At 50.7% G+C, this 535,247-nt stretch overlaps 24 protein-coding genes, 7 long non-coding RNA genes, 2 other non-coding genes and 5 pseudogenes across 165 annotated transcripts in view, besides 109 other annotated features; 26 read left to right on the forward strand and 12 right to left on the reverse strand.

Moving 5' to 3' along the window:
- Positions 3,766 to 3,925: a silencer, noted in NCBI's record as "silent region_10514". NCBI's record gives its function as "represses an Ori minimal core promoter by ATAC-STARR-seq in GM12878 lymphoblastoid cells {active_cell/tissue: GM12878}" and the evidence as "EXISTENCE:reporter gene assay evidence [ECO:0000049][PMID:35858748]".
- On the forward strand, positions 3,796 to 13,775 carry SCN1B (sodium voltage-gated channel beta subunit 1). Of its 3 annotated transcripts, none has more exons than NM_001037.5 (6): positions 3,796 to 4,186; positions 5,854 to 6,020; positions 6,825 to 7,065; positions 12,443 to 12,584; positions 12,961 to 13,032; positions 13,123 to 13,775. In NM_001037.5, the coding sequence occupies exons 1-5, from the start codon at positions 4,147 to 4,149 to the stop codon at positions 13,025 to 13,027; spliced, it is 657 nt and encodes a 218-aa protein (NP_001028.1). In that variant the 5' UTR covers positions 3,796 to 4,146; the 3' UTR covers positions 13,028 to 13,032; positions 13,123 to 13,775. The 3 variants fall into 3 exon arrangements, with proteins under 3 accessions (NP_001028.1, NP_950238.1, NP_001308534.1); NM_001321605.2 differs by lacking the exon at positions 3,796 to 4,186 and adding an exon at positions 4,597 to 5,106; NM_199037.5 differs by lacking the exons at positions 12,443 to 12,584; positions 12,961 to 13,032; positions 13,123 to 13,775 and having other exon boundaries at positions 6,825 to 11,046.
- Positions 4,265 to 4,373: a silencer, noted in NCBI's record as "fragment chr19:35521843-35521951 (GRCh37/hg19 assembly coordinates)". NCBI's record gives its function as "represses an EF-1alpha promoter that drives an FKBP-Casp9 reporter gene in an ReSE screen in HepG2 liver carcinoma cells {active_cell/tissue: HepG2}" and the evidence as "EXISTENCE:reporter gene assay evidence [ECO:0000049][PMID:32094911]".
- Positions 13,679 to 14,518: an enhancer, noted in NCBI's record as "H3K27ac-H3K4me1 hESC enhancer chr19:35531257-35532096 (GRCh37/hg19 assembly coordinates)". NCBI's record gives its function as "activates a minimal SCP1, AML or CMV promoter by ChIP-STARR-seq in naive H9 embryonic stem cells {active_cell/tissue: H9 hESC(naive)}" and the evidence as "EXISTENCE:reporter gene assay evidence [ECO:0000049][PMID:30033119]".
- HPN (hepsin) lies at positions 13,832 to 39,899 on the forward strand. 7 transcript variants are annotated; one of them, NM_002151.5, is made up of 14 exons: positions 13,832 to 13,871; positions 15,048 to 15,198; positions 15,779 to 15,848; positions 22,616 to 22,717; positions 22,801 to 22,842; positions 32,999 to 33,128; positions 33,200 to 33,322; positions 33,455 to 33,495; positions 33,673 to 33,838; positions 33,953 to 34,143; positions 38,576 to 38,671; positions 38,865 to 39,007; positions 39,194 to 39,358; positions 39,575 to 39,899. In NM_002151.5, exons 3-14 carry the CDS (start codon positions 15,833 to 15,835, stop codon positions 39,611 to 39,613), a joined length of 1,254 nt encoding a protein of 417 aa, NP_002142.1. In that variant the 5' UTR covers positions 13,832 to 13,871; positions 15,048 to 15,198; positions 15,779 to 15,832; the 3' UTR covers positions 39,614 to 39,899. The 7 variants fall into 7 exon arrangements, with proteins under 7 accessions (NP_002142.1, NP_892028.1, XP_016882220.1 ...); NM_182983.5 differs by having other exon boundaries at positions 15,048 to 15,848; XM_017026731.2 differs by lacking the exon at positions 13,832 to 13,871 and having other exon boundaries at positions 15,047 to 15,198; positions 15,497 to 15,848.
- On the reverse strand, positions 32,385 to 79,630 carry HPN-AS1 (HPN antisense RNA 1). 2 transcript variants are annotated; one of them, NR_024562.1, is made up of 4 exons: positions 79,555 to 79,630; positions 72,531 to 72,713; positions 60,282 to 60,426; positions 32,385 to 33,104 (listed from the first exon to the last, which is right to left on the reverse strand). It is a non-coding gene; the product is annotated as an HPN antisense RNA 1 (long non-coding RNA). The 2 variants fall into 2 exon arrangements; NR_024561.1 differs by lacking the exons at positions 32,385 to 33,104; positions 72,531 to 72,713 and adding exons at positions 46,127 to 49,502; positions 52,863 to 52,979 and having other exon boundaries at positions 79,555 to 79,597.
- Positions 38,985 to 39,746: an enhancer, noted in NCBI's record as "H3K4me1 hESC enhancer chr19:35556563-35557324 (GRCh37/hg19 assembly coordinates)". NCBI's record gives its function as "activates a minimal SCP1, AML or CMV promoter by ChIP-STARR-seq in primed H9 embryonic stem cells {active_cell/tissue: H9 hESC(primed)}" and the evidence as "EXISTENCE:reporter gene assay evidence [ECO:0000049][PMID:30033119]".
- Positions 41,201 to 41,886: an enhancer, noted in NCBI's record as "NANOG-H3K27ac-H3K4me1 hESC enhancer chr19:35558779-35559464 (GRCh37/hg19 assembly coordinates)". NCBI's record gives its function as "activates a minimal SCP1, AML or CMV promoter by ChIP-STARR-seq in naive and primed H9 embryonic stem cells {active_cell/tissue: H9 hESC(naive and primed)}" and the evidence as "EXISTENCE:reporter gene assay evidence [ECO:0000049][PMID:30033119]".
- Positions 41,887 to 42,572: an enhancer, noted in NCBI's record as "NANOG-H3K27ac-H3K4me1 hESC enhancer chr19:35559465-35560150 (GRCh37/hg19 assembly coordinates)". NCBI's record gives its function as "activates a minimal SCP1, AML or CMV promoter by ChIP-STARR-seq in primed H9 embryonic stem cells {active_cell/tissue: H9 hESC(primed)}" and the evidence as "EXISTENCE:reporter gene assay evidence [ECO:0000049][PMID:30033119]".
- Positions 43,957 to 44,157: a silencer, noted in NCBI's record as "peak3446 fragment used in MPRA reporter construct". NCBI's record gives its function as "represses an SCP1 promoter by STARR-seq MPRAs in K562 erythroleukemia cells {active_cell/tissue: K562}" and the evidence as "EXISTENCE:reporter gene assay evidence [ECO:0000049][PMID:32103011]".
- On the forward strand, positions 49,124 to 49,809 carry LOC100421064 (sushi, nidogen and EGF like domains 1 pseudogene; annotated as a pseudogene).
- Positions 53,194 to 62,158, forward strand: LOC100420797 (Fc gamma binding protein pseudogene; annotated as a pseudogene).
- Positions 57,444 to 58,258: an enhancer, noted in NCBI's record as "H3K4me1 hESC enhancer chr19:35575022-35575836 (GRCh37/hg19 assembly coordinates)". NCBI's record gives its function as "activates a minimal SCP1, AML or CMV promoter by ChIP-STARR-seq in naive H9 embryonic stem cells {active_cell/tissue: H9 hESC(naive)}" and the evidence as "EXISTENCE:reporter gene assay evidence [ECO:0000049][PMID:30033119]".
- Positions 59,545 to 59,594: an enhancer, noted in NCBI's record as "active region_14454". NCBI's record gives its function as "activates an Ori minimal core promoter by ATAC-STARR-seq in GM12878 lymphoblastoid cells {active_cell/tissue: GM12878}" and the evidence as "EXISTENCE:reporter gene assay evidence [ECO:0000049][PMID:35858748]".
- Positions 59,705 to 59,814: an enhancer, noted in NCBI's record as "active region_14455". NCBI's record gives its function as "activates an Ori minimal core promoter by ATAC-STARR-seq in GM12878 lymphoblastoid cells {active_cell/tissue: GM12878}" and the evidence as "EXISTENCE:reporter gene assay evidence [ECO:0000049][PMID:35858748]".
- Positions 63,848 to 64,385: an enhancer, noted in NCBI's record as "H3K27ac-H3K4me1 hESC enhancer chr19:35581426-35581963 (GRCh37/hg19 assembly coordinates)". NCBI's record gives its function as "activates a minimal SCP1, AML or CMV promoter by ChIP-STARR-seq in naive H9 embryonic stem cells {active_cell/tissue: H9 hESC(naive)}" and the evidence as "EXISTENCE:reporter gene assay evidence [ECO:0000049][PMID:30033119]".
- LOC124904701 (hepatitis A virus cellular receptor 1-like) lies at positions 64,274 to 86,995 on the forward strand. Of its 2 annotated transcripts, XR_007067238.1 has the most exons (3): positions 64,274 to 64,446; positions 77,825 to 80,162; positions 86,673 to 86,995. XR_007067238.1 is itself a non-coding variant. In XM_047439795.1 (2 exons), the coding sequence occupies exon 2, from the start codon at positions 78,588 to 78,590 to the stop codon at positions 79,242 to 79,244; it is 657 nt and encodes a 218-aa protein (XP_047295751.1). In that variant the 5' UTR covers positions 64,274 to 64,446; positions 77,825 to 78,587; the 3' UTR covers positions 79,245 to 80,646. The 2 variants fall into 2 exon arrangements, 1 of the variants encoding a protein (XP_047295751.1); XM_047439795.1 differs by lacking the exon at positions 86,673 to 86,995 and having other exon boundaries at positions 77,825 to 80,646.
- Positions 82,587 to 83,187: an enhancer, noted in NCBI's record as "H3K4me1 hESC enhancer chr19:35600165-35600765 (GRCh37/hg19 assembly coordinates)". NCBI's record gives its function as "activates a minimal SCP1, AML or CMV promoter by ChIP-STARR-seq in naive H9 embryonic stem cells {active_cell/tissue: H9 hESC(naive)}" and the evidence as "EXISTENCE:reporter gene assay evidence [ECO:0000049][PMID:30033119]".
- A 2,153-nt stretch (positions 86,996 to 89,148) lies between the features above and the next one.
- FXYD3 (FXYD domain containing ion transport regulator 3) lies at positions 89,149 to 97,650 on the forward strand. Of its 14 annotated transcripts, NM_001136007.2 has the most exons (11): positions 89,149 to 89,285; positions 89,590 to 89,685; positions 90,583 to 90,704; positions 92,494 to 92,577; positions 92,689 to 92,742; positions 94,404 to 94,436; positions 94,548 to 94,571; positions 96,091 to 96,165; positions 96,244 to 96,280; positions 96,597 to 96,634; positions 96,767 to 97,650. In NM_001136007.2, the coding sequence occupies exons 3-11, from the start codon at positions 90,632 to 90,634 to the stop codon at positions 96,781 to 96,783; spliced, it is 435 nt and encodes a 144-aa protein (NP_001129479.1). In that variant the 5' UTR covers positions 89,149 to 89,285; positions 89,590 to 89,685; positions 90,583 to 90,631; the 3' UTR covers positions 96,784 to 97,650. The 14 variants fall into 14 exon arrangements, with proteins under 14 accessions (NP_001129479.1, NP_001374284.1, NP_001374278.1 ...); NM_001387355.1 differs by lacking the exon at positions 92,494 to 92,577 and having other exon boundaries at positions 89,149 to 89,366; NM_001387349.1 differs by lacking the exon at positions 90,583 to 90,704 and having other exon boundaries at positions 89,149 to 89,366.
- Positions 95,583 to 96,472: an enhancer, noted in NCBI's record as "H3K27ac-H3K4me1 hESC enhancer chr19:35613161-35614050 (GRCh37/hg19 assembly coordinates)". NCBI's record gives its function as "activates a minimal SCP1, AML or CMV promoter by ChIP-STARR-seq in naive and primed H9 embryonic stem cells {active_cell/tissue: H9 hESC(naive and primed)}" and the evidence as "EXISTENCE:reporter gene assay evidence [ECO:0000049][PMID:30033119]".
- Positions 96,026 to 96,090, forward strand: MIR6887 (microRNA 6887). Its single transcript, NR_106947.1, has one exon. It is a non-coding gene; the product is annotated as a microRNA 6887 (primary transcript).
- Positions 96,473 to 97,360: an enhancer, noted in NCBI's record as "H3K27ac-H3K4me1 hESC enhancer chr19:35614051-35614938 (GRCh37/hg19 assembly coordinates)". NCBI's record gives its function as "activates a minimal SCP1, AML or CMV promoter by ChIP-STARR-seq in primed H9 embryonic stem cells {active_cell/tissue: H9 hESC(primed)}" and the evidence as "EXISTENCE:reporter gene assay evidence [ECO:0000049][PMID:30033119]".
- Positions 97,631 to 97,720: an enhancer, noted in NCBI's record as "active region_14456". NCBI's record gives its function as "activates an Ori minimal core promoter by ATAC-STARR-seq in GM12878 lymphoblastoid cells {active_cell/tissue: GM12878}" and the evidence as "EXISTENCE:reporter gene assay evidence [ECO:0000049][PMID:35858748]".
- On the reverse strand, positions 97,839 to 108,385 carry LGI4 (leucine rich repeat LGI family member 4). Of its 5 annotated transcripts, none has more exons than XM_017026429.1 (10): positions 107,807 to 107,899; positions 107,359 to 107,430; positions 107,019 to 107,090; positions 106,644 to 106,715; positions 105,297 to 105,368; positions 105,115 to 105,186; positions 104,712 to 104,881; positions 100,179 to 100,343; positions 99,596 to 100,101; positions 97,839 to 98,833 (listed from the first exon to the last, which is right to left on the reverse strand). In XM_017026429.1, exons 7-10 carry the CDS (start codon positions 104,821 to 104,823, stop codon positions 98,519 to 98,521), a joined length of 1,098 nt encoding a protein of 365 aa, XP_016881918.1. In that variant the 5' UTR covers positions 104,824 to 104,881; positions 105,115 to 105,186; positions 105,297 to 105,368; positions 106,644 to 106,715; positions 107,019 to 107,090; positions 107,359 to 107,430; positions 107,807 to 107,899; the 3' UTR covers positions 97,839 to 98,518. The 5 variants fall into 5 exon arrangements, with proteins under 5 accessions (XP_016881918.1, XP_047294299.1, NP_644813.1 ...); XM_047438343.1 differs by having other exon boundaries at positions 106,644 to 106,770; NM_139284.3 differs by lacking the exon at positions 106,644 to 106,715 and having other exon boundaries at positions 107,837 to 108,385.
- Positions 108,386 to 110,513: 2,128 nt separating this feature from the next.
- FXYD1 (FXYD domain containing ion transport regulator 1) lies at positions 110,514 to 116,435 on the forward strand. 8 transcript variants are annotated; one of them, XM_017026874.3, is made up of 8 exons: positions 110,514 to 110,617; positions 113,402 to 113,466; positions 113,923 to 113,955; positions 114,458 to 114,532; positions 114,862 to 114,898; positions 115,798 to 115,847; positions 116,046 to 116,097; positions 116,243 to 116,435. In XM_017026874.3, exons 2-7 carry the CDS (start codon positions 113,406 to 113,408, stop codon positions 116,066 to 116,068), a joined length of 279 nt encoding a protein of 92 aa, XP_016882363.1. In that variant the 5' UTR covers positions 110,514 to 110,617; positions 113,402 to 113,405; the 3' UTR covers positions 116,069 to 116,097; positions 116,243 to 116,435. The 8 variants fall into 8 exon arrangements, with proteins under 8 accessions (XP_016882363.1, NP_068702.1, XP_047294894.1 ...); NM_021902.4 differs by lacking the exon at positions 110,514 to 110,617 and adding an exon at positions 112,150 to 112,220; NM_001278717.2 differs by lacking the exon at positions 110,514 to 110,617 and adding an exon at positions 112,461 to 112,558.
- Positions 114,462 to 114,591: a silencer, noted in NCBI's record as "silent region_10515". NCBI's record gives its function as "represses an Ori minimal core promoter by ATAC-STARR-seq in GM12878 lymphoblastoid cells {active_cell/tissue: GM12878}" and the evidence as "EXISTENCE:reporter gene assay evidence [ECO:0000049][PMID:35858748]".
- Positions 114,462 to 115,118: a biological region, named in NCBI's record as "H3K4me1 hESC enhancer GRCh37_chr19:35632134-35632696".
- Positions 114,556 to 115,118: an enhancer, noted in NCBI's record as "H3K4me1 hESC enhancer chr19:35632134-35632696 (GRCh37/hg19 assembly coordinates)". NCBI's record gives its function as "activates a minimal SCP1, AML or CMV promoter by ChIP-STARR-seq in naive H9 embryonic stem cells {active_cell/tissue: H9 hESC(naive)}" and the evidence as "EXISTENCE:reporter gene assay evidence [ECO:0000049][PMID:30033119]".
- Positions 114,702 to 114,921: a silencer, noted in NCBI's record as "silent region_10516". NCBI's record gives its function as "represses an Ori minimal core promoter by ATAC-STARR-seq in GM12878 lymphoblastoid cells {active_cell/tissue: GM12878}" and the evidence as "EXISTENCE:reporter gene assay evidence [ECO:0000049][PMID:35858748]".
- Positions 116,242 to 116,802: an enhancer, noted in NCBI's record as "H3K27ac-H3K4me1 hESC enhancer chr19:35633820-35634380 (GRCh37/hg19 assembly coordinates)". NCBI's record gives its function as "activates a minimal SCP1, AML or CMV promoter by ChIP-STARR-seq in naive H9 embryonic stem cells {active_cell/tissue: H9 hESC(naive)}" and the evidence as "EXISTENCE:reporter gene assay evidence [ECO:0000049][PMID:30033119]".
- On the forward strand, positions 116,581 to 127,628 carry FXYD7 (FXYD domain containing ion transport regulator 7). The gene is made up of 6 exons (NM_022006.2): positions 116,581 to 116,690; positions 122,020 to 122,049; positions 124,580 to 124,654; positions 124,766 to 124,808; positions 124,959 to 124,999; positions 127,220 to 127,628. Exons 1-6 carry the CDS (start codon positions 116,660 to 116,662, stop codon positions 127,240 to 127,242), a joined length of 243 nt encoding a protein of 80 aa, NP_071289.1. The 5' UTR covers positions 116,581 to 116,659; the 3' UTR covers positions 127,243 to 127,628.
- Positions 116,803 to 117,364: an enhancer, noted in NCBI's record as "H3K4me1 hESC enhancer chr19:35634381-35634942 (GRCh37/hg19 assembly coordinates)". NCBI's record gives its function as "activates a minimal SCP1, AML or CMV promoter by ChIP-STARR-seq in naive H9 embryonic stem cells {active_cell/tissue: H9 hESC(naive)}" and the evidence as "EXISTENCE:reporter gene assay evidence [ECO:0000049][PMID:30033119]".
- Positions 124,430 to 124,829: a silencer, noted in NCBI's record as "fragment chr19:35642007-35642406 (GRCh37/hg19 assembly coordinates)". NCBI's record gives its function as "represses an EF-1alpha promoter that drives an FKBP-Casp9 reporter gene in an ReSE screen in K562 erythroleukemia cells {active_cell/tissue: K562}" and the evidence as "EXISTENCE:reporter gene assay evidence [ECO:0000049][PMID:32094911]".
- Positions 125,528 to 126,079: an enhancer, noted in NCBI's record as "OCT4-NANOG-H3K4me1 hESC enhancer chr19:35643105-35643656 (GRCh37/hg19 assembly coordinates)". NCBI's record gives its function as "activates a minimal SCP1, AML or CMV promoter by ChIP-STARR-seq in naive H9 embryonic stem cells {active_cell/tissue: H9 hESC(naive)}" and the evidence as "EXISTENCE:reporter gene assay evidence [ECO:0000049][PMID:30033119]".
- Positions 127,029 to 127,893: an enhancer, noted in NCBI's record as "H3K27ac-H3K4me1 hESC enhancer chr19:35644606-35645470 (GRCh37/hg19 assembly coordinates)". NCBI's record gives its function as "activates a minimal SCP1, AML or CMV promoter by ChIP-STARR-seq in naive H9 embryonic stem cells {active_cell/tissue: H9 hESC(naive)}" and the evidence as "EXISTENCE:reporter gene assay evidence [ECO:0000049][PMID:30033119]".
- FXYD5 (FXYD domain containing ion transport regulator 5) lies at positions 128,061 to 143,207 on the forward strand. 9 transcript variants are annotated; one of them, NM_001164605.2, is made up of 9 exons: positions 128,061 to 128,358; positions 128,877 to 128,937; positions 130,747 to 130,827; positions 131,670 to 131,726; positions 134,035 to 134,127; positions 137,482 to 137,571; positions 139,468 to 139,497; positions 139,577 to 139,651; positions 142,892 to 143,207. In NM_001164605.2, the coding sequence occupies exons 2-9, from the start codon at positions 128,877 to 128,879 to the stop codon at positions 142,939 to 142,941; spliced, it is 537 nt and encodes a 178-aa protein (NP_001158077.1). In that variant the 5' UTR covers positions 128,061 to 128,358; the 3' UTR covers positions 142,942 to 143,207. The 9 variants fall into 9 exon arrangements, 8 of the variants coding, with proteins under 8 accessions (NP_001158077.1, NP_659003.1, NP_001307841.1 ...); NM_144779.3 differs by having other exon boundaries at positions 128,061 to 128,195; NM_001320912.2 differs by having other exon boundaries at positions 128,061 to 128,135; positions 139,577 to 139,754.
- Positions 128,832 to 129,001: an enhancer, noted in NCBI's record as "active region_14457". NCBI's record gives its function as "activates an Ori minimal core promoter by ATAC-STARR-seq in GM12878 lymphoblastoid cells {active_cell/tissue: GM12878}" and the evidence as "EXISTENCE:reporter gene assay evidence [ECO:0000049][PMID:35858748]".
- Positions 149,177 to 149,333: a silencer, noted in NCBI's record as "fragment chr19:35666754-35666910 (GRCh37/hg19 assembly coordinates)". NCBI's record gives its function as "represses an EF-1alpha promoter that drives an FKBP-Casp9 reporter gene in an ReSE screen in phorbol 12-myristate 13-acetate-treated (for megakaryocytic differentiation) K562 erythroleukemia cells {active_cell/tissue: K562(+PMA)}" and the evidence as "EXISTENCE:reporter gene assay evidence [ECO:0000049][PMID:32094911]".
- Positions 176,408 to 176,925: an enhancer, noted in NCBI's record as "OCT4-NANOG-H3K27ac hESC enhancer chr19:35693985-35694502 (GRCh37/hg19 assembly coordinates)". NCBI's record gives its function as "activates a minimal SCP1, AML or CMV promoter by ChIP-STARR-seq in naive and primed H9 embryonic stem cells {active_cell/tissue: H9 hESC(naive and primed)}" and the evidence as "EXISTENCE:reporter gene assay evidence [ECO:0000049][PMID:30033119]".
- Positions 176,926 to 177,443: an enhancer, noted in NCBI's record as "OCT4-NANOG-H3K27ac-H3K4me1 hESC enhancer chr19:35694503-35695020 (GRCh37/hg19 assembly coordinates)". NCBI's record gives its function as "activates a minimal SCP1, AML or CMV promoter by ChIP-STARR-seq in naive and primed H9 embryonic stem cells {active_cell/tissue: H9 hESC(naive and primed)}" and the evidence as "EXISTENCE:reporter gene assay evidence [ECO:0000049][PMID:30033119]".
- Positions 177,444 to 177,961: an enhancer, noted in NCBI's record as "H3K27ac-H3K4me1 hESC enhancer chr19:35695021-35695538 (GRCh37/hg19 assembly coordinates)". NCBI's record gives its function as "activates a minimal SCP1, AML or CMV promoter by ChIP-STARR-seq in naive and primed H9 embryonic stem cells {active_cell/tissue: H9 hESC(naive and primed)}" and the evidence as "EXISTENCE:reporter gene assay evidence [ECO:0000049][PMID:30033119]".
- Positions 178,447 to 189,232, forward strand: LOC105372379 (uncharacterized). Of its 2 annotated transcripts, XR_935937.2 has the most exons (4): positions 178,447 to 178,602; positions 179,479 to 179,718; positions 184,199 to 184,310; positions 188,961 to 189,232. It is a non-coding gene; the product is annotated as an uncharacterized LOC105372379 (long non-coding RNA). The 2 variants fall into 2 exon arrangements; XR_935938.2 differs by lacking the exon at positions 184,199 to 184,310.
- Positions 178,937 to 179,106: an enhancer, noted in NCBI's record as "active region_14458". NCBI's record gives its function as "activates an Ori minimal core promoter by ATAC-STARR-seq in GM12878 lymphoblastoid cells {active_cell/tissue: GM12878}" and the evidence as "EXISTENCE:reporter gene assay evidence [ECO:0000049][PMID:35858748]".
- Positions 185,003 to 185,814: an enhancer, noted in NCBI's record as "H3K27ac-H3K4me1 hESC enhancer chr19:35702580-35703391 (GRCh37/hg19 assembly coordinates)". NCBI's record gives its function as "activates a minimal SCP1, AML or CMV promoter by ChIP-STARR-seq in primed H9 embryonic stem cells {active_cell/tissue: H9 hESC(primed)}" and the evidence as "EXISTENCE:reporter gene assay evidence [ECO:0000049][PMID:30033119]".
- Positions 187,063 to 187,262: an enhancer, noted in NCBI's record as "active region_14459". NCBI's record gives its function as "activates an Ori minimal core promoter by ATAC-STARR-seq in GM12878 lymphoblastoid cells {active_cell/tissue: GM12878}" and the evidence as "EXISTENCE:reporter gene assay evidence [ECO:0000049][PMID:35858748]".
- Positions 187,303 to 187,352: an enhancer, noted in NCBI's record as "active region_14460". NCBI's record gives its function as "activates an Ori minimal core promoter by ATAC-STARR-seq in GM12878 lymphoblastoid cells {active_cell/tissue: GM12878}" and the evidence as "EXISTENCE:reporter gene assay evidence [ECO:0000049][PMID:35858748]".
- Positions 189,233 to 198,125: 8,893 nt separating the features above from the next.
- FAM187B (family with sequence similarity 187 member B) lies at positions 198,126 to 202,065 on the reverse strand. The gene is made up of 2 exons (NM_152481.2): positions 201,285 to 202,065; positions 198,126 to 198,538 (listed from the first exon to the last, which is right to left on the reverse strand). Exons 1-2 carry the CDS (start codon positions 202,004 to 202,006, stop codon positions 198,151 to 198,153), a joined length of 1,110 nt encoding a protein of 369 aa, NP_689694.1. The 5' UTR covers positions 202,007 to 202,065; the 3' UTR covers positions 198,126 to 198,150.
- On the reverse strand, positions 205,616 to 206,329 carry FAM187B2P (family with sequence similarity 187 member B2, pseudogene; annotated as a pseudogene).
- Positions 220,912 to 221,081: an enhancer, noted in NCBI's record as "active region_14461". NCBI's record gives its function as "activates an Ori minimal core promoter by ATAC-STARR-seq in GM12878 lymphoblastoid cells {active_cell/tissue: GM12878}" and the evidence as "EXISTENCE:reporter gene assay evidence [ECO:0000049][PMID:35858748]".
- Positions 221,215 to 222,017: an enhancer, noted in NCBI's record as "NANOG-H3K27ac-H3K4me1 hESC enhancer chr19:35738792-35739594 (GRCh37/hg19 assembly coordinates)". NCBI's record gives its function as "activates a minimal SCP1, AML or CMV promoter by ChIP-STARR-seq in primed H9 embryonic stem cells {active_cell/tissue: H9 hESC(primed)}" and the evidence as "EXISTENCE:reporter gene assay evidence [ECO:0000049][PMID:30033119]".
- Positions 221,932 to 222,011: a silencer, noted in NCBI's record as "silent region_10517". NCBI's record gives its function as "represses an Ori minimal core promoter by ATAC-STARR-seq in GM12878 lymphoblastoid cells {active_cell/tissue: GM12878}" and the evidence as "EXISTENCE:reporter gene assay evidence [ECO:0000049][PMID:35858748]".
- Positions 222,018 to 222,819: an enhancer, noted in NCBI's record as "NANOG-H3K27ac-H3K4me1 hESC enhancer chr19:35739595-35740396 (GRCh37/hg19 assembly coordinates)". NCBI's record gives its function as "activates a minimal SCP1, AML or CMV promoter by ChIP-STARR-seq in naive H9 embryonic stem cells {active_cell/tissue: H9 hESC(naive)}" and the evidence as "EXISTENCE:reporter gene assay evidence [ECO:0000049][PMID:30033119]".
- LSR (lipolysis stimulated lipoprotein receptor) lies at positions 222,328 to 241,290 on the forward strand. 10 transcript variants are annotated; one of them, NM_205834.4, is made up of 10 exons: positions 222,328 to 222,457; positions 223,641 to 223,985; positions 232,271 to 232,390; positions 235,251 to 235,307; positions 235,872 to 236,018; positions 239,685 to 239,858; positions 240,005 to 240,064; positions 240,162 to 240,293; positions 240,435 to 241,060; positions 241,150 to 241,290. In NM_205834.4, the coding sequence occupies exons 1-10, from the start codon at positions 222,349 to 222,351 to the stop codon at positions 241,183 to 241,185; spliced, it is 1,806 nt and encodes a 601-aa protein (NP_991403.2). In that variant the 5' UTR covers positions 222,328 to 222,348; the 3' UTR covers positions 241,186 to 241,290. The 10 variants fall into 10 exon arrangements, with proteins under 10 accessions (NP_991403.2, XP_005259037.2, XP_011525328.2 ...); XM_005258980.3 differs by having other exon boundaries at positions 240,165 to 240,293; XM_011527026.3 differs by lacking the exon at positions 235,872 to 236,018.
- Positions 222,422 to 222,491: a silencer, noted in NCBI's record as "silent region_10518". NCBI's record gives its function as "represses an Ori minimal core promoter by ATAC-STARR-seq in GM12878 lymphoblastoid cells {active_cell/tissue: GM12878}" and the evidence as "EXISTENCE:reporter gene assay evidence [ECO:0000049][PMID:35858748]".
- Positions 230,746 to 231,246: an enhancer, noted in NCBI's record as "H3K4me1 hESC enhancer chr19:35748323-35748823 (GRCh37/hg19 assembly coordinates)". NCBI's record gives its function as "activates a minimal SCP1, AML or CMV promoter by ChIP-STARR-seq in naive H9 embryonic stem cells {active_cell/tissue: H9 hESC(naive)}" and the evidence as "EXISTENCE:reporter gene assay evidence [ECO:0000049][PMID:30033119]".
- LOC105372380 (uncharacterized) lies at positions 232,397 to 234,728 on the forward strand. The gene is made up of 2 exons (XR_935939.3): positions 232,397 to 233,147; positions 234,325 to 234,728. It is a non-coding gene; the product is annotated as an uncharacterized LOC105372380 (long non-coding RNA).
- Positions 235,450 to 236,148: an enhancer, noted in NCBI's record as "H3K4me1 hESC enhancer chr19:35753027-35753725 (GRCh37/hg19 assembly coordinates)". NCBI's record gives its function as "activates a minimal SCP1, AML or CMV promoter by ChIP-STARR-seq in primed H9 embryonic stem cells {active_cell/tissue: H9 hESC(primed)}" and the evidence as "EXISTENCE:reporter gene assay evidence [ECO:0000049][PMID:30033119]".
- Positions 237,666 to 237,715: an enhancer, noted in NCBI's record as "active region_14462". NCBI's record gives its function as "activates an Ori minimal core promoter by ATAC-STARR-seq in GM12878 lymphoblastoid cells {active_cell/tissue: GM12878}" and the evidence as "EXISTENCE:reporter gene assay evidence [ECO:0000049][PMID:35858748]".
- Positions 241,069 to 241,148: a silencer, noted in NCBI's record as "silent region_10519". NCBI's record gives its function as "represses an Ori minimal core promoter by ATAC-STARR-seq in GM12878 lymphoblastoid cells {active_cell/tissue: GM12878}" and the evidence as "EXISTENCE:reporter gene assay evidence [ECO:0000049][PMID:35858748]".
- Positions 241,229 to 241,298: a silencer, noted in NCBI's record as "silent region_10520". NCBI's record gives its function as "represses an Ori minimal core promoter by ATAC-STARR-seq in GM12878 lymphoblastoid cells {active_cell/tissue: GM12878}" and the evidence as "EXISTENCE:reporter gene assay evidence [ECO:0000049][PMID:35858748]".
- Positions 241,399 to 241,548: a silencer, noted in NCBI's record as "silent region_10521". NCBI's record gives its function as "represses an Ori minimal core promoter by ATAC-STARR-seq in GM12878 lymphoblastoid cells {active_cell/tissue: GM12878}" and the evidence as "EXISTENCE:reporter gene assay evidence [ECO:0000049][PMID:35858748]".
- On the forward strand, positions 242,288 to 253,147 carry USF2 (upstream transcription factor 2, c-fos interacting). 6 transcript variants are annotated; one of them, NM_003367.4, is made up of 10 exons: positions 242,288 to 242,489; positions 242,772 to 242,818; positions 242,907 to 243,025; positions 243,129 to 243,329; positions 243,773 to 243,923; positions 244,044 to 244,131; positions 244,409 to 244,467; positions 252,024 to 252,118; positions 252,272 to 252,400; positions 252,493 to 253,147. In NM_003367.4, exons 1-10 carry the CDS (start codon positions 242,428 to 242,430, stop codon positions 252,580 to 252,582), a joined length of 1,041 nt encoding a protein of 346 aa, NP_003358.1. In that variant the 5' UTR covers positions 242,288 to 242,427; the 3' UTR covers positions 252,583 to 253,147. The 6 variants fall into 6 exon arrangements, with proteins under 6 accessions (NP_003358.1, XP_005259254.1, NP_997174.1 ...); XM_005259197.5 differs by having other exon boundaries at positions 252,272 to 253,147; NM_207291.3 differs by lacking the exon at positions 243,129 to 243,329.
- Positions 242,707 to 242,896: a silencer, noted in NCBI's record as "silent region_10522". NCBI's record gives its function as "represses an Ori minimal core promoter by ATAC-STARR-seq in GM12878 lymphoblastoid cells {active_cell/tissue: GM12878}" and the evidence as "EXISTENCE:reporter gene assay evidence [ECO:0000049][PMID:35858748]".
- Positions 243,037 to 243,356: a silencer, noted in NCBI's record as "silent region_10523". NCBI's record gives its function as "represses an Ori minimal core promoter by ATAC-STARR-seq in GM12878 lymphoblastoid cells {active_cell/tissue: GM12878}" and the evidence as "EXISTENCE:reporter gene assay evidence [ECO:0000049][PMID:35858748]".
- Positions 243,644 to 244,383: an enhancer, noted in NCBI's record as "H3K4me1 hESC enhancer chr19:35761221-35761960 (GRCh37/hg19 assembly coordinates)". NCBI's record gives its function as "activates a minimal SCP1, AML or CMV promoter by ChIP-STARR-seq in primed H9 embryonic stem cells {active_cell/tissue: H9 hESC(primed)}" and the evidence as "EXISTENCE:reporter gene assay evidence [ECO:0000049][PMID:30033119]".
- Positions 253,348 to 253,847: an enhancer, noted in NCBI's record as "500 bp enhancer 344 fragment used in low-throughput reporter constructs". NCBI's record gives its function as "activates both an SV40 promoter and a TATA-containing promoter in HepG2 cells {active_cell/tissue: HepG2}" and the evidence as "EXISTENCE:reporter gene assay evidence [ECO:0000049][PMID:23512712]".
- Positions 253,348 to 254,019: a biological region, named in NCBI's record as "HNF4 motif-containing MPRA enhancer 344".
- Positions 253,520 to 254,019: an enhancer, noted in NCBI's record as "H3K4me1 hESC enhancer chr19:35771097-35771596 (GRCh37/hg19 assembly coordinates)". NCBI's record gives its function as "activates a minimal SCP1, AML or CMV promoter by ChIP-STARR-seq in primed H9 embryonic stem cells {active_cell/tissue: H9 hESC(primed)}" and the evidence as "EXISTENCE:reporter gene assay evidence [ECO:0000049][PMID:30033119]".
- Positions 253,526 to 253,670: an enhancer, noted in NCBI's record as "145 bp enhancer 344 fragment used in the MPRA reporter construct; PK_construct_1563". NCBI's record gives its function as "activates an SV40 promoter by MPRA in HepG2 cells {active_cell/tissue: HepG2}" and the evidence as "EXISTENCE:reporter gene assay evidence [ECO:0000049][PMID:23512712]".
- Positions 253,591 to 253,604: a transcriptional cis regulatory region, noted in NCBI's record as "HNF4 motif; enhancer activity is lost when this motif is scrambled". NCBI's record gives its function as "necessary for full MPRA enhancer 344 activity {active_cell/tissue: HepG2}" and the evidence as "EXISTENCE:site-directed mutagenesis evidence [ECO:0005528][PMID:23512712]".
- Positions 254,110 to 254,189: an enhancer, noted in NCBI's record as "active region_14463". NCBI's record gives its function as "activates an Ori minimal core promoter by ATAC-STARR-seq in GM12878 lymphoblastoid cells {active_cell/tissue: GM12878}" and the evidence as "EXISTENCE:reporter gene assay evidence [ECO:0000049][PMID:35858748]".
- Positions 254,280 to 254,329: an enhancer, noted in NCBI's record as "active region_14464". NCBI's record gives its function as "activates an Ori minimal core promoter by ATAC-STARR-seq in GM12878 lymphoblastoid cells {active_cell/tissue: GM12878}" and the evidence as "EXISTENCE:reporter gene assay evidence [ECO:0000049][PMID:35858748]".
- Positions 255,716 to 256,225: an enhancer, noted in NCBI's record as "H3K4me1 hESC enhancer chr19:35773293-35773802 (GRCh37/hg19 assembly coordinates)". NCBI's record gives its function as "activates a minimal SCP1, AML or CMV promoter by ChIP-STARR-seq in naive H9 embryonic stem cells {active_cell/tissue: H9 hESC(naive)}" and the evidence as "EXISTENCE:reporter gene assay evidence [ECO:0000049][PMID:30033119]".
- On the forward strand, positions 255,854 to 258,469 carry HAMP (hepcidin antimicrobial peptide). Its single transcript, NM_021175.4, has 3 exons — positions 255,854 to 255,993; positions 258,115 to 258,174; positions 258,264 to 258,469. Exons 1-3 carry the CDS (start codon positions 255,904 to 255,906, stop codon positions 258,366 to 258,368), a joined length of 255 nt encoding a protein of 84 aa, NP_066998.1. The 5' UTR covers positions 255,854 to 255,903; the 3' UTR covers positions 258,369 to 258,469.
- Positions 265,487 to 287,133, forward strand: MAG (myelin associated glycoprotein). 3 transcript variants are annotated; one of them, NM_080600.3, is made up of 12 exons: positions 265,487 to 265,530; positions 267,561 to 267,616; positions 268,712 to 268,780; positions 268,939 to 269,307; positions 272,880 to 273,176; positions 273,473 to 273,730; positions 275,774 to 276,034; positions 283,200 to 283,487; positions 283,873 to 283,969; positions 285,244 to 285,343; positions 285,607 to 285,651; positions 286,616 to 287,133. In NM_080600.3, exons 3-11 carry the CDS (start codon positions 268,735 to 268,737, stop codon positions 285,637 to 285,639), a joined length of 1,749 nt encoding a protein of 582 aa, NP_542167.1. In that variant the 5' UTR covers positions 265,487 to 265,530; positions 267,561 to 267,616; positions 268,712 to 268,734; the 3' UTR covers positions 285,640 to 285,651; positions 286,616 to 287,133. The 3 variants fall into 3 exon arrangements, with proteins under 3 accessions (NP_542167.1, NP_002352.1, NP_001186145.1); NM_002361.4 differs by lacking the exon at positions 285,607 to 285,651; NM_001199216.2 differs by lacking the exons at positions 268,712 to 268,780; positions 285,607 to 285,651 and adding an exon at positions 268,781 to 268,836.
- Positions 269,955 to 270,064: an enhancer, noted in NCBI's record as "active region_14465". NCBI's record gives its function as "activates an Ori minimal core promoter by ATAC-STARR-seq in GM12878 lymphoblastoid cells {active_cell/tissue: GM12878}" and the evidence as "EXISTENCE:reporter gene assay evidence [ECO:0000049][PMID:35858748]".
- Positions 270,195 to 270,264: an enhancer, noted in NCBI's record as "active region_14466". NCBI's record gives its function as "activates an Ori minimal core promoter by ATAC-STARR-seq in GM12878 lymphoblastoid cells {active_cell/tissue: GM12878}" and the evidence as "EXISTENCE:reporter gene assay evidence [ECO:0000049][PMID:35858748]".
- Positions 278,056 to 278,943: an enhancer, noted in NCBI's record as "H3K4me1 hESC enhancer chr19:35795633-35796520 (GRCh37/hg19 assembly coordinates)". NCBI's record gives its function as "activates a minimal SCP1, AML or CMV promoter by ChIP-STARR-seq in primed H9 embryonic stem cells {active_cell/tissue: H9 hESC(primed)}" and the evidence as "EXISTENCE:reporter gene assay evidence [ECO:0000049][PMID:30033119]".
- Positions 284,772 to 285,273: an enhancer, noted in NCBI's record as "H3K4me1 hESC enhancer chr19:35802349-35802850 (GRCh37/hg19 assembly coordinates)". NCBI's record gives its function as "activates a minimal SCP1, AML or CMV promoter by ChIP-STARR-seq in naive H9 embryonic stem cells {active_cell/tissue: H9 hESC(naive)}" and the evidence as "EXISTENCE:reporter gene assay evidence [ECO:0000049][PMID:30033119]".
- Positions 285,274 to 285,773: an enhancer, noted in NCBI's record as "H3K4me1 hESC enhancer chr19:35802851-35803350 (GRCh37/hg19 assembly coordinates)". NCBI's record gives its function as "activates a minimal SCP1, AML or CMV promoter by ChIP-STARR-seq in naive H9 embryonic stem cells {active_cell/tissue: H9 hESC(naive)}" and the evidence as "EXISTENCE:reporter gene assay evidence [ECO:0000049][PMID:30033119]".
- Positions 292,371 to 292,550: an enhancer, noted in NCBI's record as "active region_14467". NCBI's record gives its function as "activates an Ori minimal core promoter by ATAC-STARR-seq in GM12878 lymphoblastoid cells {active_cell/tissue: GM12878}" and the evidence as "EXISTENCE:reporter gene assay evidence [ECO:0000049][PMID:35858748]".
- Positions 296,775 to 296,834: a silencer, noted in NCBI's record as "silent region_10524". NCBI's record gives its function as "represses an Ori minimal core promoter by ATAC-STARR-seq in GM12878 lymphoblastoid cells {active_cell/tissue: GM12878}" and the evidence as "EXISTENCE:reporter gene assay evidence [ECO:0000049][PMID:35858748]".
- On the forward strand, positions 302,513 to 320,687 carry CD22 (CD22 molecule). 5 transcript variants are annotated; one of them, NM_001771.4, is made up of 14 exons: positions 302,513 to 302,556; positions 305,345 to 305,400; positions 305,873 to 306,250; positions 309,362 to 309,667; positions 311,081 to 311,347; positions 311,494 to 311,757; positions 314,207 to 314,464; positions 314,669 to 314,932; positions 315,028 to 315,291; positions 318,155 to 318,251; positions 318,377 to 318,452; positions 318,928 to 319,046; positions 319,477 to 319,561; positions 319,892 to 320,687. In NM_001771.4, exons 2-14 carry the CDS (start codon positions 305,367 to 305,369, stop codon positions 320,021 to 320,023), a joined length of 2,544 nt encoding a protein of 847 aa, NP_001762.2. In that variant the 5' UTR covers positions 302,513 to 302,556; positions 305,345 to 305,366; the 3' UTR covers positions 320,024 to 320,687. The 5 variants fall into 5 exon arrangements, with proteins under 5 accessions (NP_001762.2, NP_001172029.1, NP_001172028.1 ...); NM_001185100.2 differs by lacking the exon at positions 318,928 to 319,046; NM_001185099.2 differs by lacking the exon at positions 311,494 to 311,757.
- Positions 303,090 to 303,139: an enhancer, noted in NCBI's record as "active region_14468". NCBI's record gives its function as "activates an Ori minimal core promoter by ATAC-STARR-seq in GM12878 lymphoblastoid cells {active_cell/tissue: GM12878}" and the evidence as "EXISTENCE:reporter gene assay evidence [ECO:0000049][PMID:35858748]".
- Positions 303,210 to 303,259: an enhancer, noted in NCBI's record as "active region_14469". NCBI's record gives its function as "activates an Ori minimal core promoter by ATAC-STARR-seq in GM12878 lymphoblastoid cells {active_cell/tissue: GM12878}" and the evidence as "EXISTENCE:reporter gene assay evidence [ECO:0000049][PMID:35858748]".
- Positions 304,390 to 304,439: an enhancer, noted in NCBI's record as "active region_14470". NCBI's record gives its function as "activates an Ori minimal core promoter by ATAC-STARR-seq in GM12878 lymphoblastoid cells {active_cell/tissue: GM12878}" and the evidence as "EXISTENCE:reporter gene assay evidence [ECO:0000049][PMID:35858748]".
- Positions 306,631 to 306,840: a silencer, noted in NCBI's record as "fragment chr19:35824208-35824417 (GRCh37/hg19 assembly coordinates)". NCBI's record gives its function as "represses an EF-1alpha promoter that drives an FKBP-Casp9 reporter gene in an ReSE screen in HepG2 liver carcinoma cells {active_cell/tissue: HepG2}" and the evidence as "EXISTENCE:reporter gene assay evidence [ECO:0000049][PMID:32094911]".
- Positions 310,639 to 310,788: an enhancer, noted in NCBI's record as "active region_14471". NCBI's record gives its function as "activates an Ori minimal core promoter by ATAC-STARR-seq in GM12878 lymphoblastoid cells {active_cell/tissue: GM12878}" and the evidence as "EXISTENCE:reporter gene assay evidence [ECO:0000049][PMID:35858748]".
- Positions 310,829 to 310,928: an enhancer, noted in NCBI's record as "active region_14472". NCBI's record gives its function as "activates an Ori minimal core promoter by ATAC-STARR-seq in GM12878 lymphoblastoid cells {active_cell/tissue: GM12878}" and the evidence as "EXISTENCE:reporter gene assay evidence [ECO:0000049][PMID:35858748]".
- Positions 313,994 to 314,495: an enhancer, noted in NCBI's record as "H3K4me1 hESC enhancer chr19:35831571-35832072 (GRCh37/hg19 assembly coordinates)". NCBI's record gives its function as "activates a minimal SCP1, AML or CMV promoter by ChIP-STARR-seq in naive H9 embryonic stem cells {active_cell/tissue: H9 hESC(naive)}" and the evidence as "EXISTENCE:reporter gene assay evidence [ECO:0000049][PMID:30033119]".
- Positions 318,839 to 318,953, forward strand: MIR5196 (microRNA 5196). The gene has a single exon (NR_049828.1). It is a non-coding gene; the product is annotated as a microRNA 5196 (primary transcript).
- Positions 319,720 to 319,969: an enhancer, noted in NCBI's record as "active region_14473". NCBI's record gives its function as "activates an Ori minimal core promoter by ATAC-STARR-seq in GM12878 lymphoblastoid cells {active_cell/tissue: GM12878}" and the evidence as "EXISTENCE:reporter gene assay evidence [ECO:0000049][PMID:35858748]".
- Positions 320,300 to 320,399: an enhancer, noted in NCBI's record as "active region_14474". NCBI's record gives its function as "activates an Ori minimal core promoter by ATAC-STARR-seq in GM12878 lymphoblastoid cells {active_cell/tissue: GM12878}" and the evidence as "EXISTENCE:reporter gene assay evidence [ECO:0000049][PMID:35858748]".
- Positions 321,000 to 321,079: an enhancer, noted in NCBI's record as "active region_14475". NCBI's record gives its function as "activates an Ori minimal core promoter by ATAC-STARR-seq in GM12878 lymphoblastoid cells {active_cell/tissue: GM12878}" and the evidence as "EXISTENCE:reporter gene assay evidence [ECO:0000049][PMID:35858748]".
- Positions 321,228 to 327,190, forward strand: FFAR1 (free fatty acid receptor 1). Of its 2 annotated transcripts, none has more exons than NM_005303.3 (2): positions 321,228 to 324,164; positions 324,531 to 327,190. In NM_005303.3, exon 2 carries the CDS (start codon positions 324,878 to 324,880, stop codon positions 325,778 to 325,780), a length of 903 nt encoding a protein of 300 aa, NP_005294.1. In that variant the 5' UTR covers positions 321,228 to 324,164; positions 324,531 to 324,877; the 3' UTR covers positions 325,781 to 327,190. The 2 variants fall into 2 exon arrangements, with proteins under 2 accessions (NP_005294.1, XP_047294654.1); XM_047438698.1 differs by having other exon boundaries at positions 324,768 to 326,892.
- Positions 322,358 to 322,558: a silencer, noted in NCBI's record as "peak3448 fragment used in MPRA reporter construct". NCBI's record gives its function as "represses an SCP1 promoter by STARR-seq MPRAs in K562 erythroleukemia cells {active_cell/tissue: K562}" and the evidence as "EXISTENCE:reporter gene assay evidence [ECO:0000049][PMID:32103011]".
- Positions 323,493 to 323,542: an enhancer, noted in NCBI's record as "active region_14476". NCBI's record gives its function as "activates an Ori minimal core promoter by ATAC-STARR-seq in GM12878 lymphoblastoid cells {active_cell/tissue: GM12878}" and the evidence as "EXISTENCE:reporter gene assay evidence [ECO:0000049][PMID:35858748]".
- Positions 323,583 to 323,722: an enhancer, noted in NCBI's record as "active region_14477". NCBI's record gives its function as "activates an Ori minimal core promoter by ATAC-STARR-seq in GM12878 lymphoblastoid cells {active_cell/tissue: GM12878}" and the evidence as "EXISTENCE:reporter gene assay evidence [ECO:0000049][PMID:35858748]".
- Positions 325,512 to 326,378: an enhancer, noted in NCBI's record as "H3K27ac-H3K4me1 hESC enhancer chr19:35843089-35843955 (GRCh37/hg19 assembly coordinates)". NCBI's record gives its function as "activates a minimal SCP1, AML or CMV promoter by ChIP-STARR-seq in naive H9 embryonic stem cells {active_cell/tissue: H9 hESC(naive)}" and the evidence as "EXISTENCE:reporter gene assay evidence [ECO:0000049][PMID:30033119]".
- Positions 328,355 to 328,454: a silencer, noted in NCBI's record as "silent region_10525". NCBI's record gives its function as "represses an Ori minimal core promoter by ATAC-STARR-seq in GM12878 lymphoblastoid cells {active_cell/tissue: GM12878}" and the evidence as "EXISTENCE:reporter gene assay evidence [ECO:0000049][PMID:35858748]".
- FFAR3 (free fatty acid receptor 3) lies at positions 331,477 to 333,815 on the forward strand. 2 transcript variants are annotated; one of them, XM_011526858.3, is made up of 2 exons: positions 331,477 to 331,851; positions 332,206 to 333,815. In XM_011526858.3, the coding sequence occupies exons 1-2, from the start codon at positions 331,752 to 331,754 to the stop codon at positions 333,255 to 333,257; spliced, it is 1,152 nt and encodes a 383-aa protein (XP_011525160.1). In that variant the 5' UTR covers positions 331,477 to 331,751; the 3' UTR covers positions 333,258 to 333,815. The 2 variants fall into 2 exon arrangements, with proteins under 2 accessions (XP_011525160.1, NP_005295.1); NM_005304.5 differs by having other exon boundaries at positions 331,786 to 331,975.
- Positions 333,107 to 333,634: an enhancer, noted in NCBI's record as "H3K4me1 hESC enhancer chr19:35850683-35851210 (GRCh37/hg19 assembly coordinates)". NCBI's record gives its function as "activates a minimal SCP1, AML or CMV promoter by ChIP-STARR-seq in primed H9 embryonic stem cells {active_cell/tissue: H9 hESC(primed)}" and the evidence as "EXISTENCE:reporter gene assay evidence [ECO:0000049][PMID:30033119]".
- Positions 333,816 to 344,393: 10,578 nt separating the features above from the next.
- GPR42 (G protein-coupled receptor 42) lies at positions 344,394 to 346,288 on the forward strand. Its single transcript, NM_001348195.2, has 2 exons — positions 344,394 to 344,444; positions 344,675 to 346,288. The coding sequence occupies exon 2, from the start codon at positions 344,686 to 344,688 to the stop codon at positions 345,724 to 345,726; it is 1,041 nt and encodes a 346-aa protein (NP_001335124.1). The 5' UTR covers positions 344,394 to 344,444; positions 344,675 to 344,685; the 3' UTR covers positions 345,727 to 346,288.
- Positions 353,638 to 354,267: a transcriptional cis regulatory region, noted in NCBI's record as "candidate enhancer chr19.3689 targeted for multiplex CRISPR interference". NCBI's record gives its function as "positively regulates DMKN gene expression with high confidence in K562 cells {active_cell/tissue: K562}" and the evidence as "EXISTENCE:mutant phenotype evidence [ECO:0000015][PMID:30612741]".
- Positions 355,438 to 357,579, forward strand: EEF1A1P7 (eukaryotic translation elongation factor 1 alpha 1 pseudogene 7; annotated as a pseudogene).
- Positions 356,063 to 356,232: an enhancer, noted in NCBI's record as "experimental_51280 CRE fragment used in MPRA reporter constructs". NCBI's record gives its function as "activates a minimal promoter by MPRAs in K562 erythroleukemia cells, with activity observed for both the introgressed and non-introgressed 19:35873724 variant alleles {active_cell/tissue: K562}" and the evidence as "EXISTENCE:reporter gene assay evidence [ECO:0000049][PMID:34662402]".
- LINC01531 (long intergenic non-protein coding RNA 1531) lies at positions 378,933 to 390,166 on the forward strand. Its single transcript, NR_040046.1, has 5 exons — positions 378,933 to 379,007; positions 379,911 to 382,477; positions 382,612 to 382,798; positions 384,488 to 384,608; positions 389,805 to 390,166. It is a non-coding gene; the product is annotated as a long intergenic non-protein coding RNA 1531 (long non-coding RNA).
- On the reverse strand, positions 388,207 to 388,475 carry RN7SL491P (RNA, 7SL, cytoplasmic 491, pseudogene; annotated as a pseudogene).
- Positions 390,167 to 397,262: 7,096 nt separating the features above from the next.
- On the reverse strand, positions 397,263 to 407,979 carry LOC101927522 (uncharacterized). Its single transcript, NR_187751.1, has 7 exons — positions 407,646 to 407,979; positions 406,915 to 407,164; positions 406,185 to 406,428; positions 402,990 to 403,161; positions 400,434 to 400,556; positions 397,918 to 398,039; positions 397,263 to 397,829 (listed from the first exon to the last, which is right to left on the reverse strand). It is a non-coding gene; the product is annotated as an uncharacterized LOC101927522 (long non-coding RNA).
- Positions 406,220 to 407,419: an enhancer, noted in NCBI's record as "CDK7 strongly-dependent group 2 enhancer chr19:35923796-35924995 (GRCh37/hg19 assembly coordinates)". NCBI's record gives its function as "activates an origin of replication core promoter dependent on BRD2, BRD4, P300/CBP, MED14 and CDK7 cofactors, with strong dependence on CDK7, by STARR-seq in HCT116 cells {active_cell/tissue: HCT116}" and the evidence as "EXISTENCE:reporter gene assay evidence [ECO:0000049][PMID:35650434]".
- Positions 409,869 to 410,832: an enhancer, noted in NCBI's record as "H3K4me1 hESC enhancer chr19:35927445-35928408 (GRCh37/hg19 assembly coordinates)". NCBI's record gives its function as "activates a minimal SCP1, AML or CMV promoter by ChIP-STARR-seq in naive H9 embryonic stem cells {active_cell/tissue: H9 hESC(naive)}" and the evidence as "EXISTENCE:reporter gene assay evidence [ECO:0000049][PMID:30033119]".
- Positions 409,953 to 410,247: a silencer, noted in NCBI's record as "tiled region #12887; K562 Repressive DNase matched - State 8:EnhW". NCBI's record gives its function as "represses a minimal TATA promoter and a strong SV40 promoter by Sharpr-MPRA in K562 cells {active_cell/tissue: K562}" and the evidence as "EXISTENCE:reporter gene assay evidence [ECO:0000049][PMID:27701403]".
- Positions 410,833 to 411,794: an enhancer, noted in NCBI's record as "H3K4me1 hESC enhancer chr19:35928409-35929370 (GRCh37/hg19 assembly coordinates)". NCBI's record gives its function as "activates a minimal SCP1, AML or CMV promoter by ChIP-STARR-seq in naive H9 embryonic stem cells {active_cell/tissue: H9 hESC(naive)}" and the evidence as "EXISTENCE:reporter gene assay evidence [ECO:0000049][PMID:30033119]".
- Positions 415,608 to 415,817: an enhancer, noted in NCBI's record as "active region_14478". NCBI's record gives its function as "activates an Ori minimal core promoter by ATAC-STARR-seq in GM12878 lymphoblastoid cells {active_cell/tissue: GM12878}" and the evidence as "EXISTENCE:reporter gene assay evidence [ECO:0000049][PMID:35858748]".
- Positions 419,540 to 419,619: an enhancer, noted in NCBI's record as "active region_14479". NCBI's record gives its function as "activates an Ori minimal core promoter by ATAC-STARR-seq in GM12878 lymphoblastoid cells {active_cell/tissue: GM12878}" and the evidence as "EXISTENCE:reporter gene assay evidence [ECO:0000049][PMID:35858748]".
- On the forward strand, positions 421,583 to 425,093 carry FFAR2 (free fatty acid receptor 2). Of its 5 annotated transcripts, NM_005306.3 has the most exons (3): positions 421,583 to 421,705; positions 422,149 to 422,271; positions 423,040 to 425,093. In NM_005306.3, exon 3 carries the CDS (start codon positions 423,041 to 423,043, stop codon positions 424,031 to 424,033), a length of 993 nt encoding a protein of 330 aa, NP_005297.1. In that variant the 5' UTR covers positions 421,583 to 421,705; positions 422,149 to 422,271; position 423,040; the 3' UTR covers positions 424,034 to 425,093. The 5 variants fall into 5 exon arrangements, with proteins under 5 accessions (NP_005297.1, NP_001357016.1, XP_047294655.1 ...); NM_001370087.1 differs by lacking the exon at positions 422,149 to 422,271; XM_047438699.1 differs by lacking the exons at positions 421,583 to 421,705; positions 422,149 to 422,271 and adding an exon at positions 422,368 to 422,526.
- Positions 430,481 to 430,610: an enhancer, noted in NCBI's record as "active region_14480". NCBI's record gives its function as "activates an Ori minimal core promoter by ATAC-STARR-seq in GM12878 lymphoblastoid cells {active_cell/tissue: GM12878}" and the evidence as "EXISTENCE:reporter gene assay evidence [ECO:0000049][PMID:35858748]".
- Positions 432,162 to 432,341: a silencer, noted in NCBI's record as "silent region_10526". NCBI's record gives its function as "represses an Ori minimal core promoter by ATAC-STARR-seq in GM12878 lymphoblastoid cells {active_cell/tissue: GM12878}" and the evidence as "EXISTENCE:reporter gene assay evidence [ECO:0000049][PMID:35858748]".
- Positions 433,765 to 433,884: an enhancer, noted in NCBI's record as "active region_14481". NCBI's record gives its function as "activates an Ori minimal core promoter by ATAC-STARR-seq in GM12878 lymphoblastoid cells {active_cell/tissue: GM12878}" and the evidence as "EXISTENCE:reporter gene assay evidence [ECO:0000049][PMID:35858748]".
- Positions 441,879 to 442,452: an enhancer, noted in NCBI's record as "H3K27ac-H3K4me1 hESC enhancer chr19:35959455-35960028 (GRCh37/hg19 assembly coordinates)". NCBI's record gives its function as "activates a minimal SCP1, AML or CMV promoter by ChIP-STARR-seq in primed H9 embryonic stem cells {active_cell/tissue: H9 hESC(primed)}" and the evidence as "EXISTENCE:reporter gene assay evidence [ECO:0000049][PMID:30033119]".
- Positions 444,175 to 444,748: an enhancer, noted in NCBI's record as "OCT4-NANOG-H3K27ac-H3K4me1 hESC enhancer chr19:35961751-35962324 (GRCh37/hg19 assembly coordinates)". NCBI's record gives its function as "activates a minimal SCP1, AML or CMV promoter by ChIP-STARR-seq in naive H9 embryonic stem cells {active_cell/tissue: H9 hESC(naive)}" and the evidence as "EXISTENCE:reporter gene assay evidence [ECO:0000049][PMID:30033119]".
- Positions 458,055 to 458,144: a silencer, noted in NCBI's record as "silent region_10527". NCBI's record gives its function as "represses an Ori minimal core promoter by ATAC-STARR-seq in GM12878 lymphoblastoid cells {active_cell/tissue: GM12878}" and the evidence as "EXISTENCE:reporter gene assay evidence [ECO:0000049][PMID:35858748]".
- On the reverse strand, positions 460,650 to 463,790 carry KRTDAP (keratinocyte differentiation associated protein). 2 transcript variants are annotated; one of them, NM_207392.3, is made up of 6 exons: positions 463,682 to 463,790; positions 462,128 to 462,166; positions 461,988 to 462,029; positions 461,767 to 461,811; positions 461,038 to 461,085; positions 460,650 to 460,792 (listed from the first exon to the last, which is right to left on the reverse strand). In NM_207392.3, exons 1-6 carry the CDS (start codon positions 463,766 to 463,768, stop codon positions 460,754 to 460,756), a joined length of 300 nt encoding a protein of 99 aa, NP_997275.1. In that variant the 5' UTR covers positions 463,769 to 463,790; the 3' UTR covers positions 460,650 to 460,753. The 2 variants fall into 2 exon arrangements, with proteins under 2 accessions (NP_997275.1, NP_001231776.1); NM_001244847.2 differs by lacking the exon at positions 461,988 to 462,029.
- LOC124904703 (uncharacterized) lies at positions 467,918 to 469,774 on the reverse strand. The gene is made up of 2 exons (XR_007067242.1): positions 468,717 to 469,774; positions 467,918 to 468,516 (listed from the first exon to the last, which is right to left on the reverse strand). It is a non-coding gene; the product is annotated as an uncharacterized LOC124904703 (long non-coding RNA).
- Positions 468,172 to 469,118: an enhancer, noted in NCBI's record as "H3K4me1 hESC enhancer chr19:35985748-35986694 (GRCh37/hg19 assembly coordinates)". NCBI's record gives its function as "activates a minimal SCP1, AML or CMV promoter by ChIP-STARR-seq in primed H9 embryonic stem cells {active_cell/tissue: H9 hESC(primed)}" and the evidence as "EXISTENCE:reporter gene assay evidence [ECO:0000049][PMID:30033119]".
- A 771-nt stretch (positions 469,775 to 470,545) lies between the features above and the next one.
- On the reverse strand, positions 470,546 to 486,975 carry DMKN (dermokine). 56 transcript variants are annotated; one of them, XM_011527495.3, is made up of 23 exons: positions 486,376 to 486,975; positions 485,916 to 486,116; positions 485,747 to 485,803; positions 485,089 to 485,139; positions 484,847 to 484,919; positions 484,737 to 484,795; positions 483,922 to 483,966; positions 483,510 to 483,578; positions 483,237 to 483,287; positions 481,531 to 481,566; positions 480,784 to 480,837; positions 479,452 to 479,511; positions 479,265 to 479,312; positions 479,044 to 479,091; positions 476,156 to 476,212; positions 475,462 to 475,509; positions 473,859 to 473,906; positions 473,704 to 473,745; positions 473,284 to 473,355; positions 472,200 to 472,223; positions 472,042 to 472,089; positions 470,973 to 471,007; positions 470,546 to 470,864 (listed from the first exon to the last, which is right to left on the reverse strand). In XM_011527495.3, exons 1-21 carry the CDS (start codon positions 486,799 to 486,801, stop codon positions 472,042 to 472,044), a joined length of 1,617 nt encoding a protein of 538 aa, XP_011525797.1. In that variant the 5' UTR covers positions 486,802 to 486,975; the 3' UTR covers positions 470,546 to 470,864; positions 470,973 to 471,007. The 56 variants fall into 56 exon arrangements, 48 of the variants coding, with proteins under 48 accessions (XP_011525797.1, XP_011525800.1, XP_011525802.1 ...); XR_935872.3 differs by lacking the exon at positions 470,973 to 471,007 and having other exon boundaries at positions 471,924 to 472,089; XM_011527498.3 differs by lacking the exon at positions 473,704 to 473,745.
- Positions 473,443 to 473,944: an enhancer, noted in NCBI's record as "H3K4me1 hESC enhancer chr19:35991019-35991520 (GRCh37/hg19 assembly coordinates)". NCBI's record gives its function as "activates a minimal SCP1, AML or CMV promoter by ChIP-STARR-seq in naive H9 embryonic stem cells {active_cell/tissue: H9 hESC(naive)}" and the evidence as "EXISTENCE:reporter gene assay evidence [ECO:0000049][PMID:30033119]".
- Positions 473,945 to 474,444: an enhancer, noted in NCBI's record as "H3K4me1 hESC enhancer chr19:35991521-35992020 (GRCh37/hg19 assembly coordinates)". NCBI's record gives its function as "activates a minimal SCP1, AML or CMV promoter by ChIP-STARR-seq in naive H9 embryonic stem cells {active_cell/tissue: H9 hESC(naive)}" and the evidence as "EXISTENCE:reporter gene assay evidence [ECO:0000049][PMID:30033119]".
- Positions 483,505 to 483,814: an enhancer, noted in NCBI's record as "active region_14482". NCBI's record gives its function as "activates an Ori minimal core promoter by ATAC-STARR-seq in GM12878 lymphoblastoid cells {active_cell/tissue: GM12878}" and the evidence as "EXISTENCE:reporter gene assay evidence [ECO:0000049][PMID:35858748]".
- Positions 486,976 to 496,692: 9,717 nt separating the features above from the next.
- Positions 496,693 to 501,637, reverse strand: SBSN (suprabasin). Of its 6 annotated transcripts, none has more exons than NM_198538.4 (5): positions 501,233 to 501,637; positions 499,970 to 500,203; positions 498,185 to 498,250; positions 498,037 to 498,081; positions 496,693 to 496,859 (listed from the first exon to the last, which is right to left on the reverse strand). In NM_198538.4, the coding sequence occupies exons 1-5, from the start codon at positions 501,605 to 501,607 to the stop codon at positions 496,836 to 496,838; spliced, it is 744 nt and encodes a 247-aa protein (NP_940940.1). In that variant the 5' UTR covers positions 501,608 to 501,637; the 3' UTR covers positions 496,693 to 496,835. The 6 variants fall into 6 exon arrangements, with proteins under 6 accessions (NP_940940.1, XP_011525232.1, XP_011525233.1 ...); XM_011526930.3 differs by having other exon boundaries at positions 499,970 to 500,993; positions 501,048 to 501,637; XM_011526931.3 differs by having other exon boundaries at positions 499,970 to 500,710; positions 500,819 to 501,637.
- Positions 498,547 to 499,219: an enhancer, noted in NCBI's record as "H3K4me1 hESC enhancer chr19:36016123-36016795 (GRCh37/hg19 assembly coordinates)". NCBI's record gives its function as "activates a minimal SCP1, AML or CMV promoter by ChIP-STARR-seq in primed H9 embryonic stem cells {active_cell/tissue: H9 hESC(primed)}" and the evidence as "EXISTENCE:reporter gene assay evidence [ECO:0000049][PMID:30033119]".
- Positions 500,341 to 500,842: an enhancer, noted in NCBI's record as "H3K4me1 hESC enhancer chr19:36017917-36018418 (GRCh37/hg19 assembly coordinates)". NCBI's record gives its function as "activates a minimal SCP1, AML or CMV promoter by ChIP-STARR-seq in primed H9 embryonic stem cells {active_cell/tissue: H9 hESC(primed)}" and the evidence as "EXISTENCE:reporter gene assay evidence [ECO:0000049][PMID:30033119]".
- Positions 502,288 to 502,788: an enhancer, noted in NCBI's record as "H3K4me1 hESC enhancer chr19:36019864-36020364 (GRCh37/hg19 assembly coordinates)". NCBI's record gives its function as "activates a minimal SCP1, AML or CMV promoter by ChIP-STARR-seq in naive and primed H9 embryonic stem cells {active_cell/tissue: H9 hESC(naive and primed)}" and the evidence as "EXISTENCE:reporter gene assay evidence [ECO:0000049][PMID:30033119]".
- Positions 506,782 to 518,645, forward strand: GAPDHS (glyceraldehyde-3-phosphate dehydrogenase, spermatogenic). Its single transcript, NM_014364.5, has 11 exons — positions 506,782 to 506,920; positions 510,139 to 510,316; positions 511,633 to 511,729; positions 511,903 to 512,009; positions 515,645 to 515,735; positions 515,816 to 515,934; positions 516,271 to 516,352; positions 516,666 to 516,817; positions 516,991 to 517,153; positions 518,235 to 518,332; positions 518,424 to 518,645. The coding sequence occupies exons 1-11, from the start codon at positions 506,854 to 506,856 to the stop codon at positions 518,494 to 518,496; spliced, it is 1,227 nt and encodes a 408-aa protein (NP_055179.1). The 5' UTR covers positions 506,782 to 506,853; the 3' UTR covers positions 518,497 to 518,645.
- Positions 507,639 to 507,768: an enhancer, noted in NCBI's record as "active region_14483". NCBI's record gives its function as "activates an Ori minimal core promoter by ATAC-STARR-seq in GM12878 lymphoblastoid cells {active_cell/tissue: GM12878}" and the evidence as "EXISTENCE:reporter gene assay evidence [ECO:0000049][PMID:35858748]".
- Positions 513,459 to 513,958: an enhancer, noted in NCBI's record as "H3K4me1 hESC enhancer chr19:36031035-36031534 (GRCh37/hg19 assembly coordinates)". NCBI's record gives its function as "activates a minimal SCP1, AML or CMV promoter by ChIP-STARR-seq in naive H9 embryonic stem cells {active_cell/tissue: H9 hESC(naive)}" and the evidence as "EXISTENCE:reporter gene assay evidence [ECO:0000049][PMID:30033119]".
- TMEM147-AS1 (TMEM147 antisense RNA 1) lies at positions 514,064 to 519,355 on the reverse strand. The gene is made up of 4 exons (NR_038396.1): positions 519,263 to 519,355; positions 516,237 to 516,599; positions 515,077 to 515,400; positions 514,064 to 514,910 (listed from the first exon to the last, which is right to left on the reverse strand). It is a non-coding gene; the product is annotated as a TMEM147 antisense RNA 1 (long non-coding RNA).
- Positions 516,353 to 516,854: an enhancer, noted in NCBI's record as "H3K4me1 hESC enhancer chr19:36033929-36034430 (GRCh37/hg19 assembly coordinates)". NCBI's record gives its function as "activates a minimal SCP1, AML or CMV promoter by ChIP-STARR-seq in primed H9 embryonic stem cells {active_cell/tissue: H9 hESC(primed)}" and the evidence as "EXISTENCE:reporter gene assay evidence [ECO:0000049][PMID:30033119]".
- Positions 518,569 to 519,261: an enhancer, noted in NCBI's record as "H3K27ac hESC enhancer chr19:36036145-36036837 (GRCh37/hg19 assembly coordinates)". NCBI's record gives its function as "activates a minimal SCP1, AML or CMV promoter by ChIP-STARR-seq in primed H9 embryonic stem cells {active_cell/tissue: H9 hESC(primed)}" and the evidence as "EXISTENCE:reporter gene assay evidence [ECO:0000049][PMID:30033119]".
- Positions 518,569 to 519,533: a biological region, named in NCBI's record as "H3K27ac hESC enhancer GRCh37_chr19:36036145-36036837".
- Positions 518,952 to 520,852, forward strand: TMEM147 (transmembrane protein 147). 3 transcript variants are annotated; one of them, NM_032635.4, is made up of 7 exons: positions 518,952 to 519,142; positions 519,214 to 519,283; positions 519,852 to 519,911; positions 519,998 to 520,134; positions 520,271 to 520,355; positions 520,445 to 520,566; positions 520,650 to 520,852. In NM_032635.4, the coding sequence occupies exons 1-7, from the start codon at positions 519,066 to 519,068 to the stop codon at positions 520,771 to 520,773; spliced, it is 675 nt and encodes a 224-aa protein (NP_116024.1). In that variant the 5' UTR covers positions 518,952 to 519,065; the 3' UTR covers positions 520,774 to 520,852. The 3 variants fall into 3 exon arrangements, with proteins under 3 accessions (NP_116024.1, NP_001229526.1, NP_001229527.1); NM_001242597.2 differs by having other exon boundaries at positions 518,952 to 519,283; NM_001242598.2 differs by lacking the exons at positions 519,998 to 520,134; positions 520,271 to 520,355.
- Positions 518,954 to 519,533: a silencer, noted in NCBI's record as "silent region_10528". NCBI's record gives its function as "represses an Ori minimal core promoter by ATAC-STARR-seq in GM12878 lymphoblastoid cells {active_cell/tissue: GM12878}" and the evidence as "EXISTENCE:reporter gene assay evidence [ECO:0000049][PMID:35858748]".
- A 2,504-nt stretch (positions 520,853 to 523,356) lies between the features above and the next one.
- The window catches only part of ATP4A (ATPase H+/K+ transporting subunit alpha), a 13,628-nt gene continuing 1,737 nt past the window's right edge, over positions 523,357 to 535,247 (reverse strand). The window contains exons 5-22 of the mRNA NM_000704.3: positions 534,145 to 534,258; positions 533,689 to 533,941; positions 533,131 to 533,399; positions 532,319 to 532,517; positions 531,903 to 532,012; positions 531,688 to 531,822; positions 530,981 to 531,173; positions 530,239 to 530,414; positions 529,002 to 529,138; positions 528,766 to 528,916; positions 528,492 to 528,660; positions 528,248 to 528,402; positions 527,032 to 527,155; positions 526,363 to 526,508; positions 524,773 to 524,906; positions 524,336 to 524,437; positions 524,160 to 524,251; positions 523,357 to 523,969 (exon numbers count right to left, since the gene is read on the reverse strand). Of these exons, the coding sequence (NP_000695.2) occupies positions 523,941 to 523,969; positions 524,160 to 524,251; positions 524,336 to 524,437; positions 524,773 to 524,906; positions 526,363 to 526,508; positions 527,032 to 527,155; positions 528,248 to 528,402; positions 528,492 to 528,660; positions 528,766 to 528,916; positions 529,002 to 529,138; positions 530,239 to 530,414; positions 530,981 to 531,173; positions 531,688 to 531,822; positions 531,903 to 532,012; positions 532,319 to 532,517; positions 533,131 to 533,399; positions 533,689 to 533,941; positions 534,145 to 534,258 (2,688 nt within the window). The 3' untranslated portion in view covers positions 523,357 to 523,940. The remainder of the gene's footprint in view (positions 523,970 to 524,159; positions 524,252 to 524,335; positions 524,438 to 524,772; positions 524,907 to 526,362; positions 526,509 to 527,031; positions 527,156 to 528,247; positions 528,403 to 528,491; positions 528,661 to 528,765; positions 528,917 to 529,001; positions 529,139 to 530,238; positions 530,415 to 530,980; positions 531,174 to 531,687; positions 531,823 to 531,902; positions 532,013 to 532,318; positions 532,518 to 533,130; positions 533,400 to 533,688; positions 533,942 to 534,144; positions 534,259 to 535,247) is intronic.
- Positions 531,262 to 531,351: an enhancer, noted in NCBI's record as "active region_14484". NCBI's record gives its function as "activates an Ori minimal core promoter by ATAC-STARR-seq in GM12878 lymphoblastoid cells {active_cell/tissue: GM12878}" and the evidence as "EXISTENCE:reporter gene assay evidence [ECO:0000049][PMID:35858748]".
- Positions 531,421 to 532,036: an enhancer, noted in NCBI's record as "H3K27ac-H3K4me1 hESC enhancer chr19:36048997-36049612 (GRCh37/hg19 assembly coordinates)". NCBI's record gives its function as "activates a minimal SCP1, AML or CMV promoter by ChIP-STARR-seq in naive H9 embryonic stem cells {active_cell/tissue: H9 hESC(naive)}" and the evidence as "EXISTENCE:reporter gene assay evidence [ECO:0000049][PMID:30033119]".
- Positions 531,612 to 531,711: a silencer, noted in NCBI's record as "silent region_10529". NCBI's record gives its function as "represses an Ori minimal core promoter by ATAC-STARR-seq in GM12878 lymphoblastoid cells {active_cell/tissue: GM12878}" and the evidence as "EXISTENCE:reporter gene assay evidence [ECO:0000049][PMID:35858748]".
- Positions 532,491 to 532,590: an enhancer, noted in NCBI's record as "active region_14485". NCBI's record gives its function as "activates an Ori minimal core promoter by ATAC-STARR-seq in GM12878 lymphoblastoid cells {active_cell/tissue: GM12878}" and the evidence as "EXISTENCE:reporter gene assay evidence [ECO:0000049][PMID:35858748]".

A 535,247-nucleotide genomic window follows, 5' to 3' on the forward strand; every position in this document is an offset into this window, starting at 1 on the left:
TCAAATCCTGCTTCCTAGCAGTGGTGTAAATGCAGCAGGTCAGCCCCCTGGAGCTCCAGTGAGCTTTCCTGTGCAATGGGTAGAATGGCAGTAGCTGTCTCTCAGGGTTGTTAGAAGGCAGTGGTTCTCAAACTTGAGCTGCATTCGAATCTCCTGGAGAGCTTGATGAAAAACAGACTGTGGGCCCCTCCCTCCAAATTTCTGGTTCAGTAGGTCTGGGGCAGGGCTGGGATTCTGCCTTTATAACGAGTTCCCAGGAGTTGCTCATGGTGCCATCCCAGACGACACTTTGGTTTTTTGTTTGTTTGTTTTAAGTTAGGGTCTCTGTCGCCCAGGCTGGAGTGCAGTGGCACAAACATGGCTCACAGCAGCTTCGACCTCCTGTGCTCAAGCCATCCTCCCACCTCAGCCTTCTGAGTAGCTTGGACTACAGGTGTAAGCCACCACGCCCGGCTAATTTTTTATTTCTTTTTGGAGATGGGATCTCACTGTGTTGCCCAGGCCAGTCTTGAACTCCTGGCCTCAAGCGATCCTCCCGCCTCAGCTTCCCAAAGTGTTGAGATTTCAGGCGTGAGCCACCACGCCCAGCCCCAGACCACACTTTGAGAACCACTATTATAGGTTCAAGGAGTTCATAAATGTGGCTACTTATAACAGGGCCCGGCACAGATGGAATGGAGTAAGTATTCAATAAATGTTACACTTATTGCATAAAAATAGAGGGAAAAAAGTAACTCGCGTAGTGAGTACCAAGTACGTACGTACCCAGCTCTGTGCCAAGATCTGATGTTCATTTTATTCTCACAGTGATTCCATGAGGTGGAGACAAAGATGTACACGCCCGAGGCTACCCAGCAGGGAGGCAGACTCCAGGCCTGACCCCTGGGGTCTCCACATTTACATGCAAGGTCCTAACCCCCTCAGGACCCCACCACAGCCCATTCAGGCTGACGTTGGTTGGATTCCTGTTTTACAGATGAGGAAATGAGCTTGGAGGCAAAGTCCCTGGTCCAGAAAGAACCCAGGTCCACCTCACGCAAACCTTGTCCTGGTTCCAGAGGGAGTATGTGGGGTAGAGACACCTTTGGCATGTCACACCCCCGGCTATAAGAATCATCCTAACTGATGGCTTGGAGCAGGGGACTGGAGGAGGGTTTGGAGAGTGGATCAGGAGTGGCATAGGAGGCAGAGCCAGCCTCTCCTATCCTCTAGTTGTGTGATCATGGCAAGGTACCCATGCTGAGCCTCAGTCTTCTATATCTGTAATATGGGTGTAATAATAATACCACCTATAGGAAAAATTAAATGAGCTAATGTTAGTAAAGTGCTTAGAATGCTTAGAACAGCACCAAGCCCATACATAGTAGGTGCTCACTGAACATAGCTTATAGGGCCGTGAGGTGCCTCCTGTCCAGTGCTGAGGCCTGTCCTCACTGTGCCTTCACCTACCATCCCCCACCAGTGGAAGGGCCCGGAACAGCAAGAGGGTTATTCTCTGCAGGGGAATTTCACAGCTCAGAAGGTGCTGGCGTAAAAGTCTAGACCACAGAGGTGTCGGATGTCCCTGGCTCCCTGCCCCTCTGCCATGGTCCTGCCCCACACCCTGGCTCCTCTTGCCTGGCAGGGCTGGGCCAGGGGGATTCTGAGACCTTACCCCACCCGGAATTGGAGGCTAGGATCTGGGTAGTGACCCTTCAGCCGAGAGTCTCACTCCCACCCTGGTCCTGACAGCCCAGAACTCCCATCTCCATTCTCTCAATTTGGCAGAACCTACTGGTAGGACAGGCCACTCACCACTGCTGGGGCAGGATTCCACATCCATCCTAGGCCAGCTACATGACTCTGGGCAGGGGCACGGCCCTCTCCCAGCCTCAGTTTCTTCATCTGTAAAATGGGGATAATAGAACTTGCTGAAGGTTTGGGGCAGTAGAAGTGGGTTCTGCAAATCCCAAGGACTTAGTGAACATTGGCATTCATTTATTTGTTTGACAAATATTGATTGAGTACCTACAATGTGCCAGGAACAGTTCAAGGTGCAAGAGACACAAGACAATATCCTCACCTGGGAGATTTTTTTTTTTTTTTTTTTTTTTTTTTTTTACATGGAGTCTCACTCTGTCACCAGGCTGGAGTGCAGTGGTGTGATCTCGGCTCATTGCCACCTCTGCCTCCCGGGTTCAAGCGATTCTCCTGCCTCAGCCTCCTGAGTAGCTGGGACTACAGGCATGTGCCCCCACGCCCAGCTAATTTTTGTATTTTTAGTAGAGATGGGGTTTCACCATGTTGGCCAGGATGGTCTCGATCTCTTGACCTCGTGATCCGCCCACCTCGGCCTCCCAGAATGCTGGAATTACAAGCGTGAGCCACTGCGCCCGGCCTTTTTTTTTGAGACGGAGTTTCGCTCTTGTTGCCCAGGCTGGAGTGCAGTGATGCGATCTTGGCTCACTGCAACCTCTGCCTCCCGGGTTCAAGCGATTCTTCCTCAGCCTCCCAAGTAACTGGGATTACAGGTGCCCACCACCACTCCCAGCTAATTTTTTTTGTATTGTTAGTAGAGACGGGGTTTCACCATGCTCGTCAGGCTGGTCTCGAACTCCTGTCCTCAGGTGATCTGCCCCCCTTGGCCTCCCAAAGTGCTGGGATAGCGGGGGGCGGCTCACATCTGTAATCCCAGCATGGTCAACATGGTGAAACCCTGTCTCTACTAAAAAATAAAAAAATTAGCCAGGCATGATGGTGCACACCTGTACTCCCAGCTACTTGGGAGGTTGCGGCAGGATAATCGCTTGAACCCGGGAGGCGGAGGTTGCAGTGAGACGAGATCAGCCACTGCACTCCAGCCTGGGCAACAGAGCCAGACCCTATCTCAAAAAAAAAAAAAAAAAAAAAAAAAAAAAAAGAACATAATGTCAGGTAGTGAGGCTGCTGTGGAAAACACTCAACAAGAGGTAAAGAGTAAAGGAGGTCAGGTTAGGAGCGGGGAAGGCAGTTTACCCTGAAGGGACACAGAAGACCTGACGAAGGTGACATTGGAGCCATGGAGGCCCACGGAGAGGGGCGGGGCAGGGGGGGAGAGCCGGGGCAGAGGGGAGAGCTGGGGCCAAGGCCCTGAGGCAGGAACGGGTTCCCTGTGTTGGGAACAGCAGGAGGGCCTGAACAGCCAGAGTGGAGTGGGAGGAAAGAGGGGTAGAAGGTGACATCAGGGACATAAATGGGTGCAGGGGATCACGAAGGGGTCCTCCTCCTGAAACAGCACCTCCAGATTCCCGGGGCTGCTTCTCTCCAGGGTGCCCCGCCTGCTTGGGTGAGGTCCGGATTGTAGCTGTAGTCCTAGCCTGACGGCCCCCCACCCTCCTCTAATGCCTACTTGGGGTCCCTGCACATTGACCCCCAGGCCTGGATATCAGGGCTCAGGGGAGATAACTTGGAGGTTCGCCCTCTGGAACTCCTGAGGATGACCTCCATCATTTGAAGTCGGAAACCCGGCCCCCAAACTGCGCTCTAAGTCCTCCTGTGACTCTGGGGGTGACCTTTCCAGACTCCCTGGGAAGGTGGGGGGGGGGGGGTGGTCCTCAGAGCCCCAGCGGGGTCGGAGACACACAGACCACCCTCCCCGTTCCCAGAAGTCGCGGTCCCTGCGCCACCCGGAGAGGCCGGTGCAGCGGGCGCCTCCCGGGCCGCTGCGGCAAAGGCTGGGCGGCCGCGCCTTCCCCCCGCGGTGATTCATCCCGCCCCCTCCCTCTCCTCCCTCGTCCCTCCCTAGGCCGCCGCCGCCGCCGCCGCCGCCGCCGCTGCAGTGCGCAGGAGACCGCGGTCCGCGCCCGAGCGCGCCCGAGCCGGAGCGGGACCGGGGTCGGTGCACCTAGCGGATGTGCCCGGCTGCGCGCGCCAGCGCAGCAGCCCGAGCAGCGGCCGCCGCCCGCGCGGCGGGGATGCCCGGACGCCGGGCCCCGGGGCTGGGCCCCCGGCGGTAACCGGAGCGGGGGGGCCGCGCCCCCCCTCCTCCCCCCTCGCCGGTCCCAGAGCCGCAGCTGCTGCGCCCGCGCGCTCCCGGGGACATTCTAACCGCCGCCAGGTCCCGCCGCCTCTCGCCCCGCTATTAATACCGGCGGCCCGGGAGGGGGGCGCAGCACGCGCCGCGCAGCCATGGGGAGGCTGCTGGCCTTAGTGGTCGGCGCGGCACTGGGTGAGTGCGCGGGGGGCGCGCGCGGCCGGGGGGCACCGCGGGGGCACTGGCGGGGCGGCGGGAGTGGCGCTCGGGACACGGGGCAGCCGCGCGAGGGCCACCCCCGGCCCATCCCCGGGCCCCGCCAAGTCAGCTTCAGAAGTTGTGCGCGCGGGAGCCGGGCTTGGGGAGGGCAGTGGAGGTGAGGGTGGGCTCCAGCGGGTGGGGGCCGGGCTGGCACAGCCTGGCGGCTGCAGGCGCCCAGCCGGGGGCGAGGAAACGCGGAGTCAGCTGCTCCCGGAGCCCCGCAGGCTGCAATGTGACACCCACAGCCGCGGGAGGGGGGTGGGGGGAAGGCGGCGCCCGGAGACTGGGACGGGAAAGACGGAGGGACAGGGAGAGATGAAGACGGGAGGAAGGGGGCGAGAGACAGAGAAGGACTCGGAGCGCACCGGAGTGGTCCGCTGGGATGCTGGGGACATGGGGGTCAAGGGGGAGACGGAGACAGAGAGAGGGGTATTGGAGAGAGAGAGAGAGAGAGAGAGTTAAGAGACTGAGCGCGATGGAGAAAGGGAAACTTGAGAAAGGCAGAAGGAGATGGAGAGAAGAGAGAGGGAGATGCGGGTGCCCGTGAACACCGGGAGAGAATCTTGCATGGAGTTTGAAAAGGGATAGACGTAGAAAGGTGGAAAGAGATTAGGAGAGGTCTCCTTCTGAGCCCAGAGAGTGGACAAAAAGTGGAGGGACCTTCAGAGAGACCCCTGAGAGGGACAAAGATAGGAGGGACTGAGACAGAGGCCCTCAGGGAGTCTGAAAGGGACCGCAGGGGAGGCGGATGGATGAGAAGTCCTGAGGATCAGGAAACAAGGACAGCACAGGGCTGCAGCAGAAGAGACACAGCGTTAGCTACAGAGTGCTGGGAGGCAGAAAGGAGGTGCCAGGTAAGAGTGTGAAGGAATTCTAAGACTGGAATTCAGTGGGCTGCAAAAGCCCTGGGGCAGGAGAGAGCTCAGGAAAGCTTTGAGTAGTGGATGGGGTTGGGGTGGGAAGAGCTCTAGAGGCGAGGAGCCTGGGGAAGAGGGGATGATGGAGGCAGGAGAGGCCGGGGAGGGGATGGCTCACACAGGGGCTTGTGGGCTGTGGAGAGGGGCTGAGTGTGGGTCAGCCCCGGTTTCAGTGCCCACCTCCCCACAATCCCCCACCCCCAGACCTTTTCTCCCAACCCATTTCTCCTGGAGCTAGCTGGTTTTACAATTTAATGGTGAAAATGACTGCCACCTTAAACTTCTAACTTAGCTGGAATTCTCATTCTACCACCTAGATGCTTGGGTTCCTCCAGCAAGGGACTTTCTGAGGAAGGGGCACTCGGGTAGCATAAAGTCTGAGTTACCGGCAACGTTGACAGTCCCACTTATGGGGCCTCCCATGTACAAGGCCCTACCTAATGTATGAAAATGGGCCCAGCCATTGCTGGAAGCAAAGGACCATTTCTTTCAACAAGAGAGAGGGAAACTGAGACTCAGGGATGAATGACTTGCTGAGGTCACGCAGTGAGTGACAGGGCTCAGCCTAGCATCCAGTCCTGTCTGCTGGTAATCATTGAGGGGGGAACAGATGGTTTGTGAGGGGTCTGGCATTGCTTAGGGCAATGGGTGCCTCTGCCTGACCTGAGCCTGCTGTCCCCACAGTGTCCTCAGCCTGCGGGGGCTGCGTGGAGGTGGACTCGGAGACCGAGGCCGTGTATGGGATGACCTTCAAAATTCTTTGCATCTCCTGCAAGCGCCGCAGCGAGACCAACGCTGAGACCTTCACCGAGTGGACCTTCCGCCAGAAGGGCACTGAGGAGTTTGTCAAGGTGTGCGGGTGCCGGGAACGGGCATGGGAGGGCAGGGGTCCACGAGTGGGAGGCGGTGGGGCTGGATCTCAGGGAGGGGGCTTATTTGTTTAATAATATGCTGTGATTGCTGACCTGGATTCAGATTCTGGCTCCACCAGTGGCCAGCTGGTGACCTTGGCCAAGTCAGTGAGCCTCTCTGAAAGTCAGTTTCCTCCTCGGTAAAGACGGGGTGGCGGTGGTCTCTAGCCCATAGGTTTGTGTGAGGACTGAATGCATTGACGCACCTGGCACACGGTTGGCATGAAATAAATGTCAGTGGACTTATTTGGCACCAGCAAACAATGTCTCTGATAGTCATTACGGAGGGAAGACAGAACTGTTTTTTTTAACCTCCTTTAAACTATGTGTGTATTTTGCATTATATATCGGTGAGGGAACCATAAAATTCTGTGACGTGCTGGAGAGTTGGGGTCTCCAGCTGCTGGAATCAGGCTGCCCTGTCTCTGCTGGAGGAGTGTGTCTGGTGGCTGGGAAAGAACGGCAGAGAATGATAGCCTAGAGGCCAGATGGGGCTTGGGAGGATGACTGAGGAACGTGTGTGTGCTCGTGTGCATCTTGGCTAGAGGCAAAAGCGGGGTCTGGTTGACTCCAGGCGTGATCCTAGCCCCCCACCCCTGTGCCCTCCCTGCCTGAGGTCAAGGTGTCTGAGCCCATCTGTGTGCCATCTGTGTTTGTGGGTGTCAGGGCAGGGGACAGAATCAGGGTCAGGTAAGGGAAGAGAGGCCCAGGCAGTGACACCTTCCCCTCCCTGGCTACCCCTAGATCCTGCGCTATGAGAATGAGGTGTTGCAGCTGGAGGAGGATGAGCGCTTCGAGGGCCGCGTGGTGTGGAATGGCAGCCGGGGCACCAAAGACCTGCAGGATCTGTCTATCTTCATCACCAATGTCACCTACAACCACTCGGGCGACTACGAGTGCCACGTCTACCGCCTGCTCTTCTTCGAAAACTACGAGCACAACACCAGCGTCGTCAAGAAGATCCACATTGAGGTAGTGGACAAAGGTGAGTCGGGTGCTGCCTGCCCCTTTACCGTCACCCACCGGAGAGCCAGATGGAGGGACAGATGGCAGGCAGTGGACAGGACAGGCTGGCTCTGTGCCTGGCCAGCCAACCGCCCACAGCAGCGGGCTGAGGGGGAGGGGAGCAGCCCCTCCTGCCCACTCCAGCTCTGGCCTCTGTTTCTCTCCAGCCCACGGAGAGGTCAAAGCATGCCTGTCCCCCACAGACGCTCCGGGTACAGAACCCAGCTCTGTCACCTGTGCTGTATGACCTCTGGCAGGTGCCTTCTGTCTCTGAGCCAAAGGGTTGTCCTGGGCTTGCCCGGGATAATAATCCGATGTGTTTCTCGGGGTGTGGTTTGAGCCATTCTTCCATCATGGGGTTCATGAGGATTGAGCAGCTGCAGGCACACGCCTGGCTTCCAGCAGAGCCTTGCAGGTGGTGGCGAGGGTGGCGGTTCTTACTGTTCGAGTAGCTCAGCCCTGCTGCCCTCTGTGGTGATGAGGCAAGAGAGCGTGCCACCTAGAGCAGAGTTCCGCACACCCCTCTGCACTCCTGCCCCGGGGGAGCCGCGCTGGCCTGCAGTCTCACTCAACACCTCTGGGGCGGGCCTAGGGGTCCTTTCTAAAGCTCTCAGGTGAGGCAGTGAAGGGCCACAGGTGCGGGGCCCACCCTCTGAGCAGCAAGGGCCTACAGCGCTTTTGAACGTCTCATCATTTTGCCTCAGCCACCCTGGACCCCTTTTCTGAGGGAGGTCCGCCCCTTCTCTGATCCATCTTCTGCTCAGCATCAATTGCAATTGTCCAGCGCCCTGTGGCCACTGGCTTAGAGTTGGGGAAACAGCCCAGGCCTTGAAGCAGCTACAAGCCGTGGCAGAAAGGTCTCTCAGGGCCACGGCACACACATCCTCATGGGCAACACGCACTGCCCATCTTTTCTGTGAGATGGGTGCCGGCCTCAGTGCCTTACACGGAGTCCCTTAGTGAATCCTCTCCCCACCCTCTGGGGTAGGGGCTCTTCCTATCCCCATTTTACGGATGAGAAAACCAAGGCTCAGGGAGGGAAGGTTATGTGGCCAAGGTCATGTGATTGGGAGCTGGACTTGAATCCAGAGGAGCTTGGGTGACTGTGTTTCTGTTCTTGGCATGATTCACTGTACTCTGTGATCAGCCAGAGCCTGTGGGTTTCTTTTTATAATTAGCATTTTTACGTTTATTGTCAAATTGGTGTAGCAGAATGCAATTCAGCAGGCATGTCTGAGCCACTCTGGTGTTTGTCACGATGCTGGGGGGTGGGGGTCACCCGCAGACATGGATGATGGAGCCCCGCCTGCGGAGTTGCTGTGACAAAGATGCCTGCGGTACTGGGACTTTACAAAACCTGTGTTATTGCTCTTGCAAATCTGCAGAGGTGAGATGGGGAGAGGGTGGGAGGCTCCAGGGCACTGTTCAGCCACCCAGGTTCTTTCCATCTTGTTGTTTGGCAGTTGGCCAGGGTGTTGTGTCCTCTGTACGCCGTGACCCAATAGAGCCTCTTTTTTTTTTTTTTTAAATTTAGATTTTTATTTTTTGAGACGGAGTTTTGCTATTATTGCCCAGGCTGGAGTGCAATGGCGTGATCTCGGCCCACTGCAACCTCTGCCTCCCAGGTTCAAGTGATTCTCCTGCTTCAGCCTCCCGAGTAGCTGGGATTACAGGCATGTGCCACCAAGCCCAGCTAATTTTTGTATTTTTAGTAGATATGGAGTTTCCCCACATTGGCCAGGCTGGTCTCGAACTCCTGACCTTAGGTAATGATCCACCTGCCTTGGCCTCCCAAGGTGCTGGGATTACAGGTGTGAGCCACTGCGCCTGGCCTGAGCCTCTCTTTTTTAGGATTGCCCACTGTATGACACTACATCCCACAGCCTGTGCTATTACCAGCATTTACCATCATATGCAGTTCCTTATGTTGGCCCTGCAGAGTTTGTGTTTTCTGCACTATCCACCCAGTTCTAGTGTTTTTTACCCACCATATGTAGTATTGCCTTTTAAACATTACCCACTATATTATAGTATTTTATATTACCCACTATAGGATATTTTATATTACACAATATATTTTACTATCATAATATTGCCAAACACAACAGTTTTTTGTTTTTTGTTAAAGAGACCAAGTCTTGCTCTGTTGCCCAGGCTGGGATACTGTGGCGTGATCATAGCCCACTGCAGCCTCGAACTCCCGAAATCCAGCGATCCTTCTGCTTGAGCCTCCCACGTAGCTGGGACTACAGGTGTGAGCCACTACGCCCGGCAATTTTTTTTTTTTTTGTAGAGACTGGATCTTGCTATGTTGCCCAGGATGGTCTTGAACTCCTGGCCTCAAATAATCTTCCCTCCTTAGCCGCCGTAAGTGCCGAGATTACAGGAGAGAGCCTCCGCGCCTGGCCTACAGTATTTTTATTATAATCCATCATACTAGCGTATTTTTAACGTTCCCCACCATGGCGGGTATTTTTATTACCCACCATGCTATGCTATAGTATTTCAAAAATTAATCCTATTGTAGCATGTAAAAATATTCCATTCTATACCATACTATATTCATCATTACCTCTGATACTACAGTATTTTTAACATGACTCATTGTGCTATTGTATTTTTTCATTACCCACAATACCACAATATTACTGTATTTGTTAGCACTGCCTGCCATTCCTTATTATTATTATTTTTGCAATGGAGTCTCGCTCTGTCACCCAGGCAGGCTGGAGTGCAGCAGTACAATGTCGGCTCACTGCACCTCCCGGGCTCAAGCGATTCTTCTGCCTCAGCCTCCCAAGTAGGTGGGATTACAGGTGCACGCCACCATGCCCAACTAATTTTTGTACTTGTAGTACAGACGGGGTTTTACCATGTTGGCCAGGCTGGTCTCGAACTCCTGACCTCAGGTGATCCACCCACCTCAGCCTCCCAAAGTGCTGTGATTACAGGCGTAAGTTACCATGCCCAGCCTATTATTATTATTATTATTATTATTATTATTATTTCAAGTTAGAGTCTCACTCTGTCACCCAGGCTGGAGTGCAGTGGCACGATCTTGGCTCACTGCAGCCTCCATCCACCTCCCGGGTTCAAGCGATTCTCCTGCCTCAGCCTCCGAAGTAGCTGGGATTACAGGCACGCGCCACCACGCCCGGCTAATTCTTTTGTATTTTTAGTAGAGACAGGGTTTCGCTATGTAGACCAGGCTGGTCTCGCACTCCTGGCCTCCAGTGATTCACCCACCTTGGCCTCCCAGAGTGCTGGAATGACACGTATGAGCCACCACACTGACCTTTTTATTATTTTTATCCACCATCTCGCTGCAATTTCAGTATTGCCCATCGACCTATATTGCCTCCTGGTAATGACCCCTGAGGAATGAGCCATGCCATTTCCATAGGTGGAGGCGACGGGTCATGGTGGTGAGAACTTCACTGACCTGGAAGAGGTGGAGAAGATGCTGGGAAGCTGCTGAGGGCTGCCCACCTGTGTTAGGAGAAGGCAGATGGGGACCCATGGGGACAGTAATACTATTTTGGATCCACACAACGGGAGTGGAAAATGCCTTGAGGCACAGCAGCGTCTGAGGCGGGTGAGAAATCCGGCCTGCAGAGTCGCGGCTGGCCTTCAGATCTGCGGGCTGCCTGTGAGATGCCGTGTTACCTAAATCCATTTGGGCACTGAGTTCCAGGAGTGGGGGCAAGAATTCCGATGACGGGGCTTTATCCGGTGCGCATCCAGCTCAGAGTGGTTCCTGAGACCAGCCACCATGGGCAGCCAGGATGTGCTCATCCTTGAGGCTTTCCGAGGCATCAAGGAGATGGTTGGATAAAGAATTTAGCACAGAGCTTGACTGATGGCAGGCGCCCACAACATGAGACACATTAATAATGTGTGTGGAGGCCAGGTGTAGTGGTTCATGCCTGTCACCCCAGCACTTTGGGAGGCAGAGGTGGGAAGATTTCTTGAGGCCAGGAATTCAAGACCAGCCTGGGCAACACAGCGAGACCTCATCTCTACCAAAAAAAAAAAAAAAAAAGGAAAAAATTCACCTGGCCTAGTGGTGCACACTTGTAGTCTCCGCTACTCAGGAGGCTGAGGCAGGAGGATTGCTTGAGCTCAGGAGTTCCAGGCTGCAGTGGGCTATGATTGCATCACTGCACTCCAGTCTGGGCAATAGAGCAAGACCCTGTCTCTTAAAAAAATAAAGTCTGTTGAAAAGAATGAATGAAGGAAGGAAGGAATGAGAGGGAAACCCTGTCTCAGCTCCTCCCGCAGGGAAGCTGGGGCAGGGCAGGCAGGGGGGGCATCCGGCCCCGCTCCCTCCCTTACTCTGGCCCAGAAAGCACTGGTGCCATCTGCACAGGGTGGAGCCAAAGAAAGTGCCCCACTCACAGCAGAGGGAGGCCATTTGAGGACAGCAGGGAAAATGGGATCTCAGCCATCTAGGAGGGGGCCAGAGATGTGGGATGGACACCTAGGAAATCCAGCCGAGGACACCAGAGTGGCTTTTGACTCTGGTCCCCTGGCTGAACGCGTTCCCTTTACAGTTTAAATTTAGGCTCAAGGAGAAGAAGCTGGCAATCGGCAGGGCCAGTGCTGTAGAGAGGATGTAGGGTTTCCGGAAAATAGCCAACACTTCAGCAGTGCTGGCTGCGAGCTCATCCAAGCATGTTACGGGTGTTAACTCATTTCCTCTCCAGCAACCCTGTGAGAGGGTCTGAGTGTTCCCATCTCCATTTTACAGAGGCTCAGAGAGGTGCAGTCCTTTGCCTGAGGTCACACAGCTAGTAAGAGGCAGAGCCGGGATTTGAACCCTGGCAGTCTGGCCCTAGAGCCCCAGCTGTTAACCATTAGGCTTTATAGCCCCAGTTATAACAACAATAATAATACTAATACAAGTGAACCTTCACTGAGTGCCATTTATAGATCAAGCACTATTCTAAGGATTTTAAAGCATATTTAATTCTCACAGCACTCTGATGAAGGAGGTATTCATTTTACAATTGAAGAAACAGAGGCCTAGAGACATTGAGTCACTTGCGCAAGGTCACACAGCTGGCCAGTGGCAGAGCCAGCCTTTGAACCTGAGCCTTCTGGTTGCAGAGCTACGGCTTTTAGGCACCGTGCTGAGGGCCTCCAGAATGACACAGATGTGGCCTCGAGTTACACAGGGAGGCAGGTTGAGGGTGACCCCCACCAGGCCTACCCAAGGCTGGGTATTAATAATCACAGTGCATACACCAGGCCCAGGGAGGTTGAGCCACTCATCCAAGCTCACACAGCAAGCTCACAGCACACTCAGGCTGTCATGCAGCCTGGGCTACCCCCTTAACCCTGCCTGGCCCCTGCAGCCAACAGAGACATGGCATCCATCGTGTCTGAGATCATGATGTATGTGCTCATTGTGGTGTTGACCATATGGCTCGTGGCAGAGATGATTTACTGCTACAAGAAGATCGCTGCCGCCACGGAGACTGCTGCACAGGAGAATGCGTGAGTAGGGTGGCTGGGAGGTGGGAGGGCACCCAGGGCACCGTCACACTTGCCAGAGAGGAACTCCGGAGCCCGGGCAGGGAGGAGGCAGCGGAGCGGCCCAGGGCGCCATCTCTCAGTACTACCCAGAGGGGAGTGCTCCCTGTCAGACACAGGATAGGGGTCGTCAGACCCAGCCCCTTCCTCCCTCCAACTCAGGAGCCCAGGCTCCCAGCCAGATTCCTCAAAGACCCTGAGGAGTCCACCCATAGACTCCTTCTCTCTCTAACTAAGGAGCCCTGTGTACCTGGGGTGGAGACCGCTACCTTCCCCCATCCCCCGGGGGTTGGGTCGGTCTGATGATGGGGTCACTGTATACCTGGCCTTTCCCCCACAGCTCGGAATACCTGGCCATCACCTCTGAAAGCAAAGAGAACTGCACGGGCGTCCAGGTGGCCGAATAGCCCTGGTAAGGCGGATGGGCTGGCAGAGGGGAAGGGGATTGGGAGGGGCCGAAGTCCCCCAGGTCCCTAATTCCCCCTCTCTTGCTCCCCTTCAGGCCCTGGGCCCCGCCTCAAGGAAGAGCCAGCCGTAATGGGGACTCTCCAGGCACCGCCTGCCCCCAGCGTGGGGGTGGCCACTCCTGGGCCCCAGAAAGCCTCAGAGTCCTGCCGACGGAGCCACTGGGGTGGGAGGGGGCAGGGGGCTTGGCTCGCACCCCCACTTTCGCCTCCTCCAGCTCCTGCCCCGCCGGCCGCGCACCGCCATGCATGATGGGTAAAGCAATACTGCCGCTGCCCCCACCCTGCTTCTGCTGCCTGTTTGGGGAGGGGGGCGGTGAGGTGGGGGCAGCGGCCCCGCACCCCTCCTCCTTGCTGATTTGCACACATTGGCCGCTTCAGACACGCACTTCTGGGGCCAGCCCCTCCCCGCCTCCTCCCTGCCTGGCGGCAGGGGTCGCGATGATGGGCTGGAGCAGTTTGGGGCAGGGGGTTCTGGGACCCACTCCGACTCCCCCTCCCCGGCATCATTTCCCCTCCCGCTTCCTCCGGCTGGACCTGGGGTCCCCCCTCCCTGTAATGCACTCCTGCCCCGGCCCAACCTCGCCCTCTCTCACCAGCCTTGAACTGTGGCCACCTAGAAAGGGGCCCATTCAGCCTCGTCTCTTTACAGAAGTAGTTTTGTTCATGAAATAAAGACTCTTGGACTTGATGCATAGTTTCGATTGTGAGCCCCGTCACCTTCCCCCCATTCCCGTCCCCGAATCTTCGAGCCCGCTTTCCAGGGACCCTACCTGAGGGCCCACAGGTGAAGCCACTTAGTGCCTGATCTGTGTCGGGGTTGGGGGAGCCATGGGCTCAGGGGTGAGGGAGAGTGGAACGGAGCCAGGAAGGGAGGGGGTGCCGTGGAGGGAAGAGAATCGAGGCTGATGCTGGGGTGCAGGGGTGGCATGGGGTGTGTGGTGTGCCCAGCAGTGTGAGTCTCTGGAGAGGTGGGCGCTGGGGAGAAGGAGAGGGAAGGAGAGACGGGTATGGATGGAAAGGCAGAGGAAGCCAGGCTAAACCAGCGTGTCCCAATGAGGGGCCCTGGGCTGAGTGGAGGAAATGGGTGCGGTGGAGGTGGGTTTGGCTGGGCACAGCGGGCACGTGTGGGTAAGCGGGTGGGGCCGGTTGTGCGGGTGGCCTATCTGGGGCAAGCAGCCGAGGCCGACTGTGTCCGGCGTGTGGTTGAGCACGGGCAGGTGTCTGGCGGTGACCCTGCACGTCTGGTGTTTACCTGGCCCTGGGTCTGACGTGGGCCGCGCCTGGCTGCTGGCGGGACAGTGTGTTATCTGCCTGCGGACGCTTCCGGCCACTTGGCCTGGGCCTCTGCCCTTAGCGCTGTGTTTTCCCGGCCAAGCCCCCCATCCCCCCTATCTAGTGCTAGGACTTTCTGGCTCCAGAGGTCACCGCGGCCGGGCGGAGGCTGCCAAAGCAAACCAGCCCCGTGACTTGTAGGAAGCCAGCGGGGGAGGGGCCGGGGCAGGATGAGCAGGGCAGGCGGGAGAGGCTGGGGCTGGGGTTGGGGCCCAGGAATTGGGCAGGGAATTAGGCAGAGGTGCAGCAAGTGGCGGGCACAGCCAGGACCTGGGGCTGGAGGACGCAGAAAGGGCGGGGGGAAGGGTTCGCTGGGTGAGGGTGGAGTGGGCTTAGGGCAGCTGGGGCCCTCCATCTGATCTCTTCTGGTCAGACCCCCACCCTTCAGCCTGCACTTTCTCCCTAAACCCCCAGCCTCCGGCCAGGCCTGTCCCTGTTCCCACATCCCCGCAGACAGGCACACCTGGGTCCCCCTGGAGGTCCAAGGCAAGCCCCGTAGCTGGGCCCGCCTGGTCCAGCCCCCACAAGCCCGGCCCCATCAGCCAGGTGGCCTCCAGTGCTGCCAATCGAATGGTCCGGCCCCTCCCCGCCCCTTCACCCGCCCCTCGCCCAGCCCCCTCCTCCTCAGGTGAGGCAGCCTGGCCTAGCAGGCCCCACGCCACCGCCTCTGCCTCCAGGCCGCCCGCTGCTGCGGGGCCACCATGCTCCTGCCCAGGCCTGGAGACTGACCCGACCCCGGCACTACCTCGAGGCTCCGCCCCCACCTGCTGGACCCCAGGGTAAGGACAAGGGCCCCCAGACTCACAGTTCCAGCCCTGAGGACAGGGGTTCCCTCATCCCCCCACCCAGCCTAATGCCCACCTCCTAATAGAGGGGTTCCTGGGGACCTGAAGAGGGGGCACTATGACGTCCCCCCAAGCACCTAGGTGTTCTGTCCTGCTCTTCCTTCAGACTCAGCCGTTGGACCCCAGTCCTTTCCTCCCCAGACCCAGGAGTTCCAGCCCTCAGGCCCCTCCTCCCTCATACTAGGGAGTCCTGGCCCCCAAATTCCTCCTTTCCCAAGACTTATGATTTCAGGTCCTCAGCTGTCTCCTCCCTCAAACCGGGATCCTCAGTCCCCTGCTCCACCAGGCTCAGGCATGGGGGTCCCCATCCCTGCAAATCCAGGCGTCCCCCCGCTGCTGGTCAGACACTGACCCCATCCTTGAACCCAGCCCAATCTGCGTCCGTGATCACGGCGTGCTCTGGCCAAGGCCCAGTCCCTACAGCCTGCCTGGATGGACGCCTGGGACTGGGGGCGCCAGGACTGGGCTGGGCTGGGCTCCCCCAGGCCCTGCCTCCCCGTCCATCTCCTCACAGGTCCCACCCTGGCCCAGGAGGTCAGCCAGGGAATCATTAACAAGAGGCAGTGACATGGCGCAGAAGGAGGGTGAGTCCCCTTCCCTGAGCCCCAGCTTTGGCTCTGCCTGGCGCCCCGCCCTCTGTGCTCTTTTCTCTACCCTCTACTCTTCGGAGCCCCCTCTCTCTGGGCACCCCTCCCAGATGCATCCCCACCCCTGTTAGTCCTCCTCCACCTGATTAACTATTAACCACATTTTCTGTGCAGCTGTGCCACCACCAGCCTCCCTTCTACCCTATGTGACCTTCCTGGCGTGCTGCCTCAGTTTCCCCTCATCCCCCAGTGATTTCTCAGCTAACTCTGGACTTGTCCTCTGCTGGGGCTGAGGCGGGGAAGCTGTAGCTGTCATGGTTAAGGACACAGATTTGGAGTGAAACACACAGGCTTGCATTTGAATTTGCTCTTGCCATCTTTTTTGCTGTGTGATCTGGTGCAAGTGACATTATTCTTAGGGCTTTGGTCTCCCTCTGGGTCAAGCATGGATACCAGTCCTCCCTCTGTGAGGTTGCTGAGTGCATGACACACACCAGGCACTGGTCTGGGGCTCTGCATATAAGACGCATGCCATCAAGCAGAGCTGTCATGACAGAGGTTGGCAAACTCGGAGTCCCAGAGACCCAGGACCCCCACCGATCCCAGACATTCCTCCACCTCCTGGCTCTGTGGGCAAAAGAGCAGAGGGAGGACTTTGGACTGGGCCTGGATGGATGGAGAGGGGAGAGACGGCAGAGAAACCACCATAAGGATGAGAGAGAGAGACTGCGTCATGGAGTTGCTGGCCCTTGGGAGTCTCTGGGCAGCCCCCAGCTAGCCTGGCTTCCTTTCTACCTCTCACACATGGGACCCAGCTGGAGGGGCGCATGGAGGGGCGTCCTGTTCTTTCTGCCTTCCCCTAGCTGGGGCTGACTCCCTCTCTTCTTCCGCAACCAGGATAGCCGGGCTCAGTCCTGGGCAGTAGCACTTTCTAGCTGTGTGGCCCTGGGCAGACGGCGTGTTCTCCCTGGGCCTCCATTCTCTCATCTGTGAAATGGAGAGGGTGACAGTGCATGTCCAACAGCGTGGGGCGAGGCCTGAAATGCCAGGATGGGCAGGAAGCACTGAGCGTGTTGGCTGAAATGATTAGTTCAGATCTCTGGCCTCCTCGGGTCTCGGCACAGCTGGCAATTCAGACCCCAAACCAATCAGCTGCAGTCCAGAGGGAACCCAGGCTCCCAGTTACTCAGGAGAAGGCATTGCACCCTAGCCGAGCAGGTGGATGACAGAATCCAGCTCCTTGGGGACAATCTCTTTCCTGGAGCTGCCGGAAGGACAGCCCCAGGGCTTGGGCCCATGGGTGAATGAGCCAGGGAAGAAAAGCAGAAAATGCCCGAATGGACAGAGATGGCCTGGGTACAAAGAGAAACAGACACAAAGTGGGCTCTGGTGCCTCCCTGGCAGCTCCGGGCTGGTCTTGGAGGGGAGTCCTGCTGTCAGGGCTAGGGGTGTGGAGGTCGAACCTGGACACAGATGCTGAAGGGTTCCGATTCTGCACTTACTTGCCGGGTGACCCGGGTTTGGTGGCTGCCGGACTTTGGGCCTCCTTTTCTCATCTGTAAACTGGGGGTGATGGCAATGGCGCCTTCCTCGTGAACAGCTGCAAGGATTTAAGTAAGGATGCTGTGCAGGACTGGACGGGGTTAGGGTAGGGCGGTGCGTCCGTGTGTGATTCAGAGAGCCGTTGTGGCTGCAGCGGCTGCTGTTGTTGGTGTCACTGTTATTGCTGCTGGCTTCTTGGTGCTGCCTGGAAACTTGGAATTGGAGGAGGTGATACTGGAGTTGCAATTCCAAGGATGCCAGGCAGAGGGAAGAGCAAGGCTCTTGCTCTTCTCTGGGAAGCTGGGAGGTGACACAGCACTGGTGTGCACGTAGCCAATTGTGGTATTTCTGGAGGTGAAGCTGGAAGTTGAGCTGGGTGGGAGAAGAGGTGTGCAAGCTGGACCAGGCAGGGGTGGGACTGTTTTGGGGAAGAGCTGGCCAATTCCTTGCAGTACCAGGTCTCTCCACAAGGTGGCGCCAGTGGTTAGTCCCTGCTTCTCTTGTCTAACTTGTATTTTACAAGTTCTACTGTTTGGGTTGCTTTTTGGAAGCTCTCTCTGGTACCTGATAGTGACCCACATGGTTGTCTGAGAATTGGGGGAAACATACTCCCAAATCTCTGAAAGCCATGCTTATACCCTAGTGGGGCTGGAAATGCCAGGCTGAGGGACTTAAGCTGTCTGGGGGGTACTAGGGAGTCACAGAGGGTTCTATAGGTAAAGAGGGGACAGGTTGGATTTGGTGTCTCAGTAGGTTCCCCAAGCCTCCGTGTGGAGGGTGCGCTAGAAGGGAGACTGAGCCCAGCGGTTGGATGGGGCCGGAGCAAGGTGCAGATGGAGAGAAAGAAGGAAACGGGGGAAGGAGAGTCACTCAGGAGGATTGGCAGGCTGTCGGGGGAGGGGAATGTTATGCAGATGGGGATGGTCCTAGGAGTGAGGGCCTCTGAGACAGGACCGGGAGGAAGAATATACTTGGGGAGACATTGGGGAGACATTCTGGGACCTGGTAGGGGCAAAGGGACTAGGAGGTCCCAGGGAAAGGTATTTAAAAGGTATTTAAAGGACTGCAGGAGCCCTGACCTGGGACCTGGAAGAGGGTCTAGGGCTGGGGACAGAGGGGAAACTGAGTCCACAGAGGTGGGTGAGACAGACTTAGGGGCAAGGAGGAGCAGGGGGAGGCTGCGGCCAGCCCTACAAACTCTGGATTTTACGGAGTAGGTAGAGGGTGGGTGAAGACAGCAGCCTCAGAGGCGGGAAGGAAAATCAGGTGCGCCTGGTGTCCCAGAAGTCCAAAGAGGAGAGCATTTATACAGGAAGCTGCAGTCATGTAAGATGAGGCCCGAGACACGGAGCCACCAGTTGAGTGGATTTTCAGAGCCAGAGAGCCAAAGGTGTTACGCGTGGGGGTCTTTGCAGCCAAATGGTGGAGGCGGAAGAACTGACCTATGAGAAGACCCAAGGCATCCAGAGGGGCCTGGAGAAGCAGGGGCAGAGAGTCTCAGGGAGATGTAGGGGTGGGGGAGGTCTGGCTTACCAAGGGAAATAGCCCTGCTGCTGGGATCAAAGAATTGATGTTGACGTGCCGCCTGTCCCAGTAGAGACACGCAGGGAGGATGAGGATGCGTCCCACACCCTGGGCCAGATGAGGATGCTGCCTGTCCCAGTAGAGACACGCAGGGAGGATGAGGATGCGTCCCACACCGTGGGCCAGATGAGGATGCTGCCTGTCCCAGTAGAGACATGCAGGGAGGATGCCTCTCATACTGGGGGAACCCCAGGATGCAGATGCTTCCTGTCCCACTGGAGGCGCTGAAGTCCTCTGAACCACACAGCATGGAAGGAGGTTCTTCCTCTCACCCTAGGAGACACATACATAGTGGCATTGCTTCCTGTCCCACCAGATGTGCCAAGGCCTCTAGGCTGCATTCTGCATGGCCTAGAGCCCTGGCAGGCACAGCTGAAAACAAAGCAAGCAAGACCAGCCCAGTGGCTGTCGGGAGCCAAGACCTCCTGCTGGAACCTGGAGAGTGGTCCTGGGCAGAGTTGGGGGGCAGGCCTGAGAACCCCTCGCAGGACAGGCAGGGGTCAGCCGGCAGTAGTTGGGCTGGTCTGGCCCACTGGGGCCTCTTTTGGGGAAGAGAGTGTTTCCTCATGCCTTGATGGGAGCCACTGAGCTTTCAATTTTTTTTTTTTTTTAATACAGAGTCTCGCTCTGTTGCCCAGGCTAGAGTACAGTGGCGCAATCTTGATTCACTGCAACCTCCACCTCCCGGGTTCAAGCGATTCTCCTGCCTCAGCTTCCCGAGTAGCTGGGACTATAGGCGCCCGCCACCACACCCAGCTAATTTTTGTATTTTTAGTAGAGGCGGGGTTTCACCATGTTGGCCAGGCTGGTCTTGAGCTCCTGACCTCAAGTGATCCACCTGCCTCAGCCTCCCAAAGGACCGGGATTACAGGCATGAGCCACCATGCCCAGCCTGAGCTCTCAAATTCTTAAGACACCCAGATAATGGCCACACCAGGAAGGTCCTAGACCACTCCCTGCTCTGTTCCAGGTGCTGGCCTGGTGCCGGGTTCACCAGCCACATCACCATGGGTGCAGATGGGCGAGCTGGGAGCTCCTGCCACCTTGGGGTGCTTTGCGGCTGCCAAGGGCAGTTGAACCCAAGCCAGGCCCAGCTGAAGGCTTTCAGCAGCCTTTACTCTTTGGCCTTCTTATAATCCCTAGTGAAGGGGTTGGCTTTTATTTATTTATGTATTTATTTATTTATTTATTTTTTGAGACAGAGTCTCGCTCTGTCGCCCAAGCTGAAGTGCAGTGGCGCGATCTCGGCTCACTGCAAGCTCTGCCTCCCGGGTTCAAGCCATTCTCCTGCCTCAGCCTCCCGAGTAGCTGGGATTACAGGTGCCTGCCACTGCGCCCGGCTAATTTTTTGTATTCTTAGTAGAGACGGGGTTTCACCGTGTTAGCCAGGATGGTCTCGATCTCCTGACCTCGTGATCTGCCCACCTCGGCCTCCCAAAGTGCTGGGATTACAGGCGTGAGCCACCGAGCCCGGCTAGGAGTTGGCTTTTAATCTCCAGGACCTCTTTGCCCTGGGAATAAAATCCCTTTTCCTGTGCCACCAGGCCTCCCCAGCTGGCCCCAGCCTTGGTTCCCACTACCTTCCCCAAGCTCTGGCCATCTGGCCATCTCGATGGCCTCTCCAGCCTCTGACATAAGAGAGCCTGCTTATTCTTGCCTCAAGGCCTTTGCCTGTGCTGTTCCCTCTGCCCACAGTGCCCTTCCTTGTGGTCTGTGTGTGGCTGGCACCTCACCTTTCAGAGCTTAGCTCAGAAGTCTCCTCTAGGGGAGGCCCTGTGATCCCTGATCCCCTGCAGAAGCCCACCTGCTGCCCCAGCCTGCACGGTTTTCTTCACAGCCTCTGCCACAATCTGGAAATTATTGGGTTCATTTACTTGTTTCCTTGTTAATGTCTCCCACTCCCCACCTACACGCATGAGAACGTGAACCCCTGAGAGTCGTAACCTTATCTGTCTTCTTTGGGTTATGTTCCCGGAACCTAGAAAGGTGCCAGGCACACAGCGGATGTTCAGTAGGATGGTAAACAAATAAAGCTTCTTTAGGCTGATGAAAAAACTGAGGGTCAGGCGCGGTGGCTCACGCCTGCAATTCCAACACTTTGTTTGGGAGGCTGAGACAAGCAGATAACTTGAGTCTGGGAGTTCACGACCAGCCTGGTCAACATGGCAAACCCCGTCAATACAAAAAATACAAAAATTAGCCATGTGTGGTGGTGTGCGCCTATAATCCCAGCTACTCGGGAGGCTCAGAATTACCTGAGCCTGAGCGCTTGAGACTGCAGTGTGCCATGATCGCGCCGCTGCACTCCAGCCTGGGCAGCACAGTGAAACCCTGTCTCAAAAAAAAAAAAAAGAAAAAGAAAGAGAGAGAGAGAGAAAAAGAAAGAAAGAAAGAAAGAAAGAAAGAAAGAAAGAAAGAAAGAAAGAAAGAAAAGGAAGGAAGGAAGGAAAAGAAAAAAACTGAGGCTGAGGCTCAGAGAGGGGAGGGGAGTTGCTCAGGCCCACACATCTCTGATGATTTATAAAGCATTTATAGAGAACTTGCTATGTGCCAGGCACTTCCGCACAGTGAGAGCCAGGATGGCTTCGTGGCTGTACACAGGGGACCTGGCATCAAACCTGCCCAGGGTTCTGGACGCTGCTCTGCCTCTTCCAGGCTGTCACTGTGGGCACGTGACCCCACTTCTCTGAGCTATCTCAAAAACAGGAATCATAGTTGTGGGATTGAAATAAGGACTAAATGAGCTGATGTATTTAGAACGGTGCTTAGCACCTGGAGGCATCAATACAATTTGAGCTATTCTTCTTCTTCTTGAAAATAACTTTAAATTATTATTTTTAGAAGTAGGTGCTCAGTGGATGCCCATTTAATAGATAAGAAAGTTGAGGCTCAAAGATATGATGGCACCTGCCTTAGGTTCCAGCTAGGAAGGGGTAGGGTCAATATTTTTAAATGAGGCTGGCCAGACGCAGTGGCTCACTCCTGTAATCTCAGCATTTTGGGAGGCTGAGGAAGGAAGATCGCTTCAGCCCAGGAGTTTGAGACCAGCCTGGGCAACATAGCAAGACCACGTCGCTAAAAAAATTAATACATAAAATAAAATGAGGCTGGCAGATTTTCAAGTGGAGGGGCAAATTTGATCTTGCAACTGGGTACCATGAGAGAGGTCTGATTTAGGGGGTATCTAGGGGCAAAGCATCTAGAACAGCAGAAACGACTGAGGCAGCGAGGAAATGCCAGCGGCAGGGAAGAGAGCTACCAAGAGGGCAAAGGTTGGGGGTCACAGTCCCAAGAAGAGATGGCCCAAAGCAAAGACAGAAATACAAAAGCACAGTGTCACTGGGGAGGAGACATTCCCTAAGTGCCAGGAAAGTGCAGGGCGGAGGTGGAGACCGTGGCAGGTGGCCCGGCCATGCCCCCCTCCCAGCTGGAACCCTGGGGGAGCTGGGCACCTGGTTGTTCACACGGCAGGGGAGGAACAGCCCTGTCAACTGCTGGCCCCGGGAAACTGGGCCTGGGGAGGACATGCTTGGGCATAATAAGTTAGCCCTGGGGGCAGGGCAGAGCTGGCCTCGGGCCCAGACCCTGCCGCAATGAGGACAGGCCTGGCTGTGGCCCCAGCATGGTGTCTGTTGCAGGTGGCCGGACTGTGCCATGCTGCTCCAGACCCAAGGTGGCAGCTCTCACTGCGGGGACCCTGCTACTTCTGACAGCCATCGGGGCGGCATCCTGGGCCATTGGTGAGAGCGGTTCCTGTGCCTCTGACCTCCCCTGGCCCCTGCAGCCTCCAGCCTGCCTGCCCTCACCCCTCCCTTCTCTGCAGTGGCTGTTCTCCTCAGGAGTGACCAGGAGCCGCTGTACCCAGGTGAGTGGAGCAGGCTGGGACCCTCTGGGGGAGCCCTGGAGGACACGTGTATCTGGCGGGAGCTCAACAAGCGTATTTGTTGAATAAATGCACAAATGCATGCAGAAATGCTAATCATAATAGTGCATTTGTATTGAGTGCCTGCTATGTACCAGGCACTATTCTAAGCACCCCACATGTCTAACCCAGACTTTTTCAGACACCAGTGTATTACTCATGAGTGCCTCATAAAATTAAATTAGTGAGTTGGAAAACCATGTTTTTTTTTTAAGTATGAAATAGATTCGATTACAGACTATCACAGTACATCTCTCAGTAAGTAAAGGTTATGCTAATTTTTGTTTGTTTTTTTTTTTTTTTGCATCCATATACATGTAATCCCACTGCATCCCCACACTCTGAGGGTGGGACTGTTATTCTCCCTGTTTTACAGATGGGGAAACTGAGGCTTTGAGCAATGCAGCAGTTTGCCCCAGACTACAGAGCTATGGGCTACATCAGGATGTAAAAATGTGTTTCTTACTGCGTGGCATGGTGAAAACATGTTGGGGAGGCATGATATAAATTCAGTGGACCCTTCTAACTCTCCTAGGAGGTAGTTTTTTTGTTTGTTTGTTTTAAAAAAGAAAAAAGTCTTGCTCTGTCACCCAGGCTAGAGTGCAATGGTGCAGTCTCAGCTCACCGCAACCTCTGCCTCCCAGGTTCAAGCGATTCTCCTGCTTCAGCCTCCCAAGTACCTGGGAATACAGGCGTGTGCCACCATGCCCAGTTAATTTTTTGTATTTTTAGTAGAGATGAGATTTCACCATGTTGGCCAGGACGGTCTCTATCTCCTGACCTTGTGATCCACCCGCCTCGGCCTCCCAAAGTGCTGGGATTACAGGCATGAGCCACTGCGCCTGTCCCTGGTAATTAGCTCCATTTTACAGATGTGCAAAATGAGGACCAGAGAGGACATGCAGCTGGGGAACGAGGGGCCAGGAACAGCTCTTAGACTTATCCACTGTAAGTGTGTCTGCAGGCATGTGGAATGAATGGCCACACAAATAAATAGATAAAGAAACTAACTGTGGGATGAATGAATGAATCTTCCCAAATGCCAACTTCAAGCTGCCATTCCCTGATGCAGGACAGCAGGAAAAAAGGGGAAGTTGGGTGGTGGGATGTATTTTTCATGTCTGTGAGCCTCATCTAATTCCATAAAGGATTCAGTTCACACTAAAATCAGAAATGAAAATCCAGACAAGAAAAGCCAACATCAACATTAATCATCATTACCAGCACTTAGCATTTGTATGCACCAGCCAAGGCCTTGGGACCTTATGATATCAACTCATTAAGTCTTCCCAACAACCTGTTGTTTTTCTTTTCTTTTTTTTTTCTTTCTTTCTTTCTTTCTTTTTTTTTTTTTTTTTTTTGAGATGGGGTCTTGCTCTGTCGCCCAGGCTGGAGTGCAGTGACACGATCTTAGCTCATTGTAACCTACATCTCCTGGGCTCAAGCAATCCTCCCATCTCAGCCTTCTGAGTAGCTGGGACTATAGGCTAATGCCACCATGCCTACACAAAATTATTTTGTCAATAACAAATTATTGTTATTTTTATCTTTTTGAGCCAGAGTCTCGCTGTGTCGCCCAGGCAGGAGTGCTGTGGCGCGATCTTGGCTCACTGCAATCTCCATCTCCCAGGTTCAAGTGATTCTCCTGCCTCAGCCTCCTGAGTAGCTAGGACTACAGGCACGTGCCACCACACCCAGCTAATTTTTGTATTTTTAGTAGAGGCGGGGTTTCACCATGTTGGCCAGGATGGTCTCAAACTCCTGACCTCAGGTGATCCACCCGTCTCGGCCTCCCAAAGTGCTGGGACTACAGGCATGAGCCACCACACCCAACCTCATTTTTTAAATTTTTAGTAGAGATGGGATCTTGCTACATTGCCCAGTCTGATCTTGAACTCCTGAGCTCAAAGCAGTCCTCTCAGATCAGCCTCCCAAAGTGCAGGGATTACAGGTGTGCACCACCACAACCCATTTTCCTATGGGGATGCTGAGGCACAGAAAGGCTGAGTGACTTGCCCCAGGTCATGGAGCTAGTCAGTGTCAGGGCTGGGATTTGAACCCAGGCAGCCTGCGTAGTAACTGTATATAGTGTCTACACTTGATTGCTTGTTAAAAAAAAAAAAAAAGAACAGCTGAATTCATTGCCATAGTAAAGACTGACATATGCCAGGCCCTGGCGGCAGCCTTTACCCAGCAGGCCTATGAAGTTAGGGCTGTTACATCCCAACATTTTGCATTTGGGGGAAATTGAGTCCCAGTGAAGCAAACTGACTTGCCCGAGGCTGACCACACATCAGAGACAGAGCGAAGGGATCACGCCCCTGTCAAAAGCCCCTCCGTGACAACACGTGGCATTGAGATAAAATCCCAACCCATCACAGGCTCCAAGCCTCCTAGTGTGGAGGCCCCTCTCCACCCCCACCTCACACTGGCTTCTAGCACCCTCAGGGCCCAGTCCCTTGCTCAAATGACCTGCTCACACAGAAGTCTCTACTCACCCACTTCTTTCTAGCTCACACCCAGAGGCAGATTTCAGTTCTGCACAGTTCCTTCTGAGCTGTGGGGCCTCCCACCAGTCCCTACTCTCTCCAAGACTCAATTTCCTCATCTGTGAGATGGGGGTAAGAAGAATCAGTGGGAATAAGAGGAGATAAAAATCTGTGTAGTACTTGGGCGGGGTGCGGTGGCTCACCCCTGTAATCCCAGCACTTTGGGAGGCCGAGGCAGGCAGATCACCTGAGGTCAGGAGTTCGAGACCAGCCTGGCCAACGTGGTGAAACCTCATCTGTACTAAAAACACAAAAATTGGCCAGGCGTGGTGGCGGGCGCCTGTAATCCCAGCTACTCAGGAGGCTGAGGCAGGAGAACTGTTTGAACCTGGGAGGCGCGGGTTGCAGGTTGCAGTGAACTGAGATCACGCCACTGCACTCCAGCCTGGGTGACAGAGCAAGAGTCTGTCTCAAAAAAAAAAAAAAAAAAAAAGGCTGTGCAGTACTTGCCTCTTAGCCAGCACAGTGGACATTGGCTTTTGTATCTCACTCCTGAAATTCTTTCTTGAAATTTCTTGAGCAAGATCTTCCTGGACTTCCAGACTCTATGGCCTCTCACCCTATGGTGTGTCCCTGCCACCCCGGTAAAACCCTCCTCACTCATTGTGAATTATTTACTCCTGGCGAACTCCAGGAAGGCAGGGACCTTTTGTGGTCAGACGGTGCCTGGCACATAGTAGGTTCTCAGGAAATCCTTGAGTTATGAGTGCACCCAAAGCCAAAACACTGGGATGAACTAGAGAGTCATGGGCCTCCAGCTGGAAAGGAGCGAGGCCACCACTCACACCCGGCTCTGGCCAGCACCACGCCGCCACCCTGCAGAGGTATTTGGGTTTTTCAACAACTCAGGGAAATGATGAAACAAACAAACAAACAAAAACAACCCCAAGCTTGTATCCCCACCTCGCTTTTTTTTTCCTGGGATTTTCACACTTCTAAATATATCCAACAACTTGGCAGGCACACCAGGTGACCCAGAACATCCTTTTTGTGTTGCCTGAAATGATAGGAACAAGAATAAAGAATTTAAAAGTGAGAAACAGCAGCAGAGAGTGTGACTTTAAAAATAGCCAGAGGGGACATTTGATGTTCTCTCCCCACTCCCATCTCCCCCAACACACATCTATAAAGTGATTTTCCCCCCTAAAACCTCACACTTTCTGGAAATCACATTTCCAGAGCAGTTAACAGTCATTTTAAAATAAGAATCCACCCCTCTTCCTGCCCCAGCTGGTGTTTCAAACTCCAAGCCTTGGCTTTCATGGGGTGATGAGGACCCCCCAGCTAGAGGTGCCAGGCATTCCCTGCCCCAACCCCAGAGCAGGAGACCGTAATTAAGGCAGGCCAGGCCGGTGCGGTGGCTCACGCCTGTAATCCCAGCACTTTGGGAGGCCCAAATGGGCAGATCACTTGAGGTCAGGAGACCAGCCTGGCCAACATGGCAAAACCCCATCTCTACTAAAAATACAAAAATTAGCCGGGCGTGGTGGCTGGTGCCTGTAATCCCAGCTATTTGGGAGGCTGAGGCATGAGAATCGCTTGAACTCAGGAGGCAGAGGTTGCAGTGAGCTGAGATCGTGCCACTGCACTCTAGCCTGGGAGACAGAGCAAGACTCCATCTCAAAACAAACTTAAAATAGAATAAAATAAAATAAGAATCCGCCCCCCTCCCCGCCCCAGTTGGTGTTTCAAACCCTGAGACTTGGCCTTGGAATTCATGGGGTGATGAGGACCCCACAGCCAGAGGTGCCAGGCGTTCCCTGCCCCAACCCCAGAGCAGGAGGCCATCATTAAGGCAGGCCAGCCAGGTGGCTTTTCAGTGCCAGCCGTAGCTGAATATATTAGGCAGGGAGACAGGCAAGGGTTTGTATGAGACCCACAGAAGGAACAGGGAATATGCTGGTCTGGGTTCAAGTCCCGGTTTTGCTGGTTAGCCGTGTGCCTCTGGGCAAGTTTATTCCTCTGAGGCTTAGTTTTCCCATCTGTAAGATGGGCATAGAAGTGGTCACTACTGGCTGGGCACAGTGGCTCACGCCTGTAATCCCAGCACTTGGGGAGGCCAAGGCAGGTGGATCACCTGAGGCCAGAAGTTTGAGACCAGCCTGGCCAACATGGTGAAACGCTGTTTCTACTAAGAACACAAAAGTTAGCCAGGTGTAGTAGCATGTGCCTGTAATCCCAGCTACTCGGGAGGCTGAGGCAGGAGGATCGCTTGAACCTGGGAGGCAGAGGTTGCAGTGAGCCGAGATCATGCCACTGCACTCCAGCCTGAGCAACAGAGCAAGATTATGTCTCAAAAAAAAAAAAAAAAACCGAAGTGGTCACTATCTCCGAGGATGGTTGTGGGATTCAGAGAGCCACTTGGATAGGATGCATAGCATGGGGCCAGCCCACTGACACCCCCCAGTAAACGTAGCCAGTGCTATTATTACTGTGCTGTTGTTTAACCCTCCAGAGGGGAAGTCTCTTGAGAGGCTGTCCAGGGCAATGTTAAAAGCTTGGGGTTTGAAGTCACTCAGACCTGATTTCGAATCCTCTCTCCCTGCTTCTCGTGCATTTGGTGACGTTGGGGAAGCCACCCCACCTCTCTGAGCCTCAGCTTCCCCGTCTGGAATTTGGGGATGATCTTCGTGGCTCCTGGGGTGTGCGACGAGGCCTTGGTTGATGGTGGGGCAGAGGTAGCCTAGCCCCAGGAACACAGTAGGTCCTCAGCTGGGGAGAGTTCTACTTGGAAGTCTTGCTTCTCCTTGTCCCAACCTGCGGGGCTGTGGGAAGACCCCTCAGCTGGTGTGTGGCCTCACCAGGTTCCTTCTAAGAGGATGCAAAAGCAAGTTTTCATTTGACTCGGTTTCCCAGAATGTGCTCTCAGAGCCCAGGCCAGGCAGGAGGCTCTTGAGAAAAGGACAAAAAGACATGGTGGCTCACACCTGCCATCCCAGCACTTTGGGAGGCCAAGGTGGGAGGATTGCTTGAGGCCAGGAGTTTGAGATCAGCCTGGACAATATAGCAATACCCTGTCTCTACAGAAAAAAATAAATTTAAAAGGCGTTTTTAGCTCAGGCTTTGCTGGGTTCTAACCTGGCTATTGTCACTCAGCTTTATCCTAACATAAAAAAATAAACAAATTAGCAGGGTGTGGTGGTATGCCCCTGTGGTCCTAGCTACTTGGGAGGTTGAGGCGGGAGGATCGTTTGAGCCCAGGAGGTTGAGGCTGCAATGAGCTATGATCGTGCCACTGCACTCCAGCCTGGGTGGTGGAGCGAGACCCTGTCTCAAAAAAGAAAAAAAAAAGTGGCAGGGAGAAGGAAAGGAAAGGACAAAGAGGTTCACAGCTGATCTCTCCCTGAACCTGCTCCTTCCGTCCCCATCTCTGTCAGCCCCATCTTTTCAGGCTCAGGCCAAACCCCTCGGTTACCCTCCCAGTTCCTCCAGTCACCCATGAATCAGATCTTGCAGGAAACCCTGTCAGCTGCACCTACAGAACCTCTCCAAAATCTGAACTCTTCTCCCCGTCCACTGCCCCCACCCTGCTCCAGCCCCCTTCCCCTCCCCTCTGGACATCCCAGAGCCTCCTCCCTGGCCTCCCTGCTCCCATCCCTGCCCCCCAATCATATCCCACAAAGGGGATATGACTCACTCACTTAACCGGCAATTCTGGAGGGTCTTAAAACCTGGCTGCCTCAAGAGGCTTTAAAATGTTATCAGATGGGGGCCAGGTACAGTGGCTCATGCTGGTTCCCCACTTGCAGCCAGAGGGAGCTGGTGACCACCTGAGTCAGGTCAGGGCCCTCCCCTGGCTGCACCTCACACCAGGTGCCAGCAAAGCCCTGATGTTGCTCTATTTCTAGCTCCCACCTGATCTGCCCCTCCCTGGCTCACTCTGCTCTGGCCTCCCACTGTTCCTGGAGCACTCCCCCCAGTCCCCCACACCAGCCTTGGGATCTTTGCATCTGCAAGTCCCTCTGTCTCCGTGCTGATCTCACACACCTCCTGACACTTTCTCACCTCCTGCAGGTCTTTGTTCTTGCACCACCTTCCCAGGGACGCTCTCCTTGCAGCGACTGAAAAGTGCAACCTCACCCCACCCTCCATGCCGGCACTCCCCTCCCTCGGTGGCATTTTATTTTTCTCTGTGGCCCCTTCCTATCTTGTGACACATAATATATCCTACTTATTTGTCCCTTTCTTGATTTGTCTCACCTACTGAGCTTTGAGTTCCACAGGGGTCGGGGTTTTTGTCTGATTTGTTCATTGCAGTGGTGATTTGTTCACTGCCTAAAATAGAGCCTGGCAGGTACAAAGTGTTTGGTAAATAGAAATCAATACCCCAGGGTCTGTGACCTGACTTAGGTGTTAACAGGTTCCTCTGAGGTGTGTGGGGAACAGACTGAGGGGTTTCAGGGGACATCTGTTCTCACCACAAATTGCCCCCCAACCAGCCCCAGACATGAACAGTCTCCCGGGAGCTCCCTCTAGCCTTCTCGTATATCCCAGCCCTGCCTCATGTCACAATTTGTAATGATGTGTTTGGCTGGGTGACATTTTATGGCCATCTGTCTCCCTATCCCCTATAATGTGGTTTGCCGAAAGCAAAGCCCAGGACTGTCTCGGCCATCTGTGTCTCCAGGATCACCCCTCACTGGGCATGGAGTATGTGTCCAGTTAACGCTTGCTGAGTGAATGAATGAATACTCCATCCTCTGCCTGGAGAATTACGCACTTTAGCATATCCAAGGCTCTGACAAGTCCTGCATAAAAGAGCATTATTGTTTTCTTTCTTTCTTTCCTTCTTTCCCTCTTCTTTTCTTTCTGACTATAGGATATTGATTATCAATCTGGCAATAGTCAAGATTGGCAGTCTGGTGTATTAGTCAAAGGTTTTCAGCCTACAAAAGACAAAAAGAAAAAATAAACTGGCTAAAAACAAAAGGGGATATGATTTACTAACTCACTTAACCGACAGTCACAGAGGTTCTTCAAACCTGGCTGTATCAAGGGGCTTTAAAATGTTATCAGATGGGGGCCAGGTGCAGTAGCTCACGCCTGTCATCCAGCACTTTGGGAGGCCAAGACAGGCAGATCACTTGAGGTCAGGAGTTCGAGACCAGCCTGGCCAACATGGTGAAACCCCGTGTCTACTAAAAATACAAAAAATTAGCCAAGTGTGGTGGCATGTGTCTGTAGCTCCAGCTACTCGGGAGGCTGAGGCAGGACAATGGCTTGAATCCGGGAGGCGGAGGTTACAGTGACCCAAGGTTGCACCAGTGCATTCCAGCCTGGGTGACAGAGCGAGACTCTGTCTCAAAAAAAAAAAAAAAGTTATCAGATGGGAAATGAATTCCGATATTAAAAATTGATATGTATTTATACTATATTATTAAAGTTATTTTTCATAAAACATAGAAGGGTAAGTTTAAGAAATGAGAAGTATTTATACCAAAATGATTAAATATTATTTAATTTAAAGATATAAATGTCTTGTTGGACAAATAATTCAAAATTTCCATTAGACAGGAAAAATAAGTTCAAGAGATATATTGAACAACATGGTGATTATAGTTAATAACAATATATTATATACTTGAACATTGCTAAAAGATATTTTAAGTGTTCTCACCACACACAAAGGGTAGTGCATGTGTTAATTAGCTTGATTTAGCCGTTCCACAACGTATACATATTTCACATCATCTTGTACACCATCAATGTATATAATTTTGTCAATTAAAATAAATACATATTTTAAGGCCGGGTGCAGTGGCTCACACCTATAATCGCAGCACTTTGGGAGGCCGAGGCAGGCAGATCACCTGAGGTCAGGAGTTTGAGACTAGCCTGGCCAACATGGTGAAACCCCATCTCTACTTAAAATACAAAAAAATTAGCTGGGCATGGTGGTGCATGTCTGTAATCCCAGCCACTCGGGAGGCTGAGGCAGAAGAATCGCTTGAACCCGGGAGGCAGAGGTTGCAGTGAGCTGAGATTGCACCACTGCACACCAGCCTGGACAACAGAGTGAGACTCCGTCTCAAAAAAATAAATAAATAAAAATAAAATAAATACATATATATTTTTGAGATGGAGTCTCACTCTGTCGCCCAAACTGGAGTGCAGTGGCACGATCTTGGCTCACTGCAACCTCTGCTGCCCAGGTTCAAGCAATTCTCCTGCCTCAGCCTCCCGAGTAGCTGGGATTACAGGCACCTGCCATCATGCCTGGCTAATTTTTGTAGTTTTCATAGAGACGAGGTTTCATCATCTTGGCCAGGCTGGTCTTGAACTCCTGACCTTGTGATCCACCCATCTCGGCCTCCCAAATAAATACATATTTTAAAAGATAGAAATCACTCTGGAAGGAGAGTTAATCTGTTTGATATAATAATAATAATATATTAATATTATATTATAACAATATATTAGTATTATATTCTAATAATATATTAATATTATATTATAATAATATATTATTATATTATAACAATATATTAATATTATATTATAACAATATATTAATATTATATTATGTAATAATAATACTACTCCATATAGCTATGGAAAAGTTCATATGAAGAAACCAGGCTATGATCTACAAACTGGCAACAAATTTGTTCTTCTATTTTCCATATGCTGTCTGTGTACGTATAAAGTGAGAGGTCTTTTTATATGAGTTAAGGGTGTGACCAAAGACAAATGGAAAAAGACAAATGACAAACATACTAATAAAGAGCTTCGGTTTCTCCACAAAAAATACAATAATAAAATAAAATGTTATCAGAAATCTCTTGACTCTCCTCCACGTTAGCTCACTTTTTCCCTCAAGAGGGTGAACATGACCCTTAACAGATCCAGCCTCAAGTGCTGGATTCTCTTGGGAACTTGGTTAAATGGTTTTTTTTCTTCCCGAATGTCCAAGTCACCTTCCAGACCTGCAGCTCCTGAGCAGCCAACTTAGGACTTCTAATGGAGAGTGAAGTTCCCCTGGTTCGCGGAGGGGCCGGCCACAGCCTCAAGGCTGCTGTTGATTGGTCCGACCTGAGTCCTTGAGTCTGGCAGAGTGCCATGGTGCTCTGTAATCCCACCTGTAATCCCAGCATTTTAGGAGGCAGAGGCAGGAAGATTGCTTGAGCCTAGGAGTTCAAGACCAGCCTGGGCAACATAGCAAGACCCGTCTCTACAAAACAAAACAAAACAAAACAAACAAACAAAAAAATTAGTCAGGTGTGGTGGTGCACGCCTGTGGTCCTAGCTACTCAGGAGGTTGAGGTAGGAGGATTTCTTGAGTCTGGGAGGTCAAGGCTACAGTGAGCCAAGATCACACCACTACACTCCAGCCTGGGCAACAGAGCGAGACCCTGTCTTTAAAAAAAAAAAGTCCTTGAGTCATGATTCCAGATGCAATCGCAGATGTGGGGGCTGCAACCCTCCGATGGGCTGGGGTTCACGTCTACACCACATGGCTGGAGCACAGGCCAGGAGGGGCTCCGGCTGGGGAAGCATGTGGGGAGCCTGGCTGTGGGACCCAGGCGGCCCCGGGCCCTGTCGCCCTGCAGTGCAGGTCAGCTCTGCGGACGCTCGGCTCATGGTCTTTGACAAGACGGAAGGGACGTGGCGGCTGCTGTGCTCCTCGCGCTCCAACGCCAGGGTAGCCGGACTCAGCTGCGAGGAGATGGGCTTCCTCAGGTACTGGGGGCCCTCGGAGGGGTGGGAGCCGGGAGGGGCTGGGGAGCAGGCCTAACCCCTGCCCCGCCCAGGGCACTGACCCACTCCGAGCTGGACGTGCGAACGGCGGGCGCCAATGGCACGTCGGGCTTCTTCTGTGTGGACGAGGGGAGGCTGCCCCACACCCAGAGGCTGCTGGAGGTCATCTCCGTGTGGTGAGGAGGGCAGCGGGCAGGTGGGGCAACACCTCAGACCCCCAAGGCACTCCCTCTCCCCGTTTTCCTTCCACCTGTCTTAACTGGTCTCTATTTCCTTTCTTTCTGTGTCTCCAATCCCATCTCTCCCAGTGATTGCCCCAGAGGCCGTTTCTTGGCCGCCATCTGCCAAGGTGAGATCCTAAAACTCAGAACCCTCTCCTTTAGGCCCTTGGGGAGGCCACGTCCCCTCAAGCTCCCCAGGATGGGGCCATGTACTTTCAGACCCCCTAGGGCAGGGCCAAGCCTGGGCTCTGGGGACCTGGGCTCCAGTCCCCTGTCGCCGCCCCCTGCTGACCCTTGTCCCACAGACTGTGGCCGCAGGAAGCTGCCCGTGGACCGCATCGTGGGAGGCCGGGACACCAGCTTGGGCCGGTGGCCGTGGCAAGTCAGCCTTCGCTATGATGGAGCACACCTCTGTGGGGGATCCCTGCTCTCCGGGGACTGGGTGCTGACAGCCGCCCACTGCTTCCCGGAGTGAGTGCCCCCCAATGGCGCTGATGATGGGGAGGCAGAGGAGCGGAGAGACAGTGGGGAGGAGGGCGGATTGTGCCCAGGCAGGTGGCCACCCTCCACCCCTTTCCCTGGTAGGCGGAACCGGGTCCTGTCCCGATGGCGAGTGTTTGCCGGTGCCGTGGCCCAGGCCTCTCCCCACGGTCTGCAGCTGGGGGTGCAGGCTGTGGTCTACCACGGGGGCTATCTTCCCTTTCGGGACCCCAACAGCGAGGAGAACAGCAACGATATTGCCCTGGTCCACCTCTCCAGTCCCCTGCCCCTCACAGGTAAGTCTAAGGGCTGAGCCATGGGGCTTGAGGACCCGAGGCCAGGAGGACAGAGGAGGGGACCAGGGGCACAAGGCAATCAACTTATGGCTCAGGCATCCTTGGCAATAAGGGGAATGATCTCGAGGGAGCACAAAGTGGGCCTTAACTATCAATGATCAGTGCAGCCAATTTGGAAAATTTGCCAGCATTTCCCCAAGAAGTATACATAAAGTTACCATTGGACCCAACACTTCCACTCCCAGGACAGGAGGTATATACCTAAGACAAATGGAAACTGTGTCTGCACCAAAACTCGTACATCAGTGTTCATAGCAGCATTATTCATAATAGCCCAAAGATGGAAACAGCCCAAGACTGTTTCATCGGACAAATGCATAAAGAAAATGTGGTATATTGACCGGGCGCGGTGGCTCATGCCTGTAATCCCAGCACTTTGGGAGGCCGAGGTGGGTGGATCACGAGGTCAGGAGTTTGAAACCAGCCTGGCCAACATGGTGAAACTCCATCTCTACTAAAAATACAAAAATTAGCCTGGCCAACATGGTGAAACTCCATCTCTACTAAAAATACAAAAATTAGCCTGGCCAACATGGTGAAACTCCATCTCTACTAAAAATACAAAAATTAGCCTGGCGTGGTGGCACACGCCTGTAATCCCAGCTACTCGGGAGGATGAGGCAGGAGAATCTCTTGAACCCGGGAGGTGGAGATTGCAGTGAGCCGAGATCACACCACTGCACTCCAGCCTGGCTGACAGAGCAAGGCTCTGTCATCTTGAAAATAAATAAATAAATAACAAAAAAAATGTGGTATATCCACACAACGGGAGAATATTGGACCATAGAAATGAATGAGGTACTGATTCATGCTACCACAAGGATGAAACTTGAGAACAGTGCTGAATGAGACAAGCCAGCCGCAAAGGCCACATACTGTAGGATGCCACTTGTATGAAATGTACAAGGCTGGGCACGGTGGCTCACGCCTGTAATCCTGGCACTCTGGGCAGCTGAGATGGGAGGATTGTTTGTGCTCAGGAGTTTAAGACCAGCCTGGGCAACATAGCAAGACCCCATCACTTAAAAAAATGAGCTAGGTGTGGTGACGGATACCTGTAGTTCCAGTTACTCAGGAGGCTAAGGCAGGAGGATCACTTGAGCCCAGGAGTTTGAGGCTGCAGTGGGCTAGGATTGTGCCACTGTACTCCAGCCTGGGTAACAGAGCAAAACCTTGTCTGTTAAAAAAAGAAGAAAGAAAGAAAGAGAAAGAAAAGAAAGGAAGGAAGGAAGAAAAGAAGAAAAGAAAAGGAAAGAAAGAAAAGAAATGTCTAGAATAGGCACATCGGTAGAGATAGAAAGTTGATTGATGGTGGCAGGGTGGGAGGTGGGGATGGGAGATTGGGAGGTGACTGGTGAAGGACACAAGGTTTCTTGTCTGGGTGATGAAAGATTCTAAGTCGATCATGATCATGGTTGCACTTGTCTGTGACTACACAAAAAGCCAGTGACTTGTGCCTTTAAAAGGAATTGTCTAATATGTGAATAGTAGTTCAATCAAGCTGTTACCAAAAAACTAATAAAATGAAAAGAAAATGTGTTAAAAATGAATGAATCAGACTTAGAAAGTAAGTTAGGAGTCATTCCCTCTGCAATTCCCTGGAGTATTCCCTTGGTCTTACTGAGACTCACTTAGGTGCCAACATGTCCTTAACACCTCTCCAACACATACATCTTCCTTTTGGATTAAAAGCAGGCCCTGGGCTTCAGATTTCAGCAGGCTGCAGTGTAATAATAATAATAAAAATAGGCTGGGCATGTAATCCCAGGCCAAGGTGGGGGTATCGCTTGAGCTCAGGAGTTCAAGACTCGCCTGGGCAACATGGCAAAACCCCATCTCTACAAACAAAAAAAATTAGCTGGCTGTGGTGGTGCGCGCCTGTGGTCCCAGCTACTTGGGAGGCGGAGGCAGGAGAATCACCTGATCACCCAGGAGATCAAGGCTGCAGTGAGCCATGATCACACCACTGCATTCCAGCCTGGTTGATAGAGCGAGACCCTGTCTCAGAACATAATAATAATAACGGTGATAATGATGATCATGAAGTAGTAATAGCGAGTAGTATTCGAGTTCATGATTGAGTATTCGAGTATAGCGAGTTCATGATCATGAAGTAGTAAAAGGGAATAAGGGAGTACATGATGAGTGTACACAACACAGTAAAATAATCTGGTAAACATAGCAGTGTGCCAGGCACCATTCCAAATATGTCCTGTGTATGGACTCACTTAGTTCTCACAGCAACCCCAGCACACCCTGGTAAGGAGGGTTCTCTTAAGATCCTGTTTTCCACCCAGGAAAAGGTCCCAACCCAAAGAAGGCAAACAATGCCCCAAATTCGTACAGCTGGTGAACGGCAAAGATTTGTGCCCAGGTGGACTGGCACTGGAATCTGTGCTTGTGGCCCCCACGCTGTGGTGACGGAGAATCCAGGGCCATGTTGGGGTTGGCATTATGTTTATTTTTATGTTTATTTTATTTTTCATGATCTGTGGTACTGGTTTCCCATTGAAGGGAGTGATACATGCTTTTCTTTAAAACCAAACCCTGTCCTGACATGGTGGCTCACGCCTGTAATCCCAGCACTTTGAGAGGCTGAAGCGGGCAGATCACTTGAGGTCGGGAGTTTGAGACCAGCCTGGCCAACGTGGTGAAACCCCATCTCTACTAAAAACACAAAAATTAGCCAGGTGTAGTGGCAGGCACCTGTAGTCTCAGCTACTCTGGAGGCAGAGGCAGGAGAATCACTTGAACCCAGGAGGTGGAGGTTGCAGTGAGCCAAGATCGTTGCCACACCCTTCTCCTTAGTGAAAAGAGTGAGAGAGTTAATATTGAAGTAAGGACGCATCTTTGAGGACAGGTGGACAGGTGGAAGCGGCTGGGATTTCAGACACAGGGCTGAGGGGGTCACAGCATGGGCTTTGGGGTCAGATTCAGATATTTGCCAACTGTGTGATCTTGGACACATGGCTTCACCTCACCGTGCCTCAGTTTCCCTTATCTGTAAAATGACTTCCTAGGGTTATTGAGACAATTAAAAGGGTTAATATGAGTAAAGAGCTTAGAGAACTGCCAGCACATAGTGAACACTGGTAAATGTTAGCAATTGCTACTATTGTTGTTTAATACTTTTACTAGTTATATGAACACTTGCTGTTTGCCTGGCATGCAACTCAATGACTCACCAATTTCTCACTACAACTTCTGGGGATAAGTGATTATTATTTCCATTCTACATCTGAGAGCTCTAAGACTCAGGCAGGTGATGTCATCAGCAGGCAGCAGGCAGCAGGCAACAGGCAGGGCTGCCAGGAACCCTTGCATAGGTTGTGCACTGCACAAGGACACCACATCTCAGGGTTACCACTCTCTCTGTAGACCTGTGTATTTATTATTATGATTTTCTGCTAGGTGGAAGTCAAATGTCTCAAGATAGGAGTGTCTCTCTCTCTCTCTCTCTCTTTCTTCTCTCTCTCTCTTTCTTTTTTTGAGACAGAGTCTTGCTCTGTCACCCAGGCTGGAGTGCAATGGCGCAATCTCGGCTCCCTGCAAACTCTGCCTCCTAGGTTCAAGCGATTCTCCTGCCTCAGCCTCCTGAGTAGCTGGGATTACAGGCACCTGCCATCTGTAATCCCAGTGCTTTGGGAGGCTGAGGCAGGAGGATTGCTTGAGCCCAGGAGGTCGAGGCTGCAGTGAGCCATGTTCCTGCCACTGCACTCTGGCCTGGGTGACACTGCAGGCTTAGAAATGAAAACAAGCTGTGTTAAAACATACATGTTATGAAACTTTGGACACGTGACTTGGCCTCATTTTCCCCCTCTCTAAAATGGGATAATATAGACCCTACCTCTCTGGGCTGATGAAACATTAAAGAAAATGGTGCAGGAAGGCGCCTAGTATGCGATGAGCTCTTGGTACGTGGCGACTTCCGTTGTGGCTTTTTTGTTTGTTTGTTTGTTTTTGAGACAGAGTCTTGCTCTGTCGCCCAGGCTGGAGTGCAATGACATGATCTCGGCTCACTGCAACCTCCACCTCCTGGGTTCAAGTGATTCTTCTGCCTCAGTCTCCCGAGTAGCTGGGATTACAGGTGCGTGCCACCATGCCCGGCTAATTTTTGTATTTTTAGTAGAGATGAGGTTTCGCCACGTTGGCCAGGCTGGTCTCAAACTCCTGACATCAAGTGATCCTCCTGCCTCGGCCTCCCAAAGTGCTGGGATTACAGGCATGAGCCACTGTGCCCAGCCTATTGTGGTTTTTTTTTTAAAGAACAGAGAGGGCAGGGTGTGTTAGGGGCCATGGTAGCAGCTGGACAGAGGTTTGTACCAGGTGGGGCAGGCCAGCGGGGGCTGGACCAGCATTGTCTCTCTCACAGAATACATCCAGCCTGTGTGCCTCCCAGCTGCCGGCCAGGCCCTGGTGGATGGCAAGATCTGTACCGTGACGGGCTGGGGCAACACGCAGTACTATGGTGAGTCCTGTCCTCTGCCTCTGATGCCACCGTTTGGGAGACTCTGAACTAGGCTGGGGATGGGCAGTCTGGCTGGTTGGATGAGTCTTGACCATGAGGAGTAGGGACGCTGAGGGGAATGGGGTGGGCACCAGGAGGGAAGGGGGGTGTGTACACCCCCCAGCTCTGGCCAGCCTTGCCTGCACACCCCCAGGCCAACAGGCCGGGGTACTCCAGGAGGCTCGAGTCCCCATAATCAGCAATGATGTCTGCAATGGCGCTGACTTCTATGGAAACCAGATCAAGCCCAAGATGTTCTGTGCTGGCTACCCCGAGGGTGGCATTGATGCCTGCCAGGTGAGGGACTCTGTAGGGGCAGCCCCCTGGTCGCTGCCACCCCAGGGATGGAGATGCAGGGGAGTGGGTGGTCAGGCTCCCCATCTAAAAGCCTGAGGGCTCTGGGGCCACAGCCCATGTCATCCCGGGGTGGGCCTCCTGTCCAACCACTTTGGCCTTCAGCCAGACCTCCCTCTCCCCTCCCAGGGCGACAGCGGTGGTCCCTTTGTGTGTGAGGACAGCATCTCTCGGACGCCACGTTGGCGGCTGTGTGGCATTGTGAGTTGGGGCACTGGCTGTGCCCTGGCCCAGAAGCCAGGCGTCTACACCAAAGTCAGTGACTTCCGGGAGTGGATCTTCCAGGCCATAAAGGTGAAAGTTGGGTCCAGATGGGAGCCAGGGTGGGGACGTTTGGGTGTCTAATGGGGGAAGGGAGGCAGAGATTTGTTTTAGGAAACCTACGCTCAGGCCTAGAAGAGGGCCCCCCTTGGGAACAGATGGACTTTGAAGGGTTCCTGGGGAAGGGAAGCCAGTGGTGGGACGTGGAAGCCTCTCAGACCTCGGGAGCCCCCAGCTGTCTTTCCCCAGACTCACTCCGAAGCCAGCGGCATGGTGACCCAGCTCTGACCGGTGGCTTCTCGCTGCGCAGCCTCCAGGGCCCGAGGTGATCCCGGTGGTGGGATCCACGCTGGGCCTAGGATGGGACGTTTTTCTTCTTGGGCCCGGTCCACAGGTCCAAGGACACCCTCCCTCCAGGGTCCTCTCTTCCACAGTGGCGGGCCCACTCAGCCCCGAGACCACCCAACCTCACCCTCCTGACCCCCATGTAAATATTGTTCTGCTGTCTGGGACTCCTGTCTAGGTGCCCCTGATGACGGGATGCTCTTTAAATAATAAAGATGGTTTTGATTAATGTGGCCTCCGAGCTTACAAATGTACACAGCAATGAGGACATTTTGTCAGGAAGGAAGAGAAGAATTAGGACCTGGCGCAAATCAGACAGAGAGTGTGGGTCCCTCAGTTCCCACTGATTTGAGATTTAAGATTTTAATTGGTTCACTTAACTGGAATTTTCCTGGAGCAAATTGGCTTCAGGTACAGCTGGATCCAGCTGCTCTCTCAAATCTGCCTTAGGCTGTGTTAGCTTCATTTCCAAGCAGCCTCTCCTACAACCAGAGAGAGAGATGTCCCCTTCCACACAAACTCTTTCCCAATCACTGCAGAAAAAGTCCCAGGCAACAACAACAAAAACCCAGGCCCAGCTCCCATTGTACAGATTTGGGTCACGTGCTCATCCCTTGGCAAATCACTGTGCACCGGATGTACGCGGTAGGGGTGGAGCGGGGTGGAGTGGGAGGCGCTAGGCCTTCAAGAATCGTGTGACCTGAGTGTGGGAGTCCCAAAGGAAATAGGGTGCTATTTCCAGAAGTGGAAATAGATGCTCAGTGAGCAAAAAAGACATCTACCTTGAACCAACACGGAAAACGGGGCCCTGTAAGGTGGAGATAGGGAGACGCTGGGAACACAGCCTGAGACCCTCCCCCAACCCCTTTCTCCATCTGGGCAGCTTCTGGGGAGGAACCCCCTTCTGTAGAGCCTCTGCAGAGCCTCATGCAGCCCCGATGGCCACCAGGGGGCACTGCTGCCCCAACATTGTGACACATTAAGGGGTTTCCTGCCTGGAGTCAGCCGCATGTTGCTGAAAACCTGCTGTTCTGCTGAAGAAAGGCTCAGCGGGGGAGCCTGTTCACCATGACTTTAAATAATAACAATTATCATACATCACCCATGGACCACAGCTTCCAAGCAATTTCCTTTTTTTTTTTTTTTTTTTTTTTGAGACAGAGTTTCACTCTTGTCTCCCAGGTTGGAGTGCAGTGGCGTGATCTTAGCTCACTGCAACCTCCGCCTCCTGGGTTCAAGCGATTCTCCTGCCTCGGCCTCCCGAGTAGCTGGGATTACAGGCGTGCCCCACCACGCCCAGCTGATTTTTGTATTTTTAGTAGAGACGGGCTGTCACCATGTTGGCCAGGCTGCTCTCGAACTCCTGACCTCAGGTGATCCACCTGCCTCGGCCTCCCAAAGTGCTGGGTGTCACGCGCATCCATGTGAAGAGACCACCAAACAGGCTTTGTGTGAGCAATAAAGCTTTCTAATCACCTGGGTGCAGGCAGGCTGAGTCCGAAAAGAGAGTCAGTGAAGGGAGATAGGGGTGGGGCCGTTTTATGGGATTTGGATAGGTAGTGGAAAATTACAGTCAAAGGGGTTTGTTCTCTGGCGGGCAGGGGTGGGGGTCACAAGGTGCTCAGTGGGGGAGCTTCTGAGCCAGGAGAAGGAATTTCACAAGGTAATGTCATCAGTTAAGGCAGGAACCGGCCATTTTCACTTCTTTTGTGATTCTTCAGTTACTTCAGGCCATCTGGATGTATACATGCAGGCTTGGGCTCAGAGGCCTGACACTGGGATTACAGATGTCTGCTGCCACACCTGGCTAATTTTTGTATTTTTAGTAGAGACGGGTTTCACCATGTTGGCAGGCTGGTCTCGAACTCCTGACCTCAGGTGATCCGCCCACCTTGGCCTCCCAAAGTGCTGGGATTACAAGCCTAAGCCACTGCACCCAGCCCAGCTTCCTAAAATATAGATGATCTACAAGAGCTCCTTTGAGAAACTGACAAACTGTGCATTTGGAAAACGATCCCAGCGTCACTCCCCGATCCCCACACCCCTGGCGAGGTTGAGCCCCACCACTGCTTTGTTGGTCAGGAGCCCCCAGGCCCACATCGTGTTAGCAGAGCCTCAGTGCAGTTTCCCCAAACGTCTACCTCTGGCTGTGGTGTTCTACCCATGGCATGTGGGATGTAATTTGAGACCTGACCTACGGCTTGCTTTGTTAGAAACGTATTGAGTTACAACACGGAGTGACTGAGTTTTCCTTTGTAATTGCCAGCTGAGAAATGTACTGTACCTGTGTTTTAGGAAGTCTGGGGACTCTGAGAGAACATGGTCCACCCTGGGGGTTCTAAACTGAGGTGACCATGTCCTGGAGGGACACAGTTTGCTCTGGTGAGGAGAAGGGCGGGTGTGAGGGGCACTGAAGAAGGCATGGCCCTGCCCTGGGAAGTCTGGGGGGGATGTGGCCTTATTCTAGGGGATCTGATGGAAATTTGGTCATTAAAAGCCAACAGGCATCCTGCTGGGAAAATAAAAACCAGGTGGCCATGTTATTGGAAAGGGGTCCTGATCCAGACCCCAGGGGTTCTTGGATCTCGTGCAAGAAAGAATTCATGGCAAGTCCACAGAGTAAAGTGAAAGCAAGTTGATTAAGAAAGTAAAGGAATAAAAGAATGGCTACTCCATAGACAGAGCAGCCCCGAGGGTTGCTGGTTGCCCATTGTTATGGTTATTTCTTGATTTAGTCTTGATTTATTATTTAGTTATGCTAAACAAGGGGTGGATTATTGACGCCTCCCCTTTTTAGACCATATAGGATAACTTCCCAACATTGCCACGGCATTTGTAAATTGTCATAGCGCTGGTGGGGGTGTAGCAGTGAGGACAATCAGAGGTCACTTTCATGGCCATCTTGGTTTTGGTGGGTTTTCCCGACTTCTTTACTGCAGTCTGTTTTATCAGAAAGGTCTTTATGACCTGTATCTTGTGCCGACCTCCTCTCTCATCCTCTGACTTAGAATGCCTTAATTTACCGGGAATGCGGGCCAGCAGGTCTCCGCCTTACTTTACCCAGGTCCTATTTAAGATGGAGTTGCTCTGGTTCAAACGCCTCTGACAGCCATTCTGAGTTCTGTCTGCACTGTTGCTTTGTTGGAGGAGTGGAGGGGCTGGGGAGATTGTGATTCACTCAACAGCCATTCACTGGTTTCCCTTGTATGCCAGGGGTCAGTGAGCCTCAGTTTCTCCTCCTGCTCCCAGCAACCTTGCCACTCACCCCAAAGAGCTAGGAAGATATTTAAAAAGAATAATAACAGTCACAAGGTTGCTTTCAGTTCCTGCCAGGGTCTCAGTCTTCAGAAAAGCTGAATATGAAAATTACTTCCATGTCATTGTGGTGCCGCTCAGAATCAGAAATATTTGACCCATCTTACAGAATTAGTGCAACTACATCAGGAACCCAAGCCAAGTTTTGCATTCCTATTTAGCATTTATATCTACATAGTCCTTTTCAAATATAGAAAAGCTTTCTGGATGTTAGTTGGAACAGATAGCTCCATATGTGGTTATAAGTTGGCATTCTCCCAGCTGGGTTGAAGGAGAAATGTACAGCTACTCTGCCACAACAGTTATTTCATACATAAAATCACAGCCATGATTAGCAATGATGGTGAAGGCTATTCATTTTATATTCAGAAATAATTATTGTGAACATTCAGATAGCAGCATAAGTAGGGAGATGGACTTTAGTTTCTGCATAAAAAGTAACACTGTTTCAATCCTGCAGTTATGAAGCGAGGAGCTGTTTTGGCTCTTGCTGCATGACATACCACCCAAAGCTAGTGGGTACAGTAAATGCTCATGGATTCTGCAGCTCAGAAAGTTGGACAGGGAACAGCAGGCACAGCTTGTCTCTGCTCCCTGATGACCAGGTCCTTAGCTAGAAAGCCTAAAGGAACAGGGACTGGAATAGGGAGGCTTCTTTTGTTTGTTTGTTTTGAAACAGGGTCCCACTCTGTCGCCCAGGCTGGAGTGCAGTGGTGTGATCATGGCTCACTAAAACTTCTACCACCTGGGCTCAATCGATCCTCCCAACTTAGCTTCCCAAGTAACTGGGACTACGGGTGTGTGCCACCATACCCAACTAATTTTATTTTTTTTTTGTAGAGATGGGACTGGTTGCCCAGGCTGGTCTTGAACTCCTGGGCTCAAGTGACCCTCCTGCCTCGGTATCCCAAAAGGAGGCTCTTTACTCACAAGTCTAGTATCCGGGCTGGGATCACTCAAAAGCTGAGCTCAGCTGGTACTGTGGACTCATTGTCTGGCTAACTTGGGCTTCCTTCCAATATGGCTACCCAAGGACATTTGAACTTCTCACGTGGTGGCTCATGGCTCCAGAGTGAGCATTCCAGCAGACACTGGCCTTTACACCCCAGCCTCATTTCTGCTCCACTCTGTCAGCTGAAGCAATCACAAACCTGTCCAGACCCTAGAGGAGGAGATGGAGACCCCACCCTTTGGTGGTGGAAGGCAGGTCAAAAAATTTGGGGCCACATCTTAAAACTGCCCTAGGAGCTTATGGACTATCGGAGCAAATTAACAGCTGACAAAGCAGAGAAATGATCCCTCAGTAAGGTGTTCAACCTGAAATATTTCCCTGCTAAAATTGTGGATAATAAAATTATGACAGTAATAACTTTTTAGAACACTTTCACATTTGTTCTTACATTACAGAAGTTCATTCTAAGAAGGTGATAGTCAGCTTTGGGCAAATCTTTAATTTAATACTTCACTAATTAGCATTTGGCCACAATGCCTGTTTCACTTCTAAATAATAATAATAATTTATATTAATAAACATATCCATGCATATTTTTGAGCACTTCCTATGTGACAGGTACTGTACTGAGAGTTTTATACATGTTACTTCAGTATTTCCCCAAATTCAGATGTTTGAAAGTGGCTGTCTTAATTTTTGCTATTCATTCATTCAAATAATATTTATTAAGCACCTATTATGTGCCAGACACTGTTCTAGGAATTGGAGAAATATAGGGGACAGGACAAACCAACTTTATGGAGCTTAGGGGCAAACAAATACCGCTGGTACTACTTGTATTGTTTTATTCAAATTATCTCTTTTCCTTTTGTGTGTGTGTGTGTGTGTCTTTTTTTTTTAAGCTTAGCCTTGACTTTATTTATGTATTATTTTTATTGATTTATTTATTTTGAGACCGGGTTATGAGACTGGCTAATTTTTGTATTTTTGATAGTGATGGGGTCTCGCTATGCTGCCCAGGCTGGTCTCAGACTCCTGGGCTCAAGCGATCCACCTGCCTTGGCCTCCCAAAGTGCTAGGATTACAGGCATGAGCCACTGTGCCCTGCCAGCCTTGACTTTAACAATAATGTTTATGAAACTGTGGGTTTGAGGCCGGGTGCAGTGGCTCATACCTGCAATCCCAGCACTTTGGGAGGCCGAGGCGGGTGGATCACGAGGTCAGGAGATTGAGACCATCCTGGCTAACACGGTGAAACCCCATCTCTACTAAAAATACAAAAAAATTAGCCAGGCATGGTGGCGGGTGCCTGTAGTCCCAGCTACTCAGGAGGCTGAGACAGGAGAATGGCGTGAAGCCGGGAGGTGGAGCTTGCAGTGAGCCGAGTTTGCGCCACTGTACTCCAGCCTGGGCGACAGAGCGAGACTCTGTCTCAAAAAAAAAAAAAAAAAAAAAAAGAAACTGTGGGTTTGATGTGGCGGTGGCAGATATATGTTTTTCAATATAAATCAAAACAAATGTATTAAATAAACAAATGCTAGTGAAATAATAACAATTCCTTCTTCACTGCCATCCTATACTCTCCCGGGGTTTCCCGCCAGCAGCCCATGTGCCGCCCTTTGGGAAACACTTGTTTCATCGCCATGCAAGCTGGGAAGGAGGGTCTGTGGGGTTTGCTGTCCTACAGAGGGGCTGCATATCCCGTCCAAGGTCCACCTCCGAGGGGCAGGGCTGGCGCTGGGGCCTGGGGCTGGAACAGCTCGGGATATGGCACTGAGCTCTCATTCCCAGCCTCTCTCTGCTGAGCAGGTTCGGACACTTTCTCCCTGGCGGGGTGGTGGGGGGGTCCCTGGACCGCTAGGGAAGTGCATGTGTCCAGATGCTGGCGGTGTTCTGGAGAAAAAGATGGGATGCCTTAACCCAGACACTCCTTGGACTGGTGGTGCAAAAAGGAGCCTTCGAATGAGGACTGGGCCCAGGTGTGGCAGGCCAGGTCTCACTAACGCAGGCCTCCATAACAACTGTTTCAGCACCGACTGAGTGGCTAAGTCAAATATTAAAAGCTGATAGAGCCAGTGCCCTATACAAAAGCTGGAATGTAACAAAAGCCTACCAAGAGTTTTGCTCAGGCCTTTCCTGGGCTTTAAAGCATGACAAGATAAAGAATGAATTCTTAACAGGACCCTTTTAGGATTAAACAAGTTTAATTGGGGGTCTGAAGAAACTACACTTACACACAGGCATATAGCTTAGAAGGTATATAAGCTCTGGAAAACTTTGTAATTTTGAGTTGGTCTGGGGACAATTTCCAGGCTTTCACCCTATAACCAGTTACAGAAATAAAAACTCCCTTTTCGCTGGGTGCGGTGGCTCATGCCTGTAATCCCAGCACTTTGGGAGGCCGAGGTAGGCGGATCACCTGAGGTCAGGAATTCGAGACAAGCCTGACCAACATGGAGAAACCCCGTCTCTACTAATAATACAAAAATTAGCCAGGCATGGTGGTGGGTGTTGGTAATCCCAACTACTTGGGAGGCTGAGGCAGGAGAATTGCTTGAACCCGGGAGGCAGAGGTTGCCGTGAGCCGAGACAGTGCCATTGCACTCCAGCCTGGGCGATAGGGCGAGACTCCGTCTCAAAAAACAAAAACAAAAACAAAAACAAAAACAAAAAAAACCTCCCTGTTCTCCCAGTTTATCTGCATCTCATCACTGGGCCATGAGAAATAGCAGCCTAATCCTCAGTTTGGTCCAGGAACACAGGTGACCCTCTGTCCCATGTGGTTTGACCAGGTAAAGGGCTGTCTGGGGTTTGAGGGTCTGGAGCACCCCTTTGGGACACTGCTTTGAAGATGGAGTCCCCAGTGCCTAACTCTGAGCCTCCTCCACCAGGGTGGTCCGTGAATCTCACAGGTGCACAGTAACGAGCCCCCTTGCCTGTATGCTCCTCCTCCCCGTCTCCCCGTTCACGTCTCCAGGCGAATCTCCCCTTCTGGGTCCAGTAACACTCCTAAATGCCTGACCTTGACTATCCACCATGGCAGCCCCAGCCATGCCCTGCAGATGCCCACCCCTGGGCCCCCGGGGCTGGCCAGCAGCCCACGAGTCTCCCCAGCCACACATCTTGGCCCTGCTTGATGCACATGCACTCCGTTCCTGGATGCTGTGTGCTCATCTCTAACCTGCTCCAAGAGAACCAGCAGGGCCCCATGGGAAGAGGCTCCCTGCATGTTCAGCTGTCTGTCAGCAGCGGCCCTTCACCAAGCAGTGGCTCAACTTTCCCACTGTGGATCGCTTGACTTGTGCCCAGCCCTGCTAATGGGTGGGGGGTTCCTCCAGGGTCTGGCAACCCGGCCCCCTGGGAAAGCCCTGGAAGATTTCCATCCCCTCTTTCCTCCCTTGCCCTGCCCACCAACCCCAGACCTGGCCCAGCCTCAGGCAGACCGGATGGGAACCAGGATCCCTGGGAGACCCCCAGGCCCCCTGGACCCTCGAACAATGGAAGGTGAGCTCCAGCTGCCCCGTCCCCACCCTGGCCCCACCTCTGCCCTGGTATAAGCCCGCCTGGCCCGCAGCACCTGCAGCCACCATGGGGATACTGTGGCTTCTGCTGGTGGGTGAGTAGGAGTGGGGACTCTGGAAGGGGGTCGACTGTGCCACGTGGGCCCCAGCCCTTAGCTGACATCCTTCCCCTCAGTCCTACAGAACCAAGTGACTTGGAGCAAGGAGATCAGAGGTGAGAATGGATGTGCTCCCTAACCTGGAGAGAGGACAGGGCCATGTGGACAGGCAGGGAGGGCTCCAGGGGTCTGAGGAGCCATGGCCCCACCCTGGAGTCCCTCAGGGGACCTGGAGCTTTCTCTTGGGGACTGAGGGGACACAGCCCTGCCCTGGGGCTCTGAGGGGAGCCTCAGTGGTCTCGTGTCCCCAGCCTCGCTCCTGTACCCCTATGGGCTGGAGTGTGGGGATCAGGCCCTCCCTGCAGAGGATGATGACTTCTCTGAGGAGCTGCGGCTGCTGGAGCCCTTCATGCTCTTTGAAGCCACACACGGGACGGCCTATGTGAGTGCCCTGGCCCTGACCGTGCGGTCCCTGGGCTCTCTCTCTTCTCCCCACCCCACTCTTGACTCGGAGCCTGTCTATATCTATAGCTCCTGGCTCCTTCTGGCTTCGTCCTCTGTCTTCCTGGGGCGGGCCCTGTCCCTCTTCTGTCCCCTGCCCTGCCAACACCCCCCTGCGGGTCTTGCCCTTCCTCACTTCCCCCAGTTCTGCACCAATGGGCTGGTGTCCTTCGGGGAGCCTGTGGCTCTCTTCACACTGGAGGCATTTCCCCAGGAGATGGGCCAGGCCTTCGCAGTCCCGTTCTGGGCCAATGGGTCCACACTGAGCAGGGGCCAGATGTGGTACCGGCAGAGCCGCCAGCCAGAGCTGCCGCAGCAGGTGGCCTGAGACCTGGCCTCAGCCTTCCCCCATGCCCCGCCCACCCCTTGCGCCCTGCTGGTGGCCATGTGGGACCAAATTCCATTTTACGGGGCACTTGGTCCCCAGGTGAGGAAGCGGGTGGCAGAGAAGGGCCCAGGCTGAGGCTGTTTGGCCCAACCCCTTGGGAAGAAGGGCTTGGATTCCTGGGTAAGGAGGAGACACCACGGAGGAGAGACGGAGATGGGGGAACGAGGGAGAGATAGAGGGGGCGGGAAGAGAGAGACAGAGAGACGGAAGCATGGAGATGCAGCGAGGTAGAGAAAATGGGTGAGAAAGAGGGAAGACACGAACAGGGAGAGAAATGGCGAGAGAGAGGAGGCAAGACAGCAAGCGAGAGGAGTGAGATGATCAGATGGAGAGACAGAGAATAGGAAAAGGAGAGAGACGGAGAGAGAGAGGGGATGAGAGCAGAGCAGAAAAATCGAGACTGGGGGATGTGAAAGGAAGGCTGGCACAGGTGCCAGCAGAGGCAGCTGTGGACATGGTGTGGACAGGGGCCTGGGAGGTGGCGTGGATGGGGGTCTGGGATGTGGCATGGGTAGGGGCCCGGGATGTGGTGTGGATGGGGGCCCAGGAGGTGGCACAGCTGGAAGCAGCCAGCTTAGTGGTGCAGATGGAGCTCGGTTGAGGACTGGGCAGTGAGGAGGGTCCTGGGTGCCCCTGGACCAGCCCACGACACCCTGGCTCCTGGCGCTTGCCCTGCAGGTGAACACCTTCCAGGAGGTGCTGGCCCTGGGCAGCGGCCCCTCCTGGGTGCTGTTTCACCACAAGGACATCCAGTGGACCATGGGGGTGGCCAGCGGTGGGAGCCCCCACCACGGCCTGGGGGGCATTGCGGCCCAGGTGAGTGGGGAACCCACAGGGGCCTCCCTGGGTCCTTGGGGAGGGTGAGGACGCAGGTGGGCTGACCCTGTTCCAAATGACACCCCCAGGCAGGCTTCAACAGCGGCCGACAGAGGGACTACTTCACCCTTCCTGGCTCCCGGACCTCAGGCATCCTGAATGTGGCAGACACCAGCAATGTGGGCATCCCCAGGCACTAGGCCTTCTGCATCAACAGCTTTGCAGTCCCCAACGGCTGCACCTACAATGGTGAAGGGTGGAGAACCTGCCCCAGACCTGCCTGCTCCCAGGGCCCAGCCACAGAGCCCAGGAGCCCAGGCCCCACACTCTCCTCCTCCAAGACCCAGGAGTCCAGTCAGCCCTCAGTCCATTCCATCCTTAGATCCAGGAATCAGAGGCCGGGCGGGGTGGCTCATGCCTGTAATCCCAGCACTTTGGGAAGCCGAGGCAGGCGGATTACCTGAGGTTGAGGGTTCGAGGCTTGACCAACATGGAGAAACCCCGTCTCTGTTAAAAATACAAAATTGGCCGGGCATGGTGGCACATGCCTATAATCTTAGCTACTTGGGAGACTGAGGCAGGAGAATTGCTTGAACCCAGGAGGCGGAGGTTGCAGTGAGCCAAGATCGCGCCATTGCACTCTAGCCTGGGCAACAAGAGCGAAACTCTGTCTCAAATTAAAAAAAAAAAAAAAGATCCAGGAGTCAGAACCCCCAGTCCCCACCTTCCTCAGGACCTGAGGTTCAAGCCTCAGCCCCAGACACCCCCACCGCAGCCCACTCTCTCCACAGCCCAGTTCCTGCCCCTAGGTGCCTCTTTGTGGAACAGCAGTGCCTGCAGCCACCACACTGTGGGCAGGAAGGCCGGGTGTGGTGCTGGCCAGAGGGCTGCCAGGTGGGGCAGCAGTGTATGCCTGCACACCCCTTCCCACACTGCTGGGCCCCTCGTGGCCCCTCCTGCCACCTGGGTCCCCAGGGCCACCCGCACACACTCTCCAGATGGCAGCTGTGGCTCCAGCCCTGCCACTTCGTCCTGGCCCTGCTTCCTGGCATCTGCGTGGAGGTGGAGTTGAGGAGGGGAGGCCCGGTGGCAGAGGCCCTGGTGCGGCTGGTCATCCATGGCTGGGATGTGGTAGTGAGATCGCATGGCCCAATAGAACACATCCTGGTGAGTGGGGCTGGGAGCCGGGCTGGAGGATAGAACCCGGACAGCCGTGGAGTCGCAGACACACTAAGTGCCCACAGCCCCAGAGACTGCCACAGAGACTGGCGGGCAGAGTCAAATGTTAGATGGACAGGCAGGCAGACAGACAGACAAAATGAATAACAGGCAGAGAGACGGACAAGAAGACAGACCAGCTGGCCAATGGACAGGAAGACAGGAGGGTTGGACAGGTGGACAGGTTGATGGAAAGACAGACAGAGTGACGTTGGGATGACCAGAGCAGGTGGCAAGACAGACGGCAGAAGGGGGCTAGATGGACAGAAGGACACATGGCGAGCAGATGGCGAAGCACTTGGTGGACTCGCTGAGGCCGACGATGGTCGCAGGCAGACAGAGCCTCCCGGGCTCTCATCCTAGCCATGGACCTCACATTGCCCACCGATGCAGCCCTCCGGGGCCTCAGCGCCACCTGTCCCCTTGACCCCACCTTTCTCTGTTATACAACCCAGTTTCTGCCGCCCACCCTCTGGTTTCCTGACTGGTTGACCTCACTGGCCGCCCCATCTGCTGAGCCTACTGAGCCTACGGTGCTTCCCCACTTCTTACCTTCTGGGACATCAGGCTCCCTCTCAAATCCCTGCTTGTCTACACTCATACCTCCTGCGCTCCTTCCTCCAATACCCCACAGGTGAACCACACCTCTCCACTTGCACTCACCCCTGCATGTAGGCAGCAGAGCACACCTGGGCTGGTGTCGTACCTGTGACTGTGAACTTGAAAGGACCTTCCTTCCACCTCCCTGGCACCCTCACTCACCTCCTCTCCCTGGCCACCTGTTCACACCTACTCCTCTCCCTTTAGACCAAACCTCCTCCCTGGAACTCATTCTCAGCCTATGAGATCGCTTCCTACTTCACTGGTAGCATCAGCTGGAACCTGCCAGGCACTCCCCAACCCTCCACCTACAGTCCAGGCTGCCATGATGGAGGGTGGTCTGTGCTCCTTCCTGGCTTGGCCACCTCTGTGACAGTTCCTGCATCTCCCAGCAATGCTTCCTCTCCCTCTCCTCTATATCCGTGCTTCTCAAAGTGCAGCTATTAGACCAGTAGCATCAGTAGCACCTAGGAATGTGTTTGAAATGCAAATTCTTGGGTCCCACCCAAGACCACCACTCTGGGTGGGTACATGCAATCTGAATTTTTTTTTTTTTTTTTTTTTTGAGACAGGGTCTCCGTCACTCAGGCTGGAATGCAGTGGCACGATTTTGGCTCAGTGCAACCGCCTGCCTTGGCTTCCCAGGATAATGGGATTACAGGGAGTGCAGGCCAGCACTCCTGGCTTGCAGTCTGTTTTTGCTAGCCCTTCCGGGGATTCTGATGCATGCTGAGCTCCAATGAGCTTCACCATCAATTTGCTATTTTTTTTTTTCTTTTTGAGACAGAGTCTCGCTCTGCTGAAGTGCAGTGGTGCAATCTTGGTTCGCTGCAACCTCCGCCTCCTGGGTTCAAGCGGTTCTCCTGCTTCGGCCTCCCAAGTAGCTGGGATTACAGGTGTGTGCCACCACGCCCGGATAATTTTTGTATTTTTAGTAGAGATGGGGTTTCACCATGTTGGCCAGGCTGGTCTCAAACTCCTGACTTCAAGTGATCTGCCCACCTCGGCCTCCCAAAGTGTTGGGATTACAGATGTGAGAACCTGCGCCTGGCCAATTTGCCTTTTTCTACCAGATCCTTCTCACTGCATTCCAATAGGCTACAATTTTGCCATCTTCAAAAACCTTTCTCCTCAATCCTTCCTCCGCCTCTAGCCACTACCTCATTTCTCACATACCCTGTACAAGAAAAGCACACAGAAGAGTTGTCAGGCTCACTGCCTCCAATGCCTCTCTTCTTTCTTTGAGAGACAGGGTCTCATTCCATGGCCCAGGATGGAATGCAGTAGTGCAGTCATGGCTCACTGCAGCCTTGACCTCCAAGGCTCAATTGATCCTCCCACCTCAGCCTTCTGAGTAGCTGGGACCACAGGCGCACATCACCACGGCTGGCTATCAGTTCCTCTCTTTTCATTCTCTCTTTCGGACCTTCTCTAGTCAGGCTTTTTCCGCCTTCAACTTCATGCAGCCAAAACTACTCTCGATGAGGTCCCCCCAGGACAGTAGTCAATCTTCAGGCCACATCCTGATTGACCGCCAGTTATGTCTGACACAGCCCTGTCCCTCCCTTCTCCATGAGACACTCTTCCCAATTTCCAAGACCCCACATTCTCCCGGTTCTCCTCCAGCCATGCGTCCCCATCAGCCCACACGCTAAACACTGGAGTGCCCAGGGCTCAGCCTGCCCTCCTCTCCTCCCCACCTTCACCCATTCCTGGGCACTCACCCAGGCTTTCTGATGGAAACACACCAATCTTCTCCTACTTTTCCTCTTAAGAATTTTACCTGACCGGGTGCGGTGGCTCATGTCTGTAATCCCAGTGCTTTGGGAGGCTGAGGTGGGAGGATCGCTTGAGTCTAGGAGTTCCAGACCAGCCTGGGCAACGTAGTGAGAACCCATTTCTACAAAAATTTTAAAATTTGCCAGGTGTGGTGGCCCGTACCTGTAGTCCCAGCTATGTTTCAGAGCCTCATGGCATCTTCTCCTTCTTGCTGACAAGTGCATTTCTATCTGAATGCCTCTCGCTGGGAACCTGCGCCATCACACTCACCCCATGCCAAGGCCCCGACCCCACAGCAGGGCCACATTCTGCACCTGGGACCGCAGGAGCTGAGCCCCAACTGCCGTGAGCTGTGTGAGTGCAAGGAGGCTGGGCAGCCACCCCACTGCAGCCCCCAGGCGTGTGAGGACGGGGAGGCCTGCTTCCTGCTCACCGGGGCCTGGTACTGTGGGGTCCGGAGAGGTAGCAGCTGGGTGTCAGGTGACCCCCATTACCACAGCTTCAACAGCACAGCCCTCACAGCCCAGGGTGCCTGTCACTATGTGCTGAGCCGCACCTGTCAGGCCGGCCTGAGGGCACAAGCTTTCACAGTGTGGGTGGACAATGAGTACCTAAGTCCCACGGCCCTCATGACTGGGGCTCGGCCGATCGAAGTGGACGTGCACGGGGTGAAGGTGATGATGGAGGCTCAGACCCCCGGGAGGGCACAGGTGAGCTTGGGCAGGGGCTGGGATCAGGCCCCAGAAGGGCGGGCTTAGACTCAGGAATCCGGGGAGGACCCATTCACATCCTAGGAAGACTTGAGGGGACACAGCCTCACCCCAAAGGTTCTCAGGGATTCCCAGACCCACCTAGGGGTGTTTGATGTGGACATGGCCCCGGGTGTGTCTCCAGGTTAACAGGACCCAGGCCCACCTGCCCCTACGCCTGGCTGGCGGCCAAGTGCACGTCTATTTCAGCGATTCTGGGGCCATGCTGGAGACTGACGCTGGCCTCTTGGTCTCCTACGACTGGAGCCACCATGTATCCATTATGGTGCCTGAGTCCTACGCTGGCACCCTCTGCAGCCTGTGTGGGGACTTCAACGGGGACCCCCATGATGACTTCCATGCCCCTGATGGCTCCCTCCTGCCTGACCCGGAGGTGTTTGCACTCAGCTTGAAGGGCCTGGATTCCCCAGCCAGTTGCTCCACCGTGGGCACTGCCCCTCTGTGCCCCCATGACCGAGAGGGCCGGTACCAGTCACTGGCTTTCTGTGGGCTGCTGGGTGCCCACGATGGGCCCTTCCAGGCCTGTGATGAGCTGGCCCAGGCCCAAGTCCACATGGAGAACTGCATCCGTGACCTCTGTGCCACAAGGGGTTCCCGGCAGATCCTGTGCGAGGCTCTGGGGAGCTATGTCCAGCAGTGCCAGCAGCACGGCCTCCTAGTGAGGCCCTGGAGACACCTGGTGGACTGCGGTGAGTGGCATCCTCTCCATGCCAGCCAGCACGTTCTGCCGGCCAGGTCCAGAAAACCAGTTCCGCCCATTTTGTGGGGTTGCATAATTAATGATCTCAGAGTAGCTACTTCAGGCCTGGCCCAGTGAGGCGCTCGACATCACTGGCCTTGGTTTCATGCTTCCCACCAAATTGGCTCCACATCCAGACAGGCTCACCCTGACCACAGTGGCTCCACACCTTGCAGCCACTCAGGTTTCTCAGCCCAGCAGGAAAGAGAGCTCCGTGGGTCTCAGAAGCTCCAGCATGATTTGCACTGCGTCTCTGTGGCTTCAACTGACTCCTTCTTGTACCTCTCACTGTGGCCAGGGGAATGTGAGTCTCCGATTGACTTCTGCCTGACCGCGGGCTCTGCCCTTGGGGAGACTGCCCAGGCAGAAGTTGGGATGAGGTTAGCAGTGGGCAGTAGTACTGGCTGGTGCCCAAAGGACAAATGTCTGCGGCCTCTCACCCTTGTCCTGCTGCCAAGTGATCTTTGTCAAGAGCATTAAGCAGTCTTTCAAACATTTTTGTTGGAGACCCACAATACAAAATATAGTTCATTTCAGGATCTAATTCTATTAGTTTTCTATCTCTTGCTGCTGTAACAAATTGCAACAAACTCAGCAGCTTAAAATAACACTTTTTTTTTTTTTTTTTGAGACAGGATCTCGCTCTGTCACCCAGGCTGCAGTGCAGTGGTGCAATCATGGCTCACTGCAGCCTCCAACTCCTGGCTCAAGTGCTCTTTCTGCCTCAGCCTCCTGAGTAGCTGGGACTACAAGCATGCACCACCACACCTGGCTATTTTTAAAACTTTTTTTGTAGAGACAGAGTCTTGCTATGTTGCCCAGGCAGTTCTCAAACTCTTAGTGTCAAGCGATCCTCCTGCTCAGCCTCCCAAGGTGCTGGGACTACAGGTGTGAGCCACTGCACCCAGCTAATTTTTATTTATTTATTTATTTATTTTGAGATGGAGTCTCACTCTGTTGCCCAGGCTGGAGTGCAATGGCGCGACCTCAGCTCACTGCAACCTCCACCCCCTGGGTTCAAGCAATTCTCCTGCCTCAGCCTCCCAAGTAGCTGAGACTACAGGCACCTGCCACCACAGCTGGCTAATTTTTTGTATTTTCAGTAGAGATGGGGTTTCACCATGTTAGCCAGATGGTCTTGATCTCCTGACCTCATGACCTGCCCACCTTGGCCTCCCAAAGTGCTAGGATTACAGGCATGAGCCACCCCTCCCGGCCCAACTCCAGCTAATTTTTTGAAAATGTTTTGTACAGATGGGGTCTTGCTATGTCAAATTTTTTCTTACAATTCCAACACAGTTCTCGCTGGCCTAAAAATCAACGTGTCTGCAGGAGTGCATTTCTTTCTGGAGGCTCTAGGGGAGAACTGTTTCCTTAATTATTTAAATTGTTGGCTGAATTCAGTTTCTGATGGCTATAGGACTGAGGGCCCTGTCTCTCTGCTGGCTGTAACCTGAGGGTTGGTGTCTACTTCTAGAGGCCACCCACATTCCTTGGCTCATGGCCCCTTCCATCATTTTCAAGGCCACTAACAGCAGGTCAAGTCCCCATTATGCTTCGAAATCCCCTGCCTCTTTCTGATGGACTCTCTGGCCTCTGTCTCCCACTTTTAAGAGCCCACGTGATTACACTGAGCCCAGCCAGATAATCCAGGTTAATCTCTCCCTTCCCAAGGTCTAGAACCTTAATCACATCTGCAAAGTCCATTTTGCCATGTAACGTATCACAGGATACAGCGATTAGACTGTGGACATCTTTGAGGGGCTGTTCTTCAGCTGACCACACCAATATATGCATACACAGCACACAAAGTGTCACCAAATAGGAAAATGCACTCAATACTTTGCATTACATTCTTTTCTATTCTATTTCATTTTTCAAAGCAGGGAATTATCCCACTGATCTGTATAGCATTGAGATTGAGAACACAGATCCCAAAGTCAGCCTGCCTTGGTTAGGATGCCAGTACCACCACTTTCAGCTGTGTGCTCTTGGGGACGTCACTTAACCTCTCCGTGCCTCAGTTTCCCCTTTAACAAGAGAAAGAATGGTGAAAATAACACTTCTCTTGTGGGGTTGTTGTGAGAGCCAAACAAATAAACAGTAGCTGGCAATATAGTGAATATAGTGAATGCTCTACAAGTATTAGCTGTCACTATGAAATTGATTTTTTTTTTGAGGGGGGATGGAGCCTCACTCTGTCACCCAGACTGGAGCACAGTGGTGTAATCTCGGCTCACTGCAAAATTCACCTCCCGAGTTCAAGCAATTCTCATGCCTTAGACTCCCAAGTGTCTGGGAGTACAGGAGCATGCCACCATGCCCAGCTAATTTCTGTATTTTCAATAGAGATGGGATTTTGCCATGTTGGCCAGGCTGGTCTTGAACTCCTGACTTCAAGTGATCCACCTGCCTCTGCCTCCCAAAGTGCTGGTGAGCCACCGTGCCCAGCCTGAAATTGACTTTTAACCTGTGTTAACATCACTCTGTCCTGAGATCAAAACCACAGGGCTCTGCTGTTGGCAGGTCTTGTCCCAGAGTCTGGGTCAGCCTGTCCTGGGGAGGGCCTGGGATCAGCCCGGCCCACACCCTCTCCAGTCCAGCAGGCAGCTGAGATGGGTCCTGAGCCATCTTTTTATCCCTTTGGTGTGAATGGGACAACGCGACCATTTCACAGATGAAGAGCAGACACAGAGCCGCACAGCTGGGGAGTGGCAGGGAGGGGTCCCCCTGGGCCTGATCTTGCCCTGGGTGATGCAGGGGCCAGGGCAGGACTGAGAAGTGCCGGGTCTCTGACCTCGTAGGGCCCACACGCTGCCAGGGTGGCCGAGTCTGTGGTGGGGCAGCCACGGCAGAGTGATCAGGGCTCACATGAGGGAAGCGTAGGGCCACAGGGGAGCACAGAGGAGGGGCTGGCCCAGCCTGGAAAGTCAGGCCAAGTTTCCCAGAGGAAGGGCCACGAGAGCTGAGGCTTGAATGACAAGTCAAAGCCAATAGGTAAGCAAGGAGAAGCCAAATGTTCTAGGGAGAAGGAACAAGGTTTTCAGAAGCCCAGAGACTGTGTAAATTTGAGCCAGAGATGGGGGAGCCTGGAGAGAGACATGGTCCTGGGCTGTGTCTGTGGGGCCTTGAATGGCAGGCAAGAAGTGAGGACTTTATCCCGAAGGACTGGGCCTCTAACCTCCAGGACCCCAAGGCGCAACTCCTTTTCTCTGCCCCTAGTCCCTCACTCCTCTCAGAGCAGGAAGCAAGTTCAGCATCTTGCAAACAAAACCTCTCTTTGTCCAAAGGAAACAGCCCATTGCAAGCTCCGAAGGCCAACACAAGGGACTGGTGGTGGGTGCTCTGGCCTCTGGCCTGCCTGGCCCACCCCTCCTCCCAAAGCCAGAGACAAGCCCCGGGGGCATCACACACTTTGACTAAGGTTAACTGAACACCCACTAAGTGCTAGGCAGCATTCTAGGCGCTGCAGACACAGCAGTGACCCAAACAGACAAAACCTTGCCCTCATGGAGGCGACATTCCAGTGGAGAAGACAATCAGTCAACCCAGCCAGTAAGTAGGTGATTAAACAGTAAGTCAGGCGGGGCAGGGCTGGGGAGTGCTGGAGAAGGGGCATGCAGTATTAAACTGGGGGGTTAGGGTTCCCTGGGGTGCAGAGAGGTGCCCTGGGAGTGGAGACTGAAGGTGGTGGAAAAGGGAGCCGAGCTGGCTGGGGGAGCGGGGAGGCGGGGGGACATTCCAGGCAGCAGGAATCCAGGAAACCCATCCAGGAAGGGTGCAGGTGTCTCCTCCAGCCCCCAGACTCTGGGTGCTCAAATTAAGATGAACTTTGAGCTGGAATATCTCCCACATCCCACCCAGGACATTTCTCCTTTTCTGACTTTCTTTATTAATCCTGAGACTGGGGGACACCCCCACTCCGCCAGCGCACACACACACACACACACACACACACACACAAAACCCTCCCCAGCAATCTCTCCTCCAGTATGTTTTTCCCCTGATCTGTGAAACCCCCAAAGACAAGGGTTAGGGATGGGGTCTCTCTTGGTCACCAGTGTGTCACCAGAACCTACCATAAGGCATTTAAAAGCATAGGTTAGGGCTGGGCACAGTGGCTCACACCTGTAATTCCAGTACTTTGGGAGGCCGAGGTGGGTGGATCACTTGAGGTCAGGAGTTCAAGACCAGCCTGACCAACATGGTGAAACCTTGTCTCTACTGAAAATACAAAAAAAAAAAAAAAAAATTAGCTGGGTGTGGTGGTGTGCACTGGCTGAGGCGGGAGGATCGCTTGAACCCAGGTGGAGGTGGAGGCTGCAGTCAGCCAAGATGGTGCCACTGCACTTCAGCCTGGGTGACAGAGCAAGACTCTGTCTCAAAAACATAAAAAAAATGAAAAAGCATAGGTCAGATCTCATCAGATTCCTGATTAAAAGCATCCCTGGGTCCCCCTTACCTCTGGGATGAAAACTGACCTCCAAGCCTCCTCCTAAGAGGCCCCCACAGCGGCCTCTCTCTGCTCACCCTGCCTCCTCCTACACTGGCTTTGTCTAGCTCACTCCACACCGAGGGTCCAGCCACACTGGCCTCTCTGCTGTCCCTGGACCACGCCAAATGCCTTCCCACCCCTGGGTCTTTGCATCTGCTGTTCCCCCGGCCTGGAATGCTCTTTCCCAGACGTACACACGGCTGGCTCCTTCCATCATTCAGGCCTCAGCTCCAATGTCACCTCTGCAGAGAGGCCTCCCTAGCCACTGTCCTCAAATCAGCCCATGGGGCTCAGCCACTCTGCGCTACCTAAAGCTGGGTAACACAGATCTAACCCAGTTTCTCAATCCAAAATTATCTTTTATTTATTGCTAGTTTGTCGCCCATTTCCCCCCTCTAGAATAGGCCAGCACACTTTTATGATAAAAGGCCAGATAATAAATATTTTAGGCTTTCAGGGCCACACTCTGCCACAACTACTCAAAGCTTCTGTTGTAACATAAGAACAGTCATAGACAATACACGAACCGGCGAGCTGGCTTTCATGAAGACATTATTTATAGACACCGGAATTTGAATTTTACATGATTTTCACACCTCACAAAATTTCCTCTTTTGGTTTCTTTTTTTCTAACCACTTAAACATGTAAAGACTATTTAGATTGTAGGCTGTGCCAAAACAGGTGGAGGGCCAGATTTGGGCCCAAGGGTGAAGCTTGTCAACGTCTGCCCTAGAACATCTGTTTTATGAGGTCAGGGATCTCTGTCTTGGTCATTGCTGTGTCCCCAGGCCCTGGGATGTTCCCGGCATGTAGTGGATGCCAAAGTTGAACAAATATGTGCTATAGAAAAGGCTTCGACACATTCATTAATTCTTCCAACAAATATCCATTGAGGTTTGCCGTGAGCTGGGCTCTGGGGAGATAGCAGGGAACATAATTTGAACGTGGGGCAGTGAGTTGACATCCTTGCATTGAATGACTTGTGTTCCTCCAGAGCTGACCTGGCCCCCCGACAGCCACTACGAGCTGTGTGGCTTCTCCTGTCCCAGCTCCTGCACCGAGCCTGCCCTGCCCGACAGCTGTCTGACACCATGCCAGGATGGCTGCCAGTGTGACCCAGGATTTGTGCTCAGTGGCACGGACTGCTTGACCCCCATCCAGTGCAGCTGCTCCATGGGGGGCAGATACCACCTGGCCGGGGAGCCATTCTGGGCTAGGGAGCACTGTGAGCAATTCTGCCACTGCGAGGCTTCCACCCATGCTGTGTGCTGCTCCCCCTCCTCCTGTGGGCCAGGGCAGAGATGTGGGACCCTAAGGGGCATCTTTGGGTGCCACCCATTCTCCCCTGGCACCTGCCAAGCAGCCGGGCACTCACACATCATCACCTTTGATGGGAAAACTGTTGAGTTCTCAGGTACCTGTGTGTCCGTCTTTGCCGAATCCTGTGGCTCTTCCGGCTCACTGCCATTCTTCAGGATACAGCTGTGAAAGGAGAACAGATCCAGCAGCCCCCTCATGCTCATCTTGGAGGTGTCTGTCCAGGTTAATGGGACCCAGGTCCACCTGCGGAGGGACAGCCCAGGCATGGCTCAGATAAGCACCAGCTTTGGGACGTGTCGTTTCTAGGAACCCCAACCCTTCACCCAAACCCATAGGCCCAAGGGAAAAACTTATTCTGTCTCCATTATTTCTACATTTTACCTCTATTTTCTGATTATATGCCCATTTTTGACTATATCCATCAGATGCATTCAGCTAATATAACAGAAACACTCTCAGACCAGCTTAAGAAAAAAAAGAATTACTGATTTACACAATTGAAAAAAAAAATCTACAGGTGTATGGATTCAGGCATAGCTGGACCCAGGTGCTTGAACAATATGTCTCAAATCTGTCTCAATTTCTGGGCTCTCCTTTCCTTCATTTTCAGACAGGCACCATCCCATCCCACCTTGTAGGGACAAGGACAGCTGCCAGGTTAGCAAATGTCACTGGAGGAAAAGTGTCCCTCACTGGCCCAGCTTGAGTCATGTGACCACCCCTGAATCCCTGATGGACTAGCTGATTGGCTGGGCCTGGGTCATGTGCTGGAAGTTAGGATAGGATTGACTTTCTGTGAACCACATGGATTGATTTTGGAGGGGTGAGTTCTCAGGGAAATCCAGAGAAAGGAGAAATGAATGCAGAACAGGATAAAACAAGAGATGGTCACTATTATAGTTATGTCCTTGTTCCTTCATCTAAAAATGTTTTACATGTATTGGTACGGTGGCTTACATCTGTAATCCTAACACTTTGGGAGGCCAAGGCAGGTGGATCCCTTGAGCCCAGGAGTTCAAGACCAGCCTGTCTCAAGCAGGCAATATAGCGAGACCCCGTATCTAAAAAAGAATTAGGTGGGTGTGTTGGCGCACGCTTATAGTCCCAGCTTATAGTCCCAGCTACTTAAGAGGCTGAGGTGGGAAGATCGCATGAACACAGGAGTTCATGGCTGCAGTGTGCCATGATTGTGCCACTGCATCCAGCCTGAGGGTCAGAGTGAGACCCTATATCAAAAAAAATCAACATTTTTCACGTATTTGAACACCTACTATGTGCCAAGCAACACTGACCCAACTGTGGTCCTATGCTCCCGAGCCTTCCTTTGATTCTGCCTGCTCCTTAGGTGAATGGTGAGACAACAGCCCTCCCCGTAAGCCTGAATGGGGGCAGCCTTGCCGTCCACTGGAATGGCCTCTTCTCCCTGCTGCAGTCAGACTTTGGCCTCTGGCTCAGCACAGATCTCACCTACAGCCTTACCCTCACCCTGCCCCACCTCTACAAGGGTCACACCTGTGGGCTCTGAGGCAACTTCAACTGCAACCCCAGTGAGGACGCTAAGGCTGACATTACCTTGGAGAAGCAGAGCAAGGCTTGTAGGGACAGCTGTGGGGCTGCCTGTCCAGTCTCAGTCTGCAATGACCAGGGGCAGATTGTGTCAGCCAGGAGGCAGTGCTGGCTCCTGCAGGACCCCCAGGACCCTTCAGCCACTGCCACTGGGAGATCAACCCAGACCCATATGTTTCCAGCTGTGTCGATGATTTGTGTCTTGCTGGGGATGATGACCACATCCTCTGCCTGGCCCTGCAGACATATGCCGCCATCTGCCAGGGCGCCAACATCACCATCAGGCACTAGAGGAATTCTTCCTTCTGTGGTGAGTCATGGTTGAGCAGGGCAGGAATTCATCTGCATGCTCTGTATGGCCACACACAGACTGACATCCTTCTGTACTCCTGGGCTGCCTGAGTGCCCCAACCACTTCCCATATTCCCAATTCCAGCACAGGAAGGCCTTCCAGGTTCTCCTCCTAGGCTCCAGCTGGACGCATGTGGATTGGTAGGGGGCCTGTATGCTACCGACTGTTATGTTTTTTTTTGTTTTTTGTTTTTTTTGAGACAGAGTCTCACTCTGTCACCCACGCTGGAGTGCAGTGACTTGTTCTTAGCTCACTGCAACCTCCTCCTCTCGGGTTCAAACTATTCTTCTGCCTCAGCCTCCCAAGTAGCTGGGATTACAGGTGCCCGCCATCACGCCCAGATGATTTTTTGTATTTTTAGTAGAGATGGGGTTTCACCATGTTGGCCAGGCTGGTCTCGAACTCCTGACCTCAGGTGATCCGCCCACCTCGGCCTCCCAAAGTGCTGGGATTACAGGTATGAGCCATGGCACCCAGCCCGCTATGTATTTTGAATACCACCCTGGGTTGACTGGATCCCTGGCCCCCTGTCAAGGGGATGTCCTTTTCCACCCTCAGAATGCCTGACCTGAGATGCCACAATAATAATCCCAACAACTGCTAATACTTATTGAACATCTACAATGTCCCAGGCATGGGGCCGAAGGCTCTGTGTACCTCTTGCCGCCACTGTCTCAGAAACACCCTGCAAGTGAGAGGCAATGACTGTTATTATTCCCACTTTACATTTGGGAAAACAGAGGCTCACAGAGGTAAAGCCATTTGTCTACTGCTAATCACAACAGACAGAGTTGAGACTTGAACTAAGACTTTCTTTCTCCAGAGACAAAAGAAGTTTTATTACTAGCCATATCATCTAATTCTTTCTTTCTTATTTAACTATTATGGAAAATTTGAACATAAAAGTAGAGAGAATAGCCTATTGAATGCCCCTGTACCCAGAAGGCAGCCTCAACAACAGCCAAGTTGTGGCCGACCTGTGTCCACCTCCACCCCTCCCTTATTGATTTATTTTGTGTAAAGCAAATCCCAGACAACGTGTAAACCTGTAAATACTCCAGCATTATTTTTTTTAATAGATAAGGACTTTTAAAAAGAAAAAAACCTGCTGTGGCCGGGCGCGTGGCTCACGCTCACACCTGTAATCCCAGCACTTTGGGAGGTCGAGGCAGGCGGATCACCTGAGGTAGGGAGTTTGAGACCAGCCTGACCAACATGGAGAAACCCCGTCTCTACTAAAAATACAAAATTAGCCGGCGTGGTGCTGCATGCCTGTAATCCCAGCTACTCGGGAGGCTGAGGCAGGAGGATCACTTGAACCTGGGAGGCGGAAGTTGCGGTGAGCTAAGATTGCGCCATTGCACTCCAGCCTGGGCAACAAGAGCGAAACTCCGTCTCAAAAAACAAAGACAAAACAAACAAACAAAAAAACCTGCTGTGATTTGCTCACACCTAACAAAATAAGCAGTAATTCCCAGATATCATGAAAAGCCTAGTCCATGTTCAGATTTTTCTGATCGTTCCTAAAACATCCGGCTTTCCTCCCTTGCACCAAAGCTTTGCTGGCCCCTAATGCTTGCCCATTAAGGGTTCCTAGCTGGTTCCAACATTAGGGGCGCAATCGGGGCAGGTCATGTTCTACGGGGTGGGGGTGGAAGGTGCCGCTTTCTTGCTCAACCAACAGGCAACAAAAGCCTGTCCGATACCATCCTGGGGATCAAGACACCCCTAAAACCAGGTTCTAACCCACCTATGTTAGATCCAAATGTGAATCTCTGACACCTGGGCCGTAGGGAACCCTCAAAGGGTTTGGAATAGGGAAGGCGGGGAGCGGGGTGGAGTGGGGGGGAGGTAAGACAGTGTTCATGGAGTGAGAAAGGTGGGCCACCTAGGGGCTATTTCTGGAATAACAATAGGTCGCATTTATCCAAGGTTCCCAGGGTGCCAGGCGCTGTCCCAACCACTTAATTTATTTTAACTTGCTTAACCCTCAAAGTCAGTTTGAGGTCAGTACTCTTTTCGGAGAGATGGGTACGGAGTCCTGGAGAGGTTAAGCACCACGACAGAGCCGAGATTTTAAGCACTCGGTCAGGGAGTTGGGCAAATGTGGCCTGCAGATCATGTTTCCTTACCCGCGCTTTTTCTCCTCCCTGCATAGCCGCCACGTGTCCTAAGCACAGCAGCTACCAGCAACGCTTGGACCCGCGCCGGGTGCAGCTCTGCGTCCCCGCGGCCGCCCTGCCTGCTCCGAGGGCTGCGCCAACGATAACGCGCACCTGTGGGCAGGGGCCAGGTGCCGGCACCCGAAGGAGTGCGGCTCGGCGCACGGCGGCCCCTCCTACCAGGTGAGCTGGGGGCAGGGTCTTGCTGTTGTGAGGGGGTCGGCCCATCATGGGGGTCAGGGAGCCCCCAAAACATGCCAGGGATGGGCGCCCAATCCGGGACACCTATATTCAATTGTGCGGATGGCACATTGTGGGTTCACAATGTGTTGACCTGCTTTATTATTGATGATTCCAATACTGCTACTAGTTACTAAGGTCATTCCCTGTGTGCTAAGTGCTTAATAATATTATTATTGGCTGGGTGCGGTGGCTCACGCCTGTAATCTGAGCGCTTTGGGAGGCCGAGGCCGGCGGATCACCTGAGGTCAGGAGTGTGAGACCAGCCTGGCCAACACGGCGAAACCCCATTCTACTAAAAACACAAAAATTAGCTGGATGTTGTGGTCCACGCCTATAATCTCAGCTACTTGGGAGGTTGAGGCAGGAGAATCGCTTGAGCCCGGAAGGAGGAAGCTGCAGTGAGCCGAGAAGGCGCCACTGTACTCCAGCCTGGGCAACAGAGCGAGACTCTGTCTCAAAAAATATATGTATTATTATTATTACTGTCAGCACTATTGACTTTTTAAAATATTAGCCATCACTTATTGAGTGCATAGCCCCCACTACACACTTTGGCAATGTAATAGTAGTAATAATAACAATAATCAAAACAGCTCATTTTATTTATCATTAATAGGTACAAGACTCTGTCCTAAATGTTTTAGCATTGTGGTCAGTGCTATTTTTTGTTTATTTTTATTTTTTTATTTTTATTTTATTTATTTATTTATTTTTTTGACACAGGGTCTTGCTCTGTTGCTGGGGCTAGAGTGCACGGGCGCCATCTTAGCTCACTGCAGCTTCAAATTCCCTGGCTCAAATGATACTCCCCCTCAGTCACCTGAGTAGCTGGGACTTCAGTTGCGTGCCACCATGTCTGGCTAATTTTTAAATTTTTTGTAGAGATGAGGTCTGACCGTATCGCCCAGGCTGGTCTCAAACTCCTGGACTCAAGGGATCCTTCTGCCTCAGCCTCGCAAAGTACTAGGATTACAGGCATCAGCCACCACACCCAAACCATTTGTATTATTTTGATGGCCAACATTTGAGTAGTGATCACACATCAGGTCCCATACTGCTAATAATAATAATTAAAATGTGGCCAGGCGCGGCGGCTCATGCCTATAATCCCAGAACTTTGGGAGGCTGAGGCGAGTGGATCACCTGAGGTCAGGAGTTCTAGACCAGCCTAGCCAACATGGTAAAACCCAGTCTCTACTAAAAATACAAAAATTAGCTGGGCGTGGTGGTGTAGCAGGACGAGCTGCAGACAAAACCCCTCAGACACTGAGTTAAGGAAGGAAGGGCTTTATTTGGCCAGGAGCATCGGCAAGACTCACGTCTCAAAAAACCGAGCTCCCCGAGTGAGCAATTCCTGTCCCTTTTAAGGGCTCGCAACTCTAAGAGGGTCCACGTGAGAGGGTCGTGATCTATTGAACAAGCAGGGGGTATGTGACTGGGGGCTGCATGCACCAGTAAGAACAGAACAGAACAGGACAGGGATTTTCACAGTGCTTTTCTATACAATGTCTGTAATCTATAGATAACATAACTGGTTTGGTCAGGGGTGGATCTTTAACTACCAGGCCCAGGGTGTGGCGCCGGGCTGTCTGCCTGTGGATTTCATTTCTGTCTTTTGGCTTTTACTTCTTTCTTTGGAGGCAGAAATTGGGCATAAGACAATATGAGGGGTGGTCTCCTCCCTTAGTGGCAGGCACCTATAATCCCAGCTACTCGGGGGCTGAGACAGGATAATCACCTGAACCCGGGAGGCAGAGGTTGCAGTGAGCCGAGATTGTACCATCGCACTCCAGCCTGGGGGACAAGAGTGAGACTTCGTCTCAAAAAAAAAAATTTTAAATGTATTGGGGGCTGGGCACAGTGGCTCACACCTGTAATCCCAACACTGTGGGAGGCCAAGGTGGGCGGATCACTTGAGGTCAGGAGTTGGAGACTAGCCTAGCCAACATGTCAAAACCCTGTCTCTACTGAAAAATACAAAAATAAGCCGGGCATGGTGGCACATGCCTGTAGTCCCAGCTACTTGGGAGGCTGAGGCACAAGAATTGCTTGAACCCAGGAGGCAGAGGTTGCAGTGAGCTGAGATAACACCACTGCACTCCAGCCTGGGTGACAGAGCAAGACTCCATCTCAAAAAAATAATTAAATGAATAAGCTAAAATATATTGGGTATTTACTTTGTGTTCATGCCTGGGCTAAGCATTTTATGAATAGTAATAATAATAATAATGGCTAATATATTAAGAGTTTGGGCATTTACAATGTGCCTTGTGTAAGCATATTAAAATAATGGTGATATTAACAATAATAATGGCTGGTATGTACCAGGCATCTGCTGTATTGCTGTGCTAACCAGTTAATGATATATAATGATAACCATCGTGAACATATTTTGGTCATTTGCTGCGTGTGTAATCCTGTCATCGGGATAAAAGGTAATATTTTCTGAGTGCTTATTATGCCTTGAGCACTGGGCCAGCATGTTATTAATAATGGTATCAGATATATGTCAAGAACTTGGTTACTGTAGGCCAGCTGGGTGGTGAGAGCCTCATGCGTATGACCGCACTGACCTTCAAACAGCCCTTTGATTGCCTCCAATGTGCAGAGGGGGAAACTGAGGCTACAGGATGCACAGAGATCTCAAGGGACAGAGCTAGGTCTGGACTCCAGGTCTCTCTGACCCCAAAATTGTGCTGCTAATCACTAGGCTGTGCTTTCCACTGAGAGAAAGCAGGTGTCACAAGTTTGCTGCCCTCTGGGTAAGGCAGTAGCCTGTCATGATGGTCAGACCCCCAGCTGTTGAATCTGGGCATGGCATTCCTGCCCATCCCATGCTGAGCCGGCCCCTGAGCCTCTGCTCTTCTGGGTCAGCTGCCAGGCCAGCCTCGGGCCTCCACCAGGCCCTGTTTGGGTCCACCTGGGCTGGGCTGGGCAGGGCATGCTGATCTGGCCTCCGACCTGGTCTGGCTGAACCGATGCACCCGCCGCTGCAGCTGTGACAGAACGGGGCATTTCCGCTGCAGCCCGGCGTGCTGCCCCACTGGGAAGATCTGTGGTCTGCAGGGTGGCCAGCTGGGCTGCCAGAGCCCCCTGGGCACCTGCATGGCCACTGGAGATCCTCATTACTTCACCTTCGATGGGGCCATAGCCCACTTCCAGGGCACCTGCACCTACCACCTGGCCTATGCCATCCATCCATTCATCCATCTATCATCCATCCACTCATCCATCCTTCCATCCATTCATCCATTCATCCATCCATCCATCCATCCATCCATCCATCCATCCATCCATCTATCCACTCATCCATCCTTCCATCCATCCACTCACAAAATTTTTCTGAGTATCTACTTTGTAGCAGGCCCTGCTGTAGGCTCTGGAGACACAGCAAAGAACAAAAGAGACAGGTCTCTTCTCTCCTAGAGTGCACATTATAATAGTGAGAGACAAACAGTAAAAAATAAATACATAATATTTCAGATGGTGATAAGTCCTAGAAAAATAAAACTAGAAAGGAGAATCAGGAGTGCTTGTGAGTATGGGGTGGGAGTTATAATTTTTAAACAGGGTGAGCAGGAAAAGCCTCATTGAGGAGGTGACTTTGGAGCAGAGACTTGCTGGAGGGAAGGAGAAGCCTTATGAGCAATGAGGGAAGAGCCCTCCAGGCACAGGGAACCTTAGGTGCAAAGTCCAGACGCAGAAATGCCCTTAGCCTTATTAAGAAAGAACAGGGTAATTCCAGCAGTTTAGGAGGCCAAAGTGGATCACTTGAGGAAGTTCAAGGCCAGCCTGGGCAACATAGGTGAGACCCCCATCGCTACTAAAAATTAAAAATTAAAAAATTAGCCGGGCATGGTGGCACGTGCCTGTAGTCCCACCTACTTGGGAGGTTGACTTGGGAGGATCACTTGAGCCCAGGAGTTGGAGGCTGCAGTGAGCCATGGTAGTACCACTGCACTTCAGCCTGGAGGACAGAGTGAGGCTCTGTCTCTAAAATAAAATAAAATAAAATTTTAAAAAAGAAAGAAAGAGGCTGGGCACAGTGGCTCATGCCTGTAATCCAAACACTTTGGGAGGCTGAGGCGGGCAGATCACGAGGTCAAGAGATTGAATCCTGGTCAACATGGTGAAACCCTGTCTCTACTAAAAATACAAAAATTAGATGGGGGTGGTGGCACATGCCTGTAGTCCCAGCTACTCGGGAGGCTGAGACAGGAAAATCGCTTGAACCCAGGAGGTGGAGGCTGCAGTGAGCTGAGATCGCACCACTGCACTCCAGCCTGGGTGATGGAGCAAGACAAGGAAGGAAGGAAGGGAGGGAGGGAGGGAGGGAAAGATGAAAGAAAGAAGAAAGAAAGAAAGAAAGAAAGAAAGAAAGAAAGAAAGAAAGAAAGAAAGAAAGAAAGAGAAAGAAAGAAAGAAAGGGAGAGAGAGAGGAAGGAAGGAAGGAGAAAGAAAGAAGAAAGGAAAGGAAAGGAAGAAGGAAGTAAGGAAAAGAAAAGAAAAGGAAAAGAAAGAAAAGAGAAAGAAAGAAAGAAAGAAAAGAAAGAAAGAAAGAAAAGAAAGAAAGAGAGAAAGAAAGGGAGAGAGAGGAAGGAAGGAAGGAGAAAGAAAGAAGAAAGGAAAGGAAAAGAAAGGAAGAAGGAAGAAGGAAGGAAGGAAAAGAAAAGGAAAAGAAAGAAAGAGAAAGAAAGAAAGAAAGAAAGAGAGAGAGAACAGGGAGGCCAGCGGCCAGTGTGGCTGGAGTGGAGTAAACCCGGGGAGAGTAAGGGGTGAGGTCGGAGCGTTAATGGGGACAGATCCTGTAGGGCCTTGTGGGTCACTGTAAGGACTTTGGCTTTCACTCAGAATGGGTTGGGAGTTCCAGGGATTTCAGGGAGGGCTCTGAGCCCAGGAGGCCCCTGATCTGACTCAGGTGTCAGCAGATCCCTCTGGCTTCATGCAGTGGACAGATGGCCGAGGACCTGGGGGGAGCAGGTAGACTGGAGAGGAGGCTGACAGAATTGTTCAGGCAGAACGTGGCAGTGGTTGGAATCAGGAAGAGGGCAGTAGAGGGAGTGAGACATGGTTAGATTCTGGAAATATTTTGAAAGGATCAGCTGTGGGATGAGAGAGAGGGCAGGTTCCAACATGATTTGGTTTTTGGCCTCCGCGTCCTGGACAAGCTGCCACTGCCTGAGATGGAGAAGGTAGGAGAGGAAGCTTGGGGTAAGATTAGGAGTTCAGATTTGAACGTGGGGAGTTCGAGGTGCCTCTTTTCTCCCAGAGCTGGGACACAGCAGGATGCAGACACCTGGAGTTCTAGGACTGGTGAGGGCATTTGGGAATTGTCAGAATACAGCTGGGGTTTAAAGCCAGGCAAGTGGATGAGAAAAGTAAGGGAAGGGAAACGAAGGGGAAGGGGCTAAGGTGAACTTGGCAGTGTGAGGTGTGAGGTCCTTGGTGGCATGGAGCAGACAGCTCGGCTTGGAGATTCATACACCTTACCTGCTGTGGGGTCATGAGGAGTGTATGGATGGCACTAGGGGGTGGGAGATGGTAGGGGGAAATGGATCCTGAGCTCTTCCCCTGCACTGCAGGTGGACAGCCAGGCGGTAAGCAGGGCCTGGTGCTCCTGCAGGTGGGCACCTGGCTCCAGGTACAGTTCAATGGCCACAATATGCTGTTGGTGTGCGTGGGGCCTGAGTTCTGGAGCCACCTCTGCGGACTCTGTGGCAACTTCAGTGGCGACCCCAGTGATGACAAGGTGCTCCCCAGCAGGGTGCCCACCCTCAGTGATGCCATCTTTGGCAACGCCTGGTGGACCCAGGACAGCCGGCCTGGGTGGGTGGCTGCCTGGGACCAGGAAGGGCCCGGGTTGGGAGAAATACAGGGCTCAGGGAAAACAGTGGGCAGACAGGCAGGCTTTGAGAACAGAAAGGTGGAAGAAGAGGGTGTGAATTGCACACACAACTCTCAGGAGATTGATTCAGGTAGAATCAGGAACAATGATTATACCCTTTCACGGATGGGGAAGACTGAGGCATGGAAGGGCGAAGCATCTGCCCAAGTTCCCACAATAAGAAATGATGGAACGGGCCGGGCATGGTGGTTCTTGTCTGTCATCCCAGCATTTTGGGAGGCCAAGGCAGGAGGATCACTTGAGCTAAGGAGTTTGAGACCAGTCTGGGCAACATAGCAAGATCTCGTCTTTATTAAAAAAAAAAAAAAAAAAATTAGCCAGGCCTGGTGGTGGTGCACACCTGTATTCTCAGCTACTTGGAGGCTGCGGCAGGAGAATCTCTTGAGTCCAGGAGTTCGAGGTTGCCATGAGCCATGCTGGCACCACTGCACTGCATCCTGGGTGACAGAGCGAGACCCTATCAAAAAAGAGGGGAAAAAAATGGTGGAACAGGGATTTGAGTCCAGGCATTCTGGCTTCAGGGTCCCTGATCCTAAATACTCCACCCCCCCACCTCTCACAGGGGAAACAGGAAGCACTCCTCACAGAGACCTTATTTATTTATTTATTTATTTATTTATTTTTGATTCCTGCTCCGTCGCCCAGGCTGGAGTGCGGTGGCACGATCTCGGCTCACTGCAACCTCCGCTTCCCAGGTTCAAGTGATTCTCATGCCTTAGCCTCTCGAGTAGCCGAGATTACAGGCACACGCCACCATGCTCGGCTAATATTTATATTTTTAGTAAAGATGAGGTTTCACCATGTTGGCCAGGCTGGTCTTGAACTCCTGACCTCAAGTGGTCTGCCCACCTCGGCCTCCCAAAGTGTTGGAATTACAGCCATGAGTCACCGTGCCAGTCTCCCTTCACTGAGACCTTAGTCCTGCAAAGTCCAATGCACCAAACACACGTGCTATTTAAATTTATGTGTAAATTAAATTAAACATCTTCTGTCACACTACCTATATTTCAAATACTCGGTAGCCTCTGGTTGCTAGTGCCTGCGGTATTGGATGGCACAGACTTGGGGATTCGTCCAAGTAGCAGAGCTGGGATCTGAAGCTAACAAAGTTGGTTCCAGAATCCAGGATCTAACTAATAACTATCCTGGCTGGGCGTGGTGGCTCACACCTGTAATCCCAGCACTTTGGGAGGCCAAGGTGAGCAGATCACCTGAGGTCAGGAGTTCAAGACCAGCCTGGCCAACATGGCAAAACCCCGTCTCTACTAAAAATGCAAAGATTAGCCGGCTGTGGTCGTGGGTACCTGTAGTCCCAGCTACTTGAGAGGCTGAGGCAGGAGAATCGCTTGAACCCGGGAGGCAGAGGTTGCCAAGAGCTGCGATCGCGCCACTGCACTCCAGTCAGGGTGACAGAGCGAGACTCTGTCTCGAAAAAAAAAAAAAAATTAATGACTCCCTCATGTTGAGTAACTGTATGAAAATCATTTGTTACTATGGGGTTGAGGTTTTTAAACGTGTCTAAAACTGCACCAGGAGCTGTCAGCTGCTGGGAGGGAGAACCTGGTGCGGGCAGAGGAGGACTAGCCAAGGGTGGCCAGGGGGGAGGCAGGAGGAGGAGGAGGCTTGGAGGTGGTGGTGTTGAGTCCTGTGATCCCCCAGCTGCCGGCGGGACCCTGGTGGCGCTGAGCCCTGCCAGGACAGGCCCCGGGTGGAGCAGCTCTGCAGTGTTCTGGCAAACCGCTCCGGGCCCTTGGCCAAGTGCCACTGGTATGAGAGCCCCGTGTCCTACACGCAGGTGTGTGTCTCTGACCTCTGCCAGTATGGCACGGGCAACCGCATGCTGTGCACCATGCTGGAGGCCTACGTCCAACTCTGCGCCCTGCGCTGCGCGTTGCCTGCCCGCGTGGCGAGCCAGCCTGGGATGCAGTTACGTGCTCCTTCCCTTTCACCGCCCCCAGCTCCAACGATGGCCTCCCCACTTGGCTAGCTAGGATGCCTCCTTCGCCGGTGGATCGGAAGCCCTCATCCCCAGGGAGACCCCAGCCCTGCCTAGGATGTTAACCCAAGCTTCAAGCCAGACCAGGGCTCCTCTTGGGCCCTTCCTAATCCTACCTCTCACCTCCCAGCACTGGACCCTATATTGTCCGAGTTGCTCACTGTGTGCTGCAAGTTTGAAGTGGCCTGTGGGTGTGACATGCATAACAAACCACGTGGTTAAAAGTTTCATCGGAACAATCGGGAGGCTGCAGTGAGCTGAGATCATGCCATTGCACTTGGCCTGGGCAACAGAGCAAGACCCTGTCTGGAAAAAAAAAAAAAAGAACAGTGGCAGTTTGGGAATCGTCCTGTGGTTCATTCCTGCCCTTCCCTCCCCTGCACTCACCCTGATTTTTTTCTCCCTCTAATTGAGGGAGCAAAGGTTTCAGGGTTGTGGCCTCTGGGCGATCTTTCCCCTCCCCCAGGTGTGGCGTGTCCAGCCAACAGCTACTATGACTCCTGTGGGCCACCCTTCCCGGCCACCTGTGCTAGCCTCAACTCCTCCGCGCCCTGCACCCTCCAGTGCACAGTGAGCTGCTTCTGCCTCGAGGGCTTTGCCCTGGAGGCGGGCATCTTCGGTGCCCCACGCTTGCTGCGGCTGCCACCTGCAGGGCCGCTATATCCGCCTGGGTACTGAGGTGCTGCCTGCAGCCCCCTGTGATCAGAGGTGCGTGTACCATGGACCTGGACGCCCGCTCGAGTGCCACCCTCATGCCTGCAGGCCCTGTGAGCTGTGCTGCCAGCACAGGGGTGTCTGGGGTTGCTACCCCATGCACTACGGGACACTGTGGCTGTACGGAGACCCCCACCTGCACACTTTCAATGGGACCCACCATCAGGTTCAAGGGCCTGGCTGGGAGATATTGGCTAGAACATGCCGGCCACACCACAGCGCCTATGCCATCTGGGTGGAGATCAGGCGCCAGGAGCCGTGGGATGCCATGTGGGCCCAGCAGGTGGATGTGGATGTGGCAGGATGGCAGCTGTCACTGCTGGCAGGACAGTTTGGAGCCGTCCAGGTACTTGTCACCCAGCTCTGGTCCTGGGCCTCCAGGAACTCTAGTGAGTAATGAGCGTGAAGAACAGCAACGCCGGGCGTGGGAGCTCACGCCTGTGATCCCAGCACTTTGGGAGGCTGAGGCAGGAGGATCGCTTGAGGCCATGGGTTCAAGACTAGCCTGGCCAACATGGCGAAACCCTGTCTCTATAAAAAATTTAAAAATTTAGCCACAAGTGGTGGCACGTGCCTATAGTCCCAGCTACTCAGGAGGCTGAGGTGGGAGGATCATTTGAGCCCAGGAAGTCGAGGCTGCAGTGAGCTGAGATCACGCCACTGCACTCTAGCCTGGGCAACAGAGACCCCATCTCAAAGAAAAACAAAAACAAAAACAAACACAAACAGGCTGAAGAAATGGTGGTGGCCCAAGGGCCTTCCCTTTGGAGAAAGAGCTACTGGGACCTTTAGAAGTGGGCAGAGGGCCCCAGCCCTGAGCTTCAGAGGATCCACCCGCTTTGGCCTCTTCTGGCTGCGTCCCACTCCGTGGGCTTTGGAGTCCTCTGGGAAACGCCCCTGACCCCTAGAGCCTGGAGCCTGCATGGCCCTCCCCTTCCAGACCGTGCTCCAGGAATGGGAATTCCCTGCCTAAAAGGCTCAGAGCTGCTTCCAGGGTCCACGCTGGCCTTGTCCCCAGGTCCATCCTCACAAGAGTGGACCATGCGGCCCACATGACGCATTCTAGGCAGCATTGCAGGAAGCCAGTGTGGACCCAGCTGGGCAGAGCGGCCCAGGCTAGATGTACGGGGATGCAGTGCCTCTTGCAGTGAGGGCCAGAGCTGGGGCTGCACAGAGAAGAGACGGGCCCAGGGCAGTCTCTCCTTGGATGCCAGATCCTGTCCAGGAAAAGTTGGAAATTCTGATTTTGCACCTGACCACCAGGACGCTAGGGAGGTTTATGCATCAAGGCAGGAGGATAGACCGTATTCCATGTAATAGTGTGGCAGCTTGGTTTGTAATCTTAAACATGAAGATGTGTAAGGTGTGTGCCTCCATTTCTACTCTTGTCTGGGCCCCTCAGGGTTGATGGGTGTTGGGTCCACCTGGGGTTCGGTGGATGCTTTAGCTGGCAACGTGGTAACACGGTGAAGCCTGTGGTGATGGGCCCAGGGGACCAGGACTGAGTCCCACTGTGCCATTTGCTAGCTGTGGAACTGGACCTAGTGGCTTTACATCTCTGTGCCTCAGTTTCCCATCTGTAAAAGGGAAGTGAATGGTACCTACCTGTATGTGAGGATTAAGAGGTGTGAATTGTCTAGGAGAAGGCATTTAGTAAGGGCATAAAAGCATTTGATCAATAAATAACACAGGTGAGGTGTGATGGCTCATGCCTTTAATCCCAGCACATTGGGAGGCTGAGGCAGGAGGATCACTTGAGCCTAGGCAACATAGCAAGACCCTATCTCTATTTAAAATTTACATTTAAAATTAAAAAATAATAGTAAATAAATAAAACATGTAACTGCAAAGTCAAGCCAACGTTGTACCACTAGTGCTGCATCCCCACCCCCAGCAGGCAGAGTAAAGTTGTAGTCTTTAAAAATCTGAGGCCGGGCACGGTGGCTCACGCCTGTAATCCCAGCACTTTGGGAGGCCGAGGCCGGCAGATCACCTGAGGCCAGGAGTTCGAGACCAGCCTGACCAATATAATGAAACCCGTCTCTACTAAAAATACAAAAATTAGCCAGGAGAGGTGGCATGCGCCTATAATCCCAGCTACTCGGGAGGCTGAGACAGGAGAATTGCTTGAACCCAGGAGGCAGAGTTTGCAGTGAGCTGAGATCGCAGCACCATTGCACTCCAGCCTGGGCAATAAGAGCGAAACTCTGTCTCAAAAAAAAAAAAAAAAACAAACAAAACTGAACTCAGGAGCCAGGTGTGGTGGTTCGTGCCTGTAATCCCAGCACTTTAGGAGGCCGAGGCAGACAGATTGCTTGAGCCCAGGAGTTTGAGACTAGACTGGGCAACATAGTGAGACCCCACTCTACAAAAATAAAAAAAATTAGGCCGGGCGTGGTGACTAACACCTGTAATCCCAGGACTTTGGGAAGCCAAGGTGGGTGGATCACCTGAGGTCAGGAGTTGGAGACCAGCCTGGCCAACATGGCGCAACCCCGTCTCTACTAAAAATACAAAAAATTACCTGGGCGTGGTGGCAGGCGCCTGTAATCCCAGCTACTTGGGAGGCTGAGGCAGGAGAATTGCTTGAACCTGGGAGGCGGAGGTTGCAGTGAGCCGAGATTGTGCCACTGCACTCCAGCCTGGGCAACAGAGCAAGACTCCGTCTCAAAAAAAAAAAAAATAAAAAAAAATAAAAAAATAAAAAATTAGCTGGACATGGTGGCGCATGCCTGTAGTCCCAGCTACTCAGGAGGCTGAGGCTGAGGTGGGAGGATCAGCTGAGTCCAGGAGGCAGAGGCTGCACCATGCACTTCAGCCTGGGCTACAGAGTGAGATCTTGTCTCAAAAAAAAAAAAAGAAAAGAAAAGAACAAGAAACGAACTCAGGTCACATTCCTTCTGTCTCAACGCCCTCCCATGGCTCCACCTCACTGAGTGAAACTGTGGCCTATGTGACCCTACAAAACTGGTTTCTGTCACCTCTCTGCCCTTGTCCCCTCCCACCTGCCCCTCACTCACTCTGCTCCAGCCGCAGTGACCTCCTAGTGTCCTCCCATACTCCAGGCAGGCTCCCACCTCAGGGCCTTTGCACAGGCTGTTCCCTCTGCCTGAAACACTCTTCCTGGAGGTCCTCATATAACTGATCATTCTCATCTTTCAAGTCTCAGCACAAATGTTACCCTCTCTGAGAAGCCCTCCTTGACCACACACATGAAAAGAACCACCACTCCCACCCTCTCTCTACTGTAACCCTACTCCTTTTCTTTTTTTTTTTTTGAGACAGAGTCTTCTGCCGCCCAGGCTGGAGTGCAGTGGCGGGATCTCGGCTCACTGCAGGCTCTGCCCCCCGGGGTTCACACCATTCTCCTTCCTCAGCCTCCCGCGTAGCTGGGACTACAGGCACCCGCCACCTCGCCTGGCTAATTTTTTGTATTTTTAGTAGAGATGGGGTTTCACCGTGTTGGCCAGGCTGGTCTCGATCTCCTGACCTCGTGATCCGCCCGCCTCGGCCTCCCAAAGTGCTGGGATTACAGGCGTGAGCCACCGCGCCCAGCCCTTTCTTTTGAAGTATCTGTCAGTCTCTTAAATCATCTTTTCTGTCAATCATTTCTTTGTTTATGATCTATCTTCCTTTTGACAGAATATGTGTTCTTCGAAGGCAGGAACTTAATTTTGTTGAAAAATAGACAAAAATCCCTGGGAGAAAGACAATAAACAAATACAGAAGTAAATTTATGGTATGTCAGAAGGTGACAGCTGGTTCTGGAGAACAAAAAAGCAGGAAAGGGGTGAGGGGCCAGTAAGGGTGTTGCCCTTTAAGACAGGGTAACAGGCCAGGCACGGTGGCTCATGGCTATAATCCCAGAACTTGGGAAACCAAGGCAGGAGGATCGCTTGAGCCCAGGAGTTCAAGACCAGCCTGGGCAACATAGGGAGACCCCGTCTCTACAAAAAATCATGTAAATTAGCCGGGCGTGGTGATGTGTGCCTGTAATCCCAGCACGTTGGGAGGCTGAGGCAGGAGGATAGCTTGAGCCCAGGAGTTCAAGACCAGCCTGGGCAACATAGTGAGACCCCATCTCTACAAAAAATCAAGTACATTATCCAGGTGTGATGGTGCGTCTGTAGTCCCAACAAGTCGAGAGACTGAGGCGAGAGAATCACTTGAGCCCATGATGTTGAAGCTGCAGTGAGCCGAGATCATGCCATTGCACTGTAGCTTGAGTGACAGAGCGAGACCCTGTCTCCAAAAAAAACAAAAAGGGAAGCAGTGAAGTGTGGAGCAGAGATCGGAAGGAGAGACCGGGAGCCATGTAGATACAAGGGGAGAGTGTCCAGGCAGAGGAGCAGAGGCTGGAAGGGTGCCTGGTGTGTTGGAGGAGTGGTGGGGAGACCCGGGGAGCTGGCGCAGAGTGGGCAGATGAGTGAAGGGGTGTGTGAGACAAGATGAGGACAGAGGGGACAGAGGTTTATTTTGTGGGACTGCCCAGGCCACGGTGGCGAGTTTGGATTTTCTCCAAGTGTACTAGGGAGGTATGGAAAGGTTTTGAGCAAAGGAGGGATAGGATCTAATGTGCGATTTCAAAGGGCTCCTTGGGTGCTATGTGCAGAGTGGATCTCAGCAGTGGCAGGAGCAGGGGCCCAGGAGGGGCAGGTGTCTGGACGTGGTTGCCCGACGTAGCCTGGGTGTCTGTGTTCCAGGTGAACGGCTCCCAGGCTGGCCTGCCCCTGACTCTGGCTGGGGGGCACACTCCAGGCCTTCTTCACGCCCTTGGCCATCACAGTCCAGGTGGCACCCGGCCTCTCCATGACCTTTCACGAATCCCATGCCCTCTGAGTGGCAGTGCCTGAGACCTACACCAACACCCTCTGTGGCCTGGGCGGGGACTTCAGCGTGGATACCCAGGATGACTTCAGCGGCTCTGATAGCACATGGCTCTCTGATGCCAACAGCTTAATGGGGGCCCAGCCCCTCTGTGCCCACCAGACAAGGCAGCCCTATACCAGGCCTTCTGTGGCTTGCTGGGCACCCAAGATGGGCCCTACAGGGCCTGCAGTAAGGACGTGGATCCCCAGGTGCATGTGGAGAACTGCATCCATGACCTCTGTGCCACGGGGGGCTCAAGAGAGACTCTGTGTGCCATACTGGGGAGCTACGCCCAGGAAAGCCAGCAGCGCAGCGTTCCCATGCAGCCCTGGAGACACCTCTTGGCCTGCAGTAAGTGGGTATTCCCAGGGAGGGTCTTTCTCAGCCTGACCTCCCCAGCTGGCCCAATACCACTTCCAGGATGTCCTCCTAGGTCAACACCACCCAAAGTGACCCACTGCATGCCTTTCTGGCTAACTGTTCCCGCGAAGAACCTACCTGCTTAAAACTCTGCAATAACAATAACAGATGACACTGAGTGCTATTGCATCAGTCAGGATGGTCTGGGTTATGCTGAAGTAACGAACTAACCTGAACATGACCCAGCATGACCAAGGTTGTTTCTTCATCACTATCTTCGTCACCTTTGTCATCATCACAGTCACTATCATCATTACCGTCACCATCACCACCACCACCAGCGTCACCATCACCACCACCACCAGCCTCACCACCACCACCACCACCAGCATTACCATCATCACCACCACCACCATCACCACAAGCATTACCATCATCACTACCACCACCATCATTGTTACCACAACCACAACCATCACCACCATCACCATCATCATTGTTACCACAGCCACAGCCATCATCACCACTACCATCACCACCATCATCACCATCACCACCATCACCATCATCATCACCACCACCACCACCATCAACATCATCATCACCATCATAACCATCACCACCAGCATCACCATCACCACCAGCATCAGCATCACCATCACTACTATAATCACCATCACCATTATCACTACCACCACCATCATTGTTACCACAACCACAACTATTGTCATCACCACCACCACCACCCTCACCACTATCATCACTGTCACCATCACCGCTATCATTACCATCACCATCAACACCATCACATCACCAACAACATCACCAGCCCTACCACCATCATCATCATTACTATCACCACGACCACCACCACCACCATTATCACCACCATGATCACGCCACCAGCATTATCACCACCGTGACCACGCCGCCACCGTTAATCACCGCCGTGACCACGCCGCCACCGTTATCACCGCCGTGACCACGCCGCCACCGTTATCACCGCCGTGACCACGCCGCCACCGTTATCACCGCCGTGACCACGCCGCCACCATTATGCTACATCCTGATGATGCCTCCACCTCCCCTCCTTTGCCTTTATGACTTACCCTTGGCCCCCACAACCCTCTCTCCGCTCCCTTGGTCCTATTCTGGTTGGAAATGCTCCAGAATAGTAATGCTTGCTCAATTATTTAACTCCTACCTGTTTTCTTCCAGAGCTGGCCTGTCCTCCCCGCAGCAATTACGAGCTCTGCGGCTCCTCCTGTCCTAGCTCTTGTGCCGAGCCTGCCCTGCCCGACAGCTGCCTGACACCATGCCAGGATGGCTGCCAGTGTGACCCAGGCTTTGTGCTCAGTGGCATGGACTGCGTGCCCCCAATCCAGTGCAGCTGCTCCATGGGGGGCAGGTACCACCACCCGGCTGGGGAGGCCTTCTGGACTGGGGAGCGCTGTGAGCAATTCTGCCACTGCCAGGCCTCCACCCACGCCGTGTGCTGCTCCCCGTCCTCCTGTGGGCCGGGGCAGAGATGTGAGACCCTCAGGGGCATCTTTGGGTGCCACCCACTCTCCCCTGGCATTTATCAAGCAACCATGCACTCACACGTCGCCTCCTTTGACCGGAAGAGTGTTGAGTTTCCAGGCACTTGCGCTTCTGCTTTTACCAAGTCCTGTGGCTCCTCCAGCTCATTGCGCCTTTTCAAGGTGGAAATTGGGAAGGAGAAACAAGTCCAGCAGTCCCATTGTGTTCATTTCAAAGATGTAGGTTCATGGGACCCAGGTTTGTCTGCAGAGAGAGCCCCGACCTGATGAGGTAAGCACTCATTGGCATCTAGAGACTCTTGAACCGATTGAAGCTAAAAGAAATACATTGGCTCAAACTAAGTAAAAATCATGTGATAGCCTAGTGAAAGTGTAGAGATTCTGGGTCCACAGAAGTTCCCTATATACCACTTTGGCTGTTTTGGTTACAGAAAGCCTCATAAAAGGTAACTCAAACCAGTCACAGACTGTGTTTTATGATTTTTAGACTAATTACATAACTGAAAATTCCAGAGGGAGATCAGGCATGGTTTGATCAGGGTGCTAACTCAGTTTTTCAGCATTTCTCTTGGTCTGTGTTTCTCTATAGCATTAGCTTTGTCCTCAGGCTGGCTTTTCTTGTGATGGCAAAATAACTGCCAATTTTCCAGTCATTAAATGTGTATTCCCCATTGTCCAAAACCCGAATCTTTTCTTACCCCAAGTACTCAACAAAAATTCCAATGCTTCACTTTGATTAAACCCCACTGAGCCAATCAGTGCAGCCCAGAGGTTTTCTTAAGCCTATCTAATCCTACTCAGGAGTTGTAGGTGGGAGAGATCCTGCCCCTACCCCCCATCTCTGGCAGCTACTTCTTGCAGGGAGAGAGGGCAAAATGGGAATCCACCCCTGTGTCCCTATGTCCCCCGAAACCAGTATTTCTTCTTAACAATCTTCAAAGAGTGTAAATGCCCTGGTAAACCTCCACTCTGAGACCTGAAACTTTTGTCTAGAACCCACAGGGGTGGATGTGTTTTCTAGGCCCGAGGGCCCCTGCCTACAAGAGTTCCATTGTTGGCTATTGGAAAACACACAGCCACACCCCTCCCACTCCACCCCCTTCCAGGAAGGGAACCAGCTTTCAGAATTAGTCATGCTGTCAGCGTCCCACACAACGAGCCCATTGACTCCAAAGGGCAGCACAGCAGATGGACTGCTATTATCCCAGTGGTACAGATGGGGAAACTGAGGCCCGGGAAGGCAGACTTGCTTGCCTAATGTCGCATAAGGAGAAAGTGGCTGTGCTAGGATTGGAACCCAGGCTGTCAGGTTCTGAGCCCTTCCCTTTCTGTCTGTGGGCCTACTGTGTGCTCCCAAAAAGCTGTGGCCAAATTAAGGAGGTGGCATGTCTGATTCATCTGTGGCGGGGCCTGGGATATATAGTAACTCTCAACAATGGTGTTCATTAGTCCGGGCATGGAGGCTCACGCCTGTAATTCCAGCACTTTGGGAGGCCGAGGCGAGTGGATCACCTGAGGTCAGGAGTTCGAGACCAGCCTGGCCAACATGGAGAAACCCCATCTCTACTAAAAATACAAAAAAATTGCACTTTAGGAGGCTGAGGCGGGCAGATCACCTGAGGTAGGGAGTTCGAGACCAGCCTGGCCAACATGGAGAAACCCCGTCTCTACTAAAAATACAAAATTAGCCAGGCGTGGTAGTGCATGCCTGTAATCCCAGCTACTCGGGAGGCCGAGGCAGGAGAATCACCTGAACCCGGGAGGCGGAGATTGCAGTGAGCTGAGATAACGCCATTGCACTCCAGCCTGGGCAACAAGAGCGAAATTCCGTCTCAAAAAAAAAAAAAAAAAAAAGAATGGCGTTCATTCATCCACTCATTAAAAACTTCCTGAGCACCTACTATGTGCCAGACCCTGGGCTCAGTGCTGGGGAAACAGCAGTGGGTGGAACGGTCAAGATCTCTCCATCGTGGTGGAGCTGAGATTCCAGAGGAGAGAGAGACAATAGGCCTCACCAGTATGAATTATATAGTTTGTCAGGAGGCCGTATGCGTTCGTGTCAGGGAAGAACATACAGAACAGGATGGGGAGGGGCGGTGGTGGCTTCCAGATGGAAAAGATGGTTTTAAATTGAGAAGCCAAGGAAAGCCTCCTTGAGAAGGTGATATTTGAGCAGAACCCCAGGAGAGAGGCACTCATGTGCACATCTCAGGGGTGAGTGAGTCCCGCAGGGGCTGGATGGGGCCTGGTGCATTGGACGAGCCACAGGGAGGCTGGTGTGGCTGGAGCTGAGCGAGGGGCTGGGGAGAAGAGACGATGAGGTCAGAGAGGTGACGGGGACCAGATGGTGGGGGACTTATGGGGCTAGTGAGGACTTCGCTTTTGCCTGGAGCGAGGTGCGCCGAGGACAGGGCTCTGAGCCAGGTGGCCCCTGATGGGACTCAGGTGGTCCCAGGCTCCCTTTGGCTGCAGGTGGGAACAGACTGCGGTGGGGCAGGGACCAGAGCAGGGAGACCAGGGAGGAGGCTCTGGGACGTCCAAGCTGGAGGGGACAAAGGCTGGGCCAGGGTAAGGGCAGTGGGAGGGGAGAAGTGGATGGTTCTGGAAATATTCTCTGGGGTCTTATCCCCTCTTCAAACCCTGCTGACTGTTCCTGGGGCCCTCAAGTTTACGTGGGCCCCTGGTTTTGTTTTTGTTTTTGTTTTTGTTTTTTGAGATGGAGTCTTGCTCTGTTGCCCAGGCTGGAGTGCAGTGGCGCGATCTCAGCTCACTGCAACCTCTGCCTGCCGGGTTCAAGCTATTCTCCTGCCTCAGCCTCCAGAGTAGCCGGGATTACAGGCATCCACCACTATGCCTGGCTAATTTTTATATTTTTAGTAGAGACAGGGTTTCACCATGTTGGTCCGACTGGTCTTGAACTCCTGACCTCATGATCCGCCTGGCTCAGCCTCCCAAAGTGCTAGGATTACAGGCGTGAGCCACCACGCCCGGCCGCCCCTGTTGTTTTTAGTACTCCGTGCACTCCCTGCAATCACACAGGGTGTGTGTGCAGCCAGACGTGGGGTGGAATCCTGACTGCCCGTTAATTAACTGGGTGACTTTCCGCTAAACAACTAAGCCCGGGTGCCGCAGTTTCCCTAAGTGGAAGAATAACTCTCCGCAGGCAGTTAAGTCCTGCAGCCACAAGCCCCCGGATTATTGGTTGAGAATAGAGAGACAGTCAGCAATCGTAGGTAAATGACTCAGGCCCGAGCAGGGGTGTGGCGCTGGCGCAGGCTGAGTGCGGCACTGCCTTCTTGGATACCAGGGTGCAGGGGGAAGGGGATGTGGAGATGGGTCCCGGCTGCCAGCAGGCTGCTGGGTCAGTGCCTCCCCGCAGCTGAGGGTGCCAGCCAGGATCTTAGAACTGCAGACTCATGGTCCTGCCTCTGCAGCCAGGAGGGAGCCTGCCAGCCCCAGCACCAGCCTCAGAGCCTTGGGGCTCCCACCGTTAGGGGGCTGGGGCTGGGTGGCCAGGAGGAGTTAAGTCACCCACAGCCAGGAAGGGGCAGAGCTGGGACCCAAGGGGCTGTGAACGGTGAACTCATCCAGGAGGAAGGAGAAGGAAGACATTGTGGGAGGGCCAACAAGAACACAGGCAAAGGAAAAATATATAGACAGTAAAAGGAAAAATATATATAGATAAAATATTCAATATATAAACTATAGTAATATACATAAATATAGAGTTTCTTAAGTTCATTTAAATTCTGTTTCCTTAACTGTTAGTTTACCTGGTTCTAAATTTACTTTTCCTTCCACTTTTTCGGTGTTGTTTTTTATCTTGTGATTTATTATTTTGTGTTAACTTTAATATTACATTTTTAAGGGCTGGGCGCAATGGCTCACGCTTGTAATCCTAGCACTTTGGGAGGACCAGGCGGGCGGATCACTTGAGGTCAGGAGTTCGAGACTAGCCTGGCCAACATGGTGAAACCCCATCTCTACTAAAAAATGACAAAAAATTAGCCGGGTGTGGTGGCGGGCACCTGTAATCCCAAGCTACTCAGAGGCTGAGACAGGAGAATTACTTGAACCTGGGAGGCGGAGGTTGCACAGTGAGCCAAGATCTCACCACTGCACTGCAGCCTGGGTGACAGAGCAAGACATTGTCTTGAAAAAATATATTGTTTAATTGATTTTTTTCCCCAACTTTTGAGATTTTCGACTATAGAAAAGTCATGTAACCCGTACAATCCACTCAAATACCCTTCACATAGCTTCCTCAATTCTTAGTATTTTGCCTGATTCGCTTTATCTCTTTATATCTATGTAATTTTCTTCTGAGTTTCTGTGTCTCACTTTTCCTGTCCCTATTTACTTGTCCAGGCGTTTTCAAAAGACTCAGTCTTCTCTGTTGTTGGTTGACCAATAAATAAATATTTAGCCTTTTTCTGGAGGGAGATCACAAAACAGGACAGAGCTCTTCCTGAATCCTTCAGGCGGATTCGCCCTCTCTTCCTGTTCTGCGGAGGACAGTCCTGGGGCCTTTGCTGTGTCAACCATGCCCCGAGGCACCCCAGAAGCTGCATCTGTCGAGTCTGTGCTGTAATCATGGCCTTGAAGGTGGAAGGCAGGTCTGAGATGGGAGGTGACAGGAGCAGGTCTGGGCCGGAGCAACCGCAAGCGCCCGTCTCCTTCTCTCCCTCCCTCCCTCCCTCCTTCCCTCCCTCCCTCCCTCCATCAAACCAGGCAGAGCTGGGGCCTGGGGCACCCCAGGGAGACAGACCTGCCACCTCAGCAATGGCTTCCAGGTGGGAATGGGGGTCTTTTAGTCCAGACTTTTCCAGAGATGCTGGAAACACAGCTTGTCCTGCTGTTTAAATGTTTGCAATTATTAATTTTTGCAATGCTTTGTAAAAACTAAAGGTACAATAGTTGGGTTCCACCCTGGGACCGCCAGTTTGCAATCCTTCTCTTAGGGACTGAGTCAGGCTGGGGGGGGGGGGCGGGCTGCAGGGCTCCCACTTGAACCAGAAGTCCCTGTCCCAGATGTCTAGCTCCAAATGTGTTCCCTGCCCTTTCCTGCTTCCCTGTAGTTCCTGCCCGCACCCAGGACCCCCAGCCATCTGCCCAAGCCCTCCCCACCCCCACCACGCCGCCCCCACTCCCCACATGATGGGGAAGCTGGCCAAGACATTCATTCCTCCACACCCCCTGCCCCCATCAGCAGCTCCACCCTCAGCACCCCCACCTCAGCTCCTCCTGCAAGGCCTCCGTGGATGGGGGGTGGCGGTGGAGAAAGCCTTTCTTTTATAATTGTTTTAAACCTACTTTTATTTTTATTTTTGTAGAGACAAGATCTCTCTATATTGCCCAGGCTGGTCTTGAACTCCTGGACTCAAAGGATCCTCCAGCCTCGGCCCCCCAGAGTGCTGGGATTACAGGCGTGAGCCATGGTGCCCAGCCTGGTAATTAACAGATACTTCGTGACCACCCACTATGCACCAGGCCCTGTTCTATAATTCAGATGAAAATCCCTGAGAGGAGCTGACGTGCTAGCAGGGGAGGCAGATAGCACCACAAAAAAAAAAAAAAAAAAGCAAACAGAAGTCAAAAGGTCATAGAGAGGTCAGGGGGTAGGTGCGATGGTGGTCGGGGAAAGCCACTTGAACCTCATGGCTTTGAGCTGTCCAGATGCGGGAGAAAAGAGAGCCAGGCAAGGGAATAGGCATTGCAAGGGCTCTTGGCCAGAAACATGCCTGGAGTGATCCAGGAACGGCAAGGAGGCCCAGGTGGCCGGAGCAGAGTGAGTGACAACAGGGGTTAGGGGGAACCCTGAACCTCCCCTGAGTTTCCCTAGTCTGTAAGATGGGGGTCTCCAACCGGTGGCCCCAGGGCCTTATCCAACCACTGGATATTTTTCATTCTGTCTACAAAGTGTTAAGAAAACGAAGTTACCAACATTTAAAAATCAGGGCCGGGTGCAGTGGCTTGCACCTATAATCCCTGCGCTTCGGGAAGCCAAGGTGGGAGGATCACTTGAGACCCAGAGTTCAAGACCAGGTTGGGCAACATAGCGAGACCCCCGTCTCTAAAAAAATTAAAAAATTAGCCAGGTGTGGTGACGTGCATTTGTAGTCCCAGCTACAGGGGAGGCTGAGGTGGGAGAATCACTTAAGCCCAGGAGTTGGAGGCTGCAGTGAGCCATGATTGGACCACTACACTCCAGCTTGGGCAACAGAGCAAGAACTCACCTTAAAAAAAAAAAATCCGGAAGGCCGGGCTCGGTGGCTCATGCCTGTAATCCCAGCATTTTGGGAGGCTGAGGCAGGCGGATCACTTGAGGTCAGGAGTTGGAAACCAGCCTGGCCAGCACGGTGAAACCCCGTCTGTACTAAATATACAAAAATTAGCCGGGCGTGGTGGCACACACCTGTAATCCCACCTACTCGAGAGGCTGAGGCACGAGAATTGCTTGAACCTGGAAGGCAGAGGTTGCAGTGAGCTGAGATCGTGCCACTGCACTTCAGCCTGGGCGACAAGAGCAAAATTCCATCTCAAAAAAAAAACAAAACAAAACAGGAGATTTCATCATAAAAATCTCCATTTCTAGCTTCTGTGGGTGAGTGATGACGTCAGAGCAGCACAGAGGCAGGTGTCAGGGAGCCTGTGGACTCTTGGCCACTGTGTCACCTCACATGGCTCCTGGAAGCCAGGCGGACAGTGATACGTCCACAGCCACACCATCCCCATGGTGGTGGGACAGGGTTACCTGCCAGTGCCCACTCTTCTCCCACAGGTGCTGAGACCACAGCGCTGTTCCACAAAGCCCCAGGAAGCCACATTACCCTGTCCACCGGCCTCTCTAGCCCCATCTTGCCCAGGAAGTGGGACCTTGGCGTATCGCTGTGACCACACCTCCCAGCCGGTCAGCCTGGCCGCTCAGGCTCTACCTGCAAAGGCAAGGCCCCACCCAACCAGCACCCCTCTCATGGCTGGGGGTGCCTCCAGGCTGCCCTCTCTAGGGCCAGGAGCCTGCAGAAACGCTCCCAGCCTTGAATAAAGAGCAACGAAATTATTGAAACAAAATCAATAAAAGTTTGAATCAGGGATGGTATAACATGCTCTGGCTTTGATTCTGTGCTTTAATTCAGCGTTCCTGAAAAACTTATGATGTCAGAAACTATCTGTAGGTTTGGTTTTTTTCATTTTGCAAGAATTCCCAGGATATGGAGAAATCACAGCCACTCACAGCCTTAACAGGTTCTTTGGGCCCAAATGATTCCAAAAGCAAAACGAGAGAAACTTTTTCAAATATGTTTATTATGTATATTATATACAATATATTAATAAAACATATTACCTACATGCATTTAAAACATAACTGAAGTCAGATTGGCCCAGAAGACTCACTCCAAATGAGACCTAATCCCCAATAGGGTGCAAGTGACTGCACAAACTCTACTCCTCACAGCCCTTCCTAAGACTCAGTGTGCTCATCACACTAGGGTCTCAGAGTCCTTCTGACCATAAACCCAAGCCCCAGCGCCAGCCCAACACACACTTGGACGCAGCATGTTCACGTCCAGCCTAGGAAGAATTTATGGTTGACCTGGATTGGGTAAAAACCGTAAACGTCTGTACCTCAGAATGTAAGATCATGGTGTTTAAAACTACAGAACATTCAGAGGTTGTCAGAAGTCTCTAATTGCTGGTCCCCCAGGTTGAAACCAGCCCTTAGGTTGAAATTTTGACCTGCAAATTTTTTTTTAAATCTGAACCAAATTTTTTAAATTAAACCCCTTTAAGGTAGTACATTTTCAAGATGCAAAATTCAAAAAATATAAGAGGGCACGTGATAATGAGTGAGTCTCACTTCCACCCCACCCTCCAGCCTCCCAGTTTCCCTCTCCAGAAGCCATGGGTATGGATGCCAATCTCCAAAAATATTTTATTCATTACAAGTATATACATATGCATTATTTTACCGCTCACAAATGGTAGCACACTGCACGGTTTCCCAATACCTTGTTTTTTTTCCCCTTAGCAAGCTGTCTGGGAAATACTTCTGTATCTAACCACGGGCAGGGGTGTTCCTCCAAGATTTTTAGACAACAGTTCTCCAGTTCACCCCGTTCCGGTGAAGGGCAGAGCACCCCCCGCCCTTCCCAGCCACCCTGTACACGCCCCTACTCGCTCTCGGATGCCTGCAGTTCCCAGGCTTCCCAGCAGAGGGAGACACCATTCCACTCCCAAGACCACCAAGGGGTCGTCCCAGACACAAGCTTCAAGGGTCTAGGGAAGAGACGCTATCCGCCCAGACACAAAGACCCCCCTTAGCTATACTGAGTTGGCCTCCGGGCCTCCCCTTCCTGTTTCTATCTCCTCCTGGACCTGTTGCTTAGAGCCCTACCCCGAGGTCCCCCCGCCCGGCTTCCTTATGGGAACTGGCCCCGCCTTAAGAGTGGTAGGAGGGAGCCTTACCCTTGTCTAGGACCTGGGCTTGACAACTTGCCCCAGGGAACCACATAGAGAAGGGGTGTAGCGCTGGGCGAACATTGCCCTCCCCGATCCCTCAGCGATGACAAGTGGGGGGTCCTTCTCTCTGCCCCCAGCAGGCCAGTTTCCGGAAGAGCCTTGACCCAAACCCCCTTTTCCTGTCCTGTGCTCCACACTCCCAGCAGCTGCTTCTCCCTGGCCAGGCCCTGCAGCCCTCCTCCCCGCCCCCACGGTGGTGTTGGGGTCGCCTGGAGTCCAGCTGGTGTCCAGGGCAGAGCTACCCCTTTCCTGGCCCTACCCCTCCCCGTGACCCCAATCCTCCGCCAACCGCTCAAAGGATCCTTGTTCTCCATCCAGCCCCCAGACAAAAGTCCCTCTGTCTAAGAAGGCGGAATTGAGGGGAGGGGGCACCCCCAACTGGGACCATGGGGGAGCCTGCACAGACCCCATCCGGAAGGAATGCCTGGAGGAGGAGGAGCAGGAGACAGGGGAGGAAAGGGGGAGGGAGGCTTGTACAGTGCTGGGGGCCTTATGTGGACTAGGAGGCAGCCGCCCCCACCAGCACCCACTCTGTAGACCCAGGCGTCTGGCTCCCAGCACCCACGGAAAGAGCCTGGCTAGGAAACTGCAGCCTGGTGCCTGGCAGACAGTTCTCATTCTCCCCAGGGCAGGGAGCAGGTTATGACCAGGACTAAGGTCCCAGAGTCCCCACCCTGACCCCTCCCTGCTGTTCCAGCCGCTCCCTCATATCCACCCCTGCCCCATCTCCTGACTTTGGTCACGCTAGCATCTTCTGCTGATCCTGAAATTGTACCAGCGGCAAGATGTGGCCTGGAAGGGGACTTTAAGTTCTCCACAACTGCCAGCAATCCTTCCACCAGGCAAAACACATCATCTAAGGAAAAGAAGTGAGGTCGGAACACCAACGCATCATCTCACTGCATGGCCCTGGAGGCTCTGCCGTTTAAAGACCCCAGAACCTTCCCCATTCAAGGTCCTCTCCTGGGCACAGGAGATTGGAGAAAGCTCCTCCCTTAATTCCAGGGGCCGAGTTCCAGCCCATCCAATTCTCCGTCTCACCTGAGGCTGCTGTGGTCCTGGTGACCCCAGGGAGCAACCTGCCGCCCATGGCTGGGGAGGGGGTGAAGCTGTCTCTTTAAGAGCAGGAATGGAGCCCCTGGGCCTCAGGGCATCTGACTTGTTTTCTACCTGCCCAGGTTTGCTTAGGGCGTGGCAGCTTCGGATAAACGCAGGACTCCGCCTGGCAGCCCGATTTCTCCCGGAACCTCTGCTCAGCCTGGTGAACCACACAGGTGAGCAGCTGGGGCCCCTTCCTCCAAGCCCTCCTTGTCTCTGCCCCTAAATTAGGAAGTATCTACCTGCCCCCTGACCCTGCCCCATAGAAGCTTTTATGTTAAAGCGCCTAAAATCTTGTGAAATGCTTTTCTGGAGCCAGGAGATAAACGGAAGTCCCTTCCCCTAATGTCCCTTTCCCCACCATTCTCCTCTCAGGGACTTGTTGAACCAGCTGAGGTGAGGGCAGGACTGATAAGTGTGGTTGGGGTGTCTGAAAGACTAGTGTCTGCATGGATTAGGGATATCTGGGTTGGGGATAGCTGGGTGGAGGAGAGGGGGTGCCTGGGTAGGTAGGGGTATCTAAGTGGACCAGGGGTGCGTAGATGGACTGGGGACATCTGGGTGGATGAGGAATGCTGGGTGGACTCGGGGTGTCCAGACATTGAGGGATCTGGGTGGATAAGGAGTGCTGGGTGGACTCGGGGTGTCCAGACATTGAGGGATCTGGATTCTGGAGACCTCCAGGAAAAAAGGATGGAGCTGCTGGGGGAAGCTTTAAATGGGGAGTTGCTTGGGAGATTTCAGGAGCACACAGCGGGCAGGATCTTTCTACCCACCCCTGAACATGAGACCATTCTCCCATGGTATGGAGGAATAGAGGGGATAGCAGAGGGCAGGTGGGGGAAACAGTCCTCAGGCCGGCCTTGGGACCTCATGGCCAGGAAGGATGAGAGCAGGTAGACAGAGCATCAGCTGCAGGGCTGCCTTCCTCTCTAACCTGCTCACCAACCACATCAGTTCGGGAGCAGCCCACAGCCTCTTCAGACAACAGCCTGAATGGGGAACGTGAGGGCAGACCCAGCTCCCGGCTCCCTGCAGCCTCCGGAAGCATGGGACTGGACGTTGTTTTGCAGAGGCTGGGGCGAGGAGGATACCATCTGTCAGTCTTGGCTGGATGACATCATGGGAAGGGGGTATAGTGGGGCCTTGCAGGCCAGAGGTGGCTTGGAGGAGCCCCTGGAAAGAGGCTTAAGAGGTGAGACTCAACAGCCATGGCGACAGAGCATAGGGCTTTAAGATGAATTTGCAGGGGTTACAGGATTACAACTGCAATGTGGGCTAATAATAGTGCCCCCTGCATTAAGCTGCAGAGATTGAGCGAGTAAGTGGGAAGCTGAGAAAATGCCCCCATGGGGTAGACACTCAATAAGCATCTGCTGTTATTACCAGGACTCGTATGGTCATGGGTGACAGCTTCAGACCACAGGCAGTCCACCTACAACCTGTGCCCCTATCCAACATGCCATCCTGCCCACCCACCCACGCCAGCTCCCCCAACCCCCAACACTTTTGGGGATCCTAAACACTTCCTGGGCCTCAGTAATGCTCCCCAAAGCCTCAGGCTTTCTTCCCGCAAAAAAAGGAAAAGAAATGGATGCTCCAACTAAAATTGTGAGTTCAGCATGTGGAATTAACTGGGAAGCTGAGAGGATTCCCAGGCCCTGGGGTGCCAGGCAGAGGGAGGAGTCTGTGCCAACCTGCAAGGACCACCCGCACCGTTGGTTGCGGGCACCACCCTCTCTCAGCATTTTTGCTGTTCGTGAAATGAGGACATAGTGGACGACGTCGGGGATTGCTGGGGGGTTAAGTGAGTGAGAACACGGCAAGGTCAGTGTGCACTCCAGGGCAAGGTGGAGGAAGTGCCAGCTCTCGCTATCAAAATTATAACTAGGCCAGGCGTGGTGGCTCACACCTGTAATCCCAGCACTGAGGGAGGCCGGGGTGGGTGGATCACCTGAGGTCAGGAGTTGGAGACCAGCCTGGCCAACACAGTGAAACCCTGGCTCTACCAAAAATGCAAAAATTAGCCGAGACTGGTGGCACACGCCTGTAGTCTCAGCTACTCAGGAGGCTGAGGCAGGAGAATCACTTGAACCCAGGAGGCAGAGGTTGCAGTGAGCTGAGATTATGCCATTGCACTCCAGCCTGGGTGACAGAGTGAAACTCCGCCTCAAAAAAAAAAAAAAAAAAAACAATTATGATAACTATGCACTCAGCATTTGGGCAGGGACAGGGCAGGGACAGGGCAGGGGAGGGCATGCTCGGAGGCCAGGGCTTGGTGCAGCCTTGCAGGCTGGTGAGAGGGCAGGACTGATGCCAGGTCAGGAAGGAGAGAGAAACGAGTTCCTTATGCTGAGCAGGTCTACCTGGGAAAGAGAAAGTGTTTGCTGTCACCAGGAACTCTGCTGGGCCTAGGGTAGGGTCAGGGGCTGGGCTGGGGACCCCGGCTAGGCAGAGCCAGGGCTGGGACCGGGAAGGGCATGGGTGTGGGATGAGGGGCAGGAGGTTCGGGGGAACAGAGATGGAGCTAGGGCTGCAGCCAGGAGGTAGAGTCCCCCTCTACCCCCAGTCCCAGCCTCACGTCAATTCCTCCACACACCACCCCACCCCCAAGCAGCTTGAAGAACCTGCTCAGTCCTCAGCCTGAAGTCTGCAATGTCCTGGCAGGGCCGGGCAGGCTCTGAGCGGTCTACGGAGACACTCCTGGGAAGCGGGCCTCCTGCCGCCTGGCTCCCAATGCCCCGCTTCCCCAAACACCCCAAGGCCCTGACAGTCCCTAGTTAGGAGCAGCTGCTGGGGAGCCAGGCCTGGCTTAAATCCTACTTCCTGGCTAGAGCACCTAGTTTCACCTCTCAGAGCCTCAGTCTCCCCATCTGTCCAGTGAGGACAACAGCGGGCAGTGGCGCCCTTGTTTGGTTGCGGGGCGATTCCCAGAAAGCCTGAAGTCCATGTCCAGTGAGTTATTATGGCTCCTCCCGCCTCAGGCCCGAGTTTCACCCAGTCCCCACTCCACGGTGCAGCTGCGGCTTATCTCTCAGCCCAGCGAGATGCCAGCCTTCCTGTCCCGGGTGAGCTGCGCACCCTGCCTGGGGAGCAGGGGAGGAGGGTTGGGGAGCCACAGGCACAGGGCCAGCCTCCCGGTGGCTCTGCTAAGGCCAGACCTCCCGCCACCCCTCTAGGCCAGCGCTCTGACATGCAGAAGGTGACCCTGGGCCTGCTTGTGTTCCTGGCAGGTGAGTACCCATCCCCCGTCTGCCTTTTCCTCTGGATCCCCTGGATGCGGGGATCCAACCTCTGTCTCTCTCCTGTGCTTTTCTACCTCCCCGGGAAGGTGGTAAATGTTAGAACAGCATCTCCCTGAGGGTAAGAAAAGTCAGACTAGTGATAGCCGGGGATACACGAGAAGAGCTGGCTCACACAGCTGGAAAGTCACCGTCTTCCCCATTCTCTCGATCTCTTCTTTTTTTTTGGCTTTTTTTGTTTTTGTTTTTGTTTTTGTTTTTGTTTTTGAAAGGGAGTCTCTGTTGCTCAGGCTGGAGTGCAATGGCGCAATCACAGTTCACTACAGCCTTGAACTCCTGGGGTCAAGCGATCCTACTCTCTTAGCCTCCTACACAGCTAGAATGCCAGGCACACGCCACCATGCCCAGTGCATTTTTGATTTTTTGCAGAGACGAGGTCTCACTGTGTTGCCCAAGCTGGTCTCAAACTCCTGGCTGAGTTTGATCCTCCCACCTCAGCCTTCCAAAGTGCTGGGATTACAGGCATGAGCCACACTGCACTGGCCTTGATTGACTATTAAACAGAAATAACGGAAGCTAGAGAAGATGATGAAATGACACCTTCAAAGCACTGAAAGAAGATAACTGCCCTGCCAGTTCTCTAAAAACTTCAAGTAGAAGGCTCAGCTCAGTGCGACTGCATCTTTAACTTCCAAACACTTTTCCCTTTTTTCTTTTCTTTTTTTTTTTTCGGAGACAGAGTCTCGCTCTGTTGCCCAGGCTGGAGTGCAGTGGCATGATCTCGGCTCACTGCAACCTCCACCTCCCAGGTTCAAGCGACTCTCCTGCCTCAGCCTCCCAAGTAGCTGGCATTACAGGCGTGTGCTGCCATGCCTGGCTAACTTTTGTATTTTTAGAAGAGACAAGGTTTCACCATATTGGCCAGGCTGGTCTCGAACTCCTGACCTCAAGTGATCCTCCTGCCTCGGCCTTCCAAAGTTTTGGGATTACAGGCCTAAGCCACTGTGCCCAGCCCGCTTTTTACTTTTTCACTGCAGCCTTGACCTCCCAGGCTCAAGAGATCCTTCCACGTCAGCCTCCCAAAGCTCTGGGATTACAGGCACACTTTTTGTCCATTACATAGGGCAAGACCAGTATTCCCTGCAGGGTAGTGATCTAAAATTACATTTTCAATAAAGTCTATTTAAGTGTATAATAGTGAGTCATTTTCAATGATGTGCAAACACCAGACCAGGTGGGTGTGGACATGGTGGAAGCGGGAGGATGGGCTTTGAGCATGATTGGACTTGGGGAAACAGGAATCTGGGAACTGAAACCATCTGTCGTCTTGACCAGAAAAGTCCCCCGCTGCTGCAGGAGGCATGGATTAACCACGTGTCTGGAAACATGAGACCAAATAGTGGCTAAAAACCTCCTAGATTAGAACCCATTTCAGGTGGCAGAATGCTGGCGTGACTCGGAGGTGTGGGGCTGAGTGGGCGAGTCCACATTTCCTCGTTGGGATATGAGGGGATGAGGTGGCTGCTCAGTGACAGGACCCCTGTCCCGCAGGAGACCCTTTCCCAAGGCCCCTGAAACTCCCCAGGCCCTGCCCAAAGGCTTGGCTGAGGCCGGCATCACCATCTCCCCTCCTTCCCCTCTTCTCCCACTAGGCTTTCCTGTCCTGGACGCCAATGACCTAGAAGGTGAGTCAGACTGGACTCTCACCCGTCACACCCCCAAATTCTCCCCTGGGTGGGGAAGGCCTGCATCCTGGCTGTAATCCTGGATTCATGATCTTTTTTCTTTCCTTGCAGATAAAAACAGTCCTTTCTACTATGGTGAGAGCCCGTGCCCCCTTTCCCCTCCCCACAACCCCACATACTGCTTGGTGCCAAGGGTTCCCATACAGGGTTGGGGCCTGACGTGAGCATCACAGGACAAAGATACGAAGGGACTAGGATGGGGTTACTGAATATGCCACACAGTGGATTAAAGGAACTAGAGGCAGCAACCTGGCCTTTGGGAAGGTTCTATTCCAGCAAGATAGACACACGCAGGAGGTGAGGACAGTTTGCAAGAAGCCATTGGTTGGTTCAGATCAACTGCTGGGAGAAGTGTTGACTTGAGAAAACTTCCTGGAGGTGGTGAGCTATTGGATCAAAACCCTCATCTGGCCTCCAGGTTCCAATGACCTGCTCCCTACTCCCCGCTCTGCCCTCACCTCTCCACGCTCCTCATTCCTTCTGCTCCAAGCCTCTCAGACACAGCAGACATACTGCCAGCCTCAGACCTCTGCACCTGCTGGTTCCTCTGCCTGGAACACTTCCTTCCACAGAACCACATGGCTCCCTCCCTTCCCTCTGCTCAAATGCAGCCCCCTGAGAGGCCTTCCCTGACAACTCCCTCTAAAAGAGCTGCCATCTGACTTTTTTTTTGTTTTAGAGACAGCGTCTCACACTGTTGCCCAAGCTGGAGTGCTGTGGTGTAATCATAGCTCACTGCAGCCTCAAACTCCTGGTCTCAAGCGATCCTCCTGCCTCAGCCTCCTGAATAGCTGGGACTGCAGGCATACACCACCATGCCTGGCTAATTTTTGTATACTTTGTAGAGATGGGTTCTCACTATGTTGCTCAAGCTGGTCTAGAACTCCTGAACTCCTGAAGTCCCAAAGCACTGGGATTATATTAGGTTGGTTCAAAAGTAATTGTGGTTTTTGCAACTGCTTTTAATGGCAAAAATGCAATTTTTTTTTTTTGAGGCAGAATTTTGCTCTTTCACCCAGAGTGTGACTGGCTGGAGTGCAATGGTGCAATCTTGGCTCACTGCAACCTCTGCCTCCCGGGTTCAAATGATTCTCCAGCCTCAGCCTGCTGAGTAGCTGGGATTACAGGCGCCTACCACCATGCCTGGCTAATTTTTGTATTTTTAGTAAAGACGGGGTTTCACCATGTTGGCCAGGCTGGTCTGGAACTCCTGACCTCAGGTGATCCGCCCACCTTGGCCTCCCAAAGTGCTGGGATATCAGGCGTGAGCCACCATGTCTAGCCAAAAACGCAATCACTTTTGCTCCAACCTAATAGGTGTCAGCCACTATGCCCAGCCCGCCCTCTGACTTTCCATCTCCCACCCCACTTATTTTTCTTCAAACCACTTATCTCTGCCTGACCCTGCACGACAGATCGTGTTTGCTGGTGTGTGAACCAGAATGTGAGCACCTGGGATTTTGTCTGTTTTCTTATGGCGGTGTCCCCAGCACCCTGTGCATCCTAGGTGCTCCATATATATTTGTCAAGAGAATGGGGGGACAGATGGAGAGGACACAGGCTGGCACTGAGGTCCCCTCCACTTTCCTCCTAGACTGGCACAGCCTCCAGGTTGGCGGGCTCATCTGCGCTGGGGTTCTGTGCGCCATGGGCATCATCATCGTCATGAGTGAGTGGAGGAGCTCGGGGGAGCAGGCGGGCCGGGGCTGGGGCTCCCCTCCCCTGACCACTCAGCTCTCCCCAACAGGTGCAAAATGCAAATGCAAGTTTGGCCAGAAGTCCGGGTAAGATACTGTTCCGGCATGCCCGCCTCAGGCTGACTGGACGCTTTTCAGGGTGAAAGGGCTAACTCTCCCAGCAGGAGAGGCCTCGGGGCTCTGCCCTTTAGAGTTCCTGCCGCTAAGATTTCCAGGTTTATTGTTTCTAGCTGGTAATCCCCAGGGGGCCCCAAATCCTGAAATGCTTTGGCCCCTGGGATTGCACAACCCCCCAAATGGAAAGGCAGCCAGGAAGACATGTCTGGGCAGGCTAAGAACCCTCTATCCGGAGGGAGAGGGCAAATGGGGGCGGACACCAATCTCACCACTTTTGTCTCCTTAGTCACCATCCAGGGGAGACTCCACCTCTCATCACCCCAGGTAAGATGGGGCAGCATGGGGCTCAGGGGAACACGGAAGTGGTGTGTGTGTGTGTGTGTATGTGTGTGTTTGCACACTGGAAAGAAAAGAACTCAATCCACCCTCACAAACGGACCCCATCACTTCCCGCAGGCTCAGCCCAAAGCTGATGAGGACAGACCAGCTGAAATTGGGTGGAGGACCGTTCTCTGTCCCCAGGTCCTGTCTCTGCACAGAAACTTGAACTCCAGGATGGAATTCTTCCTCCTCTGCTGGGACTCCTTTGCATGGCAGGGCCTCATCTCACCTCTCGCAAGAGGGTCTCTTTGTTCAATTTTTTTTAATCTAAAATGATTGTGCCTCTGCCCAAGCAGCCTGGAGACTTCCTATGTGTGCATTGGGGTGGGGCTTGGGGCACCATGAGAAGGTTGGCGTGCCCTGGAGGCTGACACAGAGGCTGGCACTGAGCCTGCTTGTTGGGAAAAGCCCACAGGCCTGTTCCCTTGTGGCTTGGGACATGGCACAGGCCCGCCCTCTGCCTCCTCAGCCATGGGAACCTCATATGCAATTTGGGATTTACTAGTAGCCAAAAGGAATGAAAGAGAGCTCTAACCAGATGGAACACTGGAACATTCCAGTGGACCCTGGACCATTCCAGGAAAACTGGGACATAGGATCGTCCCGCTATGATGGAAGTGTTCAGACAGTTTATAATAGTAAGCCCCTGTGACCCTCTCACTTACCCCGAGACCTCACTTTATTACAAGATCTTTCCAAATACCCAAATGTCCCTGCAAGCCCGTTAAATAATTCCCTATGCTACCCTTAATAACATACAATGACCACATAGTGTGAGAACTTCCAACAAGCCTCAAAGTCCCTTGAGACTCCCCAATACCTAATAAGGCATGCGAAATGTTCTCATGAACTACCCCACAACACGCCTAAAACTCAAAACACCCAAAAATATCTCCTCCAATGTCCTGAAACATGAACCCAAAAAGAGACCCACAATAAACTCGTGACTTGTCCCCTCATCATGCCGTTTTATCCCTCAAACATCCCCTGAGTCCCTCCATAACCACGAACCCACACTCAGAGACCATGAACTGCGGAAACGCCTCCCTGGGACCTGGGCCGCTCCGAGCACTGCTCCAGGGACACCATCCCCGCCCTGTGCCGTTCACAGGACATCCTCTCCCAAGGATCCACAACACTGGGCGGGGAGGGTGCACAGCGCATTTATTGAGCTCGGACTCGTCTTGTCCTTGCCTCCGTCGCCCATCTAGAAGGGCACCAGGCTCCCCGCGACACCTCCCGCTGTCCCTCCCTGTGCCCCGGCGCACGCGCAAGAGGCGCAAAAGGCACAGCTTGCTGGGCGGCCGCACGCATGCGCACAAGCAGCAGAGGGGAACCCGCCCAGTGCTGAGTTGTCTTCGAGGTTGGCGCTCCTCCAGGAAAGCGATTGGCTGCGTGGAGTTTAGAATGGGAAAGGAATGCCATCAACCCCTCGGTGCTTTCAGAGGGACCAGCGGGGTAGGAGCGGGTTGAGAGGGGGGCTCCGGGACCTCATGGAGCTCTGCACGTGACCTCCACCTCGACTCCATGCAGTGCACCAGCCTGCACCCCCCAGGTTGCCTTTGATGGGGAATCTGCCCCAGCCGAGATGTCCAGATGTTGCTTTAGACCTGAAGGGCAGCTCGGGAGGTCCAGTAGGCTGGGACCCTCTATGTCCCCCCATGGGTGCAGATCCTTTAAGAAGTGGGCTTAAGGCCTAGACGTGTGGCTGATGAACGTGGCCCACGGTCAGCAGCTCACAGGCGGGCCATCACCCCAAGTAGGGCCAGGAGCCAGCCAAGGGGCCGTCCAGGGGCCCCAGCCATGCCCAGAGTCCCGTTGGTGGTCTCAGGCACTGAGGTCGATCTCGTGATGCTGGTAGATCTGTGTGGGGCCCTTAAAGCAAGCAGCAAAGAGGAAGCGTCTGCCGGCCATAGTGATGTGGGCAAAGGCACGGGGGGCCACCAGGGCCGGAGGCCCCAGCTCCTGCAGTGGCTCCAGGAGCCCCTTGTCAGGCTCAAGGCGGAGGACCTGGCTGAAGGCGAAGTCGCTGCCTAGGATGGCCAGCTGGTCCCTGGCGATGAGCAGTGGCTGGAAGACGTGGGCACCGCGCGAGGGAAGTTGCTGCAGCAGACGAAACATGGAGCCGTCCCAGCGCATGACCTGTGGGGGTGTGGCCAGTGAGGGCCTGGGGTCCCGGGGGTCTCTGGGGGCCGTGGAACAGCTTGGAAGCAGAAGCCTGTCGGTCCCAAAACTCCCATAGCTTTCTTATCTTCATAAAAGTCACCACCCACCTGTTCGGCCACACACATGCAGTTGTTCTGAGCCCTTCCCTTGCCCTCACGCCCCACACAGAAGCACTCAGCCATGGACTCTGTCAGTTTCACCTTCTACAGTTGTACATTTCTCCCACCACCTCTGGCTGAACTCCATCCCCTCCTGACTGGACCATCCTGGCAGCCTCTTCCCTGGCCTCTAGGCTCCTCTCCCTGCTCCCCCAGTCTGTTCCCCACCCAGAGACCTTGTGAACACCTGAGTCAGATCAGGGCCCTTCCAGACTCAGAACCCTCCCCTGCCTGCACCTCACTCCAGAAACAGTGGGCAGTGCTTAACCCTAGCATCAGCCTTGGGGGCTCAGTGTCAGGGTGGGGACAGGTGTGGCTGTGGTGAAGTCTGGAATGCATCCGAGTCACAGAGCCAGCATTTGGGGGTAGAATCAGGATGTTGGGGCCAGCATCAGTGTCGGGGACTGGGGAGTGGTTCGGAGTCAGCCAGCCTTGAGGGGGTCAGAGTCTTGGCATCAGTGTGGGGTGGGGTCCTGGTTCAAAGGTCGGCATGTGAGGGTAGGTCAGAGTTTAGAGGCTTAGTGTGCAAGATTGGGTCAGTGCTGAAAAGCCAGCCCCCCGCCCCCAGGCCCAGCCTCACCATGGAGTCCCCAATGTAGCGTGTGAGGCACAGGAACACGTCCCCACCAGCCTGGAAGTGGCGTGTGGCATAGACATCCTCGGCCTCGGGGATGTCTGTGCGTCTCTCGAAGCGGCCACCGGTCCAGTGGAAGAGCACGGGCCGCTGGGAAGCCGAGGCCAGCAGCAGGTGGGGCCGGCCGTCCAGCTCCAGGGCCTCAGCGTCCGTGTCCCGGTGCCAGGCGTGCAGGCTCTGGTGCGGGTAAAAGCCGGGCCCGTCGCGGCACAGCAGCGTGGTGCTGCCCGCCTTGGAGGCATCGGCCACCACGAAGCAGGGTTGCCCTTCCAGCCACAGGAGCTCGGCGTCATTGGGCCGCAGCAGCCGCCGCGGGGCCAGGGTCTGCGTTGGGGCCAGGCGCAGGCCGGGACTGGGCCGGGCCCACAGCTGTGAGCCCCCCCACAGGCGGGCAGCCAGCACGAAGAGGCTCGGGCCCAGCACCAGTGGCTTGCAGGACACCACGGAGGCCGCTGTGGGGAGGTGGGGAGGCAGGTCAGGCCAGCCAGGCAGGCTGCTGGACAGGCAGAAGGACGGGGAGGGGGCTCACCGGGCAGCTCTTCCTCGGGCCGGAAGCGCTGCAGGCTGTAGTCCCAGGAGAGAATCAGGCAGCGGCCGGCGAAGGGCTGTGCCAGCACAATGTGAGGCTCCCCTTGGTAGGAGAAGGGCTCTACGCTCAGTGCCGACTCCCCCACCGTCTGGAACCAGGACAGCTCTGTGGGTGGAGAAGAGAGTCAGGCAGGCCCCAGGACCCCCAGGGTCCTCATTGCTGAGCCTCAGTTTGCCTACATCTCTGAAATGGAGGCCATTCATGGTACCCCCCTCATAGGGACATATAACTGGAATCTTGATCTGTAGATGTTTGTTTGGTTTGGGTCGAGGGGTATTTTGTTTTGTTTTGAGACAGGGTCCCACTGTGTCTCCCAGGCTGAAGTGCAGTGGCACAATCATAGCTCAATGCAGCCTCCACCTTCTAGGCTCAAGCAATCCTCCTTCCTCAGCCTCTTAAGCTGAGACTACAGGTGTGTGCTACCATGGCTGGCTATTTTTTTATTTTTTGCAGAGATGGAGTCTTGCTATGTTGCCCAGGTTGGTCTGGAATTCCTAGGCTCAAGAGATCCTCCTGCCTTGACCTCCCAAAGTGCTGGGATTACAGACATGAGCCACCTCCACCTCCTGGGTTCAAACAATTCTACTTCCTCAGCCTCCCGAGTAGCTGGAATTACAGGCGCCCGCTACCACGCCCAGCTAATTTTTGTATTTTTAGTAGAGATGGGGTTTCACCATGTTGGCCAGGCTTGTCTCGAACTCCTGACCTCATAATCTGCCCGCCTCGGCCTCCCAAAGTGCTGGGATTACAAGCGTGAGGCACCGTGCCCGGCCCATAAATCTTATTTTCTAAGCTGTGTGGCATCACCAAATAATCCCTTAGAAACAGCATCTGGATTAATTCATTTAACTTCACAACATCCCTGTGAGGTACATTCTGTGATGATTTCCCCTTCGCAGATGAGAAAACAAAGGCTAACTGGCACAGGCAGTCTGTTATCCAACAAAATCCATCCTTCCCACCTTCCAGGAGAGAGGATTGGAGCTGGTCACCAGGCCACCCAGCTAGAGGCTGCATTATCCCGGGACCCCCATTCACCGCCCTCGCTGAAAGTTAGATGTGGCTGTTTTGAGACTGAGTAACCAGTGGAACAAGGGCAGATGTGATGAGTGTAATGAGCCACCACACCTGGAAACAGCTTGTCCCAACTTGGTCTCCTTTCCCACCACGTGGGTGTGCCACAACCTGGTTTCAAGCCTGAAAGCAAGGACAATGCCCAGGGACTGCCCCACGTACCTGGACAGCTCACTCCAGATCCTTCTATCCTTAATTCATGGTATTTTGAGAGTTTGTGACAGCGGCTTGGCTTTCATTGTCACTGGGGCACCAAGGCTGCTCCGCTTGTTAGTAGGGGAGCTGGGCAGTTGACTCCAGGCTGTAATATTTCACTCTGCGTGCCAGGCCCTGTTTCCAGGTGCCAGCGTTGAAGCAATGAGCCAAACTACATATAATGCCCACCTAAAGGGCGAATCTTTTTTAAATGGCTATCAAATCACCTCTTGCTCAAAACTCTCAGCCGAGAGTGGTGGCTCACGCCTGTAATCCCCACATTTTGGGAAGCCAAGGCAGATGGATCAGTAGAGCCCAGGAGTTCGAGAGCAGCCTGGACAACATGGTGAAAACCCCATCTCTACAAAAAATACAAAAAATTAGCAGGCATGGTGGTGGTGCACCTGTAGCCCCAGCTACCAGGGAGGCTGGGGCAGGAGGATCACCTGAGCCTGGGGAGGTCAAGGCCTCAGTGAGCCGTGATTGTACCACTGAACTCCAGCCTGGGCGACAGAGTGAGATCCTGTTTCAAATAAACAAACAAACATACAAAAAACTTTCTATTCTTGCCATGGCCCAGAATAAAGTCTCCTCTCCTCTCTGTGGCTTCCAAAATCCATACCTGTCCCTCCACTCACTACCCCTGAGCCACACCTGCCTTCGTTTGATCTTCAAACAGGGCACACTGTATGCTGCCTCAGGGCCACCGGCCAGGCTGTTCCCTCTCTCTGAAGAGCCCTTCCCTCTGTTCCTCACTTAGCCACATCGAGACCTAACATCCCCACTTGAGAGAAGCCTTCTCTGACTCCCATAGGAACCCTCATTCTCTCATCACTCCTTGTAGTTATCACAACGTATAGCACACATTGATCTGTGCCGTGTTTGTTAAATGTCCATCTCCCCAAACTCCCAGGACTGTAAGTCCCGTAAGGCCACGGCTCAGGTCGCAACCACAGTGACCATCACCTCTCACAGGGCTGGGCACTGAGTGGACTTCAGTGAACATTTGTTGGATAACTTGAATGAAGAGGGACTCCCTAAGTTAAATCCCCTTCTTCTATGTGTCCCACAGACCAAAAACATGTCTTTCTTACACTTAGAATAATAATAATTATATGCTGATAATAATTATGTATGCATATATAATTATATATATATTATATATACATGTTGTGGGGGAAAGGAAGAGAGATCAGACTGTTACTGTGTCTATGCAGAAAAAGGAAGACATAAGAAACTCCATTTTGATTTGTACTAAGAAAAATTCTTCTGCTTTGAGATGCTGTTAATTTATGAACTTAGCCCCAACCCTGTGCTCACAGAAACATGTGCTATATTGACTCATGGTTTAATGAATTTAGGGCTATGCAGGACGTGCTTTGTTAAAATGTGTTTGCAGGCAGTATGCTTGGTAAAAGTCATTGCCATTCTCCATTCTCGATTAGCCGGGGACACAATGCACTGTGGAAGGCCGCAGGGACCTCTGCCCAAGAAAGCCTGGGTATTGTCCAAGGTTTCCCTGCACTGAGACAGCCTAAGATATGGCCTCGTGGGAAGGGAAAGACCTTACTGTCCCCCAGCCCGACACCTGTAAAGGATCTGTGCTGAGGAGTATTGGTGAAAGAGGAAGGTCTCTTTGCAGTTGAGATTAGAGGAAGGCATCTGTCTCCTGCTCGTCCCTGGGAACGGAATGTCTCGGTGTAAAACCCGATCGTACATTCTGTTTACTGAGATAGAAAACCGCCTTATGGCTGGAGGTGAGACATGCTGGCGGCAATACTGCTCAGCTACTCTTTACTGCACTGAGATGTTTGTGTAAAGTTAAACATAAATCTGGCCTACGTGCACATCCAGGCACAGTACCTTTCCTTAAACTTATTTATGACACAGAGTCCTTTGCTCACATGTTTTCCTGCTGACCCTCTCCCCACCATTACCCTATAGTCCTGCCACATCCCCCTCGCTGAGATAGTACAGATAGTGATCAATAAATACTGAGAGAACTCAGGGACCAGTGCCGGCGCGGGTCCTCACTTGCTGAGTGCCAGTCCCCTGGGCCCACTTTTCTTCCTCTATACTTTGTCTGTGTGTCTTATTTCTTTTCTCAGTCTCTCTTCTCCACCTTGCGAGAAATACCCACAGGTGTGGAGGGGCAGGTCCCCTTCATATTGTTATAGATAATAATAATTATTGCTGTTGTTATTGTATTCATAGCATCTGTGGCCGGGTGTGGTGGCACATGCTTGTAATCCCAGCACTTTGGGAGGCTGAGGTAGGAAGATCACTTGAAGCCAGAAGTTCAAGACCAGCCTAGGCAACGTAGCATCTCCCAGACCCTATCTCTACAAAAAAGTTTTTTAAAAAAATTAGCCAGGCACAGTAACATATGCCTGTAGTCCCAGCTATTTGTCAGGCTTAGGCAGGAGGATCTCTTGAGCACAGGAGTTTGAGGCTGCAGTGAGCTATGATGGCGCCATTGCACTCCAGCCTGGGCAAGAGAATGAGACCCCAACTCTTAGAAAAGAAGAGCATCTGTGTAAAGACCCTTCAGGCTTAAACTCCTTCAGGAAGCCCTTCCTGTCCCCCCAGCTCTGTGTGGCCCTGGCCCTGACTCTGGGCTCCCTCAGCTCCCACAGCTTTCCCCATCCCTGCCCTGACCCCTCTGGCTGGGCCTCCCCATCCTGCCCAGATCGTCCTGGGCTGTCCTGTCTGGGCCTGCATTCCTCTGGACTTTGAACTCTTTGAGGGCGAGACCCAGGGCTGGCCTCATCATTCTGTGCTCTCTGCACTGCCCAGTATCCTAAAAGGCAACAAAATCTATTTATAGAAAAGGCGAGTCAATGTAAAGGAGGTGACATTGCACCTGCAGTTCTTAGCGCAATACTTGGCACTTAACGAAGAATTTTTAAATTGGTTGCTTTTATGTTAACAAGGGTGAACGTTTATAAGGACCTCCTGTCCCAGGCCCGGCGCCAAATGCCGAACACGTGAAGATGTATCATTGAATTCCCATGGCACTCCTATATCACTGTTTATTACCCCCACTTTACAGATGAGAAAACTGGGGCTCAGGAAGGCAGTGCTGCTTGCTCAGGGTCTTCCCACTCCGGGAAATGGCAGGGCAGGGAGTGAGACGAGCCTCTTGGCCCTGGCAGCCTTTCCCCCAGATCTCCCGCCTCCCACCCCATCGGGAAAGCCCCCCACCTATGGCTCTGCACTTGAAAGTCTTGGGGTCGAGGTGGTGGAGCTGCATGTGGCTCAGGGAGGCGGGGCCCGCACAGGCGCCGGTCCCCACGCTGGCATTCACGGTGGGCATCCACTGCAGGAGCCAGAGGACGCGGCAGTCACACTGGAACGGGTTCCCGCGGAGGTCCCTGGGGCAAGAGGCCAGGGAGGGGCTGCGACCCGGCTTCCACGCCCTGGGGGCCATGCTCCTGCCCCCACCTCAGGCAAGTGTCCCCAGAGATGGGGCCCCATAGTGGTAAGAAAAATACGTAAGAACCACTGCAGCCAAATGCATGCACGCCAACCAGAAGTGGGCACGGATGCCCCCCGCCGACACAAACATTCCCCAACCCCCCACATTCCCAGCCCCCATGAGCCTCACACATGAGTAAGGGTGTCCAGGCCTCGGAACAGGAATCTGGGGAGGGTCTCCAGATGGTTATTGGCCAGGCTTCTGGTGGAGGAAGAGAAGGCACCGTCAGCAGCCACAAGGATACCCTGTGTTCCCTGGGGGGTGGAGCATGGGTGCCTCTCATGGAGGGCTGGGGCGGTGGAGGCACGCACAGGTGTGTAAGCGAGCGAAGTCCTCTGAGGGCATTCTTAGAGATGGAGCCAATCTCATTGTCCTCGATGAAGCTGTGGAGGGAAGCTGGGGTCAGGGGGAGGCCCGCTGAGCTTCAGGGAACGCACCCCATGAAAGACATAGGCCCACTGGAAGGTGCTGAATTCTCTTCCAATACCACGGACAATCCCAGGGAAAGCCTCTCAAAAACCTCTCCTCCCAAAGTCCCAGCCATCAATTCTAGGAGCCATGAAACTGGCCCCATAGTCATTGCCAGTTTCACTGTGAACATTGTCCTGCTGCCACCACCACAATCACCATCACCAGTGCTGACACCCAAATCACCAATACCTCCAGCATCATTGGTAATGACCAACACCAATGCCAGCATCCCCAACACCCATGTCTTTATCACTGTCATCAACCCCAGGACCAATAACTGCCATTATCCCCAACACCATACCCTGCCACCACCATCACCACCACCAGTGCTAGCACCCACACCACCACATTACCTCCAGCATCATCTGTAATGACCAACCCAATGCCAGCATCCCCAACACCCATGTCTGTTACCATCATCAACCCCAAGACCAATAACTGCTGTTATCCCCAACATTATACCTTGCCACTATCATCACCAACACTAGCATCATTGTCACCAATAACATCACCACCCACTCCCATCAACACCATCACCAATATCATCATTACCAAACTCCACACCAACAACACTAATAATCATCACCAACAACACAATCTTCATGATCAACACCAAAAAGATTGCCACCCGCATCTCCAATGCAGCACTATCACACACATCAGCATGAGCGCCACCAACACTGCCAACACTCACATCTCCATTATGCCCAAGATGCACATATTCACCCACCACCAGTACTACCACTGCCGGAGTTTCCATAAATACCAACACCTTCACCATCATCACCAACCCAGTACCAACAACATTGCCATTCATACCAACCCCAACATCCTACCCACAGCCATCACCAACATCAACACCAATACTGTAATGACCCACCCCCACAACATTGATAATTATCACAGACACGAGCCCCAAGAACTTCATCAGTGATTTCATCCATAGCATCATCACCACTGGGGCTACCATTTTTACCAACATCATCCCCACTCCATCATCATCAATAATGCCACCAATCCCATGTCAGCAGCAGCAACAGGGTCATCACCACTGCCATTATCATCAACGCCATGACCCACACCAATGCCAGCATTGTCATGCTGTGACTGCCACCGCTGCCACCATCACCACCACTACCCAATCGTCAGCACCACCCTCAACACCACCACAGTATCACCACCACTACCTAATTCAGAGTTGTTTCCTGGTCATTTGAAACGTTTCTTGTCTCTGACTTCTGTACACCCTTCCTGGGTTTCTATGAGTCAGGGAGAGCCAGAATCAGGCTCTGGTTATCCGGGCCCTTTGTAGATCTTGAAGCAGAGAAGTGAGGTGATAATCAACACTGATAAACATCATTGACACCAGCCCTGAGAACTTCATCAGTATCACCCAAAGCATCATCACCATTGGGTTCGCCATTTTTATCAACACCATCCCACCATGATGTCCAAACACCTGCTCCTCAGGGCCACAGCTCCCATCTCCCCCTACTCTGGGAGCCACAGAAGGGTCCCTCCTTGCCCAGACCCACCTGCCTCCATCCCCTGGCCTCACTCACAGGTACTGCAGGTGGGACAGGCCCGCAAATGCATCGTCCTCAATCACGGAGAAGGAGTTGGAGGTGAAGAGGCTGGCAAGGGGGCAAGAAAGAAATTTTTCCAGAATTGCAGCCCCCATCTGACATTTTAACCCTGGCCTCCACCCTCAGCCTAGGTGGGCATGGGCACGCAGGTGTGAGTATGTGCATGGACACAAATGCTTTTGTACAGACGTGTGCATACACCCCCACACACGTGCATCAATGCCCACCTGACATCTGTGTGAGCATACACTCCCACACATGTGCATAAACGCACACTCCCTTGAGCTGGTTGTCGGCCCAGCCAGGCCCCACTCACAGCAGGTGCAGAGACGGAATTCTCAGGAAGCTGCCGGCCTTCAGCTGGGTGACTCCCGTCCTGACGAGTGAGCTGGGGATGTGGGCAGTGGTAGGTGAGAGGGACACCACAGCAATACTCCAGTTGCAAACCAGAACCTTCTGCCATCCGGGAGACCCCAGCGTGCCACCCTGACCCTGGATGTGTCTCCCCTGCATGCCAGAGGAGGCAGGCATTTGCCCTCCTGGCTTGACAAGGACCCTGACAGCACTCAACCCTCCTCCTGGGCCCCAAATGCTGTCCCTGCCCTCTGGGGTTTCCTTCTGCTCCTTCCCAGATGCCAGCACCCCTCTTCAAGGCATCCCGACAGGCTTTGCTGCCCATCTCCTGAGATCCTGATGGGCCCCTGTTTCCCTGGAGACCCGGCACCACATCCCAACCTCTGGGGTCCCAGGACTTCCGTCCCCACCTTCGGGCATGCAGAAGGCTGGACACTCACAGTGACAGCAGGGTCGGAGAGAAGCTGACGGGCAGGTCCGGGGAGCCCTCACACAGGGCGCTGTCTTTAGAGCAGGAGCAGCGCAGGGGACACTTTCCCTTTGGGGGTCTCCAGGCCACCACCACCCCCGCCCCAGCCAGCAGCAGCAGCAGAATGCCTGCCCCTCCCATGCCCCCACCCCCACTCTGAGGCACCCGCTTCTCCCGGCCCACCCAGCTCAGCCCAGGCCACTACGTCTCCTCCTCCACCAGGCCGCCCTCCATCCGCCTGCTGGCACGCTCGGCCCTGGCTTCTCTCTCCTCTTCTCCGTCTTTCTTTCAGTCGGCCTTCCTCCCTGTTCGTATGTCTTTGGTGTCTAATTTTCTGTTTCTCTTTCTCCCTGTCTTTCTGTCTCTGTATTTTTGACTCTGTGTGTTAGTCTGTTTCTATTTCTGTCTTTGTCTCTCTTTCTGCCTGTTTCTTTTTTTCTGTGTTGCTGTCAGTCTTTCAGGCTTTAGGTAGCTGTCTATCTGTTGGTCTCTATGTGTGTGAGTGTATGTGAGTGTGTGTGTGTCCTGCTGCCTGGTGTCTTGATTTCTTGTCTCCTGCCCCCCCCACCCCCCCTTCCAGCTCCCTGCCTGTAGTTTCTTTGCCTCCTCCCACCTCCCTTCTCCCCGAAGGTTTGGGAAAGGGGTTCGCTGGACACCCGGCACACCCGGCAGAGTAGGATGGGAAGGAGGAGGGGGTCAGAGGCCATGAGAAGGTCGGCCTTGGGGGAAGGGACTGGACAGCCCCACAGGAGGGGGAGGGGCCACCAAGGGCTGGAGCCGCCCCACCACTCCCGCCAGCCCCCTCCCCAGATTCCCCACTCAACCCTATTGGGGGAGCAGGAGGACGATGTCACCAGGGTGGGGACCAGATGGCTCTGCATTCTGGAGCAGGGTGGGAGGAGAGGCCCTGGGGGGGCTGGGGACATCCCGTCCTGGCCACTCTCTGCCAGCCCCCTCCCCTGGCTACAGGAGGGTGTGTTGGGCGCTGTCAGTGGGGCCAGATCACGTCCAGCTGCTCCCTCTGGTGGTCATACTCGGCAGGACCTCTGCCCGGCCCCAAGCCCTTAGCCTCCCTCCCCTACCCTGAAATTAACCCTCTAGTGGCCAACACCCACTGGGGGACAGCACCAACCCGAGGACATGATGATGATGAAGATGATGATGATGGTGAAGATGATGATGATGATGCCACCCCTTCTTCAGCGTCTACTCTGAGCCTGGCCTTGTCCTAAAAGCTCATCTATTAACTCATTCTGATCTTGCCAAAGCCCTCTGAAGTTAGTGCTGTCATCATCACCACTTTACAGCTGGAGGAAGTGGAGACAGAGGTCAGGGAACCTGAACTCTAGGTTACCCAGCTGAGGGCACAGCCGGGATTCAAACCCAGGCATCCGGCTCCAGGTTATTTTGCATTCTTTCTTTGGAGATCAGAGTTCATGGATAGATGGATAATTGGTTGTTTTAATCTGGACTAAATTTTAGTCATTTGGATAGATTCTGTCCACTAAATAAGAAACATAAGTAAATGACACTTGTTAGCTAAGATGAAATAGTAGTAATGTTTATACTCACTCAGCCTTCACAGCCACCCTGTGAGATGGGCAGTACTGCTATCCCTGCTTTACAGATGGGGAAACTGAGGCACAGGGAAGTTATGTGATTAGTTTCCTGGCTCTAGTCAGCTCTAAACCTAACCCCTAGGCTGTACCACCTCATCGCCTGGGGACGAGACTCATCCTGTGATTGAGGAATGCATGCAGCCTCTCTTGACACTGACGCCCACGCCCAGAAGCCTCGTTGGAGGATAAGGGGGCTTAACAGCTTGGAGGTCATGCAGATCTGGGTTCCAGGCCCAGTCCTGTGTGGCCTCAGTTTTCCCATCTGTCAAACGGGGACAATCGTGGCACCCGCTTCCCAGTTGTGGAGAGGACTCAGGTGATGGAGGCAACTCATCCTTTTGGGGTTCAGCACAAGGTGGGCATCCCACAGTGGTCGGCAAGCTTGGGGGTGGGCTCCGGATCCAGCTCCTAGAGGAGCAGACCCCAGCAGCTTGTGGTTTGAGCCATGCCCGTCAGCTCTCAGTTTCCTTCACTGACTATTGGGTATGATAAACAGGGTCCCTGAAAGTGAAGTTGGAGAGCTGAGTGCCAGGGGCACAGAGGGATCTGAACCCACTCTCATAGGGTGCCCAGCCCAGCAGTCCAGTTCACAAGGAGGAGGATGACAAGGACAATAATAATAGGCCAGGCACGGTGGCTCATTTCTGTAATCCCACATTTTGGCAGGCTGAAGTGGGAGGATCGCTTGGGGCCAGGAGTTCAAGACAAGCCTGGGCAACATAGAGAAACCCCGACTGTACAAAAAATTAAAAAATTAGCCAGGCATGGTGTCGCACGCCCATAGTCCCAGCTACTCAGGAAGCTGAGGTGGGAGAATCACTTGAGCCCATGAGGTTGAGGCTACAGTGAGCTATGATTGTGCCATTGCACTTCAGCCTGGGTGACAGAGCAAGACCCGGTCTCAAACAAACAAACAAAAAATGAAGTTAATCATAAGACAATGTCAAGTTCAGAGACCTCTGAGCCCTGTCCAGGATTATACACGTGATCTTAGTGATTTTTCCATTTTGGAGCATGTGAAAATGAGGCACAGAGCTGCTCAAGTTCACACAACCAGGAGTGCAGTGCCTGGGCCATTCCAGGTTTCCCTGTCACCAGGACCTGTAAACCTGGCCTGCCCATGGGGACGCCAGGTGTGTTGTCCCCGACAAGAGCTCAGGGGAAGGAAAGTGTGGGGTTAAATACATATCTGTGGTTTTGGAATGTGTGAACATGCAAGTGTGTCAGCCTGCGCATCTGTCACCGTGGCCAACCATGTGCCTGTTTGCTCAAGCATAGGGTGTGAACCAGTGTGTGTGTTTCTGCTTTTGTGGGTATGTGTGAGAGCGGCGGGTTGTCCTTGATGGTGTTTCTGCTTGTGTATCTGTGCCCATGGAAATCTGTCTGTGTGTACACAAGCTTGTTGGCCTTCCTATCTTTGGGACCATGTAGGAGTGCTGGCTGCATGTCTGTACCTTTGGGGTTTTTTTGTTTTGTTTTTGTTTTTGAGACAGAGTCTCGCTCTGTTGCCCAGGCTAGAGTGCAGTGGCATGATCTCAGCTCACTGCAAGCTCTGCCTCCCGGGCTCAAGTGACTCTCCTGCCTCAGCCTCCGGAGTAGCCGTGATTACAGGCGCACGCCACCACACCCAGCTAATTTTTGTATATTTTTTTAGTAGAGACGAGCTCTCGTCGGGTTGGCCAGGCTGGTGTTGAACTCCTGGCCTCAAGTGATCCTCCCGCCTTGGCCTCCCAAAGTGCTGGGAGTACAGGTGTGAGCCACCGTACCTGGCCATGTTTGGCCATGCATCTTAGAATGCATTTATGTGCGGTGTGCACATACTTGTGTGTTTCTGTATGGCCATTTGTGGGTGGGTCTTCACATAAACATGCATTTTTGTGGCCAGTTTGTGAGTGTAGATGGTGATGTGGCTATGTCTTTGACTGTATCTCTGTGTGGCCATCCATCTACATGAGCGTGCGTGGGTCTGTGTAGACATAAATGTGCTTGTTCTGGTATTTTGTGACTGGCATAAAAGGTGTTGGCTGTGTGTCCGGGTCTTTGGGTTTCTCTATCAGTGTGTCATTCTGTGTGTGTCTGCTTCTATGGATGTACATACATACATGGTTTTGTCTGGTTTTGTACCTGTATATCTGGGTCTTTGGGATTGTGTGTGGGTGTGTGTGTGTGGTGCATTTCTGGGGATCTCACCACAGCAGATAGCGCACATGCGCGCGCACACACACACACACACACACACCTCCCTCCCGTCCTCTAAAACAGCCCTGTTAAGGACCTCACGGAGCACTGGGATCGGGGGTCAGTGGGCTCCTGGGCAGTCAGGCTGGGTGACCTTCGGCCCTGGCTGGACCCAGTTCCCAGGGGGCAGCCGCCTCAGCCCAAAAGCTCTTGGAGGCGTGTGTGTTTGTGTGTGTGTGTGTTCACAACCCTGTCCTCCACAATCCTCCTAGCCTCTCCAGCCTGCCTGCTGGCTGCCTGCTGCTGCTCTCTCTGAACTGAGAGAGTTAACCAAGCGGGCCAGGGCAGTCTGGGCTGGGGGCCGCCCCCTGGCCCCCCTCCAGCCCCAGCTCCAGTTTCAGCTGCTGGTTGGGGAGGGCATGGGTGGGGTGGGGCTGGGAGGGGAGGCTGCTGGGGGCGGCGCGTCCAGCTCTGGGCCAGGGGGTCCAAAGTGCTCAGCCCCCGGGGCACAGCAGGACGTTTGGGGGCCTTCTTTCAGCAGGGGACAGCCCGATTGGGGTGAGCGTCCCCCACTCCTTCCCTCCAGGCCTCACCCCTGGTCTGGCTGGGCCGCCTATTTTGGGAGCAGGAGTGGCCAGCCCGAGGCTTCCCAGGCAGGCCAACCCAAGAGGGAGGGAGTGTGGTTGAGGCAGTGGGTTCTGCAGGGTGGGATGTGGGTGACTCCTCCCTGCCCTGCTGGTGCGTGTGCACCCTGGCAGGGTGTGGAGTTGGGACACACACGTGTGTAGGGCTGGTTGCGTCACTGCGTGGGGGCACCGGAGGCCCAGAGGAGGAGTATTGGATGCCTGACGGTGTTTACACCCCACGTCCTGCTCCAACCAGCAGTTTGGGGAGAGGTTGTTGTTCATGTCCATTCCGGCCCCACTGTGTGTGTGTGTGTGTGTGTGTGTGTGTGTGTGTGTGTGTATCCCTGCCCCAGCATGTGTTTTCTATCTCTAAGGCCCACTGGGCTGGGCCTCATGTCACTTGCCTGACATCCGATTGTGAAAGATGTCACCCAGAGGCGGGCAGAGGGGCTGTCTTTTCCTTTTCTCGTTGCTGCCCAGGGAGGAGACGGGGTGACCTTTCCCACAGGGGCAGCCTGTGGCGATGTGGCAGCTGGGCCTCACCCCGGCAGGGCTGTGCGTGACCCCCTGAGTGGGGGAAGGCAGGCTGTTGCCATGGTGGCCTGAGCGAGCAGAATTCCTCCAGGGTGAAGTGGGAGATATTTATACCCGGGGTCAGGCCGCGAGCGGGCGGGCGGAGAGGGCAGGGAGCTGGGATTTCGCGGGGCACAGTGAGGCCGGGCATGTAGGCAGGTGGGACTTGGGCGTGCCCTGCTGTCTCCTGCTCTGTGTTTGTGTGAGGCAGCGCCTCCTCTGCCCTGCCAGGGTAGGTCTGGGAATCGGGGGCCTGCTGCGGGAGGTGGAGGCCCAAGGGAGGCCCCCCGGGGACTGTGTGTCTCACCCCCGTCCCTGCTACGTTGTGTTGTTGTGTGATCCCATCGTGGAGGTTGTTTTGGTGACACTGTGTCCCCACGAAGCTGGGGATACCCGTTTCTCTAGCTTGGAGCCACCAAGATAGAGGACAAACACTTCTGTGATTCAGTCCCCAGACTGTCTCTGACTTAATCCCTTGGGTTCAAGCCCTATGTGGGAGAGCAAGGGCACACACTGCCTAATCCGTGGTGTCCCCCCCAGGACAATGGCGTCTCTTGGCCACATCTTGGTTTTCTGTGTGGGTCTCCTCACCATGGCCAAGGCAGGTGAGTGCAGGGGAGGCTGCCCGCTACCCACCTCAGCCCCAGGGGTGGCGGTGGGGACCGAAGAACCAAGTTGGAGACCCCAACCTAGACTAAGTCGGCTGGGGTACCAAGAAGTTTGGGGGTCTCCACGTGGGGTCCAGTCACAGGCTGGTATTTGGGGGAGGGGAGAGGAAGCCCCAGATCAGGCAAAGATGGGGTGGGATGGGGCTGAATCCCCGATGGGATAACTGGGTCACAGACAGCCTGCCGTGAGTCAGGGAGCTGGGGCAGTTAGGTGCCACCTGCCCCATCTGGGACAGTGCAGAGGGGGCAGCTGGGACCCAGAGAGTGTGGGCAGCCTGCCCAGACACCCTCAGACTCTAAGCCCAGCAAGGCAGAGCCTCCAGTGGTCTCCTCATGCCCCTCCCTGCCAGGACCCCAGGAAGCATTCAACCCCTGATTTCTCTCTCTTTCCAGAAAGTCCAAAGGAACACGACCCGTTCACTTACGGTGAGCGGGGGGTCTAATTTTGAGTCCTGGGGGAGAGCCTGGCTTTGCTGGTCCTTTGATTCCCCCTCGCCCTCCCCCAGAGTCCCAGTATTGATATCTCTGTCATTCTCCTTCCCTCTATTTTGTCCTTCCTCTCTGATTCCACCTGTCTGCATCTTTTCCTGTCTGTGTCTATCTGTGTCACTGTCTATGTGATACCTCTCTGGTTCTCTTTCTCTTGCCTGCGTCTGTCTCAGCATCTCGTGGCCCATCCTCTGCTTCTTCCCGTCTTCTCTCCCCCCTGTCCTCCTCCTCCCTGTCCCCTCCCTCCCTTTCCTATACACCCCTTTCCTCTCCCTGGTACCCCACTTTCCTCCTCCCATATCTGCTCCCCCTTAATTATCTTACTTCCCCCCTTCTGCCTGCTGGTCCTTTCTCCCTGTTCCCTCCTTCCCAATTTACCCCTCTCCTATTCTCCCTCCTGTCTTCCCTGCCCTCACCTTCCCTGCTCTGCTGCTCACAGACTACCAGTCCCTGCAGATCGGAGGCCTCGTCATCGCCGGGATCCTCTTCATCCTGGGCATCCTCATCGTGCTGAGTGAGTGCCCCTAGCTCCCGCCCTCTACCCCGCCTCTCCCTGGCCCCACCTCTCTCTGGCCCCGCCTCTCCCTGGCCCCGCCTCTCCCTAGCCCCCCTCTCCCTGGCCCCGCTTCTCCCTGGTCCCGCCCCTCCCTGGCCCCGCCCCGCCCCAACCCCTCCCAGGCCTTGCCCCGCCTACCCTGCCTTGGTTCCCCGGCCCCCGGTCTCGCCTCTAGCCCCGCCCCGTCCCCCAAGCCCCGCCCCTCGCGAGGGCGAGCTGGAGCTACAGCGCCGCTTGGCGCCCGCCGGGAGGGAGCCTCAGCTTCTCCTACCTCTCCACGCCCACAGGCAGAAGATGCCGGTGCAAGTTCAACCAGCAGCAGAGGTAAGACGCCCCTCCCCGCCCTCCTTCGCCCGCTCCTGCTCTGGAGGGCGCCGCGGGTGAGGCGGGGAGTACCCCTGACCCGCAGCCCGATCCCCGTCAGCGACTATGTATTAAGCACCTACTATGTGCCATGGCCCAAGCCTGGCCCTGGGACCAAGCGAGGAAAAAACCTCCCGCCCTTCCTGGCCGAGCTCCCAGCCTAGTGGAGGCGGTGGCCGTGGGTTCCAACAGCCCCACAGATAGAAAAATCACAAAGCGTGATAACACAAAGTGCAGGAAAGAAGAAACGGCGGTGAAATGAGATCATCTCACACGCGGCCCAGTTTAGCTTAGAGTCTTGTTCCTAGCTCTTTGATTCCTCTTCGAATAAAATGTTAAAGCATGGACAATGTATGAATATGTTAGAACAATTATAGATATTATCATAAGTAGTAGCTAATATTTACTGGGTGTGTACCACGTGTTAGATACGGTTTCACTTCCTCTGGGAGGGAGGTGCTGTTATTAACCCCATTTGACAGATGAGGAAACTAAGGCACAGGGAGGTAAAGTCACTTTGTTCAAGATCACTCAAGTGGAAGATGGGGGGTTCTGGGTTTCCAACCCAGGCCATCTCATGGCAGTCTGCCAAGTCCCCATGACTATCCCTCCCCCACCAACTTCACATCCCTGCCCCCAAATCCGCGGAGGTACTCACTGTTAACCAGCTTAGAAGCCCCCTGCCAGCACATAAGCTGCTCCTGGGTGCTCCTCATTTCTGGCGGACCCCGAGCCTGCTCTTCGTCCATATCTGGGCCTAGTTACACCAATCTGGGAAAGGAGGCTTGTACTGGGGGGTTCCTAGAAGGGCAGCCTCTCCCCCTTTCCATCCCGAAATCCCTCTGCCTCTGTCTTCCCAGGACTGGGGAACCCGATGAAGAGGAGGGAACTTTCCGCAGCTCCATCCGCCGTGAGTCTGGGGAGACTGCGGGTATTCTGGGGAGAGGGCTGGTTCCAAGGACCGCTTTTCCCGGCCCTCCCTGGCTGCGTAGAGGGAAGGGCTGGATCTGAAAGCGGAGGGCGGGGAGTTGCCCCGCCGCGGGCCCCACCTGCCCAGGAGCTGGGGATGCCTCTCCAGAATGACCCCCGATCTCCGTGTTCCCCCCAGGTCTGTCCACCCGCAGGCGGTAGAAACACCTGGAGCGATGGAATCCGGCCAGGTGCTGCAGCTCTGACACGGCGGTGGGAGGGAAGGAGGGAGGAAGGAAAGGCGGGAGAGGGAGGGGGCCAAGTGCCAGAGTTGAAGGGCGGCGAGGGGTGGGGCTGGACGTCCCCCCTCGCCTCTCACCCTTTTCACCCTCACAGGACTCCCCTGGCACCTGACATCTCCCACGCTCCACCTGCGCGCCCACCGCCCCCTCCGCCGCCCCTTCCCCAGCCCTGCCCCCGCAGACTCCCCCTGCCGCCAAGACTTCCAATAAAACGTGCGTTCCTCTCGACAGCACTTTGTCGGTCTCGGTCCCTCAGCGCGAAACGCCAGCGCCACTGGGCCCCAGCAGGGGGCGCCCCACCCTAGAGGAAGGGGCGGGGACGACGGTGGTGGGCGGGGGCGGGGGCGGGGGTGGCCTGCACGGGGGCGGGCTCCCCGGGCCCCCATTGGCTGCAGGCCCCCCCACGCCAGGGCTCCCCCCAGCTCCCCCCCACATCGGTCCGTCCTGCTTCCAGCTGCTGCAGCGCGCCTTCGCCGCCAAAGCATCCAGCAGCCCCCTGCTCCGGCCCAGCATGGCGACCCCGACCCAGACCCCCACAAAGGGTGAGCGTCGTTTGGGGAGGGGGTTGCAGGGGGGCTCCGGGATCTGAGAGCCTAGGAGAGAGGGTGTCGGGAGATTCAAGCAATGGTAAGGCAAGGGAGTTGGGGGAGGGAGGTCCGCTCCTCCTGTGGGCGGAAGCCCCTGTAATGCGCCCCCCCGATCGCCCCTCCGGGTCTCTGGGACACCCCCTCCCCGGCAGGCGTCCTGTGCCAGACCTGCGGTTGGAGAGTGGCAGTCCCGGGAGAAGGGATGCTCGGACAGGTCGCTATGGCAACCGGGTGGCTGGTCCCGCACCGTGGTGGTAGCAGACGGGGAAGAGATGAGCTTGCAGGGTGGGAGCGGGTGGGTCTGCGACCAGAGACGTTCTGGAAGATTTCAGGGTCCCTGGGGTGGGCAAGGGAAGGGGAGGAGGTTCATGTCCCTCTTCTTTCCAGTGCTGTCTCCTAGGGTGTCTGTTTCCTGAAACCCTTGACAGCCAGGTTCAGAGGAAAGGAGTGAGAGCTGAAGGAAGAGACAGAGAGAAGGGATATAGCAAGAGACAGACAGGGAGAACCTGGAAGAGACAGAGACCAAGAGAGGCAGGAGATCCAGAGTCACAGATACAAAGACCCAGGAAGACAAATAGATGGACTCAGAGAGATTCCCAGTGGAGGGGAGAGGCTGAGAGCAGTAGACAGAGATGCAGAGAGAGAGAGAAAAAAAAATGAGAGCCTGGGAGATAGTGGGATTGAGACCGCTATGGAGAGAGAAGCAGAGAGACGGAGGGAGAGAGACGGACCCATGGGGAGAGAGGGGAGTAGAAAGAGAAGAAGGGAGCCATGTGGGGTGGGGCCCAAACCACTGCAGTGAGACCCTATGTGTGGGAATGGGGCGATGGGACCCTCCTTCCAGCCCACAGCAGGGGTGTTTTCCAATCCCAGAGGTGCTGTTGGGTATACACCTAGCTGCCCCTACTGCCCCCATCCAGCCACACACTGATTTCCATTCCACACCAATTAACCCAGTTATGCACCCACTTAAACACCCACTTCTACCGTCGCCCCCTAATAGCCCCCACTGCTAATCCTGCTTCTGCAGATGAGCAAGGCACAGACTGCTTCAAGAGGGAGCCAGTGCCCAGCAAGGGTCTCCAGCACTGAGGGCAGGGGACCAGGGGTGCTGAGAAGCCCCTGGCAGTGAAGGGAACCCGAATTCCACTTGGATGGCTCCCTCCCTTCCGCGCTTCCCAGCAGGCGGGGGCTGCTGCACTGAGCCATATCTGCAGAATCCGAAGCAGGGCGGGGGGTGGGGGGGGCTGCAGAGGCTGGAAGCTACCCTAGGGAGGGGGGCAGGGCTGAGGCAGCAGGCCTGGCGGGAGCCCAGGGCTTCTTTTTGCAGAGGTGGTGGTTAGCAGGATCGATGGCAGCAGACGGGCAGAGGTGGGAGGACAGACTCCTCAACCCAACCTCCTCTGCCTCCCCCTTTCCCAGTCACAGCATGACAGGGGACCGCAGGTCTCGGGAAACCCCGGGGGAGGAAAAGCATGTTGTGCATTGCAAGCTGCTTAAGGAAACTAATTAATGAATTGTTGGGGAGCGAGGGGGGAAGAGGGGAGAGTCTCCCTCCACCCTGCCAGAGAACAGGAGGGAGAGTTAGGAGTGAACAGAAGAGGGATGCATGAGCACAGCTGGGTCCGGGTCCCTATCCCTGAAATGGACCCTTAGCTTGGCCAGAAGCCAGTCCTGCAGGGGCAACGGCAGGAGGTGCAAAAGGAGGGGAGAGGGTCAAGATTGAAACCTGCATCTCACACAGGACCTCACAGGGGACCCCACCCAGCCTGGGGTGGCGGGACCTATCACCTCTCTTCACCTCCCAAGATGCCCCAGTTGCCATAGCAACCACCTCCTTCCTGATATCTCTTTGGCAGCTGGCCAGGAGTAGTGCACATTCCTTTGCCTGACTCCTGGCCCCACCCTTAGCCCAGCCACGCCTGAGGGCCCAGGTTGCCGGGGCAGCAGGGACCAGAGGAGGATCTTCCGCATGGAGGAGGATCTTCCACATGGAACACCAGATTCTGGGACAGGGGCTCACCCAGTGGGCTCCCGATAACTTTGGGGAAGGACGGGTGTGTGGAAAACAGACAAGTGAGACAATCCACCTTTTACAGCCTCCTGCAGCCTAGGACTGCCTCATAATCATTCCTTCATTCATTCATCCCAGAAAACTTGAAGAGCCTTTCATAAATGTCAGGATGAACAGCAGTGATGAGTCAAACAAATTTACTCTCTGGTGGGGAAACTTACACAGAGCACAAGGGACCCTGAAGCAGCGTCTCACCATCTTGGCGCTTTTGAGTACTACCGTCACAATTTTTGCTTTATTCAAATATTCCTCACACTGCTATTTATTTAATTTTTTTCCTTAAAAGGATTAGCTTTTTTATTTTTATTTTTTGAGACAAGGTCTCACTCTGTCGCCTAGGCTGGAGTGCAATGGCACGATCACAGCTCACTGCAGCCTCAACATCCTGGGCTCAATCTATCCTCCTGCCTCAGCCTCCCAAGTAGCTGGGACTACAAGGCACTTCTGCTACACCCAGCTAATTTTTGTATTTTTCATAGAGACTGCTTTTGCTATGTTTCCCAGCCTGGTCTCAAACTTCTGGGCTCAAGCAATTCACCCACTTTGGCTTCCCAAAGTGCTTAGGATGACAGGCGTGGGCCACCATGCCCAACCCAGGATTAGCTTTTGAAAACAACGAGCTTTATTTTATAGCACCATCACAACTGGAAAATTAATCTTCTTTTTTTTTTTGAGACAGAGTCTCGCTCTGTCATCCAGGCTGGAGTGCAGTGGCACGATCTTGGCTTACTGCAACCTCTGCCTCCCGGGTTCAAGCAATTCTTCTGCCTCAGCCTCCCAAGTAGCTGGGACTAGCAGCGGCACACCACCACACCCAGCTAATTTTTGTATTGTTAGTACAGATGGGGTTTCACCATATTGGCCAGGCTGGTCTCAAACTCCTGACCTCGTGATCCGCCCACCTTGTATTCCCAAAGTGCTGGGATTACAGGCATGAATCACTGTGCCCAGCTGGAAAATTCATCTTCTTTTTGCCTTAAGTTGAAGGCAGCATAAGAGCAATCTGAAGCAGGTGATTTCGCTTTTCTGGGTCTGGTGTCCCCCTTCCAGGAAATGGGGATGAAGATCGCACCCATATGAAAGAGTTGCTATGAAGATTAAGAGTAAATGCGCTGATATCTGTCAGATGCTTAGCAGGGAGGCTGGAATGGAGTCAGGGCTACCCACTGCTGGTTACATCAATAAATAAAGGAGAAAACCAAATAATGCCACAAAATTCTGCCTAGATTTTATTGCCTGCTGAAGACTTGGAGCCCAAGGCCTGTTTTCTCTTAGGTAAAGGGGGGAGATTAACAAGGGTTGGAAGGTGGTAAAGATACCTCAGCACCAACCTAAGCCATCCTCTTTGAAGACTAGACAGAGACCTGGGAAGGGTAAACTTACACATTGTGTGAACCGTGGTCTTGCTTTGGGGCCACCTCTATCAGTCAGTTTCGGCTACAGCATGCTGTGGTAACAAACAGGTGTTGCTTTGGGGCCACCTCTATCAATCAGTTTCAGCTAGAGTATGCTGTGGTAACAAATAGTACCAAAAGTCTCAGGGGCTTATGACAACCAGGTTCACGTATACGTCCATCACAGGTTGACCAGTCACCAAAGAAAACTAGAGCAGTCACCACTGTGAACATTCAGGCCACCAGGCTAGAAGTGAAACAGAGCTTTGGCCTGGAGGCCTGAATGTTCCTGAATGTTTAAATGCCCCAGCCTGGAAGTGACAATGCACTTCTACTCACCGTTCCTTGGCCAGAATTAGTCACATGGCCCTACCCAACCTCCAGGGAGCCATCCATCTGAGCCTGGAAGGGGGAAGGAGAACACCAACGACATCAGGCATCACCCTGGCACCCCTCACCCTCTCCCCATGTGGCAGACAGTCTGCTGCCAAATTCTGCTCTAGGGAAGGCCAAATATAATAAGAACTGTCAGAGGCATTCGAGAACCATCAGGATGAACTTGTTGAATGGGAAGGATGTTCTGAGCTCTCCTGCAGGGGAACATGATTAGGGTCCAGGAAGGTGGGAAGTGGAGAAAAGTGAATCCAGAGACACACACACATTTTATCCACATGTGAACATTTCTGAAATCATTATGTGTCTTCTAATGGATGGGGACATTTCACGTGGTAGAGTTCCAAACATATTTACACATACACACACACACAGGGAAAACTATTACAAACTCAATTTTGAATCTTAAACTTGATGGTGCCTTAGAAATAAGTAATAATGGGCCAGGCATGGTGGCTCACATCTGTAATCCCAGCACTATGGGAGGCTGAGGCGGGCAGATCATCGGAGGTCAGGAGTTTGAGACCAGCCCAGCCAACATGGTGAAATCCCGTCTGTACTAAAAATACAAAAATTAGCCAGCAGTGGTAGTGCACACCTATAGTCCCGGTCCTTGGGAGGCTGAGGCAGGAGAATTGCTTGAACCTGGGAGATGGAGGTTGTAGTGAGCTGAGATCGCGCCACTGCACTCCAGCCTGGGTGACAGGGCAAGGCCCTGTCTCAAAAAAAGAAAGAAGGAAAGAAAGAAGAAAGAAGGAAAGAAAGAAAGAAAGAAAGAAAGAAAGAAAGAAAGAAAGAAAGAAAGAAAGAAAGAAAGAAAGAAAGAGAGAGAGAAAGAAAGAGGGGAGGGAGGGAGGGAGGGAGGAAAGAAAAAGAAATAAGTAATGTGGGGTATGAATCAGCACAGCTTCCCTGTACTGGATGGAGTATCAGGAGTGAGTGGATGTCAGCAGTAGCAGCAGGTGCCTGTCGGAGCTCTCAGGTGACTGAGAAGTTTTAGGGAGTATTCAGGGGAAGCTGAGACATTCATTGGTTCACCAGTGGAAATGGGGTCTGTTTTAACCTCATGACATCATGTGCAAGTGGGAGTGTGTCTGTGTTTTTCAGGGAATGAGTCCATAGCTTGCATCAGACCTCCATAGGGGTCCAGAACCAGGACTGCCATGTAGTTTGAGAAGATTGTACACTGCATAGAGGATGGTGCTGACTGATGGAGTGAGTAGGGGCTGGAATCCAGCTTGAGCTATGCTCTTCCAGCCTTGCGGCCTGCCATGAGGCCACATCATCCAAACCAAGGGGTCTCTATCTGACTTCCACAAAGAAATGATTAGGCCAGTGGCTCCATCTGGATCCTAAAAAATATTAAGAAATACACTGTTAAGTTTTTTTTTTCTTTCTCTTTTTCTCTGCTTCTTTCCCTCAGCTCCTGAGGAACCTGACCCATTTTACTATGGTGAGTGTTGGATTTGGGGATAGGGCTGGACTGGGGAGTAGCTGCAGGTGCTCACAGATCACTCCGGACATGGCTTCAGCTGTGGCCACACGATACGTGCTGGGCCACTGGCCACGGGACCATATATGTGGGTGTGGTTCACATCAGCTGAGTTCATGGAGGGCAGAACCAGATGGGGGAGTGGGGATGCCTCACACTCTCTCTGAGCCCCCTTCAGGTCTCACCGGGATCTGGGCTGGTGCCTTGGTGTCGCCAGAGAAGCAGATGAAGGAAAACCTTAGAAGCAATGACTCTGAGCCCAGGCTGCCTGGATTTGAATCCTGCCTTATCCACTCACTAGCTGTATGGCCTTGGGCAAGCAACTTTGCCTCTCTGGGCCCTTCTGTAAACAAGGGATAGTAATAGTTCCCACCTATGAGGACTGTGGGAAAGATACCTGACTGGTGGCATTAAATCTCCTCCATGGCACTGAAGCTCAAATAAGCTACCCCAGGCCTGGTAGATCGGGCTCCAGTTTCCCCTCTGAACACCCTCCTCTTGCCCCCACCCCACCCCTTTGCTCATTCATACTTTTTCCCTAGGTGTCAATTTCTCTCCCATCTCAGGACCTTTGCGTGTGCTATGATTCTGCAGTAATGCTTCTCCTTTGTACACGACCGGCTAAGGCTCCCCCTTATTCAGGCCTCAGATCAAACATAGACTACTCTACTGGGATAGGCCCTCCTGACTCCCTGGCAAGGAAGAGCCACACCATACTCAGCTGGTGTCGCATGACTTGTTTTTGAGGGGGATTGTTTCTTTAATGTTTTATCACAATACGAAAGTCAACTCCTTGCTGGTAGAGGCCTGGACCACTACTGGTACAGAGTGAGTGCTCCATAAATTCATATCTCAACAAATACTTAGCGGGCACAGGCTCTATTTCTGGCAATGTTCCAAGCAGCTGGAGACACTGCAATGAACCACACAGACAAGAATTCAAGAATGCAAGAATTCCTGCCCTCCTCCTGGACCTTCCACTCAATGGGAAAGGGACAGATACTCAAGAAAACAAAATATGAAAATTATATATTAGACAAGAATATTATTGGCCAGGTATGGTGGCTCATAACTGTAATGCTAGTGCTTTGGGAGGCTGAGGCAGGAGGATCGCTCAAGTCCAGGAGTTTGAAGCTGCAATGAACTATGATCGTGATTTTTTTTTCTTTTTTTAGACAAAGTCTGACTCTGTGGCTCAGGCTGGAGTGCAGTAGCACAATCTCGGCTCACTGCAACTCCCGCCTCCCAGGTTCAAGTGCTTCTCCTGCCTCAGCCTCCCGAGTAGCTGGGACTACAGGCCCACACCACTGCACCTGGCTAATTTTCATATTTTTAGAAGAGACAGGATTTCACCATGTTGGCCAGGCTGGTCTTGGACTCCTGACCTCAAGTGATCTGCCTGCCTTGGCCTCCCAAAGTGCTGAGATTACAGGCTCATTACAGGCATGAGCCACTGTGCCCAGCTCTACATAAAAAATTTAAAAATTAGCTGGGCATGGTGGTGTGTGCCTGTAGTCTCAGCTACTTGGGAGGCTGAGCAGGGACAATCTCTTGGAGCCCAAGAGGTAGAGGCTGCAGTGAGCCATGATTGCACCACTGCACCCCAGCCTGGGTGACAGAGTGACACTACATCTCTTAAAAAAAAAGACAAGAATATTATGAGGCAAGAATATTAGGCAAGAATAATTCCTATGAAGTAAAATAAAGAAGGGAATGAGATTGGAAAGTGTGGAGGAGAGGATGGAAATTCTGAATAGGACAGCCAGAGGTTTTGCTCACAATCAAATAAAGCCCAGACACTGGTGAGGGAAGGAGCCACGTGGATATTTGGGGGAAGAGCTTTCAGGCTGCAGGAACAGCCAGTGCAAAGGCCTTGGGATAGGATCATGCTGGATATGCCCCAGGAACAGTGGGGAGGCCACTGTGGCTGGAGTAGGATTGATGGGGAGAGTGAGGTGGGGTGAGGTCCAAGAAGGAAAGGAACTGGATCATATGGGACTTTGAGGGCCCTAGTGAGGAATGTGGTTTCTACCTTGAGGGCAATGGGCGGGAGGAGGGCTCTGAGCAGAGGAGAAACCAGATCTGACTCAAATGTTGATGGGTCCTTGTGGCTATCAGAGGTGGGAGTGCAGGCAGGCCAGCAAGACCCTAGAGAAGGCTGCTGCAGAGGCCAGATGGGCGACAATGGTGGACAGAACCAGGGCCAGGGAGGAGGTGGTAGAGGGAGAGTATTATATATATATCCAGGGTGGAAAGCGCAGGGGGAGAGGGCAAGGGAGGAAAGTAGAGGGTACAGAGGGCAAGGGGAGCTAACGGTGCCCAAGCCCACACCCTACATCCTCACATCAACCCCCTGAAGGAGTGTCCAGCACAGTCCACAGCCTCCCTGGGCGATTCTGGGTTCCTGGCTGGGCCACCCAGAGCCAGGACTGGGCTCCAGGTGCAGCCAAGGTGCTGTCCCTGCCTCGATGTCCCCCATTATCTTCCCCAGACTACAACACGGTGCAGACTGTGGGCATGACTCTGGCAACCATCTTGTTCCTGCTGGGTATCCTCATCGTCATCAGTAAGTGCGACCCATTCCTGGGCTGCCTCAGCCTCCGCTTCCTCTGCTGGCTTTCATCCATATCCTACCCGCTATGTCCTGTCTTCTTGTTCTGTCTCTCTCTCCCAACAGGCAAGAAGGTGAAGTGCAGGAAGGCGGACTCCAGGTCTGAGAGGTCTGGCAGCAGTGGGCAAAGAGCGGGAGGGGGCCTCGGGGTGCCTCCCTAGCAGATGGGCAGGATCCACTGGGCCTGCCATGCGTTTTCCCCAAAGCCTATGGTTATTGAACCTCTTTCTACTTTTCTCTCTCATCTCTGCCTCCACAGCCCAACCTGCAAATCCTGTAAGTCTGAGCTTCCCTCTTCAGGTGAGGGTGAGAAACTGTGTGGTTCTGGGAGAGTTTTAGGTGGGGCAGGGAAGGGAACCCTCAGAAGGGAAGTCGCGGGGATGGACTGGACGCAGGGGGCGGAGGGGGGGTGGTGCCTGCAGATATCACAGGACAATTCCCTAGGAAGCTGAGGAAATTCCGCAGATGAAAGATGCTAAACCTGGCTGGGCGCGGTGGCTCATGCCTGTAATTCCAACACTTTGGGAGGCTGAGGCAGGCAGATCACCTGAGGTCAGGAGATCGAGATCAGCCCGGCCAACATGGTGAAACACCGTCTCTGCTAAAAATGCAAAAATTAGCCGGGCATGGTGGTGCGCACCTGTAATCCCAGCTACTCAGGAGGCTGAGGCAAGAGAATCACCTGAACCTGGGAGGTGGAGGTTGCAATGAGCTGAGGTTGTGCCACTCCACTCCAGCCTGGGTGATAGAGTGAGACTGTCAAAAAAAAAAAAAAAAAAAAAGAGGAAGGAAGAAATGAAGGAAGGAAGGGAGGGAGGGAGGGAAAAGAAAGATGATGCTAAACCGTGGGGAGGCTGTGGGATGTGACATGTCCCAGAGTCCACAGAGATTCCCAGAAACAAATGCTCAAGCCTATAAAAGCCAGGACAAGCTGATTTGCCAGGAGAGGAAGACACAGGCCTGTGAAGAGAAGGGCCCCATGTGGGAGGAGCTCTGTCAATCAGGAGGGAGAGAGAGGGAGCACTGAGGAAGACGGGGAGAGGCTTTCCAGACTTGATCGTTCAGCCAGGCAGATCCAGGATGAAATAGCCGAGGAAGCGGGACAGAGGGAGGGAGGGAAGGTTTCTGAATAGTTGCATCAAAATAACAAAAAGAGAGATGAATAGAATGCAGATTTTAGAATTCACATTGGAAAAGAACATATGGGATGCAGGGAATGTGAGGATGGAGAAGAAAGCTGGGAAGAACAGGAGGGGAGAGAGTGGAGAGGACGGAGGTGTTGGGGAGAATGTGGGAAGGAGGAGCCCAGGAAGGAAGGGGAGGAGGATGGGAGGAGGAGGGCGTGGAGGGTGGAGGAGGGAGAATGGGTGTAAGCATGGAAAGTGTAAAGGGAGAGCGAGAGGGATGCAGGGCAAGCATGTCAACGAAAGACTGATCTCTTTGAGGCTGTTAATTTTAATTATGTAAAAATAACTTGACCTGTTTTTAGTGGAAATGCAGCCTTTCTGGAGACTTGTAAAAGAACAGAAATGGGAATTTCTGTGTCTCTTATAAAGTTCTTATAACTAAAAAAAAAAAAAAAAAAAAAAAAAATGCGGGAGGGGGACACGGGTTATTCAATGGTTGAGAAGTATTTGGTGTGGAATTTGTTTCACGTTCCTTTTTTTTTTTTTTTTTTTTTTTTTTTTTGAGACAGAGTCTTGCTGTGTCCTCTGTTGCCCAGGCTGGAGTGCAGTGGCACGATCTCAGCTTATTACAACACTGCAACCTCTGCGTCCTGGGTTCAAGCGATTCTCCTGCCTCAGCCTCCCAAATAGCTGGGACTACAGGCACACACCACCACACCCGGCTAATTTTTATATCTTTAGCAGAGATGGTGGTTCACCATTTTGGCCAGGCTGGTCTCAAACTCCTGACCTCAAACGATCCGCCATCCTCGGCCTCCCAAAGTGCTTGGATTACAGGCGTGAGCCACAGCGCTTGGCCTGTTTCATGTTTATTTAATGAGTTTTAAAACATGAACAAGGCACTTATGGATGCGTGGGGCAGCATGGGGGTTGGCCTTGTCACCTGGGGCACAGCTGAAGACTTTGCACAGGTTTCTGGTCTATCCTAGGTGAATGATGGTCTGCAGCGGGTGGGGAATGGGGGACTTCCCGTTGTATCCAAATGTTCAGGACAGGGAGTGTAGGAAAGGAGTGAGGGTGTAGGAGGAGATTGCAAATGGGAAGGGAGATGGGGACTCCCTTTCTGGCAGGCGGATAGCCCCAAAAGCCCAGGTTGGGTCTGGGGTCGCCAGCCCCGTAGCAGGTGTTTCTCTCCATGACAGCAGCCAGGAGGTGTCCCCAAGGGAACAAGACATTAGAGTGTGGGAGGCAAGACAGCTCCTCAGTGTTAGCTCTGGGGTGACAGTCCCTGGGGTCTGGCTTCCATGGTGCCGGGGAATGGAGAGCCAACGAGCTGTGGGGAGGGAGGCAGTTTCCACCTTTCTAGTGGCTCACGCACCCCCTCTCTCCCCAGCCCCTGGTGGCGGCGGCGTGTAACACCTTCCCGAGGAAACTCCGCTGCCGACCCTGCCTGAGCGCGGGAGCCTGAGGACCGGGTGGAGGCGGTGGGGACCCAGCCGCGCGCCGGGAGCGCTCCCCGGAATGAGCCGCCCCACCCACCCCAAGGCTGGAGCCGCTGCACCCTGCTGTCCCTCTCCAGGCCTTGGCAATGACGATCCCCCAAAGAGCCCGTCTGCACCCCAGACCCAGGGCCTCAGGCCTCCAGCTCCTGGGATCCGGGAGTCCATCCCGGCCCAGCACCCCCAGCATCCCCGTGTATGGCCCCCCTGCACCTCCTTGTCTCATCCCCGAAGATCCGTCCCCCTGGCCCCTCAGTGTCCATGTCTTGAGCTTAATAAATGTGCATTTGGTTTTTTCCTCTGTTCTGTCTGTGTGTTCTCATCTGTGGGGCACGGTGTGGGTAGGGGTGCAGAACTGAACCTGGGGTAGCTCTCCCCTGCGTGCCCGGAGTCGCCCCCTCTTCATTCTCCTCCCCCAGTGCCCCGAGATGCCCCCCTTCAATCCCTTCTCCTTCCTCAACACCTCCGGATTTGTCCTTTCCCTTCCTCCAGCGACCCCAGAATAGAGCCCTCCCGTTTCTCCCCCTGCTCTCTCAGAGGCGTCCACTCACCCTAGACCTGCCTGCCCCATCCCCGTTCCCACCCTCTCCCACCACTATGCCCTCACCCCTGCCCCCCGTCGCCCTCAGCGATTCCCCCTCCTGCTCCCACCCCGGGCTCTGAAGCCAGGAAACCCAAGAGGAAATGACTGAGCCCGTCTGGGTCCCCGCCCGCTCGCGCTCCCCTGGCCACACCCTCCGCCTGGACGCAGCAGCCACCGCCGCGTCCCTCTCTCCACGAGGCTGCCGGCTTAGGACCCCCAGCTCCGACGTAAGTCCCTCTCGTGCGCCACCTCCATCCGCTGCCCCTCTGCCCACGGGCCGGGCTCAGGTGGGTAGGGGTTTGACCCCTTCCGCTCCTCTCCGCCCCCCATCCACGCCCACATCTCTCTGCCTCCTCTCCTGGGCTACAGTGGGCCGCTCTGCCTCGCTCCCGCCCGCCTGCCTCAGTCTCCCCAGCTCTCTGCCACCCCCCTCGGACCAGTGCCTCTTAGGTCTCTCCAGCGCGCCATCCCTGCAAGGCGGCCCCTGACACCAACTCACTTTTTCCTCTGAGCGCGGGAGGCGTTACTCACTCTTCCTCCTTCCCCTCCTCGCCGACTCCCGGGCTCTGGGCCCCTGGGGGAGGGAAGAGGCCTCCTATCTACTCCTCTGCCCCAGTCCCCTCCTTGCGTCAGTCCCAGTGAGGGATAAGCGCCTGGCGGAAGGCGCAGGGAGGTGTTTCTCTGCTTCAGGAGTGCCCGCCGGCCCTTGCAGCTGCTGGAAGACCCATTTATCTCATGCTTCTTGTTTTCTTTGGGGACCTGCAGGGGAAGGAAGCAGGGTGACGGTTTGGTATCCCCACCTAAGACCCTCCCCTTTCCCCTGAGGCCAGCCGTCAGCCCCTGGCAGGGGGTCTTGGAAGCCAGAGGTTTTTGCTCAGGGCAGGGAAAGGGCTGCAGGATCCCCGGGGGCTGCCGGAGGTCGGTCTCACTGACATCATGGCTGACCCCAGCATCGCCTGGTCCCACAGATGTCGCCCTCTGGTCGCCTGTGTCTTCTCACCATCGTTGGCCTGATTCTCCCCACCAGAGGTAAGACCCATCTCTGGCCTCCACCCTGCCCCAGAGCCCCCAGCCAGGCCAGCCCCACGTGTGCTGCGGGGTGGGTGGTTGGCCCGTGTGAACGTTGTCCTGCCCTGTCACCCTCCCGCTGAGCCGGCACCAGGAAGTGGGGATCCCTATGGCGGGGCGACGTTACACCCTCTTTGGACACCTCAGACCCGGGTGGCTGCTTCCAGTGAGTCTGGCCAGGGCCTGTCCTGCTGAGCATCCTCCAATTTCACCTCCAAGAAGAACTCACTGAGTTTCATTTGGCGGGGAGATTGGTGTCGGTTTTCTACTCAGCAGCCAGGAAACCTAGGCTCCCAGAGTCCCCAGGCATTACACAGTTAGGCAAAGCTGTTGAGCTGGGGTTAGTCCAAAGAGTTGGCAACATCTCAGCCTTGCCTGGAAAGTGTCTCCTGAAAGATGGGAACCACAGGGGGGTATTGATCGTTCTTTCTGTGTGGCAGGTGTGGTGTGTGTTAGGTCAGTTAGGCTTTGCCTCTGACAGTCAGTCACACCTGTTGTCTTGCCCATTTTACTGATGAGGAAACTGAGGCTCAGCGAAGGGAAGTGCCCTGTGTCAGAGGAGAATGGGTGGAGGAGCTGAGAAAACAACTGTCCTGCCTGCCCCCAGAACCCAGGGTGCATGCCCCACTGAAGGCGCCCTCATTTCTCCTTCATAAAATGATTTTCATATACTCGTTCAGTCATTTGACAAATATTTATTGAGCACCTACTATGTGCTAGATATTCTGTGCACTGGGGAAACAGCACTGAATAAAACAAGAGGTCACACTCTAGTGGAGAGAGACAAGTTAGTAAATTATATCGTGTGCTAGGAGGTGATACGTGCTTGCAGAAAAGTAGAGGTAATGAGGATTGTTTAAACTGGGTGGTCAGGGAGGGCCTCACTGAGGAGGTGACATTTGGACCAACAAACACTTGGAGGAAATGAGGGAATGAGCTTTGCAGGTGTCTGGGGGCTGAGTGTTGTCTGGTGTGTTTTAAGAATAGCAGGCAGGTGGGGTGGCTGGGTTGGGATGAGAAGGGGCAGAGTGGGATGACGAGAGGACAGAGAAGTGATGGGACCAGATGGAGGAGGACTTACGGGCCACGTGAGGGCTTTGCTTTTATGTGGAGTGAAGTGCAGCCAGGGCAGGGCTCTGAACCAGGCGGGCCCCGACCTGACTCAGGTGGTCCCAGGCTCCCTCTGGCTGCAGGTTGGAACAGACTGTGGGGGCGGAGACAGGAGCAGGGAGCCCAAGAAGGAGGCTGCTGGGATGTCCAGGCTGGAGGGTACAGAGGCAGGACCAGGATGGGGGCAGTGGAGTTATCCAGCACTGACCACATGGTAAGCCGTGTGGGAGACCCTTTCCCTGCTCTGTGTCATTTCACCCTATCTACAGCCCTGTGAAGTAGATTCAGTTATTATCCCTGCTTTGCAGATGAAGCAACTGAGGCTCAGAGAAAGGACTTCACTTGTTCCAGGTCACACAGCAAGAAAGTTGTTGGGGGCAGGATTTGAAACCAGGGCCCAGGCTCACCCTAGCACCTGGGCTCACTAGACTAAACTGACTTTCCCATCCCACAGGGATGGGCGGGGAGGGGGACTAGAAGAAGGGTTCCCAGGCATTGGCATAGCTGAAAACACTTTCAGAATTATGGATTGATGCAGCCAAAGCTGAGTGATTCCACCAGCAGACAGGACCCCTAAGGTTTCACCAGGGAGGCGAGGGCGGGGGTGGTGAGAGGAGGGGGACCAGGCTCCCTCCTGACTTCTCATCCTTGATTCCCCAGGACAGACGTTGAAAGATACCACGTCCAGTTCTTCAGCAGACTCAACTATCATGGACATTCAGGTCCCGACACGAGCCCCAGGTGAGGAAAGGGACACATCTATCAAGATCCTGTCATTGCAAATAACAACAGCAACAAAAATCCCAAACTTGGACCAAACAAGGGAATTTATGGATTTATGTAACGAAAAAGTCCAGGTACAGACCTTCAGGCATGGCTTGATCTAGGTGCTCAAATGATGCTATCAGAACCTCTCTCCACCTCTTGGTTCTGTTTTCTCTGTGTTGGCTTCATTTTCAGGAAGAGTCTCCTCTCATGGGGCCAAGATGATCCCTTGAAGCCTGGGGCTGTCATCCTGTCTGCTAAGAATCCCAGCAAGAGAATTTCCTTTCCCCAGTCCAGCAAATGTCCCAGAACTGAGTTATCTTTGGCCAGGCTCAGGTCGTATCCCTGAGCTGGCCACTGTGGCCACAGGCATAGAAAGCTGATTGGCCAGGCCTGGGTTCCATGTCCAACCTCCACCAGGGCTGGTGTCAGCCCCGCTGAATAAAGTGGACCAAGAGTCAGGGAAGGATGGTCCCTAAAGGAAGTTCTGGGGGCTTTTATCAGAGCAGGTGCATTTGGGAAGCTGAGTTAAACATGTTTTTTTAGGCAGCACTTCTCAGAGTCTTGAGAAAGACAATTTGCAGCCAGCATCTCGAAGAAGGAGCTGTAGTGTGGCATCTGTGGGACGTAAGGTCCCAAAGAAGGGGACATATTGGTTACACATTTCGGCAGTTAGCAAATGGCTGGATTAATTAAGCCATTTCTATTACATTAAAGTTGAGTTGCTACGGGAATCTCTGGCATCTCCACCCATAGACCTTGCCCACTTCTTTTTCTCTCTCCTTTTCTCTCCGTGACTCCTTGTTTCTGGACTCCAGATGCAGTCTACACAGAACTCCAGCCCACCTCTCCAACCCCAACCTGGCCTGCTGATGGTGAGTAGTGCAGGGGCAGGCGGCGGGGACAGGACCAAGACAAACAAAGTTTCCCCTCTTCCTCTGACACTATAGGTCTTTGGTTGCCCATTTCAGTCCCTACTCCCAGCTCTGAATGCCCTGGTTTACTCTGGGTGGGGACAGCCAACTCCATTCAATTCTTTAGAAAAAGAAAACCAAAACGCTTTTGAAATTGTGAAATTAACATGCATATAGAAAAATACAAAACCCATAAATTTACAGTGTAATAACTTACTCTAAATTGAATCCCTATGTAACTACCAACCGGGTCAAGGAGCAGAACTTTGCAAACACCCCCAGAAAGTCTCTGTGTGCCAGTCCCATTTATTTCTTCCTTTCATCTCTTTTTTCTCTGATCCCTTTTTTGAATTTTTTGAACAATTTTTGGACGTTTTCTTGAAGTATAATTCAAAAAGTGCTCCCGGCCAGGCACAGTGGCTCATGCCTATAATCCCAGCACTTTGAGAGGCCAAGGTGGATGGATCACTTGAGCTCAGGAGTTCTAGACCAGCCTGGGCAACACAGTGAGACTCCATCTCTACAGAAAAATACAAAAATTAGCCGAGTGCGTTGGCGTGCTCCTGTAGTCCCAGCTACTCGAAAGGCTGAGGCAGGAGAATCACTTAAGCCCAGAGGCAGAGGTTGCAGTGAGCCAAGATCTTGCCACTGCACTCCAGCCTGGGCAACAGAGCGAAACCCTGTCTCAAAAAAAAAAAAAAGTGCTCCCTGATTTTTTCAATCGATGTTTAAAGACACAGTAGTACAAAAACACATTCTGCCTGGAAAGAATAAAATGATTGTAGGCAAAACTAAACCCCTTTGTCACCTCCCCTCCCCAATCCTCGTTCTCTCCCTCTGTCTCTGAGAGGTCCCCACTGTCAGCATTGGGGTAGGTCCCCAGTGATACCACATCCCATGTATATTACTTGGAGAAAATGCACTGACTGTGTGCTGTGTTTGTGTGAGCTTAAGGAGACCTTATGATTGTTCTGCAGCTTGCTTTGTTTCTTCGTGCAGTCGTATGTTTGGAAGTTCTTCTCACATCACTGCATAAAGACTTGTTTTGTTTTCTCTCCTGCCTGGTATTCCACAAGGCGCCTATATCACAGCTTATGGAGTCACACACTTCTTGATGAACATGTTGGCTGTTTCCAGCTTTTTCTGTCTACACACAGCACCACAATGAGCAACTTTGTCCCTTCCTCCTTGAGCAAACGCACTTGGAATATGTACTGACTATGTGCTGGTCATGGTTCTAAATATTTTGCGTATGTTAACTCATTCAACCTTCACGCAAACCCTAAGAGGCAGAAATTACCATTGTCCCCATTTTACAGACAAGGAAACAGAGGCTGTGAGTAACTGGTTCAAGGTCTCACAACAAGTCAGGGACGCAGCTGGAATCGAAGTCCAGGAATCTGGCACCAGAGCCTGTGCTTTTATCCAAGACAATACAGGGCAAAGGACATGCATGCTTAATGTTTTAAAATTTGCCCTCCTGCCGCCCAGGCACAGTGGCTCATGCCTGTCATCCCAGCACTTTTGGAGGCTGAGGCGGGTGGATCGCTTGAGCCCAGGAATTTGAGACCAGCCTGGACAACACAGCAAAACCTATTCTCTACAAAAAGTACAAAATGATTAGCTGGGCATGGTGGCATGTGCCTGTAGTCCCAGCTACCTGGGAGGCTAAGGCGGGAGAATCACTTGAGCCCAAGAGTTCAAGGCTACAGTGAGCTATGATTGCACCACTGCACTCCAGCTCAGGTGATAGAGTGAGACCCTGTCTCAAAAATAAATAAAAGTAAAAATAAAAGTTCCCCTCCCAAGTGACTGTACCCATTTCCTAACCCACCAGCAGTGTGCAGGAGTGTCCCCCTTCCCAACCCTACAGTGACACTTGGTATACTGACATTTTCAGGTTTTGCCAGCCTCTTAGGTTTTTTCTGAGATGGAGTTTTGCTCTTGTTGCCCAGGTCGCTGTGCAATGGTGCAATCTCGGCTCACCACAACCTCTGCCTCCCAGGTTCAAGCAATTCTCCCTCAGCCTCCCGAGTAGCTGAGATTAGAGGCATGAGCGACCACGCCCAGCTAATTTTGTATTTTTAGTAGAGACAGGGTTTCTCCATGTTGGTCAGGCTGGTCTCGAACTCCCGACCTAAGGTAATCTGCCCGCCTCGGCCTCCCAAAGTGCTGGGAATACAGACATAAGCCACCGCGCCCGGCCCCAATTCTCTTTCCCCAGTGACTCTTTCTTATCCTTCCCTCCTTGCTCTCCTGACCTGAATAGAAACACCACAACCCCAGACCCAGACCCAGCAACTGGAAGGAACGGATGGGCCTCTAGTGACAGATCCAGAGACACACAAGAGCACCAAAGCAGGTATAGCATGGGACTGAGAGCAGCAGCCTACGATTTTTGTTTAATTCTCTATCTAGGTCAACATTTCCCTCAGTACGTTTCTCAGTGCCCCTGTTTGGGGAATTGTTAATACATTTAAAAAAAATGTTTTTGGTTTGTGGTCAAAGTTATTTGGGGAACCCTGAGTTAAAGTTAACCATGTTTCTTTGTGGCAGGACTTCTGAGAGTCTTCATTAAGCTAATTTTCAGCAAAGGATCCCCAAGGGGCAGCGTGCAGTATGCAGTGTTTCCCTAACTGATAGACTTTGGAACTTTCTTTCTGTCAGTTCCCCTCGGAGGGCTGGGGCTATAGAATGTGCCTGTGGATATTTCTTTTTTGTACATCTCCTTAATGTTAGAGCAGGAGCTTTTCAGTTGCAAAATATAGAAAATTCACCTTAAACACACACACACACACACACACACACAAAAGAATGATTGGCTATATAAGTTCTGGAAAGTCCAGAAGTAGCCAACTTCAGGCATAGCTGGATCAAGGCGAGTAAGCACTGTCATGAGTGCTTTGTTCCCTCTCTTGGTTCTGTTGTCTTCATTCTCTACTAACTTCTCCCCTCTTGATGGCAGAGATGGTCCCATAGTTCTAACTTTAGGTCACATACGTGGTGGCTAGAGAACAAAATCTTTCCCATTATTTCTAGCCTGAGGCCTAGAATTGACTCTCATTGGTTCAGCTGGAGTCACATGCTCATGTCTGAACCAATGAGAGCCTGAGAAATGAGCTGCTCTCATTGGTCAGGCCTGAGTCTTGTGCCCCACCCTGGGGCTAGAGAAGAGGCTCAGCCAGCCATGCCTGAACCACATAGACCAAGAGTCAGGGAAGAGGGGATTTTCCTTTGGACAAGTGAGTTAGTATTACCAGAAGGTGTGGGAAAGGAGACTGAGCTGAGATAAGGCAACAGATCGCCTCTAATGCCTGCGTGATGATCCTTATTTGAGGGGCAGCCCCACACTGGAAAGTGTTGTAGAGTAGGCCACTCCCAGAGAGACATGTACAGTTGTGCAGACTGGGTACTGAACGAGAGCACCACCTCTCGGGCAATGCCATTCCCTTTGTCGGTCTTTATAATTGTTCCAGTTTTCTAGTGATAGCAGCAAAGCATCTCATTCTTACAGAATCTATCTATTAAAACAATCCTACAATGGATGGAAATAAAGTGCTTTACAGAAGGGAACTTTTCTAGTTTGTACAAAAGTGCACCTGTAGGGGTGGGGGATAGCAGCTGTGTCCACACTTATCAATGATAAAGCATTCTCACATCACTGCATTAATTTACTGAGTCTTTGCTGACCTGAGTTGCTCTATGTATTGGTCCATGTTCCTGGATATATGTGACAGAAATTCATCAAGGACAAATGGCTGTCACTGCTGAGCCTCTGGGTTGCCTAGAGGCTGGGCATGAAAGCCCCCAGGGCCTCTCTTCCTCCTCTATCTTTGCTTCTCTTCCACCTAGGAAGGAAATGGCTCATGTTATTTGAGCCTCCTAGCTCAAAACTTCCAGACTTCACCTAGGGTTTTAATCTGCTCAGGTTACGATAACAAAATACCACAGACTGGATGGCTTAAACAATAGGAATTCATTTCTCCCGGTTCTGGAGATGGGAAGTCCAAGATCAAGGTGCCAGAAGGGTTGGTGTCTGTCGAGGGCTCCCCTTGGGTCACAGACAGCCATTCTCTTGCTCTGTCTTCACCATGTCCTCTCCATGTGTGGGTGGGCTTGTGAGCTTGAAAGCAAGCTCTCTGGTGTCTTCTTATAAGGGCACTAATCCCATCATGAGGGCCCCACCCTCATGATCCTATCTAACCCTAATTACCTCCCAAAGGCCCTCGCTCCAAAATACCATCACATGGAATTTGGTGGGGTGGATAGAATTCAGTCTATAGTACCTAGCTGTCACTCAATATCCCTACTTGGGATTTCAAAGGTCTCAGGGAAGGACCAGACTGAGGTCACAAGCTTCCTTTTGTAGCCTGGGTTATAACTGGGGAAGGGAGGGCAATGTCTTCCCACAAAGAAAGGGAGAGCTGTTCCAGAAGGAGGAAGAGTGCTGAGCAGACAGTAATAGCAATGGCTGACTTTTGCTGAGAGCTTGTTCATGCTGGGCACTGTGCTAAGCTTCTGTGTATTCAGTCATTTGATGCTTGTGATCATCCTGTGTGGTGGGAACTGTCATTACTCCCATTTTACAGGAAAAGGAACTGAGGCCCAGAGAGGTTACTCAGCTTGCCCTAGGCAATACAGCCAAGAGTGGCAGAACCGGAATTTGAGTCCAGACTGTCTCACCCCAGGGTGCATGAGCACCACACACCAGTATGGCTGTCCTTCGCATTCCTGTGGTCTCTGCCGTGGATCTGGCTTATACCTTCCTCTGGGCAATGCATTCCCTGAATATCTTGTAATCCTTGGTTGCCAGTTCCTATTTAGGGTGTGGGGCACTGAGATAATTCCAGGGAACTTGGGTTTCACGAGGGAGCTTCTCTGTCTGCTGGCTTCTTGTTGAGGCCTCCGATGTGGTGTGGGGGCACTTCTCAGTGCTTGGGGGAGGCCTTTTCTTTGGAGGTACTGATTTTTTTTTTTTTTTCAAGAGAAGAATCCTTTGGTATTTTCGGTCTGGGGGCAGAGGTGATATTCAGAATAGTTTTGTTGTTGTTGTTGTTTTTGAGACAGAGTGTTGCTCTGTTGCCCAGACTGGAGTGCAGTGGCGAAATCTTGGCTCACTGCAATCTCCACCTCCCGAGTTCAGGCAATTCTCCTGCCTCAGCCTCCCAAGTATCTGGGATTACAGGTGTGTGCCACCAGGCCCAGTTAATTTTTGTATTTTTAGTAGAGGCGGGGTTTCACCATGTTGGCCAGACTGGTCTTGAGCTCTTGGCTTCAGGTGATCTGCCCGCCTCAGTCTCCCAAAGTGCTGGGGTTTACAGACATGAGCCACTGCACCCAGCCAATATTCAGAATGTTTTACAAGTTTCTCCAGACTATGTAGCTGGGTCAGAGTCCTTGGCAGGTGTTGCCCTTTCGTTCCTTTATCTCCTGGATTATAGTGTGGGCCAGAAGGTCCTAGGAGAGGGGTCTGGAGTCCCTCGGGGATTGAGGCAGATCAGATAGTCGCAACCGGGGCTATGTGCTTATTTCAGCATTTCAATGCCTGTCATTACTTATTGCCTCTAGGTGTGGAGTAGGGGGGATGCCTGACCCTGCACACCAGCTGTGTAGATGTGGGAGAGGGGTTTCTTCCAGATGCAGACTCTCAGTAATATCCCTTGTTTCTGCCTCCATGGCTCACTCCTGCCCTCCACTGATCTGGCCACTCTCTCAGCTCATCCCACTGATGACACCACGACGCTCTCTGAGAGACCATCCCCAAGCACAGACGTCCAGACAGACCCCCAGACCCTCAAGCCATCTGGTTAGTAACTGCCTCCCCAGACTGGAAACAGGCTATTTTCTGTTCACTGTGTATTTCCAGCACCTGGAGTACAGCCCAGCACAGAATAGTTCTCAGTAAAGACGTGATGGGAAAGTAAATGACTTCAAGCCAGGCAGAGGGTGGGCACATGATAAATGTCTGAATAGATAAGTGAATGCATAAATTATTGCTGCATACAAACCACCTAAAAACTCAGTGGCTTAAAAGGATAACCATTTATTTAGCTCTCATTTCTGCAATTTGGAAATCTAGGGTGTGCTCAGCTGGCTGGTTCTTCTGGTTTCAGCTGGACTTACTCATGCGTCTGAGGTCAGTTGTGGGTCAGCAAGGACCTCTGTTTCTAGGGGCAATTTGATTCTTTCCCTGGTGATCTTATCCACCACTTCCTGCCCAGTCAGCCCCCCAGTGAATGAATGGAAATGATACGCCCATGGGTCACATAGAGAGCCCATTCATCCATTCATTCAACAAATAGTCACTGAGTACTTGTGTGCTAGGCTAGTTCTAGGGGACAGAGATAGAGTGGTGAACAAGCCAGAAAAAATCTCTGCCCTCATGGAACTACTATTCTAGTGGTAAGAGAAACACAACAAGAAATAATCATAATTATGTATCAGTTGATTTCAACTTGCTATCAAGAAAAGTAAAGTAGGGTTAGAGAGTGACTGGGGAGTACAGGTTGAGTATTCCTTATCCAAAATGCTTTGGACCAGGAGACTTTCAGATTTCAGATTTTAGAATATTTGCATTATACTTACCAGTTCAACTTTCCTGACCCAAAAATCTGAAGTCCAAAATGTTCCAGTGGGCATTTCCTTTCGGTGTCATGTCAGACTGTTACTGGAAAGGGGTTCCGATCCAGACCCCAAGAAAGGGCTGTTGGATCTTGCACAAAAAAAGAATTCAGAGAGTCCATAGAGTTTATTTAGAAAGTAAAGGAATAAAGAATGGCTACTCTATAGGCAGAGCAGCCCCACAGGCTGCTGGTTGCCTGTTTTTATGGTTGTTTCTTCGTTATATGCTAAACAAGGGGTGGATTATTCATGAGTTTTCTGGGAAAGGGGTGGGCAATTCCCAGAACTGAGGATTCCTCCCCTTTTTATACTGTATAGGGTAACTTCCTGATGTTGCCATGGCATTTGAAACTGTCATGGTGCTGGTAGGAGTGCCTTTTAGCATGCTAATGTATTATAACTAATGTATAATGAGCTGTGAGGATGACCAGAGGTCACTGTCATTGCCATCTTGGTTTTGGTGGGTTTTAACTGGCTTCTTTACTGCAACCTGTTTTATCAGCAAGGCCTTTATGACCTGTATCTCGTGCCGACCTCCTATCTCATCCTGTGACTAACAATGTCTAACCTCTGGGGAATACAGCCCAGTAGGTCTCAGCCTTATTTTACCCTATTCGAGATGGAGTTGCTCTGGTTCAAACACCCCTGACATGACATCAAAAAGTGTCAGATTTGGGGACATTTTGGATTTTGGATTTGGGGATTAGGGATAGTCAACCTGTATTTCATATACAAAACCAGGGAGGGCCCCACTGGGAAGGGAGTGAAGGAGGGAGCCATGCGGATGTCTAGGGAAAGTGTGTTCCAGGCAGAGGAAACAGCCAGTGCAAAGGCCCTGAGGTGAGAAGGTGTCTGCATGTTCAACAGCAGGGAGGCCAGTAGGGCTGGAGTGCAGGGAGTGAGGGGGATAGGAAGGAAATGAGATTAGAGGAATAATGGGAGCCAGATTGTGTGCCATGGTGAAGATTTTGGGTTTTGTTCTAAGGGTACCCAGGTATCCCCCTTTCCTGACTTTGCCATTCACGTATTCACTTCACAAACCTTTGCTGAACCCTGACTTGCTCTTTGTCTGCCTCTCCAGGTTTTCATGAGGATGACCCCTTCTTCTATGGTAAGTTATCCACAGGAAGATGTGGGGGAAGGAAAGGTGAGGTCCGTCTGACTCTACCCCTTCATTTTTCTCTCTGCAGATGAACACACCCTCCGGAAACGGGGGCTGTTGGTCGCAGCTGTGCTGTTCATCACAGGCATCATCATCCTCACCAGTGAGAACTGGGGTTGGGTGGGAAGGACACCAAGACCAGGAGGGGGACTTATGACGGAGGGCTGGGTTCTCAAAGGTCCCTGGGCAATTTTGTTTTAAATGAGGTATCTATTAGCTGCATATACATACAAACCACCACAGAATTCAGTGGTTTAAAATAATGACCATTTATTGAGCTCTCAATACCACAGTTTGGAAACATAGGCTGGGCTCAGCTGGGTGATTCTTCTGGTCTCAACTGGATTTACTCTTGCATCTGAGTTCAGTTGTGGGTCAGCAGGAAACTTTGTTTCTGGGGTGCCTTGGCTCTTTGCCACATCATCTTATCCTTCACTAAGCTAGCCTGGGCTTGTTCGCATGGTGGTGGCAGGGATCTAAGATAGAGTGAATGCATGCAGGCTCAGAACTGGCCATTATCACTTCTGCCTCATTCCATAGGTCAAAGCAAGTCATGAGGCTGGGTTTCATTCAAGGAAATAGACTCCACCTCTTGATGGGAAGATAGGCAAAGTCACATGGCAAAGGACATGGATACTGACAGGGAGGGGTAGAGACTAAGGGCCATTTGGCGGTCAGCATACCACCCCAGCAGTCACAAGCCCACTGCACCCAGGCCTGGCAGGGAACAAGGGCTGAAAAAGGCTGTGTCAGGAGGAGATAACTGAGGATTAAATGCCTCATGGAACAACCCCACCCACTCAATCCAGCAAGAATAGAGGCTTGAAGCAGCCAGAGTAACTACTCTTTTAAGAGCTTAATGTTTCTGTAAAATCTTTTGGTACTCAAATGTTGACAGCTGTGTTGATCAGGGTCATGGCAGGTGGCAGAAGGACCTGCAAACGATTAACTGGAGAAAGTTTAATAGAGTGATATCTCTGGAGGTACAGGCAGGGCAATGAGATGGTGCAGTGCCCTAGGACTAGCAAGGATGGGGACCTGTTATCCCCCAGCCTGAGGGACAAGAGGAGGCACTGGCTTTGCAGGAGGCCTGGTGAGAGATGGAACTGGAGGTGGGGCTGCTGGCAGGAGCTGTGGCCTCAGAAAGAGGGTTCCAGCCACTGCCTCACTTGTGACCAAACCAGGAGGGAGCAGGGGTGGTGGGGATCAGATACCTAAACCTCCCTCTCCTCCCACCCCCCTGTCTCCTGCCAATGCTTAACCAGAGGGCAAGGGGCCCAGGGCCCCATGCAGGGAGAGGAAGTTGTGGGGAAAGGCAGAATAACAAGCAGAGAAACTAATTTTTTAAAAAGGTTTTTAAAATGTTGTGGGTGAAATAAAACACGAGCTATCAGTTAATCTGTATAACCAATGCCAAGTTTCATTACCTCTCTTGTCCAACTTCCTCATCAAGAAAATGAGCATAGCCACATCTTTTTTTGCCTTAAGGGGAGAGGCAGAATTCTAACAATCATAAGACATGATTCCTGATGTGTGCGTGATCCCCACTGAATCTGAGAGTCAAGCACTGTTGCCTCGGTCATACAACATGTATGTGTTGATCCTGACTTTGCACCAGGTCCTATTCTCACCCCAGTGGAGAAGTTAAGGCTCAGAGAGTTAAGGAGTTTGCCTAAGGTCACACAGCACAGAAGAGTCAGTAAATTCATTTGCTGGCGGGACACGGTGGCTCACTCCTGTAATCCCAGTACTTTGGGAGGCCAAGGTGGGAGGATGGCTTGAGCCCAGGGGTTCAAGACCAGCATGGGCAAAATAGCAAGACCCTATCTCTACACAAATAATTTTTTTTACTTAAAAAAAAAAAAGAATCAGTGAAGGATTGGACCCAGGTTTGTGTGAGAGCAGAGCCTGAACGTTAGCTCTGGGGCCATGTATTTTTCCAACAGCAAATATTTGTGGGCTCCTAGTCTGTGCCAAACCTGTGCTGGGTGATGCTGGGGGCATGGTGGTGACAAGCAGCCCTGGTCCCTGTCCTCAGGAGCTCACATCTGGTCGAAGATGATAAGCAAATAAATGCATGAATGAGTGGATACAGAGAAAGATATTTGCCAAATAAAGCAGAGTGACAGGGAAGAGAGGGGTGGGGAGAGAAGCCCTCCCTGGAGTGGTGAAATTGGAACTGATCCCTGATGATGAGATGAATCACCAGGTAGAGAGAGCAGCAAGTGCCAAGCCCTGGAGGCAGGAATGAGCTGCGCCCATTGCTATAGCAGCAGAGGAGGCAAAGTAGCCAGGACAGGGTAGGTTGGGGGAGAGGAGAAGACGAGGCCAGAGAGCTGAGGGGCTGGAGGAGGCAAGGGTGGCAGGTGTTTTCTAAAGTACCCTTGGCTTCTAAGTTCCCCCTCCCTCACTCTGGAGCAGCCACAGATGAGTCTCTGGAACCCATCTGTGTCCTCGTACCTCAAGGCCTTTGCGCTGCTGTTCCCTCTGCCTGTAACACCCTTCCTCCAGGTGTCTCCCTTACGTCCTTCAGACCTTTGTTCAAATGTCACCTCCTTGGCAGGCCACAGTGGTTCACGTATGTAATCCCAGGACTTTGGGAGGCTGAGGCAGGTGGATCCCTTGAGGCCAGGAGTTCAAGACCAGCTTGGCCAACATGGTGAAACCCTGTCTTTACTAAAAATACAAAAATTAGCTGGGCTTGGTGGCACATGCCTGTCATCCCAGCTACTCGGGAGGCTGAGGCGGGAGAATCGCTTGAATCCAGGAGGTGGGGGTTGCAGTGAGCTGAGATTGTGCCACTGCATTCCAGCCTGGGTGACACAGCAAGACTCTGTCTCAAAAAAAAAAAAAAAAAGTAACCTCCTCATTGAAGCCCCAGTAGCCATCCCTGTGAGGATGAGCCCAGCTCCTGGGCCTCCATGCCTCCTTCCTGGCCTTATTTCCCTTTGTAGGACTTAACACCCTCCCACTTAGCACCTTCATACATTTGATTTTGTAATTTTTCTCCTTGTTGGTCTTTCCCCATAGAAAGACAACTCTGCCAGGGCAGGGATTTTTTTCTTTGTCCTCAACTGTGTTCTTAGTGCCTGAATGAATGAATAAGTGAGATACAAAATAATGGGAGTTTCCAAACGGCTCATCTGTGAGCCTGTGTGGGAAGGGCCTCTCGCAGGGCCCCAGCACTGGCTGTTCTCGGTGTGTTTCTCCATCATTTGTTTATGGAGTTGCCTTTGAGTTTCCCGAGGGGCAGGGTTGATCAATCTGGTTCCCCAGCCCCACAACACACGATAAGAATCAATATCACTCTAGCTCGTGACTGAATCATTTCCTTCACCCACAGGTGGCAAGTGCAGGCAGCTGTCCCGGTTATGCCGGAATCGTTGCAGGTGAGTCCATCAGAAACAGGAGCTGACAACCTGCTGGGCACCCGAAGACCAAGCCCCCTGCCAGCTCACCGTGCCCAGCCTCCTGCATCCCCTCGAAGAGCCTGGCCAGAGAGGGAAGACACAGATGATGAAGCTGGAGCCAGGGCTGCCGGTCCGAGTCTCCTACCTCCCCCAACCCTGCCCGCCCCTGAAGGCTACCTGGCGCCTTGGGGGCTGTCCCTCAAGTTATCTCCTCTGCTAAGACAAAAAGTAAAGCACTGTGGTCTTTGCCCCAGGATCTCTGATCATTTGGGACAGGGGAGTGGAAAGAGGAGGCAGGGGCTGCCTCAGGGCCCTCAAGGAATAAAGCAAAGGCCGGACGTGGTGGCCCACACCTATAACCCCAGCACTTTGGGAGGCTAAGGCGGGAGGATCACTTGAGGCCAGTAGTTCAAGACTAGTCTGGGCAACATAGTGAGACCTTGACTCTACAAAAAATAAAAATATTAGCTGGGCATGGTGGTGCGTGCCTAGAGTCCCAGCTACTCAGGAGGCTGAGGCAGGAGAACTGCTTGAGCCCAGGAGGTCGAGACTGTAGTGAGCTGTGATTGCACCACTATATTCCTGCCTGGGTGACAGAGTGAGATCCTGTTTCTAAAAAAGAAAAATATAACAAGCCAAGGCAGGGAATAAAGTTAGGGAAGCCAGTCTAGTGTGTGGCAGACAGGATGGCGGTGGGCGGTTGCAGGTGAGTCTGTGTGCTGGGTGACTGGCCAGAGAGAGAGTCAGGGCTGGCTTCTGCCTGCAGTCAGTTTGAGAACACTGGCGTGGTCCCCATAAGGGAGCAGGTACCCAGTGTCAGCTCACCCCTAACATTTTTAAGGGTTTGGAGGTCCCAGATCACAGGGATCCCCTCTCCTTCCTACTTCTAGTCCCTTCCCACACCGGGAGGGGCCTTGCACACATGAGTGTGGATGCCACAGCCTGCACCTCCAAGCTCTATCCACAGCCCCCAATACACAAATGGCCACCCTCCAGGGCACTTCTTGGCTTAGGAATGTGTCCACCAAGAAGGCCCTGCAGGCCCCAGCATGGGCGCAGAGCAATTTGGGAGAGGAATTCAGGGGTCCTAGGGATCTAGAACATGGTCGAGAAGAGCATAGGTGCTGGTGGGCACTTCCTGAAGGCCCTTGGGCTCGACCAGATTAGGCCAGAGCAGGTCCCCTGAAGTGCAGGACTTAGACCAGAGCTCTACTCAGGCTTAAGGGTCGTGCCAAAATCAAGAGACAAGGTCCCGGTCACAGGGCTTACATAACAGTGTTTCACAACTTCAGGTCATAGCCCATTCATGGGTTACTAAATCAGTTTAGTGGGCTCTGAGTAGCATAAGAAAAAAGAGAGAAAGAAAGAATAATTTTTAAAAGACATTAGTATATCACTAATAAATGTAAGATTGTATATATATAATATACATAGCATGTCATATACATCATATGCAATATAATTATATATAATGTATAGAATATGACAATTATAACATATATAATTGTTATTAATGCATCACTATAAATGTTATTACTGCATCACTAATCTCAAATATAAGACTGTATATATAATATGTAGCATGTTATATACATTATATATGTATGCATATCTTCATTATAATATGTATATTATACACATACAGGGGGATACTAAAATTATTTCATTATTTGCACCTACCACATAAAGCAGAACAGATGTCTAACTGATCAGGAGGGGATGTCATCTAGATATGAGTATACATTTACATATACAATGGATTATGTCTTTTTTTTTCTCTTTTTTTTTTTTAGATGGACTCTTGCTCTGTCACCCAAGCTGGACTGCAGTGGAGTGATCTCAGCTCACTGCAACCTCTGCTTCCCAGGTTCAAGCGATTCTCCTGCCTCAGCCTCCCAAGCAGCTGAGATCACAGGCGCCCGCCACCACGCCTGGCTAATTTTTGTATTTTTAGTAGAGATGGGGTTTCGCCATGTCGGCCAGGCTTGTCTCGAACTCCTGACTTCAGGTGATCCGCCCGCCTCAGCCTCCCAAAGTGCTGGGATTACAGGTGTGAGCCACCATGCCCAGCCTGATTATATATATTAAGTTGAATAATTTGAAAATGTCAATATTCAAATGTGTTTGACCTATAAAACTAGCAATGTCATATGGCTCAACCTAACAGTATACATGATAGTGTGATATGAAATGCATTTCATACTGCAGGTTGCTTTTTGAAAACGTTGAGAAGCACTGGGCAGTGGGGGACATAGGTTGTGGCAGGGAAGATAAATTTCCGGTTAGAACAGGAAATGCTGGCAGCTATTTTTGCCTGCTGGCTGGGTGGTGGCCACACCAGTGTGTGCAAGATGTTTCTAGTACGATAGTTCTCAAACTTCAATCATCACATATTCCCAACTTATGACATATTTTCACCCCATCTGTACTATTATTCTCTCTTTTAAAAGATCAACTCCCTTTTTAGTTTAAACATATTTATTTTAAAAGCCACAATCATGTATGGAAAATCAGTACTGCTTGATATAGATAGAAGATAGCTATAAAGATAAATCCAAGGCCAGGCGCAGTGGCTCACGCCTGTAATCTCAGCACTTTGGGAGGGAGACCGAGGTGGGTAGATTATTTGGGGTCAGGAGTAAGAGACCAGCCTGGCCAAGATGGTGAAACCCTGTCTCTACTATATAAAAATACAAAAATTAGCTGGGCGTGGTATCGCACGCCTGTAGTCCCAGCTACCCAGGAAGCTGAAGCACAAAAATTGCTCGAACTCAGGAGGCAGAGGCTGCCGTTAGCTGAGATCGTGTCACTGCACTCCAGCCTGGGTGACAGAGTGAGACTCTGTCAAATAAATAAATAAATCCAGTGAAAAGAAATGAAGATGTTATGTTGCATTCTAGCTGGGTCTGGAGTTTCTTGCAGAGGGCTGTGAACCAGAGGCCTGGGTCTGTGGTGTTGGAGGGAGACCCTCAAATATCAGGGAGGTGATCTTCACGCTGCTGCCCAAAGAAACTGCAGGGTTTGGGAGTTTCTTTGGAACTCTCAGCTCTGACTGTGAGTCTCACTTCTGACACCAGCTGCGGGTTTGAGGGTTCCCGAGGGTTTGACAATTCACTACAAGGACTCACGGAACTCACCGAATGCTCTCAGACTCACAGTTAGGGTTTATTATAGTGAAAGGAAACAGATGAAAGCCAGCCGAGGACAGAGACACATGCGGAAGCATCCAGGAATGTCCCAAGTGCAAAGCTTCCAGCTGTCTCCTCCCAGCGCTGTCTTCTGCGGGCACCCATGTGGGACAGTACACGCAGAGTGTTGCCAATCAGGGAAACCCACTCGAGCCTTGGCGTCCAGAGTTTTTACTGGGGCTCAGTCACATAGACGTAATTGACCACACGTGTGGCCGACATTAGTTTCCAGCCCCTCCAGGGGTGGAGCTGATACTGTGTGGCCCACATTCCTCAATGGAAATCACACTGTTAGAAATGATCTGGTGTGGCCCTAGGTCCCTATGTAAATAGAGACACTCTTATCAGGCAGAACATTCCAAGGGCTTAGAGATTACCTTCCAACAGCAAGGCCAGAAGTCAGCCCTTTGGGGTAAAATTAATTCCTTACTATAGAGACTTTCTCCCTCATCTCATTTGATGGATTAAGAGATATTCAAGGCCGGGCGCTGTGGCTCATGCCTGTAATCCCAGCACTTTGGGAGGCCGAGGCAGGTGGATGACCTGAGGTCAGAAGTTCGAGACCAGCATGGCCAACATGGTGAAACCCCATCTCTACTAAAAATACAAAAAATAGCCAAGCATGGTGGTGCATGCTGTAGTCCAGCTACTCAGGAGGCTGAGGCAGGATAATCGCTTGAACCCAAGAGGTGGAGCTTTCAGTGAGCCGAGATCACACCACTGCACTCCAGCCTGGGTGACAGAGTGAGACTCCATCTCAAAAACAAACAAACAAAACATAAGAGATATTCAAAGGTGATTTACTTTCTGACCATGTGACTCAACATGATTTTACCTTGTTTGGGGCCTAAAGCCATGTTGTGTGCTACCACGTCAGTTCAGGAGAATACCTGACAGCTTCCTTGCGCAGAATAGAGGCGGTACTAACTCAAGGGGGGATGAGTGGGGTTGGCCCTCGGTGTTCTCTCGCCACTCATTCTATCTTCCATGGGGTCGGGATGAAAACGCCAATACTATGTTTCCCAGATGCGCTCAAAGATGTGGTTTTGGGTGTGGATTCAGCTCTGCGAATTAGAGGCCCTCGCAGAAGACTTGGAAGACCAAAAGAGACCATCTTTCTGTGCCATTTGCTGTTTGCTGTGAGCTCATAGGATGGTGAAAGTGTTGAGTTTTTTTGGCTGTACCATTCCAGTGTCCAGTCACTAGCCTCGTAGGTACTAAAAGGCAGTTATGCTCATAAAAGAATATCTAAATTGGCCAGGCGTGGTGGCTTATGCTTGTATTCTCAGTACTTTGGCAGGCCAAGGCAGGCGGATCACCTGAGGTCAGGAGTTTGAGACCAGCCAGGCCAACATGGCAAAACTCTATCTCTGCTAAAATACAAAAATTAGCCAGGCGTGGTGTAGTCCCAGCTGCTCAGGAGGCTGAGGCAGGAGAATCGCTTGAGCCTGGGAGGCGGAGGTTTCAGTGAGCAGAGATTGCGCCATTGTACTCCAGCCTGGGCAACAGAGAGAGACTCCATTTTGAAAGAAAGAAAGAGAGAGAGAGAAAGAGAGAAAGAAGAAAGGAAGGAAGGAAGGAAGGAACGAAGGAAGGAACGAAGGAAGGAAGGAAGGGAAAGGGAAATCTAAATGGCCAATAAGCACATGAAAAGATGTTCAATATCAACAGTCATCAGTAAAAATAAATGAAAATCACAATGAGATACCACCACACACCCACTAGGATGGCTAAAATTAAAAAGACAGACACTTCCAAGTGGGAAGAGGATGTGGAACAAGTGGAATTTCCATTCGTAGCTGGACCAGAAAGGGATACAATCACTTTAGAAAACTGGCAGTTTCTAGGCTGGCCACGGTGGCTCACACCTGTAATCCCAGCACTTTGGGAGGCTGAAGACCATCTGAGGTCAGGAGTTCGAGACCAGCCTGGCCAACATGGTGAAGCCCCGTCTCTACTAAAAATACAAAAATTAGCTGGATGTGGTGGTGGGTGCTTGTAATCCCAGCTACCCGGGGGGCTGAGGCAGGAAAATCACTTGAACCCAGGAGACAGAGGTTGCAGTGAGCCGAGATCAGACCACTGTACTCCAGCCTAGGCAACAGAACGAGACTCGGTCTCAAAAAAAAAAAAAAGAAAAGAAAAGAAAATTGGCAGTTTCTTAAAAAGGTAAATGTGCACTTAACCTATGACCCAGCTATTCAACTCTTAAGTATTTATCCAAGAGAAGTCAAACCACATGTCCACACAAAGACCCACACACAAATGTTTACAGCAATATCTGTAATAGTAAAAAGACTAGAAACAACCCCAATGTCCATCAGCACAAGTGAGTGGACTACAAACTGTGGAAGGAAGAAAGACTGAGCTACACAACACATGAATGAATCTCAAAAGCATTGTCTTGAGTGAAAGAAACCACACACGAAAGAGCACAGACTGTGTAATTCCATTTATATGAAGTTCTGAAATATGCAAAACTGATTAACAGTGATAAAAATCAGAAGAGTAGTGGCCTCTACTATGTCAGCAGGAGGTGGGGAGAGACTGCAAAGGGGCATGAAAGAACTTTCTGGAAGGATTGAAATGTTCTGTGCCCTGATGACAGTGGTGCAGATTACATGTCCATATATTGATCAGAATGATCAAATTGTACGTTTAAGTTTTGAGGGCTCGGTGCCGTGGCTCATGCCTGTAATCACAACACTTTGAGAGGCCAAGGCAGGTGGATCACTTGAGGTTGGAGTTCGAGACCAGCCTGGCCAACATGGTGAAACCCCGTCTCTACTAAAAATACAAAAATTAGCCAGGCATGGTGGTGCATGCCTGTAATCCCAGCTCCTCAGAAGGCTGAAGCAGGAGAGTCGCCTGAACGTGGGAGGCGGAGGTTGCAGTGAGCCGAGATCGCGCCACTGGACTCCAGCCTGGGTGATGGAGCAAGACCCTGTCTCAAAGGAAAAAAAAAAAAAAGATTTGTACACTTTACTATGTGTAAGTGATATTTGGATGTGTGACCCCTCCAAATCTCATGTTGAAATGTGATCCCCGATGATGGAGGGGGGCCTGGTGGGAGGTGATTGGGTCATGGGGGTTGATCCCTCATGAATGGCTTGGTGTCCTCCCCATGGTCATGCGTGAGTTCTTGCCCTCTTAGCTCACGTGACAGCTGGTTGCTTAAAGAGCCTGGCACCTCCCCCTCTCTCTGTCTTACTCCTGCTCTTGCCATGGGACACGCCTGCTATCCCTTCACTTCCTGCTATGAGTAAAAGATTCCTGAGGTCTCTTCACCAAAAGCCAAGCAGATGCTGGTGCTGTGCTTGTACAGCCTGAAGAACCATGAGCCAAAGAATTCTCTTTTCCTTATAAATTACTGTCTCAAGTATTCTTTTATGGCAATGCAAAATGAACTAACACAGTAAATTATAACTCAATACAAAACAAGAACATTGAAAACAAATAGGCAGTTCTGTCCTGGGTGGTGATGATTTTCTGATCCCTGGATCTCAGACAGAGCAGCCAGATGCTGAAGCTGACGTGTACAATGGGGGCTCCTGATTAGGGTGGAGGGAGAAGCTCCTTGGGCAAGTCAGTCTGCTCATGTTGTGGAATCATTTGCAGTCTTCACTTAGAGCGCACTCCACCAGCCTTTCCAAAGAGCTTGTCAACCTCTAATTCCTTATGCCAAGCCAGACCAATTTTGCTTAAAATTGACAGTCACAAATAATCTCAAAATCTCGTGGCTTACAACAAAGGTTTGTTTCTCGCTCTCACTACATGTCCCTCACGGTTCAGCTAGGAGCTAGGATGGGACCCAAGATGATGGGGAAGCCTGGGCTGGGCGCAGTGGCTCACACCTGTAATCCCAGCACTTTGGGAGGCCGAGGCAGGCAGATCGCTTGATCTCAGGAGTTTGAGACCAACCTGGCCAATATGGTGAAACCTTGTCTCTACAAAAAATACAAAAATTAGGCCAAGTGCAGTGGCTTACACCTGTAATCCCAGCACTTTGGGAGGCCGAGGCAGGCGGATTACCTGAGGTCAGGAGTTTGAGACCAGCCTGGCCAACATGTCAAAACCCCATCTCTACTAAAAATAGAAAGATTAGCCAGGCATGGCGGTGCATGCCTGTAATCCCAGCTACTCAGGAGGCTGAGGCAGGAGAATCACTTGAACCTGAGAGGCGGAGGTTGCAGTGAGCCGAGATCAAGCCACTGCACTCCAGCCTGGGTGACAGAGTGACAGAGTGACACTCCGTCTCAAAAACTAAATAAAAATAAGCTGGGCATGGTGGCTTGCGCCTGTGGTCCCAGCTATTTGAGGGGTGAGGTGGGGGGATCGCTTGAGCCCAAGAGATGGAGGTTGCAGTGAGCTGAGATCACGCCACTGCACTCCAGAGTGAGACCCTGTCTAAAAGAAAAGAAAATAAAAGAAAAGAAATGTTTCTGGTTATCATAGCAGGCAGAAGGCAGAACAAGGAACAAGGTGAGACACACACTGGCTCTTATAGCCTCTGTCAGGAAGGGACACACCTCATTTCTGCTCACATTGTCATTATCGAAAGCAAATCACACGGGCACATTTGAGTTCAACAGCACAGAACATTACAATCTTCTTATAGGAAGGTATATTAATCCGTTTTCATGCTGCTGATAAAGACATATCTGAGATTGGGAAACTTACAAAAGAAAGAACTTTATTGGATTTACAGTTCCACGTGGCTGGGGAGGCCTCAATCATGGCAGAAGGTGAAAGGCACGTCTCACATGGTGGCAGACAAGAGAAGAGAGCTTGTGCAGGGAAACTCCCCTTTTTAAAACCCTCAGACCTCATGAGACTCATTCACCATCACAAGACCAGCAAGAGAAAGACCTGCCCTTATGATTCAACCACCTTCCACTGGGCCCCTCCCACAATATGTGAAAATTCAAGATAAGATTTGGGTGGGGGCACAGCCAAACCACATCAGAAGGGAACTGGGTATTGATGGGCAGTAATATTGTTTACTGCAAAGGACATTTATTATCTCACATAGCAAGAGTTCTAGAGGCAGAAACTGTATTCAGCTTCAGGAGACAGCCAGAAACAACGACTTAAACAGGTTATTTATTCCTCTCTCACATAGCAGAACTCTGAAGTACATAGTGCAAGGCTGGGAAAGAGGATCCCTAATATCATAAGGGACCAGACTTGCTGCTCTGCCACCCTAAGCATGTGGCCTGAAGCCTCAAGATCACAAAATAGCTGCAGAAGCCTCAGCCATCATGCCACATTCCAGGAAAAAAATCAAGAAGGGGAAAAAAAAGTGAGAAAGGAAAGGCACCACTAGGTGATTCAGCTCCTTTTAAAGGGACTTCCCAAGACTCCCTCCCAAAGATTTCTACTTCCTTCGGATTGCTACCTCTAATTGCAAAGGACACAGAAATGTGGTCTTTTAGCTGAGTCCGTGACACCCCAAATACCATCAAGGAAAATAATTGCCCTCAGGAATTTGTTGATTAGGATGCTGAGAAGGATGGGGAGCTGCCACCAAGTCAGGAGATGGAGCCTCAAGTCATTTTTACTCCAATGTAAAAGGAAAAGATAACTGTTAAGACTGGGGGTTGGCCAGGCACAGTGGCTCACACCTGTAATCTCAACACTTTGGGAGGCCAAGGCAGGTGGATCACCTGAGGTCAGGAGTTCGAAACCAGCCTGGCCAACAGGGTGAAATCCCATCTCTACTAAAAATACAAAAATTAGCCAGGCATGTGACACATGCCTGTAATCCCAGCTACTCGGGAGGCTGAGGCAAGAGAATCACTTGAACCTAGGAGGCGGAGGTTGCAGTGAGCCAAGATTGCACCATTGCACTCCAGCCTGGGTGACAAGAGTGAGACGTCATCTCAAAAAAAAAAAAAAAACTGGTCGTTTTTGAAACTTCCAGAGGACAGCAGCACTGATTCTCAGACTTGATAGAGACTTCCAGACATCACTTCAACAGCGCCTCCAATGCTCTCCAATGCTACCCAATCCCTTTCTGGCAAAAGACATCTTTTTCTGTGGCATCATGGTCTGAAGTGAAGCCTCCTCCTCCTCCACCCTTACATCAGGGGAGATATCTTGCCAGGAGCTAATGGAGTGGATGTTGTAATTCAGCTAGCCTCCTGAGTACAATTCTGTCAAGGTTCTTGTTTTGAAATTGAGGCCAGATCACATTAACTGGAAGGAATCTGCCTTTTCTCATCTGACACTAGATTGTGCTTTTCTTGGAGGTGTTGAGGATGACCTCCAATGATTGCTTCGGTAAAGTCTGTTGGCTTCTCAAGAAGTTATTGAGTCAAGGACTCCAGCTGCTGATGGTGGGAGGTTAAACAGGGTTTGAAACATCGCCTGAGGTGGCTTTGTAATGTATCACCTTGGCCAGGTTAAACTACACTTCCCAGAATCTTTTTCCCTAGATGCCTGTGTTTTCTGGTTAGGGTGAACCACAAGAGACATTCTTGTCAGGGATCTGCTGGGTAGAGGTGAAGCCACGGACATTTCGCAGCTTATACCAGTTGTCACTTATCAGACAGCTCATCTCATTGGCATAAGGCAGCAACCAGGGCTGCAACTGTTTCACCTTCCGCTGGATCCTCCTTCAGCTTCCCCAGTTGTTGGGCCAGACATGTGTGCTCAGCCCCGTGATGAAGGACCATGACTCTAGCAAGACACCCACAGCACCAAGGTCATAGACAACAAGAATTAGCATGGGGCTGGGTGCAGTGGCTCATGCCTGTAATTCCAGCACTCTGGGAGGCCGAGGCGGGTGGATCACTTGAGGTCAGGAGTTCGAGACCAGCCTGGTCAACATGGTGAAACTCCATCTTTACTAAAAATACAAAAATTACCCAGGCGTGATGTTGCATGCCTGCAATCCCAGCTACTCGGGAGGCTGAGGCAAGAGAATCTCTTCAACCTGGGAAGCAGAGGTTGCAGTGAGCAGAGATCACACCACTGCACTCCAGCCTGGTCGACCGAGTGAAACTCTGTCTCAAAAAGAAAAACAAAAAGAAAGAAAGAAAGAAAAAAAAGAAGAGAAAAGAAAAAGAAAAAGAATTAACATAGGATTCAGTCCATCCTTGTGGACTCCAGCTTGTGCTTGTGGGTTCTAACTTGTTCCGTGCTCTCCCCAATCTTACCTCAATCTTCCCTTCCTGACTTCCTGCACCTGTGGGTTTCAAGTTCCAGCATCAAGACAACAGCCCTACAAAGAGAGCTTCACTAGCAACTACAATTGTTGAAGGTCAAATTCGTGTAGCAAACTGTGTGTGTGTACGCCCACATATGTATTAAAGGTTCAGCTTTGCTGATACAGAATTTGGTACTAAGAGTGGTTCCAGAAGGCCAGAATCTTAACAATGAGATCTGGTTTTTCTTTCTCTTTTTTTTTTTTTTTTGAGATGGAGTCTCACTCTGTCACCCAGGCTGGAGTGTGGTGGCGTGATCTTGGTTTACTGCAAGTTCCGCCTCCCGGGTTCACGCCATTCTCCTGCCTCAGCCTCCCCAGCAGCTGGGACTACAGGCGCCTGCCACAACGCCCAGCTAATTTTATTGTACTTTTAGTAGAGACGGGGTTTCACCGTATTAGCCAAGATGGTCTCAATCTCTTGACCTTGTGATCCACCTGCCTCGGCCTTCCAAAGTGCTGGGATTACAGGCGTGAGCCACCGCGCCCGGCCGAGATCTGGTTTTTCTAGAATTGGTTCTCTAATTAAATTGAAAGCCATTAATGACCTTGTTTTCAGTAATGAAGGGTACACTGATAGGTCATAGCATGGAGTGGCAAGGCAGTCACTCAGACCATCACCAGTAGCTTCCTATATTAGGTTTCTATAGAAGGAAAGGCTCTGGGTGACTGAGTATTTGCTTCCACAGAACAGTTTAGTGAAAATAAGAAGTGTAATGGGGTTGGCTCATTGCTGCTGACTGTGCTGGAAAACTTGGAGCTGAGGTGGAATGATGGCACTCAGAACTTTACCTTCCCAGCTCTGGTTCTGTATAAGGGACTTGAAAGCTTCTGTGAGTGGTGGCCCTGAAAGAAACTTGTATTTCCCATAGTCATAGGGCTGAGATTTCTGAAAACCAAAGCTAAAGTCTAATCCAACAAAAGTTGAACTTCTAACCTCACAGGGTCTTTTTTGTTAAAGTTAGGGCTTTGATTGGGGAGGAATGGGATCCTGAAAATTGGGATGGAGACATATGAGCAGATTCCAGTGAAGCTGAGGACTTTAAGACCCCTAAATTCTGCCAAATCTCTTTGCCTGCAGAGGCAGCCCTTTCACTCTTGCCTGCAGAAGTGAGTCTCCTCTTCCCTGAAGAAATTGTAATGGCCTTCCATAAGGCAAGGCATCTATGCTCCTCAGGACCTATTCCTATCACTTCTTACTTCTAAGACCTATGACTAGACTCAAGGCTCAAGAGAATGTGAAAGGTGAGGTATAAAATGTGACCCATGAGGGGGTGCAACACACACCCAAATAATTGTCAATTTATATCAACAGAGAACTGGGGAATATGTGCAGAAATGGATCTTAAGGGTGTGGAATCAAGGTGGAAGACAATATAGTTGGATCAAGTCAAATGTATTTACATTGGCCCACCAAGCAGAGATGTAATGTTTGAGCTTGAGGGGCTAGGAATGGTTCTGACAGTTTGCTTGGTTGGCTGATTGATATATGGACCCGTACCTGGGCCTATAATAGGTTGAAAATGCCAGAATTTCCTTGGGTGTACTAAAGAGCATGAATCAGCATATTTTTTTTTCTGTAAAAAGCCATAGAGTAAATGTTTTAGGTTTTACAGGCCAGTCTCAGTTTTTCACTCTTCAGCTCTCCCATTGTAGCAATAAAGCCATCAAGGACAATTTGTAAGTAACTGAGCATGGCTGTGCTCCAATATAAGTTTATTTATAAACACTGAAATTTGAATTTGTATCATTTTCATGTGTCACAAATATTATTTTTCTTTTGATTTTATTTCAACTAAAAAAATGTAAAAACCAATTCTATTTTGTGGGCCACACGAAAACAGCCCAGGAATTAGATTTGACCCATGGACTGTCATTTGACGATTCCTGCTGTAGTGAAAGGTGGCCAAAGGCTCAGAGAGATTGGAATGCTGGAGTGGCTTTATCATGTAAGATTTGCTCATCTATACACATTGACAGTGCCAAGGGGACACGACTTTCATCCTAGCTATCAGAAATAAATTTGTGAAGGAGAGTCCTAGCATCCTTGAAGAGCTCTGTGGTGGCTCTTCTTTGTAGGTCAGAAACTCTAGTGGAGGTCATTAAGATGGCTGACCAGAAGTGCCCAACACTCAGCTGCGTAGAGTGTCTAAGAGAAAACACTGGAATTCAGCAAAGAAGTGACAAAACCCCAGAATATTGTGATGGCAGCATAGACAGGGAAGCAAAGCACCTGAGCAGTATTGGTGCAGAGCCAAGAGGACTCCCCATTGCAGGTAAAAGGTAAGTGGGGGGTGCCCTGCAGTCCTTGCAGCAATCCTAGCTATAAGAGGGCCTCACGGTCCTCACAGGCCTGAAGCCCAGTCTAGGGAGCTGCCTAGAATCCACATGGCTACACTGCCCCAGAGAAAGGACTCACACTGAGGCCCCACTCCCAAAGACCCAGGCTGCTACCACACAGGGCTATTTTGAGAACAGAGCCCACTGCTAGAGGGCATTCTGCCTTGGATGCCAATAGCTCCTGCATCTCCACATCCCTGGGGTCCTTCTGTTATTCCACCATGTCTACACAAAAGGGTGCAATGCCACAACACCAGTTAGATCCAGAAGTACAGCTATGACCCCAGCATTTGAACTCATACAGTGCCCCACACCCCAGGGAACAGGCAATCTATCACAGCAGGGTGGCAGCCCCCAAAACATGGGGAACCAATGTGCAAATCCCTCAGGGACCAAGGACTTGCCTGCCTGGTGCCCAACAGTGATGGCAATGCTGCCTCACAACTAGCAGAGCCACCATGCCCAGTGCACACTTCCCTAGGGTTCACCCAGCTCCTTCCTCCAGCAAAGCCACACCACTGCCTCCTTAAACACCTGAATATTAGGCCACTGAAGTATTCACAGACACTGCTGACATTAATTACAGCCAAAGAAATCACATGGAGATCATACTACTGTGTTTATCTAGAACCACAGCCAAAGCATCCTACACAACCGACACTATAGGGTACATATACAGGAAAAAGTCTTTACTTATGAAAGTTACTCCATCAAATTGGAAGAGGTAGCTATTATACCAGATGTGTAGGAACACAAGAAACATGAAAAAGCAAGAAAACATGACACCTCTAAAGGAACACAATAATCCTCCAATAATAGACCCCAAAGAAAAGAACATCTGTGCAATTCCCAAAAAAGAATTCAAGTGATCATAAGGAAATTTGATGGGATACAAGAGAATACAAATAGACAATTCAACAAAATCAGGAAAACAGGGCTGGGCGCGGTGGCTCACGCCTGTAATCCCAGCACTTCGGGAGGCCGAGGTGGGTGGATCACCTGAAGTCAGGAATTTGAGAGCATCCTGGCCAACATGGCAAAACCATGTCTCTACTAAAAATACAAAAACTAGCCAGGCATGATGGTGCATGCCTATAGTCCCAGCTACTTGGGAGGCTGAGGCAGAAGAATCGTTTGAACCCTGGAGGCGGAGGTTGCAGTGAGCCAAGGTCGTGCCACCGTACTCCAGCCTGGGCAACAGAGTGAGACAACATCCCCCGCCCAAAAAAATCAGGAAAACAGTTCATGATCAGAATGAAAAAAAATCAGTAAAGAGATGGATATCATAAAAAAAAACACATAAATTTTGGAGCTGAAGACTTAATAAATGATTTTTTTTTTTTTTTTTTTGAAACAGAGTCTTGCTCTTGTCACCCAGGCTGGAGTGCAATGGCATGATCTTGGCTCACTGCAACCTCTGCCTCCCAGGTTCAAGCAATTCTTCTGCCCCAACCTACTGAGTAGCTGGGATTACAGGCCCCTGCCACCATGCCCAGCTAATTTTTGTATTTTTAGTAGAGACGGGGTTTCGCCATGTTGGCCAGGCTGGTCTCGAACTCCTGACCTGGTGATCTGCCCACCTCAGCCTCCCAAAGTGCTAGAATTACAGGCGTGAGCCACCGATCCCGGCCAATAAATGAAATTTAAAATATAATTGAGAGCTTCAACAACAAACTAGGTCAAGCAGAAGAAAGAATTTCTAAACTTGAAGACAGGTCTCTTTTGAAATAACTCAATCAGACAAAAAATAAAATAAAAAAGAATGAAGGAAGCCTACAAGACCTATGGGACATTGTTAAGCAAACAGATATTCCAATTTCCAAAAGGAAAAGAGATGAGAAAAGACACAGAAATCCTATGTAATAAAGTAATAGCTGAGAACTTCCAAAGTCTCGGGAAAGGTATGGACATCCAGATTCAGGATGCTCAAAAGTCCCCAAATAGATTCAACCCAAAAAGGTCCTCTCTGTAGCACATTCTGGTCAAACTGTCAAAAGTTGAAGACCATGAGGGAATTTGAAAAACAGCAAGAGAAAAGCATCAAGTCACATATAAGGGAATCCCCATTAGACTAATAGAAGACTTCTCAGCAGAAACCTTATATTACAGGAGCGAATGGGATGATATATTCTAAGTGATGAAAGAAAAAAACCTGGCAGCCAAGAATACTGTAACAGCAAATCTATCCTTTAGAAATGAAGGAGTCATAAAGTCTTTCCCAGACAAGCAAAAACTGAGGGAATTTATTACCACTAAAGTAGCCTTACAAGAAATCCTCAAGGAGTAGTAAATCAGCAAATTATCTGAATAGGCATTTCTCAAAAGAAGACATACAAATGACCAACAAGTATATATGAAAAATATTCAACATCATTAATCATCTGGCAAATGCAAATTGATACTACAATAAGATATCATCTCACTCCACTTAGAATGGCTGTTATCAAAGAGAAAAAATAACAAAAGCTGGCAAGGATGCAGAGGAAAAGGAACTCTTATACACTGTTGGTGGAAATGTAAATTAGTACAATCATACTGGAAAACAGTATGGAGGCTCCTTAAAAACACCTAAAAATAGAACTATCCTATCTATGATCCAGCAATACACTCTAGGGTATATATTCAGAGGACAGGAAATGAGTATGTCAAAGAGATATCTGTACTTATATGCCAAAGATAAGGTAAGCATGGTTACTATAGTTGATAGTGAAGTCAAAATAGTAATAAGAATAATGTGACTCAAAGAGACCTTTGGCATTCACTACTTTATCATGGTATGCCTCGAAATGAAATAGATGGGGGAGCCTACTAAACTCTTGCTTGATCTGTCTAGGTGGGTAAGTTCTGAGTCTGGCAGACTTGCAGCACCATTCTCAATAGCCAAGATATGGAATCAACGTAAGTGTTTTTCAAGAGATGAATGGATAAAGAAAATGTGGTACAGATACACAATGGAATACTATTCCACCGTAAAAATAATGAAATCTTGTCATTTGTGGCAACATTAATGAGCCTGTAAGACATTATGTTAGGTGAATTAAGCCAAGCATGGGAAGATAAATACCACATATTCTCATTCATATGTGGAAGCTAAGAAAGTTGATATCATAGAAGTAGAGAATGTAATAGTGGTTACTAGAGGCTGGATAGGGGTTGAAGGGGATAGGAAGATGTTGGCAAATGGATACACAATTACAGCTAGATAGGAAAAATAACTTCCAGCATTCCTTAGCACTGTAGGATGACTATAATTAGCAATGATTTATTGCACCATTCCTCAGGACAATCAACCAGTCTGCTGATGGCTAATTAATTACGTCGAACTGTCTCTTTTTTAATTTTCTTTTCTTTTTTGAGACAGAGTCTCGCTCTTGTCACCTAGGCTTGAGTGCAATGGAACAATCTCGGCTCATTGCAACCTCCACCTCCCAGGTTCAAGAGATTCTCCTGCCTCAGCCTCCTGAGTAGCTGGGATTATAGGCATCCATCACCACACCCAGCTAATTTTCATATTTTTAGTGAAGACAGGGTTTCATCATGTTGGCCAGGCTGGTCTCAAACTGCTGACCTCAGGTGTTCCACCCATCGCAGCCTCCCAAAATGTTGGGATTACAGGTGTGAGCCACTGCGCCCAGCCACATTGAACTGTTCCTGTCATGGAAAGGGCAACTCTTTTTTCTTATTTTAATTTTTTAATTTTTGTAATAGAATTCGCTTACCATACAATTCACATGCCATACAGTTCACACATTTAAAGCATACAAGCCGATCTGATTATTTCACATTGCATGCCTGTATCAAAACATCTCATGTTCTCCATAAATAAATACACCTATGATGTACCCACAGCAATTAAAAATTTTTAAAAATCATGTACAAGTCAATGGTTTTTAGTATATCCATAGATATGTACAGCCATCATCACGATCAATTTAAAAACATTTTTTTTTTTTGAGAGAGAGTCTTGCTCTGTCACCCAGGCTGGAGTGCAGTGGCATGATCACGGCTCACTGCAAACTTGGCCTCCCGGGTTTACGCCTTTCTCCTGCCTCAGCCTCCCGAGTAGCTGGGACTACAGGTGCCCGCCACCACGCCCAGCTAATTTTTTGTATTTTTAGTAGAGCCGGGATTTCACCATGTTAGCCAGGATTGTCTCGATCTCCTGACCTCGTGATCCACCTGCCTCGGCCTCCCAAAGCGCTGGGATTACAGGTGTGAGCCACCGTGCCCAGACCAATTTTAAAATATTTTTATCACCCCCACAAAAGAAACCCAATGCTCCATAGCTATTTTCCTCCTGTTCCCAAATGTCTCAGCCCTAAGCAACCACTAGTCTACTCTCTGTCTCTATATATTTTCCTATTTTGGACATTTCATATAAATGTATTCATATAATATGTGGTGTCTTGTGATTGGCTTCTTTCACTGAATGTAATGTCTTCAAGGTTCATCCGCATCATAGCATGTATCAGTACTATGTTCCTTTCTATGGCTGAATAATATTTCATTGTGTGGATTTACCACATATTGGGGTTTTTTTTGTTTTTTTTTTTACAGACCCCGCCCCCCCAAATATTGTTTATGCCTCCATCAGTTTGTAGATATTTGGTTTTGTTTTCACCTTTTGGCTATTATGAATAATATGAAAATAAACTTATGTATTTGTTATTATGTGGACATAAGTTTTCATTTCTCTTAGGAATAAAATTGCTGGGTCAAATGGTGACTGCATTTTTAACAGTTTGAGGAACTACTGGACTGTTTTCCATAGTGGCTGCAGTGATGAGGTGTGGTGGCTCACGCCTGTGATCCCAGCATTTTGGGAGGCCGAGGGGGGCAGATCATCTAAGGTCAGGAGTACGAGACCAGCCTGGCCAACATGGCGAAACCCCGTCTCTACTAAAAATACAAAAATTAGCCTGGCGTGCTGGCAGGCACCTCTAATCCCAACTACTCGGGAACCTGAGGCAAGATAATCCCCTTGAACCTGGGAGGCAGAGGTTGCAGTGAACCGAGATCACACTGCTGCATTCCAGCCTGGGCAACAGAGGGAGACTCTGTCTCAAAAGAAAAAAAAAGTTTTGTTGAACTAACTCATGAAGCCATCTGGTTTAAGACTTTTCTGTGTCCATTAAAATGATCATGTGGTTTTGTAATTTATTCTGTTGATATGGTGTATTACACTAATTTTCAGATGTGAAGCCACTGTTACATTCCTGGAATAAGTCCCACTTGGTCGTGGTCTATAACACTTTTTATATGTCTCTGGATTTAGTTTGCTAGTATTGTGTTAAGGATATTTGCATTTATATTTATAAGAGATATTTGTCTGTAGTTTTCTTGTGTCTTTCTCTGGTTTTTGTACTGGGGTAATACTGGTCCCAAATAATCCACTGGAAAGCGTTGCCTCCTTTTTTTAATTTTTGCAAGAGTTTGAGAAGAATTGGTATTAGCTCTTCTTTAAATTTTTAGAAAAATCTGCCAGTGAAGCTATCTGGTTCTTGGTGTGTGTGTGTGTGTGTGTGTGTGTGTGTGTGTGTATGTGTGTGTGTGTCTTTGGTCATTAATTCAATCTCTTTACTTATTAGAGGACTATTCAAATTGTCTGATTTCTCTTGAATCAGTTTCAGTAGTATATGTCTTCTAATAATTTATTTCAACTGGGCGCAGTGGCTCACGCCAGTCCCAACACTTTGAAAGGCCAAGGCAGGTGGATCACTTGAGGTCAGGAGTTCGAGACCAGCCTGGCCAACATGGTGAAACCCCATTTCTGCTAAAAATACAAAAATTAGCCAGGCATGGTGGTGGGTACCTGTAATCCCAGCTACTTTGGAGGCTGAGCAGGATAATCGCTTGAATCCGGGAGGCTGAGGTTGCAGTGAGCCAAAATCACACCACTGCACTCCATCCTGGGCGACAGAGCAAGACTTCATCTCAAAAAAAAAAAAAAAAAAAAAGAATTTACGGCCAGCACGATGGCTCATGCCTGTAATCCCAGCACTTTGGGAGGCTGAGGAGGGTGGATCACTAGGTCAGGAGTTCAAGACCAGCCTGGCCTCAAGACCAGCCTGGCCAACATAGTGAAACCCTGTCTCTACTAAAAATACAAAAAAATTAGCCAAGAGTGGTGGCGGGCGCCTGTAGTCCCAGCTATTTGGGAGGCTGAGGCAGGAGAATCGCTTGAACCCAGGAGGTGGAGATTGCAGATCGCCACCATGCCTGGCTAATTTTTGTATTTTTAGTAGAGACAGGGTTTCGCCATGTTGGCCAGGCTGGTCTCGAACTCCTGACCTCAGGTGATCCTCTCACCTGAACCTCCCAAAGTTCTATGATTACAGGCATGAGCCACTGTGCCCAGCCGCATGATTTTGATTTTAATTTTAAAATCAAAATTTTATACAGATTTGTTTTGTTGCCTAGTGCAGGTTCTATCCTACAGAATATTCTCCGTGCAGTCGAGAAGATTGTGTATTCTGCTTTTGTTGGGAGAAGTGTGCTATAGTTGTCTGTTATATCTGGTTGATTAATACTGTTCAGATCTTCCATTTTCTTGTTGATTTTATGCCTAGTTGTTCTATCCATTATTGGAAGTGAGGTACTGAAGTCTCCAACTATTATTGTGGATTTGTTCATTTCTCTATTCATTTTTATTAGTTTTTGCTTTATGTATTTTGGTGCTTTATTATTAGATGTATATGTGTTTATATTGTTATATATTCTGATGGACTGACCGCCTTATCATTATACAATGCTTCTCTTTATCTGTAATAACTTTTTTGTTACAAAGCTTATTTTTTCTGACGTTAGTATTGCCACTCCAGCTTTCTTGTAGTCACTGCATGATATATTGATATATTGTCTTTCATCATTTTACTTTACATTTTTGAATCTTACATGTTTTTCCTATAGATAGCTTTTGGCTGTATCTTGGTTTTTAAAAAAAATCTAGTCTGAAATATTTGACTTTTAATTGAATTGTTCATTTCATCAACATTTAATGTTATTATTTATACAATTGGATTTACATCTGCCATATTAGCTTGTGTTTCCTACAAAATTTCTTTATTAGTGCCAGGGGTTTTTTGTTTTATTTATTGATTGATTTTATATTTATTGAGATTTTCTACATAAACAATCATTTCAACTGGGGATGGGAACAGTTTTATTTTTTCCTTCCCAATCTATATGCCTCTTACTTCCATTTCTTGACTTATTACACTGGCTAAGACTTTCAATATGATGTTGAATAGAAATGGTGAACATGCTTGTCTTGTTCCCAATCTTAAGAAAGAAAGCATTCATTTTTCACTGTTTGGTATGATATTAGCTGTAGGCTTTTTGATGCTCTTTATCAGGTTGATGAAGTTCTCTTCTATTCCTAGTTTGCTAGGATTATTTTTTGCAAAACAAAACAAAACATGTATGAGTGTTTTATTTTGTCAATACTTTGTCTGCACCTATTGATATAATCATGATTTTTCTTCTTTAGATGGTTAATATGGTAATAGTGATTGATTTTAAAAAATTGGACCATTGTTGCATTCTTAGTATAAATCCCATTTGGTCATAGTTTATTGTATTTATTCATTTATTATTATTATTATTTTGAGACAGAGTTTCACTCTTGTTGCCCAGGCTGGAGTGCAATGGCAGGATCTCGGCTCACCCCAACCTCTGCCTCCTGGGTTCAAGTGATTCTCCTGCCTCATCCTCCTAAGTAGCTGGGATTACAGGCTGTGCACCACCATGCCTGGCTAATTTTGTATTTTTAGTAGAGATGAGTTTTCTCCATGTTGGTCAGTCTGGTCTTGAACTCCTGATCTCAGGTGATCCGCCCACCTCAGACTCCCAAAGTGCTGGGATTACAGGTGTGAGCCACCGCGCCCGGCCGGTCATAGTTTACTACTCATTTTACATATTGCCGAGTTCAATTTGCTAACATTTTATTGAGTATTTTTGCATCTATATTCATGAGGAGTATTTTAGTTGTGTTTATTATTATTTTTTGTACTGTCTATCTGGTTTGTCATCAGGGTAATGCTGGCTTCATAACATGAGTTGGAGAGTATTTCTCCTTTTGTATTTTCTGGAAGAAATTATGAAGAATTAGTGCTATTTCTTCTTTAAATTACTTATTTAAAACCATTGAAACCACCTGGGCCAGGAGATTTTTTAAAATGGCATTAACTATACATGCAATTTATTTAATAGTTACTAGACTATTCATATTATCTATTTCAACAGTGGTGAATGTAGTAGCTGGTAGTTTTTGAGAAATTGGTCCATTTCATCTAAATTTTGATATTTATGTGTATAGAGTTATTACTGATATTCCTTTATAAGCTTTTTAATAATTATAGGGTCTGTGGTGATAGCTGTCCTCTTTCTACCCTAATATTGATAATCCCTCCCTTCTCTCTCTTCTCTCTTTATCTCTACCTCTATCTCTTTCTCTCCCTTCTTCTCTCCTCAGTCTTGTTAGAGGTTTATCAATTTTACTGATCTTTTCAAAGAAACAGCTTTTGGTTTTACTGATTTCTTCTATTGCTTTTTTGTTTTCATTGATTTTTGCACTTATTTTTTCCTTGCTCTTCATTTGGGTTTATTTTGCTCTTCATTTTCTAATTTCCTATGGTGAAAACTTAGATTATTGACTTGAGATCTTTCTTCTTTTCTAATATAATCAACATTTAAGACTATACATTTTTATATAAGCACTTCTTTAACAGAATTCCACAAATTTTGATAGGTTTCTTACTTTCTTTCAGCTACAAATATTTCCTAATTCCCTTTGGAATGTCCTATTTTTCAAATGATTAAAGATTGTCCTGTTATCTTCCTGTTATTGATTTCTAGTTTAATGCTGGCCAGGTATGGTGGCTCATGCCTGTTATCTCAGCACTTTGGGATGCCAGAGCAGGAGGATCACTTGAGGCAAGGAGTTCAAGACCAACCTGGGCAACATAGCAAGACCTCATCTCTACAAAAAATTTCACGTGAGCCCAGAAGTTTGAGGTTTCAGTGAGCTATGATTGTGCTATTGCACTCCAGCCTGGGTGACAGAGTGAGACTATGTCTCAAAAAAAAAAAAGTTCTAAACGGTCAAAGAACATACTTCATATGATTTCAAATTTTTTCAACTTTTTAACTTCTGTTTCATGACTCACAATTCCATTTGTCACGGTGAGTGTTCCATGTGCATGTAAAAAGGCTGCTTATTCTGCTATTTTGGGGGGAGATGTTCCATAAATATTGATTAAAGCCATTTGGTTGATGGGTAAGTTCTATGTCTGTGATGTATAACTTCTATATCCTTAATTTTCTCTCTACTAATTATATTTATTACTGAGAGGGGAATGTTGGTCTCTAACTACAGTTGTAGAATTATTTATTCTCTTTCCTGTCTTGTCAGTTTTCACTTTGTGTGTTGTTTTTTTTTTCCAGGAAAGAAAAATAAAATGGTTTTTAATACCATATATGGATATTTCATTCTTGGGAATGGTGCTGTGCAATTACTGTGCATGAAATCAGATTATTCAAGAAAGCTGGTTTTTAAATACTAGTGTAATTGCCCCAAAAAAGGCCCAACAAGACCTGCAGCCTGTTTCATGCATGCAACATTTAATCTAACAGCTTCATCAGCCCTCTCTCTGCTTGTCACGGCTTTGCGTATTTTGAAGCTCTGTTAGGTTAATACATCATAATTGACCCTTTTATCAATATGAAATGCTTCTCTTTACTCCTGGTAATTTTTTTCTCTGAACTTTAATTTGTCTGATATAAATATAACAACTCCAGCTTTCTTTTGATTAATTTTACAGGTATATCTTTTTTCACTCTTTTACTTTTAATCTACAAATTTCCTTAAATTTAAAGAGTTTCTTGTTGAGAGCATATAGTTAAGTGAATTTTTTAATCTATTCTCATAATCTCTTTTAATTCATATATTTAGACCATTTACATTTAATGTAATAATTGATATGTTTGGGTTGGGTATACCATTTTATCATGTGTTTTCTATTTGTTTCATTTATTTTTTATTTTATTTTTTTTCTGAGATGGAGTCTTGCTCTGTTTTCCAGGCTGGAGTGCAGTGGCATGATCTCAGCTCACTGCAACCTCCGCCTCCTGGGTTTAAGCAATTCTCCTGCCTCAGCCTCCTGAGTAGCTGGGATTACAGACACCCACCACCACACCCTGCTAATTTTTGTATTTTTAGTAGAGATGAGGTTTCACCATGTTAGCCAGGCTGGTCTCGAACTCCTGACCTCATGATCTGCCTGCCTCAGCCCCCCAAAGTGCTAGGATTACAGGTATGAACCACTGTGCCCAGCCTATTTTGTTTTTGTTCCTCTCTTTTTCCTTTCCTGACATTTTTTTTGCTTATTTGAACATAGTTTAGTCTTCCATTTTAAGTTATCAATTATGATTTTTACTATAACTATTTGTATAAGTTTTAGTGGTAACTCTAGGGATTACAAAATGCACACTGAACTTTTTACACTGTATTTAGAAACAATATTTTATCACTCAAAACTTTAGCACTAGTAGGTCTCTTAATTCTCCCCCTTATGTTATACTTGTCATGTATTACATACACATTCATGAAAATTCCATGGCCAATGTTATAGTTTTTTTTTTTTCCAACTGTAAAACAGATTTTAAGGAACTCAAGAGGAGAATAGCCTATTATATTTACCCAGGTAGTTATTACTTCTGTTGTTCCTCCTTTATTCCTGATGTTCCAAGTTTCCTTCCGGTATCATTTCCCTTCTGTCTGAAGCAATTCCTTTAGCAATGTTTTTTACAGCATTTCCGCTGGGTATGAATTTTCTTAGTTTTACTTAATCTAAGAATGTCTTTATTTCGCCTTTATTCCTGAAAGTTATTTTCACTGGAGATAGAATTCCAGATTGACACTTATTTTCTTTCAGCACTTTAAGAATATTAGGCCATTTCCTTCTGGCTTCCATGGTTTCTGCTGAGAAATATGCCATCATTTGAATTATTCACATGTATTGGCTTGTTGGGTTTTTTTTCTTTTCTTTTTTTTTTTTTTTTTCTTCTTTCAAGATATTTTCTTCATATTTAATTTTTAGCAGTTTAATTATGATTTGTCTGTGCATGGATTTCTGTGGGTTTATCCTATTTGGGGTTCACTTAGCTCCTTGAATCTGCAGGTTTAAGTCTGTATATAGGGAAAACAAACTGTTTTTCCTCTTCTATACTCACCCTCAGCACTCAACACTTCTGATGCCAGATGTGTGGGGTTCCTTCCCCCCCCAAACAAGCAATTCTCCTATGGCAGTTGGGAGTCCTACAATTCAATTCAGTTCTAACACTATTTACCTAGAGACAGTGTCAGATCCCAAAAGTTAAGGGCTCAGTCCCGTAAGACTGCATCCCACTTCAGATGTCAATCATAAGTGATAGATTCCCAGGTTATCCACAACTTCTGTCTGACTTGGCTACAAATTACAGGTTCACAAGATCCTTTACTTGGGTTCAGTCATTTGCTAGAATGGCTCACAGAACCCACTCTGTATGCTGAAACTGAGAATTAACTTGATTAAGCCCACTGAACTTAAACTGCCTTACTTACTTTTAATTCCTTACTTCTAGTTAATCTTAATAACTATATAGCTAAAAGTCATGTAACTAAGCAATCTACTATCTTCCTTATAGATAATATCTCTGATGTATAGGTCACCATGGTAACAGTTGCTTAAAGTTATTTTTCATGAATTTGGGGTCAGCTCTTGTCCAGTTCAAGCCGCTTGAGACCACTTCACCTGGGCCTGCGTGAATGTCCAAGAGGTGAGCTTCTGACACCAGAGGGCCATAAAGATCTTCCTACAGATCATACTAACGCCACCATTTTCTAAACATGCTTCCTATGAAGAGCCATGAGGCTTGACTATGTGTGTGCAGATTGCCAATTACCTCACTTTTTCTTATCCCAATTCCCTTTCTCCACACCTCAGACCACTCTGCTTCTTTATCTCATAAATATCCCTAAATCCCATCTTTGGGGAGGCAGATTTGAGACCCATTCACCCACCTCCTCACTTGGCTGTCTCATGAACAAACCCTTTATTTTTTGCAAAACCTTTCGCCACAGTGATTGGCTTATTGAGTGCAGGCAAAATGAACCTTGCTCAGTATCAGTATTTACCCACTTGTTACAAAGAATCCAAATCAGGAACAGCCGGATGGAAGATGCATAGGGCAAGATATGAGGGAAGGGGTGCAGAGCTTCATGTCCTGTCCAGCTGTACCTGCCTCCTAGCATTTCCACTTGTTCAGCAACCCAGAAGCTCTCAGAACCCTATCTGTTAGGGTTTTGGTGGAAAGCTTCATTACATAGGCATGATTGATTGCATCGTTGGCCTTTGGTGATGAACTCTACCTTCACTCCCCGTCCCGCTCCCCAGAGATGGAGGTGGGGTGTGGCTAGAAGTTCTAGCCCACTCATCACGTGTTTGGTTCTCTGGGCAAGGAGACCTCATTCTGAAGCTGTCCTGGATCCCCCAACCATCAGTCATCTCATTAGCATACAAAAATATTTCAGTTGTTTTAGGAGCAGTGTGTCAGGAAGTGGGGGAAGGCATAGACCAAAATTTATTTCTTGGCCGGGTGCGGTGGCTCATGCCTGTAATCCCAGCAGTTTGGGAGGCCGAGGCGGATGGATCATTTGAGGTCAGGAGTTGGAGACCAGCCTGGCCAACATGGTGAAACCCCGTCTCTACTAAAAATACAAAAATTAGCCAGGCATGGTGGCGCATGCCTGTAATCCCAGCTACTCGGGAGGCTAAGACAGTAGAATCGCTGGAACCCAGGAGGCAGAGGTTTCAGTGGCACCACTGCACTCCAGCCTGGGCGACAGAGCTAGACTCTCTCAAAAAAAAAAAAAAAAAAATTACTTCTTATTATGTCACAATGGCTTTTGCTAAACTTGAGATGTTTTCTGTCATTATTTCTTCAAAATATTTTTCAGCACCGCACTTTCCTCTGGCCTCTGGGATACAAATGTTAGACCTTTGTGGTTGTCCCACAGGTTCCTAAGGCACTGTTCAATTTTTTTTTTTAAGTCTTTTTTCTTTCTACTATACAGATTTGGTTATTTTTATTGTTGTATCTTTATGTTGACTGACTCTCTTCTCCCATCTCCATTTTGTTATTGAGCCCATTCGATGAATATTTTATTTTGGTTATAGTGTTTTTCAGTTGCACAATTTCCATTTGTTTCTTCTTCATGTGTTTTATTTCCTTGCTGATATCTTTAATATTTGTTTTAAGAGTTTTTTTATATAATTGCAAAGTTTACATCATTGCAATAGCATGAATTGATTGTCTTTTCCCATGAGAGTTAAGAATTTTGGTATCCTTTGTATGCCAAGTAATTTTGGACTGCATCCTGCACATTTTGAACATTATATTATGACACTCTGAGTCTTGTTTAAATCCTATTGAGAATATTGATGGTTTTGTTTTAGTGGCCAGTTAACCTGGGTAAATTCAGACTGCTAAGTTCCTACTTGCCTTCTATGCCCTGTAGTTCCAATGTCAGTTCAGTTTTTGAAGCATTTGCAATGCTATTCTGATCTATCTTCCAAATGTGTCATCCAGTGGTCAGTCTGGGCCCTGGGCAGAAGTCTAATCATTAGCTCAGTTTCCAGTCTGCGGCATGCTAATTAGGGCCAGATGAGTCCATGAGTTCATAAATAACTTTATGGGGTGACTTTCTCAAGCCCTTCCCTCTCTGTTATCTTCCGATACTTTCTGGTTCCCTGGGCTCCCCTTTCTGATCCTCCAGACAGAAACTGCCCAATTTCATGATTGTGCCAGGTCTAGGATCAAGAGGTTGGAGAACAGAGAGGGAGAAAAAAAAGCAATGGAGTCTGATCCTTTCCACTGAATGGAGAGAAAAGTCCTTTCCTGAATTTTTGGCTTCTGCCAGCTGCTCTGCTACTGCAATGGGATTGCTCGAAAGAAAACAGAAAAGGGGGAGAAAATAAATTCTCCCCACTCTCTCTGAACTTTAGGAGTACCCTTTCCTGCTCCTTCAGCCAGGCCTCTCCTAGGTTTCTCCCTGTCTGCACCACAGTGCTCATTTCCAAGTTTTGGACTGTATTGAGTTCAGGTCAGGGGATACAGGAGGAAAATAATATAGTAAACTCATCATTGATTTGGTGGCACTTTGAATTTTTGTGTTCCTTTCCCAATGCAACTGTTGTAACTGACTTTCCAAAATTGTCAAATAGCTGGGCCATGTATTCTGTCTGGATTTTCTAGTTGTGTTCAGTGGAAAAGAAAGTGTAGCACGTGTTTACTCCTTCTTGCCTGGGTTTACTACTTCTTTCCCAGAACTGGAACTTGAAATGGACTTTTGAAGATTTGGTTTCAGTGTCATCTGTCTTAGTCTATTCAGGCTGCTCTAGCAAAAATACCATAAACTGGGTGGCTTAAACACTGGAAATTTATTGCTCACAGTTCTGGAGGCTGGTAAGTCCAAGATTAAGGTACCAGAAGATTCGGTGTCTGGTGAGGGCTTACTCTCCGGTTCATAAACAGTCCCTTCTCACTGTGTCTTCACATGGTAGAAGGAGCAAAGTATCTCTCTTGAGTCTTCTTCACAACAGCACTAATCTCATTCATGAGGGATCTTCCCTCATGACCTAATCATCCTCCCAAAGGCTCCACCTCCTAATACTATCACCTCAGGGATTAGAATTTCAACATATGAGGCCGGGTGCAGTGACTCACACCTGTAATGCCAGTACTTTGGGAGGCCGAGGCAGGCAGATCACTTGAGGTAAGGAGTTCGAGACCAGCCTGGCCAACGTGGTGAAACCCTGTCTCTACTAAAATACAAAAATTAGCTGGGTGTGGTGGTGCGCACCTGTAGTCCCAGCTACTCAGGAGGCTGAGGTGGGAGGATCGCTTGAACTCAGGAGGTGGAGGTTGCAGTGAGCTGAGATCATGCCACCACACTCTGGGTGACAGAGCGAGGCTCTGAAAAAAAAAAATTCAACATATGAATTTGGCAGGGAGGACACAGACATTCAGATCATAGCATAATCTATATGGCAACACCTGTGGGGCTGGAGCAATGTCCTCTAGGATGTGGTATGTGCCCTAAATCAATGACTAATATATGGTGCTGTCTTTCCCCAGGCAGGATTCATGGGTTCCCAACACAAAGGGATGAAAATAGGATTGGATTTTCTCATTATTTCCCCTAGTGATCCACTATCAAAATTTTTGCTACCTCCCACAACTCTAGGTTCTTCTGGTCTAGAGGTCCTATTTCCAAAGGGAGTGATGCTTCCACCAGCAGACACAACAATGATTCCAGTGAACTGGAAGTTGAGACTGCCCCCTGGCTACTTTGGGCTCCTCATGCCACTGAATCAACAGGCCACAGGGGAGGTCACTGTACTGGCCAAGGCAATTAATTCTGAGTATCAAAGGGAAATTGAGTATAAAGAGTATGTCTGGAATACAGAATATGGTCTAGGGTGTCTCTTAGTACTATCATGTCTTGTGATTGAAGTCAATGGAAAACTACTGCAACTCAATTGAGACAGGGCTGCTAATGGCTCAGGTCCTTCCGAAGTGAGGGTTTAGGTCACCCTACCAGGCAAAGATCCAACCAGATGAGGTAGTTGCTGAGGGCAAAGCGAATATGGAATAGGTAATGGGAAAGGTAACTGTAAACATAATTATAAATGCCAGCCATGATTATGTGTCCAGAAATAAAAAACTGTAGTAGTGTAAACCAAAACTAAAATCCTAAACCCCCCAAACAACTGAACACACCCCCTCTTGGCTGAGGGGGATCACAGAGAAACCTGAAACACTGAATTCCCGGCCATGACAGGAAGGGAGGTCAGACGTGCCTCATTTCAGCCCCTCCATTTTGAGAAGTTAGGCACAACTGACCAGCATTAATATTAAAATGGGGCCAGATATATGTGTTTTGCCCCATGATAAAGGACCCTGGCTCCACCAGGATACCCACACCACCAAGGTTGGAGGCAACAAGAACTGAAATGGGGCTGGGCGCAGTGGCTCATGCCTGTAATCCCAGCACTTTGGGAGTCCAAGGTGGGAGGATCACTTGAAGCCAGGAATTTGAGACCAGCCTGGGAAACACAGCAAGACCCCATTTCTACAAAAAATTTTGAAAAATTAGCCAGGTGTGGTTGTGCACACCTGGCATCCCAGCTGTTTGGGAGGCTGAGGCAGGAGGATTGCTTGAGCTCGGGAGGTCAAGGCTACGGTGAGCTATGATCATGCCACTGCACTCCAGTGTAGGTGACAGACTGTAATCCTGTCTCAAAAATATAAAAAATAAAATAAATAAAATTTACAAAAGAACTCACATGGGGTTTGGTTTGTCCTTGTGGACTCCGGCTTATGCATGTTGGTTCCATCTTGTTCTTTGCTCTCCCCAACCTTTCCTCCATCTTCCCTTCCTGACTTCCTGCACCTATGGGGTTCAGTTCCAGCATCTGACTCAAAGATAACAACCTGACAGAGACCATTTAGCCAGCTCCCTAAATTGCATAAGATCAAATCCAGTAACAAGTCCTTTTGTAGCAGCTAATCAGTCTATAGGTATATCTTAGTGGTGCTTCAGCCCCCCACCTGTGATTCAATCCTGACTGATCCAGGCACCAAATTCTAGCCACTTCACAACCAGAGCCTGGAATATGTGTATGACCCCTTAAGAATAGGAGAGCTGGCTGGAGGAGAGCTTCTGTTATTATCTGACTGAAGTCTCAATTAAAAAAAGAAATGCAAGGATGGAATTTCACAGGAAAGTAGAAGAACCCCAGACAGGAGGGCTGCAAAGAGAAGGCTGTTGGAGGGAGGCTGAGAAGAGAAAAAGGGAGCAGGAGAGAGTAGCTTGCACTTCAGACACCTCCTTTTCCAAGCCTAGGGGGGGCAAGAAAGGTGGGTAAAGTCACATCCTTGAGCCCTCCAAGAAGAGATCTGCATGACTATAGGCGACATATGTTGCTGCACCCTGCTTAGCTACCATTTTCTCCTCTTTGGGTCACAGCACTCCTGTTTTCCTTTAGGGCGCACTTCTACCCATGTTCAGCCCCTATGATTTAAGTAAGATGCGATCCCCTCTCCAAGCTCTAGAAATGGACATATGTCCCAGGCCTGGGAAATGGGAATCTATGTAACCCTGGTGACTGTTCTTGGTTCTGGGACAGATTCATGGTCACACTGAACTGAGACCCAATTCTAGGACGTTTGCTGATCCTCTGTCTGGGTTGCTCAGATGGTAGAATGTGAACCTGGAGCTGCTGGTGGCCACTGTTTCCCCCAGAAGGGAGGAGTCAGTTTGAGAATGAGGTCAACACAGAGGCACATTGAACTGGCAGAAGGGACAGGGAGACACTCCTCATGTCATCCTTTGAGCACCTGGATACAACTATGTCTGAAGCTAAATATAGCTGGACTTTTTAGTTATGTGTACCATTAAGTTCCATCTTTGTCATTGTTATTGTTGTCTTTCTAATTAAGTCAATTTGAAATCGGGGTTCTGGCACTAGCAACAGAGTAAAAACTAATAAACTGACCTTTCAGTAAAAGAATTTGTTAACGCCCATCTCATATCTCAGGTGTGTTTGATTTGGGGGAAGAGCAGGGAGGCTGGAAATACTATTACCGATGGTAGCTAACTTTGTCGAGGACTTACTATGCACCAGATGCTCTTCAAACACTATACACATTGTACCTTATAATCCTCAAAACAACCCTATGAGGTGGCTACTAAAATTGCCCCCCGTTTTATTTATTTATTTTTTGAGACAGAGTCTCACTCTTGTCGCCCAGGCTGGACTGCAGTGGTGCGATCTTGGCTCTTTGCAACCTCTGCCTCCCGGGTTCAAGTGATTCTCCTTCCTCAGCCTCCTGAGTAGCTGGGATTATAGGCACCCGCCACCATGCCCGGCTAATTTTGTATTTTTAGTAGAGACGGGATTTCACCATGTTGGCCAGGCTAGTCTCAAACTCCTGACCTCAAGTGATCTGCCCGCCTCGGCCTCCCAAAGTGCTGGGATTACAGGTGTGAGCCTCCGTGCCCAGCTGCCCCCAGTTTTAGATGATCAGTTTAGTTTAGATCAGAGAGCTTAGGCAGCCACCTCAAGGTTATACAACAAGCAAGAAGCATTGTTAGGAAGGGAGTGTCCACCGCTTCCTGACAATAGTGGCTGAGATGACTTCCCGGGCATGGGAATGGGAGAGGGAGACATTGAATCCCCCAATTTGGACCCGTCCAGGTTATCTAAGCACAACCTCTTGCAATGCTGAATGGGAGGGGTCCTGCCTCTGGCTAGTCAGGAAAGACCTTCTTTATTTTGGGCTAGAAGTGCCCCCTCATAATTGCCACCTAACAGTCCTCCTGCCCTCTGTGGTCACAGGTAAGTGGAGCTCTGTTTCTCTCACTGTAAGACTAGCAGATGCTAGAAGCAGCTGTGCCCTTTCACCGCCAACCCCTGGTTTCTTCGATTGTTACTTGGAGGCTTTCCTGGCTGCCCTCAAAGTATCTTCTTGGTGTGGGCTGATTAGCTCCCACCTTAATTACCTCCTGACATCACCTCAAAGCTCACTTTAGGCTGAAGAAAAACTATAAAGTAAATGCTTCTTATTTTACTGCCAGTGAAATGATGAGCTTTTCAGTGCTGTGGATTTTTTTTTTTCTTATCATGTTCACGTCTGACCTTTCAGAGGCTGACTTCTAAAATGCAGGTTAGCAAAAGTCATGTCAGGAGGAGATGGAGATGTCTCCTCTCCTCTGCATCTGTGAAGAGGACAGTGAGTGCAATCTGCACCATAAATCTAGTTTGCAGAATCCGATAGGACGAGGTGTAAAAGAGGGCATGGCAATGCGGGAGTAGCTTTGTGAGAATTGCTCTTTGCATAAAAACCAGAGGCCTCGTGCTGCCTCAGATCCCGCGTGGCCGGGATGCTCACATCTGCAGCCTGGTATCTCCATCTCTCACTCTGCTGCTACATCCTCTCCACTCCAGCTATGCTGTGCAGACTCACCATCCTCTCTCAGCACTGGTCTTTTGTACACACTATTCCTTCTCATTGAAATACTGTTCCCCGCATTCTTTGTCTAGTTAAATCCCCTCATCCTTTAAGTCTCTGCTCAAACTTCGTGTCCTTGGAGAAGCCTTGTTCGAATTCCTTCTGTTATCTTCTCTCATGAATTCCTATACTTCTCCTTCATAGCAGGTGTATAGAACATAGCACACATAAGGCACGTGTTTATATGTGTTTTTGTGGTTGAGTAAAGTGTGCCCCCGTCCTTTTAGGACAGCCTGTGCCAGGGCAGGGACCAGGTCTTGGTCACTGCTGACTAGCAGTGTGCTCATAAAGGTTTGACAACCCTTGTAGGGGCTGGGGGATGCTGACTTATAGAGTTGCTGATTCCGTAGTATAAATCTTCCACCACGACTGATTTCAAGCTACCAATGTGAGTTCAACCATAACTCCTGAAAAACTTAACAAAGGGCTCTTGTGAGTTGGGATAAACTGGCTTCAGCACATAATATGGTTTGGCTGTGTCCCCACCTAAATCTCATCTTGAATTGTAGTTCCCATAATCCCCATGTGTCAGGGGGAGGAACGCAGTGGGAGGTAACTGAATCATGGAGGAGGTTACCCTCATGCTGTTCTCATGATAGCGAGTGTGTTCTCATGAGATTTGATGGTTTTATAAGGGGCTTTTCCCCCTTTGGCTCAGCACTTCTCTCTCTTGCACCAGGTGAAGAAGAACATGTTTGCTTTCCCTTCCACCATGATTGTAAGTTTCCTGAGGTCTCCCTAGCCATGCTGAACTGTGAGTCAATTAAACCTCTTTTCTTTATAAATTACCCAGTCTCCGGTACGTCTTTTTTTTTTTTTTTTTTTTTTTGAGAGAGAGTCTCGCTCTGTTGCCCAGGCTGGAATGCAGTGGCGCAATCTCAGCTCACTGCAAGCTCCGCCTCCCAGGTTCATGCCATTCTCCTTCCTCAGCCTCCCGAGTAGCTGGGACTACAGGCATCCGCCACCATGCCCGTCTAATTTTTTGTATTTTTAGTAGAGACAGGGTTTCACAATGTTAGCCAGGATGGTCTCGGTCTCCTGATCTCATGATCTTCCCGCCTCGGCCTCCCCGAGGATTACAGGCGTGAGCCACTGCACCCAGCCTTCAGGTATGTCTTTATTAGCAGTGTGAGAACAGATTAATACAGCACGCCACTGCTGCTGACCCTCCAACACCTGGTACAGATTTGTGGAATGAATGAATGAAGTTAGGCCCAGAAAGCAGAGCCTCCTCTGCCTGTGCCTATCCATGGTATACTCTCCATCTGTCTGCTGTAGAAATTAGCTTTAAGCAAAAGTACAGCATTTTCTATCAAGTAAAATACATTCAGTGTAATGCAAAGGAATATTCTATGAGTAAAACTTTCCCATTTTCCCCTGGTGTTAAAACATACTTTCTAGTGTGTAATTAGAGCTTTGCATGCTGTGAGTAGTGACTCGTTAGTGGTTCATGAGATCAATTTAGAAGGTCCTAACCAGCAATTTTTTTCTGAAATGGAATTAAGTAGAAGAAAAAAGAAATTTCAGAGTATCAGAGTTTGTCTCCAGCCTTAAGTAAGTGTTACTTTGGTAAACTCTTATTGTGAGTGTGTATTGTTGACAGAAAAGCCAAACTTTGTGAAATATTTAAAGAGGTTTATTCTGAGCCTATAAGAGTGGCCATGGCCTGGGGTACAGTCTCAAGAGATCCTGAGAACATGTGCCTGAGGGGGTCAGGTTACAGTTTGGTTTTATACATTTTAGGGAGACAGGAGTTACAGGCAAAGACATAAATCAATACACGGAAGGTGTACATTGGTTCAGCCTAAAGAGGTGGGATATCTTGAGTCAGAGGGTGGGGAACAGGGCTTACAGGCGGATTCAAAGACTTTCTGATTGCCATTTGGTTGGAAGAGTTAAGCTTTGCCTAAAGACTGAAGAAGTCCTTAGAAAAGAATGCTTGAGCTAACATAAGGGGTTGTAGAAGACAAGGCCCTTGTTATGCAGATGAAGTCTCCTAAGTGGCAGCGCTCAGAGAACATGTGACCAGGGTCAGCTTGGAATTTGGGATCTGATTGCCATAAAGAGTCTACTCTGTCAGTCCTGTGATCTGTATTTTAATGTTAATGTTGGTCAGTTGGGCCTAAACTCCAGAAGGGAGGGGCTAGAATGAGGCATGTGCACCTCCCATTTCTTCATGGCTAGAATTCAGTTGTTCAGATGTCTCTGGGGTCCCTTTGGCCCAGAAGGGGGTCCACTTAGTTAGTTGGGGGGCTCAGGATTTTATTTTTGGTTCAAAGTATATATTCTAGGTTGTGATGTCAAATGACTCTCTTACAGTTAACAACAAAAGTGTGAAAGCTACTGTGGTTGATAGCAATATCCTTTGGTTTAGTAGCTTTGTTTTATTTTCCATGTTATTACTTGGAAATTCTTTTCCCCTGGACCCTCCTAAGTCTCTGTCTCCTATCCCCCAGAGACCTAAAGGGTGAAGACACTGAGCTTCCAGATTTGAGGGCAGGAGAGTCCTAGTGAGGCCTGGCTTGGAGGCCAGGGAACTTCCTATTCCAGTCTGCAATGTTACCCTTCAATCTCCAGCTCCCCTGGCTGTTGGTGCCCACCCCAGAGTTGTGGAAGCCCTTTCAGTCTAGCTGCCCCACTTGGTGACAGCATGGGCAGGGCAGGACAGGGAGCATCATGGGGTTCATGCTTTCTGCCGTCCAGCCTCCCTACATGCAGGGCGATGGCCCCTAGCTGACCCTTGAGAGCTGAGGGGAGGCTAGGAAGAGGGTTAAAGGCGAAGCCAGACCCAGGCCATTACTGAAGTCACATGGCCTGCCAGGAAACCCCTGTCTATATTGTAGCTGGTTGAACTAATTATATTATAAATACTTTTCCATTTTCTGCCTAGAACCATGCTCTAGACATCTGCATGAGGTCATTAAACCTGCACCACAGCCATGCACACACACGTGTGTGTGTGTGTGTGTGTGTAAAAGACAGACATGAGGTATAGAAGAGCAATATAGAGGTCTCCATATTATGGGGGAACAGACAGTCCCAGAGCAGGGAGGTCACTTGAACAGGGTCACAGAGGCAGGAGGCCACGAACCTGGCTGGACACTGCAGGGCCAAGCAGGTAAACACTGTGCCTGACTCGCACCCAGACTTCGCAACAACCCTAGAATATTCATAAGTCAGTAATAATAGTGTTACAGGAAAGGAGTCCCGATCCAGACCCCAAGAGAGGGTTCTTGGATTCCCACAAGAGAGAATTCAGGGCAGGTCCATAAAGTGAAAGCAAGTTTATTAGGAAAATAAAGGAATAAAGAATGGCTACTCCATAGACAGAGCAGCCCCGAGGACTGCTGGTTGCCCATTTTTATGGTTATTTCTTGATGATATGCTACACAAGGGGTGGATTATTCATTTCTCCCCTTTTTAGACCATAGAGGGTAACTTCCCGACATCGCCATGGTATTTGTAAACTGTCATGGCGCTGGTGGGAGTGTAGCAGTGAGGACGACCAGAGGTCACTCTCGTGGCCATCTTGGTTTTGATGGGTATTATCTGGCTTCTTTATTGCATCCTGTTTTATCAGCAAGGTCTTTATGACCTGCATCTTGTGTTGACCTCCTATCTCACCCTGTGACTCAGAATGCCTTAACCATCTGGGGATGCAGCCCAGTAAGTCTCAGCCTCATTTTACCTGGCCCCTACTCAAGATGGGGTTGCTCTGGTTCAAACGCCTCTGACAGGGTGACAACTGTGACCACAACAGATTCACAAACATGACATTTTCAGAGAGAGGAAGGTATGCAGGGTGGTGTGATTTGGAAGAGGCTGTGGGCGTAGAGGGATGGGTAATTCAGTTGGGGTGGTCAGGGAGGGCTGCTTGGTGGAGGGGACTCTTGGCTGAGACCTGAGGGCTGTGAAGTTCTTAGAGAAGGGTGTTCCAGGCAGAGGGAACAGCAAGCACAAAGGCCTGAGACGAGAGCTAGCTTGGTATGCAAGAGGAACAGAAAAGAGGAAGTGAGAGTAAGGCGGGGGAGGGAAGGGGCAGGGAATGGAGGCTGTGGAGAGGGGAGGGTTTCCAGGCAGCCCAGGACCCTCAAGGAGAGAAACGTTGGATGTAGTCTCCCAGGTAGGGTCCATCTGGCCCTTCCTCCTGGCTCCTGCGGAGTCCGAGTGGCTCTTTCCCTCCTTCCCTCCTCTCCCCTCCTCCTTCTCTCCCTCTCCATTTTCCCTGCAAGGTCTGCAGCCCAACTCCAGCTCTCCCATTACTACAGGGGCTGGTGGGTCCTTCTGAGCAAGAAGATGGGGCTCTTTGTCTACAGTGTCTGTCTATAGTCATTCACCCACTCATTCATTTAATCATTCACTCATTCATTCATTCATTTAGCCACTCATTTGTCAAATATTGATTTTTCTCAGGTGTTTTGCCCTCACAGGTCCTGCCGCCTAAAACACTGACTTCTTATCTCTCAAGGCTTTGCTTTCAACACTGTCTCTTCCAAGACCTCTCCCTGACCACTCCCAACTTACTAAACCCCTATCACCCTGTTAGCTTTTGAATGCTCTTCATGGTAAAACAGGACAGGTTGATGCTCTCCGGGGCTCTCTCTACACACAAGAGAGAGATTAGCCTGACGGGCATTCGTTTACCCTTCTCATTTTCTTTGGGAACCAGCCTCCCCTGCTCTTAGTCTATGTGATTCGGACACAGCCAACTACATTTCCCAGATCCAGAAATGAACACGCCATTCCAAGTAAAGCCAATGAGAGACAGCTGCAGGACTTTTGCTGGAACTATTGGGAAAGTGGTGTTTCTTTTTCTGCTATGGTTACTTATCTGCTATGCTCTAAGCCTGGAACTGCTGGAGGTCATCTTTGCTGCATGAAAATGAAGTCAATATTGAGGACAGCAGAGGTGAGAGGGAGAGAGGCATAATCCTGAGTGTATTGCAGGGGCACCTGGATCCAGCCATACCTGAAATCCGAGACTTTCCATTCTAAGAACCAATACATTCTCTTTGTACTTAAGCTAGTTTGGGTTTTAATCACTTGTGCCAGAAGGCCTGATTGATAATAAAACCTCAAAGATAAGCAGGCAGTCAAGCTTAGGTACTTTCCTTTTAAGAGATGCGGGCAGGTGCTTCCTTCTCTCAGAAACCACTCCTCCTCTAGGACCTTCTATTCTAAGAAGCCTGGGTGTTTGAGGTTCGTTCATCCTGAGGCATAAAAACAAGATCAAAGTGCCAGGCCAGACGGAGGCAGAGTGTCTACAGAAGCAGCCGTGCAACTAGCAGCAGGAATTGGGAATCTGCATTATTAATAAGCAAGCCCATTTTCCTTTACTTCTTTGTAAGCAGAGCCTTAATTTTATTAGCCTGTTTATTAGCTCTGACCATGTGTTCAGAAAAAGTACCCTCAGCCTCTGAGTGATCTAAGCCAGGCATAGTTCTCCTGTCTTCTTGTTGGTGATTGGTTCTGGAAAAGGCTGGGACACACTCCTGGCCAAGGAGAAGTCACAGCAGTGACTGACTTGGAGGGGGAGTCTGCTGGGGGCTGGCTAGTGGAAGGCATCTGGGGTAAAATGTTTTTGCTCTTAAAAAGTACTGTAGGAGGCCAGGCATGTTGACTCAGGCCTGTAATCCCAGCACTTTGGGAGGCCAAGATGGGCAGATCACTTGAGGTCAGGAGTTCGAGACCAGCCTGGACAACATGATGAAACCCCATTTCTATTTTTAAAAATACAAAAATTAGCTGGGCATGGTGGTGTGCACCTGTAGTCCCAGCTACTCAGGAAGCTGAGGCAGGAGAATCACTTGAACCTGGGAGGCGGAGGTTGCAGTGAGTGGACATTGCACCACTACACTCCAGCCTGGGTGACAGAGTGAGACTTCATCTCAAAAGAAAAAGAAAAGTACTGTAGGAGGCCAGGTGTGGTGGCTCACACCTGTAATCCCAGCATTTTGGGAGGCCAAGGCAGGAGGATCGCTTGAGCCCAGGAGTTCGAGACCAGCCTGAGCAACATAGCAAGACCCCATCTCCAAAAAAATTTTAAAAAGATACACAAAATTTGCCAGGCGTGGCGGTGTGTGCCTGTATTCCTGGCTACTAAGGAAGCTGAGGAGGGAGAATCACCTGAACCTGGGAGATCAAGGCTGCAGTGAGTCATAATCACACCACTGCACTCCAGCCTGTGTGACACAGCGAGATCCTATCTCAAAAAAAGAAAAAAATAATAATGTAAGAGAAATAAACTTTTTCTTTTCCTCGCAGAGAGAATGTGGCAGTGTGAGGAGGCATTTGCTGGCTTAAGCTGGGCTCTCAAACTCTTAGTCTAGAGCAGAGTTCTAACAGCATCACGTGTTTTTGCTTTCTCTTTCATCCACGTTGAAGAAGAGGGGGTAGTAAAAATATTCCTCTGGTTTAACAAAAAATTCACAAATATTTATCCTTTTCAGAATCTACATGCAATTTAAGTATTAGTCCCAGAATCACAGATGCTGGAATGTTAAAGTTTCTTTGACAAGACATACTGATGATCTCTGAAGTCCCTGCGGCCTGCAAAGAATATTTGCAAACAGAGTTTTATGATGCTGAGGATGATTCTGAAGCCACAGAGAAAGACATCATTTTTCTTCTTTTCTTTCTGCAATTTCTTTCATTAGCACTTCGGAGCACCTATAGTCGCCATGAGTTGAAATCTCATGAGTTAGTAGTAAGAGCAGAATCAGAGAGGCTAAACACTGAAAATACAGAAAGGAAATGGGTAGAGTAGGATTTTAGCAAGAGGAAGTATACGGTTGTGATGCTTTGCACCTATAGGAAATGATGGCTGGGGCTGTGGCAGCCACGTTACCACCGTGAGGGATGACATTGCCCACATGCTGAGGAGCCTGAGTCTATAAGAACATCATTCAACTGATGCATTGACCCCTGGAGAACCTCCCCGCCTTTGGGGGACCAGCAGTTCTGTAAAATAATACGTGTCCTTATTGCTTTTTTTTTTTGAGATGGAGTCTGGCTCTGTCCCCCAGGCGGGAGTGCAGTGGCGCGATCTCGGCTCACTGCAAGATCCACCTCCTGAGTTCACGCCATTCTCCTGCCTCAGCCTCCCGAGTAGCTGGGACTACAGGCGACCGCCACCATGCCTAGTTATTTTTTTGGATTTTTAGTAGAGACGGGGTTTCACCGTGTTAGCCAGGATGATCTCAATCTCCTGAGTTCACGCCATTCTCCTGCCTCAGCCTCCCGAGTAGCTGGGACTACAGGCGACCGCCACCATGCCTAGTTATTTTTTTGGATTTTTAGTAGAGACGGGGTTTCACCGTGTTAGCCAGGATGATCTCAATCTCCTGACCTCGCGATCTGCCTGCCTCGGCCTCCCAAAGTGCTGGGATTACAGGCACGAGCCACTGTGCCTGGCATCCTTATTGTTTTAAGATGTTTGGAATTTATTCTTCTCTTACTTGCAGCCAACAGCATCCTACATGAGGCAGCCAGGGTAAGTGGTCCACATACAATGGGTGAACAAGTGCTTATCCAGGAATTGAAAGAGCCTGGCTCATTCAGTGCTAGGACCAGAGCCCTCAGTGGACATTGTCCCACCTTTCAGCACTGAGGATGCCTCCTCCCCTCCAAGCCAGTCATTGCTGTATGTGATCATGTTAATTAGGTATCCATATTCCACAGGAGGGAGCAACGAGGTTTTCTTTTTTTTTTTTAAGATGGAGTCTTGCTCTGTTGCCCAGGCTGGAGTAAAGTGGTGCCATCTCAGCTCACTACAACCTCCTGGTTCCAGCAATTCTCCTGCCTCAGCCTCCCAGGTAGTTAAGATTACAGGTGCCCACTACCACATTGGGCTAAGTTTTGTATTTTTAGTAGAGATGGGGTTTCACTATGTTGGCCAGGCTGGTCTCAAACTCCTGACCTCAAGCTATCCGCCCACCTTGGCCTCCCAAAGTGCTGGGATTACAGGCATGAGCCACCACGCCTGGCCGCAATGAGGTATTTTTTTGTTTTTTTGTTTTTGTTTTTGTTTTTTTTCAATTCTAGCCGCCAATCACAAAATTTAACTAAGGTCCCTCCCAGCACACACCTGTCATCCATCCTGAAAATTTAAAGTAAAGGTATAAAAATATCAAAACCATGATTGCCTTTGGGGATGGAGTGGAGGTGGGGATTATCTGGGAAGGGGCATAAGGGGATTTTGCAGGGGTCACGGAGATGTTCTTTATCTTAACAGGGGCTTGTAGTCTAAAGCAGAAGCGTATACTTATTACATAAGTGCATTCATTGGTCAAAACTCAGCAAATGGAGATGGGAACAGTGGCTCATGCCTGTAATCTCAGCTACTGAGGAGGCTGATGCATGGGGATCACTTGAGGCCAGGAGGTCAAGACCAGTCTGTGCAACACAGAAAGACCTTATCTCTTTTAAAAAAAAAATTGTTTTAATTCCCCAGGCATAGAACTCACCCTGTGGAGAAAAAAAAAAAAAATTAGCCAGGCGTGGTGGCATATTTCTGTAGTACCAGTTACTTTCAAGGCTGAGGCAGAAGGATCGCTTGAGCCCAGGAGGTCAAGGCTGCAGTAAACTATGATCACACCACTGCACTCCAGTCTGGGGTACAGAGTGGGAGCGCATCTCTAAATAATAATGACAATACTAAGAAATTCAGCAAATGGATGTTTCATATGTGTGCATTTCATTGCATGCAAATTTATAAAATCTCAAAGATAACTGCAAACATTGAACTCCAGTTGGTGATATGAATCCTGAAATGTTTAAGGGTAAAGAGTACTGATGTCTGCTTTAAAATTCTTTAACCTTCTTTAAAAATACATTTTTAAAAAATCAGATGACTTGATAGAGGAATGGACTGATAGATATGTAATAAAGTAAATACAGAAAAATGTTAACAATTGTAGAATCTAGATGATGGGGCCAGGTGCGGTGGCTCACGCCTGTAATCCCAGCACTTTGGGAAGCTGAGGCAGGTGGATCGATCACCTGAGGTCAGGAGTTTGAGACCAGCCTGGCCAACATGGTGAAACACCATCTCTACCAAAAATACAAAAATTAGCCAGGCGTGACAGCGCATGCTTGTAATCCCAGCTACTCAGGAGAATCACTTGAACCCGGGAGGCAGAGGTTGCAGTGATCTGAGATCATATCACTGCACTCCAGCCCGGGTGACAGAGTGAGACTCCGTGTCAAAAAATAAAATAAAATAAAATAAAATAAAATAAAAGTGATGATGATCATAGTTATGAACAACAGTGAGAGTTCACACACTGCCTGTACTGTGGGCAAAGCCCGTTCTCAGTGCTTCGTGTGAATGAATTTGTTCACTCCTCACTACAACCTTCTGAGATAGATACTGTTATTCTCATTCACAGATGTGGACCCTGAGACCAGGGAGGTTGCGTGGCATCATTACATCAGAAGGGGAGTGGTCTGAATCCACTCCTCCCCTTCCAGGGCAGGAAGTCAACAGAGAAGGGCTCTGTGGTAACGTTGACAATCACAAATCAGTGGCATAAACATCTCCTTAAGACATGCAGAGGCAGCTGGGCGTGGTGGCCCACGCCTGTAATCCCACCATGTGGGAGGCCAACGTGGGAGGATCACTTGAGGTTAGGAGTTTGAGACCAGCCTGGGCCACATAGTGAGACCCTGTCTCTACAAAAAAAAAAAAATTAAAAATTAGGTGGGCACGGTGGCTCATGCCTGTAATCCCAGCACTTTGGGAGGCTGAGGCAGGTGGATCACCTGAGGTCAGGAGTTCGAGACCAGCCTGGACAACGTGGTGAAATCCTGTCTTTATTAAAAATACAAAAATTAACCAGGCATGGTGGCAGGTACCTGTAATCCCAGTTACTCAGGAAGCTGAGACAGGAGAATCGCTTGAACCATGGGAGACAGAGATTGCAGTGAGCCGAGATCGCGCCAGTGCACTCCAGCCTGGACGACAAGAGCGAAACTCTGTCTCAATGAAAAAATAAATAAATAAATAAAATTAAAAATTAGCAGGGCATGGTGGTGCATGCCTGTAGTCCTAGCTACTCAGGAGGCTGAGGTGGGAGGATTGTTTGAGCCCAGGAGTTCAAGGCTTCAGTGAGCTATGATTGCACAACTGCACTCCAGCCTGGGCAACAGAACAAGACCCTGTCTCTGAAAAAAAAAAAAAAATGTGGAAATTGTGAGAGACACATGACAACAGAAATGTGACTACTGCTTGCCTCTGGAGGAAGGAAGAGGTGGTGGAGGAGAGATAGGTGGCTGGACACTGTGGCAACACCAGCATACCAGGGGCTGGGAGTGGGGGGCAGTCAGGACATGAGGCCAGAAGCTGTGAATCTTGGAATCTGCAGAGTGCCCCTTATGAGACCCCAAGCATTCATGTAAGCGTCCATGCCCCCACTGATGATATCTGGGCAGAGAGGCAATAAAATCAGAGTTGTTGATCAAGATTTGGAGGCTGCGGTTGGAGGCCGGACATCCTGCCTGCAGGGCAGGCTTCAGCTTGGAAGCTTGCGGCCCAGAACAGTCCCCGTGGGCACACCCAGGCAGAGGGTTTTGCTAGGTGTCTGACCCAGCTTCCAAAGCCAGGGTCTAATAACAACAGCGCCACCAACAACAGGAAACATTTGTGACGCACATGCTGCCAAAGCACTGTTCTAAGCACTCCTTACAGTTTAATCCTCCCAACAATAAGAATGAGGTAGGTACCAGTGCTAACCCCATTTTACATAGGGGGAAACTTAGGCACAGAGAGGAGACCCCATGAAAGGCAATGGGGACACCTCCAGGAACCTCCCACCAAAAAAGATCACTGCAGAGTAAGGACAAATCGAACATCAGATTTCCTCAAGGGTGGGCACTTTCTCGATGCATTTCTGGTGCCCTCTTTTGGATTTCAGCCTCAGTGGCCACAACACCACGGGTGTCAGTGACAGGAGCAAACCAAATGCACTGGGGACTCAGCTGGGAGGAGCCGCCCTGGCATTCCCACCATGTCCGTGAAATGGGGGGAATCGTGGTATGTACTTGAGAATCAACAGAGGCTGGGCGAGGAAGACTTGGGATACTTGTGAGCCCATTCTAACATCAGCAATTGCTAATATCATGTTTATTGCCTTGAATAAAAGAGATGAAGAAATAAAGGAAAAAGAGGAAAGGAAGGGGGAAAGGAATGAAGAAAGGAGAGACAAGAAATAAAGCATTTTAGGCCGGGCCTGGGGGCTCACACCTGTAATCTCAGTACTTGGGAAGACTGAGGTGGGCATATCACTTGAGGTCAGGAGTTCAAGACCAGCCTGGCCAACATGGCAAAACCCCATCTCTACTAAAAATACAAAAACTAGGCCGGGCACGGTGTCTCACGCCTATAATCCCAGCACTTTGGGAGGCCGAGGCAGGCGGATCACGAGGTCAGGAGATCGAGACCATCCTGGCTAACACAATGAAACTCCACCTCTACTGAAAAAAAAATACGAAAAAAGTTAGCCGGGCGTGGTGGCATGCACCTGTAGTCCCAGCTCCTCGGGAGGCTGAGGCAGGAGAATAGCGTGAACCCGGGAAGAGGAGCTTGCAGTGAGCCAAGATCACACCACTGCACTCCAGCCTGGGCAACAGAGCAAGACTCTGTCTCAAAAAAAAAAATGCAAAAACTAGCTGGGCATCGTAATGCACACCTGTAATCCCAGCTACTGGGGAGGCTGAGACAGGAGAATCACTTGAACCCAGGAGGTGGAGGTTGCAGTGAGCCAAGGTCGCACCACTGCACTCCAGCCTGGGCAACACAGCAAGACTCCATCTCAAAAGAAAAAAAAAAGAAAAGTATTTTAATATCAAAGAAGAAGGAAGAGGGCCAGAAAGAAGAGATAGGGCTGAAAAAAGAAGGCAGGAAACAAGCAGAATGTTTCCAAAGAGTCCCATGAACTATTCAGAAAACAGTTGTTTTGTTTTGTTTTGTTTTGAGACGGAGTCTTGCTCTGTCACCCAGGCAGGAGTGCAGTGGCATGATCTCGGCTCACTGCAACCCCACCTCCTGGGTTCAAGTGATTCTTCTGCCTCAGCCTCCTGAGTAGCTGGGATTATAGGTACACGCCACCATGCCCAGCTAATTTTTGTATTTTTAGTAGAGACGGGGTTTCAACATATTGGCCAGGCTGGTCTCAAACTCCTGACCTCATGATCCACTCACTTTGGCCTCCCAAAGTGCTGGGATTACCGCGCCCGGCCAAGAATTTTGTCTTTAAAGGAGTTGACAGTGGGGTGTGGACCGTGTAGCCGAGACAGCTTGCAGGGTGAGTTAAGAGTCCGCCTGGATTCCATCCCCAGCCCTGCCACACTTTGTCCATGAAGCAAGTGACTGTCCCTTCCCAAGCCTCAGTTTCTGCACTGCAGAATGGGGACCATTGTCCGTGGCATTTCCACAGGTTGGCGTGAGAACCTGTTGAGCCCACGCAGCAAGGTGTGCCTGTTGTCTATGGTAAGGGGCAGACGGCATTGCCTACTTTCCACTCGTAAGATGTCATTGCATGTACCCGGTTCTCACTTGGCAGATGAATCAAAGGGCTATAAATAGCCATGTCTTGGTTTCTCATAAACGCATTAAATATGACTTGGCATCTTGCCCAGGCTTCCTGTCAGGGCAGTGGACGAGGATTGTTTTGCAGAGGTCTGATGAGTGTCAAGGTTATAGTCACGTGCAGGTGCGTGAGGCAGGACTCGAAGTGAGCCCCAGCTGCCCTGGGGAATGAGGGGGTCTTCCCTTCCACCCCCATGCCCTCCTTGGCATAGGTTTACACCAGCCACTGTGGGCCCTGGCAAGCCCCGCCTTGTGGCTCAGGCTGGGCCACTGGCCTCTTTGCTGGCTTTGCCTGGACTCACCCCACTGGTCCAGCTTGCATTTGGTCAGTCTATTCACAGGTGAATTCTGGGAAGACTGGACCCGGCTATGGGAAGAGGGGAGAGGAGGGAAAGGTGGACACATGACTCGTGAGCTTGCTGGGCTGTCCTGGGCCCCTCCCTCCATCTTACTTCATGAAGTTCTCTGAGGCTGACCTCACCCCTGACTCAGGGATGAGGCCCTGGGGGTGGCAGATGTGGACTCTGGAACCCCGCTGCCTAGGTTCAAGTCCCAGCTGCTCCATAGAGGACCTCAGGCTTGTCTATGCTCTCAGTACCTCAATTTCCCCCCTCTGTGAAATGAAGGTAATGCCTCATAGAATCTACCTCATGGGGCTGCTGGAAGGATTCAATGGATGTTGATCATGATCATGATTTCCTGATACTCAGAATAATGCCAGGCACAGATTATCTGCTCTGAAAAACGTTTTGCTATTATTATTTTTCTGCTAGTGATAGTTAAGAGCAAGGACTCTAGACCCAGCCCAGTTGGGTTCAACGCTCAGCTCCACCACTTGCAACCAATGTAACCTTAAACCTGGATATAATCTCTCTGTGTCAGAGGCATGTGAACCAGAACAACTCCATCTTGAATGGGGCTGGGTAAAATGAGGCTGCATTCCCAGATGGTTAGGCATTCTAACTCACAGGATGAGATTGGAGGTCAGCACAAGATACAGGTCATAATGACCTTGCTGATAAAACAGTTTGCAGTAAAGAAGCTGGCCAAAACCCACCAAAACCAGAGTGACCTCTGTTCGTCCTCAATATGACACTCCCATCAGCACCATGACAGTTTACAAATACCATGGCAACATCAGGAAGTTACCCTATATGGTCTAAAAAGGGGAGACATGAATAACCCACCCCTTGTTTAGCGTAACATCAAGAAATAACCATAAAAATGGGCAGCCAGATGCCCTCAGGGCTGCTCTGTCTATTGAGTAGCCATTCTTTATTCGTTTACTTTTTTAATAAACTTGCCTTCATTTTACTCTACGGAATTGCCCTGAATTCTTTCTTGTGCGAGATCCAAGAACCCTCTCTTGGGGTCTGGATCCGGACCCCTTTCCTGTAATGTCTGTGCCTCAGTTCCTTCATCTGTAAAATGGGAGTGATGATTATCTGTACCTTATAGGGTGTAATAGGGATAAAATAAGCAAACACCCGCCAAGTACTCAGACGAGAGCCTGGCACACAGTAAATACTCCAATGTTGTTGCTACCATTGATGTTCTTGTTACAGGTGGTTGTGCTCACCCCGCATCAAGGTTGCTAAGCTGCTGTGATGGAATCCTGGAGCTGCTGAAGGACACCTCATCTCTTTGTGGGAAGCATCTGCTTGAGGATTAAGGGAATGCAGAAAAAAAGTGGAGTAGAGAGATGGAGGAAGATGACTTTCGAGGACATTGTGTGAGCACCTGGATCTAACTGTGCCTGAAGCAAAACTCAAACCCTGGACTCTCAATGTATTGGCTCTCAGTTCCAAGACCCAATAAATTCCTTCTTAGCTTAGAATGCTTTGCTCAGATGTCTGTTACTTCCAGCCAAATGTGTTTTAATACAGAAAGCTCTTGGGGGCTCAAATAACAGAAAGGGAAGCTATATGAGAAGCTGAGGGAAGCTAAGGAGAGGAACAGAAGTGATACAGCAGGGTGTGGTGGCTCACGCCTGTAATCCCAGGTCTTTGAGAGGCTGAGGTGGTGGACCACTTGAGGTCAGGAGTTCGAGACCAGCCTGGCTAACATGGTGAAACCCCATCTCTACTAAAAAAAAAAAAAAATTAGTCAGACGTGGTGGCATGCATGTGTAATCCCGGCTACTCAGGAGGCTTAGTCAGGAGAATCACTTGAACCTGGAAGGTGGAAATTGCAGTGAGCCAAGATCATGCCACTGTACTTCAGTCTGGGCGACAGAGCAAGACTCCATTTCAGAAAAAAAAAAAAAAAAAAAGAAGTGATACAGCTTAAGAGAGTAGGCCATGTGGAGGCCACATGCATCATGGGTTAGAATCCAGGCTGTTACTGAGAGCTTGTGGTAGGATGTTGCAGAATGGACACACTCTTTCATGCCTCCTTGTGTACATTCTTACAAGGTGACTTTGCCACTCTTCCCATCAAGGGATGGAGTCTGTGTCTCCACCCCTTGAATCTGGGCTGACCTTGTAATTTCTTTTGGCCAATCAAACATGGTGAAAGTAATGCTGTGTTAGTTTCAAGCCTAGACTTCAAGAAACCTTGCCGCTTCCATGTACTCTCTTAGTTGATCTTGCCATGACCTTGTGAACATGACCGGGCTAGCCTGCTGGAGGATGAGAGGCTGGAGGCTCCCCAGCGAACTGCCCATCCAGCCCCCTGAGGCAGAGCCACCTAGCTACACAGTGCTGGCCACAGATACATGAGTGAGCCCAACCTACATTACCAACCTGCAGAATGGACAGATAAATCCATCAATGTTGTTTTAAGCCATTTTAGATGATTTCTTAGGCAACAGTAGAGAACTGCTTTGTCTGGTTTAACTCAACCTTGCCCAAGGGCCTTCCAAAACCCTGACCTCCAGGTCACATGACAAGGTGAGGCCTCTACATCCCAGTCCCTGGTGATACTGTGCTAGTTTGGAGGCTGGGTCTCAAGTGACCTTGCAACTTCCATTCACTTTCTTGGACTCCTGCCACCACCTTGTGGACACACCTGGGTTGGCCTGCTGGAGGATGAGAGAGCAGGTGGAGGAGAACCCAGCGGCTCCAGCTGATGACATCTGGTCCAGCCTACAGAGAGCCAACTATCGAGTCAGCCAAGATCAGCAGAGCCAACCCCAATTCACTGCTGCTGATCAGAGAAGCAAGAATGATCACAGCTGAAACCAGAACTGCCCAACTAATTTGTAGACTTGTAAGCAATAATGAATGCTTACAATTATTATTAAACAATAATTTAAATCTCTGACTTGGGGGATGTTTTGTTTGCAGCCATAACTGATACACTAACCGATACACTTTGTAAACATGGGCAAATAAACTCACATCTCTGTGCCAGAGTTCCTCTTGTGAAAAACAGGAACCATTTGGGATGGTCATGAGGATGTCATGAGCTCATGATCCTAAAACTCTTGGCACAGAGCCTGGCTGTCTTACTCTGTTCAGGCTGCTATAATAAATTATAGCCTAGGTGGCTATAGCCTAGCCATAGCCTAGGTGGCTTCAACAACAAACATTTATTTCTCACAGTTCTGGAGGCTGGGAAGTCCAAGATCAAGGTGCCAGAAGTGATGTATGATGAGGGCTGTTCCCTGGTTTGCAGATGGCCATCTTCTTGCTGTGTCCTCACATATCAGAGAGCAGAGAGAGAAAAGGCAAGCTCTTTGGTGTCTCTTATAAGAACACTAATCCTATCATGAGGGCTCCACCCTCATGACCTAATGACCTCACAAGAGCTCCCCTGCAACACTATGCCATTGGGGGTTAAGATGTCAACATGCAAATTTCTGAGGAGACATGCAGTCCATAACATTGGCAGAGAGTGAACACTCAATTTAAAAAGAGGTAAAATGAAAGGCAGAGAGACAGTTGAATAACACCCTGCCCACCATGAACCTTTTTGCCTTGTCCAGACAGCTGTGGGTCATTTTTCTTTCTTTCTTTCTTTCTTTTCTTTTTTTTTTTTTTGAGACAGAGTCTCGCTCTGTCACCCAGGCTGGAGTGCAGTGGTGCAATCTCAGCTCACTGCAAGCTCCACCTCCCGGGTTCACGCCATTCTCCTGCCTTAGCCTCCCGAGTAGCTGGGACTACAGGTGCCCACCACCATGCCCGGCTAATTTTTTGTATTTTTAGTAGAGACGGGGTTTCACCATGTTAGCCAGGATGTTCTCAATCTCCTGACCTCGTGATCCGCCCACCTCGGCCTCCCAATGTGCTGGGATTACAGGCATGAGCCACCACACCTGGCCAGCTGTGGGTCATTTTAGTGTAGCCTCCCAATGGCCCATAGGTCCCCAGCCTCTTAGCCCTTCATATCACCAACACAGAGACATTCCTTGGTGGCAGAACAAAAACCCTTGGGAATAAGAACCACGACCTGGTAATCTGAGACCTACCGATTCAGAACAGGTAGCAGCACATTGTTGTAAAAAGCTCTGGATTCAGTTAGACCTGGGTTATGATCCAATCTCTGCCGTTTACCTGACATGTGATATTGAGCAATCAATGCAACCATTCCAATCTTCCATTTTATCCCTGTAAAATAAGGATAATTGTACCTACCTCCCAGGAGTCTTGCTCAATCATTTCTTCCTTCAGTTTAGTATTTTTTTATTTTTTATTTTTTTAAACAGAGTCTCACTCTGTCACCCAGGCTGGAGTGCAATGGCCTCCAGCTCACTGCAACCTCCGCCTCCCAGGTTCAAGCAATTCTGATGCCCCAGCCTTCCGAGTAGCTGGGATTACAGGCCTGTGCCACCACGCCTGGCTAATTTTTGTATTTTTAGTAGAGACAGGGTTTCACCATGTTGGCCAGGTGGTCCGGAACTCCCAACCTCAGGTGATCTACCCACCTTGGCCTCCCAAAGTGCTGGGATTACAGGCATGAGCCACCACGCCCAGCCCTTCAGTTTACATTTATTGAGGTCTTACGTTGTTCCAGCTCTTTCAGAATCTGGGGATACAATGGAGAACAACAACCACAAATTCCTGACCTCATGGAGCTCTCAATTTGTAGCTTAAAGAAAAATACTAATCTGATAGTGACAGAAACAGTGAAAAATTGCAAAAGAGACAAGTGTTTTGGAAGGAGAATGTATCAGTCAGAATAGGCTGGGTTATGCTGTGGTAACAAACATCCCCCAAGTCTTAGCACCTTATAATAACAAAAGTTTACTTTTTATCTGTCACATCTATTGTAGGTCAGTTTCACTTCTCCTCCTTTTCAATCCAGGCTGGCAGAATGGTCTCCAACTCAAGAATTGTGGGCTCTGTGCAGAGGGAAAGAGAATCCTAGAGTATCTTTGCCCAGGCAATTAAGTGCTCTGGCCTAGAAGTGACTGTATTACTTCTGCCCACACTTCATTGGCCAGAACTAGTTGCAAGGCCCCACCCAACCATAAGGAGGACCAGAAATGGCATTCCGTCCTATGCTTGGAAGGGAGAGAGCCAGGGGGATTCAGGGAGCAGCACTAATGACCATTCTGAAAGCATATGTGTGATGGGAAGACTTCCATGAGGCAATGATGCTTGAAGTATAAGAGCAGTTAACTAAGAGAAGGGGAAAGTAAGAGTTTTCTAGGTTGGAGGGCACAGCATATAGTGAGGAGAGTAATGAGTAGAAACAGCTTATGCAACCAGTTTGATTGGAGCTGGAAGGAGCATGTGTGGTGCAAGGAAAAGGGAAAAGCGAGCAGTCATCCATCGTGCAGTAAAGAGGTTTTCTTTTTGAGACAGAGTCTCACTCTGTTGACCAGTCTGGAGTGCAATGGTGTGATCTCGGCTCACTGCAACCTCCACCTCCTGGGTTCAAGCAATTCTCCTGCTTCAGCCTCCCAAGTAGCTGGGGTTACAGGCACCCACCACCATGCCTGACTAATTTTTCGTATTTTTAGGAGAGACGGGGTTTCGCCATTTTGGCCAGGCTGGTCTCCAACTCCTGACCTCAGGTGATCCACCCGCCTCAGTCTCCCAAAGTGCTGAGATTACAGGTGTGAGCCACCGCACCCTGCCTGTAAAGAAGTATTAATAGATGCCAATGAACTTCCTATGTCTGAACAAGGAAATGATAAGTATATACAAGTTTTAGGAATTCAGAGAAGTCCATATTATTCTCAGGTCAACAAATTATTTGTACAAGGAATCAGAATTACAGATTCTTTTTTTTTAGTGGTTAGAATTGCTTTCACAGGACATGGCCACAATTTCTGAATCCCCACCTGGGCGTTAATTGGCCAGATGGCCAACAATTTACCTCCTCTTCCTGGGCACACAGGCAGCCATATTTCCCAGCTTGCTTTGCAGTTGAGGAGGGGTCATGTGACTGCGTTCTGGCCAATGAAATGTTCTGGCCAGTGGACAAAACAGATGACACTTCTAGGCCCAGCTCTACCCTTCATACTCAGTTCCATGTTCTCTCTGTCCATTGTGTGGTGACCTTGGAAGCCAGTACTTCAGATGGCAGCCTGCATTCCTGAGTTATCTGAATCAAGTGAAAGAAAGCCACCTGAGCTGAGACTATGAGGTTGAAACCATGCCCCAAAGAGTTAAAAGAAATCAGTAACTAACAGAAATTCTTGAGTTTGCAGGATGGCAGATAAGAACAACTTGCGGAAATGTGAACCACTCCCTCCACTTATGAGATAAAAGAACTGGCTGAAATCAACTGGAAACAATATGGCTAAGTGGAGTCTGTGCAGAACCAGTTTGCTGAAGTCACAGCCCAAAGTTTCATACTAACCCGTCAAGTTTGCACATGGGACCCCCTAAGGAGGCATGAGAGAGAACTATGCATGCCTGAGGACTTTCCAGACCTCCCCTTGGCTTCCACCAATCACTAGCTAATCCCAGAATCCACCCCCTAACCTTTCCTGGTAAAATTACTGCCTTAAAGCCAGCATAGGGAGACAGATTTCAGTGGGACTCCTGTCTCCTTGGAAGTTAACCTGCAATATAAAGCTTTTATTTTCTCAAAAACCTCATGCCATAGTATTGGCTTGTTGTGCATCTGGCAGCAAACCCCTTTTGCTTGATACTAATGTAAGCAGGAAACAAACCTCTGTGTTTTATTCTGGAGCGTATTTATTGCTGCAGTGGAGCCTATCCTATACTGACTAATACAGAGTAACAAATGAGACTCCTTCAATAGCAGTAGGATTTGCCAAGACAATTTTTTTTTTTGAAATGGAGACTTGCTCTGTTGCCCAGGCTGGAATGCAGTGGTGCAATCTCGGCTCACTGCAACCTCCACCTCCTGGGTTCAAGTGATTCTCCTGCCTCAGCCTCCCCAGTAGCAGGGATTACAGGCACATGCCACCACACCTGGCCAACTCTTGTATTTTTAGTAGAGGCAGGGTTTCACCATGCTGGCCAGGCTGGTCTCGAACTCCTGACCTTGTGATCTGCCTGCCTCAGCCTCTCAAAGTGCTGGAATTACAGATGTGAGCCACTGTGCCTGGCCTGCCAAGACAATTTTATGATGCAGAAAGTATCTGTATTCGGGGTTGTCATGTGGAGTTGTACAAGTTGAGCACTGCCCGACATGTCCAGCCAAGGGATGAGGGGAACCCACTCCATGCTCCACTCACCAGGCCTTTATACAATTTGTTCTAAGGTGACAATTTGTTCTAAGGTGATATAGACAATTTGTTCTAAGGTGACAGCTTTAGAAAGAAAGGGAATATTTTCTCCTTTTCTTTCTCTGGCAGAGTAGAAGAGCCGTATAGCAAGGCTAAGTACTGGAATTGCATTTATAAGCAATTATTTTTTTCCCCAAAAACATAGGCCTAAGAAGTTAAAAAATTACAATAAGAAAAGGAAGAGGGAAGAATAGGATGGTTAAAAATGGAATCTGGGGCGTGTTTTGTCTTACGCTGTACTCTGTTGTGCAGGGGAGGGTGGCAAGGCTGGGCCTGACCATGTCTCCTGCTTGGTGAGGAAAGTTTCTTATTGTACAGCTGGCCACACGCAAAGCGGCTGCTACTCCCTGCTGCAACCTGGGGGGCAACCCACCCTTACCTGTAAGGAACCCCACCTTGTCAGAATCACTTTTTTTTTTTTTTTTGAGATGAAGTCTATCTTTGTTGGCCAGGCTGGAGTACAGTGGCGCAATCTCGGCTCACTGCAACCTCTGCCTCCTGGGTTCAAACAATTCTCATGTCTCAGCCTCCCAAGTGCTGGAATTACAGCTCCGCCACCACGCCTGGCTAATTTTTGTATTTTTCGTATAGATGGGTTTTCACAGTGTTGGCAAGGCTGGTCTCGAACTCCTGACCTCAGGAGAATCGCCATTTTAAGTGGACATCAGGTCATGTCTCTCCACTGCTCAAAACCCTCACGTGGCTCCCATTTCATTTCAAATAAAGCCCACAGCTGCTATCCTGGCCTACAGAGTCCCACACACTCTCGGCCCTGGTGACCTCCTTGATGTTCTCTCCACAGTTGCCTTCCTGTCCTAATCAGCTCCGTCCACCAAGTAGACACCCAGCCCCAGAGCCCTTATATACGCTGCCTGTGCCTGCAACTGCTTGGGGTAGGCTGAATAACACCTCCCAAAGATGTCACTCTAATCCCCAGCACCTGTGAATGTTACCCCTGGGGACCTGCAAGAGGATGTGTAGAGTGTGCCTTACAGGGGTGAGGAAGCTGGGTGCTCCCGTTCCCATCCCTCGAGGTTAAGGACTGCTCCTGGGGTGTCAACTGCCCAGCTTCTAGCCTGCTCCATGAGTGGCCCAGCAGGCTTCTGGTATGAGTTAGGAAACCCCTGGCACCCACTGGAATCATGCCCATGACTGCTAAAGCTGCAGGGGACTTCCAGGTCTTTTCAGGGATATGGGTGAGTGTATTTGTTGTCTGTTGCTGCAAAGCAGATTGCCAGAAATTCAGTGGCTTAAAACAACACACGTCTATGATCTCACAGTTTCTGTGGATCAGGAGTCCAGGCACAGCTTAGCTGAGCCCTCCATCTGAGGTCTCAGAAGGCTGCTGTCAGACACGGATCAGGCTGCACTTTCATCTGGAGGCTCGACTGGGGATGAATCTACTTCTGAGTTCATCCAGGTTATTGGCAGAGTTCGTTTCTCTCTGGCTGTGTGACTGAGGGTCCTGGCCTTTTGCTTGCTGTCAACTGGGAGCCTCCCTCAGGTCCTAGAGGCCACTTGCATCTCCTGGAGGCCACCCACAGCTCCCTACCACGTGGACTTCCTCAATGTGGCTGCTTACTTCATCAAGCCAGCAAGGCTCCCTCCCTCTGATCTTCTAAGACAGAGTCTTAGATAACATAAGGCAAGCTAGGGAGTGACAGCTCAACACCTTTACTGTGTGCTATTGGTTAGATGCAAGGTCACAGGTCTGTCCACACTGGAGGAGAGGGGATCATACAAGGCATGGACACCAGGAGGTGGGAAGTCACTGGGGTCACCTTAGGAGCTGCCCTGACAGCCTTGGAGCACTGGGGCACTGACAGCCTCTGCTATGGGTTGTGAGACTTCAGTGCTGCGAAGAACAAACCCCTTGAGTGTGGGACCCGTGCTTGACTCTCTCTGTCCCACCTCCAGCTCCCATACAATGGGGGCTTCTATGGGTTGCAGGCATTGGGGGGCTCCCTGGGACCTGGGGTGGGCGCTTCAGGTCTCCTTTCACCTTCCAACCACTGGCCCCTTCCCAAGCTCACTGTGTGACCTCAGGCAAGTTGCTTGAAGCTTCTGAGTCTTGATGTTCTCAGCTGCAAAACAAGGTTAACAGTAGCACCAGCCTCTTGGGTGATCGTGGGGACATAGCACTTACAAAGGGTTTGAGTTTTGACCTCACCAGGAAGTCCCCAAATGTTTGCTATGATTATCATTATTATTGTCTACCTCTGGTTCCCAGGGAGGCCTCTTTAGTTCTCAGGGAACGCTCCCTCATTCTGCAGGAATCTTTGAGCATCTGGGCACCACATGAAGCCTTAAGTGTTTTGGCAACAGTGTCTGGTACACGAAGGATGAGCCCTGCCCTATCCTGGGGGCAGAGGTTCTGTTCTGGGAGAGTTTCATCTCTGTCCAGTCATGGCTTCACTGCACTATTAGGGCAATGAATTTTAATGGCATGAATTATTTTTCACTCTTGCACTCTGCTGAACAGTGTGTGATTTCTGGGAACAGTCAGGCCTGGTGATTCCTGCAGGTCAGCTGAGCCAGGCCTGGCACCTTGTACCAGCAAAAGGGCCTGTCTCCCCTTCCAAGGGCCTGAGGGGCCTCACTCCACCACAAGAGCCTGGAAAAGTGGCGCGTGTCTGGCAGTGCCTCTGACTTGGGGAGTGGTGGCTGGGCCTGAAGGCCTGGGCACAGTGGGGAGGGTGGGCAAGGGATGGGCAGGAAAAGACAGCAGGGCCCAGGGCAGATCTGGGGAGCCTAGAGGTGTCCTGCTCATATCCCCCATCTTGTAGTTGGGGGAATGGGATGAGTGAGGAGGCTATGAGTTACCACCTTTAGGGAGACACCCCAAGAATGGCCTGGTTCCATCTCTCCCTCCTTCTGAAGAACACAGGGCTTGGGACAGGCAACCTGGTTTGAACTAGAATCACCAGCCTCAGTTTCCTCATCTGTTCTATGGAAATTACTAATGAGTTAACAGAGCAGCACCTGACCCAGGGAAGAGCTCGGTCACCCTGGGCTACGGGGCACCGGGGCGGAAGTGACAGAAGGGGCGGCTGTGGCTAAGAGAGAACCGGAGGCCGGGTCCGCTTGTGCACCGGGGGCTCGCTTTATTTCACCACCAGCACCTGTGTGCTTCTCCTGCCCGGGGAAGGGTGGATGCACTTGAGCAGCGCCCCCAGCAGGGCCAGGACGGTGACCACGAGCAGCACCAGCTTCAGCCCCTTGAGCACGGAGTCCGCCCTGCCCCGCAGGGCCTTCCTTGCCTCCCGCCACTGGGCATCGTTCTCTCTCCACTGAGCCTCCAGCGTCTCCAGACTGGCGGCGGGTTTGAACTGGGCCACGAGCTCCTGCTGCACGAAGCACTTGTAGACGGCCGGCTGGAAAACCTGCAGCTGCCTGCCGCCGGTGGAGGGGTCCAGAAAGGTGGTGAAGTCCTGGCCGGAGAGCTGGCTCTCCCACGTCAGGGGGGTGTCGTTGGCACGCCAGTTGACGGGCCTGCGAGGAGGACAAGGTCAGGTGCAGGGCCAGGGAGAAAGGAGGGACCGACGTCTCCCTGAGGAACAGAAAATAAAGCACCGCCCAGTCCCCCTCCTCGCCACCCCCCACGGAGCACTGTGCAGCCGTCAACAGTGGGGTGGAGGAGGCACAGCTGGGGGCTCCCAGGGCTCCACCCGTTACTGGCCCCACCCCTTACTGGCTCCCCTCTTCCTGGCTCCACCCCTTACTGGCCCCACCCCTTACTGGCTGGGTGACCTGGGCAAATGCCTCCAGCTCTTTGAACTTCCATTTCTTTATGTAAAACTAAGAGTCTAGACCAGGCTTGGTGGCTCACACCTGTAATCCCAACACTTTCAGAGGCAAAGGCAAGGAGGATGGCTTGAGCCCAGGAGTTCAGAACCAGCCTGGACAACAAAGCAAGAACCCATGTCTGCAAAAATTTAAAAAATTAGCTGGACATGCTGACATGCGCCTGTGGTCCTGGCTGCTCAGGAGGCTGAGGTGGGAGGATTACTTGAGCCCAGGAGGTTGAGGCTGCAGTGAGCCAGTCACAGCACTGCACTCCAGCCTGGGTGACAGAGCAAGACCCTGTCCCAAAAAAGAAAACAACAAACCAAAAAAAATGGAGAGTAATGATTGTACCTCATAAGGTTATTTGGAGGAGTTAGCAAGGGCACTCCTTAAATGATTTGTCCACCTGCCTTTGCCTGTCTGGTCTCATCTCCTTCACTCTCCCCTTTACTCACTCTGCCTAGCCACGCTGCTCTCCTAGATGTTCCTCTGACATGCTGGGTGCAGTCTTGGCCCTGGCTGTTCCCTCTGTCCCCAGGGCTTCCTCGCCTCCTTTCAGTCTGGGCTGAAATGGCAGCTTCTCAGAGGAGCCTTCCCTGACCCCACCACTTGACACTTTTAACCTCCCCTATTCCCAGCATCCCTTCCTGCTCCGTCACCATCCAAAATACTATAGGTCGGGCACAGTGGCTCAGGTTTGTAATCCCAGCACTTTGGGAGGCCGATGTGGGAGGATCACTTGAGCCCAGGAGTTTGGGCTCAGCCTGGGCAACAAAGTGAGACCTCATCTCTACAAAACTTAAAAACTTAGCCGGGTGTGGTAGTGCATGTCTGTAGTCCCAGCTACTGTGGAGGCTGAGATGGGAGAATCACCTGAGCCCGGGGAATTGAGGCTGCAGTGAGCTGTGATTGTGCCACTGTACTCCAGCCAGGGTGAAAGAGCAAGACCCTGTCTCTAATAATAATAACAATAATAATAATAAAACTATATATTTATGCGCCACAAGGGCAAGAATCTCCGTTGGTTGTGTTCTTCACTGTTTCCCAGGTCCCTAGAATGGAGCTTGGCATATAAATATGCAGTGAACACGTGTTTAGTGGAGAAATGAATCAGGCACCGACACACCCAGCGTGGTGGAAGAACAGAGAGGATATTCCACAGACAATATCATAAAAGCTTGCATTCCCAGCTAGGTACATTGTGGAACTTCTTATTGGATGCTATGGCAGGCACTCTACAGTCTTTAGTCCCCTTAACACATCACAATGACCCTGTGTGGCCAGGGGCTGGCAAGACCTCTGCACTGAGTTAGACAGTGGCCCCCGCAAAATGCATGTCCTTCCCAGAACCTCAGAATGTAACATTATTTGGAAATTGGATCATTGCAGATATAATCAGTTGAGATGAGAGCATATTGGAATAAGGTGGGCCCTCAATCCCATCTGACCGGTGTCCTTTTAAGAAAAGGAAAAGAGAGACAGGGACACAGACACCCAGGAAGAATGCCAAGTGATGATGGAGGCGGGCATTGGAGAGAAGCAGCCACAAGCCAGAGAAGACCGGGATCTCTGACTGCATCCAGAAGCTAGAAAAAAGGAGGATTCTGCCCAGCTCACTCAGAGGGACTGAGAGGGAGCGTGGTTCTACTGACACCTTGATTTCAGACTTACGGCCTCCAGAAGGGTGAGACAATGGATTTCTGGGGTTTTTTTGTTTTTTTGTTTTTTGAGTCAGAGTTGTCTCGTGATGTTGCCCAGGCTGGAGTGCAGTGGTGTGATCTCGGCTCACTGCAACCTCCGCCTCCCGGGTTCAAGTGATTCTCCTGCGTCAGCCTCCTGAGTAGCTGGGATTACAGGCACGTGCCACCATACCTGGCTAATTTTTGTATTTCTAGTAGAGACGGGGTTTCACCATGTTGGCCAGGCTGGTCTCGAACTCCTGACCTCAGGTGATCCACCCACCTCGGCCTCCCAAAGTGCTGGGATTACAGGCATGAGCCACCGCGCCCAGCCTGCATTTCTTATTAAGGGGCAGGTGGACTGGGGGAGAGGAGGGGAAGGGGCTATTTTCCAGAGGCTCCTGGCAGGAAGTAAGAAGATGAGTGTGAGTTCTGGGAGGCAGGCCTTGATGGGAAGCCCCGGGGGCACCAGCCTCTCCTCCAAGGTCTCACTGACCTTTCCAGATGAAGCAGGGGCCTGTTGGAGCCCCTAAGCTTCCTGGGCTTCCCCCATCACAGCCCCATCTGTCTGCCTGGGCTTCTCCCATCCCGGCTCGCACCACCCTGGGCTGTGTCCCCCTCGGACTGTTTAAGAGCAGGGCCTGGCACTGTCCTGATGACCACTACGTGGCTGAACTGCAAAGAACGCCCACTCATCCCTCTGCACATATTACCAGGAAGGATCCCCTGACCGGAAGAATCTGGGTAGGGGCCAGAGGCAGGGATTCCATCACCTGTACATGGATCCTAAGGGACAGTCGAGCCACACAAATTCTGTCTTCTCATCGAGCCTGAAGTTGTCAAAAATGACGTAATCCACCCTTAACTGTGTGTTATTGGTGCACTGGACGTGGCAGGCTTCCACCTGCAGCTCAGGCCGCAAGCGGCTAGACCACACCAGCACCTCTCCCAGATAGAGCCAGCAGGGCATGGCTTCCTCCAGAGGCTCCTCAATGTAGCGGTACCCCAGGCGTTTACACTCGCCCGGCTCCTCACAGCGGTTGCAGTCCTGCCAGGGCTCCCACCAGGTAAAAATGAGCTGTTTGCTGCCCAAATGCAGGGTCTCGTTCTGCAGGGGCCTCTGACCCAGGTCCTTGTGTGTTATATGCAGGGTGGTGACATCCTGAAAGTCAATTTCATACTGCACCACTTGGCGGCCATTCTTGTTCCAGCAGTGGTAGAGGCCCGTCTGGGAGGGCAATGGATCTTTAATGAGAAGGCTGCCCTCGGGCATTATTTCCATATTGGAAATATTGGTGAGGCTGGTGAGCCTGCCCTTCTTGCCTTGTGTGAATAAATAGTACCAGTGCGCCCCCGAGGAGTTGCAATACAGGAGAATATCATTGCCTGAGAGTAGGGCCTGTTGGCACTGCTTACCACTGGGGCAGCTGATGGAAAAGTAGAACCCCAGTGCCGGGGCAGCAAAGTGGAGCAGCAGCCACAGCATGGGTGGCATGGTGGACTGGGGCTGTGGCAGTGGGCTGGTGCCACCCCGAACATTGTGAGGTCACCCATGAACTCTGGCCTCAGCCCTGGGCAGTGGGATGAATTGCAGCTACCACATGTGTGTGTGAGGTCACCATCCCCTTTTGTTTTGTGACAAGCTGACAACACTGTTTTTCTTTTTTTTTTTTTTTTCAGACAAGGACTCGCTCTTTTACCCAGGCTGGAAGGCAGTGCTGCAATCACAGCTCACTACAGCCTCAAACTCCTGGAATCAAGTAATCCTCTCACCTCAGCCTGTTGAGTAGCTGGGACTTCAGGTGCATGCTAACCATGCCCAGCTAGTTTAAAATTTTTTCTGTAGAGACGGGGTCTTGTTATGTTGCCCAAGCTGGTCTCGAACTCCTGGCTTCAAGCCATCCTCCCACCTTGGCCTCCCAAAGTGTTGGGATTACAGGCGTGAGCCACTGTGCCCCGCTGACCATATTTAATTTCTATTCCAAGCCCTCCATTTTGCTGGGAAAGGAGCAAACTTAATTTGTCTATTCAGAGTTTTCTCTACTACCTGCCCCGCTTCCTTTCCCAGGGGTGAGACTACATTCCCAGGGATGAAATAAGAGCATGAAGGTGTCACATGTGAACACTCAACACATATTTCCTGAACTCTTACTATGTTCTGGGCACACTTCTTAGCACTGGGGATAAAGCAGTAAACAAATCCTCTCGGGCTGGGCTCGGTGGCTCATGCCTGTAATCCCAGCACTTTTGGGAGGCTGAGGCGGGCGGATCACCTGAGGTCAGGAGTTCAAGACCAGCCTGGCCAACGTGGTGAAACCCCGTCTCTACTAAATAGCTGGGTGTGGTGGCGGGCATCTGTAATCCCAGCTACTCAGGAGGCTGAGGCAGGAGAATCACTTGAACCTGGGAGACGGAGGTTGCAGTGAGCCGAGATCGCACCGCTGCACTCCAGCCTGGGTGACAAGCGTGAAACTCCATCTCAAAAAAAATAATAAAAATTTAAAAAAATTTATCTCTGGTTACTGTTCTGACCTCCTGCACCTTTCCCCCTACTCCCTACCCTCCAACCACGCTGGCCTCCCGCTGTTCCCTGAATCTGTCAGGCAGGCAGAGGGGCTCTTGCCCCAGAACCATTGCACATGCTGGTCCCCGTCTCTTCCCTCAGCCATCTGCATGACTCAATACATCTTCAACAAATATTTTTCTCAGTTGCTCCCTTTCCTTCCATCCCCTTTTCTAAACACCTTCTCAGGCGGTGGCTCACACCTGTAATGCCAGCACTTGCCAGCACTTTGGGTGGCCAAGATGGGAGAATCACTTGAGGTCAGGAATTCGAGGCCAGCCTGGCCAACACGGTGAAGCCCCATCTCTACTAAAAATACAAAAAATTAGCCAGGCATGGTGTCGGGCATCTGTAATCCCAGCTACTCAGGTGGCCGAGGCAGAAGAATAGCTTGAACCCAGGAGGCAGAGGTTGCAGTGAGTGCAGATTGCGCCACTGCACTCCAGCCTGGGTGACAGAGACACTGCCTCAAATAAATAAATAAATAAATAAATAAATTAAATGATCTTCCAGACTTTTCCCAACATAGAAAAAGATGGAAGATTTCTATGAGACTTGCATCACCTTATCTCAAAACCTTATAAGGACATTACAACAAAGAAAAACCTCAGGTCAATCTCTTTTGTCAACACAGACACACTATCCCAAAGAAAATATTGCAAATTGATTCCAGTGATTTTCTTTACACAAGGATAAATATAAAGACCAAATTGGGTTATTTCAGGACGGCAAATTTGGGTTATATTTGCACATCAATTAATGTAATTCACCACATTAACAGAATAAAGGAGAAAAACCATATTATTATCTCAGTAGATACAGAGAATGCATCTGATAAAACTCAACATTCATTTATGGCTCAAAACTTTTGGCAAACTAGGAACAAAAGGAAATTTTCTAAGAAGATAAAGTGTTTCTATTAAAAACCTAGGACAGGCCGGGTACAGTGGCTCACACCTGTAATCCCAGCACTTTGGAAGGCCGAGGCGGGTGGATCACCTGAAGTCAGGAGTTCGAGACCAGTTAGGGTAACATGGCGAAACCCTATCTCTACTAAAAATACAAAAATTAGCCGGGTGTGATGGTGGGTGCCTGTAGTCCCAGCTACTTGGGAGGCTGAGGCAGGAGAATCATTTGAACCCAGGAGGCGAAGGTTGCAGTGAACTGAGATTGCGCCATTGCACTCCAGCCTGGGCAACAGAGTGAGACCCTGTCTCAAAAAAAAAACAAAAAACAAACAAACAAACAAAAACACCTAGGGCTAAATTATACTTCATAGTAAAATACTAAGAATAACACAAGTATTTCTGCCATCAACTTTTCCATTCAGCATTTTACTGGAGGTAAGATACAAGCAAAAAATTAGATATAAGGTCATATATTAAATATGATTTATATACCAGCAACAAAGAATTAAAAGATGAAACTTAAAAGATTACTATAGGATAGTATGAAAAAATTAAATACCTAGGAATAAATATAATAAAAGATATGTGAGTCCTCTACATTAATAACTTCACATTATTGGGAGAAATTAAAGAAAGACTAAACAATGGAAGTATTTGCCACATTCACGGATTGGAAGACTAAATATTGAATATATATTGATTTACCCCAAATTTATCTTTAGATTCAATAAAGTCCCAATTAAAAAAAAATAAGAGTTTTGGGGTGGAAACTACAAACCGATTCCAAAATTTGTATATAATGGGCCAAGAATAACCAAGACAATCTTGAAGAACAAAGTTGGGAAACACTACCACATATTGTGACTTATTGAAAGGTATAAAAAGACACTGTGGGCTGGGTGCAGTGGCTTGTGCCTGTAATCTCAGCACTTGGGAGGCCAAGGAGGGCAGAATCACTTGAGGTCAGGGGTTCAAAACCAGCCTGGCCAACCCCTTCTCTACTAAAAATATAAGAATTAGCCGGGCATGGTTGCGGATGCCTGCAATCCCAGCTACTTGGGAGGCTGAGGCAGGAGAATCGCTTGAATTTGGGAGATGGAGGTTGCAGTAAGCTGAGATTGCGCCATTGCACTTCAGCCTGGGCAACAGAGGGAGACTCCATCTCAAAAATAAATAAACAAATAAAAGGAAAAAAAAAAAAGAAAACCAAAGACACTGTGGCATTGGGACAAGGATGGATAGATAAATTGTATCCAGGGTCCAATCAGGAGACAGAAACATCAGTGTCTACATTGTCATGAGCCCATGGGCCTGAGTAGCTCGGTCTCTAGATTCTACATTTGGCCTCCCCCTGAATATCAGAAGCCTGTGCAGACAAGAACTAGGTCATTGCTGTGTCCCTAACATCACCTGCCCAGGGCACACTCAGAGGAAACACCAGGGAATTCTTCCTGCATGCGCATCTCAGCAAGCCAGTGAGGAGACCTTTTCCTTAGCAGAACCAACATGAAGGCTTATGGGCTGGGAGACGGAGCCCGGTTTTCTGTTGGAAGGTAACCCATGAGCCCAGGTGAACACAGAAAACAAAGTCTGGGTGAGGGTCAAGGGCAGGGCTACGGCCCTGGTCCTGTCACCTGTAGATGGAGGCCAAGGGGCAGGTGAGCCACCTGTTGTTCATCCACTTGCCAGGCTGGTAAAAATCAAAGATGAGGTATGGCTAGTGAATTTCCTTGACGGGGTTGCAGGGTACGTGGCAGGCTTCCACCTGCAGTTCGGGCCGCATGCGGCTGAATTGCATCTTCTCATCTCTCAGATACAGCTGGCAGGGCATAGGTTTTTCCACGGGCTCCTCAATGTAGCAGTACCCCAGGCGTCTGCACTCACCCAGTTCCCCACAGCGGTTACAGTCCTGCCGGGGGTCCCAGTGGGTAAAGATGAGTACCTTGCCATCCAGGATCAGGGTCTCATTCTGCAGGGACTTTTGGTCCAGGCTCTTGTGCGTAACATGAAGGGTGGTGACAACCTGGAAGTCGATCTCGTATTGTACCATGAGGGTATCATCATTGCCCTGGCAGCGATAGAGGCCAGTCTGGGAGGGCTGAGGGTTGGTCAATTGAAGGCTACCCCCAGGCAGTTTCCTTATGTCAGGCATTGAATTAAGCAGAGAAGGATCTTCCCCAAGAATGGAAGAGAAGTACCAGAGTGCCATGGGATGGTCACACTTCAGGACAGCATCACTGCCTGAGAGTAGGGCTCGCTGGCAAAGGTCCTTGTAGGCACAGCTGATTAACATCTAGGCTCACAGAGTGGGGCAAGAAAGGCTAAGCAGCCACAGGGTGTCCAGCATAGTGGACCAAGGCTGTAGAAGGAGGCTAGGAACTCCCTGGCCATTGTGAAGTCACTCACAAAACTCGAGGATCAGCCTAGGCAATGGAATGAAACTTGATCCACTGTGCTTCCAGGAGTACAATTCAGTTCGTGTCATCAAATGGCTTGTCATAGGTTGTAGGGTCGAAGGTCAAATATCCACATGAGCTAGGCAGGAAACAAAATGGGTGAGCTTAAATCAGAACAAACGAACTACAAAGGCAAATTATTGGCCCTCCACATACCCAATATATAATGATGGAATGGGACAAAATGACTTTATGACCATCAGAAAGTGGAAGAAGAGGCAGGGCCCAGTGGCTCACACCTGTAATCCCAGCACACTTTGGGAGGCTGAGGCCGGTGGATCACCTGAGGCCAGGAGTTCAAGACCAGCCTGACCAACATGGTGAAACCCCGTCTAACCCCGTCTCTATTAAAAATACAAAAATTAGCCAGGTGTGGTGGTGCATGCCTGTATTCCCAGCTGCTTGAGAGGCTGAGGCAGGAGAATCTCTTGAACCCGGGAGGCAGAGGTTGCAGTGAGCTGAGATCCACCACTGCACTCCAGCCTGGACAACAGAGAAAGACTCTGTCTCAAAAAAAAAAAAAGAGAAAGAAGAAAGAAAGAGAGAGAGAGAAAAAGAAAAGAAAGAGAGAGAGAGAAAGGGAAGACACACAGAAATCACTGCTCTGTACCACTTCTGCAATCCAGTGGGAAAACATTACAAGGACCCCCTATCTTGTAGATGGGAAAGATTCCTTAACTAGCACCGAAGCAGCTCCTTGTTGTGTGTGGGGAGGGTAGGGGGATTCCCAAATCATTGTTCTCTGTGGGTCATGTCTCACTCTCCAGGGAAATATCTCCTTTTCTCATATTCTCCTTGGCTACATCTGAAGATGTGCCCTCCTTGAGACAACAGCAGTTTACTCAGCCTGCTTTCTATCTCCCACAGTTTGGGACCTACGGTTCTTATAAGCCTCTAGTCAACTAAATATGTAAACAAACAAACAAACAAACAAACAAAAACACACACATAGCCGTAGTTCTGTTCGAGATGTTCTCAGGCTGGGCTCGGTGGCTCACGCCTGTAATCTCAGCACTTTGGGAGGCCAAGGTGGGAGGATTGCTTGAAGCCAGGAGTTCGAGACCAGCCTGGGCAACATGGTGAAACCCTGTCTCTCCTAAAAATACAAAAATTAGCCAGGTGTGGTGGTGGGCTCCTGTAATCCCAGCTACATAGCAGGCTGAGGCAGGAGAATTGCTTGAACCTGGGAGATGGAGGTTGCAGTGAGCCAAGATCACACCACTGCACTCCAGCCTGGGCAACAGCACAAGACTCTGTCTAAAAAAAAAAAAAAAAAAGATGCTCTTATCCTCTCTCTCTTTCTGTCTCTTTCTCATTTCAGGTACCTTAAACTCTATCAGCCATCCTTGGCGAGCTATATCTCTTAACTCTCTTTCATGGAGACATTTGTCCACCTGAAAGCGTTTTCTGGTAGTATCTTAATTCATTCAGAGAATTTTTAAACAATGGGTAATAATTATTTACCTAGGCTTATACTTTTGATTTTATCCTTGTCAAAAGCTGAATTCTAATTGGACTTTATCTCTCAAAGCCCTTCTCAATTTTTAGCTAACTTTGGCCAACTTATACTGCTAACATCTTATATTCCAGCAGCTTCCTTGAAAGCTACAAGTCCATTAAATACATTATCTGCCTTCCAGAGTATCTCAGGCAACAGCCTCCATCCTTCTGGTTTCAAATAAGTGTCTTAGTCCCAAAGGTATCTAAGCCAATGCTGTCTTTTTATTTTTGATTACCTCAGCACCCTACTCCTGATACTATTTTGGTATCAATCTAGATAAGTTATTTGCTACTATAATAAACTTCCAGCCAGGTGTGGTGGCTCACGCCTGTAATCCCAGCACTTTGGGAGGCTAAGGAGGGCAGATCACCTGAGGTCAGGAGTTTGAGACCAACCTAGCCAACCCTGTCTCTACTAAAAATACAAAAAATGACAAAACCCTGTCTTTACTAAAAATACACAAATTAGCCAGGTGTGGTGGCATGCACCTGAAGTCCCAGCTACTTGGGAGGCTAAGGCAGGAAGATCACTTGAACCCGGGAGGTGGATGTTGCAGTGAGCTGAGATCATGCCACTGCACTCCAGCCTGGGTGACAGAGCAAGACTTCATCTAAAAAAAAAAAAAAAAAAATTCCCCCCAAATCTCAACCACATAAAACAACTAAGGTTTACTTTTTACTCATTGTGCATTGGTATTGGAATCACTCAGGAATCCAGGGTGATGGCGCAACTGCCATCTCAAACATTTTCAGTTTCTTCCAAGGAGAAAGAAAGAGCTCTCTGTAAGATTTTGGGTCTACATTAAATGCTTTGCCCTTAAGTAACACATGTCATGTCGCTTGCTCACAAACCATTGGCTAGAAACAGCTACATGGCACCACCAATCCACCAAGCCAACAAAAGAAATTGAACTCTAGCTGGGCGCCGTGCCTCACGCCTGTAATCCCAGCACTTTGGGAGGCTGAGGCGGCGGATCACGAGGTCAGGAGATCGAGACCATCCTGGCTAACACCGTGAAACCCCATCTCTATTAAAGATACAAAAAAATTCGCCGGGCGTGGCGGTGTGCACCTGTAGTCCCAGCTGCTGGGGAGGCTGAGGCAGCAGAATGGCGTGAACCTGGGAGGCGGAGCTTGCAGTGAGCCGAGATCGCGCCACTGCACTCCAGCCTGGGCGACAGAGCAAGACTCCATCTCAAAAAAAAAAAAAAAAAAATGGAACTCTACTATTTCCAGGAATCTTTTGGCAAATGGCAGTAATGATTTCCATGGCTAATGTCTATTACAAGGGATTTTTCCTCTGGTGTTCTCCTTTATATCACAGAGTTAAAACCATTTCCAAAATCCTCACATCAGCTCTCCCCTAAAGTTCTACTGGCCAGGATTGGGGCCCATGCCCAGGTCTAAACCAATCTCTGAAAATAAATGAAGCTTACATCGTTGGCTTAAACCAATTAGAATTTGTTGCCTAGGATTGGGTAAGGTCAGCTTTTTCTTAGCAGAAGCCACTGAAGACCCAGACAAAATCAGGGTTTTGTATGCAGGGGAGTTGTAGAAAAGAATGCTGATTTGGTGTAGCCAACCATGTCTTCCACAGCATTGACTGATGGGAAAATATTAGTTGTACCAGAATTGTGCCAGGCACTGTGTGAGCCACATGACCCCAGGCAAGTTGCTGAGACTTTCCTTTTTTTTTTTTTTTGAGACAGAGTCTCACTCTCTAGCCCCCAGGCTGGAGTGCGGTGGTGCAATCTTGGTTCACTACAGCCTTTGCCTCCCAGGTTCAAGCAATTCTCTTCCCTCAGCCTCCCAAGTAGGTGGGATTACAGGCATGTACCACCATGCCCAGCTGATTTTTGTATTTTTAGTAGAGACGGGGTTTCACCATGTTGACCAGGCTGGTCTTGAACTCCTGACCTCAAGTGATCTGCCCGCCTCGGCCTCCCAAAGTGCTGGGAATACAGATGTGAGCCACAGCACCCGGCCAGAACTACTGGAGACTGGTAAATTTATAAGGAAAAGAAGATTAATTGACTCACAGTTCTGCATGGCTGGGGAGGCCTCAGGAAACTTCCAATCATGGTGCAAGGCGAAAGGGAAGCAGGCACCTTCACAAGGTGGCAGCAAAGAGACAGCAATTAGGGAACTGCCAGCTACTTTTAAAGCATCAGATCTCATGAGAACTCCCTCACTGCACGGGAGAAACCACTCCCATAATCCAATTACCTTCCACTGGGTCCCTCCCTTGACCTGTGGGGATTACAATTCAAGATGAGACTTGGGCGGGGACACAAAACCAAACCATATCACTCATCCACCTTGCACCAGACACCAAGGATCCAGGCTAAGTCCCTGACCTCTTGGAGCTTACATCCTAGTGGGGATGTATTAGTCAGGATAGGTTAAGTTATGCTATGTAACAAAGGATTCTAAAATCTTAGTGGCTTAATAAAATTTTTTTTCATGCGACATGTCCAAATTTGGCTGGGGAGAGCTATACTCCACAAAGTCCCTTCAGATACTGTGGCTAACAGAGGTGGTACCATCTGCAACATCATTAGTTGCTATGGCAGGATAAGGGAGTATAGCAAATCATGAACTGGCAATTGAATGCTTTGGTCAGTGATATGGTTTGGCTGTGTCCCCACCCAAACCTCATCTCATATTGTAGCTCTCATAATCCCCACGTGTCATGGGAAGGACCCGATGGGAGGTAATTGAATCATGAGAGCAGGTTTTTCCCATGCTATTCTCATGATAGTGAATAAGTCTCACAAGATCTGATGGTTTTTTTCTTTCTTTCTTTCTTTCTTTTTTTTTTTTTTTTTTTTTTGAGGGAGAGTCTCACTCTGCTGCTGCCCAGGCTGAAGTGCAGTGGCACGATCTCAGCTGACAGCAACCTCTGCCTCCCTGGTTCAAGCGATTCTTGTGCCTCAGCCTCCTGAGTAGCTGGAATTACAGATGTGCACCACCATGCCCAGCTAATTTTCATATTTTTAGTAGAGAGGGGGTTTCACCATGTTGGCCAGGCTGGTCTTGAGCTCCTGACCTCAAATGATCCACCTGCCTCGGCCTCCCAAAGTGCTGGGATTACAGGCATGAGCCACCATGCCTGGTGAGATCTGATGGTTTTATAAAGGGCAGTTCCCCTACACACAGTTGCTTGCCTGCCGCCATGTAAGACACGCCTTTGCTCCTCCTTTGCCTTCTGCCATGATTATGAGGCCTCCCCAGCCATGTGCAGCTCTGAGTCCATTAAACATCTTTTTCTTTAGAAATTACCCAGTCTCAGATATTTCTTCATAGTAGCAAGCAAATAGACTAATACACAGATGGTAAACAAATAAATGACTAATAAAACATCAGGTCATGGTAAATGCTTTGAAGAAAAAAAGAAGGCGCAAAGAGAGATTGGGGATGGAGACTATTAGGGGATGAATTATGACCCCACAAGTTCATATGTTGAAACACTGACCCCCAATACCTCAGAATATGACTGTATTGGGAAACAGGGCTTTTAAAGAGGTAATTAAGTTAAAATAGGGTTGTTAGAGTGGGTTCTAATCCAATATGACTAGTGCCCTTAAAAGATGAGGGAATTAGAACCCAGGCAGAGGGATGACCATGTGAGGACATAGTGAAAAGGGAACCATCTGCACACCAAGAAGAAAGGCCTCAGAATGAAACCAAACCTGCCAACACCTTGATTTTGGACTTCTAGCTTACAGAATTGCGAAGAAATAAATTTCTGTTGTTTAAACCACCCAGTCTCTGGTGTTTGTTATGGCAGCCCTAGCCAACTAATATAGAGACTATTTTATTTTTATTTATTCATTTGTTTTGAGACAGGGTCTCATTCTGTCACCCAGGCTGGAGTGCAGTGGTGTAATCATAGCTCACTGCAGCCTGAAACTCCTGGGTTCAAGTGATTCTCCTGTCTCAGCCTCCTAAGTAGCTAGGACTACAGGGACGTGCCACCATGCCTAGCTAATTTTTAAAATTTTTGGTAGAGATGGTAGACTGGATAAAGAAAATGTATACACCATGTAGAGGCTTGTCTTAAACTTACAGCCTCAAACTATCCTCCTGTCTCAGCCTCCCAAAGTACTGGGATTACAGGTGTGGGACACCATGCCCAGCCTGTGGGGAGAGAGGTAGGTGAGAAGAGAAGGCTTCTCTGAAGAAGTGACATTTGAGCAGACCTATATAAGATGGTTATGAAGATTCACACAGCGGCTCATGCCTGTGATCCCAGCACTTTGGGAGGCTGAGGCAAGTGGAGCACCTGAGATCATGAGTTCAAGACCAGCCTGGCCAACATGGTGAAACCCCATCTCTACTAAAGATACAAAAATTATCCAGGTGTGGTGGTGCACGCCTATAATCCCAGCTACTCAGAAGGCTGAGACAGGAGAATTGCTTCAACCTGGGAGGTGGAGGTTGTAGTGAGCTGAGATTGTGCCACTGCATTCTAGCCTGGGTGACAGAGTGAGACTCTGTCTCAAAAAAAAAAAAAAAAAAAAAAAAAAATCCAGAGAAAGCAAGGTCTGAACTAAGCACACCGCACATGCAAAGGTCTTGAGGTGGGAACAGGTTTGCTATGTGAATACCCATCAGCCAAAGACAATCAGGCATGCACCTATGAACAAAGTTAGGTTTTTTGACTTGCTGCAGTGAGGGCAGATGTACACCATGGGGAATGGTGTGGTGTCTCAGGAAGGTGTCAGAGAAGACTAACAGAATTTGGGCTGTGTTGTATGATTGTGGGAAGGATTCAAAGAAGTGGGGATTTGCTTTGGGTTGGGTGCTATCAAAAAGTGTAACCAATTCTTTTTTTTCAAACTTTTGATTTTAAGTTCAGGGGTATGTGTGCAGGTTTCTTATAGAGGTAAATTTATATCATGGGGGTTTGTTGTACATATAATTTCATCACCCAGGTATTAAGCCTAGTACCCCTTAGCTATTTTTCCTGATCCTCTCCCTCCTCCCACACTCTACCCTCTGATAGGCTCCAGTGTGTGTTGTTCCCCTTTATGTATTTGTGTTCTCATCATTTAGATTCCACTTATAAGGGAGAACATGCGGTATTTAGTTTTCTCTTTCTGCATTAGTTTGCTAAGGATAATGACCTTCAGCTCCATTCTTGTTCCTGCAAAGGGCATGATTTCATTCTTTTTTATGGCTGCATAGTATTCCATAGTGTATATGTACCACATTTTTTTAATCCAGTCTACCATTGATGGACATTTAGGTTGATCCTATGTCTTTGCTATTGTGAATAGTGCTGCAATGAATATAAGTGTGCATGTGTCTTTATGATAGAACAATTTATATTTCTTTGGGTGTATACCCAGTAATGGGCTTGTTAGGTTGAATGGTAGTTCTGTTTTTAGGTCTTTGAGGAATTGCCACACTGTCTTACATGCTAATTAACACTCCCACCAACAGTGTGTAAGCATTCCTTTTTCTCTGCAACCTCGCCAGCATGTTGTTTTTTGACTTTTTAATAATAGCCATTCTGACTGATGTGAGATGGTATCTCATGGTGGTTTTGATTTGCGTTTCACTAATGATTAGTGATGTTGAGCTTTTTTATATGATTCTTGGCCAGATGTATATTTTCTTTTGAAAAGTGTTTGGTCATGTCCTTTGCCCACCACGAGTGTAACCAATTCTATCTTTTCTAGAAGGTGAGAAGAACGGAGCAAAGCTAAAACTGAAATTGGTAAAGAAACAGCAGCCATTCAGATCAGCTGAGAGAAGGGGATGCTTGATATTTTGTGGTTTGGACAGTGTTCCTGTTTTGTCTCTGTGCAGGCATAATTACAGAGCAGTCTTGTTTCTATCTAGATGCATCAGAGTCACAGACAGGCCTTTGTTGTTGTTGTTCTGTGAACATTGTTCACCTTCAACAGGAGAACATCATGACCTAACAGTGCATTCTAGACAAGCTGCTAGCAACACCAAGACCCAGTTGTTACTGTTAGGCCAGCTCCCAGCTGTTAGAGGCTGCTTTCTCTTTCTTACATAGATGAGGAACTTCAGTGAAGTCTCTTCCAGCAATGAAAGACTGATCAAATGGCTTTCACTCTGTGACCCTCCGTTTCCTTATTTTCAAAGGATTTTAATTGTACTGGCCACATAGTGCTCTTGTGTGGATTTGATGAGATGTTATCTATAAAGTATCAGCCAGTATTATTATCTAGGGGTTAGCAATATGGACTCATCCTCCAAATATCAGAGTTCTGTGTTGGGACTCTGGATTACTACTTCTGATCATGGTTGTGCAGACACAGGGGGTGGGCCATGATTGGCTTAATCCCCACCAGCTGAACTGGCTTCCAGAAGGTATAAAGGGATAGCCACTGGATTTTCTCCCCTTTTGTTCCCTTTGGAAGGTGGACATTTAGGGATTAGGATATTCAAAAGCAACTGTGCATACAAGGGAATTTAGAAAGTCACTGCACAAGCTCAGGGAAAGATGCAAATTCAGAAAAGACCTAAGATGATCATAAGCTTTCATTTTAGGTTGATTCTAGCACAGATACATCTTATAACAATAAACAAACAAAAAAACCAGCAAACCCTGGGGAATGGGGAAAAGCTGATTTCCAGAGTTAGCACATTGTAAGATTCAAATGTCCATTTTCAACAAAAAAGTCACAAGACATACATACAAAGAAACAAGAGAGTATGGCCCATTCAAAGAAAAAATAAATAAACAATACCTGAGGAAGCCCAGGTGGTAGACTTACTAGACAAAGACATAAATAACTGTCTCAAAGATGCTCAAACAGCTAAAGGAGACATAGACGAAGACAGAAAAATGATGTATGAACAAAAGAAGAATATCAGCAAAAAGACAGAAAATGCAAAAAGGAACCAAAAGGAAAATTCTGGAGCTAAAAATACAATTAACTGAAATAAAAAATTCACTGAAGGGGCTCAAAAACAGATTTGAGCAGGCAGAAGAAAAATCAGCAAACTTGGTGACAGGAAAATTTATTGAGTCTGAGGGACAGGAAGAAAAAAGATTAAAGAAAGCTGAACAGAGCCTAAAGGATCTGTGGGACACCACAGAGGAGACCAACATACATATTATGGGAGGTCCAGAAGGAGAAGAGAGAGAAAAAGAGGAAGAAAGAATTGTAATTTTAAGAAATAAGATTGAAAACTTCCCAAATTTGATGATAGACATGAATCAACAAATCTAAAAACTCAATAAACTCCAAGTATGAAAAACCCAGAGATTCAAGCTGAGACACATTATAATCAAACTGTAAAAAGCCAAAGCCAAAGAAACAATCTTGAAAGCAGCAAGAGAGAAGCAACTTGTTACATTCAAGAAATCCTCAATAAGATTATTGGCAGATTTATCATTAGAAACCTTGGATGCCAAAGGCAGTGGGTTAATACACTTGACATGCCAAAAGAAGAAGAAGAAAAAAAAGACCTATCAACCAAGAATTCTATAGCTACCCAATCTATCCTCCAACAATGAGGAAGAAGTTCAGATATTCCTGGATAAACAAAAGCTGAGGGAGTTCATTACCACTAGTCCTTCCCTACTAGAAATGCTAAACGAAGTCCTTCAGGTTGAAATGAAAGAGTGCAGACAGTAATTTGAAGACATGAAGAAAAAAATTAAAATCTCTGCTAAAGGTAAATACATGAGCAATTATAAAAGCTACTGTTATCATAATTTGAGTTTATAATTTCACTTTTTATTGTCTACATGATATAAAATAAAATGGATGAAAACAATTATTAATCTTCATTATTGGGAAAACAATGTATATAGGTGTGATTTGTGACACTGACAACAGAAAAGGAATGACAGAGGCCAGGTATGGTGGCTCATGCCTGTAATCCCAGCACTTTGGGAGGCAGAGGCAGGTGGATCACTTGAGGTACCTGAGGTCAGGAGTTCAAGAGCAGCCTGGCCAACATGGCGAAATCTCATCTCTACTAAAAATAGAAAAATAAAATTAGCCGAGCATGGTGGCAGACACCTGTAATCCCAGCTACTGGGGCGGCAGAGGCAGCAGAATTGCTTGAACCCAGGTGGCAGAGGCTGCAGTGAGCCAAGATTGCACCATTGCACTCCAGCCTGGGTGACAGAGCAAGGCTCCATCTCAAAAAAAAAAAAAAAGAAAGAAAAAGGAAAAGGAGTGACAGAGCTATATAAGAGCAGAGTTTATATATATACTATCGAAATTAAGCTGGTATAAATGTAAATTGGAGTATTATAATTTTAGGTTTTATATATAATATAATCTCCTCTATAACCACAAAATAAAAAGCTACAAAATATACACAACTGGAAATGAAAAGAGAATCAAAACATTTCGCTACAAAAAAAAAATTAAACATAAACAGTAATGGAGAAAATGAGGGACAAAAAGCCATAAGGTATATAGAAAACAAGTAGCAAAATGGCAGTAATTTTGCTGATAGTCATTTCTTTAAATCAAGATGGAGATTTCCAGAATGTATTTTTAAAAACCACCCAACAATACGCTGTCTATAAAGGATTCATGTTAGATCCAAAGGCACGAATATGTTCAAAGCAAAAGATATGGAAAATGATATTCCATGCAAACAGTAACCAAAAGATAGCTTGAGTGGCTATGCGAATATCAGACAAAATAGACTTTAAATCAAAACAATTTACAAGAGACAAGACAGACATTACAAATTAATAAAAAGTTAAATATCTCAATAAGATGTAACAGTTATAAACATTTCTGCACCTAATAACAGACCTCAAAATATAAAGCAAAAATTGATAGACTCAAAGGAGAAATACACAGTTCTACCATAATAGTTGGAGAGTTCAAAATCCCACTTTCAATAATGGATAGAACACACAGACAGAAAGTAAGTAAAAATATAGTGGACTTGAACAACACAAAAACCAACTAGACCTAACAGATACATATGGAACACTCACCCAATTAAAAAAAAAATCCAAGTACACATGAGACATTCTCTATGATAGATGACATGTTGAGGCATAAGTTAAATCTCAGTAGATTTTAAAATACCTATCAAACGAACTCTTTTCTTTGATCACAACAAGATAAAGTTAGAAATCAATAATAGAAGGAAAAATGAAAATTCACAAATATGTGAAAATTAAACAACATTCTCTTAAACAACCAACAGGTCAAAGAAGAAATCACAAAGGAAATCAGAAAATACTTAGGGACAAGTAGGAAAGAAAACAAAATATACCAAACTTATGAGATGCCCCAAAAACAGTGCTCAGAGGGAAATTAATAGCTATTAATGCCCATGTAAAAAGAATAACTATCTCAAATTAATAACCTGACTTACATCTTATGGAACTAGAAAAAGTAGAGCAAACAAAACCCAAAGCCAGCAGAAGAAAGGAAATAATAGAGACTAGAGCAGAAACTCATAAAATAGAGAAAGAGAATAGACAAAAAAATCTGTAAAACCAAAAGTTGGTTTTTTGAAAAGATTAACAAAATTGGCAAACCTTTGGTGAGACTGATGAAGCACCAAAGAGAGAAGACGCAAATAACTAAAATCAGAAATGAAAGTGGCAATACCACTAATTTTAAACCACCTAGCAAAGAAAAATCTTAAACCAGATGGCTTCATGAGTTAGTTCAACCAAACATTTAAAGAAGAATTCACACAAATAATTTTCAAACTTCCAAAAAATTGAAGAGAAGGAAACACTTTCTAACTCATTCTGTGCAGCCAGTATTACCATAATACCAAAGCCAAATAAAGAAATCACTAGAAAAGAAAATTACAGACTAATATCCCATATGAATATAGATACAAAAATCCTCAAAAAAATTAGCAAATCAAGTTCATTAGCATATTAAAAGGATTACTCAAATATCCAAGTATGATTTATGCAGGAATGCAAGGGTGGTTCAACATAAGAAAATTAATCAATGTAATACATCACATTATTAGAATGAAGGTAAAAAACACACACATGATCATCTGAATTAATACAGAAAAGGTATTTGACAAAATTCAACACACCTTCATGATTAAAAAAAAAAAAACAGAAAACTAATCATACAGGGAAAATTCCTCAATGTGATAAAGGGTATTTATGAAAAACTCACAGCTATCATCATACTCAATGGTGAAAGATTGAAAGCTTTCCCCCTAAGATCAGGAGTAAGACAAAGATGGCCATTTTCACCATGGCTATTGAACACTGTATTGGAAGTTCCACCCAGAGCTATCAGACAGAAAAAGGAAATAAAAGTCATTCAGATTGGAAAGAAAGCAGTAAAACTATCTCTATTCACAGATGACACGATCTATGTATAGAAAATCCAAAAGAATTCACAAGACAGCTACTACAGTTAATAAACAAGTTGCAGGGTACCAGATCAACACACAAAAATCAGTCATGTTTCTATGCACCAGCACTGAACAATCCGAAGAGGAAATTGAGAAAACAATTTCATTTACAACAGCATCTAAAACAATTAAATACTTAGGAATAAATCTAACCAATGAGGTGAAAGACTTGTACACTGAAAATGACAAAAGATTGCTAAAATAAGGCCTGGCACGGTGGCTCAAGCCTGTAATCCCAGCACTTTGGAAGGCCGAGGCGGGCGGATCACGAGGTCAGGAGATCGAGACCATCCTGGCTAACACGATGAAACCCCATCTCTACTAAAACTACAAAAAATTAGCCGGGCGTGGTGGTGGGCGCCTGTAGTCCCAGCTACTCAGGAGGCTGAGGCAGGAGAATGGCGTGAACCTGGGAGGCGGAGCTTGCAGTGAGCTGAGATTGGGCCACTGCACTCCAGCCTGGGTGACAGAGCAAGACTCAGTCTCAAAAAAAAAAAAAAAAAAAAAAAAAGATTGATAAAATAAATTAACAAGTATCTAAATAAATGGCATAAATGGCAAGATGTGTTCATGGATAGAAAGACTTAACATTAAAAATGTCAATACTACCCAAAACAATCTACAGATTCAACACAATGCTGATCAAAATTCCAACGTCTTTTCCCAAAGAAATGGAAGCAGATCCTCAAATTCATATGGAGTTTTAAGGGGCCCCCAATAACCAAAACAATACTGAAAGAGAAGAATAAAGTTAGAGGACTCACACTTTCCATCTGTGAACTTACTACAGAGCTATAGTAATTAAAACATATGGTACTTGCATAAGGATAGGCGTATAGATCAATGAAATAGAATACAGAACCGAGAAACAAACCCTCACATATATGATTAATTGATTTTTGACAAGGAAGCCAAGACCACTTAATGGGAAAAGGACAGTGTTTTCAACAAATGGTAGAGGGAAAACTGAATATCCATATGCAAAAAAATGAAGTTGGACCCTTCTACCACATACTAAAATTAAAATGGCCCAGGCCGGGTGCAGTGGCTCACACCTATGTGAGCACTTTGGGAAGCCAAGGCAGGTAGATTACTTGAGGTCAGGAGTTCGAGACCAGCCTGGCCAACATGGTGAAACCCCATCTCTTCTAAAAATACAAAAATTAACCCAGTGTGGTGGCATGCACCTGTAATCCCAAATACTCGGGAGGCTGAGGCATGAGAATCGGTTGAACCCGGCAGGTGGAGGTTGCAGTAAGCGGAGATCACACCACTGCACTCCAACCTGGGCGACAAAGTGAGACTCAGTCTCAAAAAATAAAATGAAATAAAATAAAGTGGCTCAAAGACTCAATTTAAGAGTTAAAACTATAAAACTCTTAGAAGAAAATATTGTTGAAAATCTTCATCACATTGGACTTGGCAACAACTGCATAAATAGGATACCAAAAGTACAAGGAAGAAAAAATAGTAGGTAAATTGAACTTCATCAAATTAAGAACTTTTGTGCACCAAAGGACACTATCAAGAAAGTGAAAAAACCTGGAGAATGGAAGAAAATATTTGCAGATCATATATCTAACAAGGGATTAATATTCAAAATATATATAGAACTCCTACAACTTGACAACAAAAAAACAAACAACCCAATTCAAAAATGGGCAAAGTACTTGAATAGACACTTCTCCAAAGAAGATATACTAATGGACAATAAATTCGTGGAAATATGCTCAACATCGTTAGTCATTGGGGAAATGCAGATTACAACCACAATGAGATGCCACTTCACACTAACCAGGATGGCCATAATCAAGAAAATGGATAATAAGTTTTGGTGGGGATGTGGAGAAATTGGAATCCTCCGTGCATTGCTGGTGGGAATGTACAATAGTGCAGTCATTGGGGAAAACAGTTTGGCAGTTCCTCAAAAGGTTAAAAATAGAACTACCAAGTCACCCAGCAATTCCATTCTTAGGCATATATTCAAAAGAAATGAAAGCAGATATTTGTACACCAGTGTTCACAGCTGCACTATTTACAATAGTCAAAAGGTAGAAACAACCTAGGTCCATCCACAAATGAATGGATAAATAAAACGTAGCATATACATACAATGGTACACTAGTCCGCTGTAAAAAGAAATTTTGATCTTACTGCATGCTACATGGCTTCGACATACTACAACATGGATGGACCTTGAAAACATTATTCTTTGTGAAATAAACTAGACACAGGACAAATGTTAGACGATTCCACTTATATGAGGCACCTAGAATGGGCAATTTGGTAAGCAAAGTAGAATAGAAATTACTAGGGGCACAGGTAGCAGGGAATGGGGAGTTACTGTTTAATGGTCACAGAGTTTATGTTGGGGATGATGAAACAGTTTCGGGGATAAAGAGTGGTGATTGGTACACGACATTGTGAATATACTTAATGCCACTGAATTTTACACTTGAAGTGGTTAAAGCGATAAATATTATAGTTTGCATATTTTATCATAAAAATATTTTTTTAAACGATGAAGGGACGTGAACGGGTTGAAATTTTATAAAAAGTGGCCAGGGAAGGTGTCACTGCAATGGTGTCCTACAGGAGGAGGAAGATCATGTGGACATCTGCGGGAAGGGTGTTCTGGCAGAGGGAGTAGCACGGGCGATGGCTCTGAGGACTGTGAGAAGTATAGTTGGAAACAGCGAGGAGGCCAGGGTGTCCGAAGCTGAGTAAGCCAGAGAGAGTGGGAGGAGGTGAGATAAGAGGGGGAAGGTCAGTTTCTGCTGAGAGTGAGGAGGAGCCACAGGAGGGCTGTGAGCAGGTGGACGTGATCTGGCTTGAGTTTTAACAGGGCCAGTAGAACAAAGCACGCCTGGGTACCGAAACCAGCCACTGGCCAGTTGGCAACCTGGGGGAGTCTAACGCGAGGAAGCGCCCAGGGTTCCCCCAGGATGCGCTTTCCCTCGCCGCCACCTGGAGACAGCAGAGTCACGCCCAGCGCTGCGCAGGCTGATCGCCGCGCCGCGCCCCCGCCCTCGGTCGCAGGTGGCTCGTTCCGGGAATTCCTAAGCGGAAACCGGTCCCAAGCCCCGCGCCTTCGCTCGGCCCCTTTAAGAGCCAGAATTTCCGGAGGGCTGACCCGGGGGCTAGGGATGCCCAGGGGCCGAACCACAAGTTGGGAACGGGTGGGGGAGGTGGCGAAAACTTCCGAAGTGGAATTCCAACTTTTCCTGGCCCTGATTCCCCTTGGGCATCCCTGAGGGGGCAGAGCTTCCCTTCCGGGGACTTTAGAGGGTTCCTCAGGTCATCTAACTGGGAGACACAGGAGGCCCGAAGCGCCCCCCCTCCACCCGGTCCGGAGGAACCCCAGTGGAAGTGGAGAAGTCAGGCGCCACCAACAAGCCTCTCCCAGCCAGGACTTTGCTTAGACTCGCTCCTCCCGGCAGGGCGCACCTAGGCGGGTCCATCGCCAGCCGGGGAGAGGGGTTTGGGCAGGGAGGGAACAGGTGCGCGGCGGGACCCGCCCTATCTCAACAGGTGAATCGCTCCAAGTGGGTCTCGGTTGCATGGATCTCGGTGCGCTTGGTTTGGCCGGAGCAGATGGGGGCCGGAAGGGACCTGTGGTCCGCAGGCGCCCTCCCAGCGGGCCAGTCACTTGGTTCGGGCCCTGGGGGACGGAGCGCACCTGGGTCAGCCCACTTCCGGGGAGGGAGGCAGAGGAACCCCTCCCCGCCGCTCACCCCTAAGCCCAGCCCTCGGCTCCCACCCTTGTGTACCTGGGCCGAACCATTCACCGGAGCGCGCAGCGGGTGGAGTGTGGCTCGGAGGACCGCGGCGGGTCAAGCACCTTTCTCCCCCATATCTGAAAGCATGCCCTTTGTCCACGTCGTTTACGCTCATTAAAACTTCCAGAATGCAACAGGACGGACTTGGAGTAGGGACAAGGAACGGAAGTGGGAAGGGGAGGAGCGTGCACCCCTCCTGGCCTTGGTGCGCGCCGCGCCCCCTAAGGTACTTTGGAAGGGACGCGCGGGCCAGACGCGCCCAGACGGCCGCGATGGCGCTGTTGGCCGGCGGGCTCTCCAGAGGGCTGGGCTCCCACCCGGCCGCCGCAGGCCGGGACGCGGTCGTCTTCGTGTGGCTTCTGCTTAGCACCTGGTGCACAGGTACGGGGCACGGGGCCTCTGACGCTGCGGAACGCCGGAGGGAACTGTAGAGGGGGATGGATGGAGTTGGAGGCGGCGGGAAGCGGGAAGCGGGGGTCTCAGAGGCTGGGACCTTCCGATCCCCTGGGTCTTGGGCGATCTGTTGCGCGCGGGAGTGAGAGGAATTCCCCATTTGTGCCGGGGAGCGCTCCCCGCGCCCTTATCTGGAAGATAGCAGGAAGTGAAACTCCCTGGACGGTGAGACCCGGAGCGGCAGGGAGAATGGAACTCTTTGTGGGGAGGGAGTGGAAGACCGCCCGATCTCTGGGAAAAGAAAAGCCGGGATGGGACTTGGGCGCACCCGGGGATTTCTAAGTTTTGGAGTAACGGGGAGAGGGCACGGGAGGGCTGGATCAGACGCTTCCTAGAGGGACAGAGACGAAGGAACAATGCCTAGGCCTCGGGTGGGTGTGGGACTGGGGACTCCCCATCCCCCGCACCCCACCCACCTCCCGCGGGCTCCGGATTATACGTGCGTAAGAGTCTGGTGGGATGGATTTACGGACTTGAAACCGACTTCTGCTGGCAGGCTTTCACCTGGATGGGATATTTGGGTGGTGATGAGGTCTTTCCCGAGACACTTTTGGTTCAGTCATTTGAAATGACTTTAGAGTAGGGTGAGGTGGTGGGAGGCTGATGGAGATATTGTGGGGGCTTTAGTCCCTCCATGGCAAAGCAGTTCAGGCAAACAACTCCATGGTTTTCCCTCCAAATTCAAAAGGCCCCGGGTAACCTGGAATCCTTCGTAGTCGGTTTTGAAGTGGGGCCTTGGGCGCTGGGGGCATCAACATGGCCATCTGGGCTTGCCTGCCCAGGCCACACAGAGGCCCCTTGTTGTGGGTGAATGGCAAAGGGAAGAGGGGACTGGTGTGGTTCAGAGGCCACAGGCTGGGAAGAGGGATGGCGGGCGAGTCCAAGGAAACTGGCCGTGTCACCGTGCACCTGCCACTTCAGCCCCACGGGTCTATAAAATGGGCATGATTATCGTGGCTACCTCACTGGTCCTGGCAATTAAGGAACAATGTGTGCCAGGCACTCTGTAAACCACATACTTGCGAGTGTCAAGCTGGTGACAGGTGGCGTTCCTGTTGAAGCACCTCCCTGAGCTCACAGCAACCCTTGCTGTCTCTCCTCTTGCCCTCAGCTCCTGCCAGGGCCATCCAGGTGACCGTGTCCAACCCCTACCACGTGGTGATCCTCTTCCAGCCTGTGACCCTGCCCTGTACCTACCAGATGACCTCGACCCCCACGCAACCCATCGTCATCTGGAAGTACAAGTCTTTCTGCCGGGACCGCATCGCCGATGCCTTCTCCCCGGCCAGCGTCGACAACCAGCTCAATGCCCAGCTGGCAGCCGGGAACCCAGGCTACAACCCCTACGTTGAGTGCCAGGACAGCGTGCGCACCGTCAGGGTCGTGGCCACCAAGCAGGGCAACGCTGTGACCCTGGGAGATTACTACCAGGGCCGGAGGATTACCATCACCGGAAGTATGTTGGGCAGGGCAGGGGGATGAGGCTGGGCTTGCCCGGGTGGTGGGACTGGCGTCCTTGTGCGGGACCTGGAGTCCCCATCTGAAAGCTCTTGAGTGCCAGTGTCTGAAAGGACCATTGAAGGGAGCAATTCTTTTTTTTTTTTTTTTTGAAGATGGAGTCTTGCTCTGGACTCCAGGCTGGAGTGCAGTGGTGCGATCTCAGCTCACTGCAACCTCCACCTCCCAGGTTCAAGCAATTCTCTTGCCTCAGCCTCCCGAGTAGCTGGGACTCCAGGTGCGTGCCACCACGCCCAGTTAATTTTTGTATTTTTAGTAGAGATGGGGTTTCACCATGTTGGCCAGGCTGGTCTCAAACTCCTGACCTCAAATGATCTGCCCGCCTTGGCCTCGCAAAGTGCTGAGAGACACCATACCCAGCCTAAAGGGAGCGATTCTATTCTACTATTCTTCCTTCTGCTAATCCTTCCATTCTTTAATTTAATAACGAAGATTTTTTGAGTACCTGTCATATACCAGGTGCTGTTCTGGGCCCTGGGAATACAGCTGTTAACAAAATCATCAAACCACTTCCCTCGTGGAGCCCACATTGCAGTGAGAGAGACAAACACGACACACACTCTCAAGTCCTTGAAGATAAAGAAAACTGGGTAACGGAGAGAAGAGGCCAGGGTTTGTTCTATAATCATTAATAACACGAGCAGTAAGAAGTAAAATTTATCTAAGTAACAACTTATAAAGGGTCTACTGTGTGCTAAGCTCTCATCCAGGTTCCCAAGGATTAACTCAGACCACACAGTAATTGAATAGATTCTATCATTGTCATCTTACAGAGGCCCAGAGAGAGAAAGTGACTTGCCTAGTGTCATAGCTGGTAACGGGGCTGGGATTCTAACTCAGCCACTTTGGGTCTAGTGGCCAAGCTCCTAATCCCTTTGCTTGCCTAGGGTGGTCCGCAGAGGACTCACAGAGGAGATGGCAGGAGTGAACTGCAGGGGCAAGAGAGCTTAATGGAGAAAGCCTGTGACATGCCAGGAACTGCACACATATTCTCCCATTGAGTCCTCTCCTCTACCCTCCTGACAGCTGAGGCACAGAGAGGTTACCTTGTTCAAATGGGTGCATAGGAAGTCAAAGTCTGGAGCTGGGGTTTGAACCCAGGCAGCCCTGAGAACCTTGTTCTTTTTTTTTGAGACGGAGTCTCGCTCTGTCGCCCAGGCTGGAGTGCAGTGGCGGGATCTCGGCTCACTGCAAGCTCCGCCTCCCGGGTTCACGCCATTCTCCTGCCTCAGCCTCCCAAGTAGCTGGGACTACAGGCGCCCGCCACTACGCCCGGCTAATTTTTTGTATTTTTAGTAGAGACGGGGTTTCACCGTTTTAGCCGGGATGGTCTCGATCTCCTGACCTCGTGATCCGCCCGCCTCGGCCTCCCAAAGTGCTGGGATTACAGGCGTGAGCCACCGCGCCCGGCCCCTTGTTCTTAACTGTAATGCTGCCTCCTGATAGGATGTGCCTGTTGGGACTAAGTAAGGGGCAGTCATTCATTCATTCATTTGGTATTTATCAAGCATCGACTATGTGTCGTTGGTGCTGGGGATAGAGGTGATTGGGATGGCTGAAGTTTCTGTCGTCAAGGAGATGACATTCTGGTGGAGTGAGACTGGCAGTAAATAAGCAGATAAAGAAAGAGTATGAGAATTTCAAAGTCTGGGCACGGTGGCTCACGTCTGTAATCTCAGCACTTTGGGAGGCCAAGGTGGGTGGATCACCTGAGGTCAGGAGTTCCAGACCAGCCTGGCCAACATGGTGAAACCCCGTCTCTACTAAAAATACAAAGATTAGCCAGGCATGGTGGCACATGCCTGTAATCCCAGCTACTCAGGAGGCTGAGGCATGAGAATCGCTTGAACCCAGGAGGCAGAGGTTGCAGTGAGCTGAGATCGCACCACTGTACTGCAGTCTGGGCGACAGAGTGAGACTCTGTCTCAAAAAAAAAAAAAAAAAAAAAGACTCCGTCAAGGTATAAGAATGTCAGAGAGTACTAAGTGTTGCAAAGAAAATAACACCAGGCTGGGTGCATTGGCTCATGCCTGTAAATTTCAGCACTTTGGGAGGCCAAGGCAGGAGGATCACTTGAGCCTAGGAGTTTGAGACCAGCCTGGACAACAAAATGAGACCCCATGTCTACAAAAATTTTAAAAATTTAAAAATTAGCTGGGCATGGTGGCATGTGCCTGTGGTCCCGGCTGCTCAGGAGGCTGAGGTGGGAGGATTGCTTGGGCTTGAGAGGTCAAGGCTTCAGTGAGTCATGATCGTGCCACTGCATTCCAGCCTGGGTGACAGAGTGAGACCCTGTCTTGAAATGAAAAGAAAATAGGCTGGGCGCAGTGGCTCACACCTGTAATCCCAGCACTTTGGGAGGCCGAGGTGGGTGGATCACCTGAGGTCAGGAGATCGAGACCAGCCTGGCCAACATGGTGAAATCCCATCTCTACTAAAAATACAAAATTTAGCCGGGCGTGGTGGTGGGCGCCTGTAATCCCAGCTACTCGGGAGGCTGAGGCAGGAGAATCGCTTGAACCTGGGAGGCGAAGGTTGCGGTGCGCCAAGATTGCGCCACTGCACTCTAGCCTGGGAAACAGTGAGACTCCGTCTTAAAAAAAAAAGAAAAAAGAAAATAGCACTGGGTGATGTGCTACATGGAATGACTTGGGCTGTGAATATGATTTGAGGAGGGCCTGGGCCTGGGCCTTACAGAACCTAGAAGGCAGAGAGGAAGGGGAGGGGCAGGGTGCCAGGGATGAAGGCTCACGTACCTCATGTCTTAGTGTGTGTTCACTGTCTTAAACAAGAATTTAAAGTTGGGCATGGGGCAGAGCGGGGAAGGGAGCATCCCTTTGCAGACCCCAAGAAGCCAGGAACTGGAGCACATTCTGCTAGAGGATCGATGGGAAGCAGGGTTCCAGGGGCTGAGCCTATGTCAGTCCTGTTTCAGAGGAGGCACCAGGCTTGCTTGCCCTGAATTTCTGTGGGCAGCTCAGCCATGAGCATCCTACTGTTATTGAGGTCACAGGGCTGCTTAGGCCCCCTCCTCTCTAACCCAGGGATTGTGCCTGCCTGGACCAGGCGTGACTGCTAAGCTTCTGCCAGGACAAGCCAAATACTGAGGGTGCTTCCTCTGCTGGACGCAAAAGTCCAGGATGACCCCCCAGGCTCTGTCTCGGGGAAGGGGCCCTGCATGCTCCAGGGGCCTCACAGGCCTGGGTCTTTCAAACCACCCCCACCTGGGCCTGTGTTTGATCAAGGCCCTGAGTGTAAACATCCATTGTGTGTGTCCTTTCAGGAAATCCCATAGCCATAGGAGCTTCCTCTGTTTCAGCTTTGAGGATGGGGAAAAGTGGACTCCCCGTGGTGTTCCTAGGGTCACCCACTGTGCTGGGGTTTTTCTGTTGTTGTTGTTTTTTTTCTGTTGCCCAGGCTGGAGTGCAGTGGTGCAATCTCAGCTCACTGCAACCTCTGCCTCGCAAGTTCAAGTGATTCTCCCGCCTCAGCCTCCTGAGTAGCTGGGATTACAGGTGCACACCACCACACCTGGCTAATTTTTGTATCTTTTTGGTAGAGATGGGATTTCGCCATGTTGGCCAGGCTGGTCTCAAACTCCTGACCTCAGGTGATCTGCCTGCCTTGGCCTCCCAAAGTTCTGGGATTACAGATGTGAGCCACCATGCCCGGCCTATCCTGGTTTCAAAAGTGAAAATAGTCCTGGATAAGGTAGAAGGCTGTCCACTCCAGGCATCCCTCCGGTCCGGTGGCTCATTCCCTGCTTTGTCCTTCCATGCTTTGGGTGATGGACCAGCACCTGGACAGGAGGCCCTGTTCCACCTCCTCGGGCTCCTTGGGGTCCAAGTGCCCCCACCTCCAGCTGCACTGCAGCAGAGAGCCCATGGGACCTCTGAAATCATGAAGGTCACCTTTGCGGTGTATAAAGAAGGAACCAGAGGTTGGAGATGTGGAGGAGGCCTGGCTGCTGTTCCCACTGGAGACCTGGCATCTTCTCCCCGACCTAAAACAATGAAAGCAGTGCTCAGCCCGGATGAGATCACGGCCAGCCCAAGACCAGGAACAGGGTACGCCCTGCAGGAAGAAGGTGTGCCCAGACCTTAGGATGGATCAAAAGAAGCCGGAAAACTATATTTTTTGTGAGTTTTGAAAATGTCAGACAGGTCAAACAAAACACAGTGAGGTCCAGCCTCGGCCTACAAGATGCCAGATTTCAACCCCTGGCCTATATGATCTGTTTGCCATGGCAGGCGGTTCCTGTCCACCTCTTTTGTTTATAGCAGGGACCAGCTCTTGAGCTCCAGTGTTGAAGAGGCACGGTCAGGGTCTGATCTGAAGACACTGGTGGCTCATGCCTGTAATCCCAGCACTTCAGGAGGCCGAGGCAGGAGGATTGCTTGAGGACAGGAGCTGGGAGACCAGCCTGGGCAACACAGTGAGACCCAGAGACTACAAAAAAATAAATTTAGCGGGGCATGATGGCACACCCTGCTACTCTGGAGATGGGAAGATTGCTTGAGCCTAGGAGTTCGAAGCTGCAGTGACCCATGATCGCACCACTGCACTCCAGCCTGGGCGACCAAGCTAGGCCCTCTCAAAAAAGATACAGGTGGAAAAATGATGGACGAAGAGGGCATTGTGGCAAACCTGGGGATTTAGGAGAACCTAGTTTGGAATTCTATGAGGATTCAATGAAAGAATGTGTGTAGAGGGGCCCAGCACATAGTAAGAGCTCAATAAACGGTGGGGGCTAGGGGCGGTGGCTCATGCCTGTAATCCCAGCACTTTGGGAGGCTGAGGCAGGTGGATCACTTGAGCCCTGGAGTTCAAGATCAACCTGGACAACAAAGCAAGATCCCATCTCAAAATTAAAAAACAACACCAACAACAAAAAAACAGTGGCTTAGATGCCTGATCATTAGGGTAAGTCGTGTCCTCAACCCCTTCACATCTGCTCTGAAGGTCACCATATCCGGAAGCCTTCCCTGGCCTCCTTGTTTAAAATGGCACAGCCCCCACTCCACGCCTGGCACTCTCTGCTGTCCCTGATTCGTTTTCTCCATACAGCTTATCTTTGTCTGATATGTGACATAGTTAACATTTTATATTTGTCTTTCTTTCCTAGTTAGAATCTGAACTCTAGAAGGGCAAGGGCAAGGATTTATAACTCAAAGGTTCCGGGCTTAGGCCTCTTTTATATTCTTGATTTTGAGGTTAATTAAGAGCTCAGGCCTAGCGAGGTGGCTCATGCCTGGAATCCCAGCACTTTGGGAGGCCCAGGCGGGCAGATCACTTGAGGTCAGGAGTTCCAGACCTGCCTGGCCAACACAGTGAAAAACCTGTCTCTACTAAAAATACAAAAATTAGCCAGTTATGTTGGCAGGCGCCTATAATCCCAGCTACTCAAGAGGCTGAGGCAGGAGAATCGCTTGAACCCAGGAGGCAGAGGCTGCAGTGAGCCAAGATCGTGCCACTGCACTCCAGCCTGGGCAACAGAGCGAGACTCCATCTCAAAAAAAAAAAAAAAATTAAGAGCTCAAAGAGTTTGTTTTCATAGGCAGCAGAATGAGAAAAGTTTACAAAATAGTTTAAATGACAATAAAGTCATTATAGATTAACATAAATAAAATACCTTTTATGAAAAAAATAATCATTTTCTGAAATCAGACAAAACATTGTGAATGAGAAGGTGGCATGGTTTTATTTTTTTGCAAGTCTCCGAAGCCTGGCTGGATAGAAGAGCCTGGCTTCTCAGAGCTGCTTCAGTCTGTTGTGATATCTATTGTATGTCACGTAGCCTCTGGAAAACTCCACAGTTAGTATTGTTGGGAAAATAACTTTGACCTCAGGATCTCCTGAAAACGTCTTGGGGAACCCCAGGGTCTAGAGGCTGCAGTTTGAGAACTGTTGCTGTGGTATCCCAGGTGTCTCAAATACTGCCTAGAACATAGGTGGTACTCAGTAATTATTGTTGAAGGATGAATGAATGAATGAATGAATGAATGAATGAAAGAAAGAAAGAAATGTGTCTTTGAATCCAGCCATGTGCCCAGAATGATGAGACAGATGACAAAAGCTAAGGGACTTTAGCATGAGGAGAGGGGGTTCGTTTCCTTTTTTTTCTTTTTTTTTTGAGATGGAGTCTCACTCTACTGCCCAGGCTAGAGTGCAGTGGTGCAATCTCAGCTCACTGCAATCTCTGCCTCCTGAGTTCAAGCAATTCTCCTGCCTCAGCCTCCAGGGTAGCTGGGACTACAGGTGCGTGCCACCATGCCTAGCTAATTTTTTACATTTTTGGTAGAGATGGGGTTTTACCATGTTGGCCGGGCTGGTCTGGAACTCCTGACCTCAAGTGATCCACCTGCCTCAGCCTCCCAAAGTGTTAGGATTACAGGTGTGAGCCACCATGTCCGGCCAAGAGGGTGTTCATTTCTGCTCCTTGCCAGGTATTGTGTCAGGCACTGGGGACCCAGCAGTGGCTGAGACAGACAGGGCTCTGCCTCACGGAGCCCACATTTTCACCAGGCAAAGGATGGTCGGCCCCTAAGCTGGGAGATAAGACTTCAGCAGTTGGGTGGGGGAGCCGTGGGAGAAGCCCAGCCCACAGGGGGACAGTGCAAATCTAGAACCAAGGCGATGGCAGGGGTGAGGCTGGCACGGTAGCTAGAGACCACGTCGTGCCAAGGGCCTTGGGGACCATGGGACTATGGGACCTTAGGGAAGGCGTCTGGAATGCTGTAGCCAGACACTGTTGCAAGGAGGATTTTTCTGTAGACATGAGGCCTTCCTTATGAAGAAAGCAAGGGTTCTTTCATTCCTGGGGGTGCCAGGTGCTGTGGACTGCAGCACGCGTGGTTGCTGCCGTCACAGAGCTGTCATGCAGGAGGGCAGCGCGTCCTTGGGAAGGTGGCAGGCAGGTCAGGCTAGGAGGAAAGAGGCCGGGAAGCTGAGGGCATTTCCTGCCCGAGATGCCCAATGTAGCCTACTTCTGTCCCCAGTGGCTTAAGGCAGAGTTGCCTGGTAGGTGCCCTGGTCCCACCCTGGTGAAAGGCTGAAGGTATTTAATTAGTGCCTGAGAAGCAGAGAGGAAACAGGATGTGCCAAAACACTTTGATGGATGGTAGAGTTAACAGGCTCCTTGCCTGCAGCTGCTTCAGACAAGAGCGTCCCCAAGCCCTGGGCCTGACCTGGAATGTGGGGATGGAAGGGGAGGGGGAGGAACCAAGGCACTGGGAGGGTAAGTCTCTCTCTCCCACATAGACACACCCACTCCTTATGGGTGCCTGGGCATCTCCTGGTACCTAGAATCTGGCCTGTTTATCTCCACACCCATCCCTGGGGTCTACACTAGGCCCTGTGGGTGGCAGTTCACATCAGGGGAGTTCTGACTTTGGCTCTGAGAGGTGGTTCAGAGATGGCTGTAAGTTGAGAAGCACAGACTGCTGGGTGTGGTGGTTCACGCCTGTAATCCCAGCACTTTGGGAGGCTGAGGTGGGGGTGGATCACCTGAGGTCTGGAGTTCAAAACCAACTTGGTCAACATGGCGAAACTCCATCTCTACTAAAAATGCAAAAATTAGCCAGGTGTGGTGGCAGGTGCCTATAATCCCAGCTACATGGGAGGCTGAGGCAGGAGAATTGCTTGAATCTGGGAGGCGAAGATTGTAGTGAGCCGAGATTAGTTCGCACCATTGCATGCCAGCCTGGGCAACAAGAGTGAAACTCCGATTCAAACAAAAAAAAAAAAAAGCTGGGCATGGTGGAGTGCCTGTAGTCCTAACTACTCAGGTGGGAGGATTGCTTGAGTCCAGGAGGTTGAAGTTGCAGTGGGCTATAATTACACCACTGCACTCCAGCCAGGGCCACAGAGTGAGACCCTGTCTCTAAAGAAAGAAAAAAAAAAACAACCTCAGGCTCCGAGGGCACCATTACTGCTCTATACTGAAGAGCTGTGCAGCTTTTCCAGACCCGAAATGTCATCCACAAAACAGAAGTGATAATGGTCCTGCCTCACAGACTTCTTGCAGTAGTCCAGGTGTTTAGAACGGGGTGTAAAAGGCCGTGTGCCCTTGGTAGGAATCTTTGCATATGCATTTGATCATCTGCAGCCTGCCCAGCCCACTGCTTGCCCCCTCCTGGGTGTGCTGGGAAGGGGTCTTTGGCCCTCCAGGGGTTAGGTGCCCCAGCCTCCAAGGTGCCCTCACGCCTTTTCATCCCGACTCAGATGCTGACCTGACCTTTGACCAGACGGCGTGGGGGGACAGTGGTGTGTATTACTGCTCCGTGGTCTCAGCCCAGGACCTCCAGGGGAACAATGAGGCCTACGCAGAGCTCATCGTCCTTGGTGAGTGGGCCTGGGAAGGGGGAGGCATGGCCCTTCCTTTTGTCCGCTTCTGTTCTGTCTGCCCTCCCCTGTGTCCGCCCTCTGCCCTCCAGCTTACCCTCTGGGCTCTGTCGCCTGCTCTGCTCTCCCCCAGGCTCTGCCAGTCACTTAGGCTCCCCTGTGCCCTGCACCCCAGGCAGGGACCACTGGCCCACAGTGCCTCCAATCACCCAAGCCAAACTAAGAGAAGAGTGGAGACAATTGGAGACTCTGCCTTTTCAAAGTCTCATTTTTAAAAAAAATCCAGACTTGGGGTCCGGGTGCGGTAGTTCATGCCTGTAATCCCAGCACTTTGGGAGGCCGAGGCGGGTGGATCACTTGAGGCCAGGAGTTCGAGACTAGCCTGGCCAACGTGGCAAAATCCCGTCTCTATAAAAAATATAAAAGCCAGGCGTGGTGGTGCACATGCCTGTAATCCCAGTTACTCAGAAGGCTGAGGCATGAGGATTGCTTGAACCTGGGAGGCAGAGGATGCAGTAAGCCAAGATCAAGCCACTGCACTCCAGCCTGGGCGACAGAGTGAGACTCTGTCCAAAAAAAAAAAAAATCCAGACGTGGTCAGAGTCCATGGGCAGTGAATGAGGACAGTTGATGGTGTGCAAAATCGACCCACCTCTTGCTACATCCCCAAGGCCTCATCTCACCCGAGTCCCTCGCCAAAGCACAGCGGTTTTGCCGTGTGCCCTGCTGGGATGGCGCTGCATGGCACACACACTGTGTAAGTTTGAGTGCAGCTGAAACGAAGCCGATTCCAGACACCCAGGGGCAGGGCGGGGTGTCCGTGTGGCTGGGAGGCCTCCTTGTGTTAGGGGGATGTTGCCATCGGCCAGGTGCCCTGCTGTAAGCCAACACATGGAGTCTTGTATGACATGTGCTCTGCATGAGTGATGCCGCTGGGCTGTACACTGCCATCTTCACATGTGTGAATGAGCACGTGACTGGGGGGTACTTGGGCTGCAAGACAGAGTTCATGTGTGGGGGATGGAACACGTGCACCAGTGACCCAGGAACCTCTGCCTGTTCTTCGGTAAAATGCACCATTTGCATCAGCAGTTCCCAAAATTAGTCTCCAGGTCTATTTACACTCTAAAACATTATCGAGGGTCTCCAAGAGCTTTTGTTTGTTTCTGTGGGTTTTATGTCTATCTGTTGCTTAACATATTAGGAATTAAAATGGGGAGATTTTCCTTTTTTTTTTTTTTTTTTGAGATGGAGTCTCGTTCTGTCGCCCAGGCTGGAGTGCAGTGGCTCGATCTCGGCTCACTGCAAGCTTCACCTCCTGGGTTCACGCCATTCTCCTGCCTCAGCCTCCCAGGTAGCTGGGACTACAGGCACCCGCCACCACACCCGGCTAATTTTTTTTGTATTTTTAGTAGAGACTGGGTTTCACCATGTTAGCCAGGATGGTCTCGATCTCCTGACCTCGTGATCCACCCACCTGGGCCTCCCAAAGTGCTGGGATTACAGGCATGAGCCACTGCCCGGCCTTAAAATGGGGAGATTTTTCAAGCCCAAGATACACAAGGAAGACTGGGCAACATGGCAAGACCCTGACTCTACAAAAAATTTTAAAATTAACCAGGCATGGTGGCATGCACCTGTGAGCCCAGCTTCTTGGGAGGCTGAGGCAGGAGTATCGCTTGCACCCAGGAGGTCAAGGCTGCAGTGAGCCGTGACTATGCTACTGCACTCTAGCATGAGTGACAGAGACCCTGGCTCAAGAAACACAAACACACACACACACACACACACGCATATAGTCCATTAGGCATCAGGGCGATGATGGCATCAGGGAGCCTGGGAAACTCTACTGGACATTCATGGGAGAACAAGTGAAAAAGGCAAATAACATCTTAGTGTTATTCTAAAATTTCTTCTTTTGGCCTTGTGGACAGGACCACGCTTTGAGAGCTGTGACTGACATGCCTCTGTCCTGTTGCGAGGGCCTATAGTGCCAAGTGCATGAGCTCTGGGGAGGGCTTCGTGGGTGCAGAGCTGGGCCTGTGGAGGCCCCTCAGACACAACACTGGTGGGGCTCAGAGCTCCAGGGGCACTCGAGGGAAGACAAGAACCGGCTCTGAGATGCGTGAATGTGACAGTGCATGAGTAGAGATGGAGACCTTGTGGGTCCCAGAACCAGGACTGCATATGACTTTCATATGTGGGTATTTTTGCCTTCATGGGTCCCTTCCTGTTTTAAAAAAAATGTGTGATTATGTTGTCACAAAGAGTTTATTCCTGTATATTGTGTTAATTTGTGTTCAGATTTGTAAAGTAAAATTAAACCATTTCAGCCAGGTGTGGTGACACATGCCTGTAGCCCTAGCTACTTACCCCAGAGGCTGAGGTGGGAGGATCGCCTGAGCCCACGAGGTTGAAGCTGCAGTGAGCCATGATCACACCCCTGCACTCCAGACTGGGCGACAGAGCTGAGATCCTATTTCGTGGGCCCTAGGTCCCTGTGCCTGCTGGAACAGGACATCCCTATCACCGTGGTTGGAGCCCTTTGGGGTGCTAAGACCTATGAATGAGGGAAACTTAGGGTGCCCAAGCTGAGGTAGAGCCCTCAGAACCCCCTGGGATTTGTATTGGAGCCCTCGTGGCATAACACAGGTGGATTATGCAATGGGAGTTTCTTACCTATAAGCACCCACATGTGGGCGGGTGGAGGGTAGGAGCCATGCACTAGGGCTTCAGCCCCCAGCCCCTTCCCGCTTCAGGGCACACCTTGCACTTGGCCAGCCTGGAGCTGGGCTTTCGGGGGTGGCACAGCCTGGGCTGGCTCTGGCCAGCATAATCTGTTTCTCTTTTGTCCCTCCAGGGAGGACCTCAGGGGTGGCTGAGCTCTTACCTGGTTTTCAGGCGGGGCCCATAGAAGGTACGGGGGGTGGATCCTGAGTTGGGCTTCTCGGGAGCTCCCATACATCACCTACTGCTTCTGACTCTAGTTAGTATCCCCTTCCCCACTAAACCCTGCTCACTGTGGACCCCTCACTAACCTGGCCTGACTGTGGCTCTGAGGCATCTAGTGGTCTGGCGCTGGGCCTAGGCTAGGCTGGGCTGAGGAGAGCCTGGGGTGCAGGCCAGGGCTCTGTGACTGGCACCTGCGGTGCTCTTGAGGGTGTGGCGTCTGGGCAGCTGGCTCTCTCTTTGGTCTGGGGGCTGCAGTCTGTCTCCCTCTGTGCAGGCTGCCTCGTTTTCTGCCTTGTGTTTTTTGCACCTGGGGGAGGGCCGTAACTGGGGAATGGCCGGGATGGTAGAATGGGGAGTGTGCTGTGCCCAGCCTCTGGCACAAAAAATCCAGCCAGGGCTGCAGGTTCCTTGGTGAGCTTTGCAAATCGTCCCCGACCTCAGTGCTGGCTCCGCACCATGTACCCCTGCTGTGCCGTTAGCCCTGTTCCCTCCCAGGCCTCCGGGCTCAGGGCCTGTTGTCTTTCTGCAGACTGGCTCTTCGTGGTTGTGGTATGCCTGGCTGCCTTCCTCATCTTCCTCCTCCTGGGCATCTGCTGGTGCCAGTGCTGCCCGCACACTTGCTGCTGCTACGTCAGGTGCCCCTGCTGCCCAGACAAGTGCTGCTGCCCCGAGGCCCGTAAGTGTCCCGCTCATGGCCACCCTGGTTTGGGCAACATCCTGCATCCAAGGGAAGGAGGTGGCCATCCACCTGCCCCCAGGACAGTGGCGTTGGTCTGGAGGGTGTGAATTTAGCCAGTGGGGAGAAAGTAGGCTGAGGAGGGTCTGCTGTTTAGATTGTCGTTTACTTCCTCCAACTTTTAGTTTATTTTTATTTATGTTGTTCTTTTCTTTTGTAAGTATAATCCATACACATGGTAAAAATGTCCAACAGTACAAGATACTAGTCACATGGAAGTAAAGCCCTCTAAAAAAACCAAATCTTGGCTAGGCGCAGTGATTACGCCTGTAATCCCAGCACTTTGGGAGGCCAAGACGAGTGGATCACTTGAGGTCAGGAGTTCCAGATCAGCCTGGCCAACATGGTAAAACCCAGTTCTCTACTAAAAATACAAAAATTAGCTGGGCATGGTGGTGATCGCCTGTAATCCCAGCTACTCAGGAGACTGAGGCATGAGAATCGCTTAAACCCAAGAAGTGGAGGTTGCAGTGAGCTGAGATCACGCCACTGCACTCCAGCCTGGGCGACAGAGTGAGACTCTGTCTCAAAAAAAAAAGAAAAAAAAATGTTAAGTGAAAAAGTTAAGAAACCAAACAAGGTTTACAACACTACATGATTTAAGCAAAAAAAATTTTTTTTGTTTTAGAGAAAGGGTCTCATTCTGTCATCCAGGCAGTGCAGTGCGATCATAGCTCTCTGCAGCCTCAAACTCCCGGGTTCAAGCAGTCCTCCCGCCTCAGCCTCTGGAGCAGCTGGGACTGTAGGCACACACCACCATGCCCAGCTAATTTTTTGATTTTTGTTTTTTGTAGAGACGGGGTCTCAGTATGTTGCCCAGCCTGATCTCAAACTCCTGGCCTCAGGTGATCCTCCCAAGTCAGCCTCCCCAAAGTGCTGGGATTACAGGCATGTGCCACCATGCTGGCCAATTTTTAAAAATTTTCTGTAGAGACAGGGTCTTGCTATGTTGCCCAGGCTGGTCTTGAACTCTTGACCTCAAGTGATCCTGCCTCAGGCTCCCAAAGTGATGGGATTACAGGCATGAACTACCACACCTGGCCTTAAACTTAAGCAAATTTTTTTTTTTTTTTGGAGACAGTTTCACTCTGTCGCCCAGGCTGGAGTAAAGTGGCGTGATCTCTGCTCACTGCAACCTCCGCCCCCCGGGTTTAAGCTATTCTCCTGCCTCAGCCTCCCGAGTAGCTGGGATATAGGCGCCTGCCACCACGCCTGACTAATTTTTGTATTTTTAGTAGAGACGGGGTTTTGCCATGTTGGCCAGGCTGGTCTCGAACTCCTGACCTCAGGCAGTCCGCTCCCCCGCACCCCTACCTTGGCCTCCCAAAGTGTTAGGACTACAGGTGTGAGCCACCATGCCTGGCCAAATTTAAGCAAATGTTTGAAAACACATACCCACAGGAATGCTGCACATTTTACCCAGCTACTATGTCTAGGGTCGTATCTAGCACACCAGCATGGCTACTGTGGAGAGCTGGGACTGGATGTGAGATGAGAGCTAAAGGGGAAGTAAGCAAACCAAGCAGGGGAAGGTAAGAGAAGACAGAAGACAGAGAGAGAGGGACCTAACTCTATGAGAGGAGTCAGACATGTGCAATTGAAAAAGACTTGCTCCTGTCTCTCTTCTGTGAATGTTTGTGAATATCCCAACGGGACACTTTCACAGAGGAGCTGATTGACGTGGTCACAGCCATCAGCCTTGGGACACCAGACCACAGTGTGTACACTAAGTGGCACTGATGGACACTTCAGCATCCCTCTAGCTGCTGTCCCGTTTCCCCTCCTCGGGGACCACAGCTGTTGCCAGTCCTTGGTTTCCTTCAGGAGGGTGTCTGGGTAGACCAGCCTGTGTGCACACAGTCCAAGATACATGAACAGTGAAGTGCCAGGCAATCCTTGCAAGCATGGGCAGGTGGAGAGCTGAGGCCTGCTTGACACCTTCCTGCTCAGAAGCCCAGTGAGCAGTTTCCCTCCCTAGGGCTCAGTGTCATCCCCTATAAAATGGGGCTTATGGCAGAGCTCACCACACTGGGTGCATCTGGGGATTTGGCGAGCTCATGTGCACACCATTGAGCATGGGGCCCAACCTATATAAAATATTCTACGTCTGTCAGCTGCTGGGCACTGCCACTATCAGCCTCAGTAGTGACTGAGGGACAGGGCACCAGTCAGAGCCCTGGTGCACACAGAGTGACCCCAGAGAAGCAGCCTTCCCTCTCTGAGTCCTGTTTCCTTCTGTTAGGTCCTGACTTCATGGGTTGTTGTTAGCATTAAGGAAGTCGCTGGCTAATTTTATAGTCATTGAAGTCAGTGGTGTGCAACCTGGTTCCTCAAAGGATCACTTCCCTGAAAAAATTCCACTGCTCCCTGGAGGCTTATGCAGGCCATCCCATCCCCTCCCTCTTGTTGTGTTCAGCTGACAGCTTTTTGCTCAGTGAGTAAGTGTTAGGTCCATTTCACAGATGGGCTGCAACCAAGTTTGCAGTGAACCCACTAAGACCAGAGCTAGGGCCAGGACTAAATGCTGGTCCCAATGCCACATTCCCCTGTCCCCACACCACATTTCCTCCATCCGGAGACCCTGTTACCCCAACCCAGGGCCCCATTAACTCCCTGGCAGAGGCCCTGTTACATCTGCTGCTGCCACAGCCTCCGCCCACCCTTCAGGAGGCAGCAGGTCCCACTGCTGATGATAAAGTTGCAGGCTGCCTGAGCTAATGAAGGGGCTTCCTCTAGGCTGTGCACTTAGTCTTCTGCTTCCAAACCAAATCAGAGGTGAGGCACCCTCTCTGGGCCCATCTCTCTCCTCCATTTTCCTGTTGGGGTCCCAGGGAGGAAGCCACTTGCCTAGGGCCCAGGAATTTTGCAAGCCTCTTGCCCTAGGGAGGAAGGAAGGGAGGAGGATCTTACCTTGAACTGTCAAGCCTAGAGCCTGGTGGGGCAGGCAGAAATGGGTGCAGTCCATGAGTTAGAAACACTAGAGGAGACACTTTGCTGCTTGGCCGGGGCAGGCAAGTTAATTCCCGAGGCTCCTGCCACTGCATCTCAATCTGGAAGGTGACCAGGTGGGCAGGACCCACGTCTCCCAGATGACTCATTTTTTCTAGAACAGGGGCTTGGCTGCCAAAGAGGATACTTGATTTCGGCTTGTGGGGACAGTGGTGGACCCAGCATCTGGGCTTTATATAAAGGGCAGCTTTGTTGCCCTGTAAACACACAGACCATGGGTGGCCACTTCTTCCAGTAAGTTAGCTGGGGAGTTGGAAGTTTAGGTAAAACCTTTTGATTGACAAATGTTGGCGAATTACCATGCTGTTAAATGAAACATTGTTCTGCCACCCTGGGGCTGTGGGTGCCTGCGTGCACCCTCTGAAAAATCACACAGGAAGTGGGGTGGGGTCTCTGTGAAGCTGGTGTCCCCCAGCCTCAGGGATGCTGCAGAAATGGAATGAGGACCAACAGGGACTCAGATGTCCAAGGAAGCTCTACAGCGGAGAGGACGGCTTGGGAAGGAGGTCCAGGCCCAGGTCCCTCCGGAACCCAATGGGTATGGGGCAGCCTGGCTCCTGCCTCATCCCCCTTCTCCTGTTGATTGTGTCCTCACAGTGTATGCCGCCGGCAAAGCAGCCACCTCAGGTGTTCCCAGCATTTATGCCCCCAGCACCTATGCCCACCTGTCTCCCGCCAAGACCCCACCCCCACCAGCTATGATTCCCATGGGCCCTGCCTACAACGGGTACCCTGGAGGATACCCTGGAGACGTTGACAGGAGTAGCTCAGGTGAGGCCGGGGGAAGCAGGAACAGCTGGTGGGAGTGTGCTGGGCATCTGGACACTGAGGGGCAGGGGCTGGAAGGAAGAGTGTCTTGGGAGCCGAGGAGGGGCTCTGCTCCTGGTGCGCGGCCACTGACAGCCACTCTCCCCCAGCTGGTGGCCAAGGCTCCTATGTACCCCTGCTTCGGGACACGGACAGCAGTGTGGCCTCTGGTGAGAATCCATCGTCCCGAAGTTGGATGTGCCTGTAAGGGAGAGGGGTGGGCCAGGATCCATCCTCCCAAACCGACCACCACCCCCCTGTCCCTAGAAGTCCGCAGTGGCTACAGGATTCAGGCCAGCCAGCAGGACGACTCCATGCGGGTCCTGTACTACATGGAGAAGGAGCTGGCCAACTTCGACCCTTCTCGACCTGGCCCCCCCAGTGGCCGTGTGGAGCGGGGTAAGCAGGAGCCTTGGGGTCTGAGGGCTTTTAAGGTGGGGGGGTGAAACATGTCTCCCTGATACCTGCCGCAGGGACTCTTGGTGCAAACCCTGGACCCCGGGCTCCTCCAGCAGTCAGTGACACCCCCCTTCCCTGCAGCCATGAGTGAAGTCACCTCCCTCCACGAGGACGACTGGCGATCTCGGCCTTCCCGGGGCCCTGCCCTCACCCCGATCCGGGATGAGGAGTGGGGTGGCCACTCCCCCCGGAGTCCCAGGGGATGGGACCAGGAGCCCGCCAGGGAGCAGGCAGGCGGGGGCTGGCGGGCCAGGCGGCCCCGGGCCCGCTCCGTGGACGCCCTGGACGACCTCACCCCGCCGAGCACCGCCGAGTCAGGGAGCAGGTCTCCCACGAGTAATGGTGGGAGAAGCCGGGCCTACATGCCCCCGCGGAGCCGCAGCCGGGACGACCTCTATGACCAAGACGACTCGAGGGACTTCCCACGCTCCCGGGACCCCCACTACGACGACTTCAGGTCTCGGGAGCGCCCTCCTGCCGACCCCAGGTCCCACCACCACCGTACCCGGGACCCTCGGGACAACGGCTCCAGGTCCGGGGACCTCCCCTATGATGGGCGGCTACTGGAGGAGGCTGTGAGGAAGAAGGGGTCGGAGGAGAGGAGGAGACCCCACAAGGAGGAGGAGGAAGAGGCCTACTACCCGCCCGCGCCGCCCCCGTACTCGGAGACCGACTCGCAGGCGTCCCGAGAGCGCAGGCTCAAGAAGGTGAGGGCCGCCCTCCCTGGCGTCCAGACCGTCCCTGGGCCCCCAGCCGGTCCCCGCGGCTCATACCCTTCTTTCTTTCTCCCTTGCAGAACTTGGCCCTGAGTCGGGAAAGTTTAGTCGTCTGATCTGACGTTTTCTACGTAGCTTTTGTATTTTTTTTTTTAATTTGAAGGAACACTGATGAAGCCCTGCCATACCCCTCCCGAGTCTAATAAAACGTATAATCACAAGCTCTGGAGAGAACCATTTGTTCGGCCGCGCGGGGCGGGGGACCGGGGCTGCTCCCGTATGCGTCTGTAAAGCGCCGCGTCCCGGGGGCACCGGAGTCCGGGGCCGGGAGGAAGAGACCCAGCCTGGCCCGGCCCGCGCCCGCGCCGCCGGCCGGAGAACGTGCCCCGCGCAGCCGCCGCCCGCCTGCGTGCGCGCCCCGGCCCCGCCCAGGCGTGCGCATGCGCCCCGGCCCTCCGCCTTCGCGCACCGCAGGCTGGCCGTCCGGGACGCGCGCGCGCTCCTCTCCCCTTCCAGCCCATCCCCCCCAGCCCCCCACCGACCTACTTTACTGTCTCCAAACTCGGGCAGCCCACCTGGCCCCCGACGACCCCAGCCCCTGCACCGGGTACCCCGACGTTCCATCCAGACCCGCGTTTCACCAGGGCGGCGCGCGGCGACCTCGCGCCCCGCGGAGCCCCGGGCTCGCGCGCGCCCGCCCGCCCCCGGAGACAGACCAGCGCGCGCGCCCCGGGCCGCCTCCCCCCAGCGCGCGTCCGCCCCGGGGCTCGCGCCGCCGCCGCCGCCGCCGCCGCGCGCGCGCAGCTCAAGTAAAGGAGGAAAAAAAAAAGGGGGAAAAATAGAAAGCGGCGGCGGCTGCAGCAGCGATCCGCCGCCGGACTGGGCCAAGCCGGGCGGCGGCCGCGCGAGCCGGCGATCCAGGGCACTGGCGGCGGCCAGCCAGGGCGGGCCGTGTTCAAAAAAAAAAGTCGCGGCGGCGGCGGCTGCTCAGGGAAGGAGGCCTGAGGGCCGCGTGCAGCGGGCGGGCAGCTGGGTGGGCTGGGGGCGGCCGCGCGGCGTCCCGGAGCCTCGGGCCGCCCGGAGCCGGCGGGCGGGCGGAGGCGGAGGCGGCGGCGGCTGCAGCGGCTGCAGGAGCGGCGGCGGCTGCGGCGGCGGCGGCGGCATCTCCTCCTCACATGACCCCACTGTTTGTCCCCGTGATCAGCGCGAGCGGCTCCCGTATCTCCTCCGTCCCCTCCTGCCGCGCGGCGTGAGCGCCGGGCTCGGGGCCCCCCCGGCCGCCCGCCCCCTCCCCTCCCTCCCTCCCCTCCCCTCCCCTCCCCCCCGGGCCCCGCGCCCCCCCCGCCCCCGCCCCCCCCATGGACATGCTGGACCCGGGTCTGGATCCCGCTGCCTCGGCCACCGCTGCTGCCGCCGCCAGGTAAGATCCCCGGCCCGGCCGTGCCCCCGCGCCCCGGCCCCGGCCCCGGCCCCGCGGCCTGCAGGCCGGGGCCGCCATGATCCCGAGCGGCCGCGGGCCCGGCTCAAAATGGAGGCCGCCGGCGCGGGGGGGACCTGGCGCCTCCCGCCCCCGGCCCCCGGCCTCGGCGGCGCCCCCGGCCTCAGGCGCGGCCGGGTGGGACTGGGGCCCTGCAGCTGGGCGCGGGGGCGGGGGCGCGGGCGCGGGCCGCGCTGACCCTGCTCCCTCCTGTGCCCCTGGCAGCCACGACAAGGGACCCGAGGCGGAGGAGGGCGTCGAGCTGCAGGAAGGTGAGTGCTTGCCGGGCCGGCCGCGCCCGGGGAGGGCTGGGGGCGCTCGGCGCGGCCCTGACCGTGCCCCGACCCTCCTCGGCCCCAGGCGGGGACGGCCCAGGAGCGGAGGAGCAGACAGCGGTGGCCATCACCAGCGTCCAGCAGGCGGCGTTCGGCGACCACAACATCCAGTACCAGTTCCGCACAGAGACAAATGGAGGACAGGTGAGCGGCGGGCCGCGAGGGCGAACGGGCGGGCGGGCGGGCGCGCCGGGAAGGCTCGGACCTGGCCCCAGCGCCGGCCTCGCCGCTCTGCCGCCCCCTGCAGGTGACATACCGCGTAGTCCAGGTGACTGATGGTCAGCTGGACGGCCAGGGCGACACAGCTGGCGCCGTCAGCGTCGTGTCCACCGCTGCCTTCGCGGGGGGGCAGCAGGCTGTGACCCAGGTGGGTGTGGACGGGGCAGCCCAGCGCCCGGGCCCCGCCGCTGCCTCTGTGCCCCCAGGTCCTGCAGCGCCCTTCCCGCTGGTAGGTGCCCTGCCACCCCTGGGTGGGGGGGGGAGGGAGTGGAGAGGGGACACTGGCTCTGCTCTTGGGGAGCCCCGGGGGTGGGGCAGGTGTCGCCCAGCGGATGCTGCCTTCAGGCCTCAGGCTGCATGGGGCCAGATCCCTGTTGTGCACCGTGAAACCTGGGGACAGTGCTCTTGGAATTTTTTTTTCCCGCAAAATGGGAATGATGTGTCTTAAGAGGAAAGTTTCTTAGAGTGCGAAACGGATTTGCTCAGCAAGTGATCGCTGACCTCCCGCCATGTTCCAGGGCTGTTTGAAACACAGGACAGAATGCTACACGCAGAAGGAGTCCCCACTCCTGTTAATTGCAGAGAATGCAGTAAACCCCAAGCACAGCAATGAGGGGACGGGATGGAGGAACAGAGAAAGCTAAGGGTAGCCTCTGCCCTCCTACTCCCCAGGCTGTGATCCAAAATCCCTTCAGCAATGGTGGCAGTCCGGCGGCCGAGGCTGTCAGCGGGGAGGCACGATTTGCCTATTTCCCAGCGTCCAGTGTGGGAGATACTACGGCTGTGTCCGTACAGACCACAGACCAGAGCTTGCAGGCTGGAGGTGAGGAGTAGAAGTCAGATTGGCAGGTGGGGGAGGCAACGGGCCCAGCAGGGAGGGAAGCCCCCCCAGCCAGTTCTGACTTCACCCTGCCTTGCCACTAACCCCCCACTCTCCCTGCAGGCCAGTTCTACGTCATGATGACGCCCCAGGATGTGCTTCAGACAGGAACACAGAGGACGATCGCCCCCCGGACACACCCTTACTCTCCGTATGTGCAGGGGACACCTGGAGGGCCTGGTGTTGAAATGGAAGGAAGAGGGGTTTCTGGAGTAGAAGCTGGGCAGTTAGCATGAAGTGGGCACATGGTGTAATGTTTTTTTTCTTTGCCTGTTTCTGCTGCTCTAGTGCACATAAAGTATCATGTCTTTTGTTTTTGCAGATGGATTTACCTTGCAAAGATAATTTTCAAATCTAATACTTAGCAGATGCTTGGGCAAACAGCTCTGCGATAATACATGCCCCCTTTTTTTTTCCTCCTCTTGTAGAAAAATTGATGGAACCAGAACACCCCGAGATGAGAGGAGAAGAGCCCAGCACAACGAAGGTGAGGACAAGGTGTGGCTCCGGGTCCCCCTGACCACCACCCTCACAGGCTCAGCCAGCCCTGGAGTGTGGAGTGACAGAGAGAGAAGCCACTCCTGGGCAGGCCACAAGTGCTCCAGAGGGCTTTGCTGGACGCTGTAAAGGTAGAAAGTGAGCAACGAGGGGAGAGTACAGTGTCAGAAGTAGAGGGACAGGGAGTGTGAATTGGAACTGGCCATTTGTTGACCCGGCTGGTGATCTTGAATTCATGGCCCACATCTAAGATGGTGGACTTCACACTCCCATACGGATTGCCTGCCCCACTTGAAAAATGGGGCTGACCGGGCTCACGTGGGCTGACCTTTCCACGTGGCAGCTGTCATGCTCACATCCCGCACTCCCATGCCTGCCTGGCCTCCAGAAGTAGGTCTGTTCCCCCAGGGAGCACATCTGAGGGAGAAACTGCATGAAGTTCTGCCTCTGGCTACCTAAGGCCGGAGCATCCTGCCCTTTCCAGAAACACCAGGTCTCACCTCAGGTCATTTGGCCTTCAGCACTGTCCCGCCCCGCCTGTCAGTAGCCACTGCAGTGGGCACAGCACTGTGCAAGTGCCAGGAGAGTGCTTACACCCAAACAACCATCATTCAACAAATATTTACTGCCCGTGGGTTCTGGGCTGAGCGGCACAGGCCCTGTGCCAGGTCTGGAGTCTGGCCTGGAGCGTCAGGGAGGCTCAAAGGCCTGAGGGCTTATGTCTCATGGGTCTCATGGGACATTGATGGGGGGTGGGCTGGGGTGACGCTTCCCTAGGGAGAGGGGAGTGTGGGTCAGGTTACTTTGTGGGGTGCTGGTTTGGTTGTGGGAGAAGTTCCATTTAGAATGCCTCAGGAGGGAAGATCGGGAAGGCCTCGAATGCCCGAGTGAGGGGCTGAATGCTGAGTCCTAAAGGTGGTGATGGGACTGGGGTCTGTGGCCCAGGTAGTTGTGTTCTGAGCAGCTCCTCCCTGAGTTCAGGCGTTCATTCAGCGCGTGCATACTACGACCAGCCCCCCTTTTGCGTCCTCAGATATGGCAATGCAGCAGATGATAGGACAGACAAGGTCTCAGCTCTCTGTGCGCGTTCTGGTGGGAGAGATGGGAGTCACACAGCCGCATCAGGCAGTGCAGGCAGTCACAGGCAGGAGAGGAAAGCTGGGGAAGAAGGTGGCGGGTGATGGCGGCATGGTAGTGTGCTCTGAAGGGCTCTTCGAGAGGTGACATTGAAGCAGATCCCTGAAGCGACCTGAGGGAAGGGGCCTGTTGAGAACCTCAGGAGAGTCCCGGGCAGAGGGAAGAGCTAGAACACAGGCCAGGCCCTGAGCCAGGGCCGCCATGGTGTGTCTGCAGAAGAGCAGAATTCAGGAAAGGAAAGAGGAAGTTGGCGCAGTGGAGGGGGCTGCCCAGGCCAGATGGTGGAGGACCTTGGAAGAAGTCCCCAGTGTGGCTGTCTGGGCTCCTGTGGTTTTATTCCAGGGTGATGAGAAGCCAGCAGAGGGGTTTGGGTTGTGGAGGCTGTTGGCAAGAGTGGTGGGAAGGGGCTGGGAGGTAGGAGACCATACGACTGTCAGGCCTGAGACAGGGCAGGGGTTGGGGGAAATGTGGGGAGGACTCCAAGGCTGGAGAATAAGGGTTTCGTGCTGAACTCCCCTCCATGCTTGGAAGGGAAGGGGTGCATCTGAGCTTGGTTTTGAGATGCAGTGAGTTTGAGGGGCCCCCAGAGCAGCCCCAGCCCCACGACTTACCTGTGGTGGGGCGTCAGGGTGGTTCTTAATCTCCGTACCTGTCTTCCCTCTGTGAAATGGTGGAAGCACAGCCGCCCCGGGCACCTGGTGGGGATGCAGTGAGTCTTGGTGGCCACACAGTAAGGCGAAGAGAGGACTCAGAACCCTCCCACCCCACTCTCACCCCCGCCTCTCCCTTAGTTAATCTGACTCCAGGCAGCCTTGAAACTTTCTCACCCTGTGAAGCAGTCTTCATCACCTGCCCACTTCTCCAGCTCCGTCCTGTCTCCGCTTTCCTGACTTGCAGAGCATCTGCCCCAATCTGCTCATCCTCCCAGTACCCTCAGCCATCTGGCTCATGGCTCTACCAAAACAGCTCCACTTCCGGTCACCCGTGGTGACCCCATTGCCACATCCACTGGCCTCCTTTGCTGTCTGGGCTCCAAGCATCTGATGCTGCCTGTTTCCCTCTGTTCCTTTCTGGAATCTTCCTTTCTCCTCCATCCTCTCTGATTCTCCTGTGATCTTTGCCTTTCCTACCCCACTGTTAACAGTGAAATTTCCAGGGCTGTCCCAGTTCCAAGTGAGTAGATGGGGGTGCCGGGGAATCTGTGTTTTCCATCAGCTCTTCAGGTGATTTGTCATAGTGGACAAGCTTGAGAAACTGCTTTGGCTGCGAGTGTTTCTTTTTTTTTGAGAAGGGGGTCTCACTCTGTCACCCAGGCTGGAGTACAGTGGCACAATCACAGCTCACTGCAGCCTTGACCTCCCAGGCTCAAGCGATCCTCACACCTCAGGCTTCTGAGTGGCTGGGACCACAGGCAGGCGTCATCACATGGGGTAATTTTTTTTTATCTGTAGAGTGGAGGTCTTGCTATGCTGCCCAGGCTCGTCTTGAACTTCTGGCCTCAGGCAGTCCTCCGGCCTCGGCTACAGGCCTGAGCTGCCACACCCAGTCTTGCTGGTGTTTCATAAGGTCCGGCCCCTCCCGTCGGCCTCAGGTGTATGACTTGTGAGGCCCAGCGATGGGCTCGGAAGCTCTTGGTCAGTATCCCCCAAACTCTGTTCCCCCTTGTAGGTGTTCCTCTTTTTTCTTTGCTGCAGAAGAGTGTGTGACTCACAAAAAGTTGAGGACTGTTCCTTGATGTCCTCCCAGGCTTCGCCCACCACCTGGCTCCTGGTAATGCAAGGAACTGTGTTTCCATCCATTCCCTTCCTTTCACTGCAACTCCAGCCCCACGTTTTGAACTACCTATTCGAGATTTCTGTCTCTGGACATCCCTGTAATGCCTCAAACTCAACTCGCCCAAAAGAGAATGTGCCATCTCCCGTCTCCAAAGGCTTTCATGCAACCTTCTTCTTTGCAGAGCAGCAAAAGCTACCCCTGTCACAGCTGCCCAAGCCAGAAACTAAGACCAGAGCCGCTTTCAACTCTGCCCTCTTCTTCCCTTATGGCCACAAACCCCAAGTTTCTCTTCTGTGGTGATTTCAGATCCGCTTCTCTCACTTCTTTTTCCCTCCTTCCCACCACTTCTTGGTACTGCAGGAGCTTATCCCAGAGTCACAGACTCAAATGCCTGCAGGGGCCTGAGGGAGGGAGGTGCACTTGGCATCTCAGGAAGGGGTGTGTGGCTGGGTGTGGTGGCTCCCGCCCGGAATCCCAGCACTTTTGGGATTACATTTTGGCCAAGACGGACGGATCACTTGAGCCCAGGAGTTTGAGACCATCCTAGGCAATGTGACAAAACCCTGTCTCTACCAAAAAAATTAAAAATTAGCCAGGCCTGGTGGTACATGCCTGTAACAGTCCCAGCTACTTGGGAACCTGTGGTGGGAAGATGGCTTGAGTCCGGGAGACAGAGGTTGCAGTGAGCTGAGATTACCCTCCAGCCTGAGCAACAGACCCAGACCTTGTGTCAGAAAAAGATAGGAAAGGTTGTGGGGGGCCCCCAGTGATCTGGGGCATGTGTGCGCTGCCTGAAGGGTGGCCCTTGCCCAGTGCCTTCCCCTTGCTGCCCTGTCAGAATCTAGGGCCACTGTTGCCAGAAACTCTGAGAAGCTAGAAATCGAGACTTATGTGAAATCTGATTTTTAGGTGCCAGATTAGATTGCTTTTTCCGTTTCATTGATTTCTACTCTTAATGTTACTAATTCATGCTTCTACTCACTTGGTTTTTTGTTTGTTTGTTGTTTTGTTTTGAGATGGAATCTCGCTCTGTCACAGTGGCGCAATCTCAGCTTACTACAACCTCTGCCTCCCCGGTTCAAGTGATTCTCCTGCCTCAGTCTCCCAAGTAGCTGGGACTACAGGTGCCCGCTGCCACACCTAGCTAGTTTTTGTATTTTTGGTAGAGACGGGGTTTCACCATGTTGGCCAGGCTGGTCTCGAACTCCTGGCCTCAGGTTATCCACCTGCCTCAGCCTCCCAAAGTGCTGGGATTACAGGAGTGAGCCACTGCACCCGGCCCCTTCTACTCACTTTGGATTCAATTTGCTAGGTTTCATGCTTTAGCTTCCCTGGCACACCCCAACCCCAGCTTTTTAAGGTAATTCTTTTTTTTTTTTTTTTTCCAATTTTCTACTAAAATCTTTATTTTACAGGATTAATGTTTCACAGCAGGGATTGAGATGATTCTTAACCTTTCTCTTTGCTTAACAACATTTAGAGTTGCCAGTTCACTCCAGCATCACTTTAGCTACATCCCACTGGGATATGTTGTTTTTGTTATCATTCAGTTTAAAGTGTTTTCCAATTTTCCTTGTGATTTCTTCTTTGACCTTTCTGTTATTTGGAGGCAGGTTGCTTAATTTCCAAATATTTGTGGGTTTTTCAGATATCTTTTTGTTATTGATTTTTAATTTAGTTCTGTTATGGTCAGAGAACATACTCTGTATGATTTCAGTTCCTTGAAATTCGATGAGACTTACCCGACGGGCCCGAATGTGTCCTAGCTTGGCGGAAGCTTCTGGGGCATTGACGAGGACAGGTGTCTGCTGCTGTCAGGCAGAATGTCCCCCCAGGTCAGTGAGGTCAGGCTGGTTGAGTGTTCAGGCTTTCTATTCTGATTTTTGTTGTTGTTGTTTACTTGTTCCACCAATCAATGAGAAAGATGTCCATGTCTCTCACTATATTTGTGGATTTGTCCATTTCTTCCTTCAGTCCTGGCAGGTTTCGCTTCTGAATTTTCTCTTTTTTTTTTTTTTTTTTTTGAGACAGAGTCTCGCTCTGTCACCCAAGCTGGTGTGCAATGATGTGGTCTCGGCTCACTACAACCTCCACCTCTTGGGTTCAAGCAATTCTCGTGCTTCAGCCTCCCAAGTCGCTGGGATTATAGGCATGCACTGCTATGCCTGGCTAATTTTTGCATTTTTAGTAGAGCCGGGGTTTCGCCATGTTGGCCAGGCTGGTCTCAAACTCCTGGCCTCATGTGATCCACCCTCCCAAAGTGCTGGGATTACAGGCGTGAGCCACCCCACCCAGCTTCTGAATTTTAAGTTTCCTATGGAGTAACTGAAGTGCTTCTGTGGAATGAACGTGGCCTTGGTCCTAATGGGTCTTCCTGTATTTCAAATGTGCCATGATGGTCTTCCGAAGCCACAGGCTGGACAGCATTACCGCCTGCTAATGTCAGGGCCTGGATTCAAGGGCCTGGGACTCTGGAGGAGGAGGAGATGCGGTCCTGACCTGCGAGCAGAGCACACAAGGCCTTGACAACCGATCTTTACAACCTTTTCCCACCCCTGCATACCCTGAAATGGTTTTCAGGCCACCATTTCTGGGATCTTCCCAGCTGCCTGCCTTAGAGTCTTTCTCTCAGAAACCAGCCCGAATGTTTCCTGGATCTCTGAGGATTCATCCCACCCCCATTCCCATGCAGAGGCCATGGCTCGGCGCCTGGCGTTCCCGAGGCACTTTGTACCATCTTCAGTGATGACACGAATGCAATGGGGTTAGTGCCACTTGCCCACAGTGGTGCTGCGAGTGCCCATGGGGCGCACCGGGGCTGCTTCCACCCTGGACCCCAGCCTGGCGGAGGGCCTGGCACATAGTAGGGCGGGGAGTAGGTGTGTAAGAAGTAAGCTTGCTCTGGAGAGGATGTACCTGCAGCCGGCGCCCAGCTCTCGAGAGGACTGTGGGAGGGCAGAGGCTGAAACGAGGCCGCCTGCCGAGTTCCTCCACAGACCCCTGGGCGAGGAGCGCTCTGCTGGGGACTGCGCCAGCGGTGCCTCCAGGCCTGGACTCTCAGCTCCGCTGCTGCTTTTGGCCAGAGTTCCCAAAGGCGGGTGTGGTTGTCTTTGGTGGGAAGGTTCAGCGCACCGCGATAGTAATAGGGGAGCAAGCACTCGCTGAGCCCAGTGCAGGGCCTGGACCGTGCTCCATAGCAAGCACTGATCTTGGGCTATTGGTTTTGGAGGAAAGAGGGAGCACAAGGATGGAAGGGGCCAGGGAAGAGAGGTCACGGTGGGAGAAGGAGAGTCCGCATCCATCGGAGGGTTTGTCACTCAGGCCTGAGTGGGAGGCACTGGAGGCAGGGAGAGGCCAGTCAGCAGCATGCGGCCACAGCCCAGAGAAGCCAGAGGGGTTTGCTGGTGGGTGGGCCCCAGCCTTTTCAAGGGAACGGCAGGTCTGGGGAGCTGCCGATCTCGGGGTGTGAGGGTAACGGGCAGGCTGTGGCCCACCCCTCCTTCTCAGGCTCACTGGACCCCTGACCGGTTTCATCACCATTATCCAAGGCTTTGAAAAGACCCCCTGGCCTTCCTGCCACATGTGCCCTAGCTATAGGGCTTCGTTCCCCTCCACAAATGGTGCAGACAGCATGAGCCACCCTGGCAGGGGGCTGGGGGTCCGTGGGGTAGGAGTTGGGGGTAGCTGAGCGTTCTTTCCTGTCCCCACGGTGCCTGGTGCTGGGGCTTGGCAGCCAGGGTTGGGACAGCCTGGCTTTAGCAGGTCCTGAGTCAGGGGTCTCAGGCTCCGCAGCACACAGTCCCCAGGCAGGTGTCAGGATGGGATGTGGCCAGAGAAAGGCATGTGCTCTGTCTGGGGATAGCTGCCACCCAGCTGACACAGTTGGCATGAGATTGTGGAGTTTTATGGAGTAAAATCACAAATCTGGGTTTTTTAAGTAAAACCTTCTATGAGTTGCCATCTCTGGCCTTCAACATAGGATTTGGGTCTTTCCTGGGTGAGCTGGTGCTTTGTGGGCCAGGCCCTGGGAGCTGCAAGTACCAGTTGGGATCTGCCATTGCCCTGTGGAAGGATTTTAAGCAGGGGTGAAACATGGTCAGACTTGGATTTAGAGATGAGGAAAAAAAACAAAATCACGGTGCCAGAGTCTCTGGGGAGACTGGAGAATGCAGTGCAGGGGCCGCAGGAGCCAAAAAGGGGCACTGGTCCTGCGAAGAGTGGCTCTGTCCATCCCTGCCTTCCAGTATGTGCCCACTGTGACCAGAGCTCCATTTCTCAAAAGAAGCCAGTGATGCCAATTACCATGAGAAATTTCCTTATTTTTAACTGTCGATTAAAATTTGTACAAGTATGGTGGGGCAGGCCTGCAAAATGATCTCCAAGTGCCTGGCCTTTGATGCCCGTCCTAAAAGCATGTGTGGCACTGGAGGGCCCACGTTTCTTTGTTCCTCTTGAGAAGCTGGGGTGGGGGCCGGCTGGGCTCAGGGTGCGGCCCCTCACTTCCCAGGGCTGTGGTCTCGGTGGGGCCTGCACTGTTCCTGGGTGTCCTTGGGCTGAGCCTCTGCCCTGTGAGGACGGCCGCTCAGGCATGATCCGTCAGCGAAGCCGTGGCTGTGACTCTGTTTTCCGCAGTGGAGCGGAGGCGGAGGGACAAGATCAACAACTGGATCGTCCAGCTTTCGAAAATCATTCCAGACTGTAACGCAGACAACAGCAAGACGGGAGCGGTGAGCACCCCGGACCCTCAGTGTCTGCGGTGGTCCCGGCCCCCGACCCTTGCATGCAGAAAGTCCAACAGCCATGGGGCTCGGGAGTCATCCCTGGGGTGGAGGCCGGTGGGCGGTGCCTGCCCTAAGGCTCCTGGTCCCCTCGCCCCCCAGAGTAAAGGAGGGATCCTGTCCAAGGCCTGCGATTACATCCGGGAGTTGCGCCAGACCAACCAGCGCATGCAGGAGACCTTCAAAGAGGCCGAGCGGCTGCAGATGGACAACGAGCTCCTGAGGCAGCAGGTGGGTGCGGGGCCTGGAGCGGGTCAGGGCCCAGGAGCCCCAGATGCAAGGCGCTGGCCCTCAGCTCCCTTGACCTCCGTCGTGTCCGCCAGATCGAGGAGCTGAAGAATGAGAACGCCCTGCTTCGAGCCCAGCTGCAGCAGCACAACCTGGAGATGGTGGGCGAGGGCACCCGGCAGTGACGCCCGCCACCACCACGCAGCCGCCGCCGCCCACGCCGGCCTCTGCTGCCCCCTTCCCCAGCCCTTAGCACAGAGAGGGACACATGCCCCTCCCCCAGCTGCGTTTTTTTATAGTAGATTTTTAACAAAAAACGGGGAGAAATAATGCATTTCTGTGGATACAGTGCCCACCGCCCTCCTCCACTTGGAAACGGTATCCTCCCTGCCCATCCGTCTGTCTGTCGCCCTTCTCCCGGCCCTCACTAAGCCCCGGCACTTCTAGTGGTCTCACCTGGAGGCAAGAGGGAGGGGACAGAGGCCCTGCCACGTCCCGCTGCCTCCTGCTCTCTGGAGGTACTGAGACAGGGTGCTGATGGGAAGGAGGGGAGCCTTTGGGGGGCCACCCGGGGCCTGGACCTATGCAGGGAGGCCACGTCCCACCCCACCTCTTGTTTCTGGGTCCCTGCTCCCCTTTGGGGGTGTGTGTGTGTGTTTTAATTTTCTTTATGGAAAAATTGACAAAAAAAAAATAGAGAGAGAGGTATTTAACTGCAATAAACTGGCCCCATGTGGCCCCCGCCTTGTCTGCTTGTGTGTTTGTCCATCTCAGGAGTGGGGAGGGGGCCTGGGGTCTGCAGAGCTCCACGAGGCATGGTTCTGCTGTTGTGCACATGGCTGTGCATGGTCCCTGCCAGCTGCACCACCCATTACCCAGTGGTTGGTTGGATGGATGGAGGAATTAAGGAATGAATGTCCCCTTTGAGGCCCTAGACGTGCATGAGGGTGTGGGGAGCTGGGGTCAAGGACATGTCCCATGTTGGAGGAGAGGCAGGGGTCTCCGTGTCAACAGTTCCTGAAAACACAACCAGCCCCTGGCCCTGCCCTGCTGGGCCAAAGCCCTCCCCTCTGCACCAGCCAATAGTGGGGCCTGGCCTTGAGCCCCTCACCCCCAGGGAGGGCAGATGGCCAGGGCGCCAAGCTTGGCCCGTCAGCCTGTCGCCTTGCACCAAGGCTCTGGCGCCTGTGCTGTGACCCCTGCCCCTGCTGATGATGAAACCTGTCCTCAGCTGAGATGCAGCGATGCCTGGTAGGGCTGGGGGCTGCTCCTGTGTCTCCCCAGGTGAGCACACCCCTATTCACTGGGCCCTGCTTCAGCCTGCAGCACCCTTCAACTCCCAGGAGCTGGGCTTGCCACTCTGCTCACCTTGTGGAGCTCCATCTGCCTTTCCTCCCCAATTCCCCCACTCCCTGCACTCGTCTCTTCCCACAAGAGCCCTGTCTCCTTTTCCTAGCTATTCCCATCTGAGGCCATCTTTATTCATTTAGTTTTTAGAGACAGGGTTTCACTCTCACCCAGGCTGGGGTGCAGTGGCACACAATCACGGCTCACTGCAGCCTTGACCAACTACAGGTGCGTAGCACCACAGCCAAGTTTTTGTATAGATGGGGTCTCGCTTTGTTACCCAGGCTGTGACAAGAGGAGCCTCCCACGTGGTGTGGATGAGGAGGCAGATGGCAGGGCCTGTGCATTTCTGTGCTTGAGTGGGCCTTGAAAGTGGTTCAGCAACCAGGAAGAAGTGTTCATTCCTCGACAACAACATCCCCGGGCTCTGGTGACTTGGCTGACACTGGATGGCCCTGGAATGAAAAAGGCAAAGAGGCAAAATGTGCAAGGGCCCATCTGGAACCAAGGTTTGTTGATCCCCTGGGCCGTGTGCACCCTGAGCTGGGCCTGGTAGTGGAAAGGAATGAAGGCACTGCAGTCAGGCAGCCTGGGTTCATCCCCCAGCTAGTGGTGTCCTAAGGAACCGGCTCCCCAAAAACATCCCTGGCTTGTAGTGCTTGCCAATTTCTGGGTGTCAAGACTCCCACTGCTGCTGATTTCAGGATACCAGCATGATGCCACTGAATGCAGAGTTTCGAGATGTGCATGGTCTGCTATGTTGAGCCAGGTCTAGCATACCGCTGTGCCCTGCTGTGTTTTAGGGGAGATGGGGAAACCTGGTGGGTAAGAGCAAAAGCCCTGGAGTCAGGCTGTCCAGGCTAGAATCTCAGCTCTGCCTCTGGCTGAGCAAGCTTGGGCCATGCCCTGATCTCTGCCTTCAGTGCCTTTTCTGTAAAGTGAAGGAAATGAGTGTCCGACGGGGAGGAGGTTCCTAAAAGGGAGCAGGGTCTGGGGAGCCCAGGCCTCTGGGGTTGGGTGACTGAGAAGGCAGCCCCTGAATACAGAGCAGAGCTGAAGGTGGGGCAGTAAGTGCTGCTGGGAGAACAGGCAGCACAGGCTGAGTTGGTGCAGAAGTGAGTCAACATATGTGCCATCGTATAAAATGTACTCATCGGACTGTAGATGTTAGCTATTACTATTACTGCTATTTTATGTTTTATAGACAGGGTCTCACTCTGTCACCCAGGCTGGAGTGCAGTCACACAATCATAGCTCACTGCAACCTCAGCCTCCTGGGCTTAAGCGATCTGCCTCAGCCTCCCAAGTAGCTGGGACTACAGATGTGTGCCACCACGCCTGGCTAAATTTGTTTAAAATTTTTTTTGTAGAGATGGGGTCTCCCTATGTTGCCCAGGCTAGTCTTGAACTTCTGGGCTCAAGCGACCCTCCTGCCTTGGCCTCCCAAATTGCTGGGATTACAGGCATAAGCCACTGTGCTGGGCCATATTACTGCTGTCATTTATGGCCAAAAGTTTGCTCAAACATTTTCCAGTTACCAGAGCCACATCTCAAGGGTCTGACACTGGGAAAACACCACGTGCGGATCGGGCACACGCTGATGCTTGCCCTGCTCAGGGCTATCTAGTGTTCCCTGCCAGAACCTATGCACGTGTGGTGAGAGCTTAAAGCAATGGATGCTTCCCCCAACATGCCAGACACTCCTGAGGAGCCTGGCGGCTGCTGGCCATGCCCCGTGTGCATGTAGGCGATGGGGAAGTGAGTGGAGGAGAGCGGAACCTTGATTCTGCTCATCAAACTGCTTAACCGCTGAAGCAAAAGGGGGAACTTTTTTCCCGATCAGCAGAATGACATCGTGATGGGGAAAGGGCTCCCCAGATGGCTGGTGAGCAGTGTGTGTCTGTGACCCCGTCTGCCCCACCCCCTGAACACACCTCTGCCGGCTGAGGGTGACACAACCCTGTTCCCTGTCGCTCTGTTCCCGCTTATCTCTCCCGCCTTTTCGGCGCCACCACCTTCTTGGAAATGAGACAGAGCAAAGGGGAGGGGGCTCAGACCACCGCCTCCCCTGGCAGGCCCCATAAAAGCGACTGTCACTCGGTCCCAGACACCAGAGCAAGCTCAAGACCCAGCAGTGGGACAGCCAGACAGACGGCACGATGGCACTGAGCTCCCAGATCTGGGCCGCTTGCCTCCTGCTCCTCCTCCTCCTCGCCAGCCTGACCAGTGGCTCTGTTTTCCCACAACAGGTGAGAGCCCAGTGGCCTGGGTCCTTAGCAGGGCAGCAGGGATGGGAGAGCCAGGCCTCAGCCTAGGGCACTGGAGACACCCGAGCACTGAGCAGAGCTCAGGACGTCTCAGGAGTACTGGCAGCTGAACAGGAACCAGGACAGGCACGGTGGCTCATGCCTGTAATCCCAGCACTTTGGGAGGTTGAGGCAGGCAGCCCACTTGAGGTCAGTTTGAGACCAGCCTGGCCAACATGGTAAAACCCCGTCTCTACTAAAAATACAAAAGTTAGCCAGGCTTGGTGGCAGGTGCCTGTAATCCCAGCTACTCGGGAGACTGAGGCAGGAGAATTGCTTGAACCCGCAAGGTGGAGGTTGCACAGTGAGCTGAGATTGCACCACTGCACTCCAGCCTGGCAACAGAGCAAGACTCCATCTCCAAAAAAGAACAGAAATCAATGAAGCACCGAGTGACAGGGACTGGAAGGTCCTAATTCCATGGGTATTTACGGAACCCCTACGCCGTGTGGAGTCTTATTCTAGACAGTGGGGACGAGGCCATGAACAAGGTAGATGAGAGAGGAGATTTCTCCATCCTGGTCAGGGAATTTGTTAAAGACTGATGAAAACATGAATAAATAATTGTGTCTAGTACATTCTATTCGTGAATCTCATAACAGACAGTGGTAGAGTGACCGTGACCCATTCGCCACACAGTAGAGTCACTTTTTTGGTTTGTTTTTTAGAGACAGGGTCTTCCTCTGTTGCTGAGGCTGGAGTGCAGTGGTGCAGTCATAGTTCACTGCAGCCTCAACCTCCTGTGCTCAAGCAATCCTCCCACCTCAGCGTCCCAAGTAGCTGGGACAGCAGGCACATGCCACGGGTTGGGGGACCACAGGCATGGTCAAGGGGCTGGCAGTCAAGCAAGTGTTTCATGAGAAAGTGACAGTTGACCTTCGTCTTGGAGGGTGAGAGATGGAGGCAGCAAAGACCTAAGGAGAGGACAAGCCAGCATAGCCCAGGGTCAGGCTGAACAAGAGGAGATGGTGGGACTTGGGGATAAGGCTGAGGGGTGGGCAGTCCCTAAGTCTTGTGGGCAACCATGCAGACACTGATTTTTCCTTGGAATAAAGAGGAAGCCCCCATAAGCTTTTTTTTTTTTTTCTGAGATAGGGTCTCGCTCTGTCGTTCAGGCTGGTGTGCAGTGGCATCATCTGGGCTCACTGCAACCTCCGCCTCCCGGGTTCAAGCAATTCTCCTGCCTCAGCTTCCCGAGCAGCTGGGATTACAGGCGGCTGCCACCACGCCCGGCTAATTTTTGTTTTTTTAGTAGAGACAGGGTTTCACCATGTTGGCCAGACTGGTCTTGAACTCCTGACCTCAGGTGATTCTCCCACCTCGGCTTCCCAAAGTGCTGGGATTACAGGCGTGAGCCACTGCGCCCAGCCTCCTGTAGGTTTTTAAAATGGAGAAAACCACAATCTCACTGGCCATGTTTTAAAAAACTTAATCTGCCAGTCAGGCACCATGGCTCACACCTGTAATCCCAGAGTTTTGGGAGGCCAAGGTAGGAAGATCAGTTGAGCCCAGGAGTTCAAGACCAGCTTGGGCAACACAACCAGACCCCACCTCTACAAAAAATTAAAAAATTAGCCGGGTGTGGTGGCGTGCACCTGCTGTCCCAGCTACTCGGGAAGCTGAGGCGGGAGCATCGCTTGAGCACAGGAGGTCAAGGCTGCAGGGAGCTATGACTGTGCCACTGCACTCTGGCCTGGGCAACAGAGGAAGACTCTGTCTAAAAAACAAACAAAAAAAGTGACTCTGCTGTGTGGCAAATGGATTGAGGGGCAAGAATGCAGGGAGGTGTGTTAGGAGGCTGGCACTGGCATCCAGGCAGGGGAAGGTGATATCCCAAAGAAGAGTAGCAGCTGTGGAAAGAGGAGGAGGCGGATCTGGGAGGTTTTTTTTTTTAGGAAAAGCCGCCCATGGGAAGGTGAGCAGAAGCAAGAAAGCAAGGCCCCTCCTAAGAGTCCATTTGAGCTCTGGGTTTAAACCACTTGGAGAGGAGCAGGTTGCCGGGAGCCAGTCTCAGAGGTCCACTGGGCCCCCTGCCATCCTCTGCACCCCCTTCTGCTTTCACAGACGGGACAACTTGCAGAGCTGCAACCCCAGGACAGAGCTGGAGCCAGGGCCAGCTGGATGGTGAGCGCAACAGTGATGCCTTTCCTAGCCCCCTGCTCCCTCCCCATGCTAAGGCCGGTTCCCTGCTCACATTCCCTTCCTTCCCACAGCCCATGTTCCAGAGGCGAAGGAGGCGAGACACCCACTTCCCCATCTGCATTTTCTGCTGCGGCTGCTGTCATCGATCAAAGTGTGGGATGTGCTGCAAGACGTAGAACCTACCTGCCCTGCCCCCGTCCCCTCCCTTCCTTATTTATTCCTGCTGCCCCAGAACATAGGTCTTGGAATAAAATGGCTGGTTCTTTTGTTTTCCAAACCAGAGTGTCTGTTGTCCTTTCTCTCTGCCGAGTGTCTGTGCTAAGAGCTTGTCCTGACCCTGCCTTGCAAGCACCAGTGCTTGGTGGGTCATGTGGGGCTGGTGTGTCCTGGAGGTTGCCAGGAAAGTTGGTGAAGAAAATTTGTTTCTGTTCTCCCCCTTCATGTTGCAATAATAGGGGATGAAAGTTAATGTTTCCTCTCCTTGAGATCTTCCTAAAACAGCTGTAGAAATCAGTGCCTGTAAGGCAAGCTTGTCCAACCTGGAGGCCACATGCAGCCCTGGATGGCTTTGAATGCACCCAACACAAATTTGTAGTTTCTTAAGGCATTATGAGATTTTTCCGCAATTTTTTTTTTTCTCATCAGCTGTCATTAGTGTTAGTGTGTTTTATGTGTGGCCCAAGACAATTCTTCCAGTGTGGCCCAGGGAAGCCAAAACATTGGACACTGCTATAAAGGTTCTCAAAGTAAGATCCAGGGACTCCTTTTGTAGGGCTCCTGAAGGTGGAAACTACTAAGACTTTTTTTTTCCTTTTTTTTTCCTTTTTTTTCTTTCTTTTTTTTTTTTTTTTGAGGCAGAGTCTCTCTGTGTCACCCAGGCTGGAGGGCAGTGGCATGATCTTGGCTCACTGCAACCTCCACCTCCCAGGTTCAAGCGATTCCCCTGCCTCAGCCTCCTGAATAGCTGGGACTACAGGCACGTGCCACCACACCTGGCTAATTTTTGTATTTTTAGTAGAGGTGGGGTTTTGCCATGTTGTCCAGGCTGGTCTCGAACTCCTGACCTCAAGTGATCCACCCGTCTCAGTCTCCCAAAGTGCTGAGATTACAGGTGTGAGCCACCACGCCCGGCCTACAAAGATGTTTATTTGCCTTTTTCACCCTGGTTCTCTCATGAGTATACAATGGAGTTTCCAGGAGGCTCTGCGACACCTGTTGGCATCATCACCAGATGGCTAATGGATTGTGTGCTGGTGTATCTCACGCTTTTAAATGTCCCAGTTTCTAGCCCGGTGCAGTTGCACCATCCCTGCTACTCGGGAGGCTGAGGCAGGAGGATAATTTAAGACTGGGAGTTCCAGAAGAAGACCTGGTGTCAAAAAAAAAAAAAATGGGGCAACGAAAATGAGAGCAATACAGCTTTCAAGAATGGGAGGGGCCAGGGGTGGTGATTCATGCCTACAGCACTTTGGGTGGCTGAGGCAGGCAGATCACTTGAGGTCAGGAGTTCAAGACCAGCCTGGCCAACATGGTGAAACACCGTCTCTACAAAAATTAGCCAGGCATGGTGGCATGTGCCTGTAATCCCAGCTAGTCAGGAGGCTGAGTCAGGAGAATCACTTGAACCCTGGAGGTGGAGGTTACAGTGAGCCAAGACAACACTGCTGCACTCCAGCCTGGGCGACGGAGTGAGACCCTGTCTCCAGAAAAAAAAAAAAAGAAGAATGGGCAGGAACTCAGTTCCTTGTGGAGGTGAACTATATTCCTATATGTTTCACGTGCAAAGTGTGTCCTTCCTGAGAGAATACAACTTAAGATGCTCCTGTGTAACAATCCCCCATACCTCGCTCATCTGCTATACCTGGATGGCCTCTGAAGGCCATGGGCCTCACACCTTTTGGTCTTAGGACCCCTTTACATTCTGAGAAATTATTGAGGACTCCAAAAAGCTCTTGATAAAGTGGGCTATATCTCTAGTTGCCTGATGTATTAGAAACTGAAACTGGGAAAATATTTTTACTGTTTATTTATTTATTTTTGAGACAGGGTCTCACTCTGTCGCCCAGGCTGGAGTGCAGTGGCGCGATCTCAGCTCACTGCAAACTCCACCTCCCAGTTTCAAGCGGTTCTCCTGCCTTGGCCTCCTGAGTAGCTGGAACTACAGGCGCCCGCCACCATGCCTGGCTAATTTTCATATTTTTAGTAGAGACAGGGTTTCACCGTGTTGGCCAAGCTGGTCTTAAACGCCTAACCTCAAGTGATCCACCCGCCTCAGCCACTCAAAATGCTGTGATTACAGGTGGGCCTGGCCTGCCCACATTTGATAGAAACAGACATAGGGGCTGTTATTTCACTGTCTTCTTAGCTCCCAGGAAGCAACAGCTCTCACTTGATGGTAAAGGGCATTGGTCATTCGGCCTCAATGTTGGGTGTGGGCAGGGAGTGGGAAGGCCCAGGCTGGGCGGGAGAGGGCTCCAAGACACGGCTGCCACACCCAAGGCAGGTAAACCTGACTAGAACTTCTGATTTTGTCAAGAGAAGGTGGGAATTCCTATTTTTATTAGAGATTTCTTGCTTTGACAGTATTGGCAACTGAGCAAAGCAATTTGTCTTTTAACATCAACATTCTGTGAGCCAAACGAAGCCCAGCTGGGCGCCAGATCAGTCTGGGGCACCATCAATGTCTGCCTTCGCTTTGGAATCCACAGAGGCTTGTCCTCTGGGAGGGGAGGTTTCCTGAATGAAAACTGAAGGGATAGGGAGAGGGGAGTTGTGGTGAGCTTGGCCTCTTATTAGCTGTAACATCTTGCATGCATCTTCTTCATATCCGGAGCTCCACCTCCTCATCTGTATTTTTTATTTTATTTTTTTAGTCTGGGTCTTGCTCCATAGCCCAGGCTGAAGTGCAGTGGTGTGATCATGGCTCACTGCAGTCTTGATCTCCCGGGCTCAAGCGATCCTCCCACCTCTGCCTCCTGAGTAGCTGGGACCGCAGGTGCCTATCACCACGCCCCGCTAAAGTTTTGTATTTTGTGTAGAGACGTGGATCTGGCTGTGTTGCCCAGGCGGGTCTCAAACTCATGGCTTCAAATGATCCTCCCACTTCAGCCTCCCAAAATGCTGGGACTACAGTTGTGAGCCACCATGCCTGGCCTCTCCTTACCTTTAAAAGAACAGAGGCACTGGGCGTGGTGGCTCACGCTGTAATCCCAGCACTTTGGGAGGCCAAGGCGGGTGGATCACCTGAGGTCAGGAGTTTGAGACCAGCCTGACCAACATGGTGAAACCCCGTCTCTACTGAAAATACAAAAATTAGCCAGGCGTGTTGGCGCACACCTATAATCTCAGCTACTCTGGAGGCTGAGGCAGGAGAATCGCTTGAACCCAGGAAGCAGAGGTTGCAGTGAACCAAGATCATGCCACTGCACTCCAGCCTGGGTGACAGAACAAGACTCCATCTCAAAAAAAAAAAAAAAAAACAAAAAAGGAACAGAAGCTAAGTCCATACAGGACTTAGCTTAACTGGCTCTAGAGCTGCTCAACCAAGGGAATGAGTGTGAAATTGCTTTGGAAACTGTCCAATGCTTCCTCAATGTAAAGGATTCATATTGACAGGAGAGGGTAGAGGCCTCCCTCCTGGCAGGTGGGAAACCTGAAATCAGGAATTACACTTAATGACACGGGGTGCTCTTCTCTCCTGAGCAAGCAGTTCTCTGGGGTGGTCCTAGAGAGATGGGAGAACATGTAAAGCAGAGATACTCAAATTTCAGCGTGCTCAAAATCTCCTGGAGGGCCTGCAAAAATGCAGATGGGTCCAGGCTCAGTGGCTCAAGCCTGTAATCCCAGCACTTTAGGAAGCTGAGGCTGGAGGATCACTTGAAGCCAGGAGTTCGAGACCAGCCTGGCCAACATGGTGAAAGCCCGTCTCTACTAAAAATACAAAAATTAGCTGGGTGTGGTGGTGCACACGTGTAGTCCCAGCTACTCGGGAGGTTGAGGCACGAGAATTGCTTGAACCTGGGAGGCAGAAGCTGAGGTGAGCTGAGACCTTGCCACTGCACTCTAGCCTGGGTGACAGAATGAGACTCTGTCTCAAAAAAAATTAAATAAATAAAAATAAAATGCAGATGAGGCTGGGCGTGGTGGAGCATGCCTATAATCCCAGTGGTTTACGAGGCTGAGACGGGAGGATTACTTGAGGCCAGGAATTCAAGGCTGCAGTGACCTATGATGGCACCACTGCACTGCAGCCTGGGTGACACAGTGAGACGATGTCTGTAAAACAAATAAACAAATAAACTGCAGATAGCTGGGCCTCCAGAATTTCTGATTCCACAGGTGCAAGGCGGGGCCCTTGACCTTGCATTTTGAGCAAGCTGCAGTCCTGTGGAGGACTGGTTGTGAAGCTGACACCATTGTCTGAGGGCAGCAAAGGCTCTTGGATGGATTGAGCCTCAGCTCCCATCTATGAGAGCTTTAAGCTTTAAGTGAGAGCTCCCCATGGCCGAGAGCTTCATTCTGAATTCCTGCTGCTAGGAATTCAAAACTCACATTGAAGTCCTAACGCCTAGTAGCTCAGAATGTGACCTTAGTTGGAGGCAGGGTCTTCACAGAGGTAATCAAGTTAAAATGAGACGGGAGAATCCTAATCCAATATAACTGGTTTCCTAAATCTGACAGGGTACAGTGACTCACACCTGTAATCCCAGCAGTTTGGGAGGCCAACACAGGAGGACTGCTTGAGATCAGGAATTCAAGACCAGCCTGGGCAATATAGTGAGACCCTGTCTCTAGCAAAAAAAAAAAAAAAAAAAAAAGTGCCAGTAGTCCCAGTTACTATTGAGAGGCTGAAGCAAGAGAGTCGCTTGAATCTGGAGGGTGGAGGTGGCAGTAAGGTATGATTGCACCACTGCATTCCAGCCTAAATGACAAAGCAATACTATGTCTCAAACATAAATAAATAAATAAATAAATAAATAAATAAATAAATAAACGGCAAATCTGGGCAGGGGTGAATACAGGGGGAAGGGAATGTGAAGATGAAGATGCCATACAGAGAAAGGCCCGGAACAGATCCTCACACCCCTCAGAAGGAACCAACACTGCCAGCACTTGATCTTGTTGATCTTGGAATTCAAGCTCAATTCTGGCAGGGTTTTTTGTTTGTTTGTTTGTTTGTTTGTTTGAGTCGGAGTCTTGCTCTGTTGCCCAGCCTGGAGTGCAGTGGCGCAATCTCCGCTCACTGCCAGCCCCGCCTCCCGGGTTCACGCCATTCTCCTGCCTCAGCCTCCTGAGTAGCTGGGACTACAGGCGCCTGCCACCATGCCCGGCTAATTTTTTGTATTTTTAGTAGAGACAGGGTTTCACCGTGTTAGCCATGATGGTCTCGATCTCCTGACCTCGTGATCTGCCCGCCTTGGCCTCCCAAAGCACTGGGAGTACAGGTGTGAGCCACCGTGCATGGCCTCAATTCCGGTTTTTAAGCCACCCAGTTTGTGAAACTTTGTTGTAACAGCCCTGGAAAACTGATACACCTGCTCTCTCGTAAAAGATCAGCTGATACGGCAGCACCGGCCACTGGATCTGCGGGTCAGTTGTCCCCTTAGACAGGGCACCTGCCCGCCAGTCACAGGTCCTGTCACCCAGCCCCTTCCTCTCATGGGCTCCAGCCGCCTCGCTCCCACAGGTCTCCTGGAGACCCGAGTTGCTGATGTCAGCGACTATTGCGAGTGCTCCTGTGGGACACTGTCCTCTCCCCAGCAACAGCCTTCAGTTCACACCCAGGGAGGAGATGGAGCCCCACACTGCACCAGCACACGACTCCAGCTCCAACTAGGTGGGTGTTGATGCTGAAGGCTGTGACATGCAAATACCCCCCAGGATCTCCTTGTCACCCCGACCACCACCACCAAAGCCCAGGCACCAGGCCCCTCTCTTCTCCAGGACCCAGGCATTCAAGCCCCGCCCGACTCTCAATGGTCCTTTGTCCCGGACTGGGAAAGGCACGGGCAGAGTCTGACATCATGAAGCCTGGGGTGGGGGTGGGACTCCCCCTCCCCCTCCAACTCCCCCCCAGCCCCACAACGCTTCTCTCCCTGGTCTGAGGGATTTCCCCGCCCCTCACCCCCTGGGTTCTCCCTTGAGAGCGAGGACCCCCCCTCCCCACTGCTCTGGCCTGAAGGAGGACAGGAGATGTCCCAGTGAGGCTGAACAGCTCATGGTGAAATCACTGCTGCACTTTGTCACGCCACCTCCAGCTGCCCCGAGCCCCCACCCACCTTGCAAAAGTCATGACCAAGGGGTGGAATCTGCACTCAGAGGGTCCTTGCCCAACTTGGTCAGCACAGTCCTATGTGCACCAAGCACTGCCCCGGGGACAGAAGGGTGCACATGACAGACAGAGAGGCAGATAGGTTTCTGGTGAGCCCCTGCCTCTGAGAGCTCCTGGGTTAGTGGGAGGCAGAGGCGGGCAGACCTAGGGTGCACACGGGCCAGCCTGCCAAGGCTACAGAAGGAAAGGACAGCATTGCAATGGAGGGGCCTGGCTGATGGGCGAAGATGGGAAAGCTTCCCAGGGAAGCGGCACCCAGGCTGCTGAGCCTACAGGATGGGTGAACGGCAGCCAGTGCCAGAGTGGGGAGTGCTATGGGGTGGGGACTGCTTTCCAGGAAGAATGAGCAGCAGGTGCACAGGCCTTGAGTCTGAAGGTGCCCTGGGGCTCTGGGGAACACATTCAACCACCCACACTGTTTATTAAGCTCAACTGCCTGCCAGGAGCTTGTCTACGAGCAAGGATGGATTGAGAATATCCAAGACGAAGCTTCTGGCCTGGTGGAGGTCACGTTCTCATGAAAGGAGTTGGTGAACACGGAAGGTCATTTCAGATGGCAAGAGGAGGTGACACTGACGTTGAGGGTGGAAAGGACCTGTCTCCTCCTGCTGCCCACCTAATGTTGCCACCAAGATTCCCTGAGGACAATGCCTCTGTCCCTCAGCCTGGGACTTCCAAAGAGATTAGACTGCCCCCCCACCCCCGGGACCCAGAATCAGGGTGTACAGGGATGGAAGATGGGGAGAGAGCAAGGCAGCCACTCCCGACCCCTCCAGGAAAGAGCTAGGAGAACCCAGGCGTCAGGCTGCCCAGTCCGAGCCCCGTGGTGACAAGGGCCCCTTTGTGCCCCCCTCCCCCGGGGGTAGGGAGGAGCTGGGCCCTGGAGGCAGGCGGCCCCTGGCACCCAGGGGGAGGGGAGGGGCTGGCAAGTGGGGGCCTAGACCCTGGAAGGCAGGGGACTGCGAGCTGGGCTGGCGGAGCAGAGGTGCAGAAGCAACTGAGTCCAAGTGAGTATGGTGGCAGGGAGGCCAGGGCAAGGGGAGCAGGGCACCGGGGCAGTGGCACCCAGACGTGAGCAGGGTCAGGTGCTCTGGGTGAGGGAGCATCGCTGTGCACCGCTACTGATTTAGGATGCAGGAGTGTGTGGCTTGGGGCTGCTTTGGGGATGGGCTCGGACCATCGCTGGGGCAGCGATGGGGCTCTGGGAAGAAACCACAGAGAGAAAAAACAAAGGGCCCCCCCTCAGCACCCCTTGTGGGTGAAGATTTTGCAGGAGAGGTTTCCTTGGGGTTCCCGAGTGCGGGGCAGATGGGGTGGAGGAGGTCTGCATCTGGCCGAAGAATGGAAGGATGTCCAGGTGATCAGACACCTGCAGGCTGCAATCTGGGAGGTGGATGGGGGCAGTGGGCTGTTAGTGACTGCATTCTAGCACCTGGGCACATAGCAGGTGTGTGTGTGTGTGTGTGTGCGTGTGCGTGCACACACATGGCTGCCCATGCACCTTCCTCTGTAAGCCTCAGTCGACTTTTCTTCATTAATCCCCACTAAGGACACTTTTTATTTTTCGTTACTTTTTTTTTTTTAAGAGACGGGACTCTCACTATATTGCCCAGGCTGGTCTCAAACTTCTGGGCACAAGAGATTCTCCCAACTTGGCCTTCCAAAGTGCTGGGTTTACAGGCGTGAGCCACTGCGCCCGGCCCCAACTACAGAAACTTTTTAGATGCATTTGTCCTCATCCCATCCTTCCCTTGGCATTTTAATCCAACAGATCTGCTGTACATATGTTTATGGACTGTGGCCACACACACTGTAATAGCTGAGGTTGATTTGGCCCCCATCCCGAGAACTTGTTTTCCCCGCTGTTAAGAGTGCATGGTCTACCTGCTTGTTTCATGTCTGCCCGGGCACGTGCTCATCCTCATCTGCATCTCTCTCCTGTACCTTCCTGTCACAGGTGCAAGGGCAGCGTCGGCCAGGTGTCCATCGGCGCGTGTCTGAGTGGACGCGTCTATAGCCATCCTCAGTGTGTGTGTGCAGTTCCTTGCATCTTTGTTAGCCTGGCATGCATGCTGGGCTGTGTGTGTGTGTGTGTGTGTGTGCTGAATGCCAGGGCTGTGTCTGTCCAGGTGTGTGTGGACAGCAGCAGAGGCATTGCATGCACGCCTTGGGAACTATGTGAGTGCCAGCCCATCCCTGTGGGCACAGGGGTCCCTGTGCCTGTCTGTGTGTTCAGGGTCCTGTCTGGGTGTCTGTATGAGTCTCCGCTGCGTGTGCCTGCCCCTTCTGGCTGGGGCTACATCTGTCACATTTCATCCCCGCGATTGGATGTGTCTGTGCATGTGTCTCTGTCCGTGGGAAGAGGGCGGTGAAGGCTGGGAAAAGCAATTGCTTGGAAACCCTGGCTGCAACCCCAAGGCAACCCATGGAGCAGCAGGGTGCCAGGGGCTCGCTAGCCCCCACCCTGGGCCTTCCTGGCCCTGCTCAAAGGCCAGCCAGGAGTGCCTGACCCCTTTCTTACTCCCCACTTACCCTGAAAGCCCCCCGCAGGCTAAAACACCCTCTCCCCGAGGGAACAGGACTCTTTTGTACCGGGGACCAGCTTCTGGTGAGGGTGCGGACACCAGGGGCCGTCTGTGGGGTGGGAGAGGGCGGCAGGAATTCACGCGGCATGTCGGGAATGCTGATACTGTGAAACCCAGTCATTGATGGCTCTGGGTCCCTGCCCGCCACCCCCAGGCCCCGGCCGTGGGACATCTGCTCCCTCACTCCACTCGCCACACCCCTCAGTCTCACCCCCGTACCCCGATGCGGTCGTTCCCCCTTCCCTCCCCACAGTTCTCTGACACCCCAGCTTGGAGGGAGTTGTTGCCAGAGAGTGGCTTCGAGGCTGTGTGGGAGGGTCCCAGGCACAATGGGAGGGCCACATGGGCAGCCTGACAACAGGTCACAACCCATGCAGGAGATACTGAAGCGGGGGTGGGTTGGGTGCCTCAATCCCGCCCCCTTGCACCTGAGTGACTCTTGTTGCATGCAGGTTGTCTGGCGGCTTCAGGTGGACCCAGAAGACGTCCCCAACTCAGGGAGATTCAGGTGAGGGGCAGGGTACCAACTCTCTTCCCTTGCTTCAGCTTTGCAATGCTGGCCCTGCCTTGGCTCTCTGGTTCTTACTTTCTGGAGATCTCCAGGGGCATCACGGTGACAAAGATAATGATCAGCACATCATCACTGCATAGAGACAGGACATGCAGCAAAGACTGCAGACCAACTGTGTGGCCTTGGGCGAGTCACTTAACCTCTCTGGACCTCAGCTATAAAATGAGGATAATGCATCTTCCTCAAAGAGATCCAATGAGTTAAGACAGCAGAATAAGCAGTGAGGGCTGGCACATGGCCAATGCCATAGAAGGGTTTATAATTATAAGTAATAGCAGCAGGCTGGGTGAGGTGGCTCATGCCTGTAATCCCAACACTTTGGGAGGCTGAGGCAGGAGGATCGCTTGAGCCAAGGAGTTCAAGACCAGTCTGGGCAACACAGAACATGGCAAGACTCCCATCTCTAAAAAAAATAATAATAATAACCAAATAAATAAACTAAAATAAAATTAGCCAGGCATGGTGGTGTGTACCTGAGGTCCCAGTTACTCTGAAGGATCGCTTAAGCCTGGCAGATTGAAGCTGCAGTTGAGTGAGCCACGATTGCACCACTGCATTCCAGGCTGGGTGACAGGGCTGAGACCCCATCTCAAAAAGTAAAAAGTTAAAAAATATCAGCAGACCAGGCATGGTGATTTACACCTGTAATCCTTTGGGAAGCCAAGGCAGGAATATTGCTGGAGGCCAGGAGTTGAAGACCAGCCTGGGCAACATAGTAAGACCCCACCTCCACAACCATTTCCACAAAAAAGAAGAAAAATTAACTGGGTGTGGGGTGGCGCATACCAGAAGCTGAGACAAGAGGATAACACGAGCTCAGGATTTTGAGGCTATAGTGAGCTGTTATTGTGTCACTGCATTCCAGCCCGGGCAATGAAACAAGACCCTGTCTCAGAAAAATAAGTAAATAAATGCATAAATAAATAATAATAGCAGCAGCAGCTAACATATGAATGGGCCCCTTCCTGAAGCCCAGATGGAACACCCCCTTTCACTTCCCCCAGCCTTTAACCCTCTCCTCTCCCTTTCCAGCGATCACTCACTCGCTGTACAGAATGATATTCCTCACGGCACTGCCTCTGTTCTGGATTATGATTTCAGGTAACGGCTGACAGGTGCTGGGGACCTAAAGGCTTTGGCCCCTGAGCAGGTTGGAGGTGGGTCCCCGCAGCCCCCCGGCATGTGGTTGGGGATGGGAGCCGGAGGGGGTGATCGGGTAGGACGTGTCCCTGAGCCTCAGCTCTCCTGCTTGCCCGCAGCCTCCCGAGGGGGTCACTGGGGTGCCTGGATGCCCTCGTCCATCTCGGCCTTCGAAGGCACGTGCGTCTCCATCCCCTGCCGCTTTGACTTCCCGGATGAGCTGCGGCCCGCTGTGGTGCATGGTGTCTGGTACTTCAATAGCCCCTACCCCAAGAACTACCCCCCGGTGGTCTTCAAGTCGCGCACCCAAGTAGTCCACGAGAGCTTCCAGGGCCGCAGCCGCCTCCTGGGGGACCTGGGCCTGCGAAACTGCACCCTCCTGCTCAGCAACGTCAGCCCCGAGCTGGGCGGGAAGTACTACTTCCGTGGGGACCTGGGCGGCTACAACCAGTACACCTTCTCAGAGCACAGCGTCCTGGATATCGTCAGTGAGTCCCCAGCGGTTGTGCAGGCACCGGGAGCTGGGGCAGCGGGGCGGGAAGGAGTGTGGCCGGAAGGCCTCCCCGCACCTTCCCCAGCAGGCCTGGATGGCAGATCTGGGAGGTGCTGATTTGGCTGGGGGTGCAAACCTCAAGGCCCACGCAGACCATGCAGATGACAGACATGAACAAAGCAGGGCCCCAAAATAGTCTTGCTGCCCTCAGGGGGAAACAGGTGCTGCTACTCTTTTGGAAACACCTGGAGAAAGGCAGTGGGGCCAGGGGGTAGGGGCAAGGCTGCTGGGCCCCCACTTTAGCGTGGTGATCTTGGGCAAGTGACTTAACTTCCTTGGGCCTTGGTTTTCTTTTCCGTAAAATGGGGATAAGAACAGCACTTAAGGCAATGAGTGAAAAGCCATCAGATGCCCAGAGCAGCACCTGGCACGTGGCCCCCAGCTCTGGCCAACAGAAAGCAGGGCGGTGGCTGTCAGGTGTTCTGAATTTTCAAGATAAACCAGAATTTTGGATTCTTTGGTGTAATCTCCTAATTCTTAAATTTTGGTTGCTGATTCAGATTTCTTTTTTTAAAATCCTTTAAGCCAAATAGAATACAGCTATGGCCAGACATGGCAATCAGAATAGGGCACACTGCCTGATTTCAGGGATCCCCCTGCCTCATTTCTGAGTGGCGCTGCTGCTTGGAGTCCTCAGCGCTGAGTCCCTATGAGAGAGCCGGGTTCACCCTGGTGCAGAAAGAGACTGCACAGGTGCAGTACACACACACACCACTCTACAGAAATCACACACTACACACTGCACACTCTACCTACACACTACCCACACACCACACACTACACATACATCACACACTACACAAACCACACACCACACACTGCTCCTGCTACCTACACACTGCCCACACACCAAACATACACATCACACCAAACACACCACACACACACACTACACAAACCACACACCACACACTGCATACACTACACACACACACACTGCTTGGCGCTGAGGACTCCAAGCAGCAGCGCCACTCAGAAATGAGGCAGGGGGATCCCTGAAATCAGGCAGTGTGCCCTATTCTGATTGCCATGTCTGGCCATAGCTGTATTCTATTTGGCTTAAAGGATTTTAAAACCACACACCACACACACACCACACCAAACACACACCACACACACACACCACATTACAAAAACTCACCACACACTACACACACACCACACACACCACACCAAGCACACACCACACACATCACACACTACACAAACCACACACCACACACTTCATACACTACACACACTACCCACACACCACACACACACCACACCAAACACACACACCACACACACACCACACTACAAAAACCACACACCACACACTGCATACGCTACACACACACTACACACACACCACACAAACACCACACCAAACACACACCACACATCCACCACGCTACAAAAACTACACACCACACACTGCACATGCCACACACACACTACCCACACACCACACCAAACACACACCACACACACCACACACACCACACACTACATAAACCACACATCACACACTGCACATACTACCCACGTACCACACACACACCACACACCTCATAAACTACACACCACACACTGCACACACTACCCACACACCACACACACTACACACACTACACACACCACACACATACACCACACACTGCACATGCTACCCACACACCAAACACACACTACACACTACACACTGCACAAACCACACACACACTACACCCTATATACACTGTACACATACATGCGCCACCCCCACATCACAACACAAACCACACACCCCACACACAACAAACATGCACAACACACGCTACACAAACCACACACCACACACACAACACACCAAACACACACCACACACACATACCACACTACAAAAACCACACATCACACACTGCACATGCTACACACACACACCACACCAAACACACACCACACACTACACAAACCACACACCACACACTGCACATACTACCCACGCACCACACACACACCACACACCACATAAACTACACACACAGTGCACACACTACCCACATGCCACACACTACACACACCACACACTACACACACCACATACATACACCACACACTGCACATGCTACCCACACATCAAACACACACTACACACTGCACAAACCACGCACACACTACACCCTATACACACTACACATACATGCACTACCCACACATCACAACACAAACCACACACTCCACACACAACAAACATGCACAACACACACTACAAAAACCACACACTGCACACACACCACACAGTACCCAAACCACACGCCACACACCACACACTCTACCTACACACTACCCACACACCAAATACACACCACACACCAAACACACACCACACAAACCAGACACCATGCACACACCACACACACAAACCACACACTATACCCACCACACACTGCACACACACACCACATACTACAGAAACCACACAACACACACTGCAGACACTACCTCTACACCAAACACACACCATGCGCTACACACAAATTACATGCTACACAAACCACACACACTACACCCTACACACCCTGCACACATACATGCACTACCCACACACCACACACATACCACACACTACACACAGCACACACACACCACACATGATACAAACCACACACCGCATACACACCACATACTACACTCACACCACACAAACCACACCACACACACACCACACACCACACACACCACGTACTACGCAAACCACATACCACACACGACCCAAACTACACAACACCCCACACACACTGCACACATACATGTACTACCCACACATCACACACACACCACACATGACACAGACCACACACCACATACACCACGCTCTACACCCACACCACACAAACCACACATCACACACACAACACACACTGCACACATACCATACACAAAAACCACACACTACACACATACATCACAAACACACCACATACTACACAAACCACACACATCACACTACACACATGCACCACACACCCACACCACACACACACACACACACATACCTACACACACACACACTCACATGCCCGGCGGAGGGTAAACCAAGCAGGCATGGGAGAGGAGAGCCGCTTGGGAAGTGATGAGGTGTGGGGAGCCCACGCTGACGCCAGAGCCACAGGGTTTGTAGCCAGTGTTACCTGGTGCCAGCTGCAGCCTCAGTTTCTTCATCTGCAAAATGAGCAAAATTACAGTCCTCACCCTCTCGCTTTGCGGGAGGGACTGGCAAGTTAAACGCCGTCAAGTGCTCTGGCCACGACACTGTGATTTTCATTACGATGGCGCTCTGGTGGCTCCGTGGAGGGCTCCGGGGTGACCAAGAGGAGGAAGGGTAAAGGGAATTCTGAATCTGGAGGCAGGGAGCGGAGGCGATACCGTTGAGGAGTACCATTGCCAGCAATGGAGGTGGACAAGGAGGAGGGTGGGTGGGGTGGGACCGGGACCGTAGCCCAGTGCTGCTTTCTCAGCCCTCCCTTTCCCCGCCTCGTATAGACACCCCCAACATCGTGGTGCCCCCAGAGGTGGTGGCAGGCACGGAGGTGGAGGTCAGCTGCATGGTGCCGGACAACTGCCCAGAGCTGCGCCCTGAGCTGAGCTGGCTGGGCCACGAGGGGCTGGGGGAGCCCGCTGTGCTGGGCCGGCTGCGGGAGGACGAGGGCACCTGGGTGCAGGTGTCACTGCTGCACTTCGTGCCCACGAGGGAGGCCAACGGCCACAGGCTGGGCTGCCAGGCCTCCTTCCCCAACACCACCCTGCAGTTCGAGGGCTACGCCAGCATGGACGTCAAGTGTGAGCCTGGGTGCGGGCGGGGCGGGGTGGGGCGGGGTGGGGCGGGGTCCGGGGAGGGGGTGGACCTGGGGATGCGGCCGGAGGCGGGGCCGGGCCGTGATGGGGGCGGGGCCATGCCCAGGGCCAGGCAGGGATTGGGGGGTTGGGTGGGACGGGGGCGGAACCAGGCAGTCCTGGGGCGGGGCCAAGGCTGAGGGCGGGGCCGGACAGTGTTGGGGGCGGGGCCGGGCTGGGAGAGGGCACTGGGCCGGTTCCCCAGCACCTGCTCACTAACCTCGCTGTGTCGCGGGCCTTAGACCCCCCGGTGATTGTGGAGATGAACTCCTCGGTGGAGGCCATCGAGGGCTCCCACGTGAGCCTGCTCTGTGGGGCTGACAGCAACCCCCCGCCGCTGCTGACCTGGATGCGGGACGGGACAGTCCTCCGGGAGGCGGTGGCCGAGAGCCTGCTCCTGGAGCTGGAGGAGGTGACCCCCGCCGAAGACGGCGTCTATGCCTGCCTGGCCGAGAATGCCTATGGCCAGGACAACCGCACCGTGGGGCTCAGTGTCATGTGTGAGTGGCCCACTCTGTGCGTCCACACGCCCACCTGCAGCCGAGAGATAAAGGGAAAGGGGCCTCATCCAGGGCGAGCATGGGCTGGGTCCCGAGGGGACCGGCCATAAACAGTCGAGGCCAAGGTAGACAGGGGGGTTGCAAGTCAAGGTGTACCTTCATTCTTTCCACAAGAATCTGGGGAACACCTGCTCTGCCTCATCCTCCTTCCAGGACAAGACCCAGGCCTGCCTCCTAGGGAAGCCTGTTAACTGCAGCTTCCTGGGGGCAGTTCCTGGTTGTTCTGGGACTTGATGTGGGTCTGGTCCCAGGAATCTGCGTTTTACTTTATAAAATTTTTTTGGAGACAAGGCCTTGCTCTGTTGCCCAGTCTGGAATGCAGTGGCACCATGATAGCACCACTTGCCCTCAAACTCCTGGGCTCAAGCAAGCCTACTACCCCAGCCTCCTGAGCAGCTGGGCCTACAGGTGTGCACCACCACACTCCAGGCTAATTTTCAGATTTTTTTTGTAAAGGTGGGATTTTGCTATGTTGCCCAGGCTGGTATCAAACTCTTGGGCTCAAGCAAGCCTCCCACCTCAGCCTGCTGCGCTGCTGGGCCCACAGGCAGGTGCCACCACACCCAGCCAATTTTTCTATTTTTTTATAGAGACAGAGAATCGATATGTTCCCTGGGCTAGTCTTAAACTTCTGGGCTCAAGTGATCCTCCCGCCTCAGCCTCCCAAAGTGCTGGGATTAGAGGCATGAGCCACCGTGCCTGTCCAGGAATCTGCATTTTTAAATGAATTCCATTGTAGTTCTAATGAGAGGGTTGAGGGGACTTCAGGCCTCATCCAGCCCCTTGTATGCACATTTATATTACTGGGCCAGCAAGAAGGGAGCTGGTCAGAAGAGGATTCTTAGCTGAGAACCAAAGAGATACCATTCATTCATTCACAAATGTGTACTGAGGCAAAGTGCCCAGCACTGGGGATATTAATAATGACAGCCGCAGCCAACATTTACTCCACAGCTCTTGAGTGCTTTTTTTTTTTTTTTTTTTTTGAGACAGAGTCTGGCTCTGTCGCCAGGCTGGAAGGCAATGGAGCAATCTTGGCTCACTGCAACCTCCCACTTCCCTGTTCAAGCAATTCTCCTGCCTCAGCCTCCCGAGTAGCTAGAATTATAGGCGCACACCACCACACCTGGCTAATTTTTGTATTTGTAGTAGAGACAGGGTTTCACCATGTTGGCCAGAATAGTCTCAAATTCCTGACCTCGTGATCTGCCCACCTCGGCCTCCCAAAGTGCTGGGATTACAGGCGTGAGCCACCACACTCAGCCTAATTTTTGTATTTTTAGTAGAGACAGGGTTTCACCATGTTGGTCAGGCTGCTCTCGATCTCCTGACCTCAGGTGACCTGCCTACCTCAGCCTCCCAAAGTGCTGGGATTACAGGTGTGAGCCACCACGCTCGGACTCCTGCATGCTTTTGACATGCAATCTTCCCCCCGGCATTCCCCACGGCTGGCTCTGCCCACCTCCTAGGCTCGCTGAAGCCTTCCCCCATCATCCTATCCCAAACTGTAACTACCCTGATTTTCCATACCCTCAGCCCCTTTATTTTTCTCTACACACTTCTTCCCATCTTACAAATTACATATTTTATTTAATTACATCGGCTGTTTCCACATGGGCCTTGTTCAAGCTAGAGCAATGCCTGTCACTCAGCAGGTTCTCAGTGAATGTTGGATGATCACCCCTATGAGGTTGGAACTATTATGAAGCCCATTTTCCAGATGAGAAAAATGAGGCCCAGAGAGGTTAAGATGTGGGTCCACACACAACTGGACAGGGGTAGAGTAGGGATCTGAAGACAAGCATGCTGGCTACCAAGCTGCTGTTCTTGGAAATGAGATAGCCAGGACTGGGGTCACCTGAGCCTTCCTGAACCGGTGTGCTAGGTTTGGGGTGGGATCTGGGGTCATATCTGGGGATGGTAGTTGGCTGGCAGAAGAAGCACCTCCTGGGTTCTGACCATCAGTCCCGTCCTACCCCGCAGATGCACCCTGGAAGCCAACAGTGAACGGGACAATGGTGGCCGTAGAGGGGGAGACGGTCTCTATCTTGTGCTCCACACAGAGCAACCCGGACCCTATTCTCACCATCTTCAAGGAGAAGCAGATCCTGTCCACGGTCATCTACGAGAGCGAGCTGCAGCTGGAGCTGCCGGCCGTGTCACCCGAGGATGATGGAGAGTACTGGTGTGTGGCTGAGAACCAGTATGGCCAGAGGGCCACCGCCTTCAACCTGTCTGTGGAGTGTGAGTACCTTCCGCTCCCCTATGCTGGGGATGGACGGTTCCGTGGGGGACACCAGGGTTACTGTGGGTGCCCACGCATCCCAATCAGTATTGGCTTTGCCTGTCCTCCGCAGAGACAAGGAAGGGAGGGCAGGGAAGCTGAATTCACAGCAGGAAAATAAAATCCCATCTGAGAATATTGTGTTCCCACATCCGGGAGTGGGCTTTTTTTTTTTTTTTTTTTTTTGAGACAGAGTATTGAGTCTTGCTCTGTCACCTAGGCTGGAGTGCAGTGGCAGGATCTCGGCTCACTGCAATTGCTGCCTCCTGGGTTCAAGCAATTCTCCTGCCCCAGCCTCCTGAGTAGCTGGGATTACAGGCGCTCGCCACCACACCTGGCAAATTTTTGTATTTTTAGTAGAGACGGGGTTTCGCCATGTTGGCCTGGCTTGTCTCAAACCCCTGACTTCAGATGATCTGCCTGCCTCAGTCTCCCAAAGTCCTAGGATTACAGGCGTGAGCCACCACGCGCAGCCTGGGGTGGGCTTTTGACCAGTGAAATTTCTGGATCCTGTGGCCACTGCCCCTCTGCACTAACCGAAACAATGACCATGATCTCTAACCTGTGTAGAGTGTCGCTATGTACCAGGCACTGTTGGAAGCGCTGTACAGCAACCCACTCATTTAATCCTCATGACATCTTCATGAGGGAGGTTCTATTACTGTTTCCCTGTTTACGGAGAAGGAAACTGAGACCCAGAGAGGTTATGCCACTTGCCTAAGTTCCCACAGCCAGGAAATGGCAGAATTTGAGGTTTGAATCCAGGCAGTCTGGTTCCATTCTTCTTCCCTGCCCAAGGCTGACCTCATCCTATGTTATGACAGCAGAATACATTGATGGGGTAATTGCTATACACAAAAGGCTGTGCGGCTCTGTGAGAGGTGGAGGATAGGGCTGAGAAGACACCACGCTTATGAACAGGTACAGAATAGCTGGAGAGATGACACAGATGCACATAAAAAGCTACTGTCTTGGAAATGAAACTCACCATTGCACCGCTGGCCAGCGCCTCTCATCTCCTCACTATGGACTGTGCCACCATCTCCCACCACCCCTACCCCCACAGCCATCACTCCAGGTTGTAGCAGCCAAGTCACAGTTTTGACTCCCCTTCCTTAAGCAATTCCCTCTGGAATATCGCCTTCCTGTTTCCATTTCCCCTGCTTCCTCCCAAGTTCCTGTTGGCTTCTAGCACTCCTCCCCAAATTTCACCTCTCTGGTCTTCACGATGCCCACAATGGCCCCCACCACACAAGTTTGCCAGAAGGTTCGATGACATTCAACATGCAAAGAATTCAAAGCAGTGTCTGCTACACAGTACATGCTCTGTGCTGTGTACATGGCGACAATCAGTACATGGCAGATACAGGTTAGTCCTCGGGGGCAACCTCTCGTGGCAAAGCCGTCCCTCTCCTGCTGACCTATAATCTTCAGGCACTTTCCCTCCTGGTTCTGTTCCCTAGCGGGGCTGATGTGATCCTGGCGCGGGGCTGCGTGGTCCCCTGCTCCCTCCAACTGTGCGTGCTATCCTGGGCCAGCTTCCCCCTCTGGTTGTCCCCTGATCCCTGTTACACCCCACACCAGTGATTCTTCAGTTTAAGAGTCAGAGAGAGGAGCCGATGGGAGTACTTGAACAAGCCTGCAGCACCAACTCACATACATTTTCCGGTGGGGTGCAGATCTCTCCTTTATAGTAAGAGCAGCAGGCAGCAAATGCGCGTTAGGGGCCTGCCCTGGGCCAGACCTTGAATCCTCTACAGCTGTTTTCTGGTTCAGTTCTTATTTTTATTATTATTATTATTTTTTTTTTGAGACTGAGTCTCGCTCTGTCACCCAGGCCAGAGTGCAGTGGCACGATCTTGGCTCACTGCAACCTCTGCCTCCCAGATTCAAGCGATTCTCCTGCCTCAGCCTCCCAACTAGCTGGGATTACAGGCATGCGTCACCATGCCCAGCTAATTTTTTATTTTTAGTAGAGACGGGGTTTCTCCATGTTGCCCAGGCTGTTCTCCAACTCCTAGTCTCAAGTGATCCACCCGCCTCGGCCTCCCAAAGTGCTGGGATTACAGGTGTGAGCCACCATGCCCAGCCTATCTGGCTCATTTTCAATTCTAGGGTCACCCTGTGAAACAGGGGTGTGTTATAATTATCCCCTTTACCAAGGAGAAAACTCAAGGGCGGAATTCCCTGAGGCCAGGCAGCTATAAAAGTGGGTCCGAGCCCGATAATTCCAGACTCCTGTCTGCCCCAGCTGTTAAACCTCTGGCTGCCTCACCTCCCTCACAGCTCTTAGCACTCTAGGACTCAATCCGGCTTCTCTTGAAAACGAACACGCAGGCAGATGTGGAGTGTGCAGGCCTCACCTGCTAGACTTGAGGGGAGCAGTGGCCCTGTCCCCTGCCCCACCTGCCAGCTCCCTACTCTTCACCCAGGCCTGTGTCAAAGTGCTTGCCCTTGGAGAGTGCGACCCTCAGGCCCCCTCCCTCTCCACACAGTCAATGTTCCCTGGCACCAGGTCTCCAATGTTCACTGACAGTGGTGGTGACCCTTGAGCAGGGCCTTCTGTCTTACCTGCCAACCCCAGAGCCCTGAACGGCACGGGGCATGCAGGAAGTGTGCAACCTTACCGAGTGCCTGAGATGTCTAGGGAACTAGCTTGAGTACGTTGTACGCATTGACCTATTTTGTTCTTACAACCATGTGATTGAGGGGAGGGTACCATTCTTCAACCCAGTTTAATACAAGGAAACAGAAGTTTGACTGGCATCCAGTCCCAACAGGGCTGAACAGACCTGGGCTAGAATCCCAGCTCTGTCCCCATCCTCCTGCCTGAGCTCAGGCGAGTGACTTCAGCTTTGCAACCCTTAGCAAGGGTTCATAACAGTATCTTACCACAAAGATGGCTGTGAGAACTAAGAGAATTAGGCTGGGCGTGGTGGCCCACACCTGTAGTCCCAGCACTTTGGGAGGCTGAGACAGTTGGATCACTTGAGGCCAGGAGTTCGAGACCAGCCTGACCAACCTGACAAAACCCCATCTCTACTAAAAATACAAAAATTAGCCAGGCGTGATGGCGCACACCTGCAGTTCCAGCTACTCAGGAGGCTGAGGCAGGAGAATCGCTTGAGCCCGGGGGGTGGAGGTTGCAGTGAGCTGAGATGGAGCCAGTGCACTCCAGCCTGGATGACAGAGCAAGACTGTCCCAGCCCCCCACTCCAGCCTGGATGACAGAGCAAGACTGTCCCACCCCCCCACTCCAGCCTGGATGACAGAGCAAGACTGTCCCATCCCCCCACTCCAGCCTGGATGACAGAGCAAGACTGTCCCACCCCCCTACTCCAGCCTGGATGACAGAGCAAGACTGTCCCATCCCCCCACTCCAGCCTGGATGACAGAGCAAGACTGTCCCACCCCCACACTCCAGCCTGGATGACAGAGCAAGACTGTCCCACCCCCCCACTCCCCCACAAAAAAGAAGAACTAAGAGAACAATACTGAGTGTTCATAGTGCTACATACTCTGTGGATATTGGATGTCATCATCTTTCTCACTGATTTTTCCTTTGGACTCCAGGTTAAATATTTGTTGTGTGTTTTGCTGCTGAGGTTTTGCTCATGTGACCTCTCTGCGGGAATGGTTCTGTCTATCCACCCATGAGTACTTGGGTGGGATGTTACGTATTTTTAATTTTAATTTTTTATTTTTTTGAGACAGGGTCTTGCTCTGTTGCCCAGGCTGGAATGCAGTGGTTTGATCATCGCTCACTGCAGCCTCAACCTCCTGGGCTCAACTGATTCTCACACTTCAGCCTCCTGAGTAGCTGGGACTACAGGCACACATCACCATGCCCAGTTAATGTTTTAATTTTTTGTAGAGATGGGGTCTTGCTCTGTTGCCCAGGCTGGTCTCAAACTCCTGGGCTCAAGTGATCCTCCTGCCTTGGCCTCCCAAAGTGCTGGAATGACAGGTGTGAGCCACTGCACCCGGCTGGGATGTTAAGTGTTTACAACACACTTGCGCGCCTATCTTCGGAGTCCCGTAGCCCCTTGTGAGTTACTGACTGTAACCCCCTGGTTTGCACAGATGAGAACTCCATCCTAGAGGCCCAGGAGCCTGAGTGGCCTCACCCAGCCAGTAGATGGCAGAGCTGGGATTCAAGCCAAATCCATCCCACCACAAACTCCTCATTCTTTGTACCTTTGTCTTACAGGTTTGTCTAGAGTCCCATAACAGTTTCCGCAGCTTCACAGGTTGTCTGAAAAGATACTAAGCACGTGCACCGGCAGGGTGTCGGCGTTCCGCCGACATCCAGGTCGAACACTTTGTCACCAGAGCACCAGTGGGGCTGTCTTGAGTGGAAGTGCTTTGAAAAAGTTTTATGTCTGTCGGTTCAGGTTCGCTGTTATTAATGTACTCCGTGGCGTGTTAGCTGGTTAACGCTATAGCAAGCATATTGCAGCTCTGCCCGAACAGGACTTTTTATTCAGTAGACTTAGAGATGTTTGCACAGAGGTTCCCATTCCTGCCGTGAATCCGTGTGCCCGTGTGACTCCCAGGTCCACCACCGTTACCGGCACATTCTTTTTGCTAGCAATTGAAAATAGGTGGGGTAGGTGAGCCAAGGGTCTCTTGCCTGTGTGTAAGTGGGTTTTGGTGAGAACTCACTGAGAACCAGTGCTCAGTCTAGAGCAAGCCAAGGAGGGTGCTGGACTCTCAGGCCAAGAAAGAGAACACAGTTTAAAAAGCAGCATTCTGTGCTGTAATACAATTGCGTATTTTGGTACAAAAATTAGCCAGGCATGGTGGCACGCACGTGTAGTCCCAGCTACTCAAGAGGCTGAGGCAGGACAATCACTTGAACCTGGGAGGCAGAGGTTGCAGTGAGCAGAGATCGTGCCACTGCACTCCAGCCTGGGCGACAGAGAGACTCCGTCTCAAAAATCATAGTAATAACAATAATAATAATAATAATTTCCTGTTTTGGAAAATGAAAGAAAAAACCTACCAGTACTATTTTTGTAATCCAGTGGCAGCAAAGCAAAGCTCAACCAAGTGACTTTGGGTGGAGGGTGGTGTTTGGTGCTAGTGGCAGGAGGGAATCTCATGGGTGAGGAAGGGCCGGGGTTCAAGGCGGCTTTAGGGGAGGAAGTGGGGGGCATCTGCAGCGCAGACTGAAAGGAAGGAGCACAGCCTGGAAGCCAGAAAGGAGGGGATAGTCTAAGCCTGTGTGAGCCCCAAGGGTCTGGGGAGGCCGGGGGCTGGGAGAGTTCCATGGTTCCTCCCTTCTACGTGTGGGGCCCAGAGTGGAGAAGGAGCAAGCCCCTGTCTTGATGGAAACAGGAGGCCCCTTATGTAAGTGTGTGATGCAGGGAGGGTGAGTGCTGGGGAGGAGAACTGAGTGAGGCAGGGAGTGAATGATACGTGGAGCGAGGTGCAGCTTCCCTGGGTGGTCAGAGAAGGAGACGCCGCATGGGTAGAGGCCAGTTTGGAGCGAGGGAGGGCGTTCCACAGGCAACTGATGGAAGTGTTCCAAGTTGAGGGAGAAACGTACAGACCCTGGAGTGGGAGAAAGCTCCACGATTTTCAGACACAGCAAGGAACCGGTGTGGCTGGAAAGGACTAAGCCAGGGGGAGAGAAGGAGAGAGTGTGTGGTCAGGCAGGGCCTGAGGGGCCTTGTAGATGAAAGACTTTGTATTTTGGGCTGGGCACAGTGGCTTGCGCCTTATAATCCCAGCACTTTGGGAGGCCAAGGCAGGAGGATTGCTTGAGCTCAGGAGTTCAAGACCAGCATGGGGAACATAGCAAGACCCTGTCTCTACAAAAACAAACAAAAACCCTCCAGTAACTATCATGAGTATGACAGATTTACCGTCCTCTGCAATTCTGAACATAAAGCTTTAAAATCAAAAGGCTTTTTGCAAATTTGGCACCACCCTGATTTGACAGCAAAATCTCGCCTAAAGAACACAAGGCTGTTTGTAATCTATACTGATTTCATTTAGGGTGAATATTCGTACTTTTTGCTGTATACATTACATTGAACTATGTGAAATTTTTTCTGCATGTCAAAAATGGTCAAATGTGGCTGGGCGCAGTGGCTTATGCCTGTAATCCCAGCACTTTGGGAGGCTGAGGCGGGAGGATCACTAGAGGCCAAGAGTGCAAATGAGCTATAGTACTGCCACTGCACTTCAGCCTGGGCGACAGGGCCAGACCCTGTCTCTAAACGATAAAAAATAAAGGATTTGTATTTTAGGTGAACCACGGAGCAACAGAAGGAGGGTTTTGAGCAGAGAGTGCCATGATCTGATTTATGTATTACAAGGTGAATGAGGTTAGAGAGAGTGTAAGAGCCAGGGCCCAGGAGAAACGGCCCGTCCCTGTGACATAGTGCTCTGTCCAGGCTGAAGCTGAGGCTAGAGTCGCCTCAAAAGTGGCACCAGAAGAATTGCCCCAAGAGAGCACCCCAAACCACCCCGAAATGAGGCCACTTGGGATTCCAAAGAGAGAGGCACTAAACCACCAGGTGATCATCAGTCCAAAGCATTTGGGAGGGGAACTTGCACAGTGCTACGGCGAGAGAAAGGGAGGGTCTACCCAGACACGTCCGTGAGGGTCAGGGTATGGGTTTACATGAGGGTTTAAGGAATTTGGCCCAGGGCTGGGGCTGGTTTCTTTCATTCTTTCATTTTTGTTGTTGTTGTTGTTTGGGGTTTTTTTGAGACAGCGTCTCATTCTGTAACCTCTCGTACTCCTGACCTCAAGTGATCCACTCACTCTTCGGCCTCGCAAAGTGCTAGGATTACAGCAGTGAGCCACCATGCCCGGCCTCTTTCAGTGTTTTGAGCAACAACCTAAACACCTTTATCAGTGCCTGGGAATGTTCAAGGCCCCAGGCGTGGGTTAGTGAAGCTTGCAGTGAAAACAGGCAGCCGGCGGGGTCGTAGTGAGGTCAAGGCGCTCTCAGTCAGGACAGAGAAAAAAGGAGGGGAAATTGGAGGGCCCTACAGGAAGCTACCGCCCCCATCCTTGGCCACACTGGCCTTGCCTTGAGCCAAGGAGTCTCCGGGGCCGGGCCTCGCGTTGGCTCCGGGCCACCCTCAGACCTGATTTTGCCCCTGCAGTCGCCCCTGTGCTCCTCCTGGAGTCCCACTGCGCGGCAGCCCGAGACACGGTGCAGTGCCTGTGCGTGGTGAAGTCCAACCCGGAGCCGTCCGTGGCCTTTGAGCTGCCATCGCGCAATGTGACCGTGAACGAGAGCGAGCGGGAGTTCGTGTACTCGGAGCGCAGCGGCCTCGTGCTCACCAGCATCCTCACGCTGCGGGGGCAGGCCCAGGCCCCGCCCCGCGTCATCTGCACCGCGAGGAACCTCTATGGCGCCAAGAGCCTGGAGCTGCCCTTCCAGGGAGCCCGTGAGTGGCGTGGACTTGGGGTGGGAGCCACAGGAGGGAGCGGGCACGTCTTAGATCCAAGCTCCCAAGGCTGACCAACAGCCACAGAGCATGGGCTATGCAGATTGACAGAAAGGTCAAATTCTCCCTTTCCGGTTGGAGAGGAGAAGCCGCCCTGAGTTTGCCCCGAGTTTGCTAGGACCTTTGAGGCATGAGCCCCTCCCCAGGGCCCTCTAGCATGAAAGGGATTGCCCTGGCACGAGGAGGCTCCGTGCCAATCAGTCAGTGCAAGGATGCCCCGGCTGTGTGACTACATTGACTGTCATCCCAGCATGTCTCCAAAGTTCTCAGGTGTCGTCACCACCACCCATAGCCCTAAGGGCGCCTGGGTCTTTTCTGTCCTCAGATCGACTGATGTGGGCCAAGATCGGGCCTGTGGGCGCCGTGGTCGCCTTTGCCATCCTGATTGCCATCGTCTGCTACATTACCCAGACACGCAGGAAGTGAGTGCCAGCTGGGGCTGATCTGGGGATGGGAGTCTCCAAAAAGGGGACCTGGTGGGAGATGGAGGCCCAGAGTGGGTGGGGGAAGGCAGCACCATAAGTGTAGAGAAGGCAGATTCTGTTCTGGGAATGTTCAGCTGGACAGAGGAGAGAGGGTTCCTGTTAATTCCAGCCCCTGCTGGTCAGGGGCACACCAGGGCCTGGGCTGAGCCCTTTACACACATCATTTGAGACCTGTTTGCCCACATTCTATTTTGACAGCCTCCCTATCTCTAGGAACTCTCCCCTACACACTCCAGTGTGGTGGGGAAAGCCCAGGTACCCCACTGCAGCCACAGCAGCAGGTCCACTTGACGCCAGAAGCCCCAAAGATTACACACATCTGGGGCAAAAAAAAAATAGGCCTTGGCCGGGCGCGTTGACTCACGCCTGTTATCCCGCACTTTAGGAGGCCAAGGAGGAAGGATTGCTTGAGGCCAGGAATCTGACACCAGCCTGGGCAACATAGCAAGACCACATCTCTAAAAAAAATTTTTTTTTAATTAGCCAGGCATGGTGGCACACACTGTAGTCCCAGCTACTTGGGAGGCTGAGGTGGAACGATTCTTGAGCTCAGGAATTAGAGGCCAGCCTGGGCAACATAGGGAGACCCCATCTACAAAAAAACAAAAAAATTAGCTACTAGTGGCACGTGCCTGTTGTCCCAGCTACTCGGGAGGCTGAGGAGGGAAGATCGCTTGAGCCTGGGAGGTTGAGGCTGTAGTGAGCTATGATTTCACCACTGTACTCCAGCCTAGGTGACAAAGAGAGACCCTGTCTCTAAAAACAAACAAACAGACAGACAGACAGACAGAAAGCCTCTCCAGCCCCAAACCATACCCACCTGGCCCAACTCAGCTGCAGCCGTGTTTCTTTCTTGTGGCACACACACATCAGCTGTCCTGAGAAATAAATTAACCCCTCTGCTCCACATCCTGGTGGCAAGAGGGGCAGAAAGACCCAGAGCCTATGAGGGGAACCTGGAGAATCCAGGTGGGGGTCCTGAAAAACGGCAGAGCTCAGGGGCCAGGTGGCTCGTCCCCAGCCGGGCAGGGGCCACAGAGGTGGGAAGGATGGGCTGTGTGGGTAGGAGAGGCTGGTGGTTCTGAAAGGGCTGCTTGCCACATCTTAGAGATGGGTGGGAGAACTCTGAGGTCCCCTGAGCCAAACTCCTAAAACACGTGGGGGTGCAGAAAGGGAGGGCAGAGAGAGGTCTGACGAGTCCTGCCCTGCAGAAAGAACGTGACAGAGAGCCCCAGCTTCTCGGCAGGGGACAACCCTCCCGTCCTGTTCAGCAGCGACTTCCGCATCTCTGGGGCACCAGAGAAGTACGAGGTAAGGACCAGGCTCCAGGCTGGCCTGGGAACCTGGATGCCAGGGACACTGAAGGCCTGGGAAAGGCCTGTGAGGCCAAGGGGCAGGGGAGTGGGAGCGGCCTCTCACAGGAGGAGAGGAAGGACATTCCAGGGCTGGGTTGGACCTGGAGGCTGGGGAGGAGGTGCCCAGGCCGAAGCTGTGTAGGGGGCGATGGGACGTGGGGCCTAAGGGCCCCCTCCCCTCCCTGCCTGTGTCTGTGACTGCATTTCCTTCTCCAATAGTCCAAAGAGGTTTCTACCCTGGAATCTCACTGAGTGCCCCAGGAGGTAGGTTCCGGGGGCCTCAGTGTGCCCTCCTCTGGGCCCTCCTTGGGCCCTGGGGTTGGCGTGCATGTCCGTGTGTCCCTGTCAGGCGTCAAGGTGGTCTCTGGTGATGTCCGGGCCTGCCCGGCAGTGCTGGCCTTGTCTAGTCTGTCCTGTTGCAGCTCCCTTCTGTCTGTGGCCACCGTCCTGTGTGTCCAAATTCCTGTGGCTAGGGGGTGGAGGGAGGGGTGGGAAGCGTGGGGGGAACCCACATGTCACCTGCAGGACCTCCCAGATTGAGGGCGGACCCATGCAGGACCCATGGGGGGGCACGTACCAAACCAGGTATTTCCAGGAATTTGGAAAGATGGGGTCCTGACTAGGTGGTTTTCACCCAAAAAGGTATTAGGGGTTACATTGTGTGCCCTCAAAACTCCTATGTTGAAAGCTTCCTGGACGGGGGCAGTGGCTCACACCTGTAATCCCACAACTTTGGGAATCTGAGGCGGATGGATCACTTGAGGTCAGGAGTTTGAGACCAGCCTGGCCAACATGGTGAAACCCTGTCTCTACTAAAAATACAAAAAATTAGCCAGGCGTGTTGGCAGGTGCCTGTAATCCCAGCTACTTGGGAGGCTGAGGCAGGAGAATTGCTGGAACCCAGGAAGTGGAGGCTGCAGTGAGCAAAGATCGAGCCATTGCAATCCAGCCTGGGTCTCAAAGAAAAAGAAGAAGAAGAAGCAGCTTCCTGGAGAAACTGAATTTGTAGGCAAATTTCAAGTTCAGCAATGATTAACACTGGCAGAAGCTCCAGAGTGGGACCTGGTGACCGCAGGGCTCGCTGGGCCTGCGGTCCTTGAGAAAGGAGGTTCTCGCAGGGATTTATTTGGGACTGAACTCAGGAGCTCTGAGGGTGCAAACGCTCTGTCCTCTGCATTGGGAAAAGGCAGGGAGCAGGACCCTGCTAATGGGCGGTTTCCCCTCTTAGAGCGAGAGGCGCCTGGGATCTGAGAGGAGGCTGCTGGGCCTTCGGGGTGAGCCCCCAGAGCTGGACCTGAGCTATTCTCACTCGGACCTGGGGAAACGGCCCACCAAGGACAGCTACACGCTGACGGAGGAGCTAGCTGAGTATGCTGAAATCCGGGTCAAGTGAAGGAGCTGGGGGCAGCCTGCGTGGCTGACCCCCCTCAGGACCCTCGCTGGCCCCCACTGGCTGTGGGCTCCCTTCCTCCCAAAAGTATCGGGGGCTGGGGCAGGAGGGGAGTGAGGCAGGTGACAGTGAGGTCCTGGGGGCCTGACCTCCCCCTCCTTCCCAGCTGCCCCTCCCTGCCAGCACCCCCACGCCCTCATTACGGCTCCTCTCTAACCTCCTTTACCCTCATCTGTCTGGAGGGGAGCTCTGTCTGTCCGTGTTATTTATTGCTACTTCCTGCCTGGTCTCCTGCCCCCACACCTGGCCCTGGGGCCTGTACAAAAGGGACATGAAATAAATGCCCCAAAGCCAAATGCCAGTCTAGATCCTGATGCTTTCTGACCCGCCTTTGGGCAGCCTGCCATCCCACCGTCTACAGAACGATGACAGAATTTCTCCTTGCCCTCGGCTGAGCCTGGTATGCAGGCAAGGGCCCAGGGATTTTAGCCTTGAACCCAGGGCCAGTGGCCACTAAGTTGCTCCCACTCTGAGCTGGTAGCTGCGAGCTGGGTCTGGTTTGACTTATGGATGATTTCACATAAAAATCCTCATGCTGGTTTTTGCCGCAGTCAGATCAGCTGACAGCACCAGGCTTGCACTTGTACGTGGACATGACTTGCTGAAAGGGAGGGTCCTGTGCACTGGCCGCAGTCCCCACCACTCCCTATTGTCCCACACCTGGCCGGCTTCCTGCACTGAGATTACCTCCTGGTCCCTGCAGCTTGGAGTGCGAGCCACAGATCTAGGTCTCACCAGCCCGTGTTGGTTTCACCACCATCTCTCACATTCATGCTGCAATTTGCAGCGTCAGCCTTTATACATCACTACATTCAGTTCCAGAAACATTAATTAAGCACCAGCTGTATACTGAGCCCTTTCTAGAGGCTCAGGCTGTCCTGAGAAGGGTCTCCTAGGACAGCTCTGTGACGATGAGAACACTGAGACTTAGAGAAGTTAGGTGATTTTCCCAGGGTCCCAGAGCTCGGAAACGGTGTGTCCAGGCCATGGGGTTGATGCTTCTGATTCAAATGCACTCTTTCTTTTCTTTTCCCTTCCTCCCTCTCTCTCTCTCTCTCTCTTTTTTTTGATGGAGTCTGTCTCTGTCACCCAGGCTGGAGTGCAGTGGTGCAATCTCAGCTCACTGCAACCTCCGCCTCCTGGGTTCAAGTGATTCTCCTGCCTCAGCCTCCCAAGTAGCTGAGATCACAGGCACTCGCCACCACGCCCGGCTAATTTTTGTATCAAATGCACTTTTTCTATAATACCTGTCAGGAAGTTAAAAAGGGCCAGAGTGTCTGGTATAAATGGGATTGATAACTAACAGTTGTTGAACGCTTTCTATGATTCTACCCAGTTTGCATTAATTAATCTCCATTAACCTCATTTACCTTCCCTAATAACTATGACAATGGTTCTCAAAGTGTGGTCCCTAGGCAGCAGCATCAGCAGCACCCAGGAACTTGCTAAAAAGGCAAATTTTCAGCCCCCACCCTAGACTTCAGGAATCAAAAACCCTGAGGTGGGGCCCAGGAATCTGTGTTTTGAGAAGTCCTTGGTGGATTCTGATGCACGTGCACGTTTGAGAACAAGCAGCTGAAGCATGGAGAAGTTACATCAGTTCTGTGGTCCCCAATTGTTAGCAGTGGAGCCCAGATTTGAGCCCCGACCACTGGCTTCGGAGGCCACACTCTGACGCTGTGCTACACGGCCATCTTGGTGAGAACCAACAGCTGCTCACAGAGCCCGGGTGCTGGAGGAGCAGTAAGGTTAAGCTGTGGGCTGCGGGCAGTGAGGGCAGGGTTTCCTAGACGGCAGCTCTCCCTGATTTTTTTTTGTTTTTTGTTTTTTTTGTTTATTTTTTGAGATGGAGTCTCACTCTGTCATCCAGTCTGGAATGCAGTGGCACGATCTTGGCTCACTGCAACCTCTGCTTCCCAGGTTCAAGCACTTCTTCTGCCTCAGCCTCCCAAGTAGCTGGGACTACAGGCGTGTGCCACCACACCCAGCTAATTTTTGTATTTTTAGTAGAGACGGGGTTTCACCATTGTTGGCCAGGCTGGTCTCGAACTCCTGACCTCAGGTGATGCGCCCAACCCACCCTCCCAAAGTGCTGGGATTACAGGCATGAGCCCCTGTGCCTGGTCTCTCCCTGCATTTTGAAGAAGGCAGAGGACACAGCACAGAGACCAAAATAAAGGCCTAGAGGCAGGAATAAACAAACCAGGTCGGGAGGGGAGGTGACATGGGGCTGCTTGGCTGGGATGGGAAGTCCACATGCAGGAGGAAAGGAGACGTGTGGGGGGCCGGGCTGTGGGAAGGGAAACCCTCTGTGGGGCCTGTCCAAGCTGGGAGGGTGCATGCCCTTTCTTCACGGAGCTCACAGTCTTGCAGGGACAAGGACATGAAAGAATCTCATGCACAATATCAAACTGCAACTGTGACACCGGCTTCCAAGGAGAAGCTCAGAGTTTTTACAGCAGGGGTCCCCAGTGCTATACTGCACACCCAGATACTGGTCTGTGGCCTGTTAGGGACTGGGCTGCACAGCAGGAGGCGAGCAGCCAGCGAGCAAGCATGACCACCTGAGTCCTGCCTCCTGTCAGATCAGCAGCGGCTTTAGATTCTCATAGCAGCACGATTCTTATCGTGAACTGTGCACGCAAAGGATCTAGGTTGCACACTCACAGATGGTGCCTGATGAACTGTCACTGTCTCCCATCACCCCCGGATGGGAACGTCTAGTTGCAGGGAAACAAGCTCAGGGCTCCCACTGATTCTACATGATGGTGAGTTGTATACTTACTTCATTATATATCACAATGTAATAATAATAGAAATAAAGTGCACAATAAATGTAATGTGCTTGAATCATCCCCAGCTCCCTCCCCACTCTCAGGCCCATGGAAAAATTGTCTTCCATGAAACCAATCCCTGGTGCCAAAAAGGTTGGGGACCGCTGTGTGACTTAAGGTCACAGGGGGCAGGGGAGGCTTCCCTATGGAAGGAAACTCACACATGTGTGAAGGCCCCAAGTGGGAACATGTTTAGCAAAATTCCAGGAGCTGAAGCAAGGCCAGAGAGGCATCGGATGGGGCTGGGGATACACAGGGGCCTCTCAGCAGCCGGGAGGGAAGCCTCTTCCAGATCCCCTGCATACATGCTCACCAGCCCTGCCCTGACACACCTGTCCCCTGACGACAGACTCTGGCTCCAGCAGGTCTGGCCTGGGAGGACTTCACCCAGAGGAGCAAAACATTGTCAATAACCAGGGATCGGGGAGTAACTCACGCTGCCCAAAGTGCAGCTTGAGGGCCCTGGGAGCCACTGTGACGCTACTGTGTATGCTTCATTTAGTATGCACCGGAACAACAGGAAACCAGAATGCCGCACCAGCTTCGGATGAGGCTAAGTCAAAATAAATAAATAAGAAAGAAATCAATCAACTGAACTGATTTTAAAAATGTATTAAATAAACATGTTGCAGGTGGCTCCTGAAGGTTGTAGGCAAACCTCTAAAGTTTGGGAAACAATGAGGGAATTTGACACAAAGACCATCCTTAGGAGGGACCGGCACTCAGCCATGGCGAACGTGTAGGACCGAGCCAGGTGCGGTGGCTCATGCCTGTAATCCCAGCACTTTGGGAGGCTGAGGCTGGTGGATGGCTTCAGCCCAGGAGTTTGAGACCAGCCTCAGCAACATAGCGAGACCCTGTCTCTACAAAAAATACAAAAATTAGGCAGGTATGGTGGCATGCGCCTGTAGTCCTACCTACTCGGGAGGCTGAGGTGGGAGGGATAGTTTGAGCCCAGGAAATGGAGTTTGCAGTGAGCCGAGATTGAACCATTGCACTCCAGCCTCAGCAACAGAGTGAGACCCTGTCTCAAAAAACGAACAAACAAACCAGTAGGACCTGAACTCAAGTTCACTCTCTCAGACTTTCCCCACCCAGCTCCTGGACCCCACCAGAATTCAACACATGCTCACTGAGCACCTCTGTGTGCCAGGCCTATGCTGGGCCCCAGGGTCACAGCAGTGCCCAAAAAGAATCACTCTGTGACCTCCCAGAGCTGACATTCTGCAGAAGAGACAGACAACGATCAGAAAGACAAGCAAACACATGACCGCACATCTGACAGTGAAGGAACTGCAGAGGGGTGCAAGGTCAGGCTGTGCTGGGTCAGGCTGCCATTTCAGAAAGAGAAGTCATTTGACTTGAGACCAGAAGGAAGTAAGGGAGGGAGCTCTGTGGGTTCCTGGGGAATGTGGGTCCAGGGAAGGCCAAAATCGAGTGCAAAGGCCCCTGGCGAGAATGTACTTGTTACCTTCATGGAACAAGAAGGAAAGAAGCATGCTTGAGTGGAGTGATGGAGCCAGAGTGGTTGCCCAAGGAAGCTCGATTACACAGGGCCTTGTAGGCCACAGGCAGGACTGGGGCTTGTTTGTTTGTTTCTTTGTTTGTTTGTTTTGAGGCAGAGTATCGCTCTGTTGCCCAAGGAAGCTCGATTACACAGGGCCTTGTAGGCCACAGGCAGGACTGGGGCTTGTTTGTTTGTTTCTTTGTTTGTTTGTTTTGAGGCAGAGTCTCACTCTGTTGCCCATGCTGGAGTGCAGTGGCACAATCTCAGCTCACTGCAGCCTCTGCCTCCCGGGTTCAAGCAATTTTCCTGCCTCAGCCTCCTGAGTAGCTGGGATTACAAGCATGTACCACCACGCCTGTCTAATTTTTATATTTTTAGTAGAGACGGGGTTTCACCATGTTGACCAGGTTGCTCTTAAACTTCTGACCTCAGGTGATCCACCCGCCTCAGCCTCCCAAAGTGCTGGGAATACAGGCGTGAGCCATCCCGCCCAGCAATGGAATTTAATCCTAGGTTTTTTTTTTTTTTTTTTTTTTGAGATGGAGTCTCGCTCTGTCACCAAGGCTAGAGTGCAGTGGCATGATCTCGGCTCATTACAACCTCCGCCTCCCGAGTTCAGGTGATTCTCCTGCCTCAGCCTCCCAAGTAGCTGGGATTACAGGCACGCACCACCATGCCCAACTAATTTTTAATAGACACGGAGTTTCACCATGTTGGCCGGGCTGGTCTCGAACTGCTGACCTCAAGTTATCTGCCTGCCTCTGCCTGCCAAAGTGCTGGGATTACAAGTGTGAACCACTGTGCCCAGCCAGGACTTGGGCTTTCAAAGAGCGCGTTGAGAAGCCGCTGGAGAAGTGAGTTCGGAGGGGTGTGATGGCAGGCTTGAGGCTTCAGAGGCCCACTGGCAGCTGCGTGGACAGTGAGCACAGGCTATCAGTGGAGGCAGGGACAGGGCTTGGGAGGCCCTGGCCATTGTCCAAGAGAGAGGAAGTGGAGATGGGGAGAGGGGTGGGGTCAGGACCCATTTTGGAGGAGGAAGTGGTGAGACTCACTTGAAGAGTCAAAGGTGACTCCAGCAGCTTCCTTAAGAGGTTGAAGAAAGCAGGAGGGGCAGGTTCAGTGGAGAACGCAAGAGTGATCTACTCCGGCCGAGTTCAGGCCCAGGGAGGCCCTCAGGGACAGGGAAGGCAGATGGCACCCCCTCCCTGGGAAATGCCAAGCCGAGGAAGAGTCAGAACACATGACACAGTGACTCAGAGAGATGGGGGCAGACGCTGAGATGAGGGTTGGCCAGGCAGGAAGGAAGGTGAGAAGGTCTCATGGCCTCACGTGCCAGTAGGGCTGGGCCACCACGTGTGGGAGGGAGGACACCCAGGCACCAGGCCATGGTCATGACACGGGTCTCTTTGTCCCTCCCGGTCTGCCAACCTCCTGAGTCACTCCTGACGGAGATGACTGATCCATCCCTGGCCCGCCTCCCACCCTGTCCCTGGGACAGTGCCTGGGGCAGGCAGCTCCATTATCCTCCTTGATGAAAGAGCTCCCAGCCAGCACTGGCCACTCCAGAGCCTCCTCCCCAGGTGGGTGATCATGCAGGGCTGGGCTCTTGCGACTGGCCGGGGGTAGAGATGCACCGCACTGCTGAGAAGTGCTTTCTAGGAGTTCAAGACCAGCCTGGGCAACACAGCAGACATTGTATGTAGAAAAAAAAATGTTTAAAAATAAGCTGGGCACAGTAGTGCATGCCTGTCATCCCAGCTACTCAAGAGGCTGAAGCAGGAGGACCACTTGAGCCCAGGAGTTTGAATCTGCAGTGAGCTATGAGTGCACCACTGCATGCCAGCCTGGGCAACAGAGTAAGACTCAGTCACTAAAAAAGAAAAAAAAAAAGATCGAATGTGGTGCTCATGCCTGTAATCCCAGCACTTTGGGAGGCCAAGGCGGGCAGATCATCTAAGGTCAGGAGTTTAAGACCAGCCTGGCCAGCATGGCAAAACCCCATCTCTACTAAAAATACAAAAATTAGCCAGGCGTGGTGGTACGCGCCTGTAGTCCCAGCTACTCAGAAGGCTAAGGCAGGAGAATTGCTTGAACCTGGGAGGCGGAGGCTGCAGTGAGCTGAGATCGCACCATTGCACTCCAGCCTGGACAACAGAGTGAGACTTGGTCTCAGAAAAAAAAAAAAAAAAAAAAAAAAGAAAGAAAAGAAAAAGGGGGAGAAAAAAAGGAGAAGTAGGCGAGCCTCTTTCTTTCCCCACTCTTCTCGCTCTCAACTCCAGGCTGCTCCTTAAACAGGAGGTGACAACCTCAACCTCGCAAATTAAAAAAAAAAATCTTTTAATTTTGAAATAATTATCACAGGAAGTTGCAAAGATAGAACAGAGAAGTCTGGCAGCAGCTGAGCCAAAGGCCCCTTCCCACCCTAGAGCTCGATCTGCCTGGGGAGCGGGAAGGAAATGACAGTTTAGTCCCAAAGGGCCTCTCTGTGAAGCTCAGGCTAGGGCTGAGTAGCCAGAGGTGGGTGAATTAATGTCTGCAGGGAGTGCTGGGTCAGCAGCGTAAGTGACAATGTCTGGAATAATGACAGCTCACTTTTACAGAGAGCCCGTTCCATAGCAGCCACCATGCAAAGTGCTGTAGGGGCTGGGGACCTGTCACAGCATAGCCCTGAAGTCATAACAGCAATCTTATTATCACCCTGGGAGGGAAACTGAGGTGATGTCACAACAAACACGTGGCAGACCTGGGACTGGAACCCGGGTCTTTTTACCACATGCTTGTCATGGGATGTGCGAGTTGCTGAGTGTGTCCTGTGTGTGCTGTCACCAGCCCGGTGAGGAAGGCACTATCATTGTTCCCGTCTTACCATCCTGGGCAGAGGTTGGGGGGTGAGGGGGACATAGCCAGGCAGGGAGTAGCCACCCAGGGCTCACAGGGACTCTGTTAGTTGCCTGCTTTCACTGCTTCCCTGGTAAAGGGGTGACAGTCAAGTCACCAAAAAAGGAGACCAACGACCTGTTTGAAGGAACAGGGAGGAAGAGTGAAAGCGCCGAGGCTGCGTTCTCAGGAGTCCTGCTCCTCCTCCCTTGCCTTCTCCACGCAGCCCTTGGCCTCCAGAAATCAAGACACGTCCACAAGCCCAATCTCCTCCTGTTAGAAGACTATGAGCCACACCTGGTGCTGTGGCCTGCAGAAACCTCAGCTACTCCTTCTAGGTGAGGAGCAGGAATTCAAGCCCCAAAGGGTACCCTCCCTGAGACCTTTGGGACCTGGCCACCTGGCTTGGAGTCCCCCATTGAGATTCCTGGGATTAAAAAAATAAAAATATACGGCCAGGTGCGGTGACTGGCTCCTGTAATCCCAGCATCTTGGAAGGCTGAGGAAGTGGATTGCTTGAGGACAGGAGTTGGAGACCAGAATGGGAAATGTGAGACCCCGACTCAATAAAAAATAAAAAATAAATTAACGGGGTATGGTGGCTGGTACCTGTAGTTCTAGTTACTCAGGTGGCTGAGGATTACTTGAGCCCACCTCAAGTTCAAGGCTGCAGTGAGCTATGATCACACCACTTCACTCCTTCCTGGGTGACAGAGCGAGACTGTCTTAAATTTTTTTTTTTTTAATAAGTATAGATTCACAGAAGTTGCAAAGATAGAATAGAGAAGTCTGGTGTACTCTTCACCCAGCATCCCCTGATGGTTACTTCTTAAGTCATTCAGGACAATATCAAAACCAGGAATTTGACATTGGTATAATGTGTGTGTACAGTTCTATGTCATTTTATCACATCTGGATGTATATAACAACAACTGCAGTCCAGATACAGAATTATTCTGTTACTACAAAGACCTCCCTTGTGCTACTCCCTTCATAGTCAGACACTTTCCCCTACCATCCCTAACCCCTGGCAACTTTTCATCTTCTCCACCTCTATCATTTTGTCATTTCAAGAATGTTATGCCTGGGCGTGGTGGCTCACACCTGTCATCCCAGCACTTTGGGAGGCTAAGGCAGGTGGATCACTTGAGGTCAGGAATTTGAGACCAGCCTGACCAACATGGTGAAACCCCATCTCTACTAAAATACAAAAATTAGCCAGGCATGGTGTTAGGCACCTTAATCCCAGCTACTCGGGAGGCTTAGGTAGAAGAATCACTTAAATCCTAGAGGCAGAGGTTGCAGTGAGCCGAGATCGAGCCACTGCACTCCAACCTGGGGGACAAGGGCAAAACTCCGTCTCAAAAAACAAACAAACAAAAAGAATGTTGTAACACATGTGATCCTTGGAGACTGGCTTTTTTCACTCTCTGTACCACTCTTCAGAATCGTCCAAGTTGTTGCCTGTATCCTCTTCATATCTCACTCCTTTTTATTGCTGCATAGTACTCCATGGCATGGATGTACCGTAATCTGTTAAGCCACTCACCTAGTGAAGGACGTATTGGTTGTTTCCAGTTTTTGGTTTTGCTTTTTTTTTTCTTGAGATGGAATCTTGCTCTTGTTGCCCAGGCTGGAGTGCAATGGCGTGATCTCGGCTTACCGCAACCTCTGCCTCCCAGGTTCAAGCAATTCTCCTGCCTCAGCCTCCCGAGTAGCTTGTGTTAGAAATGCTTGATTTTTGGTGCTGTAAAGAAATAGCACTTTAATGTAAATTTAATTTCTTCAGCAAGGCTAGTTTTACTTTCTGCAGAAAGGGTATACTCGCTAGCAGTTTTGCTACAAAAGTACACTGAACAAAGGAGACAGGGTCATTTATAACTTGATGCATCTACTTTATTGCTGTGTCTGGTTTCTATTGGCTGAAACGGGACCTCACATTCTGTATTTGTCTGGATTGGCTAGCAACTTAGAACTTTTTAAAAGAGGCAAAGGCAGAGGAGAACAAAGGAAGGAGAAAGTAACGTGGAATACTGAGAAAAGTAAAAACATTTCTAAATAAGGAAGAGGAACAGGCTTTGACTTAATGCTTTCTTGGACTAGTATAAGCATGCTAGGGCAAATCTTTAGGCTAAATTGTAGGATCTAAGAACATAAAGTACATTGATTTTTTTATTATGGCTAGTAGATATTTAAGAATGTTAGCACAGGTCTTTGAATAAATTTTGCTTCTAAGAGAAGTTACTATTTATTCTTAATTAGATGGGGAGGACAGTCTCTTTGAAAAGGAACTTCTACTTTACTATTTACACTGGGATTACCAGCATGTACCGCCACGACCAGCTCATTTTGTATTTTTAATAGAGACAGGATTTCACAATGTTGGCCAGGCTGGTCTCGAACTCCTGACCTCAGGTGATTGCCCTCCTTGGCCTCGCAAAATGCTGAGATTACTCCTGACCTCAGGTGATCGCCCACCTCGGCCTCCCAAAGTGCTGGGATTACAGGCGTGAGCCACCGTGCCTGGCCTGTTTCCAGTTTTTGGCTATTACAAACAAAGCTGCTGTGAATAATTGTGTGCAGGTTTTTATGTGGACATACGTTTTCATTTCTTAGGGATAAAATGCCCAGGAGTGCAATTGCTGGGTCATCTGGTAGGTATATTTTGTTTAGTTTTTCAGGAAACCGGCAAACTGTTTTCCAGAGTAGCTGGACCACTTTGCATCCCCACCAGTCGTGTGTGAATGTTTCAAGTTCACAGCATCCTCACCAGTGTTTGGTGTTGTCATTATTGGTTATTTAATTTTAGCTGTTCTAAAGCGGTATCTTGTCATGGGTTTCAATTTGCATTTCACTAATGGCTGGTGATGTGAGACATCTTTTCATGTGCTTATTTGCCTTCTATATACCTTCTTCAGGGAAAGGTGTCATCATGTCTTTTGCCTATTTTCTAACTGGACTGTTTTTTATTTATTTATTTATTTATTTATTTATTTATTTATTTATTTAGAGACAGAGTCTCACTCTGTCGCCCAGGCTGGAGTGCAGTGGTGGGATCTCAGCTCACTGCAACCTCCGCCTCCTGGGCTCAGGTGACTCTCCTGCCTCAGCTTCCTGAGCAGCTGGGATTATAGGCGCACACCACCATGCCTGCTAATTTTTGTATTTTTAGTAGAGATGGGGTTTTGCCATGTTGGCCAGGCTGGTCTTGAACTCCTGACCTCAGGTGATCCACTTTGCTTCCCAAAGTGCTGGGATTACAGGTGTGAGCCATCGTGCCCAGCCTGATTTTTATTTTATATATATATATATGTACACACACACACACAATATACATACACACACATATATGCACACATATGTGTGTTAAAGCTGTATGTAAAGCTGTTATATATTACATATATACTACATATATAACAGCTTTGCTGAGATATAATTCACATACCATAAAACACACCCATGTAAAATGTCCAATTGAATGGTTTTGGGTCTATTCACTGAATTATGCAACCATCACCACAACCAGTTTTAGAACATTTCATCACCCCAAAATAATCTCACATCCATTAGCAGTCACTCTTCATTTCCTCTTACCTTTCCCACCCCACCCCAGCCCTACGCAACCGCTACATCTACTTCTGTCTCTACAGATTTGCCTTTTCTGAATATTTCACGTGAATGGAATCATACAATATGTGACATTTTGTGATTGGCTTCTTTCACTTAATGTTTTCAAAGTTCATCCATATCCAGGCGCCGTGGCTCACGCCTGTAATCCCAGCACTTTGGGAGGCCAAGGCGGGTGGATCACCTGAGGTCAGGAGTTCAGGACCAGTCTGGCCAACATGGTAAAACCCCGTCTCTACTAACAATATGAATAATTAGCTGGGCGTGGTGGCGGATGCCTGTAATCCCAGTCACTCAGAAGGTTGAGGCAGGAGAATCGCTTGAACCTGGGAGGCAGAGGTTGCAGTGAGCCGAGATGGCACCACTGCACTCCAGCCTGGGCAACAAGTGAAACTCGGTCTCGAAAAAAAGTTCATCCATGTTGTAGTATCTATCAGTACTTCATTCCTTTTTATTATCAAATAATATTTTATTGTTTAGGTCTCCCATATTTTCTTTATTCATTCATCTCTTCATGGACATGTGGGTTGTTTCTGCTTTTTGGCTTTCATGAATAATGCTGCTGTAAACATTTGTGTTCAAGTTTCTGGGTGAACATGTTCTTATTTCTCTTGGTTATATATGTAAGAGTGGAGATGCAGGAGTGTATGGTAATTCTATGCTTAATCTTTGGAGGAACTGTTTTGAGACTTTTTTCCAGAGTGGCTGGACAATTTTATATTCACACTAGCAATATATAAATGATTTAGTTTCCATACATCTTTCCAGTATTTGATACTATCTTTTATTTTAGCTGTTCTTATAGATGTTAGTAGTGATATCTCATCATGGTCTTAACCTGTCTAAAGGCTAGTGATGTTGAATATCTTTTTAGATAATTATTTTCTATCCATATATCCCCTTGGGTGAAATTTCTCTTTATATCTTTTGCCAGTCTTCTAATTGGATGATTTGATTTTTTTATGTAGTGTTTCTATGTTGAATTTGAGAGTTCTTTATATATTTGTTCTAGATAGGAGTCCTTTGTCAGATATGTGGTTTGCAAATATTTTCTCTTAGTCTGTAATTTGTCTTTTCATTCTCTTAACTAGGTCTTTTACAGAGCAAAAAAAAATTAATTTTGATGAAGTTGGATTGATTTTTTTAGGGATCATGCCTTTGGTGTCATGTCTAAGAACACTTCATCAAGCTCTAAGTCTCACAGATTTTCTCCTATGTTATCTTCCAGAGGTTTTTTGTTTTTATTTTATTTTACTTTTTAATTAAGACAGAGTTTCGCTCTGTTGCCCAGGCTGGAGTGCAGTGGCAGGATCTCAGCTCACTGCAACCTCCGCCTCCCAGGTTCAAGTGATCCTCCTGCCTTGGCCTCCTGAGTAGCTGGGACTACAGGCACGCACCACCCAACTGGCTAATTTTTTGCATTTTTATGTGGTTGCTTTCGAGAATTTTCTCTGCCTCTTGTTTTTAGAAGTTTGACTATGATGTGTCTTGGCATGAATTTCTTTGGGTTTATCCTGTTTGTGATGCGCTCAGCTTCTTGAATCTGTAGACATATGTTGTGCGTGTGTGTTGTCAAATGAAGATAATTTGCAGCCATTACTTCTTGGAATATTTTTTTAAGGCCCACCCTCCTTTTCCTCCCCTTCTGGGACTTCAATGACAAAATGTTAGATCTTCTTTTATTATAGTTACTCATGTCCTTGAGGCTTTGTTCCATTTTCTTTCATCTATTTTCTTTCCATTGTTCAGAATGGGTAATTTCTATTGTTATACGTTTTGTTTCACTGCTTCTTTCTTCTATACTCTCCATTCTGCTATTGAGCCCATCCATTATGGTTTTTATTTCAGCTCTTGTATTTTTTAGTTGTATTTTTTAGTTCTAAAGTTTCCATTTGGTTCTTCTTTATATTTTCTATTTCTTTGCTGATACTTTTTATTATTTTATTTGTTTCAAGCACATTTATAATTTCTCAGTGAAACACTTTTATGATGGCTGCTCCAAAATCTTTGTCAGATAATTCTAACATCTGTGTCGTCTTGATGTTTGTGTCTGTTAATTATCTTTTGTTATTCAGTTTGAGAATGCCTGATTCCTAGTATGACAAGTGATTTGCCATTGAAGTCAGGATATTCTGGGCACTGTGTTATAAGATTCTGGATCTTCTTTAAATATTTTGTTTTAGTGGGCTTCCCTTTATACTGCTCCAGCGAAATAAAGTAGGGCACTGCCTGATTGCTTCCAGACAGGGATAAAAGTCCAGGTTCTCCATCCAGCCTTTCCTGAACCTGGGGGGTTGGGAGAGATGAGGCCTCCATGTTATTGTTTGGTAAGGGTAGAAGTTCAGGTTCCCCACTAGGAATCCATGACAACTCCCTGGCTGGGAGTGGGAGGGATGCTTCATTACTGCTCCCTATGTGGCTTTCACTGACACTGTGTGTGGCAGAGAGAGGGGGGTGCTTGTTACCACTGAGTGGTGGCGAAAGTCCCAACTCTCCACCAGGCCCCCTTTGACACTACTCCAATGGGGCCGGGTGGAATGCCTCATTTCTGCATTGGGGTGGCAGTGGATGTCCAGGCTGCCCACATGGTTTCCACCAACACCACATCGGGGGAGGGTGATCCCAGTGGGGAGGAATGTCCCAGCTCCAACTCTAGCATCACTCTGGCTGAGTATGGGAGTGGCCTAGGGTTCTTTGTTACAGCCTGGTGAAGGTGAATGTCTAGGTTTTCCATCCGGCCTTTGCTGACAAGGGTGATGATGGAACTTGGATGGAGCGGAGCAGGTATGGACTAAAAGAGCTCTGTCTTTCTAGGATGCCCCTTTCCTCGTTCTTTGGCTAGAAAAGCATAGTTTTGCTAGAACTTGTTCTGTTGGGACTTTTTCTTGTTTGTGCCCCTTGGCATTTTCAGTTGTTGGCTTCTCCAGTATTCAGCCTGAGATATATGAGGCAAAGAGAAATCCCAGGGAATTCACCACCATTCCTTAAGTCCCGAGGTTCCTAACCAGTCTGCTTCTCTCCATCTTTCAGTCTTCTTATGCTTGTCTTGTCACGTTCAAGGTTTTCAGTTATACTTGGCAGAATAAATAAATACATCTACTCCATCTTTCCAGAACATCACTGCTTTTTGTTCATTTTATTTATTTATTATTTACTGAGACAAGGTCTTACTTTGTTGCCTGGGCTGGAGTGCAGTGGTGCTATCATGGCTGACTGAAGCCTTGAACTCCCAGGCTCAAGCGATCCTCCTGCCTCAGCCTCCCAAGTAGTTTGGACCACAGGCATGGGCCACCATGCCCAGCTACTTTTCATTTTTTGCTTTTGTTGACTAGCCCCACAGAGTTTTGCTGTGTTGTTCAGGTTGGTCTCAAACTTCTGGCCTTAAGCAATCCTCTTGCCTTGCTCTCCCAAAGCGTATTACAGGCATAAGTCACCACACCCAGCCCTATCGGTGCTTTTGGAAGAAGGTGTTCTTCCCTCTCTCTGTTTCCCTCCCTATGGCCAGCTGCCCATAGAGGGCAGTGGTGCTGGAGTGAAGACCTCTCAGCGCATCCCTCTTCATCTGTAGGATGTGCATGGCTTCCAATGCTGTCTGTTCTGCTCCTGAGACACTCGCTGGCTACAGGATTATAAAGGTGATGAGGTTTCAGCCTAAAGACTCTCCATTCAATAACACTTCCTACAAGATATCTTTTTTGTTTTTTTGAGACAGGATCTGGCTCTGTCACCCAGGCTGGAGTGCCACAGCGCGATCTGCTCACTGCAACCTCAGCCTCTCGGGCTTAAGTGATTCTCCTGCCTTAGCCTCCTGAGTAGCTGGGACCACAGGCGCCCGCCACCACACCCAGCTAATTTTTGGATTTTTTTTTTTTTTTTTTTTAGTAGAGATGGGGTTTTACCATGTTGCCCAAGCTGGTCTTGAACTCCTGAGCTCAGGCAATCCACCCGCCTTGGCCACCCAAAGCGCTAGGATTACAGGCATGAGCCACCATGCCCAGTCCTACAAGATATCTTTTCTTTTTCTTTCTTTCTTTCTTTCTTTCTTTTTTTTTTTTTGAGACAGAGTCTCACTCTGTCACCCAGGCTGGACTGCAGTGGTGTGATCTCTTCTCACTGCAGCCTCCGCCTCCTGGGCTCAAGTGATTCTCCTGCCTCAGCCCCCTGAGTAGCTGGGACTACAGGCGCCTGCCAAAACACTTAGCTAATTTTTTGTATTTTTAGTAGAGACGGAATTTCACCATGTTCGCCAGGCTGGTCTCGAATTCCTGACCTCAAGTGATCCACCCGCCTCAGCCTCCCAAAGTGTTGGGATTCCAGGCATGAGCCACCGCACCCGGCCGAGATATCTTTTTCCTCCTCAATATCTATGTGCTCCTCCCTCAACCCTTGGGGGCTTCAGTGTAGGTGGTCAGATTCCCCACCATTTATGCCTATGATGAAAAGAGTGGAAATGGTAATAACTGGATGGTGTCACTAAACTACAAATACTTTCAGGTAGGCCTGTGCCTTTTTCAGCGGGCTGCAGTTCTCCTGCTTGGCTTGAGTCATTCGCATTTCCTGAGAGCTGGGTAGAGGGGGAGTTGTGGAGGAGCCCATTCTGAAACTGATCTGATATTGCAAACCCATACACGGAAAGGAAGAACTGCCCATACGTATTCGAGTCTTCCAATCTGACTCCGAGCCCGCATCCCCCTCAATCGTCTCTTTTCCCCACTCCCCAGATCACGGTGCTGCTTGGTCCCCCTCAGAGCCATAGAGAAGCAGGGGGTGTGGCCATGGAGGGGAAACCTCTGTCACCAGAGACTTTACTGTACTTCTCCTTTTGCTCTCAGATGCTGCCAGGGTCCCTGAAGAGGGAAGACACGCGGAAACAGGTAAAAATCATTTTGCTTTTATTTTGCATTCAACAAGCAAGTTATTACGGAACAGCAGTTATGGGCCAGGCATACCTCCCAGAGCTGGGAACACAGTGGGGACCTCCCTGGCTCTCTCTTACCGGTGTTACAACAGGTTGTAGACAGACCCCTGTCTTGAGCATCCTCCTTGCCAGGCCTGCTGAGTCTTCTGAGAGTAGGGTAGGTTATTGGATGCCCAGGAGGGAAGAAGGAGCCAGGGAGGTCAGCCCCAAGGTTCTGCAAGGCCCTCAACAGGCCTGGACTGAGGAGGTCTGGACAGCATGGCCCTGTCCTGAGCCTCTGTGCATAATAACTGCTGTCCCTAACCTCCACCCCACCCTCAGCCTTCCAATTCCCGGGCCTGGGGCCCTACTCCTGTGCTCCAGAGACTCCTGGAGCTCCTTGAGGCAGCACACAGTCCTGCTCTGGAGGCGCCCATCTCCCACTCATGCTGGGATGCTCCAGCCCGTCCCAGAGCAGGTTGTGGCTGGAGGGTGCTGGCAGAGGAGGGACAATGGCCCGGCTCCTGGAGGCAAGTGTTGGCTGCAGGGAACGGAGTCTAGTCCTTGCCACAGCCCTTGTTACCCCTTAGGTAACCTTAAGGGGATTTCAAAGAACTCTGGCTCTGCAACCCTGCTAAGTTTTTTATGGAACATGTAAAATAGATCCCATGGCCAAAGAAGTATGGACAATGTATTATACTATACTCTAATCCCCATGTCTAGAGATTAATGGTGTAGATAGAGTTTACTGAAAGGTTTTTAAAGTCCTGCAGTAAAGAATCTTACTTAAGCCAGGTGCGGTGGCTCACGCCTGTCATCTCAGCACTTTGGGAGGCCAAGTTGGGGGGATCACCTGAGGTCAGGAGTTTGAAACCAGCCTGGCCAACATGGTGAAACCCCATCTCTACTAAAACAAACAAACAAACAAACAAATCAGACGGGTGTGGTGGCACATGCCTATAGTCCCAGCTACTCAGGAGGCTGAGGCAGGAGAATCACTTGAACCCTGGAGGCAGAGGATGCAGTGAACTGAGATCACACCACTGCACTTCAGCCTGGGCGACAGAAGAATGAGACTCTGTCTCAAAAGAAAAAAAAAGAATCTTACTTAACTCTTTTACCCTGCCTTTCTCAAGTGTATGTGACCTTGAAGATGTTTTTTGCATGTGACATGATGAGTACCTGCGGGGCTGATGTCAGCTCTGCCTGGGGAATCTGCCTCAGCTTCAGACCCTGCACCCCAAATTCATGCTTAGCCCAGGCCAGACCCCCTTCCTGCTGTCGGCAAGCAGCTTAGCTTTCCGCACACCCATGAACAGATACCCAGCAGCCTTTGGCATGAGCCATGTGGCCCGAGGAGATAAACAGACAGAGAGAGGAACATTGATGCGTGTGAAATGTTGGCAGGTGAGTGGGAGGGGCTTGGGTTGGTGCTGAGACCGGAGACACACTCTGCTGTCACATCCTTCAGGGTCCCCGGGGGCCAGCACGGAGGGCCATGATCATGTAAATTGGGACTTAAATTTAACTCTATGTAAATATAACTCTATGCAGAGGTCAGGGATGGTAGAGGACAAGCTCACTGCAGAGAAAGAAAGAAAGATGGGCAACAGTTGCAGAACCTAACCCACAGATAGGTTTTGTTTGACCAGCTCTGTACATTTTTAGTTTATTTTTTATCTTTTTGAGACAGGGTCTTGCCCTGTCGCCCAGGCTGGAGTGCAGTTGCATGATCTCGGCTCATTCCAACTTCTACTTCCCGGGTTCAAGCAATTCTCCTGCCTCAGCCTCATGAGTATCTGGGATTACAGGTGTACGCCACCACGCCTGGCTAATTTTTTGCATTTTGAGTAAAGATGGGGTTTTGCCATGTTGGCCAGGCTGGTCTTGAACTCCTGACCTCAAGTGATCTGCCTGCCTTGGCATCCCAAAGTATTGGGATTACAGGTGTGAGCCACTGCGCCTGGCTCACCCATACTTTGTTACTGGTTTTAGAATTCCTTTTTACCTGGTCTTTCAAACCAAGTTTTGACCATGTCTGTCCCTGAGTATAATCCTTGATGAGTAGCACCAGAGAGAGCTCCACGTTACCCGGGGCCTGGCATTCAAAGCACTCAGTGGTCTGGTGCCACTCAAAGCCTGTGAGCCAGGCAGGAAGTTTATAAAATTAGAGATGGATGAATGGATGGATGGGAAAAAGCAAGCAAGGGAGGAAGGAAGGAAGAAAGGAAGGAGTTCTGGGAAGAGAGAGAGGCTGCCCCCGCAGGGCTCTCAGTTTGAAGGAGAGGTGCAGCACACTCAGAAAAAACTCCCGGCCAGGAGTGGTGGCTCACACCTGTAGTGCCAGCACTTTGGGAGGCCAAGGCTGGCAGATCACCTGAGATCAGGAGTTCAAGACCAGCCAGGCCAACATGGTGAAACCCCATCTCTACTGAAAATACAAAAATCAGCCAGGCGTGGTGGCACCTGCCTTTACCCAGCTACTTGGGGGGCTGAGGCCAGAGAAACGCTTGAGCCTGGGAAGCAGAGGTTGCAGTGAGCGGAGATCACACCACTGCACTCTAGCCTGGGAGACAGAGCAAGACTCTGTCTCAAAAAAAAAGAAAGAACTCCGTGAGCATCCCAAATGCCACATCCCCATAATGCAACCAGACCCGGTCCTCCCGGATCCAGGGGAAGGGTCGGAGCTCAGTGGGTGAGCAAGAAAAGCCACGTGGAAGAAGTAAGCGGCCAGATGGCTCAAAGACAAACTCTCCCCTGCTCAGGCTTGCACCCAGACACGACACCATGCATCTCCTCGGCCCCTGGCTCCTGCTCCTGGGTAAGGACTGTGGCCTGGGCTAGTACTGGGGTTCTGGGATGTCAGTGGGCACTGGAGGAGGAGGAAAGACCCAGGCAGAGAGGCGTCAACATAGGGTAGGGTGGGGGCAGCGGTGTGTATAGATAAATGTACATACAAATATATATGTTTCCCATATATACATACACTTCTCTCATTGCATCCTGCTGTCTTTGTGTATCTCTGTATTTCTCCCACTATCTTCAGAGGGAATTCTTTAGTCTTTAGAAAGCTCTCTGCTGGGTGCAGTGGCTCATGCCTGAAATCTCAGCACTTTGTGAGGCTGAGGTGGGAGGATCACTTGAGGTCAGGAGTTCAAGGCCAGCTTGGACAACATAGCAAGACCCCTATCTCTAAAAAGAATAAAAAATTAAACAAATTTTAAAATAAAAAATAACTTTTAAAAGAAGGCTCTCATGCCCCCTTAGTAATGCTTTCTGATCACTGTGGTGAGTTCTAGAATACTTGGCTTTCTCTGACTCAAGTAAATGGGTTTTTGAGCACCCTGAAACCCTCTACGCCTGGGAGGGGGCCTGCGTCTGGATCCCCTGCACCTACAGAGCCCTAGATGGTGACCTGGAAAGCTTCATCCTGTTCCACAATCCTGAGTATAACAAGAACACCTCGAAGTTTGATGGGACAAGACTCTATGAAAGCACAAAGGATGGGAAGGTTCCTTCTGAGCAGAAAAGGGTGCAATTCCTGGGAGACAAGAATAAGAACTGCACACTGAGTATCCACCCGGTGCACCTCAATGACAGTGGTCAGCTGGGGCTGAGGATGGAGTCCAAGACTGAGAAATGGATGGAACGAATACACCTCAATGTCTCTGGTAAGGCCTTCGGGGAGCGGGTCCTCTGCTCTGGGCAGGGGTGAGTGGGAGGCAGGAAATACCTGACTCCTGGCACAGAGCTCACAAACCGAGCTTCCTGCAGAGCTCAGGCAGGGGACGCCAGCGGATGACGATGGCGATGCAGCAGCACTAGACAGAGCTGCGGGACCTCGGATGTCCCATCTGACCCTCAGTTCCTGCCCCTCTGGGACCTGGATTCCAAAGTTATCGGATCTCCTGATCTTTCCCTCTTTCTTTCTCACCATGTATTTTTCAGCTTTTGTGACAAACTCGTGTTTGGCCTTAGTACTGGAACCATCCAAGCACCGCATTCCTTTAGTGGGGTGGGTCTGCATGTAACCAGCCTCAGCTCTCCCCCAGGCTGGACCGCCCCCTTCAGACATTGGGGTCTGAAGCTGCATCGCTCACCCCAAACTTAGGGCTGCTCAGAGCTCCCTATAGAGGAAACTGGGTGTGGAACGGAGTAACCACACTCCCTAGGGCAGAGGCCCCAGACCTGTGTTTGATGGGTCAAATCCACCCCTACATGTGCAGTGCCATAACTGAGCCTGTGTTATAAAAATCATAAAATGTTTGTTTTACTTTTTTTCCTCTTCTTTTCCCCTTCCCCTTCCTTTCCCTTTTTATGAGACAGGGTCTCGCACTGTCATCACCCAGGCTGGAGTGCAGTGGCGCGATCTCAGCTCACTGCAGCCTTGATCTCCCGGGTTCAAGCAATCCTCCCACCTCCAAAGTAGCTAGGATCACAGGTGCATGCCACCATGCCCAGCTAACTTTTTAATTTGTTGTAGAAATGGGTCTTGCTATGTTGCCAGGCTGGTCTTGAACTCCTGGCCTCAAGCAATCCTCCTGCTTCAACCTCTCAAAGCATTAGGATTACAGGCATGAGTCACCGCACCCGGCCTGATCTTCTGATTTTTCAAGAGACGATGGAAATCTAGATTTTCCAGTGAAATCTCCCAGCATGTTAATGTTCATGGCAAGTTCTCATGAGCTCTTCAAGGTCAGATGACACTGTTGTTGAACCCCAAAGGCCAGGTTTGAGCTCCCGATGCGTAGTCAGCCAAACACTGACACCTCAGTGCTTAGAAGCTGAGATAGGATTATTTAATTTAGCCAAAGCAAGGGGACAGAAGAGAGAAACTCTCAAATCTGACCTGACTTTGAGCGTTAGTGGGGGCTTTTATGAGTAAAGTAGGTGTGCAGGAGGTGACCTCCCGATCGTCAAAGCTGTTGTGCCCCTCGGCTCATCAAATTTCTGGATGTCATCAAGGAGGTCTGTGTGACCTAAGGATCATTGTTCTTTGAAAGAGAGACAAGTTCATTTATCTTGCAGGCAGCTGCCAGGGAGTCAGGATGTAAGTTAAACAATTATGAGTGAATTAATGGTTACCTGCTACTGAAATGACCAAATGTAACTAATCATGCATGGAGGAAGGAAAGGACAAAGAGAAAAGAAAAGAAGTAAAACGAACATCTTATAATTTTTATAACATAGGTTCAGTTATAGCACTGCACATGTAGGGGTGGCTTTGACCCATCAAACACAGGTGTGGGGGGCCCCTGCCACAGGGAGTGTGGTCACTCCGTTCCACACCGTTTCCCGGATGGGCAGTTCTGAGCAGCCTTAAATTTGGGGTGAGCAATGCAACTTCAGACCCCGCTGTCTGAAGGAGGTGGTCCAGCCTTGGGGAGAGCTGAGGCTGGGTGCACACAGACCCACTCCACTAAAGGAATGCGGTGCGTGGATGGCTGCAATACTGAAGGAAGCCATGAAAGTAACACAAGTTTGTCAAAGCTGAAAAGTCCGTGAACTAAACTGATAAAATTCACTTAGAGGTGGTGGGAATAGGCCGGGCACGGTGGCTCACGCCTGTAATCCCAGAACTTTGGGAGGCCGAGGCAGGCGGATCACAAGGTCAGGAGATCGAGACCATCCTGACTAACACAGTGAAACCCTGTCTCTACTAAAAATGCAAAAAGTTAGCCAGGCGTGGTGGCAGGCGCCTGTAGTCCCAGCTACTCAGGAGGCTGAGGCAGGAGAATGGCGTGAACCCGGAAGGTGGAGCTTGCAGTGAGCTGAGATCACGCCACTACACTCCAGTCCGGGCGACAGAGCGAGACTCTGTCTCAAAAAAAAAAAAAAAAAAAAAAGAGGTGGTGAGGTGGTGGGAATAGAACTTTGCAATCATTCAGAAAGCAGACATCCGGCAATGAGCATGAAAGAAAAGTAGATCACAGTTCCCAAGGAGGCTTAGTGTGGTCAAGGCCTTTCAGAGGGGATTTCGGGTGAGCAAAAGTGATTCAAAGTGGAGAAAAGCAGGACTGCGTTGGGTGCAGTGGTTCCCGCCTGTAACCCCAGCACTTTGGGAGGCTGAGATCGGAGGATCGTTTGAGCCCAGGAGTTTGAGACCAGCCTGGGTAACATGGCAAGACCCTGTCTCTACAAAATGTTTAAAAAACTAGCTAGGTGTGGTGGCACATGCCTGTAGTCCCAGTTACTCAGGGGGCTGAGGTGAGAGGATTGCTTGAGCCTAGGAGGTTGAGGCTACAGTGAGCTAGGATTGCGCCACTGCACTCCAGCCTGGGTGACAAAGCAAGACCCTGTCTCTAAAGAAAAAAAGAGGCCGGGTGTGGTGGCTTACACCTGTAATCCCAGCACTTTGGGAGGCCAAGGCGGGAGGATCACTTGAGGTCAGGAGTTCAAGACCAGCCTGGCCAACATGGCGAAACCCTGTCTCTACTAGAAATACAGAAAAATTAGCTGGGTGTGGTGGTGGGCACCTGTAATCCCAGCTACTCGGGAGGCTGAGGCAGGAGGATCACTTGAACTGGGGAGGTAGAGGTTACAGCGAGCCAAGATCGCGCCACTGCACTCCAGCCTGGGTGACAGAGGGAAACTCCATCTCAAAAAAACAACAACACAACAACAACAACAATAACAACAAAAAAACAAAGCAGGACTGGAGAGAGGTGGAATGAAGTGGCAAGGGGTTCCTGAGGGGTGATTTGGGACAGGACATCTAAAGCCAGGTGTACGCTCACGTCCTCAGTCCCCCAGGCTCCTGCACGGGCTCTGTTCTTTTGCAGAAAGGCCTTTTCCACCTCATATCCAGCTCCCTCCAGAAATTCAAGAGTCCCAGGAAGTCACTCTGACCTGCTTGCTGAATTTCTCCTGCTATGGGTATCCGATCCAATTGCAGTGGCTCCTAGAGGGGGTTCCAATGAGGCAGGCTGCTGTCACCTCGACCTCCTTGACCATCAAGTCTGTCTTCACCCGGAGCGAGCTCAAGTTCTCCCCACAGTGGAGTCACCATGGGAAGATTGTGACCTGCCAGCTTCAGGATGCAGATGGGAAGTTCCTCTCCAATGACACGGTGCAGCTGAACGTGAAGCGTGAGTCTCCCCGGCATGCCTGTGGGAAGGGCAAGGTCTGTGTCACCTTCTCCCCAGCCCCGCAGGGGGCATGCACCCAGGGCAGGGGGAAGCCTGCACAGACGGCGGCATCCTCCAGCCCTGGTCACGCCGCCTTGTCAGCCCTGGTGTTTCGGGAAAAAGATTTGCTCTAGCCTAACAGAATAAAATGGTCCATCCTCAAGCCATGACATGAATTGGGGATTATCTGGTTAGGTCTTTTTGTTCCCCTCTTGGTGGGGATTTTTTTCGCATCATTATCTTGTGCCTCATTCATTCAATAAATACGTATCATGAACCTACTAGGTACCAGGCCTTATTACGGCTGCCAATGGGGGGCATGGGGCGGTGGGCAGGGTGCAGCAGTGAGCAAAACTCTTGCCCCACGCGGAGCCAGCGCTGCAGTGAAAGAGACAGACAACAAATGGATTACCAAAGAAATACAGAGCATGAGCCAAGACATTAGAATCTGGAACAAAGCAATGTTAACAAAGAAATATACAACACTATTGTAGGTAGTGATATGTGTGTTAGGAAAAAAATAAGGCCGAGAGAGGGGAGTGATGGAGAGAGACCTCTCTAAGAAGGTGAGCACTTAGGCCGGGTGCGGTGGCTCACGCCTGTAATCCTAGCACTTTGGAAGGCCGAGGCGGGGGGATCACAAGGTCAGGAGATCGAGACCATCCTGGCTAACATGGTGAAACCCCATCTCTAGTAAAAATACAAAAAATTAGCCAGGCATGATGGCAGGCGCCTGTAGTCCCAGCTACTTGGGAGGCCAAGGCAGGAGAATGACATGAACCCAGGAGGCGGAGCTTGCAGTGAGCTGAGATCGCACCACTGCACTCCAACCTGGGTGACGAGTGAGACTCCATCTCAAAAAAAGAAAAAAAAAGAAGGTGAGCACTTAAGCTGACTGGAACGGAGGGAGTGGCTGAGGCCGGCACATATTTGGGAGAGGAGGATTTCAGGGAAAGAGAAGGGCAGGTTCAAAGCTTTGAGGCAGCAGCTGGGTGGGAGGACCTCAGAGGCTGAAGTTCACCGCCTCTGAGGGCCACATGGTAGGACAGGAGGCAGGAGATGGAGCAGGACTCTGGATCCCGAGGGCTGAGGTGAGGGTTTGGGATTCTATGCAAAGCACAGAACCCGCTCGTGGTTTCCAGCAGGATTGGCGAGGTCTGGTAGATGGTGTTAGGAACCCTGCGTGCTGCTGGTGGAGACCAAGAAGTAGAGGAAGTGGGAGGGGGAAGCTGAGAGCCGAGTTAGGAGGCTGTGACCATCACCTGGGTGAAGGGACTGGCAGGCCATGGCTTTGTCAGAATAAAAGCACTTTCCACACCCTCCACCCTCTGAGGATTCCCCGCCCCCTCCCCGACTGCCCCTCTGCTCCTCCAGACACCCCGAAGTTGGAGATCAAGGTCACTCCCAGTGATGCCATAGTGAGGGAGGGGGACTCTGTGACCATGACCTGCGAGGTCAGCAGCAGCAACCCGGAGTACACGACGGTATCCTGGCTCAAGGATGGGACCTCGCTGAAGAAGCAGAATACATTCACGCTAAACCTGCGCGAAGTGACCAAGGACCAGAGTGGGAAGTACTGCTGTCAGGTCTCCAATGACGTGGGCCCGGGAAGGTCGGAAGAAGTGTTCCTGCAAGTGCAGTGTGAGCCCCTCGGAGCTGGGGACAGGCCAGGCAGGGAGGTAGCAGGGGTGGACCCGGAGAGGGGAGCCACGGGGGCTCTCGGGGCCGTGTGCACAGGTTGGGGGTGCTCTCCTCACCCCTCCACTCGCCTCTGCCCCCTCTTCCAGATGCCCCGGAACCTTCCACGGTTCAGATCCTCCACTCACCGGCTGTGGAGGGAAGTCAAGTCGAGTTTCTTTGCATGTCACTGGCCAATCCTCTTCCAACAAATTACACGTGGTACCACAATGGGAAAGAAATGCAGGGAAGGACAGAGGAGAAAGTCCACATCCCAAAGATCCTCCCCTGGCACGCTGGGACTTATTCCTGTGTGGCAGAAAACATTCTTGGTACTGGACAGAGGGGCCCGGGAGCTGAGCTGGATGTCCAGTGTGAGTAGCCACGGAGCCTCTGGTTCTAGGGAGAGAAGATGGACACAGGGAACGGGGAAGGCAGATGGGGTGCAGGGCATTCCGGGGTCCTGGAGTCAAGAGCAAGGAGCAGCCAGGGTCTCCTGTTCACAACTGCTGTCTCAGCTCCTAGCATAGGGCCTGGCTCATGGAGGGTGCTTGGTAGATGCTTGTTTTTTTGTGTTTTAGTTTTTTTTGAGATGGAGTCTCCCTCTGTCTCCCAGGCTGGAGTGCAGTGGCACAATCTCGGCTCACTGCAAGCTCCACCTTCCCGGGTTCATGCCATTCTCCTGTCTCAGCCTCCTGAGTAGCTGGGATGACAGGCGCCCGCCACCACGCCCGGCTAATTATTTGTACTTTTAGTAGAGACGGGGTTTCACCGTGTTAGCCAGGATGGTCTCGATCTCCTGACCTCGTGATCCACCCGCCTCGGCCTCCCAAAGTGCTGGGATTAGAGGCGTGAGCCACCGCACCCGGCCTGTAGATGCTTGTTGAATGAATGAGGCCAGGTGCGGTGGCTCCCGCCTGCAATCCCAGCTCTTTAGGAGGCTGAGGCAGGAGGGTCTCTTGAACCCAGGAGTTTGAAACCAGCCTGGGCCACACAGCGAGATACCATCTCTACAAAAAAATACAAAAATTAGCTGAGCATGGTGGTGCGTGCCTGTGGTCCCAGCTACTGGGGAGGCTGAGGAGGGAGAATCACTTGAGCCCAGGAAGTGAAGGCTGCAGACTGAACTATGTTCCTGCTACTGCACTCTAGCCTGGGTGACAGAGCAAGACCTGGGTCTCAAAAAGAAAAAGAAAATGCTGGGACTGGGATTATAGGTGTGAGCTGGGCACAGTGGCTCACACTTGTAATCCCAGCACTTTGGGAGGCCAAGGTAGGCAGCTCACTTGAGGCCACGAGTTCAAGCCCAGCCTGGGCAACATGGTAAAACCCCATCTCTACAAAAAAAAATTAGCCTGGCATGGTCATGCATGCCTGTAGTCTCAGCTACCCAGGAGGCTGAGGTGGGAGGATCACCTGAGCCTGGAAGTAGAGGCTGCAGTGAGCCTGTGATCATGCCGCTGCACTCCAGCCTGGGTGACTGAGTGAGACCTTGTCTCAAAAAAAAGAATGGATTGGCCAGGCATGGTGGCTTACGCCTGTAATCCCAGCACTTTGGGAGGCCAAGGTGGGCAGATCACCTGAGGTCAGGAGTTCGAGACCAGCCTGGCCAACATGGCGAAACCCTGTCTCTACTAAAAATACAAAAAATTAGCCGGGCATGGTGGCAGGCACCTGAAATCCACCTACCTGGGAGGCTGAGGCAGGAGAATCGCTTGAACCCAGGAGGCAGAGGTTGCAATGAGCTGAGATCATGTCACTGCACTCTAGCCTGGGTAGAGTGAGATTCTGTCTCCAAAAAAAAAGAATAATTAACTGCAAGATACCAGGACTCCATGAGGGACACAGAGACTTAGCGTCCCTAGGCAGTGGCTGAGTCTTGAGAGATCTTGAAATTTTTAATGAGAACTGGGGCAAACTGTCTCATTACCTCTCCATTGTAAGACCCTTTTAACACAGTGAATCTTGTTACCATGTAGAGCACAGGACAAAAAGAACACATAAGCTCGATCCTTGGACCCTGAGATGTCATATGTGCTAACAGGACAGGGGTGCCCAAATCCTGAGCATCTCAGACAGCTGGATGCGTGACCACAGCAGCCACAGTGATGTTTGTGGAGTGTTTGCCACACGCCACACTCTGCTCTAAGGGAGTCATCTCATTTCCTTCTTGAAACAATTCCCAGGAGGTTAGGAACTCTCAGGACTCACCCCCCACCCACCCCGCACTGCCTCTTGTTTTTAAGATGGAGTCTCCCTCTGTTGCCCAGGCTGGAGTGCAGTGGCTTGATCTCGGCTCACTGCAACCTCCACCTCCCGGGTTCAAGCGATTCTCTTGCCTCGACCACCTGAGTAGCTGGGACTACAGACATGCACCAGCATGCATAGCTAATTTTTAAAATTTTTAGTAGAGACAGGGTTTTGCTGTGTTGGCCAGGTCTCGAACTCCTGACCTCAGGTGATCTGCCCACCTCAGCCTCCCAAAGTGCTGAAATTACAAGCGTGAGCCACCATGCCCGGCCTCAGGACCCCATTTGACAGACGTGTAAACTGAGACCTGCAGCCCATGCCCGTGCGCCTCTCAGCAGCCGTCTGGCTTCAGCGCTGTGCCCTGAACCCCTGCACCAAACCACAGCCAGGCCAGAGAGCCAGGGCAGGGTTTCTGTTCTCACACAGATGCAGGAAGGACGCACAAGCCCCCCTTTGATTAATTTAGGACCTGTGCAGATGCCCGGGACAGGTAGCGGGAGAAGAGGAAGCAGGAGGGAAGGGGTACTGTGGACAGCTGGCTTTTCTTTACTCACCTCTCTGGTTTTCTTCCAGATCCTCCCAAGAAGGTGACCACAGTGATTCAAAACCCCATGCCGATTCGAGAAGGAGACACAGTGACCCTTTCCTGTAACTACAATTCCAGTAACCCCAGTGTTACCCGGTATGAATGGAAACCCCATGGCGCCTGGGAGGAGCCATCGCTTGGGGTGCTGAAGATCCAAAACGTTGGCTGGGACAACACAACCATCGCCTGCGCAGCTTGTAATAGTTGGTGCTCGTGGGCCTCCCCTGTCGCCCTGAATGTCCAGTGTGAGTCCCTGGGCTAGGCAGGGGGATCTGGGAGGTGGCCCGGCTGGGATGAGGGGATGAAGGCAACGAGGCCGGAGCCTGGGCCAGTGTCTTCAACAGAATTGAGGGACAGGAGCCTGGCGTCAGGGCCAAGGGGAGGGGAGGCCTGGGGACAGCAAAAGGGACAGGGAGCGGAGAGGTCAGCTTGGGACCCTTGCCCTCCAGATGCCCCCCGAGACGTGAGGGTCCGGAAAATCAAGCCCCTTTCCGAGATTCACTCTGGAAACTCGGTCAGCCTCCAATGTGACTTCTCAAGCAGCCACCCCAAAGAAGTCCAGTTCTTCTGGGAGAAAAATGGCAGGCTTCTGGGGAAAGAAAGCCAGCTGAATTTTGACTCCATCTCCCCAGAAGATGCTGGGAGTTACAGCTGCTGGGTGAACAACTCCATAGGACAGACAGCGTCCAAGGCCTGGACACTTGAAGTGCTGTGTGAGTGAGGGCCGGAGGCTGGGAGTGGAGCAGAGAAGGGACCAGTGGCCTGCCTGGTAGTGACTTCGCACCCCCTCCCCCTGCCCGCCATGCAGATGCACCCAGGAGGCTGCGTGTGTCCATGAGCCCGGGGGACCAAGTGATGGAGGGGAAGAGTGCAACCCTGACCTGTGAGAGCGACGCCAACCCTCCCGTCTCCCACTACACCTGGTTTGACTGGAATAACCAAAGCCTCCCCTACCACAGCCAGAAGCTGAGATTGGAGCCGGTGAAGGTCCAGCACTCGGGTGCCTACTGGTGCCAGGGGACCAACAGTGTGGGCAAGGGCCGTTCGCCTCTCAGCACCCTCACCGTCTACTGTAAGGCCTCTTCCTGCTCTTGTTCTTCTTGGTGGTGGTCAGTCCTTCCTTCCTTCCTTCCTTCCTTCCTTCCTTCCTTCCTTCCTTCCTTTCTTTCTCTCTTTCTTTTCCTCCTCCTCTTCTTCCCCTCCTCCTCCTCTTCCTCCTTCTTCTTCTTCTTCTGCTTTCTCCCTCTCCTCCTCCTCTTTCTTCTCCTTCTCCTTCCTTCTTCTTCTTCTTATAGAGACAAGGTCTTACTCTGTCACCCAGGCTGGAGTGCAGTCGCATAATGACACCTCACTGCAGCCTCCAATTCCTGGGCTCAAGCAATCCTTTCGCCTCAGCCTCCTGAGTAGCTGGGACTATAGACATGCACCACCACATCCGGCTAATTTTTACATTTTTGTAGAGATGGGGTCTTACTATGTTGACCAGGCTGGTTTCAAACTCCTGACCTCAAGTGACCCTTCTGCCTCAGCTTCCCAAAGCCCTGGGATTAGAGCCATGAGCCACTGTGCCTCTCCCTGTTTCCTCTCATGCTCCTCTCTGGCCCTGTCTCCTCCAGTGACTTCCCGAAAAGCCTTCCAGACCAGCTGGCCCCTTCTTCCCCACCTCACTGTCCCCTTTCCCATTCACACCCCTTGCTCCAGGCCATCTGCCGCTGTGCTGGAGGAGTCGTCTTGTCCTGCGTCACCAGTCTCTCTTTTTCTACCTCCCCTGCAGTCTCTCCTGCCTCCCTCTAGGGTCCCCTCTCAGGCTGCTCCACCTTCCAGAAGTCCTGAGCTCCTACTGGGTCCCTGTCTCTCTCTCTCTGACTACTCTGTCTCTCTCAGCCCTGACAGGCTCCTTGTTTTTATCTTTTAAAACGTAAATGATTTTTTTTTTAAACGGAGTCTCGATCTGTCACCCAGGCTGGAGTGCAGTGGCGTGATCACGGCTCACTGCAAGCTCTGCCTCCCGGGTTCACGCCATTCTCCTGCCTCAGCTCCCCGAGTAGCTGGGACTACAGGCGCCTGCCACCATGCCCGGCTAATTTTTTGTATTTTTAGTAGAGATGTGGTTTCACCGTGGTCTCAGTCTCCTGACCTCGTGATCCGCTCGCCTCGGCCTTCCAAAGTGCTGGGATTACAGGCGTGAGCCACCGCACCCGGCTGATTTTTTTTTTTTTTTTTTGAGACAGGGTCTCACCCTGTTGCACAGGTTGGAGTGCAGTGGCACAATCTCAGCTCCTGCAGCCTCGACCCCCTAGGCTCAAGTGATACTCCTGCCTCGGCCTCCACAGTAGTAAACTTGAGTGGTTTTTAAACAGATCATACAAGCACCTGGTAAAAAAATAAAATGTAAGCATGAAAGGGTAAATAGTGGAAAGACAGACGCGGCTCACTCTTGATCCCTGAGAACTCTCATCCCCACCAAAGGTCCTCACTGCACACAGTCTTCCCATCTCACTGCACACAGTCTTCCCATCTCCTCCAGGGGTATTTTTCACACGCACAATTCACACACAGAGGTCTGTGCCTATATACCCTTCCTCATGACACAGACGAGGCAGAGCCCACACTTTGCCTGGGAATTTTCTTTGCTTTTTTCCATGTAATAATACTGTTTGGACATTGTTCTGTATCTATGCATACACAGAGTGTCTAAAGTCTGGAGGCTGGGCATGGTGGTTCATGCCTGTAATCCCAACACTTTGAGAGGCCATGGTGGGAGGATCACTTGAGCCCAGGAGTTTGAGACCAGCCTGGGCAACATAGCCCACACCTCATAGCAGGATCTCATCTCTACAAAAAATACCAAAAAAAATTTTAAAAACGAACAAACAAAACAATAACAACAACAAAAAAGAGTCTGAAAGCATATGGAAGATACCTAATTAATTTATTGTACTTTTTCAGATTAATAATTGGAAACATGGCCTTAAATTGAGGGAACCTGACCAGGCACAGTGGCTCACGCCTGTAATCCCAGCACTTTGGGAGGCCAAAGTGGGTGGCCACAAGCACTTTGGGAGGCCACAAGGTGGGTGGATCACTTGAGGCCAGGAGTTCCAGACCAGCCTGGCCAATGGTGAAACCCCATCTCTACTAAAAATACAAAAATTAGCTGGGTGTGGTGGCGCGCACCTGTAGTCCCAACTACTCGGGAGGCTGAGGCAGGAGAATCGCTTGAACCCGGGAGGCAGAGGTTGCAGTGAGCCAAGATCTCACCACTGCACTCCAGCCTGGGTGAAAGAGCGAGACTCTGTCTCAATCAATCAATCAGTCAATCTAGGGAACCATCACCAGCACGGCCGAAGGCCAAAGGAAAACATCTGAAACATGTTATCTGGAAATGTAACAGACACATCCCATCATATAAAACCATTGTTCCCTGGGTATCCCCTTTGCAGACAGCCTGAGAGCCTCCTCTTTTTCCTGGGGCCATGGAGTCCTCGCGTATGAAGGTTGCATACATCCTCCTCCCAGTGCCCTCTTCAGGGCCTAGGTCTGCAGCCTCTTGTTTTGGGCACGCCTGCAAGGACAGTTGCAAGATGCATTCCCATGTGGAATTGCTGGGTGGAAGACAGGTGCACTTTCAGAGCTGATCACACAGCTATACTGCCGTGAAGAGCTGCACCCATTTATGCGGGTGCGGGTCACAGGCTCTGGGCGTGCCACGTCTGTGGGAAAAGCAGCTCCTCAGGAGAATTAGTGCCTTATTCCTAAAGGGAGGCCCAGAGCAAGCAGGGGCCGTTGTCACCCTCTTCCTCTGCACCCCTGCACGCATGCAGGGGAGAAGGACGAGTCTGGCTGCAGAGAGAAGTCCAGGATGCCTTCCAGGCAAAGGCTGCCAGGGAGAGCTGGCCCCTCAGTTGATTAAGGTCTCTCCTTTCTCCACCCAGATAGCCCGGAGACCATCGGCAGGCGAGTGGCTGTGGGACTCGGGTCCTGCCTCGCCATCCTCATCCTGGCAATCTGTGGGCTCAAGCTCCAGCGACGGTGAGCTCCTGCCATCCCCCACCACCTCCTCTATCCCTTGGCAGAGGCCCGTGTCCAGTTGCTCCATCTCGAAGCCTCCAGCCTGTGGAGTCCCTGACCCTCACACATGTGCCTTTATTTCTCAGTTGGAAGAGGACACAGAGCCAGCAGGGGCTTCAGGAGAATTCCAGCGGCCAGAGCTTCTTTGTGAGGAATAAAAAGGTAGGATGGGGCTGGGCACGATGGCTCATGCCTGTAATCCCAGCACTTTGGGAGGCTGAGGCAGGTGGATCACCTGAGGTCAGGAGTTCGAGACCAGCGTAGCCAACATGGTGAAACCCTGTCTCTACAAAAAATATTTTAAAAATTAGCCGGGCGTGATGGTCCATGCCTGTAATTCCAGCTACTCGGGAGGCTGAGGCAGGAGAATCGCTTGAACCTGGGAGGCAGAGGTTGCAGTGAGCCAAGATTGCGCCATTGCACTCCAGCCTGGGTGACATACTGAGACTCTGCCTCAAAAAAAAAAAAAAAAAAAAAAAAAGGGTAGGCATGAGGCAGACTGTGAAGCTGAGTGGGGAAACAAGGTGAAGGAAGGGGATAAAATGTCCTCTGAGGAGACCTGGGCTGTCAGAGGCCAGGGAAGGGGACGAGGGTTGGGGAACAGGTGGTTAGCACTTCATCCTCGTCTCCCTCCCAGGTTAGAAGGGCCCCCCTCTCTGAAGGCCCCCACTCCCTGGGATGCTACAATCCAATGATGGAAGATGGCATTAGCTACACCACCCTGCGCTTTCCCGAGATGAACATACCACGAACTGGGTACTGAGGGTACCAGGAGGGTGACCCTGCACCCTGGGAGGGAGGCGGGAGGAAAAGCTCTGTCCCGCCTGCCCTCTTTGTGCCAGGCCCATGCCAGGCACCCTGATACATGCTCTGCCTCATTCCCACTCGGCAACAAGCCTCTGGGTAAGGGCCAGTCTCCAGAAGTGGACCTGCTCCTTCAAGTCAGCAGCACACATGCCCAGTCCGTTCTTATCACAAAGATCAAGACCTCATGATACACACCCACGCCTACTCCCTCCACGCACATTTGCACGAGCTCCTACTGTGAGCTTTGGGCACTGGGGAGGCCACAGGTTTTACATAAGGGGCTGAGGTTGGGGTGCTGTTGGGGGCTCTGGGTGTTGAGAGGGAGGAGAGTTCGTGGGAGATGCTTCATGCGTGGTCGTCTATCTGCCCTGTCTCTCAGAGATGCAGAGTCCTCAGAGATGCAGAGACCTCCCCCGGACTGCGATGACACGGTCACTTATTCAGCATTGCACAAGCGCCAAGTGGTAAGGAGGGTCTCCCCAGGTCTCCCCAGAGGGGCTGTGGAAGGCTGGGGACAGGGCCTGGCCTCAGTGGTGGGTCCCACATAGGAAGGAGTTGGGTAGGCATCCGTGGTGGCAGAGGTTGGGTGTTGGAGACGGTTGCTCCGGCAGAGCTGGCCAGAGCCAGGCAGGTACCTCCAGGTCCTGGATGCCGGCCACAGCCAGTTTCCTGACACGAGGACACCCGCCTGGGCTTTTGGACCCCCGGGTGGAATGAAGGAGAGAATGCGGAGAAAAGCGGCGGTGGAGGCTGGCGACAGTGGGGCCAGGCTAACCACCATGCGGTTTTCTCAGGGCGACTATGAGAACGTCATTCCAGATTTTCCAGAAGATGAGGGGATTCATTACTCAGAGCTGATCCAGTTTGGGGTCGGGGAGCGGCCTCAGGCACAAGAAAATGTGGACTATGTGATCCTCAAACATTGACACTGGATGGGCTGCAGCAGAGGCACTGGGGGCAGCGGGGGCCAGGGAAGTCCCCGAGTTTCCCCAGACACCGCCACATGGCTTCCTCCTGCGCGCATGTGCGCACACACACACACACACGCACACACACACACACACACTCACTGCGGAGAACCTTGTGCCTGGCTCAGAGCCAGTCTTTTTGGTGAGGGTAACCCCAAACCTCCAAAACTCCTGCCCCTGTTCTCTTCCACTCTCCTTGCTACCCAGAAATCCATCTAAATACCTGCCCTGACATGCACACCTCCCCCTGCCCCCACCACGGCCACTGGCCATCTCCACCCCCAGCTGCTTGTGTCCCTCCTGGGATCTGCTCGTCATCATTTTTCCTTCCCTTCTCCATCTCTCTGGCCCTCTACCCCTGATCTGACATCCCCACTCACGAATATTATGCCCAGTTTCTGCCTCTGAGGGAAAGCCCAGAAAAGGACAGAAACGAAGTAGAAAGGGGCCCAGTCCTGGCCTGGCTTCTCCTTTGGAAGTGAGGCATTGCACGGGGAGACGTACGTATCAGCGGCCCCTTGACTCTGGGGACTCCGGGTTTGAGATGGACACACTGGTGTGGATTAACCTGCCAGGGAGACAGAGCTCACAATAAAAATGGCTCAGATGCCACTTCAAAGAACCAGTGAACTCTTTTCAGTCTGTGGAGTCAGAGTGGGGATGAGGAGAGGGGAAAGTCTTCATGGGGCCTGGGGGGAAGGAAATGGAGTCACAGTGGTTTACTGATCAAACCAGCAGATTAGAGAGTCTGGTGTCTTGTTAGGAAAAGCATACTGGCTTTGCAGACAGACAAACATGAGAACTTGAATCTTGATTCTTCGGCTTAACTAGCCCGGTGATCTTGGCAGGGCTCGCCAGCTTGCCTGAGTCTCGGCTTCTCCATCTGTAAAGTGGAGAGGGAAAGGCCACTGCCTACCACGCAGGTGGCCCACGATAGGAAGTGAGGCATCGTCTTCTATATGCTGGAGCCACATTGAGACCCAGCACAGAAGCCGAAAGTCCCCCAGAAAACCAACCTCCATCCTTTATTTGCATTTTTCGAAGAATGTGAAAAGGGGAAGCCGATTCAAAACAGCTCTTCCCAAAAGTGACGCTACCCAATTCTTGCACAACCCATAGCTGCCAGAGAAAGTCTTGAAGACCAGCCACCCTGAGAAACCTCACAGCTTTTCTGTCATTCGAGGTCCTCTGCACCCGTTCTCTAATTCTGTTCACTGATTCAGACTTTCCAGTTAGGTGCCCCAGCTCCCCTCTCCGCTTCTCGGGTTTGATCTTTCTCCACCCATTCACCTGCTTCTGCAAAGGGGCTAAAGCCCATTCTCCTTAGAGGGCAGGGGTGTAATTATCTGATCATCAGGGAGATTGGCTCCTGGCACGTGGCAGGTGTCCCCAAACTGCCACCTTCCTCTCCCACCTTCCTTTCCCTCCCATCTCTGCTCAGTACCCGGACGGTAACTCTAGGAATTATGGTTCAGGGAGGCCTTGATCGCCCCATCAATCCACTTTGTCCCTGGTTTGATTCTTGTGAGCACCATTAACTTTTCTGGAGGAAGGTGAGGCTTTAAGAACTGTTTAAAGCCCAGGCGTGGTGGATCACGCCTGTAATCACAGCACTCTGGGAGGCCAAGGTGGGCAGATCACCTGAGGTCAGGAGTTCAAGACCAGCCTAGCCAACATGGTAAAATCCTGTCTCTACCAAAAATACAAAAATTAGCTGAGCGTGGTGATTCACACCTGTAATCTCAGCTACTTGGGAGGCTGAGGCAGGAGAGTCGCTTGAACCTGGGAGGCGGAGGTAGCGGTGAGCCGAGATCACGCCACTGCACTCCAGCCTATGCAACAGAGTGAGACTCCGCCTCAAAACAACAACAACAAAAACTGTTTAAATGAGACAGGAGGGTGTTGGGGTGTCTGTGCCCAAAATGGGGTCTGGTGTCATTCAACTCTTTCTTCATTCATTCTGCACACAGATACTGAGCACCTGGAAATGCACCCAGTACAGAGCCAGTTGTTAGGACACCAAAAAGATAAGGCGTAGGACCAACCTTGGGGATCTCTAGTCGAGAGCCGCCAAGGGTTTTTAAGGCAAGATACCCTGGAGGGAGCTGAGGCAGTCCTAAGCCTGAAGGGCCTGGCTTAAGCTCCCTGGCAACCATCGAGCATCTTCCCCTTCCCACCCTGTCCCTCAGCACAGCTGCTGACATAAACCTACTACATGGCTGATTGACCATGAGATATGGCCATCAATAGACATTGCTGAGGCGTGAAGAGCAGGTGAAGAGCAGGTGGCCAGGAAGCTAGGGGGCCAGGACTCCAGACGCAGGCCGCCCTCCACAACCCCAGCTCTCACAGTCCTCCCAGGGTCCAGACAATGGATCGTGCATTTAGGTTCCCAAACACCTGCTGTGCAACGTGTAGTAGACAAAGCAGACCAAAGCCTTTGCCCTCAGGAGGCCGGCATTCTAGCTCAGGAGCCAGCCAAGACGATGTCGCACTGAAGAAAGACAACAAAAGTGAGATTCACAGGAGGGATGAGTGTGGCTGAGGCACCCGGGAAGGCCCTCGGAGAAGGTGACCTTGGGCAAAGATCCAGACGCCAGGTGGGTGGGGCCAAAGCAGAGAAGATCTGGAAAACCCAATGGCTCCCCAGGGCTTCGCTCTTGCTGCAGGAGGGGAAACCACACTGCTGTGGATTCTTCCTCCATTCTGTCCATTTCTCAGTTCCCAACAACACACTGAACAGTAGGAGGCCAGTTCTCCGCTCACAGCGGGCGCTGCACCCCAGGTGCTGCTCTCGAGAAAAAGGCGAGCATGGACCAATTTAGTGGCTCCGAGGTATGAAAAGCAGTGAGATGGTGTCTTTGAGGGAGTTAGTGATAGGCTGAGACCCCCTTGCTGTCCCCCCTGAAGCCTGGTGACCAGAGCTGCCAGGAGGCCACACAGAGAGAGGTTTATGATGGGGGACCTGGAATTCGGAAGGGGCAGAGTGGTCAGGTGACCCATACACGCCTGAGAAAACTGATGTGGAGAGCTGTGTTGTCATTCTGAGGCAGGAAATAGAGACAGACTGACAGACAGACAGAAAGACACGGGCACATTGAGAGACAGAGACAGAATCACAGAGCAGAGCTGGCTTCTCACCAGCAGGCGTGGGCACACCTGAGAGAGCATCCAGAGAGGTTAGAAATCTTCCTTAGGTCCTCCTGGGAGGCTCAGGTGACCCCAGTGGGAAACATGAAAGGCTGGGAGGACTTCCAGGGCTGAGAGAAGGAAGCTACGCAGCCGGCCGGTGCCACATTCCCTGTGCCTTGGGGAGTGTCCCCCAGTGTCCCCAGCCATGCACCCTGGGGGGAGTCGGCTTGGACATCTGTGCCACCCCTTGACAGGCAGAGTGGGGGCCACAACCTGGGCCCTCCAGTGCTGGTCAGCAGAGGCTGCCCCCGCCCCTTGCCTTCCTCCTCCCGCTCCTTCCTCCAGCCCTGGGAAGGTCGGAAGCCACCACCATGGGGCTAGTGCGGAAGCAGAGGGAGAACAGAGGGGCCCTCCTCGCAAAAACTAAAACAAGCCCACAGCCTGTGCAGAACCGCACCCGGGTGTGATCACTCCTTACCCCACACACCCACTGCCACTTGGAGATGGCTTCATGGCTGCAGTCACAGGGCACCCTGTGTTGTCAGGGGTGAGCCAGTGAGGCCCGGGACCTGCCCAGGGGTGCATCAAGGGTGGAGAAGACCTGGCCCCAGCGCAGGTGTGAACAGGCAGGAGGGCTGGGGAGGGAATAGCGCTGGGTTGTGGCCGAGCCCCCAAGCCCTGCTCTTGAGAGGCACTGGCTACACACTCGGCCCCTACCCAGACAGGACCCCAATTCCTCCCTGGCCCCTCTGTGTTCCTGCATCTTCCCAGCCCCTCACCTCCTCTGGCGTGGCCTCACCTCCAGCCGGGATGCCCCATTAGCTGCTCACCCAAGCTGCTAGAACCTCAGGCTAATGGCCCTGTCACCCGCCCTCCTCCCCTTCCGGCTCACTGCCCATCCCGGGCATCCTCCATCAGCCCGCTGAGGGGACTGCTGAGCCTCAGAGACATCTGGCAGCACCAGGAGGTGGGTCCCTCTCTCTGTGGCTCCTCTCTTCACCTGACTGTTCCCCAGACCCCCAGACCCCCTGCCCAGGTGGCCCCTGAGAACTGCTAAGCTCAACCGTGACATGGATGGGGCCTGGCTGACCCTTGGGCTCTCCCTGGGGGACCCCCTTTTCCTGTCCCTGGCCACACCCTCACCTTATCCACACCCTTCTCCTCCCTGCTGCCCCGCCGGCTTTCCAATGTGGGTGGGGGGTGGGGGCAGCTCCTGCCTTGCCAGGGAACCAGGGAGGGCAGTGGGCTCAGGAGTCAAACTCCCATTCCCAGGGAAGGCTCAGGCTGTGGGCCCAGCCCTGTTCTGAATTCTCTCCACCCCTCCTCCCCACAGAGTCTCAGAAATCGAGAAGCTTTCTTCCTCTGGGACCTGTGCGCCACATCCTATCTCCTGTGACGCTGCAGGAGCTTCCCTGGTTTTAAGAGGTGACATGGTGGAGAGAAAGCACAGGACTGGGGGCCACAGGTCCTGGCTTCTCATCCAGGCTCCGCTGCTCCCTGACTGCTGCCTTTCTCTGTGGGCCTCGTTTCCTCCCTGATCCCACCAGGTGAATTGTAATTCTCCACACAGGGCTGGAACCCGCGAGTGATCCCAGGAGCCCCTCCTCTCCGGGGCCCCAAGATCTGAGGACAGGGAGCCAGGTTGCACACAGGAGCCGTGCAGGCCAGGACGGCGGCCCCATGGACCTGCCCCCGCAGCTCTCCTTCGGCCTCTATGTGGCCGCCTTTGCGCTGGGCTTCCCGCTCAACGTCCTGGCCATCCGAGGCGCGACGGCCCACGCCCGGCTCCGTCTCACCCCTAGCCTGGTCTACGCCCTGAACCTGGGCTGCTCCGACCTGCTGCTGACAGTCTCTCTGCCCCTGAAGGCGGTGGAGGCGCTAGCCTCCGGGGCCTGGCCTCTGCCGGCCTCGCTGTGCCCCGTCTTCGCGGTGGCCCACTTCTTCCCACTCTATGCCGGCGGGGGCTTCCTGGCCGCCCTGAGTGCAGGCCGCTACCTGGGAGCAGCCTTCCCCTTGGGCTACCAAGCCTTCCGGAGGCCGTGCTATTCCTGGGGGGTGTGCGCGGCCATCTGGGCCCTCGTCCTGTGTCACCTGGGTCTGGTCTTTGGGTTGGAGGCTCCAGGAGGCTGGCTGGACCACAGCAACACCTCCCTGGGCATCAACACACCGGTCAACGGCTCTCCGGTCTGCCTGGAGGCCTGGGACCCGGCCTCTGCCGGCCCGGCCCGCTTCAGCCTCTCTCTCCTGCTCTTTTTTCTGCCCTTGGCCATCACAGCCTTCTGCTACGTGGGCTGCCTCCGGGCACTGGCCCGCTCCGGCCTGACGCACAGGCGGAAGCTGCGGGCCGCCTGGGTGGCCGGCGGGGCCCTCCTCACGCTGCTGCTCTGCGTAGGACCCTACAACGCCTCCAACGTGGCCAGCTTCCTGTACCCCAATCTAGGAGGCTCCTGGCGGAAGCTGGGGCTCATCACGGGTGCCTGGAGTGTGGTGCTTAATCCGCTGGTGACCGGTTACTTGGGAAGGGGTCCTGGCCTGAAGACAGTGTGTGCGGCAAGAACGCAAGGGGGCAAGTCCCAGAAGTAACGCCACTGCTCGGGGGAAGGAGCATGGGGCAGGAGGGCCCGGCTGCTTCTCCAGGCCCCTGCGGGGGGCTGCTTCGGAGGAACTGCAGGGCAGCCTGGCCCGGAGGCCTCCCTGGAGCCACTCAAGCAGAGAGCGGCGCCTGCTGAGGGCAGCACCCCAGTCAAGAGAGGAGCACCGAGCCAGAGCACGGTGGCAGGGGGAGGTAAGTTTGCCCCTGCACGTGTCGAGGAAGTTTGTCCCTTCCTCGCCTATCTTTCTCTCCCCTCTGCACGTCCTCACCTGCCTGTCTTCCGTGGGCCGCGAGCAGAGGCCTTGTACTTACGGGAAGGAGGAGGCAGTCTGTTTCTGACCCACAGGAACTGCCACTCCGGTGATGCACTTGAGGACAGCTACTCTGAAATCAGTTCCCAGGAGAGAACATTTGATTTCCGAGTAGGAGAGGAGGCAGGAGGCAGGATAATGACGCTGTTATACCATGTGAAACTCGCAAGGGGGCAGCCTTGGAGCTTGGAACGGAGGCTGGCAGGAAAAGATGCTTCAGCCGGGGAGGGAAAATGCAAGGTCCCGCAGTGATGGGCAAAGGCTACGGAGTTGACTCTTGAACAACGTGGGGATGGGGTGCCGAACCCCACGCAGTGGAAAATCTGTGCATGACTTTGACTCCCCCAAAGTTCAACTACTAATAGCCTACTGTTGACCAAAAGCTTTACCCAGTATATAAACAATTGAGTAAGACATATTTGAAGCCAGGCACAGTGGCTTATGCCTGTAATCCCAGCACTTTAGGAGGCCGAGGCGGGAAGACTGCTCGAAGCCAGGAGTTCAAGAGCAGCCTGGGCAAGATAGTGAGACCCCCACCTCTACAAATAATAAAAATAAAAATAATTAGCTGGGCGTGGTGGTGCGTGCCTGTAGTCCCAGCTACTCAGGGGTCTGAGGTGGGAGGATCCCTTGAGCCCAGGATTGAGGCTGCAATGCCATGATCGCACCACTGCACTCCAGCCTGGGTGACAGAGCAAGATCCTGTCTCTGGAAAAAAAAGAAAAAAGACATATTTTGTATGTTATATATATTATGTGCTGTATTCTTACAATAAAGTAAGCTAGAGAAAAGTACATGTTACTGAAAACATTATTAGAAAGAGAAAATACCTTCACAGCACTGTGCTGTATTTATCAATACTGTAAGTTTTGTTGTCTGTTTATAAGAGAAGTTGTCTGTCTCAAGCGGCAGTAACCGCGGCTGCAGATCTCAATCTGTGGTAGATATCAAGCAGTTCAACCCTTTTTTATAATGTCATGACTTTTCTTTGCTTCTTGGAAGCAGCTCTGGCATCACTAGTGGCCCCGCATTTGGGGCCAAGGGGGTTATTCAAAGTTTACGGTATTGCATTAAACATGGTGAAACATATGCAATGACTATGAAAGATCACTTTTTACTTCTGTACACAGTGTACTGGCGAGAACTGCTCACCAGGAGGTGATTAGCTTCACGTGGTGTTGGAAGCAGATACTCAACAGTTGAGCTCACGGAGAAAGCACAGGAGGTGGCTACGAAATTATTATAGGAGTACAGTATGTCTACAGTAAATATGCACTTATGACTTTAATACTGCACATCTTTATGTTTGCTTGCATTTCTCTTGACTTCAAATGGCATCAAATAGAGTTTGTGTTTGCGTGCATATATTTTTGATAAATTTTAACTTTTTTGTTTTGTTTTGTTTTTAGACAGAGTCTTGCTCTGTCTCCCAGGCTGGAGTGCAATGGTGTGATCTTGGCTCACTGCAACCTCCGCCTCCCAGGTTCAAGCAATTCTCCTGCCTCAGCCTCCCAAGTGGCTGGGATTACAGGCACCTACCACCACACCTGGCTAATTTTTTGTATTGTAAGTAGAGATGGGGTTTCACCATGTTGGCCAGGCCTGTCTCGAACCCCTGACCTCAGTTGACCCACCCGCTTCGGCCTCCCAAAGTGCTGGGATTACAGGCGTGAACCACGGTACCCTGCCAATTTTAACTTTCTATAAGAGATTTGCCCAGCCTGGGCAACATGGAGAAACCCTGTCTTTACCAAAAATACAAAAAATTTAGCTGGGCATGGTGGCGTGTGCCTGTAGTCCCAGGTACTTGGGAGGCTGAGGTGGAAGGATGGTTTCAGCCTGGGACGCAGAGGTTGCAGTGAGCCGAGATCATGTCATTGCACTCCAGCCTGGGTAATAGAGCCAGATCCTGTCTCAAAAAAAAAAAAAAAAAAAGCTTTGTATCCATTTTGGCATACATAGACTAGTATGTATGGCAGTAAATAGACTAGTGGCAGTAAATAGACTAGTACCTACATATATTTTTTGTATTCGTGGCATACTTAACTTTTGCTTAATTTTAAAAATATATTTCTAGGCTTGTAGTTCCTCTGTAAGTTTTTTCAAATTGTTGCAAATCTCTGAAAATGTTTCCAATGTATTTATTGAAAAAAATCCACAAGTAAGTGGACCTGCACAGTTCAAACCTGTGCTATTCAAAGGTCAACTATATAGTCTGTAATACGTGATGGGTGTCACGCTGAGTGTCTACAGTGAGTGTTGTCTCACTTCAGCTTCACACAACGCTGTGGTTTAGCCTTGCCACTGCCGTACGGATGAGCGGGTGTTCACTACACGAAGGTACTGGGCAGAGGAGCAAACACTGACTAAATTCTAGCCTGTGCTTTGCTCAACAAGCCACATGCCTGCCTTGCTTGCATCAAGGGAAGGAGTATTGTGTTCTAATTTGAAGAAATACACCAGCCACTCCTTAGGCAGCACTTGGTGCGGGATGGGCTCCTCTGGAAAGGGAGCACCTAATTTGCACAAAGGTGCTGCACCAGGTAGCTACGATCCTGGAATGGGATGAAGAAACTTGCCTAAGGCCCTACAGCAAGGAAGGGGTAAAAGCAGGATGTGATCCTTCCAAGCAGAACCCCCAAGAGCCAGGGGACATTTGGGAAACCTGGGGGTGTGGGGGTTAACCCTGTATTTGTGGTCCATTTCGCAAAGGATAGCATCCCACATCCATGAGAGGGAGGTCAGAAGGGAGTGGCTGTGGCTGTGAAGGAGACAGACACCTGGGCACCTGCTCTAAATTACAGCAATGCCATGCACATGATGATGTATTGGAGCACAACAAATGGCAGCCACCAGCTGGGGTGCACGCACCAATTTCTACAAATGAGCTCTGTTCAGGCTGAAATGTCTACGCATGCAAGGATTTTTCTTGTAATTGATGATATATCCCCAGCGCCCAGAAGACAGAGTGGCACGCAGTAGGTGCTCAGTAAATGTTCGCTCAATGAATGAATGAATGCCTCTACTAGCCTTCCAAAGAAAGTTCTATGTCTGTTTTATCAATATGGAAACAGGCCAGAGAAATTAAGTAACTTCTTTTGGAAGCCAGAAACAAGCCCGGCACTTGTGCAGTGACAACACCAGGGAATTTCAGTAAAAACCCAAACTCCACCCCAGGGAGCCCCAGTGCCTCCTCCCGCATCACAGGGTGCCAGGGCCCACTCTCTTTGACTCCTGCTCCATAGCCCCTGCTGGGTACTGGGCTGCTTCTCCCAGTTCCTCCTGCCTCCCCCCACTTAGGGCAAATCCAGTGCCTCCCTGGGGCCCAGGAGACTCAGTGTGATCCACCCCAGGCGCCTCTCACTCCTGTGAGACCCAAACCTCCTATCAGCTCCCCCAGCAGGCCAAGTCTGTGCACCCGTGACTCCCCTGCCCCAATGTTCCCTCCAGTGGCTCTTTGCCTCTTCAGTATCCACGTCTTCATGATCCTTCCCCTACTCCATCCCCCAAGCCCTCACCACCAAATGTAATGTAAACAGCATGACAGCAAAAACTTTTTGTTCACAACTGCGTGTTGTTTTTTTTTTTTTTTTTTTTTTTTAGACACAGTCTCACTCTGTTGCTCAGGATGGAGTGCAGTGACACAGTCATGGCTCACTGCAGCCTTGAATTCCTGGGCTCAAGCGATTCTTCCATTTCAGCTTCCCAAGTAGCTGGGACCAGAGGCACATGCCACTAAACCCAGCTAATTTCTTTTTTCTTTCTCTCTTTTTTTTTTTTTTTTCCCCTGTGGACATAGGGTCTCCTCATGTTGCCCAGGCTAGTCTCAAACAACCTGTGCTCAAGCAATCCTCCCACCTCAGCCTGCCAAAGTGCTAAAATTACGGACCTGAGCCACCGTACCCAGCCTACTGCTGCACTTTTAACAGCTTAATTGAGATATTATGTACATATCATCAAATTCACCAATGTTAAGTGTACAATTCAATGATTTTTAGTAAATTTACTGAGGTGTGAGTCCATTACCATCAGCTAGTTTTAGAACATTTTCATGACCCTAGTAAAGGATTTTACTTCATGTTCATTTAAACTTAATCTTGGGCCAGGCGGGGTGGCTCACGCCTATAATCTCAGCATTTTGGGAGGCTGGGGTGGACGGATCACCTGAGGTCAGTAGTTCGAGACCAGCCTGGCCAACATGGCGAAACCTCATCTCTACTAAACATACAAAAATTAGCCAGGCGTGGTGGCGGGCACCTGTAATCCTAGCTACTTAGGAAGCTGAGGCATGAGAATTTCTTGAACCCGGGAGGCAGAGTTTGCAGTGAGCCAAGATTGCACCATTGCACTCCAGCCTGGGCGACAACAAGACCCTGTCTCAAAAAAAAAAAAAAAAAAAAAAAAACAACTTAATCTTCATTTCTACCTCCATCCCCCAGACAACCACGAGTCTACTTTCTGACTCTATAACTTTGCCTATTCTGGACATATCATATAAATAAATGAAATCTGACAATATATGTACATGGTCTTTTACGTCTGGCTTGTTTCACTCAACATAAGGCTGTAGTGTGTATGGGTAGCTCATTCCTTTTCTTTGCCAAATAGAATTCCAGTATATGGATGTGCCACTTTTTTATTCACTCACCAGCTGATGGGCTGCCAGGTAACATTTCCACTGTTGGTGACTATGACCAACACTGCTGTGAACATTTAGGACTGAGTCTTTAAGTAGACCTGAGTTTCCACTTCTCTTAAGTAAATACCTACGGTGGAATTGTTGGATCGCATGGTGAATTTATGTTTAACTTTTTAAGCAACTGCCACCTGCTTTCCAAAGCAGGGACACCACCTCCCATTATTCTCACCAGCAGTGAATGAGGCCCCTATCTCTCTACATTCTCGCCGACCATAGGCATTGTCTGACTTTTTGCTTGTGGCCATTCTAGTGGATGTGAAATCATATCTCATTGTGCCCTGTGATTGTTTGAATGAACTAATAGATCACCTGTGAAACTGGACAGCACTTGGGTTTGAACCCTAGTGGTGACATTTCACAAGCTGTATCACCTGGAGCAAGTCACTTCCCTACGGTGAAGGACAAGGATTTTATGACATAAAAGCGTTGCCCTAGAAGCAGTGTCTGCTATGGATTATGTGCCCATGAAAAGGCAGCTGCTGTCATCATCGCCACCACCATTATTATTGTTATTATTATTACATTGTCACCCCAGAGATAATCCTGCACCAGTGACAGGGAAAATAGCAGCTGGCATCCGCTGCCTGCTCACGACCACACGCCAGGCTTCCGTCAAACCACTCAACATGTATTAGTAATCTTTTAATCGACCTACATATTGTTTTAATTTGCATGTGTTAATGCGTTGATCTATGAGATGGGTATTATGATGAGCTCTGTTCTGCAGGGGAGAAAGCAGAAACATGGAGAATTTAAGTCATTTCCCCCAAATCACAAAGTCAGGAAGAAACAGACCTCACGGAGCTCGCTCTCTGTCATTGCATCACACTTCCTGCCCTTACAAGGCAAATTGGATAAATGCCATTCTAGAGAAGCAGACAAAATTCAAGTGAAGAAGGGGAGAGGAAGACGTCGGCTGGGGCCTGCTTAGAGCATCCCAGCTGAGACTGCATGAGGAGGGAGGCACGCAGTTGTGGAATTTGTTCCCCTTTTAGCATGCTGACCAGCCCTGGCAACGGAGCTCAAGGCATCTATGTGCCACTGCTCAACAGTGAGTGACGTCATGGGCACGGCCAGGTCTTTATCAGTTCTGCCGGATAAATAGCCAACTGCACTAGGTCTGGAGAGACAGCAAGGTGCTGTGCGGCAGAGCATTTGGGGTCTCAAAGAAGCAGGTGAGCCTGGGCCCGAGGGGCTGGGTGGAGGAGCACCTTGGTGCTTCTCTGCTGGGGAAGGGACAGGGGACAGGGCATGCTCAGGAAGACAGGCAGGCTGACCCCGCCTGGAAGGCACCCAGAGACAAGAGGGGTGGGCGTAGTGACCTCGTGCCCTTTTAGGGGAGATGCTGCTGGCCAGAGGCCGTTAGGGCCCCCACTACCAACTCCATGTTACTCTCTCTCACCAGTGGCCACCACCATGGATACAGGCCCCGACCAGTCCTACTTCTCCGGCAATCACTGGTTCGTCTTCTCGGTGTACCTTCTCACTTTCCTGGTGGGGCTCCCCCTCAACCTGCTGGCCCTGGTGGTCTTCGTGGGCAAGCTGCAGCGCCGCCCGGTGGCCGTGGACGTGCTCCTGCTCAACCTGACCGCCTCGGACCTGCTCCTGCTGCTGTTCCTGCCTTTCCGCATGGTGGAGGCAGCCAATGGCATGCACTGGCCCCTGCCCTTCATCCTCTGCCCACTCTCTGGATTCATCTTCTTCACCACCATCTATCTCACCGCCCTCTTCCTGGCAGCTGTGAGCATTGAACGCTTCCTGAGTGTGGCCCACCCACTGTGGTACAAGACCCGGCCGAGGCTGGGGCAGGCAGGTCTGGTGAGTGTGGCCTGCTGGCTGTTGGCCTCTGCTCACTGCAGCGTGGTCTACGTCATAGAATTCTCAGGGGACATCTCCCACAGCCAGGGCACCAATGGGACCTGCTACCTGGAGTTCCGGAAGGACCAGCTAGCCATCCTCCTGCCCGTGCGGCTGGAGATGGCTGTGGTCCTCTTTGTGGTCCCGCTGATCATCACCAGCTACTGCTACAGCCGCCTGGTGTGGATCCTCGGCAGAGGGGGCAGCCACCGCCGGCAGAGGAGGGTGGCGGGGCTGTTGGCGGCCACGCTGCTCAACTTCCTTGTCTGCTTTGGGCCCTACAACGTGTCCCATGTCGTGGGCTATATCTGCGGTGAAAGCCCGGCGTGGAGGATCTACGTGACGCTTCTCAGCACCCTGAACTCCTGTGTCGACCCCTTTGTCTACTACTTCTCCTCCTCCGGGTTCCAAGCCGACTTTCATGAGCTGCTGAGGAGGTTGTGTGGGCTCTGGGGCCAGTGGCAGCAGGAGAGCAGCATGGAGCTGAAGGAGCAGAAGGGAGGGGAGGAGCAGAGAGCGGACCGACCAGCTGAAAGAAAGACCAGTGAACACTCACAGGGCTGTGGAACTGGTGGCCAGGTGGCCTGTGCTGAAAGCTAGGTCCTCCGGGGGAGGAGGGTGTAGCTGGCATGTCATCCTCAGGGCGCTTCCTCGCTCACGCCAGGAGGGACTTGGAGTGGCGAGCTGGGGCCCGATGGGGCTTGGGGGCAGAGTAGACATCTAGCCTCCCTAAGGGTATGCGCGCTAAAGCCCAGCTCTCGATCTCACCTCCATCCCCATCCACCCACACACTATGGATTGGGCTCTGGGAAGGGGTCAGGGTGAGAGGCTGCTCTGGAGAACAATGAGGTCCTCATAGCAGCAGGCAGCTCCTGTGTTTTCTTGAGGGTGGCAGAGGAGCTAAGAGCAGTGCCCAGGGTCTGAGGGGGCTGCCCAGTGAGTGGCAGGGGCAGGAGAGGGGAGAACCCCATCCTCAGAGCTGCTCCCAGCCAGCGAGTCAGGAGCGGGGGAGACAGGGCTCCAGGGATGAGGCCGCATTCTGCTCCCACAGCGCCTTTTCCAGAAAGTTCCCATTGCTCAATAAATGTGGATCATCAGAGACATTTATGAACAATGACAGAAGAAAAATTACCCAAATAAATGTGGAAGCAAGCAAAAGAGAACAGTGTTTCCTTCTTCTCCTGTTTTGTTCTGGTGGTGTGCTTGGGCCGGGTGGGACTGGTGGATGGAAGGAGAAAACACCAGACTCTGGAGGAAAAGGGCCAAACACCAGGATGCCTGGATGCTGGGAGAGGATCTGGCTTGCAGGGATGAAAATAACAGCTGCCCTGTCTAAAGGACTTGGCCTGACACATCATCTCCTTCTATCTCTCAATAGCCCTGTGAGAGGTACCAGCATTATCCCCAGTTTCAGATGAAGGAGTGGCCCAGAGAGGTGACACCTCCTACCTGAGATCCCATAGCTGGTGGGCGATTGAAGTGGGACCAGAAGCTGGTGTCAGTTGACTCTGACACCCATGCCCCTAAGCCACTCTGCTGTTCTCCATCTGTGTGTCACCTGTGGTCACCTGGCCCAGTCAAATGTCCCAAGTCAGATAAGTCTGTCTGAGCAGGACAAATATAAACAGGCCATGATAAGAAACAGAACTAAATGCAAAGCGTATTGACTATTTGTGTGGGTTCAACCTTTTCCCAGTAAAAAAGCCCTCTTGGAAAAAAAGAAAAAAAGATAATTAGTCAGCACAATGGACTTCAGGTTTCTGCAAAGTCAGAGAGATGTTCCTCAGAGCTCTATTCATCAAAATATGGCCATTCAGGAAGTTTTCATGTTCCCTGAGTGGTGGCCCATGAGAAATAGCTGGTCAGGACCTCCTCCCCAAGCAAGGCCACCTGAGACTCGCCAGCCCCTGTTTGCATGCTGTCAGCAGTATTTCAGAAGCATTTGTTGAACACCTATTGCATGCAGATGGCTGGGCTCAGAACTTCGGGGAGTTCGACACTAAGGTCTTTAAATATCTGCTTCCTCCCTGGGGTTAAGTGTGCCGGGAGAATGAAGACTGGCTGTGTGTGGGGAAGTGGATTTCAGGTGGAAGGAGAGGGACTCTGTGGAGAGTTGAAACCATGAGCTGTCTCTCTGTCCCACGGCTCACCTGTCCATCCCCAGGGCACTCAGCCCTGGTGGCTGCAAAGAAGTTGATGCAGGTAGGGGTGTTCATGGCTCAGAAAGGGGACAAAGGTGCCATGGAATCCTGCAACTTCAGAATGGGCACCGCCACCCCAAGGCAGAGAACAGAAAAACTGAAAACCTCACAGTCGAAAGAGAGCCATGAAGAGCTGGAGTCTCCCTCCTCCCCCAGGTTTATAAGAGGGAATAAGAGGCAGCTTCATGGGCTTTGCTGTCCCCAGCTATCTCCCAGCCCAGCCCAGTCTGTATAAGCAAAAGCCCAGGGGTGGGGAAGATGAAAAGCCATCAGGGTGTGGGTGATCGTGGGAGTGGGGGTGAGGAGGATGTTGGAGCATTTTCCATACATCTCAGAAGCCCAGGGAACGGGGCTGTCATAGAACGGGAGATGCATCTGGGGCTGCCGCTTGGTGCCATCTAGGTGGGGTGGGAGAAAGGCAGAGAGAGGAGGTGGGAGAAGACTGTGGGGGGTGCAGCAGCTGGCACCCTCTCCATCGGGCAGAGCAAGTAGGTGTGAATCTCCCATGGGTGAAGCGATCACACGCAAAAAGGAGGGAGATGGCATCTTTGGAGGGAGGTGGTGATAGGCTGAGACCCCCTCGTTGTCCCCCCCGAAACCTGGTGACCGGAGCTGCCAGGAGGCCACACAGAGAGAGGCTGATGATGGGGGACCTGGAACCTGGAAGGGGCAGAGTGGTCAGATGACCCACACACGCCTGAGAAAACAGATGTGGAGAGGCTGTGTTGTCATTCTGAGGCAGGAAACAGAGACAGACAGACAGACAGACAGACACCGGCACAGTGAGAGACAGAGACAGATTCACAGAGCAGAGCTGGCTTCTCACTGGCAGGCATGGGCACACCTGAGAGAGCATCCAGAGAGGTTAGAAATCTTCCTTAGGTCCTCCTGGGAGGCTCAAGTGGCCCCACCGGGGAGCTGAACAGCTGGCTGGATTTCCAGGGTTGAGAGAAGGAAGCTGCGCAGCCGGCCAGGGCCACATCCCCTGTGCCTCAGGGAGGGACCCCCAGTGTCCCCACCACACTCCCCAGGAGGAGTCCTTGGAGTTGAGGCCACTGCCTGAGTCCTCCAGTGCCAGCCAGCGGAGGTTGCTCCCGTCCCTTGTCTTCCTCCTCCCCATCCTTCTGCCAGCCCTGGAAAGGTCAGAAACCACCATTGCGGAGCTAGAGGGGAAGGAGAGGCAGAACAGAGGGGCCTCTCCTCGCAAAAACTAAAATAAGCCCACAGCCTGTGCAGAACCGCACCCGGGTGTGATCACTCCTTACCCCACACACCCACTGCCACTTGGAGATGGTTTCACGGCTGCAGTCACAGGGCACCCTGTGTTGTCAGGGGTGAGCCAGCAAGGCCCGGGGCCTGCCCAGGGGTACATTGAGGGTGGAGAAGACCTGGCCCCAGTGCAGGTGTGAACAGGCAGGAGGGCTGGGGAGGGAATAGCGCTGGGTTGTGGCCGAGCCCCCAAGCCCTGCTCTTGAGAGGCACTGGCTACACACTCGGCCCCTACCCAGACAGGACGCTGATTCCTCCCTGGCCCTTCTGTGTTCCTGCATCTTCCAAGACCCTCACCTCCTCCAGTGCCGCATCAGCTCCAGCCAGGATGCCCCATCAGCTTCTCACCCAAGCTGCTAGAACCTCAGGCTAATAGCCCTGTCATTCCAGCTCACTCCCCCCGTCCCCTTCTGGCTCACTGCCCATCCTGGGCATCCTCCATCAGCCCGCTGAGGGGACTGCTGAGCCTCAGGGACATCTGGCAGCACCAGGAGGTGGGTCCCTCTCTCTGTGGCTCCTCTCTTCACCTGACTGTTCCCCAGACCCCCAGACCACCCCTGCCCAGGTGGCCCCTGAGAACTGCTAAGCTCAACCGTGACATGGATGGGGCCCAGCTGACCCTTGGGCTCTCCCTGGGGGACCCCCTTTTCCTGTCCCTGGCGACACCCTCACCTTATTCACACCCGTCTCCTCCCTGCTGCCCCGCCGGCTTTCCACTGTGGGTGTCGGGGGGTCAGCTCCTGCCTTGCCAGGGAACCAGGGAAGGCAGTGGGCTCAGGAGTCAAACTCCCATTCCTAGAGAAGACTCAGGCAGTGGGCCCAGCCCTGTTCTGAATTCTCTCCACCCCTCCTCCCCACAGAGTCTCAGAAATCAAGAAGCTTTCTTCCTCTGGGACCCACGCGTGAAGTCCTATCTCCTGTGACCCTGCAGGTGCTCCCCTCATTTTAAGAGATGATGTGGAGAGAAAGCACAGGACTGGGGGCCACAGCTTCTCATCCAGGCTCCGCTGCTCCCTGGCTGCTGCATTCCTCTGTGGGCCTCCGTTTCCTCGGTGATCCCACCAGGCGAATTGTAATCCTCCAGGCAGGGCTGGAACCCATGAGTGATCCCAGGAGCCCCTCCTCTCTGGGGCCTCAAGATCTGAGGACGGTGAGCCAGTTGTACACAGGAGCCGTGCAGGCCAGGACGGTGGCCCCATGGACCTGCCCCCGCAGCTCTCCTTAGCCCTCTATGGGACCACCTGGCTTGTTTCACTTAGCGTAATATTTTAAAGATTCACTCGTGATATAGTACAGCAGTCCCCAAACTTTTTGGCACCAGGGACTGGTTTTGTGGAAAACTATTTTTCCATAGACCTCAGGGGAGTGGGGGGATGGTTTTGGGATGAAACTGTTCCACCTCAGATTGTCAGACATTATTTAGATTGCCATAAGGAGCGCGCAACCTAGATCCCTCGCATGTGCGGTTCACAATAGGGTTTGCGCTCCTGTGGGAATCTAATGCTGCCGCTGATCTGACAGGAGCTCAGGCGGTCATGCCAGCTTGTCTGCCCACTGCTCACCTCCTGCTGTGTGGCTGGGTTCCTAACAGACCACTCACCTGCACGGGTCTGCAGCCCGGGGTTGGGGAGCTCTGACGCAGTAGGTATAGGCAGCTCATTCCTTTTTATTGCCAAATAGAATTCCAGTGTATGGATGTGCCACTATTTTTATCCACTAACTAGCAGAAGGGCCTCCAGGTGAGGTTTCCACTTTTAGTTCTTTTTCTTTTTCTTTCTTTTCTTCTTCTTTTTTTTTTTTATACTTTAAGTTCTGGGATACATGTGCAGAACATGCAGGTTTGCTACATAGGTATACATGTGCCATGGTGGTTTGCTGCACCCATCAACCCGTCATCTAGGTTTTAAGCCCCACACGCATTAGGTATTTGTACTAATGCTACCCCTCCCCTTGCCGCCCATGCCCCGACAGGCTGCGGTGTGTGATGTTCTCCTCCTTGTGTCCATGTGTTCTCATTGTTCAGCTCCTGCTTATGAGTGAGAACATGCAGTGTTTGGTTTTCTGTTCCTGTGTTAGTTTGCTGAGAATTACTTTTGGTTCTTATGATGTATGCTGCTACAAACATTGAGGACTGAGTCTTTGCTTAGACAAATGTTTTCACTTATTTTAAATAAATACCTATGGTGGAATTATTGGATCACATGTTAAATTGATGTTTAACTTTTTAAGAAACTGCCACCTGCTTTGCAAAGCAGCTGTACCATCTGACATTCTCAGCAGCAATGAGAGGCCCCTGTTTCTCCACATCCTCACCATCACTTGTTATTGTCTGCCTTTTGCTTATAGCCATTCTAGTGGATGTGAAATGGCATCATTGTGCTCCGTAAGTATTTGAATGAAGAAATAAATTACCTCTGCACTGGAGAGCACTTGGGTTTGAACCCGGGTGGTGATATTTAATAAGCTGTATCACCTGGAGCAAGTCACTTCCCCACTGTGAGGCACAAAGGATTTCATGACAATAGGGGATGCCTTGAGAAGTGGAGTATCTCTGGATCTGTGGATTATATGCCTACCGAAAAGCAGTTGTTATCATCACCACCGCCACCATTATTATTATTACTGTCACCCCAGAGACATGCCCACACCTGTGACCTGGATGCTGGCAGCTGACAGGTGCTGAACACACACCATCACATGCCAGGCCTCCTTCAAAGTACTTGACACAGCTCTTATATGGGATTTCACAAAGGGCGGCACCCAACTCTCCCTCACTACAGGAGCAGCAGGGTCTCAGCAATGTAGGACAGTTCACAGAGTTGCATGCTCTGGACTTGGGGTAGAGACTCTGCCATGATGCCTATCTTAATTGTAGCTGGCAGAGAGGCGGATCTACAGTCCACAACAGCACTTTGGCTGGGAACCAAAGGATGAAGACTTTATAACCAGAAGGTCATGTGCCATGTAACAGGGGTGTAGGGAAGTAGATCATGCTTCTGTTGGCTTAGGACAAGGAGCTGGTGCACCCCTTACCCCTTTCTGTGTCACTTCAGAGCACCCCATCACGATCTCTTCCTGCCACTCCTGTCAAGGAAGGTGTGACCACTGGGCCCTGGCCTACCTGCCAGCTCTTCTTAAGTGCCATCTACTAGACTTCAGCTTAAATTGCACCACGAAACAAAAATATATTGCTACAACATGCGGCATCTGAGAAAGCAACCGCATGAACCTATCTGCAACCAAGAACTTGTACAGAGCCTTGGCCCTCCGAAAGCATCCAGAAATGAAGCCAGTTGATCATACACAACACACACCATAGTCATACCTTCAACAGAAAAAAAGAATAAAAAAATTAAAAAGCCCCACCCAAATGAAAGCAAATTTTGAAAAAGAAGCATCAGCCCTCTCAGATGAGAAGGAATCAGCACAGGACTCTGGCAGTACAAAAAGCCAGAATGTTTTGTCACCTCCAAAGGATCTCACTAGCTCCCTAGAAATGTATCCTGACCAAATTGAAATGCTGAAAATGACAGATCTAGAATTCAGAATGTGAGTGGCAAGGAAACTCAGCAAGACCCAAGAGAAAGTTGAAATGCAATACTAAGAAGCCGTAAAAATGAGCCAGGATGTGAAAGATATATATATAGGGGGGGAAAAAAACTATATATAGAGAGAAAGAACCAAAACACAAAAAGAATCAAGCAGAACTTCTGGAATTGAAAAATTTACTACAGGAATTTCAAAATACTGTTGGACACCTCAACAATAGACTAGACCAAGTAGAAGAATTTCAGAGGCAGAATGAATTTTTTAAATTAACCTAGTCACACAAAAATAAAGAAAAATAATTTTAAGAAATGAACAAAGGCTTTGAGAAGTATAGGATTATGGGAAATGACCAAACTATGACCCACTGGCATTCCTGACAGAGAAGAAGAAAAAATAAGCAACTTGGAAAATGCATTTTAACGTATAATTCAGGAAAATGTCCCTAATCTTGCTAAAGAGGTCAACATGCAGATATAAGAAATTCAGGGACTGCCTGAGAGGTACTATACAAAATGACCATCCCCAAGGCACATAGTCATGAGACTGCATGAAAGAAAAATATCTTTAAGGAAGCTAGAAAAAAGAGCCAAATTACCTATAAAGGAAGTCCACTCAGAATAACAGTGGATTTCTTAGCAGAAGTCTTACAATTTAGAAGAGATTGGGTGCCTATTTTTGGCTTCTTTTTTTTGATGGAGTCTTACTCTGTTGCCCAGGCTGGAGTGCAGTGGTGCGATCTTGGCTCATGGCAAACTCTGCCTCCCGGGTTCATGCAATTCTCCTGCCTCAGCCTCCCAAGTAGCTGGGATTACAGGCATGTGCCACCATGCCCGGCTAATTTTTTTGTATTTTTAGTAGAGACGGGGTTTCACCATATTGGCCAGGCTGGTCTCAAACTCCTGACCTTGTGATCCACCCACCTCAGCCTCCCAAAGTACTGGGATTACAGGTGTGAGCCACCACGCCCAGCCTTCTAGGCTTCTTAAAGAAAAAATGCCAGCCAAGAATTTCATATCCTACCAAACTAAGTGTCACAAAGGAGAAATAAAATCTTTCCTAGACAATCAAATGGTAAGAGAATTCATCACCACCAGACTGGTCCAACAAGAAATGCTCAAAGAAGCTGTAAGCATGAAAACAAAAGAATGATACTTGCTACCACAAAAGCACACATAAGTACAAAGCCCACAGACCCTATAAAGCAACTACCCAACCAAGACTACAAAGTAATTAACTAACAACACGAAGATAAATCACAACAGGGACAAAACCTCACATATTAACCTTGAATGTAAATGGCCTATACACTCCACTTAAAAGACATAGTGTGGAAAATTGGATAAAAATATGAGACCCAACCTTCTGCTGTCTTAAAGAGACCCATCTCACATATAATGATACCCAAACCCTCAAAGGGTTGGAGAAAGATCTCTCATGCAAATGGAAAACAAAGGGTTGCTATTGTTGTATGAGATAAAACAGACTTTAAACCAACAACAGTAAAAAAGCACAAATAAGGGCACTTCCTAATGATAAAGGGTTCGATTAAACAAGAAGATTTAACATCCTATATATATAAACACCCAACGCTGGAGTACCTAGATTTATAAAACAATTACTACGATACCTAAGAAAAGAGATGGACAGCCACACAATAATAGTGGGGTTCTTCAACAGCCCATTGACAGCATTAGACAGATCATTGAGGCAGAAAACTAACAAAGAAATTCTGGACTTAAATTGGACACATGATCAAATGGACCTAATAGACATCTACAGAATACTCTACCCAACAACCACAAAATATACGTTCTTCTCATCTGCACACAGAAGATACTCTAAGATTGACCCAATGCTTAGTCATGAAGCAAATCTCCATAAATTTAAAGAAATGAAAATTATACCAACCTTCTTCTCAGACCACAGTGGAATAAAAATAGAATTCTCAAAATCACACAAATACATGGAAACTAAACAACTATTTCCTGAATGACTTTGGGGTAAGTCATTAAGGAAGAAGTCAAAAAATTAAGGCAGAAGTCAAAAACTTCTTTGAAACAACTGAAAATAGAGGCACAACATACCAAAACCTCTGGGATACAGCAAAAGCAGTTTTAAGAGGAAATTTTATATCACTAAATGCCTACATCAAGAAGTTAGAAAGATCTCAAATTAATAACCTAACATTACACCTGAAGGAACTAGAAAAACAAGAGCAAACTAAATCCAAAGCTAGCAGAAGAAAAGAAATAACTAAAATCAGAGTAGAGCTAAACGAAATTGTGACAAATAAGCCATTCAAAGGATCAATGAAATGAAAAATTGGTTCTTTGAAAGAATAAACAAGATTTATAGGCTGCAAGCTAGATTAACAAAGGAAAAAAAAAAACCTCCAAAAAAGCACAATCAGAAATAACACAGACAAGATTACAACTAATTCCACAGAAATACAAAAGATCCTCAGAGACTGCGATGAACATCTATATTCACATGAATCAGAAAATCTAGAGGAAACAAATAAATTTCTGGAAACATACAACCAAGATTGAACCAGAAAGAAATTGAAACTCTGAGCAGACCAATAATGAGTTACAAAATTGAATCAGTAATAAAATATCTACCACCTTTAAAAAGCCCTTGACCAGATGGATTCACAGCCAAACTCTACCAGACCTGCAAAGAAGAGATGGTACCAATCCTACTGAAACTTTACCAGAAAATTGAGGAGGAGAGATTCCCTACTCATTCTACAAAAACAGTCTGATTCTGATATCGTAATCTGGCAGGACACAGTGAAAAAAGAAAACTGTAGGCCAATAGCCCGATGAACATAGATCCAAAAATCCTCAATAAAATACTAGCAAACCAAATCCAGCAGCATGACAAAATCATAATTCAGCATGATCAAGTGGGCTTTATTCCTGGGATGCAAAGATGTTTCAATATATGCAAATCAATAAATGTGACTCACCACATAAAATTAAAAACAAAAATTATATGATCATCTCAATAGATGCAGAAAAAAACATATAATAAAATCCAACATCCCTTCATGATAAAAACCCTCAAAAAACTAAACATCGAAGGAACACACCTCAAAATAATAAGAGCCATCCAGGACAAACTCACAGCCAACATCATACTGAATGGGCAAACGTTGGAAGCATTCCCCCTAAGAAATGGAAAAAGACAGGGATGCCTACTCCCACTACTCCTATTCAACATAGTAGTGGAAGTCCTAGCCAGAGCAATCAGGCAAGAAAAAGGAATAAAAGGCATCCAAATAGAAAGGGGAAGTCAAATTATCTCTGTTCACTGATGATATGATTCTATACCTAGAAAACCCTACAGATTCCTCCAAAATACTCCTAGACCTGATAAATGACTGGCAGTTTCAGGATGCAAAATCAGTGTATAAAAATCAGTAGCATTACTATATACCAACAATTGTCAAGCTGTGAGCCAAATAAAGAACAGAATCCCAATTACAATAGCCACACACAAAAATAAAATACCTAGGAATACATCTAACCAAGGAAGTGAAAGTGAAAGATCTCTACAAGGAGAACTAAAAAACACAAATAAATGAAAAACATTCCATGTTCATGGATTAGAAGAATCAATATCATTAAAATGTCCATACTGCTCAAAGCAATCTACAGATTCCACCCAATTCCTACCAAATTATCAATGTCATTTTTCATAAAATGGAATCATTCTACCAAAAAGACACCTGCATGTGTATGTTTGTCACAGCACTATTCACAATGGCAAAGTGATGGAATCAACTTAGGTGCCCATCAATGGTGGACTAGATAAAGAAAAAATGGTACATACACATCACGAAATACTATGCAGCTATAAAAAAGAATGAAATCATGTCCTTTGCTGCAACATAAATGCAGCTGGAGGCCTAAGTGAATGATCCTAAGTGAATTAACACAGAAACAGAAAATCAAATGCTGTATGTTCTCACTTTTAAGTGGGAGGTAAACAATGGGTACACGCAAACATTAAAGATGGAAACCATAGACAGTGGGGACTCCAAAGTGGGGGAGGGAGGGCGGAGGACAAGGGTGGGAAAACTGCCTATTGGGTACTATGTTCACAATTTTGGTAATGGGTTCAATAGAAGCCCAAACCTCAGTATTATGCAATATACCCATGTAACAAACCTGCACATGTGCTCCCGAATCTAAAATAAATATTTTCAAAAAGCAATTGACCTATATTATTAACATTTTAATCTACCTGTATATATGTTTTAATCTGCATGTGTTCATGCTTTGAAATATGGTACAGGTACTATGACAATCCCTGTTCTGTAGGGGAGGAAGAAGAGACACATCTCTTCCCCCACATCACAAAGTCAGGAAGGAACAGACCTCACGGAGTCCAGTCTGTCACTGGCTCATGCTTTGTGCCCTTAAAAGGCAAACTGGATAAGTGCCATTCTAGAGAATCAGACAAAATTCAAGTGGAAGAGAGGGGAGGGGAAGAAGACGTCAGCTGGGGCCTGTTTGGAGCATCCCAGCTGAGGCTGCGCAAGGAGGGAGGCACGCAGTTGTGGAATTTGTTCCCCTTTTTGCATACTGACCAGCCCTGGCAACGGAGCTCAAGGCATCTTTGTGCCACTGCTCAACAGTGAGTGATGTCATGGGCACGGCCAGGTCTTTATCAGTTCTGCCGGATAAATAGCCAACTGCACTAGGTCTGGAGAGACAGCAAGGTGCTGTGCGGCAGAGCATTTGGGGTCTCAAAGAAGCAGGTGAGCCTGGGCCCGAGGGGCTGGGTGGAGGAGCACCTTGGTGCTTCTCTGCTGGGGAAGGGACAGGGGACAGGGCATGCTCAGGAAGACAGGCAGGCTGACCCCGCCTGGAAGGCACCCAGAGACAAGAGGGGTGGGCGTAGTGACCTCGTGCCCTTTTAGGGGAGATGCTGCTGGCCAGAGGCCGTTAGGGCCCCCACTACCAACTCCATGTTACTCTCTCTCACCAGTGGCCACCACCATGGATACAGGCCCCGACCAGTCCTACTTCTCCGGCAATCACTGGTTCGTCTTCTCGGTGTACCTTCTCACTTTCCTGGTGGGGCTCCCCCTCAACCTGCTGGCCCTGGTGGTCTTCGTGGGCAAGCTGCGGTGCCGCCCGGTGGCCGTGGACGTGCTCCTGCTCAACCTGACCGCCTCGGACCTGCTCCTGCTGCTGTTCCTGCCTTTCCGCATGGTGGAGGCAGCCAATGGCATGCACTGGCCCCTGCCCTTCATCCTCTGCCCACTCTCTGGATTCATCTTCTTCACCACCATCTATCTCACCGCCCTCTTCCTGGCAGCTGTGAGCATTGAACGCTTCCTGAGTGTGGCCCACCCACTGTGGTACAAGACCCGGCCGAGGCTGGGGCAGGCAGGTCTGGTGAGTGTGGCCTGCTGGCTGTTGGCCTCTGCTCACTGCAGCGTGGTCTACGTCATAGAATTCTCAGGGGACATCTCCCACAGCCAGGGCACCAATGGGACCTGCTACCTGGAGTTCTGGAAGGACCAGCTAGCCATCCTCCTGCCCGTGCGGCTGGAGATGGCTGTGGTCCTCTTTGTGGTCCCGCTGATCATCACCAGCTACTGCTACAGCCGCCTGGTGTGGATCCTCGGCAGAGGGGGCAGCCACCGCCGGCAGAGGAGGGTGGCGGGGCTGGTGGCGGCCACGCTGCTCAACTTCCTTGTCTGCTTTGGGCCCTACAACGTGTCCCATGTCGTGGGCTATATCTGCGGTGAAAGCCCGGTGTGGAGGATCTACGTGACGCTTCTCAGCACCCTGAACTCCTGTGTCGACCCCTTTGTCTACTACTTCTCCTCCTCCGGGTTCCAAGCCGACTTTCATGAGCTGCTGAGGAGGTTGTGTGGGCTCTGGGGCCAGTGGCAGCAGGAGAGCAGCATGGAGCTGAAGGAGCAGAAGGGAGGGGAGGAGCAGAGAGCGGACCGACCAGCTGAAAGAAAGACCAGTGAACACTCACAGGGCTGTGGAACTGGTGGCCAGGTGGCCTGTGCTGAAAACTAGGTCCTCCGGGGGAGGAGGGTGTAGCTGGCGTGTCATCCTCAGGGCGCTTCCTCGCTCACGCCAGGAGGGACTTGGAGTGGCGAGCTGGGGCCCGATGGGGCTTGGGGGCAGAGTAGACATCTAGCCTCCCTAAGGGTATGCGCGCTAAAGCCCAGCTCTCGATCTCACCTCCATCCCCATCCACCCACACACTATGGATTGGGCTCTGGGAAGGGGTCAGGGTGAGAGGCTGCTCTGGAGAACAATGAGGTCCTCATAGCAGCAGGCAGCTCCTGTGTTTTCTTGAGGGTGGCAGAGGAGCTAAGAGCAGTGCCCAGGTCTGAGGGGGCTGCCCAGTGAGTGGCAGGGGCAGGAGAGGGGAGAACCCCATCCTCAGAGCTGCTCCCAGCCAGCGAGTCAGGAGCGGGGGAGACAGGGCTCCAGGGATGAGGCCGCATTCTGCTCCCACAGTGCCTTTTCCAGAAAGTTCCCATTGCTCAATAAATGTGGATCATCAGAGACATTTATGAACAATGACAGAAGAAAAATTACCCAAATAAATGTGGAAGCAAGCAAAAGAGAACAGTGTTTCCTTCTTCTCCTGTTTTGTTCTGGTGGTGTGCTTGGGCCGGGTGGGACTGGTGGATGGAAGGAGAAAACACCAGACTCTGGAGGAAAAGGGCCAAACACCAGGATGCCTGGATGCTGGGAGAGGATCTGGCTTGCAGGGATGAAAATAACAGCTGCCCTGTCTAAAGGACTTGGCCTGACACATCATCTCCTTCTATCTCTCAATAGCCCTGTGAGAGGTACCAGCATTATCCCCAGTTTCAGATGAAGGAGTGGCCCAGAGAGGTGACATCTCCTACCCGAGATCCCATAGCTGGTGGGCGATTGAAGTGGGACCAGAAGCTGGTGTCAGTTGACTCTGACACCCATGCCCCTAAGCCACTCTGCTGTTCTCCATCTGTGTGTCACCTGTGGTCACCTGGCCCAGTCAGATGAGGCTGTCTGAGCAGGACAAATGCAAACAGGCTGTGATAAGGAACAGAAGTAAATGCAAAGCACAGTGAGTATCTGTGTGAGTGCATCCTCTCCCCAGTAAAGAAGACTTCTTGAAAAGTATAGATTACGATACTTGGAGTCAATGATTGGGCAGGTGACTCACAGTGGGCACCCGATGCTCCTCGATCTTAGCTAATGCAGGATCTCTTCAACTTTTTACATCCTTGTCCCCTTCAGAAGCCTCTTTGGATATACATCTTTCCTACACAGCACATTCCTCTGCCTGCTTATGCAATTTCAGTGCAACCAACACACTGTCGGTTTATGTGTTGTGGCCCTTTACAAAGACAGAAACTGGCTGGGCGCAGTGGCTCATGCCTATAATCCCAGCACTTTGGGATGCCGAGGCAAGAGAATCACTTGAGGTCAGGAGTTTGAGACCAGCCTGGCCAACATGGTGAAACTTTGTCTCTACTAAAAGTACAAATATTAGCCGCATATGGCAGCATGCACCTGTAAACCCAGCTTCTTGGGAGGCTGAGGCAGGACAATCACTTGAGGCCAGGAGGCAGAGGTTGCAGTGAGCCGAGATTACACCACTGCACTCCAGCCTGGGTGACAGAGTGAGACTCTGTCTCAAAAAACAGAAGGAAGGAAGGAAGGAAGGAAGGAAGGAAGGAAGGAAGGAAGGAAGGAAGGAAGGAAGGAAGGAAAAGAAAGAAGGAAGGAAAGAGAGAAAGAAAGAAAGAGAGAAAGAAGGAAAGAAAGAGAGAGAGAGAAAGAAAGAAAGAAGGAAGGAAAGAAAGAAAGAGAGAAAGAAAGAGAGAAAGAAGGAAAGAGAGAGAGAGAGAAAGAAAGAAGGAAGGAAAGAAAGAAAGAAGGAAAGAGAGAGAAAGAAAGAAAGAGAGAAAGAAGGAAAGAAAGAGAGAGAAAGAAAGAAAGAAAGAAAAGAAGGAAAAGAAAGCCACAAACCATTGTGAGATTTTTTGTTGTTGTTGTTCCCCAAGAACTAGTTTTCACCTATTTGGGATCAACATTGCTGCTGCTGAGAATGTCTGAGCTGCAGAAATGGTCCCATCTAATATACTGATAGAGCCTGTCTCACAGAACTGTAGCCCAACAAAATTAGGCTGAGGACCTTGCTGCAGGAATGGAGATCACACTACGGAAGAAGTGTGAGGTCTCGTACAAGAGAAGAGACCCAGTTATCATCGAATTTGAGCTAAGAGTAGCGTGAATTTAGATGAAGAGGTGTGTGATAGGCTCAACACAAAGCAGGGATGTGTGGAAAGAGGCCAGTGTTAGATGGAGGCCAGGAAGATTACTCAAGGTCCTGTTTCTCTGGAAAATACCAAGCAAAGATAAAGGTAGAACTTCGTATTGGAAAACTCCTTATCTGAAGCTCTGGTGGGTTGAAAATCAAGGTTGCATCTCTGTGTCAGAGACTCTGATCCTCTAAGCAGAAGTATATGTTCCTTTCTTACTCATGATCTCATGCAGCTAAGTTTCTGACTATCTTTGACTTTTGAGAACAAGGTTTCTTAGCAATATCCTTTTGTTAATTAGCAAAACAAGTTTTTAAAGGTTTACAAGAGAAACTTTTTTAGAAGGAGAGATCCTCCTTCACCGAAACCAAGGGCAGGTCAACCCAGAAGGACAAGAGGAAGGGAAGATTCAACCCATCTCGGCTACAGCTTCCTGAGGCCATAGGTCAAGTCTCAGCTTACAGGGGAGTGAGAGGAAACAAGAAATTTTAAATCACCCAGTGTTGGTTGGGTGCGATGACTCACGCCTGTAATCTCAGTGCCTTGAGAGGCTGAAGTGGGAGGACTGCTTGAAGCAAGACTCCGTAATCTAAGAAAAAAAGTTAGTCGGGCATAGTGGCATGTGCCCATAGTCCCAGCTGCTCATGAGGCTGAGGCAGGAAGATCGCTTGAACCCAGGAGGTCGAGGCTACAGTGAGCCGTGATTGTACCACTGCACTCCAGCCTGGGTAACAGAGCAAGACCCTGAAAAAAAAAAAAAAAGGAAAGAAGAAAGGAAGAAAGAAAGAGAGAAAGAAAGAAAAGGAAAGAAGGAAAGAAAGAAAGAAAGAAAGAAAGAAAGAAAGAAAGAAAGAAAGAAAGAAAGAGAAAGAAAGAAAGAGGAAAGAAAGGAAAGGAAAGGAAGAAAAGAAAAGAAAAGAAATGAGTAAATCACCAAGAGTGCGGGAAGATCGCTTGAGCCCAGGAGGAGGTCGAGGCTACAGTGAGCCGTGATTGTACCACTGCACTCCAGCCTGGGTAACAGAGCAAGACCCTGAAAGAAAAAAAAGAAAAAGGAAAGAGAGGAAAGAAAAAAGAAAGAAAGGAAGGAAGGAAGGAAGGGAAAGAGAGAGAAAGAAAGAGAGAAAGAAAGGAAAAGAAAAGAAAGAAATGTATAAATCACCAAGCGTGACCAGAAACCTTTGGAAGCCACCTAAGAAACTGACAAAGATGGTTCAATCCATCCCATGGAAGGCAGTGAGACCATTGCAGGCTTGAGCCCAGTACGCTCAGACTACTCAGTAAACCAGTGGCAGTGGCAGACAGGAGAGAGAGCAGGAATTCCCCACTGGGAGACAGGATGCCAGTGCCTTTTTATGAGTTAAACATGTATCCACTAGAGAGTGCAGTAAGTGGCCTCTCAGGCTGTGCATATGCCTGGTGGGGCATGGGAAGCTGTGCTGCAAGACAGGATCCGTCAGCCGGCTTCAACTGGGTTCAGCTGGGAGGGGGCAGACATAGACCTGGTCAGGGCCGGCGGAGGTGGAAGGGAGGTAGGAGGCTGGACTTGACTTTGGAGGTGGGGCTCAGACACTGGACCAAATTGAGGACTAGCTAAAACAGGGAAACAAGGACGGAGCTTAAGCGACTTCCCATAGGACATGCCCACCAGTGTCCCCTGTCAGTTTACCATGGTCATAGCAACAGCTGGTAATTACCACCCTTTTTCTAAAACTTTGGGCATTAACCGCCCCTTAATCTGCATGTAATGAAAAATAGATATAAATATGAATGCAAAACTGCCCTAAGCGGCTACTCTTAGCACATTGCTATGGGGTAGCCCTGCTCTGCAGGGGCAGTCACAGAGCTGTTGCACTGCCAGAACTATACCACCATCACTTTAATAAAACCACTTTCTTCTACCACTGGCTAGCCTTTAAATTCTTTCCTGGGTGAGCTGGGTGCAGTGGCTCACACCTGTAATCCCAGCACTTTGGGAGGCTGAGGCAGGCAGATCATTTGTGATCAGGAGTTCGAGACCAGCCTGGGCAACTTGGTGAAACCCAGTCCCTACTAAAAAATACAAAATTTAGCCAGGCGTAGTGGCCCGCACGTGTAATCCCAGCTACTCAGGAGGCTGAGGCAGGATAATTGCTTGAACCCAGGAGGCGGAGGTTGTAGTGAGCTAAAATTACACCACTGCGCTCCAGTCTGGGTGACAGAGTGACACACCATCTCAAAAAAAAAATAAAAATTTAAAAATTAAATAAATAAATTCTGGGTTCTGGGCAAAGCCAAGAACCTTCCCAGGCTAAACCCCTATTTAGGGCTCATCTGCCCTACATCAGAAGGGAAACAAAGACCAGACAAGGAGAGCAAGAAGCCTGGGAGTCTACAAAATAAGTTGCGGGACTCTTCCAAAAAAATGAAGCTGAGCATCGATAAAAGCTCAAAGACACCTGGAAGAAAAGTGAGACCACCGTTTCTGGGAATTACAAGTAGGAGACAGAGGTTTTTATTGGGGGAGAATAGTGTGAGAAGGTGCTCAACTTTTGACCTTCCTCTCTGAGGACATGACTCTTCTGGTTTAGAAAACAACAGTAAAAAGTCCCCAAGAGATACTGGTGGTTGTGGTTCCCAAAACTTCATTAACATCTGTGGGAAGCCTTCTGACTTTCCTCTGAGGCCAGTTCTGAAAAGCCATTCATATGGAGGCAAATCAAAATATCAAAGCAGCAGCCTGTGTTCTGGGAAAATGTTGCTGGGATCACATTCCAGAGAAAAGATGGGATAGAAGGAATGAAAGCTGATCAACATGGCTGGGTGCGGTGGCTCACACCTGTAATCCCAGCACTTTGGGAGGCTGAGGCAGGCAGATCACCTGAGGTCAGAAGCTCAAGACCAGCCTGGCCAGCATGGTGAAACCCCGTCTCTACTAAAAATACAAAAATTAGCCGGGCATGGTGGCGTGTGCCTGTAATCCCAGCTACTCAGGAGGCTGAGGCAGGAGAATCGCTTGAACCTGGTAAGCAGAGGTTGTGAGGTTGCAAAGTTACAGTGAGCTGAGATTGCAGCACTGCTCTCCAGCCTGGGCAACAAGAGAGAAAACTCCATCTCAAAAAAAAAAAAAAAAAAAAAAGAAGAAGAAGAAGAAGAAAGCTGATCAACACTGGTAGAAGTGGGGAAGGGCAGAGCTCACCTCCCATGGGAGCCAGGGTGGAGCTAGCAGAGAGAAAATGTTGTGAAAGAGGAAATGGGATACGGAAATATTTTTTGAGGAGAGGGTGCTTTTAATGGATTTAGAAGAATATAGTGGCTGGATATGGTGGCTCATGCCCATAATGCCAGCACTTTGGGAGTCTGAGGCAGGTGGATAGCTTGAGCCCAGGAGTTCCAGACCAGCCTGGGCAACATGGCTAAACCCTGTCTCTACTAAAAATACAAAAATTAGAGGAGTATGTTGGTGCATACCTGTAGTCCCAGCTACTTGGGGGGCTGAGGTAGGAGGATCACCTGAACTTTGGGAGGTCGAGGCTGCAGTGAGCCATGATCAGGCCACTGCACTCCAGCCTGAGTGATAAAGTGAGACACTTTCTCAAAGAAAATTAAAATTAAAATTAAAATTAAAAGAAGAGTATAGTGAGATAACCCAATCAATCATCCCCTGTTGCAGATCCCCCAGTCTCAAGGGTCAAATTGTGATTGGCACTAATCATGATGCTGTTGACCGCCTTTACTGGTGACTGGTCCTAAGATGGAAGTGTGACCCAATTCCAGCCAACAAAGGGAAATAAGTCTGCTGGGGGCCTCTGGGAAAGATTTTTCTCTATCTCATTAAAAAAATAGATGTGTAAGGAGCTGCGCTCCTACTTCTAATCTGGAACTTTCTATGGAAGGATGTGATACTTGGAGCTACAGCAGCCATATTGGGGCCATGAGGTTACAAACTTGAGGAAGAAAGCAAACAAGCTAAGGACAGCAGAGCAGCAGGATGTAAAGGGCCTGCGTCCTTGACCCTGTTGAGGTGGGACCACCAACCTCCAAAGTCACTGTAGTAAATGTTCCTTTTGTTGACTCACTATTGGCCAGATACCCTCTAACTTGCAGCTTAACATAATAGATCAGCTTATATCCTACTAGAACCTACCCATTGACATCTTCTCTCACGTTAAAATATTTTAGGTTCCTGGAGTTTCTAAACTCTGCCTATTTGCCTTATAGGAGCTATGTGATGTTAGCATTTGCCTTATTTGTTACAGCTGAACTCAGGAGATGTCTTACAGTTCTAGACACTAGCTCTAGCACCAAGATGTCTGGACTCTCCTCATTCAGAAGAAGGCTTTTGAGAGCTGACTGGCTGGGGCTGCATGAACATTGCTTTCCAAGACAAAAAAACACACGTGCTAGATGGGACCTTTTTAAGGTAAAATGTTCATCTGACTGACAATCTTAATTGCAAGCCTGCACTTTTATTAATAAAAATTCTCATACTTGAGCAGATCACCTGAGGTCAGGAGATCGAGACCAGCCTAGCCAACATGGCAAAAACCTGTCTCTACTAAAAATACAAAAATTAGCTGGGTGTGGTGGCACAGGCCTGTAATCCCAGCTACTTGGGAGGCTGAGGCAGGAGAATTGCTTGAACCCAAGAGATGGAGGTTGCAGTGAGCCAAGATCATGCCACTGCCTTCCAGCCTGGGCAACAGAGTGAGACTATTTCAAAAAAAAAAAAATTCTCATACTTACTAAGGGCTCTTGGATGCCATGGAAACAAGAGAGGGCTGAAAGACCTCTCTTTCTTGATGTGGACCATGAGCGATGTTATCCTGTGGAAAAGTACTTGTCTCTGTTCAGTGTTCTTGGGCACAGGACAGCTACCCAGTCCTTGTGCCTGTGGAGTCACTCAAACACACACAATGCCCACATGAAGATGGGGATATGCGGTCTTGGATGCCTAATTTACTACTTAAAATTAACACACACAATTAGATGATTCCCTTTTCCCTCCCCTCCCCTTTTTTTTTTTTTTTTGTTTCTTTTTTTTTTTTTCTGTGACAGGGTCTGGCTCTGTCACCCAGGCTGGAGTGCAGTTACGCAATCATGGCTGACTGCAGCCTCAACTTCTCAGGCTCAAGCAATCCTCCCGCCTCAGCCTCCCAAGTAGCTGAGACTATAGGTGCATGCCACCATGCCTGGCTAATTAAAAAAAAAAAAAAACTGTAGAGATGGGGTCTCGCTATGTGGCCCAGACTGGTCTGGAACTCCTGGGCTCAAGCGATCCTCCCACCTTGGCCTCCCAAAGTGCTGGCATGACAGGGATGAGCCAGTGCACCTAGCCTTGATAATTTCCAGTGGTTCTCTATGCTTAGAGCATTACTCTCATCTTTTTTTTAAACAGTCTAGAATGCTCTCTTAAAGCCTCCATAAAAATAACTCCTTGTTTGTGTATCCTTTGGTGAACAATCCAATGACTTGCAGGAGCACTTCCAGGCATCCCCAGCCGTTGCAGGCCTGCAGACTTCTTCCCTGGCCCACACTTGCTGGTCTGTTTGTTCACTCTGCAGTGAACCCTTCTGCTTACAGCTTTTCCAGCTAACCTTTTGACTCACAATGTAGCCTCTGACAAAAAGCAGACCAGTAGTTACCAGGGGCTGGGGATGGGAGAGAGGAGGGTGTTGACTGGGAAGATAACAGAGGGACATTTTCAGGTGATGGAAATGTTAGATCACTTGATTGCAGTGAGGGTCACACAAGAAGTCAAAACTTATTGAACTCTCTCCGTCCAGTGGGTGCATTTCATGGTGTGTCAATGAAGCCTCAATAATGTTGTTTTTAAAAAATGGTGTCACCTCACCTCCTGGCTTGTAGTGTTTGTGTACCTAATATCAATCTTGCTAAGTTTCCTCCAGCCAAGCAAGTCTCTGCTTTTGCTGGGCTGCTCTGCAGAGGCTGTGACTGCTGGATGATAACCCAGGTTACATAAAAGTGTAGAAACCATGTGCAAACAAATGATACGTGGCAACCAGCTTTTATCTTGGTGCTGGAGATCTGCAGGGCGTGGTGGAAAGGGCGGCAACTGGACAGTGCAATGGTTCATTTCACCTCCTGTCACCACATGGGGCTGTGGGGGCAGCTCTGTCATACCTTCCAATTTTCCAAGCTGAAAATCCAATTGTCATTGCTGTTTTTGAAATCTTACATTTTTAAAAAACTGATAACAAATTCAAAATGTTTAAGTATCTATGTGGGGAAAGTGAATCAGGCCTGAGGGTTGTGGACTGCTTTCTAGGTTTCCAGCCTGTGACCTCTGCAGCAGTGGAGGCAGAGGAGGGCTCAGAGGTCGGGAGGGAAGGGGAAGGAGCATGAAGAAGTGTGATTCTGCACGTAAGCACGGCCCATACTTTTACTCAGAACCCAAGACAGGCAGTTGACAAGAACGTCGGAAGATGTTCTTCCTCATCCCTCGTTCTTATTTTGCAGTCCCTCCCTGCCCCTACAGCTGTTCTCTGAAAGCTGTCACCCTCATCCACAAAAAGATCTTGGAGGCCACAGGCAAGGCAGGGAGGGAAGCTCCGAGGACTGATGCTGGCTCTCCTTCCTTCTCCTCCCAACTCCCCCTCCCAACTGGCACTGAAGGCAGGTGTTCCTCAGGCTCGGACCCTGCCTGCCTTTGTTCGTTTTCTCTCTCCTGTCTGCAGGCATTCTGATCCATCACAATGGCTGTTAACATTCATGACTCCCACATCTCCAGCACCAGACCCTTGTGTATCCAACTGTATAGAGAGACATCTCAACTTCTAGACTTTCAAGACCAAACCTAACTCCTTACTTCGTCTTCCTAATCTGGCCCCACCACCCAGCCTACTCCACCTCTATAAATGGCAATACCACCCACGGTCTGCCCACATCAGAAACCCAGATGTCATTCATTAATTCATTCATTCATTCCTTTTTTTTTTTTAAACAGAGTCACTCTGTCACCCAGGCTGGAGGGCAGTGGCACAATCTCAGCTCACTGCAACCTCCACCTCCTGTGTTCAAGCGATTTTCCTGCCTCAGCCTCCTGAGTAGCTGTGATTACAGGCATGCACCACTATGCCTGGCTAACTTTTGTATTTTTACTAGAGATGGGGCTTCGCCATGTTGTCCAGGCTGGTCTTGAACTCCTGGGCTAAAGCAATCTGCCAGCCTCAGCCTCCCAAATTGCTGGGATTACAGGCATGAGCCACCATGCCCAGCCCATTCTTTCTTTTTTTAGAGATTTGATTCTTTTTTTAATTTTTAAAATGATCATACAATAAAATGAATGTTTTCAGGAAAAGGTGTACAGTTCTGTGAATCAAACAGACAGAGAGATTCCCGTAACCACCAACAAAATCAAGATAAAGAGCAACGATAGTCACATCTTCCCTTCACCCCTAGCCACTACGAAACACAGATCTGCTATCATTAGGGTTTTATCTTCTCAAGAATGTCACATAGCTTTTCGCAACAGGTTTGCAACAGAACACAGGTGTCATGGAAACTACCCCTAAAAGCCAAAATGGGAAAGGAGAAGACTCATATCAACATTGTCGTCAATGGACACATAGATTCGGGCAAGTCCACCTCTACTGGCCATCTGATCTACAAATGTGGTGGCATCAACAAAAGAAGCATTAAGAAATTTGAGAAGAAGGCTGCTGAGATGGGAAAGGGCTCCTTCAAGTAAGCCTGGGTCTTGGATAAACTGAAAGCTGAGCGTGAATGTGGTATCACCATTGATACCTCCTTGTGGAAATTTGAGACCAGCAAGTACTGAATGACTATCATTAATGCCCCTAAGGAATGAGACCACCACTTCTCCTGTTGTCCTTCCCAGCTTCTACCCAACCTTCCCTTTTCCCTAGTTTATAAGACAGGAGAAAAGGGAGAAAGCAAAAAGTTGGAAAGAAACAAAAGTAAGATAAATAGCTAGACGACTTTGGTGCCACCACCTGGCCCTGGTGGTTAAAATAATAATAATAATATTAACCCCTGACCAAAACTACTGGTGTTATCTGTAAATTCCAGACATTGTATGAGAAAGCACTGTAAAACTTTTTGTTCTGTTAGCTGATGTATGTAGCCCCCAGTCACGTTCCTCATGCTTACTTGATCTATTATGACCCTTTCACATGGACCCCTTAGAGTTGTAAGCCCTTAAAAGGGCTAGGAATTTCTTTTTTGGGGAGTTTGGCTCTTAAGACGCGAGTCTGCCGACGCTCCCGGCCGAATAAAAACTTCTTCCTTCTTTAATCCGGTGTCTGAGGAGTTTTGTCTGTGACTCGTCCTGGTATATCCCAGGACACAGAGACTTCATCACAAACATCTTTACAGGGACATCTCAGGCTGACTGTGCTGTCCTGGTTGTTGCTGCTGGTGTTGGTGAATTTGAAGCTGGTATCTCCAAGAACTGGCAGACCTGAGAGCATGCCCTTCTGGCTTACACATTGGGTGTGAAATAACTAATCACTGGTGTTAACAAAATGGATTTTATTGAGCCACCCTACAACCAGAAGAGATATGAGGAAATCATTAAGGAAGTCAGCACTATATTAAGAAAATTGGCTACAACCCTGACACAGTAGCATTTGTGCCAATTTCTGGTTGGAATAGTGACAACATGCTGGAGCCAAGTGCTAACATGCCTTGGTTCAAGGGATGGAAAGTCACCCGTAAGGATGGCAATGCCAGTGGAACCATACTGCTTGAGGCTCTGGACTGCATCCTACCACCAACTCGTCCAACTGACAAGCCCTGCTTCTCCAGGATGTCTACAAAATTGGTGGTATTGGTACTGTTCCTGATGGCCAAGTGGAGACTGTTGCTCTCAAACCTGGTGTGGTGATCACCTTTGCTCCAGTCAACACTACAACTGAAGTAAAATCTGTCAAAATGCACCATGAAGCTTTGAGTGAAGCTTTTTCTGGGGACAATGTGGGCTTCCATGTCAAGAATGTGTCTGTCAAGGATATTCATTGTAGTAACAATGCTGGTAACTGCAAAAATGACCCACCAATGGAAGCAGCTGGATTCACTGCTCAGGTGATCTATCCTGAACCATCCAGGCCAAGTCAGTGCTGGCTATGCCCCTGTACTAGATTGCCACATGGCTCACATTGCATGCAAGTTTGCTGAGCTGAAGGAAAAGATTGATCGCTCTTCTGGTAAAAAGCTGGAAGACGGCCCTAAATTCTTGAAATCTGGTGATGTTGCCATCATTGATATGGTTCCTGGTAAGCCCATGTGTGTTGAGAGCTTCTCAGACTATCCACCTCTGGGTTGCTTTGCTGCTTGTGATATGAGACAGACAGTTGCACTGGGTGTCATCAAAGCAGCGGACAAGAAGGCAGCTGGAGCTGGCAAGGTCACCAAGTATCCCCAGAAAGCTCAGAAGGCTAAATGAATATTATCCCTAATACCTGCCACCCTGGTATTAAGCAGTGGTGGAAGAATGGTCTTAGAACTGTTTGTTTCAGTTGGCTATTTAAGTTTAGTAGTAAAAGACTGGTTAATGATAACAATGCATAGTAAAACTTTCAGAAGGAAAGGAGAATGTTTTGTGGACCACTTTGGTTTTCTCTTTTGCATGTGGCAGTTTTAATTTATTAGTGTTTAAAATCAGTGCTTTTTAATGGAAGCAACTTGACCAAAAATTTGTCACAGAATTTTGAGACCCATTAAAAAAGTTTAATGAGAAAAAAAAAAAAAGAAAGTCACATAAACAGAATCCTACAGTGTGTAACCTTTTGAGCTGGCTTCTTTTTATTTATTTTATTTATTTATTTATTTTTTTGAGACAGAATCTCACTGCAATGCCCAGGCTGGAGTGCAATGGTGCAATCTCAGCTCACTGCAACCTCTGCCTCCCAGGTTCAAGCAATTCTTCTGCCTCAGCCTCCCGAGTAACTGGAATTATAGGCATGCGCCATCATGCCTGGCTAATTTTTGTATTTTTAGTAGAGACAGGGTTTCACCATGTTGGCCAGGCTGGTCTCAAACTCCTGACCTCAGGTGATATGCCCACCTCAGCCTCCCAAAGTGCTGGGATTACAGGCATGAGCCACCGCACCCGGCTAGCTGACTTCTTTCATTCAGCACAATGTAACTGAGCTTCATCCATGTCACCATGCCTGGCTAATTTTTAAATTTTTTGTAGAGACAGGATGTCACTATGTTGCAGAGGCTGATCTCAAACTCTTAGGCTCAACTGATCCTCCCATCTCAGCCTCCAAAAGTACTGTAATTACAAGCATGAGCCACCACACTCGACCTCCTATTTACTTCACCTTGGAAGCTACAGTGTTACCCAGAGCCTATAAACAAACAAACAAAAACACCATGGATATTTTGTTCCTGGTACACAAATTAATGTCTTTAAATCCACCAACACCACTATACATTCTATGCAATTAAAAAATTAACTTGAGGCCGGGTGTAGTGGCTCACACTTGTAATCCCAGCACTTTGGGAGGCTGAGGAGGGCAGATCACTTGAGGCCAGGAGTTTGAGACCAGCCTGGCCAACATGGCAAAACCCCATCTCTACTAAAAATATAAAAATTAGCTGGGCATGGTGGTGTGCACCTATAATCCCAGCTACTCTGGAGGCTGAGGCAGGAGAATCACTTGAACCCAGGAGGCAGAGGTAGCAGTGAGCCAAGATCATGCCACTGCACTCCAGCCTGGGTGACAGAGTGAAACTGTGTCTCTAAAAAACAAAAAGAAAAAGAAATTCACCTAAGGCACATGACCAGTAAGTCCCTTAGTGCTAGTACCGTCTATGCAAAATAGCAAATACAGAGTGAAACAAACCAATGCAAGCATTTATGTGAAATTGGGCTGCATGCGAAATCTGGCTTCATGCTTAACTACATTAAAAACAATTGCCAAACTGTCAATGTATTTCTTCACAATATTTCTTATTTTAACTTCATCACAACTAAGAGCTTTAACTATGAACAATGTTAACTAGTCAAATTTCTGTAATTTTCCACCATGTTTTAAATAATATTTTATTTTTATTTTATTTTATTTTTTTGAGACAGAGTCTTGCTCTATCATCCAGGCTGGAGTGCAGCAGCATGATCTTGGCTCACTGCAACCTCTGCCTCCCAGGTTCAAGCGATTCTCCTGCCTCAGCCTCCCTCAAGTAGCTGGGACTACAGGTGCCCACCATCACGCCCTGCTAATTTTTGTATTTTTAGTAGAGATGGGTTTTTACCATGTTGGCCAGGCTGGCCTTGAACTCCTGACCTCAGGTGATCCCCTTGCCTCAGCCTCCCAAATTGCTGGGATTACAGGCCTGAGCCACTGCGTCCAGTCAAAAATATCTTATTAACTAAACTTTTTCAACTTCCTGTTTTTTCTGTATGTTCATGAACACAGACACTTAGAGAAACAGAAAAAAATAAAAAACTGTGTATGACTTACATAGACCATCTATGACATGCTTGGACTTCCTGTTGTGTCCTAATTTTATTTATTTATTTATTTATTTATTTATTTATTTATTTATTTATTTTTTGAGACAGAGTCTTGCTCTGTTGCCCAGGCTGGAATGCAGTGGCATGATCTTGGCTCACTGCAATCTCTGCCTCCCGGATTCAAGCAATTCTCCTGCCTCAGCCTCCCAAAGAGCTGACATTGCAGGTGTGTGCCACTTCGCCCAGCTAATTTTTGTATTTTTAGTAGAGACGGGGTTTCACCATGTTGGCCAGGCTGGTCTCGAACTCCTGACCTCAGGTGATCTGCCTGCCTTAGCCTCCCAAAGTGCTGGAATTACAGGCATGAGCCACTGGGCCCCACCTGTCCTAAATTTTTTATATTTTAAATAACCCCTCATTTTACTTTAGGACAGAAATTTACAATGCAAGATCCTTTCTCCTACAAAAGTATTTTCTTTATAACCTTCCTTACCAAAAACACATCTTTATATCCATAACTGTCTTCACATCTCTCTCCCCTTTGCTTTCTACCTTGTTTCATAAATAACTTTCCCAAGCCCATAATGTGAATCAACCTCTAGATAACTTCTGAATTAGACAAAATTTTTCTTATTCTCAATAAGAACGCATCTTCTTTGGCACATTTTACATACAGAATTATATGTTAACTAGAATTCTTATTCTTAGTAATCTTAAATTTTAGTGAAAACCTAGGAAGCAAGAAATCCTGAACTGCCAAACAGATGTTAGCATTGGCAAGACAATTCTACAATTTTTAAAAACATGTTTGCCTACATCATAACCCTTTCTGAATTGGAAATGTCCCAGACATCCAATAAACACCCAATATAATTTCAAGATTTTAAATTACATGAAAAATTTCCCTACTGCATTTATCCCATTTACATTTCATTCATTTTTAGCAATTTATCCTACTAATGAAAATTGGGATATTAAACAAAGCTAGTCATTATTTCTTCATTAACCATTTTTATAACCTGTGAATATCAGGTGTTCACCTAAGTAAGAAATTTCGAGTTAAACACATGGGTATTTTCACCCGTAACTCAGAAGATTCCTCTGCCTTTTTTAAACTAACAACATTAAATTAGTCTTACCTATCAAAAAATCACACAAAGATCATTTTGTTCTTGGCTAGATTTACAATCTTATAATCTTTTGTGCCAAACTCTGACACCTTAAAATATCTAGCAGAGACAAAGATAAAACCCAGACAAAAATGTATGCTGACAATTCAGAAGACATTTCTATTTTTATTTTACCGATTATCTTAAAGCCAGCTTATTTATTAAACATTTACCTAAGTCACGTAAACTTGAAAAATGCTTGGACCCATACACTTAATTTATGAGTGCTCCTTTATTTACTGGCCAATTTTGGTACCCTGCAAAAACAACATATAACATCCAGGAACATATGTACTTGAAAAGATCCAATAGCTTTTCCTAGGGATTCTTGCTGTGAGATAGCAATACAAATTCACCAGTTTATAAACATACTCACACAGGTAAACTTTGTTTTCCCTGATAGGTAATTCAATGAAGGCTATGAACCAAAATTTTGAGTAAAGCACTTTCTATGATAGTTTTATTTTTATTTTATTTTTATTTTTTGAGACAGGGTCTTGCTCTGCTGCCCAGGCTGGAGTGCAGTAGTGCAATCACAGCCACAGCCCACTGCAGCCCTGACCTCCCAAGCTCAAGCTATCCTCCCACCTCAGCCTCCTGTATATCTGGGACTACAAGCGCATGCCACCTTGCCCAGCTAATATTTTAATTTTTTTTGTACAGAAAGGATCTTCCTATGTCGTCTAGCCTGGCTGCAAACTCCTAAGCTCAAGTTATCCTCCTGCTTTGGCCTCTCAAAACGCTGAGATTATAGGCATGAACCACTGTGCATGACCTATAGTTTTATTTTTATTTATTTATTTATTGAGATGGAGTCTCACTTTGTTGCCCAGGCTGAAGTGCAGTGGCATGATCTCGGCTCACTGAAACCTCCACCTCCCAGATTCAAACAATTCTCATGCGTTAGCCTCCCAAGTAGCTGGGATTACAGGCGCCTGCCACCACATCCAGCTAATTTTTGTATTTGTAATAGAGACAGGGTTTCACCATGTTGGCCAGGCTGGTCTCAAATTCCTGACCTCAAGTGATCTGCCCACCTCAGCCTCCCAGAGTGCTGGGATTACAGGCATGAGCCACCACGCCCAGCCTATAGTTTGATTTTTAAAGGCCCAACCTCCCCAGACTCCAAAGAACACTGAGGCCAAACAGTACCACAGAAGAACATCATGTACTAATAAGGCCTTGAAACCACCTTTGCAAAGATGATGACAGTGAGAGAAGTCTAGCATGACTGACTCCGTCTTGCTTCTAGCCTTACAGGCTGGCTGTCCTCATTATTCCTGGGCATAAGCCAAGCTAACCATTGGAGGAATTTATAGTTTAACTTTGAAGCAAGGATGATAACAATCTTTCCCTAAAACTATACCCTCCTTGCTCAGTGACTGAAGCCACATTTATAAAACTAATGAAAGGCCACAACATTAGGATTATGGGAGGGGCCTGGATTCTGTTAAAATGTAGGCATAGTTTCAATAATCTCTTACTGCTCAGGAGTTTGTGGCCAGAGATCACAAGATTCGTGACTTCCCCGATTGCTCCTATAGACAACATTGCTATTGTAGAACGTGATCGGTCTTTTGAGATGTTTTTCAGACTTTGGCACTCTGGCAACCAACTGACCCCACCTGAACCCATGACTCATGACTCAACTGGTCCTGTGGATCCCACCCAGAGGCAGACTCAGTGCACAAGAACAATTTTCTACACCCTTACAGTTTTATCCCCAGCTAATCAGCAGCACCCATCTCCTAGACCTCTGCCACCAAATAATCCATAAAAACCCTAGCTTCTGAATCCTCAGGGAGACTGATTTGAGTGATAACTCCAGTCTTTCTGTTTGGCTAGCTCTGTGTTAATTAAATTCTTTCTCTACTGCAGTATCATGGTCTCAGTGAATTGTTTTTTTCTGTGCAGTGGGCAAGAAAAATCCTTCAGGCAATTATAGCCCAACCTGGCTTTGAACAGCAACATAAAAACCTGGATACATGGAACTCCATCCCACTTTCCCATTCAACAGCAAAATGAGACCCATGGAGGGGCCAGAGCGTTGCAAAAGAATATCCATTGATCAAATTCTCGTTTCTCACAACTATATTGACACACACACACATAAACAAACAATTATCAAAAGCAATTCAACTGCTACAGCAACAAACAAGCCCCAAGTGTGTCCATACTAAAACAGCTGGGGTGCCTTCCTCTCTCAGTTGGTTTTTAAAGGCCAAACCAAACCTTTGGTGGGCAGAAGCCTAGGGAGTGGGTTCTGCTAATTGGTTGGGGGTAAAACTGTAGGGGTGTGGAAAATGGTCCTCGTGCACTGAGTCTGCCTCTGGGTGGGAACCACAGAACCAGTTGAGTCATGAGTCATGGGTTCGGGTGGGGTCAGTGCGTTATCAGAGTGCAAAAGTTGATCTTGTTCCATCTGCAAACAGAAATATCTTCTGAGTTTCCCAAATCAAGAGAAGCCCTCTGGTACCCACCAGAAATCACTCACATGTCCAGACGCAGTTGTGCACACACACAATTACTAATGTCAACAAAAAGAGTCAAACTCTGTAAAATATTTGAAGAGATTTATTCTGAGCCAAATATGAGTGACCATGGCCCATGACACAGTCCCCAGGAGGTCCTGAGAACATGTGCCCAAGGTCGTTGGGGTGCAGCTTGGTTTTATACATTTTAAGGAGGCATGAGACATCAATCAAATACATTTAAGATATACATTTGTTTGGCCCAGAAAGGCGATACAACTCAAAGCAGGGTGGGGCTTCCAGGCTATAGGTAAATTTAAACATCTTCTGGTTGACAATTGGTTGAGTTTGTCTAAAGACCTGGGATCATAGAAAGGAAATGTTCAGGTTAAAAGATTGTGGAGACCAAGGTTCTTTTGAAGTCTTACAGTGGCTGCCCTTAGAAACAATAGTTGACAAATGTTTCCTATTCAGACCTTTAAAAGGTGCTAGACTCTTAGTTAATCTCTTCAGGATTGGGAGGGCCTGAAAGAAAAAGATCTAGCTATGTTAATAGAGATTCTTTACAGATGCACATTTCCCCCCCACAAAGGACAACTTTGCAGGGCCATTTCAAAATATGGCAAAGAAACATGTTTTGGGGTAAAATATTATGACTTTCTTCTTTGTCGTGTAATGTTATACCAGAGTAAGATTGGAAAGTAAGTCACAATATGTAAGTTAAATAAAACCCATCTGGGCTGGGCATGGTGGCTCACGCTTGTAATCCCTGCACTTTTGGAGGCTGAGGCAGGCAGATCACCTGAGGTCAGGAGTTCGAGAACAGCCTGGCCATTATGGTGAAACCCCATCTCTACGAAAAATACAAAAATTGGCAGGGCGTAGTGGCAGGCACCTGTAATTCCAGCTACTCGTGAGGCTGAGGCAGGAGAATTGCTTGAACCCAGGAGGCAGAGGTTGCAGTGAGCTGAGATCGCACCATTGCACTCCAGCCTGGGCAACAGAGTAAGACTGTCTCAACAACAACAACAAAAATCTGATGAGAATTTATGGTTTGTAGAGCATGACTTCTCTAGACCCCTTAGATAGGAATTTGGGCAAGATTTTAAAAATCAGAGCTTAGTTCTCACTAACAAGCCCCAAGAGTGTCCAAACTGAAACAGTCATGGTGCTTTCCTCCCTCCATCATTTGGGCTTATTCAACCTGCAAATGGAAATTCCTTAGAAAATTCCCAAATTGAGAGGAGCCCTTCCTGCTGTCTGGAACCCAGAAAAGACACTCATCCATCCAGACACAGATATCAAATTTCAAAGTCTGTTCTTCCTAGGCAATCAGCAATACATTTGGGGCTGGCAGCAGCAGAGCCAAAGAGAAAAAGATGGAAACCCACCTCCAGCCAAAAAAAGGTCAGACAGCTGTACAGGGGGCTTCTGAAAGTCCCAGTCTGCAGCAGCTGAGCCACAAGCAATGTGTTCCCAGGTAGGGAACCAAAATCTGTTACTGAAATGCCAGGGCTCCAGTCTAGGTCCCGTTGCTCACTGCACAGAAAGCCAATCACCAAGACAATGAGTACTGCCTGGGAAGAAGGCTTTAATTGAGTGCTTTAGCCAAGGAAAATGGGGATCAGTCTCAAATCCATCTCCCTAGTCAACTAAAATCAGGGGGTTATACAGCAGGGAAGAAATGTAACTACATGTGGGAAAACCAGAGTTAGGGAGAGGTAAGGAAGAGGAGTTGGTCAAAGGAATTAGGGAGGGATAAGGAAATCAGGAGGGATGAGGGGTCTGGCATCTCATTGTCTGGATGCAGTGATCTGGTGAGTTTCAATTCGTTGATTTCCTGTGGCAAGAACTCAGATAAGACAAATGCAGGCTTCAAACTTTAAGACCAGGAGGGGGCCAGGCACAGTGGCTCATGCCTGTAATCCCAGCACTTTGGGAGCCCGAGGTGGGTGGATCACGAGGTCAGGAGATCAAGGCCATCCTGGCTAACACAGTGAAACCCTGTCTCTACTAAAAATACAAAAAATTAGCCGGGTTTGGTGGCATGTGCCTGTAGTCCCAGCTACTCAGGAGACTGAGGCAGGAGAATTGCTTGAACCTGGGAAGCAGAGGTTGTAGTGAGCCAAGATCGCACCACTGCACTCCAGCCTGGGCAACAGAGAAAGACTCCATCTAAAAAAAAAAAAAAAAAAAAAAAAAGAAGGGTGAATTTCTACGTTGATCCAAAAGAAGCATCTATGGGACAATCAGGCCAGTTTCATGAGGAATATAAATTGGATCCTGTCATTGCCCTGAATAAAACTTTTCAATGGCTTTCCATTCTGGCCTCCTCCTCACAGCCTTTGAGGCCCTGCCTCTCTCTCCAAGCTTCTCTGGGGCCATCCCCAGAGAAGTGTCACTGACATCGCTCTTCTGGCCTGGACTTCTCTCTGTCCCTTGAGCAGGCCAAGCTCTGAATGTCTGCATGCACCATGCCTTCCACTCTTTACCTGGCTAGTTCCCCACTTCTTCCAAGTTTCTGTCCAATGTCACGCCTTAGAGAGGCTTTCCCTGATCATCCAATATCAAGTAGCCCCCTTCTGATATTATCTCACACTGCGCTCTCATGGTTTGATGTTTGTATGTGTGTGTTCATTTGTTTAACGTGACTCCTACTAGACTGAGAAGCCCATGACAGCAGTCACCACGTCAGTTTTCTTTGTCACTATATACCCAGTGGGTGCCTAAAACCGTGCCTAGCACAGACTGGGCATTTGATGGTGAATAAATGAATGAATGATTTTTTAAAAATATCTCTAATTTTCTACTATTATAAATAATGCTATGAGAACATCCTTTTACATAAAGGCACGTGCACTGTGCATTTCCTACAAGTCGTACTGTTGAATTAAATGATATGTACATGTAAAGCTTTGATAAATATCGATGAATTACCTTCCCCGGCTGAGTCAACCCTTTCTTCCCCAACAGTCTGTAAGAGACCCCATAACTCTGCTGACAAGAGAAAATATTGTATTTTAATTTTTTGAGATGATATTTAGAATTTAGAAACTTAAGTATTAGTCTGGGATTTCCAGAGAAACAGAACCAATAGAGTGTGTGTATGTGTGTCTGTGGGTGTGTCTGTGTGTCTGTGTCTCTGTGCATGTGTCTGTGTGTGTATGTGTGTCTCTGCGGTGTGTGTGTGTCTGTGTGTGTGTCTGTGTATGTATCTGTGTGTGTGTCTCTGTGCATGTCTGTGTGTGTCTCTGTGTGTGTGTACCTCTGTGTGTCTCTGTATGTTTTTGTATGTGTGTCTCTGTCTGTGTCTCTATGTGTGTCTCTGTGTGCATGTCTGTGTGTGTGTTTCTCTCTGTGTGTGTTTTTGTGTGTGTCTGTATATGTGTCTCCATGTGTGTGTCTGTATGTCTCTGTGTGCGTCTGTGTGCATGTATGTTTGTGGCTCTGTGTGTTAATGTGTGTCTCTGTGTATGTGTTTCTGTGTGCATGTTTGTATGTGTTTCTGTGTGTCTCTGTGTGTTTTTGTGGGTCTGTGTGTCTCTCTGTGTGTGTGTATATCTCTCTGTGTCTGTGTGTGTCTCTGTGTTTCTGTGTGCATGTCTGTGTGTGTGTCCATGTGTGTGTCTGTGTGTTACTGTGTGTCTCCGTGTGTGTGTCTGTGTGTTTCTGTGTGTGTGTTTGTGTGTGTGTGTGTGTGTGTCTGCATGTCTGCATGTGTGTATAAAGAGATTTATTTAAGGAATTGGCTCATGTGATTGTGAATGCTTGATGAGCCCAAAATCTGACGGAGGAAGCTGGCTGACTCGAGGCTCAGGAAGAAGTTGTGGTTGAGTCTAAAGAGAGCCTGCTGGTGAGCCAGGAAGACCCACTGCTGCAGACAAAGTCTGAATCCAGCATGCAGGAGAATTCTCTTTTGCATGTGGAGGTCAGCCTTTTGTGCTGTTCAGGCCTTCAGTGACTGGAGGAGTCCCCCACATTTTGGAGGGCAATCTGCTTTGCTCAGAGTCCACCAATGTAAATGTCAATCTCATCCAAAAACACCCTCACAGCAACACCCAGAATAACGTTTCACCAAATATCTGGGCACTGTGGCGTGGCCAAGCCAACACATAAAATTAACCGTCATACTCTGTATTATTTTCATATTAATCTCCCAGATTAAAAATGAGATAGACAATATTTACATATTGTGTAGAGTCATTTGTGTTTCTCCCAATACTTGCTTTGTTCTTATTTGACTTACAGGAGTTCTTTGAATATTGGCTTACAAACCTCATATCAGGTGTATAAGTAGAAGGATAGTGGCCTTTTACTTTGTTGATTGTAATGTTTTTCATAGGTTATCTCTTTTTATGTGCTCAAATTTCTCATCATTTTTTGATGACTTCTACATTATGTCATACTGGGAAAAAGCCTCCTTATTTATAAGACTTTTAAAATTACACAATACCTACACAACATTTATTATTTTTAAAAACATTTTTGATCTTGAATGCACCTGCCTTTTATTCTTGTTACCTGGCTGTAATTCTTCCCAGTGGATAGGCAGCTATCCCAACATAATTTACTGAATAGTCCATCCTTTCCTACAGTGGTTTGAAATGAACCTGGATCACTTAAGTAGGAAGAATCCTCTAAATGTAATCTAAAACAACAAGATTTCATCATTTTTACCCATCCTTACCCATAATGAGGAAAAACATTAAAGATTCAAACATCCAGTGTTGGAGAAGGTGCAGGGGAAGGGATTCTGCCATGTACAGCTGGTGGAAATGTAAATTACCAAACACTATCAGGAAGGTAATATGCAAATATCTATCAACAATTTCAAGGCATACCTCTTTGAACTAGCAATTACATAAATTATAGATCTAAAGATTCATCTAACCAAAATACTCACACCTGTTCAGATAGCTAGCTAGCTAGCTAGATAGAAAGATGATAGATAGATAGATAGATAGGTAATAGATAAATTTGCAGAGGCACTGTTTGTTATACCAAGAGAACTGTAAACTATGTAAATTAATCCTAAATGGTTACATAAATTATAAGACAGTCCTAAAATGAAATACCATGTAGCCATTAGAAAGACTCTAGATTGGTATAGGCTGCCATGAAAAGATCACTAAAGCATATTGTAAGGTGAAAAATAAAATTTCAAAAAAAATATGGAGTATGATTCCATTTATGCTTTTTCTTTTCTTTTTTTGAGATGGAGTCTTGCTCTGTCACCCAGGCTGGAGTGCAGTGGTGCCATCTCGGCCCACTGCAACCTCCGCCTCCTGGGTTCAAGTGATTCTCCTGCCTCAGCCTCACGAGTAGCTGGGACTACAGACGCCTGCCACCATGCCTGGCTTATTTTTGTATTTTTAGTAGAGACAGGGTTTCACCATCTTGGCCAGGCTGGTCTCGAACTCCTGACCTCAGGTGATCCGCCTGCCTCAGCCTCCCAGAGTGCTGGGATTACAGGCGCGAGTCACCGGGCCCAGCCCCAGTTATGCTTTTTTTTTTTTTGAAACGGAGTCTCACTCTGTCGCCCAGGCGGGAGTGCAATGGCGCGATCTCGGCTTACTACAACCTCTGCCTCCTGGGTTCAAGCAATTCTCCTGCCTCAGACTCCCGAGTAGCTGGGATTATGGGTGCACACCACCACACTGGCTAATTTTTTGTATTTTTAGTAGAGACGGGGTTTCACTATATTGCCCAGGCTGGTCTCGAACTCCTGGGCTCAAGTGATCTGCCTGCCTTGGCCTCCCAAAGTGCTAGGATTACAAGTGTGAGGCACTACACCCGGCCCCGTGTATGCATTTTTAAACCAAATATTTGTATACGCACATATATGGACATAAACAAAATAGAGGTTTCCTCTGGGAATGGAGAAGTGTCAGGGAGAAGTGAAACGGCATTTCACATTTTACTTTTGTACCGTTGGGTTTTTTTAAAGGCTATATTCACACATTATAATGCAACTTTTTAAAATTAGAGAAATAATAATGGGAAACCATTCAGCACCTTGATTCTGACCAAGTGAGAGCAGATAAGGCAGCACAGGGATTCAAGCTGCCTGGAGACCTCCAGGGTCACTGTGAGGGTGGCTGGAATCATGGGAATAAATAAATGATTTAACATGCTCAGGCTTCTAAGTGCCCATCCCCGGGGCTGCGGAGGAGCGAGGTGCTTAAACCGTTCCCAAGCCTCAGGCATTGAAAGCAGGAGTGTTTTCTCTAAGAAGGAGGGTGCTGTGCTGTAATTGACCTCTTTGGCATTCAGCGTCTGCACGACATCCAGTGCAGCTCTGGGCCGGCGGAAGAGACCAGGCTGCTTGTGCTGGGAGGGGCCGCTGCCCAAGGACAAGTCCTGTACTCACAGCAACGCTGAATCGCAGTCCTGGGCCATCTGGCCCCGGCCTCATAATCACTCTTCTGTCATGAATACTGAATGAAGGTAAACATACAGTCACAGGGCTGTCTTGGCAGCACCCAACTTTAAACCTGTGGCCTATTTCTAGCTCTCCACTGTGCTGAATTCTGTCAAAAACAAACAAATAACATGCTAAAACTATTTTGTGAACATTACTTATTTCACATTAAGAATGTTGCTCTGTTATTGTTTTTTTTTTTTTTTGAGATGGAGTCCCGCTCTGTCGCCCAGGCTGAAGTGCAGTGGCGCGATCACTGCAACCTCTGCCTCCCGGGTTGAAGCAATTCTCCTGCATCAGCCTCCCGAGTAGCTAAGATTACAGGTGTGAGCCACCACGCCCGGCTAATTGTTGTATTTTTGGTAGAGACAGGGTTTTGCCATCTTGGCTAGGCTGGTCTCGAACTGCTGACCTCAGGTGACCCGCCCACCTCGGCCTCCCAGAGTGCTGGGATTATAGGCGTGAACCACTGCAACCAGCCAACAGCATGGTTTTGGTCACCTCAAATGAGGACACGAATATATAAATCTCACGGTTTTGGTATTGCATCATATTTTTCATACACTGGGAAACAAAAAATGGAAGAGGTGTAGGCTGTCCTGACCTCTGAAAGGCCCTGAGGGGACAGTGGCCATCTTTTGGTTTCCTGGCTTCTGAACCCCTTCTGTGTTTAGGGAACTGGCCAAGTATGAGCCTTGTGAGGAGGCAGAGCCCATCTCCCACTAGAGAAGCTACTGATGCAGGGACCTTGTTTTCCAAGCATCCCTGATGCCTGCGTTTAGCCAATCAGGTGCACCTGCCCCAAATTCTGAATCTGAGGCTAATGGCACAAAGGAGGAAAAGCAGAAAATTATTTCTGGCAGTGGCAGTAGTGGTGGCAGACAGAATGTGGCTCTAGGTCCTAGTGTGCGGTGGCGGGGGGACTCCCACGTCCTTCCTGGACTGAGTTAATGGCATGACTTTTAATGTGGCCCTGGCTGTGCAGCTTCCTTGATTCTAGAAGCCTGGTTTTCCAGCCTTCCTGGCACATCTCTGAGCTACCCAATATCTTATCATTAAATCCCTAAATGAGCCAGAGTTGGTCTCTGTTGCTGCAATTAACAGCGATTGCTGAGACACGAGTCCAGCACAATGATGATGAGCAAGGAAGCCTGCGTTCTGTTGAGAGATGTGCAAACCATTAGTAATCAGAAAAATGAGACTACACTAAAACGGCATGGAGACGCTACTTGATATCCATGTGACTGGCAAAATCTCAGGTGCTGGATAATGCCAAGAGTGGGCAGGGGTGTGGCTCAGAGATCCAGTTGCCTTGCAGCTGGTGGCTATACCCTTTTCCCTTTTAAAAAATTTGTTTTCTCGGCTGGGCGTGGTGGCTCGCGCTTGTAATCCCAGCACTTTGGTAGACCGCGGCAGGTGGATCACTTGAGGTCAGGAGTTCGAGACCAGCCTGGCCAACATAGTGAAACCCTGTCTCTTCTAAAAATACAAAAATTAGCCAGGCATGGTGGCAGCCACCTGTAGGCTCAGCTACTCGGGAGGCTGAGGCAGGAAAATCGCTTAAACCCAGGAGGTGGAGGTTGCAATGAGCCGAGATTGCACCACTGCACTCCAGCCTGGTGAGAGTGACTCTATCAAAGAAAAAAAAAAGGTTTGCTTTTTTACATTTTTTTCTCTTTTTTTAATTTTTAATTTTTATTTTTTGAGACAGTCAGTAGCCTGGGCTGGAGTGCAGTTGTGCAATTGTAGCTCACTGCAGCCTCTACCTCCGGGCTCAAGTGATCCTCCTGCCTCCTCCTCCCAAGTAACTGGGACTACAGGCACATGCCATCACGCCCAGCTTTTTAATTTTTATTTTGTAGAGACAGGGTTCTTGCTGTGTTGCCCAGGCTGGTCTCAAACTCATGGGCTCAAATCATTCTCCCACTTCAGCTTCCCAAAGTGCCAGGATTATAGGTGTGAGCCACAGCACCTGGTCCCTTTTTCTTTTTTATGTCTATTTGGGTCCCATACACTCAACAGCTCAACAGAAGAAAGGGCTGTGGCTGGACAGAGTGGGCCATGCCGCTTGCCTCTTACAGGAACTATCGCCTTAATCACTTTCTTCTTGCTTTTAATTTATTTTTTGAGTAACATTAAACATTCACACACATACTCACATACTTAGAAAATTTCTTCAACAGCAGAAAAGGATATACGGGGAAAGGTGAGTTTCCCTCCCGCGCCAACGCCCAGAGCCCCTTCCCAGAGACAGCCGCGGAGAATAGGTTCATGGGTGACCCTTCCCCAAGTCTTTTCCTCACTCAGCATCCAGATGGGTCCTTCGGAAATGTGACACAGATTACGGCACAACCTCTGCCCTCCAGGGGCTTCCCATCATTCTCCGGATATCATTCTACATCCTACTGTGGCGACAAAGCCCTACGTGAGCTGGACCCAGTCGCCTGCCCCTGCCTCATTCCCACGGCTCTCCCCCACCCTGTCCCCTTGCAGCCTCTCTGGCCTCCCCGGCCTCCTCTGACACCCCATGGCTCATCTCATGACTTGCTGTACCTCTGCCTAGAATGTCCCTAGAGCCTCCGACTCTCCTGCTGGAGTTCTCTCCTTAAATACCACCTCCTCCGAGGGCCTTCCTGGGCTGCCTGCGCCGCCTTCCTTCCTCTGTTCTCCCAATCTGAGGCTTCCTACCCGACTCCAGCCCACAGCCCCAGGCTTTGTGGTAATGTAACTGTTGTAAACTTAAAATTCTGGCCGGGCGTGGTGGCTCATGCCTGTAATCCCAGCACTTTGGGAGTTCGAGGCGGGCAGATCACTTGAGGCCAGGAGTTCAAGACCAGCCTGGCCAACATGGCCAAACCCCGTCTCTACTAAAAATACAAAAATTAGCTGGGCGTGGTGGAGTGCGCCTGTAGTCCCAGTTACTCTGGAGGCTGACGTGGGAGGATGGCTTGAACTCGGGAGGCAGAGGGTGCAGTGAGCTGAGATCACACCACTGCACTCCAGCCTGGGTGACATAGCAAGACTCTGTCTCCCAAAAAAAAAAAAAAAATCCTAAGCCCCCCCAGTGACTGAACAGACTCCCTCTTGGCCAAGGGGACCCCAGAAAAACCTTAAAACTTGAGTTCCTGGCCATGATAGGATGGGAGGTCAGACATGCCTCATTATACGTCTTTACCTTTTACAGTTCAGACACTGACCAGCATTCATGTTAAAATAGAGATCATAAGACTGACAGAACGGACCCTTTATGGAAGTAAGATACCAAATTATAAATAGAACTAAGGTCATGCCAGGCAAGTGGTAAGTCACGCACCTCTACACTTAAAGAATAACTTATGCTCTAACTGCCACGAGGCTTTTCTTTTTCTCTAGCAGATAAACAAGCACTGGCCTCAGGATAAGCAGTGTTGAAACATTTGGAAGCTCCTGCAGATGCTGAATAACTGACCTCCAGCCTCTGTTCCACCAGCCACAACTACAGCTTTGATTGGAGAAGAGACTGATTTCAGCCACTTTCTCCTGGTAAGAAGAACAGGGACTGGTCCTGGCTGGTTTACAGAGGTTGCTCACAGGTTGCCTTCCTGTCTTGAAAATACCTTTTGATATTTAGGGCCTAATTGTAATAACATTTAAATGCTAAGTCTCCACTCCAAGGTGAACATAGGTTGGTTTTTTGTTTATTTGTTTGTTTGTTTTTTGAGACAGAGTCTCATTTTGTCGCCCAGGCTGGAGTGCAGTGGCGTTATCTCTGCTCATTGCGTCCTCTGCCTCCCAAGTTCAAGTGATTCTCATGCCTCAGCCTCCCAAGCAGCTGGGACTACAGGCGCGCCCCTCCGCCTGGCTAAATTTTAGTAGAGACGGGTTTAGCCATGTTGGCCAGGCTGGTCCTAAACTCCTGGCCTCAAGTGATTTGCCCGCCTTGGCTTCCCAAAGTGCTGGGATTACAGGCGTGAGCTACTACACCTGGCCAACATAGGTTGTATGTTACATGCATATTTGTTCAATATGCATGTGTCATGACTACCTCATGAATATTCATAGCTTCTCCTGTAATCTGTTGAATATGTATGTTTAGCCAACCCATTCAGTATAAAACTCCTACCCCAAACCCTCTTCCTTCGAAGTACCTGTCTCTGGTCTTGGCCGAAGGCACACTTCCCAGCCTGTGGGACAGCCACCTTGCAGGCTGTAACCCTTTATAAGAAATAAAGTTTTCGTCAGGCATGGTGCTGTGTACCTGTAGTCTCAGCTACTCAGGAGGCTGAGGTGGGAGGACCACCTGAGCCTAGGAGGTTGTGGCTGCAGTGAGCTATGATTATGCCACTGTACTCCAGCCTGGGCAACACAGTGAGATCCTGTGAAACAAAGGAAAGAAAAAAGAAGGAAGGAGGGAAGGAAGGAAGGAAGAGAAAGAGAGAGAGAAAAGAAAAGAAAGAGAGAGACAGAAAGAAGAAGGAAAAGAAAGAGAGAAAGGAAGGAAGGAAGAAAGAAAGAGAGAGAGAAAGAAAAAGAAAGAAAGAGAAAGAAAGGGAGAGAAAGGAAAGAAGGAAGGGAAGGAGGGAGGGAGGAAGGGAGGGAGGGACGGGAAAGAAAAGAGAGGAAGGAAGGAAGAAAGGAAGGAAGAAGGGGAGGGAGAGAGAAAGAAAGAAGGGGAGAACAGAAGAGAAAGAAAGAAAGAGAAAAAGAAAATCAGAGTCTCCTCCCCTTTTCTACATGTATAAATTCTGTGAGTTTTAAGTAATCACTATTCATCAATCTCTGGCCCATCTTGCTGCAATGGTCAGCTCCATGGAGCCAGGCCTTGTCTACCGCTGAATCCCCAGCACCGGCGAGTGCTGTGATGGGGGCTACTCAGGAAGTCCTCGCTGAATGGGTGTGGAGACGCATGGCCATCCTCATGCCTTGCTTTTTTCCGCTGAACAGTACATGTCAGGGCCTGATCTACATTGGCATACGTGGACCTGCCTCGTTCTTTGTAACAGGTGTGTGGGATTCCTACCATGTGGATGCTCCATGATCTTTATTTAACCAGAGCCTTTACTGATAGACAGGTTGCTCCCAATTTTTTATTATCACAAAACAAACAACAAACAAAAAAAAACCAGAAAAGTATATCCATACAGTAAATCTGTAGATATCAGCTTCTTGGATCAAATAATATGGAATGTTTCATTTTGGTTTTTTTGTTTTCTTTTGTTTTGTTTTGTTTCCTTTTTTTTCTCTATTTTTTTGACACGGAGTCTCTCTCTGTCACTCAGGCTGGAATGCAGTGGTGGAATCTCAGCTCACTTCAACTTCCTCCTCCCAGGTTCCAGCGATTCTCCTGCCTCAGCCTCCTGAGTAGCTGGGATTTCAGGTTTGCCCCACCACGTCTGGCTAATTTTTGTATTTTTAGTAGAGATGAGGTTTTGCCATGTTGGCCAGACTGGTCTTGAACTCCTGACCTCGAGTGATCTGCCCACCTCAGCCTCCCTAAGTTCTGGAATTACAGGCGTGAGCCACCATCCCCGGCCGGGGTGTTTCATTTTGAAAGATGTCATCAAATCGCAGTCCCCAGAGAAATCCCCAGAGAATCGCAGTCCCCAGAGTCACAGGGAGATGGGAGAAAAGAGAAGCAGATGAGGCCAGAGAGTGCTGCAGACAGAAGGCCCGTGGAGCAGAACTTGCAAGTTCTGGGAGGACTCTAGCTTTGATCAGAGAGGTGGGGAGCCTCTGTGGGGTTCTGAGTAGGGAAGAGACGTAGCCTACTTATGTTTTTATTTATTTATCTATTTTGAGACAGGGTCTCACTCTGTCACCCAGGCAGGAGTACAGTGGTGTAATCACGACTCACTGCAGCCTCAATCTCCTGGGCTCAAGTGATCCTCCCACCTTAGCCTCTTCAGTAGCTGGGACTACAGGCATGTGCCACCACACCTGGTTAATTTTTTTATTTTTTGTTGAGACAGGGTTTCACTATGTTGCCCAGGCTGGTCTTGAACTCCTGGGCTCAAGTGATCCTCCCGCCTTGGCCTCCCAAAGTTTTGGGATTACAGGTGTGAGCCACTGCACCCAGCCCTGCTTATGTTTTTATAAGACCATTCTGGCTGCTGCGTGGTGTGAAGTAGGGAACCAGAGAGCAGATGCTGCAGAGACACAGCTGAGAAAGTGCTGAGAGCCTGGACCAGGGCTGTGCTAAAAAGTGGCTGGATTGGGGAGCTATTCTGAAGACAGGGTGGAAAGGATTTGCTGATGGGGTAAAGAGAAGAATCAGAGATTTCTCAGGGCCTGAGCAACTGGAAGGATGGGGTGGCAGAGTCTGTGTAATTGGGGCCCTATTCCCAAGATGTTGGCACCATGGGCCTGTAGGGGCAGCAGCTGGTGGAGGGGAGGCATCTGGGAAACTTCCCTTTCCCACCAGATAGGGTTTCCTGATGTTAGCCTGTCAGGGTGGTTTCAAAACAGGTACAGCTGGGCTGCAGCAGGTTGAACTGTAAGGAAGGGCCAGCCTACAGGCAAATGAGGGCAGTGGCTAACTCAAATCCTGTCCCCCGGCTAGGCCCACACTCTTCCTTTCCCTCCATTTCCCCTGTTGGTGCATGCTGGTGACCAGGTGCCCAGGTGCCCATACAGCTGGAGACATCTGCATTCCCTTGCTTTTTTTTTTTTTCCTTTTTCTTTTTTCTTTTTGAGACTGAGTCGCTCACTCTGTCGCCCAGGCTGGAGTGCAGTGGTGCAATCTCAGCTCACTGCAACCTCCGCCTCCTGGGTTCGAGCAATTCTTCTGCCTCAGCCTGCTGGGTAGATGGGATTACAGGTGCCAGCCATCACACCTGGCTAATCTTTATATTTTTAGCAGACATGGGGTTTCAGCGTGTTGGCAAGGCTGGTCTGGAACTCCTGACCTCAAGTGACCTGCCGCCTCAGCCTCCCAAAGTGCTGGGATTACAGCACTTTGGCATGAGCCACTGGGCCCAGCTTTTTTTTTTTTTTTTTAAAGAAATGGAGTCTGGCTCTGTCGCCCAGGCTGGAGTGCAATGGCGTGATTGCAGCTCACTACAGCCTGGAACTCCTGGGCTTAAGCAGTCCTCCCACTTCAGCTTCCTGAGTAGTTGCAAATACAAGCATGCACCAGCACACTCAGCTAATTTTTTAATTTTTTTAGCGATGGGCTACCGCTATGTTGCCCAGGCTGGTCTCAAACAACTGAATTCAAGCAATCCTTCTGCTTTAGCCTCCCAAAGTGCTGGGATTTCCAGCATGAGCCACCACATCTGGCCCCCTTTCATCTTAAAATGCTTCCCATTCTGTTTTGGGTGCCCCATATCTGACCTTTACCCTATCTGTCATTGCGGGATGCTGACAAGGACAGTGTGGCTCAATGTGGGTTTCTGTTGTCAAGATACCACAAGGGCATGGAACCAGAAGGGGGCTGTCAGTTTCTGACTGGCTGCAGCAGCTTATCAGAACGTATCACAGATCAGGAGAGGACGATATGATCAACGGATGAGGTAACCATCAGCTGAGGGCAAACAGCTCCTAACTAAAGTCAGCACTTTACAGCTGGCTCCAGTGCACTCTCCCTGTGGCTGCAGGCAGAGCAGCCAGGGCCCCTCCTCCAGCCTCCTCCCACCTCAGAGCTTCAGAGCTTCAGACATCCTTGGTGCTGAGGCCTAGGTTCCATGAGGTCAAAGGGAGAATTCAGGCCGGGCACAGTGGCTCACGCCTGTAATTCCAACACTTTGGGAGGCCAAGGTGGGTTGATCACCTGAGCTCAGGAGTTCGAGACCAGCCTGACCAATATGGTGAAACCTCATCTCTACTAAAAATACAAAAATTAGCCAGGTGTGGTGGTGAGTGCCTGTAATCCCAGCTACTCAGGAGGCTGAGTCAGGAGAATGGCGTGAACCCAGGAGAATGGAGGTTGCAGTGAGCCGAGATCGCCTCTGCACTCCAGCCTGGGCAACAGAGTGAGACTCTGTCTCAAAAAAAAAAAAAAAAGGAGAATTCAGACTAAGCTGTTTTGCAGCATCCCAAGGCTGTGTTGACCTCACGTACAGCTGCATCATGGGAGTGGGCGGTGCGACATCTCAAGTCCAACTCAACCGAGCCATGGTTCAGGCTAAGTTCCCGCTGGTGCCCCTACCTGGAACGCTCTTCAGATAGTGGCTCCTTCTCACCCATTCAAATGTCCCAGGCCTTTCCTGACAGGCCCTGCCCATCTCTCTCTCTCTCTCTCTCAATTTCCCTGCTTGCTTTTTGTTGTTGTTGTTGTTGTTGTTTGATTTTTGGTCCTTTTTTTTTTTTTTTTTTGAGGCAGAGTCTTCCTCTGTCGCCCAGGCTGGAGTGCAGTGGCATGATCTCGGCTGACTGCAATCTCTGCCTCCCAGGTTAAGGTGATTCTCCTGCCCCAGTCTCCTGAGTAGCTGGGATTACCAGTGCCCGCCACCATACCTGGCTAATTTTTGTATTTTTAGTAGAGACAGAGTTTCACCATGTTGGCCAGGCTGGTCTCAAACTCCTGACCTCAAGTGATGTGCCCGCCTCAGCTTCCCAAAGTGCTGGGGTTACAGGCATGAACCCCACCACGCCTAGCCGATTTATTTTCTTTCCCTTTTTTTTCCCCCAGACAGGACCACTGGATTGGAGTGGTGCCATCATAGTTCATTTTAATTTCCAACTCCTAGGCTCAAGTGATCCTCCCGCCTCAGCCTCCTGAGTATCTAGGACTACAGGTGTGCACCACCATGCCTGGCTAATTTTTTATTTTTATCCTTTTTTGTAGAGACAGGGGATCTCACTATGTTGCCCAGGCTGGTCTCAAACACCCAGCCTTAAGCAATCCTCCTCCTGCCTCAGCCTCCTAAGTAGCTGGGATTATAGGTGTGAGCCACCATGCCTGACTTTTTATCTCACTTTTTGTAGAGACGGGGTATCGCTATGTTGACCAGGCTGGTTTTGAACTCCTGGCCTCAAGCAGTCCTCCTGCCTGGGCCTCCCAAAGCGTTGAGATCACAGACGTGAGCCACCTTGCCTGGCCTACTTCCTTTCTTCCTGTAAAATTGCCTTGTTGGTTTGTCTACTTGTTTTCTGTTCATCCTGTTCACTCTTGTCTCCAGCTCCTAGAACAGTACCTCACACAGAGTAACGGCTCCATGTGTTTTGTGACAGGGAAGCAGACAGTGTGGCTTGTTGGAGAGGAGCCACATACCCCCGCCCCCCGATTCATACATGGTGTGACTCAGCCCGAACCATTGCTCAGTTGAGTTGGATTTGAGATGATGCACTGCCCACTCCCGTGATACAGCTGTGTGTGAGGTCAGCACAGTCTTGGGGTGCTGCCAGACAACTTAGTTTGAATTCTCCCTTTGACTCATTGGAACCTAGACCTCAGCACCAAAGATGTCCCCATACCAGTAACCCGGGCAACAGAATGCAGATAAAGGACAGGAGACAAAAGGCGCAGGTTCTGACACATTCTTTGCTTGTGTCATCAGCTAGCAAGTATTCACAGGCACATCCAACCTCCATCCTTACATTCCACAAGGATTTGAGTGTCTGTTATAGGCAAGGGACAATGCTAGGTTTTTTTTTCTAAAAACAAACTTGGGGCTGGGCATGGTGGCTCACACTTGTAATCCTAGCACTTTGGGAGGCCAAAGCGGGTGGACTGCCTGAGCTCAAGAGTTCGACAACTCTTGGTAACATGGTGAAACCCCGTCTCTGCCAAAAATACAAAAAATTAGCCAGATGCAGTGGCGTGCACCTGTGGCCCAGCTTCTCGGGAGGCTGAGGTGTGAGGATCACTTGAGCCCGAAAGGTGAAGGCTGCAGTGGGCCGCGATTGCACCACTGAACTCTAGCCTGGGCAACAGAGTGGGACCCTGTCTCAAAACAACAACAACAAAATAAGAAAGAAAGAAAGAAAAAGCGGAAGTGAGAGATGGATGTGCGTGTAGTCGTGTGGGATAATTGCCCATGGGAAGGAAACAGAATTCAACCTCTTGGAATGTAGGGGGAGGAGGAAGCCTGAAAAAACTGTTCAAATTTGGATTCTGGGCTGAGCACAGTGGCTCACGCCTGTAATCCCAGCACTTTGGGAGGCAAGGCAGGCGGATCACTTGAGGTTCGGAGTTCGAGACTAGCCTGGCCAACATGGTGAAACCCTGTCTACAAAAAATACAAAAATTAGTCGGGCGTGGTGTTGCACACCTGTAATCCCACTACTTGGAAGGCTGGGGTAGGAGAATCACTTGAACTAGGGAGGCAGAGGTTGCAGTGAGCTGAGATCGCACCACTAAACTCCAGCCTGGGTGATAGAGCAAGACTCTGCCTCAAAAAAAAAAAAATTGGACTCTGGGTGAAATAAGTCTGTTGGGGACAAAATCTGGTGGGAGACCCAGAAGGTCAAGCTGCTTTAGAAAGAGCTCAACCACTGACTTTCCTCTTTTTGACCACATGACTCTTCCAGGTATAAAAGCCTGCCGTTGGTGGAAAAGGAAAAGGTGGTCCAGTTAGACAAGATGCCACCGGCTTCTGAAACCAGACATCTTTGAAAACCCACCCATCTACCTGCAGGAAAAGGCAAGGGACCTGACCTCGCCTGGGCTCAGGGAAGAGGTTGCTGGGATCATAACCCCAGGAAGAGACGGGATGGAAGGAGAGCATGCAGGGAGCAGAGGACAGGCTACTCTCCAAGGAGGAGAGGGAAGAGGCCACAGAAATGGAAAAGGGGCCAGGACAAGTCAGTGGAGAGATGGTCAGGGCCTGGCGAGGAGGAGCAGGACAAAAGCGGTGGAGCTCAGCCCCGTGGCGGCAGGGCCACTCCCATTCATCTGGTCCTCTACTTCTGAAGTTCTCGAATGCAGAATGAGATGTACAGATGGGCCAGCAGGTGATATGCTATCTGTCATAGGTTAAGGCCTCATTATTTTATTCATTTTTAAACTTTTTTTTTTTTGAGACAGGGTCTTGTTCTGTCGCCCAGGCTGGTTTGCAGTGGTGCCACCATGGTTCACTGTAACCTTGAAGCCCCTGGGCTCAAGTGATCCTCCTGCCTCAGCCTCCAGAGTAACGAGGACTACAGGTGCACACCGCCATGCCCAGCTAATTTCTTAACGTTTTGTAGAGAAAGGCTCTCACTGTGTTGCCCAGGCTGGTCTTGAACTCCTTGACTCAAGCAATCCTCCTGTCTTGGCTTCCCAAAGTGTTGGGATTACAGGTGTGAGCCACTGCTCCCAGCCACAAGTTTTATTTTAAATGTTTACCTTTCAATGATCACTTCGAGGAGATTTAAGCTTACTCTTTCTTTTTTTTTTTTCTTGAGATGGAGTCTTGCTGTGTCGTCCAGGCTGGAGTGCAGTGGTGCTATCTTGGCTCACTGCAACCTCTGCTTCCCAGGTTCAAGTGATTCTCCTACCTCAGCCTCCCGAGTAGCTGAGACTACAGGCATGTGCCACCACTCCCTACTAATTTTTGTATTTTTAGTAGAGTCGGGGTTTCACCATGTTAGCCAGGTTGGTCTCGAACTCCTGACCTAAAGTGATCTGCCTGCCTCAGCCTCCCAAAGTGCTGGGAGGCATGAGCCACCATGCCTGGCTCATTGTCTAGTTTTTACCAAGAAGATGATGAGATATGCCAGAGGGCTCCGTATCTGCTATGAGAACGTCCCCCAAGAGCAGCTGGCCGTGGTGCTGCAGCTGGAGCTGTGCTTGGAGCTCTTCTTCACCCCCATGGCGGTCACCACCTTCTGCCACTGGCACTTTGTGCAGATCATGCTCTCTGGCCCCAAGTGGGGACCTGGAGGTGCTGAAGAGCCAAGAGACTGGCTGCCGTGACCCTCTTCAACTTCCTGGTCTGCTTGGACCCTGTGCTTTGTCTCCCATGGTGGGTTCCCCCAGTGGAAGAGTCAAATTGGTGGGCAGGCGCAGTGTTGTTCAGTGCTCTCGATGCTGCATTGACCCCTTGATTTTCTTTGTTTTTGTTTTTATTTTGTTTTGTTTTGTTTTTGAGATGGAGTCTTGCTCTGTCACCCAGGCTGGAGTGCAGTGGTGTGATGATCTTGGCTCACTGCAACCTCCGCCTCCTGGGTTCTCCTGCCTCAGCCTCCCGGGTAGCTGGGATTACAGGCACCCACCACCACACCCGGCTAATTTTTGTATTTTTAGTAGAGACGAGGTTTCAACCCCTACTCAGGCTGGTGTCAAACTCCTGACCGCAAGTGATCTGCCCACCTTGGCCTCCCAAAGTGTTGCAATTACAGGCGTGAGCCACCATGCCCAGCCTAACCCCTTGATTTTCTGTTTCTCTTCCTCCACCGTGCGCAAAGCCTTTGACAGAGGGCCACGGAGGTGGCAGCACGGCGGGGGTCTCACTGTCTGGGTGGTGGTGAAAGCTCTGGAGAGCCAGCTGCAGAGAGAAGATGTGGATCTTAGGGACGGCCAATGTCACCTTCACAGGAGATTAGAGGCGCCAGCTTGGGGTAACCTTTTGGGGAAGGAGGGCTCAAAAAGAGGAACAATGAAACAGAACTAAGGTGAGTTCTCCTGTGCCCAGTTTCAGAGGTCAAGGAGAGTAGTAGATAGCTCAAACCCAACTCAGCCATTGAGTGAGTGTTTTCATTTTGTTCCTTGGGGTCTATGATATTTTCTATTTTCTTTTCTTTCCTTTTGTTTTGGTTTGTTTGTTTGTTTGGTTGGTTGGTTGGTTGGTTGGTTTTAGAGACAGGGTTTCCCTCTGTCACCCAGGCTGGAATGCAGTAGTGTGATCACATCACACTGCAGCTTCTAACTCATGGGTTCAAGCCATCCTCCTGCCTCAGCCTCCTGAGTAGCTGGGACTCCAGGTGCACGCCACCATGGCCGGCTAATTGTTTATTTTTTATAGAGACAGGGTTTCACTATGTTGGCCAGGATGTTCAACAACTTCTGCCTTCAAGCGATCTTCCCTCCTGGGCCTCCCCAAGTGCTGAGTTTACAAGCATCAGCCACCACACCCAGCCTATGACATTTTCTTCATTATGGCTGGTACTGCCTCATGGTAAGCCACAAGCCTTTTTATCTTGTAATATCAGAGTCTTGGAATTCTTTATCTTCCCTACTCTATATCTAGAAGACAGTAGCACTGACTTATCTGCTGCAGAGCTCTTAATTCTATCCTTGGCCCCGATTCAGAAAAGGGGGTTCCTCATGCTGGATCTGAACAACCCAGCACAGGCAAGTCTGGGGAGCAAGGCAGGAGCCTGCATGTGGACTCAAAGGACCGGCACCCGAAACAAAGCAGTGGCTGGCACAGGTGGACAAACCAGGCAAGAAAAGCAACTGTCCTTCGGAGCAGAGTCCACGTGATGGGAAGAAACAGGTCATGATACTTTTGAGTGGTTACATCCTACTGTGTTTGTGCCTTCTTTTTTCCTTTCTCAGTCTTGCCAAGAGACCCATTAATTTGTCTTTTCAGAAAACCAAGATCCTCTCCAGCATTTATCTTTGTTTTCTTGTTGCATTGATTTCTAATCTTATCTTTATTGTTTCCTTCCTTTTACTTTATTGAGTCTTCTCTGTTGCTCCTTTTCTAACATGTTAACTTGGATGCTCGTTCATTTTAGCCTTTCTTCTTTGCTAATGTAAGCATTTAGTGTGTTGGATAGATTTCCCTCTAAGAACAGCTTTAGTGGGATGTCACAAGTTTTGATTTGCAGCATTCTCATTATTTTGAGTTCTAAATAGGCTCCAAATTCCATGGGATTTTTTTATTTGACTCTTGACTTTGGAAATGTACCTTAATTTTCAAACACAGATGTTTCCCCCCTTTATCCTTTTGTTATTCATTTCTAACTACAGAGTATTGTTTCAATGGTATCAGTTCTTTGAAATTTGCTGAGAATTGTTTTTTGGCTTAGAATATAAACAGTATTCTAGTATTCCAGTAATGAAAAGAAGATAGATTCTGTAATTGTTGGGTGCTATGTTCTCTGTATATACCTTAGATCAAACTTGTTAATTTATGATGTTCAAATCTTCATAACCTTTATATACATTTTCATCTATTTAATCTATCAGTTATATGAAGAGGTGTGTTACATGCTCCTTCTATCATGGTAAATTTGCCTATTTCTCCTTGTAGTTCTGTCTCCCTGGTGAATTGAAACTTTCAAAATTCTTTCTGCCTTAACATTGATTTTGTCTGATATTAACAGAGCCACATCAACTTGGTTTTTGCTTATTATTTGCCAGTCCATCTCTGTCCATCCTTCTACATTCAACCTTGCTATATCTTTATGTTTTAAATGTGCTTTTCCTAAGCAGTGTATAGAGTGGTTGGATTTTTTTGTAATCTGGTCTGACAACTGGACAATATTTGTCTTTTAACTGTACCATTTTGTCCATTTATAGTTATAAAATAATAATTTCCAATATATTTGAATTTATCTCTGTCATCTTATTTTAAATACTTTTAGTGAAGTATGTGCACATATATTGAAATATACATGCATACCGTGTGTATTAGTCCATTCTCACGCTGCTAGTAAAGACATACCCGAGACTGGGTAATTTACAAAGAAGAGAGGTTTAATTGACTCACAGTTCCACGGGGCTGGGCAAGCCTCAGAAAACATAGAATCATGGTGGAAGGGAAAGCAAACAGGTCCTTCTTCACATGGCAGCAGCAAGAAGTGCAGAGCAAAATGGGAGAAGCCATCTGATAAAACCATTAGATCTCGTGAGAACTCACTCACTATCAGGAGAACAGCATGAGGGTAACCCACCCCATGATTCAATTACCTCCCACCTGGTTCCTCCCATGACACTTGGGATTATGGGAACTGCAATTCAAGATGAGATTTAGGTGGGGACACAGCCAAACCATATCACCATGCATGGCCAAATAATAAGTGTACAGGCCAAATAAACTATCACAAATATCACAGAGTGAACACACCTATTTAAGAAAAAGCAAAAAGTCTACCATATTATTTTGTGCTTTTTATTTCCCTCATCTTTTATTTTATTTTATTTTATTTTATTTTATTCTATTTTATTTTATTTTCAGACACAGTCTCACTCTGTTGCCCAGGCTGAAGTCAACGGCATGATCTCAGCTCACTGCAACCTCCACCTCCTGGGTTCAAGCAATTCTCGTGCCTCAGCCTCCCAAGTAGCTTGGATTACAGGTGTGTGCCACTATGCCTGGCTAATTTTGGCATTTTTATTAAAGACGGGGTTTCACCATGTTGACCAAGCTGGTCTTGAACTGCTGACCTTAGGTGATCCAACCACCTCGGCCTCCCAAAGTGCTGGTATTACAGGTGTGAGCCACCTTGCCAAGCCATCCCTCACCTTTTAATATTTCTTTTTTTCTTCTCTCTAGCCTTCTTTTGAGATTCAGTTCGTTTATTTCTTTTCTTTCTCATTTCATTTATTCCTCCACTGACTTGGAAACTGTATGTTCTGTTTCCATTATTTAGTGGTTATTTTAAACACTGTAAGATGGTAGGAGTTCCTCAATGAGTTACTCCCTCCCTCCCTTCCTTCTTCCCTTTAATACCACACATCAAGGAAAACCCAACCCAAGTAGCTTCGAACTATGTGAATCTAGGGCAGCAGTTTTCAAAGCACTGTCTGTGAGGTCAAAACTATTCATAATGCTATTAAAATGCTGATTGCTCTCTTCACCTTCATTATCTCACAAATAATGTGCACAGTGGAGGTTTTGAGAGCTACGTGACGTGATATCATGACGGAATGAATGCAGACCAGATAGGAAAATACAGCTGTCTTCTATTAAGCCAGGCATTAAAGAGATCTGCAAAAATGTAAAACAATGCCACTGTCACGAATTTTTTGAAGATATAGTTGTTTTTTCTAGGAACGTGTCATTTATATTAACATGTAATGGTTTTATGGTTATTATTATTATAAGATAAGTTAATACACATTTTTAAATTTTTCTGTTTTAACTTTGTTTTTTTTTTGTTTTTTTTTTTTGTTTTTTTTGATACGCAGTTTCACTCTTGTTGCCAAGGCTGGAGTACAGTGGTGTGATCTCGGCTCACCGCAACCTCTGCCTCCTGGCTTCAAGCGATTCTCCTGCCTCAGCCTCCCAAGTAGCTGAGATTACAGGCACAAGCCACCATGCCCGGCTAATTTTTGTATTTTTAGTAGAGACAGGGTTTCACCATGTTGGTCAGGCTGGTCTCGCACTCCTGACCTCATGATCTGCCCACCTCAGTCTCCCAAGGTCCTAGGATTATAGATATGAGCCACCACGCCTGGCAGGAATTTTCATTTTTGCTTTTCTTTCCTTTTTTTTCTTTTTTCTTTTTTTTTTCGAGACAGTGTCTCACTCTGCCACCCAGGGTGAGTGCAGTGGCATGAACACAACTCACTGCAGCCTCGTCTTCCCAGGCTCAAGCAACCCTCCCACCTCAGCCTCCCAAGTAGCTGGAACTACAGGTGCACGCCACCATGCTCAGCTAATTCTTGTATTTTTTGTGGAGATGGGGTTTTGCCATGTTGCCCGGGTTGGTCTCAAACTCCTAAGCTTAAAGCAATCCACCTGCCTCAGCCTCCCAAAGTGTTGGGATTAGAGGGGTGAGCCACCACACCCATCCCTTCAGTAATTTTCAAGAGTATAAACCGACCTTGAGATCCACAAGTTTGAGAATTGCTGACCTGGTGAGATGACAGACAGGATTACTCTGCTAAGTGCAATTGTGCACATATAAAACCTTCTGCTACCTGATGTGTCTTTAATGATTCGAAATTTCATAAAGTCTAATGCCACTTAACCTCTCAAAGTGAGTTTAAAGTTTGCCTGATAAAATGCAAAGCTTGTTGAGATATTAAATATGATACTTAACAATCAGAACTATTCCATGAGGAGATAAAGAAGTAACAAAGCCGGCTCAGATGGATGGGATGTAATTGCGCCGCACAGACCTGTATTCACCATGTTATGTTAGTTCCTGTTCTAAAGATGCTTTTTTTTTTTTTTTTTTTTTTTTTTTGAGACAGAGTCTCGCTCTGTAACCCAGACTGCTGCAGTGCAGTGGCATGAGCTTGGCTCACTGCAACCTCCGCCTCCCAGGCTCAAGCAATTCTTATGCCTCAGCTTCCCGAGTTGCTGGGATTACAGGCATGCGCCACCACACCTGGCAAATGTTTGTATTTTTAGTAGAGATGGGGTTTCACCATGTTGGCCAGGCTGGTCTTGAACTCCTGGCCTCAAGTGATTCATCAACCTCAGCCTCTCAAAGTGCTAGAATTACAGGTTTGAGCCACCGCGCCTGGCCTAAGGATTGTTTAAATTGGAGTTTTTCTTCTTGTTTTATGGGGAAGGATTACTTCATCTACAATTAGGTGGAATATTAACCCAAACTATATGTAGGATTTCCAATCTTAGAGGCTATAGGAACTGGGGGAGAAGGAAAGCATAATACTAATTATATTTGTCCTATGTCATCCTAGGGAAAGTGCATATTTAATTCCTGTCAGCAAAGATTAAAGAAAGATTTTCAGGGCAAAAGTTATAAACAGGCTTAGTGTGTTTTATTTTGAACGGGGGAATTCACAAAGCCTTTGTGAAAGCCTCAATTTTACTGTTAGACTACTTGATAGCACCTAGTTAATATAAGCTAGGGCGATTCAACTAGTTCCATTGCACCTCCCGGTAAATAAATGGTTCCTGAGGCATTGTGTTAAGCGAGGAATGGAAGTTTGAAGGTTACCGGCAAGGCTCCTTCAGCCCTCTCCGGTTTTCAGGTTAATGGTGGGGAGAGTGAGTGTCCACCAGAAAGGGACTGTGATGTGACGTTAGGTCACTTGATTTCTGTAAACTTATGGGAGACCTTTCTCCTAAAGATGGGCTCAAGATGCCACCATTTACAATGTTACTCTCAATGACCTTGGGGAAGTCCTGCTCCTAGGGGTGGGACACAGTGATAAGAGGGAGGGGTGTGCCGGGCATGGTGGCTCATGCCTGTAATTCCAGCACTTTGGGAGGCTGAGGCAGGCAGATCACCTGAGGCCAGGAGTTCAAGACCAGCCTGGCCAACATGGCAAAACCCCATCTCTACTAACAATATAAAAATTAGCTGGGCGTGGTGGTGTGCAGCTGTAATCCCAGCTACTTGAGAGGCTGAGACAGGAGAATCACTTGAATCCAAGAGGCAGAGGCTGTAGTGAGCCAAAATCATGCCATTGCACTCCAACCTGGGCAACAAGAGCAGACACTCCGTCTAAAGCAAACAACAACCAAAAAAAAAAAAAAAAAACACAAGAGGAAGGGGTGGAAGAGTGTACTGATTGTTGGACCCTGAGGATTGCAATTTTATCATAACATTCTCTACAGTCTCTTTTCAAAAATGAACCAGCAATCAGAGATGGCACCGATTGGTTTGGCCTTCTTAGCAACATCTCTCCCTTGTCCTCTGCCATGTGGTTTGGTGGAGCTGACTTTACCCCCAGCTCCTGCTCCAGGGGCAGGTGTGAAACCAGGACCCTGCTCATCTACAGTTCATCCTCTGACCACAGTGATGGTTCACACTTGGGTGCATGACTCAATCCAGACCAATGAAAGATGAACCCAGGCTGGGCATGGTGGCTCACATCTGTAATCCCAGCACATGGGAAGGCTGAGGCAGGCGAATCAGTTGAGGTCAGGAGTTTGAGACCAGCCAGGCTAACTTGGCGAAACCCTGTCTCTACTAAAAATACAAAAATGAGCTGGGCGTGGTGGTGCACACCTGTAATCCCAGCTACTTGGGAGGCTGAGGCGGAAGAATCACTTGAACACGGGATGTGGAGGTTGCAGTGAGCCAAGACCATGCCACTGCACACTCCAGCCTGGGTGACAGAGTGCACCCACTGTGGATCCAGCCTTTTTTTTTTTTTTTTTTTTTGAGACAGAGTCTCACCAGGCTTGAGTGCAGTGGCGTTAATCTTGGCTCACTGCAACCTCTGCCTCCCAGGTTCAAGCAATTCTCCTGCCTCAGCCTCCTGAGTAGCTAGGACTAGAGGCGCGCACCACCCCGCCCAGCTAATTTTTGTATTTTTAGTAGAGACGGGGATTCACCATGTTGGCCAGGATGGTCTCGATCTCTTGACCTCATGATCCACCCACCTTGGCCTCCCAAAGTGCTGGGATTATAGGCATGAACCACCGCACCTGGCCAGCCCTTCTCTTTTAACCACCAGGAGAAAGAACCTCTCTTCTACTGATCTTGAACTTGAAGGCTGGTCCCTCTCTTCTGGGGGCCATTGTGAAGAGAGGCTGCCTAAGCCTGAAGTCAACTTAAAGGAAGGTGAAACAGAGAAAAACCACACATTCAGGCATTTGATGTCCTAAAGCAGATCTACTCTGGGGATTTTTAGATTTGAAAACCAAATATTCTCCTTCCTTAGCTTAAAGCAAGTTTGAAGCTGAGATGGACATAATGTAATTGCTCTGCACAAGCCTGTATATTCATTGCTTTATGCTCATCCTTGTTCTAAAGATTAGCCTTTTGCCCATTTTCTAATTGAATTGCTTGATTGTGTTTTGTTTTACTATTGAGTTTTGTGAGACATTTATTTAGAGTGTCTCGCTCTGTTGTCCAGGCTGGGGTGCAGTGGCATGATCTCAGCTCACTGCAACCTCCGCCTCCCGGGTTCAAGTGATCCTCCCTCTTCAACCTCCTGAGTAGCTGGGATTACGAGTGTACACCATCACACCTGGCTAATTTTTGTATTTTTAGTAGAAATGGGGTTTCACCATGTTGGCCAGGCTGGTCTCAAACTCCTGACCTCCTCAAGTTGATCAGCCCACCCCGGCCTCCCGAAGTGTTGGGATTACAGGCGTGAGCCACTGCACCAGCCAACACTGAGTCGTATTTCTTTAGATTTTTGTGATTGATGTTCCCATTATGCTTCTCTCTCACTGAATCTCCTACCTTCTTCATCAGAGGCAGCGTCATACTGGACTTTAAGTGCATCCTTCCTGTCCATGATTTTAAATTGTACCTTGCAAATATACTTTGCACCTAAACACTGTTTAGTATTCTTTTGCGTTTTTTCAAATATCCATAAATACCTATAGTACAAGTCATTCTGCAACTAGCTACTTTCTACCCCAAATCATCCCTTTGCTATCTGGCCTCCATCACTAAACCTTACATATCTCATTGATTTATTTTGTCTGCTCTAGCAGTCCATCATATTAATAAGACGAGTTTTATTTTTTCCATTCTACTATTGATAGACATTTAAATCACTTCCCATTCTTTGCCAGCATGACAATGCTGCTTTGAACATCCCTGTGTGTGTCTCTTCGCGCACACGTGGAAGAGTTCTTCCACTGGTAGGCACAGCATTTGCATTCTCCATTTCAGTAAAAGCTGCCAAGGTCCTCTTCAACGTGATGGCGTAAATCCAGCTCTTTCTGCAAGAAGGCTCACCAGCCTTCCCACCAGCTCTTCTCCCCACCCCAGCCCTGCAGCCCTGCAGCCTGACCCTAGGTAATGAGTGGTGGGGAGTGACCCAGGCATGCACGACCTGCCCAGAGGAAAGGGAGTTCAAAGAAGGACCCGAGACCCTCACAGGAACCTAGCAGATTGGCACAAGTGCCAGATGTATCCAGGACAGACACTTTCCCCAGGACTCCAGGGGTAAAGGAGTGCCCCACCTCTCCACTCCTTGCCTTTCTTAACTGAATTCAGATTGTCGTGAACATTCAAGAAAAGCATTGTGGCTGACTTCCAAGGTTACTACTTGAGTCCATCACTACAGCAGTTACTACTCTTACTGCTCCAGACCGTCATTACAGCAGTTACTACTGTTACCACTTGAGACCATCCTTACAAGACTGAAGGAAGGGAGGAACGTAGAAATGAAAACCAAGGAAAAAAAGAAACTGCTTTAAGTAAAGGCTAGCATGGGGAAGAAGAGAGCTCCCCGCTTCTAGTGAGCAAAGGCAGCCCCCTTATTTATTGGGTAACAAGAGCACGAGGAGGTGGCAACAATTGGTCAGCTGCTTAATTGATCAGAGGTTCATGTTGTTACTGACAGGCTTCTATTATGCCTAATCATAAGAAACATTTGTTCAGCTTCCAACAAAGCTGAAGTTTAAATGATGCAATTACATTCAGCACAGAGGAGTATCTCCCCCAATCCCACCATATAAAGAGAAAGCACATGCATGCAGGAGAGAAACAGTGAATGGAAGGCTAGGAAATCTTGGTCTTGGAGGAGAGTGCAGATTGGAGATAGAGGGAAGGGGAAAATAAGATGCTGGGATCTTGAGGGAGGATGTGGGGTGGTGGCCAAGCTCCCTGGTTCATGGGGATGAGAATGAAGCCTCTGTTGGCTCTGGGTCATGTGACATGGGCCAAGATAAGACATGGTTCCTGCAGAGAGATGGAGCGTGGTCTGTCTGTCTTGTGCTCATGTGTCTGTGTCAAATGGCTTCCGAGGGAACTAGAGCCACTTAGGTCTATGTGGTTTAAGGAAAGCACAAGTGAAAAGAAGCCAGGAATAGTGCAGAGGTAGGGGATGGGACACCAAGACATGAGGCCAGAGTGTGAGACAGAATCAGAGCTCCTGCCTGCAGAGAATGATGGGCTGTGTGAGGAGCCCTGGCCCTCTGCGGACATTTTAATAAGTGGCCCCACTTTCTTAGGTGCTCATGTGTCCGGGGATTCTAGGGAGGTTTTGTGAGGCTGAGCTAAAAAAAATAACCAATTCCAGCTAGGCACAGGGGCTCACGCCTGTAATCCCAGCCCTTTGGGAGGCTGGGGTGTGAGGATTGCTTAAGGCCAGGAGGTCAAGGCTACAGTGAGCCATGATTGTGCCGCTGCACTCCAGCCTGAGCAAGAGGGTGAGACCCTGTCTCAAGAAACAAGCAAACAAAAATAACCTATTCCACTTTGACCCTGAATAGGGAAAACTGACCAAACAAGGAGAGTAGCCAGAGGCAGGGATGGAAGCATAGGAGAAACTGGCAGTGGACAAGCTCCTTTGGAATAATCCACCAAGAGAGGAAATGAAACAGAATGCCTGAATGAATTATGAAAGCAGAACAAAGTCTGAAAGAATAATCAGGGCTTGAGATCTAGAAAGGATCAATGAGATTTGTGGGAACAGACTTTCAGGGGAAACACAGAGGGCTAAGCGGCCTGAGAAACAGCTCAACTCTTGACCTTCCTCTTCCTGACACATAGCAAGCTCAAGTGTAAAAGTTCTTGGTTCCTGGGGGATCCCGAAATGGCAGAGGTGGCTGTATCTATGCACCTTATTCAACAAGTTGGTAAAAGTCCACTTAAGGCTGATCACCAAGAGCTGCCTGCTTAGAAACAGGAGGAAGCTAGATACCTAAAATACTCCCAGCACGTCCTGGGAGATGACACCCTAAGCTCTCACCTGGGAAAGGAAAAGGATGAGAGACCCAGGTGACTGCAGGTTCACCTTGCTGGGGAACAAGGTTTTCTCACCTTCATTTCCAGTGCGGGAGGGAAACCAGAATAGCAAAAGATCAAGAAAACTGAACAAAAACTAGAAGAGAAATTGGTGGAGGGATGACAGAGGTTGAAATGGGAAGGCACCAAGCAGAATCAGGTATCCTCTACAGAGCAGAGAATTGCCCTGAGCACAGAATGCTATATCATTTTCTCAAAGTCACAGAGCTGGGAATTGCCAACAGTGGGACTGGGATCCAGATCTGCTCCCCTCATTACTTATTCTCCCTGGATTTCTCTTCAGAGTGGAGCAATGCCCTGGCATTCAACTCGTCTGTGATATGACAGTCCTCACACTCTGTGTAGTGACCTACTATGAGTGGTACCTGGGCGCTGCCTGCCTAGAATTCATCCCTCCTTCTTCTGGTAGCAGCATCCCAATTTTCCTCTAGTTAACCACTCCCCCTCTACTCTTGGTCTGTGGGATGTGGGGAGGGGGACAGGGGGAGAAGGGGAGGTTGGCCCCATTATCACTGCAGGGCATGCAACCCAGACTTGGCAATCTCAGTCCATCTAGAGTCAATCTTTTCTAGACTCTTCTAGACTAATTCAGAAAGCAGCTTTCTCTTTCCACAGGGTGGTTAGGAAGGTAGAAGGTAATCCTGGAGCTTCCCGCCACCACGCAGGAGGAATTTGCCTGAGAGCAAAGCCAGCATAGAGAAGCAGAGCTGAGTCATGGAGACAGGTGGCTGAAAGTTTCATTTCGGCATATGGATCTCACCATTCCTGAAGCCACTTTCAACTCTTCAATTTCATAGCTAATAAATTCTCATTTTTGCACAATTAGCTGAAGCAAGGTTTTTTGTTACCTGGAAGCAATGAATGCAAATGTTTTTTAGGTAATTTGTTAATAGTAATAAAAGATAAAGAATATAATAATAAAGAATAGGGGCATTTCCAGGGCCGGGCACAGTGGCTCACACCTGTAATCCCAGTACTTTGGGAGGCCGAGGCGGGCAGATCACTTGAGGTCAGGAGTTGGAGAACAGCCTGGCAAAACCCCGTCTCTCCTAAAAATACAAGAATTAGCCAGGCGCAGTGGCACACACCTGTAATCCCAGCTACTTGGGAGGCTGAGGCAGGAGAATCGCTTGAACCCGGGAGGCAGAGGTTGCAGTGAGTCAAGATCACACCACTGCACTCTAGCCTGGGAGATGGAGCAAGACTACATCTCAAAAAAGAAAAAGAATAAAGTCATTTCTGAATTGTATCTTTTATGATTTTAAAAAATGAATCAGAGAAGATTCAAGGCACATTCTGACATGCAAGGGTTACAGTCACAGCCCATGGGCCAGGCATGGCACTTCACCCCAGTATGCTGGCGACGGCCCTCTCTGCACCAATAAATCAGATGCCTGCTTAACAACTATTTCAATCAGAAGTGCATTCTGCAGTTTTGAAAGTTTCCACACGTATTATCACTCCTCAGTCATAAAACAATCTGATGAAGTTAGTTTCTAATGCCTTTTTTTTTTTTTTTTTTGAGACAAAGTCTCGGTCTGTCACCCAGGCCAGAGTGCAATGGCATGATCTTGGCTCACTGCAGCCTCCGCAGTTCAAACAATTCTCCTGCCTGAGCCTCCTGAGTAGCTGGGATTACAGGTGTGCACCACCATGCCCAGCTAATATTTGTATTTTTAGTAGAGACGGGGTTTCACCATGTTGGCCAGGCTGGTCTCGAATTCCTGACCTCAAATGATCTGCCAACCTCGGCCTCCCAAAGTGCTGGTATGACAGGCCTGAGCCACTGCACCTGGCTCTGACCACACGTCTTCCATCAAGGACTTACATCATTCTTTTTGGCCACCCAGAACCTCTGAACTCCCTGCCTGTGAATCTACGCCTGCCCAAGGGAGAAGCAGAAACTTGCTTTCTCAGAGTCGGCTCCCATGTAGGGCACAGGCATGTGACCAAAGTCCAGCCAGTTACCAAGCCCAGGTGGGGGCAGTGCAGCATAGCTGTGACGTTAGGCCCGGAGGCCACTCTAGGGAGCTGGCAGCACACAGCCAGCTGCCAGGGCGGCAGAGAGAGGTGCCGAGGGTGTGGCAGCAGTGCCCAGCGTGTGAACCGCAGAGTGTGCGCCAGTGGTGGAGGTGGTGGTGTCTGCAAGGGTATCATCCAGGCATACCCTCCAAGCCTGGTGTTCTGGCTGGCCTGGAGATTCCACAAGCTACCTAATACCCTTTAAAAACAAAATTCCTAGGCTGGGTGGGATGGCTCACGCCTGTAATCACAGTGTCTGGGGAGGCCGAGATGGGAGGATGGCTCCAAGTGAGAGGATCTCTGGAGGCCAGGAGTTTGAGATCAGCCTGGGCAACATAGTGAGATCCCATCTCTATAAAAATAATTTTAAAATAAAATAAATAGGCCGGGCATGGTAAGCTCACACCTGTGATCCCAGCACTTTGGGAGGCCAAGGCAGGCAGATCACCTGAGGTCAGGAGTTCGAGACCAGCCTGGCCAACATGATGAAACCCTGTCTCTACTAAAAATACAAAAATTAGCCGGGTGTGATGGTGGGCGCCTATAATCCCAGCTACTTGAGAGGCTGAGGTGGGAGAATGCTTGAACCTGGAAGGCAGAGATTGCAGTGAGCCAAGTTCGCACCACTGCTCTCCAGCCTGGGCGATAGAGCAAGACTCCATCTCAAAAAAAGTAAAAAATAAATAAAATAAATAAGAACAAAATTCCTTTTCCGCTTAACCTGACAAGAGGAGAGTCTGCTGTCTGTAGTGGGAAACCTGACAGATACAATCAGGAGAGCATCCAAGGTCTCCAGGCGGACAGTCCTCTGCAGCTGCATCCTGTCTGTGCCATTGGTCCCTCTGCCAGCCTCTTGGCCATGTGTGTAGCCTGGGAAGAATGCTGCCCTGCTCCACCTGCTGTGGCAACTGCCACTATGCGAGATGGCCAGGCTGCTCCAGCTCCCACAGTGGCTCGTGGTCTGTGCCTCCGTCAGTCTGGCTTCTCCTGGGGCAGCGGCTACCGGCTGGACTCTGGCCCAGGAACAGGGCTTTCCCTGTGCTCGCCTGCACCTCGCACCATGGTCCTGGCCCCACGACGACTGAATCTGCCAGTCTCCACTCCCCTGTGCACTTTCTGCACTACAGCAGTGGGATGTGGTGACAGGAACACTAAAGGATTGAATGCCGGGATCCTGGAGGGAAATTGAAGCTGCTGGTGCTTCTGCCTGGGTCCTAGGGGAGCAGGAAACACTGTGGAGTACTTACTGTGGGCTCAGCACAGTTCCATTTTAATTGACAAATAATAATTGTATCTATGTATGGGATACAATATGATGTTTTGATCCATGTTTACAACGTGGAATGATTAAATCAGGCCAATTAAACACATCCATCACCTCACATACTCATCCTTTTCTTGCAGTGTAAACATTTAAAATCTCTTTTCACGGCTTTGAAATATACATTACATTATTATTTATTATAAACACCATTATGTGCAATTGATCACTAAAGCTGACTCCTCCTAACTGAAACTTTGAAGTCTTCAGTCAGCGTCTTCCCTTTCCCCATCCAGCCCCTTCCCCCAGCCTCTGGTAACCAGCATACTTCTCGCCATGAGATCTGCTTCTAGATCGGCTTTTTAAGATTCTCCATGTAAGTGAGATCATGCAGCACTTGCCTTTCTGTGCCTGGCTTATGTCGCTGAGCAGAAGGCCCTCCAGGCTCATCTATGCTGCCACAAATGACAGGGTTTCTTTCTTTTTCAAGGCTGACTAGTATTCCACTGTGTATCTACACCACATTTTCTTTTCTTTTCTCTTTTGAGATGGAGTTTTTGCTCTGTTGCCCAAGCTGGAGTGCAGTGGCACGATCTTGGCTCACTGCAACCTCCACCTCCTGAGTTCAAGTGATTCTACCACCTCAGCCTCCCAAGTACCTGGGATTACAGGTGCCCGCCACCACACCCGTCTAATTTTTGTATTTTTAGTAGAGATGGGGTTTCACCATGTTGGCCAGGCTGGTCTCCAACTCCTGACCTCAAGTGATCTGCCTGCCTCAGCTTCCCAAAGTGCTGGGATTACAGGTGTAAGCCACCGCGCCTGGCCCACATTTTCTTTAGCGATTGACCTGATGATGGATATCTAGGTTGCTTCCTCATCTTGGCCATTGTGAATAACACTGCAATGGACATGGGTGTGCAGGCATCTCTTTGACATACTGATTTCAATTCCTTTGGATTTACACCCAGCAGGGGGATTTCTGGATCATATGGCAGTGCTACTTTTACTTTTCTGAGGAAACTCCGTACTGTTTTCCATAATAACTGTATTAATTTACATTTCCGTCAACAGTTCGGCGCTATTTCAAAGGTTTCCTGTGCTCTAAAGCACTCTATTAGGCTCTCGTTGCAGGGATTTGGGGAAAAAAAGACACTCCCTTGTCCAGAGACATGGACACCTGCTCGCATCCCAATTTGCCTGTCATTCACTCCTTCATCAACTGCTCCCGGCCAGGACTTGTTCAAGCTGCTGAGAATGTTTTGGTGAACAAGACAGGAAGCGGCAGCTCTCGTGAAGTTCGCGTTCTGGAAAAGCACCGGTGTTGGAGGAACAGCGGTTGGACCTTTTCCGGCCTGGAATTTGGGCTCCCCACAAAGGAGATGCACTTTAGATGATTATTACTTGATCAAACTAATAAAAGGCCCGAGATAGTTAATAATAATGAAAGCGTGGCTTCCTCCTCCCTGTTTCTAGGCCAAGAGGTGGCAAGGGGTAGCAAATTAAAAACATACATATTGGTTTAACCTGAAAGTATGTCTATGTGCACAGCTCTTTTTGCTAAAGACAGCAAAAAGTTTTTACTAGAGCAACCTAAAACCAATTCTGTGACCTGAGTAGCACCTCTTACCAGGAATTGTTGACAAAAGATGAATAAATAGAACAATTTCAGATTCTGGTAAAGCACCGTGAAGAAAACAAATTGATTAGTGTAATAAGAAGAGGGGAATTCCTTTTTTATATTTATTTATTTATTTATTTATTTATTTATTTATTTATTTATTTTTGAGACACAGTCTCACTCTGTCGCCCAGGCTAGAGTGCAATGGTGCGATCTCGGCTCACTGCAACCTCCACCTCCCAGGTTCAAGTGATTCTCCTGCCTCAGTCTCCCAAGTAGCTGGGACTCTAAGCACCCGCCACCATGCCCGACTATGCGTATTTTTGTAGAGATGGGGTTTCACCATGTTGGCCAAGCTGGTCTTGAACTCCTGACCTCAGGTGATCTGCCCGCCTCAGCCTCCCAAAGTGCTGGGATTACAGTCATGAGTGAGCCACTGCACCTGACCTATTTTTATTTATTTTTTGATACAGGGTCTCACTCTGTTGCCCATGCTGGAGCGCAGTGGTGCGATCTTGGCTCACTGCAGCCTCGAACTCCTAGGCTCAAGCCTTAGCCACCAGAATAGCTGAGATTCTAAGTGTGCACCACCACCCCTTTTTTTCCTTTTTTATTGTTATAGGCATGGGGGTTTCAGTATGTTGCCCAGGTTGGTCTTGAACCCCTGGCCTCAAGTGATCTTCCCACCTCCGTCTCCCAAAGTTCTGAGATTACAGGTGTGGGCCACCACACCTGGCCCAGGACTCCTTTAGATGGAGTGGCCAGGAAGGGCTCTCTGAGGACAGACATTGGAAAGATGACAGAGAGGCAGCTGTGAGAGGGTGTGGGGCAAGGACGCTCCAGGCAAAGGCAACAGCAGAGACAAAGATTTCCACGCAAGACAAGCTCAGTGTGGGCTGGAGACAGTGTTAGGAGACACGGTGCATCCACAGAGGTCTCCTGCAGGTGCACTGGAGAGACGTGGCCCAGAAGCAGGGCAAGGTGTGCTGGGAAAGAGAACGTGGAGGTCAGCAGGCCATCAATTCCCCTGGAACCACACCTGGATGAAGCCGAACTAGTAAACCTTTTCCAAGCAGAAGAAAAGATCTGGGGTCCAAGCCAAGTGATCCCACTGCCCAAACACATACCTGGTGGGTCTTCACCTGGTGGGTCTGCAGCTGAACCCTGGAGTGCAAATGAAAACCCACTAGGACTCAGGATAGGAGGGAACAAATATGAGAGTAGTCCCAGGTGTGATGAAGGAGTGGACCTACCGGGAGATCAAGGAATCCAGGTTACCATGAGGAAGGACAAACACAAAACACACAGTACTGACTGTGTCCCAGATCCTGACCCAAGACATTTATTTATTTATTTTTGCGACGGAGTCTCGCTCTGTCACCCAGGCTGGAGTGCAGTGGCATGATCTTGGCTCACTGAAGCCTCCGCCTCCCGGGTTCGAGTGATTCTCCTGCCTCAGCCTCCCAAGTAGCTGGAATTAAAGGAGCCGCCCCCACCACGCCCAGCTATTTTTTTTTTTTTTTTTTGAGACGGAGTCTCATTCTGTCGCCAATTTTTGTATTTTTAGTAGAGACAGGGTTTCACCATGTTGGCCGAGCTGGTCTCCAACTCCTGACCTCAGGTGATCTGCCCGCCTTGGCCTCCCAAAGTGCTGGGATTACAGACGTGAGCCACCGCACTCAGCTGCCCAAAAGTTTTAGATACATCAACCCATTCAGTCTTCACAAAAGCCCATGAGGTGGGCACTATCATTTCCTCCATTTAGAGGGAAGGAAACCACAGCCCAGGAGACTACAGGACTTGTCCAAGCACACACAGCTGGAGGGAGCCCAGCAAGGCTGGAATCCAGGCAGTCTGCATCCCAGTCCATGCCCTTGCCTGCCACTCTACATGGCCTCACGAGATGCCTCTCCAGGTACCTAAATGTAGAAGTCAAAGGAATACTGTGGAAGCAGCCAAGGTCTGCATTTGGGAATCCATACGTTAGATTCGTGGAATCAGTTCTGGAGAAAAGGTGGAATTTTTCAGGTTTTTTTTTCATAGAGGTAATCAACTACCAACTTTCCAATGGACACAGCCCATCTCAGTGTGAAAGCCTGTCCCTAGAGCAGAGCCAGAGGAGGTACAGCCAGCTCCGACTCTGCAACTTCAGTAAGGAGCAAGAAGATTTCTGTTTAGAGGTTACCACTCCACTCCCCAACAAAAAATGAGAGTAGAGCAAGGTTTCCAGGCAGCTGCCTATACTCCGGGAAAGGATGTTGGTGGAGAAGGAATCGAGAGAGGGCCACACTGTTGGGGGCAAGGCAAGGGGCTCACTGCCAAGGGACAGACAGAACCAGGGAAGGCAAAGATCACAGAAAGGGAACGGGAGTGCAGAGCTTCTAATGGAGAGACTGCATGATGCTCTCCTGGGCTGGAGCTGGGGAGCTGGGAACAGCTAAGGTATGCCCACAGGCACAGAGGCATCTCTTCTGCCCCTTGGAACTTCTGACTCGGAGGCTGTCAACATTCCCTCTCTTGAGCAGGAGCAGGATGGGAGAAGTTGCAGCTAGATTGCTTTGGAGTCTATCCAGCATTTGGACATAACCTGTCCCTTGTGTGGTCACTGGAAAGAAGTTAAGAACTGCTCCTAGGCTGGACATGGTGGCTCACACCTGTAATCCTAGCACTTTGGGAGGCCGAGGCAAGAGCATCGCTTGAGGTCAGGAGTTCAAGGCCAGCCTGGCCAACATGGTGAAACCCCCTCTCTCCTAAAAATACAAAACTTAGCCAGCCATGGTGGCACATGCCTGTAGTCCCAGCTACTCGGGAGGCTGAGGCAGGAGAATTGCTTGAACCTGAGAGGCAGAGGGTGCAGTGAGCCGAAATCACGCCATTGTACTCCAGCCTGGGCGACAGACTGAGACTCCATCTTAAAAAAAAAGAGAACTGCTCCTGTGTAGAGTTCAGTTGAGGCCAGGCACAATGGCTCATGCCTATAATCCCAGCACTTTGGGAGGCCAAGCCGGGCAGATTGCTTGAGCCCAGGAGTTCAAGAACAGCCTGGGCAACATGGCAAAGCCTCAACTCCGCAAAAAATATAAAACTAAGCCAGGCATAGTGGTGTGCGCCTGTAGTCCCAGCTACTTGGGAGGCTGAGGTGGGAGGATTGCTTGAGCCTGGGAGGTCAAGGCTGTAGTGAGCCGTGATGGAGCCATTGCACACCGGCCTGGATGACAGAGTGAGACCCGGTCTCAAAAAAAAAAAAGAGTTCAGTTGTCTGGTTACAACTGCAGAAAATAACCTATGTGTGGTGGTCCATTTTCAATTCTAAGTGCCTTAATATAGGTTTAAACAGGCTACAAAGAGATAAAGAAGCAGAATGTACTAAGTCACCCCCCCACCCCCACCCCCTCCTGCCCATCCTGCTTCTTGCTTTCCCTTTCATCTAGCTGCCAGGCGCCTATCAGTCAGGACCTCCTTAACCATCCCCTTCCACCCCTCCAAAGAATTTAGTTGGGCCAGGCACAGTGGCTCATGACTGTAATCCCAGCACTTTGGGAGGCCAAGGCAGGCAGATCACCTGTGGTCAGGAGTTCAAGACCAGCCTGGCCAACATGGTGAAACCCCATCTGTGCTAAAAATCCAAAAATTAGCCGGGCACCTGTAATCCCAGCTACTCGGGAGGCTGAGGCAGGTGAATTGCTTGAACCGGGTGGGCAGAGGTTGCAGTGAGCTGATATCACGCCACTTCATTCCAGCCTGGGCAACAAGAGTGAAACTCCGTCTCAAAAAAAAAAAAAAAAAAAGAATTTAGTTTAGGCTAGCTTGCAAAGTAAATAATTGTACTCTTTCTTATCAGCTAAGTCCAGTCACTATGGCCATAACTCAAATGTTTGAAGAGTCCTGAGACAGTTGCAATGCATTATGGGCTGCAATAAAATGCAGCAGAAAGACCCTAAAGAACATACTGAAATCCTTAACCCAAATATCAATAGGTGACATGCAGAAAGATTGTAACCCAATAGTACTCAGCCAGTGAGGAACTAGGGGAGGGACTTGTGCACTTGGGAATAAATTGCTTGTTGAAATCGTTGCAGGTGTGCCCGCATGCCAGACACCCCATCTTGCAAGGCAGCCACTAAGGTCTCGCTTCTGCTGTTCTCCCATCCCTAAGTCCATTCTTTGGTTTGGACAAGTGAGTGTGTTTGTTTTTTCTTTTTCTTTTTCTTTTTCTTTTTTCCCTTTTATCTAGCTGCCAGGCACCTATCAGTCAGGGCTTCCTTAACCACCCCCTCCCACACCACCACCGAGGCTGCAGTGCAGTGGCGTGATCTTGGCTCACTACAGCTTCCACCTACTGGGTTCAAGCGATTCTCCTGCCTCAGCCTCCCGAGTAGATGGGATTACAGGCACCCGCCACCACACCCGGCTAATTTTTGTATTTTTAGTAGAGACGGGTTTCACCATGTTAGTCAGGCTGGTCTCAAATTCCTGACCTCAGGTGATCCACCTGCCTTGGCCTCCCAAAGTGCTGGGATTACAGGTGTGAGCCACGGCACCTGGCAGAGTTTGTTTCTCACACAATTTACAATAGAGGAGTATTCTGCCATTTTGCAAAGTGTTCTCACATATGTTACCTCATTTATTCTGAGAGAGAGGGAGGATTATTGTGGGAATTGGCTCATGTGATTATGGAGGCTGAGAAGTCCCATCTGTCTGCAAGCTGGGGAACCAGGAGAGCTGGTGGTGTAATTCAGTCCAAATCTGAAGGCCTGAGAACTGATGTCTGAGGGCAGGAGAAGATGGACATCCCAACTCAATAGAGAGAGCAGAGACAGAAAACTTGCTCTTCTTCTTTTTTTTTTTTTTTTTTTTTTTTGATATGGAGCGCCTGCCACCACACCCAGCTAATTTTTTGTGTTTTTTTGTGGAGACAGGGTTTCGCCGTGTTGGCCAGGCTAGTCTCGAACTGCTGACCTCAGGTGATGCACTCAGCTCAGCCTCCCAAAGTGCTGGGATTACAGGTGTGAGCCACCACACCTGGCAGAGCCACCACACCTGGCAGAGCCACTGGTTTTTTTTTTTTTAATTGACTTATTTTTCTTACATATAATTTAGCCTTACCCTAAACAAAAATAAATATTAATAACAGTAACAGCCAGCAATTCTAAGTACTTGCTATGTACCAGGCATATACATACATACGTACATATGGGATTTTTTGAGACAGAGTCTGGCTCTGTCGTCCAGGCTGGAGTGCAGTGACACAATCACAGCTCACTTCAGCCTCAACCTCCTGGGTTCAATCAATCCTCCCACCTCAGCCTCAAAAGTGGCTGGAAATATAGGTACATGCCACCACACCCAGCTAATTCGTTTGTATATTTTGTAAAGGCGAGATTTTGCCCTATTGCCCAGGTTGGTCTGGAACTCCTGGGCTCAAGCGATCTGCCCACCTCGGCTTCCCAAAGTGCTGGGATTACAGGCATAAGTCACTGTCCCCAGCCCAGCCCAGTACGTATGTTTATAGACAACTATAAACATATGTATACACACAACATGTGGTTGTGTAAAGATGTGTAATACACATACACACAAACATATACATATTCATTTCAATCCTCACAGCAAACCTACAAGGTAGGTATATTAGTCTCCTCGTTCTACAAATGAGGAAACTGAGGCCCAGAGAAATGAGTGCCCTTGCCCAAGGTGACACAGCCAACAAGTAGCCGCCAGGACTGCAGCCCACAGGGCCAGCTCCAGATTCCACGCTTTTAACCCCTGAAATCATGAGTTTAATGGCTTAGCTACAGGTTAAGTCACTTGCCAGGGAACCCAGAGCTAGCAATGGGATGGGAACTGAGATGTGAATCCCAGTAGTCTAACCTCAAAACCTGCGTGTTTAGCTCCTACATGCGTTCCCACATGGGTTATGGACAGCTCTACTAATGGAAGAGGGCGCTGGACTGGGGTGGAATTGTGAAAGAACTAGCGACGTGGAGAGAGGCTTGAAGCTCAGCCTAAATAAATGTTGGGGACAGCCCCCACTGACAGCTGGACTTGGCCCGCCATCTTCCCTTCTTGGTACCTCTCAATCTTTCGTAAAAATAAACCAAAAGCTGACGTTCACCACTTCATGCCATGCAAACAACTGTTTTTGGTTTTGTTCTTCAAATATAAAATAACATGAAACATGCTTTGTCAATGTACTTACCCCCATCCCATCCCACACTCTCTCTTCCCAAATACCCGCATCACCCTCCACTCTTCAGAGATACTAGACGGGGTGGCTCAGCAGGGCTGGGAACAAACACTGGCCAATGTAAAGGCTTCTGAATACTCCGCAGCACTGGAGAGTCTGTCTTCAGCACGATCCCCTGTTAACCCTAGGAAAGATGTGCACGTGACAGGGGCGGGGTGCGTCATGGAAGCCTGACGTTCCTCATGCCAGATCAGACGGGAAGGCTGTAAAAGGGGGAAGGTGAGGCCAGCTGGCAGAAAGCAGGAGGAACGCAGCCTTGCTCCAGGTTCGTACTCCCATACCTGAAACGCCTCCTCCTTCTCCCGCCTACCCAGGCTGAACACCTGGAGAGGGGCAGGGTAGGAATGCCCCCTAGGTGACCAGAGTGGAGAGGAGGACACTGAAGGGGTCTAAGGATCACGAGACCGCGTGTGGCTTGACTTATTCGCCAAGTGGAGATTCCTCGATCATCCTCAGAGCCTGTGGTCCCTTCCATCTAGTCAAGAATGGGCAGGAGGCCAGGCGAGACAAAACTCAAGGGGAAAGCCGTACTCATTTTTATCAACATCTCCTTGCCAGGAAGCTTGTGGTATTCACTCAAATCCAGGACATGATAAACATTTACAGAAAATAATAAAAGCAGATGATGTGAGGACAGTCAAGAGACGCAAAGTACACTTATGCTCCCCCTCCTCATCTAGAAAGTGGGTCTGCATGGAGTGTAACAGCAGAATCTGACATAGCTGACTCCACCCTGCTTCTAACCTCACAAGCTAATGGTCTTTGTCATTCCTGCACATCAGCCAAGCTAATCATGGGAAGAATTTAGTTTACAGTTTAACTTTAAAGCAAGGATGACAATAATCCCTTCCCAACACTCACCCCCAAGGAGATAAGGAGGGTGTACACACTAGCAGCTACATCATATTAAAGATTTATAGGAACATTGTGACCTCAGCAGGACAAAGAAGTTGCACAGTGCCCCTCCTCGGACACTCACTGCCACCCAGATGTCCGCTATCATCGGTCACCTCTTGATCTTAAACCTCACTCTCTTCCCCCTTCCCTAATGTAAAAGGAGCCCAAAATTCTATTACTTAAGATTGTTCTCAAGACACTAGGTCTGCTATCTCCTCAGTCTGCTGGCTCTCTGAAATAATGTCATTTTTCCTTCCCCCAATATCTCGTCTCTTGATTTATTGGCTGTTGTGCAGAGATTGGTATGAGCTTTGGATTCAACTGCAGGAGGACGGTGAAGCCAGAAGAGATAGAGAGAGAGAGAGAAAGAGAAATGAGCAGCTGCTGAATCATGAGGGCTTCCCTAATGGCAGGGAAAGAAGAAAGTTTTGACAGACAGTGGGGCAAGACACTTGCACAAAACAGGAAGCCAGAGGAATCCTTAAAACCCACACATCATACAAAAATAAAGAAAGAAAATAAAACATGATAAAAGAAATGAAACCCATACATCAGATCACTTACTCCTCTGCCTTATACCCTTCAAGAGTTTCCTATGACTTTGGGAATAAAATCCAAATCCTCACCTTGGACAACAGGGCCCTGCACCATGTGTTTTCCCTCCACCCCCTCCACCCCCAGCTGTCACGTCTCTGACCTGGTTTCCCATCACTTCCCTCATGCTCATTCCCACCCCACCCCCCCAGCCACACTGGCCTCCTTTCGGTTTCTCCATCACACCAAGCTTCGTATCGCCTCAGGGCCTTTGCAAAAAATGTCCCATCTGCCCCGAGTGTTCCTCTCCCAGCTCTTCCATGGAGAGCACCTACAGGCCTCGGCTCAAATGTCACCCCTTCAAGGACATTTCCCTGCTGCCCCCAGCACAGATTACCCTATTCTATCATCCAATTCTATTTCCTTCCGAAAGCGTGCCCCACATTACCTCCTATATTACTGTAGAGACTGTACTAGTGTCTCACCCCTCCCCACAACTACAATGTCAATTTCATGAAGGCAAGAACCATGTCTGCCTTTAAAAAAAAAAAAAATCAGGGTCTCACTCTGTCCCACAGGCTAGAGTGCAGTGGCACAATCTAGGCTCACTGCAGCTTTGATCTCCTGGGCTCAAGTGATCCTCTGACCTCAGCTTCCTGAGTAGCTGGAACTAAAGGCATGCACTACCACATCTGGCTAATTTTTGTATTTTTTTGTAGAGATCAGGTGTCACCATGTTACCCAGGCTGGTCTTGAACTCCTGAGCTCAAGCAATCCACCTGCCTTGGTCTCCCACCAAGTGCTGGGATCATAGGCATGAGCCAACACACCCAGCCACAATGCCTGTCTTGTGATGCTCTATCCCCAACCATCCATGGAGAGATGAAAATGCATGATCTGGTTGTTACCTTGCACTCAGCTGCCTAATCCAAGAGACATGCAGGTGACTTTGAGAAGGCTGGGGCTGTCCTGGGCCCACAGAATTCAGACAGAAGACACTGGGGAAAGGAGAGGAGGTGGGACAGGGACCAGACACAGAGCACTGGAAAGGAGAGGATGTGCAGGAGCAAGAGCTGAGCCGGATTTTCCAGACGGCGGCAGACTCTGGGGGGCTGCCTGGACTTGGGGCATTTTTTCTGGGCTGGCCCTGGACTTAGAGAATATTTTTGTGATTTAGCGGCCCCAATTTTTGTGAAATGTCCTCTGCTGACTGAGAGATTAACCTGCTTTGACTGGGCCATGCTAAAAAATGAACAGGAATTTGATATAGTCCAGTGTGGAGGTGGAGAGGGAGGGAGGTGAAGAAAGAACAGAAGGAAGGGGTAAGACACACTGAGGAGCAGATGGAAGTTACCTGAGGGGATCCTCCAAAGAAGAAAGGGTGGGCTATGCAAACAGTGGATGTAAAAAGACGCCTGGAAGAAGTTAGGACTTGGATTTCTAGGAGAGATTAATTCGACTTGTAGGAGCAGGGATTTGGGGAGAGGCAGAGGGCTCTGCTGCCTCTGAAAGAGCTCACCGAGTGCGCTCCCTCTCTCTGACTAAGGACCCCTGTGGATAAGAAAGCTCTCTGCCCTAGAGAAGAAGAGCAGTCAAGGTGCTTACAGGCTCTTTCCCGAAGACTGAAGACCTTTCCCAGGGTGGACTGTGGTGCCCTTCCCTGTGCAGGCACCCTGACCACTGTGTGTTCAGAGAAGAGGGATGTGGCACACACACCTGAGAAGCACTGGGACTCCTGCGAGACCAAGTGGGAGGTTGCCACTCCTGGGGACCATCTGATGGGAAGCAGCGGTGAAGAAAAGGGAATGGCGTCTGGATGTGGATGGAGGCAGGTGCTTCTACTGCTGCCCGGCCAGAGAGGAGCATCCCCAGAGGGTCCGTCCCTAGCCAGGCTGGAAGCTTGTCTCTGCGCATCTGGTCCCCTCTCGAAGCAGTTCTCAAAAGCCGTTGAGACACACTGCTGGGATGTGGCAACACACCAAGAGGCAAGAAATGTAAGTCCATGGTTCCTGGTAATACTGAAAAAACTAGGCTTTGGAAGTTTAAGTAAACAAAGAAATGAGAGGATATAAGGTAAGCTGTTACAACGTCACTGTCAGTTATGAGTATTCTGTTATGCTTTCTTTTGAGCCAGTCTCGCTCTTTTGCCCAGGCTAGAGTACAGTGGCATGATCTCGGCTCACTGCAACCTTTGCCTCCCGGGTTCAAGCGATTCTCCTGCCTCAGCCTCCTGAGTCACTGGGATTACACATGCCCGCCACCACACCCAGCTAAATTTTTTTGTATTTTAGTACAGACAGGGTTTCACCATGTTGCCCAGGGTGGTCTCAAACTCCTGAGCTCAGGCAATCCGCCCACCTCAGCCTCGCAAAGTGCTAGGATTACAGGTGTGGGCCATCATGCCTGGCCCCCATTACACTTTCTAGAGAGAGGAAGAAGTACTAACCTCACAGTGCAGACTGGAGACTGCACAGCACATGCGCAGATGGTCTTGACAGAGGATGCCTCCCTCTGTGCTGGGGAACTCATCCTTGCCCATTCAGTTTCCGTGGCTCAAGCAGGCTGATGTCAGCCCTTGGCGATGCTGTTGGCGTGTGTGACCCACAAATCATTCAGAGGCAGCAGAGCCAGCCTGGAGATCCGGGCTGTGACTTCAGGACAGGAGACCCTCTCTCTGCACAGGTTATTATCCTAAACTGCCAAAGGTCACTGCGTGAAGCAATTTTACTAAGAGCCACCAAACCCCTCTCTTCCCTCCAACCAAGTTCATTCACCCTTCTCAGAAGAGCCCAAGAGACCTCTGTGAGAGTAAGACAGGAGTTGGCGATGGTGCAATTTGCAGAACGCCATGTTTGTTAGCGCCTTGTCTTCATGTGGCCGGAGGGCACTCCTGAAGCTTCAAACTCCTGTAAAAACGCTTCCTGTCCAGGGAGGGTGGTATGGGAAGTCTGAGGTGGCTGGGAGAGGAACTGGCGAAGTAAGGAGTTGGAGCAGGAGTCAGAGAGACATGGGATGGGGAAACTCACAAGCAGACTCCACCCCAGTCAGGGAACCTCACTCACCGTTCCATTAAGGGCTGGAAAAGGAGGCACCGACAGGTGTCTCACAGAAGCGAATGGTAGCTGTTCAGGAGGCTGGACCCAGGAAAAAGGACATAAAATCGGGGAGGTGCCTCACCCTAATTTTTCTCAACTCCAGCAGAACCTTCTTAGAGAGCCTCACTCAATTCCACATTTCTCCTCCTCTCAGACAAGCCCGGCAGCTCCGTCCACGTCCTTTGCTGAATGGAGCCAGCGTGGTCACTTCTGCCCTATCGAGGAAGCTGAAGGCCCTGGCCCATCTCTGACAGCTCAGGGCACAGGAAAGCCTTGCCTCTGCCTAGTCTGCCCTCTGCTTCCCCACCAGCGTCATCTGTGGCCCACGGCTCTTGGCTGGACCTGCACTGAAGGACACAGCTGCTCCGAGCTACACAACAGGGTGGCTGTCCCTCCGCCCTCCATGTGTGGTGGCTGCTGCAGCAGGATACAGCCAGCCTCCTGGCTGCTATCCCACAGTGCTATGGTTGATTGCGTTCTTACACTGGAAGATAAACAGTGCTTGTGTCAAAGAAAATAGAAACAAGGCCGAGCATGGTGGCTCATGCCTGTAATCCCAGCACTTTGGGAGGCGGAGGTGGGCAGATCACTTGAGGTCAGGAGTTTGAGATCAGCCTGTCCAACATGGCGAAACCCCATCTCTACTAAAAATATAAAAATTAGCTGGGTGTGTTGGCATGCGCCTGTAACCCCAGCTACTCGGGAGGCAGAAGCAGAAGAATTGCTTGAAACCGGGAGGCAGAGGTTGTAGTGAGCCAAGATCGCACCACTGCACTCCAGCCTGGGAGTGCTCATATGAGCACTCACTCTACAGAGACCCTGTCTCACAAAAATAAATAAATAAATAAATAAATAAAATAAATAGATAAAAAAAAGAGGTAGAAGCTGGAAAAGTGGTTATCTTAGGAGTGGAAGGTTTGCTGACTGAGAGGGAATAAAAGGGCCTCTAGGGTGCTGAAAATGGCCTGCATCTCAACCTGGGTGGTCATACACAAATGTACAGATATGTTAACATGCATCCAGCTGTATCCCTAAGTTGAGCTCACCTTTTTGTATGTATGTTACCTGTTAATAACACAATTGATAAAAGCCCCCTCTAAAATCCCACATCTTCCTATGGCTACCATAGATATTTTAGGCTTATAATTGGTTTTGCTCCCCATATTTGCTATTCAAGATCTGTATAATTTTGGAACTCTCCCCTTTTTCCTTGCCAACAGGGTCCCAATTTTGTTAGGTTCGGGAAGTGCCCAATTAATACTCATTTGCCCAAACTCTCTTGCGGCTAGGAATTGCCATGAGATACAATGTCAGCCAGTTGGAAATAAGTACACATCTGCTGGGTAGGGCTTCCAGAAAAGCTATCATTTTCCTTTTTCCTTCTTTAGAGACAAGGTCTCGCTGTGTGGCCCAGGCTGGAGTACAGTGGTGCCATCACAGCTCACTGCAGCCTCCCATTCCCAGGCTCAAGCGATCCTCCCACCTCAGCCTCCCAAGTAGCTGGAACTATAAGAGTGCACCACCACACCCAACTAGATTTTTTTTTTATTTTTTGTAGAGATAGGGGGTCTCACTCTGTTGCCCAGGCAGGTCTCGAACCCTTGGCCTCAAGCGATCCTCTTGCCTCGGCCTCTCAAAGTGCTGGAATTACAGGCGTGAGCCACTGCATCTAGAAAAGTTGTCATTTTCCTGCTTGAAAAAGGGATAGATCCATCTCTCATACGTCTTTTGCTCTCTGTCCTCCCTGCCCCCTGTTTTTCTGCTCAGAATGTAGATGCTTCTTAGGACCATGAAGCGAAAGCCAAGATCTGGGGATAGTGAAACAGATAGCCAGAGGACCCCAGGCTGTGGATGGATGAGTGATCCTGAGCAGCAGCCGTGGACATGGGTTCCCTAATTCCTTCATGTCCCATGAGAAAAATAAACCTCTATGTGTTTAAGTCTCTGTTATTTGGGCATATTTGACAGTCCTCAAATGAGATATAAGGGTTTTATCTTCATAAATGGCAAAGACTTCTAGAGACAGAAGGGAAGGCTTCTGGGTGCTAATTCACTGTGGCTTCATATCATCAAGTAGCAAGGGCTCAAGGAAAAAAAAAAGTGGGGGAAGGAATCCCCAAGACATTCCCAAAATTAAGACTACATTCTCCCCTCCCACCTTCTCCTGAGAGCAGTCTTCCCTGCTTCCTATGGAATCTGAATTCTTCTGGCATTGGAAAAGGCTCAGGGAAGATGGCTCAACGTGAAGAGGATCTCAGTTCACGTAAACTTTACCAAGAGCGGGTCTTAGAGTGTTATGTCCACTGCATCACTGTTTCTCAATCTATTTTTAACCACTTCCCACTTCTGATAAACAGAAACTTTACTTTCTGGTTTGCATTAAGAAAACCAGGGCTTTTCTCTCTCTCTTGGAAAATTTCCAAGCATTTTGAAACGTGCTGCCAACTCCCCGGGTGTGACACCCGGGAGTTTCTGATATCCTCCCTGCACTTCCTGAAAATCTGCCGTCTAATTTAAGTTTCCTAAGATTCTGCAAAGCAGACAGAAACCCTGGTGACTCCAGCGATACCACAACTCTTAGGGGAAGATGAGTCATGTATGTGGCAGAAGCAGGTAATGGAGGAAAACAGAGACAAGGTTGGGCTGGGGAAAGGAACACAGAGCAACTAGTTTTGCCCCCCATCTGGTGTGTCTTTTGCAGGATCAGCCAGCACCTGACTGCAAGTTTCCGCCTCCAGACACTCTGCTGCCTCTCCTCCCTGGCTCAGGGTCAGCACTGAAAATCAGCCCAAGGAAACGACCAGCTGCCTTCTGGCCCTTATCAAGGGTGGTGTGAACCCGCGCTAGCTACCCAGGGGTCTGGCCCGGAAGCGGCAGGGGGAGGGCTTTTTAGTCCTGTGTCTAGTCCAGTGGTCACCTCTGCACGGACAGCAGATGGAGAAGGGGGCTCGGGGAAGGAGGAAAAGGTCAGGCAACCTCTCCAGGATTCCTGGAATAAACATTCCTCCTCCCAAGCTCTTCATTCTGTTTCACAATCAAATCCAGAGTCTTATAAGCATTCATGGAAACCATGAAAGCAAACAACTTGGTAAACGGTAGACAGAAACAGTAAATAGAATCTTCCCTCTACTTCCTGTGTATCCAGAATGTTTAGAGACAGGGAGTGGGGACTGACGACAGATTGCAGCATCTGGGATCTGGGGCTATGGCAGGAACGAGGACATGTGGAAGGCTGGGAGTTGCCTGGGTCTTGGGAGTCTGGGGTTGAAGGTTACTCCTTCATGGTTTCAGGGAAAGAGTGAAGACCACTGGCAAGAAGCCTGGTAACCACACAGACACACCCTGCAGGAAGCAGTTGACACCATCTCACACCCTGACCTGTCCCCCATGTCCTCCTCTGTGGGATGCACAGGACTTCCAGGGGCCACCAAAGAAGTTGGGTCTAACCGGGGCCCTCACAGTACAGTGGCGAGTGTAGTGCGGTGGTAAAGACCATGGACTCCAGCCGGGCGCGGGGGCTCACGCCTGTAATCCCCACACTCTGGAAGGCCAAGGTGTGCAGATCGCTTGAGTCCAAAAGTTCAAGACCAGCCTGGGCACATGGTGAAACCCCGTCTCTACAAAAAATACAAGCATTAGCCGGGCATGGTGGCGCACTGTAATCTTGTAATCCCAGCTACTCGGGAGGCTGAAGTGGGAGGATTTCTGAAGTCGCAGGTTTCAGTGAGCCAAGATAGTGCCACTGTACTCCAGCCTGGGTGACAGAGTGAGACCCTGTCTAAAAAAAAAAAAAAAAAATTAGCCAGGCATGCTGGCGTGCACCTGTAATTCCAGCTACTCCAGAGGCTGAGGCAGGAGAATCACTTGAGCGTGGGAGGCAGAGATTTCAGTAAGCCATGATTGTGCCCCTGCACTCCAGCCTGGGCAACAGAGCGAGACCCTGTCTAAAAAAATAAAAAATAAAAAAAGCCCATGGACTTTTTAGTTCAGAGTTCAGTTCCTCCGTCCACCAGATGCATGACTCCAGGCAAATCACTTCTTTCTCTACATACTTCAGCTTCCTCGTCCGTTAAAGGGGATGAGTGTGTAACTTCCTAGGATGTTTTAAGATTTACATGAGTTCATCTTTGCAAAGCTTTTTGCATGGCACTTGATACACAGTGTCATACAATACAATAAATGTTGGCTGCCATGTCTGCTATGTCCTCTGTCTGTTGTAATGAATTGCCAAAAACTTGGTGGCTTAACATAACAGAAATTTATTCTCTCACAGTACTGAAGACTAGAAGTCCAAAACCAGTGTCACGGGGCTGAAATCAAGGTGCAGGGTCTCCTAATTTTCCCTCCTTTTTCCTCTGTCCTGACCAAGAAACAGAGTGCCTTGACCAACCTGCGACCCAGCCAGCTGCGTGTTTTCTCTGCAGACTTGAACCCAAGCCAGGGCTTGAACATTCCCAGGCACTGATAAAGGTGTTTAGACACTGAAAGAAACCAGCCCTGGCCCTGGGCCAAATTCCTTAAACCCTCATGCAAACCCCTCCCTTGCCCCCTCCCTTTTCTCTCATTGTTCGTCTTGAGGATGCTGCAGCCCACTCTGCAAATTCCCCTCCGAAATGCTTTGCACTAATCACCCTGGCATTTGGTGCTTCTTGCTTTGGGAACCCATCTGGCCCCCTCTTGGGATGGTTTGGGGAACTCCTCGACAGAAACTCCCTTGCCACAGCTTTTCGGGGTGACTCCAGCCAGATCCGGCTGGGATGGAACACAGGTGTTCAGCAGGATTCCATTTCTCCGGAGGCTCTTGAGAAAATCCATTCTTTGCCTCTTCCAGCTTCTGGTGGGCGCTAGCTTGCAGCTACATCACTCCGGTCCTCCAGGATCACAGCATCTTCTCCCCTTCTGTCTGATTTCTCCCTCTACCTCTTTCTTTTTGTGATTACATTTAGGACCATCTCAGATAGTCCAAGATTATCTCCCCATCTAAAGATTCTTTTTTTTTTTTTGAGACGGAGTCTCACTCTGTTGCCAGGCTAGAGTGCAGTGGCACGATCTCTGCTCACTGCAGCCTCCACTTCCCGTATTCAAGTGATTCTCCTGCCTCAGCCTCTGGAGTAGCTGGGATTACAGGATTACAGATGCACACCACCATGCCTGGCTAAGTTTTTGGATTTTTAATAGAGATGAGACGGGGTTTTGCCATATTGGCCAGGCTGGTCTCGAACTCCTGGCCTCAAGTGATCTGCCTGCCTCGGCCTCCCAAAGTGCTGGGAACACAGGTGTGAGCCAATGCGCCCAGTTCTGCCTCCTCCTTTTTGTGATTATGTTTAGGGCCATCTCAGATAGTCCAAGATGACCTCCCCATCTCAAGCTTCTTAATCCCAATGCAAAGTCCCTTTTGGCCGTGGTTCCAGGGATTAGGATATGGGTCTCTTTTGGGGGGACCATCATTTGGCCACCACAGCTGGTGTGATTGGCCAGGAGTGAAGTCTAATAAACAGGACTCAGGTGGACGGAGAGTGGAGGAAGGAGAGGTCTCTGCAGAGAGAGGTTGGGGTATGGCTACCGGCAGTGGGTGGGAACAACCACAGAGGCCCACCACCAAGGCCACAGAGACAGAGTCTGCAGAGTTCTCCCAAGAAGCTAGCCTTGAGACGCTCCTTTTAATTTTCTTCTTCAGCAATGTACCAGCCCGGGGATGGGTTCTGCAGGGACTGTGGAAGTGAAGGACCCCACGACTGGAGTGACAGGGGAGGCTGCATAATAGACAACTAAAAGAGAAGATGCACGGAGGGGGGTGGGCATAAACTGTTACCTTCACAGTGGGTGAGCTCCTCTGGTGAGGCCTCTGCAGGGCTCAAAAAAGGTGATACGCAAATGAACTCAGGGGAACTGCACTGGCACAGGGGCCATTACGTCTCAAAGTCCATCAGCACGTGCTGGTCTAGATTCTCCTTCCCTCTTCATCCCTAGGAGAGTTCCATTTCTCTCTGGCATCCTGTACTTCCTTATTAATTGTCATTTATTTAAAATTGCACACTGGGTGCAATGGCCCACACCTGTAATCCCAGCACTTAGGGAGGCCAAAGCAGGAGAATCGCTTGAGGCCAGGTGTTTGAGACCAGCCTGAGAAACACAGCAAGACCCTGTCTCTACAAAAAATAGCAAATTAGCCAAGTGTGGTGGCCAAGCCCGTAGTCTCAGCTACTTGGGAGGCCGAGGTGGGAGGACCGCTGGAGCCCAGGAGGTCGAGGCTGGAGTGAGCTATGATCACACCACTGCACTCCAGCCTGAAGTGACAGAGCGAGACCCCCACCTCTAAAAATAATAATAATCAGCCCAGACGTGGTGGTTCACACCTGTAATCCCAGCACTTTGGGAAGCCAAGGTGAGAGTATGGCTTGAGGCCAGGAGTTTGAGACCAGCCTGGGCAACATAACAAGACCCCATCTCTACCAAAAATAAAAATAATAAAAACATTTAGAAATAATAATAATAAAACAAAGTTACATATCTCAAATCCTAAGTGATCCTCTCTGCCCCGGGTGCACATTCTCCCTTATCCATGCCATCCTCAATCCCCTCAACCCCTGGCGACTGCAACACCCTCCTAGCGGATCCCTCTGCTTCCAGTTCTGTCCTTCTAGGGAGCATTCTTCACACAGTAGCAGGCTTGATCTTCTAGAATCATATATCACATCACATCATTCCCCTCTTATGGCCCTAAGTGACTTCCCACTGCTCAAAAATGGAGTCTTAAGGCCGGGTGCAGTGGCTCACACCTGTAATCCCAGCATTTGGGAGGCTGGCAATTGTTTCATTCATTCATTCATTTAACAAATATATATCCACCCCCCAGGATGTGCCAGGATCTGTGCCAAGCATTAGAAATATCATGGTTGAAAAATACAGATGGGTCCAGGCGCAGAGGCTGACGCCTGTAATCCCAGCATTTTGGGAGGCCGAGGCAGGCGGTTCACCTGAGGTCAGGAGTTCAAGACCAGCCTGGCCAACATGGTGAAACCCCGTCTCTACTAAAAATACAAAAATTAGCAGGGCATGGTGACAGACACCTGTAATCCCAGCTACTCAAGAGGCTGAGACGGGAAAATCAATTAAACCCAGGAGGCAGAGGTTGCAATGAGCCAAGATCACGCCACTATGCTCCAGCCTGGATGACAGAGCAAGACTCCGTCTCAAAAAAAAAAAAAAAGGTATATAGCCTGGATCATCAGTGCTGACCATGAGGAAAAAGGTCCTGTGGCTTTTGCTGCAAGTCCCTTAAACCACAAGACAGCTCTCAAGTGATTACACGTCCAGGATGTCTTAACAGGTCCCAGAAAAAGATAAATGAGGCATCTGAGGACAAGCGTCCTCTGAGTTTTTGAAATGGACTTATCTCCATTCTGAAGTCACTCTCATCCATCTATCCTCCACTGTCATCCAGGAAATAGTTACTAAGGGCCTAACATGTTCCAGGCTGCACGCCAGGTCCTGAGGATGCAATGGTGAGCAAAGCAGCTGTGTTCCCTGCTTTGTGGACAGTCTCATAAGGGGAGGTAGACTTCACATCCATCTTAATGCAAATCCTCATGCTAATGAACACATTATAATAAATTGAGACGTGGGACATAGGAAGGAATAGTAAAAGATGCTATGAGAGCAACCAACAATGAGAAAATAAACTCTAAAAAAATTAAATTTACAGCTGCCTCCAAAATATTTAGAATCATGCAAAACCTCTATGCTGACAACTAGAAAGCATTGCTGAGAGGAATTAAAGACCTAAATAAATGGAGAGAGATGTCCAGTGTCAATGATCCCAAATTGATCTATGGATTCAGTGTGAGCCCATTCAAAATTCCAGCAGGCTTTTCTGTAGAAATTGATTTTAATATTTATATGAACATGCAAATGACCCAGAATAGCCACAGCAAATTTAGAAAAGAAGAAGGAAGTTGGAGGACTTACTCTATTTCAAGACTTATTATGAAACCACAGTAATCAAGACTGTGTGCAGGCCGGGCACAGTGGTTCGTGCCTGTAATCCCAGCACTTCGGGAGGCCGGGGCACGTGGATCACTTGAGGTCAGGAGTTGAAGACTTGCCTGGCCAACATGGCGAAACCCTGTCTCTAATACAAATACAAAAATTAGCCGGGGGTGGTGGCAAGCATCTGTAATCCCAGCTACTCAGGAGGCTGAGACAGAAGAATTGCTGGAACCCAGGAGGAGGAGGGTTCAGTGAGCTGAGATCACGCCACAACACTGTAGCCTGGGAGACAGAGCAAGACTCCATCTAAAAATAAAAATTTTAAAAAATAATAAAAATAAATAAATTTTAAAAATACCGTGTGCAAATGATGAAAGGCAAGACACAGAGTCTCTCAGAAGAATAGAGCGTCCAGAAATAGTACCACACACACATACAACCAATGGGTTTTTAGTACAGGTGCCGCGGCAATTCAACAGGGAAAGGAAAATCTGGAATAATTGGATAAGGAGGTAAAAGCTTCTTAGGACATAAAAGCACAAACCATAGAAGAAAAACCAGATAAATTAGACCTTGTCAAAATGTAACACTTTTTTGCTTTTCAAGAGACAATTAAGAAAATGAAGACCAGGCACAGTGGCTCATGCCTGTAATCCCAGCACTTTGGGAGGCCGAGGTGGGCAGACTGCTTGAGCTCAGGAGGTCGATGCCAGCTTGGACAAAATGGCAAAACCTCATCAGTACAAAAAATAGAAAAATTAGTCAGGCATGGTGGCAGGTGCCTGCAGTCCCAGCTACTTGGAGGGCTGAGGCGGAAAGGTCACCTGAGCCTGGGAGGTCAAGGCTGCAATGAGCTGTGATGGAGCCACTGCACTCCAGCCTGGGCAACAAAGTGAAACTCTGTCTCAAAAAAAAAAAAAATTAAAAGAAGAGAAAAGTCACAGAATGGCAGAAAATATTGGTAATATATACATCTGACAAATGACTAGTACCAAGAATATAATAAAGAACTCTCAGAACTCAACTATATGAAAATAATCCAATTTTTCTTTTTTTTTTTTTTTTTTTTGAGACAGAGTTTCACTCTGTTGCCCAGGCTGGAGTGCAGTAGTATGATCTTGGCTCACTGCAACCTCTGCCTCCTGGGTTCAAGCGATCCTCCTGCCTCAGCCTCCCTAGTAGCTGGGATTACAGGCGCCCGCCACCACGCCCAGCTAAATTTTGTATTTTTAGTAGAGATGAGGTTTCACTATGTTGGCCAGGCTGGTCTGAAACTCCTGACCTCAAGCAATCCACCCACTTCAGCCTCCAAAAATGCTAGGATTACAGGTGTGAGCCACCATGCCCAGCCTAAAATTTTTTAAATGAGCAAAATATTTAAACAGACATTCCACGAAAGAAGATATACAAATGGCTCATAAGTACTTGAAAAAATGCTTAACACCAATAATCATCAAGAAAGTATAAATTAAGACCACAACAAAGGCCGGGTACGGTGGTCCACGCCTGTAATCCCAGCACTTTGGGCAGCTGAGGCGGGCAGATCACCTGAGGTCAGGAGTTCAAGACCAGTCTGGCCAACATGGCAAAACCCCATCTGTATTAAAAATACAAAAATTAGCCAGGTGTGGTGGCACGTGCCTGTAATCCCAGCTACTCAGGGGGCTGAGGCACGAGAATGGCTTGAACCCAGGAGGTGAAGTTTGCAGTGAGTGGAGATGGCGCCACTGCACTCCAGCCTGGGCGACAGATCGAGACTCTGTCTCACACACACACACAAAAATACCATGGCATACTTATTAGAATGCCCACAATTAAAAACTAACAATTGTCAAGTGTTGGTGAGGATGTGGAGCAACTGAAATGCTCGTAGGCTGCTGGTGGGAATGCAACATGGCACAGCTACTTTGGAAAACTGGTAGTTTCTTAAAAAGTTAATAAAACGTTTTACCATACCACCTGGCCAATACACTGCCAGGTATTTGCCCAACAGCACTGAAAACATTTCCACACAAGAATGTTCTTAACAGCTGTATTCATACTAGACAAAAACTTTTTAAAAAAAACCCAAACCAACCAAATATCCATCAACAGATGAATGGATAAATAAAATAGGAAATATCCTTAAAACAGAATACTATTCAGCAATAGAAAAGATGCTTAACCTGTAAGAGGGGAATCGAAATCTAGGAGGTCAGGGCCTTTTTTTTTTTTTTTTTTTTTTTTGAGACAGAGTCTTGCTCTGTCGCCCAGGCTGGAATGCAGTGGCGCAATCTTGGCTCACTGCAACCTCCGCCTCCTGGGTTCAAGTGATTCTCCTGCTTCAGCCTCCTGACTAGCTGGGATTACAGGCGTGCGCCACTATCCCGGCTAATTTTTGTATATTTAGTAGAGACGGGATTTCGCCATGTTGGCCAGGCTGGTCTCGAACTCCTTACCTCAGGTAATCCACCTGCCTCGGCCTCCCAAAGTGCTGGGATTACAGGTGTGAACCACTGTGCCCAGCCAGACAGGGATTTCTTAAGGAAGTAAATGGTTATCTGAAAGAAAGCTACAAATTAACTGTGAAAGTTGGAATGGGTAACAAGAAATAAAGACATACCAGGCAGGGGCTGGTTCAAGCTCCCCATGGCAGATGGAAAACATGACACATTCACAGAAGTGGAAAATGGCCCTGCCCAGACAGCAAAGAGAGAGAAGAGTGATGTGAGTGGAAGCTGGCAAGGGCCATGCTAGGCAGGCCTTTTTAAGGATGTTGATATTTCTCCTAAAAGCAGTGAGAAGTCTCTGAAAGGACAAGAAGGTCGTATAATTGGATTGACATTTTTAAAATGATTCCACTAATACAGTATGGAGAACTGACTGCCAGGGAAGCAGATGGATGAGAGGAAGTGAGTCAGGGCCCTGCTGAAATCCTGGTAGGGATGATGGCACTGAGATGGGATGATGGAGATGGAGACGGATGGATGGATTCATATTTGGAATCCATAAGTATTTGGGGAGTACATCAGACTGCATTCTAGGGATAAGGAAGAAGATAATATTGAGATTCACTTTAAGACTGACTCTAGTCAGGCTCAGTGGCTCACGCCTATAATCCCAGCACTTTGGGAGGCCAAGGCGGGCGAATCACTTGAGGTCAGGAGTTCGAGACCAGCCTGACCAACATGGTGAAACCCCGTTTCTACTAAAAATACAAAAATTAGCCGAGTGTGGTGGCACATGCCTGTAATCCCAGCTACTCGGGAGGCTGAGGCATGAGAATTGCTTGAATCTGGGAGGCAGAGGTGGCAGTGAGCCGAGACTATGTGCCACTGCACTCCAGCCTGGGCGACAGAGTGAGATTCAGTCTCGAAATTAAAAAGAAAAAAAAAAAAGACTGACTCTAAGATAATGGTGCAGGAGATGTGATGGGAAGAGATCTTACGCCCCAAGACAGGGAAGGGTGGAAGAAGGAAGATCTGAGGCCAGGTCTGGACACATTTGATTTGGTTGATTTGGGACACCTGTGAGACACCCAATGGCAGTGTCAACTAGGCAGTTGAGCGTGTACATGTGAAGCTCACAGAAACCTAGGGTGAAGATTCAAACCAGGGGTGTCATGAAGGTGGTAACTGGAACTACGGAAACAGTTGCAGTCGACTAGAAGGAGAGCACAGGCGAGAACAGGAAAGAACCTGGAGCCAAGCTTGAAGGAAGTCACCATTTCGGGGATGAGTAGGGGAATGGTGAGCTAGCAAAGGGGTACGAGAAGTGACCAAAGGAAAGAGAGGGAAGCTAGCAGCGTAACGTATCAGAATTTGTGAAAAGAGGATGTTTCCAGAAGGGCGTGGAAATTGTGTTGAATGCTAATAAAATAAGAAAAGCGTAAGTCCACTGAATTTAGGAACATGGAGGTCACTGCTAACATCGGGAAGAGAAAATCCCATGGAAAATAGGCACAGAACCCAGATTAGGGTGGACTGAGGGGCGAGTGAGAATTAAGAATGTGGAAGTGATTACACAGAACTTTAGATAAGGGTCCAACTTCCTGTGATGACAGGCTGCATTATAAAGACGATGAGAGAAAACTGAACTTGGAAGGAACTGTGAAGGATATTGCTCTTGTGAAAGTTTACCCCCTTGAACTCGGTCTGAGAGGTTGGGTTTCCTTTTCCTGTGACGTAGGTGGACATCATGAACTGTGAGACTGAAAGCCTCCTTGGTGATGCTCCCTTCATAACTGCGGTGAACATTCATAACTGCTGTGAACCCAGAGAGGGGGTTTCGTTGGGGCGTCTTCCACAGGGGGACTCACGACAGTGACGGCGAAAGGCAGGAGGTGGGGGGAGAAGAACGTGCAGAGACAGAGAGGCAGTCCCACTCCTCAACACTTGTTTTCCAATGAGTTTCCTGGATTCTGCAATTAAATCCAGATCCTCGTGCATGTTTATAGGAAATCATAAAAGCGAAATGACACAAATAAATTTGGTGGCAACAAGAGAGAATGGTCTCTTTCTTAGTTCTCCTGTTGATCTGAGAAGCGACGTGTGCTGGGGGAAGGAAATAAAGAACTAGAACGCCTTCAGAGGAGAGTAGAGTGGACGAGAAAGAAAAGCTAAATATCAAAATGTCTAGACCCTGGGGTTACAGACCACAAAAAGAATAAATGACTGACTGACTGAATGACTGAATGAATGGCAAACAATAGGAAGTAGGTATGTCCTAGGGAAAGAATGGGGATTCTGTGAGCAGGAATCAGGCCACAGATGGCAGAACAGAGACTTCTTTCTGAGACTTCCTCCCTAGTTCAAGAGGAAAACACGTTCCAACGATCCTTGCTGCATTAGGTGTGTATTTCAAAGGGACCTTCAGGAGCTCCTAACCTGGGGCTACCAAGGTCAGAGAGGGGGAAACAGTGAGACTTTATCAGGGAAAGGAATGGAGCCTGAGTGCCACTCCCTGACGAAAAGCCACATGGGCACGTGAACTCGGGCCTCCTGAATTCCTGACACTTTCCCAAGAGGGACAGCACATCCATGCCCTGAGCCTCTGGAGGCTGCACCAAGTGGCTCACTCTCTGTGAAGCTGCGTTACAGGCTTGAGACGAGGCAGCACTTACGGGCATCTGCTAAGTGCTTTATATACACAACCTCACTGAATCCTCGCAGAAGTCCTAGGATGTCAGAATTCGCATGCTCACTTGACTACAGCAAACTAGACTTCAGAAAACGGATCTGCCCCCAAGGTTGTAATGAAGGGACCTGGATTTGAGCCCATATCTGCATGACTATAACTCCCACACCATTTCCATCACAACAAGATGCAGGCCAGGACCAGCCTGTTTCAGCTGAGACGGGCAAAAGAAATGTGTTGGGGGCAGAGGGCAGGAGACCATAGAGAAAGTAAAAAAATTGAAGAAGAAAAGGAAGGAGTGCCGGGTGCAGTGGCTCACGCCTGTAATCGCAGCACTTTGGGAGGCCAAGGCAGGCGGATCACTTGAGGTCAGGAGTGCAAGACCAGCCAACATGGTGAAACCCTGTCTCTACTAAAAATACAGAAATTAGCTGGGCGTGGTGGCAGGTGCCTGTCATCCCAGGGAGGCTGACGCAGGAGAATCGCTTGGACTCGGGAGGCAGAGGTTGCAGTGAGCTGAGATGGCGCCACTGCACTCCAGCCTAGACAACAGAGCAAGATTCAGCCTCGAAAAAAAAAACCAAAAAAAAAGAGGAAAAATAAAAAGGAAGGAGGAAAGCTCATTTCTGAGAATGAGCAGAATGACAGAAGAAACTGCCTAAGAAAGAGAAAAGAAAATAATCTGACTTGGGAAGTAAAAAAAGAAAAATGCCTGGGAATTTTTTTTTTAAATCAGGAATTAAGGACAGAAAAATCTGAATTTGGAAGTCAAGAGTGAGGATTCTCTAGGGAGAGAATAAAGATGCTGGGCCTTTCCTTTGGGTTTGAGAGGAAATAGTGCTTAAAGACTGACCTTCCTTTCTCTGGTCACGTGGCTGGTGCTAGTATAAATGCTTACTACCAGCCAGGTTCCTCACCATTTTTTCCTGCATGGCATGGACAGAAGCAGGGGCTAAAGCTCTGTTCCTCTCTCCTGGAAGCTTGCAGACCTCCCTTCAGAACCAATCCCAAGAAGCCACCTATCCGGAACAACACAAGGCAAGGCAGCTAGTGTAGTGCTTGTGCTCTGGGAAGAGAGGCCAGGATCAGGTTTGAGGGGAAGGTTCTGGGAGACTGGAGGAAGGATGTCAGAACCAAATGGAAGACTCATACCCAGAGACAGGAGCTAGTGTGAGGAGCAAGGAAACAGCCAGGAAATCAAGGCTGGAGAGTGGACAGAGGGACAGGACCTGGGTTGGGGCCAGCAAGGGTGACACCCCAAGTGGAAACTGAGTTACCCCGTGAAGAAGACGAGTTCTATTTATGGTCAGAATGCCACGCTCAAGGGCCAGTGAAGGCCTGTGGGCTTTTCTGAATATTTCTCTAAGGTCTTCTAGGGACAAGCCTTCCTCCTAAGGCTAGTGCTGGTTCATCCTTCTTCCCCTCCACCCTCCTCTAAGCCTCCCAGCTTCCCCTTTTCTTTTCTTTTTTTTTTTTTTTAGACGGAGTTTTTGCTCTTACCGCCCAGGGTGGAGTGCAATGGCGCAATCTTGACTCACTGCAACCTCTGCTTCCCGGTTCAAGCGATTCTCCTGCCTCAGCCTACCAAGTAGCTGGGATTACAGGTGCCCGCCATATCACCCGGCTAATTTTTTTTTTTTTTAGTGGAGATGGGGTTTCACCACGTTGGCCAGGCTTGTTTCGAACTCCTGACTTCAGGTGATCTGCCCGCCTCGGCCTCCCAAAGTGCTGGGATTACAGAAGTGAGCCACTGCGCCCAGCCCCAGCTTCCCCTTTTCTAGAGAGTCCCAGAGTTTGGTGTTGGACAGGAGAGGACAAGGTGGGGGAGAATCTGTGCTCTGCAAAACAGACGAACGGAAGTAGGAAGCTGGGCTGGTGGCTGGGCACTTGGGTCCTTTGGAGAGCTGGCACTGGGTATCCGCGCCTGGGGCGCCACAGCCTCTTTATACTGATAAGCATCTTACAGCTCTCTCCCGGCACTGATGCCTTTCTCTCCTGCAGGTCTCTGTCTGAGAAAGGGACTTGAGTAAAGTTAGAAACTGGCAACAGTAACTTCCTGTATCTGTGAGGACAGGAGGAGAAAGGCTAGGGAAACTGGAGGGGGAATTCCCTTGGGAAGCCACGAGTTGGTCTCCTCCAGAGACACATGATGGCAAACATAATCACTACTGCTTAATATCCCGCCCCAGGCAAAGTCAATAATTGCTCTGGGTAGTTCGAGCAGGTGGTGTGAGCAAGCCGTGGTGGCATCAGAAAGCACAGTCCTGGGAAGGGGACGGTGCCGGGGAGGATGTCCGCATCCTGAAGGAGAGCTGGCTGCGCGGGCTGTGAGTGAGACCTCCCTGACCCCGCCCTTTTTTGTTCCCCTCCAGGATGCTGCCGGACTGGAAGAGCTCCTTGATCCTCATGGCTTACATCATCATCTTCCTCACTGGCCTCCCTGCCAACCTCCTGGCCCTGCGGGCCTTTGTGGGGCGGATCCGCCAGCCCCAGCCTGCACCTGTGCACATCCTCCTGCTGAGCCTGACGCTGGCCGACCTCCTCCTGCTGCTGCTGCTGCCCTTCAAGATCATCGAGGCTGCGTCGAACTTCCGCTGGTACCTGCCCAAGGTCGTCTGCGCCCTCACGAGTTTTGGCTTCTACAGCAGCATCTACTGCAGCACGTGGCTCCTGGCGGGCATCAGCATCGAGCGCTACCTGGGAGTGGCTTTCCCCGTGCAGTACAAGCTCTCCCGCCGGCCTCTGTATGGAGTGATTGCAGCTCTGGTGGCCTGGGTTATGTCCTTTGGTCACTGCACCATCGTGATCATCGTTCAATACTTGAACACGACTGAGCAGGTCAGAAGTGGCAATGAAATTACCTGCTACGAGAACTTCACCGATAACCAGTTGGACGTGGTGCTGCCCGTGCGGCTGGAGCTGTGCCTGGTGCTCTTCTTCATCCCCATGGCAGTCACCATCTTCTGCTACTGGCGTTTTGTGTGGATCATGCTCTCCCAGCCCCTTGTGGGGGCCCAGAGGCGGCGCCGAGCCGTGGGGCTGGCTGTGGTGACGCTGCTCAATTTCCTGGTGTGCTTCGGACCTTACAACGTGTCCCACCTGGTGGGGTATCACCAGAGAAAAAGCCCCTGGTGGCGGTCAATAGCCGTGGTGTTCAGTTCACTCAACGCCAGTCTGGACCCCCTGCTCTTCTATTTCTCTTCTTCAGTGGTGCGCAGGGCATTTGGGAGAGGGCTGCAGGTGCTGCGGAATCAGGGCTCCTCCCTGTTGGGACGCAGAGGCAAAGACACAGCAGAGGGGACAAATGAGGACAGGGGTGTGGGTCAAGGAGAAGGGATGCCAAGTTCGGACTTCACTACAGAGTAGCAGTTTCCCTGGACCTTCAGAGGTCGCCTGGGTTACACAGGAGCTGGGAAGCCTGGGAGAGGCGGAGCAGGAAGGCTCCCATCCAGATTCAGAAATCCTTAGACCCAGCCCAGGACTGCGACTTTGAAAAAAATGCCTTTCACCAGCTTGGTATCCCTTCCTGACTGAATTGTCCTACTCAAAGGAGCATAAGTCAGAGATGCACGAAGAAGTAGTTAGGTATAGAAGCACCTGCCGGGTGTGGTGGCTCATGCCTATAATCCCAGAACTTTGGGAGGCTGAGGCAGGTGGATCACTTGAGGTCGGGAGATTGAGAACATCCTGGTCAACATGGGAAAACCCCGTCTCTACTAAAAATACAAAAAAATTAGCTGGGCATGGTGGCACATGCCTATAATCCCAGCTACTCTGGAGGCTGAGGCAGGAGAATCCTTGAACCCGGGAGTTGGAGGTTGCAGTGAGCTGAGATCACGCCACTGCACTCCAGCCTAGCGACAGAGCAAGACTCCATTTAAAAAAAAAAAAAAAAAAAAAAAGAAGCACCTTCAGGCTGGAGAAGCAGCGTAGCTAACACAAGTCCAGTCCTTGTGATGTGGCTGGTAGTTGGGGATGGCCAGGCTGAAGCAGAGAGTCCTAGAGAAATCTCGATACAAGCTTCAAAGCAACACCTAGACACTGCTCTAGCGGTTGATCCTGGAGATAAACCAACAAGAGAGAGATGGAAGAGAAATACTAAATGAGGTCAAAGAAGACTCAGAAAGGTTCTGAGCCTGGAGATGAGCAGGGAGGCCTCAGGGCTTAGACCTTTAATGATAGGGGTTTCCCTGCATTGGTTTGACCTGTTGCCTTTTTGATGTGCTCTGTTTGTTTTCATGTGTTGTCTTGTCTCCCCTGCTAAACTGGGAGCTGCCAGGGGTCTGGGTCTTATCTCCTTCCTCCATGGTACCCCACACAGGCCAGGATGTGGTTTGGTACCCAGCAATCAGAGATTGGCACTCCCTCATACAGGGGAAAGCAACCTGGTCTAGCAAATTGAAAATAAAGATGATAAAACTCTGAAGTGAATGTCCACAATTTTTGTAACACTGCTGCAAGCACAGGGAGGGCAAAAATAGGAGAGAGAACCAGATTCAGCAGCAAAGGGGAAAAGTGATGCATCTGAAACCACAGAAACATCTTAAGATAAAGAGGTGGTGTGGGCAAAGGAAGTGAGAGCACTGACGGAATCGTCTTTCGAGGGATGAATAGAGAGTCCGGACTTAGAAAGGATGCAGGGTGATTCCGATTCACAGTCATCTGTCTGCCACAGGGCCTTAAAACATGTCACCCTCCTGCTCAGAAACCTGCAGAGCTTTCCTATCATCAAAATGTTTCCTTGGCCAGTTGCAGGGGCTCATGACTGTAATCCCAGCACTTTGGGAGGCTGAGGTGGGAGGATCACTTGAGCCCAGGAGTTGGAGACCCACCTGGGCAACACAGTGAGACCCTGTCTCTCAATTTTAAAAATTTAATTTAAAAAGATGCGTCCGGCTGGGCACAGTGGCTCATGCCTGTAATCCCAGCAGTTTGGGAGGCCAAGGCGGGAGGATCGCCTGAGGTCAGAAGTTCTAGACCAGCCTGGCTAACATGGTAAAACCCCATCTCTACTAAAAAGACAAAAAAAATTAGCCGGGCATGGTGGTGCGTGCCTGTAATCCCAGCTACTGAGGAGGCTGAGGCAGGAGAATCACTTGAACCTGGGAGGCAGAGGTTGCAGTGAGCCGAGATTGCGCCACTGCACTCCAGCCTGGGCAACAGAGCGAGACTCTGTCTCCAAAAAAAAAAAAAAAAGTGCTTCCCCCAAGGAACTCATATTGTACCATTCTTTTCCTTGCTTTGTCCTCTCTCTCCCCTTCCAGTTCTACCTGCCTAGCTCATTTTTCCACAATAAGGACTCCTAGACCATTCTCTCTAGTTAAATGACCTCCAGCCCCTAACCTAGTAGTTTGCAACCCAGGCTGTACATCAGAATTACATGTGGAGGTGTGAAAATAATACAGAGAGCCACCTCCAACCTACTGACAGAATCTCTGCAGGTGGGGCCCCAGCAAGAGAGCTTTTCAAAAAAGCACCCCAGGTGGCCAGCTGGGGTCGCGAATCGCTGTCTTATCTCAGAAGCCAAATCTGTCCAAGAACTTGTTCTTCAAAAACCTTGCCTGCTTATTCATCCCCCCTCACCTCAATCCCACATTCTTCTACCTGTTTTTTTGTTGGTTTGTTTGTTTTTAGAGTTGGGGTCTCACTCTGTTGCCCAAGCTGGAGTGCAGTGGCACAATCATGGCTCACTGCAACCTCGAACTCCTGGGCTCAAGTCACCCTCCCGCCTCAGCCTCCCAAGTAGATGGGACTACAGGTGTACACCACCACACTCAGCTAATTATTTTATTTTATTTTGTGTAGAGATGGGGTGTTGCCCAGACTGGTCTTGAACTCCTGGCCTCAAGTGATTCTCCTGCCTTGGCCTCCCAAAGTGTTGGGATTACAGATGTGAGCCACCACACCTGGCCCTCCCCCATCTTCTGGTGCTTGCCTCTTCTTCACTTACAAAAATCCACTCAATATTCACTTTCTCCAGAAAACCTTTCCTTATTAGTCCCACTGAACTGAAAGCTCATTTTCTATTTTCCTCCTTCAAAAGAAGACTGGACAGGTGCCATAAGAACCCTGAATTCAGTGTCCATTCCACTTACTAAATGGATGGCCTGAAGCAAGCCACCTCCTCCAGCCTCTATTTCTAAATCATAGTGATTAGGATACTACATACCTCCCAAGATTATTCTGTGGATTAAAATAAGACTCTATGAATAAAATTGCTGAGAAATCATAGAATATTAAGTAGTTCTAAGATATAAATCCATGTACACAGATGTACCCTCACTTATTAGAAATATAATAAGTAAACATTAAAAATAGTGGAAATAATGCTGGGCATGGTGGCTCATGCCTGTAATCCCAGCACTTTGGGAGGCCGAGATGGGCAGATCACTTGAGATCAGGAGTTCAAGATCAGCCTAGCCAACATGGTGAAATCCCATCTCTACTAAAAATACAAAAAATTAGCCAGGCACGGTGGCAGGCACCTGTAATCCCAGCTACTCGGGAGGCTGAGGCATGGGAATCGCTTGAACCTGGAAGGCAGAGGTTGCAGTGAGCTGAGAACGTGCCACTGCACTCCAGCCTAGGCAACAGAGAGAGAATGTCTCAAAAAAAAAAAAAAATAGAAATAACATAGTAGGTAGTCAACTACGGATAGCATGGCAGTAATATGTTTTAAAAAATCTGGGATTCTCAGCTGACTGTACATGCACTATGAGTCTGTGATGTATTACAGCTGCCACAAAAGCTAATTTGATTGGATTACATGAAAAGAAATCATGTTGGCCAGGCACAGTGGTTCACGCCTGTAATCCCAGCACTTTGGGAGGCGAAGATGGGCAGGTCATGAGGTCAGGAGTTCGAGACCAGCCTGGCCAGCACGGTGAAACCCCATCTCTACTAAAAATACAAAAAATTAGCTGGGCATGGTGGCGTATGCCTGTAATCCCAGCTGTTTGGGAGGCTGAGGCAGGAGAATTGCTTGAACCCGGGAGGCGGAGGTTGCAGTGAGCCGAGATCACGCCATTGCACTCCAGCCTGGGCGACAAGAGCAAAACTCTGTCTCAAAAATAAAAAGAAAAGAAATAATGTCTAGACAAGTTGATGATACTGAGGCAGAGCAGGTGTGCTAAGTGGGGCTTGGCCCATGAGGGTTCTTGGTTTTGCCCAGGAAAGAATTCAAGGGCTAGCCGGTGGTGAAAGAAAACAGCTTTGTTGAAGCAGCCCTGTTACAGCTCCAGCCCTGTTGCAGCTCCGTGACTGCTCCTGCAGAGCAGGGCTACCCCACAGGCAGAGAGTAGCAGCTCAGGGCAGTTTTGCAGTCATATTTTTGCCTACTTTTAATTGCACACAAATTAAGGGGCAGTTAACACAGAAATTTCTAAGGAAAGGGTAGTAACTTTTGGGTTGTCAGGTCATTGCCATGGAAAGGGGTGGTAATGCCCAGGTGTTGCCATGGCCACAGTAAACATGGCACTCTGGCGGGCATGCTTTATGAAAAGCTGCTTCACCCTTTCCTTGTTTTAGCTAGTCCTCAATTTGGTCCAATGTCCAAACACCACCCCTGGGGTCAAGTCCCTCCTCCTACCTCCATAACCCCCATTCCACTTAGGTCTAATCAGCAGCAGGTTCAGAACTGAGCAACACATTCTCTTGTATTTTTTTTTTTTTTTTTTTTGAGATGGAGTTTCACTCTGTCACCCAGGCTGGAGTGCAGTCGCACAATCTCAGCTCACTGCAACCTCCACTTCCCAGGTTCAAGCAATTCTCCTGCCTCAGCCTCCCGAGTAGCTGGGATTACAGGTGCATGCCACCACGCCTGGCTAATTTTTGTATTTTTAGTAGAGACGGGGTTTCGCTATGTTGTCCAGGCTGGTCTTGAACTCCTGACTTCAAGTGATCCACCCGCCTCGGCCTCCTAAAGTGCTGGGATTACAGGCGTGAGTCACTACATCCAGCCTGAGCAACACATTTCTAAGAAGGACATTAACTCAGCCGGGCGCAGTGGCTCACGCCTGTAATCCCAGCACTTTGGGAGGCTGAGGCAGGTGGACCACCTGAGGTCAGGAGTTCGAGATCAGCCTGCCCAACATGGTGAAACCCCGTCTCTACTAAAAATACAAAAAATTAGCCGGGCGTGGTGGCAGGCGCCTGTAATCCCAGCTACTCGGGAGGCTGAGGCAGGAGAATTGCTTGAACCCGGGAGGCGGAGGTTGCAGTGAGCCGAGATCGTGCCACTGCACTCCAGCCTGGGCGGCAACAAGAGCAAAACTCTGTTTCAAAAAAAAAAAAAAGGACACTAGCTCAATGAATCAAGCCCAGAAAAATTAACCAAAATGTTTTGGAGATTTAAGACTGTATAACAATAGTAATAGCCGTAATAATAGAGCAAATTAAATACCAGGCACTGTGCCAAGAAGGGGCCTGAGAGGGTTAAGGTCACTTTTCAAGGCCAATAGGTGGCAGGGAGTTTGAATCCAGGTCTTTCTGAGCCTAAAGTGCATGCTGTTTTCACTGACACATGAGAAGGAAGTAAGAGAACACTGGCTGGGACAAGATAAGATCTTTTTTTTTTTTTTTTTTTGAGGCAGAGTCTCGCTCTGTTGCCCAGGCTGGAGTACAGTGGTGCAATCTTGGCTCACTGCAACCTCCACTTCCCAGGTTCAAGCAATTCTCATGCCTCAGCCTCCTGAGTAGCTGGGATTACAGGCGTCCACCACCATCCCTGGCTAGAAGATACACTCTATGAGCCACACAGGACAGAACAAAGACCACAGGTGGAAGAGGCACAGAGATACCTTTCAAATAGTTATGGCCATTTCAATGGAACTGACTATCTCAGCAAAGAAGTCACTCCCCAATTTCCAGGAATATTCAAGAAGGTAGCAAACATCTATCCTAGGACACTGAGGAAACTCACACAAATGAGGGCTGAACCAGTTTAATGACCACTTCCAACTCTACGATTCCCAGGTTCTTTTTTCTTTTCCTTTTTTTTTTTTTTTTTTTTTTGAGATGGAGTCTTGCTCTATCACTCAGGCTGGAGTGCAATGGCGGGAGTGCAATGGCACGATCTCGGCTCACTGCAACCTCTACCTCCGAGGTTCAAGCGATTCTCCTGCCTCGGCCTCCTGAGCAGCTGGGACTACAGGTGTGCACCACCAAGCCCAGCTAATTTTTATATTTTCAGTAGAGATGTGGCTCATGCCTGTAATCCCAGCACTTTGGGAGGCCGAGGTGGGCAGATTGTCTGAGGTCAGGAGTTTGAGACAAGCCTGGCCAACATGGTGATTCTCAGGTTCTTTAGGGGCACGACTTCTCTTACTAACCAGGAAAGTACAAAATGAAGTCATTTTGCTGGGCACGGTGGCTCACACCTGTAATCCCAGCACTTTGGGAGTCCAAGGCAGGCAGATCATAAGGTCAGGAGTTCGAGACCAGCCTGACCAACACAGTGAAACCCCATCTCTACTAAAAATACAAAAATTAGCCAGTTGTGGTGGCACGCGCCTGTAATCCCAGCTACTCGGGAGGCTGAGGCAGGAGAATCGCTTGAACCCGGGAGTCGGAGGTTGCAGTGAGCCGAGATTGCACCACTGCACTCCAGCCTGAGTGACAGAGCGAGACTCCGTATAAAAAAAAAAAAGAGTCATTTTGTTGTCATGGGGTTATAAGAAGATCGATCACTGGACCTGGTCTAAGACTTTCAAAGTGAAGCTGTAGCTGCTCACTTACAAGCATTTGACCTTCATCAAGTTACCTGACATAGCAGCCCATTTCTTCACTGGGAAATCAGTCGATCACCTGTTCAACAAATATGTATTCATTACCAACTCCAGGCCAGATACTTTTCTAGGGTCTAGGGATACAGAGCGTACAAAAGACAAGTATCTTCCCTGTTGGGACTTCCATTCTGGTAGGGGAACATAGTTTAAAAACAGGTAAACAAATAGATGAGCAAGGTGATTTCAGAGTGTGGCAAATGGAAAGTAGTTACAAAGGAACTGAAACAAGGTCATGGGAGAAACTATAAGGGGAGGTTGAGGAGGTTTAGAAGATCATTCTACTCTCTTGCTTCAAACCTTCACCTGGCTTCCAGAAGCTCTTAGAAGCTCATTCAAACTCCTTTTAGTGACCTAAAATACTTTGCACGGTCGGTCTTTTCAGGCAGCTGCTAGCCCGATGAAAACCCTGCGTGTTTGCATAGAAGTCTATGGTTTCTTAACTCTCATGCACATGGTCTCCTTGATCCTAACAAACATTCCCCTTCAGGTCCCTTCAGGTAGGCACAGCTGCCAGAATGATATTCTTAAAATGGAAATCAGATCATTCCAATATCTTGCTTCAAATCCTCGAATGACTTCTAGAGGCTCTTAGAATACAAATTCCTTTCTGTGACCTGGAAGCCCCTGCTCAGCTCCTCAACCTCATCTTCTTTCACTCTGTCCCCATTGATAGTATTCCAGCCCAGAGGTTCTCAATATGTGGCCTCTGAGCCAGCAGCTGCTGCATCACCTGGGAACAAGCCACTTGACACATCGGCCTGTTTCTTCATTTGGAAGTTGAATCTCCTAAGTTAGTGATGTTCAGCTGAGCCCTGAACAATGAAAGGGAGTTGACATACAAAGGCCCGCAGGAACATTCTGGAAACAGAAATTGCTGATGCAAAGGCTCTGAGGAGAGAGAAAACCTTAGCATCTCTCAAGGCCAGAGAGAAGGCCAGTGAAGGGCTCAAACAGGGGTTTTAAATGTAAGCAAATATTGGAACTACCTGAAGCGTTTGCTGAACCATAGATGACTGTCCTCACTTCCCCAGGACTTCAGAATCAGTAGGGATATTGGTCAGGGTTCTCCAGAAAACAGAACCGAGAGGACAGACAGATTACATAGACAGATAAGTAGATAGGTAGACAGATAATAGATTAGAGAGATAGAGAAAGAGAGAGAGAGACAGAGACAGAGAGATAAAGATACACAGGTAGGTAGTAGGTAGACAGATAATAGATTAGATAGATAGATAGATAGACAGATAGAGATAGATAGATATACACAGGTAGCTAGTAGGTAGACAGATAATAGATTAGATAGATAGATATGCACAGGTAGGTAGTAGGTAGACAGATAACAGAGTAGATAGATGATAGATAGACAGATAGATAGATGATAGATAGATAGATAGATATACACAGGTAGGTAGTAGGTAGACAGATAATAGATTAGATAGATAGATAGATAGATAGATAGATAGATAGATAGATAGATAGATGATAGATAGATGGGGGAAGGGTAGGAAGCCCTGATCTATTGCATTTGCAAATTTCTGTGGCACATACACTCCCACCAGGAATCATTGCTACCAATATGAAGATCTTGAACATGGGTTTGGCAAGAGATGCTAATAATGGGCTCTTATTATAATGTAATGAGCTCAGACATATCCCTGCATGCAACTCACAGTACATCTGCTCAAATGGCAGCCAGATCACATCTTCCTTGAGAAAACTTTCTCTTTCCCCACCAACGCTTCATGCAAGCCTCTTGCACAGTGCTTCCTATACAGTAAACACTAGTTAAATGTGGCTGGCTGGGCCTGCTCCAAAGCATCCGGGTGGCTGTATGATTGCACAGCTCCTCTGAACCCCCTGCCCCAAAGCAGGATGACAGATGGGTAAACAGAAATATTAGTGCCTGGTTAATGAATAACACAGACGGCAGCCTAGTGCCGCTACCAGGAAACAGGGGTGGAGGGATCTGACCTGGCCCAACCTGGGGGCCTGAGCAGCACGAAAAGGGAACCTGGCATTATTTCACTTCCCCTTTCTGGAAAAGATGCTCCTGGGCCCCTTCCTCAGAACTTCTCATCAGTCCGCACAACCAGAGCTCAGGTGCAGTGTGGCTTGGTGATGAATACTATGGTTGGAAAAGGAGGGATGGGGGCAGTGGGCATGGAGAGGGTCTGGAGGAAACACACAGCCATGATTCCAGCCTCACTCCCTTAAACGTCCTGCCTCTCAGCGCGGGGTCTGTGCTAGTTCTTCTTTTCGCCTTGCCCTGCCTCCTGTGGATAAGTGCTTTTGCCCCACTTTTTTTTTTCCTTTTCATTATTTATCTCTAATCACAGGAAATGAGGACATTTCTCATCTACAAATTGCACATCCCATCAGGAAATTGGGCCAAAGATCTCTAAGCCTTCAGAAGCGGTCATCCAGTAACCCACTTGGCAAAGTTTCAAAGGTCTGGGAAAGTAGATGCGAGGTCAAGCAGTGCGGGAGGGGAGCCAACTCTGCAAACGCTGGCCACGGCCAGCTGGCCACCAGCAGCTTACCCGAGGAGGGGTTGTCCAAGCTACATACTAACCCCGGTTCCCTCTCCCCAAACATTGTCCTCTGCCATCTGTCAGTCCGAGCTACGACCAGCCTCGAGAAAACAGAGTTAGGAAAGTAAACACACTGCTCCCAAATCTAGCTATTTTAAATAAAAAGCTCACCCATGTGGGCTGCAGTTGAGAATTTCTAAAGTGCCATGGCAAACATTACACCATTTGAGTTTCCACGGCGTAGCCTTCATTCATCCGCCAACATTTATGGAGGCCTACCATGTGTCAGGCCCTGTTTTAGGTGCTAAGGATACAGCAGTGAACAAAAAGGGTAAGATTCCTGCCCTCAAGCAGCTCCCATTGCTGGGCAGACAGGGAGAGCAAGACCCATAAGCAGGATCCTTTGCACTGGTGCTACGTGCTGTGAAGACGATAGAACCGAGCTGGGATAGAACATGACTCCCAGGAAGGGAGTAGGTGGTTACTTTTGAACACACAGCTTGAGCTTGAGAAGGCCATGCAAAGGTGATATTTGAGCTGGGACTAGAATGGCAAGGAGGAATCTTGTATGCCAAGAACTGGGGGAATAATGTCCCAAGCAAGGGGCTCCAGGCCTGTGCGAGGCCTGAACAGGCTGAATTTGTGCCGGGAAAAGAAACGCCAGGGTGGCTGCAGCTTAGTGACAGCTGAAAAGCCAGCAAGTGTCAGATCCCAGGGAGTCTCAAAGGCTTTTAAGAAGCACAACAGGCCGGGCGCGGTGGCTCACGCCTGTAATCCCAGCACTTTGGGAGGCTGAGGCGGGCGGATCACGAGGTCAGGAGTTCAAGACCAGCCTGACCAACATGGTAAAACCCCGTCTCTACTAAAAATACAAAAAAATTAGCCAGGCGTGGTGGCACACACCTATAATCCCAGCTACTCAGGGGCAGGAGAATCACTTGAACCCGGGAGGCAGAGGTTGCAGTAAGATGAGATCGCACCACTGTACTCCAGTCTTGCAACAGAGAGAGACTCCAAATCAAAAAAAAAAAAAAAAGAAGAAGCGCAACAGATATCCTCTCCCTACTTAACAACAAGAAAAGCTGAGGCTCAGCGATGCAAAGTGGCAAAGTGGCAAAGTGACACACGCAAGTCCTCAGTGAGATGGTGTTCTGGCCCCTCCTCCACGATTCCCGACTCCCTCTCAAAACCACAGGCACACTCTCTCTCAATCTTTACTTCACTGAGGAAGAGAAAAGAGGGCAGGAATCGTGACTCATGCGGTGTGCAGTTGTTTGGTATAGAAAGTTGGGGAGAGTGATGGAGACTGACCTCCATCGAGGTTCTGAGAAAGGAAAGGCATCGGGGGTGGGGTAAGATGCCTGGTGCTGAGAGCAGAGTAGAGACCAGCAAGAAACCTGGCTTCTAGGAGGAGTCGTGGCTGGGGAGAAGAAGGGGCCTGGGCTCCAAGAAAGTGATGGGAGGCCAAGGAGTCACCAAGAGCCGTCCCATGTTGTCCCGGGTCCACTGGCCTGCAACAGAAATGAAGGTGTGAGGACAGAAGCATAGAGCTCGGGGGATGCGAGCAGGCCTCCAGCCTGCGTCCACTTCTCAACCCTGGCTGCGCTCCAAAGCCACTGGAGGAGTTTCCAAAACTGCCGGTGTGTTTGGGCATTGTATTTTCTAAAGCTCTCCAGTTGCTTGTGAAGTAGAGTGAGGGTTGAGAAGCAGTGAATTTAGTCCTGGTCCTCTAGGGGACAAGCTGAGGGCTCTCCAGGAAGGGGCAGCAGGGTGTACTGAGTTTGAATCCTGTCCTAGCGCTGTGCAACTCAACCTTGCTGCGCTTTCGTTTTCTCACGAGAATTTTTTTTTTTTCTTTGAGACGGAGTCTCGCTCTGTCGCCCAGGCTGGAGTAGAGTGGCATCATCTCAGCTCACTGCAACCTCCGTCTCCCCGGTTCAAGCAATTCTTGTGCCTCGCCCTCCTAAGTAGCTGGGATTACAGGCATGCGCCACCACTCCCAGCTAATTTTTGTATTTTTAGTAGAGACGGGCTTTCACCATGTTGGCCAGGTTGGTCTTGAATTCCTGACCTCAAGTGATCCACCCGCCTCAGCCTCCCAAAGTGCTGGGATTACAGGCGTGAGCCACTGAGCCTGGCCTCTCACAAGATTTAAAAAAAAAAAAAGGCCAGGTGCAGTGGCTCACACCTGTAATCCTAACACCTTGGGAGGCCAAGGTAGAAGGATCACTTGAGACCAGGTGTTTGAGACCAGCCTGGGCAACAGAGTAAGACCCCATCTCTAAATAAATAAATAAATAAATAAATAAATAAATAAATAAATAAATAAATAAATATAGTTGATTTTAAAAAAGAAAAAGAAAAAAATGAAATTATTAAATAAAATAAATTAGCCAGGCATGGTGGCACACACCTGTAGTCCCAGCTACTTGGGAGGCTGAGGAGGGAGGACTGTTGGAACCCAGGAGGTGGAGGCTGCAGTGAGCCACTGTACTCCAGCCTGAATGACAGAGTGAGACCCTGACCCAAAAAATATATAAGTAAGAAATAAAAGAAGAAAAAAATAGGGCTAACAGCACCTACATCATCATGTTATTATGAGGATGAAACGAATTTCATATTGTACCTCCAAAGCACTTAGAAAAGTGTCTCGCACTGGAGATGCCAAATACATGTTTAACCATGGAAATGTTTTAAAACTGTAATTCCATTCTTCTGCTCGAAGGCCTCCAGATACTTCTCATGATCCTCAGAGTAAAATCCCATGCCTTCCCCAAAGCCAGCAAGGCCCCTGATGCATCTAGCACTTGGCTCTCACCCAACCCAGCTCATCCCTACTCCCTTCCTCCAAGCCCTCCTCCAGCTCCCTTCACTCTTCCTTTTTTGTTACCGACAGCTCACTAAGCTCCTTCTCCTTGTGGTTCCCTTTTCGTGGAGCCCTCGTTCCCCAGGTACTCATCCAGCTGAATTTCCCCTCTTTGAGGCTGCCTGTGACTCAAATTTTATTTCCTCAAAGGACTTCCCCCTCCACCACTCCTAAGTGGCTTCCCTTTTGACACATTCACATAATACCTAGTTGCTGACTTCGCTGGGTGTATCATTAGCTGATAGCATCTATTTTTGTCTACTTGTTATTTTTATCCGTTAGACTTGCACATCCCTTAATGCATCAAATGGTTGACTGTGAAAAACAACTTCCTTCCCCTCTCTCTCCACCACAGTCACTTACCGCTTCCTGGAGGCAGCTGCTGCTACCTCTTGTCAGCAAAATATTTATCCCTCCATGCCTTTAAGGGGCTTGCTTATTTTACTGTATTTCTTCATTTCTCAATATAAGGTTTCATCTGTTAAATTATTCTGTGGCAGATGAAGATTATGCTCTTATTCTTTTCCCAATATGTACAACACCCTTCCCGCCCTGTCTTCCCGATCTGCTCCCATTGTCACTATGTTAGAAAATATTCAGTGTTTGCATAATCGTGACTACATCGATGTTAATGACATTGGAGCTCTGTAGTAAATAACAGCTCCTTTTTTTTTTTTTCTTGAGACAGAATCTCACTCTGTCACCCAGGCTGGAGTGCAGTGGCACGATCTCAGCTCACTGCAACTTCCACCTCCCAGGTTCAAGCAATTCTCCCTGCCTAAGCCTCCCGAGTAGCTGGGATTACAGGTGCCCGCCACCTAGCCTGAATAATTTTTATTTTTAGTAGAGACTGAGTTTCACTGTGTTAGCCAGGATGGTCTCGATCTTCTGACCTGGTGATCCGCCTGCCTCGGCCTCCCAAAGTGCTGGGATTACAGGTGTGAGCCACCGCGCCCAGCCAGTTCCTTTTTTATCCTGCACAACTTTCCTCCCAAAACCCCTGGAATTAATAATCACCTTATTTTTTCATGTGTTTAGTCTACATGTTTACCACGAATTCAACCCCAAACTCTTTGTCAATGTTCTTGTCTCCTCTCAAGAACTTCAGGGGTTTTAGGAGGATACAGATTTCATCTCCCTGAAGAAATGTGTCTTGGAACTTTCTGACCTGTTCCAGTCTGCCTGGGTGGTGGTTTATGCCAGGTGTATAGCTCATGCTTGAAGCTCTTTTTTTTTTCTTTTAGATGGAGTCTCGCTCTGTTGCCCAGGCTGGAGTGCAGTGGTTTGATCTTGGCTCACTGCAACCTCTGCCTCCTGGGTTCAAGCAATTCTGTTGCCTCAGCTTCCCGAGTAGCTGGGATTACAGGTGCGTGCCTTCATGCCCAGCTAATTTTTCTTGTATTTTTAGTAGAGACGGGGTTTCACCATGTTGGTCTTGAACTCCTGGCCCCATGTGATCCACCCACCTCGGCCTCCCAAAGTGCTGGGATTACAGGCATTGAGCCACCGTGCCCAGCCAGCTCACACCTGAAGCTCTTAAGTGGAAAGCCTCTTTGCTTCTCTGCTCTTGTCTTCCTCTTCCTTGGTTTACATCCTTAAGCAGCTTCTTTATTTACTGCTGGGAATAACGCTCCAAATCCTAAGGAAACTGAACACTCAAACAAAGGATTCTTAGCCAAGCAATTTTACTTGCGCAGAGGGGTGCTTCTCCTTGGCCAGTTGCCATGAGAGCACACCTGAACAAAGGGGCACGAGAGCCTTTATTCCTAATGCAAGTCCTGCCCCTGTACCCTTTCCCCATTGGCCGGAGTCGGGCCATACAATCTAAACTAGTCCCAGTTGGCTAAACATTTGAACTTTCTTTAGATAAGGTGGGCACGTAAGGGAGAGAGGGGAAAGGGGAAGGGGTGTCTGCAGTGAGCTAGAGAGCTAGTCTTCTTTCCAAATAAGGAAAAGAACGTGAGCTGGTACTAATAACGCCTGGTACTGTGGCGTGTCTGGGCATGGAACAAAGGCAGAAAGGAAAAAGAAGGAGCAAAAGGAAAAGGGGGTGGGGGGATACTATGAATTAAAGAATAAAGGATTGATCGGCTATTTGAAGAGAAACCTCATCATAGCCCACATTTACTTATTTTATTATTTATTAACTTTTTTGGAGACAGAGTCTCGCTCTGTTGCCCAGGCTGGAGTGTGGTGGTACAATCATGGCTCACTGCGGCCTCCATCTCCTGGGCCCAGACAATCCTCCTGCCCAATCCCCTAAAAGCATTGGGATCACAGGTGTCACCACACCTGGCTATTTTGTTTGTTCGTTTATAGAAAGGGGAGGGTCTCACTATCCTGCCCAGGGCTGGTCTCAAACTCCTGGGCTCAAGTCATCCTTCTGCCTCGGCCTCCCAAATTGCTGGGATTACAGGCATGAGCCACCATGCCCAACCCTGACGCAGCTTCTTTAGAAAGTAAATGCTTTGAAATCCCGCATGTCAGAAAATGTCTTTATCCCACTCTCATGTGTAGTTGATATTGGGCTATGTATGGAATATTCTGGGTTGGCAATCATTCTTCTTCAGAACTTGAAAGGCATTGCCGCATTGCCTTCTAGCGTCCAGTCTGGCTGAAAATTCCCAAGACATCCTGACTCCTATCCTTTGTCCATGGCCTGTCTTTTTCTCTCTGGAAGCCTGCAGGATCCTTACCTTTCTCACAAGGTATCTAAAATTCCATCCATTGGGCATTCAATGGACTCTTCCAGTCTACAAAATAATTTCCTTCCATTTGGGAAGATTCTCTTGAAACACTTTGTGATGGTTTCCTTGCCTTCATTTTCTCTCTTCTCTCCTTCTGGAATCCTTGTTATTTGGGGGACACTGCACCTCTTACACGGCCCTCTAATTTTCCCTTTTTTCCCATTTTTTCTCTCCCCATTGTTTTGCTTTACTTTCTGTGAGATTTTCTTATCTTCCAGCCCTTCTATTTTTCATTTTTGCTATCACTTTTCATTTCTGAGCACATTTTTATTCCTTCTTAGCATGCTGACCTTGTTTCATGATTGCAATGTCCACTCTGATTTCTCTGAGGAATCTTCATCTCCCTGCTCTAAGATGCCTTTTTTGGTGTCAGTTGCTATATTTTATGTTAGAAGTTGTCATCATATATATGGTAATTCTTGGTTGTCTGCTCACATTGAAGAGAAGGGAAGGGACTACTTTTTTTTAGATACATAAAACGTATATAAAGGCACTATGACATGATGTCTAAACCAGAAAAGAATGGTTGAGTGCCATGGCTCACACCTGTAATCTCAGCACTTTGGGAGGCCAAAGCTGAAGGATTGCTTGAGCCCAGGAGATCCATACTAGTCTGGGCAACATAGTGAGACCCTGTATCTAAAAAAAAAAAAAAATTTTTTTTTTTTTTGAGAGGGAGTTTTGCTCTTGTTGCCCAGGATGGAGGGCAATGACGACGCGATCTCGGCTCACCGCAACCTCCGCCTCCCGGGTTCAAGCGATCTCCTGCCTTAACCTCCCAAGTAGCTGGGATTACAGGCATGCACCACCATGCCCAGCTAATTTTGTATTTTTAGTAGAGATGGGGTTTCTCCATGTTGGTCAGGCTGGTCTCCAACTCCCAACCTCAGGTGATCTGCCTGCCTCGGCCTCCCAAAGTGCTGGGATTACAGGCGTGAGCCACTGTGCCTGGCCAAAAAAAAAAAAATTTTAAATAGCCTGGCATGGTGGCATAGTGGTGCCTGCCTACTCAGCAGTCCCAGCTACTCGGGAGGCTGAGGCAGGAGGATCACTTAGCCCAGGAGGTCAAGGCTGCAGTGAGCTATGATCACACCACTGCACTCCAGCCTGGGCAACAAAGCAAGATGCTGTCTCTAAGAATAATAAGATTTTCAGCCTATTTTCCTTATGTTAGCTTGTCCTTTGTCCCATTTCCAGAGGAACCTGTTGCCACTAGTTCATGAGCTTTATGTGGATTCTACAGTAGAAACTTCATTGAATCTTGGTTTTTCCCACTATTGGCTTATGATCCAACTTTCACAGGTCTGCTAAGTCAGTCACCAGTTACCATTCATTCATCTGCTGTCCAGCTGGCAAAATTTTGGTGGTATTGTATCCTCTTATGTTCTCCCTGTACTTACGGGGACTCCTTTCTAAAAGATCTCTTTACTGTCACTACAGTGTGATTTCAGGAGGCAGCAAAAGGAGATTCATGGATTTCACCCACCGTTATTAGCCCCAAGTATTTCCTCTTTATTGTTATTGTTTGTTTGCCTGCTAATTGTCTGTCTTCCCCTCTTGAATGTAAGTTCCAGGATAACTCATCTACTTTGGTTATTTTGCTTAGGTTTTTGTTTCTTTTTTTCTTTTTTTCTTTTTTTGAGACGTAGTTTCACTCTTGTCACCCAGGCTGGAGTGCAATGGCATGATCTCGGCTCACTGCAACCTCCGCCTCCTGGGTTCAAGCAATTCTCCTGCCTCAGCCTCCTGAATAGCTGGGATTGCAGGGGTCCGCCACCACACCTGGGTAATTTTTGTATTTTTAATAGAGGCGGGGTTCGCCATGTTGGCCAGGCTGCTCTCAAACTCCTGATCTCAGGTGATTCGCTTGCCTTGGCTCCCAAAGTGCTGGGATTACAGGCGTGAGCCACCGGGCCCGGCATGTTTTTGTTTCTTTTTTGGAGATGAGGTCTTACTCTTTTGCCCAGGCAGGAATGCAATGTCGCAATCACGGCTCACTGCAGCTGCAAACTCCTGGGCTTAAGTGATCCTCCTGCCTGCCTCAACCTCTCAAGTAGCTGGGTCTATTGGTGCACACCATCAAGCCTGGCTTTTTTTTTTTTTTTTTTTTTTTTTTGGTAGAGACAGGGTCATGCTATGTTGCTCAGGCTAGTCTCGAACCCCTGCCTGACCTCAAGTAATCCTTCCATCTCAGCCTCCCAAAGTGCTGGGATCGTAGACCTGAGCCACTATGCCCGGCCCCATTTTGTACACCTATCCATCCCCAGCAGTCAGAACCATGTTTGACACAGAGTCAGTGTTAAACAAATGAATGAACCAATTTGCTAGCAAAAGAAACGTACTACTCGCCATCAGGGAGGTGGTAGCAGACTCAGGTCTCCTAACTTTCCGGGCAGTGTCCTTCCTACCACAGCATGGTTGGGGTATGGGTAATTTTGCTAATTAATGATATCAGACAGATTATAAAGTGCTTCACCTGGTACCAAATGGTTTCAGAAATCTTATCTCATTTGATCCTGACAACAGCCCATGGGCCAGATGGTAAAAGAATTATTATTGGCCCTAATATAGCAATGATCCCTGACAGGAACTATCCTGTACCATAGAAATCACCGTCGCTGCTCCTGACCTCTCACCCATGTCCACTGTCATTTATCTGGGCCCTTCCATCACCTCCTCTGCAGACAGGACTGTTAAGGCTTGTCACCTCTCAAGCACTTGGTCCCCAAGAATCCAGGACTAGCTCCTTCATAAAGAGGGAAACGGGTACAGACAGGGGTAAGTCATATAAGGTCCTTGGAGCAAAGAAGACATCTGAGTTTTGTGATGTTACAGGAGCAGAAAAAAGAAGAAAAGTGGAACTGTCAGATCAGTAGCACCTTAGAGAAGAGCTGGATGGAGAAGGAAGGAGAAGGGGCTTAGATCCTGGAAGGAGAGAGAATAAGTCCCAGAACTAAGAGCGGTATGTATACGGTGGGGAGAGAGGTGGGATGAAAATAACCATTTACCATAACCATAGATTCCCTTTTTTTAAAATGAAATGAAAAATATCCTAGAATATAATCACAAAGCCAGTTAAAAAATATTCTACACAGGCCGGGCGGGATGGCTCATGCCTGTGATCCCAGCACTTTGGGAGGCCGAGGCGGGAGAACCGCCCGAGCTCAGAAGCTTCACATGGCAAAACCCCATCTCTACCAAAAAATACAAAATATTAGCCAGGTGTGGTGGCGAGCCTGTGGTCCCAGCTACTCGGGAGGCTAAGGTGGGAGGATCACTTGAGCCTGGGAGGCGGAGGTTGCAGTGAGCCAAGATTGTGCCACTGCACTCCAACCTGGGTGACAGTGACACCCTGTCTCACCAAAAATAAAAATAAAAAATTCTGGACAGCAGGTTCTGTAAAACCATAACATTAGCTCCTGGGATCTGCTTAGTTTCTGGATAGCCTGAACTCTGCCCTAAGACCCCAGGGAAAAGTGAAAGTAGGATGCATGGCCCCTTCCAGGGAAGCAAGATGTGACTCAAAAGTCACACCAGGTCCCAAGGGTATAGGTCACAGAGATAAAGGCTGTAAAGCACCCCACACTTTCTCATTGTGCTACCTGCCATCCTCCTCAGATTCTGCCTGCCACCTCCTGGGCAGATAAGGCTACTACCCGCCTGCAAACCCTGGCAGGTCCAAGCACCACTCAGGCTGCTGTGCCTCTGTGATCCACACCCAGACACTGGAAATCGCCCAGAAGCAGAAACTTAGGGATGAGGAAGTTGGCAAGGGGGGGTCTTTTAACCTTGCATTAAATCAAGATGAGTCTTTGTTTTTTGTTTTTTTGAGACAGAGTCTTGCTCTGTTGCCCAGGCTGGAGTGCAACGGCACAATCTCGGCTCACTGCAACCTCTGCCTCCCAGGTTCAAGAGATTCTCCTGCCTCAGCCTACCAAGTAGCTAGGATTACAGGTGCCCACCACCACACCCAGCTCATTTTTGTATTTTTAGTAGAGACAGCGTTTCACCATGTTGGCCAGGCTGGTCTCAAACTCCTGAGCTCAAGTGATCCACCCTCCTCTGCCTCCCAAAGTGCTGGAATTACAGGTGTGAGCCACCGTGCCCGGCCTTCAGTATGAGTCTTGGTACGGAAAGAGGTCTGAAACATCTTATGAAGCTACAATAGCAGTTGTAGAAGAGAATAAATAAAACAGTACTGTCTATAATCTTAAAATCAGTATAGTTATGTGTCACTTAACAATGGGGATATGTTCTGACAAATACAGGCAATTTTGTCGTTATGCAAACATCACAGAGTGTACTTACACACACCTAGATGGGATGGCCTACTGCACACCTAGGCTATAATGGTATGGCCTATTGCTCCTATGCTACAAACCATGGTACTGTACTGAATATTGCAGGCAACTGGAGCACAACAGTATTTGTGTATCTCAACATAGAAAAGGTAATGCATTGTGCTATGATGTTACAGCAGCTACAATGTCAGTAGGTGACAGGAATTTTTCAGCTCCATTCTAATCATATGGGACCACCATTGTATATATACGCAGTCTGTCAATGACCAGAACGTTGTTATGTGGTGCATGACTATATATATATATAATAATAGCAGCTGAGTGTTTTTGAGACCTTCATACATGTGAGCACAGAGCTAACCTCTCTGCATGCACCGTTCAATGAATTCTTACCAAAGCACAGGGACATAGGTATTGCCATGACTTTTCTTTTTACAAAAAGGGAAATTGGCCAGGCACATGGCTCATGCCTGTAATCCCAACACTTGGGGAGGATCACTCGAGCCCAGGAGTTCAAGACCAGCTTGGGCAACATGGTGAAACCCTGTCTCTACAAAATATAAAAAAGATTAGCCAGGCATGGTGGCATGTACCTGTGGTCCCAGCTACTCAGAAGACTAAGGTGGGAGGATGGAGGCTACAGCGAGTTGAGATCGAGTCACTGCACTCCAGCCTGGGCAACAGACTGAGACTTTGTCTCCAAAAAACAAAACAAACAAACAAAAAAAAGGAACTGAGACTTAGAGCGATTGTGGAATAACTTGTCCTATATCTCACAGCAAATAAGTGGCAGGGCAGGACTAGAACCTGGATCTGTATGACTCCGGAGTCTGAATTCTCAGCCTCTGCTAGGAAAGCATGGATGTGTACACATGTACGTGAAATTCGCAAAGGCTACGTGACAGTCAACAATGGTTACTTAGGAAATTGGGAGGAGGGAAGGTAGGTCAACTTTCTTTCTTTTTTTTTTCATTAAAAAATTTGTTTTTTAGTGACAGAGTGAGACTGTCACTAAAAAACAGTCTGGAGTGCAGTGGCACAATCATACCTTACTGCAGCCTGGAACTCTTGACCTCAAGCAATTGTTTTGCCTCAGCCTCCCAAAATGCTGGGATTACAGGCATGAGCCACTGCACCCGGCCTCATTTTCTGCTTTACATAATTCTGTACTGTTTACATTTTTCCCATGAGCATATATTATTTCATAATAAACACATAAAGCCTGGTTTTAAGTTGATTCTGCTGAGGACTAAGCTCTGATTTTTTATCCTGCCCAAATTCCTATCTAAGGGGCCCAGAGAATCGTGCCCTAAAAACCATAAATTCTCATCAGTTGGGTTTTATTTAACCCTATATATCGTGACTTACTTTCCAGTCTTACTGTGGCATAACGTTACTTGATAAAGAAGAAAGTCAAAATATTTTACTCCAAAATCATATTTTGAAGTGGCCCTGCAAAGCTGTCCTTTGTGGGGAAAATTTGCATCTGTAAAGAATCTCTATCAACATAGCTAGATCTTTTTCTTCCAGGCCCTCCCAATCCTGAAGAGATTAACTAAGAGTCTAGCACCTTTTAAAGATCTGAATAGGAAACATTTGTCATCTATTGTCTCTAAGGGCAGCCACTGTAAGACTTCAAAAGAACCTTGGTCTCCACAATCTTTTAACCTGAACATATCCTTTCTGTCAATCCCAGGTCTTTAGACAAACTCAATCAATTGTCAACCAGCAAATGTTTAAATTTACCTATAGCCTGGAAGCCCTGCCCCACTTTGAATTGTCCCATCTTTCTGGACCAAACCAATTAATTTCTTAAATGTATTTGAGGCCAGGCATTGTGGCTCACGCCTGTAATCCCAGCACTTTGCGAGGCCAAGGCGGGCAGATCACGAGGTCAGGAGATTGAGATCATCCTGGCTAACATGGCAAAACCCCGTCTCTACTAAAAATACAAAAAAAAAAAATTAGCCAGGTGTGGTGGCGGGCGCCTGTAGTCCCAACTATTCGGGACGCTGGGGCAGGAGAATGGCGTGAACCTAGGAGGCGAGGCTTGCAGTGAGCCGAGATCGCGCCACTGCACTCCAGCCCGGGGGACAGAGCGAGACTCCGTCTCAAAAGAAAAAAAAAATGTATTTGATTGATGTTTCATGCCTACCTAAAATTATAAAACCAAGCTGCACCCTGACCACCTTGGGCAAATGTTCTCAGGACCTCCTGGGGGCTGTGTCACGGGGCCATGGTCACTCATAATAAATCTCTTCAAAATATTTTACAGTTTGACTCTTTTCATCAACACTGTTCACCAAACATACACAGAGAAGAAAACTCAAATTACTCTAGCGTTTAGGTCCTGTTAACTGACCAACTACTGTGAGCTACACTGAGGGCTAAGCACTTCACGTCCAGGACGTCACTGAATCCTCACAACTGGGTCTGGAGGGAGGGTATTTTCATTAACTCCCTTCACAGAGGAGGACCCTGAGGCTCAGGAATGTGAAGTGACCTCCCTAAGGTCACATAACAACTTAGGAACTCAACTTAGGCCTGACTGGTTCCTGAGCCCATGCGTGTAGCTACATCAGTATGTTAGCGGCGCAGGAATGATGACAATGATAATAACAGCAGTTTACGTGCTTGCTATGTGGCAGCCCTGTGCATTTCATGTATAATCTCATCACATCTCCATGGCAATCCCCGTTTTACAGAAGAGGAAACTGAGCGTCAGCAGAGAGAAGTCACTTGTTTGCCCAGGGTCATCCAGCAGAATTGAGACTAGAACCCAAACCACCGGCATCCATCCAGTGGCTCAGGCCAAAATCTCAGTAGCCATCCTTGACTCCTCCTTCTTCTTCCTCCATATCTAATCCATTGGTTCTAGTTGGCTTCAGTTTTCAAAATACATGTTCACTTCTCACTATCTGACTACTGCAGGCCCCATGGAAGCCACCGCCGTCTCTCTTCCAGGCCAGTTTGAAAGACTTCCTACTGAACGCCCTCCCTCCATTCCTGCCTCTTGCCCCCACCCCATCCACTCTCTACATTGCAGTCAGAGTGATCTTTTTCAACTCTTTTGCTAAATATCTCTCCTGCAACCTTTCTTAGGGTTTTGGGAGACAATTAAGCTCTGCAGAGAATGGTTTGAGTGATTGTTTTCTTGATTTTCCCAAGGATGCTACTAGCTAATACCATTACTTACTACAGTAGGAGATAACTTAATTCATTACATGCAATGGATGCCTTAGAGTCTTAGGGCTTAAGTCTACCGGGAACTGGGTGGAGACAGCTGCAAAAGTTTCCTGTCACATTTCAAATACCAGTGACCATGGCCTACAAGGCCCCTGTGACCTGCCACCCACCACACCTTGACCTCTGCAGGTACATTTCCAACTACCCTTTTCCCAAGCACAAGACCTCTTCTCCCTACCTCAATCATAGAAGTCTCATTGCTGCCTTAGAGCTTTTGCAGGGGTTGTTCCCACAACCTTGAGCCCTGCCCAAGCCATCCAGAGCCTGCTCCTTTTGTCAGTCATTCAGGGCTCAGTTCAAAGACCACCAGCTCAGAGGGGCCCTCTCGGCCACCTGAATTAAATGCTGCCAATTCCTGCTGTTTTATTTCCTTTATGGCACTTATTTATCATAATCTGAAAGTACCTTTGCTTGTTCACTCAACTGTTGTGTGTCTCCCAAGTTAAGGCTGAGCTCCATGGGGCAGAAACCTTTTCACAGGGAAGCAATCTGTAAAAATATGTTTAGAGAATCCATCAGATATCTATTATGAGCCAGTCACTGGGTTAGGAGCTTTGCAATGAATCCTTTTTATCAACCCCAACATTGTCCAATAGATATACAATATAAGCCAAGGCCAGGCACAGTGGCTCATGCCTGTAATCCCAGCAATTTGGGAGGTTGAGGCAAGAATGACCCTTGAGGTCACCAGTTCGAGATCAGCCTGGACAACATAGCAAGACTCTGTCTCTACAAAAATTAAAAGGGGCCGGGGGTGGTGGCTCACGCCTGTAATCCCAGCAATCTGGGAGGCCAAAGCAGGTGGATCACCTGAAGTCAGGAGTTTGAGACCAGCCTGACCAACATGGTGAAACCCCATCTTTACTAAAAATACAAACATTAGCTGGGCGTGGTGGCTGGCGCTCGTAATCTCAGCTACTCAGGAGGCTGAGACAGGAGAATCACTTGAACCCAGGAGGTGGAGGTTACAGTGAGCAGAGATGGTACCATTGCACTCCAGCCTGGGTGTCAAGAGCGAAACTCTGTCTCAAAAAAATAAAAAAAAATAAAATAACTTTAAAAAATTAAAAGAAAGAAATGTAATGTAAGCTATTTTTTAAAAAATCCAAGCCTCTTGGATTCAAGCGATTCTCCTGCCTCAGCCTCCCGAGTAGCTCCAGGCACCATTTAAAAATTTTTAATTGTCTAATAATCAAATTAAAAGAAGTAAAAAGAAACAGACGAAATTAATATATTTTATTTAAACCAACATGTTCAGAGGATTATCATCCCAACATGTAATTGGTTAATAAAGATATGAATAGATGACAGATGGATGGATTGGGGTGTGTATGTGTGCATGTGAGCTCCTCCTCTATACCTTTTCTGGGTTCTGAGAAGCTCAGCGGCTTCGTCGCTATTCGGGGACTCACGGGCTTGCCCTTCAAGACCCAGCCTCAAAGCCCCAGACACTGCATCTCTGCTTTCCCGCCTTTTCTGTACCTGTCTCCATGTGGTGCTCCCTTCAGGGCCTGCACACAGGGAAGGGAGGGCCGTCCTCCCGCGAGGCCTCAAGGTGCCTATCGGTGCAGTGGCTCAAACAAAACAGGTGTGACAAAAGGCCAGGAATGCCTCCCAGGGGCTGAGGCACCTCAGGGAGCGTGTTAGAAGAAGTGGACGGTAAAAAGAGAGCGTCCGGGCCAGGAGCGGTGGCTCATGCCTGTAATCCCAACACTTTGGGAGGCCGAGGTGAGTGGATCACTTGAGGTCAGGAGTTCGAGACCAGCCTGACCAACATGGAAAAACCCTGTCTCTACTAAAAATACAAAATTAGCCGGGCATGGTGGTGCATGCCTGTAATCCCAGCTACTCAGGAGGCTGAGGCAGGAGAATCGCTTGAACCCGGGAGTTGAGATTGCACCATTGCACTCCAGCCTGGGCAACAAGAGTGAAATTCCATCTCAAAAAAAAAAAAGAGCGTCCAGAACCAGGACGCATGCGCACATTAGCCCCGACTGGAAGTGCATGAGGACAGAAGGGAAGCAGAAGTTGGGGCTGAGGTGTTCCTGCTGAGAAGAGTGATGGATGTAAATTTTGAAGCTCTGGATCCTGCCCACACCATGGAGCCAAGAGGACCAGAGGAGTCAGCATTGAACTGGAAATCAAGTTGGAACTGAAAATTGACTTATCCACAAATAGTAAGAACTGTGAATTTGGGCCTCAAGGAGAGGAAATTTTATTCCTAGGCAGGGTCTTCTTGGGAAGGCAGCCGGACAAGGCTTCTCTGAAGTCCAGTAAGGTTTTGGGAGGTTTCATTGAGAAACTGAATACTGAGAATGAAATGCTGAGAAATGAACAGATGCAACAGCAAAATTTTTTCCAAAAATTGTGCTGTGTTCTAAATATTTACATTGAATGAATGATACAAAAATATACTCAGGTCAATACAGTTGTGCAGATGATCGGATTTATAAGAAATAACGAGGTGACCTGTTAATGAGAGATAATTTTTTTTTTTTTGAGATGGCGTCTTGCTCTGTCGCCCACACTGGAGTGTAGTGGCACGATCTCGGCTCACTGCAACCTCCGCCTCTTGGATTCAAGCGATTCTCCTATCTCAGCCTCCTGAGTAGCTCCAGGCACGTGCCACCATGCCGAGCTAATTTTTGTGTTTTTAGTAGAGACAGGGTTTCCTCATGTTGGCCAGGCTGGTGTCGAACTCCTGACCTCAGGTGATCCACCCACCTCGGCCTCCCGAAGTGCTGGCATTACAGGTGCGAGCCACTGCACCTGGCCAATGAGACACAGTTTTTAAGTTGTACAGTGAATGACACTTCGTGGTCCCAATCCAGTTAGCCTACCTCTGTGACTCTGAAAAATCTCATCTCGAGATAACTTAAGGAGTGAAAATTGAAAGTCTTCCTAGTTTCTGCCCCTATTGGAGAGGGGCCCCAGATGTTCTGTTAGGAATTAGTAAGCAGGATGACCCTGAGAATAAGCCACAAGAGGAATCTGTGATAACTGGACGTCCTGAGAGATTTTCTCATCAGATCACCAGTGCTGGAGGGACATCCAGGCTCCATCCCTGATGCTACATTGGGAATGAGTGATGAGGGGTGCTCTGTATGGGGAGTGAGGTTTTTCATAATGTGCGAGGGTTTCTGGCTAGAACAACAAATAAAACAAGATTACGTTGAATAATCAGACTGGCAAGGCCTCTTGGAGGAGGTGTCATTGCCACAGAGACCTGGATGAAGTGAGGGAGCAAGGGAAGAAGGGAATGAGTCATGCAGGCAGAGGGAACGTGGCCTTTTGAAGAGCCCTTGAGGAGGCTGGAATGGGGTGCAGAGGGCTGGAGCAAAGTGATCAAGATGGGAGGGGGAGGTAGGAGATGAAGCCCATAGTAAAATCTATGGGGTTTTATTACGAAGTAATGGGAAATCATGGGAGGGTAGAGAGTAGAGAATAGAGGGAGAGCATGAACTGATTTAACATAAAAAGGGCTTTCGGGGAGGGGTGATAGAGGCTCAGTAGGAGGCTAAATACAAAAGCGGTCACTTGCTGTAGGGGGCGCTAAGGAGCATTACCTCAGGTCACCAGCCTGGGAAGTAGACTCAGGTGCAGGTGAGGGAAATGAGGCATCTTTCCATGGGAGAGCCATGGGGATTTTTGTTTGTTTGGGTTGTCATTGATTTAGGGGAGGAGAACCCAGGAATGTTGTGGTCAGTTGGTCTGTTGGGTGTCAGAAAATGTAGTGGGAGGTCTTAATGGGATGATAGTCATCAAGGGCGGGGTGCTGTGTTCATTTCTCAGGAGCATCTGAGGCCATTTCACCCTGTTGAAGTTCTCGGGCCGCCTCCACAGTGCCGCCATTGTTGGGGTTTGTAATGAAGTAAATCAGGCTCTCAGGAGGGACTATGTTTAGGAGGTAACATGAAGAGCACCCCGTCAGCCACCAGAATTCTCAACCTTGTCCCTCACAGCTGAATGGCTTTGGACAGATTGAAGTTAAGGTGTCTTTATTGTGGTTGCCTTAAAATATTATGTTAGGCTGGGCATGGTGGCTCACTACTATAATCCCAACACTTTGGAAGGCTGAGGCAGGAGGATGAGTTGAGCCCAGGAGTTCAGGACCAGCCTGGACAACATAGTGAGACCCCATCTCTACAAAAAATTTTAAAAATTAGTCAGGCGTGTTGGCATGCACTTGAAGTCCCAGCTACACAGAAGGCTGAGGCAGGAGGATTGCTTGAGCCCAGGAGGTCGAAGCTACAGTGAGCTATGTTTGTGTCACTGCACTCTGGCCTGAGTGACAGTGTGAGATTCAGTGTCAAAAATAAATAAAATAAAATGTTATGCTATGAAGTATTTCAAACACACATAAAGATATGAGAAACCATATTAACAAACTCCTGTGTACACATTCCTCAATTGTTTTTTTTTTTTAATTATTTAAGACGGAGCCTTGCTCTGTTGCCCAGACTGGAGTGCAGTGGTGTAATCTCGGCTCACTGAAACCTCCGCCTCCTGGGTTCACACCATTCTCCTACATTAGCCTCCTGAGTAGCTGAGATTACAGACACATGCCACCACGCCTGGCTAATTTTTGTATTTTTAGTAGAGATAGGGTTTTACCATGTTGGTCAGGCTGGTCTTGAACTCCTGACCTCTTGGTCTGCCCACCTCAGCCTCCCAAAGTGCTGGGATTTCAGATGTGAGCCACCACACCCGGACTGCGCTCTTATTTTATTGCTGGACAGCTACCATTCCACCATGTGGTCCACCCTATTTTACACATCCATTGTTTTTTTTTTTTGAGACAGAGTCTCGCTCTATCGCCCAGGCTGGAGTTCAGTAGCATGATCTTGGCTCTCAGCTCACTGCAACCTCCACCGGGTTCAAGCGATTCTCCTGCCTCAGCCTCCTGAGTAGCTGCGATTACAGGTGCCTGCCACTACACCCAGCTAATTTTTTGTATTTTTAGTAGACACAGGGTTTCACTATGTTGGCCAGGCTGGTCTTGGACACCTGACCTCGTGATCCACCTGCCTCAGCCTCCCAAAGTGCTGGGATTACAGGCATGAGCCACCATGCCCACCCCTGCCCCTCCCCCCCGCTTTTTTTTTTTTTTTTTAAGCCAGGGTCTGGTTCAGACTGGAGTGTAGTGTTGCCATCATAGCTCACTGTAGCCTTGAACTCCTTGGGCTAAGTGATCCTCTCACCTCAGCCTCCCAAGTAGCTGGGGCTACAAGCATGCACCACCATGCCTGGCTAATTTTTTCATGATTTTTTGGAGAAACAGGGGTCTCACTATCTTGCAGAGGCTGGTCTTGAACTCTTGGCCTCAAATGATCCACCTGCCTTGGCCTCCCAAAGCACTAGGATTATAGATGTGAACCACTGCACCCAGCCAACACAAGAAACTAAAATAGTTAAAAATTCTAGGGCTCTGAAATCTAATAGAACCTGAGTTGAAAGCCTGGCTCTGCTATTTCTTCTGTGGGTGCTCTTAGGAAAGTCACTTCATCTTTATGGGCCTCAGTTTCCTCATCTGTCAGAAGAGAGCAAGTGAATACAGTTGCAAATATTATTTCTCTAAGTATGACTCTATCTGAGTCATTATCTAAGTGGAGTTTTATAGCATAATAATAACAGCTACCTTTTATTAACATGAAAAAATCTAGGCTAACATTTACTGAGGTTTTCTAAACCCTTGTGAAGTATTGCTATTATTCCCACTTTACAAATGATGAAACTTTGGCCCTGACAGAGTAGCCACCCAGAGGTCACGTAGCTAGTAAAGTGGTAGGAACAGAATTTGAAATCAGGTCTGACTGATTTTATAACTCATATTCTAACCGCTAAGTTGTACCACCTTAAATGCCTCCAGCGGATACTTAGCAGTGGTTTCCAAACATTTTTTAAGGAATGGAAACATTTTTTTTTTCAAGCAAAGTCTTAAATGAAACAGTAGGTTATAAAGCAAGTGAAGGCCAAATTACACCAGTTAAAGCAGGGATAATGCAGGTACGGGTTCAATCCTGGCTCTGCCGGGTCCTGGCTGTGTGAGCTTGAACAGATTACAGTCTCCGTCATCACTTAATGGTGGAGATACGTTTTGAGAAATGAAGAACAGCAGAGTGCACTTACACAAACCTTTATCGTATCGCCTACTCCACACCTAGGCTGTGTGGTATAGCTTATGGCTCTTAGGCTGCAAACCTGCCCAGCATGTCACTGGACTGAATGCTGCAGGCAACTGTAACACAATAAGCATTTGTGTTTCTAAACATAGAAAAGGTACAGTACAAATATGATATAATCTTTTGGGACCACTGTTGTTTATGCCGTCTGTTGTTGACCGAAACGTCATTATACAGAGCATGACTGTACTTATCTCTCTGAGATTCAATTTCTTTGTTTGTAATATGGGGATAATGATGCCAACCTAATAGGTTTGTTTTGCGGATCAACTGAGATAATATATGCAAAGCACTTGGCATAAAGCCTGGCGCGTGATAAGAACCAAATTAAGAATGGCTGCTATTGAATTGTGGCTGTGGCTGTTACCACCTTCGGGACTGTCTTTACTGACGATGGGATTGAGTGGAAATTTTTCAGCCCCCCATCATCTGACCCAACCTGCATTTCCAGGCCTCCACGCCTACGGGATAGCCCGGCTGAATGACAGCGTTCCCAGTCCAGAATCCCGCACTACCAGTTCTTCGTGCTCTGCCCACTGGAGGGCCCTCTTCCCCCCTCCCTCCTCTAAAAGCATACTCTGGAAATTTTTTGAATATTTTAAGAAACTGTTATTGTAGAATATTTCAAAATTTGCAAAAATAAAAAGCTAGTATAATGAACCTCGTTTTTTATTAGGTAATTACCGACCTTATTTCTTGTGTACCCCAACCTGTTCCCCCCACTGGATTATTTTGAAGCAAATCCTAAAGAGTTTATTACTTCAGACATAGATTTATCATTAGGTATCTGCAAGGTAAAGACTCTTTTTTAACATAACTACAATAATATTTTCACATCTAAAAATATAATTTCTTTTTATTTTTTTTATTGTTTCTTTTTTTTAATTTTTTTTTTAGAGACGGAATCTCACTATGTTGACCAGGCTGGTCTTGAACTCTTGGACTCAAGCAATCCACCCACCTCGGCCTCCCAAATCAAAGAGCTGAGATTACAGGCGTGAGCCGCCATGCCCAGACCAAAGATGATAATGTCTTATTATCAATATGTCCGTGTTCAGGTTTCCTTCGTTGTCTCCTAAATCTTTTTCTCTCCCAGTTGGTTTGTTCAAATTAGGATATAGACAAGATTCATATGTTGCATTTAAGTGATGGGTCCCTTCAATCAACTTTTTTTTGAGACTGAGTCTTATTCTGTCACCCAGGCTGGCATGCAGTGGCACAATCTTGGCTCACTGCAACCTCTGGCTCCCAGGTTCAAGACATTCTCCTGCCTCATCCTCCCGAATAGCTGGAAATAACAGGTGTGCACCCCCACGCCCGACTAATTTTTGTATTTTTAGTAGAGACAGGGCTTCACCATGTAGGCCAAGCTGATTTTGAACTCTTGACCTCAGGTGATCCACCCCCCTCGGCCTCCTGAAGTGGTGGGAATACAGGTGTGAGCCACCATGCCCGGCCTCATCAATTTTTATCTTTTTTTCCCCTTTCCCTTTTTTTCTACAGTGGCTTTTTTTTTTTTTGGATGGAGTTTCGCTCTTGTTGCCCAGGCTGGAGTGCAATGGTGCAATCTCGGCTCACTGCAACCTCTGCCTCCTCCTGGGTTCAAGCAATTCTCCTGCCTCAGCCTCCCAAGTAGCTGGAATTACAGGCATGTGCCACCACACCTGGCTAATTTTGTATTTTTAGTAGAGACAGGGTTGCTCCATGTGGGTCAGGCTGGTCTCGAACTCCTGACCTCAGGTGATCTGCCCACCTCAGCCTCCCAAAGTGCTGGGATTATAGGCGTGAGTCACCGTGCCCGACTCTTCTACAGTGTTTTTGTTGAAGAAGCTGGATTATCAGTTTTCTAGAATTTCTCACAGGAAATGCCAAGGTTGGGGGGAGTTATTAACATCTTTCCTGTAGAATCCTTTACTGTGTTCCTCTGTGCCTTTTCATCCCCCTGCAAACTGGTAGTTAGATCTAGAGTCTAGAGTTTTAATCAGGTTTGGAGTTGATTTTTGGCAAGAATGCTTCCTATGTGGGGCCCTGTGCTTTCTGTTGCATCAGGTCTGCAGAAGCTTGTCTCTTCTCTCTCTGGGTGTTGGATAGATACATGGGTTCACTGGTTGTGAGCCTGATCCACCACCATAAATTTCCCCATCAGCATTTCACCTGCCGGGTTTGGCAGTCATTAATGTGAAGGGATTAGCATGTGCTACTCCAAAGTATGCTGCTTTAGCATAAGGATTATTTTGAGTAGAAGGCAATTAAGAAGCAGCAGACAGAAGAGGAACTCTCTGTCCTCTCCCTTTCTGCCTAAAGCAGGGTATACATTTCCCATCAGGTAGAGGAGATAACTCAACGCTGGAGACTTGAATCTGCATAAGCAAATCTTGCTAAATAACCCTTTATCTTCCATTAATTTCCCCTGTATATTTTACTTACCTTCCCACAATTTACATCACCTGGATGTCCAAATCCCTTTTTCACCGTTTTGTCACTTTTCCACAATTTTTTTTTTTTTTTTTTTTAGACAGAGTCTCACTCTGTCGCCCATGCTGGAGTACAGTGGTGTGATCTGGGCTCACTGCAACCTCTACCTCCCAGGTTCAAGGGATTTTCATGCCTCAGCTCCTGGGTAGTTGGGATTACAGGTGTGCACCACCACACCTGGCTAATGTTTTTGTATTTTTAGTAGAGATGGGGTTTCACCATGTTGGCCAGGCTGGTCTCGAACTCCTGACCTCAAGTGATCCGCTTTCCTCAGCCTCCCAAAGTGCTGGGATTACAGGCATGAGCCACCATGCCCAGCTTACTTTTCCACGATTTATCACCCTTTGTTAAAACGGTATATGAGCCTCAAGCCTGGCCACTTCTTTAGGTTTTCACTTCTTTTCTGTGAAGCTCCTGGATGCATGCATAATAAGCCTTTTCTCCTGCTAATCTATCTTTTGTTAATTTTTTTTTTTAAGATGGAGTCTCACTCTGTCGCCCAGGCTGGAGTACAGTTGTGTGATCTCGGCTTACTGCTACCTCTGCCTCCCAGGTTCAAGCAATTCTCCTGTCTCAGCCTCCTGAGTAGCTGGGACTACAGGCATGCGCCACCATGCCCAGCTAATTTTTGTATTTTCAGTAGAGATGGCGTTTCACCATATTGGTCTGGCTGGTCTCGAACTCTTGACCTCAGGTGATCCACCTGCCTCGGCCTCCCAAAGTGCTAGGATTACAGGCATGAGCCACTGTGCCTGGCCTCTTTTGTTAATGTAATTAGCATGCCACAGCCACTGAACCTAAGACAGTAGAAAAAAATGTTTTTTTCCTTCCCTACAGATGCTAGCCTACATTCATTATTTTATTAAATTTTGAAAAACGAAAATATTCTATTATTTCTTTTGCATTTATTAGTTTCAAATTCTCGTATAAAGAAAAATTGTGCCAGCTGGGCATGGTGGCGCATGCCTGTAATTTCAACACTTTGGGAGGCCAAGGCCAGAGGATCACTTGAGGTCAGGAGTTGAAGACCACCCTGGGCAACATAGCAAGACACCCATCCTACAAAAAATTTAAAAATATACCAGGTGTGGTGGCTTGTGCCTGTAGTTCCAACTACTCAGGAGGCTGAGGCAGGAGGATTGCTTGAGCCAGGGAGGTGAAGGCTGCCTCCAGCCAAGATCATGCCACTGCACTCCAGCCTCGGTGAAAGAGCAAGACGCTGTCTCAAAAAAAAAAAAAAAAAAAAAAGAGAGAGAGAGAGAAACTGTTTACCCTGAAGTATATAGTTCATAGAGGAAAGTAAGGATGAATCCTTGATTCATTTCCTTTATTTACCAGTTTTTTAAATGAGTTGATTCCCAGAAGCCTCCCAAAGTAATCACTTAGTTTGGCTTTGGTTTTTAGTCCCTTTATGTCCTGGCTGAGTATGACAGGGACTTTTTTTTTTTTTAAGTTCATTTATGAATGCCAAATTCAAAGTTACTTTCCCCAGTTTTCTTACCCTGGTGCAAAACTATCTCCTCCCTTCTGTCAGATTTAAACATATCGTTCTAAGGTATCTAGTGCCTTCTCCCTGGATGCTTCCTTTATCGTAAGTATCAACTGGATCATAACTCCTTGAAGGCCTTCTGCATAGCACTCAACATCATGCCCAAGGCCGTGCTTCTCAAACGTTATTCCACATGTGAATCATCCAGGGGCAGGGGTCTTGTTAAAATTCTGATGCATTAGCTCTGGGTGAGCAGAGCTTCTGCATTTCTAGCAAGCAAGCACCAAGTGATGCTGATGCCGCTGGCTCGGGGACCACACTCTGAGTAGCAAAAGGGTGTGGTAAATGTGAGAAATCAGTTTCATTCATTCAGTTAAGAGGCACCTACTCTGGGTCACTGCATGGACTAGGCCCTACCACTTTACAGTGCAAAGCGTTTTTTTGGTGTTTGTTTGCTTTACTAGAAAGTTTTGATTTTAATTTATTCTTTTGAATATGTAATTTGCACATGGTAAAACATTTTTGTTCATAAAATCCAAAAGGGTACACAGTGAAAGTATCTAACTTTTCAAAAGTTATCACTGTTACTTCTCAAGTTTTATTCCAGATAATAGCAGATAATATGCAGATAATAGCATATATTTGTACCATATCTTTATTTTAACCACATGGCAGCATAATGATCTGCCACTTTCTTTTTTTCATTTTACTCTATCTTGGAGATTGTTTCATAGCTCAGTGTATATCTCTACATCCTGTTGAACAGATGGTATAGTATCCACACAAGATTCATTTGTTGGCCAGGCATGGTGGTTCACACCTGTAATCCCTGCACTTTGGGAGTCCAGTGCAGGCGGATCACCTGAAGTCAGGAGTTCAAGACCAGCCTGGCTGACGTGGCAAAACCCCATCTCTACTAAAAATACAAAAATTAGCCGGACATGGTGGCGGGCACCCATGTAGAAGATGTAATTCCATCTTCTCAGGAGGCTGAGGCAGGAGAATCGTTTGAACCTGGGAAGCAGAGGTTGTGGTGAGCCAAGATTGCACCACTGCACTCCAGCCTGAGCAACAGAGTGAAACTCCGTCTCAAAAAAAAAAAATGCATTTGTTATTGTTTTTATAAAGTATAAAATGAAGAGTGACTACTTCCTGCCTTTTATTAAATAAAGGTTATTTAATAAGATTTGCTTATGCAGATTCAAGTCTCCAGTGTTGAGTTATCTCCTCTACCTGATGGGAAATGTACAGGTCATCCCCAGGGAGAACAGGTGCTATGTCTTCCATTCTTTGAATCCTCTGAATGGCCTGACCCATGTTTGTGCATTTTGTCAATTTCACATGATCTAGCTAGTATACATCTGTCACTCATGTGCACAGCTTGTCTACACTTCACTTTGTCTTTTTCTTTTTGGTTCAGATTGCAGTCTCTCTAGACTCCAATTGTTTCTTGACTGTGTATTCTGTCAGCACTTGCAAATTGATCTGGTGTTCTCTGGCTTTAATAATATGTTATTGTGAAATACAACATGCATAGGTGTGCATAAAATGTACATATTTAAAGAAGAAATGAAACATGATATAGAAGTGGCTTCTGTCACACACCGTCCCCCCTTATCTCCTATGTGCCACTCTCCTATCACATGGGATCTCTCCATCTAAGGGGCAACTACTATCCTGATTCTGGGTTAATCTTAAGTTCTCTGACGTTCCTTTTTGAAGTGGTTCTCAGACTTTAGTGAATCAGACTTGCTTAGAGGGCTTGTCAAAACACAGATTGCTGGGCCCCACCCCTGGTTTCGCACTTAGTAGATCTGAAGTGGGGCCCAAGAATTTGCATTTCTTTTCAGTTCCCAGGGGATCCTGGTGCTGCCAGCGTGGGGACCACACTTTGAGAACTACCGCCTTATCTCAGAGATACTCTTAACTTGTGTATCGTGACTCCTAGTCCCCTGGGGATGCTTTACTCCTCCCCTAAAACCTAGTCACTCGATGGGTGTCCCTTAAGCACCTCCCCTCTTCTTCCTGTACTCCATTTCCTATCACCTAGTTTGTGAGTGCACAATCTTCACTAAGTATTTCAACTGATTGTGGCATTTCACCAGTGTCCATAGTTTTCTTCTCTGTTGGTTATTCCATTTATAGCTTTCCTCTCCTTTGTGTGTATTGGAAGGAAGAGCATAAGCAACTTTTTTTTTTTTTTTGACAGAGTCTTGCTCTCTCACCGAGGCTGGAGTGTAGTGGTACAATTTTGGCTCACTGCAACCTCCGCCTTCCGGATTCAAGCGATTCTCGTGCCTCAGCCTCCTGAGTAGCTGGGATTACAGACATGCATCACCACACCCGGCTCAGTTTTGTATTTTTAGTAGAGATGGGGTTTCACCATGTTGGCTAGGCTGGTCTCGAACTCCTGACCTCATGTGATCCGCCCACCTAATTTTGTGTTTTTAGTAGAGATGGGGTTTTGCCATGTTACCCAGGCTGGTCTCAAACTCCTGACCTCAAGGGATACACCCACCTTGGCCTCCCAAAGTGCTGGGATTACAGGTGTGAGCCACCGTGCCCGGCCAGGAACATTTACATGTCTCATTCACCTGGTCTGTAAGCGCCTTGAAAGTAGGAACCAAGTTTAATTTCCCTTGTAGTCCACTTCCTCGATTAAACTGCAGTTGATGGTTTACAAACGCAGTTGCTTATAAAGGCCAAAGGCAATGTAAACAAGTGAAGCTTGCCAAGTAGAAAGTTCCCTGGAAGCCATGTCCTGTGTAAAGAGGGCAGCTGCTACTTGGCTTTAAGCCAGTCGCAGGTCCACTGTTCTCTAATCTTCCCAGTTTTCAAGAGAAACCAGAAACAATTCCAACTAGTTTAGTATTTTAAGTACACAAATTGGGTCAGAGAAAATACATCTACAGGAAGCAAAACTAAATCCATTTCATGTTTCAAGATCTTTGCAGTGGATGGATGGATGGATGGATGGATGGATGGATGGATGGATGGATGGATGGATGGGTGGGTGGATGGGTGGATGGGTGGGTGGATGGCTGGGTGGATGGATGGATGCGCGAGTGAATGAGTGAATCTGGATCATTGCGGCTGCTCTCTGGTTGAAACTGGGGGAGTAGAGATACACTATCTACTATATGCCTGGCCGTGTGCAAGGGGCTTTATATACTTATGTCATTTGACCTTCATAACAACACCACAGAGTGGTTATCATTCTTATTTATCTCCATACTCATTTCACGGATAAAGAAACAGAGGCTTAGGAAGACTCAAGGTCACGCTGCTAGTTTTCTTTATTTAGAGCCCACCTAATTCCAAAAAAAAAAAGGATTTCAGATGGGCTCATGTGATTGAAGCTGGGTCCTGAACTTTGGATTTCAGATAGCTCTGTTACACAAAATCGCCACTACAAAGGGAATCAGGTTTTCAGAAGGTAGGTAAGGGGGAATGCCAACAGGTCAGGGAGTAGGTTTGATTTGTGAAAGGAAAATAAAAACTTGGGACCCCAATTCACTCTGTCGAAAGGAAAAAAGATAAGCCGAAAGCTGAGACATGCCAGAAGCTGCCTTTCCTTTTGTTCCTAAACAGATAGCTACAGGTAAAAGGTTAACTATCTCAACAGATAGCTATTCTATGTTCACCATATCTTATGTAAACTGCTGGATTTACTGAGCATGAGACAAATATATAATGGACTATTCCCCTACCTGCTCCTTTTCTCTTATAACATGTGGATTCAGTGATGTGACCATTCCCTCCCTCTTTCCCCGCTTTTCCCCTTTAAATACTGAAGCTCTCAAAATCATCTTTGGAGAAAGGCACAGACCACAGACTGTTCCTCTGATTCTGTATTTTTTTCTCCCCGGCATTGTCCTTAACCTTGGCAAAATAAACTTCTCAATTGATTGAGACCTGTCTCAGATACTTTTTGGGTTACAAATTGGCAACCCGTGAATGGCCTCTGAATGGAGGTGGCCCTGACCTCTGACAAATCTATCGTTGCTTGGTACTGGTTTGAGCTGTCTTTATTGCTCAAACCAACAGGACAGTTTTCTGGGTCCAGGAGCTCCCCCTTAAGAGAATGAGACCTGTCTCAGATACCTTTTGGTTTAGAGATTCCCTGAGCATCTTACTAAGCAAGTCATAGCTTCATGCTCCTCAAGGATCCCAGCCAACACTAAGGAGCTAAGACACAAGGGGGTCTCTTGCCATCTTGGTGTGTCCTTTCTATTTCCTCCTGTCTCCCTACTTACTCTCCTCTTGGAAGTCAAGATTTCTACCTATCAGCCTTGGGGCTCATTCCATCTTAATTCCTTTGTAAAGCCCAGTAGGAGGACAGAGACGCAGATACAGGAGCTGTTGGATGGAAAATGTTTTATTGGAGTTCCTGAGGCAGGAAAGAGTTATGGTAGGTTGAGAATCAGCGCTCACGCTAGCCCCCTCTTCCAGTGGAGGTCATGGTCACTGGGCATCAGGAGTTGCGCTCCTCAGTCCTTTCAGCTAGAGGGAGAGGGGTCAGGGTTAGATGGGGAACCCGTGGGTGCCCAGTATAGGATGGCATGGATGGAAAGGAATTTCTGCCTCGGTGTGAGTTCCCGTTCTCCTCTATATGTAGTAGCTAAGACCTCCCTTCAGTTTGGTGAGAAGGCTGATCCTCCTTTCCCTGTCCCCACTCTCTCTCCCATATCTTCTGCTTCTTCCCTTACCCCCAAGCTCCATACCCTCCTAATGCCCACACCTCTTACCTTAGGAAAGGCATCCCAGTTGAGGAAAGGAAGTTTCCTTTTGATAGACTAAAAGAAAGAAAGAGAAAGAGAGTGATGTGTTGCAGGTCAGCCGGGCATGGATGGGTAAGCATTCCCTTAATGAACTCCCACAGTAACCATAGTAACAATAATGTCATTATTTTGTCATTACTTTATCAAGAGCTAATATTTCCTGAGGCCTTAGTCTGTGTCTGCCTTGCACGGGCTGCTCTACAAGCATGATTTCAGTGGGTTTTTACAGCAACCTTTTGTGGTGGGAATTGTCATCATCCCCACATCACAGAGGAAGCGGAGGCCGAGGGAGCTGAAGGCGTTCGCATGAGGCCATGTGAGAAGTCAGTGCAGAGTCAGGAGACGCGGGCCCCAGCTCTGTCGCTGACTTTGCCTTCTAAGTGCGGGTGGGCCTCAGTTTTTCCATAGAGGATGAGGGGATTCAAATAAAATCTTGACCGATTAGCCTCTTCCTCTTCTGCAATTGTCCTTGGGGCCCTGCTCCTCCACCACCATCTTAGGAAAACACGGGTAGCCAGGACTGGCGCCGGGGGAAGCTTTCTTCCGTTGACAGCCCATTGGGCAGCATCCAGGCAGGACAGTCACTCCCTCCCAGAGATCAGGAACCAACCCATACATTTAAAGCCAAAATGTGTGGCCACTACCCTGGGATGACTGCAGACAACCGAGGAGGGCAAGGGGCGCCGGAGCACTCACCTCAAAGAGGGCGTGCCAGTTCAGGAACTCATCAGCCTTAAACGCCTGAGGAGGAAGAGAGACAGCAGAAGCAGGTCAGCTCCAGGGGAGGCCAGAGCTTAGCCCCCAGCCCTCTGGAGAAGGTGAAGGAACCGTGGCAGCTTTGCAAGCTCTCTACCAAGGCGTTTATCCCCTCTGTGATGAGGGTATTCGTGGGGGTAGCACCAGAGAAGCGTACTCACAGATCGCAATTTGTCGATGTTCAGGAACGGGGTGTTAAAGGCCTAGGCAGAAACGCAGGGTGTTAGGAAAGTTGCTAAGAAGCAAAAAGAGAGAGAGGACAGACTCGTGGCTGGAGGGCCGGGGAAAACAGACGGCTTACCTCGGGTCGTGACGCATAATTCTCAATGGTGCTTTCTTCCTGGAAAAGGAGAGGGAGAAAAGGCGGCAGGGGGTCACGTGATGCCAGGGCCCTTGCCCACATCCCTGTCTGCCAGCTCTGCCTTCATCCACAGCCCAGTCCCCGAAAGAACGCAACCCATTCCCCACCATGGTCTCCGTTCCAGTCGCGCACATGGTTGGCGGATGTGCAGGGTGAGGAGGGGGAATTGGAGAATGGTACATGTAAGCAGTGTCACCATGGGCAGCAGGCAGAAAGCCTGGAGCCGAGCATTCCTCTCCGGAAAAGCTAGCTAGTGCTGTCCTGCAGTTGACTTAAGTCTAAGAGGTGGGGTGTTCTGGAGACACCCACGCTCAGTCCGTATAGCTGGATGGGAAAGATTTGCGAGCAGGTGGGAGCCCAGCTGCTGAGGTGACCCGCCTGCCTCTCACTGATCGAGGTTGCTTTGCTTTGTGGATTTATTGCCACCACTGTTGGAGGTTCCATAATCCCCCTCCATGGGGACCCCACCCCAGGCCTCAGTGTGTCCCATCGTGTCTTCCCCATGACAGAGCCCAACACGGAGCCCGCAGGCTGGATCCAGATGCTTAGATCTCATAAAAATTTGGTCATTTGTTTTTTGGTTTGAATTAGACATTTTGAATTAGTAAGAATTCATAAATTCATCCAGATTTCTAGTTTCCCCTGAAAAATGTAAAACTCTAGGCACATCTTCCCAATCCATGGCGTCAGGTGGGGTGAAAGCTGCCCTTTCAGACTGGGAAAGTTGGCCCCATTTCACCTCAGGCCCTGACAGCCCCCCCAGCTCAGTGACACCACTGGCTTGGTCCTTAGCAGCTGAGCCTGTGCCCCTGTCTTAGACTTTTAAATCCGGAATAGGCATCAGGATTCCTCTCTGGCTGAGGACTGGATGGTAAAGATTCTCACTGTGGCCTATGCTCCAGAGACAGCAGGGAGCCACCCGTCACCTGGGCACCACTCCCAGGGGCACAAATGAAGCAAAGAGGAGCTAAGCAGGGGTGTCTCCAGAACACCCCAGCCCCACTCCTCTTTGAGTTAAGTCAGCTGCAGGCAGAACTAGCTAGTTTTTTGCTTTGCTTCACCCTCTCCACCTGCTGCCCATGTGGATGCAGGCCTGGGTTTGGAGCTGCTCTGCCTCACATTGCCGTTCTCCAGTTCCCCCTCTTCCCCTGCACGTCCCCAGGCATGTGTGCAGCTGGAACGGAATGGGTGAACACTCTTGAGAGCCCATGGTGGAGATAGTCTGAACCCAGACCACCCACTCAGTCCCAAGGTTCAGTACACGAGCCTCCCCAACACACTTCACCATCCCTTCCAGAAAGAGGAGCATCTCTGTCCCAAATGTCTCCCCAGGGATGCTCTGTTCCCTCCTCCCTTCCTCAGAGCCCCAGTTTCTTCAGCCCCCATCAGAATCCAAAACTAAGAGCCACTTATCCAGGAATGGACAGGAGGTAGAGAGATGGAGGGGTAGGTGGGTAACACGTATAAGAATAAAAATGCAGGTGACGTGCTCACCTCAGGACCACCCAGGGTGGCTCCCTGGGCAGAGTGGAGCACCAGGAGGGAGAGGAGCACCACGGCAGGAAGGACCGGGATCTTCATGGCGTCAAGTTTGGGGTGCTCTGAGGCGGGGCCTCAGTGCTTGCTCTTTATATTGCCAAGGAGGCAGATGAGCACAGAAATGGGGTCCCCACCCCACTGACTCACCCCCAGATCTTGTCGCCCACCCCCGGGGCTCTGGGAGGGGGAGGCATGGACTGTTCCTCATTTGCCTCGGATTTCTCAATTCGCATTCTGCCCCAGGCACGTGGAAGGTAACACTGCAATGGGTCTCTTCATGCAGATGGGGCTGGGACAGAGACAGGTTGGACCTGTCCCTCCAAGGGATTGGCAGTGGTACCCAAGCAACCTCTCCTTTTGTCTTTGTCTCTTTTCGTTATATCCCTCATTCCTCTCTTAGAATTCAGGCTTTTTCTTTTCTTTTCTTTTCTTTTTTTTTGACAGGCTCTCACTCGTTGCCCAGACTGGAGTGCAGTGGTGTGATCACAGCTCACTGCAGCCTTGACCTCCCAGGCTCAAGCAATCCTCCCACCTCAGTCTCCCTAGTAGCTGGGACTAGAGGCACGCATCACCTCACCTAGCTAACTTTTTTATTTTCTTGTAGAGATGTTGCAGCTTTTTTTTTTTTTAATTTTCTCGTAGAGATGAAAATGTCTCGCCATGTTGCCCAAGCTGGCCTCAAACTCCTGGACTCAAGGGGTCCGCCTGCCTTGACCTCCCAAAGGACTATAGGTGTGAGCCTGCGCTCCATGCTCATTCAGGCCTTTTCTTCCACCCTACCAAAATCTATGTAAACTCTTTAGCTTGGCATTGAAGGTGGTCCATGCTCTGAACTCAACCCACCTTTATAACTTCTTCCTTTACTAGCTTTGTACATACCTCACATTCTGGCCAAATTAGACCCCTTACCAACTATATCCTTCTTTTTCCCTCTTCAAAGCATCCGGCCATGCTGTTCCTTATTCCTAACATGGCCTTCTCTCATCTCCAGTTCTCAGAACCCAACACTCATCTTGGATGAAGCTTCCCAGATTTTTCCTGCAATGCCCAGTCCTTCTCTCCACACCTTTCCTTTCACAGAATTCCCATATTCATTCGTTTGTATGTCTCTGGCATTGTATCTAAGTAAGTCATGTTCTCGCCTTGTTTCCCTTTTAGAGTATCAAGTTCCTTGAGGTCAGGAGCTGTATCTTGATCAGCTTTACATCCCCCTAGAACCATGGCTCACACAGAACCCAGGTAGAGTCAGCATTGGTCAGATATGATACGTTAGACTTAGTATTCAGGCATCCTTCAGCCACAGTGTACATTTTCCTTTCATGGGGCTGAACCTTTCCATTTTCCAACTGCCCGTCTTTTACTCTTGGGTCTTCAGAGAAATGACTGTCTTGAGCTAAGATGACAAGGAACAGGGAACAAAAAACAGCTCTTAGGGTGCCCAGTTGGAGATGGGATCCAGGTACCCTGAACCTGGAGTGCCCACTCCATGTCATTGCCCTAACCCACCTTGCCCCACCCCCAGTTTGGAAGTTGGATCACCTCACTGTGACACAATGTCCTAGTCAAGCAGCCTTCTCCACAGTGAGGTTCAGGTGGCCAAACCGGCTCCTGCTGTAACAGGGAGGGGCTGGGACATGGACCGGCGCTGTCAGGGAAAAGCAAGACCTTATCAACACAACCTGATGCAATGCACGGTGGCGGTGGCCCTGGGTGGGAGGGCTGGACGGCATCCATGAACAACCTTTACGAACCCCAGAAGCTGGGCACCTCAGCTCCATCCTCACGCTGCCCCCACACCCCAGTCCCAGACATCCTCTTCAGCCTCCTCTGATTTTATAATGGCAGCTTCCCCTTTGCAGAGCTACCTGAGGGAACACTGCTTAGAGAACACTCCCTTAGCCCAGATGGCCACACAGTAGTGGATGTCACAGAGTTGGTGCTCCTGGAGGGGACGAGTTAGAGAATGACTGAGGTGGGTGGAGCACCTCCCAAAAGGTTTTCTGGAGGACACAAGTTCTGTGTAATGAATCCTTGCTAATTAACGAACAGTGACTGAAAAAGCTCATTAGCCACCATTCCATCCGCATAGGGTCGACTCCAGGGAGTGAAGAATCAGACAAAAGAGAACTGATGTTGTATAACCAGCTACGATTTGACAGGCGGGTGAGGGGACCCAGTGCCAGTTTTGGCCTGGGTGATCTAGAGCATCGGTCAATCCAACGCTGTCTTCTGTTTTGCTCTAGAGTCTAATCTGTGATTTTCCTTTGACAATAAATTGCCCTCCCTATGTTTTCCTCTCCACCCGATGGTATTGATAACAATGTTAGCTGAGTTACTGAGGCTTACTATATGGCAGACCTTGTACTAAGTGCTCCAAATACGCGATCTCATTGAAATGTCCCAGTGATTCTGACACAGGTGGGTACTATAATTATTCACATTCTATAGGCGGGGGAACCACAGCATATAGAGGTTAAATAACTCACCCCAGGTCACACAGCCAGAATGTGACAGGACCAGCATTAGAACGCTGGGCTTCCAGAGCCTGAACCTATATTGCTCCTCTCTATGCTGGACAGGCTATGTTACAGCACATGTAACACCCTGTGTGAATTAGACCCATGTCCTGAGAGTGGGGGGCAGACTGCATCGAACCCCCACAGGTCCCCTTTACAGTGTCCATTGTGGTGCATAGCCTGCACCATCAGAGGTGGCAGCCCCAAGCATAGGTGCATTCATTTAAATGAATCAAACTGCACACTCTTGACAAAATGAAAACGAAGAATGAAGGTTAGTGGCATCAGCCCCCGAATGAACCTGTGATTGCCTCCGTTTCCAGATGCCTCCAGTAGTATAATCATCTTGCCACACCAAGTATGTGTTTACAGATAGGGTTCCGTTTCTGGATCTAGTGTTCAACATTCTGCTGTTTAAAAATAGGTACTTTTTGTATCATACCTCTAAACACAGGCCAACTGCTTTGTGTGCTCAACCAAAGAAATTCTCTTCCTATGCTGGAAAAAAAGCTGTCTGTGTTGGACTCATGATTTGTTTCCACTTGGCATCTTCCTGGCACCTTCTGAGGGTAGTTTTTTGGGGTTTTGTTTGTTTGTTGTTTTTTGTTTTTGAGACAGAGTCTTGCTCTGTTGCCCAGGCTAGAGTGCAGTGGTATGATCTCGGCTCACTGCAACCTCCACCTCCCAGGAGGAGTGATTCTCCTGTCTCAGTCTCCCGAGTAGCTGGGATGACAGGCGTGCGCCGCCACACCCAGCTAATTTTTGTATTTTTAGCAGAGACGGGGTTTCACCATGTTGGCCAGGATCGTCTCAAATTCCTGACCTCAAGTGATCTGCCTCGGCCTCCCAAAGTGCTGGGATCACAGGAGTGAGCCACGGCGCCCAGCTAGTTCCATCTTGACGTGATTTTTGCTGTAAGCGGCCAACTTTAGAAGCCAGTGTCTCTCTCCAAACTCCTCCCTCTTCCTCCATCTACGCTGCCTGAGTAGTTTGTGTTCCCTGAGTTGGGTTGGGCAGATGGGGAAAGAGAGGGGCAGGGAGTTCTCCCTGGGAGAGGGTCCCAGCAGTTCAGGTGATGGGCTGCAGGAAAATCTGCCCGATACGCAGCTCAGCTTTGGATGAATCACGGAGGGTTAATGGAGTCAGGCAGCCGCAGAGACTGGCTCTGCAACATCACATCTCCAGGTCGGCTTGACTTCCTAGCTCCCTCACTGAGAATACCAGTAAACCTCTGTTTTCCCACAGGCCTGCCCCCACCCCACCCCAAATCTGCCAGAACTTGAGTGTGGGTAGGAGGCGAGGCCCAGCCTGGATTGCCCCATTGTGAGACACACCTAGGGCCTGGCAGCCAGCCTCCTGGGTCTAGGGAGGGAGTGGGGATTCCAAGAGAGAGACACTAGGTTTTCGGGGCCTTGGCGAACACTAGGTGGGAAGCCGGGAATCCTGGGAGAGAGAGGGGACTGGGATGTGGAGTATTAGGGGGCAGAACTCAGGGCATCCCTGTCCCATCCCTTCCTCCCTCCGTCGGTGTTGTCACAACCAAGAAAGCAGCCTCATCCACCAGCAGGTGTGGTTTCTTCCTTTGCCGCCCACCCTATGTGCCCGGTGCTTAAACCTCTCCCAGGAAGTCTTCCTGGATTGGTCCCACTTAATTCCAATCCCTCTCTCCATTGGCTAATTTGTAAATATTTATTTGGCTCTTGGTACTGGGGGCTGTAGATGGACAAAAGACCTGCCCTACAGATCCCATGTCCTAGCGAAGGAGACATCATAATGTAACCAAAAATAGATACGCAAACAAGATGACTTCAGAGAAGGACAGGTGCTGCGAAGAAAACGGGGCCATATGATGCTGACAGGGTTTCCTTGGTCGATGGCCTGAGGGCCGAGTGCGGTGGCTCGCACCTGTAGTCCCAGCACTTTAGGGGGCTGAGGCAGGAGGATCACTCAAGCCCAGGAGTTCCAGACCAGCCTGGGCAACATGGCAAGACCCCGTCTCTATTAAAATACAAATTTTAAAAGGTGGCCCAGGGAGGGACATTTGAAATTAGTCCTAAAAGCAGATGAAGCTCTGGCTTTCTGAAGACCTTGGTAACAGCCGCCCATGTTCCCTGATGGCCTGTGCCAGTAGGCCCAGAGGGACGTTAGAGAGGGAGGCCAGGCCCATCGCATAGAGCCGTAGTGAGGAATGGGGATTTTATTCCAGGGCTAATGAGAAGCTGGTGGTAGGTTCCGAGCAGGGGCTCCTTCTAGGGCGTTGTGGAAGAACGGGATCTAAAGAATAAGATGGAAGTTGGGGATTCAGGAGGTCACTGGAGGAGCCCTGAAGGGAGAAAGGGGTACCCACCCTTCACTGGAGGGCCCCTCATGCCAGGGGACCTTAGCCTGCCTCGGGTGTCACTCTAAGCTTTCAAGAGCCGCTTTCAGCTCTTTGGGCCAAGAACATCTCACGAGCCAAGAACCGTGTTGCTCACCTCCGCGTCTCCCCCGGTGCCTCAGTGACTGGGCTGAGGAGACTTCAGCTCCCCACGGGTTTCCACCCCCACCCACGCTCCGGGAAGCTCTCTGTGCAGCGAGGACGGAGCGTCCTCCCTGGGAGGGCCCCGCGCTCTCCCCCCTGTGGCCTCTAGGAGGTACTGCAAGGCCCTCCTATGGCGTTGAACTCCGGAGGACAAGTGCAAACCAGCATCAGGATTTCAGGACCCAGGAGAGAAGGGAGGCCAAGCAGAGGAGCGGCCCTCCCAGGCAGGCCGACTGGGTCAGCTCGGTCTCCTCAAGTCAGTTTTGGGCCGGGTTTCTTTCACGTATACATGCACTGTTTGAGGCCCTGTGCCTGTCCTGTGGGTGGAGAGTGACCTAGGCAGATGGGGGCCATGCCCTCAGGGAACTCAAACCTGGAGGGAGTCACTTAGGCTGGCAGGGCGCCTCCTGTCCACCTTTTACTTCCTGTCCCCTGCAGGGATCCCAGGGGGACAAAGGGGTGGGGGATCCTTAATCCGGGCATGTTGGACCAGCTTGGTGGGACTTAGGGGCTCCTACTGCAGACCCCCAGCCCAGTCCCAAGGGCTCTTCAGCGTGGGATAAGCCTGGCTCAGCCTGCGCCGCAGCCTCTCCTGTTTCATTGGTACAGTGATGGGGTGGAAGTGTTCTGCCTCCCTCCCTCTGCATCCTGGAAACACAGGGCAGTCAGTGCCCGTGATAAGGCCCTGGGTTAGATCCAGTGCCCCCAACTTCCTAAGCGCGTCTCCCCAACCACGCCCCCATCCCCACGGCAGCCTGTCCATGTGGAGAAGCACAGTCTCTATCAGCACCTCGCTCCTGTTTCCTGCCCTCTCCCTGACCTTCTGGGACTGACCTCCCGTTTTGAACAACCTCTTTCCCCCTGCTCCTGACTTGAATATTTCCATTGTCGCTTTTTCAGGCCAACAAAACACCTGTGGCTGCTTCAAGTGCAAAAAGAACAGTACTCAGGCCGGTCGCAGTGGCTCACGCCTGTAATCCCAGCACTTTGGGAGGCCGAGGCGGGCGGATCACGAGGTCAGGAGATGGAGATCATCCTGGCTAACACGGTGAAACCCCGTCTCTACTAAAAAATACAAAAAATTAGCCGGGCGTGGTGGCGGGCGCCTGTAGTCCCAGCTACTCGGGAGGCTGAGGCAGGAGAATGGCGTGAACCTGGGAGGCGGAGCTTGCAGTGAGCGGAGATCGCGCCACTGCGCTCCAGCCTGGGTGACAGAGCGAGACTCCGTCTCAAGAAAAAAAAAAAAAGAACAGTATTCAAGCCGGGCATGGTGGCTTCCGCCTGTAATCCCAGCAACTTTGGGAGGCTGAGGCGGGTAGATCACCTGAGGTCAGGAGTTCAAGAACACCCTGGCCAACATGGTGAAACCCCATCTGTACTAAAGATACAAAAATTAGCCAGGTGTGGTGGCGCATGCGTGTAATCCTAGCTACTCAGGAGGCTGAAGCAGGAGAATTGCATGAATCCAGGAGGCGGAGGTTGCAGTGAGCCGACATCGTGCCACTGCACTCTAGCCTGGGCCACAGAGTGAGATTGAGTCTCTAAAAAAAGAATGGTATTCAGATATAGGTTGGGCAATGATTTTTTTTTTTAACAGATGAGGAAACTGAGGCACAATGCAGGCTTCTTGTCAGAAATAAAACCCAGGTCTCATCTCTCTCAGCCTCTGTGCTTTATACCAGTTTCAGGCAGAAGGCAGATTAGCTGCCCCTGAATCACTCTTCCATCCTCCCTGAGCCAGGCCATCAACATAGCATTAAAGAATAAAATTTGAGAAAGTCGTAGGGAAACAAGATTCATGTTTTATTTCCACAGAGAAACTCAAAAGTAGGAAGCTCCTCCTTCCTGGAGAACTGTCACAGTGACTTCAGGTCACCAAAGGGAGGAGGTACAGAAAGATGCTGGTGTATGTGACGAGGCTGGTGGCCACTGAAGCACCACAGTGCAGTGGGAAGAAACAAGGAGAGACAAGCTGGGTCCCCAGCCTAGGAAACAGAGGTGTGGCAGCCGGGCCAGGGCTGGCACAGGCTGGGGGCCAAGGGGAGGAGCTCCCTGACGACCAGTGCTTTTCGGGGCCTCGGTGGTGGTTGCAAGAAATTGCCTAGAAGAAAGAAAATCAAATGGTAGCACGTGGCCACTCCTAAGCCTGCGGAAACGGGGCATCTTTTCACCCAGCGTCTGGGCACCCACCATTCTTTTGCTGTCCTACCTGTTCGCCTGTGGTGCCCCTCACTTTTGCTCCGCCTAAAACAGAGTTTGTGGTTCTGCCGAGCCAAGCTATCACCTCTCGCCCATGCAGCCTCGCTGCGTCCCACCTCTGAACCCTTCCACCAGGAGGCTCTTTTCTCCACAGTTCCCCTGTAACATCTCTATCCCGGTCCCTGTGCTCCATCTAGAACACCATCTTCTCAGAGCTGTGCCTATGTGGTCCCACCCTAAGGTGCTTTCCGAGGGTCCTAGGTCATTTTCTTTCTTCTTTCTCTCTTGCTTGCTTTCTTTCCCTCTTTCTCTCTCTCTCTCTTTCTCTCTTTCTTTCCAGACAGGGTCTCCCTCTGTTGCCCAGACTTGGAGTGCAATGGTGTGATCATAGCTCACTGCAGTTTTGAACTCCTGGGCTCAAGCGATCTTCCTGCCTCTGCCTTCCAAGTAGCTAGAACTACAGGCATGTGTCACCATGCCTGGCTAAGGTTTTTCATTTGTTTGTTTGTTTGTTTTGAGACAAGGTCTCACTGTGATTGCCCAGGCTGGAGTGCAGCGGTGCAATCGCAGTTCGCAGCAGCCTCAACCTCCCAAGCTCAGGTGATTCTCCCACCTCAGCCTCCAGAGTAGCTGGGATTACAATCATGCACCACCTCACCTGGCTAATTTTTTGTATTTTTAGTAGACGGGGTTTTGCCATGTTTCCCAGGCTGGAATGGTTTGTTTTGTTTTGGTTTGTTTTGTTTTGTTCTTTTAGAGATGGGGTCTTGCTATATTGCCCAGTCTGGTCTCAAACTCCCAGACTCAAGTGATCCTCCCACCCCAGCCTCCCAAAGCACAGAGATTACAGGCATGAGCCACTGCACCCAGCCCTAGATCACTTTATTATGGGTCTTTCTCCACACCCCACCATGAGGTCCCCTCTTCCTTATCACCTTTAGAGCACGCACCCAGAGCATACCTGACTTCATGTCGCTGCCCACTGAGATCTGAGGATATACCAAGATCCTGGCCCTGCCCCGGGTGACTGTGCCTCCACTGCCAGGATGTGGCCTGGGTCGGCTCACTCTGACACTCACCTACCAAAACTTCACCCACTGCAGCAGGCCAGGTTGCACCCGGGAAGCCTGCCAGAAAAAGAGAAAGTCTGAGTGGCCACCACAGGGTCCCTTCCATACCCTCTGGCCTCAGGCCCCTTCTCTCTCCAGCCAGATGAAGATCAGGCCCCCATACTCACCGAGGAAGAAGGTGAGACTCCCCCCTGCAAAAAGATCAAAGGAAAGTGATGTGGGGTCATGGCCTCCCTGTACTCTGCCATGGCCTCCACGCTCATGAAGGGCCCAGCAGCAAGGGCAGGCTCACACCAGGGCTATCACCAAGGTTTTCCAGTCTGACTGTGGACATTCAGGCTGTGGAGTTGGTTTCACAGCACGTTTATCATCCTGAGTGCACTTGATCCAAGATGATATTGAACATGGTTCCTGGGCACGTACTGACCAAGGGGGTCAAAAGAGCATAGGCCTCGCTTTGGCCTGCCAGGTAGGGAGACACTGACCACAGATAACCCGGCAGAGTGGAAGCCACAGATAACTCAGCAGAGTGGAAGCCACAGGCAGTAGAAGCTGCATGTCCCTCCTCTCACCAGCCTGTAGTTTCTCGTCCCTCAGTGGAAGGTCCTCTCCCCAAGGGCGGGGACTTTATTGTCATGAGAGATGGAAATACACAGCCTGCTGTTGCTTTGTCAGCCAAATTTGTACTTAGCATATTCATTTACTGATGTTATGAGATTGCCTTCTTTGCAACGGAATAAAACCAAATTCTCACGTATTTTTTCTTTTCATTTCCTTTGTGGAATAAAGCATTCATTTCACCGCCAACCAGGCATCCACAGGCCGGCCTCCCCTAAGTGCTAGTCTGCTTTCCTCGCCCTCCATTCCATCTTCCCCCGCAAAAAAAGGTCCACAGAGAGGGAACCTGTGAGGAAGAGCTGCTTGCGTGTTTTGCAGGTGTCATGATTTTTTAAAGCCTATATTCTTCTTGGAGAGGGTGTTGGTTCTCAGTTTTCTCTGTTGCTGCTGCTGCTCCTTTTTAACCTTTTCTGACTGGGTGGGTGTGAGGCGCATTGAACCCTCCTGCCCTCCACTTCCAAACTGTCTCAGGGAACCCGAGTCTCCCTTGCAAAGGGGTGGGGAGGCCTGGACTCAAAGAGAGCGGGATCCGGCCTCCGGCAACCAACCGAGAGGACCCCGGCAGTGAAAGCCTCTCTCCCCATCCCTCATGCAGAGCCCCCAGCGGGAAGACAGGGTGGTTGCCGGTCTCACCTTTGCAGGGGTCTTGACTGAGTACTTCCCACCATAGGCAGTGGGATACGCATGCTGGTTGTAATTGTAGTTCTGTGGAAGAAGTGGGCATGGCGGTTAGAACAGACGGACGAAGGCCATTTTGCTCTGGAATAAACATCCCACCTTCCTGCCTGGACCAGACCTTTCCTAAAACACCTGCCTGCTCCCCTCCTTGTGTCACGTGTTTTCTTTTATACAATCTCCTCCAGCCAGCCAGGGCCCCCACCCTCACCTGCCTTTACTGTCCTAGCCCAAATGGCCGCCGCCTCCTCCTCCTACTCCTCCTCCTGCCCTCAAGACCTCTGCCAACTCTTCAAGTGTTACTTGGGAGGTGAGGGTAGGAGACCAAGAAAAGAAGTGCCAGGACGTAACCCAGCGGGTCCATGGTAGATGTCTCACCTTGGAAGTTACAGCTGCCACCTCCTGCCATCCTGCACCCGGCTGAGAAAGCCATTGAATGGAGGAGTGAAAGAGAATTTCAGATTGCCCAGACCCGGGAGCAAGGCCAAGGGGGACCAAGGGCCCTGCAGGGTAACTTGAGGACAGAGACTCACCTGATCGTCTCTGCCTGCACGTTTCTGCAGTGATGACGCGTCCGCACCCTGAAAGGAAGAAGGGGCCACAGTTCGTGCCTCCGCAGTCGTGCGGGCATTGCCGGGCTTTCAGAGCCCCAGTTTCTCCCTCACCCCACCCCTTTCCACGTGCTACCTATAGAGAAGGCAGTGAGCCTGGAGGAGCTGATGGCCCAGATAGATAGAAGACAGATATCCACACTCAGCATTGGGAGCCAGGGAGAGAACCAGGTTTGGCAACACCTTCCCCACCCATGCCGTGGGAGAGTTGGCAGCCCCAGCCTAAGACTGAGCTAGAACAAGTGAGCTGCAGCCATGCAGGCTCCTCTGGGGCAGACGCAGGCACTGCAGCCCAGCCCACCTTCTGCCTGCACCAAGTCCTGCTGCTATGCCCGTAGGCCCTTAGTCCCTGCACACCGACGCCATGCCCCACAGGGTGCTTGAAGGAGGGGTTGTTATCTGCAGAAGCTGCGTGCTTAGGTTAGCTCTGGACCACAGGAAGCAAAAGAAGAGAAATACAAGAAAACAGATAAAGCAACTTAAGACACTGCAGATGCACCGGACACCCCCCCCAGCCCCAGCGCAAGAGGAGAAACTCTAAGCGTTGAAAAGAAGTTCAGTTCCTGCCATCACGGCTTCTCCACTTGGACCGTCCGCCCTGCCACACACACACACAGAGTGACAGTGAAGTCCTGACTCCAGCATTAATTCTGCCTTATCCATACCTGACCTTGAACCTAAACCCCACTGCAAGCCCTAACCCTGAGGTCACAAACTGGTTGACCATGGGCCTCCAGATATTTTTTGCTTGGTCTACTTAAAAATTAAATTAGTTACAGTTAGAGATCAGCATCCTGGTTCTTCGTGAAACATCAGACAACACGCCACCCTGTTCACACATGCATGCATGACTGCACTTAGCTGGAGCGCCTCGACCTCCCCCTTTGCAGGGCCCCACCTGTCCAGCCTCATATACTTGGCACACGTAGACACGGGAGCAGGCAGCCTTTGTCTCAGTGCCCACGGGTCCTGTTTCTCAAAGGCTACTGGCCATGCAGAATTGGAGTGTGGTCTTTGGCACCGCCCAGAGGTTCTCCCCATCCTCCCTGACCCAGGTCTTCAGACCCTCAGCAGCTGCCTCCACTAGACAGGGACCTGACCCCTGCACACCGCCCTCCCGTTCCACCTCAGCTGTCCTCCCCATGCCGCAGCCTAGGCCCCTTCTTCCCCTCAATACGATCTCCCCGCACCTGTGCACCCTGCGGTACCCACCCAGCCGTGGCTCCCCTGGGTCCAGGCCAGGCCCAGCAGGAGCAGGAGCAGAGCAGAGGCAGTGGCCGGCTTCATGTTCATGTGCTTGTGGAGGCCCCAGCCCTCGGCCTCGGCTTTTATGCTAGGGAGGTCCTCCCACCCTGCTCCTCAGTGACTCACGGCTTCTCCCTCTCACCCCGCCCCCACTCGGGATTGCACAAAGCCTGGGAAAGTGGGAAGGGAGGGGAAGAAACTGGGACAGACACCTGGGTCAGCGGCTCGCCCAGGGCCCCGAACCCTGTGTCCCAGAGCTGAGAAGTCCTGCCCCCCTTACCTCAATAATTGCTTTCCAGTTGAGGAAAGGAGTGTTCTGTTTGAAATCCTGCAGGGAGAAGGAGGGCAGAGTGGGCCGGGGAGGCAGAACCCACGGGGTGGTCTATGCAGCAAATTGGGGGGATTCCAGATCTCGGGTAGGAAGGAGCTTTTGGGTGTGGCTTGGGGTTGGAGGAAGGTAAGCACGTGGGAGATTGAGGGTGTCAGCACTTGAGATGGTATTGGTGATAAGATTTGGTGATAAGATTTGGATGAGCTGTCTCAAAAATGAAGAGGGGGAGTTGGCTGGGCGCGGTGGCTCACGCCTGTAATCCCAGCATTTTGGGAGGCCGAGGCAGGTGGATCACGAGGTCAGGAGATTGAGACTATCCTGGCTAACATGGTATAAACCCTGTCTCTACTAAAAATACAAAAAAAAAATTAGCCGGGCACGGTGGCAGGCGCCTGTAGTCCCAGCTACTCGGGAGGCTGAGGCAGGAGAATGGCGTGAACCCAGGAGGCAGGAGTTTGCAGTGAGCCGAGATAGTGCCACTGTACTTCAGCCTGGGTGATAGAGCGAGACTCTGTCTCAAAAAAAAAAAGGGGGGGAGTTTTGAAACAGGTGGTTGGAGCAGAGGGTGGCTGCCTTGAGGGAGGCTTGGGGAGAGTCAGGAGGGCCAGGCCCCCAGTTCTTCAAACAGCAAGAATTCTCCTACCTCCCAGAGTCGGCTGAAGTAGAGGAGGGCTCGGGTGCTGGGGGGCGGGACCTGGTTCTGTGGATGAAAGGCGGGGAGCAGGTTAGCAGAGAGCCTGGGCCCACTCACCCACCCCTCCTCCTGCTACTGCCCTATCTCAACCTTCAGAATGTCATTGTGACTAAGGTTGGGGATGGGAGGAGCTGAGAGTCTTTAGGGACACCAGGAAACCATTTTGGGAAACACAGGGAGAGAGAGAGGCACTAACCAACTCTCCCTGTCCCAGAGCATACAATGTTTTCTATCCCAAGTTCCCCAGCCTCCAGCAGAACCTAATTCTAGCAAAACCTCAAGACTAGGACCTGCCTCAGAGTGTCCCCTTTCCACCTGCCGGGCCTCCTCCAGCCCGTTTCCCGAAGCTGTGGGGCTGCAGCCACCCCTTCCACACCACCCTGGATAACAGCGGAGACGTAAGAAAGGAGCAGAGGCCAGGAGTGTGGGGCAGCTAAGGTTTATTTCAAGGGCAAGGGCTGAGATTAGTGATGAGAGGGTGGTGTTTTAAGGAGGGAGTGTGGGGGCTCCCATCCAATCTGGTGGCTCCTTGTCTGGAGGTCACGGGATGCGAGAGCTTCTCTGGTCCTGGGCAAAGAAACAGGTTTTTTTTTGTTTTTTTTTTTTTTTTTTTGAGATGGAGTCTCGCTCTGTCGCCCAGGCTGGAGTGCAGTGGCACGATATCAGCTCACCGCAACCTCCGCTTCCCAGGTTCAAGCGATTCTCCTGCCTCAGCCTCCCAAGTAGCTGGGACTACAGGCGCACACCACCACGCCTGGCTAATTTTTGTATTTTTAGTAGAGATGGGGTTTCACCACATTGGCCAGGCTGGTTTCAGACTCCTGACCTCAAGTGATCTGCCAGCCTCGGCCTCCCAAAGTGCTAGGATTACAGGCATGAGCCACCGCGCCTGGCCAGAAATAGGTTCTAAGAGAGAGCTTGAGAAATAGGAATTCCAGGGCATTGTGAGCCAGCACAAGGGTATAAGAGACCCCTGCTCCAGAAACCTACAGGGACCTTTTTGCCCACCACTGCTATCCAAACAAACCCAGATATCCTGGCTTGGGCTTAAGAACCCCCTGCATCGTCAGGAACATTACACTGCGTTCCCCTCTGCTCCCTCCTCACTCTGGCTGAAGTCCTCAGCTCCCTCACCCCACTGTGAAGAATGGGGCTCCATTCTCTCCCCTGCCCACCTCTGCCCTGCCCTGCTTTCTAGGAGATCTGCCCCTTGAGGAGCTGGCCCAGATGGATCCTGCCTCACTGCGATCACTCCCTCGACTGCCGCCCTAGATGGGCAAAACTGGCAGGGTGTCTATCCTGGCTCTCTGGGAAGTGTCTGTATGTGCCCCGGCTCTCCCATCAGACCCTAAGTTCCCTGTGACCCAGGAAAGAGTCTTGCTCCTACCAGAAACCGTTCTCTGTGAAACAGAGAGGCCAGATGCAGTGACTCATGCCTGTAATCCCAACATTTTGGGAAGCCAAGGTGGGCAGATCACTGGAGGTCAGGAGTTCGAGACCAGCCTGGCCAACATAGTGAAAGCCCATCTCTACTAAAAATACAAACATTACCCGGGTGTGGTGGCGGGCACCTGTAAACTCAGCTACTGGAGCGGCTGAGGCAGGAGAATCATTTTGAACCCAGGAGGCAGAGGCTGCATTGAGCTGAGATCGAACCACTACACTCCAACCTGGGTGACAGAGCGAGACTCCGTCTCACCAAAAAAAAAAAAAACAAAAGAAAGAAAGAAAGAAAAAGAAAAAAGAAAAGAAACAGAGAACATGAATCCACTGTAGCTGGGTGGGAACATCTGTACTCTCCTGTCTCCTCAATCTCCTTCCTAAAAGGTCAGACTTAGATTTTCCTGAGCCCAGTCTTCTCTCTTTTACATTAAAGGCCAGAAACTCCACTGCTCACAGGGGCCAGTCAGGTGGCTAAAATGACTGTGACAGGTAGGGACAGTCTGGCCACTAGGGAGTGACCCCCCCACCCATTCCCAACACCCCCCACCTGGGCCAAGCAGCAGCTGTTTCTCAGCTCTAGCCTAACCCCACCCCATGGAAATGGAACCCAGTGTTACCAAAGTTTTTGAAAGAAACCAGAAATCCAAATCATTATGTGAAGTCTCTCCATGTTTAAACTTTGACAATTAATTCATATTCTTAAAAAAAAAAAAAAATAGAGTGTCTCAAAAACCCATCCTCCAATCACGAATCGCAGCTTCTGCCGGGGGTGTGTCTGCATGGGTTGTCCACCTGTCCTTCCTCCCCTCCCTTCCACTCCAGCCCCCTCTACTCTAGAGGTGCCTGTGCTACTCAGGTATCAAAGCAGCCTGGCCAGGGGTTCCCCTGCAAGACGGAAGGGTAGGCAGGGAGGAAGGAGGGAGGGGTTCTGCGCCCCAGCTGTGTTTTTGTTTGTGCGGGAGAGACTAATGCCTGTCACCCCTGAGGCTCTCGGCCAGTGCTGGTTCCTTTCTCTGGGTGCCCTTCCTCTTGGGGCCTCTTAGCTCCACCTCACTCCTCATTCCATGTGCCCTCTAGGAGTCAATCTACTCTCCCCTTAACCTTCCCCATCTCAAAGGGGAAAGTGAGGTTCAGGACCTGCTCGGGTCTATATGCTGAAACAGCAAAGAAGCCCGTCCCCTCTGCTCAACCTCAATCTCAGCTGCTCCAGATTCTCCCCCTCTTTTCAGGTCTCCTCTGTCCTCCCTCCTCCACCCCCAGTGTGTTTAGTTTTTGTTTTTAGCACTGGCCTAAATGCTTCCTCAGTGGCCAGCATCACTGTTTCCCCAGCTCACAGAGCGGAGGTTTAGCTTTCTTCCCTATAGCCCTCTCCGACGAAGATGTCCAGCCCTTACCTTGTTTATGGCATCCCAGTTGATGAAACCCAGCTTGGATTTAAAATTCTATGGAGGAAACAAAAAGAAGAATGGCCAAATTGAGTCATAAGGTAATTGGCCGAGAGAGGTCAAGGGCCACTGCTGACTGTTGGTTTAGAAAGAGGACCCCAGACTGTGGGGCCAAGGGCAGGGGTTGGTTTTCCAAATGCGAGTGAACAGAGCCATCTCGCAGAACTCACCTTCCAGAAAGTGTCAAAGTTAAACATCCCAGGAGACGTCTCAGAGTTCTATGGAACCAAGGAGATATGGGATGAGAGAAGAACCCACTTTGTGAGCCAGAGTCGGGAGATCTGAGTGGCAGGAGGGGAGGCGAGGATTGTGTGACACCATGGTCCCAGCCCAAGGTGGAGTGTTGCCTCCACTCACCACAGTATTGACTCCACCAACAGCGTCACCTCCTCCACTGCCCCAGCTCGACCCTTGCCCCTGGGTGGGGAAAAGGGGGACCGATGTCCAAGGCTTATGCTTCCTATCATGCCTGCCACCTGTCAACCTGCCCCGGATTGCTTCATCCCCACCTCGGTCCAGGCTTCCTGTCCTCCTCTCTATAAAGCTGCCTTCTCTTCCTTACACAGCACCAAAAAGTTCACTTGGGAAAGCTTTCTTAGAATGGATTGCTCCCATGGAACCCCACCCAGTCCCCTGAATCTCAATATTCAGACTCTTGCCTCCATCCTGGTCTGTCCCCAAAACACCTCAAGCAAATGAGATTAGCTAACGTGTAGTCCCACGGCACGCCAAGCACCATGCCTTATGCAGCATCTGTCTCCAGAGTCTGGACTCCACAACACCTTGGTCTGGTGGTGACATGGAAAGCTGTACAGTAACTGAAGGCTGCGTGAGTCAGGTTTCACTGTCCTCATTTTACTGGAGGAAGCTCAGGCTCGGAGAGGTTAGCTGACTTGCCTGAAGATATACAGATGACATGATAGAGCTGGTGGTGATTTTAATATATATCTTAAATTTTTTTGAGGCTGGGCATCGTGGGTCACGCCTGTAATCCCAGCACTTTGAGAGGCCGAGGTGGGTGGATCACCTGAGGTCAGGAGTTTGAAAACAGCCTGGCCAACATAGTGAAACCCCATCTCTACTAAAAATACAAAATTAGTCAGGCATGGTGGCACATGCCTGTAATCCCAGCTACTTGGGAGGCTGAGGCATGTAATCCTAGCTACCTGGGATTACAGGTGTGAGCCACTGCACATGGCCTATTATTTTCTTTTTAAAAAGTAGAGACAGGGTCTTCCTACGTTGCTCAGGCTGGTCTCAAACTTCTGGGCTCAAATGATCCCCACACCTCAGCCTCCCAAAGTGCTGGGATTACAGTTATGCTGGTGCCTGGCCAGAGCTGGCTTTCGAAACCTCATCTTCTACCTCAAAGCTCAGTGACTTTCTCCTTCTCAACACTGCCTCCCTAAGTATGGAAATCCCCTTGACCATTCTTCTGTTACTTTTATCTGTTTTCTCCCCTTACAAAAGTAACATGGCTCCGATCCAAATCAAAAGGAAGGAAGGAATGAATGAACCAAAGATGGAGATGGGGATCCCAGAACCCTGTTTTGGTCTCTTGATGGTCACTGGACGCAGATTCAGAGCAGCTTGCAAGAAGAAACTGATATTTTTGTTTCTTTTCCCAGGATCTTAGCATGCTTCACCATCCCTTCTCCTAAAGCCAACCCTGCCTGCCCCTAGGCTCACCCTATAATTGTCTCCAGAGCCTCCAAGGAGGCGATTGCCCTCTTTGCTTATTTCCTAGGGAGACAGAAAACGGAGAGGAGTTGATGGGGAGGCAGGCGGGCAGGGGGACGAGAGGGCAAGGAAGCAGGGTGTCGGCGAGGGATTCCTGAATCGGGGGACTGAGACATGAGCATGACAGAGGACTTCCCAGAGGCCTGAGAAAGAGGTCCTTCTCTCGGGGAAGTTCCATCTGCCCTGAGATCTCGTTTCAAGCTCCTGTGGGTCGGGTGGCTGCTCACTTACGATGTCCATAGATAACATCGCCATCTCTGTTTATGTTCATTTCTGCAAGCCGCCCAAAATCCATCAGGGAGGGCTTTGCCAGCAAAGCATCCGAATTCTCCCCTGGCTTTGGAGCTGGAGTGGGCCAGGCTGTTACACTAAATTGATTCAAACTGAAGGACCCTGTCTGGGCTGATTGGCATTAGTAAAAAAAGGAGATGCTAGCTGGAGAGCCAGTGGGGGCTGAGGCGGCATAGAGTAGACTGGCTGGTCCCCTCTTAAGGGAGAGGTGGGCTCCTCTGGAGTCCTGCTTTATCTGCTGTGAAACATGGCCAGACCCATCAGTACTTCCTCGTTCCCAGAGCTCTCAGGTAGACCTGGCAGGGATGTGGGACCACCTGTCTGCCAGTATTGCTCCTGGAGAACAGACCTCTACCCCACTTACTACCGGCACAGTCTCTGACCCCACATCTACCATCCTCTTACCCTCATGTTGCTGGAAACTCCCTGTCCTCTGAAGCCCTGCAGGGTGAGACAAAGAAACACAGACCCCTGCTGAAGATCCTGAGGCCACCCCCGAAAATTAATGTATTGATTTAATATGATTCCTCTAAGAATCCTAATGGCACTCTCTTTTGGAACTGGTCCAAACACTGACATTTTTTTAGGAGAATGAAAGTTTAAGAATAGGTAAGAAAACACTGGAAAAGATAAATGGTAAGTGAAGATAAGAGGTAGATAGTAACATACTCTAAAGCTACCATAAATAAAGCAGTCCTGTCCGACAGAATTCCCAGAAACTCCCCAAAATACTAAGGTATTTACAAGAGGCATTTTAAATCAGTGGTTGAAGTGATTGAATACATGGGAATGGGAATATCAGTGAAGTATTTTGGGGGAAAATTTTAGTTCTAGCTCATCAATTTCCTCCTCTCTGTTTTTAACCAGTTTTCCCCTCATAAAGGAGGACACAGCTCGGATACAAAGCGTAGGGTAAGTCTGGTTAGATGGAGGGGTGGGACTAGACAGCATATAGGAAAACAAAGTCCAGATGCATCCCAGTTAAACTGAAAAAGTGAAATTGCAGGAGTATGCATAGTGCTAGAAGAAAATTACCTTAAAGCGGTACACCAAGAGCAAAAACCATAGAGGAAAAGATGGCTGCTTTTTGACTACTTATATACTTAAAACTGAGGTATATTAAAAAACTAGAAAAGTCCGAGTGCAGTAGCTCATGCCTGTAATCCCAGCACTTTGAGAGGCAGAGGCGGACAGATCACCTGAGATCAGGAGTTTGAGACCAGCCTGGCCAACATGGTGAAACCCCATCTCTACTAAAAATACAAAAAAAAATTAGCCAGAGGTGGTGGCTGGCGTCTGTAATCCCAGCTACTCGGGAGGCTGAGGTAAGAGAATCGCTTGAACCCAGGAGGTGGAGTTTCCAGTGAGCTCAGATCGCACCACTGCCCTCCAGCCTGGGTAACAGAGCGGGACTCCATCTCAAAAAGGAAAAAAACACAAACTAGAAAGAGGGTTACAAATGGGAAGAAATTTTTTTTTAAAAAAACCAGTTTGTTCCCATAAAAGGTTAGTATCCCTCATAGATTATCTAAAAAGAGATGTCTCTACTCAGCCCCAGCACCTCCGGTCTGGCCTTGCCCCTGGCCACGTGGGTCCTTTCCCACCAACGCCTCACCCAGGAGCTTGTTAGCAACGCGGCTAACAGGCTCAGCCCCACCCAGCCCTGTTAGAGCAACCTGCACTTTCACAAGATCTCCGTGACACTAACTCTCAGCACCACAGGTGCTGACATAAAGCCCACATTTCCAGCATAACTGGGGGGAATGTTTTTCCAAAGCACTCTGAATCCCCCAGAGTTCACCACAGTCTGTTCCCCGGCTGGATAGAGGACATTTAAGACAATTGTGCTTCTAAAAGGACCGGTTTACATGGAATTTCTCCCAGCCCCATCTGTGGTATAAGGTGAGGTATATCACAGCAAGATTTGCAATTAATTAGTACTTTGGAAATCGTTAGCATTTTTAGGAGTGCATTTGGTTTCTTCTGCCGAAATAGTCAGTTCCCTGCAGACAAGGCAGGAGGGGGTTGAGCAGAGTTGAGTTAGGAGGAGTGGGCACAGTCCTGGGCAGGAACTGCAGTCCCCAGGAGACTTAAGAGACTTTGGCTCTCACCTGAATCCCAGATTCCCCGCTCCCGCGGGCTTCATTCCCTGGCTTTTCACACTGCCGGGGAGAGAAAGGGGAGACTTTCCCTCAGTCCCCTCCCAGACCAGTCCCAGCCCCAAAATGGCAGCATTTTAACCCTGGGGCGAGCCGCTTCCGCTCCACCTCCGCGGCCATCCAGCCCCATCTCCGCGGAGCCTTGGCTCCCCGATCCTGCGAGTGAAACCAGCTGCTCTCCTTTTCCTTCCCGCGGTTGGTGGGAGATTCACGCCAGCCACTCACCCCGGGTTTATGTCCATTTCCTCCGCCGCTCCCACCGTGGTTGCCGGAGGAGGAGCCGGTGCTGGATCCCTGCAGGGGAAAGCAAGATTTCAAACGCTGTCCTAAAGGACCTAAAGGGGACCCAGTCGTTCCCAGCGGTGTTACAGATTTGTTGGAACCCCAATCAGATTCCAGTCCTCTTTCCAACCTCCAGACCTTCCCCCTCTTTAGCCTGTTGGTCGCTGCAGGAAGTTATTCCGAGCATGGAGAAGGCCAGGTGTGGCCGAGGGTATTCGGAACTACGCAATGATTTGGAGAACCTGAGCTGCTGCCCACCGCAGGCCGGGGGTGGGAACCCCTGGAGCCCGGCCGCGCAGTAGCCGCGATCCTGCCACCAGGGGGCAGCAAGTGGAAGGGACCCTAGAGCCCTCACCTGGGAGCGGCCGTAGCTGCCTTGGTCACCATTCCCAGAACTGCCCTAGATGGGGGAGAGGAGGATCATACGGGGAGCGGCGCATGAGAGCAGCTCAGGTTATTCGGCTTATTGTGTCCACGCACCTCCTCCTGTCTGACACTTTTCCCGACCCCCGAGGAAGCCAGATGTGGCTCCCTCTCCAGCTCGACTCCAAGACACGGGATGGGAGAGGCCGTCAGCCAAGGGGTTGGACAGGCCATTGACCAGGAGGCTGGAGAGACTGCCGGCTCTGGAGTCAGTGAGGCCCGGGGCCCTGGGGTGGCAGCTGCGGGGTCACAGCGCCCCTTCCTGCCCTCACACCCATCGTGCAGGGGCCCCATGTGTGAATGTCGTCTGCACCGTCGCTCTGTCAGCGTCCGTAGGTCTCCCGGATCACAGTCCTGCCCCCATTCTCCTGGGAGCTTCCCAGACAAGTGTCATATTCTCCCATGTCCCCCTCTTTCTCCGCCACCCCACGGTCTCCTGAGACTTGCCAAGTGGACTTGACTGCAAGAGCTTAGACAGGCGGGATAACGTCCCCACCATCACAGAGTGGAAAATAGGGATACAGAGTCAGAAGCAGTGGGGTGGCTCTGGCAGAAACGATAGTGCGCGCATCAGGGGCACAGCATGGGTGGGGAACAGGAGGCTGAGGGAGCCTCAGGGTGACGACTATCAGCGAGGCCGCCCATCCTCGGGCAGCGGCAGCTTTCAGAGAAACTTGGAGCCCTCTCCCGGCAGGGACCACTAGGGCCTCACCCCATCTCAGCCTTCCACAGAGGTGCCAAACTCACCCAGGAGGACTCACTGCCGCTGTCACCTCTGCTGCCACCACTGTTGCCACTGCTGCCACCACTGCTGCCGCCACTGCTGCCGCCACTGCTGCTGCCACTGCTGCTGCCACCACTGCTGCTGCCATTGTTGTTGTCACCATTGCTGCCACTGCCACTGCTGCCCGACTGTGAGCCGCTGCCTCCCTGAGGGGCAGGAAGGGAGCAGGGCTGGGATTAAAGACAGAGCACCAAGACGGGCCCCTCCTCCCTCCCTCTCCACCCAGGCCATATTCCATGATGCCCAGTCTAAGGGGAGCAGAACTTCTCCATTTCCTCCTGGTGCACAACTCCTGGGTTGCCCCTCTCCACTCACCCCAGAGTTGCTGGAGCCTCCACCTGAGCCAGATGGTGGGGGATTCGTGCACTGTCGAGGGAAAGGGATGGTGAGTTTGGGGACGGTGAGTTTGGAGACGTTGGCCTCGGCCATGGACACAGGCCAGGCCTCTCCCATTCTTTGGGGCTTGGCTTCCTTTCTCCTAATGTGTTTCTCCCACCTCCCCTTCCCATCTGCCTCCTCCCCAGGCCCAGGCCCGTCTCTTCCTCCTTTTTTTTTTTTTTTTTTTTTTGAGACAGGGTCTCACTCTGTTGCTCAGGCTGGAGTGCAGTGATGCGATCTCGGCTCACTGCAACCTCCATCTCCCAGGTTCAAGTGATTCTCCTGCCTCCGCCTCCCAAGTGGCTGCAATTACAGGCGCATGCCACTATGACCGGCTGATTTTTGTATTTTTAGTGAAGACAGGGTTTCACCATGTTGACCAGGCTGGTCTTGAACTCCTGACCTCAGGTGATCCACGTGCCTTGGCCTCCCAAAGTGCTGGGATTACAGGTGTGAGCCACCTCGCCCAGCCCCATCTCTTCCTCTCACCCCAATCCCTCCACTCCCCCATCTTGCTTTCCTCTTTGTCTTTCCCCAGCTCTCTGTAGCCTGCACCCAGTGGCTTCTTCATTTGTTCCCAGCCCCTTCCTCTTACCCCTTCATTCTGGTTGCTGGCTCTCACTGAACCATAGCCAGGCTGGGCCACAGCTCCCTGCAGAGAGGGTGAGACTGAGAGTAGGATCCAGAGGGACCAGGGAGGCACGCGGAGCATGTGGGCTTGGAGGGAGGGAGGTGGCAGGTAGCAGGTCTGGGGGTGACTTTACCTGAGTGTTGGTCCCAAAGTTTGGTGGCCCTCCATTGCCTCCTTGACCCCAGGGAGCTCCCTGAGGATTCATTCCAAAGCTGCCTGCTGAGTTTCCGGGGTATCCGTGGACCCACGGAGTCCCCAGACCTCCAGGATTGCCCTGGCCCTGGCCTCCAAGGCCACCTTGAGAGCCAAAGATGCCATGGCCTCCAGAAGTTTCCTGCAAGAACAACATACCTGCACTTAGTGGGACCATCTCTGACCCTGGTAGAGAAGAGCCAGGGCAAATCATAAAGAGACCAGGAGAGAGACAGGCAGAGGGACTCCAGGGTGGCATAGGAGGGGGGCAGAACATAGAAGGAAGCTGCCCCAGAAGCCTGCAAGTAAGAGATCCATCCATCCTTTCAACCGTTTCCCAAGAATCTCAGCCCAGCAGCCCACAGCCTCCCATTTCCACATGCAGCCCCACAGCCACTCACCCAAGCACCATTGTGGCCAGGCACCCCCTGCCAGGAGCCGCGGACAGCATCTGCTCCGTGTCGAATGACATCTTCTGCCTGTCTGCCAATCTCGTGCCCAGTGTTTCCCAGAGCATGGGCTGCTTCCCCGACCCTGTTGCCCAAAGCATCTGCTACGCCAAAGCCTGGAACCTGCCTGACTCCAGTGCCAACTGCTTCTCTGGTCCCTTGGCCAAGGGCCTCACTGACTTTAGAGCCAGCTGCCCCTCCGGCCTCTTTGCCAATGGCCTTTCCCACCCCTTCGCTCAGGGCGTCTCCCAGGCCATGTCCAAGGGCCTCCCCAATATTTGTCCCAGTGCTTTCCTCTCCGCTCTGCAGGGGGCCAGCCTCCCCACTGCCCAGGCAGAGGGCCAGCAGGAGGCAGGCCAGGGGCCCCTGGAACTTCATCTCTGCCCAGCCCCCTCTCTCTCCAGAGTGTCTTCCTCCCACCAGGGTCTCCTCCTTGCCGCCCTTGCTCTGCGTCTCTGTGCCCTCCTCTGTCCTCCTCCTTCCGACTCCCTGTCCTCCCTCCCTCTGGGTCTGCAGCCTTCTCTCTCCTGTCCTCAACTGCCTGGGCTTCTCAGAGTCCACCTCCCTGTCACTACTCCTTATACTCTAGGTTGGGAGAAGGTGACAGGGCTGGGCAACCTGAGGTCCCTCCCCGCAGTGACTCAGGGCCCAGCCACCAATAGGGTAATCAGCTGTTATTGTGAGTCTGAGAGTCTCTGTCGAAACAGAGAGTGAGCCGCATCAGGGAGGGAGGGAGAAATGGATGAGGTGATGCAAAAGTGCTCCCATTTCCCAACCCCAGGCATTCGGGGAGCTGGGTGGGGGCAGGGGCATCTAAGGAGACAGGTTGTCGTTGGCTCCTGGAGGCGGTGGGGTGGGGGCAGACTTAGAAGAGAGGAGTTACTGGCAGGACCCCACCAAAGGAGTAAGGACAGGGAAGCCCCAGGGGACAGGACCCACCCAGGCTCAGCCAGCCTGGCTCAGGGGCTCCAGAGTGACAGGCATTGCCCGTCCTCGGCCTGGCCTTTCTCGGTTTCAGCACCTCAGCCTCTCCTCTCCCTCTCCCCTCCCGCATTGCCACCTACAGGTGACTGCCTTCTTGTTCCTCCACACCTTCCAGCCCACAGAGAGAGACTGGCAAACACGGGGCTGCGTGTCAGTTTCTGAGATTCTGGGGAGAGCCCCCGGGGGGACCCTCGGTGTCGGGGAAGGAGGTGGCCATAGCCCTTTGAGTGGTCAGCAGGGTGTCTCAGCGTTCAGGCTGCTCCCGGCTGAGAAAGCTGGGCGCGGAGCAGGGCAGCCAGGCGCGCCAGCCACCCCCAGGGAACGAGTGGGAGGGAAGGCCAAGGGAGGGAGCCGCTGACCCAGGCACCCATCCTGTTTACGCAGCCCTAGAGGGGCACGTGTGAGTATAAGCGCCTATGAGGGGCGGGACTGGGCCAGCTCACCCCACCCATCCCCCAGGCCAGGGGCCAGGGCAGCAATGGCAAGCGAGAAGAGGGTAGCGCAAGGTCAGGAGCCATCCGTGAGAGCCACGGCCCTCTCCCCAGTCCCAGCTCGGGATACAGAACCTGGGAGCCTCCCCCCGCCTCACCCCTGCCCAGCAAGTGTGGCTGCTTCTCTATTCCCAGGGGCCACAGGGCCTCCCACTGTTTCGTATCACTGGGGTTCATCGCCCAGTTAGGAGGGGCCAGTTTCCATCAGCCTTTCTCAATGTCTCTCAGTCAGTCTCTCTCTTCTCTCCACCCCAATATCCGCACCCCAGCTTATAACATCCAACACTTCTTACCTTGTAAACACTATCCCCATCTGTCCTCCTCAGCTCCTACTTCCCTGTTATTCCATCTCTGACTCGTTAATGATGATAATAGCGATGGTGGTAATAATAATAATAATAATAATAATAATTACAGCTCCAGCTTATCAGCGGTTCTGTATGTACCCAGCATTGGACTAAGCACAAGCAGTTTAAGAATTATACAACTCTGGGAGATGGTTCTTTTTTTCTAGAGACAGGGTCTTGCCCAGGCTGGAGTACACTGGCACAATTGTAGCTCACTGCAGCATCGACCTCCTGGGCTCAAGCGATCCTCCTGTCTCAGTCTCCCAAGTAGCTGGGACTATAGATGCACACCAGCACACCCAGCTAATTTTTTTTTTCTTTTTGAGACAGAGTCTTACTCTGTTGCCCAGGCTGAAGTGCAATGGCACGATCTTGGCTCACTGCAACCTCCGCCTCCCAGGTTCAAGTGATTATCCTGCCTCAGCCTCCCAAGTAGCTGGGATTACAGGCGCATGCTGGGCCTGTAATCCCACGCTGGGCTAATTTTTGTGTTTTTAGTAGAGACAGGGTTTCACCATGTTGGCCAGGCTGGTCGTGAACTCCTGACCTCGTGATCTGCCTGCCTCGGCCTCCCAAAGTGCTGGGATTACAGGCGTGAGCCACCGCACCTAGCCTCCAGCTAATTTTTTAATTTTTATTTTTGTGGAGATGAGATCTTGTTGTGTTGCCCAGGCTGATCTCAAACCCCTGGGCTCATACGATCCTCCTGCCTTAGCCTCCCAAAGTGCTGGGATGACAGGCATGAGCAAACAGTGGTATTACATTATGCTTGCTGCAGCTCCTGCACTCTCTTTGTTTTTTGTTTGTTTGTTTGTTTTGTTTCGAGATGGAGTCTCCCTCTGTTGCCCAGGCTGGAGTGCAATGGCGCAATCTCGGCTCACTGCAACCTCCACCTCCAGAGTTCAAGCAATTCTCCTTCCTCAGCCTCCCAAATAGCTGGGATTGCAGATGCACACCACCATGCCCAGTTAATTTTTGTATTTTTAGTAGAGACGGAGTTTGACCATGTTGGACAAGCTGGTCTCGAACTCCTGACCTCAAGTGATCTGCCTGCCTTGGCCTCCCAAAGCGCTGGGATTACAGGCATGAGCCACCACGCCCGGCCATGTGCCCTTTTTGTTAAGAAGGAAGATTAGCAAGTATGAAAGAGGTGTTCTGACTCACCAGCACAGCTGGACATGGGGTCTTTCTCAAAGGTAGGTCCAGGCCTCAAGAAAATAACACTAATAATAAATTTTTTCAAAAACTAAAATGAAGTCTTTCTCTTTAACATAGTCAGAGAGCTTAAAAGAAAATTGAGAAGAAAGTAAGTTTCTCCCTGTGTGATTCAGTTATTCAAAGCCGTGTCCATGGATCACCTCAATTCTCCCATGCCACCAACAGGCCTGTGTTCTACCTGCTAGGAAAAAATTGCCCCTCAGACATCGCTGGGCCTGAGGAGCCACCTCAGATCAGCCCTAGGGCATCCTTATTAAATAACTAGTGTGAACCAAATAAAATATTAGGTGCTTTCACATACATGATCTCATTGAATCCTCAATATGACCACAAGAGGTTAATATTATTCCCATTATACAGATGAGGTAACTGAGGCCCAAGTGGCTCAGCATCACACACAAAATCATATGTGAAAAGACTGTGGTAAAATAGAGTTGTCAAAACTTGAGCCAGGCACTTTGGGAGGCTAAGGCAGGTGGATCATCTGAGGTCAGGAGTTCAAGACCAGTCTGGCCAACATGGTGAAAACCCCCTCTCTACTAAAAATACAAAAATTAGCCGAACGTGGTGACAGGCACCTATAATCCCAGCTACTCAGGAGGCTGAAGCAGGAAAATTGTTTGAACCTGGAAAGTGGAGGTTGCAGTGAGCCGAGATTGCACCATTGCACTCCAGCCTGGACAACAGAGCGAAACTCCGTCTCAAAACAACAACAACAACAAAAAAAAACTTGAGCCAGGTCAGTCTGACTCCAAACAGCTTTCTCTCCTCCATCACCATGCCACCCATGTTCTTATGCGTGATGGCACCCACAAATCTGATATGCCTATGTCATGTCCAAGGCCCTCTGGTCTCAGCTCTTCTCTCTAATTCACATCATTCATTCAGCAAATATTTATGACTACCTGCTCCGTGACACGCCTATTCCAGACACTGGGGATACAGCCTAGAAACCATTCTCCAGCTGAGTGACACCTCATAATCCCAGCTCATGCCTGCAAGCCCAGCACTTTGGGAGGCCGAGGCAAGTGGATCACTTGAGGTCAAAAGTTCGAGACCAGCCTGGGCAACACAGAGAGACCCCAACTATAAAAAATGTTTTTGAAAAAGTAGTTGGATGTGGTGGTGCACACCTGTAGTTCTAGCTACTCCAGAGGCTGAGGTGAGAGGATCGCTTGAGCTCTGGAGGTTGAGGCTGCTATGACCACACCACTGCACTCCAGTCTGGGTGACAGAGTGAGACCTTGTCTCAAAAAAAGCATTCTCCTTGCAGAACTTACATTCATGGTGGGGGAAGTTAGGCAATAGGTGACAGAGAGGTGTTTTAAATAGGGTACTCGGGAAAGGCTCTTTGAGATGTGGCCTGTGAGCTGACCCCTGCAGGGAGTGGAAGAGTGAGCCATGGGGATTAGCTGGGGCTAGTGGATTCCAAGCAGGGGGAACAGCCATGCAAAGGCCTGGAGGCAGGAGCCTGCCTACTGTATTTGAGAACCATTGTGGCTGGAGCAGTGTTGGGATGGGAGAAGCTAAAGTCAAAGAGGGAAAGATCCTGGGGTCTTGCGGACTATTATGAAGACTGGCTTTTTTTTTTTTTTTTTTTTTTGAGACTGGGTCTTGCTCTGTCGCTCAGGCTGAAGGTCAATGGCGCAATCTCGGCTCACCACAACCTCCGCCTCCAGCGTACAAGTGATTCTCCTGCCTTAGCCTCCCGAGTAGCTGGGATTATAGGCGCCTGCCACCACGCCTGGCTAATTTTTGTATTTTTAGTAGAAACGGGGTTTCACCATGTTGTCTAGGCTGGTCTGGAACTCCTGACCTCAAGTGATCCACCCGCCTAGGCCTCCCAAAGTGCTGGGATTACAGGCGTCAGCCACCACACCTGGCCAACTTTGACTTTTATTTTTACTCTGAATGAGGTAGAACCAGCCAAGGGTTCTGGGCTGCCACGGGTGCTAACAGAGTTCCCCTAGGGAACTGATTGTTGGGGGTTGTGGAGTAGAGAGACCAGGGAGGAGGGAGATTGGAGGCTGGACTCAGTCTAGTGGGAAGATGAGGCTTTGGGGGTGGGTGATGTCTCTGCTCCCTTCTGGGGGGTCCCAGATCTCAAACTGGCACCTACAGTCTTACCTCTTCCACGGTGCCTATCCCAGAGCCTACATTCAAACCCTAGCTCCACCGCTTACTAACCATGATCTTAACCCATCTGTGCAACAGTTTTCTCATCTGTAAAGAGGGGTGAATGTGAGGATTAAGTGAAGTAATACATGTAAATTGCTTAGAGAAGTGTCTGCCACTCAGAAGCACTCAATATATGTTCTCGGCAGTGCTGGTCACATTGCTGTGGCTGGAATGCTTTCTTGGCAGTTGTTTAATCTTGTGACACACACATGCACACATCCTGAAAATGCCAGATGCATGGCTCATGCCTGTAATCCCAAAACCGTGGGAGGCCAAGGAGGGAAGATTGCTTGAGCCCAAGAGTTCCCGACCAAGCTGGGCAACATCGTGAGACCCTGTCTCTACAAAAAATACAAAAATTGCCAGGGTGTAGTGACGTGTGCCCATAGTCCCAGCCACTTGGGAAGCTGAGGCACACGGATCACTTGAATCCAGGAGGCTGAGGTTGCAGTGAGCCATGATTACGCCACTGCACTCCAGCCTGGACAACAGGGTGAGACCCTGCCTCAATTAAAAAAAAAATGCCAGATGCAGAAACTTACTTTTAAAGAACACTCATTTGGAGCCAGGAGAGGGTAGCTCTCACCTGTAATCCCAGCACTTTGGGAGGCCAAGGCAGGCAGATCACCTAAAGTCAGGAGTTCGAGACCAGCCTGGCCAACATGGTGAAACCTCATGGCTACTAAAAATACAAAAATTAGCCAGGCGTGGTGTGCGCCTGTAATCCCAGCTACTTAGGAGGCTGAGGCAGGAGAATCTCCTGAACCCGGGGTTCGGAGGTTGCAGTGAGCCAAGATCGCACCACTGCACTCCAGCCTGGGCAACAGAACAAGACTCTGTCAAAAAAAAAAAAAAAAAAACCCACTCATTTGGATGTAGCCCCCTCCCGCTTCCTGGGGGTCGCAAGGGCAGCATGCCACCTCACTGCTAGAGATGTTCAGCAGGGAAGTGCCCTTGAACTGGAGCCTGGCCATCACCACTGACTAGCAGGGTGGCCTCAGGCAACACGCTCCGTTCCGTGCACCTCTTCTTCAACATCTGTGAGGGCAATGATCATGGTACTTGCCTCCCGGATGGTTGTGGGGATGAAATGAATCATGCCTGTAAGTGCTTAGCACAGACCCTGTAAAAGATGCCCGGTGAGAGCCACACCCAAACTCCTCTCCCTGTTCTTCAACATCCTCAGAAACCGGCCCTTCCTCTCTGTGTTTCTCCCTAGCCTGGCTCCACCCATCTCAGGCAAAGCAGCCTGTGTCTTGCTCACACTCGTTCCATGGCCCTTCCCAACCTGCTCAAGTCAGTGGCTTCCCTTCTGCTCCTTGCCAGACATTCATGCCTGGCCTTGACATCACTGCTTGAACCTCTTTGTCTGGGGGGAAATGGATACGATATTTGTAATATGATTACAGATTGTCATAACCAACAAGAAAAACAAGATCAGCGCTATGAGAGAGAGTGACAGGGTGGCCGTAGCTCAGGTTGAGCGGTCAAGGTAGCTGAGATGCAAAGGGTAGGGAAGAGCCAGTATGAGGGGCCGAGGGGCATGGAGAGTGTTCCTAGTAGAGGGAACAGCACAGAAGACCTCCAGGCAGGAGAGAGCCAGGCGTCTTTTACCCTCAAAACCGACTCAAAGCTCTCCTTTTTCAGAAGCTTCCCAGGACTGACTCAGTGCCTATCAATTATCTTGTATCTCTTTGGTATTTTCAGGACCCCCATCCAAGCAAACCCAGCAAGAAAATGTGCCTAAAAAATAGTCAGTCAGCCGGGTGATGGCCAGGCGCGGTGGCTCACGCCTGTAATCCCAATACTTTGGGAGGCCAAGGCGGGCGAATCAACTGAAGTCAGGAGTTCAAGACCAGCCTGACCAACATGGTGAAACCCCGTCTCTACTGAAAATACAAAAATTAGCTGGGTGTGGTGGCGCGCACCTGTAAGGGAGGCTGAGGCAGGAGAATTGCTTGAGCCTGGGAAGCAGAGGTTGCAGTGAGCCGATATCACCCCACTGCAATCCAGCCTGGATGAAAAAGCAAGACTCTGTCTCAATATATATATATACATACACATATATACATATATATACACGTATATATATACACACACATATATGTATATTTTTTTAAATAAAAATAAAGTCAATGAAAGCTTTTACTTCAAGAAAGAAAGAGTCCCTTGAATGTTGCCTTTTCGAAAGCCGCCACTATAGGATTCTTTTAAGTAGGGCCTCCCCCAATACCTGTGAGATGATGTCCAGCACGGAGCAGACCCTCAATCAGTATCTGACATGAATGGAAGGTTCTATTTATATCAGTGCAGCAAGCAGCTGGGTGCTGTGGCTCACACCTGTATTCCTAGCACTTTGGGAGCCTGAGGCAGGAGGATTGCTTGAGCTCAGGATTTCAAGACCAGCCTGGGCAACATTATGAGACCCTCGTCTCTACAAAAAAAAATTACAAAATTAGCCAGGCATGGTGGTGTGTGCTTGTAGTCCCAGCTACTTGGGAGGCTGAGGTGGGAGGATTGCTTGAGCCCAGGAGATTGAGGCTGCAGTTAGCCATGACTGTGCCACTGCACTCCAGCCTGAACGATAGACCAAGACTCTGTCTCAAAAAATAAATAAGACAAAATGCAGCAAATATAATGTTTACAGTTTACTTTGAAATACATCAAAAATGTTTGATATGGGGCTAAATGGACAGATGTGTGACCAAGCAAGTATGGTAAAATCTAAGTGGTGAGAATTCTGGTGTTCACTATAAAATTCTTTCATCTTTTCATGATGCTTGAAATGTTTTCAAAATAAAATATCGCAGGGGGAGGGAAGGAGCATATGTAATGAAATGATGGTATTCCACAAAATAAGGGAAAATGCAGTGACTATAAAGTGAGGAACGTCCCATTTTTTGCACAAATGCAGGCCCCTCCCCTTGCCGGTCATTGAGCTCTTATTGATGCGTGGCTTTGTGTGTTTGCATTCACATTCTGTTTATAGGCCTTGCCTCCCAGGAAGGCTGTGAATTCCCCAAGGGCAAGAACACTGTCTATTATTTTCAGTCCCCCATTGATGGAATTTTGTAGCTGGAAGCAACAGTTGTCGAATCCCTGCCTCCCTTTATACAGGAGGAAATCGTGGCCCCTAGAGGGGAAGTAGGCGGCCTTCAGGCATCTTGCTCCCGATTGGAACGCAAGTCTCCCAGCACCCAGGCTAGTGCCTGGGAGTGTTACAGAGACTTCACCGGGAACCACGAGAAGTCAGGTGCTGGCGACAGACGGAGCCAGACCCAGGCCTGCTGCTTTCTCTGTGGGCGCCCTTGTCCCACTGAGCCGCAGCATCCTCATCCATACAACGGTGACGATAACAGGGCTTCTGCCTTTGGGTTGTGGGAGACTTAAAGAGTTAAAGAACATGAACAGGCCAGATGAAGTGGCTCATGCCTGTAATCCCACCACTTTGGGAGGCCGAGGCAGGAGAATCCCTTGAGCCCAGGAGTTTGAGAACAGCGTGGGCAATATAGTGAGGCCCTGTCTCTACCAAAAAAAGAAAAAAAAAATTTTTTTTTGAGACAGGGTCTCACCCTGTCACCCAGGCTGGAGTGCAGAGGTGCAATCTCGGCTCACTGTAACCTCCACTTCCCAGGTTCAAGTGATTCTCCTGCCTCAACCTCCTGAGCAGCTGGGATTACAGGCACGCGCCACCACACCCAGCTAATTTCTTTTTTGGTATTTTTAGTAGAGACAGGGTTTCACCATGTTGGTCAGGCTAGTCTCGAACTCCTGACCTCATGATCTGCCAGCCTCGGCCTCCCAAAGTACTGGGATTACAGGCATGAGCCACTGTGCCCGGCCAAAAAAATAATTTTTAATTAGCCAAGTGTGGTGGTGTGTGCCTGTAGTTCCAGCTACTCAAGAGGCTGAGGTGGGAGAATCCCTTGAGCCCAGGAGTTTGAGAACAGCCTGGGCAATATAGTGAGACCCCATCTCTTAAAAAAAAAAAAGAAAGAAAAAGAAAATTTGATGAGCCAAGTGTGGTGGCGCGTACCTGTAGTAATTCCAGCTACTCAAGAGGCTGAGGTGGGAGGATTTCTTGAGCCCAGGAGGTCGAGGCAGCAGTGAGCCATGATCGCATCTCTGCACTCTGGCCTGGGCGAAAGAGCAAGATTCTGTCTCAAAAAAAAAAAAAAAAAAAAAAAAAAAAAGAATATGAACAACTCTGGACACGGTACCTTGAGTCTAGCAAGTGCTCTATGCTCAGTAATTGTAATCATTGTTCCTCTGGGCTTTGAATGGTCCACAGATCTGAAAATGGGGCCTTCTGTGCCCCTACTCAGGTGGCTCCTGTCACCAGCATGTCTTCCACCTGAGCCTTCCATCCTTCTCCCTCTTTCCCCTGAGAGGATCCCCAGCCCCATCCCGTGTCTCACTTTTCTTATTCACCAATTCTCCTTCTCTGCTGACGCCAAAGGGCAAAGACCTCTGTTTTTCCAGAATATCCTTTGTAGCTCTTCACTGTTTCTCTCCTTCCACTTACTGACTGTGTAAACTTGGTCATGTTTCTTAATGTGTGCAAGCGCCCACGTGCTTCTCTATAAAATGGGGCAATAACAGTCCCTTTCACCTAACTGGGGGGTTGGGAGGAGTCAATGATGTCATGCAGGTAACGCACCTGGCAGGCAGCCTGGCAGGTCTTAACTGCACAATAAATACAAGTTATTGTTGTTATTATTTTGGCGCCCCCCACCCCCTTGACTGAGGATGCTACCTCCTGGGCCCAGACCATTCTCTCCCGGTGTGTCTGTCCCCACGAGTGGCCTGCAGTGGTTTTCCCTGCACGAGTCCTCCTGCCAGTAGCCAGCACGAACTTTGCACCCCAGCAAAGCGTGGTTTGTCCCCATTACCCGCCCTCTTACAGCTAATCAGCCTGAAATCTCCAGCTCAACCCACCCTATGCCTCAGACACTCCGACTCCTTCAGCAAAGTAACAAGAAAAGACAAGGCCCTCCTGCCTCCCTGTCCATCCCTCCTTAGGGAGCCCAGGGGACCACAATGAGACAGCATAGTGTATCAAGTTTATTCACAAATCCCAGTACAACCCCCTTCAGGGATTTCAGAAACCTGTCCCCCACCCCCAACCCCTCCAGGTCATGTCAGCTGATGTGACAACGGCGACATTATTCTCCCAGCAAGGCCGGATGCCAGTTTAGGGCATGATGTTGGCGACGCTCTGGAAGAGAGAAGGAGAGCAGGGGTGAATGTAGGGTCCACAGTCATGACGGGACCCGAGACCTCAGCCCCGCCCCTCGGGAGAAGCACAAGGGGACTGGCTGCTCTGGCCCCGGAGTTATGTTCTGGGGAAGTTTCAGGAAGGTAGCATCTAAACTTAAGAACACAAGGAAGCCAGTCCCCACAGGCAGAGGGGCTGGGGCCTCTGCAGGAACCAACAAGCCTCGTGTGTTTAGCCTGAGAGGATGCTCTGCCGCCCCCATAGCCTGGGATACACAAGGGTGGGCCTTCCTCCTCCGTGATACACCCTCACCCTGGCCTGCACCAGGTCTCGGGCAGCAGATACAATAAGTGCAAAAAGAGGCTGGGTGCAGTGGCTTACGCCTGTAATCCCAGCACTTTGGGAGGCTGAGGAAGGAGGGGATCACTTGAGATCAGGAGTTCGAGACCAGCCTGGCCAATATGGTGAAACCCCTGTCTCTACTAAAAATACAAAAATTAGCTGGGCATGTTGGCGCACACCTGTAATCCCAGCCACTCAGGAGACTGAGATAGGAGAATCACTTGAACCCAGAAGACGGAGGTTGCAGCGAGCTGAGATTGCACCACTGCACTCCAGCCTGGGAGATAGAGTGAGACTCCGTCTCAATAAATTAAAATAAAGAAAGAGAGTCAGGAGTTTACTTTGAGCCCCAACTGGGAACCAGGATTCCATAGGAGCCTCTGCACTGGGGTGACCTTGCACCAGGGAGAGGACAAAGACACAGGCTCCCCCTCCCAGCATGAAGCAAAGGCATTTGCAGGAGGGTTGGGACAGGAGGGAAGCCAGTCAGCAAATGGGAATCGAGGAATGACAAGGAGAGAGAGGGAATGAGAACAGTCAGCAGCCCCTCCTCCCTCCCTGGCTCCCAGGGGCACCAGGGCCTGGGAGGTCTTTTCTGCCAGCTTGTGTTTGCCTTGGTGGAAATGAAAGGCACCCAAAAGATGAGGGCAGGGTGCAAAGGGGAGGGAGCAGGTGGAGAGAGGGAAGCCCAGGACTGGGTATCAGGTTGGAGGGTCTTTGCAGAGGCTGCAGGTCTGCCCGCCCGGGGAGCTGTCCAAACAGACACCGGGAAGGGGTCGGGGTGAGCGTATCTATCAGGACGCAGAGCAGAAAAGAGACACCATGGGGCACTCACCCTCCACAGGGCGGGAAGGTTGATGAAAGGCGTGTTGACCGAGGCCTGCAATTCAAGGACAAGAAGGTCAGTCTCCAGCGTCTGACCCACAGCCATGCTAGGGAACTCCCAGGGGCCTCCTCTCCCCTACCCCAGAGTCCGCGCTTACCCCAGAGGCTAACGGCGTGGTTGTGGCCCCTCCTTGATGGCTGGAAGATCCGCTTTGATGGTTGCCCTGTGGACAAAGCCCAGACTCTTGTTACAACCCCACAAACGCGGAGGGTCTCCCAGTTCCTTTTCCCCAGGGACCTGGTCCCCTCCAGGGTGACTGGGGCTGCGGTGGGAGGCACAGCTTAACCCACTGCCTCCTCACTGTCCAGAAGAAAACCCAAAGCCCGTGCTCGCGTGGGCATTCTGCCTCCTGCTGCCTTTTCCTCCCCAAAGCCCCTTTTAATTTCCTTAATGAAGTGCTCTCAGTCATGGAGGAGGGGCTGGTGGAAAGGGAAGGTAGAGGACCCGTGACAAACAATATCAGGACCTAGTTTAACCTCAGCCCTGACCTCAAATCTACCCTTCTATGCCCTGTCTAGCTGCATCCCTAACTCCACTGATCCTTGTCCTTAACCCAGCCCCAGACACTCAGCCATGCACCCCAGCAGTGCCCCCAACCCCGGCTGCTGTTGCCAGCCCCAAATCCTACAGTGCACCGTCCTCTGCTCGCGGCACCCTGCAGCCTGCCGTGCCCGCTCCTCTGCTGCGCCGTTCCTCCCCACCCACCCATCCCTGGCTCTGTCTGGCGGCAGATGTGGCTCTGGACTTCGACGTCTGAGCCAGTCACATCTTGCAGATCCAGGACCCCTCATGGAGCCTGGAGAGTGAGGGCGCACAGGAGTCCACCCTCTCCTGCTCCCCACGCTCCCTTCTTGGTGCCTGTTCTGTTGTGAGTGGTGCTATTTGCCTGCCTCCAGTCTCTGTTCCCTCTACATATTTTATTTTATTATTATTTTTTTTGAGACAGAGTCTCACTCTGTTGCCCAGGCTGGAGTGCAATGGTGCAATCTCAGCTCACTGCAAACTCCGCTTCTCGGGTTCAAGGGATTCTCCTGCCTCAGCCTTCTGAGTAGTTGGGATTAGAGGCGCCAGCCACCACACCTGGCTAATTTTTGTATTTTTAGTAGAGATAGGGTTTCACCATGTTGGCCAGGCTGCTCTTGAACTCCTGAGCTCAAGTGATCCACCTGCCTCGGCCTCCCAAAGTGCTGGGGTTAACAGGCATGAGCCACTGAACCTGGCCTCTGTTCCCCCTACATAAATGGGTAAGAGAAACCTTCCAGAAAACCTCTCCTGGCTGGGCAGTGCAGGGGAAGAGAACCCTGGCCTGCCCTCTGCCAAAGCTGGGCACTAGCCACAGGACTTTGGCACGTCCCCTAACCTCTCTGAGCCTTTGTTTCCTTATCTGAGAATCAGGGCGTCAGCAGCCTCATCTTGACCACATCAGAGGGTAGTTACAAAGATTACACAGGCCAAGGCTCATCTCCGAAAGCTATTCCTCATGCTCACTCTCCTAACCAGGTTTTGTCAACACTCAGTCCCTTTGCACTATACTAGATCTTGATCTCAGGAACTGTTTCCCATTCCCCAGGAAGGGCTTCATGGGCCCCACTTGAGGCCCCCTTAACCAGGAGGGCAGCTCCCTGAAGGTGGGACAGGGTGCCCGCCACCCTGTCTGATACGTGCTTTGCAGATAAGGTGGCTCACCCCATCTGACCAGCTGCCACCAGCTCCTTTGTAAGGGAGATGGGGAAGGGGGAGGAACCCAGTGATATAGCTGCCCAAGCTTCTTTCACCAAACAAAGGCTACGCGGACCCCCCCGCCCCGCCAAATGTCCCAGGGGTTTAACCTTTCCCTCCCCCAACCCCCCTGTCCCCCATCTCCCCATCCCTGTTCACCTACATTCAGCAGCTGGTTGGCCTCCTTGCTGGCTTGGTTGACCCCATTATGAGCATTCTGCAGCTCCTTCCCGGCCTGGCCAGCAGCATGGTGGGCACCTTGGCCAAGCTTCTCCACTTCCTTTCCAGCCTGGTCAGCAGCATGGTTGACCCCTTGGCCAAGTTTCTCTGCTTCCTTCCCAGCCTGGTGGACCCCAGTGTGGAACCCTTGGACCGCTTTGTCTGCTTCCTTCCCGGCCTGTTCAAGGGTATGGTGAACTCCCTGGCCAAACTGCCCTGCCTCCTTCCCGGCCTCGTGGACCCCAGGTTGGACACCATGAACTGCTATGTCTCCCTCTTTCCCAGCCTGCCCTGCTGTGTGGTGAATGTCGTGGCCAAACTGCCCCGCCTCCCTTCCAGCCTGACTAACGCCATGATGGAGGCCTTGGACCACTCTGTCTTCCTCCTTCCCCACCTGCGAGGCAGCATGGTGGACACCCTGGCCAAACTTCTCTGCTTCCTTCCAGGCCTCATTAACCCCATGGTGGACCCCATGGCCGAGCTTCTCTGTTTCCTTCCCAAACTGACTGGCAGCATGGTGGACCCCCTGGCCAAACTTCTCTGTCTCCTTCCAGCCCTCACTGAGACCATGGTGGACCCCCTGGCCAAACCTCCCAGCCTCATTTCCGGCCTGCCCCGCAGCATGGTGGGCCCCCTGGCCAAATCTCCCTGCCTCATTTCCGGCCTGCCCCGCAGCATGGTGGGCCCCCTGGCCAAACTTCTCTGCCTCCTTCCCAACCTGACCAGCAGTATGGTGGACCCCCTGGCCAAACTTCTCTGTCTCCTTCCAGCCCTCACTGAGACCATGGTGGACCCCCTGGCCAAATCTCCCTGCCTCATTTCCGGCCTGCCCCGCAGCATGGTGGGCCCCCTGGCCAAACTTCTCTGCCTCCTTCCCAACCTGACCGGCAGCATGGTGGATCCCCTGGCCAAACTTCTCTGTCTCCTTCCAGCCCTCACTGAGACCATGGTGGGCCCCCTGGCCAAATCTCCCAGCCTCATTTCCGGCCTGCCCTGCAGCATGGTGGACTCCCTGGCCAAACCTCCCAGCCTCATTTCCGGCCTGCCCTGCAGCATGGTGGACTCCCTGGCCAAACCTCCCAGCCTCATTTCCAGCCTGCCCTGCAGCATTGTCGACTCCCTGGCCAAACTTCCCTGCCTCACTTCCCGCCTGGTTGGCCCCGTGATGGACCCCATGATGGATCAGTTTGTCTGCCTCCTTCCCAACCTGTCCAGCAGCGTTGTTGACCCCATGGCCAAGCTTCTCTGCTTCCTTTCCTGCTTGTCCAATACCATGGTTGATCTCATGGGCAACCTTGTCCATGCCGTGGTTGAGCCCCTGGACGCCTTTGTCCAACTCCTTGCCGGTGTGGCTCCCCATGTTGCTAAGTCCGTTGAAAACCTTCTCCACTTCCCTTCCGGCATGCGTGATTCCACTGTTGATGCCATCCAGGGCCTTGCCCACCTCTCTCTCTGCATTGCTCAGCCCTCGGTTGATCCCTTCAATGACCTTCTCAATGGGGTCATCGCTGGCCGCCCATCCAGACAGGGCCCCCAGTAGCAGAAGGAGGGAGCAGGAGCCGACCAGACGTGCAAGATGCATATTGCTGGGAAGGTCGGGAAGGATGCAGAGAGGAGCCAGGGAAGCCACGCTGCTATTTATCCTCTCTCCCTCTCGCCCTCTTCTCCACCCCTCATGACTCAATTACCCCTGTGAGGCACTGAGTTGGTCTTCAGTCAAGGAGGTGTTTCCCAGGGAGATTTGGAGTTGAGCAATGGAGAGGAGGAGGAAGAGAGGGTGAGTCATGGATGGAGAAGAACTCTGGCATCTTTGCTCCTTGCCCTCCACCCCAGAGATGGGTGTCTGCCCTTCCAACCACCTCCTCTTTCATTCCTCACCCACTGTCCAGGCCTCCTCTCTCGCAAACCCACCTTCCACCATGCTCCATCCCTGGGATGCAGGCAATTCTTCAACACCTCACTCCTCTCAGGCATCTAAGCCTCCAGCTCCCCAGGCAGTGAGGGGCTAGAATGATGGGAGGCACCGTCTGGAGAGGGGAGAACACTAGGTGGGATGAAGGAGTCATCAGACCTCGTTCTTGTGGGCCAGCCCCTGCCCTCACTCATTCCATTCCAGCCACACAGGCCTTCTCCCTGTTCCACAAACACACCAAGCTCATTCCTGCTGCAGGGCCTTTGCACATGCTCCTCTCTCTGCCTGGAATGCAGAACCCAGATCTTCACGTGGCTGGCTCCTCCTCATCCGTACTTGACTTAAATGCCAACTTCGCAAGAAAACCTCTCCTGACCATAACATGGCATTAATTATACTCTGTAGTATCACCCTTTTGTTTTCACAGAAAAAAAAAATCTGAAATTACCTTTATTTTTTATTGCCTGTCTCACCTACTAGCAATGTAAATTGGTCGTGTTGATCACTGCTGTATTCCTAGCTTCTTGAACACTGCCTGGGGTTCAGTAAATATTTATTGACTGGACAAATGGATGGATTCGAACAGGCCAAGGAAAGAGACTCCGAGCCCGAGTCTGGGTCTCACAGGGTGCTGGAGGGAAGGGCGCCTGGGTCGCCAGGGCAGCATAGAGTCCCTTGTGGAGTGCCGCAGATTTTGGAGGCAGGATCCCATTCCTGTCGCAGAACCCAGACCTCCTGCCTCCCAGCCCTTGGGCAAGGGCAGGGGGCTGATTGCCACGAGCTGGAACAGGACGCAGTGTCTCCTGAAAAGCCGGTTGAGGCAGCCACGGGGAGGGGCCGAAGACCCAGGGCAGCAGGAGCCTGTGAGCCAGAACCTGGGCTGGGGCCAGGCCCTCATCCTTCCTGCCCTCCCGACATGGGGCCTCCTAAGCCCCAACCTGAAGCCCCAAGTGTTGACATATTGGCTCGGGTTGGAGGGGAAACAGCTGAGAGTCTGGCCTCAGGCATGAAAAGGGCATCGGAAGGAAGGGCAGGTGGTGGTGGGCAGGCTTGGGGCAGCAGATGCATCTAGAAGCCAGTTGGGAGGGAGGCTAAGACCAGAACGAGAGCCAGTGGGTGGGTACAGTAGGTGCAGGGGTGAAAGATATTTGGGTTTTGGTGCCAAGGGGAGAGACTGAGAGAGGGGTGGAGGTGGGATTGCTGGTGGGAAGGCCAGGCAGGAACAATGTGCAGGGTGTGAGCAGCTGGAGGTGGCAGAGCTATGTGTGTGGGTGCCCAGGTGTGGCGAGAATCTGCACGTGTTTTCAGGCTTTGCTCAAACAAAGGCGCCAAGGCCCACTCCCCTCAGAGGACCCGGGGTTCCTCTCCAGCTCCTGGACACTTGACTCCACCCAAAGACAGGCATCCCAGGACAGATATCCAGAAGCTTCTGCCTTCTCTGGGCTCTGCCTATAGAGGGTGACTAAGTGTGCCACCTCTCCAAGCTTGAGCTCATCAAATCTGTTTCCCGGTTTCACACTCCAGGGACAAAGCCAAATTCCTGGGCAAACTCAGGTGTGGTTTTTCTGCCCTGGTCCAGGGCCGAAATGATGGAGTTTCCCATACCAGGAGGTGGCTGGGCAGAGAAGAGTGGGTGATGAGTGTCAGAATCCTAACCCACCCAGAGATCAAGAGGTGGGATTTCTCCCACTTTGAACTGTGTTCCATCTTCTTTTTGTGTTTTTGGAGGGAGAGTCTCACTCTATCCCCCAGGCTGGCATGCAGTGGCATGATCTCGGCTCACTGCAACCTCCGCCTCCCGGGTTCAAGTGATTCTTCTGCCTCAGCCTCCCGAGTAGCTGGGATTAGCCGGGCACCTGCCATGATGCCCAGCTAATTTTTGTACTTTCAGTAGAGACGGGGTTTCACCATGTTGGCCAGGCTGGTCTCGAACCCCTGACCTCAGGTGATCCGCCCACCTCGGCCTCCCCAAGGGCAGGGATTACAGGCGTGAGCCACTGTGCCTGGCCTGAACTGTGTTCCATCTTCTCTATCCCTCTCCACCCCATCCTTTCATCTTCTGCCAGCCTCAGTCCCTCTCCTCTGTCTCTCTATTCCCATGTGGCACGATTCGATTCAGGACTTCAGCATCTGGCTCCATAACTGAGAATGGCCTGGAGTTGTCCTTTCTTTATTTTATTTATTTTTTTTATGAAGTATCACTCTGTTGCCCAGGTTGGAGTGCAGTGGCAATCTCGGCTCACTGCAACCTCCGCCTCCCAGGTTCAAGTGATTCGCCTGCCTCAGCCTCCCGAGTAGCTAGGATTACAGATGCATGCCACTACACCTGGCTAATTTTTGTATTTTTAGTAGAGATGGAGTTTCACCATGTTGGCCAGGCTGGTCTCAAACTCCTGACCTCAGGTGGTCTACCTGCCTCGGCCTCCCAAAGTGCTGGGATTACATGTGTGAGCCACTGCACCCAGCCAAAATCAGCCCCTTTTGAATCCTGGTTTTGTTGAGGTTATATTTTTCACCTCCTTGATTGTACACCAAAATGTAGCTCCCTTTGTTTAATTAATCATCTGTGTTTTGGTCTCGGTTCGTTAAAACCTCCTCACCTGTACACTTAGTTTACTTTCTTCTCCCAGGCCATCAAAGCAGGAGAGCCTCACCCTGCCCTGGTCCCATGGCAGGTGCTTGGCAAATGAATTTCTCATGGATGTTGGCGGAAGGAAGAGGTTATGTCATTCTGCCCCTTCTTGCATCCATCCCTCTCTGGGATGGTGACTCCTTCCTGGCACAAACCCCCACTCCCCCTGAACCTTGGTCACAGCTGCGTGTCAACCTGCTGTGCAGGTGATGGTGCCTGCCTGTGAGTCACTGAGGTGCAAGCAAACCCCTACCCCGGGGCTGCAGGGGAGGGAGCTGTTTGTCCACTTGTTCTTTGTCAGACGTTCATTGAAAACCTGCTTTGTATTGTTCTAAGTGCTGGAGGCACAGTCGTGAACAAACAAACAAGAACAGGAGCCCTGTGAGGGGCTTAGAGCCCAAGGGGGAGACATCGAACAAATAAACCAATCAGTAGATCATGACAAACTACATGAAAAGCTACAAGGAAAAGAATGGGTGCTGCGAGAAGATATAACGTGAAGAGTTTGATAAGATTGGCGATCAGGGCCGGGCGAGGTGGTTCACGCCTGTAATCCCACCACTTTGGGAGGCCGAGGCAGATGGATCACCTGAGGTCAGGAGTTTGAGATCAGCCTGGCCAACATGGTGAAACCCCGTCTCTACTAAAAATACAAAAACAAAAAAAAAATTAGCTAGGTGTAGTGGCGCACGCCTGTAGTCCCAGCTACTCAGGAGGCTGAGGCGGGAGAATCACTTGAACCCAGGAGGCGGAGGTTGCGGTGAGCTGAGATCGCACCATTGCACTCCAGCCTAGGCAACAAGAGCGAAACTCTGTCTCAAAAAAAAGAAAAGAAAAGAAAAGATTAGCGATCAGATGAAACCTGAGGAATTGACATTTATTCATTCAGGTATAGTTTATTGGGCTAACGCCTTTTTCAGACAGGGTCTTGCTCTGTCTCCCAGCTGGAGTGCAGTGACACAATCACAGCTCACTGCAGCCTTGACCTCCTAGGCTCAAGTGATCCTCCCACCTCAGCCTCCCTAATAATTGGGACAACAGGCATGCACCACCACACCTGGCTACTTTTTTTATTTTTTGTAGATACAGGGTTTTGCCACATTGCCCATGTTGGTCTCAAACTCCTGGACTCAAATGATCCTCCCACCTCAGCCTCCCAAAGTGTTGGGATTACAGGCATGAGCCACTGCGTCCAGCCCACAAACACCTTTCAGGTGCCAAACACTTTTCTTGTCAATGGGATACAGAAGTGACATAGATGACGTCCCTGTCCTCTCAGAGCTTACAGTCTGGTGGACAGAGACAGTTGGCAAGAAAACAAACAATTTTTAGAGAGACATGTGCTCTAAGGAAAATAAAAACATAGACAGTGTAGCCCTAGAGAAATTTTGCACACTGAAGCATAACTCAGAATGGAGAAGTCAGACAAGGCTTCCTGGAAGATGGGCAGAAATTGGGAAGGGGGTGACGGCTGACAGTGACAGAGAAAGGAGGGAACTTAGATGCAGAGTGTAGAAAGCCTCTCTTAAAGGGTGGGAAACCAAGAGGCAGCCAAGGGAAGCCCTGGGTGGGCCTTCCAGGCATACGGAGGCAGCAAGAGTCACTCCACTGGAGAATCCAAGGGACAGCATGGAACCTGTGTGCTTCAAGAGACAGAGAAGAGGAAAGGGCTTTCAGGAACAGTGTAAAAGGTGGGATTCCAGGCTGGGTGTGGTGGCTCGCTCCTGTAATCCCAGCATTTTGGAAGGCCGAGGTGGGAGGATCGCTTGAGCCCAAGGGTTCTAGACCAGCCTGAGCAAAAGAGTGAGACCCTCTCTCTACAAAAAAATAAAAAGTAAAAATAGCCTGCAGTGGTGGCTGCACATGTAGTCCCAGCTACTCAGGAGGCCGAGGCGGGAGGATCGCTTGAGCCCAGGAGTTCAAGGCTGCAGTGAGCCATGATTGCACCACTGCACTCCAGCCTAGGAGAAAGAGTGACACCCCGTCTCAAAATAAATAAACAAATGATAATTTTAAAAAGTGGGATTCCATTCCAGACGGCAGTGCGTGGCCGTGGAACGGTGATGCATAGCGTGCTGACGTCCCATGCCTCTACGGGGATGGGATGCGATGGTGTCAGGCCTCTGGCTTGGGCGCCGCCCCTCGGCGACGTCACTGGGTACTGTGACGTCACTGGGTGCTGTGACATCAGGGCAATTAGCCCAGGACCCACAGCCCTGGCGCTCCGCACGCACCTCGGTAACATCACAGCAGGTCCAGGCCAATGATAACCTTATAAGAGGCCATGTCGAAGCGCGACATCGTCCTCACCAATGTCACCGTTGTCCAGTTGCTGCGACAGCCGTGCCCGGGTGAGGGAGGCAGCGGAGGGCGCGGGGGAGGGGTGGAAAGGGTAGTGGGGAGCGTCTGCACCCTCACACCTGTGCCGTATCCCTACCGCCCTTCCTGGCGTGTGCACCATCTAGGGACCAGGGGATCAGCCGCTCTCCCTCCCTCCACACCCGCCAGTGTGCTGGCAGAGTGGGGTTTACTGCCATGGCGGGGAGACCGGGCCTCCGCCCCCAGGGCTGGGTGGGCTTCGCGCCGCTATCACGCGGTAGAAAGAGCAGAAACGAGGGCCATCGGAGGCTGCAGCCTGAAAGTGGCGGGAAGTGGGCGGGCTTAGGAGGGGCTTAGGGAGAACCCAGGGGTGCTGGGCTTCCATGTAAAAGTGATGTTCATGGCGCTTCGCGTGAGGTGAGCTTTGCCCTCCCTGTGATGCACAAAACAAGGACACTTGGAACCTTGCCGGGGACGTGCTGACCACTTCGCAGGCGAGAGCTCAGGGAAGCCTCACCACCACCTGAGAAGGCCAGAGTGTGCCCGCAGTTTACAGAGCGGCCAACAGAGGTTAAGAGAGGGCAAACTACTTCCTTAGTCTCTCAACAAGGGCGGCGCGCCCGCGCGCGCGCACACACACACACACACACTCACTCACTCACTCTAGCCGGAGGAACCAGGTCTTCCGGTGGGCTGCCTCCATTCCCACACTGTTCCCTCACTTCCCAAGGGCGGGGGCCGCAGGGGTAGGTGGGGCTGGGGCTTTGGTCCAGGAGACCCTGGAAGACACAGGAGCAGACAGGCTTACCAGCCTCATGAGACTTGAACCCCTGCCCTGCGCATCACTGCTCCGTGGCCTCAGGCTTCATTTTCCCCTCTGTAAAGTGGGTTTATAGCGCATGCCTCTCGGGATTCAGTGGGAGGACGCAGTGAGGAGCTGGGGGCAGCACCCAGCTAGCCCCCAGGCTTTTCTCCAACCGGGGGACCCCACCCCTACAGTGGAGGGGAAGAGAGTGCAAGGCTGGGAGTGCTGGGAGAGGAGGACCATCTGAGTTTTCTTCGGAAGGGTCACCCATTGGGCTCAGATTCCCACCTGAACCAGGTGGACAAATCCCCTTTCTCCCATAGCAGAAACAACCCCCAAGGATGCAAACATCCTCAAGTTCACCAATAAACACTAACACCTTCATGAACTTGGACAGCCACTGGAAACACCTATAGTCCAGCCTCAGGCCACAAGGTCTGTGGCAACAGGGAGAGGTCAGGGAGACAGACAGGCCAGCTGGCCCCCGGCTCCCAGCCCCACCACCCCCCAGGTGCCTTTGATTTGGTGCCAAAAACTTGGACTCCCACTACCCCCTTCCAGCCCTTCTCCACCCCCTGCTGTCTCCCTTTCCTCAGGAATCTGTGTAGGATCAGACTTCCCTCCTCTATTAAAATCAGCTCCTATGTGTGGGCCTCGAGATCTCACTGCGCCCTCACAGCAGCCCCTAGGTGGGGGATCAGCCCCAAGAGGTTCATTAACTTGCTCAAATCCACAGAGCAGCAGGTCTGTGTGGACTGAGCCAGGCTTGACTTTCCAGCTTGAAACTCTCTGCCACCAGGTCCCCTGAGTCTCCACTTCTCCCCTCTTCTCAAGCCCTCCTCTGTAGCTCAGGCGGCTGCTACCTCCAGGCGCAGGTGTTTTTAAGTGCAGTCTGGGAGCAGGAGTGTGTGTGGAGAGGTGGGAGCCAATGTGAGCTTCCATGGGTTTCACAGAGTATGATACACGGTACTCTCTAAGCTTCCCTGAGGATAAGAAATGCCTGGAGTGCTTATTTTATTTTTTATTTTTTTTTGGGAGATGGAGTTTCGCTCTTGTTGCCCAGGCTGGAGTGCAGTGGCACGATCTCGCCCACCACAACCTCCGCCTCCTGGGTTCAAGCGATTCTCCTGCTTCAGCCTCCTGAGTAGCTGGGATTACAAGCATGTGCCACCACGCCTGGCTAATTTTTTTGTATTTTTAGTAGAGACGGGGTTTCTGCATGTTGGTCAGACTGGTCTCAAACTCCCAACCTCAGGTGATCTGCCTGCCTCGGCCTCCCAAAGTGCTGGGATTACAGGCGTGAGCCACCGCTCCCGGCCTGGAGTGCTGATTAAAAACAGGATTTCTGGGCCTCCATACAGACCCACTGAGTCCGATTTTTCTAGGAAGAGCCCTCCTCAGGTGATTTTTTTTTTTTTTTGAGACAGAGTCTCACTCTGTCGCCCAGGCTGGAGTGCAGTGGCGCAATCTCGGCTCACTGCACCCTCCGCCTCCCAGGTTCAAGAGATTCTCTTGCCTCAGCCCCCCGAGGAGCTGGGATTACAGTATTTTTAGTAGAGAACAGGTTTCTCCATGTTGGCCAAGCTGGTCTTGAACTCCTGACCTCAAGTGATCCACCCACCTTGGCCTCCCAAAGTGCCAGGATTACAGGTGTGAGCCACCACGCCTGGCCACTCCGACGACTCCTATCATGGAACAGTTTGGGGACCACTGGGCTAAATCAATTATTGGACAAATTCGGGGAACAATCTACAAAATACTAATGCATGTCAAACATTTCCTCGGCTTGGTCATAAGCAATCCATGTATTACCTCATTTAATCCTCACAACAACCCTCTAAGAAAAGTACTATTATCTCCCCTTACAGAGGAGGAAACTGAGGCACAGAGAATGTCACCCCAAGCGATCTATGTTGAAAGTACATACCCCGGCCAGGCGCAGTGGCTCACACCTGTAATCCCAGCACTTTGGGAGGCTGAGGCGGGTGGATCACCTAAGGTCAGGAGTTCGAGACCAGCCTGGCCAAGTGAAACCCTGTATCTACTAAAAATACAAAAATTAGCCAGGCACCTTGGCGGGTGCTTATAATCCCAGCTACTCGGGAGGCTGAGGCAGGAGAATCACTTGAACCCAGGAGGCGGAGGTTGCAGTAAGCCAAGATCAGTCCACTGCACTCCAGCCTGGGTGACAGAGCAATACTCTGTCTCGGGAAAAAAAAAACAACGGAAGTACATAACCAGTGAATTAGAATCTCCAGGAAAGAGCCCTTGGGATTGACATTTTAAACAAGTTCATTCTGTAGAGAAAGTGGGTTTGGGAAACACTGGGCTAAATGGTTGGTCACGAGGGGCCAGGAGCCAGCAACAGATTCTGGGCAGCAAAGACAGTTTGTTCTCTTTCACTTTGGTGGTCATGCAACCCATTCCCTCCCTTCCCCCGCATAGTGACCAGAGCACCGCCCCCACCTGAGCCTAAGGCTGAAGTAGAGCCCCAGCCACAACCAGAGCCCACACCAGTCAGGGAGGAAATAAAGCCACCACCGCCACCACTGCCTCCTCACCCCGCTACTCCTCCTCCTAAGATGGTGTCTGTGGCCCGGGAGCTGACTGTGGGCATCAATGGGTGAGTCTACTCCAGCCCCTGATCAGTCTGAAGCCTTAGAGCCCAGCCCCTCCTCTGGCTGCTAACTGGGGGCACCTCCACATTTCCCCCCATCAATGCTTTCGTTCCGACGACCCTGGAGAAATAGCCCGGAGCAAGGCAGACAGGGCCCCATGCTCAGCAGCATGCTGGTGGGGAAGACAGTAATCAAATAAAGAAATTAGATTGTTCAGTAGAGTGTGCTGGGAACAGTGTAGAATCCAGTGGAAAAGTCAGGCTGGAGAGGGCAGCCTTTGCCAGTGATCAGGGAAGGCCTTGGGGAGAAGGTGTCATTGGAGCGGGACCAGAGTGATGAGACACAGCCAGCTCCCAGGGCACCTTGCTGGGGAAGGAGTCTTCCAGGCAGCGGGACAAGCAATGATTCTGGGGCAGAGGCGAGCTCAGTATGTTCAGGGACAGCCAGGAAGTCAGAGTGGCTGGTGTCCACCAAGCAAAGGGAAAAGGAGGGAGGCCAGTGAGAAGCCCGGAGGGGGCTGCTACACCACAGTAAGGAGTGTGGATCTTGTTTTACTGATGGACAGTCGTGGATGTTTTCATGCCAAGAGACGTAATCTGTCTTGAAGTTTTAAGATCCATCCAGGCTCTCACACCTGTAAACCCAGCACTTTGGGAGGCCAAGGTAGGAGAATCCTTTGAGACCAGGAGTTTGAGACCAGCGTGGGCAACATAGCGAGACTCTGTCTCTACAGAAAAAAATTGTTTTAATTGTTTAATGAAAAAATAAAAGATCCATCCAGCTACAAGGTTAAGAATAGGGGTTAGGAGCCAGGCGCAGTGGCTCACGCCTGTAATCCCAGCACTTTGGGAGGCCAAGGCGGGTCTATCAACTTGAGGTCAGGAGTTCGAGACCAGCCTGGCCAACATGGCAAAACCCCGTCTCTATTAAAAATACAAAAATTAGCCAGGTGTGGTGGTACGCGCCTGTAGTCCCAGCTACTTGGGAGGCTGAGGCAGGAGAATCACTTGAACCCAGGAGGCAGAGGTTGCAATGAGCCCAGATAGCGCCACTGCACTCCAGCCTGGGCGAAAGAGCTGGATTCCATCTCAAAATATATATATATATATATGTATATATGGGTTAGGGAACGGATTGGGAGAGGGAGCTGAAAAAGCAGTTAAAGGGGCTGGTGAGGTCATCTTGGCAAGAGATGCCCATGGCCAGCACAGAGGTTGTTGCCTTCTTCCCCTGGATTAAGGATTCCCAACCAGGCTCCTTGAGGGAGCCTCCTCTCCATTACCCCCTTCTCTCCCATCCCTTCCTGTCTGTCCCTGGCCAGATTTGGACGCATCGGTCGCCTGGTCCTGCGCGCCTGCATGGAGAAGGGTGTTAAGGTGGTGGCTGTGAATGATCCATTCATTGACCCGGAATACATGGTCAGTAGCTGGCAGAGGGCAGGAACAGCAGGGTGGGACTGGGGTGGGAAAGGGACTCAGGGAAGCTGTATGGAAGGCTCTCAGCTGTAATGTGAGACCTTCACCAAAGAGGGGACTCTCTAGGGATCCTCACCCTGCCACCCCAAGACTAGGAGCCATTCCATCCCCCACAGGTGTACATGTTTAAGTATGACTCCACCCACGGCCGATACAAGGGAAGTGTGGAATTCAGGAATGGACAACTGGTCGTGGACAACCATGAGATCTCTGTCTACCAGTGGTAAGGAAAGCATCTGTCTGATGCACGGCTGTGACATATTGAGGCAGGGCATGTGGAGGTGGCTAAAATGGGATTCCAGCCTCTCACATGGGGTGCTGAAACCACCCCCAAAATTGCGTGTGCATGCCTCTAGGTACTAATTTGAAGAGGGAAGTCTCAGGTCCTTCACCCCTAAAATGATTAAGAAGCACTAATCTAAAAAGATGCCTCACTGTACTGAAGAATGCTTTTTCTTTATATTTTTTTTAGGGACGGGGTATCACTCTTTTGCCCAGTCTGGAGTGCAGTGGTGTAATCATAGCTCACCGCATCCTTGACCTCCCGGGCTCAAGTGGTCCTCCCACCTCGGCCTCCCAAGTAGTGGGCACCAGCCACCACACCTGGCAAATTTTTTGTAGAGATGAGGTCTTGCCATCTGGCCCAGGCTGGTCTCAAACTCCTGGCCCCAAGCAATCCTCCCACCTTGGCCTCCCAGAGTGCTGGGATTACAGGCAGGAGCCACTGCATTTTGCTTTAACGCACATTTGCATGTTTTCTCGTGGGCATATCAACATGTCCAGAACTCAACTCTTGATTCCCCTTCAACCCACACCTATTCAGCTCCCATTGACCACTGCTGGTCAACTATGCCTGAATTCCAAAGGGAGGAAGGTATAATGAGGCTTGTGCGAACATCCGAACATCCGTTCCCATCATGGCCTGAACCAGTGTTTCAGTTTTACTTTAGAATGCCCTGGGCCGAGAGAAGGGCTACATTCAGTTAGTTGGGGGAGTTTAGAATTTTATTTTTGGCTGACATTCACCTTTCTAATGTAAACTATTAGCGACTCCTGGCTCTGTGGCTGCCTGGGGCTTTTACACATACACACCCACAGGCCCACACACATGCAAATACACACAGGCACACTAGTGAACCCTGTCTGGGCCCAGGCAGGGTCTGCAGCCTCCCCAGCGCCCCTCCCCACAGATCTAATCTCAGCCCTTCTCCTTGTACTTACTGGGGGTAGGGTGAGTGATAAAGGGGCAGGGATGGGTGCAGGAAGTTTGTGGGCAGGGGGCAGAGACTGGAGAGTCAGTGAAAATTGAAGAAAGCTGCTTAACCCAAGTTTGAAATCATGACACTAGAAACAACTCCAGCACCATAGTTATCACGCAGACTTCAACGTGGCCACCACCATTACCGCCACTTGGAGTCATCCCTCTTCCCCACCTAGCTGCCCCCTCCGTCCACGGTCCCGACTCAGGTCTTGCCTTCTCTGGTCACTTGTGCAATGCAGTTCCCCGCCCCTCCAGCCCCCTCTCCATCCCCGCACTGTTGGGCTGCACAAGCCAGGCTGTGTGCCTGCACTCTGCCCTGCACCTCCGCTAGCTAGCTGGGTGACCTTGGGCAAGGAACCAAACTTGCCTGAGCCTCAGTTCCCCGCTGTATCTGATGGGGATGATGAGCAAACCCACCACAGCGGTAGCTGGGAGCACGAATGGAGTGAACATGTGTTTGTGGACACTTAAACGGGCACTTCCCACAAGGCCATGGCCTTGCACGGAGGGCTCTGTCAACTGGTACCACCACTGTTGCTCTGGCATTAGCAGGTACAGGCCCTGATAGCCATTCAGAACTTCCTTTGAATGAATGAATGGAATCCTCAAAACAGCCTGGTGGGCAGGAGGCTGGGGCCCATGACAGCCTTGGGGAGGGCCTGGGGTCTTCTGGGGGCACAGTCTTTGCCTCAGGCCAACTCAGCAATTGTTGCAGAGGAATCGCAAGTGTCCCTAATTTGGAAGGCAGGAAATGGGGGGTATCTGAGAAGAGCTCGTTGGGCCAGATGATGGAAAGTGGACTGACAGAGCAGGAGACAGGAAGAGGATAACCATGCATGTGTGATGGCTTTGCAGGGCAGCCCATTCATTCATTCATTCAGGCAGTGGAAACAGGAGTGCAGACCCGAGGTGGGACCAGCCACCTGCACTCCAGCAGGCTCTCCCTCTCACTCCCCTCCCCTCTGCCCTGACAGCAGTAAAAAAATGCAAAAAATGACAGCGGTAGCACTTCCTCATCGGGTTGTGAAGGTTACATGAGTTTAATGCAGGTAAGGCACTTAGAATATGGGCACAGGACAGGTGTTCAGTAAACACGTATAAAATGGCTAACTAAAAAAAAAACACGAGGCCAGGTGCAGAGGCTCATGCCTGTCATCCCAGCACTTTGGGAGGCTGAAGTGGGGATCACCTGAGGTCAGGAGTTTGAGACCAGCCTGGCCAACAGAGCAAACCCCGTCACCACTAAAAATACAAAAAACAACAACAATAAAAAACTAGCCAGGTGTGGTAGCGCATGCCTGTAACCCCAACTACTCGGGAGGCGGAGGCAGGAGAATCGCTTGAACCCGGAAGGTGGAGGTTGCAGTGAGCCAAAATCGTGCCACTGCACTCCAGCCTGAGTGACAGAGTGAGACTCTGTCTCAAAAACAAAACAAAACAAAACAAAGAAAACCCATGAGGCCAGGCACGGTGGCTCACACCTGTAATCCCAGCACTGTGGGAGGTCAAGGATCACTTGAGCCCAGGGGTTCTAAAGCACCCTGGGCAACAAAAGTGAGACCCCATCTCTACAAAAAAATTTAAAAATTAGCTTGGCATGGTGGTGTGCGCCTGTAGTCCCAGCTACTCGGGAGGCCAAGGCAGGAGGATGGCCGGAGCCAGGAAGATCAAGGCTGCAGTGAGCTCTGATTGCACCACTGCACTCCAGCCTGGGCGACAGAGGAAGACCCTGTCTCAAAACAAACAAACCCCACAAACATTGATTGAACCCCCCATTGAGGGGAGCAGGCTCAATGGCAAAGGAAACAGACCGACACTGGCCAAGAATCACAGAAGCAAAGCACCCGGTTACTCATGATAAACCTGGGAAGGAAGAAAGTGGAACAGTTTATTCACTTAATGCTTGTTTGCTAAAGCCAAGTAGAAAACGGCAATACTAGATGTTTAGTGTGCTTCAAATACAAATGTTTGTCAAAATACCAAGTAAAAACATAAATTTATAAAACAGGAAACCAGAAACCTCCCTTACCTTTCCAATGTAAACCATGAGCCACTGCTGCCCCAAGGCTGCCTCAGGCTTCAGGAGTCCTCCAGGAGCTTTTTCTTTAATGCAGTGTCTGTTTTCAGGGACCCTCCTGGCCTTTGGCAGCCAGCTTCCTATTGCAGGAGCTGAGGGTCTAGGAGGGTTCATGGCGAGGTTGTCAGAGCTGGGAAGCAGAAAGCAGCCGGGCAGGCCTCACAGTCACAGAGTCCACGTCCCGGGCAGCATATGGAGAAAGGGTCTGGGCTGGCTGACAGCAGTCAGCATTGGCGCCTCTGAGGAGGTTGAGGGCTGAGTTGGGGAGGTCACCACCTGTACCCAGGCATAACAGGGGTGGTGCAATCAGCAAAGGGAAAGTGGTCTGAAGTGGGGCAGTGGTGAAAAGCTAGGCCAGCGGGGTGGAGCCCATCTGGAACAAGTAGGTGTGTGGGGTAGGGGACGCAGGTGGTTGCAGGTGGGCCGGTACCTGCTCAGCCTGTCAAATGGTGAAAGCCATGGACTATGAAGGTGGGGCTCAAGCAGGGGAGACTGACTCAGCCCTGCCACTTCCCCACAGCAAAGAGCCCAAACAGATCCCCTGGAGGGCTGTCGGGAGCCCCTACGTGGTGGAGTCCACAGGCGTGTACCTCTCCATACAGGCAGCTTCGGTAAGCTGGGGAGAGGTGCCCAGGGCTAGCTGGGGGGATGATGGTGCCAGAAGCCCCTGACACCTGCGCTTCCTCCCCAGGACCACATCTCTGCAGGTGCTCAACGTGTGGTCATCTCCGCGCCCTCACCGGATGCACCAATGTTCGTCATGGGTGTCAATGAAAATGACTATAACCCTGGCTCCATGAACATTGTGAGGTAATGTGGGCAGTGACATCCTGCAATGTGTGGAAGGGAGGGTAGACTCGTCCTCCCCACCCTCAGCCCCACTGGATTCCTGGTCGCTTGGCTTCTGCTTCTCCTTCCCGAAACTATCTGCTAAAAACGCATGACTTCCAGAGGACAAGCTTGGGGAGCCTCCCCAGCTGCACCTCAGTGCCTCCTTCAGTCTGACAGTGTCCCCACAGATCCCTCTCACCCTCATCCTGACGTTTCATAAAACCAAGTCTGCGTGCATACCCCAAGAGGGGTAAGGGTGGAGGGGTGGCTCTGCGACTCACCTCACAGTGTCCGTGCACACCTTGGCTGTTTCAGCAACGCGTCCTGCACCACCAACTGTTTGGCTCCCCTCGCCAAAGTCATCCACGAGCGATTTGGGATCGTGGAAGGGTTGATGGTGAGTTGAGGATGAGGGGCTGGGGCAGGAAGGATGGCAGGGAAACCCAACTTCTTCCCGGGCCTTGCTTACTGTATGGAGTTAAGAGGGAGAGACTGGTTTCGGGAGGAGAGGCCCACCAGTGCAGAAGTCACTTAAAACACTGTGCAACCCTCAGGCAAGGCTGGACCCTGGCCTGCACACATCCCCTCCTGTGGTCTGTGGTGGTGGCCCCACCAGCCTCCACACCTAGGCCACCAACTTAGTCCTGGAAAAAAGAGGCATGGGAGCTTAGGAGCATGAAGGCCTCATCTTGGTCCTTCTCTTCCCCAAGACCACAGTCCATTCCTACACGGCCACCCAGAAGACAGTGGACGGGCCATCAAGGAAGGCCTGGCGAGATGGGCGGGGTGCCCACCAGAACATCATCCCAGCCTCCACTGGGGCTGCGAAAGCTGTGACCAAAGTCATCCCAGAGCTCAAAGGGTATGAGGACAAGAAGCTGCAACCAGGGTGGGGGCATACGCCAGGAGGACTGGACTGGCCCGGCCCTCAGTCCTTAAGAGGAAAGCAGGGGCCTGGCCCAGCCACAGGGAAAGGGGGAATGGAGGGCAACGTCCCTAAGTTCTGACTCCTGTTCCTCATGGGGGATTCTCCAGGAAGCTGACAGGGATGGCGTTCCGGGTACCAACCCCGGATGTGTCTGTCGTGGACCTGACCTGCCGCCTCGCCCAGCCTGCCCCCTACTCAGCCATCAAGGAGGCTGTAAAAGCAGCAGCCAAGGGGCCCATGGCTGGCATCCTTGCCTACACCGAGGATGAGGTAGGGGCTGAGGAGAGGAGACCCTGGGAGGAGCCCTCTGGGAAGGGACATGATTTCCACTTGCCAGGGAGCTGCTCTCAATGTGCCAAGTCAGAAACTGCAGGGCAGGAAGGGAGATCTCCCTGCCTCAGGGCCTTTGCACTTGCTGTTCCTTTAGTCTGGAATGCTTCCCTTGCCAGGTGACCATACAGTCTGTCCTTACTTCCTCCAAGTCTCTGGAGGAACCTCCCTCTTCAGCAAGGCACCCCCTCAAAATATGTTCTTTTTGTGGCCATATTCCTCACCTGAAATTTCATTTCATAGTCACTGTTGGCCCCAGTGGTGTGTGCACTCCAAGAAAACAGGGATTTAGGGGCTGCCTTTTCACTTTTGTGGCTCCAACCTGGCATACAGCAGGTGACTAATACATGCTTAGTGAACAAAAGACAACAGCTCCCATTTTTTTCAATACTTGCTCAGGGCCAGGCCATGGCCAGATGCCTTCTCTGTGAGGAGTGGATGCCATGGTCATGGTGGACCCCTGTACATCCACCTTGGTGCTGTCTCCCTGCATTAACTCCTGCAGGTCCACTTTCCCACAGTCACTGGGATCTTTTGTTTTAATGGAATCACATTGCATCACCCGTTTTCAGGATTGAAAACACTCCTGTGGCCTTTCATGACACTAGGGCTAAAACCCTCAGGTCCTCCCTTCCTGCAGCTCCTTCTACCTCAGACACTGTGCTGAGGGCCCCAGCCGGTCAGATCTTTCTAGTCATCTAGACCCAGGCTCATGGCCACCCCTCAGAGAGGCCCTCCATGCTGGCCCATTCCAAACGCTTGCATTATTCCTAGGAAAGGGATGTACTGGTACAGCATGAGGGTGTTTGTGACCTGTGCCCTTTGGCCAGACCCTGACACAGTGCCTTGGTCATACCCTGCACTTGGTCATACCCTCCAGTCCAGAGACTGGACACAGTAGGGCTACATCAAATATTATAGATGAATGCATGGATGGGCGATAGAGTTAAGAGTCGGGGCCTCAGCTCCTGGAGGTCCTTGCTCTGCCGGACACACTTATCTTTGAAATTCTGACTTCCAGGTCGTCTCTACGGACTTCCTCGGTGATACCCACTCGTCCATCTTCGATGCTAAGGCCGGCATTGCGCTCAATGACAATTTCGTGAAGCTCATTTCATGGTAAGGGGGAAGGAGCTGGAGACTTAGAGGGAGGGGAACTAAGGGGTGGTCGGAAGGAACCCCCTTGAACCTCCCGACCCCTCCTCCACAGGTACGACAACGAATATGGCTACAGTCACCGGGTGGTCGACCTCCTCCGCTACATGTTCAGCCGAGACAAGTGAAACGGGAAGGTCCTTTCTTTCCTTCCCAGGGGCCGGGGCCGGAACATGTGCCTCCCGTTCCAGCATCTGGCTGCCCGGGGGAGGAAGGACACCCGGGGCGGGCGCCCCACGCCGATGGGTCCATGGTGAAATAAAAAACAGTGCTCACGGCTGCGTCCCGTATCTCTGCGCCGGTCAGGGCGGGTTCTGATCCGGGTTTGAGGCCCGCCCCACCCTTACTCGATCGCCTGCGCCCACGGGCGAGGGGTCGCGCTCGACTCCAAGCCGGGTTCCACTTCAGGAGACCGGGACCGCGATGGCAGCGGTAGAGGCCCCGCATGGCCGGAAGTCACTCCCCAAAGCGCTGGGCCGGCAGCGGTGGGACCCAGGGCCGGCCACGGGCTCTCTGACGTCACTGGGCGCGACGCCCCGCGCCGGGACTACTGCTCCCAGAAGGTCGCGCGCGGGCCCCCGCCAGTCAGGTGGGTGCCAGGCCCTGGCCGTGGCGAAAGAGCCGGCGGAGCCGGAGACCCGCTCCCGGAGACGCCGCCTCGCGATCCCCGCGCGGGCGGGACCGGGCGGCCGGCATCATGACCCTGTTTCACTTCGGGAACTGCTTCGCTCTTGCCTACTTCCCCTACTTCATCACCTACAAGTGCAGCGGCCTGTGAGTGCGGGAAGGGCGCGGGGCGGAGAGGGCGCGGGGCCCGGGCCGACCCTCACCTCCCGCTTCTCCAGGTCCGAGTACAACGCCTTCTGGAAATGCGTCCAGGCTGGAGTCACCTACCTCTTTGTCCAACTCTGCAAGGTGAGGGCCACCGGGAAGCCACGTGTTCTGGCCCCCAGGCTCTGCAGACCCAGGGACCCGCCCCCGTTGCCTATCCGCGCCCCCGCCGCCCCACGGTGGGACCGCCCTCGGGACTCCGCACTGGGAGGCGTCAGGATACCTAGAGAGGATGGACTTTAAAGAGGGCACGACCTGAGAAGAGACCTAGAAGCAACTTTTGCGTAGCACTTAGTAAAACTGAGAAAACCTCAGTAGTGTGGTTGGCTAACAGGTTTTTTTTGGTGCGGTTAAGAGTGATCACTGATTCCGTACGTGCTGCTAACACTGCCCAAGGAGCAGCACCTTCAGACCTGACTCAGATGCCCTGTGATCACCCAGAACTCAAACTTCCAGCCCCCTCGGGGACCCGGGGACCTATCCTCTATCTCCCCGATTCCTGTAATTTTGCCACCATCTGGTGGTTCCTCTTCCAGATGGGCCCCCAGAACCTGTCCTGCCCTCTTCCTACCCACGAACTTCCCACAAATCCCACGTGGTTTATCTTGATCCCCTCACCTTGAAGTGACCTCTTTCTGCTTTCTGTTCTCAGATGCTGTTCTTGGCCACTTTCTTTCCCACCTGGGAAGGCGGCATCTATGACTTCATTGGGGTGAGAGGGGCCAGGGAAGGGAAGGGAGTTCAGGAATGGGGCTCCCTGTCCCCCTGTGCTTACTTAAGCCTCAACCTGACCCGCAGGAGTTCATGAAGGCCAGCGTGGATGTGGCAGACCTGATAGGTCTAAACCTTGTCATGTCCCGGAATGCCGGCAAGGGAGAGTACAAGATCATGGTTGCTGCCCTGGGCTGGGCCACTGCTGAGCTTATTATGTCCCGGTGCGTACAGCAGCCTGGAGCCCAGACCCCTGAGAAGGGACACCTGGGTTCCACGGGGGTGCTGGAGGGCAGGGGCTCAAAGCCTGGTGCTGAAGGTGTCTGAGTACTGGAGAATCCCATCCTTTGCCTTCCTCAGCTGCATTCCCCTATGGGTCGGAGCCCGGGGCATTGAGTTTGACTGGAAGTACATCCAGATGAGCATAGACTCCAACATCAGTCTGGTAGGCAGTCGTGCTCTCCCACATACACATTTCTGCTGGCGGCCATACTCCTCCCCAAGGCCTGGCCCCGACTTTCTGCCTCCCTCTAGGTCCATTACATCGTCGCGTCTGCTCAGGTCTGGATGATAACACGCTATGATCTGTACCACACCTTCCGGCCAGCTGTCCTCCTGCTGATGTTCCTCAGTGTCTACAAGGCCTTTGTTATGGAGTGAGTTGGGTGGGGTTTAGGGCTGGGTCCAAAGTGGGGTGGGTTATCTAGTCTCCCTTCCTTATTGTGACATTTTCCTGCAGGACCTTCGTCCACCTCTGCTCGCTGGGCAGTTGGGCAGCTCTACTGGCCCGAGCAGTGGTAACGGGGCTGCTGGCCCTCAGCACTTTGGCCCTGTATGTCGCCGTTGTCAATGTGCACTCCTAGGCTTGGTGTCTCAGACATTGATGTACCTTTTCCCTGCCTCACTCCAGGTTTTAGTGAAGTAAACAGTATTTGGAAAGTTGTTGCTGCCTCCATTTCTCTCTCTTGGGAACTGTCTCCCAATACCGTGTCCACCTGGGTCTCAGAGGCCCTGGTTCTGTCTCAGGAGCCAGGTAGACAAGCTGGAAGCTAGCCAGTCACTGACTTGTCCCATGTCTTGTTCCTCAGGCTCCTGGTTTGCCAGGAGTAGACAGAAGGTTTGGATGATCTTTGAGCAGTGGCAGAGGCCAGGGCCCTCAGGGAACAGATGATAGAGGGGAGCTAGAATCCAAGAGAAGGCCCTTGGGGGGCTCTTCCTCCTCACAGCCCCAACCTGGGCCTCCTCACATGGGCCCTTCCCGGGCTGGTTGCCTCTGAGGCTCCTGGCCCCAGTGTCCCCCTCCAATCCATCCTCTGTATGGCAGCCAGGGGATCTATCTGAAACCCGTCTAACCAGGTCATCCTCCCACTTGCAGCCACTTGCGGCCCCTTGTTACACAGTGGACAGTCCAATTGCTTGGCCTTTGGTTTTACCCAACCAGCAAAACCAGCTTTTCTGAAACTGCTCCCTAGAATAATTTGTCCAGCCAGATTCTTAACATCGTTCAAGCCATGGGGTCAGCATGGGGCTGGGGGGAGAGTTGTGACTGTGAGCTCCTCAGTTCTATGGCCCTCAGATCAGATCCCAGCCTGAGCCTTCTCAGGGTGGAGTGGAGAGACAGCTGCAGCCAAGAAGCAGAGCAGTGGGGCCCCCAGCTTGGACATTGTCCTGGATGCCCCCCTCCACCCTCAGCCTTCCTTGGTCCACTGAAGCCGGCTCCCCGCCTTTCTCTGAGGGGGATGTGTCAGAAGTTTTGAATGTCATGTTTAAGCTCCACTTTGATGTACACCCTCCCCACTCAGGAAGATGCTCCCCATCCTTGGTGTTCCCAGTGGGGTACCCCAGGGAGTAGGATAGCACCATTGCCCCTCCTCCTCCACCAGGCCGTTGAAGTTCCACCTGATTTTTTTTAAGCTTAGGCCTAGGAAAGCTCACTATGACCATCTCGATGTTTCCAGAGGGAGCATTTGCCTTCAGACGGCAGCTGCCATCTAGGCCACTCTTCCTCATTGTTTGGAGTAAAGACAGGGTCCATGGGTCTCTTGGGAGCTGGAAGTGATTGATCACCTTGACTTTGATGTAGAAAGGAAGTAGATGGGGCAGTCTATCTGGGTGGACTTGTGACAAGGTCACTTTCTCCCACACTTCCATGCCCCACATAGCTCTTCACACATATTGAGACAAGTGTAGGATGCAAAATTACCAACTGGAATAATCCCAGCTTACATGGGGTTCAGGGAGAGAGACTGGAGTGGCTGGGCCTGAGTTGGCAGAGGACGGTGAAGCCTGGGCGGTTGGACTGTGGGGAGCCAGGCTTCAGGTGATCGGGGTTATGATGGGAAAACCCCGGGTTATGGGGACCCAGAGGAGCCGCCTGGCCTGCCGTGGAAGCAGTGCGGGCTCCCCTGAGCAGAGGACATGTGAGCTGAGACCTAAAGAATGAGTGATTGGGGCAAGGCAGAGGTAATGGTCTTGAGGTCAGAGAGGGGGCCTGTTTTTCCCAAGGGAACATAACTGGTTGGAATGAGTTCAAGGGGACTTGTAAGACTACAGAAGCTGGCAGGGGTCAGATCACAGGAGGCTTTGGGAACCAAGGAGAGCTCTAGGCAGAGGAAGGACAGGGTCAGATTTGGCTTTAGGAAGCTCTGCATGGCTGTTGTCTGAAATGGGAAAGCTGAGGCCACGAGGCCAGGGCTGGACCAGGGCAGGGCTTTGTGGGGTTAGGAGAGTGACTAGAAGCCAAGCCCAGGTGTTGGTGATCAGTGGCTGTGTGTATTTATTTACCGGCAGGGGGCGCTAACAGGTAAGGGAGGAGCAAAGAGTTCCAGGATAACTGGAGTTTGGGGCTTGTAAGCCCGAGGGCTCACCACGTTTCCAAGGGAGAAGGGACCACACTGATGGGACAGTGGGACTATCAGATTGGGTCAGTGCATGGGTACAGGCATGGGGGGTGATGAAGAGGCCAGTGTAGGTCACCAACACTGGGGGAAGCTGGGGACAGAGGTGGGTCTCACTGCAGAAACAACTGAAGCCATGGGGGACTGGGGGGCTGTGGTCACAAGGAAGGAGAAGCCCAGGCCCTAGCCAGAGAAAGCCACATAAGAAAGAGGAAGAGAGGTGAACAGAGGGGCTGGGAAAGGAGCGGCAGAGATGGGAGGTAGGGGGATGGGGTTAACCTTTCAGGTGAGGGGTGTGAGGAGGGGACCTCCAGGAGTTGTTCAGGAACTGGCCATTGCCGGGACAGAGGAGTAAGCAGGTAGGCTCAGAAAGGAGACACCGCTGGGGGGTGGGGGATGCTTGATGTGGAAATGACTTGGGCCCCCTTGTGTCTGGGAGCCTCCAGGAGGGAGAAGGGTGCTGAGAACAGAGAAAGCCCAGAGGTGGTAGGGGGTGCCTATCGCCACGGCCCAGCTTGCGTTTAGATGCCATGACCCTGGGCAAAGGAATAGGAATCATTTCCCCAAGGCAGGTTTATTGAGGACCTACTATGTGCCAGGCTGTGTACTAGGCACTGGAGGTGCAGCCCTGGATAAACAGCCCCCATGTACAGGACTGTGGGAGATCACAAGCACTAATGAGAGACGCTGAGGACAGTGCCTGGCACCAGATACAGCACAGTCAGCATGAGCTGGTTTTATTACCATCGCCCAGGACACAAGCGTGTCTTTAACGAAGGGCCCTCAGGCAGCCGTCCAGCCTGGACTGGAGTCCTAAGAACAGAAACACCCTCCAGAAGCGGTCAGCTGTACTCCCTGTCAGAGCCCCACCGCCACCACAGGTGGCGGCTTTCCCGAGGCCAGCCCAGAGGACTGCCCAGGCGCTGCTGCTCCAGGAGGTGCGAACCTTGGGAATGGGGGAGGGGAGTGGGCAGGTCCCTCCAAGTTTGGGGTGCCGTGGGCTACAGAAGCAGATACTGGTGGGGCTGGGACTCTTGGTTGCTCAGATATCTTGGTGGCTGTCCAGAGGGTCCCACGAGCCCTGCCCCCACCTGCTGTGGCAGTTGCAGGGATGCTTGAAGGCAGTCGTCCCTCTAATAGTAGAGTTCCTGGTCCCACCAGCCTGGGAGAGAGAGGGAGAAAGGAGACTCAGTGCTGGGGGTGCCACTTAGGCAGGGCCAGGGGCTCAGAGGTCAGTGCTGGTTGCTATGGAGGGTCAAGGGCTTAGAGGCCAAGTGTTGAGGATCAAAGGTGGGTGCAGCTGCTCAAACGTTTCAGTCCCCTGCCCCCAGGCTCCCAGTCTCCACACTCACTCCCTGGGCAACAGCGAACTCCAAGCTTCCGGATCTCATCATAGACGAAGATGAGGATGCCGTAGGGCAGGGGGACCAGCCACCACTGGAACCTGAAGGCACATGGCAAGGTGAAGGCCATCCCAGGCCTGTGCCCTACAGCCCCCTCCCTGTCCTTGCCCCTCACAGCCTCTCACCGAATGGGCATGAAGTTGAAGATGTTGGGCATGCCGGGGCAGTAGCACAGGAAGCAGCCGATGCAGACCTGGAACACGATGGCGATCACCAGGATCTTATTCCTGGGGGTGGGCAGAATGGGACAGGCCATTAGGAATTGGGGACGTGATGGAAATCAGGATACTGTGGGTCAAAGTAGGTCAGATGTCAGCAGCAGCAGGGAGGTGTTCTACACACTGAACACTGGAGTGGCCCGGGCCTCTCAGCACCACCCCTTTAGTGAAATGTGGAGGGGGCCGTGGGGGGAGTTATTGGCCAGTTAGAAAGGTTTTTTTGGCATGTCACCATCTGGCACTGGCACCCGCTGGCATTTGCCGGCTGTTCTAAACCACAGTCAGGATCTGATGGGAGTTGGGACCAGGGGTTGGAGGGCAGGAAGAGGGCCAGCCAGGGACACCTGAAGAAGCCTTGCTGGAAGGCAGAGAGACGGCGCGTCTTGCGGATGAGGACATCGGCGATCTGGCACACCTCAATGCTGATGAAGAACACGGTGTAGCAGGTGTACTGCTGGTACAGGCGCTGCCCGAATGTCTGCAGGCCAGGGGCAAACGGAAACAGCCTGAGTCCAGCCTGAGTCCCGGCGGAGAGCCTCTGCAGCCCACCGGGCATAGGGTCCCAGGGCCGTGAACCCCTAAATGCTCTCTCTGCCTTGCATCAGAGTGTGGGGGTGGGGGGAAGGAGAGAGGCAGGGTCTGCCAGGTGTGCAGGACCCCAGAACGTGGGGCCCAGAAACCTCAGCCTAGCAGAGCTTGGATGACAGTGGCCGGGAAAACTGTAGGCTGGGCCGACTGCTTTCATAGTGAAAGGGGGGAGGCACCCAAAAGAAAGGGCCTGGGAAAGGGGAATTGAAATCCTCAGATGGGATTTGCAAAGTCCAGTGACTCCAGGGGCCAGGCAGATGGCAAAAATAGGTGAGGCAGTCACCGCGGGCCTTTGGGAAAAGAGGGCAGATGCCCCATTTAAAGGGGGCAGCCACTATGCAGCCCATTTCTTCAACACAGCTACTTTTTTTTTTGAGATGGAATCTCGCTCTGTCACCCAGGCTGGAGTGCAGTGGTGCAATCTCAGCTCACTGCAACTTCCGAATCCCAGGTTCAGGAGATTCTCCTGCCTTAGCCTCCCAAGTAGCTGGAATTACAAGCATGTGCCACCATGCCTGGCAACACAACTCCTAATACCAGCTAACTGTGGGGATCACTGACTGCTCCAGGTGCCGAGTGTTGCACGTGCATTAGCTCATTTAATCCGCTGGGTAACCCTAGGAGGTAAATCAGTGGTGCTGGAACTTGAACATGCATGAGAATCCCAGCAAGGGCTCCCAGAGGGCTGGGATAGAGCCTGAGAATTTGCACTGCAAACATGTTCCCAGGAGATGGTGATGCTGCTGGTCTGGGAGCAAACTGAAAACCACTGAGGTAGACTTTGATATTCTCTCCACTTTGCAGGTGAGAAAACAGGCACAGAGAGGCAAAGCAACCTGCCCAGGGTTACACAGCTTGTGAGAAGCAGTACCAGACCATAAGTCCAGGCAGTCTGGCTTCAGTGTCTACCTTAACCATGATAGTAAATGTTTAAGGGAAGTATCCTCGTCTGTATGTAACTCTACAGGTGAACTAAACACATCTGCTGGCCAGATCTAGCCTCACTGTGCTCCAAACCTTCATTAAAATAGACCACATGTGCAAATACCCTGTGGGAGTGATGCTGTAGGGAAAATAGCAGAATAGGGGCCTGGTTCCACATCTGAGATGATGCATTAGTGTCAGGGCAGAGACACCCATCTGCAGTTGCGATCATCAGAAGCAGGAGTTTGGAGCTGGAGATGGTGGGAAAGGCCCTTGCCCCCCCGAACTGGCAGGGAGTCTGGGGGTCCGGGATGCTCTGGCTGAACTCAGTCACACGTGGAGGAACAAGTGGGCCGCACACAAGGCAAGTTGCCCTGGGAAGGAGGGAGCCCAGGGATGGGATGGGGCGGGGCAGGGCTCACCCACTCCTGGCCGTAGCTGTCCTGCAGATCTTGTAGGTGGTGGTCCTCCCACTGCGCCCGCAGCCCCACGCACAGCAGTGGGAACCAGCCCTCCTGGGCCATTGCCGTGAAGTAGTCAGTGAAGCCAGCAAAGGACTGAATGGCACCTGGAGAGAGACAAGGGGACACAGGGAGACAGAGATGGACACAGAGACAGGGACACAGGAAGAGAGGGACATGGAGAGACAGGGACACAGATACACAAAGGTCAAGGACACACAGACAGGGACACGGGAAGAGAGACAGGGACACAGATACACAAGGTCAAGGACACACAGAGCCAGGGACACAGAAACAGTGACAGAGACACAGAGGCAGAGAGAGAAGCAGGGACAGAGAGACAGAGGCAGGGACAGAGAGAAAAAGACACATCCAGGACCCAAAAAGACAGAAATAGGCAACAACTCAGAGACAGGGTCATGGAGAGCAAGGTCAGAGAGAGAGCAGGGACACAGCAGAACCAGAGAGACTGTCACAAACAGAGAGGGACACGGAGGACAACGGAGACCCAGGACCAAATGCAGACACTGAGGTCCAGAACCAGCCGGAGCCCAAGGCAGGGCCTGGGGCAGGCGAGCAGCCCAGCGCAGAGCCCCCCACCTCCAGGCTCCCCGGCCCACGGGCACCCACCAATCTGGAAGTAGGAGTAGGCAGCCAGGGGCTCGTTGACCAATCTGTCACGCTTTGGGTTGCGTGGACGCAGGTGCATGATGTCACTCTCGGCCTTTTCATATGCCAGGGACACAGATGGGAACTGGCCAGGAGTGGAAGGAACTGGGACTGAGGGTTTGGCTGGGCCCTTGTCCCCTCCACTTCGGGTCCCCCTTCCCCCACTTGTGAGCAGGAACAGGACTGAGGTTAGCAGGCAGGACCTGCAGGGACGGCACAGCCACACCAGCCTGGACAGCCTGGGCCCCACTGGCCCCTGGGTGTTGGCATCCTGGTGCCCATCTTCGTAAGAACATCTGCTTTTATCTTCTCCCTCTGTCTCCCTCCCTCTCTTTCTCTGTTCCTCACTCTGTTTCTCTGTCCCTGTCTCCAGTGTAATTCTCTGTGACTGTATCTGCTCTTGTGTATTTCTGTGTCACTCCCTATCTCTGTGTATCTTCAGTCTCTCAGTGTCGCCGTGCCCCTTCATCTGCTTGTGCCTAGAGTGGCAGCAGAGCATACTGACCACGACCACAGGCTGTGGGACCTGTGACTGCTCAAGCTCAAGTCACAGCCGGGCCACTTATTTGCCCAGTGACCTGGGACAATCCACTCTACCTGTCTATGCCTTGATGAGCTCATCAGTAAAGTACGGGTGATAGTAACAAAACTCATCTCATAGTGTGGTTATGAGTACAAAATTAAGGAAATGATGGTGTGTCTGGCCCAGAGAAAGCACTGTGTAAATGTTACCGAATAAATACCTGTCAACACAGCTGCGCCTCTGGCTGCATTCGTGACTGTATCTGTGGTTCTTTTCTGTCTGTCTGCCATGGGGTCTATCTGAGGGGGTTTATTTGTCCGTGTCTGTTTAGGGGCACGTGTCTGTGATTCAAGTTTGGCCAGATACCTGTTCTGTTTCCATCTCTGTCTGAGTATCTGTATCTGAGTCATGTGTGTGCATGGGTCGGCCCGGGCCTACCTGAGTGTCCGCCTGTGTGTGCATGGCTGTATGTCCATTTAGGTCTGTTCACCTGCCTGCCACCCATGTGTCCTGCACTGGCTGTCATTGCACACACAGGTCTTGTCTGTCACTCTGTGCCCAAGAGTGTCTGTGGTGGTCTCTGTCCCTCCTGTCCATCTGCAAGCAAGTGTCTCTGGGCACCCTGTGGATGGGTACCCTGGGCTGTGGACTTACAATGTCAGTGCAGAGTTCGATGAAGAGGATGGTGATGCACCCGAGGGGCAGGGGCACGCTGACGGTGATGTAGATGAGGTAGGGTGTCAGCTCTGGGATGTTCTTGGTCAATGTGTAGGCAATAGACTTCTTCAGGTTGTCGAAGATCAGTCGACCTGTGGGGTAGGGTGGGCACCTCAGCCTCCTCACAGCCCTCTCCCTCCTGTGCCCACACTGCCTGCCCTCCCCCTGGCGTGGCTCGGACCCTGCTCCACGCCTGTCACAATGGAGGCAAAGTTGTCATCCAGCAGGATCATGTCAGCTGCATTTTTGGCAGCATCTGAGCCAGCGATGCCCATGGCTACTCCGATGTCTGCCTTCTTCAGAGCTGGGGAGTCATTCACACCATCCCCCGTGACGGCCACAATCGCACCCTGCAGGCAGTGGGTGCAGGTGGTGGGTGGGTGGTCAGTGAGAGGCCGGTCCAAGACCAGCCCCGCCTGTCTGCCCGCCTGCCCACCCTCATCAGCAGGGCTCACCAGCCGCTGGCAGCTCTCCACGATCACCAGCTTCTGCTGGGGGCTGGTGCGCGCAAACACCATCTCGGGGTGGGTGCGCAGGGCCTCGACCAGTTCCGATGGGTCCATGTCCTTCAGCTGCATGCCATTGATCACACAGGCACGGGCATCCCTGGGGAGGAGATGGGAGGACCTCGCTGGGACCTCGGTCTGTGCCAGATGTGGGGAGAACCCCGGGGAGGTCTGGGGGGGCTTACTTGCGATTAACCTGGTCTACGGGCACACGGAGGCGGGCAGCGATGTCCTCCACTGTCTCGCTGCCTTCCGAGATGATGCCCACACTGGCTGCAATGGCCTTGGCGGTGATGGGGTGGTCACCCGTTACCATGATCACCTGTAGGGGGAACCAGTGGATCACTGACCCCTTCAGATCAGCCCAATCTCCCTGTCCTCCCTGGGAGACATCTGCTGATACACGTGTTCATTTACTTGACCAAGCGTGACCACCTCCTACGTGCCTGGGATATAGCAGAGACAAAAGAGACAAAAATCCCTGTCCTTGAGGAGCTCTAGTGAGGGTGACAGAAAATAAAGAAACGAATTATATAGTGTGTTAGAAAGTGGAAAAAAACATATTAAGCTTGGTGAAGGAAACGGTGACTCGATTTTAAGTGTACCCAGGGAAGGGCTTATTGAGAAGGTGATATCTGAGCAGAGACCTGTAAGAGGTGAGAGAGTCAGCCACGTGGAAAGCTGGGAGAAGAGTGCTCCTGGCAGGGAGAACAGCAGGTGCAAAGGCCCTGAGGTGAGGACAGGCCCGAACTGTCGGAGGAACAGCAGGGAGGACACCATAACTGCAGAGGAGTGAACAAGGAAAGAGGGCTAACGAACAAGCTTAGAAAGGTAACAAGGCCCGATGTAACAGGGCCGTAGAGACACGGGAAGGGCTTGGGCATTGCCTGCCTGGCCTTGGCTTTCCCACCCTTGTTTTGTGTTTGGGGAACCACTCCTCTCCCCTACACCATCAGTTGCAGTGAGGTCCCTGGCTAAGATTGGGTAAGTAAGCCCAGACCTGGCCAATCAAGGTCTTCCATCCCCCAGCCCCAGTGACTGGCTCAGGGATAAATGAGTGACCCAATCCAGTGCTACTGCAAAAGAGGCACTCTCTTTTTGTGGGGTGGCTAAGCAGGTGGGAGTTAAGTTTGAGCTGCTGGAGCAGGGGTGTGTGTGTCCCCAAGTGAAGGGAGTGCCTGCAAATAAAGCCAGCAAAGAGAACAGCAGAGCTGAGACATGGAGAAAGGAAAATTCCTAATGACACTGAGCTCCTGGATCTGGCTAGACCTGAAGCTTAATTCCCCAGAATTTTTCAGTATCATAAACCAATGCATTTTGGTTCAAGCCAGTTTCAGGTGGGTTTGTCATGGGGTTCTTCAACCCAAATCCTGCTGCCATCCTCTGTCCTCACTCCACTTGTTCCTCCCCACAGTGGCATACCCGGATGCCTGCGGTGCGACACTTGAGCACAGCATCAGGGACGGTGGCCCGGGGTGGGTCAATCATGGATACAAGTCCCGCAAAGCAGAGGCCGCTAGATGGAAAGTTCATGGCCTCTACGTCGAAGGCATAGCCAGGCGGGTAGTCCTTCTCATTCAGGTAGAGCTGGCAGAAGCCTGACCGGAAACGGGGAAGTCAGGGAAGAGCCCTGGGCACACCCTTTCTTAGCAGGGCCAGGAAATGGGTAAAATAACCAGGCCCCTTGCACCAAACACCTATGGATGCCTGACCTTGTGCTGACCCCTTCACTCACATTATCTGAATCTACCCTCACAACCACCCTGTGAGGCCCATTCTCATCTTACAGATGAGGAAACTGAGGCTCAGAGAGGGGACATTTCTTGCCAGAGGTCACACAGCAAGTAAAAGGCCCAGAATTGGACCACAGATCTGCTTTCTAGGGTAGAGGCAGCGAAGTTTAAGGCGTCAGGACAAAAATTGGGAGAGGTTAGAGGTCAGGATACGGATAAAAGTCCAGGTGAGGACTGGGGTCAAGGTAGAAAGTGAGGACAGACAGGGGTCAGGACTGGTACAGGGAAAGTCAAGGGTGAGGCTGTGGACTGCGACAAATCAGCCAGCAGCCAGGGATGAGGACGGTCAGGGCTGGGCCGGGAGTGGTGGGCAGGGTCTGTGCTAGCTCCTCCTCGCACCTGGAGTCTCCTCCCCTGCCCAGGGGTCTCACCGAGCACGCGTTCGCCCAGGCCTCCCAGGCTGAGGTAGGCGGTCTGGAAGGCCTCGCGCCACTGCTCGTCCAGCGGCAGCTCCTGGCCCTTGATAAGGATGGAGCTGCAGCGCTCCAGCACGCGCTCGGGGGCGCCCTTCATCACCAGCAAGTGTCGCGGGTCCCGCGGGTCCTCCAGCGTATGGATGGACAGCTGTGGGCGGGGGGGAGAGGCGAGGCTGTGGACGGGGGAACGGGGCGGGGCTGTGGACGAGGGAACGGGGCGGGGCTGAGGAGAGGGGCGGGGCCGAGAGCTCGGTGCGGGCTCTGAGAGCTGCGGGGAAGGGTGAAGGTGGAAGATGGAGGCCTTGTGTGGAGGGGTCCTTGGTAGAAGGTAAGCGTTAAGGCGGGGCTAGGTGCAGATTTGGAGTCCTGGACGCAGGGAATGAACAGAATTAGGGTGCGGAGTTGGGCTGGGGGCGGATTTGGAGAGCGAGGTGCTCCCCATGGACAGTCCCGCCGAGGAGAAGCTGTGGGCGGGGCTGGGTGGTGGGCGGGGCCTTGCCTCTGGTGGACGGGGCCATAGGCGGAGCGGGAGATGGGGTGGGGTTTGGCTGCGGAGAGAAGGGGCAAGGAGCGAAGCCCCTCGTGGCCCGCTGATGTGGGTGTGGCCTGGGGCGGGGCCCGAGGTGGGCGGGCCCAGGCCGTGGGCGGGGCCGGCTGCGCACCTGGAACTTGTTGGTGGAGTTGAAGGGTATCTCGCAGACTTTTGGGAAGCGGTCCCGGTAGCCCATGGCGTTGCCCAGCGTCAGCTCCGAGAACTTGAGCAGCGCCGTCTCCGATGCGTCTCCAATCACGATGCGCTGGGAGCGGGGACCGGTGTCAGGGGCGAAGCCGGCTACACCAGCCTCCCGGGATTCCCTGGAGGCCCCCTGGCTCTCACCTTGGGCACAGGCACTGCATCCTGGCCGGACTTGAAGGCGGCGCGGTTGCACAGGGTGAGCACCCGGCACAGCGCCCGCCACGTCTCCGAGGACTGGTCAAACGTCTGCCCTGCAGACCAGGCGTCCAGGCTGGGTCCCGCACGGCGGCTCTCCCGGACCAGAACCGAGCCCCCTCCTCCTAGGCTCATATCGCGGGCCCCCTCCCCAGACCTGGGTGGAATTGGGTTCCACCCAACCCTGAGGGACCCAGCCCCCGGATGACCCTTCCCTCTAGACCCGGTAGCGAGTCTCCTTTGAGACCTGGAGCCGAGCCGCCCCGCCTTCGTACAAAGCCCTCCCTACCTCCCTATCCCTCTTCAGGTCTCCACCATCCACCAGATCCTGCCCTGGCGCCTGTGCCCTCCCTCCCCCACACCTGACTGGTCTTCCGTGGTGTCAGCTGTGTGGATGTGGTTGTCAAACCACAGATGGGACACAGTCATGCGGTTCTGAGTGAGAGTCCCTGTCTTGTCCGAGCAGATCACCGAAGTGGAGCCCAATGTCTCCACCGCCTCCAGGTTCTTGACCACGCAGTTCTTACTGGCCAGGCGCTTGGCTGTCAGGGACAGGCAGACCTGGGGAAGGGGTGAGCACCGCAGGCTGGGGACCCACCCTGGCTTCCAGTCCTCTTCCCCGCGTCAAAGAACGGGGAAGGCTTTACCCCAGCCGCGGGGCTGCGTGTGCAACGTGCTTCTGCAAACACCAGGTGTTTTCTTGGCCCCAGCTTTTGTTCAGCCAGTGCTTTGTTTGGGACTCCTTCCCCAGTCTGCCCAGATACAGTAGCGAGGCCCCTCTCTGAGCTGTCCCAGCCGAGGTTCTGAAAATTCTCTTCACACAATCAAAATGAGAAGAGGAACCTTCCCCGCACCTCCCTGGGGACTGGTCTGGAGCTGGGTGCTGACTGTGGAAGGTCTGGTGACATGCTGGCTGCCTGCACAGGACATCAGCCTCTTCCAGTTAAGGACCCGGCCTCGTCATCTCTGCGCCCTCAATGTGTGGCACAGGACTTGCCCCAGGGTTGCCTCGGGAAGGACTTGCTGAATGAGTGGATGATGGGAAGGCAGGAGAATGGATGGGAGCTAAGTGGACAGATAGACAGGCAGGGAGGTGATGGGGGAAATGTGGAGGAAAGAACAGATGGTTGAGCAGGCCCCTCAGCTCCCTGCATCCCCGCCTGCCCCCACTCACTGTGACAGTGGCCAGCAGCCCCTCAGGCACATAGGCCACCACGATGGCCATGAAGAAGACCATGGCCCGCAGGAAGGTGTAGCCAATGCACATGGCCACAATAAAAAATGTGGCACCGAAGAGAATGGCCAGGCCCGCGATGATGTCCACAAAATGCTCGATCTCGATAGCGATGGGTGTCTTCTCGTTTTCCACCCCCGACGCCAGCGATGCGATGCGCCCAATGATGGTGCGGTCGCCCGTGTTCACCACCAGGCCCTGCACGGTGCCTGCAGGGGGGCCAAGGCGCGACTCAGGGATAGGGGGCGGCAGTGGGGTGTGCACTGCCGTGTGAGCTGAAGGACAGCCAGTCACTGCCAGTGGAGGATGTGACCTGGGAGAGGGTAGTGACAGTGGGAGACAGAGAAGCAGTGTGCCCTGGGGAGGTGGCAGTCACGGGGAGGTGGCAGTCATGCAGGAGAGAGACAGGGAGGCTGAAGCCCCCTGTCCTAGAAGATAGCAGGAGAGAGGCCAGTGGAGGCAGCAGTTACTGGGCAGGCAGGCGGGGGCTTCACAGACCCTCAAGGCACATGGTGGAGAAGAAGGCGATGTTGCGGGTCTCCAGAGGGCTCTCGTGCGTGCACTCGGGTGAGCGGGTCTGTGGCTCAGACTCCCCTGTCAGCGAGGAGTTGTCCACCTTGCAGCCCTGGGCCGCCAGGATGCGGATGTCGGCGGGCACTCTGTCCCCACCTTTCATCTCCACCAGGTCGCCCACCACCAGTTGGTCAGCGTTGATCTGGAATTTGTCTCCATCGCGGATGACAGTGGCTTGCTGCGGGGCAGGGGCACCAAAGTTGAGGTGGACGGGGGTGGGGGTGGGAGCTGCTGCATGTGGGGAGGTAAAGGATGAGGAGAGCTGGGACCCATGGGGAGAGATGGAGGCCACAGATGAGGGACAGGGGCCTGATGGAAGGAGGCTACAGGAGCAGTTTGGAGTCTCTGGGATCTGGAGTGGCTGGGTGCTGGGGAACCCACCTGTGGCACAAGGTTCTTAAAGCTGGCGATGATGTTGGTGCTCTTGAATTCCTGGTAGTAGCCAAAGCAGCCGGTGACGACAACCACAGCAATGAGAGCGATTGCCAGGTACAGCTGGGGACAGGGAAGGGGTGGGGTTATTCAGAGGGGCCGGAAGCTGCCTGCCTGAGGCCACCGACCTGCTCCCTGGTGCCCTGGTTTTCTTGGTTTTCCCCATGCTTTTCCCCACCTACTAGGAAGCTCCATGCACCATTCCCTGTAGCCTTTAGCCCCCTCCCATGTCCCTCATGTCCCACACTCGCCTGCTCTGTCTTCTCAGTGTCTTGTGTTTCTGTGTATATTTCATATCCTCTGGCCCTGAATCCTCAATCTTCCATGTCCCCATATCTGTGACTTGTGCCCCAAATCACTGTGTGCCTTGGTCTGACGTGTTCCCTTCTCCTGTGTCCCCAAGCCTTGCATTCCCCATGTCCACTGTCCCATGTCTCCTCCTGTCCCCATGGCCTGTATTCCCCGTGTCTCCAGTTTCACATCCTGGGTTTTCCATAATCTGCTGCCACCCTCTGTGTGTCCCCTGGGCCCCCTTGTCCCTGCATCCTCACATCCCCGTCCCTGCGTGTGCTGCAGACCTTGTACGTCATGGTCTGTGTCCTCTGTGGCCACGGCCCCCATGTTCTAGCTCCCCAGTCACTGTGTCCCGTGTCTCCCATGTCTGTGTATCTCCGAGTTCCCATCCTGTGTCCCATGGCCATGACTTTTCGAGCCTCTGTCCCATGTCACATGTCCCTGAGTCCCCATGTCCCTTGCCCTCATCTCTGCCATATGTCCAATGTCCCTTGCCCTGCACCTCCATTTCCTCTCTGTCTCTGTGCTTCTATGTCTCATGTTTTGTGTCTCTCTATGTGCTGTGTCCTGAGGCTTGGGTCCCTGCCCTGGTGTCCTATGTCTGAGTCCCAGGGTCTCCTATTCCCCGTGCCTCAGTCTGTCCTGTGTCTGCACTGCATGTCCTCTGCTTCCAAGTCCCATCTCTTTTTTTTTTTTTTTTTTTTTTTTTTAAGATGCAGTCTCGCTCTGTCGCCCAGGCTGGAGTGCAGTGGCATGGT

This window comes from Homo sapiens, chromosome 19, assembly GCF_000001405.40.
Source record: "Homo sapiens chromosome 19, GRCh38.p14 Primary Assembly".
Taxonomy (NCBI): domain Eukaryota; kingdom Metazoa; phylum Chordata; class Mammalia; order Primates; family Hominidae; genus Homo; species Homo sapiens.

Bases quoted from the DNA above. Each gene is read 5' to 3' on its own strand.
- SCN1B (NM_199037.5), top strand. From the start codon at position 4,147: ATGGGGAGGCTGCTGGCCTTAGTGGTCGGCGCGGCACTGG. The intron at 4,187-5,853 runs GTGAGTGCGCGG...CTGTCCCCACAG, and splicing joins AGTGGTCGGCGCGGCACTGG to TGTCCTCAGCCTGCGGGGGC. The intron at 6,021-6,824 runs GTGTGCGGGTGC...GGCTACCCCTAG, and splicing joins GCACTGAGGAGTTTGTCAAG to ATCCTGCGCTATGAGAATGA.
- HPN (NM_182983.5), top strand. The intron at 22,718-22,800 runs GTGAGAGCGGTT...CCTTCTCTGCAG, and splicing joins GGCGGCATCCTGGGCCATTG to TGGCTGTTCTCCTCAGGAGT. The intron at 33,323-33,454 runs GTGAGGAGGGCA...CATCTCTCCCAG, and splicing joins CTGGAGGTCATCTCCGTGTG to TGATTGCCCCAGAGGCCGTT.
- LOC124904701 (XM_047439795.1), top strand. From the start codon at position 78,588: ATGACCCAGCATGACCAAGGTTGTTTCTTCATCACTATCTTCGTCACC.
- FXYD3 (NM_001136007.2), top strand. From the start codon at position 90,632: ATGGGAAGGGGGTATAGTGGGGCCTTGCAGGCCAGAGGTGGCTTGGAG. The intron at 96,166-96,243 runs GTGAGTGGAGGA...TCTCCCCAACAG, and splicing joins GGGCATCATCATCGTCATGA to GTGCAAAATGCAAATGCAAG. The intron at 96,281-96,596 runs GTAAGATACTGT...TTGTCTCCTTAG, and splicing joins AAGTTTGGCCAGAAGTCCGG to TCACCATCCAGGGGAGACTC.
- LGI4 (NM_139284.3), bottom strand. From the start codon at position 108,006: ATGGGAGGGGCAGGCATTCTGCTGCTGCTGCTGGCTGGGGCGGGGGTG. The intron at 107,091-107,358 runs GTGAGTGGGGCC...CCCCCTTGCCAG, and splicing joins ATTCCGTCTCTGCACCTGCT to CCTCTTCACCTCCAACTCCT. The intron at 98,834-99,595 runs GTGAGGCTGGGC...ACACCCCCACAG, and splicing joins GCTACATTGGGGACTCCATG to GTCATGCGCTGGGACGGCTC.
- FXYD1 (XM_017026875.3), top strand. From the start codon at position 113,352: ATGTGGGAGAGCAAGGGCACACACTGCCTAATCCGTGGTGTCCCCCCC. The intron at 113,467-113,922 runs GTGAGTGCAGGG...CTCTCTTTCCAG, and splicing joins CCTCACCATGGCCAAGGCAG to AAAGTCCAAAGGAACACGAC. The intron at 113,956-114,457 runs GTGAGCGGGGGG...TGCTGCTCACAG, and splicing joins ACACGACCCGTTCACTTACG to ACTACCAGTCCCTGCAGATC.
- FXYD7 (NM_022006.2), top strand. From the start codon at position 116,660: ATGGCGACCCCGACCCAGACCCCCACAAAGG. The intron at 122,050-124,579 runs GTGAGTGTTGGA...TATCTTCCCCAG, and splicing joins ACCTGACCCATTTTACTATG to ACTACAACACGGTGCAGACT. The intron at 125,000-127,219 runs GTGAGGGTGAGA...CTCTCTCCCCAG, and splicing joins GTCTGAGCTTCCCTCTTCAG to CCCCTGGTGGCGGCGGCGTG.
- FXYD5 (NM_001320912.2), top strand. From the start codon at position 128,877: ATGTCGCCCTCTGGTCGCCTGTGTCTTCTCACCATCGTTGGCCTGATT. The intron at 130,828-131,669 runs GTGAGGAAAGGG...TCTGGACTCCAG, and splicing joins GGTCCCGACACGAGCCCCAG to ATGCAGTCTACACAGAACTC. The intron at 131,727-134,034 runs GTGAGTAGTGCA...TGACCTGAATAG, and splicing joins CCCAACCTGGCCTGCTGATG to AAACACCACAACCCCAGACC.
- FAM187B (NM_152481.2), bottom strand. From the start codon at position 202,006: ATGCCACCCATGCTGTGGCTGCTGCTCCACTTTGCTGCCCCGGCACTG. The intron at 198,539-201,284 runs GTGATGGAATCC...TCCTCCTCGCAG, and splicing joins CCCTTAGGATCCATGTACAG to GCCCGTCAACTGGCGTGCCA.
- LSR (NM_205834.4), top strand. From the start codon at position 222,349: ATGGCGCTGTTGGCCGGCGGGCTCTCCAGAGGGCTGGGCTCCCACCCG. The intron at 223,986-232,270 runs GTATGTTGGGCA...ATCCCGACTCAG, and splicing joins GAGGATTACCATCACCGGAA to ATGCTGACCTGACCTTTGAC. The intron at 232,391-235,250 runs GTGAGTGGGCCT...TTGTCCCTCCAG, and splicing joins CGCAGAGCTCATCGTCCTTG to GGAGGACCTCAGGGGTGGCT.
- USF2 (XM_005259197.5), top strand. From the start codon at position 242,428: ATGGACATGCTGGACCCGGGTCTGGATCCCGCTGCCTCGGCCACCGCT. The intron at 242,819-242,906 runs GTGAGTGCTTGC...CCTCGGCCCCAG, and splicing joins GGGCGTCGAGCTGCAGGAAG to GCGGGGACGGCCCAGGAGCG. The intron at 244,468-252,023 runs GTGAGGACAAGG...TGTTTTCCGCAG, and splicing joins AAGAGCCCAGCACAACGAAG to TGGAGCGGAGGCGGAGGGAC.
- HAMP (NM_021175.4), top strand. From the start codon at position 255,904: ATGGCACTGAGCTCCCAGATCTGGGCCGCTTGCCTCCTGCTCCTCCTC. The intron at 255,994-258,114 runs GTGAGAGCCCAG...CTGCTTTCACAG, and splicing joins GCTCTGTTTTCCCACAACAG to ACGGGACAACTTGCAGAGCT. The intron at 258,175-258,263 runs GTGAGCGCAACA...TCCTTCCCACAG, and splicing joins GAGCCAGGGCCAGCTGGATG to CCCATGTTCCAGAGGCGAAG.
- MAG (NM_002361.4), top strand. From the start codon at position 268,735: ATGATATTCCTCACGGCACTGCCTCTGTTCTGGATTATGATTTCAG. The intron at 269,308-272,879 runs GTGAGTCCCCAG...CGCCTCGTATAG, and splicing joins CAGCGTCCTGGATATCGTCA to ACACCCCCAACATCGTGGTG. The intron at 273,177-273,472 runs GTGAGCCTGGGT...CGCGGGCCTTAG, and splicing joins CGCCAGCATGGACGTCAAGT to ACCCCCCGGTGATTGTGGAG.
- CD22 (NM_001771.4), top strand. From the start codon at position 305,367: ATGCATCTCCTCGGCCCCTGGCTCCTGCTCCTGG. The intron at 315,292-318,154 runs GTAAGGCCTCTT...TTCTCCACCCAG, and splicing joins CAGCACCCTCACCGTCTACT to ATAGCCCGGAGACCATCGGC. The intron at 319,562-319,891 runs GTAAGGAGGGTC...CGGTTTTCTCAG, and splicing joins CATTGCACAAGCGCCAAGTG to GGCGACTATGAGAACGTCAT.
- FFAR1 (NM_005303.3), top strand. From the start codon at position 324,878: ATGGACCTGCCCCCGCAGCTCTCCTTCGGCCTCTATGTGGCCGCCTTT.
- FFAR3 (XM_011526858.3), top strand. From the start codon at position 331,752: ATGAGGAGGGAGGCACGCAGTTGTGGAATTTGTTCCCCTTTTAGCATG. The intron at 331,852-332,205 runs GTGAGTGACGTC...CTCTCTCACCAG, and splicing joins CTATGTGCCACTGCTCAACA to TGGCCACCACCATGGATACA.
- GPR42 (NM_001348195.2), top strand. From the start codon at position 344,686: ATGGATACAGGCCCCGACCAGTCCTACTTCTCCGGCAATCACTGGTTC.
- FFAR2 (NM_005306.3), top strand. From the start codon at position 423,041: ATGCTGCCGGACTGGAAGAGCTCCTTGATCCTCATGGCTTACATCATC.
- KRTDAP (NM_207392.3), bottom strand. From the start codon at position 463,768: ATGAAGATCCCGGTCCTTCCTGCCGTGGTGCTCCTCTCCCTCCTGGTG. The intron at 462,167-463,681 runs GTGAGCACGTCA...CTCCTTTTCCAG, and splicing joins CCACCCTGGGTGGTCCTGAG to GAAGAAAGCACCATTGAGAA. The intron at 461,086-461,766 runs GTGAGTGCTCCG...TCTTTCTTTTAG, and splicing joins ACTGGCACGCCCTCTTTGAG to TCTATCAAAAGGAAACTTCC.
- DMKN (XM_047439685.1), bottom strand. From the start codon at position 486,801: ATGAAGTTCCAGGGGCCCCTGGCCTGCCTCCTGCTGGCCCTCTGCCTG. The intron at 484,920-485,088 runs GTGAGTGGAGAG...CCTGCCCCTCAG, and splicing joins GAGGCTCCAGCAACTCTGGG to GGAGGCAGCGGCTCACAGTC. The intron at 479,512-480,783 runs GTGAGCCTAGGG...TTCCCCACCCAG, and splicing joins GCTCTGGAGACAATTATAGG to GGGCAAGGGTCGAGCTGGGG.
- SBSN (NM_001166034.2), bottom strand. From the start codon at position 501,607: ATGCATCTTGCACGTCTGGTCGGCTCCTGCTCCCTCCTTCTGCTACTG. The intron at 498,251-499,969 runs GTAGGTGAACAG...CTTTGTCCACAG, and splicing joins AGGCCAACCAGCTGCTGAAT to GGCAACCATCAAAGCGGATC. The intron at 498,082-498,184 runs GTAAGCGCGGAC...CTTGAATTGCAG, and splicing joins CCACGCCGTTAGCCTCTGGG to GCCTCGGTCAACACGCCTTT.
- GAPDHS (NM_014364.5), top strand. From the start codon at position 506,854: ATGTCGAAGCGCGACATCGTCCTCACCAATGTCACCGTTGTCCAGTTG. The intron at 506,921-510,138 runs GTGAGGGAGGCA...TCCCCCGCATAG, and splicing joins GCTGCGACAGCCGTGCCCGG to TGACCAGAGCACCGCCCCCA. The intron at 515,736-515,815 runs GTAAGCTGGGGA...CTTCCTCCCCAG, and splicing joins TCTCCATACAGGCAGCTTCG to GACCACATCTCTGCAGGTGC.
- TMEM147 (NM_032635.4), top strand. From the start codon at position 519,066: ATGACCCTGTTTCACTTCGGGAACTGCTTCGCTCTTGCCTACTTCCCC. The intron at 520,135-520,270 runs GTGCGTACAGCA...TGCCTTCCTCAG, and splicing joins GCTGAGCTTATTATGTCCCG to CTGCATTCCCCTATGGGTCG. The intron at 520,567-520,649 runs GTGAGTTGGGTG...ATTTTCCTGCAG, and splicing joins TACAAGGCCTTTGTTATGGA to GACCTTCGTCCACCTCTGCT.